At 43.8% G+C, this 576,716-nt stretch overlaps 5 protein-coding genes and 5 long non-coding RNA genes across 27 annotated transcripts; 6 read left to right on the top strand and 4 right to left on the bottom strand.

Annotated features, from left to right (window-relative positions):
* Positions 1 to 78,979: 78,979 nt before the first annotated feature.
* On the top strand, positions 78,980 to 98,867 carry DAZL (deleted in azoospermia like). Of its 3 annotated transcripts, none has more exons than XM_006936445.5 (11): positions 78,980 to 79,481; positions 86,423 to 86,569; positions 86,844 to 86,935; positions 87,515 to 87,566; positions 87,978 to 88,041; positions 88,132 to 88,271; positions 89,642 to 89,713; positions 90,437 to 90,487; positions 91,531 to 91,644; positions 92,797 to 92,895; positions 96,880 to 98,867. In XM_006936445.5, exons 1-11 carry the CDS (start codon positions 79,479 to 79,481, stop codon positions 96,931 to 96,933), a joined length of 888 nt encoding a protein of 295 aa, XP_006936507.1. In that variant the 5' UTR covers positions 78,980 to 79,478; the 3' UTR covers positions 96,934 to 98,867. The 3 variants fall into 3 exon arrangements, with proteins under 3 accessions (XP_006936507.1, XP_044893591.1, XP_044893590.1); XM_045037656.1 differs by lacking the exon at positions 78,980 to 79,481 and adding an exon at positions 79,935 to 80,044; XM_045037655.1 differs by lacking the exon at positions 78,980 to 79,481 and adding an exon at positions 80,234 to 80,407.
* Positions 98,868 to 110,695: 11,828 nt separating this feature from the next.
* LOC123380139 lies at positions 110,696 to 135,700 on the top strand. Its single transcript, XR_006585520.1, has 5 exons — positions 110,696 to 111,902; positions 114,358 to 114,422; positions 115,919 to 116,024; positions 118,300 to 118,472; positions 131,797 to 135,700. It is a non-coding gene; the product is annotated as an uncharacterized LOC123380139 (long non-coding RNA).
* A 13,624-nt stretch (positions 135,701 to 149,324) lies between these two features.
* Positions 149,325 to 357,160, top strand: RFTN1 (raftlin, lipid raft linker 1). 4 transcript variants are annotated; one of them, XM_006936444.5, is made up of 10 exons: positions 149,325 to 149,608; positions 169,129 to 169,281; positions 230,159 to 230,345; positions 258,409 to 258,517; positions 291,861 to 292,200; positions 300,471 to 300,674; positions 311,948 to 312,063; positions 343,315 to 343,418; positions 345,941 to 346,022; positions 355,807 to 357,160. In XM_006936444.5, the coding sequence occupies exons 2-10, from the start codon at positions 169,137 to 169,139 to the stop codon at positions 356,185 to 356,187; spliced, it is 1,668 nt and encodes a 555-aa protein (XP_006936506.2). In that variant the 5' UTR covers positions 149,325 to 149,608; positions 169,129 to 169,136; the 3' UTR covers positions 356,188 to 357,160. The 4 variants fall into 4 exon arrangements, with proteins under 4 accessions (XP_006936506.2, XP_044893586.1, XP_006936504.2 ...); XM_045037651.1 differs by lacking the exon at positions 149,325 to 149,608 and adding an exon at positions 149,689 to 149,963 and having other exon boundaries at positions 230,162 to 230,345; XM_006936442.4 differs by lacking the exon at positions 149,325 to 149,608 and adding an exon at positions 149,695 to 149,963.
* On the top strand, positions 179,800 to 188,752 carry LOC109491520. Its single transcript, XR_002144921.2, has 2 exons — positions 179,800 to 184,070; positions 187,544 to 188,752. It is a non-coding gene; the product is annotated as an uncharacterized LOC109491520 (long non-coding RNA).
* On the bottom strand, positions 336,869 to 340,725 carry LOC109491519. The gene is made up of 2 exons (XR_002144920.2): positions 340,382 to 340,725; positions 336,869 to 339,839 (listed from the first exon to the last, which is right to left on the bottom strand). It is a non-coding gene; the product is annotated as an uncharacterized LOC109491519 (long non-coding RNA).
* Positions 352,440 to 411,600, bottom strand: OXNAD1 (oxidoreductase NAD binding domain containing 1). Of its 10 annotated transcripts, XM_003992150.6 has the most exons (9): positions 411,250 to 411,600; positions 406,155 to 406,310; positions 404,220 to 404,346; positions 403,880 to 403,943; positions 388,475 to 388,581; positions 379,878 to 380,019; positions 373,272 to 373,514; positions 372,381 to 372,489; positions 371,077 to 371,677 (listed from the first exon to the last, which is right to left on the bottom strand). In XM_003992150.6, the coding sequence occupies exons 3-9, from the start codon at positions 404,336 to 404,338 to the stop codon at positions 371,523 to 371,525; spliced, it is 939 nt and encodes a 312-aa protein (XP_003992199.2). In that variant the 5' UTR covers positions 404,339 to 404,346; positions 406,155 to 406,310; positions 411,250 to 411,600; the 3' UTR covers positions 371,077 to 371,522. The 10 variants fall into 10 exon arrangements, with proteins under 10 accessions (XP_044893588.1, XP_003992199.2, XP_006936501.2 ...); XM_006936439.5 differs by lacking the exon at positions 403,880 to 403,943 and having other exon boundaries at positions 411,250 to 411,599; XM_006936438.5 differs by lacking the exon at positions 406,155 to 406,310 and having other exon boundaries at positions 411,250 to 411,599.
* A 203-nt stretch (positions 411,601 to 411,803) lies between these two features.
* DPH3 (diphthamide biosynthesis 3) lies at positions 411,804 to 419,472 on the top strand. Of its 2 annotated transcripts, XM_003992148.5 has the most exons (3): positions 411,804 to 412,056; positions 412,590 to 412,664; positions 417,031 to 419,472. In XM_003992148.5, exons 1-3 carry the CDS (start codon positions 411,949 to 411,951, stop codon positions 417,094 to 417,096), a joined length of 249 nt encoding a protein of 82 aa, XP_003992197.1. In that variant the 5' UTR covers positions 411,804 to 411,948; the 3' UTR covers positions 417,097 to 419,472. The 2 variants fall into 2 exon arrangements, with proteins under 2 accessions (XP_003992197.1, XP_019666295.1); XM_019810736.3 differs by lacking the exon at positions 412,590 to 412,664.
* Positions 419,473 to 419,730: 258 nt separating this feature from the next.
* On the bottom strand, positions 419,731 to 425,440 carry LOC105260930. Its single transcript, XR_890749.4, has 4 exons — positions 425,170 to 425,440; positions 422,528 to 422,823; positions 420,871 to 420,953; positions 419,731 to 420,012 (listed from the first exon to the last, which is right to left on the bottom strand). It is a non-coding gene; the product is annotated as an uncharacterized LOC105260930 (long non-coding RNA).
* A 29,145-nt stretch (positions 425,441 to 454,585) lies between these two features.
* Positions 454,586 to 502,209, bottom strand: GALNT15 (polypeptide N-acetylgalactosaminyltransferase 15). Of its 2 annotated transcripts, none has more exons than XM_003992147.5 (10): positions 500,812 to 502,209; positions 482,215 to 482,381; positions 479,353 to 479,557; positions 471,919 to 472,086; positions 469,209 to 469,326; positions 467,246 to 467,440; positions 464,593 to 464,724; positions 464,104 to 464,208; positions 459,042 to 459,185; positions 454,586 to 456,633 (listed from the first exon to the last, which is right to left on the bottom strand). In XM_003992147.5, exons 1-10 carry the CDS (start codon positions 501,354 to 501,356, stop codon positions 456,487 to 456,489), a joined length of 1,926 nt encoding a protein of 641 aa, XP_003992196.3. In that variant the 5' UTR covers positions 501,357 to 502,209; the 3' UTR covers positions 454,586 to 456,486. The 2 variants fall into 2 exon arrangements, with proteins under 2 accessions (XP_003992196.3, XP_019666291.2); XM_019810732.2 differs by having other exon boundaries at positions 500,826 to 500,958.
* On the top strand, positions 456,475 to 529,138 carry LOC102902008. 2 transcript variants are annotated; one of them, XR_006585518.1, is made up of 5 exons: positions 456,483 to 456,558; positions 509,532 to 509,955; positions 513,352 to 513,424; positions 528,400 to 528,595; positions 528,853 to 529,138. It is a non-coding gene; the product is annotated as an uncharacterized LOC102902008 (long non-coding RNA). The 2 variants fall into 2 exon arrangements; XR_006585519.1 differs by lacking the exon at positions 509,532 to 509,955 and having other exon boundaries at positions 456,475 to 456,558.
* The last annotated feature ends 47,578 nt before the right edge of the window (positions 529,139 to 576,716 follow it).

The raw sequence follows: 576,716 nt of genomic DNA, 5'->3' as shown, positions 1-576,716 counted from the left end.
AAAATTTTAGCCTTTACTCCTGGTTGGTGTTTAGACTTTGACGACTAAATTTCTCTAGATGATAATTTATTTTGGGAACAGCTTGGGAATAGAACTGGCTTTTGTTCAAATTAAAGTTTGTCACCATCATACATTTTACTTCTACATCCTTTCGTCTCCTACTTTTAGCTGTGTGATTTGCTAATTCTCTAGTATTTCAAAGGTGAGAGATGCCAACATTGACAGAGGCAGTGAGGTACTGGGGGAAGCAAAGGAGACTCTGACCTTGGGGAAAATATATAACAGTGAAATGTTACTTTAAATTTTAAATGCTTGGGGGTGGGGGGGGGAGTGTCCATTTTTAGTTACAGGGAATTAAAGAAAAAGATTAAAAATACTAAACTCTTTAAAGATGACAGACATGTCTTATTAAATTAAAACCTTAAGCAAATGTCAAAAAAAAATACTGTAATTTGAGGAACCTGTGAGAAATGTAAAGATTTTGTTTCCTCAATCCATCGAAGTCTTTTATCCCAGAAAAACTGAGACCCACAGCTTTCAAAGCAATTTAAACTTCTAAACCATGATATTTGGTAAGCTTCTGGGCCATCACCAGAATTCAGGGTATTCCAAAGATCACCATCCTTCTCCTGGCCTCCCTTCTTCCTGTTGATTCTAGCAGCTGATATTTAAAGATGAGGATGACAAGAAATGCCATTTTCCTCTACTGTTTTAAAAAAAGAATTGTTGAACTCAGACATGACTGTCACTCACAGCCCCAACATATGACTGACACTTTTAAAAGCTTTTTTTTCTTTCAAAACAAGGGTAACAGTTCCTGCATAAAATAAATCCTCCATCAACTGGAAAACACAATCACTAGAAATTTTTGGCACCCTACTCTGGGAGAAAGAGGTGATTGATAAGAAAACAGGCTAATGTTGAGCACCTTTGTTTAAAGCAAGTGTCCAAGCTGTATCCCAGAGTCAGGGCAGATTCCAGCAATTTCTTTCTCATTCTGCATCTCTAGTTTTGGTCAGTGTTGATCAATGGTTATAATGTTGACCCTTATACATGTAAAGATCCTGACCATCAAAGGAAGAATAAATAAATATTGTTAGGTGCAATGTCCTTATCAATGCAAGAAATTAGCCCAGAACATTATTAAAAAGAAAATCACAGGCCCCAAATGGAGTCACTTGTGCTAGGCCATGCCACTAAACCAGGGCTTAATATGTAACTTAACTGGAGTTTCAATCTTCCTTAGGAACACAATCTTAAGTGGTTAGTCTAGAATTTCCTGGTCAGCACCTTCCAGTAATCTACCTAATAGGGCCCTTTTGTCCCCCAAAGGAAGGTGACTTTGACTGAAATAATTCTATTTTTGTTGATGACTTTATCCCACCCCTTCTCTGCTTTTAAAAACCTTCCATTCTGTACAGTTCTTTGGAACTCCTTTCTACTTGCTAGATGGGATGCTGCCCGATTCATGAATCATTAAATAAAGTCAATTAGGTCTTCAAATTTCACTTGGTTAAATTTCTGTTATTTAATAACATCTCAGAAATATTTTCAACTTCAGTTAAAAACCTTCATTTTAACTGATTTAAAAACCTAGAATCCAGATTCCTTGAATACTCTGGTTAAACTACTAGGTCACCTGTAAAATAAGAAAGTTCCATTAGAAAGTTCATTCGTTCATTTAGCAAAGACTTATTAAGTGCCCAATCTGTGCCCAATGCTTTGTGAGGTTCTAGAAATACAGTCATGAACCAAAAAACAGTCCCTGTACTCACATGACTTATAGAATAGTGGGAAAGATAGATAGAAAACAAATAATTGCATGAATAATTTACAATTGCAATTGTGGTAGGTCCTATAAAGGGGAAGTACAAGATATGATAAGAAATTGTCATGGGGGGGGGCGCCTGGGTGGCGCAGTCGGTTAAGCGTCCGACTTCAGCCAGGTCACGATCTCGCGGTCCGGGAGTTCGAGCCCCGCGTCAGGCTCTGGGCTGATGGCTCAGAGCCTGGAGCCTGTTTCCGATTCTGTGTCTCCCTCTCTCTCTGCCCCTCCCCCGTTCATGCTCTGTCTCTCTCTGTCCCAAAAATAAATAAACGTTGAAAAAAAAATTAAAAAAAAAGAAAAGAAAAAGAAATTGTCATGGGGACAGAGAAAACCTAGTCTAGGATTCCTAAATCCCAGCAATAAGAGCATGCGCAAAGGTGCTGAGGGGGACTGGAGCCCGATCCTTCACAGAAAATGAGAGGGAGAAAACAGCTAAGCAGTAGAAATAAGTACAAATAAAAGATGAGGCCAGAGACCAAGCAGTGACTCCATCAGTCAGGGATTTGTTGGCCATAACAATGAGTTCATACTTTATCCAAATAGCAAAGGAAAACTATGGCTAAGACCCTGTTTGTCCCACAATATCTGTTCACACCTTCTTCACTTAGCAATAGAACTCCAGAATGTAGCCAGACACACACCTGCCCAAAATAAAGACTACATTTCCCAGACCCTTATGTGACTGAGTTTTCGCCGATGAAGTGTAAACAGAAATGATAGAAGCACCTTCCAGGAAGTATCTTTAAAGAAGAGGGTGTATTATTTCTTCTCTCAGGTGGAATTGCTAATAGGATGGCAGGAGTTTGAGTAGTCACCTTGGACCATGAAGGTAGAAGACACATACTGAGGACAGCAATGCCACAAAGTGAATGAAACTTGATTGCCTGTCATCATGAGGGGCCATATTACTTCTGAATGGATACCTCTGGGCTTCTGCTATGTGAGAGGAGATTACACTAAAGTACACATCTATTCAAGCCACTCTTATTCAAGACTCTCTATGGGGCGCCTGGGTGGCTCAGTCGGTTAAGCATCCAACTTCAGCTCAGGTCACGATCTCGCTGTCTGTGAGTTCAAGCCCCGTGTCAGGCTCTGGGTTGATGGCTCAGAGCCTGGAGCCTGCTTCCAATTCTGTATCTCCCTCTCTCTCTGCCCCTCCCCCCGTTCATGCTCTGTCTCTCTCTGTTTCAAAAATAAATAAACGTTAAAAAAAAAAAGACTATCAGTCTCTGCTGAACCTATTCTTAATTGATACAGAACTCACTTATTTCTTAAAAATGGAGATTAAAGAAAGTTCTCTCATGGTGGGATTATGATCTGTTAAGGCCACAAATTTCTATGACTTTTATGACATACTTGAATATTTAATCTAAGAAAGAAAACTGGAGCAAAGCTTTTGTCTGCTTATTCATTCTTTTTTTTTTATTCATTAACTTAATCATTTGGCATCTGTTACAAAGTACTTGTCTTAGGTGTTGTAGAGGACAAAAATCACAAATAATTTGATGCCTACCCTAAAAGGATGTCTAATTTGAAAATACAGATGTGGATGACCAAAGAAGAAAGTTCAAGAAAAGCTGATGTTAAGAACATGGACAACTTACTGAGATAATAAAACAAGCATACATTGAGTCTAATTGTACCTGTAAGGCTCCACATAGCCTAAGCTCCATTCCAATTCAGAAACTATCTAAACCCAAACTCTAAAACACAAAGTTTCAGAACAGGGAGATTTAAAGGAAGCCACTGCTTCTCTAATTCAATAATTAATATGATTCTGCTGACCTCAGCAGACCACTCAAGCAAAGTAGACAGGCGAAGATCATTTTCTCCTTTGAAACCAGGGATTAACAACAAAAACTCAGCCAAACATGGCTTCGAACACCTGCTGAGGAAATCTGTTTTATCATCATTGCCAAAGCTAGTCCCCAGTCACAGGTTTATCACAGTTGCTAAGATCTTACTTAAGAATTAACGCTGCAGTTTTACAGGAGAGAAACCTGATCTGATATATAGAAGTAAAGTTGAAGAGCCAAATGCCTCAGCAAACCATCCTTTAAGACCATTTATGAGCATACCCCAGCTGAGGCTGGAAGCCCACAGAAGACAGTGTGCTACAGTCTTGAGTGAGCAGGCAGCAGAGGGGAAGGAAGGGCTATTTTTGAGCATTTCTGTGCCAGGGATTGTGTAAGGCTCATATTATAGGAGAGGCTGTTTAATATTTATAACATCTCTGTGAGACTTGAGTGTTGTCTCCTTTTACACACAAAGAAACTGAGGCTGAAGAGGATATGATTCACCCAGACCATGCAGCCCAGATGTGTTCTGTTCATTAAGTCAGGCAACATGAAGCTCTGTGCGAAACAATGTCTTCAGCTATAAATTGGAAGTGAGGGGTGTTAGCAGATGGTCTCCAAGGGCATTTTCTTTGTAAAAGCCAAGCTACAGTTCTCCACCTAACAGCCAACAAGTCTGTTTCTGAGTCGTGGGGGTGCCAGCCAGTTCCAGCAAGAGTAAAGTCTTCCCTTTGTACTAACTTGATAAATTTAGCACAATAAACCAACTCTATGTATAGTTACTCTTCATCTTAAGATGAAGATCTTCCTTTAAGATTTGAAAACATCTTAAGATATGTGGAAACTGGCACTTTCAAACACTATGGTGCAAACTTTTATGGAAAAAAATGAGAAACATTTGACAATGTCAGTGCTTAAAAATTTGGATTCTATAAAAAAATTTGGATTCTTTAACTCTGTTTGATGATGGGTTATTTCTGTCTCATGTAAATGTCTGGAGAAAGGCATTTAAGGTAGTGTAGCAGCTCTGCTCAATGAAGTCCTCAAGGACATAGGATTCTCCCTAGGTCCATGCTCTGTCATCCCTATGGGGTAGCCTTTATCTTCATGGTCCAAGACAGGAGCTAATGCTCCAAACACAACATCTGCATACTAGGCATTAGGATAAAAGAAAAAGGAGAGAAGAGTGTTGACCACCTATCTTTCAATGGATAATATCAGAAATTCCACATAGTACTTGTGCTTATATCTCATCAGCCAGAATTTAGCCACAGGATCAGGTGTTCTTACAACGGAGGTATGAGAGGTAGTCTTTATTCTGGACAGCCAAATACTAAGCTAAAAGTCTGAGGCTTTTTAATGAAGGAAGAGGAAGAAAACAGGTACTGGTAATAGCCAGAAGTCTCTGCAGTAAGTAAATAAGGAGAGGAGCTTGTATATTATGATACTATACGTGAAGAAAAGAATATATGCATATCCATATAAAATGTCCTCAGAAACACTCAAGGGGCCCCTGAGTGGGTCAGTCAGTTGAGGGTCCAACTTCGGCTCAGGTCATGATCTCACAGTTCCTGGGTTCGAGCCCCGCGCTGGGCTCTGTGCTGACAGCTCAGAGCCTGGAGCCTGTTTCGGATTCTGTGTCTCCCTCTCTCTCTGCCCTTCCCCCACTCACGCTTTGTCTCTCTCAGAAATAAAAGCATTAGAAAAAAATTAAAAAAAAAACACTCAAGAAACTGACAGCTTCTTATAGCCCTTCAACACTGTATAAATTGTCACCATGAGTACATATTGCTTTTATGATTTGAAATTTTAATTTGGCAATTGAAAAAATTGATATAAGAGTGGATCAAGAAACTAGATAGAAATATACATAAATGTTAAAGAAATTGTCCTTGGGATGGCAAAGCAGCAAGTTACTAATAGTTTGGTTATTTCTTCTGCAATAATTTCTGCTTCTAAACACAGGTACTGTTTCAGAAGTCAGTAGGAATTAAGATGGAGTAAAATTAAGAGTAAAATATGTTAAGTGAAAGAAACCAAACTGAAAAGGCTGTGTACTGTAAGATTTAAACTAAATGGCATTCCAGAACAGGTAAATCTATAGGGAGAGAGAACATATCAGTAGTAAAAACAGGGTTTAGAGGTGGATGAGGGTTTGACTACAAAATCTCAGGTTGAACAGGCTACTGCATGAAAAAACACTTTTGTGATAAAATACTCTATATCTTTATTGTCATAGTAGTTATACTACTCTACACATTGGTCAAGATACAATCAAAAATATAATCAAAACGGGGCACCTAGGTGGCTCAGTCGGTGGAGCGTCCAACTTTGGCTCAGGTCATGATCTCGCAGTTTGTGAGTTCAAGCCCCTCATCGGGTTCACTACTGTCAGCGCAAAGCCCACTTCATATCCTCTGTCCCTTCTCTCTCTGCCCTTCCCCTGCTTGTGCTCTCTTAAAAATAAGTAAACATTAATATATATAATCAAAAAATCAACAAGATCAAAATGGGTTCGATTGATCAAAGAGGAAAAAAAAGACAAGTCTAAAAAGTGAAAATGAAGAGATAATTTCAAATACTTCTGTTATTAAAATAAGAGAATATTAGGGGAACCTGGGTGGCTCAGTTGGTTGAGCATCTGACTCTTGACTTCAGTTCAGGTTACAATCTCACAATTTGTGAGATCAAGCTTGGGATTTTCCCTCTCTTTCTCTCTCTGCTTCTGCCTCTCTCTCATTCTTTCTCTCTCTAATAAAATATATAGTAAAAAATAAGATAACATTATGAAAAAAGCGCCAGTACATTTCAAAACTTAAACGAAATGTATAAATTCCTAGAAAAATAGAAAACAACAAAATTGGCTCAAGAAAAAATATAGAACTTGAATATTTCTAAGACTATGAAATAAACTAAGCTAAACTTTAAAATCCCGCAAAACAGGGGCGCCTGGGTGGCGCAGTCGGTTAAGCGTCCGACTTCAGCCAGGTCACGATCTCGCGGTCCGTGAGTTCGAGCCCCGCGTCAGGCTCTGGGCTGATGGCTCGGAGCCTGGAGCCTGTTTCTGATTCTGTGTCTCCCTCTCTCTCTGCCCCTCCCTGTTCATGCTCTGTCTCTCTCTGTCCCAAAAATAAATAAAAAACGTTGAAAAAAAAATTAAAAAAATAAAATAAAATCCCGCAAAACAGGGGCACCTGGGTGGCTCAGCCAGTTAAGCGTCAGACTTTGGCTCAGGCCATGATCTCAAAGGTTTGAGACATTGAGTCCCAAGGGGGGCTCTCTGCAGAGCCCACTTTGGATGCTCTGTCCCCCGATCTCTCTGCCCCTCCCCTGCGGACACGTGCACGCATGCAAGTGCTCCCTCTCTCTCTCTCAAAAATAAACAAACGTTAAACAACATTTTTTAATCCCACAAAACAAACCAGACTTAGGTCGTTTTATCAGTGGTTTCTAGCAAACATTCAGTAACAAAAATTTTAATCCTGTGAAAAATATCCCAGAGTATAGGGAAAGAAGGAACATACCTCAACTAATTTGATGAGGATAACATAATCTTCATAGTAAAAACTGACAAAGATAGTGTGAGAAACAAATTTTGAAAGTCAATTTCAGTCGTGAACACAGATACAAAAATCCTAAACAGTAGCAAACTAAATACAGAAAGCAGATTTTTTTAAAGGTAGTAACATATGACTAAAGCAGGTTTATCACAGGAATGAGAGGTTAGTTTAATATTATAAAATCAATTAATATAATTAACTATAATCTTAGTTTAAAGGAGAAATGTCAGGGGCACCTGGGTGGCTCAGTCAATTAAGTGACTGACTTTGGCTCAGGTCATGATCTCATGGTTCATGGGTTTAAGCCCCACGTCGGGCTCTGTGCTGATAGCTGGGGCCTGGAGTCTGCTCCAGATTCTGTGTCTCCCTCTGTCTCTGCTCCTCCCCCCACTCGCACTCTGTCTCTATCTCTTAAAAAGAAATAAACATAAAAGATAATTTTAAAGGAGAAATATCATACAATCACTTTAATAGACATAGTAAAAATATTTCCTAGAATTAAACATACATTTCTGATAAACATTCTTAACAGACTATTAGTACAAAGAAAGTTCCTTAACCAATAAATGTTATGTACCAAGATCCTACAGTAAACATTATACATAATTGTGAAATATTGATGACATTCCTTTTAAGTTCAGGAGGGGAACAAAACAACAGAGTCCTGCCATCATCTCTTATTTTCAACCTTATACTAAAGGTCCTAGCCAATACAAAAAAAAATATTAAAGAATAAAGTTAGGATGTGATTTACAATAAAACAGTATCTATAGTCGATATGATATCTACACATGAAGCCCAAAGAACCTACACAAAAATATTAGAGTTCATTAAAGATGTGAACCAGTTCACTGGATACAAAAATCTGTACATAACAGTCTAGTGAATTTCTATATATAATCAATATTTAGAAAGAATAATTTTGAAGGGACACCATTTACAGTAACATTAAAAAGCCATTAAGTGCCTAGAAATAATTGTACTAGAGATATGCAAAGCATAATGGAGAAAATTATACAACTTTTGTGAAATATATTTAAAAGGACAAAAATAAGAGAGGGATTACACTATGCAGGTGAATTGGAAAATCTGATGTTATGAATTTATCAATTTCCCCTAATTAACCTACCAAATCAATGTAACTTTAACAAAAACTGCAACAAGCCTTTAATTTTTGCTCAACAACCTAGATTCAAAAATTTATACGAAAAAGCAAAGTGTCAAGAAGAGCCAAAATATTCCCCAAAAGGAGAATATGGGGGCTTGCCTGATCACATGTCAATACATATTATAAAGATACAGTTGTTAAAACGCTATATAACTGACAGAAGAATAGACAGAAAGTCCAATGGAACAGAATAGAGAGCCTAGAGATAGATCTGCACATATATGGAAACTAGATACATGGCAGAATCAGCAAAATAGGCCAGTGGGTAAAGAATGTGCTTTTCTATTGCGCTGGGACTGTTGGTTATCTATTCTACACTATACATATTCCTTCATACTATACATGAAAATCAATTCTAGGTCAAGCAAATACTTAAATGTAAAAAACAGACATATGCCAAGCACTTAGAAGACAATATAGGAGTAGAGACTTATGACCTTGAAGTAAGGAAAGGATTTCTTCAATAAGATGCCAAAAGGCACAAAAATCATATAATATGATTATAGCTTGCCTTAGTTACATTAAAACCAAGGATTTTTGTTTATCAAAAGATACTGAAAGAGAATAAAAAGAGAGTCTAAAATTTGGAAACGTTTCCAACATATACAATGGACAAAGTATCAGTAACAAAAAAGAACTTCTACAAATCAATAAGAAAAATTTAGATGGAAAAGTGACTGAAGACTTAGGCATCTCAGAGAAGAGAAAATATGAATGTCCCATAAGCATGTGAATAGATGCTCAGTCTCATTAGTAATGAAGGGAATGTAAATTAAAACCACACCACTCCTACCGGCTAGCAAAAATGATGACATTTGGTAACATCTAATGTTGGAGGGATTATAGAGCAACCGAAATTCCCAAGTACTGTTAGGGGAGTATGAATTGGTACAACATATTGAACTTTGATATTATTTAGTAGTGTTGAAATTTTGTATACCTTATGATCCAACAATTCCACTTCTATATATGCCCTAGAGAACTTCTTGCATCTGTGTATAACAATATTTATAGCTTCCTGTGGATAATAGCAAAAAAAAAAAAAGGGACATAACCCAAATGTGCATCAATAGAAGAATGAATAACTTCTTGGGGTGCCTGGATGGATCAGTTGGTTGAGCGTCTCAGGTGGACCAGTTGGTTGATTTTGGCTCAGGTCATGATCTCATGGTTTGTGAGTTTGAGTCCCCTCACCAGTCTCTCTGCTGTCAGCATGGAGCCTGCTTTGGATCCTCTGTCTCTCTCTCTCTCTCTCTCTTTCTCTCTTTCTCTCTCTCTGCCCCTCCCCCACTCGTGCTCTGTGTGTCTCTCTCTCTCAAAAGTAAACAATAAAAAATAATAAAAGTTTAATAAAAAAGAATGAATAATTTCTTATGTGTTAGATACACATAATGAAATTTTATGCAGAAGTAAAAATAAACTGTAACAACATGCATCAACACGGATGAACCTCTAAAGTATCAAATTTAATATATACCTATATAAATCAAATTTGCATAAAGAAACCATTAACACAAACTTCAAAATATGTAAAGTTAATCAATATATTATTTAAAAATATAAACATGCTTATACTATCACAAAAGAAGGACAAATAAGAACATGAAAATGTGCTCAATATTATTAGCCATCAGAGAAATGTAAATCAAAACCACAAGATACCACTTCACACCCTTAAGATGGCTACAATAAAAAAGATAGATAATACCAAATATTGGTAAGGATGTGGAGAAATTGAAACCCTCTGGTTTCTGGTGGGAACGTGAAATGGTTCAGTCACATTGGAAAACAGCCTGGCAGCTCCTCACAAGGTTAAATACGGCATTACCACATAACCCAGAAATTCCACTTCAAGTTATTGAAACACTCCAAAGAGAATTGAAAACAAGTCCACGCAAAACATACATATGCAAGTGTTCATAGCAGCATTATTCATAATAGTCAAAAAATGGAAACAACTTAAATGCCCTTCAACAGACGAATGGATAAAATGTGGTCTATCAATACAAGGAAATCTTATTAGCAATAAAAAGGAATGAAGTACTAATGCAGACTACAATGTAGATGAACCTTGAAAACATTATGCTAAGTGAAAGAAGCCAGTCATAAGGGCCATGTGGTGTATGACTCCATTTATGTGAAATGCCCCAAATAAGCAAATCTAAATAGACATAAAGTGGATCAATAGTTGCCTAGGGAGGGGACAGGGCAAGTTAGGGAATGGAAAAGTAAGGGGAAAAGAGCCTAGGATTTCTCTTTGGATGACAAAAATGTTCTAAAGTTTATTGTGGTGATGGTTGCACAATTCTGAATGTACTAAAAACCATTCAATTACACACATTAAATAAATTCATTGCATGGTATGTGAATTATATCTCAGAAAAGCTGTTATAAAAGATAAAATAAAATAAGGGCAAGCCTCATTAAGAAAAAGGTAAATATAGGGGTGCCTTGGTGGCTCAGTCAGTTAAGCATCTGGCTCTTGGTTTCAGCTCAGGTCATGATCTCATAGTTTGTAAGTGTGAGCCCCACGTCAGCCTCTGCTCTGGCAGTGCAGAGCCTACTTGGGATTCTCTCTCTCTCCCTCTTTCTCTCCCTCCCCTCCTCGTGCACTCTCTCTCTCCCTCAGAGATAAATAAATAAACTTAAAAAAGAAAAAGAAAAAGGTAAATATGTGAAGTGATAAGTGTGTTAATTAACTTGATGGAGGGAATCCTTTCACAATTCATATATGTATCAAATCATATTTTAAATATCTTTTAAAAGATAAATATCTTACAACTTTGTCAATAATACTTCAGTAGAGCTGAAAAAATAAGGGCAAGAGAATGTAAACACAAAATTCAGAATAATGGTTAACTTTGCGGGGGAGAGAAGGGATTGGAAACAAGGAAGGACCCACAGAACATTTTATAGCAAGACGCTTTTTACTAAACTAGACGGTGGTACATGTATGTATGCTGTGTTGTAATTCTTGATATCATATATATTTAAAATATTTTCATGGCCAATAAGTATACAAAAAAGTTGAAACTCTTCAACATTAATAAAACAACAATCACACTCTTGTCTTTAAATCTATGAAACTGCTAAGGGTTGGCATTTGCATGGTGAAAAGCATGTTCTTATATGCTGCTTGGGGGTTGTGGTTATACATTGGAGGAGCCTTTCTGGGGGACAATTTGATAATCTGCATCATGAGTCTTAACACATGCATACTCTTTCTCTTAGTATTTCCATTTCTAGGTGTATATATTTATATCCCTCTCCCCTTGAATCCTTGGTAGACCCTACGACTTGCTTTGACTAACAAGCAAGGGAAAAAAAAAAAAAAGAGTGATGCATTGGGACATCCAAGCCTGAGTCTTAAAAGGCTTATCTGGTAGTTTCCACTTAGTCCATCTTGTGAGTCAGCCACCTTACTACAAAGAAGCTCAGGTTTCACTATGGATTGAAAAAAAGAAAGACACATGGAGAACCATGGAGGAGGTGAGATTGTCTTTGACGATGCAGCCCAAGAGCTCAATGCAGCCACATAAGTGACTTTGGCTATATCACAAGGAATTTCCCCAGCTGAACCCAATAAACCCACAGAATAGTGAGAAATCATGTTGTTATTTTAAGCCACTAAGTTTGGGATGGTCTGTAATGCACAAACAGAACTGAAACAATATCCTAAATAAATAATGAGAGACATCAACAAATATTAATGTATAAGTCTGTTTGCATAAGTAAAATAATAGAATTAATCGAAATATCTGTGTTGAACTTCTGCTGTTTCTTTCTTTTCTCTACTCAGCATCCATTTCTCCTTTTATTTCATAACAGAATCCAGAATTTCTTTTATGTAAACCTCCCTCCTCATTTTCAGTCAATGTGGTTCCAATGAGGTTTCCCTATGCACCAGGAGTGGAAATATGACTCAGACCCAGTGGCAGATCCCCCTTGGAATTAGTTTAGGGATGGGCCATGACTCATACAATATGGTCACAATCAGAGTGAGTCTCAGATTTGTACAGGAGCTAGGGAATAAGTTCTTTCTTTTTTTTTTGAGACTACTGATAGTCTGAATGATTGAAGACAAGAGTTCCTAAGAAGCTGGGAATTAAGTGAACACTGTCGGCAGTAGAGCTGAAGGATGAAGAGAACCAGGTCTTGATGATGTTTTTGAGTTCCTAGATCAAGCTATTCCCTGGACTTTCTGGGTATGTGTGCCAACAAGAGTCCTTTTTTGGCTTACCCCAGTTTTCTGTTTCTTGAAACCAAGATTCCTAATCAATAAAAGGCCTGTCTTAGGGAAAGTTTGTTTGCAAAGAAGCAGACATCCATTCAAATTAATTTCAAAAAAGAGAGGAAGCAAAGGAAGGAGAAGATCTTATGGGCTTCATGAGAACTGGACAGTTACCAGTTACCACGCCACAAACCTCTCCATTTCACATAGTCTCTATTTTAAATGTATCTATAGCATTTCTTTCTGTTTTATAGCCAGCTTCTTCTGTCCTCTCTATACAGACTTCATTGTAATAACCTCAACCTCCAGAGTTTATATTACCCTTAAACCCATATCCATAAATATAACAGACATAGTTTTAGTAGCTAATGTCAAATTCCCAAAGGAAAAATCTGATGGACTCAGCTTTGGCTGAGTAGTCTACCTGTGGTCTGATCAGCCATATCCAAAGGTAATGATCATGTAATCTCTAGGTGTTGCTTTTTCTAGAGCTGTTAGCTGCATAAGTTCCTCAAAGAAAGATGTGGGGAAAGTTTAAATTATATGCATATGTAAAATACCACTAGGTGAGGGAAGAATGTGTACCCAAAGAGTAATACTCTATGGAATAGTATGCAGCCACAAAAACCATGTGTCAAAAAGTGCTTACTATCCTTCAACAAATGATGCTGGGACAACTAGATTTCCACATGTGAAAGGATGAAGTTGGAGCGTTACCTCACACCATACACAAAAATTAACTCAAAATGGATAAAAGAGCTAAATATAAGCACTAAAACTATAAGAGTCTTAGAAGAAAACATAGGTATAAATCTCAATGATCTTGGATTTGACAAGGCTTCTTAGATATGACACCAAGAACACAAGCAACAAAAGAAAAAATAAATTAATTAGACTTCATAAAAATGAAAACTTTTTGCCTGTCGAATGACACCATCAAAAAAGTGAATAGACAACATACAAAATTGGAGAAAATATTTGCAAATTATATATCCAACAAGGATTTATATCCAGGATATATAAAGAAGTTCTCTAAACCAACAACAAAAGAAAAACAATTTAAAAATGGGGAAAGGACTTGAATAGACTTTTCTTTAAAGAAGATATACAAATTGCCAACAAATACATGAAAAGATGCTCAATGTCATTAGTCATTAAGGAAATGTATATCAAAATCATAATGAAATATCATTTCATCTCCCTAAAACTCTTAGAATAAAAGATAGGTGTAAAATTTCATAACCTTGCATTAGACAGTGGTTTCTTAGATATGACACCAGAAGTAAAAGTGACAAAAGGAAAAATAGAGTACACCATCAAGAAAATGAAGAGAAAATCCACAAAATAGGAGACAATATTCCACCTACATACAGAATACATAAAAAACTCTTACAACTCAACAATAAAGAGAAAATAACCCTTGGGGCACCTGGGTGGCTCAGTCGGTTGAACATCCAACTCTTGATTTCAGCTCAGGTCATGATCCCAGAGCCATGGGATCCAGCCCTACGTCAGGCTCCATGCTGAGCAGGGAGCCTGTTTAAGATTCTCTCTCTCTCTTGCTCTCTCTCTCCCCTCTGCCCCTCTCCAGAGAAAATAACCATGGGGCGCTTGGATGGCTCAGTTGATTAAGTGTAAGTCCAACTCTTGACTTCGGCTTGGGTCATGATCTCACGAGTTCATGAGTTTGAGCCCCACATTGGGCTCTGTGCTGACAGTGTGGAGCCTGCTTGGGATTCTGTCTCCCTCTCTCTCTGCCCCTCTCCCACTTCCTCTCTATCTCTCTCTCAAAATAAATAAAAATAAACTTATAAAAAGAGAGAGAAAATAATCCAATTATTAAAATAGGCAAAGGATTTGGATGGACATTTCTCCAAAGAAAACATGGATGTCTTCTTCTGTAAAATGTGGATAAAGCCATTTTACTAGAATGGCTAAAATTAAAAAACAAACAATAAAGTGTGTTGACAAGGATATGTAGAAACTGTGACCCTTATACATTGCTGATGGGAATGTAAAATGGTATAGCCACTGTGGAAGATGTTTCAGCAGTTCCTCAAAAAGTTAAACACTGAGTTACCATATGACACAGCAATTCCACTCCTAGGTATATACCCAAGAGAGCTGAAAACATGTCTACACAAAAACCTATTCGTGAATATTCATAGCAGTGTTATTCATAATAGTCAAAAATAGAATGAATCCAAATGTCCATCAATTGATGAACAGATTTTTAAAAATGTGGTACATCCATAAAATTGAATAGTCATCAGCAATAAAAAAGAGTGAAGCTCTGATACATGCTATCACATGGATGAATATTGAAAACATTATCATAAGTGAAAGTAGCCAGACACAAGAGACCAGATGTTGTATGATTCCGTTTGTAGCAAATACCCAGAACAGGCAATCTATAAAAACAGAAAGTAAATTAGAGTTTTCTAGATGCTGTGGAAGAGGGGAGACTGGCTAGTGATTGCAAATGGCTATGGAGTTCCTTTTTGGGGTGATGAAAATGTGCTGATAGTGGTAATAAACTAGAAAGTGGTAATGTTTGCACAACTCTGAATATACGAAAAAAATCCCTACTGAATTGTATATTTAAAAGGATGCATTTCTGATTCATGGGTTATAGCTCAAAAAAGCTGTCACTTTTTAAACATCCATATTGATTTTTTTCATCTTTCTTAACTATAAAAGTAATATATGCTTATGTAAAATATCATACTTTCAAAAGTTCATAACACAAAAAAAGAATCCAATAATAAGTTCCCACAAGGAAGTCATAGTAATCTGGTGGGGGATGGCATATGCCACTAGGGTTATTTCTCTAAATATTAATTTTTTACCAAAACTGCACATTTTACAGACGGTTACATACTGTGAAATTTATATTTTGCAATTTATTCTTCCTCTTAGCATATATCAAAATCACATTAAGTCAGTAAATAAAATTCTACCTCCTTTGTAATTTCTTTTTAGTATTACACTGTATGAATGTAACCATTTATTTGGCCATTTCTCTAAAGGTGTACTTTGGAATTGTTTCCAGTTTTCCTTCATTACAAACAATGTTTCAGAAGGCATCCTTCATAAGTAATTTTTTATAAAAATTTCCCTGTGGATAAAAGTCACATGTCACTATGTCCTTACAGGTACGTAGTGGATAGTGGGTGTCTGGTGTTTGATCTGCCCACTACGTTCCCTCCTCTTCCTATAGCAGATCCCATTTTTCTTTGGGGGAATTGCCTCTCCCTATTCCATATGGTTCTGGTAGGGCTGCACATCAGAGTACCCTGCTACTTGGGTCATGGTAATTGGTCAAACAGGACCTATTGACCCAAACAGAGCTATCAGATTCCTTCCATGGGATTTTACATATGGATGGTGGAAAAGAGAGAACCTTTCTCTGCCTGGGGGTAGTTCCCTGAGACATGGGAACATGGAGCTCTCTCAAGCCCAAGTACCTCTTTCCTAGTACCTGCAGGGAGCCCACTCAGAGGCAGAAAAATAAGTGAGAATAGCACTGCACAAAAGAAAGAGATTCAAAATGGGCTAATGACATAATTCTACTTATTGGATGCAGCCCTGCCTGAAGTAATATCCACCCCTGGACTTCCCAGTTATATAAAAAATTCTCTATTTTCAAGTAATGGAAAGCCTTACTGGTTTAGTACTTTATTCAGCATCTTTTTACAACTGATGTCAGAGCCAGATTTCTGACTGGAGGGCTGGATGTTCCAGTTTTCCAGTTGATGCTAAAAGAGAAATGCCCCTGATACTCACATATATGTAGTCAGCACAATCCACACAGCCCCTGAACACCTAGCACTGTTTAGCTAGCCTGGTTTCTAGCAACCAAGTTCCCTTTCCCCTTCCTGACACACCTTTGTGGCATCTCCTTTAAGACTACTTTTTTTTTTCATTTTTTAAAATTATTTATTTATTTATTTACTTACTTATTTAGCAAGCACAAGTGTGGGAAGGGGCAGAGAGAGAGGGAGAAATAGAATCCCAAGCAGGCTTCATGCTGTTAGAACAGAGCTTGACCCAGGCTCAAGCTTACAAACTGTGTGATCATGGCCAAAGCTGAAATCAAGAGCTAGATGCTTAATCGACTGAGCCACCAGGTGCCCCTACTTTTTTTTTTTTTTTAAGTAGGCTCCACACCTAGCATGGAGCCCAATGCGGGGTTTGAACTCATGACCCATGAGCTGAAATCAAGAGTCAGGAACTTGGGTGCCTGGGTGGCTCAGTTGGTTGAGCATCCAACTTTGGCTCAGGTCATGATCACACAGTTCGTGGGTTCAAGCCGCACATTGGGCTCTGTGCTGACAGCTCAGAGCCTGGAGCCTGCTTCAGATTCTGTCTCCCTCTCTCTCTGCCCCTCCCCTGCTCACACTCTGTCTCTCTTTCTCTCTCTCTCAAAAATAAATAAACATTTAAAAAATTAAAAAAAAAAAGACTCAGGCACTCAACTGACTGAGCTACCTTTAAAGTGTGCATTTGGGAGAAAGAAAAGGAGACGACATGGAAATACATGAAATGTAATTTACCCCAAGACTTGAGACTGTATGTGAGGGGTGGCCTAGCTTATAAATTCAGAACATTCACTTGAAGACTAAAAATAGCAAGAGATTTTACTTTACTGTTAAAATTTTAGTTTGCTTACACCTGATTACTTTTGTAAAAATAATAGTACCTATTTTAATCATCTCTGGATGCCATGACAAAATACCATGGGCCAGATGGCTTAAACAACAGAAAATTATTTCTCACATTTCTCTAGACTAGAAAACTGAGATCAGGGAGCCAGTGTGGCCAAGTTCTGGCAAGGACTCTTCCTGGTTTGCAACAAGGTACTTTCTCACTGTGTCCTTACATGGCCTTTCTTCTGTGTGCTTGTGGAGACACATGGGGTGGAGGGTCTCCTCCTCTTCTCATAAGGCCACCAATTTCATCATGAAGGCCCCAGCCTCGTGATCTAATCCAACCCTGATTACTTCCCAAAGGCTCCATCTCCAAACACCATCACATTGGGGGTTAGGGCCTCATCACATGAATTTGGGGAGGAGTGGACACAAATATTTTATACATAAGTGTTGGAATATTATTAAAGGATTTTTTATATTTTTAATTCATGACACTCATAACAGCCATGTATAGGGGAGGCTACATTTATATCACATTACACAATCCAGAAGACCTTAAGGGACTTTCCCAGAGTGACACAGTCAGTGTTCCCCTCACCTCTAGACTAATTTCATTGTCTTATGAGCCTAGAGGCTTCTAATAATTTTTTCAGCCACATGCAATGTCATATTAGGTATGGCAATGCTAACACCACAAGGTGTTTATGCTACTTTTATTTGCAGTACACAAGCCTTTTCCCTCTGTCTCAGGTTGAATACCAGGTTATATTGAAGTCAGTTAATAAACAGGTAAGTATTGTAATAAACATGACTACATAGGGTGTACAGCTTTACAAGACAAGGCAGATTGAAATGTAAAAACTAATTATTATTCTCATTCTGTGACATTGACTATACTGCAATCTCTATCCATCCAAAGGCTCACCCAGAGTCTGAGTCACCCTTGACCCAAGACTTTCCCTCACCCACTACATCAATTCATTACCAAGAGTCTTCTTGCAAAACAGGAGTGGGATCCACCCCATCTTTTCATCTCCATCATCACCAGTTCTTGTGATGAGATCCTACCTGGTTTCTCTGTGTCTTCCCTGTTGCCAGGCTTGCCAAATAACACTGACACCCAGTTAAACTTGGGCAACTGATAAGCACTGATTTCAGATAAACAACAAACACTTTTTAGTACTAAGTATATCCCATAGAATATTTGGGGCATGTCTACCTATTGTTAATTTGAATTTCAAATTTAATTGGGAATCTTGTAATTTTATTTGCTAACGCTTGCAACCTTGCCTCTTGTCTGTCTCCAGTCCTCACAGTCAGCAGAGTAAGCTTCTGAAAATGCCAAACTGATCATGTTACTTTGATCCCATGCTTAAATTGTTCAATATTGTGTCATTACTCTTGGGGGGTGGGGGAATCCCAATTTCTTAAAAGTAAGCCCTGAAGATCTATTCTTGAAGGTAAATGGTTTAGGTTCTGGAACCAAACTGCTTGGGGGCTTATTTTAAATATCCCACTCGGAGGAGCCTTTCCAACATCCAGATCCCAACTGAATAACTCCTAGAATCCCTCATTGTGTCCTTTACTTGCCTATCATAGCCCTTGTGGAGGAGGCCATGGATCGCTTACTCTGCACTCCTCCTGTTTCCAAGTAAAAGGACTTCTACTAGACTAACATGTGTCACCACTTATCCCACCCCTAGTGGAGGAGCAACAACTCCTCCGATTGGTGGGTTTGAGAGAAGGAACTGGGCACGCCTGGCCCTATTCCTCACACCAGAAGAGGTTGCTTCTCTAAACTCCTCTATGCTTGCAAGGTAGGCTTGATGGGTCAGGCTCACCCCTGCTGCTTGAGGTTTTGAGGCAGAAGGGCGATATGTCCAATTTAGGAGGGAAACATTAACAAGCTGAGCTGGCTATACCTCAGCCATGTTCATTTGAACAGCAATGAAGATGATATTTTTATCTCTATCTCCTTTACTTCTGTGTCTCTTAGTTTCTAAACCAAGGAGGGATGTGAATGTGTGTGTGTGGGGGGGCAGGGGGGTCAGTGACTTAATTACTAGCCTCCTGGACCCTCAGTAGCATTCACTACAATTTGTATTTACATGTTTATTTTTTTAAGTTTATTTATTTTGGGGGGGAGGGGCAGAAAGAGAGGGAGAAAGAGAGAATCCCAAATAGGGCTTGAACCCACAAACCGTGAGATCATGGCCTGAGCCAAAATCAAGAGTTGGACACCTAACTGACGGAGCCACCCAGGTGTCCCTGTTTAGCTGGTTTTTAATGTGTGGAGACTATGCCTATTTTTGTTCACTATTGTGTCCCCAAAGCCTACTACAGTGCTAGGCACATATTTCTATCTCCTCAATATCAGGATGATTGAATAAATAAATGAGACCTTGATGCCTACCAGCGTTGCCACCCACATCACTCTGAGAATAGTTAAGCCCAGACTTGGGATGGTAATTGAGTGTGAACTCTGATCACTTGCTGATAGGTATTTGGAGCTCTGGGGCCATGCCCAAGCTCATCATGAAACTGCACACATGCCAGAGTGGAAAATGTAGGACAGCTTGCATAGATTTGCCCACCTTGGCTTTGAAGCATCAGGACCACGTTGTCCCCACCAGATGTACTTGCTTTGAGCAATGTCAGTCTGGGTGGGATTTGAGCTGCTCTTCTCTTATGGACACAGATTTGGATATTTAGTCACCTCCTGCTGGTCTCTTCCTACAGCTGAGTGAGTCCTGCAGGTGATGCCCTAGTCTAGTTATTCCGGGCTTCCTCCACTTTCCCACTGGGTCCAGTGGAGGCCCAGTAGATGTTACCTACATGAATTATGAGAGATAGTTTCACAGCCCATAAACTTCGCTGCAGTGGGAGGAAACAGTGCAAACTGGCTTCAGTTGAGGCAAATTGCAAGCAACATCTTTCGTGTGACAGTCAATTTAGCTGTAATTCAAAGACTTTCTTCCAACACTTGGAGTTCTGCCTAAGGGAAGTCTCCTTGATGTAACCTAGACCCTGAAGTTGGTAATTTTCTGCCTAACAAATATTTATTGAATGCCTTCTACTTGGGAGTGGCATCATATGCACATTTAACAGAAGTTAACACAACTATGGAGTAACAACAATAGTAATAGCTAAACCTTCTGCACCACTTATAATGGGCCAGACACACAGCCTTTACCAGTATTAACTCATTTAATTTTCACAACCTCCCCAAGGTTGGTGCCATTATTATCACCATTTTACAGATAGGAAACAGCCACACAGAAGTTAAATAATTTGTCCAGAGTCTGACACTAAGTAGTCAGTGATGGAACAGACCTTCAAACCTAGGCAGCCTGTCTCCGGTGGACAGGCTCTGAACCGTACCTCTACACCATCTGCTTCCTAGCATGTGGATGACTATTTAAATAGTGAGTTCATTTCTACCTACCAGTTTATTTAATGAGCTTAGGGACAGGGGTTCCCTGTGCCTCTGAGAATAAGTGTATCTTGCTGCATTGAGGGTGATGCTGTTATTTAAAGATCCTACTGTTGAAGCATTAACATAAACTAGCTAGTTCACCTGCTGAAATAGTGATCCGTTCCAATGTTAGGGTAAAAATGACAGTGTAGTCTTTTAAAGAGATGGCATGTTGGCCTCCAACATAGCAAAATTCTAAGGAAGTGTTCAAGGGCAATTTTAACTGTATGAAATTTATACCTTAAATCCTGGCTTTAGAACTGAATTTCCATTTAAGATGTGCTGAGTACTGGGCATATAAACCCAGTCATTATCTCTGCTTTCACTTACACTCTTAGTGAGCCCCTTCTTCCTTGCTGACAGAACCCCGGTTTTTGTTCAGGGCAGCAATGTATCCAGTCACTGTTGATGAATCATTATGGGTCTCTGATAATAATGGCAATTCCTTTCCCCACTTTCCCAGCTTCCCTGTCTCTGCAGTAAGGTTGTATGACTTAGTTCTGGCCAGTGAGATACAAAACTATAAAGCTAAATATGTTGGAGGACTTCTGGAAAAGCCATGACCTTCCTAATAAAGGGAGATAGATATAGCTTGAGCCATACCTTCCCTTTCTTTCTGCACTGAATACAGATATGACAGCTGGAGTAATGGCAACCATGAGGGAAAATCATACAGACAAAAAGAAAATAATTGAGACACCATCCTTTATATCACTGAGTAGTGAACCAGTATCAGCAACTGTCCAGCACCAAACATAGAACTCTTTACATTTCTTTTACTTGTAGCCAGAAATGTTCCTTTACTGATACACCTGCTCTGATGGAGTTCACCATTCAGTTGGGCACACAGACATTAATTAAACCTAGCATATGGATATATCTGTATATCTGTTCCCCCCTTCTTTCAGGCCTTGGCTTAGGAGAAATGGCACAAACTCAGTCTTTTGGGATGATCTTTTTCCTACCTTTCCATATTTCTCCTCAGCCACCAGCTGCTAACCTGGGCAATCCTTAGCTCATTCTGAAGGTAGGAGGTCTTGATGACCCTCATTCTATATTCTTCCAAACCTATTATCTTTGCCAGACCCTTCTAGGCAGGGCCTAAACTTTTCAATCTCAAAATCTAAGAGAAGATTTCTTTTTCTGAGCGGTCTACTCTCTCCCTGAGACAGAAAGTAGTTTCAAATGTTATCTCGCCACCCAATCACATAAAGAATATATAATTACTAACTGAATGAATGCCAAGTCAATGATTCAGTGAGAAAATATAACAAGGGAATCTGACCTGGTTTTGATGAGGGGCTCAGAGAAGGCTGGTAACATTACTTTTGAAATACATCTCGAGTCAGATCACTCCTCCTTACCCTCCATCACCTCAGTCCAACCCAGCACCTTCTCTTACCTGTATGTATCCTACAGGCTCCCAGCTCCTACTCTTGTCCCTTTGCTGCACAGAAGCCAGAGGGAGCCTGTAAAGACAAAAGTAAAATCATGTTACTTGTGTGCAGAAGTTCCCTTTATCACTTGGGGGGTGGGGGGGTGGGAAATCCAGAGTCCTTACCATGGTCTGCAAGGCCCTCCATGGTCTGCCTTCCCTTCCCTATTCTCTCGAAGACCTCATCTCCCTCACTCTCCTCCTTGCTGCTCACCGGGCAGCAGCCACACTGGCCTCCTTGCTGTTCTTTGAACAGGCCAAGAGCACTCCCACTTGCAGGGTTTTTGCACCTGCTATATGCTCCCTCAATCCTTACAGTCTCTGCTCAAATATCCCTCAGCGAGAAACCTTCCCTGTCCACCCGTCTAAAGTAACAGTCCCATCCCCACCTTGGCTTCTTCCTTCTTACTGTGCTTTATTTTTCTTCTTAGCACATCTAGCCTCCTGACAGATTGCACATTTTCACATTTATTTTATGTCTCCCTGCCTAGAATATCCATTCATGAGAGAAGGTCATTTATTCAGAAGCACAAGTGAAGGAGTAAGAACAAGGAGACAAAGGAGAAAAACCAAAAACCAAAAAACAAACAAAAAAGGTAGGTTATGAGTAGGCAGCCAGGCTCAGTCTTGATGCGGACTCTCTGAGGAAGTGTGCTGAACATTCCTCAGAATTGTCCCACCAAGAAATGGGGAAGCTGAGCTATTTATATACCACCCCCTGGTCCTCATTGATTGAGAGCTGTTCCTGGGGGGGATTCAGCCACCAGAACTTCCAGTTTGCACTGCACCTAAATGAAGGGTGCCCCACAGTACCTCAGAGAACCTTCAGACCGAGAGAGGTTCCACGCTGAGGCAGGAAGCTTGTGTGATGCAGGGAACCATCGGCTCACCACAGCTGTGGGTGAGCTCAGAGGTATGCCAAGGGATGTGGGCAAGACATCAGCAGGGTCTGCTATAATCTCCTTTATCCATTTCTTTTCTTTTCTTTATCTGATTTGTGGGAATTCTCTGTATATTTTATGTATCACTTCCTTGTAAGTCATTACCGGTCTGTCACCTCCAGTCTATCACCCATCTGTTGACTTTGTTTATGGTACCAGAAATCTTTAATTTTGGTGTCATTAACTTCATCAGTTATTTCCTGTATGGTTTTTACTTTTTGACATCTTAAGAAATTCTTCTCCATTCCAACTTCATAAAAAATACATTTTCTTCTAATAGATAAATGGCTTTGTCTTTCTTTTGTAAAGTTTATTTATTTATTTTGAAAGAGAGAGAGTGTGCACAAGCATGAGCAGGGGGAGGGGCAGAGAGAGGAGGAGAGAGAGAATCCCAAGCAGGCTCCATGCTGTCAGCACAGAGTCCAATGCAGGGCTCAATCCCACAAACCATGAGATCACGACCTGAGTTGAAATCAAGAGTCAGATACTTAACCAACTGAGCCACACACGTGTCCTGCTCTAAGTCTTTCATATTTGGCTTTTAACCTACCTAAAATTCATTTCTGTGTGTAGACAAGGTAGAGATTTAATCCTAGTTTTCTCCATATAGTGAGTCAGTTTTCTAAAGACTACAGATGAATAATCCATCTTTTCCCTACCAAGTTATGATGGTGCTATATACACCAAACTCGAATGTGTACATATGGGTTGGTTTTTACATTCTATCCATTTGGCACCCATTCAGCTTTTCAACCAATTCTTTATTTTGGCAATTACATTAAATTTTTTTTTAATGTTCGTTTATTTTTGAGAGAGAAATAGAGTGTGAGTGGGAGAGGGGCAGAGAGAAAGGGAGAAACCAACTGAGTCACCCAGGCGCCTCAGCAATTATATTTTTTAACATTAATTTATTTTTGAGTGGGAGAGAGAGACAAAGTGTGAGCGGGGGAGGGGCAGAGAGACAGGGAGACACAGAATCCAAAGCAGGGATGGAACATGGGGCTTGAACCCATGAACTGTGTGATCATGACCTGAACCAAAGTTGGCTAGCAATTACATTTTTTAAAGCCAGTATCCTTGGTTGAAACCACCAATTCTTGTTTCATATTTGGAATGTCTTACTTAGGATTAAGATTCTTGTTCATATCCTATCAATAGGTCTTTTTCTGATTTCGGTTGTTCTGTTTGTGGTTATTCTCTCACAGTAATTGTTTTTCTTAAATTGTTCCATGATTTTTGGCTGTTGGCTTATCTTCAGTCTGTTGAGACTATTAACCACCTCTGCTTCTGGGATCTACCTGGAAGCTATAGCAACGACCAAGCTTAAAAACACCCAGTTTTCCACTGGGTGCCTCTCAGGGTACTGCCCTTTCCCTTCATCCCAACTACCAATATTCTCATGGGACAGCCAGCCAATTTGGTTCATAGTGGTAGTCACCATCTCAATCAAACTCTCTCTCAGTCTGATATCTCTGACTGCCCCAAGCCTCACTCCCACCCAAGGCTTATTTTTCCCCAAACAAAACATTCAAAAATCCTTCAGTCATTCCTTATGTCATGGCTTTGAAACTCCTGATCACTCTCCAATGGGCATATTTTAATTGTCACTGTCCATCTTAAGATGTGTGTCCAGACCAGAATGTAATGTTTTGGGTGTTCATATAACATTTGGCCAGGTGAATATCAAGGCTGTAAAAATTCTTTTTTTTTCTTTATTTAAACCTGGAAGTTTTCAGTGAAATAGTTTAATTGTTAAACTTCTGAGAGGGAATCCTAAGATGTGAGAAAATCATCCTAGCAAAGGAGAGTGAGATTGTTCTAATCACAGAATGGACTTGAAGGAATGAACTGGTAGAAACAGAATGATTAAAAGAACAATATGAGGGGCGCCTGGGTGGCTCAGTTGGTTGAACGTCCGACTTCGGCTCAGGTCATGATCTCGCGGTCCCATCCGTGAGTTCAAGCCCCGCGTCAGGCTCTGTGCTGACCGCTCAGAGCCTGGAGCCTGTTTCGGATTCTGTGTCTCCCTCTCTCTCTGACCCTCCCCCGTTCATGTTCTGTCTCTCTCTGTCTCAAAAATAAATAAATGTTAAAAAAAAATTAAAAAAAAATAAAAAAAAAGAACAATATGAAGCAGTCTTCCTAGGCATGTGTATCATTATCAGACGTGCCTGGGACAGAGAAATCACAAGGAGACTAAGGAAAAGACACAATTAAATGCAAAAACAAAAACAAATAGCGTGGGTATATGAATGGGGAAAAGGAAGATTCTGGATTTGGGGAAAATCAAGAAAGAATTAGATTCAGAAATGAGAAGTCCTGGGGGAAAAAAAAAGGAAAATTCATAAAATTTCCCCATTCATTTCTGAGGGAAGTTTTGAAAACCAAAAAAGAATGGATTATCTTTTTAAGTGAATGAAATTTATGATCTAAGTTATTTGCATAATGCTGCCCAGTGTTTGCTCTCCAAAAATTACTCCTAAAAACTATATAATAGGGACATTTGCATGAAAAATTATTTAGAGGAACGTCTGCAACTAAATCAGGGAGTGCGTTTTTGGCAGATAAAACCAACTGGTTTTGAAATTTAAGAATATCTTCATTCTAAAGTATCAGAGAAGATAAAAAATGAAAAATTTCAGTTCAAAATGGAAAGAATTTTACAGTTAGCTAATTCATACTAATCCCTTTTGTGGATCCAAGTGTCAAAGGTATAGTGGCTTATATGTGTTTGTGGAATGAATGAAGGAAAGAATGAATAAACGAGTAAAAAATACGATGAAAGAAAGAAGGGGAAGAGGAAAGAATGAAGGAAGAAGGAAAGAGTGTTGATAATACTATCAGAATTCAGGGCATCAGTGCCCTTCGAATTCTTTCAGGAGTTTCCCTGCTAAATTGGGGCAGTAGAGATGACTTACAAATGAAACACTTGCAGACTCTTACTTTACCCTTCTTTTATTCTCTAATTTCTGGAGCTCATGAAAAAATTTGGTCATATATTTGCAAATACATGTGCAAATATATGAAATTGATAGTGCTGATGACATCAGATACCATCCCTTCCTCTACTCCTCTTTTTATCAGAATTCCTTGAGAAAGCTATTTGATGTGTTCTCCTCTCCTCCATTCACAACTGTACCTTCTCCAGGTCCTCTCCTCCTCTTCTCCCACTCTAGCCAAGCACTCCCCCTGATTACCCCACCAAGGCACCAGTGGCCAAGTTTCAACCCTCATCTCTTTGATCTATCAGCAGCAGTGACATCCAGTTGATCAGCCCCTTCTAAAAATACTCTCTTCTTCTGCCTCCCAGAAGTCCACACTTACTGGGGTTCTTCCTCACCTAGCTATTCCTCCTGAGACTCCTTTGCTGATTCTTCCTTATTTTCTTCATCTCTGGAAGTGCCCCAGGACTTAGTCCTTAGACTTCTTTTTGTATCAATATTTGTTTCTACCTATATGTTGACTCCCAAATTTTCATCTGAAAATTTCATCTCCTTAGAGAGTGTTAAAAATGAAAAAGATGGGGCACCTGGGTGGCCCAGTCAGTTAAGTGTCTGATTTCGACTCAGGTCATGATCTCATGGTTCGTGAGTTCAAACCCCGTGTCCAGCTCTGTGCTGACAGCTCAGGGCCTGAAGCCTGCTCTAGATTCTGTCCCCTTCTCTCTCTGCCCCTCCCTCTCCCACCTCATGCTCTTTCCCTCTCTCAAAAATAAATAAACATTTTTAAAAAATGAAAAAGTTGCACATGCTGTAGTAGATAGAATAATGCCCCCCCCCCAAGATGTCCATGTCCTAATCCTTGGAACCTACAAATATGTTACTGCTGTGGACAATTGTATCTCCCCAAACACACACAAAAAATCCTAATTCCCAATATGGCTGCATTTGGAGATAAGGCCTAAAATAAGGTAACTAATGTTAAATAAAGTCATGATGGGGACTCCTGATCTGATAGGACTAGGTACTCACCTTTATAAGAGGAGACATCAGAGAGCTCTCTCTCTTAGCCATGTGAGGACACAACAAGAAGGCAGCTATCTGCAAGATGGGATGAGAACTCTTACAGGAACCAAATTGACCAACCCCTCACTCTCAGACTTCCCAACCTCTAGAACTTTGAAAAAATAAATTTCTATTGTTAAAGTCACCCAGTCACTGGTGTTTTGTTATAGCAGCCCAACCAGATTGATACAACTACCTTACATGGTGAAAGGGACTTTACAGATGTAATGAAGAATCTTGAGATGGGTAAATGGTCCTAGATTATACAAATGGGTGCAATGGAATCACAAAGTACCTTCTCTGGGGAAGTAGGAGGGTCAGAGTCAGAAAGATGGGATGGTAGAAGCAGAGATCTGAGAGAGATCTGTAGATACTATAGTGCTGGCTTTCAAGATGGAGGAAGGGGTCATGAGTGAAGGAATGCAGGTGGCCTCTTGAAGCTGCGAAAGACAAGGAAATGGATTATCTCCTAAAGCATCCAGAAGGAACACAGCTCCGCCAACATCTTGATTTTAGCCCACGGAAGACCCATTTCAAACTTTTCATTTCCAGAATTGTAAGATAATACATTTGTGTTATTTTAAGCCACTGAGCTTATGGCAATTTGTTATAGCAACAACAGGAAAAACTAATAATATGCCAGAATTTTTTGAAGTGAAGTATACTGATTGCTGAAACTTTCTTCAATACGCATCAAAAATATAAGACGGTTTGGGGTGCCTGGGTGGTTCAGTTGGTTAAGCATCCAACTCTTGATCTCAGTTCAGGTCATGATCTCACAGTTTGAAGTTTGAGCCCCATGTTGGGCTCTGCACTGGGTTCATGAGTTCAAGCCCCACGTCGGGCTCTGCACTGATAGAACAGAGCCTGCTTGGGATTCTGTCTCTCCCTCTCTCTGCCCTTTCCCTGCTTGCACTCTCTCTTATTTTCTCAAAATAAATAAAGTTAAAAAAAACATACACACACACACACACACACACACACACACACATATATATATGTGTTGTGTGTGTGTGTGTGTGTGTGTGTGTGTGTGTGTGTGTGTAAAAGGTTTACGGGACTGATAGAGGGGTAGATAGGTACTTAGATGTGTGATGAAGCACACACAGCAAAGTGTTAATGGTAGAATCTAAGTGATGGGTACATGGGTGCTAACTTAAAATTCTTTCAACTCTTCTGCGTGTCTGAAATTAAAAAAATTTAAAATGTTGGGGGAAAAGCAAAAAATTAGGTAAATATTGTAATTTTTCCAAAATTTGTTATTTGGTTTCCAGAAAAGAAAAACATGTGTCTTCTTGCCTCTTCCCTCACAAAGGCTTGGAATTTCTCTGAAAGTTTTGTTTCAACCTATTACATTGCCTCGTCCCCCTGGTGACTAAGTGCATGTATTTTATAAAGGGCTAGAACACAGCAAAGGTAATTAGACCCTGTGGAGGCTGAAGACTTAACCTTGACATCAACAGCAACATGCAGTAATCAACTGGGTTAACTAGCCTAAGGAAAAAGAGCATGTAACCACAGGGGATGCTAATACGTGGGCTTGCAACTGAAATGGCTCAGTAGCTTCTCAAGCCTGAACTGTGAGGTGCTCTGATAATTGCTAACTATCCTTACTTCAAGGGGAAAAAGCTAGGAAAAAATCTATGTTACTTTCCGGAACTGTGCCCCACTCTTGTCTTTATAAGAAAATTGTTGTTTTCCTAGGAAATACTATTGGGCAGTGAAAACAACAGACAGTATCTACAGGTCTTTCTGTCCATTAGGAAGTAAGATTAAGAGAAAATCTTTGGATGTGACCATTTGCATCCAAAGTTTGACATTTGTATATCTCAGAAGCCATAGCATGGAGGATGTGGGGAGAGTTGGTTTCTTTGGGATGTTTTCTGATAGATATGGGAGAGAGGGGGTATTATTTTAATATACTAGCTACTCCGAGGCGCCTGGGTGGCTCAGTCGGTTAAGTGTCACACTTTGGCTTAGGTCATGATCTCATGGTTTGTGGGTTTGAGCCCTGTGTTGCACTCTGCACTGTCAGCTTGGGATTCTCTCTTCCCCTCTCTCTCCCTGCCCCTCCCCTGCTTATGCTCTCTCTCTCAAAAATAAACATTCAAATATATACGTGTGTGTGTGTGTGTATGTGTATATATGTATATGTATATACCTATATACTAACTGCTGTTTTCCATACCCAGTAGTGACTTTCTTCTCACCCTACACCTTCCCCTATCCTCACTGCATGGTGAGGGCAGGCTGAGGCCTGTGGGTTTCTGCCTCAGATGGTGACTGCAAAGAATTTGAAGTCTGATTCTATGCCTTTTGAGTTTCTAAGCAGGCCTTTGAAATTCATGACAAAATAACAAGGTTTTCCTTTACAAAAGCTGTGCTTTTTGAAAGAGGGCACAGTTTTGAGTTACAAAATCTTGGTTAGAGCATCAAAAACAAAGTTCTGAAGCAATCAGGGTATATAATGTACACCAACACCATCTTGCCAGGAGTTGAGACAAAGGCCAGACCTCTCTCTTTGGGTGAGATTAATTTTTGCCTACACACTAAACCTTTCCGTACCTCAGTTTTCTCATTATGAAATGGAATTTAAAATGCTGACCTTAAAAAAAATAATAATAAAAAAATTAAAAAAAAATAAAATAAAATGCTGGCCTTGGGGCACCTGGGTGGCTCAGTCGGTTAAGGATCCGACTTCAGCTCAGGTCGTGATCTCGCAGTCCGTGAGTTCGAGCCTGGCGTCGGGCTCTGTGCTGACAGCTCAGAGCCTGGAGCTTGTTTCAGATTCTGTGTCTCCCTCTCTCTGACCCTACCCCGTTCATGCTCTGTCTCTCTCTATCTCAAAAATAAATGTTAAAAAAAAATTAAAATGCTGGCCTTGCTGCCTTGTCAGGGTTAAGGGATATAACATAGGCGATGTTCCTAGCAGTGTCTGGCATATACTGGCACTCCCCTTCTTTTCCTTCTTCGTTCTCTTGCCTGATCAAGTCATTCCTGAGAGAAAGAAAAGCAGAGTCTGTCTTGGGTATGTGGACTTTAAAAATAAAATTGTCAGCTATTTTACCAGCAAAAAAAAAGAAAGAAAGAAAGAAAGAAAGAAAGAAAGAAAGAAAGAAAGAAAGAAAGAAGAAAAGAAAAAGAAAAGAAAGAAAAGAAAAGAAAAGGAAAGAAAAGAAAAGGTTTATTCAGGAATAACAGACGAATTGTAATTCGGGACAAATGATCTACAGCAAAACCATTGGCAGGTGGAGAACAAAGCAAAGGAACAGGCTTTTTTAGAGAAGGGGGGGGCCGTTGGGAGGGGCTGTTACAAACAAAAAGTCCATACAAACAAAAAGTAAACTGGGAGTTCCACGTACAGTGGCTTCTTTGGCTGGTTGGGACAGTTTCTGGTTGGCTGGGCTGTTGTTGGGCAAGGAGGAAATCTTTCTTCTTCCCCAGCCCGGCTGGTAAAGTAGTTGCTAAAGTAGTATGGACTTGCAAAGTACTTCTTTTCCCTGGTGGGTGTGCAAGTGACAAGGAGTGGCAGGGCATCAGAGCTCCCCCTTCTGGCCTCCATTGGGAGATGACTGTCTTTGGTTTGAAACCTAGCTCTCCAACCTAGTGCACCTGTGACTGAGCAAGTGCCTTAAGCTTTCTGTCTTTTTTTATTCACCTGTAAATGGAGATCATTGCACACCTGCCCCCTGACGGAGTGAGAAAATACATAGGAAGTGCTTTATATGTTTATTCCTCCAACAAATCTCTTAATAAATGAATGTTGTTCCAATCTGTTTTGCTCCCCCTTACTTTGTTCTCACCCCCTTCCCTTGTAGGCACTGTCAGCCAGGGTCCACTGGCTGTGGACCCACGCCCTGTGTTACAGGCCTAAATTTGGCAAGCACAAGCTGAGGGACCTCAGACAGCTTGACCCGTGCGGGCTTGAGTTAGACCTGCAGAAAATGTTCTCAGGTTTGCCCAGAGCATACATTCCAGGAGTCTAGAGGTAGGCATGGATTTCTGTAATCTTCAGACCCAGGCTCCCGTGAGTGATTTGGGGCCAAGTCAGGACTGCAACCTAATACCAAAGATGCTCATTCCAGAGTCTCTTGAGTCTATGCAGCCAGTGGCTCTGGGAGAAACCAGTTATAATCAGTCAGTCAGGAGTTTCTAATAGCAAGAATATTAAGAATATTTAGTAACATATGCCAGCCACTGAGGTAACATTTATACCCATTAACCCTTTAATGAGCCATAAGAGCCCTAGAAAGTACCATTACAGAGGAGGAAACAGAGATCCTTATTCCGTATGGATGCATGTACAACTTTTCCTCAGCCCCAGCTAGGTAGGGGGCTTGCTTTTTAAATCCATCTGGTAGCATCCAGCTACATTTTGTACCATATATAAATGCTTGGGAATTACTGATTTATTATATTAACACTCTGCTATTTTAATATAGGAAGGGATGGTGTGTGCATGTGTGTGTGTGTGTGTGTGTGTGTGTGTGTGTGTGTGTGTGTATTAGAAGTATACTGTCCCTATTCTTAATTATCCACACCTAAGAAATGACCAACTGGCTAACCTACGTGCCTATAAATCAAGTATCTGATATAGACTGATAATGCCTTATGCCAAAATAGACAAACTGAGTAATCTGAAATTCTAATATCTATGAACTATAGACATGCTTATTTTATAGTTTGTTCCCTAAAATTACACACAATTTTTTATTACAATAATTATAATAATAGCTAACATTTCTGAGCACTTTCAGACCCTCAGCCCAACACATACATGCTACTTTATTCCCTCCCACAGCCACCCACAGGGCAGAGACTACCAGGGCTCTCAACTGTAGAGGAGGAAGGAAGGCCCAGAGAGATTAGACAGCTTGCTGAGGTCACATAGCTAGGAAGTAACAGACCAAGGTTAGACTCCAGGCTTTGCCTCTAGAAACCATGCCGTTAACCACAAGGCATGCTGGGGGAAAGTGGCTGACATACAAAAAAAGATTTAAAAATAAAGAGTATTAGGGGCAGACAGAGTAAAAGGAGGAAGTCCGTGAACTAACAGGGTCTGGTCTTTCCAGGAGAAATCCTTCCTTGGTTCCCCTGCAGAATGAAAGCCTCAAGCCACAGGGAAGCAAAAGCGTGAAAAGGGCCAGGGAGACTTATTCAGAAACTTTGCGGGGTTGGGGGTGGGCAGCTTTGTGTTTCACCTCAACACTTTTCCTTTCTTCAAATTCAGTTCTTCTTTCCTGAACCCATATCATTCTGTTCCAACAATGCCCTTTCTCCCTGCTTCAAAAACCATCATCTGGCCTGTGGATGATTTTTATTGACACCCTCTTCTCTTTGAGACTCCTGACTAACAGGGATGCATATTAGGAATTTATAAACTTTCCTTCAAAGACACCACAGGAACAGTATACAATTTTTCACACATTGCTTTGTGCCCTTCCAAGAAAAAACTAAGTTTACAATGGAATATAGTGAGTTAAAGGTCTTAAGTGATAGCAATTGATTTTCTGTGAAGTCTTTTCTTAGAATGCCTCTTAGAGACCAGCAGGGGTCTCGTTCCCTCCTCCCCCCAACTTCCCAGGGGTTCTCAGAACCATTCTTCCCTCTTATCTTGCAAGTCTGAGCTGGTGTGGAGGTGTCAAGCCACACAGGAGAGCTGTGGGGGTGCAGCCCCAACCTTCATTGTCTATTCAGGGACACAGTGAGCTGCTCTCTAGGAGTTGCCTGAAACCAGCTCTTCTGTCACATACCAGGAGCATTTAGTCAGACAATGTGGACATCGGACACCATTACCACTTTCAATCTGGTCATTGTGGGGGAAACGACCAATCACAAATCTTGTAATATGGCTTCAGTGTTAGGACAGGTTTCAGAGCCTCCTGCTACAGTGGGGAAGCCTCCCAGAGGATACAGTCCATGTCACTAATGATTTCTGGATCCTCTTCTTCACAGTGGAAGAAACAATGGGGAGGGGCAGCTGGGTGTCTCAGACAGTTAAGCGTCCAACTTTGGCTCAGGTCATTATCTCATGGTTTGTGAGTTTGAGCCCTGTGCTGGGCTTTCTGCTGTCAGCACAGAGCCCAATTTGGATCCTCTGTCCCACCTTCTCTCTGTCCCTCCCCCTCTTACACTTTATCTCTCTCAAAAATAAAGATTAAAAAGGAAAAAACAAAAAACAGAAACTACTTTCTTCCTAAGAAAAGCCATTTGTTTTTAAAAGTTTTAAGCCTAAGGGATGTACTTTACAGAAGCATTGTCAAATAGAAATATAATGCAGATCACATTTGTAATTTTAACTTTTCTAGTAGTCATGTTAAAAAAAGGTAAAAAGAAACAGGTGAATAACAGGTGCCTAGTTTAAATAATGTATTTCATTTAACCCAATGTAGCCAAAACATAATTTCAACATGTAATCAATATTTTACTTTTTTTATTTTTTTATGTGATTTTTGAGAGAAAGAGCATGAGTGGGAAAAGGGCAGAAAGAGAAGGAGACACAAAATCCAAAGCATGCTCCAGACCTTGAGCTGTTAGCACACAGCCTGATGCGAGGAGCGAACCCACAAACCATGAGATCATGACCTGAGCTGAAGTCAGATGTTTAACCAACTGAGCCACCCTGGTGTCCTTGTAATCACTATTTTAAAGTTTACTAATGAGCTATTCTTCATTCTTTTTTTTTTCACATCAAATCTCTGAACTCAGATGTGTATTTTATAAGTACAGCACATCTCAATTTGGACTAGTCACATTTGAAGTGCTCTGAGGAACATGTGACTCACGGCTATTGTTCTCAACAAGACAGGAATAGATGTTGCTTAATGTCAGTATATGTATACAGTGCTTTGTGCAGACCTTGACAATAAAATTCAGGATTCCCATAAAAACAGCACATAACTATTATTATTTCCACTTGCTCTCAAGCAAATTGCAAACACCTTGGAGGAAAGGATTCCACTCATAGCCAGACATGCAGTGTTTCCATGTTTATGAATGATTTTGATAATTTAGTGGATAATTAGATTTACCTTTTATATGGTTTCTTTAAATACTCTGTCAAATTTTATATTACTCTAGTTCCAAACATTTTATTTTTGGAGGGATCTCCATATTCTTATATACAACCATCTGTCCAACCTCACTACTTAAGCCATCTCCAACCCAACATGTCCAAAACTGATTTTTTTTTTTTTGTAGAGAGAGAGAGAGCAGAGGAGAGGGGCAGAGGGAATGAGAGAGACAATTTTAAGCAGGCTCTATACTCAGCACAGAGCCTGATGTGGGGCTCAAATTCACAAACCGTGAGATCATGACCTGAGCCAAAATCAAGAGTTGGATGCTCAGCCGACTGAGCCACCCAGGTGCCCCCAGGACTGAATGTTTTGTTCATCTCCTCCGCCCCACCAAGAAAGAAAAAACTTGCTCTACAGTCTTCTGCATCTCAGTTGATGGCAATTCCATCCTTGAAGTTGCTCAGTCCAAAAATTTTAATCATCTTGATTCCTGTATTTCTCCTACACCACACATCCAATCTGTCAACACATCTTGTCAGCTCTATTCAGAATCTGCCACTTCTCACCAGCATTCCTTTTACCACCCTGGTCCAAGTTACCACTATCTCAACTCAGGATCCAGAAGACTCTAAAACCTAAGGCAGACCAGTCTGTCTTGCTCAAAAAACCATCTGATGACTCCCTATTTCACACTGAGTAAAAACCAAAGAACTAACAGTGCCTTATAAAACTGAATATGACCTGCCCCATCTCCCCCATTTTCTCTCAGGCATCATCTCCTTCACTCTCCTCACTCACTCTGCTCTAGGCACACTGGCCTTTGCAGTTCCTTGGTCTTGATTGAGCCTGGTATGTCCTTGTTTAAGGACCCATGCCTTTGAGAACACTTCCTCTAGGTAGCCACACTAGGTAGTCTCACTCCTTCACCCTTTTCCAGACTTGCTCAATCTCCCCTTCTCTCAATCAGAGGTGCCTTCTTTGATCAATCTATTCAATCCTACCTTCTCTTTCCAGTCTATTTCCCACCTCCACATTCTTGATCCTACTTATCTAGATCTACTTTTCCCCCCATAGCCCTGGAACACTCTTCCCTCAGATAGCTAAATGGCTCACTCATTCCCTTACCTGACACATGGCAAATGGGAGGCACTCAAAATATATTTGATGAATAAATGAATGAATTTCTTTATTTTATGAAAAATAAAGTACAACAATAAAATTTTCAAGAACTTAAAAGTATGTACTCCAATGTTTATAGCGTGCTATCAACAATAGCCAAATCATGGAAAGAGCCCAAATGTCCATCAACTGATGAATGGATAAAGAAGATGTGGTATATATACACAATGGAATACTACTCAGCATTTAAAAAGAATGAAATCTTGCCATTTGCAACAATGCAGATGGAAATGGAGGGTATTATGCTAAGTGAAATAAATCAGTCAGAGAAAGACAGATATCATATGATTTCACTCATGTGGAATTTGAGAAACTTACCAGGAGACCATAGGAGAAGGGAAGGAAAAATAAGATATAAACAGAGAGGGAGGCAAACCATAAGAGACTCTTGGATACTGAAAACAAACTGAGGGTTGATGGAGGGTGGAGGAGAGGGGAAAGTGGGTGATGGGGATTGAGGAGGGCACTTGTTGGGATGAGAACTGGGTGATATATGTAAGTGATGAATCGTGGGAATCTACTCCTGAAGCCAAGACTACACTCTCTGTTAGCTACTTGACAATAAAGTAAAAAAAAAAAAAAAAAAAAAAAAAAACCTTAAAAATATTTGTTGAACATTCCTTCTCAGACCCTCCAAAGGCAATTTACGGGCAATTTTGTTCAGCATTTAGTAGTTTTATTACAACAAAATGAAAGACCAGTTCTTCACAAATTTATGACTGATAAAATTTCTCTTCTTTATCTTCCCACTTTGTCTTTGAACACTGTGTCCCCATCTCTCACCTTCTCTCCTGTGTTTACTGACCACAAGCTTAAGCCAGTTAGGATGAACACAATAGTAGAGTAATGGAAATGTCCCAGTGTTCATTGTAATGAAGTAATGTTCATTGTCCAGTGTGGTAGCCATTAGCCACATGTGGTTACTGAGCTCTTGAAATGAGGCTAACACAATTGAGGAACTGAATTTTTAATTTAATCCGATTGGTTTAAATTTAAATAGCTACACATAGCTAGTGAAAGTGTAGCTTCATCCTTGAAGAACATTTATAAGGTCTTTAAGGAAAAAATATGTCCTCCTAACACAGTGCCCTTACAAATACCTCATTTGTCATCATATGAATTAAGAAGAAAACCAGTTAGTATTCCCTTCTTATTCAGAACTGGGTACAGCATTGTAGAAAGAAGTGACTTATTGAGAGTCAAATTTTAGGTGACATGCAAAGTTTTATTTTTTTATTTTTGTTTTTTAACACTTTTTTATTGTTGAGAGACAGAACAAGACAGAGCACAGCAGGGGAGGGGCAGACAGAGAGGGAGACACAGAATCCAAAGCAGGCTCCAGGTTCTGACTTGTCAGCACAGAGCCTGATGTGGGGCTCAAACTCACGAACCACGAGATCATGACTTGAGCCAAAGTCAGACGCTCAACCGACTGAGCCACCCCGGTGCCCCAATATGCAAAGTTTTAAATTAAACCAGAGCTGGCCCAGTTTGGGGGAAAAGGAGACTGGAATGAAGACACAGATTTCTTCCTATCTCTTTTCCATTTTCACTGCCAAGAACAGAAATGATGATAACCATTTCCATTCCTGAAGCACTGTGCAAGCACTTTTTTTCATCAATAATCTATTTTTGATGAATTTTTAATTAAGATTTTTATTTTAATTCTAGTATAGTCAACATACAGTTTTATATTAGTTTCAGGTGTAAAATTTAGTTAAACAATTCTATACATTACTCAGTGTTTTCATGATAAGTACTCTTAATCCCCTTCACCTATTTCACCCATCCCTCCATCCACCTCTCCCATAACCATCAATTTGTTTTGTATAGTTAAGAGTATGCTTCTTATATTGCCTCTTTTTTTCGTTTGTTCATTTGTTTCGTTTCTTAAATTCCACATATGAGTGAAAGCATATGGTATTTGTCTTTCTCTGACTGACTTATTTCACTTAGCATTATACTCTCTAGCTCCATCCACGTTGTTGCAAATAGCAAGATTTCATTCCTTTCTTAAAAATGTTTATTTATATATTTTGAGATGGAGAGAGAGAGAGAGCATGCGAGCAGGGGGGAGGGTGGAGAGGGAGGGAGAGAGAGAATCCCAAGCAGGCTCCTCACTGTCAGCACAGAGCCTGACATGGGGCTCGTCCCATGAACCGTGAGATCATAACCTGAGCCAAAATCAAGAGTGGGACGCTTAACCAACTGAGACACCCAGGCGCCCCAAGATTTCATTTCTTTTTATGGCTTAATTGTATATATAACACTTCTCCTTTCTTCATTCATCTATCGATGAACACTTAGGTTGCTTCTATAATTTGGCTATTATAAATAATGCTGTTGTAAACATAGGTGTCCATAATTCCTTTGAATTAGTGTTCTTATGTTTTGGGGGATATATATGTAGTAGTGCCATTACTGGATCATAGGATAATTCTATTTTTAACTTTTTGAGGAACCTCCATACTGTTTTCCACAATGGCTGCACCAGTTTGCATTCCCACCAGCAGTGCACAAGGGTTCCTTTTTCTCCACATCCTCAGCAACACTTGTTTCTTGTGTTTTTTATTTTAGCCATTCTGACAGGTGTGAGATATCTTTTTCAGTTTTGATTTGCATTTCCCTGATGATGAGTGATGTTGAGCATCTTTTCATGTGTCTGTTGGCCATCTGTATGTCTTTTTTGGAAAAACGTCTGTTCATATCTTCTGCCCATTTTTAATGGGATTATTTTTTTTTTAGGTATTGAGTTATATCAGTTCTTACATATTTAGGATACTAAACCTTTATTGGATATGTCATTCACAAAGGTTGCCTTTTAGTTTTGTTGTTTCCTTCACTGTGCACAAGCTTTTATTTTTATGTAGTCCCAATAGTTTATTTCTGCTTTTATTACCCTTGACTCAGGAGACCTACCTAGAAAAATACTGCTGTGGCCAACGTCAGAGAAATTATTGCCTGTTCTTTTCTTGGATTTTTATGGTTTCAGGTCTCACATTTAGATCTTTAATTCATTTTGAATTTATTTTTGTGTATGATGTAAGAAAGTGGCCCAGTTTCATTCTTTTGCATGTAGCTGTCCAGTATACCCAACACTATTTGTTGAAGAGACTGTCTTTTTTCCATTGAATATTCTTTCCTTCTTTGTCGAAGATTAATTGCCCAAATAATTGTGGGTTTATTTCTGGGTTTTCTATTCTGTTCTGTTGAGCTATAATATCTGTTTTTGTGCCAGTAACATACCGTTTTGATTACTACAGCTTTGTAATATAACTTGAAGTCTGGAATTGTAATACCTCCAGCTTTGTTTTGCTTTTTTAAAATTGCTTTGGTTATTTGGGGTCTTTTGTAGTTCCATACAAATTTCATGTTTTATGATTGTTCTAGTTCTGTGAAAAATGCTGTTGGCATTTTCATAGGAACTGCATTAAATGTGTAGATTGCTTTGGGTAATATAGACATTTTAACAATGTTTTTTCTTCCAATACATGAGCATGGAATGTCTCTCCATTTCTTTGTGTCATCTTTAATTTCTTTCATCAATCTTTTAGTTTTCAGAGTACAGGTCTTTTCATCTTCTTCATTAAGTTTATTTCTAGGTATTTTTTATTACTTTTGGTGCAATTGTATGTAAATGGAATTGTTTTCTTAATTTCTCTTTCTGTTGCTTCATATTAGTGTATAGAAAAGCAACAGATTTATGTACATTGATTTGTACCCTGTGACTTTATTGAATTTATTTATCAGTTTTAGTTTTGGTGGAGTTTTTAGAATTTGTATATATAGTATACCATCTGCAAACAGTGAAGTTTTACTTCTTTACCAATTAGGATGATTTTTATTTCTTTTTATTGTCTGATTGCTGTGGCTAGGACTTCCAGCCAGTACTATGTTGAATAAAAGTGGTGACAGTGGACATCCATGTCTTGTTCCTGATCTTAGGGGAAAAGCTCTCAGTTTTTCCCCACTGGGTATGATGTTTTCTGTGGGTGTTTCATATAAGGACTTCATTATGTTGAGGTATTTTCCCTCTAAACCTACTTTATTGAGGGTTTTTATCATGAGTGGATGTTCTTTGTCAAATGCTTTTTCTGCATTTATTGAAATGATCATATGGTTTTTATCCTTTCTCTTATTGAAGTGATGTATACCACTGGTTGATTTGCTAATATTGAACCACCCATGCATGTTTGGAATAAATCCTACTTGATCGTGGTGAATGATTTTTTTTAATGTATTGCTGGATTTGGTTTGCTAGTATTTTGCTGAGGATTTTTGCATATATCAGAGATATTGGCCTGTAATCATCTCTCTCTCTCTCTCTCTCTCTCTCTCTCTCTCTCTCTCTCTCTCTTTTTGTGTTGTCTTTATCTGGTTTAGGTATCAGGGTAATGCTGGCCTCAGAATGAACTTGGAGGTTTTCCTTCCTCATCTATTTTTTGGAATAGTTTGAGAAGAACAGGTATTAACTCTTCTTTAAATGTTTGGTAGGATTCACCTGTGAAGCTGTCTGGTACTGAACTTTTGTTTGTTGGGAGTTTTTTGATTACTGATTCAATTTCATTTCTAATAATCAGTCTGTTCAAATTTTCTATTTATTCCTGCTTCAGTTTTGGTAAGTTATATGTTTCTAGGAATTTATTTCTTCTAGGTTGTCCAATTTGTTGGCATATAATTTTTCATAATATTCTCTTACAATTATTTGTATTTCTGTGTTGTTATTTCTCCTCTTTCTTTGAGTCCTCTCTCTCTTTTTCTTTTTTTTTCTCTTTCTTTCTTTCTTTCTTTCTTTCTTTCTTTCTTTCTTTCTTTCTTTTGAGTCTGGCTAGAGGTTTATTAATTTTGTTGATCTGTTCTATTGTTTTTTTAGTTTCTATATCATTTATTTCTGCTCTAATCTTTATTAGTCCCTTTCTTCTGCTGGTTTGGGTTTTATTTGTTCTTCTTTTTCTTACTCCTTTAGGCTTAAGGTTAAGTTGTATGAGATTTCTTTTTGCTTCTTGGGGTGGACCTGTACTGCTATAAACTGCACTCTTAGAACCATTTTTGCTGCATCCCAAAGATTTTGAACCATTGTATTTTCATTTTCATTTGCTTCCATGTAATTTTTTATTTCTTCTTTGATTTACTGGCTGATCCATTCATTGTTTAGTAGCATGTTATTTAACCTCCATATATTTGTGCTCTTTCCAGATTTTTTCTTGTGGTTGATTTCTAGTTTCATAGCATCATGGTCAGAAAAGATGCATGGCATGGCTTTGATATTTTTGAATTTGTTGAGACTTGTTTTGTGGCCTAATATGTGATGTATTCTGGAAATGTTTCATGTACATACTTGAAAACAAATACATATTTTGCTGTTTTAGGGTGGAATGTTCTGAATATATCTGTTAAATCCATCTGGTCCAGTGTGTCATTCAAAGCCACTGTTTCCTTGTTGATTTTCTATTTGGATGATCTGTCCATTGATGTAAGTAGGTGCTAAAGTCCCCTAGTATTATTTTATTATTATCAATTAGTTCCTTTATATTTGCTATTAACTGTTTTATGTATTTGGTTGCTTTCATGTTGGATGCATAAATATTTATAATTGTCATATCTTCTTGTTGGATTGTCCCTTTTAATATTATATGGTGTCCTTCTTTGTTTTTTGTTACAAACTTTGTTTTAAAGTATTTTCTCTGATATAGATATTGCTACTCCAGCTTTCTTCTGACGTCCATTTACATGATAAATGTTTCTCCATCCCCTCACTTTCAATCTGCAGGCATCTTTAGGTCTGATATGAGTAAGCAGCATATTGATGAGTTTTGCTTTTTTATCCACTCTGTCATCTTGTGTCTTTTGATTGGAGCATTTAGTCCATTTACATTCAAAGTAATCATTGATAGATGTGTACCTATTGCCATTTTGTTATTTATTTTGTCGTTTTTGTAGTTTTTCTCTGATCCTTTCTTCTCTTGCCCTCTTTCATGGTTTACTGACTTTCTTTAGTGGTATACTTGGATTCTTTTCTTTTTATTCTTTGCATATCTATTACTGGTTTGTGTTTTAATCAATAATCTTATCAAATTTTCACATAGTCCTGTGAGGCTGTTTAAACTGTTAACATTTCCATTCAACACAGAGAGAGATGAGTCTGTGAAAGCATAACTTCCTCCACACAGCCAGCCTGGAATACTGGGTTTGTCTGATCCAGAGCTTTAGCCCTATGCTGTGCTACCTTTCACCCTCCTCTCTCAGCTCAGAGACTCCAAATATCTTTAAAATAAACTGAAATAAATTAAGAGCATCTCTATCATTTTTGCTTCTTCTACAGAAAAGACTAAGTACTCAGAGATTGGGAATAAAGCTTATGAGAAGTTACTTATCAATGCTGTAGTTTATTTTAAAAAAAATAGTGAATTCAGAGGAATCGAATCAAATCAAATCAAATCAAATCAAATCAAATCAAATTAAATCAAATCGTCTTTTAGACTATTTGGTTCTAGTCTTGCAAGACAAACAGTTCTGTTCTCTTGTTTTCCTTGTCTTATGGTTCTAGGAGGGGACTACAGTTCTTATCTAAGTCCTCGTTTTTATCCATCTCTTTGTAAAGATGTGAAAATAATAATTCACCCATAGTTACAAGCCAGGAAGAATGTCCCACCCTCAAGTGTTCCCACCCTTGCTATGGGCTTTGCTTCTCCACCCAGCAGGGGAGCCCCAGCATTTTATAATTACACGTTAATGAAGAACAGAATCCCTCCTTGTTTTATTTTGCATTTCATTTCCAGAATAATTTGATGTGTGTGTGGAGAAGGGCGGGTGTGAGGAAATGTAAACAGTGCTCATTTATTAAGGCTTTAATTTAGACCAGATCTCCCACTAATCCAATTCTGAGCAGCACAGTTTATACCAGTGAGCAGTAAACACTAATAAAGATCAGCTGCAGGAATGGGAGGGCCAAAAATTCTGCTGGGTATGCCTGCTAGTGAAAAAAAAACAAGTCCCAAACTCTAATACATTCACAATTTGCTGTTTAATTTTGACTTATATATGGAAACAATTTTGGTTTTGAACTGTCTAGTTCTATGAGGTATGTTCTTTCAATAATCTCTTGACTACCTTCCCTCAGACCCCCACCTATGGCCTCATCCTTGACCTTGACACTACCAAATCCATAAACCCGCTAAAATCTTAAGTTCACTTTATGAATGTCTAGCTCCTTCCCTCTAGTATCCTAGATTATTGTTCTATCGCTGCTGTAGCAAGTTATCATAAACTCACCATCTTAAACAATGTAAATTTATTACCTTGCAGTTCTGTGGTTCAGAAATCTGACATGAATCAAACCAGGCTAAAATCAAGATATTGGCAGGACTGTGTTCCTTTCTATGGGCTCTAGATAGGATCCCTTTCCTTTTCCAGCTTTAAGAGGCCACCTGCATTCCTTGGCTCATGTCTCATTCTGCACCTTCAAAACTATCAAAGGCAAGTTGAGTCCGTGTTAAATCATATCATCCTAACCACTTTCTATAGTCATGTCCGTCCTGACTCTTCTTCTATCATCCTCTTCTATTTATAAGGATCCTGTGATTATATGGGGTCCACCCAGATAATCTTCCCATTTTAAGGTCATCTAATTAGCAAACTTAATTCTATCTGCAAGTTTAATTCCCCTTTGTCATGCAATTGAATATAATCACAGGTTCTAGGAATTAGGACATGGACATCTTAGGGTGGGAGGGGTAAGGGGGACATTATTCTGCCTACCACAGGTCTCAACTCCAGTAATGCTTCTACCCCCTATGACCTAAAATTCATTGTTCCTACAACTTAGAATTTTCTGTCACCTTGCTTCATATCTTCACTTCCCTTCTTACCCGGCTGGAATTCTATGATCAATAATTGTAGTCACATCTTTCATATATCTTCAACTCCCTTGTCCCCCCCTCTTGTTTTGTTGTTCTTCCTTGGCAAAACCTCAAAGAGCTAGGTTGAATCCAATTCTGCCTGCTCTGCACCTGTATCCATGCCATTAAAACAAATGGCCAGAGCAAACACACTTCCTTTTTTTTCTTTGAAAATTTTTATTTAAATTCTAGTTGGTTAACATATGGTGCAATATTGGTTTTAGGAGTAGAATTCAGTTATTCATTGCTCATAAACAACACCCAGTGCTCATCATAACAAGTGCCCTTCTTAATAATACCCATCACCCATCTAGCCTATGCCCCACCCAACTCCCTCCATCAACCCTCAGTTTGTTATCTATCATTTAAGAGTCTCCTATGGTTTGTTTCCCTCTCTCTCTTTTTTCCTCCTCCCATGTGTTCATCTGTTTAGTTTCTTAAATTCCACATATGAGTGAAATCATACGGTATTTGTCTTTCTCTGACTTATTTCACTTAGCATAACACACTCAAGCTCCATCCACATTGTTGCAGATGGCAAGATTTCATTCTTTTCATGGCTGAGTAATATTCCATTGTATATATACCCCATCTTCTTTATCTGTTCATCAGTCAGTGGACATTTGGGCTCTCTCCATAGTTTTCCTTTGTTGATAATGCTGCTATAAACATTGGGGTGCATGTACCTCAAATCTGTATTTTTGTATCCTTAGGTAAATACCTAGTAGTGCAATTGCTGGGTCATAGGGTAGTTCTATTTTTGACTTTTTGAAGAACCTCCATACTGTTTTACAGAGTGGCTGTACAAGTTTGTAATCCCACCAACAGTGCAATAGGGTTCCCCATTCTTTGCATCCTTGCCAACACCTGTTGTTTCTTGTGTTTTTAATTTTAGCCATTCTGACAGGCATGAGGTGGTATCTCATTGGGGTTTTGATTTTCATTTACCTGATGGTGAGTGATGCTGAGCATCTTTTCATGTGTCTCTTAGCTATCTGGATGTCTTCTTTGGGAAAGTGTCTGTTCATGTATTCTTCCCATTTCTTCACTGGATTATTTGTTTTTTGGGTAAATTCTTTACAGATTTTAGATGCTAACCCTTTATCAGATATGTTATTTGCAAATATCTTCTTCCATTTCATAGGCTGCCTTTTTGTTTTGTTGATTGTTTCCTTCACTGTGCAGAAACTTTTTATCTTGATGAGGTCCCAATAGTTCATTTTTGCTCTTGTAGCCCTTGCCTCTGGCAATGTGTCTAGTAAGAAGTTGCTCCAGCAGAGGTCAAAGAGGTTGCTGCCTGTTTTCTCCTATAGAATTTTGATGGTTTCCTATCTCACATTTAGGTGTTTCATCCATTTTGAATTTATTTTTGTGTATGGTATAAGAAAGTGGTCCAGTTTCATTCTTTTTTTTGGGGGGGGGGGGGAACTCATGTTTTATTTTTATTTTTTTATTTTATTTGAGAGAGAGAGAGAGAGAGAGAGTGCACACAAGGGGAGAGGGGAAGAGAGCGGAAAGGAGGGAGAGAGGGAAAGAGAGAGAGAGAGCAAGAGAGAGGATCTCAAGTGGGCTCCACGCTCAGCATGGTGCCAGATGTGAGGCTCCATCCCACAACCCTGGGACCATGACCTGAGCCAAAATGAAGCTGGATGCTCTACCGACTGAGCCACTCAGGTGCCCCAGTCCAGTATCATTCTTCTGCATGTTGCTGTCCAGTTTTCCCAGCACAATTTGTTGAAGAGACTGTTTTTCTTCTATTGGCTATTCCTTCCTGTTTGTCGAAGATTAGTTGACCATATAGTTGTGGGTCCCAAACACACTTCCAAGTAGGACTGTAATGTTGCCCACCAATTGTACATTTCCCTGGTCTTTTTCTTCTGCTACTCTACTACATGACAATTTCACACCTCTTTGTCCTTCAGTGTTTGGCTCCACCTCTCCCATTCATATTTTCAGCCAATGACCTTTTTCATTGAGAAAATAGAGTAACAAGAGAGACCTGCAAATTTCCTCCATCACATCAACCAAGCAATAAGCATGGGTTCCCATGTACTCTGCCTTCCCTCCTAATACTCCATGACCTCTATCCAAGGCCAGTACTTTTTATGGTGTCTAAATTCCAGCCCCTCTACTGGATCACTCCTATTAGCACAAAAACATACATTATTTATCTTATCCTAAGAGAAAACAACAAACAAACATTCTCTGATTCCCATTGATCTTTCTATCTACCTACCACTCCATTTCTCTACTACCTTTTATAACAAAATCCCTCAGAAGAGTTACTTGTATTTGCTGACTCTTAGTCCCTTCTTTCAGTTCTGTCATGACCTTTTGCAATCAGGCTTCTGACCCCATCCACCAACCCAAACTATTCTTGTCAAGGTCACCAAATGACCACCATGGTGGTAAAGCCAATGGTCAGTTTTCAGTCCTATCTTACCTTATGTACTGATTGCTGCATCATCCTTGAAACACTTTCCTCCACTTGACTTTTAGGACTCCTGGTTTTCTGCTTATGTCATGGGCCACTTTTCAGTCCCCTTTACTGGCTCCTCCTGGACTCAAGTACCAGTCAGTCATTGGTCCTCAGGTCTTCTTGATCTACAGTGTCTTCTCAGTGAGCTCAACTATCTTATGACTTTAAAATTCATATGATTGGGGGTGCCTAGGTGGGTCAGTCGGTTAACTGCCCAACTTCGGCTCAGGTCATGATCTCATGGTTTGTGAATTTGAGCCCTTTGTCAGACTCTTTGCTGTCAGCTCAGATCCTGGAGCCTGATTTGGATTCTGTGTTTCCCCACCTGCCCCCACCCCCAGCCCCTCTCTCTGCCCTTCTCCCACTTGTGCTCTCTTTCTTTCTCTCAAAAGTAAATAAACTTAAAAAAAAATCCATATGATGATGACACTCAAATATACATATCCAAACCTAACATTTCCCCAGATCCCAGACTGCTATCCAGCCAGTTAAATATCTGCGGGGCACCTCAAAACTCAACATGTTCAAAACTGGCTAGTCATCTTCTCCTCAAAACTTTATCTACCAACACCTTCCACTTTTCAGTTTAAGGGAGGTCCATTATCTTGTTGCTTAGGCTAAAAACCTTGAAATCATTCTTGACTCCTCTCTTTTTCTTATCCATATTTAATCTACCTCCAATTTTTGACTTAACTTTCAGAGTATCTCCAGACTGTGTCCATTTTTTACCAGCACCACTCCTACCATCCTGGTGCAAACCACCATCATCTGGCCTCAATTATTATAATAACCTCCTAAATGTTCTTCCTGCTTCTACCCTTGTCCACCCCTACAGTTTATTACAACACAGCAGCCAGAGTAATACTCATAAAATGTAAGTCAATTCTTGTCCCTTATATACTCAGTAGTTCTGCATTGTACTCAAAAGCTAAAATCCTTAGATGACATATGTGGCCCTAGAAGTTCTAGCCCCCATTTATTTCCCACTGTCCTCCCAATGTTCTCTCCACTCCAACTACACCAGCCTCTTGGCCTGTTTTCAAACCACTAGACATGCCGTGAACTCTAGGGCTTCAGATTTGCCGTTCCCTCTGCCTGGACTACTCCTTCTCCCTCTCCCTCCACCTCATAATAACTATGTAATTTACTCTCTTATTAAAGTCATTTCCCCAAAGAAATCTTCCTGGTCACTCAGTTAAAAATTGCATGCCCCATCATTTCCTATCCTACTTCCCTGCCCAATTTTTCTTCATAGGACTTATAGCCTTTGAAAAAACTATAAAACAGGGGCACCTGGGTGGCTCAGTGGATTGAGCATCCAACTTCAGTTCAGGTCATGATCTCATGGTTCATGAGTTTGAGCCCTGCATTGGGCTCACTGTTGTCAGCACAAAGCCAGCTTCAGATCCTCTGTATCCCTTTCTTTCTGCCCCTCCCCTGTGCTCTCTCTCTCAAAAATATAAACATTTTAAAGTTTAAAAAAAACTAGAAATATAATTATTTTGTATAATATCTGTCTTCCTTTGCTGAAATGGAAGTACTACGAGGGCAGGGATTGTGTCTGTTTTGCTCACTTCTGTAAACCTAGTGTCTGGTACATAATAGGTGCTCATAAAATATTAGTTGGATATTAATGAATGTGTGGGGTTTTCTTAAGAAAAAGAAAAAAGATCATTTTCTGTCAAAAGCTGGACTGTTAAAAAAGTTTGAGGGAATTTTAACTTATTACATACCTACACACATTACTCTATTTAAAATGCATTTTCTAAAGGAACTGTAGTGAATTTTATTCATTGCCTATAAAAGCCATTCTCTTCTCTTCCCTCCCTGCCTCTTGCTAATACAACTCTGGTTTTGTTAATAATGACAGCGTCTTTAGCTCCAGGAATTTAATCACAATGGGCCTAAGCCAGTTATGGCAATTCTAGAAACTCATTTTTCAGTCACTTGGCCCCTTCAGGTGGCCATGTAGTCCTACCATACATGAGGAACTCAGTTGGGGCACATCTGGGAAGCATTCTCCTCTCTGATAAAAAGAGAGCTCTTTCATCCCTCTCTTTCCTACTTCAAATCCCCAGATGTTTGGGATGTAATGTTCAGAGCTGTGGCAGCAATTTGTGACCATGAGTTGACAAACTTAAAAAAGCAGGCCTTCATCCTTGAGGATGGCAGAGCAGAAAGATACAAAAAGTCTGAATCTTTGATGATATTATTGAGTCTCTGGACCAAATCTTGGAACTGCCTACTTCTGTACTTCTCTGTCCCAGCCTGTGCCCTCCTTTTCATTATTCTCTGGTGGTACTTCATCTTTTACCAACCGGTACCTGTAGCATAAACATTTGGCAAGTGGATCCAACCACAGTACTAAACTTTGTGGAAACTTTGTGGTACAAACTATTTGCTATTGAATCACTCTGCAAAAACAGCACAAAATGACTATGTGTACAGGTTTACCCTGTTTAGGTGTTGTCGCACTGGGCAATGCCTTTGCTTTCCCTTCTACAGCCAGAAGGCCCATCAGGGGCTCTGATCCTTTCCATTGTGGTTTTCTTCTGGACACTATTCTTCTTCCCATCTCTGGATAATGGGCTGGATGAGGGAAGTGGGTACCCAGTGGGAAGGTGTCCACCTTTCAAAACTGAGTTTTACTAAGTCCATCTTTGGATGAGTGCTGAAAAACTGCAACTGACAAATAAAGCCTAAAGTAAAAATTTTAAAGGCTCATTTGAATAGAACTGACCAAAAAACCAACATATAAAAAGAATAAATGCCCTAGTGTTTTTCTTGATATTGTATCCATATTACAGACTGCCATTTTGTAAAGCAATTCAGCACTGAGTTTATACGAATGAGTGCTGATTCTTCTGATTCTCATGGTGTAAACGTCATGTGAAAGCAGCAACGACATGAACAGCACACCTTCCTTTCTGTCACCACCACCCACTGGATTGCAAAAGCCAGGTATTTTCCTCCACAGCTCCCTCTCATACATTGCTCACCCTGAAGTCAATGCAAAGTTGTATCCAACCTACTTCCTGATGATGCACTTTGCACTACCTCCACTGCCATGATTCTTGTCAAGGCCTTTATTCTCTCTCCTCTGGACTCTCCTGGACTGTCCCACAGTCCCAGGCCTGTCCTCCCACCTCCCACACTTGCTTCCTTCTAATCCATTCTCCACATGGCAGCCAGAGAGATCTTTTAAAATTATAAATCAGATTGTGCCACTTCTTGACTTTAAGCCCTTTAGTGACTCTGCCCTAAGAGTAAAGTCCAAGCTCCTTACTTGGCCTCCAAACCTTGAATTAATCTGATCCCTTCCCTCCCCTGAAGCCTCACGCCCTCCTCTCTCCTCCTTGCTCACCATACTCCAGCCATTCTGGCATTCTTTAGTTTCGTGAATGGACTAAGTTCTTTCCTGTCCCTGCTTGGAACTCTCTTCCATTCATGTCTCAGCCCTCAGGAGAGCCATTCCTCACCACCTCTGCCATCCATATTTGGCCTTTCCTAAGATTCTCACACTGTTCCTTCATACAACTTGGGCCATATGATTATCTGTGCGACACATGTTTCTCCTACACCACTGTAAACTTCATGGGGGCAGAAATTTTGTCTGTCTGGTTGACTACTAGATCTTCAACCTCAGACACAGTGCCAGGTTCATAACACTTACTTAAAAATGAATAGATTTGCGGTGCCCGGCTGGCTCAGTCAGTTAAGCGTCTAACTCTTGATTTTGGTTCAGATCATGATCTCACAGCTTCATGAATTTGAACCCCACATCAGGCTCCATGCTGACAGTGCAGAGCCAGCTTGGGAATCTCTCTCTCCCTCTCTCTCTCTGCCCCTCCCTCACTCATGCTGTCTCTGTCTCTCTCAAAATAAATGAATAAACTTAAAAAAAAGTAGATACTGGCACAAAAACTCAGATCAATGGAACAGAATAGAGAACCCAGAAATGGACCCACAAACATGTGGCCAACTAATCTTTGACAAAGCAGAAAAGACTATCCAATGGAATAAAGACAGTCTCTTCAGCAAGTGGTACTGGGAAAACTGGATAGCAACATGCAGAACAATGAACCTGGACCACTTTCTTACACCATACACAAAAATAAACTAAAAATGCATGAAAGACCTAAATGTAAGACAGGAAGCCATCAAAATCCTAGAGGAAAAAGCAGGCAAAAACCTCTTTAATCTTGGCCGCGGCAACTTCTTACTTGATACATCTCCAGAGAAAAGGGAAACAAAAGCAAAAATGAACTATTGGGACCTCATCAAAATAAAAAGCTTTTGCACAGTGAAAGAAACGAGTAGAAAAACTCAAAGGCAACTGACAGAATGGGAGAAGATATTTGCAAATGACGTATCAGATAAAGGGTTAGTATCCAAAATCTATAAAGAACTTATCAAACTCAACACCCCCCCCAAAAAAATAATAATCCAGTGAAGAAATTGGCAAAAGACATGAATAGACACTTCTCCAAAGAAGACATCCAGATGGCCAACCAACACATGAAAAAATATTCAATATCACTCATCATCCAGGAAATACAAATCAAAACCACAATGAGATACCACCTCACACCTGTCAGAATGGGTAACATTAACAACTCAGGCAACAACAGATGTTGACAAACATGCAGAGAGAGAGGATCTCTTTTGCACTGCTGATGGGAATGCAAGCTGGTGCAGCCACTTTGGAAAACACTATGGAGATTCCTCAAAAAATTAAAAATAGAACTACCCTATGACCCAGCAATTGCACCACTAGGTATTAATCCAAGGGATACAGGTGTGCTGTTTCGAAGGGACACATGCACCCCCATGTTTATAGCAGCACTATCAACAATAGGCAAAGTATGGAAAGAGCCCAAGTGTCCATTGACAGATGAATGGATAAAGAAGAGGTGATGTATATGTGTACAATTGAATATTACTCGGCAATCAAAGAATAAAATCTTGCCATTTGCAACTATGTGGATGGAACTAGAGGGTATTATGCTAAACGAAATTAGTCAGAGAAAGACAAATATATGACTTCACTCATATGAGGACTTTAAAACACAGAACAAGGGAAGGGAAGCAAAAATAATATAAAAACAGGGAGGGGGACAAAACATAAGAGACTCTGAAATATGGAGAACGGAGAGTTACTGGAAGGGTTGTGGGAAGGGGGATGGGCTAAATGGGTAAGGGGCACTAAGGAATCTACTCCTGAAATCATTGTTGCACTATATGCTAACTTGGATGTAAATTAAAAAAACAAAATAAAATAAAATAAATTTAAAAAGAAAAAAAATGAATAGATTTGATTTTATTATAGCTCAATCTTTTTTTTTTTTTACTAGATTACTGAGTTATTATAAAAGTATATAACTCAGGAACAGCCAGATGGAAGAGATGTACAGGCAAGTTATGCAGGAAGGGGTCACAGAGCTGCCATGCTCTCTCCAGGTGCACCACTCTCCCCAAATCTCCATGTGTTCACCAACCCAAAAGCTCTCCAAGCGCTGTCCTTTGGGTTTTTATAGAGACTTCATTATATCATCGCTCAATCTTACTCTCACCAGTTTTTCAAGGGGAATTTCTTACCCAGAAAATAAAGGCTTTGATCTTAGATTTTGACAATTTCTATTTCTATATAAAACGCTGCATTCTACTAAGTTTCCTGGAGCTAGAGACTAGGTGAACAGCAAATTATTTTCACTGGTTCAAATATACAACACACTTCTTATAAATCACTTTGAAAAAATATATATGTTGAAAGATTTTAAGAACAGAACCTGTAACTATTCCCTCTAGGCTTAGACTCTCAATAAAGCAATAAAATCCCTAGTGGCTCTGAATCCCATTGAGACTTTCCACAGCTCTGCCTTAGCTCCAGCTCCTTGGAAGCCCTGGCAGTGCAAAGATCAGAGTTTACACTAGATTCTGCACCAAGCACACTTCCTACAGATCCGATCATCTCTTTTCCAAGGCAGCATTCTTCCGGGGGGAGGGGAGGGTGCCGAGGGGTGTGGCAAGTTGTTGGAATAAAGGGATGAGGAAAATGAGTGAATCTTCCCAGAGATTCAGGAAGACACAACCAATTCTAAGGAGGATATTACTCAGAATTTGATCAGTGAAGCAGGAGAGTTATACGGTAAGAGATATACCACCAGGAGAGATATACAATGAGGAATTTATTTAGGGATTTCACCTTTGCAATAATGGATTCAGTTGTATAGTCTCTGTAAGACGCTGGGTCTGGTGTTAGACCCTAAAGTTATCCACAGGTAGTTGGGAAGGGAAGATGTATATAAAGCAGCAGTTCTCATTCATGGCCAACACTGCCCCACCCCTTCCCACCCCACTTAGCCCCTGTCCTGGGGACATTTGACAATTTCTGGAGCCATTTTAGGTTGTTACAACTGTAGGATGGGGTACTGGCATCCAGTGGGTAGAGGCCAAGGATGCTGCTAAACATCTTAGAATGCACAGGAAAATTCCCCACAATAAAGACTAATCTGACCCAAATGTCAATAAAAGTACTAAGGTTTAGAAACTCTGATGTAAAATGAAGAACTAAAACCTGCGAGTGTAATCCAGAGCCCATGAAGATGGACTAAAACCAACGTCCCTTACTGCATCCAAGTTCAGGAATGCAGGTGTCCTGCAGTAGTAGCTGGTGCCTTTTGTCACAGAGCTAGCCATGTGCTTAGCTCAGCCAAAGAAGGATCCAGGGGCAAGGAAAAGCTGCAGGCCCAGCTGCTGTGCCACACCAACAAAGTGGGCCAGCAAGTAGCAAAAAGGTGTGAGCCGCAGCAGCACATGGTGCCTCTGTACTGACTGCCCAAACAATCCCCCAACTCCGCCCCCTGCACATGAAAGCTATATGGCTGCTGCTCCCAAATTTGGGGCAGAATGTGTCTTGTGATCCACTTTCAACACACAGGGAAGAAAATTCTGGAAAATGTAATTCAGCGTTATCAAGTTGACGATTTTATAAAGCTACCACAGGAGATACATGGAAGTGTGCTAGTCAGGGTTCTGCAGCAAAACAGAACCAATAAGATGTATGGATGTATGGATAGATAGATGCATGGATGGAAGGATAGATATATAGATGGATGGATGGATGGATGGATGGATGGATGGATGGACGGATGGATGGATAGATAGATAGACAGACAGACAGACATATAGATAGATTTCTTATAAGGAATTGGCTCATACAATTATGGAGGGCAACAAGTATCAAGATTTGCAGTCAGCAGGCTGGAGAGCTGATGGTGTAAGTTCCAGTCTGGAAGGCAGCAGGCTCAAGACCAAAGAAAAGCTGATGTTTCAAGTTTGAAGATAGGATTAGACCAGTGTCCCAGCTCAAAGGTGGTCAGGCAGAAACATTCTCTTACTCAGCTTTTTTATTCATTTCAGGCCTTCAACTGATGTGTTGAGGCCTACCCACATTAGGGAGGGCAACCTGCTATTCTCGGATGTTAATATTATTGAGAAACACCCTCACAGACATACCCAGAATAATATTTGACTGAATATCTGGGTACTCTGTGGCCCAGACAAGTTAAAACATAAAATTAACCATCTCAAATTGCTTATAGCATTTCCCAGATTGTGTATCAGTACATACAGGGAGCAGAATAGGGAGCCTTTCTCTCTAGGCCTCCTCAGAACCTTGAGTTCGTTCTATTATTAGCAATTGCGTTGTTCATCAGACTTCTAAAAAAAGATTCTGGTTCTCTTATGTCAACATCTTCTTAAACCTTCCCTGGAATATTCCAGAAATAACCTCCAATGATGTGTTAAAGTGAAAAACAAATTGGTCTCTTCTCTCTTTAGGAATAGAGTAAGAAATTAAAAAAAAAAAAAAAGAGTTAAAACTTTAAGAATACTCAACTCTTCAAGGTCACTTTTCACATTCAAAACATAACAGTTAAGCAACAAAATAATAAATCCTAAAATCTGAAGCAGCAGGAATCTACAGGAGGCAAAAAGAGCAAAGGACAACCTCTGGTTCCACTCTAATTACAACAGTGATCACTATATTCAACTGGAGGTAAAAAGCTTATGGAGATTAAAGTCCCCAGGAAAATAAAATCATTGCTTCCCTGCTTTTTATGAAAGAGAAAAACAAAACTCTCCTAAACTTCACTGGTTACCAAGAAAAATCATATTATATCATAGAGGTTTAAAAAAAAATCACACTACATTCAATAGGTCAAATAAAGAACCAAAACCTCAATTTCTGTAAGTTTCATTTTTTCCATGATATTAATAATTTCTGAAGTTACTGCACACCTTAAAACCTGAAGGTCTTCTGGCAACTCCCTAGTGTCCGATTGGGCTCTACCCAGGATCTGTTATCTAGTACCTGTAAAGAAATCACCACCAGGAAGAAATGTTCTCAAATCCAATTTCCACAAGAGCCAGGTAAATGAATTAAGGGGTGTCTGTCATAAGAAGTAGCCAATAAAACAGGTGAAAGTCCTGACTAAATTACTTTCAAAATAATGTTAAATGCCTCTGGTTTTAGGGAAAGAAAGAGTTCAAGATTTGGATTTGGAAAACCAGGGGTTTAATTTCTGGCTCTGCCACTTATGAGCCACATGACCTTGAAAGAGAGAGGAGGAGTGCTATGGATTGGACTGGGTCCCTCCTGACTAAATTCATATGGTGAAGCCCTAATCCCCAGTGTGATGGCATTTGGAGACGGGGCCTTTGGGAGGTGATTAGACTTAGATGAGGTCATGAAGGGAGATCCTTATGATGGGATTAGTACCCTAATAAGAAGAGATAGCAGAGAGTTTGCTCTAGCTCCCTTCCTCCCACCTCCCCCTTCCCTCCCTGCTTCTCTCTCTCTCTCTCCCATGTGAGAAAATGGCAAGAAGAAGGCTGCCTACAAGTTTAGAAGAGAGAGTCCTAACCATGTTGGCACCCTGACCTTGGACTTACAGTCTCCAGAGCTGTGAGAAAATAAATTTCTATTGTTTAAGCCATCTAGTCTATAGTATTTGTTATGACAACCCCAAGCTGACTGATATAGGGAGGCACTCAACTTCTTTGAGCTTCAGGATCACATTTGTAAAATGAAGATAATGATATCTAAGCCATGGGTTTATTGAAAGAGTTAGTGGAATATTATTAGAGCTTTTAATAAACTGCAGAGAATAGTACAAATGCATGGTCTTGTTCCATTACTTATATAATAAGTAATATCTTGTACAGTACAGTTTATGATATATTCAGAAATTTTTTAATTTGGTGGTTAAAACAACTGTATTAGGTATACAAAACAGTATGCTTATCTTGATGATGAAGAATTAGACAGGATATCGATAATTGTTGAAGCTGGGTAATGGGGTTTGTTATACTGTGCCTTCTACTTTTGTCTGTATTAGAAATTTTTCATAATAAAAAGTTTCTAAAAAGGAATGGAGTAGAGCTAGAAGATACTGTCGCTTCGGTCCTCCCACTAAACCCTGCCGATCAAGTGGTATTCTGCCACTATTCCACATTATTCTGTGACATTAATAACTATGATGATAATTACAGTAATAAGGATACTAGCAGCCATTAATTGAGTTCTTACTGTGTGCCAGGCACTGTGCTAGGGCTAAGTTTCATGTCTTTACAAGAGCCCTATGGTGGAGGCACTGTTTCTGCTCACATTTTACAGATGATGAAACCGAGGTGCAGTAAGGCACGTGTTTAAGGCCACGTGACACTATGAAACCATAGAGGAAGAAAACTATCTTTCCTTGTACACTTTAAGATTCCCAACTGGGTCTCCGTAACAAAAGACAGATTAACAAGAGAAAAGCATGCAAATTTATGTAAGTTTTACATGACACCGGAACCTTCTATAAGGAAATGAGGACAGAAGAAGTGGTTAAACTTGAGGGCTTTTAAGCTCAGTTGGATGAAGAGAGGAAAGTTGTAGGGAAATGTGATAGGACAAGGGTATGAGCTAAGAGTAGTAAACTGGGGGGAACTTAGTAAGACCCATTTCAGTTTCTTCTGGGTGTTCCTCTTCTTAAGAGATAAGGATGCTCCTTTCTTCCAGGATTAGGGAAGGCACCTCTCACATGAGGGTCTTATGATCTGTTTCAGGGGAAGGTCAGAGAGTTCTTCTTGCACTTGCCATTTCTCATATTCCTTCACTTTAAAATATTCAATGCACAAGATACTATATTTTGGGGAAGCTGTCCTGAACTCTGTCAAAGCCACGTGGTAGACTAGAGAGAGAGAGAAACAATCAGTGTGCTTTGAAAGCACAAGGGAAGTGGCAGTTACTTTCGAAGGGTGGCAGGGTGGGGGCAGGGATCTTAGAAGGACTTCATAAGGGGAGAGATATTCAGGCTGCAAACTGAAAAACCAATAACAAGAAGAGAGTAGAAGTTTCTTCCAATCAGAGAGAACATCAAGAGTGACAGCTCAGGTGTGAGAAGGTGCACAGCATATTCCGGGCGGTCACAGGTGTCAGAGGCGGGGAAGGGCTTGGGATGACACCAGGGATGGGACCGACAAGAAAGGCAAGTGGCGTTTGAGAGCCCATGATGGTCTCTAACCAACAAGGGCCAGGCCTGTGGGCCCGGGTTTGAAGACGGGCCAGCAGAAGACCTGATGTAACCCTCAATGACTTGCCTATCTTCTATTTCAGGAGGTCCTGACATATCTTCTACATAAGGTTACCAAAAATGCCGGAGCAAGAATCAGAACCAGTCAACATGCATCAAGTGTTCAATGCAGCACCGGCCTTCTCTGTTAGTCCTGTGTGGCACACAGAGCCAGAAAGAAACACCCAGCTGTAAGAGAACAAAAACACAGGTGTTTTTTTTCAAGTAAACACCCTCACTTCACCTCACCTGAACTCATATTGCACACTTCATTTTGTCTCACTCACCAGAAATTGATCCAGGAATGTAAGAATTTACTGATAAGATGTTTCAGTTGGAAGGAAAGCTGAACTGGACACTCTTTTGTCCTCTTTTATCATGTTTTTGTTTTTGTTTTTTTTAACATGAGGGCCATTTCTTAAGGGGAAACTCAACCTGGGTATGAATTCCTGCTCAAAGGGGTAAGAAAAATGTTGAAGTTTAGAGTTTCTGCACAAAGCTTCAAAATACCGGTGTCCTAGCCCAGATTCTGGAGTCCAAATATTTAAGCAGGAAGTTTTCGGTTTGCAATTTCTCACTTCCTTGATCTAAAGGGAGACCAACAGTTTAAATCAGAGATTCTCATAAAAACACTCAATGTATCTTTCTTACATGGGCTTGAAGAAAGGGACTAGAAGATACTATACATCTTCAATCGACAAATAATAAAATACCATTGCTGATATCGCCAAGTAATCCCTTTTGCCCTGCCATATCATAATGAATTATATTCACCTAGTGACCTGATTCTAAATTCTTTATTCCCAAGTGCACAAGTGACAGTAAATGAACTCTGCTAATTAATCCTGGTGTCTTATGTGAGAAGAAACTTAGAATAATTAGAGGAACTGAAATTTGCCTTGTGAGTGAATTCAGAGCGGACCACAGGAAGACACTTCTGTTTCCATTGCTGTTGCTCTAAAAATCGACAGGAGAAAAGGCAAGAAGCTGATGTGTCCTTGTCTGAAGAACACGTCAGGCAACAAGGCAACTCAGGACTGTGCAGAGCCTGTGCCTGAGGCCCTTTCAAGCTCTTCCTGGCTGTGCAGGACATCCCTCCAAAGAGTAATCAAGACCACCCCAGTGAATAACCCCCTGAAGGTACAGGAGTGAGGTCCTATCCTCAGGTATTAGCTTCATCCTCAACCAGACTAGTTTACTGCCCAGGGAGTGAAAGAAGGAAGTTTTCATTCTCCTCCCCCTTTATGTTGAAATACTCTGGCTTTGGAAACACCCTGTGGATTGTTAATCTTACAGACACTGGACTTTTTCCCTGCCTTGAGGTGAAATGCCCAGTGGGATTCCAATGGCAATGACAGAAGAGAGGATTCATCAGACCCCGTTTACAGGCACTCACTGCCAACTAAACCTAAACCAAAGGCAAGTCTTCCTAAGTTCTCAGAAGCTGCCTGTGCCACTTGACTTAGGGGACTGCAAGGCCTCCTTTTGCCAATGGCTGCTCAGTAATGATGCAGTTTAGATGGCTAGTGATTCTCCTCCTTGGAAAAAAGTGGCGCCGAGCACGTTACTCTACAGGCTACTGTACAAAAGTTACCTTTTTCTTGAAAAAAAAAAAAAAATTCCAGTTCTTTCCATGATAGCCCATGTCGTCCTAACTAGAATCTTCAGATGTGAGATTTTAAAAGGCTCTTTCAAGATGATCTCATCTAAGCATGCCATCTTACAGATGAGGAAACTGAGGCTCAATAAGGCCACATGATTTATGTAAAGCCTTCCAATTAATCAGTATCCCCTGGAACTGGAACAGAAATCTCCAGGTGCGGGTCCAGTCCTTCGGAGGTTCAAGGTAATATGTTGGCAAGAAACAGAGCTATAGGATTAACACGGCTTATTTTTCCTGAACAATTTTTATGCAATAATAATCTATAAGATGTTATTTTATACTAAAATATACATATTAATTTTTGTTATTAAAACAAAGCTCTTCAAGGAAATTCAAGCTTGTGGTAGTGTTTAGGGCTATGTTCACAAGCCATAAACACTAGACTGTGCCATCAAGTAAGGCAGCCCCTAGCCACATGTGGCTGAGCACTTGAAACATGGTAGTACAAGCTGAGATATGCTGCAAATGTAAGATACACACCTGAATTGAAAGACTTGGTTCAAAAAAAAGGATAAAACTTCTCAATTTCTTATTGAGAAATATTTGTTGAAATATTAATATTAATAATAATATTGTTGAAATATTTTAGAAATAATATTTAGATAAATTGGTTTAAGTAGAATACATTATTAAAATTAATTTCAGGGGTGCCTGGGTGGCTCAGTCGGTTAAGTGTCCGACTTTGGCTCAGGTCATGATCTCACCGTGAGTTTGAGCCCCGTGTCAGACTCTGTGTTGAGAGCTCCGAGCCTGGAGCCTGCTTCAGATTCTGTGTCTCCCTCTCTCTTTCTGCCCCTCCCCAATTCGTTCTCTCTCTGTCTCTCAAAAAAAATGAATAAACGTTAAAAAAAAATAAAATTAATTTCACCTGCTTCTTTTTCACTTTTTAAAAAAATGTTGTTACTAGTAAACTGGAAATTACATTTGGGGCTTGGGCTATACTTCCACTGGACAGTGAGTGGACTAGAGGGTAGGTATTAGGGCTGTTTATAGTTGGCTTCTCTTCCTTTAGGGTACAAAGTAGAATTGCAGGTCTCTGCCCCCTTGGAAATTAGGTGTGGTCATGTAGTTTGCTTTGGCCAATGAAATGTGAGTGAGAGACGTGCTCTTTTGCATGGTGCATGTAACTGCCCATGCAAGACACTGCAGTGCCCTCCAAAGAAACTGTGGAGGTGAACATGAAGACTTAACTGCTGCCATGCTGACTGCCAGCTGAGACTCCTGCTGACTCACCTAAGATACGGAATGTGAGCTCAAAATAGACTTAAAAAAAAAAAAAGCAATCGAGATTTTGGGATTGTTCATTCCTGTAGCATAACCTATTTTTAAATATAGCTTTCTGGTGTGAAGGTGTGCAGAGAAGGATGCCACAGCAGACTGCCCAAACTTGCTTAACTGCAGAACACTTTTACAAGTATAATTTACTGACAGGATATTAATTAGAAGTCATGAGATAAAATGCATAGACTATATTAGTGAGGACAGAAAAAAATAGGTCACACAGATCAATTGAGCCAATGATCAAAATTTGATTTGCATGTCTTATTAGTCTTAGAATAAAGCCAAAAACAAGTCATTTTTATGCTAAGAATCAACAAATCGAGACCATTTCTTTGACTTTCAAAGTCAATTTTGTTTCATCCAGATTTTCTTATGTGACTTTTTAAAAGTTGTGAGCCTGCTTAATATCAGCAACAAGGTTGCTGATCAAAGAGTATACAGTCTATTCTGAAATTTTGCCTTTAATACATTATAATCTGAAAAAATTCACATTTTCCAGAAAATGAAGAACAATATGATCAGTGTGCTTTGCTATATTTGGGGACTACTGAAGCAGGCTTCTCTAAAATTCAATTATTTCATCCTGAATAGATCACTTCCTTCTTTTTGTAGAAAACAAAGTCTGTGATTTTTCATTTTCACTTTGAAGCATTTCACTTTTTGCTTGTTTTAGACTGACACAGTTTGTGAGCTATCAAGACTGCTTTTTGTTTAAAACTCTTTTTTCAATTTCAGATCCACAGAGAACATGTTTATAAAGTATAAATATTTTTACATGCAATCAAAACTAAATATTACAAATTAATTTTTATCAAGACATATCACAGGCTTTTAGAAAGATTTTTAGTTACCATGCGGTTATCACCACTAATTTCAGGATATTTTCATCACCCCAGAAGGAAACCCTATTCCCATTACCAGCCACTCCCCACTTCCCTCAGCCCCCAGCTCCTGGCAACCACTAATCTACTTAGTCCCTATGGGTTTGCCTTTTCTGGACATTTCTTACAAATGGAATTTAAGCAATATGTGATCTTTTATGTCTAGCTCATTCACTCAGCATAATGTTTTCAAGGTTCATCCATGCTGTAGCATGAATCAGTATTTCATTCGTTTTTAATGGTTCAATAATTTTCCATTATGTGAAGAATACACCACTTTTTGTTTATCCATTCATAAGATGATGGACATTTGTGTTATTTCCACTTTTGGTTATTATGAATAATACTGCTATGAGCATTCATGTACCAGCTTTTATGTGATAATATGTTTTCAGTTCTCCTGGATCAAATTAAGATTTTAAGACAAAAAATATGTTTTAAGACAAAATACAGAACACAGACCTGGGTAAATTCTGCCCTTGTTACAAAGTGCAGATTAAACATTCTCATCTGTGCATCAGCAGGAAGTAACTTTCTGGGTAATAGGGACATGCTGGGAGATTTCCAGCTGGCCTTTTTGGGTCCCATCTTCGTCCAAGCAGGAACTTTCTCTTCAAGCCCCCAACACTACCCTACCCTCTACAAAGCGTCCACACCCCACTCTATAATCCAGGGGGTTCCTGAGCATCTGGGCTGTTACCTACTTGTGGTGAGTCAGAGAGGGGCCCTGAAAAAAAATCTCAGAGCACAGATGGCCACCACTCCTGCTGGATGATTGGCAAGCACTATACTGATAACTGTCTATCAGTAGTCCTCTCTGGACCACAACAGGCAACATAGATGAACCTGTGCTTGGCTTCTGGAGGACCTCAGGTTGTGCTGATTCTGGTGGGGACTTATGGTGTCTCGCTTGTATGCTGCATCCCTTTCAAACAATTCCTCCCAATCCTTCCCAGTATATTTCTCCCCATCCCATGAGTTCTTTCTATCGAGTCTGCTTTTCACTACCTCTACAATTGTCTACTTTTCACCAGTATATTTTGAATTCAAGACTCAAATATGCCACCTTTATTTTCTTGTCTTTAGTGCCTCTGTCCATGCACAGAAGGTGACTGGTCATATCTGGCTGCCTGGGGTGGGGGGAGAGGCGAAAGGCCGAAGAGAAGGAATTTGATTTGAAAATACAACTTTGAAAAAAAAATTTTTTTAAGTACAACTTTGGAGTGGAAAGAGGGAAGTAAGGAGAGCACCAATAGATTATTCTCAATATTATCCCTCAATAGCAGTATTCTCAGGAATGCCATACCATTTCTTAATGATAAATTATCCCATGATGCTACAGGTTTGATTTTTTTCTTAGATATTTAAAAAGAAAAAAATCCACTAGTATCAATTCCTCCCCACCCCCAACACTGAATCCTACTGATGCTTGCTACAACTTTAGCCCTCTGTGGGACCCAGTTTTGTAAATGAGGCACCCCAAAGCATGTAACCACAAAGCATCTATTTTGAGCTTAATATCATTAAATGCACTCAATTAGTCCTAGTTGAGGAGTCAGGATAGCTAGGCTATGTTCAAGAAACAAATGACTCCAAACTTAATTGGATCATAACAAGGGCTTATTTCTTACATAGAAATAGATAATAGAAATAGACCCGTATGGGTCTGCTATGGCTATTCTGCATCATCTTCACTCCAGGATCCCCATGGACAGAGCAGCCACTATTTGGAACATTGTCAGCTGGAGGAAAGAGAACAGTATAAACCTCACACTGCCTCTTTGCCTTGCCTAGAAGTGACACACATTACTTCCTCCTACATCTCACTGACAAAAGTAAATCACATGGTCATGCCCAAGTTCATACTGGGACCACACCTCCTGGTCAAAGCCATCTCATTCTACCCCACCATCTTTCTTTAACTTTGAATTTCAGAAAGTAGGGATTGGGGTGTCAGACTCTTCCCTCTGAGAAGGCCCTTGATCCTTATGCAAATTGGATTTCCTCCTCTTTAGCAATGGGTACAGCATTCTATTGACTGACTATTCTACTCCCTACTCAGAGGCAATGTCAAGGTCAGGAGAGCCATTTCAGCAATGGGCTACATAGCTAGGTCTGATCCCAGGCCAGGTCCTGGAGGACTCTAGAAGTCTGAGCCACCATCTTCCCCCTATTCATGATTTCATCCATATAGTGATGTCGACTAGTTATAAAATAAAATAAATGCCATATCTTGGATATAAAGCCATATGATCAGTTAACTCGTTTCAGCAGGAGAAGTAATAAGTTGACAACATTCAAGAAGTTCTCTCAAACATACACGCTTGTGTTTATGTATTTATCCTAAATTTAAAACCCTTCCTTTCTTTGATCACTGTGTCAATTAAGATTATATTCATCTGCAAATAACAGAAAAGGCCCAAAATGACTTAAATAACTAGTATTTAAGGGAGTATGTTCTTTTTCACATAACATGACATTCTTAAGTTAAGCAAAGCTGGTACTGAAGCCCAGTGATGCTATCAAAGACCCAGGCTCTTTCTTTTTTTTTCTACTACTCCATCTTTAATGTAATGACTTTCACATCCATGTCTGTCAGTTCATTGTTCTCCAATGGTTGCGGCCCCTCCAAGCCTCATGACCATGTCCCAAAAGGAAAAGAACAAGGGACAATGGGCAAGGGGCTTTCTCTTCGGGAGGCTTGGCCTTTTTATTCAGGAAGTGACACACTAGGGGCTTCCCCTTAAGGACTTCTGCCTGTATCTCATTGACCTGAAGTATGTTTTTTGGTGCCCTAGCTATACCAGAGGCTGGAAAAGAAGGGAGATAAGGGAAAAGGTTGGAGATTGAGTTTGGGTCAGCCAGCCTACAACATCTGCCACAATCCCTCCTTTGTGAAGTTTTGCCCACTATCTCAGTCTGGTTTGTATGACCCCCACAATGCTACCTATTTCTGTGCCCAAAGTAAGCATTTATATTCACTATATTATTATATTTTTGGGAGTGGTTGGTATCCTAAGCTTCCTTGTTTGATGCCTCTGCAATCCTTCCTTGGTGAATACCCTAATACCAGTCAGTTTTCATCCAAGTGTGTGTAAGCCATATTACTCTTGGATGATCAAAATTATGCAAATAACCATATGTTTGCTTTCTGTTAGATCTCAGAGACACCAATTGGTATTAATCTGACCTGTCTGATTTTTCACCATCCTTGTATTTTTAATTCTATTCTTGGTTCAAGTCCCATTTTCTTCATATGGAGATAAACTTCTAAAATACTAACTGAACCTGATCACACTTAAATATCCTCAATTTTGCTCTTCACTATTTTGACTTTCTAATATGAACCATATAGCCCATGTGAAGGGCTTGATATTAACGAGGCAGAGAAAATGTCTATTGTACTCATTCTTCAGAGAAGTGGGTGTCTTTAATTAGGTAAACAAGGAAGACTATAAGTATTTCTTCCCTAAATAAAAAATGTTTCAAAGTAATTTGCTGTGTCTTACTTAGTATGGTCTACAAGTAGTCCAGTCAAAAGTAGTATAATAATTAGTTGCAAAAACAGTAGCACACTTTCAAAAGGGGGTGAACAAATAAACACCTATGAATTCAAATAGTCTCTGTGCTGAAGCCCATAGTAAACAAAGGTTGGGAGGAAAAGGCAAAGACAAATGTAATTACTGTTAAAGTACCAATGGCCAATATTCTTTGAATTTAGTAAGATGCAGGAAATCATAGAGAAAGAAGGAATTCATACCTCAGTCTCAAACAAAAATATACATACATATTTAAATGTGAATGTTACAACTATTCAATGTAACAAGAGTTATCTGCAATATGTCCCCACCTGATTCTTACAGCACCATCATTTCCTTTCCCAATCTTGAGTGGCTTCCAACAGACACATCGAAGGTTGTGTTGAAAACAGTAAAGAGAGAGCATTTTAGGATGTCTATCTCTCTGTCATCTGCTGGCCTTCAAAGGAGGATATGGCTTAGCAGCTTCTGTCCTTAGAGCCTCTATCTATTACTCAAGGGAGAAAAGAAATGCCAGAAATAGACAGGAGACAAAAGTGGCCATGTAATTTTGAGTTGAGAAGCTCCAGAAGATTCTGAACATTGGTAGCTAAGCATGATAGCCAGAGAGGTTGCAAACACCAACTGAGGTTTTATTCCTGTCATCTTCTCTGCCATTTCTTCCTCCTCACCAAAAATACACAGTAAAAAGAAGGAAAATAGATTTTTGAATTTAGATTCTTAGAAAAACCACCTAAGGTAGGAAATATTCTACGTAGAGAATTTGAAGATAAAACAGATATGGAATCAATATGCAACCCCACATACACTTTATGAGGAGGGCACTTAGGCAGTGAGCAAAACTCTGCCCATGCCAAAGGACACAGTCTTCTAAAATTTCCAAGCTATGCCCAAGCTTTATTTGTAGGTCTAATTCATAAGAACATTAAAAAATGACATTCAGGAGCAAAACAATGGTTCAACTAGCCAATTGTTTTCTCCCTGATGATACACAGTCTTTTTCTAGGGGAGTCTACTTACGCTACATGACCTCAATCTCAGAGACTAGGAATATATTCGTAACCAATATCTCCATCTTTTCTTTAGTAAATATTTTTATAAACTTAACATCCATAATGCATTCATATCATAATGAATACATATTCACATTCCATAGAATATACATATAAAATTCATATTATATAATATATAACTGTTAGTAAAATATTCACATCACATGAACATTATTCATAACATATTCATATATATTATTTGAACCAATACCAATAGATAATATGTTCCATAGCTATCAATACATATATCCATCTTGTTATGAACACCTAGGTTAACATGTTCTGTATCTGCCACCAGATAAGTAAGATTTAAATTTAAAAATCAGATCAAAGACAATCATTAGTGAGTGTTTAAGATAAAAAGTATGGGGGATATTGGGCAACTGCATTATATTAACACAGTTTTGTAATGCACATACAATCAAGGGATTTATGCATCCATCGTTGCCCACCATGATAAGTTCTCATACTTATACAAAGTGAAAGTAAGAATTATAAAACATAGATCCTTAAAATTAAGGTTGGATTTGTAGACACAGGTACAATCAGAGCTTCAAGGAACCTTCTGAAGCCTCTAGTACACCTCCTTATTTTATAGAAAAGGAAATCAAAATCAGAGAGGCACTGACTTCCTCAAAGCCATACAATAAGCTAGTAGAAAAGCTAGAACTAAAAAGTAAGGATTTTTGGTTTTGGGGGTTTTGTTTTGTTTTGTTTTTTGCTATTTGTTTTCACTTTTAGTCAAATGCTCTTTCTACATTACCATAAATTTAGAAACTCAAGAACGTATTCCTGCAACTTGTTTCAAAATGGAATAATGAAAACTTTTCAAGTCAGAGACTTCTGGCTGTCCCCCAATAACCATGTTCCCCTCCTTCCATTGCGAAGGAATCCTCATTTTAGGTGGGCACGTGCTTGCCCACTATGCAACCTCATTTCACAGCATTCCTTACAGCTGGATGTGGCCATATTACCAAGTGAGACAAGCGTCCTGTAGCAGCTTCTGGAAGCTTCCTTAAAAACCAGCTGACATTCACTCGTTGCTCTTCTCTTCCTCCTTTGTTTCTGGTGAGAATGCAGACAAGATGGATGGAATTGGAGCCTCCATCTTGGACCACAAGGTACCATCAAACTAAATGTCACACATAGTAGACTTACCAGTCCCAAGCAGCCCTGAGTCAGGGGTACTTCCTTGGGCCATACCTGCCCTGGACTGCCCACCTCCAGACTTTATATGAGAAAAAAATCATCTTCAATCTTATTTATGCCACTACTGTTTTGAGGTAGTACTCCAGACAAATCTAACCCTGATACACAGTTGAAATATACAAACAATTCCTCCATATTTTCATGTTTCCGTTCTGGGTAATCTGGCTTTTCCCCATTTCTATCACAGCCCCAGGAAAGGGAGGCAAAGTCCCTGGAAGGAGGAGGAAGTTGGTAAGACAAAGGAAAAAAAAGGCAGCCCTTTTTGCAAAAGGGAACACAAGCTATGAGAGCGGTGTGCCCTGATATCCCCACTCCAGGTCAAAGCCCCAGAGGGTCAGGATGTGTCAGAGGAAGGGAGGCAAAGCCCAAAACCAAGGGGTCCTGAAAGGAGTGGCCTCACAGGTGGGCTGGCGGGCATAGGGTGGCAGAGCCAGGCTGGGCAGGGGGAAAGAATGGGTCAGCCCTGAGCCCTCCCTGAGCCAGCCTGCCACTTCTCCCCTTGCTGTGCTTTGTAGTGTGGACTGCAGTGGGGCTCGCAGAGCCGTGTTGGGGTGGTGCTGCCCAGACCGGCCACTGCGTGAATCTTGGGCCCAGAATCACAGGCCAGGAAGGGCTCACATGGGGCTAGGTAACTGGGGAGTCATACCTGCCTGAGGACCCAGACAGAGCAGCCTCCAACGGCCTCCAGAGTAAAGAGTGCCTGGCTGGCCACGCTGCAGGCACCGCTCTGGAGGGGCCGGCATGGATTGGAGGGCCTTCCCCTCCAATAGGAGGCCTTATAAAATCTCCATCTATCAGCTGCCATTTTTTATTCCAACTGGAAGAAGCTTTAGTCTGATCCTGACATACAAATCGAATGAATTCACCCCAAAGGGGTCCATTAACACCAGAAGATATTTAAGTGTTACTGACAGGCCAGATTGGAGTTTGTCTCACCCTTATTCACAGCCTCCTCTACCCACCACAGCCTTTGACCCCACGCAGGCCTGTTGAAATAAGTTAAACTTAAGGAAGCTACCTTTTCTGTGCACCTCTGAATGTTGCATAGGTTAATATTAGACCCTGATAACCCTAATATCAACAGCACTGGATTTTTATTTATTTATTTATTTAAAAAAAAATTTTTTTTCAACGTTTATTTATTTTTGGGACAGAGAGAGACAGAGCATGAACGGGGGAGGGGCAGAGAGAGAGGGAGACACAGAATCGGAAACAGGCTCCAGGCTCTGAGCCATCAGCCCAGAGCCTGACGCGGGGCTCGAACTCCCGGACCGCGAGATCGTGACCTGGCTGAAGTCGGACGCTTAACCGACTGCGCCACCCAGGCACCCCAGCACTGGATTTTTAAAGATGAGAAATCTGTGTGTAGGCTGCCAATCCTATGATAGGAAGGTGTGGTACTTATACAACATCATGTCCTAAAGCACTCTGCTAAAACAATCGTGTTTATTTGCTGGGTACAAGAGTGCAATTTTTTGTGGCCTCAACGTGAATTCTTAAGTGGCGATTGTTTCTGCTTGGCATCAAAACAAAAAATGTATTTCCCTTATTGTTATTTTGGATACATCTGCGGTCCAGTTGCAACATCTGGAATGTGTTGAATCTAGCTCTTTTTACAAACAAAAAGAATTCTAATATTAATTTTGTTTTTTAAAGAAATGGATATTTACTTAAACTGGAGCTGTTTGATATAAAATGTTCAGAGTGTTAGGAAAAAAACAGATTTGTCTAATTTGTGGCCTGAAACAAAAGCTTTTGTGATACTGGATTCTGGGGGAATTTTGTTTTTACTTGTCAGACTTTGTACAAATGCCCATTAAACATCTGAATGATCTGCTAACAAAGTAGCATTCCTTTTAAACAATGAGCAGAGATGCAAGAAAACCCAAATGATTTTAGACTAAAAACATAGCCAAGCAGTCTTTTGTTCATTTTAAAGTCATGTTTTAAATTAAATAGGAAAAAAAGAAAAATAAATAAATTAAATAGGAATGTTTTTAAGTTCTTTAAAGGAAAATGTATAATTTAGTATTGTGAATTAAAAATTGTGCTAAACTTTCCTATGAGATTAATATTATCTATCCTAAGTTAAAAAGAGATTAAAATCTGAATTTCATATTATACAATGAAGGCCAAAGTTATGCTGTTAGACAAAAGAAGGAAATTAAGAAACATGTACTAAATGGCCAAATATATTTTTTCCCTTATTGCCTCATTTGAAATGAACTTATTTCTTTTTAGATTCTGAAAGTAATTCATGTCCTACATGGAAAATTTGAAATGATGAAGATAGAGTCACAGTGTTACCTCTTACAGGTAACACAACTACTGTTTTTATATTGAAGTACATCTCTTTATTCTTCTATCAATTTGCTATATTTTAAAAGATCTTAAATTTATCAAACCAGCAATCTGGAACTGCATTTTACTAATCTGAGGGATAATACATTTCTCTTTTTATCTACTTCTGGAACAGTTAAAAATATTAACTCAAAAGAATAGCAACCAATCAACCAATCATTCCACAGGTATTAAGGGAGCTCATCATACCTTATAGTTAATGGTAGTTTAAGAACTATGGAAAACATAGTACACAGTTGATTTCTGCCTTAAGGAATTTATAGGTTATGTGCAAGAGAAGACTAACATGTGTGAAACCATTAAAAAACAAAACAGGCCAGTAAATATTATGACAGTTTTTATTTTAGTGATTATTAATTGAGATCATTTAAATGAGCCTGTGGCTTGAAACAGAAACCCACTAAAAGGAGACTTTACTGGAAAAATACAAGGTACACCTTAGAATTTAAAGCACTGGAATCAGGAATTACTGGTCCTTGATTCAGTTTAGCTCACTGTTCATTTCCAATCAGTTGTAGCCAAAAGAAAGAGGTCAATGTGCCATCTTGCGTTGCCCAAAGGGCAGACATGGTTGACACTTACATTACAGCCATCCCCTCTTCTTTGATAATAGAACCCACTTTCACTTTCAGGCAGTAATGTGCCCAAGCCCAGAGGATGAATCATACCTAGTCCAGGTTAGTTATTATAAATGCATTTCCCTTTTGCCTGATATGCATTAATCCAGACTCTCTTTGAGCTGGAAGCGGATACATCACAAATGATATCTCTGTCTAGTGAGATCTAAAAAGAAGTCTATTAGGAAATATTTTCCTCTCAAATAAAAGAGAGATGTTAGAAGAGAATCCCTTTCTTCCTTCCATATTCTTGATAAGTCATTCTTTATGGAACAAAGCAAAGAATTCCAGAGGTGCCAATTCAGAGCTCTGATATCACTGAGCCTCAAAACCAATTGCTGGAACTGCTTACATCTAGAATTCATTTTAATACATATACATATGTACATATATATAATATATATATAATTTTTAAATATCAGTATTATTTAGTCACTTTTAATCAGGCATTCAGTTACCTATATCCAAAAAGCATCCAAGATGTTAGGTATCTCTTCTGGGGCTGTGGCAGAAGTAGTTTAAAAAAAAGTAGTAGTTTAAAGAAAGTAGTTTCTTTCCGAAAGGGGTATGATGACAGGAAGGAAATTACTGGTATATCTGCTGTAGTTTTTTTTATGGGCCAGGCATGGTGTTAAGCACTACATACCTATCCTTTCACCTACTTTACCCTTCCACTGATCCTCTAAGGTAACAGTATTATCTCCTTTCATGGACAAGAAAATGGAGCTTCAGAGAGGGTAAGTAGCTTGTCCAGTGTCATTAAGTGCTAGAGACAATGAAAAACTAATGCAAATCCAAGGACTTGCTATACTCTTTTAAGTTTCACAGGTGTGGCCATCTAAAATTGCACATGACATACTATGGACACTGAAATAGCTATGAGAGAAGAAGATAAAAGTGGAGTGGACAGAAAATTTCACAGAAGGAGAAATTTGACTAGACCTTCAAGAATAGGTCGAATTCAGAGAGGAAAATCAAGGGCATTCCAAATGGAAGGAATACAGAGAAGGCAGAATGAGAAGGGAATGCTGATGAGACAATCTGATCAGAGATATGTGGGATGAGGTCATATATTAAAGGGTCCTAAGAGCCAGGCTGAAAAGGTTAAATTTAATATGATAAAGCTGGAACTAACGGACACTGGAAAGATTGTGAACAGAACAAAAAAAGCAAAATATTGACAGTAGTCAATGGAGACTGAGTTGGCATGGATTCTAGTCATACAGGGATTGGAATCATCCAGGCACAAAACAAAGAGAATACGATCCGATTTTTTTTTTCTTAACCAGATTATGTCCTATGGTCTGACTGACCAGATGTGGGAAATGACAAAAGAGTGTTTCCTTCCACTATTTTTTTTTTTAAAGTATAGGTCTATTTTCTTCATTTCATGTGCCTTTTCTTTCTTTCCTCTCTGATTTTCTTTCAAGTTATGTTCTATTCTTCTGTCTTCTTGCTTCCTTTCCCTTGTCCAGGTTGGCTGAAATGCTTGCTGCATCTAAACAAAACAAAGGACTTGCCAAAAGGAAGTCAGAGTGATCCTGGAATTATAGCTTTTTTTTTTTTTTTCTTCAGTCAATTCCACATAGGACACAGGAGAAATTCTTGGTGGGGAAAAGGAAACAGCTTCTCCTTTTTAGGGTGATCACAGATTTTATTATTGTTTTTTTTTTTATTAACTTATTTTCAAGTTAGTTAACTACGGTGTGGTCTTGGCTTTAGAAGTAGAACCCAGTGATTCATCTCTTACATATGACACCCAGTGCTCATTCTGAAAAGGGCCTTCCTTAATGCCCATCACCTATTAGATCCACCCCCTCCCTCCCAGAAACCCTGTTTTTCTCTGTATTTAAGAGTCTTTTATGGTTTGCCTCCCTTTCTGTTTTTATCTTATTTCTCCTTCCTTTCCCCTATGTTCATCTGCTGAGTTTCTCAAATTCCACATATGAGTGAAATCATATGATATCTTTCTCTGACTTATTTCACTTAGCATTATATAGGGTGATCAAAAATTAATTTGTGTTTGTTAATTATTTTCAGAGCCTTACCTGCTAAGTTCTACATGCTAACCCTGTGAATGTTGTATTTATTCAACTAATGTCTTATTTCTTTTTTATTTATTTCTTTTTTTAATGTTTATTTATTTTTGAGAGAGACAGAGACAGAATGTGAATGGGTTAGGGGCAGAGAGAGAGGGAGACACAGAAGCAGAAGCAGGCTCCAGGCTCTGAGCTGTCAGCACAGAGCCCGACGCGGGGCCTGAACTCACGAGCTGTGAGATCATGACCTGAGCCAAAGTTAACGCTCAACCAACTGAGCCACCCAGGCATCCCTTATTTCTTTTCTCTACAGACATTCTCACTGTAAACTAAGGGGACCAGGGGCAAGAATAGAGCTTCAAAAGTTGTTGGACCTCAGTACATTGCTGCTCTGAGCAGATTTCTTTCAAATTGTCACATTGCCTAACAAAAACGCAATATACAGAAAAGCTCAGTAGAAATCACACCCCTAACAGTTCTTCCTCTTTGTCAATTCCTTGAGATCCTAAAGAAATGTTCTTTGAAAATAAGGGAATGACTGATTTAAGTAGAAGCTCTTATCTGGTTTGTTTAGGAGGATGTCCAGGAAAGAGGGGATGTGCAAAGGCACTGAAAGGGTCAATAGTTGGGTGTTTACAGCAGAGATTTCCTTTTCTCTCTTGTTTGTGGCTTACATCTCTTTAGTTTGGGGAAAGAAATTCTTGGAAATGGATGTAACTCTGGTTCGTTACACTGGTCTAGAACTTCAAGGAGGCACCAACACTGTTGCACCCTTTGCCCAAGAGGCCAACAAGGAAAATAAAGAGGCAAGCCTCCCACAAAACAGCAAGAAAAACATAAATATCCCAAAAGAAAATTGGCTCAAGGCTTAGAAATAGGCCATCTACGGAAGAGAAACCTGAACAGTCAACAAATAGAAAGAGGCTCAATTCCATGAGCAATCTGGGAAATGCAAAGTAAAATGAAAACAGATGTCATTTCTTGCCCATCAGGGTGGCAATTAAAGTGTGATAATATCAATATTGGCAGGTGAATAGGCAAATGGGACTCTTACTCACAGCTGTAAATTGGTATATATTGGTACAGCACTTCAAAGGGCAGTTTCATGCTATCTATTAAAATTCGAAATGTGCATATCCCATAACCCAGCAGTCATACTTCTTGGTATTCACTGCAGAAAAATACTCATGTGGCTCCAATTAGACAGGTTTTTTGCATATTATTCATAACAATGAAAAAGTGAAAATAACCTAAATGTCCACTGACCAGGGAATGGCTATATAACTATGATATATCCACATTATGCAAAATTATGCCAGAGTTAAAAGGAATTAGGTGCCTCTATACAGATATTAGAAGTCTGTGATTAAAGGAAAAAAATCAAGTTATAAGATGCATACAACATGATACTATTTGTGTTAAAAACACACAAACTATTATATATTGTAAATATACTTACATATTGAGTATAAATATATAACCTAACTGTATATTTTCTACAAGTCTACTGAAAGAACTACATATTTTCTATTAGTACAAGTACCTTCAGTAAGTACAAACATCAAATATTCTACATAAGCATACAAAAGGGAATGCCTATTAAAATGTTTGAGAGGATTCATATCAAACTACTAGCAGTGGTTACCTCTGGGAAGGGATCTGGGATGCAGAGTTGGTGGTTCAAAGGGAACTTAAACCTTACCTTTAGTGCATGTATGTATGTATGTATGTATGTATGTATGTATGTATGTATTTATTTATAAGAAAGAGAAACAGATTTGTGTATTCTCAAAAATGGGTGAGCAAAAGAAAAAAATTTAAACACAGAAAGAATAAAACTATGGAAATGGAGGTGAGAGTGACTAGAGGAGAGTAAAGGAAGATGGGTAAGTTTTACCAGCTTTCTTTCCCTGCTCCTCCAAGTGTCAAACAGCTTCTGCTTCTCTGATTTATGAAAGCATGCTCAGTGATGCCTCTGGACTCAGAAAATCAGTTTCAAAGTGATGGGGAGGAATTTATGTGTGAGTTGGAAGCCAGTGGTACAGGCCAGGGCTGGAGATGAGGTTGTCAGACACTTTAGATTTAATTTCAACACTTGAGAAAAGGACTAAGAGATTCTCTTACAGGCAAAATTCAGAGGAAAATTTCTTTTCTGTGAAGTGGGTAGCCAAGGGCCGACTGTGTTGGAGCGATTCATTGGTATAGGTTGGTGTGGGTGTTGATTCGGAGGTTTTGCTTCATTTTGATGGAACATCTGAAGTTCTGATCCTGATCCTACTTATTAATGTAGATATATCAGAAATAACAAAAAAAAATATTTTTAATGGGAAAAGACCCACAGCCTCCTTCTTTATTTGGCCACTCTCATGGAAACCAGGGTTGTAATATACAACTTTGTCTCACTGTATTAGCTTTCTTCTACCATGTGGTTTGCTAATATAGCATAATGGTTAAGAAATCACATTCAGAAGCCTAACTGGGTTGACCATCACTCTGATATTTACCACCTCTGTGATCCTGGGCAAATTATTGGACTTCTTTGTCCCATTGCTTCATTCTCTATAAAATTAGAATAATAACAGTACCTATTATTGTCATAAACATTAGATGAACTAATAAAAATAAAATGGCTAGAATGGTACCTGGTGCATAGAAAACACTACATCAGTTTCAGAAATTATTATTATCGTTACTTTTAACAAGTTAATCACTTTCACAGTCATATATTGAGGCAGGTCTTATGAAGCCATTGTGAAGATTAGGGCAGCTTGATTCAGACCAACCCCAAAATTCAGGCAACCTGCCTCAGAAATTAAGTGTTGAATGAATAAACTATTATGCAGGCACTAGGATTAAAGGCGAACAAGCAGGGCTTAAGCAACATTGTTCAGTGGACAGATAGCTCTGCAAGTATGCACAAGTGACTGGAGATGTATGCTGCTACGCTAGGCCATGTGAACGCAGACCCAATAGACGCTGAGGCACCCCATTTAAATGGAATTGGCTCAAACTCAGCCTACATGCAGTGGGAACAGCACACATCTCTTCCTATCTGAGAATTCTGAGAGTATGATTTATGCTTTTCCAGGTCACTTCTGGCCCCTAGCTTCTGTTCTGCTAAATTACTTCATCTGTGGATTGCCCGACTGCCCAGCAGGCATTTCCTGGTTATACCATGTTGCTATAGAAGGGGAAAACAGACCAGTTCCTTGATATCCCTCACAAAACACCACTGGCACAAAGCTTTTGTGTATGTAGTAGAACCTTACTCAAGATTACAAACAATAGCAGGGCATTATGTTACTGAGTCACAGAGCAAAGAGGCATAAATCTTTTAGCTGTTAACCCTTTTCTTAAAAGCGCTGGGGCGCCTGGGTGGCTCAGTCAGTTAAGCATCCGACTTTGGCTCAGGTCATGATCTCGCCATCTGTGAGCTCCAGCCCCACATTAGGCTCTGTGCTAAGAGCTCAGAGCCTGGAGCCTGCTTCAGATTCTGTGTCTCGGTCTTTTTCTCTCTACTTCTCTCTCTCTCTCTCTCTCTCTCTCTCTCTCTCTCTCTCTCTCTCAAAAATAAATAAACATTTAAAAAAAATGTTTTTTTAAAGTGCTTTGGCTGACTTCATTCATCACCTATTTCAGTCAATATTCTTTGTTACAAGTAATAGCCACAGAAGTTTTGGCTGATTTAAGCATGAAAGGAATCTCAAAAAGGACTGAAGAACCAGGTTGGAAGTTTGTGCCTTAAGAAATGACACACAAAATCCTGTGGCAGAACTGGTCCAGTAAAGAAGCCTCAGCTGCCACTGCCGGGCAGTGAATTACAGAGCAGTTTGCACAACTGACAAGACTAGACAGTGCGGTTCTGATGCCACAGCTGCTGCTGTTGCCACCCTTCTCCAAATGTATTCTCGGTACTCACTGCTTTGTGGCATCATCAGTCCCCTATTCAAAACGGAGGACATGTGTATTTCATTGATGTTGTCACATGCCCAGGTCTAGCTGCAAGAGAGGCTGGGAAAGCAGTCTCTCCTCCAAAATGTGAAGGATTCTCAAGTCCACAGATGCAAGTTGTTTACTGCAGATGTTCTCTATGTCAGTGCTTCCTGAACTTTCATGTGCTTGTGAGTCATCCGGAGATCTTATTGAAATGCAGGTTCTGATTGAGTAAATCTAAGGTGAGGCCTGAGATGCCACAGCACCCAAGTGATACAAAGCCACTGGTCTGAGGACCACACTTTGAGTGGCACAGTTCTATAGCAAAGATTTTCAAATTTAGTTGCATATTGGAGTAACTTGAGAAACACTTTTTAAAAAAAATATTGATGTCTGGGTCTCACCCTCAGCTGATTTAATTGGTGTGGGGTAAAGCCTGGGAATATACACTTTTAAAAGCCTTCAGATGATTAGAATGACTCAGATTGCATCTTTCACTTTAGGCTTCAACTTTTTGTTGCTTTTGAAGCTTATCTCTTTTCTCCAAATTCCCAGATTTCCACTTTTAGCCTTGCTTGGTTTCCTTTTTAAATTCAATTACATTCACTCATTATGCAGAACAATTTGACACTCTACCCCTTAGTTCCTTGGACCTAATTTTGCATATCCAAAGCTTAAAAGAGTTCTCCTAATCCAAAAGTATGTAACCTGTTGCCCTGGGAAAGTATGATTTGAAGTGATCCATGGACAAACACTGTTTTAAATTTTAATGTGCATAACTAAAAAAAAGTAACTAACACAATAAATGTGATTTCATAAATACTACTGCTTAGGACAATGAGTCTTTCTTTTTTAATTAGGTAAATAATAATACAGAGATTCAGAGCAGACATAACAAAAAATCATAAAAATGGTTTGTAAATGAAGTTTGAGATTGCTTATACTAATTATAAGCTTTCTAATCAAAATCCCAGGCTTTAGGAACACAAAAGAACTGGCAGAAGAGTTAAAAAAATATCAGACATTTTCCTTCTCCCTTCCCTCTCAGTCTTTGGAGGATAAGGAAGCAATATATAAATTGTGCTACCATTCTTAACACATTGAAATGGCTACTGATTTCAATAATGGCCACTGAGGGGCGCCTAGGTGGCTCAGTGAGTTAAGCATCTGATTGTTGGTGTCTGCTCAGGTCCTGATCTCACAGTTCCTGAGACAGATCCCTCTGTAGGGCTCTGAGCTGACTGTGTGGAGCCTGCCTGGGATTCTCTCTCCCTCTCTCTCTCTCTGCCCCTCTCCCACTCATTCTTTCTTTCTTTCTTTCTCTCTCTCTAAAAAAATAAAGTAAAATAACAGCTACTGATTTTAAATGACAATTCTTTTTCTATTAAGTGAAGATTTCATAAAGTTTCAGGTAAATACCACCAACATTTGAAAAAAATCATAACCTAGACAAAAATAACTATAAGAATTAAAAATAGATTAAATTCCAGGGGCGCCTGGGTGGCTCAGTCGGTTAAGCATCCGACATTGGCTCAGCATGATCTCATGGTTTGTGAGGTGGAGCCCCCTCATCAGGCTCTGTGCTGATAGCCTGGAGCCTAGAGCCTGCTTCAGATTGTGTGTCTTCCTCTCTCTCTCTGCCCCGCCCCCCACTCATGGTCTGTCTCTCTCTCTCTCTCAAAAATAAACATTAAAAAATAATTAAAAAAAAAAAGAATATAGGTTAAATTCTTTAACCAGTTAATTTTTTTGAGAGAGAGAGCATGCATGAGCGGGGCAGAGGGGCAGAGGGGCAGAGGGGCAGAGGGAGGGAGGAGGGAGAGAGAGACAGAGAGATAGAATCTAAAGCAGGCTCCACACTCAGTGCAGAGCCTGACTTGGGGCTCAATCCCATGACCCTGGGATCATTATTTAAGCTGAAATCAAGAGTTGGATGCTCAACTGACCGAGCCAGCCAGACACCCCTAACCAGTTAATTTTTTGAAAGAAAATGTGTGAAATTTTTTAGAAGTGCTGAGAGCTAATCCACAAATCCATAGAGCCAAAAAACTCCTAAGCGGAAGAAATTTTTAAAACTGCCCCAGTCACATCATTGACACTAAAGAAAAATAGATCTTAACCAGGATTAGATTAATAGCAGATTTCTCAGTAGCAACAGAAACAAGAAGATAATAGAATAGCATGTTCAATATTCTGAGGGGAAAAAAGACCACTATAAACTTAGAATTATATATCCAGTACAATGATCTTTAATGATCAAGAGCAAAATAAAAGTATGTCAGGTGGGTAAAAATCTGAGCACTTATCACGTCACACTCTCATTAAAGGAAATTCCACAGAATTTACCTTAGGCACAAGGAAAAGTATCCAGAAAGAAGAGCTGAGATACGCAAGGAAATGGTAAGCAAAATGTTTTTACACATGTCAGTGGGTCTAAAAAATATGTCTAATTTATAGAAAGAAAACAAGACAGAACTAAAGTAGTGAATAATAATTGTTTATAAATATGGAGGAGTTGTACAGAGTTAAAATATCTCAAGGTATTAGTTTGCTACTTTAAGTTTACATGTTAAAATAGTGGAATCACCATACATCTATGTAAAATATACACAGAGTGTATTGCTCTGAGTAAGTAATGTTTTAAAATTTTTCATTGTGAGTGTTATCTCCAAGGGTCCTTTTCTTATGACCATTCTGTTGAGCCTTTTTTGGAAACATTCCTCTAGGGTGGTTTTATGTTTGTTTCTGCAAGGCATTCCAGATTCCTTTTCTGAGATCTTTCTGGGGAAGAGGATGGGGTTGAAGAATCAATTTCTAGGTTTTGAGATTCCAATAACATGCAAGTGCTAAAAACTAAACTTCAAATTCTCTGTGAAATGCAGACATAGGGTTTCAAAATTTCATCACAGTTAAATAATTATTTTCTTTTCACGCAGAAATGGGACAAACTTCTTCATCTGCTTATCTACTGCGGGGGGGGGGGGAGGTTTATATCTTCCTTAATCTACCCATTTCCTGAGGATGATGTCTTTCAGGGACAATAGCTTTTTGTACTCAGTTCTAGCTCCACCTTGAGCTACTTCAAACCCTTACCTCCTGCCTATATACTTACAGGCCTCAAGTCAGAGACTAACAATATCTTGCACACCCGCCTGCCCTTAGCATATAACTATCCCGGTTTGCCTCAGACCTGGTTTCATGAAGTGTGGGAGGTTTTCAGCACTAAAACCAAGAAAGCCCAGGGCAAACTAGTTGACTGGTCATCTTACACCCCAGCCCTCATAGGACTAGAGAAGAATTAGTTCAAGAAGTCACTGCTTTGGTTTTCAGGTAAATTTCTGATATCTTGAGATTTCCCTTCATTCCTTATGAGTTCAGCTGAATATTAAAAATAATGTTAGTTATTATTTTATCCAGTAATGCCAGGTGTTGGTAGTGAAGGTGTTCAGGTTACAGAGGTCCACCATTATTCCAGCTCACAAAGTAACATTTTAATGCTTTTCATCAGTACAAGAGTGAAGTTTGAGGATAAAAGTCATAGCCGGTTATCCCCTATGAGTAGAGAATGCTAGAATAGTTTCCAAAGGGGTGTGATTTGCTCCACCAACTGCCCTACGGCTCACCCTTGCTCTAGGCCTGGTTTCTCAGACCTTGAGAATGTTCTAGAATTCTCTAAGCAGGCCTAGTTTCTTCCTGTAAGGCCTACAAAATAAACCCGCCTCCTTACAATTTAAACTCCCTGAAGGAAGAAATGTGTGCCCGTTTCATTCTATCCTGTATCTGCGGTACCGTGCTATCGCCAGTCGATACCATCAACACGTTTCTTGAAATAATAAACGCCCTGAACACCAACCAACCTGGCCCGCCCTATCTGTCCAATCCAACCCCATCTACCTCAAACTTGATAGAAAATCGCCCATGTTTCTGGACTTTCGGGGGTCTCCTTCCCCGTAGTCTACAGACTTGGTTCTATTTTCTATTTCTGTAGTCATTTAATCGATTTGGGGGGGCGACAACAGGGATAACCAGGAATGGGTTAATCCCGGGCGTTCGGGCGCCATTTTGAAACTAGAGCGTAGATGCATTAAAAAATTTTTTTTTAATTTTCATATACATTTAAGGATGCACGCTTATTTCAAGTGTGCTTCAAAGGCATTTTCGGGGTGACGTGTGGGTCCAGGGGAAAGGGGGTCTGTCAGCCCATAAGTCTCAGGTCGGTGCCTCCCTGGCTACGGAGTGCCGACCCACGCGCACCCCCTCCATACCCCCGGTGGGGGAGCCGGTACCCCCCCAAGCGCCCCCCGCAGGGGGCGGGGGGCTGTCACCCATTGGCTGAGGCGGCTACCACGAGCTCCAGTACCCGGCGCAGGAGCCACCTCTGGGAGCCCCGCAGGCCACGCCTCAGTTCGCCTGCGCCCCTCAGCATCGCCACTTGGTTGTTAGGGCTCCTGGATCTCGCCGCTCGCTTTCGATTTCCCTCTAGTCCTCTTTTATCCCTTTGCCCAAGTCGAAGCCGGGCAGCGGCAAGAGCAGAGCGAACGGCAGCCCTAAGAGTGGTGCCAGAAGCCCAGCCTCCGCTCCTCCTCGAGCCCATTCAGCGGGAACAGCTAGCTGCCGCCATCATGGTGAGTTGGGGAGGAGGAGGCCTGAGGGGCGCACGCCCGGGTGGGGATCTCCCGGGTGGCGGAAACTCGGCTTTTCTGGCGCCGCGCAGGAGGGGGGCTGAAATCGGGGCCACCCCGCTTCCTTGTTCTGGGGCGCCGGCCCGGGTTGCACCACAGATGGCCTGAGAGAGGAGGGCGAGGCGGCCTAGAGGCGTGGGGGAGGGGAGGAATTCCCCGTGGCTGTCGCTGAGGGGAATGGCCCCGGGGCACGCTGTCCCTCCGGCCGACCACGTGCAGGGCCACGACCTTCACGCCGCCCCGCCTGCCTCCCGCAGGCGCCAGCTAGGCTGTGAGGGCGGCCTGCGGTGTGGACCGCGCGGGGGGGGGGGGGGGGGGGGAAGGTGAATGCCGCGCGGCCGCCCCACCCCCACCCCGCCCGGCGGGCCTCCCTTCCCGCGCTTACCCTGAGGAGAGGAGGCCGCGCGTCTGGTGCGAGATGGCGTCGGGCTGCCGCCCCCGGAAGCCAGCTGGCGCCGGCTCTCCGGGAACTGGGCTGTCGACTTTGAGGGCCGGCGTTTTCCTCGGCAAGTGGTTTCTTTCCGGCCCTCGCACGTGGTGGCGGCGGGCTCTTGGGGGGGGGGGCGGGGCGCGGGGTGCTCACGTCGGGGGAAACCGGGCGGCCGGCGGGGACAAACGAGAGCTTCGGTGGCGGCACCTCGTGCCTGGCCTGGCGCCGGGGGCTCCCTCGTGCGGCGGCCTCAGGCGGAAAACTCGCCCGACGCCATCCTTGCCGTACGAGGCCGGGCTTGCCTGTGCTGCTGCGGGAGCGCAGACCAGAGAGGCGCGAGTTCTGTGCTCGGGAAACACTGTCTCTCTCGAGATGCGGCAGGAGTTTAAACCAAACGTCCGCACAGTAGTAATCCTTGGGCCTGGCGGGGGACGTTTCGGTGAGTTTTGGTAAATGCTTGGCGGTGACCCACCACGAGGTGCAACTCTGAAACTTTGGACCCATACCCTTAAGTCACAGACGTGTTCTAGACGCTGTAGATTTGCAGTGTAATCTTTCGTATTCTCCATTTTTAGAAGTAAAGGGAGAACATTTATAGGCAGTTTATATTACTACCTATAAAGGTTAAAATAAAAATCTGCAATTATATGTATTATCCTGTATATAAAAATCTGCAATTATACGTGTTATTATTTGTGTCATTATCTAATCACTGAGTTGCTCATAAAAAAGTACAGTATTTTTTTCTCTCCATTTTTAGAGAAAAAGGGGAATGCTAATAGCGTTTTTCCCCCTGATTATAACAGTAGCATATTAACTCATTTGAAAGTAATCAGTGTTAGAAAACCGGTCTGTCCCAAACCCTTTAACAAAGTTTTGCTATATGTATGCCCTTCCAGATTGTTTTATGCATGTATTGCACGTAGATAGGTTAAGTTTTATTTTATAAAAGTTGTACCATGCTACATAATACTTTTTTATATCTTGCATCCTTCACTTAATATAATGGATATTATTTTTCAAAGATATATTTAAAGTGATTTCAAGTGGGGTGCCTGGGTGGCTCTGTCGGTTAAGCGCCCGACTTCGGCTCAGGTCATGATCTCGTGGTTTGTGAATTCGAGCCCCGCTTCATGCTCTCTGCTGAAACTCAGAGCCTGGAGCCTGCCTCGGATTCTGTGTCTCTCCCTCTCTCTCTGCCCCTCCCCCGCTCACGCTCTGTCTCTCTCTATCAAAAATAAATGTAAAAAAAATTTTTTTAATGATTTCAAGTATGTAATGTTAAGATGTAAGATTATACCATTACTTGTTTTACCAAATTTAAATAATGAATAATAATGAATAATGAATTATAATGAATAATTTTTCTGTATTAAAACAGTACTATAGTAAATATCTTTGTGTGAATGGTTTGGAATACTTATTTTATTAATTCCTTGAAATTAATTGCCAGGAATGGAAACAACTGAGTGAAAGGGTTATGCCCATTTTATAACAATTTTAAATTACAGTACATCTTTCTGAGTTATTCTTGATGGAACATGTACCAGTACGTGTTCTGTGTGCAGAATGATCTCCACACTCTTTCCAGTGAGAGGTGTTAACACTTTTTAAAGTTGCCAATAATAGGTGGAAAATACATTCTGATGTGCTTTTTTTTTTTACTCATTAATGAAGTTGAAGTTTGTCATTAGCTTTCAAAATTTATTTTTTTATAAATCTTAATCCATCTATCTATTTGGATGTTTATCTTTTTTAAGGATTTATAAGAACTCCATTAACATTCTTTGTCATTTATAGTGGTAAGGAGTTGCCTTTATTTTCTAATTTCAGTGGAAATTGCTGTTTCTTTTTAAGCCTGGTGTTAGCTTAGAGCTACATCAACAGAGAGTAAGATTTCTGTTTTACTTGGGTTTTTAAAAATTCAATGATGGATGTATTTTATAAAATGCTTTCCTTTGGTGAATGACAGTAACAGATTTCCTAAGAATGAACCATCTTGGAGTTTTCAATATAAATTGTTCTTAATTGTATGTTTTTTATATACTGCTGGAATTTTGCATCTTTGTGTTGGGGCAGAGGTGGACCATTTTGATTAGGTTTTGTTATTTAGGTGTTAGTTTTGTAAAATGAATTGAGAAATACCCTTTTTTCTTCTCTTTTCTCTGGAATGTTTTTCAGTTAAAGTATCTGAATCTTTCTCATACACACTGTCTTCTGTGTACAATTGTTTCTGTCTTGGTGCCCTCTACACACACACCTACACGTAACACACAAATTATCTGTTTCTTCACAATTTGAAAAAAACTCACAGTGAAACCGAGCTAGGAATCAAGTATTTTTTCTTAAGATTGTTTTCAAGATTGACATTTTTCTAGAAAGTTGGCCATTTCATCAAGATTCTGTTATAATCTGTGGTCATACCACCTTTTTTCAACACAAATGTATATTTTTGCTTTCTTGCCTTTTTCTCTCTTGGTTTTCTCAGGATTGTTTGTCTATTATTTGGATTGTTTCTGAGAGTCCAGTCTTGGATTTACTTACAAGGTTTTATTCTGATTTTCATTTCCTATTTCCTATTACGCTTTTTTTTTTATTAGTGTCTTCTGTGGATATAACTCTAGTGACTACAAATTATAGATTGTTTTTGTGGTCAATTACAGATTGCAGTTGCCTTGCATGTAGCTATAAAAGTTGAATGAAATAATGTTAAAGAGCTGATATCCCAGGAGCTTTAGTAATGATAAGGTTTTTTTTCAGCTTTTAGGTATTTTTGTCATTTCGTTATCCAAGTACACCAGGGAATGTATTACTGTAAATACCAGTGATGAATTCTGTATATGAAGAAGGCCTCCAAGTTTCCTGCTACTTAATATCCTAGCATTACTTTTCTCAAAACCCACCAACTCACCTGAAGATATAATTAAGAAAAATAATTACTCCCTATATTTAATTTATATGAAATTTATTTCTGTATGCTATTGATGGTTAATATTAATACTTTAATAATACCAAACTTTTTGCTTTAGCCTAAGCATTTATTTGTGGAGTATTTTTAGCAGTAGTTTAAAAGTATTAAAGGTTGTTTATTGGTTTTGGATGTTGTGTATATAAATTATAATTGTATACAAGTACACACACAGAAGTTTAAAAAAAATCCCTGCTGATGTCTTATTAAAATGGACTACTTTGCTTACTTTGTTAGCTTTGAGCACCACCTGCTGGTTAAAGATTAAGACATGGTAGTGTCTTAATTTAAGATGTAAAGAAAATGATTTGCTGAATATAACGTTTAATATCTCAATTAACGAGACCGTGAATTTGAATAACTCAATCCCAAACCAAATTTCCTATAATATACAATGGCCTTTTTTCCCAAATTGTTGCCTAATGTCTCAAGTATCCATTTTACTTTTGTTAAATAGAATATGAGAATTAGAAATTTCATCTTCAGTTCTGGGGATGCTATCATGGGTTTCTCAACTGCGACCCTGTTCACATTTTAGAACAGATAGTTTTTTGTTGTAGGAAGCTGTTTTTTGCATTATAGGATATGTACTGTATCCTTGGCCTCTGCTACCAGATACAAGGAGTACCCCTCAGTTGTGACAACCAAAAATGCCCCTGCATCACAAAATCTCCCCTGGTTGAGAATCAGTACATTCTCATAACCCCTTATAATGTGGTACAGTTTTCTTGCCTGACCTTACACCTTCAAATTAAAACATTCATCCATGGTCATTCACAGCAGATAATACTAGCTTGTCAAATAGAAAGGTATCCAAAGTTCATCCACAAATGAAGGGGAAATTGAGAAGGAGAAAAGAAAGTCTGTTAGAATTTCAGAGCCACTTTTGGATTTGTTTTGAACTTATGAAATAACTAACTGAAAGAGATTGGTAAGTTGTTTATAGTGAAGAGAAATCTAGTCAAGTTTTAATAGTTAAAGATACGTGGAGTATGTAGTATAGTCAGTCCCATGTAGGAAAAAAACTAAAATTAGAAAACAAAAAAATGAGAAAACTTCAGAAGGTTTTTGCTCTATTTCATTATTATGAAATATTAGTATACTATAGTTAAGAGGAAAGAATTAGGAAGCACCCAAATAGGAACACGAAATAGCAAGTACAGTTGATTCTTGAACAATGCAGGAGTTAGGGACACCAACCCACCGTTCCTCCACGTATTTACAGTACTGTACTGTATTTCTTTGAAAAATATTTGTGAATGAGTGGACCTGGACAGTTCAAATCCATGTTCAAGAATCAGTTGTATGTGTACAAATTAATAGAAACTAAAACACGTTTGGTGATTTGAGTTTTGATTTCATCTCTAATCAGTACAGAAGTTTATAGAATCTTAAATTTACTAGTAACTTCTAGCATCTAAAAAAATAGGAATTATACCTACTTTATTATTGTCACTGATTTCTGTAGAAATTACTGTGCTTGCTTTTTAAAAATATATGTATCAGTTGGTTTATTTTGTCCCTGTTTTTCTCCATAAGCAGAGATATAATGGGTTTATTTCTCTTGCAGCCTTTTGTACTTCCCTCTTAATCAATAGCTACTTCTTTTTTTTTTTTTTTAATTTTTTAATGTTTATTCATTCTGGGGAGGGGGAAGGGCAGAGAGAGAGGGAGACATAGAATTCAAGCAGGCTCCAGGCTCCACGCTGTCAGCACAGAGCCTGAAGTGGGGCTCAGGCTCATGAACTTTGAGATCATGACCTGAGCCAAAGTCAGACACTTAACCAACAGAGCCACCCAGACACCCCTCAATAGGTACTTCATAAATGAATTTCAAATATATGGATGTGCCAATAATTGGTTCTTTGAAGTTCCAATTGAAATTGGTTGTTAATTAATAAAGTATGTACAAAATAAATAAGTAAATGGTAAAACCAAGAAAGAAGCTTTTTAAATTTTTTTTTTCAACGTTTATTTATTTTTGGGACAGAGAGAGACAGAGCATGAACGGGGGAGGGGCAGAGAGAGAAGGAGACACAGAATCGGAAACAGGCTCCAGGCTCTGAGCTGTCAGCCCAGAGCCCAACGCAGGGCTCGAACTCACGGACCGCGAGATCGTGACCTGGCTGAAGTCAGATGCTTAACTGACTGTGCCACCCAGGCGCCCCGAAAGAAGCTTTTTAAACTATTGAAAATAAATGCAGAAAATAGAACACTAACTTATATTGGTATACCACATTATACTTTACAAAATGAATTTGCAGATGTTATCTCACTTTATTCTCAAAGCAATTTTCCAGATATAAATAGCTACCAAATAAGGGGTTCTAACCTAGTAAAGGACATGAACCCAGATCTCCTGACTAAATCAGCTTTGTTTCACTATGTTAGACTGCTTTTCCGACATATATATTACCAGTAAATTTTGCTTCAGAAAAATTTACATTAATCTTATGTGGAAAAACTAAAGATAGAGTTCTGACCAGAATCCAGAAAAATGAGTTTCATGTGTGGGTCTCTTAATTTGAAAATAAAGATAGTATCATTTATATCTATCAGCCCACTGTGAAAATTAGAATTATCAGTGGGGACTGATTTGGTGTTAGTGAAGAGGAAAAATGTTATTTCAAAAGATGCTTTGAACACCCTAGCACTAAGGGAAAGGATTGTAAGCCCTTTTTTTTAGCAGGAGGTATTACAATATGTGAGCAAATAATCTTTTCATGATCCATTTCCAAAGTAAATGCATACTAACACAAAGAGTATTTAATTACAAAATGCATGTTAATTTTGGTGACTAGAAAGAGGAGGCAAAAGAAATTTGTTTACAGCTTTGTGGTAGGGGTGTCTGGGTGGCTCAGTGGGTTGAGTGTCTGGCTCTTGATCTTGGCTCAGGTCATGATCTCAGGGTTGTGGGATCAAGCCCCTTGTCAGGTTCTGTGCTGAGCATGGAACCAACTTAAGGTTCTCTCTCCCTCCCTCTACCCCTGTCCTCTGCTTGTGCCATGGGTATGTGCTCATTGTCTCTTGCACTCTCTTTAAAATAAAAAATAAGTGAAAACAAAGCTTTGATGTATGTTTTTGATGCAGATTTTTAAAAATTATCTTCTTTTAAAGATTTACCATGCTTTTTAATAAGGTACTCAGTAAAGTGAAAATTTGCTTACCTGGCATACAATAGAATGAGTTTAATAACTGTTTTTACAAATCTCAACTTTCCAGTTCACAAAGTCAGTATAAAGTCAGTATTCTACTTTAGTGTAAGAGATGATGATAAGCAACACTGGGTTTAAGAATGTACTGTACTCTTTTGTTAAAATTTCATACTGATCTACTCTGATTACCTTAAATCCTAAACCTGAACTAAGCTGTATTACTGGTCAATTTACTATGAAAGTAATTCATATGAAAATACTCTGTATTTTAAATACAAAGATTGTGTTTCACATCATGGTTTAGTGATGATATCTGCTTTCCAAATTACAGTCTGCTGCAAATCCTGAGACTCCAAACTCTACCATCTCCAGAGAGGCCAGCACTCAGTCCTCATCAGCTACAACCAGCCAAGGCTATGTTTTACCAGAAGGCAAAATCATGCCAAACACCGTTTTTGTTGGTGGAATTGATGTTAGGGTATTGTATTCCTATTTCATTTATTTAAGAAAATATTTAGTGAACACTGGGGTTTGGGTCCTGATGCAAACATAAGGTTTTTTTGTACTTCATGCAGGTTTGGAATTGGGTTCATGTTTAACCTATAGAGACTAAAAGTATCTTTGACAAAGAGCTACAGGTGGTTTGGGGATCCTTAGGAGAGATACCTCCACATTTTCAAATCTTTTTTATAGTATAATTGAAATTTTTGAATGCTGAATTTTTACTCTTGAAGTCAAATTCTTCTCCATAGATGGATGAAACCGAAATTAGAAGTTTCTTTGCTAGATACGGTTCAGTAAAAGAAGTGAAGATAATCACGGATCGAACTGGTGTGTCCAAAGGGTGAGTAAAACATAATGTTCAGTATAAAGTATAAAAAATATGTGAGCTATAGTCTCTATATAGAGTAGCATAGAAGAATTCAAAACGCGTGTTCTTACACTTGTATAAATTTTTTGCTTTGTTTCTTACATATAAAAGATAAGTTTGCTGCCAACTCTTCTATGTAGTCATTTTCATAGCGTTTGTATGTAAATATTTCCTACCTTCATTTATTTTACGTAAGTGGATTAATCAGTTCTATCAGAGCTGTTTTTTTCATGTATCTTACGGTATCTTAAGTTTTATCCATCTTGCAATAGATAGTAAGTTAAATTCAGGTTCATAGATGTGAATTTTCTGTTAATGAATGATGTCCCACATTATGTTAACCTTCACGCATTTCTTTCCCCTAGATCAGGGGAAGAAGACAAAAGGTAGTATTTATAGATGACTGATCATGTACATCTAAAACTTTATTTCAATATATTCTTCGTCCTTCATCAGTATAATTTCAGTCAGTTACTTCATAGAATACTGGAAGTTTTAGACCATATACTGTTCTGGTGGTGATTTTTACACTTCATTCATCTTTCTTTGTAGCTATGGATTTGTTTCATTTTATAATGATGTGGATGTGCAGAAGATAGTAGAAGTAAGTAATCTTATGGAAAAATCTCAGTTTATGGATGCAGTGTTTAGTGTTGAGTCCTGAATATATAGCCTTGTATGAAATATAGAAATAAACTTCCTGTTTGAAATCCAAACCTAGAGTAATCTTACATAACTAGTCAGAACCTGTTTATTTGTAACTGGACATCTAGCTTCATGAGCTAGACACAGGAAAGGTTAGAGACAGAGTGTAAAGGTTTTTGATCAAATTCCAAGACTTCTCTCAACACTTGGGTAGTGAGGGTAAGGTCGCTTTGTGCTGATAAATTTTGATTTGGTATGTTCTTACCAGTGATGATCTCCGATGGTAGAAATTTTAGAAGATTTGGGGTATTTACCAAAGTCTTAGAAGTCTTTGAAATTGATTTTAGCTTTATTATGGTTTTATTTTCAGTCACAGATAAATTTCCATGGTAAAAAGCTGAAACTGGGACCTGCAATCAGGAAACAAAATTTATGTGAGTAAGGAGAAGAATTGTTCTTATTAACATATGTAGCTTTTCAGGAAACTAAAAGTAGTCTTTGTTTTCATATTATTCTTTAAAAAGGTGCTTATCATGTGCAGCCGCGTCCTTTGGTTTTTAATCCTCCTCCTCCACCGCAGTTTCAGAGTGTCTGGAGTAATCCAAACACTGAAACTTACATGCAGCCTCCAACCATGATGAATCCTATAACTCAGTATGTTCAGGTAAAAATTATTTAACATTCCTTTTTATTTTTTTTAAATAGTATTGCAGATCTGATAGATGGGGGCACCTTAAAAGTAAGCCAGTCTCACTTTTTACCTCAAATCAGATGCATATTTTCCATAATAAGTGGTAATACTGTCTCTGAGTGATGAGAAGGAAATCTATTACTTTTGTTAGAAATCTGTTGTTCTTAGTATTGTTTCTAACACCAAGCTAAAATATGCTTCTATATAGTTTGTAAGTCTTTAAGAACTGACCTCTGTAGCCATGAAGAATATATATATCTCATTCATTTCCCTTCCCCCCCATAGGATAATTCCTAAAATATTTGAAGGCAGCTTTCCTCATGTGTTTGCCTGATTTATTCTTCTTTAAGTTTGGCAGTTCTGTTTATTCATTATTTTCAATGATTTTCAGATGTCTTCTATAGATTACTGACTTCTGGATGTATTCTGGTTCTAGAATGGATAGGTTTCTGATGAGTTAACTGTATTTGTAAATTCTGTGAGTTTTCTGGCATATAATTTGTTTGGATACTTGAATATTTGAAATGGGATTTGAACTATTTACTATCTCCTATTGATGATGAATAACATTGATTTTCTTCATTTTATTTTCTTCAGTTTAAAAGACATTTTATTTTCAAGAAAAGAAAAATTGTAGAGAAGTGTTTCTGTAGTGTCTTTCATTTGTTTACATTTTCCATCTACCCTAAACACAGGGTATACCTTTTGTTATTTTCTTGCTCTAAACATGGTTAGAAGAAAAGCCCTACTCATTCCCAACGTTTGCTGTGAGCTATTACATAACTTGGGTGTATTCATGTATTATATTACATAGATGCTTTTAATAAATATTTATTGAAAGATGAAAGGCATTCTACTGTTCATTTCAGTTTTGGGGTTATATACTGCCCTTAACTTGTAGAAATGAAATACAGAAAGAGCCATAAAAGTGTGTAGGAGGACTACACATTACTCCATGATATTGTTAAGGAATACAAAACTGCTTAAAAATATTTTTACAAAGAAATAACAGATGTATTAATATAACTTTAATATGGAAATCTATCTTAATTAGAGCCTTATCACCAGTATAAGGAAGAACTTCTCAGTGGGGATAAATACACAAATAAGATAAACGTAAATGGGCAAAATCAGTCTCTTCCCTCATTCATCCCTTCTCCTCTCCCAAAAGACTAACATTTGACAGAGAATTTTTCTTAATGTAGCCAATCACTCCAATAGAATTCTGCATTCGTATATAGAAAAATATTTATATTCATATTTTTGTTGTATTGGAAGTTTTACTTTACTATTTTCAAGAATTTTCCATGTTAATCCATTCTTTCTGTAAACTTTATTTGCAGGCATATCCTCCTTATCCTAGTTCACCAGTTCAGGTTATCACTGGATATCAGCTGCCTGTATATAATTATCAGGTAATTTAAAAGGGAACAAAATGATTTACTTTGGAATATTATTCAGGCATTTATATGAATTTCTCCAATAGTTTGTCATTTAAACTAGTAGAACATGCTTAAGATAAGAAAGTTAGAATTTGTCTAGAATTAGGACCTTTATTTAAAAATAAGGGAAAAAGATTTGACAGGAATATACTTAGCATAAAGATTTCTTACACTGTTCTATAAGATTTTGTGTCCTCTTCTGTATTTCAGCATGTTTTCTTCCATTTTTGCTAGCAAATAGCTGAACCATCCAAACTAACTTTTATAAGCTTTTTTAGGGGGATAGATGAAATAAAATAACTCCAGTTTTAGAGCATTGAATTCCAATTATATTTAGTAGTGTTTATTTTAGCTGACTACTACAAAGTAGTAGTTCTCTGAATTTCTGACCATAGATATGACCATATCTATGGCCCATGACCATTAGCTATGGGAATAAATCCAGAGAACTACTATCTTTGAGTTTTTCTGAAAGCTAACACCGGAAAATTGAGAAAAATTAGGGTTTATGTATAAAGTAACAGTAATCCCCTCAGGTATTAGAAACCTAAAGTATTTCATTCTTCCATTCTGTTTCTTTTACTGCAAGTTCAAGGAACCAGCATGACAAATACCTCAACATTGTCTATCTTTGTGAAAATGTGTAAGAATGGTTAACTAATTGTTATTTCCTTTTGTTTTGTTTGTTTTTTTAAGATGCCACCACAGTGGCCTGCTGGGGAACAAAGGAGTTATGTTATACCCCCGGTAAGGAGAATTACTCTCTTTTCTTTATTTAAAACGTATACTCCCTTTTCTTTATTTAAAATATTTTCTTGTTTTAACTTTTAACTATCATATTTTTCTTGACTTTCATTTCATATATGCCTAAAAATATTTTTAAATTCCCTTTCACATTATGTGCTATGTTTTATTAATGTCAGCCAAGTATATTCTTCCATGGGAGAAACCGCTTTTCATTTCTCATGTGGTTTTTGTGTGCTTTCAGGCAATGGCTGCTCTGCATACAATAGGTGCTAAATTATATATAATCTAAGGAAGGTAGTATTAATGCCTGTGTTAATTCTAATTCAGTGAATTTAGAATTTGTATTGAATCTGTCTAGTTTTCTCTCCATAAAAAAAATCTGCTGAAGAGAAGCAAATGTTTTGCTGTTAATACTGTTAGATGTTATATATAAGAACACAAAAGAGGGTGTTAGCTTTAAAACACTTTAGTATTTGTTACTTTGTATCCTTCATCAAGATTGGACCTTTAAATGATATGACATTAATTCAAATTCTCAGGCACTGGGAAATTCTCATTCTGTAACTAGATGTTGGAGGTTTTTGTTTTTTGTTTTTTTTTTTAATTTTTTAACATGTTTGTTTATTTTTGAAAGAGCATGAGAAGGGGGTGGAGGTAGAGAGAGGGAGACACAGAATCCAAAGCAGGCTCTAGGCTCTGAGCTGTTAGCACAGAGCCTGTCGTGGGGCTTGAACCCACAGACCACGAGATCATGACCTGAGCCAAAGTCGACACTTTACCAGCTGAGCCACTCAGGCATCCTTGGAGCTTCTTTTTCTTAGAGTTCTTCTAATCTGATTATGTTGAAGTTTAGAAGACTTTTCAAAATAAAATACTGCCTTATTGCAATTCAGTTATTCAGTTCAAAATAAAGTTTCTGAAATAACATAATTCAGCCTCAACACAACCCACATTTAAATGCTCAATATCCGCTAATTTTGAAGAATAGATTGTTCAGAAATGTATCTAATGTACATCTTTTTAATTATACTTTTATAACGTAGACTTATACCGCTGTTAACTACCACTGTAATGAAGTTGATCCAGGATCTGAAGTTTTGCAAAGTGAATGTTCAGTTCATGAAGCTACTCCATCCTCTGGAAATGGCCCACAAAAGGCAAACATCTAATTTTATATTTTGTTTATATTTTCATAATTATTTTTTGAAGTTTTTATAATGGCCCTTAGAGATGCAAGTATCTTTTTTCAAATTTAAATATGGAAGCCAAAAATAACAGCTTAAGTAATTGACTAATAATTTGGCATTTTATGTGAAAGTTCATGAAACTTGAGGCACCCCCAAACTTTCAGTGTTTACATATAGTTTCTGATTCAGTAGTCCTTTTCTCTCTTGTATTTTCATTGTTTTTTAAAACATACTTTAATGCGTACAAACATACTTTGGTGGAATGTAGTAGATAACTTCCTCAAGAATCCTCTCTTCAAAAGAGATTAATATGAATTTTACCTCTTTTTTTTAACCAGTTTAAACATTTACTTAGCTGAATAGTAATATACAGATATTTATGGCATTCTCTTCATAACATTATATACAGCAGCAGCTCTCAAGAGTGGTAGAGTCACTAGTAATAATCGAAATACCAAAATAGGTACAATTTCTTCTTTTTTTATCGTTGGAACAAATTCATATAACAGTGCTCTCACTCTTGAATTGTCCTGTTTTTGTTGAATGGGTGGGAATGTGGAAGTAGTTGATGTTATGGGAATATGCATAATAACATTGAAGGATTCCCATTGGAGTTTGTGTACACATTCCCATCACATCAGCTACTTTGTCCTTGTGTTTCTTAGTGGAAATTAAAAATAATTGAGAACTACTGAACTGCAGAGTAAAAAAATTCCTTGATTTGATTCATGATTAGAATTTGAAAAAATATTAAAATAGTTATAATTATCAGGTTTTATCCTAGATATATTTTCTTCAAATGCTGAGGTTTACTGTTTCTTGTCTTAACAGGGAAAATTAAAGAACCTTAAGGAAATATTTGAGGGTTTTACTAAATTGAGCTTTATAACCAGTACTGTTATCACTAAGATTCTAAAATATTTTTAAAGTTTGATAGAAAAGTTACATATTAAGTGATATGTAATGAATTACATGAAAATGTAATGTGTAACACATTTAATATGTAGTATGGATTACATAAAAATTCTTTAAAAGTACATGTATTTAACTTTCTTTGAAAAACCTGTTAAAGTAAGTAAGAGGAATAGTCCTTAGATTGTTGGAAAAACTTCTTTTTTTCAGAAATCTGTGGACAGAAGCATACAGACTGTGGTATCTTGTCTGTTTAATCCAGAGAACAGACTGAGAAACTCTCTTGTTACTCAAGATGACTACTTCAAGGTATAAAAGGAATAGTATTATACAGGATAAAAAGCATATTTGTCAGATATGAAGTATCTTTGTTTCTGTAGAATATATATTTTGAGATTGCATAGAGCATTTATTTAATTGAACTCTTGGCATTTGATGTTAGTAACTCAGAAAACCTCTCTGAGTGAATTTTACCTGGCCATTACGCTGCTCAAACCTTGATATAGTGTAGTTTGTCCTTACAGAAGAAATCTTTAGCAGAAGCTTGTAATTGAAAAGGTTTGTGAAAGAAGGGAGTTGAAAGAGAATATTGGCTTGACCAAATGGAAAAAGAGGAAATGTTAGGTACACAAAGCAGAATATAACTCAGATATCATGCGGGTTCAGTTTCATACTGCTGCAATAGGGCGAATATGCAATAAAGTGAGTCAAGTTAATGTTTTTTGTTTTCTAGTACATATAAAAGTTTTCTTTACACTATACTGTAGTCTATTAAGTGTCCAATAGTATTATATCTAAAAAAATGGTATATGTATCTAAATTAAAACATGCTTTATTACTGGGGTGCCTGGGTGCTCAGTCCGTTAAGTGTCTGCCTCCTCACAATACATGAGATCAAGCCCCACATTGGGTTCTGGGCTCAGTGGACCCTGCTTGAGATTCTCTCTCATCTCTCCCTCTGCCCTTCCCCTGCTCACACTGTCTCTCAAAATAAACATTTTAAAAATACATCTATACTCTATTGCTAAAAAATGTTCATCATCATCTAAGCTTTCAGCAGCTCAGAATCACTGATCACAGATTACCATAACAAATATAATAGTAATAATTGTGCAGTATTAGAATTATCAAAATGTAACACAGGGACACAAAGCGAGCAAATTGCTGTGGGAAAAATGGTGCCAATAGACTCTTTCAATGCAGGGTTGCCACAAACCTTTAATTTGCAAAAAATGACACATGAGATTGGAGTAAAATGAGGTATGGCTGTGTGTGGATATTAGACGAAAGAGAAGAAAAGTGGGGCATCTGGGTGGCTTAGCTGAGCATCCAACTCTTGATTTTGGCTCAGGTCATGATCTCACATTTCCTGAGTTCAAGCCCCACATCAGGTGGTGTGAGGCTTGCTTAGGATTCTGTCTCCCTCTCTCTGTCCATCTCCAGGTTGTATGTTGTATGAGCACGCATGTGTGTGTTCTCTCTCTCTCTCTCTCTCTCAAAATAAATAAACTTTAAAAATTATTTTTTGAAAGAGAAGAAATTGATCGTTCAAATTACATACCTGAACAATGTGGGGGGAGAAGAGATAAAGTGAAGCAGTGAAAAGAGCTGAGTAGAAAGAAATGGAAGTTGATTAAGAGTTGATGACATGGAAGAGAATGTGAGTGTTTGAATTTAAGAAAGTTCTGGTTTCTAATCCTGGTTATGTTACATTAGATAGATTACTTGATAATCTTAACTAAGGTTCCAGATTTTACAAGTTTAAAACGAGAAGACACAGGACTAAAGGTCTTTTAAGATCCCTTAGGTCTGAGTCTGTGAATATGGAAAGGAACCAACTACTCACTCTAATGAGGGAGGAATATTGTGCTTATTAAGAGGGAAGGTTTTTTGTGTTTTTTTTAACAACAGATTTATTGAGATATAATCCACATACTATACAGTAAACCCTTATAAAACACACAATTCCATTTTTTAGTGTATTTGCAGAGTTGTGCCATCATGACCACAATCATTTCTAGGGTATTTTAACCAGCCCAAAAATAAACCCTTTCACCATTTGCAGTTACTCTTTATTCCCCCCCCCCCCCCCCACTCCTCTATCCCTAGGGAACCACTAGCCTACTTTTTTTTTTTTTTAAGTATTTTCCTGTTCTGGACATTTCATATAAATAGAATAGTACAATATGTGGCCTTTTATGACTGACTTTTTTCACGTAGCATAATGGTTTTACGGTTCATCAATGTTACAGTGTGTATGAGTGGTTCATTTCTTTTTATTTATGGATATACCACTCTGTTTATTCATCACTTGATAGACGTTTGGGTTGTTTCCACTTTCTGGCTGTGATGAGTAATGCTATGAACATTCGTGGACAAGTTACTGTGTGGACATAGACTTTTATCTTTCTTGGGTATATACCTGGGAATGTAATTGCTGCATTGTGTAACTATGTTTAACCTTTCAAGGAATTGTGAGAATTTTTCCAAAACGACTACACCATTTTACATTCAAAGGGAAAATTTTAACCATTGCTTTGTGTCTTAAAACAGGGAAAGGAGAATAGCTTTTTTTTTTTTTTTAATCTATGAATGGATGTAGGATGAAGCTTCCAACCTTTTTTTTTTTTTTTTTTTAATTTTTTTTTTTCCAACGTTTATTTATTTTTGGGACAGAGAGAGACAGAGCATGAATGGGGGAGGGGCAGAGAGAGAGGGAGACACAGAATCGGAAACAGGCTCCAGGCTCTGAGCCATCAGCCCAGAGCCTGACGTGGGGCTTGAACTCATGGACCGCGAGATCGTGACCTGGCTGAAGTCGGACGCTTAACCGACTGCGCCACCCAGGCACCCCGAAGCTTCCAACCTTTTTAATGGGGATATACTAAGGACTTTGTATAATGCACAAGAGTAGAGCCATAGTAGGATTAAGTTCTTAACATATCTTCTCAACAGGAAGTAAACATGTTCATTTAAAGTTGACATTCATTTTCTTATTATTTCATTCTACATAGTATAATTTAAAAGGAAAGAACTAGGATTGTTTAACAACCTACCTTGCCCAAAGTTCTGAAAGTTAAATAGGTAGTACTTATAAATGATTTGTTTACAAGACAGAAAGTAGTCTTTAAACTTGGCGTTAACCAAAAACCCTACTTTGAACTTTCCGGTTTTCTGTTCCTCTGGGCTAGGAGTCAGAAGTTGGTAGTCTGAAGTCTGGTATCTAGACCTATTTTGATTAGCTAAATATTGTTGTTTTAGTTGAATTTGAATGCATTGAGGCAGGGTATATACTGTTTCTATCTTGTCTTTATAATCTTTCATGTCCTACCTGACCTCTGAAGATACTTGAATTTATGATCACTTTTCTGGGCTTAAAACTAAACAGGATATTAGCCTGTTATATAAAAGAGTATATTAAAGGTTACATAATTTCCAGAAGTTACTCTTCTTTATATGCCAACTGATTTTTAATCTCTAGGAAAAGGGCACACAGTTAAGCTCTTACAGAAAAGAAAATAGCTCCATTCCTTTTTGTAAGGCTTTACTCCACCCTCACCCCCCCCCCCACCCCTCTGCCAAGAGAGGGCACCAAGTGAGTGAGAGGCAGAGAGAGAAATGGGTCTCACCTGAAGTGGGGCTTGAATTCACAGACTGTGAGATCATGACCTGAGCCGAAGTCCAATGCTTAACTGACTAAGCCAACCAAGCACCCCAGCCTCACTTCCTTCTGTCTGCACATCTGCAGGCAACATAAAGTGAAAGGAAAATTTTGCATGTATTTTTCTTTGTCTCTTCATTTCCTAAAGAGTGATATCTCTTCATCACAGTTTAAGGACATACCTTTAAATATGCCAAAACTTTTAGCTTTTAACCTAAAAGTATAAAATTTTAGTTTGAATTGTAGTATTCTCAAGCTGTGATTTCTACCAGATGCACTTCTTTTAGTAAAAACAGTACTTCTAAAAATTAAATATGTTTTATGCCAGCTGTCTTTGGGGCATCACTGCCAAATCATTAATTAATAATCTTTGTAAAATGGTATTGACTCCAAGTCTTCTGTTTTTGTTTCCTGAGATTTCTTTTTAAATTAGTGAATAAAACTACTCACTGGTACATTTGTTACACTTGTTACATTTGTTCAGGAATGCTTCCCCAAAAGGACTACTTTTCTCTTAACAGTTTTTAAACCCAAAATGAATGCTTAACTATTTTGCAACTATCTTAGGTCATAGTGATAATACAAAAGTTTTCAGTGAAGTAATAAAAAGGACTTGCTTCTGTCTTTTCTAGGATAAAAGAGTACATCACTTTAGAAGAAGTCGGGCAGTGCTTAAATCTGTTTGATCCCTTCTGCTAACTTTCTAGTCTCATGGGAAGTTGCTGATTTTGAATATTAAGAAGAGACTGAAAGTTTTTCACTATTCTAGAAATTTAATTCTGAATTTTGATAAATCACACTGAGACTTTCTTATACAAGTTGTGTTAGATTGCCTAGCTTTATTTGACATTCAGATTGTTCTTCATTAGATGTTTAGAAACTGGTTCTGTGTTCAATATATAGTTGAAGTAAAAAATAATTGAGACTGAAAGGAATAACTTTAAGATTTATCTGTAAGGATATTTTTTATTGAAATTGATATTTTAAGAGTTTAAAGCAGTTGCTGATTTTCAGGAAATTGTTTTATAAAACCTATTCTGAAAGGTCAGAATTTTGATAGTTTGAATACAAGCATTTCACTTCTCCAACAACTACCTGCAAACAGTACAACATTTACAATATTGTTCTTTACGCTTATGATTTCTCTCAAAATTTACCACAAAAGCAGAGTGTTTAAAACTGCATTTTTAATCAGTGGAACTCAGTATATAGTTAGCTTTATTGAAGTCTTCTTTGTCCAAACCCAGTAAAAAAGATTCTAAACAAACAGTCCAATCAGTGGGTCTTGTGTTTATTAGTTCAAAATATTTTACCTGTATCTTAGAATCCACATGTAGATACCCTATTTGATTGGGATGGTAATTAGGATAACTAAAATTCTGGGCCAGATATTTTTAAAGAATCCAAGACAAACTAAACTTTACTAGGTATATAAACTTCTCAGTGAGTTACCATTCTCTTTTTTCTTTTCTTTTTTTTCCCATTGAAATGCTACACTCAATAGCTGTATTTTAAATTGTGCAAAATACTGATGTTAAAGAATGCTGAAACTTTTTTTTATGTCACTTAAAGGTTAATCAGAGTATCTGAAAGGAATTGTTTTTATAAAAACATTAAAATATTATTTGTTGAAGAGCAAATACATTTTTATTTTTGCTTGTTAGCCTAGTATATTTCCTTTTTTAAAAGTAAAATATGCTTAGAAGAGTCCAAGTAATTTTGATGTTTAAGTACCACTAAAGTTGTAAGCATATCTCGAGAATATACTAGAGTCAGAGTTAAGAGTCCATTTCTAGATTAGCTAGTCTCCTTGTTAGATGCTGTGTATTTTGGACCCTAGAGCCCCTTTCGTGTCCCCACAGTCTTGATTTTCCAGTCTGTAGCACCATTCTTCCAGGAGATTTGCTCCTAGAACAGGTGGTGTAAAGAAGAGAAGTAGCAACAAGAACAGTTTGAGGGCTAAGCCTTAGAAAGGTGGCAGTGGGATAAAATCTTTCTAAAGAAAACATGTATCCGCATCATTTGACCTGCCGTGGAAATGAGTTTAAGGTGGCTTCCTAGACTTTCTTTTGTTGGTCCCTTCACTAAAACATGGAGATTCCATTTATCCCTAACTTAAGGCAGCTGCCATGGGCCCTATTATCAGTCCCCATGGGTGCTTTATAATTCCTAATAATTTTCACTCTGTATCAAAGGGAAGAATCTTTTAACTTAAGGATCCCAAAGAGGGCTTTCTTATGCCTCAGAATTTGAAAGTGCCCTGAAATTTGTCCTTTAAAAAATTGTTTCGTTTTGTTTTTTTGGTTGTGCTTTAACATTCTTACATGTATCATTCTGTGAATAAATTTCCAGGTTACTCTAAATGATAGCTAAATTCAAAAGAGCCGATTCTAATTATCCCAATCTGACCTTAAGAAAAGTAAGAGAATAAACTTTTTATTTTTCTGCTTTTTTGTTGGACTGAAGTATTTAAAGGAGTAAGATAGAAAAGAGACAAAGTCCTGAACCTTTCAAAATAGAAAATTAATTTTAAAACTTAAAAGTATGTTCCTATTACCTATTGTTGATACTGTCTTTGTGTAAATGAATAAATAGAAATAAAGAAACTTTTTTTTCCCAAGTGCATTTTTGACCTACTTATTCATGTCATATCATCCAAAGAAATGCTGGAGAGTTGGGTGGGTAGTATGTGACAAGGTGTAGATCCTTGAAATTCAGAAGCATAAATACTGTTTAGTTTATTAATCTGGTAGAGTTAGTTTATACAAACAAATTTTGGTACATTGTATTGTACTGCGTTCTCTTAATGAAATTAAGAGATAGGTTTTCATGAGAAAATAATCCCTCTTAGATTGAATGGGAAATGGTTAACAGTTAGTTCCAATGCCATGTATCAACAGAACAGTGCCTAGTGAGAATGCTTGGTAAGTCCTATGTGATTATAGTTTCAGAGCCAAGGTCCCTATCATTTTGGACTCTGTAAATATTTTACTACGTACTTTGCACTTATCCTCAGTGATCCTTTTATTTGGGGATATCGCAGTTGTCAATGATAGAGCTTAAATTTTCATACCGTATTTATTGCATGACGATGTGTCCAAAAGGTCATTACTCACCACCTCTTCCAGCTCAAACTCCGGTACTCCTAGTTCTATCAGCTGAGGCCAGAGGAGAGGAAATTCTCCCTTTGGAGGTTCCTATGTTGTATTTCTTAATGGACTCATTACCAGAAAACTGGGTATTATCAAGGTTGTGTAAGATAAAACAGTGCCTTCTGAATCACTAGAGATGAAGTTTTGATGTTTAAAGTAATCATTTGCTAAAGATTAGTAATCCTTAAATGTACATGTGTGTGTATGTATGGACACATAAATATATATTGGCCATTTTCCAGAATATTTCATTAGCCTTGACTAAACTAAGTAACAGTTTGTAACATTTTTGAGATCCTAAAACTAGATTACATATATCTTAAACAATTGTTTTAAACCTGCATGATATTTTAGGCATATTTGCAAGTTGAGGGTTACTACAAAATTCTCAACACAAAACCAAGTCTTTGAGTTTAAAGAAGAAATTTCATACACTTTTTTTTGGTAACATGTTGCAAGTTATGACAAAATCAGGTGATGCCAAAAGCATTGGACACCCTTGTAAGAAGGGTATTCTGTGTGCTTTTTTCCCCTTAAGAACATGTAACCTTTGTATTGTTGAAAATAAGTAATATCAATTAGCACACTTAGACTTCAAGGAAGTTGTTGACTTCCAAAAATACATATTCCACAGCAGTTCCCTGTAGCTGTAAAGCCTTCTATCCACTTCTCTAAAATTCTCTGGTTGTCTTTAAAGGTAAACTCATAAAAATGAGCTGCCACATTGCTTAATCGTCTTGCCTGCTTTCATTGCTGTGCTTTGAGAGTAATAAGGAGCAGCCGTGATAAGGCAGTGTGCCACTCTGCTTTTGCAAAGAAGGCAATAGAGAGTGTGGGGACCATAAGGGGGAGAAAAGTGGCAGTGTTTTCCATTGACCAAGTCTTGCAAATAGGCCCAGCTGTTGAGTATGATCATTTGGAATCCCTGAAACACTTCTTCTAGATGAGGATTGCTCTTGTACATATTTTGATAATTGTATAATCTAGCTCTTCCCAACATTACGTGTAATACGTCTCTCGGTGTGTAACTGAATCTTTTTGAGCAATTCCTCACCACCCATCATCAAAGACTCTGAGTTTTCCATCTGTAGAAAGTACATTTGGTAGTAGAAAACAATAAACATAAGAAGTTCAAACTATAAACATGCGTTTTTGAATGCTCATGCAAAATATTCAATCTGCGTAACGAAATGAGAGGTAATTCTGCCTTGCATTTAGAGTTAAAAACATCTGTCCAATATGGCTGTAGCTGTGGGCCAATCCCACGAAAATGCAAAAAATTGTCTCTTGATACAGAAATTGAAACTAGCACTGTACAATTAAGCTCTATGGTAGCTATATTTTATGTTTTTAACTGGTCTGAAACAAAGTTTTCCAGTTGAGTCTCTAGTTCATTTTCCCAAGGCACATGGAGGCTTTGTACCTTATGTGCACCTCCATTAAGGCTGTGTGCCAGGAATATGCCTTTTCCCACATAAAAAATTCCCAGATACCAGTTCAGTAGGTCTTTAACAATAGAACAAATGCTTGCATAACTGGGATATTGAGGTCATGAAAGCTCTTTATAAATTTGAAGCAATAGTAACATTTCAAGCAGTTCAGAAAGTTGGAGGTTTTATAATCCTTTATCAGTTCTTTTTTACAGAAAACAAGTCTAGCAAAAAAAAGTACGTTAAGGTTCTAATCGCATCTATTGTCTTTTCCCCAAAATAGAATGAATAGAAACATACTCTGTTCTGGTTCAATCTTGGGCAAAACTATTTACTGTAGAAGAAAAGTAGGGTTGAGAAGTCAACTGATGTGCACTGGTATAGCCAGATCACCTGCTTACAGTGGGCTGGTACCTCTGCCCTCGCATACTTGTTAAAAGCCTAGTATTACCAACCCACCACCACCTCCCCAGAATAAATGGCTGGACTAATGAGAATGGAGAGAATTTAAAATGCTGAGACCATTTTCTCTTAGTTTTTGTCTAAGCTGATCCCCTACCTAGTGTTTTGAGTTCTTTACATTGTAGGTAAAATCTGAATGGTGTTTAAATCTGCTAAATGAGAAAAGTTTAACTGCACTTTTTTTCCTGAACGTAGCTTGGTTCTGGTTGGTTGTATGTCAGTCTTTGACAAAATGAAAACACGTACATTCATCTAACAAGGTTATATCCATGATTAGATCAGCCCTATATATATGATGGGGCAAGTTTCCTCAGTATCAATCAGGAAAGTCAAAAGAACATCAGAGTCATCATCTGGGGTGCTTTTCAGAGATTGTGACACCTGGACCTTAATCTCAGATGCGCTTATTCTGAAGGCCTGGCTGGTGGACTCCGTAATCTGTATTTTTAACATGTTCCTTATGGGATTCCAATCTCTGCAGTACTCACTTTGAGGAATGCTACCCCAGAGGAAGATCTCTCAGTATATCATCTCTGGCTACCCCTAGTTTGGGGATAGTTGGATTTGGAGAACAATTCTGTGGTCCATTTATACTTAATAAAGGATTTTGTTGGCATGATTCATCTTTTCGTGCCAAGCTTGTACTCAGGAATGTTAGTTGTCGAAGGCAAGGGAGACTCATGAACAGGCTGAAAAGTGGATTGAACAAGATCTGAAAGCCAAAACGTGGCCAAAAATGAATGGGAAGAAGGAAGAGGGAGTGACTGCAGAAGAAAAGGTGGATTCTGAGGCCAAGTGCAGGCAAGCCAAGGGTAATAATGAACTAGGCTCAGCGGGGAAGGTGCTGAATGGACATTATGGAGGCAGAGATACCATACTTGCCTCTTGGAGGGAGGAACTCTACCTTTAGCCCTCTTGGAAAAATTTAGTATACTACTCACGGACTTCAGAGAAGTATGGCCTGTCATTGCTTCTTTTCCCACCTTGGAATTAATATGTCTCCTCCTTAACAAGAATGTTAATGGCATATGAATACTATTACTGATACGTTTTAAAAACTCAAGTTCCAGAGACAATCTTGGGCATATTGAGATTCATATTGTGCATGTATTTAAAATTTTTACATATAACTCATATAAGTATAAAAATAAGTATACCTTTATTTTTTTTTTAATTTTAAGTAAGTATACCTTTAGAGAATGATAATAAATACCCAAATTAGCTTAAAAAAGAGAACATGGCATTAATTTAGACCAGGTCTTCTCTGACCACACCCTCCTCCTCCTCAACAAGAGGTAACCACTAAATTGAATTTTGGTTTAAACCACTAAGTAATTTGTTGTTTCTTTTCTTTTTGTATGTGTGTATGGTTTTACTTAAAAAAAAAACTTAAAGATGTATTATTTTTTTAAGAACAGTTTTAGGTTCACAGCAAAACTGAGAGAAAGATGCAGAGGTTTCCCATATACCCTCTGCCCCCATCTACACATAGCCTCTGCCATTATTGATATCCCCCAACAGAGCAGAGCAGTTAAAATAGATGCACCTACGTTGCATAATTACCTAAGATCCATAGTTTTCTTTAGGATTCACTTTTGGTGTACATTCAATGGGTTTGGATGAATGTATAATGATATGAATCCATCATTATAATATGCAGACTATTTTCAATGCTGTATAAATACTCTGTGTTCTACCTATTTGTGTCTCGAACCCCACCCTCACCTTCAACCCCTGGCAACCACTGATCTTCTGGGTGTCTCCATAGTTATACCTTTTCCAGAATGTCATATGGTTGGAATAATCAGTATGTAGCCTTTTCATATTGACTTCTTGCACCAATAATGCACATTTAAGTTTCTTCTGTGTCTTTTTGTGCCTTGATCGCTCATTTCTTTTTTGTGGTGAATGGTATTCCATTGTCTGAATGTACCACAGTTCATCCACTCACCTACTGAAGGATGTTTGGTTGCTTCCAAGTTTTGATAATTATAAATAAAGCTGCTAGAAATATCTATGTGCAGGTTTTGATATGGACAGAAGTTTTTTATTCATTTGCATAAATATCAGAGTGCAGTTGCCGGATCGTATAGTAAGTTAGTTACTGTTAGTTTTGTAAAAAAAAAAAAAAAACAAAAAAAACCCCGCCAAACTGTCTTTTAAAGTGGCTGTACTATTTTGCATTCCCACCAGCAATGAATGAGAGCTCCTGCTGCTCCACATCTTTGTCAGCATTTGGTGTTGTCAGTGTTCCAGATTTTGGCCATTCTAATACATGTGTAGTGATATCTTGTTCTAGTTTGCATTTCTCTGATGACATAGGGTTTGGTGGAACATCTTTTTTATATGCTTATTTGCCATCTGTATATCTTCTTTGGAGAGGTGTCTGTTAGGTCTTTGACCCATTTCTTTCTTTCTTTCTTTTTTTTTAATTTAAATTCAAGTTAGTTAACATACAGTGTAGTATTGGTTTCAGGAATAGAACCCAGTGATTTCATCATTTCATTTAACACCCAGTGCTCATCCAAACAGGTGTCTTCCTTAATGCCCATCACCCATTTATCCCATTCCTCCACCCACCTCCCCTCCAGCAACCCTCAGTTTGTTCTTTGTATGTAAGAGTGTCTTATGATTTGCCTCCTCTGTTTTTATCTTATTTTTCTTCCTCCTCCCCTATGTTCATCTGTTGTGTTTCTTAAATTCCACATATGAGTGAAATCATATATTTGTCTTTCTCTGATTAATTTCACTTAACATAATACACTCTAGTTCCATCCACATTGTTGCAAATGGCAAGATTTTATTCTTTTTCATAGCTGAGTAATAATAGTCCAGTGTGTGTGTGTGTGTGTGTGTGTGTGTATACACACACCGTATCTTCTTTATCCATTCATCAGTCAGTGGACATTTAGGCTCTTGGCATAATTGGCTATTGTTGGTAGTGCTGCTATAAACATTGGGGTGTATGTGCCTCTTTGAATCAGCATTTTTGTATCCTTTGGATAATTTTGGATAAATACCTAGTAGTGCAATTGCTAGGTCATAGGTAGCTCTATTTTTATTTTTTTTTGAGGAAACTCCATACTGTTCTCCAGAGTGGCTACACCAGTTTGCACTCCCACCAACAATGCGAAAGTGTTCCCCTTTCTCCACAACTTCACCGATACCTGTTGTTTCCTGGGTTGTTCATTTTAGCCATTCTGAGGTGTGAGGTGGTATCTCATTGTGGTTGTGATTTGTATTTGATGATGAGTGATGTTGAGCATCTTTCATGTGTCTATTAGCCATCTGGATGTCTTCTCTGGAAAAGTGCCTTGACCCATTTCTTAACGGATTTTTTTTCTTGTTGAGTTTTAAGAGTTCTTTATATATTTTGGATAATAGTTTATCAGATGTGTAATGATACTGAGTATCTTTTCATGTGCTTGTTGGCCATTTTCATTTATTTGTAGGACTATCTATTCAGTCCTTTGCCCCATTTTTGAATTCGGCTATTTGTACTTTTACTGTTGAGTTGTTAAAAATTTCTCTTTTGGGGCACTTAGGTGGTTCAGTTGGTTGAGTATCCGACTCTTGATTTTGGCTCAGGTCATGATCCCAGGGTCGTGGGATGAAACCCACATCGGGCTCTGTGCTGAGCGTGGAGCCTGCTTGGGATTCTCTATCTGCCACTCTCCCCAGTTCATGCTCTCTCTCAAATAAAAAAGAAACTTTTTTAAATCTCTCTCTGTCTCTCTGTCTCTCAATATATAGATAGATATAGGTATAGATGTATTAATACATAAGTACACATACATGTTTTTCTGGATAGTCTCTTACCAGAGATGATTTGCAAGAGGTGATATTTTTTCCCATTCTGTAGGTTGGATTTTTCACTTTCTTGATAATGTCCTTTGATACATGAAAATTTTAATTTTGATGAAATTAATTTATCAATATTGCTTTTTGTGCTTATATCTAAGCTTATATCTTTGTGCTTATATCTAAGAATCCATTGCTATTCAAGCTTTCTTGAAGTATAATTGACAAGTAAAAATTATATCTCTTTCGGTTATACAATGTGATTTTTTAAGGTGTACAACTGATGATTTAATTAATATACATATACGTGTAAAAGGACTACCACAATCCAGTTCGTTAATATGTCTATCTCATACTTTTATTGTGTGTGGTCAGGACACTTAAGATCTGTCTTAGCGAATTTCAAATGTACAATCCAGTATTATTAATGATGGTCATCATATTATACATTAGAACTCTAGAATTTACTCTTCCTATGATAGAAAGTTTGTACCCTTTGACCAGCATTTTCCCATTTCTTTCACCTAATAACCCCTGGCAACCACCAGTCTTTCTGGTTCTGAGTCTGAGTTTGTTAGATTCCATATATAAGTGAGATCATATAGTATTGGTCTTTCTGTGTCTGGCTCATTTCACTTAGCATAACATCCTCCAGGTTTATCCGTGTCACAAATGGTAAGATTGCCTTCTTATTTAAGGTCAAGTAATATATATATATATATATATATATATATATATATATATATTTGATATATATATCCCACAGTTTTTCATCTGTTCATTCATTGATGGGACACTTTGACTATTTCTGTATCTTGGCTGTTGAGAATAATGCTGCAGTGAACATGGGAGTGTGGATGATCTTTTTAAGATACTGATTTCATTTTCTTTGGATATATACCCAGAAGTGGGATTGCTGGACATAAGGTAGTTCTATTTTAATTTTTTGAGGAACCTCAAAATTACAAAACAGTGTTTTGTAATTTCCTTTTTTTTCTCTCTGTTTTTTACTGGCCTGTAGAATCCTGAAGGTTAAAGGATGGTTTGTTGTTTCCTCTGTTCCTAGCACACTTTTGTGAGAAGGAATAGCTAGCCGAAGGCACTGAGGCTTTTTGACTGAATGAAAAAAGGTAGGTAGAATAAACACCACTCTTGTTTTACAGAAGAGAAAAGTTAAAGCTTATTGGAGTTTTAAATGATGGCCCAGGGTCAAAAGTGGGTCAGCACAAGAACCAAGATCTTTCAATTCCAAGATCAGAGTTCCTTCCACCCTGGAACAAAAGACAGATATTACCTACATGATAAGTTGGAGGTGCAGGCTTTTATGACAGGCCAAGGCATTTTGACTTCAAGTAGTGAATGATTATAGCTAACATCATATTAAAAAAAGATGTACACAAACATGTCAGGAGATTACTACACATTGCTGCTTAGAAGAGCCATACTGAAAAATAGCATTTGGAGTATGATTCCCATGTGTTGAATGCATGAATGTGTAAGTGGAAGGGTGTTTTACCAGTGTCGTTGATGTTTATTTCTTGATGCTAGGATTTTAGGGAGTTTTAAATTTTCTTCTTTTCTGAATTGTTTGAATTTTCTACAATAAGAATGTAAAAACAGAAGAAATAAAATAAAAAAGTGTTTGACATTAAAAAGATCACATTAAGCTATATAAGCTAGCATTTATATGCACTTTGCAGTTTCACACCACCTGTAGTACCCCTATTTCTTTGTAAATTCTTCTAGGGCAGCAACTGTGTGTTACTCGTGGTTATAAGCCCAGCATGCAAAGCCTGGCACAAGTAGATGTTTGGGAAGGCTTGTGGAATGAATGCAAATTGCCTCTGTGTACTGTAGTTTTTATCATCTTCAGTGGACACCTAGGGGGTCCCAGGAATGACATGAACAAAGATTTGAGCTGAGGGGAGTTTTATCTCCTTCCTGATTGGTGTTGCCATGGCACTCAGGAGACCAGGAGTCCTAGTGCAAAAGTTTTAAAAAGCCTAAAGTGGTAAATTTACAGATTTGTCTCAAGTCCTACCTTAGCACTCTACAAAAATTGGGCTTTTCAATGGAAGAGGCTTAATAAAAATCAGTGGTGGTGCCAACCTTTTTGCTCTGAATAATATTTCAATCTAGCCTTTTGGCTTTAATGACAGTTGTCATTACTGTTGGGTTTCATCATTCCCAGGAAAGCCTTCCTCTGTTTATTTTTTTTAACCTTTATTTATTTTTGAGACAGAGAGAGACAGAGCATGAACAGGGGAGGGTCAGAGAGAGAGGGAGACACAGAATCGGAAACAGGCTCCAGGCTCTGAGGCATCAGCACAGAGCCCAACGCGGGGCTTGAACTCACGAACCACGAAATCATGACCTGAGCCGAAGTCGGACGCTTAACCGACTGAGCCACCCAGGCACCCCAGGAAAGCCTTCCTTTAAAATCAATACCTAGGGATTCATTTGTGGATGCAATCAATTCCCTGATTATCTGAACTCCTCAAAAAGTGTTGGTTTTGCTCCCTAAACCATCTGTTTGGTTTTTAATCATTGTAGAAAGATAATTAGGAATAAACGGCCTTAGGCCATTGATTTAAAATTAATAGCTTTAAAAATACTTCACTCCCGTTTTTTACTAGTTTTAATAAGAAGAAAGGCGTCACCCATAGTCCCATCACCTCAACACAAACTCTTTATTTTTCCATGTATTTTTCCAGTTCTTGACTAAAATGCACACATAGTCAAAGGGTTAGACACAATTTTCAATCTTCTCAATTTATTTTGGATTAAACAAATGTTTTCACGATGATTTTTTAAATACCTGCATGGTGCTTTAACTTGTAGATTCACACTGTACAAAACCATTGCACAAATGGCAATTTCCAGTTTTTCACTGACATTTAATTGGGTAGAACAGCAAATTTTTACCCATTTGGCTCTATTTATTTTCCAACTACAAGCAAAATCTTAATTGATTTTTCCTTCTGTCAGACTCTTAATTATTGAATTAATCTGAGCTTAATTTTTTTTAGCAACATTTGGAGGTATAATTGACATAAAATAAACACATGTTTAGGGTACAGTTTGGTAAGTTTTGATATATGCATTTACCTGTGAAGCTATCACCATAATCAACATAGTGAACATATCCATCACCCCGAAGAGTTTCCTTGTGCACTTTGGTAATCTTTCCCTCCCTGTACCCTCCCTCCTCAGGCAGCTGTTGATCTGCTTTCTGTCCTGTAGATTAGTTTGCATTTTCTAGAGGTTTATATTAATGGAATAATACAGGACATACTCTTTTATTTCCTGGTTTCTTGCATTCCACATAAATACTTTGACATGCATCCATGTTTTTGATTGTTCCTTTTTATTGTTGAATAAAAGGTATTTTTTAAATACCTTTGTCAATACTTGATGTTGATACCACACTGTTTTGATTACTTTGGCTTTGTAATAAGTCTTGAAATGAGGAAGTATTAACCCTCTAACTTAGTTCTTTTCCCAAATCATTTTGTCTAGTATAGATCTTTTGCATTTCCATATTAATCTTAGAATCAGCTTGTCAATTTCTAGAAAATTTCTGCTGGGGTTTTGATTGAGATTATCTTGAATATATAATTATTTTGGAGATAATTAACATCTTAACAATGTTGAGACTTCTAATCTATAAATAAGGTATATTTCTCCACTTATTTAGGTCTTTAATGTCTTTCAGCAATATGTACAAATTTTTCACGTATTTTGTCAGATTTAGCCCTAAGTATTTCATATTTTTTATGCTATTTTAAATGCTGTTTTTAAAATTAAAATTTTAATGAATTGTTTACTGATTGTTATTTGCTTACTGAAATACACTTGATATTTATATTGATCTTTTATCCTGCAACCTTAACTAACTTAGCTTAGTTATTCTTCTAACTTTTTTGTGGATTCCATTGGGTTTTCTACATAGGTGATGATGTCAGCTATATATAAAGGTAGTTTTTACTTCTTTGCCACATTGAATACCTTTTTATTTCTTTTTCTTTGTCTGATTGCATGCTCCAGGACCTCCAATGCAATGTTAAATGCAAGTGTCTTTATCTTATTCCTGATCATAGGGGGAAAGCATTCAGTATTGACCATTAAGTATGATGTGTCCAGTATAGGTTTTGTATAGATGTCCTTTATCAATTTGAGGAAATTCCCTCCTATACTTAGTTTTCTAGGAGTTTTTATTAGTAATGGGTATTAGATTTTTGCCAAATGCTTTTTCTATGTCTGTTGAGATGATCATATGGTTTTGCTACACCACCACCCCCTTTTTAATACAGATGCTCTCCCCACCACACTTGGGCTCTGACATCCTGTACCAGGACACTAGGACACCCTTCTGGGAGATAAATTCTTACCTTGCTTGAGCTCTGAATCCACATTCTGGACCACATTCCCTCCAACATAGAGGCCTGCCTTACCTCACTTGGGCTTTAAAACCCATGCCATGCTGCTTCTCTGAATGGGCACCTCTTTACCCAGCTCAAAGTCTGTCACCTTGTTGCAGGCCACACCCACGCATCAACATCATGCTTACCCTGCTCGGGCACTTCTCTGTGGATATCCTCCTTTCCCTGTTTGGGCCCTGTCACCTGCTCTGAGTACCATGCCATCTAGACTTTCTCTCCTTGTACTCTTAGCTGCTGGTGCATATGCCTGTCTTGCTCTGTTTTAGCTAATCATTTTAGCAGAATTGTTTGTTAAGGGAAAGAAAGAAGAGAGGAAAGAATATTTGTAATTTTAGAAAGTTCCCCAAATGATTTTTATGATTATGTTACAGTTGACCAATAGACTTCACTTTGATAAAAACTGGATGACAGCGGGGCACCTGGGTGGCTCAGTCAGTTAAGTGTCCCAACTTCGGCTCAGGTCATGATCTCACGTTTGTGAGTTCAAGCCCCGTGTCGGGCTCTGTGCTGACAGCTTGGAGCCTGGAGCCTGCTTCAGATTCTGTGTCTCCTCCTCTCTCTGCCCCTCCCATGCTCATGCTCTGTCTGTCTCTGTGTCTTAATAATAAATAAATGTTCTAAAAAAATAATAAATTATTAAAAAAAAACTGGATTACAGCAATGGAACCCAAATCTTTGATATTAAAAATAATTTTTAATTAACCAACAGGGTTTTGTCAGTTTAATATCCAACTCTTGATTTCGGTTCAGGTCATGATCTCAGGGTTGTGAGATCGAGCCCTGCATCAGGCTCCACAGTGGGTGAGGAACCTGCTTAAGATTCTCTCTCTCTCTCTCTCTCTCTCTCCCTCTCCTTCTACAGCTTGTGTGCACACACACTCTCTCTCTCTCTCTCTCTCTCTCTCAAGTAAATAAATAAATAAATAAATAAAAGTTAAAAAAAACAATAAAATATAAAAATAATTTGGAAATGTGATTTAGAATGTGCATTGACACATAGGTGGGAAATAGCTCATTGTTTTCTTCCAAAAATTTTTTTTAATGTTTATTTATTTTTTTGAGAGACAGAGAGACAGAATGTGAGCAGGGGAGGGGCAGAGAGGGAGTCACAGAATCCAAAACAGACTTCAGGCTCTGAGCTGTCAGCACAGAGCCTGATGCGGCACTCAAACCCATGAACTGAGATTATGACCTGAGCCAAAGTTGGATGCTTAACCAACTGAGCCACCCAGGCTCCCCAGTTTTCTTTAAAAGTTTTACCAGAGAAAGAAAAATAGGCTATATGAGACTAATAGAATATCCCAGATGTCAGTAAAGCAAATGATTATGTAAAAGCACTTTAATTACTGTCAGTCTCCTAAAAACTCCATAGATGAGTTTTGCATGGATAACGATAAGGAAGGATTATGGTGAAATATATTCTGTGCTTTTATTAGGATTATCTATCTAGAAAGTCACATGTCCAAGGTAGTCCGTACAGGAAGGGTGGAAAGATAGAATCTACCATCAGCCCTAAAGAAACTCATCATCTGTCTCCGTCAGGGCTCTCCTCTTTAGTACACCTGCTGTCTTCCAAGTCTTTCTCTTTCCCAAGCTGTCTATCAGATAGTTTATTCATACCAGCAGTCTTGTCTTTTTTGCCCCTCTTGCCATACTCCTGACTTGTTCTGTCAGATTTCCCATTCTCACTTTCATCTCTACCACTTCTCTCATTATGCCAGCAGCTCACAGGAGTGATAAATGCAAAGCTCAGGAGGGTAGCGAGGCAGCTGGTGAATGCTCACATGTTACTGATTTCTCCTTGCTACAGCCCATCTCTTTCTCCCCCAGCCAATCCATTAACAAATGCTGTGCACCCTGCTCCAGTACCTATCTGAATCCATTCACACTTTGCTGCTCTACCATTGGCCTGATCTGAGCCCCTCCATCGCCAGCCTAGATTACTGCCATGACCTTCAAGGCCGGTCCTGCTGCCACTGTGTCCGGTTACAGTTTATTCCCCACATGGTGGAAGACTGATCTTTGACAAATGTATAGCGAATCATCTTTCTGCTGTGCTCAGAATCCCTCCGTGGCTCCTCACTGTTGAGATCTAGCCCTCTGGTTCAGTGGTTGATGGTAAATGTTTAATAGTCAGCCTTGGAAAGGACCCTGATTTGTAGTCTGTCAATGTTAGTGGTGTAAATAATTTTATCATGGCCTGTTTCAAGCTTCTTTCTTTCTTTTCTTCCTCCTTTTTTTCCTCCTCCCTCATTCCCTTTTTTCCTTTCCCTTCTTCCTTCATCTCTTTTCTTGTTCCCTGCCTCCTCCTCCTTCAGAATGTACATTCTGGGACAGGAAGATCCGTGTTTGTCTTAGTCACTGCTCAGTAAGTATTTGTTGAATGAATGATTGACCAAATAAATGGATGATCCATTCTTTTTTTTATTAAAAAATTTTTTTTCAACGTTTATTTATTTTTTTTGGGGGGGGGGGGACAGAGAGAGACAGAGCATGAACGGGGGAGGGGCAGAGAGAGAGGGAGACACAGAATCGGAAACAGGCTCCAGGCTCTGAGCCATCAGCCCAGAGCCTGACGCGGGGCTCGAACTCAGGGACTGCGAGATCGTGACCTGGCTGAAGTCAGACGCTTAACTGACTGCGCCACCCAGGCGCCCCGGATGATCCATTCTTAATGCTGTATTTCCAGCATTTAAGAATTGTTCAAGGGTAGATGGCCTAGTTTTCAAATAACCAAATAATGTTCAGCACTTTAAAGTTCAAAAGCACTGCCTCACACATAATCTCATTCGACCCAGACCCAGGCACCATCCTGTGAAGAAGCCAGGGAAGGTGTTTGTCTCCCCACTTTGCAAATGAGGAAACAAAGACTCAGAGGTGTAGAGGTGTCCGGCCCCAGGTCACACACCAAGTGACAGTATCTGCAGGGTCTGACTCCCAGTCTGGCACTCTTCCCTTTGGCCAGTGATTGTCTGGCTCTTGGGAGGGGCTCAGCAGGGAGGCCTGGCGCTTCAGGGAGACAGGTCCCAAGAAACAGGAGAGAAAGGGAGGGAGAGCAGGAAGAGGCAACTGATAACAGAGGAATGGCTTCCTTAGCTGTGTCTTTCACCTCAGGGCCGGCACAATAGTGATTTCAGACCAGCTCCCATTCCTGTCACTAGATTCACGCCCCCAGAAATGGAGGGTTGTGCTCCCCTCCCCCAGACCCAGCAGCCTTCAGGGAGCAGGCTCATTTCCAGGAGCCCTGTCTTCTTACACTTCTGTAGAACAGCAGTAGAGCTTGGAGACCTACAGGCTGAATTCATTTCCCACGTATGGCTTATTTAGGTCCTGTAGAGTTTCAAAAATTGAACCAATTTACAAAGCAGGAGATTCCACCTGGGTAAGTGGGGTTGTTTTTGGCAAACAGGAAACTGACCATTATCGACTGGGCTGACGGTGGCCATCCCCTGAAACCAGACAAGTGTTGTCCAGTTCATTACAGTCCCCACACTTTCCTGTCACCTCCAACCTTGAGGACTGCCGCCTACTGCCATTTATTTTCATGCTTGCGCTGTTGTTTTCATTATTGTTGGGAAACATACTTCTGAACCTGCATCTCTACCACAAGGAGGAAGACAAAATACGCAGGGCCTCATGATGTTATGACATCATGACCCGCAGTATCTGAGTCCCTGAGCCTTGGATTATATCCCGCTTTCAAATACACCCTCTCTGAGTCCTCTGGGCAATTCCACAAAGAAGACTTCAAGAACCTCCATTTAGGGGCGCCTGGGTGGCACAGTCGGTTGGGCGTCCAACTTCATCCAGGTCACGATCTCGCGGTCTGTGAGTTCGAGCCCTGCATCAGGCTCTGGGCTGATGGCTCGGAGCCTGGAGCCTGTTTCCGATTCTGTGTCTCCCTCTCTCTCTGCCCCTCCCCCGTTCATGCTCTGTCTCTCTCTGTCCCAAAAATAAATAAAAACGTTGAAAAAAAATTAAAAAAAAAAAAAAAAAAAAAGAACCTCCATTTAGGTGAGGACCCTGGAACTCAGGGAGATTGAGAGGCTTGCACAGGGTTTCATAATTAATTAGAAGCAGACCTAGAATTTGAAGACAAAATCTCGCTGGGCATGGGAATCCGCATAAATTGCATTCACAGCCACACACGTTGCCTTTGTGCCCACAGCACGAGTGACTTGAAACAGCCCTTGTGTAATCCGCCACAGGACCCAGTAGGTGGCGCCGTAAGCCAACAAAGCTTTCCAGAACAATGCCTTTGTGGAAATTGGTTTTCTTCCATTATCACAGCATTTTAAGTCCAAATGGTTTATCCTTTCTTTTTCTCTCTCTTTTAAAATAATGGTCTTTCAACACACACTATAGCATGGCTTTCGTGCCAGGCCTAAAATGAAATTTGCTTTAATCCATCACCTAGGGAGAAAGTGTTTGTGTCACAACTGACATCTGTTAAATTTTAAATGAAGTAAGCAAGCAGTAAGAAGGCCTGAAATACGTTCATTGTTCAAGAAGTCATGCAGACACTGATCAGCTGCTCTGTACAATTAGGAATAAAACAACCACCTTTTCTTCCCCTTGTTGGGGGGAGACTTTTCAGGCACTGCTGAAAGCCTCAGTGAGGAAAAAGGCAGAGGATGGATGGACTTGCACTCCATAAAGTTACCACTTCCCTTTCAAGTTCAGGCAAATTGGCTGGGCACAGCGGGGATGACTACTCTGACAGCTCCATTGTCCCGGCTTCTGCCCAAAGTGCTGAATGGAAAGAAGCCCAGGACTTCCCCTCCTTACCTGCTACTTTTTTTTTTTTTTTTTTTTTTGCAAAGTGTTAAGTGAGAGAAGCTTCATCCAGATTGGCCCACTCAGTTTTAAACATCCGCATATTATTATGGTGAGTCTATACATTTGTTCTTTTGTATTTCACACTATCAAGGAATTTGGAGCCAGTCTCTCCAATGCTAGCGCTTGCCATCTATTCTTCAAGCTTCATTATTAAAAAGAAATGACAGCAGATGTGATTCTGATATGCAGCCTAAGTATGAGTTAATTTGTTCCTTACAAAGATGTACTAAGATTATCAAATGAGAAAGTGAAGACTTGCCTATAAAATAAAATAATTGTGGGTTGGGGTATTTTGGATGTTGGAATTTTTTGATAAATGTGAGGATTGGCAGAAAGGCTTTCAACTTCAACCCTTTGTTTCATCTTCCCCCACCCCCCACCCCTGTAATTAGGTTAGTGTCTATGGCAGTAACAAGTAGTGCTTCCCAAATGGCCACACACATTTCCCAACCCTCCCCCCCCCTACAGTCCTGTGGATGAGCTCTGGCCAATGGGAATGTGATTGGAAGGCATGGGTGTGAGGGTGTGAGGCACCTAGGAACCAGTTTGGCTCTTTCATATTCTCTTCCCCTGTCTTGAAATCATGGAGGCCATATGCTCCAAAAGGTGTTCCTCCAAGATGGCAGATAGACTGTGGGAAGCAAAAAACCCTTTGCTGACCTGCACTGGACCTGTAACCCAAATGAGAAATACTATGTTGTTGTGTTAAGCCATTGAGATTTGGCCTTAACTTGTATAGCAGCAGAACCTATCCTATCCAAGAAGGCAGGGCTGCTGCCTTATTTCATTGAAGCCTGACCACCACTCATGCTGACAGTCTTTCCTTTGATTATGTAAAATATTTAAGTAAAGTTTCAGTGAAGTTAAGATTTGAACCTAGGAAGTCTCAGTCTATGGTCTCATCTCTAAATGACTCCATAAATAAGAAAAAGACCTATTTTCTTACATGATAATAAGTCCATAGGGAGGCAGTACCAGCATTGATTGCTTCAGCAGCAAAACATAGTGCAGGATTCAAGATTTTTCCATCTTCCTAACATGAAAAAGATTCTCCTAAGCATGTTGCCTTTGTCTCAGGTTTGTCCCCTCATGGTCATTAGATGGCTACAAGAGCTCTAAGCATCACAATCTTTCCCAGCGATATCCAAATGCTAGAATCAGAAAGTCTGATTTGGTTTCACCTTTTTAAGAGTGAGGAAAACTTTCCTAGAAGTCCTTCTTGCAGACCTCTCATTAGCCAGAATTGTGTCAAATGCCTCATCTTAAAACAATCACTGACAATGGAAACAATTATAATTTTGGACCTAGACTAATCAAGATTTACACCTTGAGACTTCAGTGGGGCCTAGCCTAGCTTCCAGAACTATCTGCTGCATTTCTGAACAGATTTAGTTTTCCATTAACAAAGAAGGAGGAGATAATCACTACTGAGTTGATGACTAATATTTTCAGCCAAAATTGTCCTTTGCTTTGTGAGGCTCAAGGTCAATGGCATCCCTCTGGGCTGATGATTCCTCACTCTTGAATCTCTATGATTCCTTTTAGATCACTGATGCAATACATGCGTGTGAACTTGAACCTCTGTGGCACAACTTTTCGCAAAACCCTGTCTGCCAACTTCTGTCCTTACGTTTCCATCTACAGATCACAGGTGCGTGCGTCTCCATAGGCTGACCTTTGCATGTTCATACTAATTGCAGATTTAAACTATAAGCCCTAACACTCCTAAAATCCTAGCTCCCCTCTGTAAAAATTCCCCAAAGTAGTACTTAATTTCACATGCTTGCCAAATCTTAAATCCAAAAGCAAAACCAATTTTCCTTTGTGCTGCAACTAAAGCTAAAGAAAGTTCTCGGCTTTGGAAGGCACATACTGGTGTCCTCAATAGCATCTCACAACAGAGATTTAAGTTAGGAATCTCTCTGATATGTTTGTTTCATTGAACTCTTTGGGCTAAAAAGAAATGGACAAAGCTTTCTTCCCCATTTCTACCAGTCACAGGAGTCCTCTCTAAATAGCCAAAGTGGGGGTGCCTGGGTGGCTCAGTTGGTTGAGAGTCCAACTTCGGCTCAGATCACGATCTCATGGTTCATGAGTTTGAGACCCCTGTCGGGCTCTGTGCTGACAGGTCAGAGCCTGGAGCCTGCTTCTGATTCTGTGTCTCCCTCTCTCTCTCCCCTCCCCCACTCACGCTCTGTCTCTCTCTCTCTCTCTCTCTCTCTCTGTCTCTCTCAAAACTAAATAAATATTTAAAAAAAGATTAAATAGCCAAAGTGAAGTAGTCCTAGGGCCACTTTTTACTCCTTGTTCATACAGCGGATACACTGCCTTGAACATCTGTGAATTTACCTTTCCTTTCATTTTTCTGAACATTGTCCCTAAGCTGGTTTTAATGTGTTTCTGATAATGAAAACAAAACAAACGCACTTAACCTTCAAAAAAGGGAGATGAATATAATCACTTCAGAATTGGAAAAAAAATGTCTGTAAACATCTGGTCAACTGAATCTACATGATGATCCTTCTGCAATTACTAGAGGAGTAAAACCCACTCTTCCCGTTTACTCTGGAGCTTATGCGAGGTGGCTGTGATTTAAAAGAAGCAAACTCAAGTCATAAAGTTTTGTGGTAGTTGTAATTTCTCATCAAAGAAGGGTAGCAAGTTTCCCATCATTAGAAAGGATTCAAGCAGAGGGTAGGTGACCTTTTGTACAGGATTCCTGAATTAGTAGAGGTTGAGGGTAAAGGATTTATTTAAGCTCTCTTCCAAAAGATTCTAAGTGAGGAAAAACTATCTTTATATTCATATGGTGCTTTATAAAACCCTTAGACACATATTTTTTTCTGATTAAGCTTCAAAACAACCCTGTCAGGTAGGTGGGTTTACTACTATCATTTATATATGAAGAAATTGAGCTTCAGACAGAAGTTAAGCGATTTATCCGGGGTCCTACATTTAGAAAGTGGAAGGTCCTAACAACTTCTGAGTCAAAGATATCTCCACGCTCAGGACAAGGGCAGGCGCAAGGCCAGGCCCATCACCGTGTGGCTGAGGTGGTGGCAAGGGCGACCATACTGTTCAGCACAGAAAAATAGCTGCCCTGGACTTTGCCCTTTCTCCTATGCCTGAAAGCTGGTCCTTGGCGAAGCTGTGTGTCTTCAGGGCCCCCTTTTGTACTTTTGGTTAATGTAGATCCGGGCTGTCCTGTCTCCTCAAAAGTGAAATTTGTGAAGCCTGTGCTTCAAACTTGCCTGGTGTTTCAGCCCATTCCTGGAGTATTTCTTCTTTAAAAGGACCATAAGCAGAGGCACCCCAAACAACGGTGTGCCCTCGGGCCCTTGGCTTCAGCATTGGAGAAAGGGGCATTTCTGTCATGGGGTCTTTCCTGTCGTGCCACACTGGCTACTCCACCTCGTCTGAATTGTGTGACAGCACAAAAGGCAATACTGCTGCTTGGTGAGGGAAAGAATGCTGATGGAGGGGACAGGATGTCCCGTTTCAGTTTCCCCACGGCCCCCAGGCTGGATGGGAGGACGAATCCCCTGGTGGAAGGGCCTGGGAACAGGGCTTTCTTCCACACATTTCTTCCTATCAGATTCTGCCCTATTCTGGTAATTCAATGGGAAATGAATCCACCCAGGAGTCTGGGCTGGCCCCCGAAAGGAAGGTAAATCTAACAAAGAGAAAGTCATTGCCAATTTTAGAGACCATGTGTTAACAGGAATAAACAGGAATACAGCTGAGTGGGAAAATGGGTGTTTCACCATGGGTTGTATCTAAACAGGCAATAGTCAAGCCAGAAATGTGCTTTGTACCTTTTTTCATTTGGGTTGGCCAGTGGGGGTAGATGAAACGGAATAAAGTATACACAGATTGCTTCAAATATACTATCTCTAGGTGTTTTTTGTTTTTTGTTTTTTGTAAAGCATTTGGTCTTGCTGCTCCTAATGCAACCGGAGGCAGTTACACTTTGATTGAATCTGGAAGATGTTTTTCTCCCTTGCCTAAATATCTTTGACCACACAGCATGAGCTTTGCGCCTATTGGTGATACATTTTCTGACTCTGAGGGCCTGAGGAAATTGATGTGCCGAGAGAGGGTAAGTGACTTGTCCATGGTTGTACCGCTTGGAAATGTGAAGTCAGGACTCTCACACAGTCTCCTGACTCCCTGCCCAATGTCTTTCTGGACACCTGGATAAGACATAGGCACAAGGAAGGGTCAGGCACCCCACTACACAGCAGGATGATACGTTGATACCAATTTTTGTAATCATTTTTACCCCAAAGGCTTTCTCCCTCAAGCTACACTGGAGGCATCTGCTATGTCAGAGGAGGGACTTTAAGGCATAAAAGTAGAAGCACATGTTTTTTGTTTCCTGCAACAAGGCTTTAAAGATATGCAGGAGCTTGGGGGCACTTGGGTGGCTCAGTCAGTTAAGCACTGAACTTCAGTTCAGGTCATGATCTCACCGTTCGTGGGTTCATGCCCCGCATCGGGCTCTGTGCTGACAGCTCAGAGCCCAGGAGCCTGCTTCAGATTCTGTGTCTCCGTCTCGCTCCGCCTCTTTTGCACTAGCACTCTCTCTCTCTCTCTCTCTCTCTCTCTCAAAAATGAATGAACATTAAAAAAAAAAAATTTAGAGATGCGGGAGCTTAAAATCTGAGCCCTAATGAATTAAGGCCCAAAGTTTATGCCAGAAACAATAGATTTGGAAGAATAAATGAGATTGCAAGAGAGTGGGGAAGAGACGTGAGGAGTAGGGAACAGAACTTGGATATTAGTAAGTGTTACTGAGAAAGGAGACTATGCCTTGCTCCCACCACACACATCTCACATGCACCCAAAGGGGCTGTGGGAATTACTGAGAGGGATGCAGCCTCATGGAGGCCTTGGAAATGGAGCAAGGACAGAGAAAAGATCTTCATGGACCAGTCCCAGGGGCGTTACAGAGCGGGCAGTGATTGAGGGGGCCCAGTGGCCCCGACCGCATCACCACATAAGCCCCATAGAATGTAGACACAAACCTGGGAGCAACGGAGCTGAATTATACTTTGAATGCTATACATTTGCCATTTTTGTTGTTTAGAAATGATCAAACAGCAGCAATTTCCCATTGTTCAGCGTAATGTCGTAGGAAACCCAGAACTGCCTGCAATTTCGTTTCTATCACCAAGCAGAACAGAGGTTTGAAACAGAAATCAAATTCAGTCCAAACAAAGACACTTGGACTTCTTACCCACCCCCACCCCCCACCCCCACCTCCGCCTGAAGTCTGTGTGTTGTGCTGTCTACATAGAATTGCCTCAACACCAATCAATTCTTGAGACGCTCAGTGGTTCAGATCAGAGCCGGTGGGCTCCAAGACAATTGGCTCCCATTACAGTGCATTGTCCTGCACGCCCTGCCCTTTCAGACTCACACAGTTCCCAGTGTTTGGATGGAGCATTCATGGAAGCAGGGACATCTCATTCTTCACAATTCAACCCAGTGTAGAGTCTGGTCTATGTCAAACAGAGGAATGTAGGAGCCTACAAATCATCACCTTTACTTTTTAAGTGAGTCGAGTTTTGTTTTGGGCTTCTTACTGGGGTAAGGCAAGCAGGGGTGGGGAAGCTTGGTTCCCACCCGGCTGAGGCATGGTAGCAAGGAAATTGCTGGTAAACTCACTAGCATTCATTCTTCCTGCATAACCCATGGGTACTACGTAATGATAGTAGTCTGGGGAGAGCTTAGGAAGTGATTACCCGAGAGGCCAAAAGGTATAGCTCCCGCAGAAGAAGCCATATCTGACTTTAGCACAATGACTGCACAGCCAGGGAGACAAGGATAACACTATGGTAGAGTGGTTCTCCTAGATGTGTGCGAAGACACCCTGGGGAACCTCAGTGAACACACAGGAATGCTACAGGATAGTTTAGATTTTTGAGGGAAACTCATTAACCTCTGCCAGATACTAAATAAAATGACTAGTTCAAGATAGTTCACAGTTTCAACATTAGATCACGACATCATGTCTCGTAAAGCTGGGGTTCAGGTGGTTGTTATGATAAAAAGCATGCTGTACTCATAAATCAGTGTGGGATAAGAAATGACGATGATGATATCCGATCTGAGTCCAAGGTTTGAGAAGTTGTGCAGTGCCCAAAAGTCACACTCATCCCATTATTAAGACATTGTGGTCATTTATATTTATTTGTATTTGTATATAAAAACAAAACACCATCTCTCATTTCAATCTATATGTATTATTTTTTCAAGTAGTTGCTAGGTTCTTCAGGATTAGCGTACATTTCTCAGAATCAAGTATAATTAACATACAGTGTTATATTAGTTTCACAAGTATGATATAATTGTTCGACAGTTCTATACATTACCCAGTGTTCATCGAGATAAATGTACTCTTAATCCCCTTCACCTATTTCACCCACCCACCCGCCTACCTTCCCTCTGGTAACCACCAGTTTGTTCGCTATAGTTAAGAGTCTGTTTTTTAGTTTGTCTCTTCCTTTCTTTCTTCCTTTCTGTGAGAAGTAAGTGAGATGATTCATTTTCAGAAGTGCCAAATAAAAGCTGTGCTGTCTTGTTAATAATAGGTTTACAACCTACTGGAAATATGTAGGATCCCCCTGCCCCACAATGGAGCCCCAAACCCTTAGACACTTCACTTCCTAGTTCTTATTTCCCTCTATTTTGCAGGCTTATTTTTTGCGGGCTTTGCAGTGAGCATGCACCAAAGAACTGAAGTCTCTGAGTCACCTCAAGGAATGTACATTTATTCCAATCAGACTACTCTTTGGTCTTACATGAGCATAGGCAAAGTCGGGTAAGGCTGTAACCTCTGTAGTATTCAGCCAATGAGGATTCAGGGGAGGGACTTCCTGCTAGGAGATAAATTGCCTGCTGTAACTTCCCTGAGTGTGCCTGTCCATCAGACACCTGCTCTTGCAAGAACGTTGATTAAAGTCTCACTTCCACTGTGCTCTGAGTCTCCACATCCCTCCTTTGATTGGAGTGGTGGTCTTATTTCTCACACTTTATTTTTTTTTTAATATTTTTTAATGTTTATTTATTTTTGAGAGAGACCAAGCATGAGTGGGGGAAGGCAGAGAGAGAGGGAGACACAGAATCCGAAGCAGGTTCCAGGCTGTGAGCTGTCAACGCAGAGCCTGATGCAGGGCTTGAACCCATGAACTGTTAGATCATGACCCGAGCCAAAGTTGGACGCTTAACTGACTGAGCTACCCAGGTGCTCCTCTCACACTTTATTTCTTCCTTCCTTCTTTCCTTCCTTCCTTCCTTTGTTCCTTCCTTCCTCCCTCCTTCTCTTTCTTTCTTTCTTTCTTTCTTTCTTTCTTGATCCATCTATGTTGTTGCAAAGGGGTAGATCCCATATATATATATATATATATATATATATATATATATATCTCACATCTTTATATTTTTATCCATTCATCTGTAGATGGGTACTTGGGCTGCTTCCATATCTTGGCTATTCATTATAAATAATGCTGCAATAAACATAGGGATGCATGTCTTCTCAAATTACTGTTTTCACTTCCTTTGGGTAAATACCCAATAGTGGAATTACTGGATTGTAGGGTAGTTCTATTTTTAATTTTTTGAGGAAGGCCCACACTGTTTTCCCCAGTGGCTGCACCAGTATGCATTCTCACCAGCAGTGCATCAGGTTTCCTTTTTCTCTGCATCCTTGCCTGAGTAATGTATAGAATTGTTGAATCATTATGCTGTACACCTGAAACCAATATAACACCGTATGTTGACTATACTTCGATTAAAACATTTTTAATAAAAAATAGTCATAGGTTGTTAAGATACAATTATTAAATTATTTGGACCTGACTAATTAATACACATTTTCTGAGGATTTCTTTTGACCTATGGGTGCTGTGAAAAAACGACTGAGATGCTGAGGGGGCTGTGAACCAAGAACATTTGGGAACCTCTGCCCTAGAGGATGGGCAGGCTAAAATAAACTTGGGTCCTTGGATGAACCACCCTGAAATGCCACTGCCCTAGAAGGTTATGTGAGAGAGAAACAAACTTCTATTCTTTTTGAGCTACTGCTCTTGTGTACTTGGGGTCTCTTTGTTACAGCAGCTCGGCCCGTCTCCTTGCCAGTACTAGCCCTCAGTAAACATTTGTTGTTAAATAGGCTTGGCATTGATTTCCTCCATTATTTCAGATTTGGAGTTTGCCTTTGGAACAATAATAAAGAGGTGAGTTATGATGAAAAAGTAAAACCATAATAACAAGGGACCATGTAATAGAAGAGTAATCACTGGACACTTCCTAGTTATTTGACCTGGGATAAGTTATGTGAGTATCATTGAGTGTCACGTTCCTCATCTGGAAAATGAAAATAATTTATCTACCTCATATACGTTATGGTGGTGGAGATGAGATAAGGTAATAATCATGAAAATATTTTGGGAAGTTTTTATATATTATATTATATTATATTATTATATATTATATATAGTCTTCATTACTGAAACATTTATTACAATATTAGTGATGTCAGGAACCATCTTAAAAGGGGCTTGTTGGTAGGAAGGAAAGCCTGAATTAGTGCAGAGTCTGAATAATCAAGTTTCTCCTTTAAAAAAAAAAAATCAAACTTTACTTGTTCAAAAGCAGTTCAGAAACACATTTAAGCATTACAATTTAAAGACTAAGTTTTACCAAGTAAAGACTTGCCTTGAAAATCAAATTCCAGCCCCAGGAGCTTACCTACTTTAAGTGGTTTGACTACCAATAAATTCATCAGGGTTCCAAAGCATTTAATTCTCTCTTAAGTAGTTAAACAACCTTCCTTTCATTTATTAGAAACCTTTTTTTTTTTGTCTTTGTCAATGCCACTGTTAAACTCTTTTCCACCCCCTGTATGAGTTCTTGTCATATCGAATTTGTAGGCTCTGAATTGATAACTGTTTTGTATAAGTTAGCCAAATCCAAGGAACCCAGTGAAGGACAATTGCAGAGGTGGTCCTGGAGTAGAGAGGAGTGCCTGGAGTGGACATTAGTCATTCGAAAGCTGTCTCGCATCCCCACCGCTCTTGGATTTTTCCATCATGTGAGGCTTTGGGAGGAACACAGTCAGGGAAAAAGGCTCTGGCACTTGGGTTCACCTTCCCCTCCAGGCTCTGAAATCTGGAAACCATGGTGCATCTCAGGACAAGGAGGTGTTTGCACCAGGTACTTCCTGAGACATGGTCCTTTTCAGAACCCCCTTGGTTCTGGGACCACAGCCTACCATCAAGTCAGCAAGCCCCAGATATCCTTCCAGTTACTCCCCTCTTTTTCTAAGAGAGCAGGAATCAGTTTTGGTTATTTGTAGGCAGATAGTTTAACTAATACAATGCCTTCTTCTGAACAGTTTTTCATCCACAAATACTTTTCTTGAGCTAATCTATAGTGTTAGTGGTGCAAAATGTTTAACAAGAAGGAGATCAGAGTGCTTTTAGAAGCAAGAAAATTCATTCCTGTCTCCATCTAGAATTCCTGTGTTGAAGATTTAAGATATATTTGGAAAAAAATCTGAGTTCTTTTAAAATGTAGCTGTTTCCATAATTGATATATTATGCCTTTTTCATATTTTTCATCTGTGTGTGGCTAGAGAAAATATAAAGAAAAGTGTCTGTTCCCAAAGGAGAACTCCTCTATGGAAATTTTTTTTTTAACCCAAAATCATTCTTCTGAGAATGTTTATCTCACTTTACCAAAACATCAGACAGTCCAACCTCCTGGACATTCTTATAGCTCTGAATAAGAATACCATCCATCTTGGGAGGAAAAACATAAAGAGATTGTTTCTTTCCTAAATAAGTATGCTTACTGTTCAATTTAAAGGGTGTCTGTTGTGGAGAAGGGGAAGAATGGGTTTTTTCTTGAAACGTTCAAGAGGTTAGTTTTTCAACATGTCTAGTTTTTTTAAGTTAATTTATTTGAGAGAGAGAGAGAGAGAGAGAGAGAGAGAGAGCAGGGGAGGGGCAGAGAGAGAGGGAGAGAGAATCCCAAGTAGGCTCTGCACTGTGAGCGCAGAGACCAACTCAGGGCTCGATTTCATGAACCTTGAGATCATGACCTGAGCCGAAATTAAGAGTTGGATGTTTAACCGACTGAGCTGCCTAGGTGCCCCTCAATATGTATGTTTTAAATGAACTTTATCATTTAAAATCATTAAGAATTTAGGTCTATGGATGTTGACTTTCTTGACTCTGGAAGTAAATCCAAAGGAAATGGATGGAACACCAATGGCTATATCTTAGCTATAATATTTGCTCTGAGGAAGAACTGTAATTCGGAATGCAATTCTGTCTGTCTGTGTGTGGAATTATTTAGTTTAGCTCCTTAATTTTTGATTCATCTTTGTCTGTGCTGATCACCAAATTCAGACAGCTCCCTTGAGTTATCTTTTTCCTTCTAACTCTCCTGCCGCCCTGTTGATCCAGGTCACCATCAGCTCCTGCCCGTATTAACACAAACTTTATTTTGTTGCCTTCATTCTCAATTCTGAGCCCCATCCTCCAATCCATTTTCAATAGCTAGAGAAATTTGCTAAAAACACAAATCTGGTCACTTTATTCTCTGTGAAGTATCATTCAATATTCGGTGTCTTTTCATCGTTCTTAGGATGAAAACCAAAATCCTTAACAGGATGAGAAGTCCAGCATTATCACTTTATTTTTAACATTAAAAAAAAAAACCTGAAAGGGGAAAGGGTCTAAGAGTTCATTATTTCAAACAAATTCACCAGAGCTAGATTTTGAAACTCATAATTTGAAATGGCCTCATCTTTCAATAGCTCATTATCAGTAAATGATCTGTCAAATTTCATACTTTTGACAAAGGAAAAAACACTAAAATAGTGAAGCAACAGAAATGTCTGGCTTAATGGAAAGAAGATGTTGAAACTAAGCAAAAATGTTCAAACTGGCAAAAAAAATAGAGCCAAAAAGAATGGAGAAAAAACCAAGGCCATCCATCAGGCAGTGCCTGGGACATGCCTACACCCAGATGGGAACAAACAATCCTCAAATTTGAAAAATGTGAGGTAAAATGTAACTGACCTATGGTCACTTTTTTTTTTTTAAGGGAAAGAGCTTGTGTGTGTGTGTGTGTGTGTGTGTGTGTGTGTGTGTGTGTGTCTCAGTGGGAAATAAAAACAAAATGATATGATTTTAGAATAAAATTGTTCAGGCTGTAGTAGCTTCCACAGTGGGCAGTTGGCCATGCATCATAAAGAACACCGTATGCCAGAGGGAGATCTTTAATATCAAAAACAAGTAATAGCTCTATTATAGCCTCTGACTTCAGACGAATTGGCCTTTGGGTTGACTGCCTCCAGAGCCCCGGCCTGCCTATAAGAAAGGACTCATGCAAAAATCAGTTTATTTTTTATTCCCCTAGCAGGAAGTGATGGATCAAACATGCAGAGATCCACTGTTTGCCCTAGGGTGAGGTTCAGGAGACCTGTAAAATGGCGTGGCTGGACACGCAGGCTCTTCAGTCTATGTCGCGGATGCATTCTTTACAGAGCCTACAACAGCATTTTCATTCTCTGAAGGAAAGTTTGGAGACTTACATATTAGGCACTTCTCATGTGCCACACTATGTTCTGTGTTTTCTTTTATCACAACGTAGCTTATATGTAATCCCATTTTACAGAGGGAGAGATGGAGTCCTAGAAAGAGAAGAGTCATCCGTTGTTTCCTCCATGCTCAACGTCTTTCCCCCTCTCTCTAGTGCCAACACCCAGGTTTTCTTGGAGGGGCGTGCCTTCTTCAGTCTTGGTGGGGGTAGAGAGGAGGCTCCCTCGTGGTTTTCTCACTCATGGTCTTCTACCTAATCCTATGCTTTTTCCAAAGAATCCCAATCTTGGTGAAGTACCACATGGATGGAAAATGGTTGGAGCTCTCCTAAAGCGTCTGTTGCCATCCGCCCTCGTCTGTCCTTCCTAAGGTCTTGTTCTTCAGCTTTAATTCTAGTACATACTTTCTGGCCTGAGTTGTCCAGAGTCCACTTCTGTTGCTTATAATCAGATAGTCCTGGCTGAAACAAGAGAGCTTGCCTGCAGACGTAACCGCTGCTCGTTCCTTCACTATTTCTGCTTCCTGTCCTTTCTGCCCTATGATTGCCACGTGCCTGCTTCTTGATGCACATGGGACCTGGCCCTCGTTTCCACGTGAGAAGAGGGAAGGGAGCATGCATGCTGTGCTCCCTGGGCACAGCAGCTCCAGTTCAAGGCTCTAGGTTTGTGTTTCTCAGTACAGCCTCACTACACAGCAGGTGAGCTCTAGCTCAGTGTGATTTGAAGGGGACCAAATGGTCTGGAGGCCTCCACGTATCCATTCTCTGGACTGTTTCTGTGTCTGAAACTCTACCATAAGGATCACTGCCTGTGGGACTGTTTCTCAAAGTTTTTGCTGAGTAGCATTAACCCAAGGTTTAATTCCTGCATGATAGTGGTTATACGTTTCGTATCTATTGATTATCTAATGCTTATCTAATGCTGTGAGAGAGACAGAGAGAGCACTAGTAGGGGAGGGGCAGAGAGGGGGAGAGATAGAATCCCAAGCAGGCTCCGCACTGTCAGTGCAGAGCCCAAGCAGGGCTCAAACCCAGAAACCATGAGATCATGGTCTGAACCAAGATCAAGAGCCAGATGCTTAACCAACTGAGCCACCCAAGTGCCTGCTTATATATGCTTTTAATGAAATATTATTCATCACAACAGCACATACATACATTTGAAAATCAGTGGTATAACCCTGTGGAAGAGACATAAGAAAGTGAGTCTGTGGACAGTAAGACATTTGAGGATCTCCTTGCAAAAACTGTGTGCCCTCCCCGTACCCAAATGCCTCATAGCCTACAGGTGGGGAACCACTGCCTTAATCCATGTGGTATTCGTTATCAAATCAGAATGTTTCATTCATTCATTCATTCATTCATTCATTCATTCCATGGGGAGTAGCACCCAGAGAAGTTGTGCTGGAATCTCCTCTGCTACACAGAACCATAGAGGATGTGGGTTCTGCAGGAATATCCCCTATTTGACTTAGAGGGTGGCTTTAAAGACAAATTTTGCTTCCTTACAGTTTCCTTGAAGGTTTTGTTTTGTTTTTTTGAGTCAGTTCATTTTAAGAATGAGCAGTGGAAATGATAAGTAAGTCCTGATTTTAGGAATATCAAACTTCTTGTTAAAACATCCTTGTGTTTGAAAATTTAGGCCCATGGCTGGGGGTTGACAGCCATATACTGCATGTTTGGTTTTCCCGCTGAGTCCAAGGGGCGATCAATTGTGTGAGGGGTTATGTGGGCAGAGGTGAGGGGAGGGGAGGGAGCCCAGTCTGCAAGGAGAAAGGGGGTGTTGGTTTAATCTTGTTTGGGGAGGAAGGCTCACAATATAAGAGGGGATAGGCCTCACAATGGAAGAAAGGAAGATAGGGAAAAAGAGATCATTAGAGCCTGACTCCATCCCAGCTTCAGGAGCTAATAATCAAAACGCCCAGTTGTTGATTATTTAGTCAGTGCCAGGCACTGTGCATACTCTTCCTTAATCCTGCCGGCAACTTTGTCATAGATACCATCACCATCCTCCCCATCTTAGAGAAGAAGAAACTGAGGTTTGGAGTGTTAAGGAACTTTCTCAGAGTCAGATACCCAGATCTGTGGCTCTTGGAAAGCTGGCCTCACTCCCAGGGATCTGAAGGCTCTCCAGGGCTAGGCTTTAAGGAAGTCATGACACGATGTCCCTTTCTGTGGACACGCAGCGTGGCTCCAGGGAGCAAAACCCGAAGGGGATATTTTTTTTTGGCACTTCACCACTATCAGCTTACGAAGTCGGGGAATCAACCAACTCCAAAGGTGGGGCATAGTTCTCAAGCTGTGCAAACTTGAGGTTCAGTCTCTGCATCTACAAAACAGAGATGACAGGACCTCCTGTACCAGGTTTAGATTCAACTAGAATGACAGAAAGCACAGACTAATGGTAGCTTAAGCAAAAAAAGTGTATTTTTCTCTCACATAAACAGACTCTGGCAACATATAGTCCAGAACCTGTTTAGGGGCTCCATGGGTGTCAAATACCCAGGCTTTCTACATTTTCATTCTGCCATTCACACCACATTTCTTCCACTTCATTGTCCTAAATAGCTGCTCTAGCTCCAGCCATTGCATCTGCTTCTATTCGTCTGGAAGGAGGAAGGGGCAAAGAAGGGCACACCTCCCTTTAAGGTCACCCTCTTTCTGGAAGTTGCACATGCCCCTTCTGTTTACATCCCAGTGGCCACAACTCAGTCACATGCCAAACCTAGCTGCAAAGGAAGCTGAGAAATGTCTTTATTCTGTGAGTCCAAATACCCAGTTAAACATTAGCAGCTCCATTACTAAGGAAGAAGGGGAGAATACGTATTGCAGTTGCTGGAAGATGAAATGAGTTAAATGTATGTTAAGTGATCCAGCAGGACTTCCTGGCACTTAGTGTAGACTAGATAAACAGTAGTGGTGAATCTGTCCTTCCTTTACAAGTTTCCTGGCAAACATTCCAATTTGGTCAGATCTGTTTTTATATGTGGATGAAAAGCTGGCTGAGCATGTATCTTTTGGAGCTCTTACTCTTTAGTATTTTGTAATAGGAAAGGGTTTTGTTTGAGTTCCTTGCTGTTCCTGAAGATTTCTTAGTAAAGAAATGGCCTTTCTTTCTGATGTTGTCATCCTTGGCTTTTCGCTTTCCCCTATTGTAATTAAGGCCCATCACAGAAGGCAAATAAAAACAATGTCAGCATTATAATAAAGTGTGATCACTGAAAAAACAAAACATCATAGTCATCTTTTCTCGGCTTTGAGATTACTACTGATGTTCACGCCACTTTCCAAAAGGCACAATAGGGTCTGCCACGTGCAAGCTGTAAGAGCTGGGACAAGTCAGTTCCCTGCTCTAAGCCTCGATTTGCTAATCTGGAAAATGGGGCCGTGAAGAGGAAATGGAATGATTGATGGGAGGAACACTCTCTGCAGATGGCCTGGCATGATAGAAGTCTACCACAAAGGATAGCTTTTATTTGTTTATTTTTCCATCCAAAGGACTGTCAGGCATAGCTGGAGATTTTTATTGAGGTTTCCAGTTCATGGCATTTTAGTTTTTATTATAATAAAAAGTAAGTATTTAACAAGATTGCTCATAGCAGATTTATTCATAATAGTCCCGAACTGAAAACAGCACAGCCCATCAACAGAAGAGTGAATAAATGAAACAGACTGTGGCCTATTCATACAAAAGCATACTGCTCAGCAATCGAAAGGAATAAGCAACTAATATACACCTGCGACAAGGACAAATCTCAAAACCATTCTGCTGAGTGAAAAGAGGCCAGACACAAAGGAGTACATAATGTATGACTCCACCTATTTGTGGCAAAATTAATCTAAGGTACAAAAGAAAAACAGAATAGCGGTTGTGTCTGGAGGGGCAGGGCAGGGCAGGGCATGAATGAGAAAGGATTGGAGGAAACTTTCTGGTGTAATGACAATGTTCAGGATCTTGATAGAGACTTGGGATGCATTTGGAAGAACTCATTGAATGGCACATTTAAATTTTGTGCATTTCACTGAATGTAAATCTCACCTCAGACGTGAAAAAGGGATGCAAACAATAATGTGATGGGCTCTAGTTATTAATATGCTTGCTGAAATGTTTGGGGTGAGTTGTACTTGTGTCGGCAGCTTGGCAAGGCATCAAAAAAGGAGGTGGAGGGGCGCCTGGGTGGCTCAGTCGGTTAAGCGTCTGACTTCAGCTCAGGTCACGATCTCACGGTCCGTGAGTTCGAGCCCCACGTCGGGCTCTGGGCTGATGGCTCAGAGCCTGGAGACTGCTTCCGATTCTGTGTCTCCCTCTCTCTCTGCCCCTCCCCCGTTCATGCTATCTCTCTGTCTCAAAAATAAATAAACGTTAAAAAAAAATTAAAAAAAAAAAAGAAAAAGGAGGTGGATGGATGGACGGACTGATGGATAGATATGTGATATAGCAAGTATAGTAAAGTGTTAAATGTAGAACTTAGGTGGATGGTATAGAGGTGATCACTGTATAATTCTTTCAACTTTTCAGTTGAAATTTTTCATAATGAAATGTTGGAAAACAAATCAGTACTTAAACAGGACAAGTAACTTCTGACCCTGTGTAATGTTTTCATTCACTCACTGATTCAAAAAACTTTTACTGCAGGGATGCCTGGGTGGCTCATTCCGTTGAGCATCCGACTCTTAGTTTTGGTTCAGGTCATGATCTGGTTCCTGAGACCGAGCCCCACATCGGGCTCTGTGCTGACAGCATGGAGCCTGTTTGGGATTCTCTGTCTCCGTTCTCTCTGCTGCTCCCCTACTCTCTCTCTCTCTCTCAAAAATAAACATTAAAAAAAGCCACTTTTACTGCACGCCTATTATATGCTAGACAGCCCACCCTTTACCGTCATACCTGAGACTACCTGATCAGTGACCCCCAAACACACTGTGCTGAGCCCCATTGCATTGACCAAGTGCATCTTTCAAGCCTCTGTTCTATTTTGCTACCTCCAAACAGTCCTCTGAGCCTGCTTCTGCTCAGGAAGCTCCGTCTTTCTTCTCAAGGTCTGCTCGTGGCTCTTGACCAAGTTGGGAAGGGCCAGGCCAGGGCATGGGATGGAAGTCCAAGACCTGGACAGATGTGGGCCTGAACAGCTGGTTCTGGCATTGGAGGCCCCCTGCCGACTGCAGAGGCCTCAAGAAAGCAGAAACCCCAAGTGACAAGTCGATCTGAATTCACATTATGTGTATTCTAGGTAGCTAGGAAGTCTCACTTTATATACAAGATACAAAATAATTCAAACCTTTTACATTTAAAAGCTGGTCAAGCATCAGGTAGTATTTCTGAACTGTAAACTGAGCGGGTTAAAAGGTAGGTTTGTGCCGCTGGCAGGTAGGGGAGTCACAGCCACGAGGCAGAATTACCCCTCACGCTTCTGGAAGGATTGCTCTTGGATTATGTAAATCTTGAATTACGTGTGGTCTTTGGGGAGGCCTGACTCCTGCAACGTGCAGACTCCCTGTGGGCTGAATCGAGTGCACTGGACTCTGCAGCATAGGGCAGGGGACGCCAAGAGAGGGGAGCGGAGATCTCCGGGCTGGCAGAAAGCAAGAGGGAGCGTTGTACAGGGTGCATGGGCAAGAGAGTACGTGGCGCCACCGGGGACAGGGCCGAGCAGTGGCTCTTGTTCCACGGCTCACTGCCGACACTGGTTCTTACAGGAGGCTTTGTGCCCATGTGAGCTGGAGACGAGGGAGTCGTTTCTGCCACCTCGGCTCTCTCCACGCAGCCTCGGAAGTCTTCCCCACATTGCCATCTTCTCCCTTTTCCACAGCACCTCCCGTTCAACCCCTCATCACTCTCCTTGGGACACCTGCCTCGTCAACCATCTGGATGACCAGTGCCCCGACCTCCACACATTCCCTCGACCCCTCCTTCACACTGCTGGCAGAACAGGCTTCTCGAAATGTGAATCTGATCCTGTCCACCCTACCGAAACCTCCAGGGGATGAAAGGAAACCTTCCTGGGTTCTGTGTGTCCCACCCACTGCTTTACCCTCTCAGCCAGGCTGAATGCTTGTGTGACCCCCACCCCAGTCCATATATTGAAATCCTAACGCCGGAGGTGATTTTAGGAGATGGAGCCTTTGGGAGGTGCTTAAGTCATGGATGGGGATGGAACCTTCGTGAATAGGATTAATGGTCTCATGAAAGAGGCCTGACAGAGCTTCCTGACCCCTTCCGCTGTGTGAGGACACAGCCAGGAGGTGCCATCTCTGAACTGGGAAGAGGGTCCTAACTAGACATCACATGGAGTCTGCTGGGGCCATGACCTTGGACATCCAGCCTCCAGAACTGTGAGAAATAAATTTCCATTGTTTGTAAGTCACTCAGTCTGTGGTATTGTGTGATTGCAGCCAGAACTAGGACACCCCCGTGGGCACTCCACCAGCCTGGCTTCCTTTAACCTGCCCTGGCTGCGTTTCAGTCTCGTTCCTGCCATCTCCCACCGGCTGCGTGGCTGTGGCACATTCTATTGTTCCCTCTTCACTCACTTAATGTCTCTTCTTTCAGTTCGCAGATCGACATCACCGGCTCAGGGACACCTTCTCTGGTTAGGTCCCAGCCCCCTTATTTTCAGCTGCCGCTGTTCCAAGGGGCTCTACTTGGGAGCATTTCTTCCAGTAAGTTTTTCTACATCATCTGGTGGAATTGGGTCCAACAGAATTTAAACCCAGTTCTGTTCCTGTGTAGTTTCCACCTATCTTTTCCAGATCAGGAAAGCAGTACCCACAACACCTTGCACACAGAGGAAGCAAAGTCCCAGGCACTCAACAAATAGCCATGGGAAGTATGAGAAGCCATGTTTTCCAAACGGTGGTTTGTGATTCATTACTGGATCGATTGAGTGGGTCTCAACCACCACCTTTTTTTTTTTTAAAGGAAACTGAACCAAACAGACTAGAACAGAACAAGGTGTAGCTATCAGGATATGTCACAGAAAGAAGGGGTCAGTTTTGTGTCCTGAATGTTTTGTTTCAGTTGTTTGTTTGTTTGGGTTTTTTTTTCATATAAATGAGCTTGTACCAGGCCATGGGATGAAATATATTTCCCCGTATCACATAGGTCAGGGTCAAAAATGTTTGGAAAACTCTGGTCTGCTGGGATCATCTAGTTAAGTATTTCTCCAGGACACTTTCATCAGCCAAAAATTCCTTTCAAAAGGATTTCCTAGTCAATTACAGTAGAGTAACTCAGAGCAAACCACTGACTCTCGTGGAGAGAAAAATCTCCATAGATCTCAGCTGCCTGGGAGATGCACAAGAGTCAAAGATGTTAAAGACTGTGTCTGTTTGCATCATCAAATCTGTTGAGTGTAGAACTTTCCAAACATGTTTGAGCACTGAGTATCTCCCCCCTCTTTTATTTTTAATGACCCTGAAATACCTCTGACTCTCTCCCTAGATCCTACTTTGGAGACACACTGACCCCTGCCTCAAGGACCTCACTGCATGGTCCTTGTTGGTATGATGGTGGGTCTGGGGAGGTGGCTGACCCCTCACCTTGGCATCTGACCTCCCACTCGGGTGATGATTTTGAATGCACCTTCCTCATACACTCAGAGACCCACTCCTTCAGACATAGACATAGGTGCCTTTTTCCATTATCCCCCAATAGGCCTCCCGGTTGCCTCTGCCTAATCTTTCCTGGTCCTTCTCTGCCAAGTGCACGCATTTGCAAGACAACACCCTGTCACTGGGGTAACTCCTGGGCCATGAAGAGAAGGAAGTTAAGTGGCGCACATAGGGACTGAGCTTATGAGCTGGCCTCATTCTTTATGCTTGGTCACGTGGAGTAAAATGATCAGGTGCTCTGCAATGAATAAAAGTAACTCCTATCAGCCCAACAGAATGCAGCCATTCTCCTATAACTGACAAGGAGGTTAGTCTGACTTCAAGGACAGTCTGGGAGTTGGGATGTCTCCGTTCTAGACTGTGTCCTCGCAGTAAGACTTGGGCATACTCCTGGGCCTTATGGGTAAAGTCAAGTGTTAGTCCTAATGATCACACTGACACAGAACGGAAGTGAAAAGGCCCTCAGAGGCTTTAGTTTATGACTTTGAGTGAACAGATGAAGAAACTGAAGCCCAGAGAGGCCAAGTAACTTATACTAGTCCACACAGCACTTCAGTAGCATAAGCACAGATAGGAACTCAGATGTCTAGCTCCTATTGTAGCCCATTCCCATCTGGGCAGGCTGTCATCCTAAGGTCCCTTCTATAGCAGTATTTTCCAGCACGTAAAGTAATCATTGTAGAGGAGCAGATGGCAAACACTGCTCATCATAGAGGCCTTTAAATGGGCTCTAAAAAAAAGGACAGGAAACAACTATAGAAATTGTAATTGTCTAACAGCAACATTTGCATATTATGGTATTTCTAAGTGCTTTAAAAAATCTTATTATCTCAATATAAGTACATGAAGCATTTCCTCATTTCCCCTTGGCAGACCTTTTTCTTAATTCCAAATAAATGGCATCGGCATTAGTGGGTGTTTGTGCAACCTCTTAATTAATCAAGACTCTCAGGTGCAGTGGATAGAAATGCAGCAAAACCAATCTGAACAAAACAGGAACTTTGGCTCATGTGAGTGTTAGGTCATCCACAATTAGATTCAGAGACTTAAACAAGATTGTAAGTAGTGCTTTCTCCTTTGCTCTCACATGCTATCTGGACTCTATATCTCTGTGTGGTTGTGGCCTCATTTTCTCCTCAAGATAGACTTTCTCCACATGGGGAAGATGTTTGTCAGCAGCCCATTTCCAGCTCTCCCACCAAACTTAGGGATTCTTTTTTCCTCTAACTCGAAATAAAAAATCCTAGGGAATGACTGACTGGCCCTGCTAGGGACTCATGACCACCCATAGACCAATCTCTGGGAACAGGTGATTGGGTTACTATCAATGGCTTGGCCCAGATCATGTGCCCACACACCTATGTCAGAACTTCCTTCTGGATCAACAGTCTCACTAGGCTCTGATGATTAAGCCTGGGGAGAAGCACTTCCCACACCAAAATAAAGAGCCAAACATGAATGGTTATCTGACTTGGAAAGCTGAGATTGTCCAAGAGAGACAAGAGGTCTGCCTAAATTCCAGAAATGAAGTCATTGCTTGGGACAAATATTTACTGGTTCATATCATGTTCACAGCTATATATTTGCAAAAATAATGCAATGTCGTGGATCTAACTCCATGGCTGATCTAACTCCTGTTCTCAATCCCTTACCCTACCTTTTAACTGGAGGTTCCAAGTTACATAATTCTGACCAATAAGACCTAAGTTCCTGTTGTCTCTGTGGTTCTTGGAAAGCATATACTTTCCAGATATAGTTGTTGTCCCTTCCCTCTTCTTTCTGATGGAAGATGGACGTGATACCTGGAGTTGCAGTAGCCATCTTGCAACCACGAGGGAAGGACCAAAAGAAGTCTGTAAGCTGCAAACCAGAGCCAGCAGGCTGTTGCCTTGAGACTTTTTGTTATGTAAGAAAAACAATTACTATCTGTTTAAATCATTAAAGTTAGCTTACTTGCAGCCAAAATATTCCTGATACAATGGATAAATCAGATTCATACGTAGCCATAAATAAAATCTTAAACGTTAGAGTCTGGTATAGGTCTCTGTCTTTCAGAGTTTTCAGTTCTCTGTCTTTTCAAACTTTGGGGAACATAAAGAAGACACAGTTTTTTTTTTTTTTTTTTTTTTTTTTACCCAGAGGAAGCTTACAATTAAATAGAGCTTAAAATTTAGGCCAGTGTTGAACAAAGAATTCCTTCTTATGTTTAATTCCCCAATGCTGCAATTAAGCCCATTTGCTTTTTATTTCATCCTCAGTAGAGCTCAAGAATGGCTAGTTACCATCTTTTTAAATAAGGAAGATGACTTAATTAAAAATACTGTTCCATCTCTGTGGTGTGTGTGTGTGTGTGTGTGTGTGTGTGTGTGTGTGTGTGTTTCTGTTTATTTTCCCTGGCTAATTAATACCAATTTCTTTGACTTTCTTCGTAGATCTTATTTTTCAGACCTCTAATCATGTGATATTCAATCAAACAAAATTTACAGTTAGAGTTTTTAAAAACTTGCATGGTCACTAAGAATCTCTTATCTAACTGGAGGATAAGATTGTAATGACTTTTTTTGGCCTCCTGTTTTTGAGGCCCCCGCCCCAAAGCTGGAGAATCATAACCTCTCCTGGTGGTTAAATCTTCACATGTGGGACTCTGGCCCCAAATTCTGGAATCAAGATTGCCCTTGGGCAGAGGAGTCAGATGCAACTTAGGCTCAGAGGCACCTGACTCTGAATGGGGTCTGCCATGATCATTGTAGGCACGCTATCCTCGTTCACCAGTGACTAGATTCCTCACACATTCTTTAATTTCCTCTGCTAGGGGTATTTTCCCTGTCTTGTCTTAACCTTCTTCTTCTGGTAACTGTTCCCTACTTTTCCCTGTGAAATTGTCCCTCGTTTACTTCCAATTTTTGTGGTTCTAGTGGAACTGACTCCTTCAGCCCCACGGATGAGCATATGACTCAGTCCTGGCCAGAGGATCACATCATCCTGGCCACAGTGATTGGTTGAGAGATGGCCATGTGACCAAGTCAGGCTACTCAAAGCTGGTGATGCTCAATGATGGGACTTTCATAAGAATGGGAAAGGAAAGCTCTTTCCTCACAGGGCTGCTGAGCCTGGGGAATATGACCCTAGCATTTCTGGCAGCCATCTTTTCCCCAAAAGGTACAAGCTCCTAATAGAGCTCATAAAAAGGGAGGGAGAGGGAGAGAGAGAGAGAGAGAGAGAGAGAGAGAGAGAGAGGGAGATGGAAGAGAGAGGTGGAGGGGGAAGAAGAGGAAGCCAAATCTCGAAGATACTGTTTGAGCCCTGGATCCAGCCTGGATTGGCACTTTTTATTGACTTTCTTATTTCACGATCCAATACGTTCTCTTTTTGCTTAAGCCAATTTAAATTGATTTCCTGCCCTGAATCTGACAAGTCTTCTGACTGGGTCTCCAAATCCTGTTTAGATTAGATACTTTGGATGTGCCATGAACACACCTCCCACTCAACACTTCAACATCTTCCATCCTGGGGACTAACCTCCTGGGCCTACCTGAGACTCAGGTCCTAACCTGCTATTCCCTATAGACTTTACCCCCTGAATATGTCCTCACATGTCTATTGTAGCACGAACCCTTGTACCCACCCAAGTTCACAGCGGTTCGTTTACTGGGTGCTGCTGAAGGCTCACAAGGCAATCCTTGCCTGTGCAATACCCTTGGGTGCCTGGAGTTGACTCTCTCTGAGGTACCTGGGAGTTACAGCGCCCTACCCCGGGGCCTCTCTGAGATAATGGCTGACTGATGTGGGTGTACACACGTGCCCTATTTCTTTGCCTCAAGGAAAGACAGACGTTGCAAAACTATGCTCCAGAGCTCTTTGCAAGATTGGGCTGAGAGCAGACTTCACTTGAAACTGCATCCTTATTGAGCTTCTTCTCCTTCCCTATTCCTTAATAAATGACTGGCACAAGAGTCCCTATTTCAAGTTCTGCTTCTAGAGAACCTGACTTGTGGCAAATTGTAATTTCCAAAGTGGCAACCACAGGGTCTCTCGTCCCACATGCTCTTCTTACAATGTGACTTGTCTCACTGAGTGGGTGTCTGTGTCCATCCCCTTGAACTGGGGAGGATGTGTGTGGTGAAAGTGTCATTATGTGGCCATGAGGTTAGCTGCATTTTGGAATGATTTGTTGTTCAACCATAGAATCTGGAACACGACCTAAGACATCAGTCCTTAGCCTTTATCCAAATGGGTTATGTGGCCTGATCCTCACTTGTCCTGTTTGGCAGCCCAAACAAGCCAAGTTCTGGTATCCTCTGTTGTTAGTCTTGATGGCAAACACATTTGGAAAAGCTTTCCAGGTTTCCATCATCTGGAAATGGGACAGCATGGGCATTTGTCAGTGATCATGGCCATTCCCCCAACACCCAGGGGGCTTATGTATAAGGAATAGATGACACACTACTTGTTGTGTGGTCAGGCAGACGAGTCAGGGGCTATATTTCACCTGCAGAACACATCGTACTTGTAAAATTAATAACACTTTCTGGGAAACTCCCGAATGTCAGGACTTGAAAATCCCGAAGCGGTTGTTAATTGTATCTTGGTTTTGTTTAAGTAAAAATGTTAATGAAAGTTTCTTTTCAGTATCGTAATGGGAACCAAAAATAGGAACTCAAAGGTGAGGTAAGCTGCTGGTTCTCAAAAAGTAACAAGAGTACTTTTTGTCATCGGCTCCCTTGTGGGCCAAAGGGCTCTCCCTTCCAATCATCTGAGGATGCATGAGTCTCACTGTGCAAGCCCCACAGAGAGTGCATGTGTAGGTGTAGATTTTTAAGAGCTCAGAGGTGTTTCTCTTACATATTTCAGCCCACATTTTTAAAACGTGAACATGAACATCTGAAAAATATAGACCCATTTTTAGAAAGATGTACTCACAAAATGCATGCCTACCTAGACAAAACACCACCTGATATCTTTGGCTTAGTTTTATTTTGTACTAGGGACAAATAGGAAAGGCAGGAGGGAGGCCAGAAGACTGTTTTGGGGGAGTTTTGCTTCAGGTTGTTAACTTTATACTTAAAACAATCTGTATGCCACTGAAATTTCAAGATTTATGTTCATTGCTAATTTTCTTATCTATCTCTATAAAACCAGGAACTCAGCAGTGGGAAATCTAAGGGGATGGAGGAAATCTAGCTGGTGAGAAGATCCCATTTGAACAAACTGTTTCTAATCCTTTTCTTACATTCCTTTATTTCTGACTGTTCTGGTTAGCTATTGCTGCATAACAAGTAACTCCAAAACCTAGTGGCTTCAAACAATAAGCCATTTTGTTATTTCTCATGATTTTTATGGATCAGGATTAGGGGGAGGCTAGACAGGGTGGTTCCGGTCGGGTCTCCCATCAGTTTAAGTCAGTGAGAGTGCTGGCCTAGGGCTGGCTGGGCATCTCTTTCTCTCTCCATGTGGTCTCCATGTGGGCTGGCTTGGGCTTCCTCAAAACATGGTAGCCTCAGAGCAGTTGGACCACTTGCTTGGTAGCTGAATGTTTCATGAGTGAACACCAGCTAAGTGGAAAATGCTTTATCTTCTATCTACAGAGGTCACATAGCTTTGCTTATGCTTATACCTCATTCCATTGGTTATGAGTATGCAGCAAACTGCTCAGATTAAGGAGAGGGAAATTATACTCCACTTTTTGATGGGGAATCGGCTCTGGAAGAGCATGTGGGACGGGAGATATCATTGCAGGCCATCTTTGGAAAACACAATTAGCCACACTGCCCAAGCCTCATTCCTCAGTGTTCCTGTTGATTTTATCAACTACCTACAAGCTTTTCCCTAATTTTCTTTACACCTTAAGGTAACCAGAACCCATCCCTCTAGAACCCTGGTGTGGCACACTCTCTATTATTTAAAATAAAGTTTACTTATAGACTCTTCATTAGAGCCTCTTACTGGGATAAAAGAAAAGGCAAAAGTGGAGATGGCTTTTGGAATCAGAGTTTCCCTCCTTAAAATATTCAATCAGTATAATGACCCTGAGAGGAAAGGAGAGTTAAGAATAAGACCTGCCTTATTATATCTTGACCATCCAGGTCCTGCCCTACATGACCTAACTAGCTGGGTTTTTTTTTTCCAAAAGTGATTAACAGTTGTAAAATATTGATAATTCCTTAATAATAGCATTAGCAAAGATGCTTGCTACTAACGCCTGCAGAAGAAGGCAGATGTTGGAGTCTGGCCTGTTGCCATCCAGCTGTTGCTTAGCTGAGGCCACATGCCAAAAGCAAGATTTAGGCCTGCTAAAAAGCCTCTCAGGCTCTTTCCCCAGACTGCCAGGCCTGTCAGCCCGACTCTTGATACTTGGGTCTGGAGTCAGTAGGGCTGAGAGAAAAGGCCTCAGTGGTGATTGACAGAGAGCTCTATTCCAAAGCTCCCATTTCAGCCGAGTAGAGAGACGACAGACAACAGGAGGGAGGAAAGTGGGCCTGCAGCCACTGACATTTAAACCCTTGAAATGTGTTTCAAAAGGGATGAGAACAGAGTGAGTTAGGAGGAGGGAAGAACAGGCTTTTCAAGAAACATTATTAATCCAACATATAGGCATTAGCTCCTGGTATGAATGGTGCTATGGTCTGAGTGTTTATGTCCCCTCAAAATTTATCTGTTGAAATCCTAACCCCTAGAGTGATGGTATTAGGAGGTGAGGCCTTTGGGAGCTGATTAAGTCATGCAGACAGAGCCCTCATGAATGGGATTACTGCCCTTATAAAAGAGGCCCCAGAGAGCTCTCTTGTCCTTTCCACCATGTGAGGTTATATTGAAAAGATGTCATCTAGGAAGTGGGCTCTCATCAGACGCTGCATCTGCGTGGGCAGCGGTGCGGGGGGGGGGGGGGGGGAGGCCGGGGGGCGGGGTTGCTGATCTTGGACTTCTCATCCTCCAGAACTGTAAGAAATAACTGTTTGCTGTTTATAAGCCACCCTGTCTATGGTATTTAGTTATAGCAACCTGAACAGACTAAGACAAATGGTATTCACCTGTTTATTCATTCCTTTGTTTGTGTATGTATTCATTCATATTATTTTATAAGCCAGGGAATCCTAGGAAATGGAGACATGACTAGATCAGAACCCTCATGTATTTGGGAAAATAGGAAAGGAGTAAATGGCTGCATATCAGGCAATACAGTTAAATCTCAGTTAACAAAAATCTCTTGGAAGGAAGCCCCTTTATACAAAATCATATTTGGAAGGGAACAAAACCCAGAAACCTTGAGAAGCTATGCTCATACTGTAGAGCATGAACCATATGCTAGCAGCTAGGGGGGAAATGACTCTTAACTGTTCAGAGTTCCTTCTATACAGCACAGGAAGAGTGGGTGGAGGCCCCTATGTTTGTTTGCTAATCGTGATGTCAACCTTCAACTGTCTCATCTCATATCACACACATTATCTCATATTAGCATAGTAGGTACTCAGGTGTGCTAAAAATAAAACATTTCAGAGGGGGTGCAGAGGTGGTAGAAACTTATTCCCAATTTCAGGATTGGCCCCCACTATGAATAAGTTTTGGGGGGGGGGTTCACATTGTGCCAAAGCATGAGCAGGATTTAGCAACCTGATCTGTGTCATCAACATCCAGGATGCCATCCACAGAGACATCTTTGCAGTGTCTGGTTTTCTATTGTTGTTTCATACTGCTCTCTGCTGTATTAGCCATAAGATCTGGTACAACCTCCTGTTGGTCCAGGTCTCTCAGCTAACTCTCCGGCTGCTTTAAATACATGAGAGGGGCGCCTGGGTGGCTCAGTCAGTTAAGCGTCTGACTTCAGCTCAGGTCATGATCTCACAGTTAATGGGTTCGAGCCCTGCGTCAGGTTCTGTGCTGAGAGCTCGGAGCCTAGAGCCTGCTTCGGATTCTGTGTCTCCCTCTCTCTGCCGCTCCCCTGCTCGTCTGCTGTCTGCTCAAAAATGATTAAACATTAAAAAAAATATTAAACATCAAAAAAAATATTAAACACGAGAGTATTTTGTGGCTCCTGTGCCTTTACTGACTACTGTAAACTTTGAGGGATTTACAGCCCTTTACCACTTTTGTGCTTCCCTCAGGTGCTCAGGAGTTGTTCTGTTTCTTCCATAGTATGGTACGGTCCAGTGGACCTGCAGGCTTCCTCAGACCCAGCTGCCCAGACAAACCATGCTGAGTACCAGCCGGAGCTCTACCTGGGACAGGAACCATGAGTCCCTTCTGGACTCCCATCAGTATTCCTTCTGGAATTGGGCTCTCCCAAACACATCTCAGGTTTTTATTATACCACCCACCATTATTATTACTCACTTTTATATCAGATATTCAGTTTTAGAATTTCCATTTGGTTCTTTTCTTTCTATAGGTTTTATCTCTGTGCTGAGATTGCCTATTTGTTCACTCATCAGAGATATTTTCTTTATATTCTTGAGAATAGCTATAATAGCTGCTTAAACATCTTAATCTTATTCCAACACCTGACTCATCTTGAGGTTGGTCTCCGTTGACTAATCTTTGTCTTGGATATGGGTTACGTTTTCCTTTTTCTTTTGAACGTCTAGTAATTTTGGATGGTACTGTGGACCCTTGTGAGTGATACATTGCCAAGACTCTGGATTCTGCTATGTTACTCTCAAGAATATTGATTTTTAAAACATCTTAGCAGGAAATTAACTACGCTGAGCTACAACTCCAAACTTGGTCTCCTTTGCAGTGGGTGGTGCTTAGGGTCTAGTTCAGGGGTCAGGCAGATTTATTTTTTTTATTTATTTTTTTTCAACGTTTATTTATTTTTGGGACAGAGAGAGACAGAGCATGAACGGGGGAGGGGCAGAGAGAGAGGGAGACACAGAATCGGAAACAGGCTCCAGGCTCTGAGCCATCAGCCCAGAGCCCGACGCGGGGCTCGAACTCACGGACCGCGAGATCGTGACCTGGCTGAAGTCGTGCGCTTAACCGACTGCACCACCCAGGCGCCCCTAGGCAGATTTAATACAGTTTGGTGCTTCCCGTCTATGGCTCTCTCCTTTCTGGGCTTCTGTCCCCTCACTTTCCAGCTGCTGTGATCACTCTGAAATCTGTCGTCTGATTCCTTGGCTGGTGCAACTGTAGGTTTCTGGTTCAAGTTTGGGCTGCCCTGCAGGGTGCTAACTGGGGCCTTGATGAAAAGCCATTTAAAAAAAGGGAAACCCACCCACGGATGTTTCCATTTTTCAAATGTCACCTCCCTTCCTATTTTCAGTTGCTTTTCATTGCCTTCAGAGAGTTGTTTCTTAGATATCGTCTAGAGTTTCTCTGTAGAGAATTGGTTCAATACAAGCTACTTTACTGCGCTGAAGTGGGATTTGCTGTGCTTCCTTTTGCATATACTGTAAGGGCAGGATATTGGGTCTCTTTCTGAGGGACTTAAAATGTCCACTCACTCCTGCACCTCCTCACATTTTTCTCCCTCCCTGCAGTATGGGATGATATTATGCCCTCGGGGGAGGTTGAAGAGACCTTTATCTGCCTCTTTAAGAATTGTTTTTTAATGTTGAATCTCCCTGGACAATTGAACTCGCAAGCTTTTGAGACCCCCAAGACTTTTCTTTGTCTTTCTGCTGAAATAACCATTCCCTGAGCTATGGATGCCACACAGTTTAGCTGGTTCCCCAATAAAGATAAGGGGTGAGATGACAGGATGTGTTGGGATCGGAAAGAGCATCAGTATTCCAAAAAACCTGTTTGTCCGTCTTAGGCATAACACCTGCGTTGAGTGATTACTTAGTTGTGGTCTAGTATGAGCGAAATTCAGTATATCTGACATTTAAGTCAGTAGTTTTAAGTAGTTAAGCCTTCTTATTTCATTCATCCATTCATTCAAGTATGTTTTACTCATTAAAAAAAAAATTTAGGGAATGCCTATTATTTATCAGGCCCTGTGCTAAGTACTAATTATGGAATGAAAAGTGTGCTTATTACAGAAATTTCAGGTGTCAGCAAATATTAGGAAGGAACCGTAAGGCAAGCCTAGGATTAAATTTTACCTACTCTTTTGAGCAGCCTTGAAGCAATACCAATTTTGTGGTTTTAAAGTGACTTGGGACAGTGAAGAAAGCTCAAGAATTTTGAGGCAAAAAGTTCAAGTTTAAGCCCACTTCACCATTTATTAACTGCATCACCTTGGGCAAGTCTGTCAATTTCTCTAGGCCCTTATTTCCTTTTCAGTCATTAGATAACTGCCCCACGTTGCTAGATTGAAAGCTTTCTGAGAATAGGAACAGCGCCTGTTCCTTCCCTGCCAATCTCTGTTCCTAGTGTAGTGTTGGCACATAGTATGTTCTCAATAAGTAGGTTAACATTAAATGTGTAATAATAGCTCTTATTGTGTTTTGATCATCTTGAGAATTACTAGGATTCCAAGAGGGAAATATTCCTAATTGGATCCCTCCTTTATTCTAACAGCTCCCAGATACGCTTGTGATGCCTTTCAGAACATGTAGTGGCTTCTAATAGGTAATATCAGCCAGCATAGGCTAGCTTATGCTGCAGAAACAACTTACAGTTTCAGTGGCATAAAGCAAGTCATTTCCTCTTCCTGTTACATAATTATTGCAGGTTAGATGGAGGGCTCAGCATGGACCTAATGTTGCCAGCCGCCTTGCTAGAGGGAAGAGAGAAATCTGGAAGGTCTCGTCCTGACAATTAAGTCATTTTCACGGAAGTGGTACACATCACTTCTGCTCACAATTCACCAGCCAGAACTAGTCATATAACCTCTCCCAATCACAAGGAGCTATGAAGACCAGTTCTACCATAGGACCAGGAAACGACCAGAAATATTTGGGGAACAGCACTGATGATCACCAGAGGATTTTGAGCTGGTCCACTTGGGCCCATCTAAGTACAGGCTTAACAGAAATAGATAGGAACATCTTTTACACTCGGATCTTTTCACTGTCCCTGAGGTTTTGAACGGCCACACTCTCAAGGGCTAAATGGCTTCTTAGGCAGTTAAATGAGGGCTGAAGTTGAGGAATAGGAGTTAGTCCTTCTGGATGACCCACAGGTCATGCTCTGGCTGCTCTATATGGGAGTTCATTGCCAAATATCAGTGGGAAGGATGAACAGCACTTTTCCTTCCTCTGCTGAAGATCTGTAGTGCTCCTGGACAAGTTCTAAGAACTGTTGTCTAGTTGTCTACAGGGTTTCCAAGTGTTATGTGGATGATTCTCACTTGAATAGAGGGAAGCGGGCTTCTGGACTCTGACTGTCGTCAGTCCCTGAGTCCTACCAAATGTTCCCTATTGGCATAGCCCTCTGTTTCTCTCAGCTTCCCTTGCTCCTGTTTGACAACTTTGATCTATTCTTGGAAGGAGTGTGTGTGTGTGTGTGTGTGTGTGTGTGTGTGTGTGTGTGTGATAATGGGTGGGTAGGGAAGGAAAGGAGATGTGATAGGGGACAATGCTTCTACTTGATTTCATATTTTTCCATATCTTTTAAATTTTATATTTTAACCTTGACTTTCGAAACCCCAAAGCCAAGAATTTTACTTTTTTTTCCCTTGTATTGCCATGATAAGTCTCTCTTGTGGCACACTGGGTCTTCTCTAGTCTCAACTGAAGAAAAGAGGCTTGGTACAGCATGACAAGAAATACAGTGGGAGAGGGAAAGGAGTGGTGGTAGAAGGAAAAGCATATCAATTAATGTATCAAAATCTTATTCCACCATTTACTTAATGATTTATTTCCACAACCTTCTTTTCTATTCCTGTAGCATATATAGGCTTCTATATATTCATCAATAAATATATGAATATATATATATATAATCTCTGATAATGAAGTTTGTCCACAAATGCAAGTCAGTAGAGCATTCCATTTTGTCCCATAAATGGAATAACCAGTGAAGGGCTATGGATGTGGGTAGCTTTTGGTAAAGCCAGAAGGTTCATCAAGCTGCATGAGGGAAACAAGGCTGCAAATAGCCGCATGCTTCACACAATATTCCTCAAATTCAGTCTCACGGCTTTTTGCTCTAGAGAGCAAATTCTGTCTCAGCCACAGGAGGGCCCCTGCTCCCCTGAACTGCCTGTTTGACAGCCTGGGAATTCAGAGGAAAAATGAGGAGTAGATTCAGGAGCCAAATAACAATACATCCATGGGTTTTGTGATGGTGTGAATGGAACATTTGGCAATCATACGTTTCCTCAAACTGGCGATGTCTATGGGGGCATTTGCAGAGCGCTACTCTGACTACACTTTGGACAAAAGCCCCCGGCCTTGGCCAATCAGTGCATACATATAAAACATCCTAACAAGCCCCCTGTCCCCACCCCAATTCACACTTTCACACAGGCGAGGGTTACAGGGCATGTCTGGACGCTGGCACGAGTGTGCCCCGCTCCACTGTGACCAGGGGCACCACAGACTGGCAGGGGGTATGTCTGGGAAGGCTGTGCCTCTCACAATAAACAAAGGGCAGCGGGTTCCTCCAAAGCCACTGGCTCTGGGGCGCAGAACTCTGGCCTCTGCCACCACGCTTCCTCATAGAAACCAGTGTCACTCTACATGGGGCCGGCTTCCTGCAGCCATTTAGTGTGGAGCAGCTGGCCAAACTGTGATCTCACTGTGACTGCAAACCCACTTAAAATATTAACCGTGCTGATAAAGATGAATAATTCTTGTACCTCCGGGGCACATAGGAGTTTACTTCTCTTTCCTGTCAGTCCTGAAATGCTGCTGTTCAGCTGCCCTGTACAAGAGCTGGGTTTCATGGCCATGTGAAAAAATAGAATAACAGCACTTCAGGTTCCCAAGTTTTTGATGGGTCTGCTTTCTGCATAAGTTGTTACTGCTCTTTACAGAATAATGGGGGACTGAGTTACTTTGAGCTAAGCTGGGGGTGCTGAGTTTGGTGACACTGTGGGGAGAAGGAGGGCACAATAGAGGATTAGCTGGGATTCTCCTTCCCTCCAAGCTTCAGTGTAGCTGGGGTGCAGCCAAATTGTTCCGGCTGCTGGTACCCATGGCCTTCATCTTCTCCGGAGTGGGGTGATGCCGCAGAGGCCAAGAGGGAGAATTGCCCCAGTGGGGGGTTCCTGTAACTGAGCTTCTGCAAGAATTGTACAGTCTGGCCACGGCTGCTTCTTATGCTTGCCTAGGCTGGCTTAACTCCTCTCCTTTCCATGAGGGGTGCTGAGAGAACCAGCTTCCCCATTAACTTGGGGCCTGCATTTTATTGACTGCGAACACTCAGGATCCCAGTTCTGGGGCCATCTGTGACCTGTCGTGCTATAACAGCTCGGTTTTCCCCGTGTTCAGCTCCCTCCCTGAGTACTTAGTGTTAAATCATAGGGGGAGGAAGTGTGAGCAGAGGAAAAACAGCACTATTACATGACCCCCGATGAGACCGCTGTGATAGAATTAAAAGCTGCCGCCCTAGGACATTCTAACAGATGACATTGTGAGGTTGCCAAGGTAACCCACCAGGATATAGATCCAGCATCTTTGGGGTTGATGCTGGGTAGGCGAGGTCAGTCAGAGGTGAGTCCCAGCTGCCCAGGGTCTGTCCCCTGGCTGGCCAGTGCATGGCAGCCAATTGGAAAATCGAGGTTGACCTCTACACAGCACAAATGAACCCAACATTGACTCCTCATTGGGTATGCCAGGTGAAAGAGAATTAGAATATTTCAGATTTTCAGTGTAGGTTACGTGGAGCCTTGAAAGATCTGGATGCTAATGACTCATCCATTCATTCCATAAATGTTTATTGAACACCTACTAGGTACCAGATTGGAAGTGTCAGAATATCTAGGGGGGAAAGTTGAGAATTCTAGAAAACCCTAAAAAAAGGCAGATTCAAGCAGGGAAAAAAGACATTTAAGACATTTACAAATAGTACTTAGGAAGATGTTGAGTAGAAGAAAATGGAAACCATCAGCATAACTTATTAACCCCAATGATCTGGTGTTAAAAAAAAACACACTTATGTGCAAAAATTTATAGAATGAAAATGATTTGCTTAAAAGAAATCAACTTCTTCCCCCCCAACCGCAACCAGGTTATGCTGCATTTCCCCCCTTTACTCTTTATCTTCATTTAAATACTCCATGTTTCCTTTTGAACTTCTGGTTAACACCCATAATGTTATTTTTTTTTCCCTCTGAGGTAAGGATTAGAAAAGATCAGAAAGATTTCAGATGGGCCCTGACTTGCGAAACTCAAGGCCTTGGCAGATAAATGACATAAAGATCCCTCCTTTTGGCCTCATAGGTGGGTGTTCAAAACCAGGGTGGTGCCACTGGACATTTGTCCCCACACACTACTGTTTGAACCTGGACTTGGGCTGACACCTGGTCTTGTTATATTCTCCCAGTGGGCAAGCCAAGCTGGGGAGAGAGCGGGGAATATTGGAGTTGGTGGTGGTGAGTGATGCCCATAAGCGGTGAGCTAGAAAGAGAAAGGAGCAAAACAGAAAACACAAACAGAATTGGTGGGTAGTGGAGTGGGGGCAGGCAGGAGGGAGGGACACAACTGGGATGGCGATGGAAAGAGAAAACAAGGAAGAAAATATCTAAGAAGCTGTGCTGAACAGGCATTCCTGAAAAGAAAATAGAGCTTCTCTACCCCTTGGGGGGGTGTTATCAGTACCAGAAGGACCTCATTAAAACACTGTTGGGGCCTGCAACCTGCCCACCACTCTGTGGGCTCCAATGCCTAAGGCCCCCTCTTTGCCCAATCAGAAAATGTAGATAGTTAATTAGATTATGTCAGCTGTCTTGCTGCAGTCCTCTTCATAGTATTAATAATAACAATGACAAGAGCTAAGTTATAGAGTGCTTCCTAAACACTTTACACATAAAACTCATGAGGAAGTGCTATTTAACAGATGAGGAAACAGGCCCAGAGCAGTTAAGTCACTTACCCAAGTCACACAGGGAGTAAGGATGGAGGCTAGGCCAACCCCAACTGGTGCTATGATTCCTGCTTTTAACCCCTACACTGTAATTCTGCTTTGTTTAAAAAGTTCCAAGGGGAAAAAAAAAATGCTTTTTAATGAGTGTTCTGCCTCACATCTTCACTTTACTAAGTCAGCCCTGACCTGGTGCTTTATTTATATAACTGTCTCCTTGGGCAACCTACAGTTGCAGGCCAAGATGGTGCCCCAGATCTTCTGAAACCTTAAGGACACCTGAAGTAGGCAGAATACAGCGGGCGTGGCAAGGGGTGGGCGGCATTATCCCTTTCATTAATCACTAACTCTCAAATACCTTAGACGCCTGAGATGGCCCACCTGTGGAATGGGCAGGAGGAACAGTCCACTCTCAATGGTCCCGCCACACCCTCAGCCATCAGCACCTTGGTGGCTGTCACCATCCGGCACTCCAGCTCAAATATTTAGGGAACCCAGTCCCCTAGGCGCACTCTAGCCTCATACAACCTTGGTTAGGAGGGGTCGAGGGAGTGGTCTTGGCGCCTGGACCTCTGCGCGGAGGGGCATTAGGGTCGACGGTGGGGTACGGCGTGTGCCGCGCGCAGGTGGCCCGCCGCGTGGAGGCAGCGGCGCGGGGAGTCGAGGGGGTGCAGGGCGCCGAGGGGCGCGGGGCGGGCCTGCTGCTCCCGCGGCGGCTGTCAGGGGCCGGCGGCTCCCCCGAAGATGCAGCGCAGCATATTTTGCACATGAGTTCAGAGGAAGAGGAAGTGTAGCCGGCGGACGCGCGGCGGCGGCGGCGGCGGCGGCGGGGGCGCGTCGGGGCTGGAGCCGGAGCGCGCCGGGCTCAGGGCGCAGCGAGCGGGAGCGCGGCGGCCGCGGGCTCCGCGGAGGGACGGACGCACAGATCGCGGGAGGGACATATACCGGCGCACGCCGCGCAGCCGCTTCCCGCCCCCACCCACTGGTGCCCACGCCTTCCCCTTGCCGCCTGCTCTGTATGGCACAAACTTTCCTCCCGGGACGGAACACGCTGTCTCAGGGAGCCCGCGCCGGCGCCTTCTCCTCAGCCAGTCCCTAACGGTAGGTGGGCGCGCGGCAAGATTTGGGGTGTAGTCGGGCACAGGCCCTGCCATCTAGCCCCGCGGACCGGGACCTGGGCGGGCAGGAGGAGCTCCGCGTGGCGCCTCCCTGCAGGTTGCCGGGGCTGCCAGAGGGCCACCGCCCCCACCACCACATCCCCTACCGGGGTTGGATGGGTCAGCGGCGATCCACGACTCGCAACGCTCTTGGCCAACTTTTTTTGAAAAAAAAAAAAAAAAATCATCCGTGGCACGCAATGGGGAGAGGCACCCTAGAGCAGTTTGTTAGGGGTCGTGGACTCTGCAGGCTCGGGGGTGCCTAAGAAGGAAGCAGAGGGGAAGCTTCGAGGCTACAGGTGGGTCTGGGACACTGCTGCAGGGGGTCCTTGGCAAAGATCTGGCTGGAGCCGGCTACGCAGTCCAGGTTCAGGAAGGCACGAGGCTGCGGTGGGGTGGGGGTAGGGGGTGGAGGCGCCTCTAGCCGCCCTTTTGCGTGCGCCCTGGGAGGTGGGTTTGTTCCTGGCGCAGGGGTTCTGGATAGATGGGAGCAGACCTGCCGTGTGTCCAGGGGAAGCGCCGCAGCCACGGGAGGCACAGAGACTCGGGGCACGGGAAGTCCCCAGCGCTGAAAACGGCATCTCCCCTTCTGTAAGGGGACTTCTTTCCTCGTCCTAACCCGCTTTCCTAGGCTCAAGGGACTCCAGGGTAGGTCAGGTCTTGGCGGGGTGATAGTGACGTACATTTCAGAAAACCGATTGTCAGGCATGCAACACTCCCCCTTCCCCCTGACCAGAGCCCGTGCCCTTGACCTAGGATATCGCTGTCTTTGGCAGCGAGAACCGCGTGGAGGCCAAAGTGCTAAACCCAGGCACGCTCCCTGTTGCCTCCAGTTGCTTATGCTTAGTTAGCTGCCCTATGTGGTTGTGGGTGGTCCCCAGGGACACTGAAAAGTGGCAGAGAGTTTGTTGGGGGGAGTTAAACAAAAAGTGTGTGTGTGTGTGTGTGTGTGTGTGTGTGTGTGTATTTTTTTAATCCGGCACAAATCTCTATATTTGAGTGGCTGCCCTGGGTTTCCAGCAACAGTCCCTTCTTGTAATTGGCACAGCTGTTTTCAGATGCTGGGCGCGCAGTCAGACTAGGCGTCTTCAGCCCCTGCCATCGTGTGTCATCTCAGGATAACCGAGGCCATGCCAGGAAGGAAGGCGGGAGTAATGTGGGTGACCTCTGGGCGTGTGGGTAGGGCACGCTGTGCACCCCACGTGTCCCTGGCTGCCAGGATTCCTAATTTGTATCTCTGAACAGCTGAATTCCCTACCAAGTTCAAGTGACCCCAGATGTCACCAAATCCCACGGAGGGGTTAAGCAACAAGCTGTTTAGGTCTCTTTGGTGCGTGTGTGCTAACCTCAGTTGAAATCACTTGAACCTCAGACTGACTCTGCATCCTCTTTTGCCTTCAGTGGGGTTTCTGGCCCTGAGAGCTGGGGCATTATCCTCTGTATATCATGTGGCTGGGTTGGTTTTTCTTTGTTAGTCTTTTGACTTAATGGACTTGGGGCGAATGGAAGTGGAGTGTTGTGCAGTTCGCTAATAGATTGGTGCAGGAATTGAAAGAGAACAAATTGGGAATGAGTTCTTTTTCTCCCTCTTGAGCAGGAATTTTTGGCTTCCATTCAAATAATTGCTTTGTCTGTAGGGAAACAGGCAGAAAATCTTTGGCATGAGTGATGTGAGTTCCTGTAAAGCTACTTGTATTCTTCCAATCTTCATTCCGCAGCAGAATTGAAACTATACTATGTGGGCTCATGGCTTGGTGGGCATGGGTATCTTGTCAAGTTTCTAACTTGGTGGGCTAAGGAGAGGGCACTATGAGTTTTTCTTTCCCTGACCTATCTCATTTTTAAAAAATATAAACAACTTGCAAGAACAGTAACTACCCAAATACACATATCTAGGGTGTAATTTTGCAATATTGGCTTTATTACACATCTGGCGATTTATTCATCCCTCCATCAGTCCCAGCTTATTGTTTTATGCCCTTTAAAGTAAGTTACAGACATTGGCATAGGTCACTTCTAAACAGTTCAGTGCACATTTTATTATTCAGAGTTCATTATATGTTCGTGATTTTTTTTAGGGTAAAATTAAAATTTTTTTAATGTTTATTCATTTTTGAGAGACAGAGAGACAGAGCGTGAGTGGGTGGGGGTTGAGAGAGAGGGAGTCACAGATTCCCAAGTGGACTCCAGGCTCTGAGCTGTCAGCACAGAGACCGACACGGGGCTTGAACTAACGGATGGCGAGACGGATGGTAGGACGTCCAACTGACTGAGCTACCCAGGCACCCCTAAGGTAAAATTTATATACATATAATGAAATGCACAAATGTTGAGAGTCATGTTTGCATAATGCTTTGATAGATGTGTACACCTGTATAATCCTAGTCTCTGTCAAGATAGAAAATATTACCATCACCTCAGAAAGTTTCCTCATCCCCATTCCCCCTTTCAGCGGCACCCACTGCTGATTGTTTCCCACTGTTCGTTTAGTCTGTTCTTGAATTCCTGTAAATGGAATTATGCAGCATTGTGTAAAGCTTCTTCCACTCAGCATATTTCTGAGATTCATCCATGTTGTATATGTCAGTATTTTGGTCTTTTTTTATTGCTTAGTTATATTCCAGGATATGTCCATATCACAGTTTGCTAACGTATTCCCCCAGTTGATGGACACGTGAGTCAGTCCCAGGTTATTGGGGTATTGTGAATGAAGCTGCTATGAATATTTGTGGACAAGTCTTCCTAGGGACATATGTTCTCATTTCTCGTGGGTAAATGCCTAAGAGTGGAATCGTTAGGTCATAGAAGAGGTGGATGTGAACCTTGTAAGAAGCTGCGGGATCTTGTTCCAACACGGTTGTACCATTTTACAGTCCCACCAGCAAAGAATACGAGTATGGGAGTCCAGATACGACAACCCTATTTTCCTATTCCAAAGTCAAGAGCATGGTTTGACCAGTGTTTGGGGGTTAGAGGGTACAGAAATTGGACGCTCGAGACAGTGCGAGACACGTTGTTTTCATAGGTGGAGCAGCTGTAAGAAATCCCTGACTCTGCCAGTGAATGAGTTTACACTTAAATTATTGCAGATGATCAGACAAATATTTTATTTGTAGAGATCTTCAGAGAAGGGAATTCCACAGGGGAATGTACCCTTGGTTGTGAAAGAAGATTGATGGAGTGCTTTCTATATAAAGAAAAATAACCCCCACACCCCACAGAATTCCAGTACACTTCTGCTTAGAAACTCCTGGGGGATTTCTGACGTATTGGTCTAGTTGATGTGAACTTGGTGGAGGAGATTCCCGTTGGATTTCACCGGCTTGCGCAGCTGGCTGCTGAACGTGGTTGTGTTTGCTTTGTGAGGCAGATCAGATTTGGCTTTTTGAAGGCTCAGAAAACAGCTTTCCTGTTAAAGTGATTTGGACTGTCAGTGAGAAACATGACCTATCGACGCCCTCTTGTCCTGGCTGAGAAAACGGGTCGGTTCCCCTCAGGTCCTCTTACCCATTAGTCCCATTCTGTGGACCAGCAGCCGAACCCAGTGTGGACTGATTTAGGAACAGGAATTGAGCCTCCCTGACTGCTTGCCACCCCAGAATGAAATATTTGCATCTGGCCAAGGTGTCTCAATGGGCTCAGATGACAGATAGTGTAGAGTCTCAAGACACTGCCCCGTTTGGGGACTGTTCTGATCTGACAGCCTAGGACAGTGCCTGCCACAGAATGGGGGCACAGTAAACATTGGCTAAACGATGACTGGTGACTCATGATGGTACCCGTCTGGGTGATTGCCCATCTGGAGGTTGACAGTGAGTGCCAAGATGTCAGGGCCCCAAGACCTACTTCACTAGAGGTTACTTAACCATAGCCTGGGAAACAGGTTCAAAGTGTTCCCACCTCAGAAGACTTGCCAACCGTAAACTTCCATTCTAGTAGCACTGTTCTTATTTCATTACAGATTTTACAGTATTATTAACAAAATAATAATTAACCCCCCGATGCTTACTCTTTGCCAACACTGTTAGGCACTCTACGTGCGTTCTTTGGATTTAATCCACATGAGAGGCAAGTACTATTCTTATCTGCATGTTAGCCTTGAGGAAACTGAAGCTTAGTGAGGTTAAGTAACTTGCCCTAAGTTGACTTTTTCGTGTTTCCTAGATGTAGGGAAGAGACTGTGATGTTCTGGTTTTGCAAAGGAGATTACGTCTACAAGCAAAGATTTCCAAAAACGTGAGGCCATGGTATAGTAGAAAGATAAACTGGGTAGGGCACAACAGCACTGCAAGAAATGACACACTGGAATCATTTCTTTTTCTTTTCTGCTTTCTGGGTTTGGGGCAGCCAGGCCTGTATAGAGATACTAATTATTTTGGTGACAATTTACGATGTCGTCCGTTGAGTACGATTTTAGTTTTATTGGAAGAAAAGAAAGATGTTGCCAGCTGTTGAGTTTGAGGGTCTGTAGCTGAGCTGTCCTGTTCAGTGGCCACCAGATACATGTGGCTATTTGCATTTAAATGTAAAGTGAATTAAAATGAAATAAAATTGCAGTTCAGCTCCTCAGTCTCACTAGCCACATTTCCAGTACTGTAGAGCCACACGTGGTTATTGGCATTGGAGTTGGATAGTGCAGAGGTGGAGTATTTTCACCATGGCTGAAAGCCCTATTTGATAGTGCTGCTCTACAGTAAGCATTTCTCCCTTTTCCTTTAGTTGAAGAGTTGGCAACACCCTTGGCTAAGGCTTAGGCTATTTTTCACTGACAAAGAGATAAATTTAGCCAGACATTTCTTTTATGTTTACCTTTTAAAGGTTTTGCATGTGTGTGATCTTTTTTCCCATTCACATTCAGTTTTCGACATAAATTTGAGTTTCCCTTTTCTCCTGGCCCCCCAAAGGGGCTTTCATTATTATCATTGCATATTTTACTAGGATGCTTTCTGTGAAAAGATCCGTACAGCAAGCAAGTGATGGCCACTGCTTGAGCCTTGTTAATTCCTTGCTCTCCAAATAAGAATTCGGTTGAGCTTTTAAATATGCATTTGTGTGACTTACTCCCCACCTGGGCTGAATTCAGGAAGAAGAATCGGCTCTCAGCGGGGCCAGAACCAAAGAGCTAGAAAATCAGGTCACATTCTACGCAAGATGGCTACCTGCCAAGACTGAGATGGAGGAGACACTGTTTGGGGGTACTGAGGGCTTTGCTTTGGAGTTCTCCTGGGTCTGACTGCCTTTGTGGCATAGGGAGTGCTGGAGAGGGCCCGGCAGCTTCCGTGTCCTGGTTGCACCAGACGATGAGGGGGATAGTGCCCTGGCTTGCCCTTCTTCTGTGATTCAAAGGAGAGGGGACTCTAGCCCTCAGGTGTCATGGGGCACCAAGGTGAGCCAGTGGTAGAAAGTCCACATCAGCTGTGTGTTGCCTCCCTCGTCTGATACTGACCAACTCTTAAGTTACATTACCGTATTGGATGTTTTCACACTTTTTCAACCAGGAAACCATCTGGCTTTTATAACTAAAATGTCCCCTTTTGTTGTTCTGTAGGCAGACCCCCTTGATGGTGAGCATTTATTTTTCGCAGAGGATTTTTAGCTTCCGTGTGTGTGTGTGTGTGTGTGTGTGTGTGTGTGTGTGTGTGTGTGTTGAAATTTCCTACTTTGTATTTCATCTTGAGGAATTGCGGATTCCTGAGGAATCCTTCAAGTTTTATGGAATGGCTGCCAAATTACTAAGTTTGAAGAAATTATTATAGTAGACCTCATCCATAAAGATGGATAAGAAAAGAGTTGGTTAGGGGTGCCTGGGTGGCTCTGTCTGTTAAGCGCGTGACTTCAGCTCAGGTCATGATCTCACGGTTAGTGGGTTCGAGCCCCACATCGGGCTCTGTGCTAACAGGTCAGAGCCTGGAGCCTGCTTCGGATTCTGTCTCTCTCTGCCCCTCCCCTGTTTGCACTCTGTCTCTGTCTCTCAAGAATGAATAAACATTAAAAAAATTTTTAAAAAGGAGAAGAGTTGGCTAATCACAGAGGGCGGTTAATGGAATGTGACTGAATCATGTATTACCAAATTTCAGAAATACCAAGTACAAGAAATCAGATTGTTCATGTAAACACTTCTGTAATTTAGAGAGGGCTTTTGGAATTTTTCCACTTTCTCGGAACACTGTATAAGCACCCTTTGCGGTGAGGTGTAATTTTGGCCATAGGCAGGTCAAAAGGAATCTTTTCAAAGGATAACAACTGATACCAGTAATAATATTAATAATGGTTAACATTTATACTGCCTTTTCGATGTGTCTGAGCTCTTCTAAGTCCTGTTCAATATTAACTTATTTACCCTGCCAGTGGATTGTGTGTATATCCCCATATTATAACTGGGAAACCTGAAGTTGAGTGGCTTCCTCAAGGTTACCTAGTTAGCAAGTAAAGACTGGGATTTGAACCCAGGCAGTCTGGCTCCAGACCGTGTGCACCCAACCCCTGTACTATGTTTTGAAGAAGGTGAACTTGATGGGAGTGCAAGCTGGTGCAACCACTCTGGAAAACAGTATGGAGGTTCCTCAAAAAACTAAAAACAGAACTACCCTACGACCCAGCAATTGCACTACTAGGCATTTATCCACGAGATACAGGCGTGCTGTTTCGAAGGGACACATGCACCCCCATGTTTATAGCAGCACAATCAACAATAGCCAAAGTATGGAAAGAGTCCAAATGTCCCTAGATGGATGAATAAAGAAGATATACACACACACACACACACACACACACACACACACACACACACACACACAATGGAGTATTACTCAGCAATCAAAAAGAATGAAATCTTGCCATTTGCAACTATGTGGATGGAACTGGAGGGTATTATGCTAAGCAAAATTAGTCAGAGAAAGACAAATATCATATGACTTCACTCATATGAGGACTTTAAGAGAGAAAACAAATGAACATAAGGGAAGGGAAACAAAAATAATATAAAAGCAGGGAGGGGGACAAAGCATAAGAGACTCATAAATATGGAGAACAAACAGAGGGTTACTGGAGGGGGTGTGGGTGGGGGGATGGGCTAAATGGGTAAGGGGCATTAAGGAATCTACTCCTGAAATCATTGTTTCACCATACACTAATGTGAATGTAAATTTAAAAAAATAAAACTAAAAAAAAAAAAAAAAAGAAGGTGAACTTGAGAGAGACATGCAGATATTCCAAATATTCCATCCTTTACCAGATGATAAGTGTCTGTCCTAGTCTTAAAGGATGTTGGCTTAGTAGATACTTATTGTGCATCTGTTGGAGCAGGGCCTTGGGATAGCTGCTGTTGGGGATGAAGAAGAGATGATTGCTCCCTTTGGGAAGTTGGATGTCACATGGACAGATGAGCCATTACCGAAAGCTCCAGATCTCTCCCTTGAGCTCGGGACTGGTCCCTGCAGCTGCCTACCCCACACCTCTACCCAGTGGAGTTAACACATCTAAAACAAGCCCGTGTCTTCCTCCCATAGCCATCCCCAGATCAGAAGGGGCCCCTGCAGCCTTCCAGTTGCTCAGGTCATACATAGGCCCTAGAGGTGGCTTGGATGCCTTCTTTTTCTTATGCCCTATTTCTAAACTACCAATAAGTCCCATTTTCTACATTCAAAATATATCCAGAATTTGATTGTTGCTCATACACCATCATCATCTGGTCTGTCCATTTCCACCATCAGTCATGGCCAGAGTGATCGTGTCTCCCTTGGCTTGAAACCCTCAAGGGGATCCCATCTCAGGGAGTCTTTACCCCCACCTGCATAGCCCACACAACCTGCCTTCCCAGGGCTCTCTGATTTCATGTGCCACCAGCAGCCACCCCCTCCCACCTTCCCCAGGCAGGTCCTGGAACCTTGCACTTGCCACCCCCTTGCCTGGTACACCATCCCCTTTATCCCATGGTCTCTTTAGGACTCGCTTAACATCATTTTTTGGGTAAGGCCGTCCCTGATCATCCTGTTTTTAAAAATTGCATCTTGGGGCGCCTGGGTGGCGCAGTCGGTTAAGCATCTGACTTCAGCCAGGTCACAATCTCGCGGTCCGTGAGTTCGAGCCCCGCGTCAGGCTCTGGGCTGATGGCTCAGAGCCTGGAGCCTGTTTCTAATTCTGTGTCTCCCTCTCTCTCTGCCCCTCCCCCGTTCATGCTCTGTCTCTCTCTGTCCCAAAAATAAATAAACGTTGAAAAAAAAAATTAAAAAAAAAATTGCATCTTCCCCCGTGCTTGCTATCCCTCCTCCCTGCCTTATTTTTCTTTATTTGATGTAGTTTTTAAAAATTTTTTCTTCCTTTTTTTAATAAATTTTTTAATATTTATTTATTTTTGAGAGAGAGAGAGAGAGAGAGAGAGAGAGAACAGGGGAGGGGCAGAGAGCAAGGGAGACACAGAATCTGAAGCAGGTTCCAGGCTCTGAGTTGTGAGCACAGAGCCTGATGTGAGGCTCAAACTGGGGAACTGTGAGATTGTGACCTGAGCTGAAGTCAGATGCTTAACCAACTGAGCCACCCAGGCACCCCTAAAATTTTTTTCTTAATGTTAATTTATTTTGAGAGAGAGAGAGAGAGTACATGAGCAGGGGTGGGCAGAGAGAGAGAGGAAGAGAGAGAATCCCAAGCAGGCTTTGTGCCATCAGTACAGAACCTGATGTGGGGCTTGATCTCATGAACTGTGAGATCATGACCTGCACCAAAACCATGAGTCAGATTCTTAACCACCCAGGCACACCTAACATACTTTTAAAATTGAATTTCATGTATTATTTTTATTTGTATATTGTCTGTTTCTCTGCTCCTGAAGGTAAGGTCCTTCATGAGGGCAGCGTTGTCCCTTTTTTTTTTTTAATGTCTTTTGTATGGCTTTAGTATCCTCAGCATTTGGAATGGTGCTTTGCGTGTAGTAAGTGCTTTAATAAAGGAGGATGTGATGGGTAATTTTATGTGTCATCTTGGCTAGGCTATGGTACCCAGTTTTTGGTCAAACGTGTAGGTGTTGCTGTGGGCCATGTTTCTTTCTTAATGTGATTAACATTTAAAGCAAAAGACTTTGGGTAAAGTAGATTATTCTCCATAATGTGGGTGGGCCTCACCCAGTCAGTTGAAGGACTTAAGAGAAACGTCTAAAATCTCCCGAGAAGGAAGGAATCCTGCTTCTGGACTGCTTGACTCAAGACTGTAACATCAACTGTTCTCTAGGTCTCTGGCCTGCTGGCCTGCCCTGCAGATTTCAGACTTGCCAATTCCCACAATCACCTGAGGGTCAGTTTCTTAAAACACATCTGCCCTGCCTTCTCTCTCTCTCTCTCTCTCTCTCTCCCTCCCCCTCCACACACACACACACACACACACACACACACACACACACACACACGCTATCCTGTTGGTTCTGTTTCTATGGAGAGCCCTAAGACAGAGGGTCGAGATGGAAAGGAAAAGAGTGTCAGGGGGAGGTTCCACTGGAGGTAAAGGAATGGTATCTGGAGAATGTTCAGTGTATACAAAAGGTAGCACTGGCCCCGTATAACCTGACCCCATGGTACTTGAAGAGGAACAACCAGGGACTGGGGAGGGGAAGGAGGTTAGGGGTGAGGTTGAGGCTAAGGACTCCAGGCTGGGCAGTATATGTTTCTTATGCTCTGTGAGCCACTTGTAGGGCGCAGAATGGTTGCTCTAGCATTAGCCCAGGATAAGAATTAGTGGATGAGAGACCAAGGAAGTCCTCCGACCATCCTCAGGGTGGGCGGGTCGGCGCAGAGAATGAGGTGGTGGAGTGAAAGGCTTCCGCCAGCACTCAGCTCCAGGCCGGCTGTGGCAGTGAGGACAGTGGCAGGAGCAGGCTGCTGCCTGGTGTTTTGAGCCTGGATGTTATGAGGACAGGGGAACTCCCCACAGACGCAAGAAACCTAGGAGAGAGAACAGGCCTTGATGGGCAAGGCGTCGAGTTCCCTGTGGAGCATATTCATTGAGAGTGTTGGCAAAGTTCTAGGTTGAGGTACCGAAACAGGTCCTTGGGCATGTTCACCTGGAGTTCACCAGGCTGGGAGGGAGACTGGAAGGTTTTTGCCCAGAGCAGGTAAAGCAAGGCCCACGAGAGGGGTATGCGGGCTAAGGCAGAGACGACAGCATTTATGTGACTTTTTTGAGCATATACAACACTACCACGTATTAGAGGTTCCCAAACTCTGTACTGAAGCACCCCCAAGGCACCACAGCAAACCAGCGAGGGTGGGGCAAAAGGGCTTTTTACTCTTAATGAGGGGAACAGAGTGGCACTCGACATGTTAGATAGCACACTAACTACTGTCTGTGGGTAGTTTACAGTATGAGGTTAGACAGCACCGCATTCCTTTTGATGATGTCCTATCTCTACAAAGCTGCGTGTTGGTGGTTGCTAAGAAACCGCTTTGTGGCACAGGCAAATGAAGATGGTGGTGTCCAGTGTGATTACAGGGTTTGAGAGGTCGTGTGGTGCCCGAGAGATGCACACATCCCATGAGTAAGTCATTGTGATAACTTAGGAATGAAAGAAAAAGGTTCATTCTTACAGTTTTTGTGTGCTGCTTTTTTTTTTTTTCCCCAAAAAGCTAATAAGTTGTTTGGACATGAATAAGTATTATGTTGTTTGCACCTAACTACCTCGTAAGTGGAACTGTAAGTATTACTTTTAGCTGGGGGGGGGGGGGGGGGTTGCCGTGGAAAACATACGGAGACGCTAAAGGTGCCATGAAACGGGAAAGTCTCAGAACCTCTGCCATGTATTGTTGTGGGTGTTTCAGGAAAAGCAGAGTTAGAAGAGGGGAGAAAGGAGGGGCATGGGGACCGCATTTCAAAAGTCCCATTTCTGGGGCACTCGGGTGGCTCAGTCGGTTAAGTGTCTGACTTCGGCTCAGGTCATGATCTTACAGTTAGTTGGGTTCCTGAGTTCCAGCCCTGCATTGGGCTCCCGGCTGTCAGCCCTAGAGCCGGCTTTGGATCCTCTGTCCTCCTCTCTCTCTGCCCCTCCCACACTCATGCACGTGCTTTCTTTCTCTCTCTCTTTCTCAAAAAAGATCTCATTTCTTCAAAAATAAAAGATGTGAAGTAAATAAAGTAAAATGTAAGCGTTTGTTAAATCTTGGTGCTGGCTACAGAGATGTCTCATTTTGTTATCTTCATCTATATGTCCGAAGTGGTTTATACTGAAATTGATTTTAAGAGAGTGAGACAGAATGAGGGCTGGGGATAGAAATTTAGGGGTGTGCCTGTGTTTGGGAGGACAGCAGTGAGGCTGGGAAGAGGGCATCGGAGGTACAAAGAGGTTCAGGAGATGGAGATGTGGAATCAAGGGGGTCAGCAGGGCCATGTTTTCGACTGGGGTTCTCAGCCGTGGCCAAGAGGCTTAAGGATTCTGGGCCTGGCTGAGGCTGGGGTGAAGGAGACTGGAGAGGGTTCGGGGTGAGGAAAACCGGACTTGTTCCCAGCTTGTTGATTCTCACCTCTGGCTGCCGGTTAGAATCCCTTAGAGTTTTCTGCCGGGGAAACCCATTGCCCAGGGCTTCTCAAACTTTAACTGCAGCTCAGAAGTTAATGAATCACTTGTCATTGAAATGTAGATTCTGGTTCTGCAGGCCTGGGATTCTGGATTTCTCATAGGTTCCGGGAAATCCTGGTGCTGCTGGGTCAAGTGCTCCACACTTGGAGCAGCAGGTTCTTCTGGGAGGGAGCCGTGCTGAGTGAAGAAGGGTGTTTGTGATGGGGACTGCGGAGGGCAGAAAGGTGGTCTGGATCAGACCCAGACTGAGGTGTGTGGGTGGGGGATGGTAAGCAAGTGTTTTCCTTTGACGATGTGAATACTCTTTGTATTCCTTATCTTTTGCTATATAACAAATTACTCCCAGACTTGGCAGCCAAAAACATCAATAAACATTTATTATCTCACAGGGTTTCTGTGGGTTAGAAATCCAGAAGCAGCTGAGCTGGGTGGTTCTGACTTGGGGTGTCTCATGGGGTTATGGTCAAGATGTGGGCTGGGCTGGAGGCCATTCTGGGACTGAAGGTTGAGTTAGTGCTGGCTCTTGGGTGGAGGCCTCAGTTCCCTGTCCTGGGACTTCTCCATAGGGTTATTAGAGTGTCCTCATACTGTGGCAGCTGGCTGTCCCCAGAGTGAGGGATCCAAGAAAGGGTAAGGTAGAACCCACAACACTGTAACCCAGCCTTGGAAACCACACTCATCATTTCTGCAGTGCCCTCCTGGCTACACGGGTCAGCCCTAGTCACTGTGGGTGGGGACCACTCGTGAATGCCGGGAGGATTATTCAGGGTCATCTTGGAACCTCTTATTGTTTTCAATGAGGAAAATAATGTGTATGCAGCACAGAAAACTTGAAAAATATACAGAACCATAAAGAATGTCACCCATAATCCCATGACCCCGGGGACATTTCTGGGAACGTTGTGGTCTGTGTCTTACCAGTTAAAAAAATAAGGTGGAGAGGCGTCTGGGTGGCTCGGTCGGTTAAGCGTCAGACTTCAGGTCAGGTCATAATCTTGCGGTCCATGAGTTCGAGCCCCGCATGGAGCTCTGTGCTGACAGCTTGGAAGCCTGGATCCTTCTTCGGATTCTGTGTCTCCCTCTGTCTCTGCCCCTCCCTCCCTCACACACTCGGTCTCTCTCTCAAAAATAAATAAACATTAAAAAAAATTTTTTTTAAGGTGGAGACATATATATGTACATATCTATATATTAATATATATTATAACATAGATAACATATATTTATACACACCCACACCTAGAAGAAGTGGTACCATGGAAATAATACTGTTTCATATAGATTATTCTTTATATTTGGCATCCAATCAGGAACACTTTGAACAGGTACATTTTTCTATTGAAGTATAGTTGGCATACAGTGTTGTATTATTTTCTGGTGTGCAACATACTGATTCTACAACTCTAGACATTACTCAGTGCTCATCACAATACGTGTAGTCCCCATACAGTGTTATCGACTGTATTCTGTACTGTATGTTTCATCCTGCCTTTTTTGCTCTATAACTGGGAGTTCGTACCTCTTAACCTCCTTCACCTATTTCGCCCATCCCTCAACGAGTAAATTATAGTTATCCTTGGGTTTCTGTCGTAGACTGTATTTCTAGGGTATCAAGATTTGAGACCCTCTGAATTTTCAAGTTTCCATTTACATTTCTGGGGCGAGAGAGATGTTCCTGTCATGTAAAAATGTCTTAATTTGGATCATCAGTTCTTACTCTGAGTGACTGAGTGATGTAATAAACATGCTTGAGGCTTCAAATACGGGATTTGAGTGTGGAAATAAAAAATGAGTTTGCCAGCTGACCCAGCATCATTGCATGTAATTGCCCCATCTCTGGTTGCTTGTCATGAGCTGTTGGCAATTGTAAAAATTAGCTTTACGGTCCTGCCACAGATTAGCGGCAAGTGTGGTAAATGAGGGCTCACTCTTAATGAAACTAATTTGTATTTGAAAATATAACTACATTTATTGCCCCATTATTTAAATGCATGTACACCAGTTGATGGTAAAAATGAACCTTTAAACTGAGGTTTTAGAAACCCTCACTGAAAAATAATCTTTTAAGGTGGTGATTCTTTTTTTTTTTTTTAATTTTTGTTTTAGAGTTTATTTAAAAAAAAATTTTTTTTTACATTTATTTACTTTTTGAGAGACAGAGAGACAGAGCACAAGTTGGGGAGGGGCAGAGAGAGAAGGAGACACAGAATCCCAAGCAGGCTCCAGGCTCTGAGCTGTCAACACAGAGCCTGACATGGGGCTTGAACTCACAAACGGTGAGATCATGACCTGAGCCGAAGTCGGACGCTTAACTGACTGAGCCACCCAGGTGGTGCCCCTTTGGAGTTTATTTTTGAGAGAGAGAGAGAGAGAGAGAGAGAGTGTAAATGGGAGAGGGGTGGAGAGAGAGATGGAGACACAGAATCTGAAGCAGGCCCCAGGCTCTGAGCTGTGAGCACAGAGCCTGACGTGGGGCCCGAGCTCGGGAACAGCAAGATCATGACCTAGGCTGAACTCGGACGCTTAACCAACCGAGCCACCCAGGTACCCCAAGGTGGTGATTTTTCTTGAAGTGGTTTTCTAGTTGTTTTATGGGCATGTTGGAAAGCATTTCAGAAACAAATTAGAAATACTTTAAAAGTCTTAAGATTTTAACATTTAAAATGACACAGGGTATCATGCCCCATTGCTGATCAGCTTTTTCTGGAACCAAGTCTGTGGCGATGTACTCTCTGTTTTAAAAAAATTTTTTTTAACGTTTATTTATTTTTGAGACAGAGAGAGACAGAGCATGAACAGGGGAGGGGAAGAGAGAGAGGAAGACACAGAATCCGAAACAGGCTCCAGGCTCCGAGCTGTCAGCACAGAGCCCGACGCGGGGCTCGAACTCACGGACCGTGAGATCATGACCTGAGCCGAAGTCGGACGCTTAACTGACCAAGCCACCCAGGCGCCCCTGTATTCTCTGTTTTATATCACAGAGATTTTCGGTGAATGTCCCGCACTCTGCCCAGACTTCCAGAACAGCCAGCCCGCTGCACCATGTGCTCTGTTCATTGTCTTTCTACTCATTTTACCTCTGATCTCCTTGAGAGCGGGGCCTGGTCTTCCCATTTTTATATTTCCTAATTGAGGGCCAGATTCAAAGCAGACCTTAATAAACGCGTGATGAATGAATGCATGCACATACTCATGAACTTGGAAAAGTTCCCTCCCTCATGGAGCTGACAGTTTCTGCATGAAGCTGGCCTCCCATGTGTCAAAGGCACACCTCATGCTGGGTTTGATCCGGAAAGCGTTGGTTTTCCAGAGTGTCACCATTTGAGGGATCTCTGCTTTCTGGTCATTTGCAATGTCTAATGTCCTCTCCTTGCAGTCTAGGATCTCAACCTCCCAGTGATTACCTTACTTTCCTCCATAATCAGCAGCCAGTTCTTAATTACTTTTAGTCAATTTCTGCTTGAGAACTGTATGTTTATTTTGGCTCTTTCCCCACTGTCTCGCCACAGGAATGGGGAAAGACTTCTCTTTGCTTTACCTTTGAAGAGCTTTTGGAAGGTTTTTCTTGGTACTTTCTTTGATGCTTGAGAGACCCATACTCATAGGTGCAGGGATGTCTCCCGGGAAGACAAAGGTGGAAACAAAAGAAAAAAATCTCCTGTATGACTGTCATATAATCAAAGCTGGTCAGTGATCCACTCACACATGAAATGACTAACTTGATTCATGTGACTGTAGGAATATGGAAGGGTGGAGTTGTGGGGGCTGAATGGACCACAGATAAAGTACCGGGAGAATCTCATCACACATAAGTGATTTTTAGCATGTGTCCTTTACAGAAATAGACAACAACAAAAGGAGAAAGAGCCAGGAATAGCACCGCTCTCACGATTCCACCCAGTGAGCTGATGCTGCAGAGTGAGCAGGAGGTAGAGGGGCTAATCTGTCAGTCTCTCAGAGGGTCTCACTTCCGCCAGGCCTCTCCTGGGGTCAGCATCTGGCCACCCTGAGTGCGGAAAGAGAAGCATCATTCATTAACAGGACCCCTGCACTTACTGCACAGCCCAGAAGTCTCACTCCTAGGTATTACCCTAGAGAGATGAAACCTTTGGTCCTCTTAAAAACCTCTGCATGAATGTTTATAGCCATTTTGTTCATAATCACCTGGAAACAACTGAAATGCCCTTCTAAGGGCAAGTGGCTAAAGCAGAACCTCTAAATGCAGGCCATCTTGACTGGTAGTCTACTGAGGAGGCAGCAGGCCATGGTCTTTTTGAACAAACTTGGTGAATGAGTTACATATTGCATGATGAATCATCCCCAGACTTAGAGGCTTGAAACAGAAACAATGGTGTATTTTGCTCAAGGATCTGCAGTTTGGGCAGAGTTTGGTGGAAACAGCTTGTCTCTGCCTCACACAGTGTCAGCGTCTTGACCGAGACAGAGGCTCAACTTCCAAGATGGCTCACCAGCAAGATGGCTGGCAAGTTGGTGCTGGCTGTCGGTTCCTCTCCAAATGGGCCTCCCTGTGGGGCTGCTTGGGCTCCCTCATGGCATGGTGGCTGGGATCCAAGAGTCGGCATCCCAAGAATCAAGAAGTATGTGCTCCTAGTTTCTGAAGGTCTGGGTCCAGAAGCTGGCACAGTGCCGTTCTGCCATATTGTATTGATCAGGCAACTGTGGAGCCCAGATTCAGGGGAGGTGACATAGACCCCACCTTTCAATGGCAGGCGTGTCAAAGGATTTGGGGGCCATATTTCAAAACCATTACACTTACCATTTACCTTCTGCCCTATTACCCTTGAGGCCGATGTGCTTCCACTGAGATGCTCCCTGAATGTCGGAGGGAATGCACAGCCACACCAGGCACCAAATGCCTGCATCTGGCAGTTCCCTCCGCTCTTCCCTCTGCCTCCAACCTCTCCCTGCCCTTAAAGGCCCATACCCATCCCTGCCCCAGGCCCCTTGTGGGATTCTAATACGAGCTTTGAAACCTCACATAGTAAACAGTACCATCAGGTGCTGTTCTATCTTATTTTTCCTCCATTGTGTGAGCTAGATTTTTCTGGTTTGAGCTATAGTAGGGACTGTAATAGATAGTTTTATTTTATTTATTTACTTTATTTTAGAGAGAGCACTCAAGCAGGGGAGAGGAGCAGAGGGAGAGGGGGAGAGAGAGAGAGAGAGAGAGAGAGAGAGAGAGAGAGAGAGAGAATCCCAAGCAGGCTCCACACTCAGGACAGAGCCCGATGTGGGGCTTGTTCTCACGACCCTGGGATCATGACTTGAACTGAAATCAAGAGTTAGATGCTCAACCTACTGAGCCATCCAGGTGCCCCACTGTAATAGAGAGTTTTAGAATGATGTGAAAATCTTCACCATTTTGACAGGGGTTGGGGGTTGGCAGAGCACAGGTGTGCTGGGTGTGAATAAGGTAGGGTCCTCAACACAAGAGAGTAAGAAAAACAAATTGACACTAAGGCTTTATTGGCTCACAACTGCTTCATACGTCTTCCTTCCCAAAGAGAGTCATACTATAAAAGCAGTTGCTTAATTGGCATTGTGCATATTCCAAAGAAATTAATCTCTAAAGTTTGAGACATTGAGGATTCACCGATATTATAGTTTTGCTGCTGGCTGGTACTGTTTATCTTTTCTGTGTCAGACCACAGAGATGATTTACCCATAGCCTTGTCATATCCTATGAGATAAGCACAGTGCCCTTTGGAGTGAATTGGGGCAGAGACCTTAAGTTGAGACAGTCTGACTGAAACCTTAAAGTTGTAAATTGGGAGAATTTTTCTGATGCTTCTTGCCATCCCCCACCTCCTTAACTTTTTCTGAGTCTTTTTACTCATCCTGGTAATTCTCTCCTCTTTTTTCTCTATTGTCAGGAAACCTGTCCTTTATAGAAGATGTTAAATCATACTAAAGTGTTAGAGGCTACCACAAGCTTAATTTGTTGCCCTTCCCATGGAGGTATTTGTGGTTTCAAAGGAGATCCTGAGGGAGAGTGATTCTAATTTCAAAGGAATGAATCTCTAATGCTAGAATTTACCTTATTAGGATAACAAGAATGGGAGGATTTTTGAGGAAGAGTTTTCTTTCTTTCTTTCTTTCTTTCTTTCTTTCTTTCTTTCTTTCTTTCTTTCTTTCTTTCTTTCTTTCTTTTCTTTTCTTTCTTTCTTTCTTTCTTTCTTTCTTTCTTTCTTTCTTTCTTTCTTTCCTTCCTTCCTTCCTTCCTTCCTTCCTTTCTTTCTTTCTTTCTTTCTTTCTTTCTTTCGGGCCCCAAACACACATTCTTTCCTAGGGAGGTACGTGTGTGAGTGACTTACTTGGTGAGTCTCTGGGTTATTTCCATGTCTGTTCTGGTGGTAACAGTGCTCATCTTGCCAGGGTTACCTGTTCCCCAGTACACGGGAGCCTTCCTGTCCACTTCTCTTCTGCTTTGCCTCAGCAGATGCCCCTTGGCTTGCTTTTTAGTCGTTACATATGCAGCCTCTGTACATATCAGCTATTATATCTGCAGAACTACAGAGTATTTTACAAGTAATCAGTTCATGCAGATTGCACATAAATCATGTCTGCTCTGGCCCTTTGGACACTAATGTTCCCTTATTAAGGCGTAAGTAAGCCTTCCTGTTCTCATCCATCCTTCCAGACTTTTTTTAATTACTGAAAAGTATAGCCTGGTTGTCACGACACCACCCTCTCCCACTCTTCCCTTCCCCCACACACTTACTGCTTTTTTGAGGTTCATTGTGTTTTTCTGGAGCTTGCCAGTTTGCCTTAGGAAGCTGGGTACCCTGTGAATGGATTAAGCTGAAGGACATTCTTATCTCTGAAAGGAAGCAGTCACCACGTTTCTGTTTGTGATATTCTTGGCCAGTTAATATTTTTGTGAAATATGTTCTAATGGCAGCTCCACTACGCCAGAGAAGGGGGAAGAATTATTGGTCATGCTCAGCGCGCAAAAGGAAAATATCTTCTGCTGAAGTCTGGGCAGTGGATGAAAAGTCATTTCGTGAATGTCATTCTGCCTAAATAAACAGAGAACTTCGTTGTTTTTAAGCCCTCGAAAGGCTGGGAGGTCAGCCCACCCTAATATGCACGTTATTCTAGCATTTCTCCATTTTCCCTTCCAACGATAGCCACAGATCTTCACTCTAACACACGTGCATTTCTGCTTCCAGTTTCTCTTGGCCTGCTATTAGTGTTCAGCCAGTCTTCATTTTGGTCTAAAACGACTCTCTAAGAGAGTGGAAGCGTCCTGTTATTTCATGTGGTTTGGTCTAAAAAAGAATGGAAGGGGGACTTTTAGATGAAGCGGATAAAAATACCACCATCTACTTTAAGAGATGTTTTATGAATATAAATTCCTGTCTAAATAATTGCTGGTGAGGGCAGAAAGGACTTCGGAGTTTAGAAATTGTACCAACAACTTCTGATCCTCTCTTAGCAACCATAGCGAAAGCGACACGTCTCTTGTTTTGTCTTTTCTTTTCAGCTGGGCTGACACCATAATGTACCACATTGCTTTTAAGATCTCATTTTTTAATCCTGTGTACAGATTATAGTGGAACTGAGGCGCTCTGAGGTATTATTTTCCTCAGGTAGGGGAAAAAGATAGAAGACAAGTAGGCTTTTGGTGTCATCACAAAAGTGCGGGATGCCTGGTAATGGTGTCCTCACAGAAAGAGAAGCCAGCCTGGGTACTGAGCACAGTTCCTCAGGTGTTCAGGTCATCCACTGAATTATACTCTAGGCGTCCTAAAGGCTGAGGTCCTTTATGTAGTCTTCAGGGAAGTACGGGGTCTTTTACACTATGGTGCTTGAAAACAAAATCTCAGAAAAAAAAAAAAAAATCACCCCCCCCCCCTTGTCCTTTTTTTTGGCTTCTGCTGCAGCTGCTGAAATGGGTTGCGGATTGAACAAGTTAGAGAAACGTGATGACAAACGGCCTGGAAATATCTATTCAACTTTAAAGAGGCCTCAGGTGGAAACCAAGATAGATGTGTCCTACGAATACCGCTTCCTGGAGTTCACTACCCTGAGTGCGGGTGAGTACAGGTGGCCTTGCCCCCCCTGGAGGTGGGTGAGCTCAGCTCAGCCCCACACCCGAGGTGTGTGTCCCCCCCCCCCCCCCACCCAGGGCAGGGCTGGTGGGGCCTGACAGGACACGCCTGGGAGGTGAGCGGGGTGAGGGGCTGTGGGGAACTTGTAAAAGTGGGCCTTTGAAAACATACTGCCTTTAGAAGTCCAGATTTGTATGTGCAGCTCTTCACTTTTGAAAAGACAGCAACTAAATTAAATTGTAACATGTTAAAACCACGTGCAAGACAAAAAGTACACACATGCTGGTGGGCCGCATTTGGCCCCTGGGCCAGCTAGTTTGCAGACTGTTTCGTAGGGAGCCATGTGGAGAAGGGAAATTTTGCCTTATCTCCTGTTGTGTCTGTCCCTCCAAAGTTACCTGCCTGCTGCCTGGCATCTTTCAAGAGTGCTTGTCCGTCTGGGCTTGGCTTTGCCTCATCCGAGCCGCAGGGCGTCCAGGTCACCTCACTAACAGTGTCCCGGTGGCTCTGGGGTGTCGGGCAAGAGGTAGCATTTTCATCCAGAGGAGTTGCTGAGCCCTGACCGTGCGCAGTGTCGGGCTGGAGCTGTGGGGCAGTTGGGCAGTGCGTCCTGATTTCCTGCAGCTTCTTACCCAGTGGGAGAGAAGACTCATACACATGAAAAACAAAACAAAACAAAACCCTCAACAGGCTATAATTGTAAGCAAGAAAATACCTAAGATATGTTTTCGGAAGAGGAGAGATCATTCTTTTGGTGTGGAGGGCAGTCCCTAGAAGTTGTGGCCAAACACAGGCACTAACTAAGGCATCTTGCCGCTTTCTCCCTGGGCTGCTGGGTACATTTTAGGCTTCTGTTAACAGAAAAGAGAATAGGTGGGGAAAGCCCTCATATTTGGGGGCTCATGTCTGGCTCTGCTGTGGAGTTGGCCTGCAGTGTGCTCTTCTGTCTCATGAACACGTGAATACCCGCCCCTCAGGGCAACTGTAGACTGGAAGAGGGAATATGCGAGAAGCTCGTAGCACAATTCTCAGCACCTAGTAGGGCAGCTGGTGTTGCCTCCACCTCTGTTCCTGCTGAGACCACCTCTGCACCGAGGCTCCCGCTGCTTCTTGAGCCCTGAGAGAGATGGGCAGCTGGGCCTCTCTGCAGGGACGTTCTGTGGGTCCCTTAGGTCCCCCAAACTGAACCCAGCATCTTCCTCATCAGATTGGCTTCCTGCTGGTGCCCTTGATGAATAATGTCACCACCATCCTCTTAAACAGTCATATTTGACACCTTAGGCATCTGTGACCATACTTTCTCCTCGCCCACCATTTCCATTGCATCACCCAAGCCTATTAAAGCTATTTCTGAAAATGCTCGTAATATAGCTAACTTAACACGAGCAAATCTGAACACAAAAGTGTTTGGAGTATTTGGTCATCCATTATTTGTTCAGTGAATATTTGAGTGCCTACAATGGTTTAGGCATTGTTGAATGATTAAGGAGAAAAGCAAAGCATGTATAGGAAAAGAGATTGCAAGGAAATACACCAACATGTTAAAAATTGTTAGGAAGCTGAGAATATGGGGTAATTCTTTTTCTCTTTTATAGACATATATATATATATATATATATATATATATATATATATGTATACACACACACACACACACATATATATATATATATATATATATATATATATATATATATATATATATTGCATCATGGTTGTATTTCTTTTATTATTAAGAAGAGTAATTTTTGCTCACAGAAACTTCCACAGACATGTGCCCTCCTCTGTGTACCTACTGCTCCATGACTTATCATCTAAGTTATCCCCTAACCTCCTGATTAGTTTCTCTGCTACCTTGTACTCTACTCAGAGCACCCACACTGCTTGCTGCATTGTGCTTTCTTTGACTGAATGACCTTTTGTTTTGTGATTATGAAATGAACATACCTCCATTATTAAAAAGTTACGAAAACACTGGACAAGTCCCAACTGATCTCCCTACGTCCACCCATGTCCCCTGCAGATCATGCCACTCTTCTGCTCAAAGCCCTGCCATGGCTCCCCCTCACCCTGAGTGGCACCAGGTACTTTCCACCCTCATTCTCCAGATGTTTGTCCTGCATGTTCTGCCATTTTGGTCTTGCTCTTTCTTGAACCCTCTAGGACTCTTTAGGGCCTTTGCACTACCTGTTTCCTCTGCCTAGAAATCCTCCCAGATATACCCTTGGCACAAACCCTTAACCTCCTTCTCTGTAAAACCCTCCCTGACCACGTGTAAAATTTCTATATATTTATAGAATATATATATACTTTACATATATATATATATATTCTATATATATTATATAGATTTCTATATAACCACCTATATATTTCTACCTAATCTCCGACTCCCATCCCTTTGCCCTCTTGATTTTCTCCATAACACTTCTTACCATCTAAAGTGCTAAATATTGGAGCACCTGGGTGGCTCAGTCGGTTAAGTGTGTGATTTTGGCTCAGGTTGTGATCTCACAGTTCTTGAGTTCAAGCCCCGTGTCAGGCTCTTTGCTGACAGCCTGGAGCCTGCTTTAGATCCTCTGTCTTTCTCTCTCTCTGCCCCTCCCCTACTTGTGCTTTGTCTCTCTCTCTCTTTCAAAAATAAATAAACATAAAAAAAATTTTAATTGCTATGTATTTTGTTTATTGTTATTTGTTTCCTTGTGGTCTGCCTTCTTTTGTTAGAAGATAGAATTCCTCTAACGAGTTCAGGATTGTGTCTGTTTTAGCCTCTGTGGTACCCTCAATACTTAGAGAACAGTGCCTGGCACATAGTAGATAATCAATAAATATTTGTTGAATGAATACTTAATGTATATTTTTGTGTCCTGCTTTTTTTTCAGCTTAACAGTGGATAGTGAGGCAGTGCCCTGTCATTCCATATGTTCTCAGAATATGATTTAAAGGCTATATATGATTTAATCACTCAGCATACCATAATTTATTTAACAGTCTTCTTTTATTGGACATTTAAGTTATTTCGGGCTTTGGGCTATTATAAATAATGCTGGCATAAGCAGTGCTATACATAAATCTTTGTGTGCATTTTTGATTATTTCCTCAGGAATTACTGAGTTGAAAGATATGAATGTCAGGACTCTTGATAAATTGCCAGATTGCCCTCTAGATAGGACCTATTTGTGTAAAACACAAATCTGATTATGCTGAGCCCTTTGGCGGGTTCCCTTGGAAAAATGCAGCGGAGATTCCGCCCGGCGCCCAGGACCTTCCTCAGCTCATCCTTGTCCTTTGTGGACCCTCCCCTACTTGGAGGACACCGGGCCTGGCCCCGCCCCCTCCCATCCCAGCTTCCGCTCCTCCAGCCTCACAGAGCCTGCCCCGCCCCTCAGCCCTTGCCAAAGTCCCACCCACCTGAAACTGTACCTCCCGACCTGCGTCCATCACAATTACTCCTCAATGCACGCCTGTCGTTCGTCAGTAGCATCCTTATGACACTTTTATTACATCATATATTAAACGTATTTGTGTTTCCTTGAGGGCAGAGATCAAGCCTTGCTTATCTTTCTCTTCGTCTTTCTTGTTCACACTTTTTAGCTGAGAATAGCGTGTCCTACATAACTGGGTTCTAGTAAACCAGAGTACCTGTTAAGTATGCTGACTCGTTTCCCTGGCAGCCCCTCAAGTTCTTTTCCAGAAGTTCTAATGGGATCCTTTGTTACTGCTCCAGAATGGAGCCAGCATTTGCTGAGAGCCTACTATGTGCCAAGTCCTGTGATGAGACATCTTCCCAACTTTTTCAGCTTTATTGAAATATAATTTAAGCACGTCACACTGCATGTATTTAAAGTGTTCAGACCCATGAAACCATTACCTCATCAAGAGGCAATACATTTCCATCTCCCACAAGGTTTCTTCCTGCTCTTTGTAACCCCTTGTTTTTTCCAGCCCTCTGTCCCCAGACAACCAACGGTATGCTTTCTGTCACTGATTTTATTTTCTACTAATGGAGCCATGTGGTATGTACTCTTTTTGGTCTGGCCTTTTCCACTCAGCTTGCTTATTTTGAGATTCATTTATGTTGTTTTACGTGTAGTAGTTCATTCTTAGTTTATGGCTGAGTAGTATTCTATCATCTGGGTGTGTCTCAGTGTGTTTTTCCATCATGTGTTGATGGACATTTGGGTTGCTTCTGGTTTCGGCTGTTACCAATTGGGCTATTACCAATTAGCATTCATCTTTGCATGGCATCTTATGTCATTTTATTCTCCCAGAAACACAGCGAGGTGTATGGGTACACACAACCCTTTTCTGCAGATGGGTAACCAACTCTCAGGAGGTTAAGTAACTTTTCTAAAGATGCAGCTAGGAAGTGATTGGGGTGCAATTTGAACTCAGATCTCTTGGGCCTCAGAGCTCTTATGCCTCGGATACTGCAAGGTGCTAGACAAGTAGGCATTAACACCAAATAGAACATTCTTGTTAGAAAACTGGTGTTATCGGGTAGGAGGGTGTAAGGATATTCCTCGCCCATATTGTTTTGGCCATCGAAGATTTTTAAGTAGCACTTGATAGGCTTATTTATCATTGAGAAGATGGTCATCTGACTCTAACAAATTGCAAGTTGGAGGGAGGGTGTGGGCCCACTTCCACCTGGTGGCTTAAGCAGGAGGGAGTCGTGCACTTTTACGAAAGTCAGAATCAGAGTGAACGCTGTTTTGTTTGTCCCCTGCTCAGAGCTCAGTGCTACTGTAGATGATATTGGAACATGAAACCCCACTTGTTGGGCTGACAGAGGTGAAAAGCAGCAGGATCCTCAAAGTGAAGCACATAAGCTGCCAAAAATCTCAATTCGGAGTGATTTGATTGGGTCTTAAATTTTCAATTAACTCTGGTCACCAAGGGATGAACCTGCCCTTTGGAGAGTTTCATCACAGATAGAGGCCCATAAAGTGCCACAATTTCTGCAAAATGGTGCCTCATTATCCCTTTTGTACATATGTTTTGCCAGCTTCTCTGTGCCAGGCCACTCTAATACCACTTGAAAGCTACCTATGTCAGCCTCATGAGAATCAGTTGTGTTTTGTACATGTTCGGTGCCAGGGAGGTTGGCACCTGCCTAATGAGGCTAGTGTCCAGGGCTTTATTCTTGCTTCAACCATCTCGTCCTGCGCTGTCTTGTACAGGAGCCACCAGCCAGGTGGCTCTTTAAATGTAGTAATTAAAATTAAGTAAAATTAAAACTTCAACTCCTCTGTCACACTAGCCACAATTTCAAGTGCTCACCAGTCACATGTGGACAGTAAAGGTACAAAACACATCCATCATCATGGTGAGTTCTGTGGGGGCCATGCTGCTCTAGTCTGTTTTCAAGAGAGGATAACTTGGTTCCACGTCTGAATCTGTACCTCTAATTCAAACTAATGTGCCATTTTCATTATGAAAGTTTGCCCGTGGGTCTGCTAGGGACCATAAGATGATAATTCATTGATTCCATAGATACTGAATGTTGACCTGGGGCCAGATTTGCGTCCTGAGGACATATGGGTGAACCAGACAGGAGGTTTTCCAAGTTGGTTAGTTAGCACAGCTGCCGTAACAAAATACTCCAGACCGGGCAACTTAAACCACAAACATTTATTTTCTCACAGTTATGGAGACTGAAAGTCTGAGATCAGAGGGCTGGCATGGTTGGGTCCTGGTAAGAGCCTTCTTCCTGGTTTGCAGAGGACTGCTTTCTTGCTGTGTCCTCACGTGACTGAGAGAGGGACAGTGAGTAAGCTCTGTTATGTCTCTTTTTATAAGGACATTAATCCTATCGGATTAGATCCCCACTCTTATGACCTCATTTAACCTTAATTCCTTACCCCAAATAGTCACACTGGTTGACACACACAGAATGTTGACTGAAAAGTCAACATCTGACTTTTGAAGGGAGACACATTCAGTCCATAGCATCAGTCTAGTCCGCTAGTCTAGATCAGTTCAAAATCTCTTACAGACGAAGAGCCAGGCAATTGTAGGACTTGATGCTAGCATGATGATGATAGAGGGGACGTGGTAGCCCCTAGTCATGTTGAAAGGGTGTGTGTGTTGAGGAAGACTTGAGATCCACAGGTGGATTTAGAGTTATCTAGACAGAAGATTGAGGGTGGAAGGAGATGATCTTTTCAGACAAAGGGGACAACCTATGGGAGGGTCAGAACCTGACGACAACATTGCATAAGTGGTAAGCTGTAGGCAGTTCCATTTGGTTGGAGTGTGACCTTTGGGAAAAGTAAGTAGAAGCCAAATGAGTAAAGATCTTGGGTCTTGGACTGAGAGTCTAAGCTTTCTCAAGAGTGCTGAAAGGTTTTTAAGGTGGGAACAGGGTGGGTGACATGTCAAATTCACATTCTGGAAAGCCTGGTCTGGGTTTACAGTGAAGGAGAATGGAAGGAGTAAAACTGGGGAAGGAGAAACCATTTGGAAGCCATTGCAGTCATCAGGCAAGGGGCGAAAGTGGCCTCTGTTGAGGGAGTGGCAGTGGGGACGAGAGGAGTGGGTGGGGTCAAGAGAGATTAGGAGGTGGTCCCAGGGACTGAATGGCAGGTGAGGAGGAGTGAGGGACTGGCAGAGTGGATGGCATGCTGGGTGCGTGCCCAGCTGGATACTCAGATTCTGCTTTAAAGTATTTTCAAATAACACATTCACTCTATCATCCAAGTAGCCCTGGGAATCTAGGTTCTCTCTCTCTCTCTCTCTCTGTCTCTCTCTCTCTCTTTTCAGTTGAGGAAATGGTCTTGACAGGTAGTAAGTAGTAAGTGGGACCAGAACCCAGTGTTTTAACTCTCTTCACATAGGATTTTTCAACTGCACATGAAAGAGAGTTCAGCGCCAACCTGTCTGGCCTGCTGAATGGTGTCTGTGTATTTGTTTAAATAGCCCTATTAAAGGTATAACTTATGAGCAATGAAATACACCCATATTAAGCATGTGGTTTGATGAGTTTTGATAAGTGTAAGCACCCATGGAACTGCCACCACACTCAAAATACAGAATTTTCCCATCACCCCAGAAAATCCTCTCATGCCCCGCCCCCCAAGCCCGTGCTCCAGATTACTGCTGATCTGCATTCTGTCACCGTTAGTTTTGCTTCTTATAGAATAATGTAGCGGTGGGATCATTTTTTGTGTCTGACTTCTTTAACTCAGCGTGCTGCTTTTGTGATTCATCGGTGCCGTTGTATGTATCAAGAGCTCATTCCCTTTTGTTTGTGAATGATACTCCATTATCTGGTTGTGCCACAATTGGTTTCATCATTCTTCTGTTGAACATTAGAGCTGTTTCCCATTTGGAGCCATTATCAAAAAAGCTGCTATGAACATTTGTGAACAAGTCTTGTGTGGACATATGTTTTCATCTCAGTTGGGTAAATAAGGAGGAGTGGAATTGCTGGATTATTTGGTAAATGTATGTTTACCTTTATATGGAACTGCCAACTGTTTTCCAAAATAGTTGCACCATCCAACATTTCCAACAACAATGCATGGGAGGTAAGAGTTAGTAGCTTCATTTTTTATATGTGATAATGAGAGCCACTACGTATTCAGTATCTCATGTCGTATTAGTCCATTTTAAAAGCTAACAACAATCTCAGGAGGTAGGTGGTTACCTTTGTGGTATAGAGGAGTAAATTGAGATCTTGAGTTTCAAGGGGTTGTAAAAGCTACTTGCTCTAGGCCAGCAAGGTGTTGGGTGTTTGTAGCATATCCCGCCATCTTACGGCACAGTGGAGCCATCACTTTGGGCTCTCTTAGTTCCTGAATCTCCTGCACACTGGCTGGGTTGAAGCGAAATTGAAGTGCTTCGACCTGAAAAAGTTGAAAAGTATCTCCTGCTCCATTGCATATCTTTTTCAATTCATCTTATTTCTCCTCTTAAATTCTTGCTCATAAAGCATGTCCCATGACATGCATTACAATTTCTAAAATTAGTTCACATTGCCACATTTAAAAAATTCCCATCTTTGTGGTTTTCCTGTCTGACAGGTCTTTAAGAACTGACCTTTGGGATTTTTCTTTGACGTTGTGCTGACTAGGATTTTGGCTGCCAGCATTTTAGCCTTAAGCTCTGTATCTAAATTTTGGGTGGTCATGATAATAACACAGGATGACATTCATTATTCAAAACATGCAGATTGTGCACTGAATCATTTTAGGGTCCAGTTTTTATTTAACTTCCGGTCTGGGTCACCTTAGCCCTCACTGCAACTGCAGAAGCAGCTGATAATCATTGTCTCTTTAAGTTGTCCTTTTAATCTGTCTCTACAACCAAGAAAAAAAGCTAACCTAAAAAATATGGATCATAATTTATATTGAGGCCTAAAAATTACAGATCAAAGTGTTTGGGGGCTATTGGGTGCCTAACAGCTGGTTATATGTCCCAGCACTGTGAGCCTGTCCGATTTCATGGATCATGAAGGGAGGTGATAAGCAGGGTCTAAGATATCAATCGAAATAATGTTAACCTCCAGAGAAAGCTTTTAGAGCGTATCATTTTCTTAAAATAGTAGTTCTCCAACTTGAGGGTGAATCGGAATCACCAGGAGGGCTCATTAGAAGAAGCCCAGGCCCCGGCCCCAGAGTTTCTGATTCTTTAGGTCTGGGGCAAGGCTGGAGAACCTGCGTTTGTAACAAGTTTCCGGCTGATTTTCTTTTATCTGAGTGGAGATGGCAGAAAGAAAAAGGTATTTTTTTAGAGCAGAAAATAAAGTCAATGAATCCTTACATACCTAACTATCTATTGTCACCTACTCATAATTTATTTCCAAGTAGCTTGTAATATATTTGGAAGGAGAGGCCGTACTCCTAAGACAAAAATTAGTACCAGTGGATACATTGCCTCTCAAACTTTGCTTAAAAAATTCCCATGCCCACCCTACACCCCAGACCACTTCAGTCAGCCTTGGGGAAGGGACCCAGACGTCAGTATGTTTTGCAGCTACGGGTGAGGCCAGTATGCAGCTATGGCTGAGAATGCGTGAGCGTGTATCAGGTGCTAGATGGTTGGTGTAAGTGTGGGTACTCCCACTGGTTACCCTCAGGTGGGTCACGTGTGCTGAGATTTTGTTTCCCTTCAGCCTTTGGACTGATGGATTCTTCTGCAGGTTGCCTCCAGTTCCCTGATGACTGGTTTCTTTCCCCAGAGTGCTGAGCGATTGTGTGACATGGTGTAGACTGGGAGGCCCTGGAATAAACAGTTGTCCTCAAACTTTGGCAACGCGAGAATCACGGGATGTAGATTGCTGCACCCCTACCCCTGGAATTTGTCATTCTGAAGTTCTGGGGTGGGGCCCAAGATTTTGCATTTCTAGCAAGTTCCCAGGCGATGCTTCTTCTTGGGTGTTGCTGCCTCAGGGACCACATTGAAAACCACTGGGTTAGGCCATGGGCAGTGAACACAGTGGACACAGGAGGGAAGGATGGATTTGAGGATGGGAAGCTGCACTGATGGGCTATAAGGGTTTACAAGGCAGTTTTTGGGTGCAGGTGAAAGGAAGAGAAGTGAGAGATGGGTTTAGGGGCCAGTTTCTTGCTGCCTAGTGGGTTTGTAGCCAGTGGCCTGGGGTCTGCAGATAGCCCCTCCTTGGCTCAGAGGCCTTGGCCCACTCATTGAGGGCAGGAGATCATAGCCAGGCTCTCGGGACAGTCAGAACTGTGGCTCTGGCCACAGGTGTAATACTCTGGCCAGGTGTGTTGGGGGCCCAGTTACAACCCCAACATCTCGATCGACCTTTATTTTCAGTTGCGTGGCTCATCACATTTAGCTTTAACTATGCCACCTTAGAAGATCTGTAGGCTGTGGTTGTGCCCCACCAGTCATGTGTCCCAGCCTCTTCCTTGGCTCTTTTCTGGAAGCCTTTGCCTTAATTAAGTCTCCACCACCTCTGTTCCCTGCACCCCTTTTCTGTTCCTTTGCTTTGCCCTTCCCAGCCTGACCAGGCCCCATACAAATGAGCTCAAGTTGAAAACCTAGAACAAGTGTGAATGGATGAGCTTGAGTCTGTGATAGATCAGGGAGTTGGCTAGGCATGACACTTGGCTGCAGGGGCCTACAGTTGTGGGTCCCCCTTTACAGGGAAGCCCAACACGGTAAAGTATGGAAAGTAAGGAAAAGAACTGGGGGATGGGGTGGTTATTTGCATTACAGGAGGATTCTTGGTTTAAAGTGGGTTTCATCATGGGGTTCCTTTAGATGGAGCCTCAAGTGCTCTGAAGTGTTTGTTTTTCCATCCTTAATGAGGTATTTATTACCTCTCTCTAAATATGATACCTGCAGCTTTAGAACATAACAGATTCATCTATAATATTTGCAGCTCTTCAGCTGAATTGAACATAAAGTCACTGATGTCAGGTTTTTTGTTTTTTTGTTTTTGTTTTTTTCTGGGTAAAACAAATAGACCAACCAACCTTGAAGCAAAATGTCAGAAGCCATGAAGTGGGGGGGGGGGGGGGGGGGGATAGAAGGCAGGCCCAAAGCAGCCCTTGATGTTACAGCATAAGGCAGGAAGTCCCCTGGTCTGAGTTGGGGGTAATGGCTTTTTACATTCCCTAAACCTTACGCTCATCCCTGAGGGAGGGTCCTCCTGCTGCAGCCCTTAATCTTAATATCAGAACTGTTCTACTCCTGTGCCATCTCTTGACTCTCTGAGGATCCCTGCAGATGATGAGATTGTGACAGGAGCCATGGACCTGAATGATGATGTTATCATTATTGTAACAATAACAACAGTACTAATAGGTAATCAGCCATGTACCATGCTCAGTGCAAATTAATCCTCACAGGATCTTGATTTTGCAGACGAGTAAACAGAGCTCAGAGAGGTTACCCAAGATGCCTATGGTCACACAGCAAATATGTGATAAGGCTAGAATCAGAACTCAGACTTGCCTTCTTCAAATCCTTTGCTCATAAGTAGCGTTGACTGTACCATAGGTTTCTCTGGTACAGTTTGAGGCTTGGTAGACTGTGGCCTGTCATTAAAAGACCCCATTGTGACAGCCCTCCCTTCAATTGAGCCCTGCTCTAGGAAGAACTGTATGTTTTGGTGAATGATGTAGTGGAGATGAAAATGGCAACTGATTGTTATGCTGTATGGGGTAACGCACAGGTTCATATGCTTGAACTCAAGTAATCCTTACAACTCTATAGGTGATTTTTCAGTCTTGTGGTATATATAGATGTAGAGGCTCATTCACAGGGTTGTTGTGCAGGGGACAGCTTGAACTTCAGTCTTCTGACTCCATGTGACCTGTGATCTTGCTGCTGCCCAGGACTTTCAGAGTCTGGGGCTTGGAAGCCATGTGAAGATCACACTGTCCATCGCCTATTGAGAACCACTTTCTTCTTTGGCAAAATCACGAATGTGGTTAATAACCCACTAGAGTATAGTGTTGGCTTCCTTTCGCTGCTGGTTTTAAAATAGGGCTGTTTGACCTCTAGCTCAGATTTGGAAGGCCAAGTCTGAACTCGGGTACGTGTGGATGGCTGCCACTTAGTCCCAGTTTTGTCACTATGCCAAGCTCAGAGGTTATCCTGTGCTGAATATAGACTCCTCCTTTGCTGAAAATAGTATGTGCAATAGGGTAGGGAAACATTTTTCTTTCCTAGAAAATCGCTCCTTGCTGCTCTAGGTAGCATCGACTTCTGTGAAACCATCTGTTCCTTCCAGTATAATTTCCAGACTATTAGATTAAACAGTTTCTCCTGACCCACTTTCGGCTTCTGTTTCCTTTCACTGTTCATTAATAAATTGTGTAGCAGAGTTTTCGTGGAGAGCGTGTGTGTATATTTATTTAATTTCAGTTTGGGCAACAGCAATTGTTGGGTGCTGTGAATTTATTTAATTTCCTACCTGTGTTTCATTTTTGTTTCAGTTTCTGTAATTGCTCTGAGTCGGTTGCTTTTTTTTTGTTTTGTTTTTAAGACTCATGAAAGGAAGTCAGCAGCATGAGTTATGAGTTGAGGTTCTGGTTGGGAGGTGTGCTAAAAACAGACCCTGTTTTTATACTGAAGACGCAGAGTGGTAAGGAAATCGGTTCCCATAAAACATGTCTTACTGCAGATAAATATGCTTTTACAGAGTTTGTGGGGATTTTTAAAGATAAATGAGATAATATGCATGACATGGCTTTAAGCTTTTCTGAGCAAAGCTACGATGTGCGTCTTCTGTATTATTGCTGCTTTTGATAAGGCAAGCAAGTCTATTAGTATTAATGTTATTGTTAAATATTCACTAATGGAGGTAATAAGATTAGATTTAAGAGGAAGGAAGGCATTCTTTGCATTCCTTTCTTAATGTAAAAATTCTTCCTGCTCTTTTCCCAGCTAGTCTGAAGCCAGACCAAGAAACAACACTCAGTGTTGTGAGAGGAAAAGCCCAAGTTTGTATGTGTGTGTCTGTGTGCAAGCAGTAAATTTCAGCGACTTAAGTCTGCCTTCAGTGAAATGAAATTTCTTGGTGATGACTGTTATCTGTCAGAGCAAAACCAAATTATTTTTCTGCAGAATTCATAAAAGCAGCGCTGTAGTAGCGGGAATAATTTTTATCAAATTTGGTTAAAATGAAACAGAAAACAAGTTAATGTTCTATGTGTTCTACTAATGTTACTAGCAATATTGCTTCAAAGACTTTTTATAAAGAAGCTTTCTCCAGCACTTTGACCAGACTTCACTGATGCTTCAAAGAAAGGAGGCTTGTTGAATGTTGTCTATGAAATATTTTTGAAAACAACTCTGGTATGAAAAGGTAGAGGATTCTGGCTTCAAGTTGGATGTCACTATCATCATGTCTAGAAAGTCATTTGCTCAGTTCTGTGCTTTAGACATATTTCAAGCTGTTCTTTATTTACAGGCCAGATCTTTTGATAAATAAAAATTACATAGGTGATGGGTACCTGCTACACTTACCAGCAGCTGAGATGTTTTCCCATTTTATTGCATAAACATACTTTTCAGGTACATACATAGGATTTATTAGGAGGAGGATACATTAGTTTGATAGTCTTCTTCTCCAGAGAGGAAGGGGATTATTTCAGTTGGGTATCCCAGGTGTAAATTCAGAATTGTGTAGTAAGCATGAACACAGTATGGCACAATTTGGACAAAAGTCTTGCTTTTGACCCAAGACTGGTAACATATTCCTACGGGAGCTGGCATACTTAGTGGGGTGGACTTTCCTTAATGGAGAAAGCAGTCTTTTCTGATAAGCTTATTCAGTAAAATTAATTCATTGGATATTTATTGATTACTTGCTCTTTGTCAGGGCGGGGTCCCTCAGTGTAGGAACCAATGTCTAAAACATTCCATCCAGTTCTACATTATTAATGTCCTACCCCAGGGTCTGGTTTCTCTGGAAACCAGTTCAATGCAGGCACAGCCTTTATAGAGTCTGTGTTTTATCTTGGAAAAGCATCTGCTTTGACTTACCGTGATCTATCTTTGACTTGGTGGGTGCTGCATGGCTGGAGATTTGTCTACTGTGTGGTGGGCACAGGAAGGCCCTGGAAATCTCAGACCAGGTCTGATCCCTGGGCCCACCAGCCGCAGTGTGGGAAAACCCCTGGGTTAGTGCCTCAACCAAACCGGCTTCCTGGAAGTGAGGGACTTGCCTGGGCTGCTCATGCCCACATCCGAGCTTCTGGGGACTTAGTAGGTGCATCCAGGATGCCCTGGGTTTTAGTCTGTCATGCCTTTCTCCGTAAGCAATGGTCTGCTTGGCCAGGCTGAGATAAGCTTATGAAAAAAAGTTACTGCTGGTTCTTCCAATAGCCTGGGCTGAGTTAATTCCAGGACCAGGACTAGGGACAGGGGGAAGGGCACTGAGGGTTTTGAGGATTGCCTTGTTTTATCCCCCAAATTGATGGCCCATCTGCTCCTTTTCTTACCAGTGTTTCTTATGAATCTGGAAACTGTAAATTAATTCTTATTTCTACTTGGCAGTACTTACTGTGGACTTTATATAAATGGATTAGACCAAAATAACTAAAATCTAAGGAAAAAAAAAAACAACAACTATCTTTTCTCCTAATAGCCTTTACTGTCTTTGCTATAAAGTGAGAATTCAGATGTGGCTTAAGGCAAGCAATGGGGCTAGTGCCCCAGACAGGTGAAGGAACCAAGGTTTTGTTGTTCAAACTGGGAGTAATATGAGTTGAGAGCAAGGTTAACTGAGGTAAAAACAAAAACAAAAACTTTAAACTCAAATTTTATGCTTACTAGTTGCATGATATTAAACAGCATGGTGCACACCCTCCAAGATGGCCTCCAACAACCCTCCTGATGTTTAAGCCTTTGTGTAATCCCCTTCCCTTGAGCGTGGAAGGACCTAATGACTTATTTCTAGTGAATATGATACCATAAAAGTAATGGGATGTCACTTCCGAGATCAGGTTACAAAAAGACAGTGGACTCTCTCTTGCTCTCTTCCTCACTTCCTCTGAGTGAAGCCAGCTGCCATTTTGTTAGTTAGCCCAGTGGAGAGACCCACATGGCTAAGAACTTAGAGATGCCACCTGCTAATAGCCAGTGAGAAACTGGGCCCTTGTCCAGCAGCCCTGGAGGACTTGAGCCCTACAGACGCACAAATGCATGAGCTTGGAAGTAGATTCTCCCTTAGTGGAACCTTGAGATCCCTTCAGCCCTGGATGATGCCCTGAAGCCACCTCATGATAAGCCTTGAGCCAGAGACACCCAGCAAAACTTCACCTGGATTCCTGACTCACAGAAACCGTGAGGTAATAAATGTTTGTGTTTTAAGCCGCTAAATTTAGGGGTAATTTATTACACATTATTACATAACTAATATAGGCAGTTCATGTGAAAAGCTTTGTTCTGCTAGGATAGGTAGGATTGTAGAGTCGTGGAGAGCACAGACTCTTTGTTTATTTTTCTTTCTTTCTTTCTTTCTTTCAACTTTAAGTCCAAGTTAACATATAGTATAGTAACGCTTTCAAGAATAGAGTTTAGTGATTCATCACTTACATATAACACCTAGTGCTCATCCCAAAAAGTGCCCTCCTTAATGCCCATTGCCCATTTAGCCCATCTCCGCACCCAATGCCCCTCCAGTAACCCTCAGTTTGTTCTCTGTATTTAAGAGTCTTTTATGGCTTGTCTCCCTCTCTGTTTTTATATTATTTTTGCTTCCCCTATGTTCATCTGTTTTGTATCTTTTTTAAAAAAAACTTCTTTTAATGTTTATTTATTTTTGAAAGAAGGAGAGAGAGAGGGGGACAGAGTATGAGTGGGGGAGAGGCAGAGAGAAAGAGAGAGAGACAGACAGACAGACAGACAGAATCCAAAGCAGGCTCCAGGCTCTGAGTTGTCAGCACAGAGCCTGACATGGGGCCCAAACGTATGAGCTGTGAGATCATGACCTGAACCAAAGTCGGACACTTAACCAACGGAGCCACCCAGGCACCCCCATCTGTTTGTATCTTAAATTCCACATAGGAGTAAAATTATATGATATTTGTCTTTCTCTATTATTTCATTTAGTATAATGCACTCTAGTTCCATCTACATTGTTGCAAATGGCAAGATTTCATTCTTTTTCATCACTGAGTAATATTCCATTGTGCATATGTGTGTGTGTGTGTGTGTGTGTGTGTGTGTGTGTGTACGTACATCACATCTTCTTTATCCGTTCATCAGTTGATGGACATTTGGGCTCTTTCCATACTTTGGCTATTGTTGATAGAGCACAGACTTCAATTTCCATTTCTGCCACTTACTAAGCTATGTGACTTTGGGAAAGTTACTTAACCTCTCTGTGCCTCAGTTTCCTCATCTGTAAACAGGAAATGTAATAGTTTTGGATTTCAGATCCTATATTCCAGGAAGACTAGCTTGAAAGAGGTGGAAATGGGTATTAATTGACAGAATCCACAGTTTCTGCCCCAGTGAGCAGAAAGAAGGGGCCATATTGGTGGCTTTTGTGATCTTGTACCTCTTAGACTCCCAGATCAGGTGGCTGCCATTTAGCTGAGGCCATTTTTCCAGAGGAAGAGGCAGCCAACACACAGCACCTGAGGGATAGGTGCGCAGGTCTGTTAGTCTGGAAGCAAATGATTAGTGTTCATTTTTCTATCCTTGCCCTTTCTTTGATACCATGAGCCATGTCTGTAGCATCTCTCCCATTTCACGCCATAGGCCCTGTTGAGCAGAGAATATCTATTCTCAAGACTAAATTATATGTTTAAGAAAAGCCTTCTGCTTTGACCACAGTTATTCATTAGCTTGGATGTAAATTACTAAGCCTGCCTTCAAATTGTGAAAGTCAAGATTTGTGGCATTTAAACATATTGATGAAATGCAAATGCTCTGTGGATACCCTTCCACAAAGCCCTAGCACTTAGATAAGTAAATGACATAGAAGGAGCTGGAAGAGATGGGCATCCAAAGCCCTCTCTTAAATTTGCAAATTGTTCTTTACAGGATTCTATCATCTGGTCACCCCCATCAGTAGTAATAATGTTTGGCTCCTCCCAAATGTCCCCAGTTCACTGTGGGCTGGTTACTTGTAGATGCAACTAGATTTTTTTTTCTCCTTTTTTCTTTCTCTCTTTCCCTTCCTTCCTTCCTTCCTTCCTTCCTTCCTTCCTTCCTTCCTTCCTTCCACTAGATCCCTCTAATTCAGATACATATTCTAAAAATTAGTATCAAATTTTTTGTCTGAATAAATAAAAAAATACATATAAATGATACTAGCTGTCCTCAATGTTTGAGAGTTTCTTGTGTCTTCTTGCTGTTTTCATTTTATCTGCTCTCTAGCAGGAAAATAAAATTGCATTCGATTGACATACTCTCCTGCTGGGAACCCAAGATATATTACACCCTTTCTGTGTGTTCCTAGTTGTGATGAAATGGTGGAAAATCCCTGGCAACCTTAAATAAGATAGACACCAGCGATTTATCCAGAATTGGGAAGGAATATAATAATTTACTCATTTTTTCCCCATTAAAGAAACACCATAAAAGTTGAGGCAGCTGATGCCATGTGAACACCAGTGTGCTTTAATAGAGACCCATTAATAATTTACCTTAATAGTGTAATAGTTGCTGTTTTTGTGACCAAAAATTTGTTTCAACCCCTGCTTTATGGATGAAAAGTAGGATCAATTAATATTGAGTGATGATAGCCTCCCTGCAGAGAGAAAATGGGAAATCTTGGTGTCGTCATCCGCCTTGCGACTAAGAAATAGCTTTTCTTAATTGTACGGAACAGAGAAACCCAGGGGGATGTAATTCATTTCTCTCCAGCTTGCAATGTAAATTGAAAGTAAAGAAAAATAACCACATACCAGAGTGGGGATGTGAACTCAACTACTAAGTTATGTCTGACTTAGAGGATTTTCTGGAAATGAGTGGACAGTTTTTTCCCCCAAGATGGAGCATCTCCTTCCACAATGGCATTGCTCAAGTATCTCTGATATCTCGTGACCAGAGGGTTTCTCTCCGATGGCAGTATGAAGTCTCTTACTGGAAGTCTCTGCTCCCACATCTTCTCCCGGCTTATCCCTTCTTCTCATCTTGTCTCTGCTTAAATTCCACCTTCTCAGAGAGGTCTTCTCTTAGGACTCTGGCTAAAATAGCCACTTCTCTTGCCCCATTCACTTTTATCCTTCACTCCCTGCTTTACGTTCTTCATGGAACGTGCCGTCATCTGAATCTGTTTTATTGTTTTGATATTTTTTATGGTATCCCCCAACCATAATGGTAATTTTTTATGGTATACCGTAATTTCCACCATAATTTTTTATGGTATCCCTTACACCATAGTGTGAGCTCCAGGAGGACCTGACTTCCCTTGTGTATTGCTAAGCCCTCAGAGCCTTGATGCTAAGGGTGCTTGTTAAATGACTGAGTGAGTGAATGAATGATGAGTGTAAAAATTCCATAATGCAAAATAATTTAAAAATTCTTGGACGTGAAAAAAAAATTCTTGGATATGCACACCAGCCTTCTTTTAAGGTATATTCACTTCAGGTAGATGACACAATCTGAGTTGATCCCCTGAATGTGGATTGGTGCCATTACCCTTATATATTTGTGCCAATAGCCAGAAGTCCCACAATGCAGTCATTCCATGGGTATCATTTTTCTGCAATATGCTCTTATAGAAATGTATATCCTTACAGCAGTGGTCACAATTTCTTATTTGTTCTGTGCCTTTTCCCTTGCTGAATTTTAAACACCTTGAGGATAGAAGCTGTTTCTATCTCATTAACTCTCTACCCTCTGCATCTACCACTGAGCTACATGAAGCTGCTTCTGGGAGTAATGAAAGATGCTGGAGGCTGGAACCAGCTGCTGCCACCAGGAGGAAGTGCCACAAAGAGAAGGAGGCCCCTTCTCCCCTCTCCTGCCAGCTAATCTCCATCTGGAGCCCCCACTGGTAGAACCTAATAGGAACCTAAAAGGCAAGAAGGAATGCCATTTTCAGAGTGCTGGCTCTCAACACATCAGGGTCTAGAAGGGTGGATGGACCTGAGTGACAGTGACCGAATGACCAGCACAGTCTACCCCTTCAGATTCTCGGCATCCAGATGTCTTTCTGCGCATTTTTAACTCGACAGGACAACACAACAACTTCGTTTCTGCCTAACAAGACGTAACTGCTCTTCGTACAGTGCTCTTGCTCTTTCCCCAAGAAGGAGAGACACAGTGTCCTTCTCCGGGTGACATGAGTGATTTTTCTACTTCAGTCTGTAAGATACAGAGTGTTCAGATGGGACTGGAGCAGCTAGAAGAGGCTTCGGTGTTGCTCAGACATGGATGCCTTGACTGTGAGGACTTGGCCTCTGCCCTGAGCCAACACTTCACCTGACTGGGGTTTATCACCTCATAGAATAATCTAGGAATCTAAATCCTTAGTGGCCTTGAATCCCTGTTGCCTTAATTTTCCAATATTTATTCTTGGACATGAAGTAACAAGAGGCACTCCAGAGACTGCCTTGGGTTCCATTTTTTGGCAATAATCTAGTTTCCCTTTGGAAATCAGGATCACTTGCCCCAGCCAGTACATTTTGGTTCTGTGGCATTCATAATCCAAAATGGCCAAGGGGCAGAGTCACCTGCCAGTTCATTGAAACCATTGCTAAATTGTCTGGTAGAAGTATTCCTTCCTTGAGAACCATGACCTTCACACCAGCAGCGCCAAGAGTTGTATGGCCAGGAAGCAAAAAAATCTGTTAGGAAGAGGAGCCATTCCTTCTTCCACCCGTTGGTTTTTACAATGAAATAGAACTGATTTTGCTTACATTCCTTGTCCTGAGAGAGTGAACTCCCAACTTGTCAGGATGTTGTCTCCCCATCTGGTTCCACAGGGAATGTTGGGCCAATAATTGGTGTTTTTTTGTTTTTGTTTTTGTTTTTTTTTTTAATTTCAAATCATGTAAAGATTTTTCCAAACATAGTGGTGGCTCAGGCTCTTTCAACTTCAACTGTGCATTTCATGGTGAATCAGTAGTTTAAAAATTGCATTGGATAGAAGCCTATTTTTTTGGCCACGTCTCCTTGAGTGCTTTAAAGAGGCCATCAGATGCCCAAAGATGTCCAGTCCATTGTTCCTAGTATCACTCATCACCATGGGACTGGCTGTCTTTCTGGGGGTGTGCTGGCATCTTTCTCATGGCCCCAGGGCCATGTTTATCTTGGAGGGAGGAGGGAGAATAGCAGCAGCATTAACTAATTAGTCAACAGCTATTTATCAGTCCATCCTCCCTGCACATCAGGGAATAGTGCTGGTTGGGTGATTAAAAGCAGGGACTTTGGTGGGCACAGATCTGGGGTGAGGCCAGAAGACCTGGTGGGAGACCTGTCTCATTTACTCTGTGACCTCGAGTAAGTTACTCAGCACCTCTGGGTCTCAGTTTCTTATCTGTAAAATGGCAATGTATTTCTCCTAAGTTGTTGGAATTGAATGAAGTCATCAGACATGGCATTAGGTAGGCCCATAGATAAGACTCAGTAAATGGTATTATACCAGATGCAAGGAAGAGTCAATGAAGAATCATGTCCCTGAGGGCCTGACAGGATTTACTGCCCAAGACATGAATGATTTAAATGATTCTTTGGACCCTCATTCCCTCATTTGAAAAATGAAGTTGTTTGTCCTAATTGATCCTTCTCCAAGGTCCCATCCACTGCTGGGATGCTGACAGACAGTGGTTCACTGCACTGAGTGAGTAACTGTGAGATACAACGGTGTGGAATGCGGCACAACCCAGGGCGTGAGGATCATAGGCATCAGTTGAGGAGAGGTCAGGGTTCACAAGGGTGAGGGCAGCCCTGAGGCCCAGGGTGATACCCCTGAGGACAGGGCAAGATAGAGAAAAGTGGGGTGACTTTGAGGAAAAGCTCCCCCTCAGAGGTTGAAGGCAACTGGGTTGGGGGAAATAGTAGTGCTTCATATTAATAGAGGGATTACAGAAGAATGCAAAGTGCTTTTGTGGCTCTTACCTTATTTAATCATTTGATAATACGGAACTCTGGGTCTTACAAGGTTTATCTGTAGGTGGGATAAGAAGAAAATCAGTTTGTTGAAATTTGGTACCTTGCAGCACCTCCAGTGACCTGGTGTCACGGCATCTGGCCCAACTTTGGAGCTGAGGTAGGTTGCTCTGGCCAACAGTGTTGTAGTGGGTTGTGCTAAAGGAATAGACAAGGTAATTGCATTCTGAAAATCTTATGTGTGTGCGCTCACACACAATAAGAACTAGGTGTTAGCAGTGAGGGCATTTATCACCAACAGTGATTTTCTAACAGCATTTAGAGGGGAGAGGAGGCTCTCAGATCACCCCACCCAAGTGTGACCCTGGGCAGATGAAGGAACTGAGACCAACCTGGTGGCATGCCAGCCCCTGGAAAAACCCAGATTTCTTGGTGACTCCCAGTCTCACCATGGCCCCAGATTGGCCACATACCCCACCTTTTCATCATTTAACGTTGTGTTAATCAGTTCGGGTTCAGATGTCCCCTCCTGTGTTGTTAGGGAACCAACTAAAGACCTGTGCAGGTCATTACGTGTTGAGACAAAGTCTGCCTCTTTCAAACAGGAAATCACGTTCTCCTGGATTTGGAAACATAACAGAGTGGCTGCCTTGCTGAGGTTCTACGCCTCAGTCAGGCCAGGGGTTCCTTGTAATTCCAGAACATTCAAGCTGTTCTCTCATGGATGCCTCCTGGCCAGTCTTCCCACATACATCTGTCAGAAGCTATAACCGCTGGGCTTCTCCGTGTTCTCCCTTCTGTCTCTTGCCTCAGTTGTTTGACTGGAGTCTTGTTCTGAGACATTTTTTAAGGTTTTAGTTTCTTCTCCTCACCAAATGAGGCCCAGGACGTTGGCTCATAGCTCAGATTTGTATCTACCTGTGTAGATGATCTTTGTTGCTCTTATATATCCAGTGTTTAATGAATTCCTGTATCTCATTTCTCAAACTCTGTCCTCTGTCACAGGAAGGAGAGCTCTGTGGGGAGAGACATATCATCTCTCTCAGTGGCTCCGCACCCTAACACTTACTTTTTTAAAGGCAAAATCCCAAATTTCATAAGGTTATAACACTTCTTATGTCATTCAGGCAAAGAAATGTGACTTTCCCTCCTAAACTAGGCAGTTGTTTTTTTATGGCTTAATGCTTTGTCAGCTGTTGGGGAAATGAAAAGGGACAGAAAAGAAAAACAGCAAATACAAGAAACATAAGCAAGAGGTGCTTGGTTCTCCCACACCCACGCCATCTTCCACAGCTGCACAGAGACCCTGTATAAAGATGCTGTTGGTGGGTATGTGTCCGGTGAATTCTGAGGCTCTGTGGGGGTGCTGATGAAAATGGTTGGGAAAAAAAAAAATAATAAACCACTCGCGTAAATCTCCCAGGGTCACCTTTTAAAAAGAATGGCGCCTTTCTTTTTTTTTTTTTTTTTTTTCAACATTTTTTATTTATTTTTGGGACAGAGAGAGACAGAGCATGAACGGGGGAGGGGCAGAGAGAGAAGGAGACACAGAATCGGAAACAGGCTCCAGGCTCCGAGCCATCAGCCCAGAGCCCGATGGGGGGCTCGAACTCACGGACCGCGAGATCGTGACCTGGCTGAAGTCGGACGCTTAACCGACTGCGCCACCCAGGCGCCCCAAGAATGGCGCCTTTCTAAACCACATCTTAAGACATTTCAAATTTAAAGGAATAAAAGAAAATTTGAAATTAAAATACTCTAATTTTTAGACAGTGTGAGATGGCAGACTTGTAGTTTTTATGTATTTTGCTCATTTTGTAAAACTTTAGGAATTGGAATAACCAATTTACCATTTGTACCTAACAAAAAAAGACCTTTGATAAAGAAGTGACTTTAAAAAGAGGGACGGCTCTGGGCTCTACTCCCAGGTCTGTAACTGATCAGCTGGGCAGTGCTGGTCCAGCCACCTCCCCTCTCTCACCTCCTGTTTATTCTACACTTGACTGTGTACCATGTCACCGCATAGGCCTTGAATGTGAATTTGCACACCAATCCTGCAAGGCAGGTACTATTGTAATTGACATTTTCCTATAGGAAACTCAGGTGCAAAGCACCTGGGTAAATCATTGAAGGAGACATGGATTTTGTGTCGTGAGGCTGGGATTTGAGCCCAGACTGTCTGACATCCAAGTAAGTAACCTCTATACATACTGCCCCTCCGTCTGCATAAAATCAGCTGTGACATGTGGTCCAATCTTGCTTTTTAAAATGATTTAAGTTGTTATATGGGCATCATAGGGCTTGATTTATAATAACACATTATTATTTGACTTGTTATATATTTATAAAGAGGGTTTTCACCAGAAATTTAGTTCTTGAATATCACTTGTTCCTAGAAGAAAGGTAAAGCATATTTTAAAAACTTGCTTTATTGTGTGGTTTGAGGGAATAGACGAGAAAAGTGGGAAGTACCTGTATTTTTATTTTGTAGGTGTAGCATATGTGAAGCTTTTCAAAGCACTGTTTGCTCACCTCACCTTATTTTAGCTTTAAATAGCTCTGTGAGGTAGGTTGGACAGATATTGAGTGTAGTTATAAAAGTTGCTTTTAAAATCCTTGTCTGGGGGCACCTGGGTGGCTCAGTTGGTTGAGCATCTGACTTCAGCTCAGGTCATGATCTCACAGCTCTGTGAGTTCAAGCCCCACGTCGGGCTCTGTGCTGATGGCTCAGAGCCTGGAGCCTGCTTCGGGTTCTGTGTCTCCCTCTCTCTCTGCCCCTAACCCACTCACATTCTGTCTCTGTCTCTCTCAAAAATAAACAAACATTAAAAATTTTTTTTAATAAAAAAATAAAAAATAAATAAAATCCTTGTCTGTAAATTCTTACTTCCATGTCAACTTGGGATTGGTATTCACTGATCATCATTTTTCTTGAGAATGAGTCACATTTTAGATCACATTTTGGAATGATTTTTAGATGATATCCTGGACATTATGACTGTCATGTTGTGGAGACTCTGGGTTCTGTTACATTCCTTTGGTGAAAGTTGATTGTTTGTTTGTTGTTTGTTTGCTTATTTTAGCAGGCCATTTCCTTGATTTGACTCTAATTGCAAACTACCTCCCTTGTGTGGCTCAATCTCAGCCTGGCTAGTTGGAGAGTACTTTATGCATGGTTCAGGGGTCAGCCAGAGATTTGGACAGAGTTTACACACATTATTTGAGGCACCTCATCTCTGGTTTGTCTCTTTTCTGGGACACCCCCCCCCCCGCATTTTCCAGCAGCTGAAGTTGCCTGGATTCTGTTTGTCCAAGCCAGTAATACTGTAGGTTCCTGTCTGAGCTTTAGCCTCCTCTGTGGTGCAGACCAGGACTTGCTCTTAGGCAGAGAGCCATACATAAACTTACTAAGTTTAGTACCTTTCTTCTAAGTGTTGACTCTGCTTCAGTGTGGCTACTTGCCTTGGCACACTCTCCAGTGCCCTCAGATAGTTTTGTTTTGGTTTTTGTGCAGAGCCTATAGTTGTCATCTGCAGGAGAATCAGTCTTATAGGAGCTTCCTCAGCCACAGAAGTAGGGCTGGAAGGAAAAATATTAACATTCCTATTTTATAGACGGACAAGTGAAAGTACCAAGGGACCACATCTCTGAGTCTGTTAACAGAGACCGAATATATCCCTGGGTCTGTAGCCTGGTCCTCTTTTCTCCTGTCTCTTCCCCTCCACCTCTCCGCTCACGTGGATTGGCTTAGTGGTTGAACAAGGGAAGTTTCTTTTCCACTTCAATGCCATTGACAATACACTTGAGGTTCTCCTGCTGACACTGATAAACTGATCACTACTGGAGGGCAGGCACTTTGGGATGCAGTGGAGAGGGCATGTTTTAGAGTCTCTGATAGATCAGGGTTCAAACTTCACCCTGCTTCTTGCTAACCCCGTGCTCTTGAGCAAGTTTCTTAACCTTTCTGTGCCCACAGCAACACGGGGTCATTGTCAGGGTAAAATGTGATAACGTATCTGGAGTGCTTGGGACAGAGCAGACCTTCAGGAAATGTCTTTGTGTCAACAGAAAGAGTCCTTGGGGGGTGTTTTTTCTGTGACTCATTGTCCTATCTTCCTATGGGGCCGGACTTGGCTCTGTGTCCAGTCACTGTTGATAGGTGAGGAGGGAAAAGAATAAGCTTCATGTTCAAGGTGAGCGAGCATCTGCCAGGCCCAAGGCCATCTTCCCTGGAAGTCTGAGGGGTCTCAGAGCAACTGGTCTTCTCCCTGTTTCCCTCCAGGACCCTGCCCTGCCACTCTCCTGGAACTTCACATCTCTAGTTCCCTTGCTGCCTGTGCCAGGCTTTTGTTGAAGGCTGTGGCTCTGCTGTTGCGATGCCTCTCAGCATTGGCTTGTGCTCTCTATTCCCAAGACTGGTGCCCTGGGGTTGTCCTGCCTGGATAAGTGTAGCAGCCTTGCAGCTGGCTTCCGATGGCAACTCTTGCTCTTGTGGACTTGATAATGATGATACCACTGTGGAATACTTAATAGTAACAACAACCAGGGCACTACAACCACAGCCAGCTTACATAGCGTTTGCTGGACGCCAGGCACCGTTCAAAACCCTTCACGTATACGAACTCATTTACTCCTTCCAACGCTCAGTGAGGTTTGTACTAGGATTATCCCTATTTTACAGATAAGCACACTGCTAGGGAGTAGCACAGCTAGGATTTGAACCTAGGTGCCTAGCTCCAGAAGCTCGAACCCTTTGATGAACAGCCAGATTTTTTTTTTTTTTAATATGTAACCAGGTGGATACCTGTGGGGTTAGAGACACTGTTGTTCTTCTGTTTATTTGGACCTGGAGTAGGCAGGGGACCCAAAGATTGTTAGTGGCCTGCTGCGAGAGGAAACTCCACCTTACTGGCCTGCTGTCAGATGTGGCTCGGGCAGGCTGAGTGATGGGAGAGTGGACCGGCCTTTTGCCAGTGTGGGGATGGCTGCAGGCCTGCCTTCATGGGTCAGCCACAGGAAGGAGAAGCGAACGTACCCTTTTCTGGCTGTGTCTAATTATGTGGCATTTTCTGTTTGGGTGATAAAGATTTAATCACTCCGTTGTACTGGGGCACTGGGGCCTCGTATAAGTCATCTTTTATGATCGGTGATAATTGGCCCAGCTTGAATTGGCTTCAGCTAGTTTCAGTTCCTTGCCGGTTTTATTCTGAGATCTGGTTTCAGCCTTATCTTTTTTCCTGAGTAAAGTTTGTTTTGTTTTAGTGTTGTTTTTTTTTTTTTTAAACTCCAAATGCTGGGTTGTCTGTTCAGCCTTTTTCTTTACCCTGTCACTCTATGTGGGCTGACTTATGCATTAAGCATCTAATCTAAAGATGGTAAAGACACGAAAAAACATCTGCGAGGGTTTTAGTGGCTTGGAAGAGAAAACACCGTGAAAGAGGGAACCCTGCCCCTCATTCCATCAGTGCTGTTAGGATCTGAGGCTGGATCTCAGGGTGGGGCACATTCAACAGCCATGAGGTGTAGACAGACGGCATCTAAAGGAGCCCTGCATATCTACAAGAAACTCTAGACAGAACACACTACATCAAAAATTAACAACAGCGAGGATTTGGAAAATCCTAAAGATAAGTTTCCAAATGAAAAAGATAAAAAGCTTGTCGCCTGAAAGGGAATGAGGTATGAGCCACATAAATTAAGCTGACAGGATTTCTGGAAAGCGAAAAGTGTGCTGAGGCATTGCCAACCGTGGAATATAAATATATCTCACCCTGTTATCGTTCCGGGGTCTGTAGTCTCCGTATTGATGTTTCTGTGCTTTGAGTAAGCACTTCCTGAATGCTCCAGTCTTTGAGTCTAGAGGGCTTGATTTATGAAGAAAAGACGATAATGAATGGAAAAGGTTTCCGAGGAATTCATTTCGGGTTAGTGGGTGTGAGCCAGCGTCTCCCAGCTCCCTGACACGCGGGTGTGGTGGGGTGTGTGCGTGGTGGGGCTTCACGACTGCCTTCCCATGTGGGTTCACTCCCCGCTCAGACTGCCAAGGCTGCTTGCCCTGAACAGCTCTCATCCATTTCTTCCTTCCTTCCTTCCACCGAACTTTGTTTCCCCTCGCTTTCATCTCCTGAAGCTTTTGATGTTATGAACTGCAGTTAGATTTTTGAATCCCTAGGTTCCCTTCCATCTCTTTGGGCAAGTCGACTTTGTGCTTTCCTCTGCCTCACCCTTAGGTCTGGGGTAGGCGTGTGCCTGGCATGTTGAGGAACAGGACGCAGTCTGTGTCGGGGTCCAAGTAGAGAAGGGGGGAGTGGTAGGCAGTGCGATGGCGGGTCGCAGGGTCCGGCCTGGGGGTAGGGCCCGTGGCAGTGTGGCTGTCCCTCGTGGAGCCTGTGAACGGAAGGGGACTGCATTCTGGGTGGCTGAGCTGGTAGGCTGCGTGGCCGCTGTGTAAGTGAGGTGTTACTGACCTTTTACTGTTTGTCCCCCGCCAGATTCAAAGATCAAGGTGCCGTAATTTCTTCTTGTCTCCCTTCCTGCCATTTCCGATCATATCCACTTGATTCTTCTTTCCAACATCTTGCTATTCATCCCTCAGTCACATTCCTCCCGTGACCCCCTGGCCCAGGCCTGTATCGCAGGAGTAGACTGCAGTAGTGACTCCCTTCTACTGACATTCTCACCCCCTTCTTGTCTTGTGCATCTTACCAGAAAACTCATTCTTCTCCACACCAACAAGGATTGGCCTTGAGGTCTGCCATTTTGTTTCCCCTCCTTTCTTGCTCTCCCCCCTTTAATCAGAGTGGCCTCCCTTTGTCCTCCCTGCCTTTCTCTGTAGCATAATTACTGTGTCTTGACCTGTGTTAGGTAGCTCACTGTCTAGAAAGAATTAGATACATGTTGTTTCAGTTATCTTTTGCTGTGTCAAACAATCCCCTGAAGTTGGTGGCTTAATGCCTTATTTCTCATGAGTCTGTCAGTTGGCCAGACTCAGCAGAACAGTTCTTCAGTTCATGTGGTATCACCTAAGTCACTCATGTGGCTGCACCAGCTGGGAGGTTGGCTGGAAGACCCAAGATGGCTCCATTCACTTCTCAGGCACATGGAGGTGGTTGTTGGCTGGGGCATCTTGATGCATCTTTCCCTGGTCTTGCTCTCCCCCTCTATCTCATCTGAGCTGAATCCTAAGAAGGTGAAAGTGGAAGCTGCCATGCTTCCAGGCCCAGGCCTGGAAATGGCACAGCGTCACTTCAGCCACATGCTGTTGATCAAGGCAAGTCACAAGGCCAGCCTAGATTCAGTGGGAGGGGAAGTAGACCCTGCCTCTTGATGGGAAGAGTCGCATGCGCATGCAGAGATGTGAGGAGCTGGGGCAGGCAGTTTTGTAAACCAATATGCCAGTAAGTGGGCCCACAATGCCCGTGGTTGTAGGAGGAACAGAGGTATGCTTTCATTCATTCACTGTGGGCTTGCTGAATACTTACTGGATCCTGGGAGGATTTATTTTGCAAAGCTGTCCTCCAGAAAAGAAATGTGCTAGAGATGAATCTACCTGCAGGAGGCCACAAAAATCCTTGTTGCCCTGAACCCTTCTCTCCCCTGGGTGACATTTCTCCGCTGAGTAACTGGGCTGAACTTTTTAAAAATCTGGTGATGAATTCATTTGTATTTTTAAAAATAAGTTTTTTTTGTCTTCAGCTTGTTTTCTATTGGGATGCGTGTGTTTTCCTTACCAGTTTTTAAAGCTTTTTTTTTTTTTGTATGTTGAGGATTTTTAACTTCTTATTCTCATAACCTTGAATATTTAAAATACCGTTTAAAATAATATATGTTACAGTGGTTAGATTTCATGTATGTCTGTTGTGTTAATTCTTCAACTATATCATACATTCCTTGGGCTTAGAAACTCATGTTTATATTTGATAGTCTCGTGTTTTATAGGTGCTCACAGTAAGCCCTGAACTGCCTTCCTTGTTTGCAGCTGTTAAGAAGGGAGTGTGTGTATACACGTATTTACTTCAGCGTAACCGTTGCTTTGTGGGGCTGCAAGCCTTGTGTGGCAATCGGGATATGCTTCTGAAATTCTCGGCTAACAAGATGGAAGAGACTCCTGCTGTAAAAAGTGTTGATTTCTGAGGATGCTTGGTGTTTTACTTAAAAATCAGGTATGAGCTTGAGGTCAGGCTCAGAAGGAAATGAGAGAATGACTGGTTTCCTGGAAATGCCCCCTTTGTGGTTTTATCAATGAGCAGAAAGAATCCTCTGAATTCTTTTACGGGCTCCGTGAAATGACCAATTGGAAAATTTGGAGTAGACAATGCAGGAGATCTCTTCGAGCTTTATAATTCAGTAATTTTTGCAATATTCCTACGTGATATCATCAGTAAATGACTATAGAGATTTTATAGATATTACAACTTTAAAACAAAGTGAAATACTCTGACTTTTTTCACGTGAAATTCTGAAGGAGAAATGTGGTCCTCAAGCAAAAGTTTATTCCTTTGCAGTTGGGGTGGTGGGGTGATGCATTTTGAAGGCGCTCTTTTTATTTTTTTAATATGTATTTATTTGGGTGGGGGGAGAGCACAAGCCAGGGAGGGGCAGAGAGAAGGAGACAGAGGATCCGAAGCGGGCCCCGTGCTAACAGTCTGACAGCAACAAGCGCAATGTGGGGCTCAAATTCTCGAACCATGAGATCATGACCTGAGCTGAAGTCAGACGCTCAACCGCTCAACCGACTGAGCCACCCAGATGTCCCTTGAAGGCATTCTTCACTGCAGCAGCAGAACAGAGAAGGCAGAGTGTGGCTGGAAAATGAGTTTGAGGGGAGACCAGAGGTTGTGGGGGCACATCTGCTGTGTCCAGGGCCTTGAGCTCTAAAAGTGGGTGATGGGGACCATTGAAGAATTCAGAGCATCAGTGACATGGAATGATGGACATTTAAATTGCTCACTCATGGAAATGTGAGCTAAATTCTGCTTTTGCCTTTCTGCGTCTGAAAAAATCTTAGCCCTGGGGGAACCAACTGTGGGATCCTCTCAGGGAGGCCGGGGGAGCCTTTCCTTCCTCCTGAGTTTGCTTTCCTGTCCTCAGGGGAATTCGTGTTTCTTTTTTAAAGGCATGATTCCCTTATTTTTATAAGTTAGTCTTTCTCCTCTCTCTTACACCTTGCTTTGCCCTCTTCAGCCATAAATCCATTTTCTGTGGAAAAATGGGGCTCCGGAGTTGGCAAGATGGGGATGTGTCCTGCACAGCCTTCCACGTAAGATGTAATGAAAGGCTGGCTGCCCCAACAGGTCGTGTGTGTGTGTGTGTGTGTGTGTGTGTGTGTGTGTGTGTGTGTTGGTGACCTCATGATTGTGAAACTTCTAGCATCCATAATTGACATCGGTGGTAAATTGCAACCCTCATCAGATTGTACAATTTTGTGAAAAAGAAGCAAATTGCCATGCATTGTGTTAAGCAGAAGAGGGGAAAAAGAAAGATGGCATTTCAAGTCATTGTTAAGTTTGGAACTGAATTTCTTTTTTTCTTGTCTGGTTTAATATAGAGCATGCATGTGTGTGTCTGTCTGTCTGAGTTGCCATCCTTTGTTGGGGACATTTTCCCTCCAGCTCAGGGACTGCCATGATGAAAATGTCTAGCAATCAAACGGATAAAAGTTGAGCATATTCTCCAGGATTCTTTTCATTATTTGGCCTTACATGTTCATTTTCTGAGCAATGGCAGATACCCTCTATGAAATATTAAGGCCTCTTACCTCACAGTGGCATCCTTGAATACTTGCCTTCTAGTATTTATTTGTTTCAGCAGATCTCCAAGGTGACTGCTGAAATCCCCCAAATATTCCAGAGATAAAAGGGCCCTTACTTATATATGGTAGGACTCCTCCTTTTGCCATGCCGGGACTGTCTGGTTCAGACTCCTCTCCCTCTGCTTGTTGTGTTCATCTTAAAAAATGATTATAATAAGGGGCGCCTGGGTGGCGCAGTCAGTTAAGCGTCCGACTTCAGCCAGGTTGCGATCTCGCGGTCCGTGAGTTCGAGCCCCACGTCGGGCTCTGGGCTGATGGCTCGGAGCCTGGAGCCTGTTTCTGATTCTGTGTCTCCCTCTCTCTCTGCCCCTCCCCCGTTCATGCTCTGTCTCTCTCTGTCCCAAAAATAAATAAACGTTGAAAAAAAAAATGATTATAATAAATCTTGTGATGGGGAGCAAATTAGCAGAAGAGTAGCAAGGTGGCTAGGGTAAACATCAGGAAAACTTTGATGCAGTCTTCTGTCTCAAGTTAACTTGCAGGTCACTGAAAGTGTGCAAGCCTCAGCTTCCTCTGTATAAAACAGGGGCTGGCAAATTTTTTCTGTAAAGGGAAAGATAGTAGATATTTTGGGGTTTGGGGGCACTGTGGTCTCACAGCTACTCACCTCTGCCATTGTCATGCAAAAGCAGTTCCAGACAATATGTAAGTGAATGGGTGTGGCTGCGATCCAATAAAAATTCACCAGAACAGGCAAGAGACTGGACTTGGCTTGCAGGCCCTAGTTGGCCAAGCCTTGTCTAAAAAATTGGAGTAATAAATACTTCCCTGTTTTTCTTCCCCATGGGTTTATAAGGGGGAAATTAAATACTGTAGTGAAAGCACTTTGAAAAATACAAAGGAGAGATTTCTGCTTCTAGGTAAGATTGAGTAGTTTGAAGCATCCTGGTGATCCCAAGAAGAACAAGAAAAGCAAAGCCATGTAAAATATGCGTGCGCGTGCGCACACACACACACACACACACACACACACACACACACGACATACACACAATGTTCTGTTTAAAAGCACCTGAGAGGCATTGAAACAATGAGGACTGGGTGGGGAGTGCTGAGATGTCAGGAAGGGGAGATGAGGAGGAGATGAGCAGACAGACCTGTAGCTACTGTATCCCTGGGGGCATTTCTGGTGCCAAGTGCTGGCAAGGGACTGGAAATCCAGGCTTTGCCTGGCTGGAGCATTGCTGCTCTGGGAAAGGAAAACTGGCAGAGCTTTTGCTGGTCTCCTCGGATGGGACTGGAGAGACAAAATTGGGAAGTCAGCTAAGTTTTCCCCTCAAGATGGTTGCTGAATTCTGAAGTTGCATGAACTAGGAGGTTGGAAGGCTAATCTGAAAGTCTCTAGGGGCACCTGGATGGCCCAGTCAGTTGAGCCTCTGACTCTTGATTTTGGCGCAAGTCATGATCTCAGGGTCATATGATTGAGCCCTATGTTGGGCTCTGCATTGAGTGTGGAGCCTGCCTGACATTCTTTCTCTCCCTCCCTGCCCCTCCCCTGCTCGTGTGTGTGCTCTCTCTCTCTCAAATAAAATAGGGGCACCTGGGTGGTTCAGTCGGTTAAGTGTCCCACTCTTGATTTCCTCTCTCTCTCCTCTCTCCTCCCTGCCCCTCCCCCATGCGCTCTCTCTCTATTTTTCTCAAAATAAAGTTTAAAAAAAGTATTTAAATAACATAAAATAAAATAGTATGAAAAGAAAGCTTCTGAATGGCAGAAGGGACATTGAGCAGTCATGGTGCTAAGAAGATAAAGAAAAGCATTCAAAACCTCCTTTGGGAAGTTGGGAGAGTGAACATACCAGGCTCTCAGTTGAAAGCCTTGGTGGGCCACGTCCTGGGAACAGGAGCAAACCGGGGAAAGTTCGGTGCCGTTCCCGTCCCTCATTGGCTCAGGTGTTCAACCTCCTCCTCCACCCCAGCTCCATCTGCCAACAGAAGAGAGAGCCATCTCCTGAGGAAGGCAACTTCATCAGAAGTCTCTTGGGGCGCCTGGGTGGCGCAGTCAGTTAAGCGTCCGACTTCAGCCAGGTCCCGATCTCTCGGTCCGTGAGTTCGAGCCCCGCGTCGGGCTCTGGGCTGATGGCTCAGAGCCTGGAGCCTGTTTCTGATTCTGTGTCTCCCTCTCTCTCTGCTCCTCCCCCGTTCATGCTCTGTCTCTCTCTGTCCCAAAAATAAAATAAAACGTTGAAAAGAAAATTAAAAAAAAAAAAAAAAGAAGTCTCTTCAGTTGTTTTATAGTTTTAGTGGTGTCTAGTATCACTAAAAAATTATTGGGAATGCCAATTTTTTGGAAATGCCACCCAGAAAAACAAGAGAGAAACAGAAAATGTAAAAAGACTCACAGGCGATCCAGAATTTGCCAGTTAGATTTAGCAAAAACAATTTTAATAACTGTGACTCATATGTTCGAGAAAATTTTTGAATGGGGAAAATAGGTGAAAAGATAGAAAATTTCAACAGAGAATTGGAATCTACAAAGACTCAAGTGGGCATTCTACTAGTGGGGAAATACCTGAAATAAGAACTCAGTGGAAAGAGCCTACATAGAAGAGGACAAAGAAGAGTGAATGGAAGGAAGGTTAATGGGAATTTTCCAAACTGAAGCACAGAGAAGGAAAAGTGGAACATACAAAATAGAACATAAGGGAAGTAGGATACCATGAAAGGTCTACTATACGTATAATTGGATTCTCAGAAGGCGACAGGGAGAGGATGGGACAGAAGCAGTATTTGAAGAGAAGATGGCTATGAATTTTCCCCAAACTTACAAGAGCTAGCTACCCACAGATTCAAGAAGATGTGAAAATACAAAGAAAAAAACATAAGGTGCTGAATGGCTAAGGATGTCGTTTAAAAACAGGTGATTTAGGGGTGCCCGGGTAGCTCAGTCGGTTAAGTGTCTGACTCTTGATCTCGGTTCAGGTCATGATCTCACGGTTCAAGAGTTGAGTTGAGCCCCGTGTGCTCATCTGTGCTGATGCTGCCGAGCCTGCTTGGGATTCTGTCTCCCTCTCTCTGCTCCTCCCCTGGTCGCTTGCTGTCTCTCTCTCTCAAAATAAATAAATAAATAAAAACAAAACCAAAAACTAAGGATTCACTGACATTTTATTTTTTATAAGAAAATTTTTTTTAACGTTTATTTATTTTTGAGAAGAGAGAGAGCATGAGTGGGGGAGGAGAAAGGAAGGGAGACACAGAATCTGAAACAGGCTCCAGGCTCTGAGCTGTCAGCACAGAGCCCGATGTGGGGCTCAAACTCACAGACCACAAGATCGTGACCTGAGCTGAAGTCGGACGCTTAACCGACTGAGTCACACAGGCGCCCCTCAATCCACTGACATTTTGGATTACTATTACTGGTGGATGAGACCCATTTACAGGATGAACCTCCAGCCTCAGGCTTAACGCGTTTGTTTCCCTAAACCCTGTCCTCCAACCAAACCTGTTTATTTTTTTTCTCCCGAGTTTTCCTGCTTCTCTGTTTTTGTCAAGCACAATCCCTAACACCAGCCCTTGGCCATTTCCCACTTCTGGGCACCCTTACCTAGTCATGGTCATTGTTAACATTATCAAGACACAGTTTTAAGGTCAGACAAGAGCCATATCTGTTTGGGTGGGATATTAGTTACTAGGGCTGCTGTAACAAACGCCCCTGAACATGGTATCTTAAAGCAGCAGAAATGTATTCTCTCACAGTTCCAGAGGCCAGGAGTCTGAAATCAAGGGGACGGGGCCACACTCCCTCTGGAGTCTCTAGGGGGAGACCTGTGTCTTCCCTCTTCAGTTTCTGGCAGTTATCAGCATTGCTTGGTTTGGAACTGCAGCTCCCTGTGCTCTGTCTTCACATTGCTTCTGCTCTGTGTGTCTGTGCTATGTTCTGTGTGTCTGTCTCCAAACTCCCTCTGCGTCTCTCTCATAAAGACATATGTGATTGCATTTAGGGTCCACTTAGATAAACTCCTTTTCTCAGGATCGTAACTTAATCACATCTCACCATATAAGGTACTATACGCAGGTCCTGGGGATTAGAAGGGGGACATATCTTTTTGAGCTCATTAAACACAGTGATATTCTAGCAGTAATAATATTAAGTGCTTAAGAATGATAGTGCATGCCAAGAACTTGCAAAGTACATTTCATGCATTATCTCATTTAGTTTTATACCAAGTATATAAGGTAGGAGCCATCATTACTATCTTTGTACAGATGAAAACTCTCAGGCTCAGAGAAATGAATACTTACCAAGGTCACCTGGCAGCTATGAATTGGGAGAGCCAAAATTTGAACCCAACCATTTGGGCTTTGGAGCTCCTTCACGTAACTGCTCTGAGTCAGTAGCTGGGTTTTCAGTTAGACTGCTTCCAGTAAATGGCTTTTAGACTGGGTACTTTCTAGCTCTAAAATCGTATGGTCCTCTGAGATTTTGTCAGAAAAAAACAAAAACACTTCAAACCTGTGTTATTTAGAGTATACAAATTTTAATGTGGCAGACAATGGAGAGAATTTGCTTATTATGCTCACAGAAGAAGAAGCCGATGTGAATTTGCTGTTGTGCATTTTGATATTTGCTGATGGTGGAGGTGTTCTGGAAGAAAAAATTATTCTGGACTCGCAGGCCAAGTCTATACCATCTGAGTGAATTGAGGTAATTGCTCAGATTATTTAGAGCCTGCCTGCCAGATAATTGAGGTAAATGGGGTTATTAATTTGAAGTAGCTAGGTAATTGGGTCTGCCTCCCTTCTATAATGTAAACATGGTCACATTGTGTAATTCTATAATTGGTTGAAAGCGTTCTCTCTATTCTTTCTCTTGAAGCACCTGCTATTGTCTGCAGCCTGGCCATTGGGTTACAGTGTATTAGATTATTACAGACAAACCCCAGTACGTAGCTTGGGTTGCCTGGTGAAAAATGCATACATATATGTGTGTGTATTTATTTCTGTGTGTGTATGGTGTATACATTTTTAATTAAAAATGGGAATATAGGGAGTATTTTAAGGTTTGTTTATTTGTGATAATTCATGCGAGAGATTTACAGAAATGTGTGTGTCAAAGGTATCACCTTAGAGTCTATTTGAGGAGATGGTCTCTCCTTATTATAAGAGGGTTTTTTTCATTGAACCTTACTGTAATGTCTATATTGAAATCACCCAAGTAAGTTATCATGGCAGAGCCTAATCCTCATCAAAAATGGTCAAAGGAAAACTGGGTTCAGTTCATCAGCTTCTGCCTAAACGTTGCCTGATGGGATCTATGTTGTGGTTTTGCCATTGGATTAGAGACATTTGACTCGATCCAAGGTATGCTTGCACTGGCCTGTGTTGTCGCTGTACCGGGCTGCCTGAAAGGCCTCCATGGGCCTTTTCAGATCCCTTTCCAAATGACTGACTAGTGTGTTCTTAGACTTCTCCAATTTATAGTGGGGCCAAGCCTGCTTTGTCTGGCATTTTGTCTGAGAAGTCTGGCTATTCTAGAGTAGGGGCTGCCTTACAAAGGATAAGAAATTCTGGGGTGAGTGGGTGGGAGGGAGTGGACCAGGGTCACAGCTGCAGAGGCCACATGTCTCAGATGTTCTGAAACCTCCTGATTTTAAATATTCTTTCTGGCTTTAGACTGTACCTCCTGCATTTTGGCTTGGAAAAGGAGGCTTAAGAGATGGTCTGCTCATACGTCTTTCACATTTGTTATTTGTGTAACAGGCCTTTGATATGATACTTTCACCGAAGCCAAAAAAGGAGAAAACTGGGAAGAAAATTTCAGTTAAAAAAAATGTAATCCCCACCCAACCTCTGATTGAAATGTGAGGTTTTGATCTTGGCCAGTGGTGTTGGTGGTTGACATCACTGATCCGATTATTCTATTTCCTGCCTCACGTCGCTTGCCCAGATGTGATCCAGAGAGGATGAGGGCTGTTCAGACAAAAGTGGGCTCAGCAAATTCAGATGAAGTGTCCACCTGTGCCTCCTGAAGTCTTCCCTCTGGGCTGTGAGTTGATTTACAAACTTAATGGGCCTTGGGGGAAGAAAAAATGAAGAGGAATTTGTTCCTCAAATGAAAACCAAATATGGTTAAAAAAAAAAAAAAGCTGCATGCAACTTATCCTCCCAGCCTCCAGTAAATGTACGGATATCAAAACAACACTCATTAGATAAAAATCACATTGGAAAAAGAGAAATCGAGACGATTTTGGTGTTTTGCAGGGCCAGAAGAATCCACATAATTTACTTTCTCCGCAACGTATGTATTACATACTGCATTATCTGGTTGTGTATAATATTTCATGTGTGATACCCGGATCATCTCTAAAACTAATAAACATTCAGACCAAAGCCATGTCCACATACAGTATTGAAATGAACCAATCATTTGGAAAGTTCACATTCTCAAAAATATCTTGGCTTTGGTTATCTGAGAAGAAAAGAATCACATTGAATTTGTTTCTTTGTTTGACAAACAACTAAAAGTTGCAGTAACAACAAAAAAAAGTTAAACCTCTTTCAAAACCTATTAGCTATAAATCTTAGAGCTTACTTTTCTCCAGCATTTAAACAAACAATGGCCAACATTCCTATGGTAATGTGCTCACTCTTCGTCCTTTGTCTAACAAAGTCATTATAGAAGTAATGGATAGCTACTCAGGCAAGGGAATTCTGGGCATGGACTAGAGTTTTTAAGAAAATTTTTAGGAGAATTCTGAGTATAGATTTAAGTTTGATTTTTAATTTTCACTCTTTTGACATATGGGAAAATGAAATCAGTCTTTCATAAGAATAAGGCTCTTCCTGTAAGAGTTTAGATGGCTGAAATACTTTGTGGACATTTCTTAGACTTTTCTGGTTCGTGAAGACTTACTTCATTTGGTAGAAGTCCTGGTTGGTAACGTTAGAGAATTTATGAAACTGAGCATTATATTTTCAGTGTTTCATCAGATTTTTGTATTTCCAATGTGCTTTAAAAAAACGTGAACAAACTCACTATACCTTTGTATAAAATAAGAGTAACTCTGGCCTTAGACACTCTCCAAAGGAAACTAAAGTTTATGGAAATTAGCTGTGGTTTTGAGAATTATTTTGGCGTCTTTGTGCTTTTAGTTTGTTGTGTATGCATCTGAGTTTTTAGTTACTGGAATCTGACATCTAAATAAGAGGCTGTTACTATGATATGTAAATAGAATGTATGGGTCGAAATGCTTGTCATTATGGATGTTGAAAGGACAATTTACGATTTACAAAGACGGAAAAGCTCAATAAAGATCTGTATTGAAGAGCTGGTGCAATAGGAAAGCTGATAGATGGGCTTCTTGTGGGTGAACAGAATCAATGACAAGCGAAAGGAAAAATTCACTTCACTGGTAGGGAAAATGATTTCCAAATGTCAGCAAGGACAGTACTTTCTTCCTTCCCTGTGCCCTAGCCTGGGCTAAGGACCTGAGGCCCCGGCACCGTAACATGACTGGACTTGAATAATTCAGCAGGATGCTGTATTAATTAATACAGTAGAATGCATGCTGTATCGATCTATTTCCATGGCTCCTGCCTCCACTAGGCCGTGTAAGCCCCTGTTGGCCAGGCACCTTGTCAGGCTGCTTTTTTTCCCTTCCTGGCACCTAGTACAAGCCTGGTACATGGTAGGCGCTCAAAAAATGCCCAATGAATTAAGTTTTAATGATAAAAAACTTCTTTTTGTAAGAATTATTTATGTGTTCATCTTATTCTGCACATTTCAACCCACCATGAAATTAGTAGTTTAATTTTTGTTTCAGGCAGCGTTTACCATTTTCAATCAGAAGGACTGAAACAAAAAAGTAAAATCTTATTTTAAATTCACAGAATTAAATAATGGGTGACATTTTTATTTTTCTGGGCTTTTTTTTGTGTGTGTGTGTGTGTAAGTTTATAAAGCTTCTACTTCTGAACTTTGAGCTTAAAACTGCCCTGAGACTTCTGAGGCACCTTGTGTATTATAAAAGAAGGTGTAATAATAACTGGTATTTATTGGGCATTTACTCTGTCTTAGGCATCTAACTCTTTCGGCTTCTATAAAGATTCTACCAGGCAAATACAGTTATTGTCCCCCCCTTTTTTAAAAAAAATTATTTATTTATTTTTAAGTTTATTTTGTTTAGAGAGAGAGAGGGAGGAGGGAGAGAACAGGTGGAGAGGGGCAGAGAGACAGGGGAGACAGAGAATCCAAAGCAGGCTTCAGGCTCTGAGCTGTCAGCACAGAGCCCAGCCTGGGGCTTGAACCCACGAACTCTGAGATCATGACCTGACTGACTGAGCCACCCAGGCGCCCCTATTGTCCTTTTTTATGCTTGGGGAAACAGAGGCACGAAGAGATTTAAATGACTCACCCGATGTCTTTCAGCAAGTGGCCAAAGCCAGGGTCTGAGCCCAGGGAGTCTCCCTCCACATCTGCTTTCCTAACCACGAAGGTACACTGCCCCTGGGAGGGAGTGGCTGACCTGCACACAGTGTTTGTTGAACGGACTGAGTTGAACCAGACAGGCCCGTCCCTTGGTGGAGACATGGCATAACCCTGGGTAGAAGCAGTAAGTCATGTGTACTAGTGGAGACCATAAAACAAATGTGGTGAACTGTAAAAGATTAAAGAGCTAGTTTTCCTGTCATTCTCCCAGAAAGTTTCACACGTACTTGTCAAAGTTCTTATAGAGCTGGCATCTGCCAATTTGTAAACTTTTTATTGACTCATAATACACATAGAGTGTTTTGTTTTTATGAGGGAAGTGGTGCTTGAAACAGTCGACATCTCTGTGTCAGCCAGACATGACTCTGGCAGTTCTCAGAGTGTGGTCTGTGGACCCCGGGGAGCTCCTAAGGGCAAAACTCTTTTCAAAGTAATATTAAGATTTTTTTTTTTTTTTTTTTTTTGCTTTTTTTCAGTCTTATTCTCTCATAAGCGCACAATGGGGTTTTCCAGAGGCTACGTGATGTATGATGTATCGCTAATTATGTGTGCTTGGATATACTGGTTTTAAAAATGTCTTAGTTTGGGGGCGCCTGGGGTAGCTCGTTCGGCTAAGCCTCCAGCTTCGGCTCAGGTCATGATTTCGCGGTCCGTGAGTTCGAGCCCCGCGTCGGGCTCTGTGCTGACAGCTCAGAGCCTGGAGCCTGCTTCAGATTCTGTGTTTCCCTCTCTCTCTGCCCCTTCTCTGCTCATTCATTCTGTCTCTTTCTCTCTCTCTCAAAAAATAAATAAACATTAAGAAAATAATAAAATAAAAATGTCTTAGTTTTAAGTTTTCCAATAAAATAAATATCAATAGATATAACCCACATAAACAAACCTCTTAGGGAGTCCTCAACAATTTCTTCCGTGAAAAGCCATTCTGAGACCCTTTTTTCTGAGTTTGTTCAATAGATGGTGTTTACTGGTTGTTGTTTTTTTTTTTAATAATAACTGTATCCCAAATACACCTGAGTTTGTAATCCCTTTCCAATGTGCAAGAAGTTGGGTAAGATGAAATTTGCCTTAGAAAGATAAACCATTCTTCTTTTTGAGCTACCTTGCATCTTTTAGGGTACTCCCAAAGCCCTGAGCCACTTATTTCCTGAAAGAAAAGGTATTATTTCTACCTTGGTTCTCCAAAGATTGGGTCTTCATTCTAACTTGCTGAGCATTATTTGAGAAAGGACAGCCCCAGCTACTGTACTTGTTAATAAGGCAGCCCGCTGAGTGCCAGAATCCATTTTTTCTGTGTGATCAAAACTAAGCTGCATTTCTCCTTCCTGTCATTTCACCCACTCTGCTTCGAGGTTTTAAGAATTAGCTGTTCAAAGATTAAGTGCCCTTAATCAGTTCATCTTCCATTACAATGTAAAGTTTCTCTTGTGTTCAGCAGAGAACTTGATTTTCATTTGATATCTGCGATCACAGAATAGTAAGTGGATTCCCAGGAAATTTCATGAAGAGCAATGATAATGCAGAGATGGGGTGGAGGTAGTGGGGGATGTTGAGCTAATTGATTAGTTTAGAATCTTCTAATTTCCATGAGGAATGGAGGAGCCCAATTTGTATTTCTCCTCCTTGGCATGTTATTCTCACAGATTGTCTGATGTTTCATTATCATCTTGACAGAACAGCTGATGTATAATTCTGTTGAGTAGTATATCCGTTGTGTTTTTGCCATGTGCATTTATTACTTCATGATTAGATTATTTTGTCTCTATTAGTTGATTATCTGAGAGCTGGAGGAGTGAGCTCAGAGGAGTGTACATCTCTGGGTCCTGAATTTTCAGTGCCTCTGGCCCTTTGAACACAGCGGATACCTCCTTCCCTGATGATAATATACTGGGCTTTGGGGACCATAAATGACTGGTGTTAATGTCTTCTGCTAATAAAACTTTTGTTGCAGAATGTTCTCTTATTCAGAATTTCCCTAATCCTTACATACGGCCAGCTTCATTGCTTTCTGTCTGTCAACACTGGTTCTTCATCTGGTTCCAGGGTTAATTTGCACGCTTGTCATCCTGGGGTTTTTGTTCCCCTGCTCCCAACCTGTTTATGGAGCCTCTTCTCAGTGGATTTGAGAACTGCAGGCTAGGAGTGTGATGTGAGGATTTTAACATACACACGCAAAGCTCAGGCGGACAAATTGCGTTCATTCGCCAAATAAGCCTCTTTGGTGTCCCCCAGCCCCTAAAAATAACATCCGTCCTCCGAGTGGTAGTTAAAGAGAATCACCACAGAGCAAGCTTTTCTCACAAATGCACACCACCTAAGCAAACTGGGATGGTTCCGTGCGGCTGTTTCTGCAGCTGTTCGCTAATCCCCGGTGCCCAAGTACGTGCACGGGAAGGCTTGATGGCCTGGAGGCTCCCGTCACGGGGTGCAGACAAAGTCTGGGGCTAGAGTGGGAGGCTTTGCTGGCTGCCAGTCTTCTTCATCTTCAGAGGAGCCAGGGATCCTGATGGGAACTACAAGGTGTAGAGGAAGAGACGGTTTTGCGGTCTTGTCCTTCCCAGTAACTGTGTAGTTACTCTGTCCTTTTTTTTCTTTAATCATTTATTCATTTGTGAAGTAGTTATTGAATTCTGATAATTAGCCAGGCAAAGAGGAGGCCAGTTGTGAGGAGAACAAAACAAGCAAGACGAAGTCCCTGCCTGCCCAGGAGAGACGCACCAGTAAACTGTTACATTAAGGAGAGTGCTAGATGGTGCCTTCAGATATGGAGGGAGGCCTTCGGCAGGCCTCTTCTAGAAAGCGTTGTGGAGGATGAGTAGGGACTTTCTTTTCTTTTCTTTTCTTTTCTTCTCTTTTCTTTTCTTTTCTTTTTTTTTAATGTTTATTTATTTATTTTTGAGAGAGAGAGAGAAAGCGAGAGAGAGAGACAAAGAATCCCAAGCAGGCTCCACGATGAGCCCAATGTGGGGTTCAGTCTCACAACCCTGAGATCATGACCTGAACCAAAATCGAGAGTCAGGTGCTTAACTGACTGAGCCACCAGGCTCCCCATGAGTAGAGATTTTCTAAGCAGACAGGGAAGGAGCAGGAGGGGAAGAAGGAGAGGTCAGGACCCAGTATTCCTCCGTTCCTGCTGCCATGCAGGCATTACTAATCAGTTGGGAACTATTTCGTGGTGAGCTCACCCTCAGCCTAACAGTCTTTTTCAGAACATGGCTCCCAACAGCCTCTCTCACAATCCACCTCAAACTTGAATGAGCAAAAGAAGTAAACGGCCCTGGTTGTTCCCCTGCAGATCTGATTTTGTAGATCTGGGACATAGCCTGGGGATATCCATTTTAAGCAGACCTGCTCTACCCTACCCCCAGGCGGCCCTGATACAGATGTGCTCAGCAACAGTATTGAGAAATCGTTTTCTGGCAGTTGATCTCTTGATTACATGAGTACATTCCAGCAATATTATTTTCATTCATATCAGAAGCAAATTGAAATTCTAGGCTCAGATAATTATAGACAGTCTTTCCACCTACAAAGCATGTCATGTTGGATTTTCAAAAATTGTGTAGGAATCAGGACAATTCTTTGCGGGCTGCTCTGTGCCTTGTAGGTGTCTTGCTTGCCCGGCCTTCACCGGCGGTAGTGACCTCCCAGTCACAGTAGTAACTAATAGTGTCCCCTTCGAATTTCCAAAATGTTTCCTGAGCCAATACCATCCCCTGTGAGAACCACGGAGCCAGATGACGGGCCCTGGGTTTTTGGAAGGGGGAAGGTGTGCGAGCCTTGTGTTTTAGCCAGACCACTGGGCTGTTGGTGTAGACTGTGTGTAGCTGGGAGGCAGGCATGGTAATCAGGAAGCCATAGGAGGCTGAGAGGGTGGCCATGGAAAGGAAGGAGGCTTAGAAAGGAGAGTCCCAAGGAAGAGACTTGACAAGATGCAGCAGCCAGTTGGATGTAGAGAAGAATGAGGGAGAGGGAGGTATCTGTTGTTGCCCAAGGTTTGAGTTTGGCCGCTCTTGGATGTGATGCTATGGGCCATGACGAAATGCAGGAGGCGGGGCAAGTGTTGGAAAGATGGCAGGCTTTTGTTCCAAACATGTTGAGTTCCAATTGCCTGTGGGATTTGCAGATGGAGATTTTTCTGAACCAGCTGCAGATGTGGGTCTGGAGCTCAGGAGATAGAGACTTACTTAGGAGAGTTGGGCACATGGAATTATCTGGAAGGAAATGGTGGTGGTGTCATGGAATGGATGAGATGTGGTTCAGGCTTGTAATTCCTCCTGGGCTAGTTAGGAGAGGGGGTCACAGAGGTTACACAGTGCTGGCCCTGCTGATGTTGGAGACTGTGTGCCTCTGTATTGTGATTCTCTCCAGCAGTACCCAAATAGTGTGGGTCCAGCAGGGGAGAAGCTTCAGTTCCCCATCTCATAAAATGAGTGTCCCTTCAAGCTCTAAATTCCCAACAGTATGGTTTCTGAATTGTCAAGAAATAATATATTAGGTATGCCTGGGTGGCTCAGTCAGTTGGGCGTCCAACTTCGACTCAGGTCATGATCTCACAGTTGATGAATTTGAGCCCCACATCGGGCTCTGTGCTCACAGCTTGGAGCCTGGAGCCTGCTTCGGATTCTGTGTCTCCCTCTTTCTCTCTCAAAAATAAATAAGCATTAAAAAAAAAAAAAGGAAGCAATATATTAGGCATGAACATAACCTAAATTTAATCTAAATTAGAATAGAATGGGGGGAAAAGTAAGATATCTCAGTAGCCTCAGAGGAAGGGTGTCCTGGATATTTAGTTCATTCTCTTATGGGGCTCTTGGCCCTGCTCAGACAAATATTGTGTTCCTGGACCTCAGCACACATGTACAACCAGCTCACCAGGACTGTTCTAGAGGCCTGCCATCATAGTTGGAAACATAGTTCAGAGCATCTGCTTATCTTAGGAGTCACTGATACCATTTTTAATTATAGAAGTTTTCTCTTTTTTTCTTTCCATTTTTTTCTTTTAAAAAATTTTTTTTGAAAGGGTTTTCAATGTAAAGATCAATGTAAATGTAAAGTGCACTCCTTTCTAAATATGCCATGGAACCCAAAGGCCTTAAAAATTTGGGAAGTGTTGACAAATATACAGCTTTACAACTTTAATGGACAGTAGTCCTCCTTATCCATGGTTTGCTCAAAGTCACCTGCAATCCAGAAGCAGATGATCCTTCTTCTTGATGTATCGTTAGAAGGTCAGTGGCAGCCTAACATTACATAGCAGTGCCTGTGCCATGCATCTCACCCCATCTCATCATGAAGCCACTTTATCATCTCCCATCATCACAGGAAGGAGAAGGGCAGATACAGTATGATAAGATATTTTGAGAGAGAGACCACATGCATACAACTTTTACTATAGTAGATTGTTATAATTGTTCTATTTTATTAGTAGGTATTGTTGTGACTCTCTTATTGTGCTGAATTTATAAATTAAACTTCTTCATAGGTATGTATGTACAGGAAAAACATAGTATAGCTAGGGTTTGGTACTCTCCATGGTTTCACACATCCACTGGGGGTTTTGGAAAGTATCCCCCGCAGATAAGGGGCCACTACTGCAGTGAAAGAAAAACAAAATCGCAATGCACGTAACAGACTAAAGACTCATACCCATCTAATAGAAAATTGTATATAGATCAGTAAGAAAAAAGATAAGCTGCGTTATGGAAAAATGGGCAAATGGGATCTCGGCTGAAGAGTAAGAAATAAATAATTACATTTGTACGTATCATGTATAAAAATATTCTCACCTTATTACTAATTATAGAAACTTAGAATAAAGCAACAGTGTCATTTTTCACCAACCAGATTGGTACTCTGGGGAAATAGGCATGGTCTCACTCCATGGATTGGTAAGACAGTTGTAGGGCAGTCAGGCAATTCCTATCAAATCTTGTGCCTGTGAGATGTGCGAACATGGGATTCTAGAAAAGCATTAAAAATGATTACCACTAGGAGAACAGAGGTGAACGAGGAAGCTTTGTTATGGCGGCACCCCACGCCCCCCCCCCCCAACTAGGGGAAATGCACACCAGGTATTGTAGAGGTCTGCCACGACACCGTTTTAATCTGGCTTTGACTTTTGTCCTCTGTCCCCCACCTCTGCACTGTGGGCAGGAAGTCCAGTGATGTGGAGAAGGCTGATAACAAGTTATTTGCATTTGTCCAACTGAAATACATTGGCCCCCACTTTATCGGTGTCTTTGAATATCACTATTAACATTTAAATTTGAAAATTGGATTTGCTTTTAAACATTTGCTTTGTTTATTTTCTCATGTCATACCCTGAAATTAAGCGAGTCTGATTTACGATGGTTATTTATAATCACTGCGTAGCTATCTTTATTTCTCTGGTTTTCCCATTATAGACTTCTGTGGCAGTAAACATGCTGTACACACTCATGGCTGTATTTTTTTTTTCCAATCAAGAAAATACACTATGAAATTTATGGAAGAAATAAACATTACATTTTGAAGAAAGGCTTCATTTACCTACGTGTAATCATTTCAAGGAAAACACTGATCCAAGGAGTTGACTGATCTTAGGAAGGACTGCCAGGGGGGCACGGAGTTGTACAGAAACAGAGAGCGTGTTTTGGTTTTGAGGAGTTATTTTGTTCTAATCCTCCCGCACTCATTATAGTTTTGTGGCATGGTAAAAGAGCACTGGATTGAGAGTCCAGGGGTCTTTTATAGTCCTGATTCTGCCGCTAACTATATGCCTGTAGACAATTGTTTAATTCCTGTGGACATCACTTTACAATCGATGAAAACGAATGCACTAGTTTAGGTAATTAGGAAGACTTCCTAGTTAAGGGCATAGGTTCTGAATGATTGGATTTGTGTCTTGGGTTCACCACTTACTGGCTGGGCAACCTCGGGAAAGTACTCAACCTCTCTGATCGAGAGTTTTCCTCATCCTTGAAAAGGAGCTTATAGAGAGGTGGTTCGAGGATTAAATGAGGAAGTGTGTAACACGCATAAAACAATGTCTTATGTAGAGCTTATGTTCAGGGGAAGTGAGCTGTCGCTATCATCATTAGTACTTCTGTAATACTTCTCTCATCTCGTCTTTAAGGGCTCTTTCAGTTGTAAAACCCTCTGAAACCATGATTCTCAGAAAAGCAATTCAAAGGCAGTATTTGAAGTCTAGAACACTACATGGGAAGAGGAGGACAGTGGGGGAAGAACAGGCAGAGAAGCTGTCAGGTGGCCGCTGACCCCCGCAACCTGCTTCCAGTTACATTTCTCACTTTCCATTTCCAGCTCTCACCCAACCCTCCCTGAGGCCGCCACCCGCGTGTGATCGGGGGTGGACAGACACTATCTGTGCAGCCTCCCCTTTCTCTGTGGTAGCTGAGGACAACTTCTGGGCTTTAAAATAAAATGGTTTTTTTTGTGTTTTTTTTTTGTTTTTTTCACTTTAAATGTTACGCCTGAAATGCTTCCAAGTGGAGCTGCTGCTGGCAGAGCAGGCCTGAAGTGGGAGGAGAATTTAGGGTAGGAGTCCTTGCCGGTGGCGGATAGTAGAGGAATTTAGGACGTGTGGGTGAGGAAGGGAAGTACAGGACTAGAATTACCCCTGGCTTTATGCCTCCTTCAAGAAATATTTTCTCTTTGCACATTTAACTTCACAAATTTGGGATGGATTCAAGACAGACATGGAGAGTGGTCAGGGCAGTGGTGACATATTCCTGTCCCATCTCCCGCTGGATGCCTTCCTCTTGGCCATCCCCTCGTCTGTCATCCGCCTTTTCCTGGTGCGCTGTGTGTTAAAGGCTCTAAATGTGTTCTCACCATGGTTCCACCTCTTTTCTCGATCCTCTCTTTTATTCTCTTGCTCTTTTTGGAATGTGGTTTATGTATCTCACTGGGACCTCCTGCTGTCCTTCCTCTGGTTCCTCGTTACTTTTACGGATGGTGCCGTTTTCTAGAACTGGCTCCCTAGACTTTCCAGTCCCATCGCAGCTGTGGGCCCTTCCCCCTTCCTCATTCTGCAATACCACGGAAGTCTGTGGTAGCGTCTGGTGCAAATCACAGAGGTAGGAACCCCTCAACATGCTTTTCGCCTCACTTTCTTTTGTGAGTCCTGATGTTCCAGACCCATCTGGGGTTCACATTAAGAAATCAGTAGAAGTTAGGGGCGCCTGGGTGGCTCAGTTGGTTGAGCATCTGACTTCGGCTCAGGTCATGATCTCACAGCTTGTGGGTTCAAGCCCCATGTCGGGCTCTGTGCTGACAGCTCAGAGCCTGGAGCCTGCTTTGGATTCTGTGTCTCCCTCTCTCTCTCTGCCCCGCCCCTGCTTGCATGCTATCTCTCTCTCTCTCTCTCTCTCTCTCTCTCTCTCTCAGGAAATGAATAAACATTAAAAAACAAAAATTAAAAAAAAAAAAGAAAGAAATAGAAGTTTAAACCAGCATTTAAAAGAGGGTTGCAGGGAAAAAAAAATGTGGGTCTGTGGCTTAGGCTGAGAAATTAAAGTCATATGTGAAAACTAAAGAATATTGATGTACAGCTGGAATGGTTTCAGACATAAGGATCCACTTGCAGACATGAAGACCTGTCATGCTCGGTGACAAGTTGGGAGATGATTAGGGTTATTATAATATTGACAATAATGATCTTAGTGGTTCCCATATACAAAAGAGTTAAAGGTTCCAGGTCCAGTTCTACTGCGCTGTCTGCATTATCTCACTTAATCCTCATGCCGGCCGACGTGGTTAACATCACTTTTGTATGATATAGCCAAAACTGAGGCCCATCAGGGCTTAAGGCTCACCTAAAGTCATAAAGCTATTAAGGGGTGGCACTGAGAGTTTCAACTGAGAGTTTAAATAAAGGTGGGGCGATGGGCAAAATGGGTAAAGGGGAGAGGGAGACACAGGCTTCCCGTTATGGAATGAGTAAGGCATGGGGATAAAAGGCACAGCACAAGGAATGCAGTCGATACTATTGTAATAGCAGTATGGTGACAGATGATGGCTGCATTTTGTGGTGAGCACAGCATAATGCCTAGAGTTGTCAAATCACTGGGTTGTACACCTGAAACTGATATAACATGGTGTGTCAACTATACTTCAATTTAAAAAATAATAATCGAATAGAAAATAAACCCAAGTAATTTGGCTCCAGAGAGTGAACCTTGGCCCCCACACCATCCATCTTTCTGCCTTAGCCAGATTTGATACATCACCAGCTTTCTACCCTATAATTCAATTCTAGATTTCTGTTTTCTATTTGCCTAATAGGATCTGCATCGTTTAGAAGTAAGACAAACTACACTGCAGTTATAACAAATAATAATACTTCTTGGGACATGTGAGAATTCTGAATATCACGAAGCCGCCCATCCTACCCCCAGTGAAACCAGGCAAGGAAGCACAGGAAGGGAGACAGCTCTGTTAAGTCCAAACACTAAGACCACACAAATGAGTTTATTAGGGGTATGAGGGAGAATTTGCATCTCCGGAATGTAACATAAATCATCCAGAAAGTCCAGTACAAAGCACTGCCAGGGACTCAGCAAAACAGACCTGAGGGTCCACTGTCTATTGAGATTTCTGATCCGAATCATCTTAGCCGGGATGCCGGCTGGCTGGGGGCCTCTGTCACTTATTTCCAGTTTGGCCAGAGCAGTGATTCCCTGCTTGAGAGTTCCTGCATGGGGTAAAAGGTGTGACTCAGGAGGGCGTGCGCTCTGCTGACGGAGTAAGAACAGAAAAATGTTGAGAACCCACTTGCTCCAGAGAGGTAAACACTTTGGAAGTGTGACTGTGTTACTAGAGATTCTCGAAGAGCAGGGATTTAAGGGTCTCAGGGACCAAAACATCAAACAGGAAGGCAGTACCAAGTTTTGCTTTCTTCCTCCAACTTGGAATAGTGACAGCTAGTGAAAAAAAATTTAGTATACGTGAAGGAAGATTACCCATTTGATCCCACACTATACATACTGTTGCAGCTTTCCCCCCACTCCTTGGTGTTACAGGCTTATTTTGGGAAAAGAAGTGACCTTACTCATAATTGGAGCTAAAGGATGCTTAGTAATGAATGAAACTGACACCTTAATGAAGGTGGAGAAGGGAGCATGCTTTTTGGACTGAAAAAAAAAAAAGAGTCTAATTTAAAACAAAAGATTCTAGAACAGACCTGCCCCATAGAAATATAATGTGGGCCCTGGATGTAATTTAAAGTTTTCCAGTAAAAATTTCAAATGAAAAAATTAAAATAGGTAAATTCATTAGTAATTAGTAGGTAAATTAATTTCAGTATGTTTTATTTAACTCAGTATATTCAAAATATTATCATCTCAACATGTAATCAATACCAGATTTGTATCGAGATATTTTACATTCTTTTTTTCATGTGAAGTCTTTGGAATTGTGTGTGTTTTACACTTAAAGCACATCTCTGTTCACACTAACCACATTTCAGGTGCTCAGCAGTGATGTGTGAAGGGAAGAAAGACAGGAGGGAGAGGGGGGTGGGAGGAAATGTTAGTGAAAACCTGAAGATGCCTTCTAAACAAATAGATGCCTATCGCACCCTCTTTGGCAACCCCAAAGGCCACACTTCCTGGTGGTCCATTTCCATAAATTCTCACCGGCAAGTCAGGAAAATCTTTTCTCCTTCCTGGTTAAAATCCATCTTTCCCTTCTTGTGCCGACTGTTGTTGATAGATGACATGTTTCTGGATGTAAATAAAAACTCCCCCCCCCCTTACATTTCTTTTCTGTTTTATTATTCTGAAGAACCTTCCTTGGCCATTTACTCTCCTGTAACTATTCTACTTGATCTCACCCTCCAGCTTTTCTCTTCCTCCACTGGAATCTGTGAGAAGGCAGCTGGAGGGACACACATGCGTGCAATAGACCTCAGATACTATTTGGGACTCCATTTTTATAGTGGGAACCAAAATGCCTCTTAAAATTGGCCTCCTGAGGCATCATAGACCCCCATCTCTTCCATAGGCAAAAAATAAACCAGAGAGTGCTGATGACAATTTTGCATGCAAATTGGTTAGCGGAGCCCGGGGCTGCTCAACTTGTGTGTACAATTTTCTATTTCCATGCACCAATTTGGGAGTTTGCGCATGAACACAGTAATTGTTCATGCAAAGCTGAAAATGCAGGTGTGGAAGCCTTTTTTAGAGTAAGAGAACTGTCTGACCCCATTCTCATTTGAGTTTTGTTGAATCTTTCGTGATGTCATATGCATATTATTTATTAAAATACATTTCCAATACATGGAGCTTTTTGTAAGTCTTACGAATGTCTTTGTGACTGTGCCACCGAACATATGGTATGTCTCCGCTACAGCGAGGACAAGGAGAGTCTACTGAGTTGAATTTGCTCGTGTGTCTGGGGGTAGTGCCTTTGAACCAACAAGTTGATTTCCTTTGTGGGTAGGAGTTGTACAAAGCCCACAGAGGATAGAATTTATTCTTGCCATAAGATCTTGAAACTATTCCTGCACATGGGGCATTTTTGTGCTTTCCAACAGTTTCCAGAGTGCATTGTTTTATATATTGTTTATATTACTATATTCAGAAATTTTAAAAAATTCTCCTAAGTAAAGAGTTTATTGATATACCAGTGTGAAACTCTATTACAGAGTTGAGATCCTTGTGATAATAACTCAAGGTAAACAGAAAGAGTAGTATTCCCTTGTGCTCTGCATAAATGCCAAACTGAAGTGTGCACGTACCCTCGGGGCACCATACTTTTTGGGAAATTTCTTTTTTTTCCATTTTGTTCTGCCTGGGGTTAAGATTCCCCGTCACTCCTTGTGTATAACCACAGACTTTGTCCTGTCATTATTTGGCCATCTCCGCAAAGTGGAATTTTTATATACTTCCTTTGCTTTCATTGTCATATCAACCCTTGATTTTTCCTCCAGGTCAGAGGTATGGATCCAACTCGTTTTTAAAATTGCTACTTAATAGTCTATAGTATTGGATGAGCCATAGTGTATTCATTCAGCCATTCTGCTCTTGATGGATTTCATCATGTGCACCTAGGGAAGGAATTAAAATGGCCCTCGGCTGTTTCAGACTTGAAAAAAGCACCATGTCCCTTCTTGTTCCGAAAGAGCTGACTGACCGCCTGGCTCTAATGGGACTGCCCCACGAGCTGGATGGGCGAGACCGTGTGTGGGGTGACGAGCCAGAGTCAGAATGTGTTTGCCGGCTCAGTGTGCTACCCATTTAAGGTGCCCCTTTGCTTTAGCCTCTTGGCTTTCAGCACACCTGAATGAGAAAGTACGAGAGCAATCACGCTTCTTAGTTGAAACTGAGAGTCCCCACAGCTCCTTGCAAAGATGCATTATTTTTCTGCTGTGCCTACTCTGAGAACTTGGCCACAGTGGCGTTGTATTTTCAGTACTGATTACTTTTATACAGAGTCTTCAGACTTTATCATAGAAATCCATATAGGGTCCCATTTACATTCTAAACAGTTTCATTTCCATATTGTTTGTACATATTCATTAGTGGCTGGTCTTGGATGCAATCAGTTTATTGTACTCTCAGAATCAAAGAGAACTACCCGGAGCGTCAGCTCTCAGGATATCGTGCTCAATTAGGAAAATGGCATAAAATATTGACAAGTAGCTTCCCTTCCGCCTCATGCTAAGCTCTCCTTGGATTTGGCATGGACCAGTTTGAATAGAAATTCTGAAGACTCGGTGATCCTTTGCTTCTCCCCTTCACCATAAAAAGTATTTTTAAGCGTGTGATATATTTTATTAATACTCCAACTTCAGTTTCTAGCCGGTTGCTTTTAATATTTGAATACCCCACTGCGAAGTCCAAGCAGCTTGAGGCCTGGTGTTTCTGGAAAAGCTTTCTTGATGAATCTTAGCCTGTGTCTTCTCTGACAAAATGGACCAGTGAGATGAGCGGGAACGCCGTCTTTTGGGTTTGATTAATGGGTACGGTCAATGGGAATTATTCAGCACTCTCCTTACAAAGTCCTAGACACTGAATTTTTTACAGTGTGATGTTGCATGTGTGTAATCCAGTGACTGCGTGTGATCCTTTGAAATGACAAGCAAGCCAATAACAACTTGATCTCCCCCTCTCCCTCCACCCTTCCCTTCACACACCCCCTCACACATACACACAGACACACACGCACACACCCCTGTGGTCACAGCAGTCTGACAGTCTGATGCTTCACAGTCATTTGTGGTCTGGTGGCATGCACTTAAGAACTCATTTGATGAGGCCTTTGTTGCTTGGCCAACTCCTCCATGATTGGCCTGTAGAATCCTAGGTTTAAATAAGCTTTAAAAAGTGCTTTTAGTCGTACTGAGATTTTCCCCTTGACTTTATCCATGATTTAGGTAAGGTGTTAAGAGCTGTGTTTTATGAAAGCTGATTGGTGGTTGCCAGAGAGGGGAATAGGGAACTGCTTACCGGGTATGGGGTTCCCTTTTGGGGTGAGGAGAATGTTTTAGAAGCAGAGGTGATGGTTGCACAACATTGCGAACGTACCAAACGTCACTGAATTATTCACTTTAGAATGGTTGATTTTATGTTATGTGAATTTCACCTCAATTAAAAAAAAGAAAGAAGAAACAGTGTTTTAGTAGTGTGGTCTCCTGAGCCTGGCTATGTTTTATTTTTTTTTCTTAAGTTTCAGAAACATGAATTTATGTGATAAGACAATGACAGAAATCTGAATTTGGAAAGCCTGAAAACGATAGTTGTAACTTATTCTTCAGATTTAGAAATGACACAGATAGAAGCCTTCGGGCTGCACACATTATTTTAAAAAATTGAATTCCTATTCTTTACCTATACAATAAAAAAAAAAAACCCACATTTGAAAAATGATTGATTTTAGTGTTTCGCTAAATTGGATCTACTGCAAAGCCCAGGCAGACTGATGTTATAGAAATAACGGCCTTCAAGGAACTTTAAAAAAAAAAAAAAAAAGAGGGAGAGATTTGGTTGAACAGTGTCATTATCAGCTTTACCTGTGAGGGAAATTACCCGGGGGAGATGGTGTCGGTCCTCTTGTGTTTCGCTCTCTGGTATTGACAGATCCATTAGCAGATGTAATTAGAAAAGCAGAGTTGGACTTTGAATAATTAGGTTAAAGTCACAGATGATTGCTGAGCAAAATAATAGAAGCTGTTGCAGTTCAGCGTGCCGTTGCCTGCCGTACAGAGGAGAGAAATGAGTGGCGGCTTGCCGTATGCCAGTGGTTTTGTTCTTGCCTTGGAACCTGGCACTTTCCCAGCAATAAAGTTTGAAGGAGCAAAGCCGTCCCTTTGGCTCTCCTGCAGATGTCTGCAGGGCTTCGTGTCCGGGGAATAAGTGGGGCTGCGGAATGTTTTTGCTAAACAAAACATAGTCATAGCAAAAACAAAATCTCCTTCATCCCAGGAGTGTTAAGAAATGTGTGGTTTTGTGGATTAGGTCCCCCCCTCCCCCGTTTTCATTCCCTTTTTTTTTTTTTTTTTTAAGTCCTGGAATAATGGTTTATTTATTTATATGGAGTTATTTTCTGAAAGGAAAACAGAACACTTATTCTAAAAGACCTTGGGCTCTCATGCCACCCAAAATACCTTTCCGGCAGTGCTTTCTATATTTTGATATATTTTTTTTAATCAAAAGCCTGTTATTGGTAATTGAGTGAGGAAAAAAAAAATATTTCCAAGGAATTCAAAATGTAATTATATAGTTCCCCAAAAATTATATAGTTCTAAACATTTTGTTCATCTTTACATCCGTGTAGAGGAGAGAAGAATTGGGAAATAGAGGGCTGTGTCAAATACCTGCAGGTGTATCCTCGAAAACTGATACAAATAGTGATGATGTGGGAATGAACGGAATCACAAGCTCTTCAGTATGTGACCGAGGCTTACAGCGTGCCTTGACAACGCTATGATCAGGGATAGGAAGGAGTAGGGGGCATCTATCCCCCTACATTTATCAAATGCCCCATCCAGTCTGCAACCTACCATGCCTTGGCTTTGGGCCATATGGACTTGGAAATAAAATGAGAATTACTTGCCAAATCTAAAGATTAGGAGAGTTTCTATGAAGACCAAGATTTCTGAGTTCTTGAAGGTAAGAATGAGAAGTTTTGGCACCATTGGGCCCACATTCCCATTGGCAATAAGCAGGCTGAAAGGCATGATACTGCCCTCTGGGTGAGAGGGGGCTTCGGTATCCATTGTTCCTCCCATGGCTGTGTCTCTTGTTTGTTTTGCCATCTGGGCCCTGGCCTTGCGATCTGCCCCAGGCCCTCTACCAGGTCACGAGATAAGAGCCAGCCCCCACCCAGGCTAGTGGGAGAAGCCAGCTGGAGAACTGGGCTTTGTACAGCAGTGGCATCCAAGTCCTTGTGTGGGATGAAGACACGGCTCCCTGAGTGGGAGCACCGGGGCGTCCAGCCTGGTCCTCAGGTTTGCAGACTGACCACAGTAGATAAAAAAGACTTTGGAACTTGACAGATTGGAAAGTGGAGAGAGAGGAAAGTATGATCTTCAGATGGACATTGGGCCCTAACAGTGGCATTTCCTCAGACTGGAGTAACATTGGCCAAGAAAGCATCATCAGTGCCCCTCATCTTCAGAATATGAAGGATTATAATTAGAAATTTCAATTTATGATGAGGTGGCTTATGGGTTCAGTCCTGGAGTGGCCTCATAAAAGCCCAGGAAGTCAAAGTAACTTCAGGTAACGGATACCGTTTTCTTTATAGCTCTCCACTAGGAAAGAGGGAACCCATTGTCTCCAGACATACTTCTTAGAATACCCCTTTTCTCTCCTATGACTGTGCAGGCATCTCTTCCCTGGAATGCTACTGAATGTCTCTCAGGGACAGTCAGAACAGGCAGAATCCTTTCTCATCCCTGGGATGGGCAGAAGACTGGGACCCTCAAAGACAGCAGTGATTTTTATTTGGTCATAGTGGCAACAGATTATTTTCTTGCCTCTCTATCCATCTCTCCACCCACTCGCATGTGTGGGTATTCCGTATTCCCATTTTGGCTCTAGGTTAGGGGAACTCTTTCGGTTTGCACTGCGGACATTTATTATATTATCCAGTATCACCTTTTAATTAGGAACTGGTACGTTACTCTTCAAACTGAAATAATGAAATCATTGCATTTTAATGCTGGAAGTTCCTTTCAGAATTGCCTCTCCAGGGTCTTCATTTTATAAACAACAGACCCAGGAGATGGGGTGGGAGTTAGATGACTTGTCCAAGGTTACATAATTTGTAAACGAAGTCAGGCAAATCTCACAAAACAAAAATAATGGAGAGGTTATCCGGGTGGGTGGGGTGAGAAAGAGACCAAGAGGCTACAATTGGTATGTCCATCCACACAGAAAAGTCATTCCTTTCTTTATTTTTCTAGTAATAATAGTGGGGCATTGGTCAGTTTATAAGAACTAGGGTTTTTCTGAAGGTTAAGGTTCAAACAGAAACAAGAAATTAAGGCCTTTAATCATATTTACAATAAGAGCCTGGTTTTATTTTATTGCGATGAGATTGTTGAGATTAATTTTTATTTGTTTTTTAACCATGAAGCTAAACTTACTTTGACAGCATGCATACCAAAAATTAAAGCCATAAAATTGCTGAGTTTTGACAAGAGATACATCTTTAGATTTTAAGATAAAAATTTTAAAGATACTATGTTTTATTCAGGAAGCATTTAACTATAAAGTGGTTGATCGCCCAATGTTTTGAGTGCACTGATTTGCAAGCCTGGAGGGTAAGGGGTGTGGGTGGAAATGGGAAACAATTTAGTGGCCCAGCACTGTACTGTCATCACCAGCCTCAGTTGATCTATATGCCTGACCAACTCCCCACCCACCACTGCCAGCACCACTGAGAATGATACTTTGGAGCTTTATCCGTTACACACACATCATCCCGTTTGATTCTTACAACCGCTGTACGATGTCATTATCTCCATTTTTTAAACAAGGAGACCGTGTGTTCACATGCCCAGGATTATCGCCAAGGAGGAATGTAGCTAGAATCCCAAATTTTCCAAACGTACGGACTGCTTTTATTTCTTTTTATTAGAGCGTGATGCGTAAGGGGGAACAAATACATAAATTATCAGAATCTTAGCAAAGGCTTATTTTATTACAGCAGTAAGAGCTTGAAATACTTGGCGCGTTCACAAAACACCACACTGTGGAGACTGGCTGAGTGGGAGGGTCTCATACTGGTTGACTCACAGATGCTCTTCCTACACACTCTTATCAGAGAGGAGGGGAGCTTAGTGCTGCCTAGCATTTTGGGGTTTGATCGCTGTCGTGAAGTTACCCACCCCAAAAGGCCTGCCCTCCTACCAAAAGTCCATTACGTTTTGCAGACGAAACCACAGGCCTCTGTGCCACACACGGTTATGCTCGTTCAGTTCGGTTGCTTTGTAATCTCTTGATAGCAGAAGAAACCTGCCCCTGTTCCCTTGACACCCTACATAACAGACCTGCTCCTGTCATTTGCAGGGCCCGGGAGAAAAAGTGCAAGACATGTTGGGCCTGAGCCAGCACTAGGGTGAGGCGAGGGAGGCAACATTTTTATTTAAAAAAATTTGTTTAATGTTTATTTATTTTTGAGAGAGAGAGAGACAGACAGAGTGCGAGTGGGGGAGGAGCAGGGAGAGAGGGAGACACAGAATCTGAAGCAGGCTCCAGGCTCTGACTGTCAGCACAGAGCCCGATGTGAGGCTCAAACTCACGAACTGCGAGTTCATGACCTGAGCTGAGGTCAGACGCTTAACCGACTGAGCCACCCAGGCGCCCCGAGAGGCAACATTTTTTATTTTTATTTTTATTTTTTTTTTTTAATTTTTTTCAACGTTTATTTATTTTTGGGACAGAGAGAGACAGAGCATGAACGGGGGAGGGGCAGAGAGAGAGGGAGACACAGAATTGGAAACAGGCTCCAGGCTCCGAGCCATCAGCCCAGAGCCTGACGCGGGGCTCGAACTCACGGACTGCGAGATCGTGACCTGGCTGAAGTCGGACGCTTAACCGACTGCGCCACCCAGGCGCCCCGAGGCAACATTTTTTAAAAAGACAAGATCAGTAACAGTGTGGTGCTAAGCCATATTGGAGCTTGAGGCAAAAGAAAAAATCAATAATACTGATCCTGTATTTATTAAAATTTTGGATATTTTGTTTGTTGTAGACTTCTTGCATGAATTTTCACTTTGTAACATATTGCATTAAATTTTTATTGATCTTTCTTACTGAGTTTTTGGTGCCCCCTAAATTTTGCGGCTGTGGGGGTGTCTCCCTGCCCTCCCTTGGGCTTGCGGATGCACACATTGGGGCACCATCCACCCTTGCTGCAGATTGGAGAAGCCTGTCCAATCCCCCAAAGTGGGCCCTGGGCTCTAAGGGCAGAGAATTCCAGGGTCTTGGCTGTGGGAAGTTGGGCTATGGATGACAGGTGGGTACGTGTCCCTAGGTCCACTGTTTCCTTGCCCTCAGAGAGGAGAGGAGAGTGGTTGGAGGAGGGCCAAAGGAACCCTCTGGACAGTAGCTCTCAGCCTCAGAGTCTCTTGGAGGGCTTGGGAAAGTACAGATCCCTCAGACTCTGATTCAGCAGGTCTGAGGTGGGGCCCCAAAGTCTCCATTTCTAATGTGCTCCTCCGTGCTGCTGCTGGTGGGTCAAGGAGCACACTTTAGAGCAGGGATCCACGGTGGGGGTCTCCTTGCCTGGGTCTAAGAAGTTGCTTGACAGATTTCTGTGCGTGGAATTCAGATTTCTGTGCGCGGAGTTCGGAGGGGCTCAGCGTTCTTTACCAGACTTGTCTTCAGATCTTTGGTCGAGCAGCATGTCCAGAATGTACCGTTCAAGGGAAAAGATGTCATACTTTTCTGCTTTCCTGGCCAATCTTCGCTTTGTCACTGTTATTAATGAAGGTTTCTCCAGGATGCTGGGCACTGCTTTAGAGTGAATCATTGCTATAGATTTTTTTTTTCCTGTAAATTTCTTGCATGATGTATGGAAATGAGAGCTACGGTGGCTGATGTTAAGTAGTGCTCTTAAGGACCCCTAGATTTGTTTTTAAGATTGTGTTTTAAAATAACACATTATTTTTAAAAATACATAAAGAACTTTCAGATAATGTTTTTACATATAAATCAGAAAATTTTCAATGTCTTATCAACCCTCCACCCAATGACCCTGATGGATGGTAACAGTGCCTACTGCAAGTACAAAAGAAAGTAAAAGCCACCTTTCCATCCTTCCCTCTATTCTCCAGCCCTTTTCTCCAATATTCATATTTTTGTGATTTCTTTCAGAAAAAAAATTTTATTCTAAAAAAGATTCTCTCTCTATTTTTCTACAAGACTAGCATAGGATAAACACTTGACCCCTTGCCTCTTAACTTAATAATTTATCTCGGACACATTGCCATCAGCACATAACAGATTTACCTTAATCTTGTTAAATAGCCCATAGGATTCATCACTGGGTGTCCCAGTGTTTATTTAGCCAGCTCGCCAATGAAGAACTACTTGGTTCCACGTTTTTGCTATGTGAACATATCTGTAGTATCTTTGTCCATAAAGCCTGAAAAACATCTAGGAGTCCAGCCGTAGATGCAGTATCCAGTAGTGGGGTTGTTGGACAAAGGGTGTGTGTACTTTTAGGTTGGAAGGCAAGCATCATATTCCCCTTCAAAAAAGTTTACCCGATCAACCATGATGAGCATGCCTGTTTCCCCAACATTCTTGCCCACAATGGATAGCATAGAAGTAAAAAGAAAAAAATTCTATTATTCCAATAGCAATATTAGTAGAAATAAACTTGTTAAGTGTGAAATATCTATGTGAAGAAAACTTTAATACGTGCCTGAAGGACCCCAAAGAAGTCTTGAATAAACAAAAATTATGCCTTGTTCTTGGATGGGAACTTGTAATATGATGAAAATATCCATTCTCCCTCAGTTAAGCTATAATTTGAACATGATCCAAAAATAATATCACTAGGAGTTGGGGTTTTTTTTTTGGAAGGAAGGTTTGATGAGCTGATTTAAAAGATGATTTAGAAAAAATAACAGACAAGAAGATTCAGAAACTAAACAGGAATATAAGAAGTTTCAGGAAATAGCCTGACCAGATATTAAAATGTAACATTAAAATTGTTAAAATAGATAAGTAGAGGACAATCATAAACTTGAATATATTCAGGAATATAATATATGATAAAGGTAGCATCTCAAACTAATGGGAAAAAATGGATAAACATGGGGGGGTAGAATATTGAATTCATATTGAATAAATTCCAAACTGGATCAAAGATTCATATCCAAAAAATGAAATATGTAGTAGCAGGAGAATCGTTTTATAATACCAGATGTCTCTGCTCTGATACAAAACTCAGAAGTCATTGAAGACAAGATTGAGAAATTCCACTTCATAAAAAAAAAATTCCTCATGACAAGACCCACTTTATGCAAAGTCAAAAAACGAACAATAAATTGGGAACAATATTTGCAAGTGACATCACAAATAAGAACTAAATCTCCTAATGTATAAAGAGTTTCTACAAACCTATAGAAAAAAGGACCAATAACCCAACAGAAAACTAGGGCAAAGATTATAGTTAACAGAAAAGGCGACACAGTATTTAAAACATGACATGTTCAATAAAAAAAAAAAAAATACAAGTTACATAATGAGAGAAATACAGATTACCACCACAGGGATCATTTTTTCACTATGAGATTTGCCAGGGCATGGAAAAAGAAATACCTTTGTACATCACTGGGTGGGGGGAGGTGGTAAATCCATGTTACCCTGTGGAAGAAATCTGGCAATATCTGGAAAATTACAGTGCATTTATCTTTGGTCTAGCAAATTCCTAGGTATGGAATTCCTAGGTATGATGTATTATACATGAGCACATGTGAAATTACGTAGGAGCGTGATTTTCGTCAGCATTACTTATAAAAGCAAAAGTTTGATTAATCTGTGGTACATCATACAAAGGAACACTGTTCATCTGTAAGAGGATGAAGAAGAATTCTGTGTGCTACTACTGAATGCTTTCTAAGCAAAGTATACTGTCAATTGATAAAAATTAATAAAAAATGAAATGTGTAACACTATGCTACCATTTGTATAAAAAGAGAGGGAGACATATAGACTTTACTTGTGTATGAATTCAGCAATTGTTAATGTGTATACAAAAAATGGATAATACTGATTGCCTTTAGGGAGAAAGCCTGAAGGGGGACCGGGCTGGGGTGTATACTTTTAATTGTGTATATGCTTACAGCTTTTGATTTTTGAATCTTGTCTGTCCTTCTCAAAGAATTGTTTTAAATCCAAATCTTAAAATAATTCCGTAGGTGAAAAATACTTGTTTTGATATTCATAATTCTAATGTTGAGTTAATGTGAGTGTTTTTTCAAATATTGACTAGCTTTTTGTGTCTAATTTTAGGCAATTGCCTATTCGTATTTTTCCTCCTCCCTCCCTCCCTCCCTCCCTTCCTTCCTTCCTAACTTCCTTCCTCCCTTCCCCCTTTTCCTCTTTTTTTCTTTTTCTTTCTTTCTTTCTTTCTTTCTTTCTTTCTTTCTTTCTTTCTTTCTTTCTTTCTTTCTTTCTTTCTTCCTGTAGTTTCTTTGCAAATTAAGGAAATTACCTTTGTCTTAAGTGTCACAGAAATTTGTTCCAGTTTGTCTTCTGACTTTGTTAATACTGCTTTTTGCCACCTGGAAATTTTATATTTGCGTGCAATTTCATTTTTTCCTCCTCCTCTTTTCTTTTCTTTTCTTTTCTTTTCTTTTCTTTTCTTTTCTTTTCTTTTCTTTTCTTTTTTAATTTTTGGAGGGGATGGAAATGACTCTTCCAATATGACCTCTGAGAAGACTGACTTCTAGGTTTAAGACATCTAGTCAGCAATGCCTTGAGAGGACTTGGGAAATAACCTGCTGCTTTAAGTTCTCTTTGAAGGCAGTAGTTAAGACAGGAGTAAACTCGCTCTTAGCAAGAGGTGACCTGGAGGTCTCTGCAAGGGCAAGGGGAGAGGGACTTGGGTGGGGGAGAGCGGGCAGTTTTGTTGGGTCCCTGATGAGCCTCTCCTCTCTCCATCTACAGCAGAGCTCCCGAGGTCCTCAGCAGTGAGGCTGGCCTCCCTGCACGACCTGCCCGCCCAGCTCCTGGAACTGTATCAGCAAGGCTTCTCACTAGTGGCCCTGCACCCCTTCGTGCAGCCAACCCACGAGCGGGAGAAAACACCCCTAGAGCACATCTTCAGGGCCATCCTGATCAAGAAAACTGATAGGTAAGTCTTCTGAGGGTCAATGGTTAGCTTAGCATTACGAGGCTGTTGCGTGTTGGAGGAGGGAAAGTGAGAAGACGAGGGGTGGAGAATATATTTGAAATTTGCATGACATTCTCAGGGCCTCTGCCCTCTGACAGGTAAGGCAAAGTGTTAGACAACCAGAGAGGAGTTTCATAGTGTCCTGTGACTGTCCACGCCTGACTCCGTATCACATCCTGTCCCTCCTTTAATTTATTGGATTACACTCCACTAGAAAAATGCCTCCTCTGAAGAGGTGTACTCCCAGAATGATGTAGCTGGTAAAAGCATCATACTATTAATCTCAAATGCATGGCTGCAAAACACAGTATTTTTTTTTTTTAAGTTTATTTATTTGTAGGGGCGCCTGGGTGGCTCTGTTGGTTCAGTGTCTGACTGTTGTTTTTGGCTCAGGTAATGATCTCACGGTTTGTGAATTCCAGCCCTACGTCAGTCTCTGTGCTAACAGTGTGGAGCCTGCTTCAGATTCTGTGTCTCCCTCTCTGTCTCTGCTCCTCCCCGGCATACTCTCTCTGTCTCTCTCTCTCAAAAATAAATAAATTTTTTAAAAAGTTTGTTTGTTTATTTACTTATTTATTTATTTGGAGAGAGACAGAGACAGCAAGAGTTGGGGGGGGGTGGAGGGGGCAGAGAGAGAGAGAGAAAATCTCAGGCAGGGCTCAAACCACGAAGCCATGAGATCATGACCTGAGCTGAAAGCAAGTGCCAGATGCTTAACCAACTGAGCCACCCAGGCTCCCCAAAATTATTTTTTTAGAGGCTATATGCAAACTTAATATCTTCCTCAAAACTGTAGAGATATTGGATATTTTAAACTTACCATAAGTTCTGTCAGTCACTAGGGGGGAGAAACAAAAGCCACTTGAATCAAGTGCTGTGATTGATTTGGTCTTCATTTTGATTTTCAAGACTTTGAGGATGTTTTCCAGTATGGCTTGCCCAGCTGAATGCTTATTCTTATGCTCTTATTGGGTCTAATTAGGCAAAGAGAGGTTGAGGTTGGTTTCTCAAAAGGAGCAGTATTAATTTTAAGTGATTTTTTGTTTTTAACAACAAAGGTGGGATAGTAAACACGTTACGTTTTTGTGCTTCATTGTGAAATAAAGTCTGGCGAGAGGAATCAGATCTGTCCTTTGGCCAACTATCATGGGAGGAGTGACGACATGAGGTATAGTTTAAAAAGCGAGAGGGCAGAGTGACTGCTTCTCTTTCTCTCTGCCTGGAAGATAGACACCTGGCTAGTGAGCTCACCAAGGCCAGCTGTGAGGCAGAGGGCTGAGTGACTAAGATGGGCTCCTCCTTCCTGGCCAGTAGAGTTCATTTCTTCATGGCTGATCAAGCTCTGGGCTCTTAGTCGGAGTCAACATGCATTAGAGTTTGAAGTGAGAGATGGCAGGCACCTTTGCTAATGTCCAGAATTACCATGGTTTGTGTAGAGTAAAACTTTTCTCAAGTCTGTCTTTTCTGAGTATTGGTTTCTTTATGTCAATTTGCTGTATATCTGGGTCAGTCACAAGAGAGCGTTGTTCTGGGAGCCATAGTGGTTTTAGGTTCCACCGACACATAGGATATGCCTGATTATTTATAGGTCCCTTGTACCAAGTGTTCACTGTGTGCCGGGCTTTATAGGTGTCATTTCATTCCCGTAAGCAGCCTTTGAAACAGGTACTTTTTTTCTTTCCATTTTAACGGTAAGGAAGCTGAGGCCCAGGCGTTGACTTCTTTGTCAAGGTCACACAAATGGCAGCAAGCAGAGCTCTGACTGGTCCCAGGCAGGCTGACTCCCAGACCTGCATCTGAACCCTGATGTGAGGTACCTGAGGTGTTCCTGCACCCAGGATTCTTGTGGACAACTCCTTCCCAACAAAAGTGGGGAAGATCCCTTTGATTTTTAGATGAAGTAATTTCATCATTCCACCTTCCTCCATTTTTACCACTCAATAATCTCAAAGAAGTCAGAATTTCAGAAAGGAAACAAAATAAAACCAACCTACCATGTACCTCCCAGGTTACACAAGGCATACACTGGGCATCAGTGTTTCTGTTCCTTACCTCATGCCACTGGCCTTGATGTTTAGAGGGGAAAGTCTGCTTTGGCCAGGTCACAAGAGCATCCCTCTTGTGTAATTCCACTGTCAGGGATTTGCCATGAAGTCAGCACATCATAAATGAATTTGACTCTAAATGTGAAGATATGGTTTTTTTTTTTTTTTTTGCTGCTGTGGAGTACTGCCTCTCAAACTTTGATGTGCCTCCTGTGAATCTCCAGGGATATTGTTCAAGCGCAGGTCTGGAGGTGGGCCTGGGACTCTGCATTTCTTTCTCTTTTTTTTTAATGTTTATTTATTTTTGAGAGAGAGAGAGAGAGAGAGAGAGAGACAGAGCATGAGCCGGGGAGGGGCAGAGAGAGAGGGAGACACAGAATCTGAAGCAGGCTCCAGGCTCTGAGCCGTCAGCACAGAATCTGACGCGGGGCTCAAACTCACAAACCACGAGATCATGACCTGAGCCGAAGTCGGACGCTTAACTGCTTAAGCCGACCGAGCCACCCAGGCGCCCTGAGACTGCATTTCTAACACATTCCTAGATGGTATCGATGCTGCTGGTCCATAGATCACACTTAGAGCAGCAAGGGTTAGAGGACCTGACTAATTCTTGTCCCACTCCGTGCCTGACAGTCACCTGCATTCCTGGGGATTGCCCCTTCACTGCCAGGGAGAGTTTTGAGAACTGGAAAAGATGAGAAGGAACATGCTTGTGGTTGGAGGGCCTGTGCTCTATGCTGACCCTAGCTGTCAGTGAGTACTGTAGTGTCAGGGGCACATTTGTAGATTTTTCTGGTACTAAATGATTTGCAAGGCCCGAACTTACTCTCAATTATCTGATCAGATGAAGTGGGTGAGAAAGCTCCTCTTAAGGATGAAGAACCCTCACTTTTGGGAATAGTCCATTATCAGCCTGTGGTGGAGCTGAAGTGTTCAAGAGGGGTTTTTATACTTCCACTGAGGACAGTCCCTGAGCTAATGAACTTACTTTCCAGAAAAGGAAAATGGGTCAAGCTATTAAGAAGAATGAGACACGGGTGTGCTTGAGGGTTTTTAAGTAAGAGAAGATGGCATTCTCCTTGGGTTCGAGTTCACTCTGGTCTACAGTGCCTGGACCACCTGCCTGGATGACTTTAAGGAACATTCCAGGTTCTTAACAAGCAGAATCAGAGCAAGAAATTCCTTGGATAACTTTGTGCTGCATCTTTGAAGCTGCTCCCACCCCCACCCTGTCGTGTTTGTTTTTTTAAAGGAAATTGCTAAAGCCATGGTAATGACAGTGGTAATTTGCCATTCTCTTGGCAAAAATGACAGAATTTCCCCCACATCCATTCCCCATTAGTATTGGGTGGGAGGAGTGGGGGTGAGAAGCAGGATCATTATAGGATATCATTTTAAAGGACAGGCATTTTCTCATAACAAACACAATAACCATGTGTGTTTGCAACGGAGAAAAGACACCACACTATTAAAAACAAACAAACAGGGGCGCCTGGGTAGCTCCATCGGCTAAGTGTCCCCTAGACTCTTGATTTCAGCTCAGGTCACGATCTCAGGGTTCATGAGACTGAACTCTGCTCAGGCTCTGTGCTGGCAGCCCCGAGCCTGCTTAGGATTCTCTCTCTCTCTCTCTCTCTCTCTCTCTCTCTCTCTGCCCCTCCCCCACTTGTGCTATAAACAAACAAACAAACAAACAAACAAAAACCAATGGAGCTTTTCCTGTACCAGTAGGGAGTTTATGTAGTAGAAATGAAACAAAGGAAGTACATGATTAATCTTTAATAAAGACAGTTAAAATGATATTTTTCATAAAGTCTGCCAAAGTTCTGACAGCTGTAGATGCTGTTAAATGAAGTAATTTAGGTCTCAAAGATGAAGTAAATGCCTGGTTAATATTTTTTCTAAGTGGACCATCTTGATAGAGCTGTAGGTAAACTTTTTAGAGTACCATCAGTCCAAATCAAGTTCATTTGCAAGAATTACCATGGGATGACTACTTGAAACTTGGATATGAATCTTAATACGTTTGAAAGGTGAACATAATGTTTTTAGCAAATAACTGGCCTTTGGGATCTGCAGCCAGACCAGGAAAAAGAATAGAACCATGCAAGCTTGCACTCATTTCACTCCCTCACTCCCTCATTCATTTGCAAACGCTCACTGAACACGTATTCTTTGTAAGGTTTTTTCCTAGGAGCTCCGCTTGGTGGGGAGGTAGAAGGTGCGAGGTTCAACTGGACACGGAGCTTGCCTTCCAGATACCTGCGATTTAACTGAGAAAATAGGGGGCACCTGGGTGGCTCAGTCAGTTAAGTGTCCCAACTCTTGGTTTCAGTTCAGGTCATGATCTCATAGTCTGTGAGTTCAAGCCCCACATCAGGCTCCAGGCTGACAGCACAGGGCCTGCTTGGGATTCTCTCTCTCCCCCCTTCTTTCTCTCTTTCTCTCTTTCTCTCTCTCTCAAAATAAATAAATACACTTAAAAAGCAACTGAGAAAATAAGGCATGCCGTGGGAGTTTGGAAAAAGAAGTCACCTTCTGCTGGAAAGGAAACCAAGGAAGTGTTTCTGGAAGAAAGAGCTTTTAATGTGGTCCTGATTTCTTTGGGGCAAAAATAGGAGTAATGTGCAAGAGGTAGAGGAGTGTATTTAAATCTTATAATTAAATGTTTTCTCGTGGAGTTTGGATAATTTGTGAGCATCATTGACAGTCTAAGTGGATCATTAATGAGTTTTTCCAAAGGCTCAGCACAGTAGTATTTCTCTGAGCCCTATACCATTTTGACAAACCTTACTTAAATCCACGAAAGATTGCCTGATCTTTTTTCTTGAAAATTCTAATAACCACCCTTTCATTTTAAGATGTCAGGCCAACCCATACACCTAAGTACAAATTGTTCTTGATCCTAGGTGTGTTGAATTTACTTTGAAAACTGACTCAAGAGTGAATAGCTGAATACGGAATATTTAATGAATAAGTAGAAAGAGAATTTGTACTCTTTCCCAAAGCTCTTTCTTTGGAACACTTAGTGATTTTTAACGGACGGTATAGTTAGTATAGTTTCATTCACTGAATTCTAAATACAGTTAAGTTGTCCTTCAATTTTTGGGGGCAGCTTTCCTTAGAATGAGTTGCCAAAGATCTCAAAACTTGCTGGCTAAGAGAAGTCACTTATTACAATGTCACTTCTGGTATTTCGTGAGTATGGGTTTAATTCTAGGTCATTTTATGGTTGTAGACATGAGTACAAAAACACATTGTGCTGCCCCATTTTTCAGCTGCTGAATTGTCATTGTTCACACGTAGAGCCATGATTGAAGCCATTTGGGTCCAAGTCCCCTGGGATCTTGCCTTATATGGTACGGAGGACCACAACATTGGTGAATTCTGTCCACATTCATCAGGTGCCCTTTGGTCTAGGGTGAGGGGCTGGGGCACACAGCCAGGCGCCGCTAATGCAAAGGGTGGGATTCGGAAACCCTTGTGGAGGGTGGAAAATGCATATAATGAACGCTGCCCTTAGGAAAAAAAAAAAAAGGAAACTACCTTTGAGAATCTCTGTCAGCCCACGAAGTAATACTGGAGCATTTCTCTACCTGATCTGTGCATGTTTTCCTGCAGGACTAGACTAGATGGGTGTCTCCTACAGTGAACCCCGTGGGGAAGTAAGTTGGTTCCGTGTAGAAGGATACTTCGTTAGAATCACACCTGGGGACAGGGGGGTGAGGTGCTTGCACCTGCAGAGGCAGAGGCGTTTGTGGGAACCCGGGTGGAGGGAAAGGTCTCCGCGCCTGGCCTCCCGGCTCACATCCATTCTGGGACACATCTGCCTGTTGAGAACAATTGGGCCGTTTTAAGTGGTAAACAGGCCTGTCCTTCAGTCAGATTTCTCTGAGATAAACGTGTGAGATAATAGCTTCACTATGCAAAGGTGGCTCTAAAGAGCTCTCAAAAAACTTCTCTGCTGGGCTGGGAGTTGTCAGATATATATGCAAATTATGTGAATGCCCAGCTAAATCAATAGGTCTTGGTTTTCACCTCTCACCCGGAATTTATTAATGGAGGTGCTTTAGAAAAGGAGGCTCTGTGGCTCCCATTTGCTCTGGGTCTGGAATGATGGGTGGATTTAAATTTTTTTTTTTTAATTTATTTTTAAGAGAGAGACAGAGTGTGAGCAGGGGAGGAGCATAGAAAGAGGGAGACACAGAATCTGAAGCAGCCTCCAGGCTCTGAGCTGTCAGCGCAGAACCCACTGCCGGCCTCAAACTCACAAACTGTGGATCATGACCTGAGCCGAAGTCGGATGCTTAACCACTGAGCCACCCAGGCGTCCTGATGGGTGGATTGGAACAGGGAAACAAGTGGCGAGATGGGTCTCCCAGGCAGACGGACTGGTTCTGGAAGAGCCAGAACCCAGAAAAGCAGACCGGGGATGGTGTGGGGTGACCAGAGCACGAGGTCAGAGGGAAGCAGGGAGAAGAGGCATGAGAAGCACAAGGGCCTGGATCAGGAGGCTTCCAACAGCTGGGCTAAGAACTTTGAATTTACCCTGAGGTCCATGGGGAACCGTTGCAATAGTTTTGTTTTATTTTGTTTTGTTTTGTTTTGTTTTGTTTTGTTTTGTTTTGTTTTGGAGGAGCAACCCTTAGAGTCGTGCTGAGTTTTCAAAGTGTAAGAGGCGAAGGAAAAGAAAACTAAGAAAAAGGAAAAAAAAAAAAACCTAAGAGGGAGAAAAAAGGAGGCTGTCAGTTATGGAGGGAGCCGGATGGTAACTGAAGTAGACTGAGATGGATGGGAGATGTGTCTGATGGGAGGAAATAGTGGATTTTAACATTTAGCTGAAAAGGGAGAGCATGAGGGTAGAGGAAGAATCGAGATACGAGTGCAGTTTTGACTCTGAGTGACCCGGAGGGGTAACTGGAGGAGGGGGGCGTGGGGACGAGGAAGGGCTGTGTCTTCGTGGGGTTTCCCAGAAACAGATCCTGAGAGGATCAAGGAAGTGTTCCCAGGAAGCCTCCGTTAGAAGTGGGGACGCGGGACGGGGAAGGGAAGGAAGCCTGCAAGAGTACGATGTCAACCTTGGCCTGATTCGGCAGGAAGCAGCGAGTGTACCTTGAGGCTGGGGAAGCGGCTTCCGTACTCCTGCACCGAGGAGCCCTTTGCCGTGAGCCACCCTAGGCACTTCCAGATCCAGGGCACATCCCGGAGAGGCAGTCACGATAGCCGAGGAAGACCTGGAACGTGCAGATCCTGGGGGGACGCACAGAACCAGGAGGGGCTTTGGGGGGCATCCGGGTGCGTATGGGCAGCTTCCACCGCAGAAGGAATGTGAATGGCATCAGTTAGGTCGCGTCGTGCTTGCGGGCAGTTGCCGGTGGCAGGATGTCCACTGGCAGGTGTGTGCCGGGCGGTCAGGAGCCAGGAGAGAAGTCTGAGCTGAGTGAGGTCACGGGAGGCTGTGTGAGGCCGCGGGAAGCCCATGAGGACGGGCCCACTGCTGCGTCGCTGACTGAGCCCAGCCTGTCGTGGTCCCCATTCCCTACACCAGATGCCTCTGGTAATTCTTAGAAAAGACGCAGTGGCTTGCCGAAAGCCGCGCTAAGTGAGCTGCTCTGTTCCAAATTGACCATATGCTTGGAGTCTGAGAAGTTTTTCCTCTCAGACCGCATCAGCAAGCTGTACTCCCAAGTACTTACGAGCAGCCCAGATTGCTGGATGAGTCAGCTCTGGCCGCCCAGTGTCAAGTGATGCAGTGAGAGATGATACTTTTGGCTTTTTGCTGTTTTATTTCCAGGAAAGCAAATATCAGAAAGTGCCCAGCCTTTACCCCTTACTCCTTGTTGGGGGCTGGGAATCTAAAATCCTGAAGACTGACTTTTTTTTTTTCCCCCCTAAGATAGGGCTAGCAAACTGAGATGCCTCCAGGGGCCAGGATCTTGGGTTGGGGCTCCTGGGTATCAGAGAACCACTGCCTCACTCTGCCCTGTTGTTGCCAGGTGTCACCAGATCGTGTCCGTTTTCTTGAGAAAAGCCAGAAATCTGGATTTTTACATGAAAACTTCCCTTTTTTCAAGATTGCCTCACTTTTCCAAAATACAGGCATACCTTGCTTTATTGTGCTTCTCAGATACTACATGTTTTACAGATTCAAGGTTTGTGGCACTCCTGTGTCACGCAAGTCTGTCGGTGCCATTTTCCCCAACAGTTGCTCACTTCATGGCTCGGTGTCACAGTTCGGTATTTCTTGCAATATTTCACCCTTTTTCATTACCACTATATTTGTTATCATAGACTGTGGTCAGTGATCTTCGACGTTACTGTTGTGATTGTTTCGGGACACCACAAAACACACTCGTGTAATAAGACAGTGAACTTAATAGATCAAGGTATGAACTGGCTGCCCCACCAACCAGCCATTCCCCCATCTCTGTCCCTCTCTTGGAGCCCCCCCCCCCATTCCTGGAGACACAGCAGTATTGAAATCAGGCCAGTTAATAACTCTGCAATGGCCTCTAAGTGTTCATGTGAAAGGAAGGGTCACACATCTCTCACTTTTAATCAAAAACTAGAAATGAGGAAGCTGAGGAAGCCATGTTGAAAGCCAACATAGACTGAAAACTAGACCTAACTAACACACAGTGAGCCAAGCTGTGAATGCGAAGGAAAGTTCTTGAAGGAAATTAGAAGTGCTGCTCCAGGGACCACATGAATGACAAGAAAGAGAAACAGCTTCATTGCTGCTAAGGAGAAAGTCTCAGTGGTTTGGAGAGAAGAGCAAACCACCCACAACATTCCCTCAAGGCAAAGTCTAATCCAGAGCAAGGTCCTTACTCTCTTTCATTCTATGAGGGATGAGAGGTGAGGAGGCTGCAGGGGAAAAGTTTGAAGCCAGCAGAGATTGGTTCATGAGGTTTAAGGAAAGAAGCCTCCTCCTTAGCAGAAGGCGGCAAGATGAAGCAGCAGGTGCTGATGGAGAAACTGCAGCAAGTGACCCAGAAGATGTGGCTGAGACAGTGCATGAAGGTGACTACAATAAACAGATTTTCAGTGGAGACAAAGCAACCTTCTATTAGAAGAAGATGCCAACTAGGACTTTCATAGCTGGAAAGAAGTCATTGCCGGGCATCCAAGCTTCAAAGGACAGACTGACTCTCTTGTTAGGAGCTAATATAGCCAGTGACCTTAGGTTGAGGCCAATGCTCATGGAAAATTCTGAATATCCTAGGTCCCTTAAGAACTATGCGAAATCTACTCTGCCTGTGCTCTGTACATGGAACACCAAAGCCTGGATGATAGCTCATCTGTTTTCAACATGGTTTACCAAATATTTTAAGCCCACTACTGAGACCCATTGCTGAGAATAAAAGATTTCCTTTCAAAATATTACTGCTCATTGACAATGCACCTGATCATTCAAGACCTCCGATGGAGATGTACAATGAGATTAATGTTGTGTCTGTGCCTGCTAACAATATGCATTCTGCAGCCCATGGATCAAGAAGGAATTTCGACTTTCATGTCTTATTATGTAACAAATACATTTTGTAAGGCTCTAGCTGCCATAGATAGTGATTCCCCTGATGGATCTGGGCAAAGCCAATGGAAAACATTCTGGAAAGGATTCACCATTCTAGATGCCCTTAAGAGCATTCGTGATTCATGGAAACAGATCAGAATATCGATTAACAGGAATTTGGAAGAAGTTGATTCTAGTACTCATGGATGACTTTGAGAGGTTCAAGACTTCAGTGGGGGAAGTCACTGCAGATGTGATGGAAACAGCAAGAGAACTAGAATTAGAAGTGGAGTCTAAAACTGTGACTGAATGGCTGCAATCTCATGATAAAACTAACGGATGGGAACTTGCTTCTTATGGGTGAGCAAAGAAAGTGGTTTTTTGAGATGGAAACTTCTCCTGGTGCAGATTCTGGGAAGAGTGTTGAAATAACAACAAAGGACTTGGAATACCACATAAACTTAGTTGATAAAGCAGCAGCAGGGTTTGAGGGGATTGACTCTGATTTGAAAGAAGTTCTGTGGGTAAAATACTATCAAACAGCATCAGCACATGCTACAGAGAAATCATTTTGAAATCATTTGAAAGAACAAGTCAATGGATGTGATAAATGTCATTGTTATTTTAAGAAATTGCCACTGTCACCCTAACTTTCAGCAACCCCCCCCCCACCCTGGTCAGTCAGCAACCATCAACATGGAGGCAAGACCTTCCACCAGCAAAAAGATTAGGACTAACTGAAAGATTAGGACCATCAGATGAGGGTCAGCATTGTCTAGCAGTAAGTATTTTTAATTAAGGTACTTTGTGTTTTTAAACGTAATGATATTGTACACTTAATGAACTACAGTATAGTGTCAGCATAACTTTGCTATGCAAAAAATTCATTTGACTTGCTTTATTGCACGAGTTACTTTATTGCAGTGGTCTGAAACCAAATCTGCAGTATCTCCAAGGTATGCCTATAACGTTGTGCAGCCCTCACCCACCCCACTGGCTGCCATCTTACAATCTTTCAGATTTCTGTATGATGCTTCTTTCAGTGGAGTTAATCATTCACCCTTTGAGCTGCCTAGTCTCCCTTTCACACCCAGCAATCATCAGACTTCTCAGACCCTCTTGTTACCATTTCTGTATGTCTGCCCACCTCCTCTCCCCCTTGTTAAATCTTCTTTCATCTTTGGATTCCCATTACTTAGAGTGCCAGGTGGTGAGTAGGTGTTGCTCAATAGAATTTTCCTGAATTGAGTAGAATAAAGCTATGCCCTGGAATTTTGCTACCATCATTCACTAAAAGACCATAAATTCACTGCAAAATGGATCTGTCTTCGGTTTACATATTTACCATATCAAAAGTGCATCTTGATAATGTAGCCGCACAACATGGACCCCAAGTAATGGATCTCTCTCTCTCTCTCTCTCTCTCTCTCTCTCTCTCTCTCTCTCACACACACACACACACATCCTTTCATTGCCCAAATAACAGTGATTTGCCACAAGGGTATATGTATGTTATTTTTTGTTCTTCTTTTTTTCTTTTTAAAAATATCCAAAGGATGGTCTTCAAAGGAAAGGAAATCTTTGTGGACCTTAAGTGGAGTACAAATGTATTACATTGCCTTTTTTTTTTATAGCCCACAAGATAACATGAGCATTTTCTTTGGCATTTGCAAAGGGCAAAATTGGGAAAGTACAAAATTATACTGGAACTAAAAAGAAAGTTCTTTTAAAAATTATAATCGAAAGTGTCCTCTTTAAGTGGCCTTATGTCTCTTCATGTCTAATTTCTACCAATTACTTTGACTCTTGGGAGAATTATAGGGTTTCTAGAAAGAGGTTTCATAATTAAACGAAATACACAGGGGGTGGTAGCCTACAGGGGTGTGCCCTAGAAAATGCTCCCACATGAGGCTGAGGTTCAGCCCTGAAGCGTGCTGATTGTTGGAATCACACGTGGGGAAGGAAAGTAACGCTGGGCTTAGCAGTGATTGACATGTGTTACTGTGGTGGGGAAACCACAGCAGCTGGTTTATTCCCTGACAGCAGAAATTGAGGAAGGTGAATTCAAAGTTCTTTTCTTAAATCAGAGCAGGGAATACGAAGGTGTTTGTTTAGCATGGAGGTCGTTATTTTAGATTCAGATGTAGAAAGGGCCCCCACTCTGTGCTCTCAGCTGCCCCTCATTGTTGGCGTGGTATCAGCCTTCATCAGTTTTCTCAAGCTTCCTGAGGTATTTGGAGGACTTGATTAGCTCTCCTGGGCTGCCACTGTACCCCCCAAGGAGCTGTCCAGTATCACCGAAGACTGCCTTAATTTATTCCTCCTATTTCCCATCTCACTCTGGAGTGACACCCTTCTCTGGTGTGTTGAAGTATCAGGATTCACTGTTAATTATTGTGTTTGCACTTTCCAATCTAATATGCTGGTGTAAAGCCACATTCTCTTGGGGAAAGAGAGTTTTCTTCAATCCACACCCCTAATGGCTTGCCTAGTTACTCTTATTCTCCACCTCCAAAGTGTCGGCCTTTGTCCCGGTGGAGAGAACAAGGGAGACAGACATGCACTGTTCAGCGAGAACTCATTCCTCCCGCCCGCTCCCCGTTTTATAGCTGTCCTTGATTGCCTGTGTTATTCCCCGTGTTTTATTTTTTATTTATTTATTTTTGTCTCCTCTGAGAGAGAGAATTAGCATACTAGTGATTTCCAGTTGTTCCCCAGTAGTTTAGAATGGCGGAGAATAGCAAACAGGTACCCAAAGCACAGAAACACAAGCACTAAATTTCTTTGAAATATCCTGTTGATCTTAAAGCTTATGCAAATACCAAAGTACCATGAAATGTCTGTATTTGTTTTAAAGTCAAATAAATAAGGCCCCCCTTCCCCACAGAACACACAATCTTTCAACAACAATGGAAGATTTATTCTGTGGCATTACAGGTGGGCTATACAGATAGTTACACACTATTTTGAAGGCCTTGTGCACACAATGTAGGTAATTGAGTTGCAGATACTTTTACTGAAGTGTTAGATTTTTATATGCCTATTGCATATTAAATTTGGGAACTCAGATTGTCTTACTTTAAATATTCCTGGCAGTCTTTTTTGTCTTTTCTCTTTGTCAATCAGACTTAAATTAGTTTGTGTGTGTTTTTCAAGCTGAGAAAGACATGGGCATTACCAGTGTTGCGTCCTGGAAAAAGGACTTAATTTTACATATTTAGCTATGAATTCAGCAGCAGGTGAGAAGTAACTGTCAGGTCCATATAAATATATTATTAGTGATTTCTGTGTTCTTAGGATTTTGATATAATGACTGTCTTTATATCTATATAACTGTCTCGTATAATTTTTTAAGTGTTTGAACGATGGAGCCATTTTACAAAGAGATAAAAGCTATAAATATGATTTAGTGGAGTACATCATTTCATTTGCCTTCCATTCATCAACCATGAGTTGGAACTGAAAGTGGCTCCAAAGTCTTTAAAAACCAAATTAGTAACTTGTATTCATACAACACCTGTTTTTGAGAGTCTGAGAGCACTTTTGCTTCACTCCTATATGTGTTAAGTCTTATAATCTATTCTCACTATGTCCTCATGACGGCTGTTTTTGTTGTTAGTATTTGTTGAAAACATTATCGTGTGTTCAGTGGAGGTTTTAGACTTAATTCTGTTTTGTAGCTGAAAGGTACCATTTTCTTCCCTTATTCCCCACCTCCCATTTCATAGCCTAGGAAAATTAGCCTAAAGAAGGTATAAATGACTCCTTGGTATTGAAGTGTGGGGTGGGTGAGTGGGACTGTGGGGTGGGTGTGGGGCTTAATTCTATCTTGAGGCTCATGGCTCAGAAATACACCATCTTTCAGCTCAGGGGTCCTGGAGCTTACAGAAGAGTCCTCAGAGCATTCCCAGAATCCTCTGGGCTTTGCAACATTGTCAGTCCCATAGCTGGGCTCTGGGACCAGAGGCCTGGTTATCCCCAGACTAGTTTCAGGACATAGGGCTGACACTGCAAGCCATTTGGACCACCCTAGATGGCTCCATTCAGCAGATTGGCTGGGTCTTATCAGTTTCTGCACTAAAAAGTTCTGTGCAAATGGTTCTGAGACCCTTAGTGAATTTTTTTCCTCTGTTTCTGAAAAATATAAAATAAAATAAAAATGTATTTATTGGGTGTCTTGTGTCTTCTAAGGTAGTAGCCTTTGTTAGAATGAGATGAGCACAATCCCTGCTCTGGAGGGGTGGGTGGCATTTATAACAATGCCCAACTTGTTGAAATTTTTATTTTCAAATTTTTATAGTTAAAATCCCCAAAATGGCTCTGTCAAGCAACCTGGATCTTATTAGGAACAAAAAGCCCACTTTCCTTGTGAAGAACATGTATACGTTTGCAAGTAATCGTTAATACGATCCATCATTTACGGTGCCAGCCATAATAGCCACCATCTGTTAATTGCTGTGTCTGGTCAGAGCTCTTGTTCATTGATTCAGGACATACATTACCTTTACTCCTGAAAGCCAAGACGAAGAAGCCAAGGCTCAGAGTGGTGACTTGTCCAGAGTCACACTTTTGAGAGAGTCCTGGTAGATAGTCCTGCCAGAGTCCTGGCAGAGGAGCCAGGATTCACATCAGAATCAGTCTACTACTAGCGCTGCTCCTCCTCAGGTTTTTAACCGTTAGGGTTAGGGGTAAGGTAAGATTTCTCAGCCTTTATAGTGTCTCAACTGTTGACAGTTTGGGCTGCAACCATCCTGTGCATTGTAGGCTATTTAGCAGTATCCGTGGCCTCTACCCACTAGGTGCCAGGAGCAATCACCAGCACCTCTACCCCCAGCCCTGCAGTTAATGACAGAATGTCTCCAGACATTACCGATGTCCTCAGACAGGCAAAACTACCCCCGGTTGAGAACCACCGGGTTAGTGTTAGAGCGTGAGGCAGGAAGTAGGAAGTCCACCTCTATTGTCTTCCGGACAGCTACCTTTTTCAACAGCATTTATTGCATTTACCTATATTTACGTTGGAATGAAGCGGCACCTTTAATGTAGTTTGAACATACCCTGGTTCGTTCCTGATTCTTTAGTTTCCGTGATCTCTTTATTGGTTTTTGTGCCATGCCATGCCATGCCATTTTGATTACAATCTGTCTGTAATGTATATTAATATTTATTAAGGCACTCTTCTTCTTTTCCAGAATCTTAGTAGCTTTTGCATGTTGATTTTTCCGTATCAAGTCTAAAGTTATTTTCTCCAGCTCCCAGAGAATCCTTTTGAAATTGTAATTACATTTACATAATAATTTGAGGAGAGTTTCCACCATGTGTTTTGAAGAACGTAGAGTTCACTGTTATTGTTGGAAGTAAATTTTTATGTTAGAGCTTTGTGATAATTCTGAAACTTCTATGCACTATCTAAACCAGTATGACCAAAGTAGGGAACGTGCCCATGTTGAAGGAGTACTGAGGCTTCTGAGTATATTTATTTATGTTGAAAAATTAGGAGAGAAATGATGTGTTACTAATATTGAACATTCGGGTTGGAGGTGGTACCCTGACTGGGTACTGATGTCAGAGACCGCCTGTCTGCATGAAGCAGGAGGGGTCCTGAGGAAGGCCGGGTTAAGAAGAAGGCTTCATTTGAAAACTCAATGAAGTGGTTTTGTGGATTATTTTTTGTGGATTATTTTAACTAATTAGCCCTCGTGAAATGTACACATGGCTTAAAAAATTCCTATAACGCGATCGCAGATTGAGGAAAATACCAGGAACGTAAATGTAAAATACTTCTCTCTCTCCTTCTCTCTGTCTTTGTCTCTCCTTTGTCCCTGTCTGTCTCTCTCTCTTTCTCACATACACACACTCACACCCACACACAGAGAAATGGCCACACTGACCCATCTCTCACTGTTTGTAAGAGCTTTCTTAGTGAGATTAAAAAAAAAAAAAAATCAATGCCCACCTATTCAGATCTGAGAGAAGATAGCCAAAGAAATTTGGAATCATCAAGAAGGCATCTTGAAATATAGGTTTACTTCCACTATTGTTAACCATGAATCTCATTTCAAGTGTATATTAAGTCTTGAAATATCAGCTATTCATAATATGAACTTACTGTGATTATAATTTTAAAATATTGTTCATTTCATTTGCTTCTCATCTCTTGAAACTTGTTTTGTAGGTATTGTTTTATAACATATGTAAGATGCTGGTATGGTAGTAGGCAGGAGTTTTGACTGACCTAGTTACGTGATCCAAAAATTTGGAGACCACTGGCTCATGGAACTTCTGGGTCACTCGGATGGTTCCCAAAGCAGTTAGAGTTTTGCTACTCAAAGTGTAGTCCCAGTACCAGCAGTATTGGCATCACCTGGGAGCTCCTTGGAAATGCAGGTTCCCAGGCCCCATCCAGACCTGCTAAATGGGAATCTTCATTTTTTTTAATGTTTTTATTTATTTTTGAGAAAGAGAGAGAGAATGGGGGGGGGGGGCGGGCTGCAGAGAGAGATGGAGACACAGAATCCGAATTGGGCTCCAAGCTCTGAGCTGTCAGCACAGAACCCAACACGGGATTCCAACTCACAAGATCGTGACCTGAACCGAAGTCGGACGCTCAACCCATTGAGTCACCCAGGCGCCCCTGAAAGTCTTCATTTTAACAGGATCCCCGGGGGGAGCTGTTTTCACATTAAAGTTTGAGAACAGAGTTAAGCTGTGCTTTCCTATTAGGTAGCTACTAGCCACATGTAGTGATGTAAATGTAAATTCATTAAAGTTAAATAAAATGAAAAACTCAGTTCCTTGGGTGCACTAGCCACATTTTAGGGGCTTGGTTGCAATATGTGGCTAGTGGCTACTATATTGGACAGTGCAGATATAGGACATTTCCATCATCTAATTCAGTTTGAGGGTGTAGATGGGAAGAAAAGAAGGAAACAATAAACAGACTTTAACATGGAAAATGTGCATTAAATGTAGACAAGAAGAGACTTCTTGTCACTCAACTGGACATGGCCCATGAGAGAGTCGTGGAAAGCATTCAGATATTACTGTTAGTTTGATTTGCAGCTAATGTGACTTTTCTGAACTAGTAATATCAGGCAGACTTGTTTTTATTCAGTGTTACATTTGTGATAAAATATTATTTGTGCATTAATACTGATATTAGTCCTTTCCACAACTTTCAGTGTAAATGAGGAGCCTTACTAAGGACCCCAGAGAAAGCAGGACCCTGCCCCAGATCCCATTCCTTGTGGTTCTTTTCTTTTCTGTAGCCCAGCCTGGCAGGGATTGAAATTCTTTCACAGCTACATTATACAGGGACCAATGGGGTAAAGGCTGTTTGTTTTCCTGTTGCTTTCAAGATTAATGGTGAACTCCTTGGGTTGCGCAGTCACCGATGGTTTATCTACCAGAGAGCTGGCTCTGACTGTAAACAGTGAGACGGGATGTGGCAAGATTTCTTAGAATAAACAGCAGTACTGAATAGTGAGATGCCCACAGTGACTTGCACGCACTTGGCAGTGCACAGCTCCCTTGGAGAGCGTGTGGTTAGGGTATCATTTGCACGCCCCCCCCCCATCATTTCCGGAATGTTCCCGGTGATACCAAACCCTTATCGACAGAAGTGGTGAATGTCTGTTGGTGAAAGAGGAAGATGAAATTAGAAGAAAAGGCAGTGACCCATCTATGAGTTCATTCTTCTCTTTCTTTCTACTTCCTGTTTCAGAACTCCCCTGATAGATTACATAGGTAGGTACTTTATTTAAAGATTTGCTAGGATTTGTTTATTTCCCCCATCCCAAGCATTTCTTAAGCTTCACTATTAGGGGAAATTTTGACTCCAGTAGCTTCGTATTTTATTTTGGTAGATTTGATTTATTTTGCAAGGGGGAGGAGTCATAAAATAATCATATATCTTTTCCCCCATTGTTCTGTGAGCATCTCTGGGAAGCAGCATCTGTTCCCCTCCTCTTCACCCCAACTACCACTGGTTGCAGAGATCAGGGAATACCTAAAATCTCTCTCCCACCCATCCACTCCCTCTGCAAAATCTTAGCTCAGTTCATTACTGCTCTTCTAAAATATTCTTCCCTTCTTTGTCCATCACACACAATGCCACCTGCTTAATCTTCTTAAAGTCTGTATTTTACTATCTTCTCTTATCTAAGACCATCCATGACTTGCCTTTCCCTTGAAATGAAGTCTAGCCCCCTCCTGCAGCAACACACCCCATCCTTTCTTTCCAACCACGGTTCTCACTTTTCTGCTGCCTACTGCAGACATGGCTCGAGTCCTTCCTAACAGCAGATTCATTCACCTGTTTGCTGGGGTCCTGTTTACTGGGCCCGCTGATTCCAATAGGCAGCCCTCACCTTCAAGCACCTTTTACCAAACTGACCTATTTATTATTTCCACCATGTAACTCATGCTTTTTTCCATCAATATCCTTACTAATTTCTGTTCTCAGTGCCTGGAATAGCCTTTCATCCATTGTTCCACGACTAATTTCATACAGCTTCAGACTCCCCTGACAGAGTTCTTATTATTTACTTATTTATTTAACGCTTATTTATTTATTTTGAGAGAGAGAGCATAAGCAGGGGAGAGGCAAAGAGAGAAGGGGAGACAGAGAGTCTGAAGCAGGCTCTGTGCCGTCAGCAAAGAACCTGATGCAGGGCTTGAACTCACTAACTGTGAGATCATGACCTGAGCTGAAATCAAGAGTTGGACGCTCAGCTGGCTGAGGCACCCAGGCATCCCATGACTTCTTGCTTTTTAAAAAATTTCTTATTTCCTGATCCCTGACTCTGAAAGTGACTGAACTCCCATAGCACTTACGTTGTTATGTGGTTTGCATATAGTAAACAGCAGTATTGGGTAGTTAGATGCCCATAGACTGTAGGTTTCTTGAAGCAGGATCTAATTTAGTGCCTTACATGGGGTCTGTGGTCAAGAAGGTGATGAACAGATAAATGAATAATACATAGATCTTTTTATTGTCATTAGTTTTGCATTAGCTAATGAAACTAGAAAAAGCCTTTTTTTTTCTTTCCTTGACAAATCTTCAGATCTGTAGTTCATTTCCCTCTCTACCACTACTTAAAAAAAAAAAAAAGTCATTCTGATTATTCTACTTGAACTTGGTATTGCCTTGGGGGAAATATCTTAAAAATCCTTCCTGTTTCCCAGACATAGAGAATTTGTTTCTGTCAACTGACATTTAGTAATTTTTTTCTAGTTGGAGAAGTGCCTAGTAGTCTAAATTTGAGATTATCACCATTTCGTTCTGATTATTCCTAAATGAAGCAAAAATAGTTCTAGTGATGAACTGCACATTCTCTCTCCTTTCTTTCCATAACTCAAGTTCAGTCTGTGCTTAATATCCTGGGAAAAGGAGATAGTGTTTAAACGCATGGTCTTTGAAGTTATCTAAGGGATTTAAGAGTTGAAGTGAGATCTGTTACGTGTTTATTATTGAAAAGTAGTGTGTATGGGGGTTCCTGGGTGGCTTGGTAGTTGAGCATCCAACTCTTGATCTTAGCTCAGGTCTTGATCTCAGGGTCACAAGTTCAAGCCCCATGTTGGACTCTGTGCTGGGGTTGAAGCCTACTTAAAAAAATAATAATAAAAAGGTAAAAGTAGTGTGTATGGTAATTTTTATTCACATGTTTATTTTTATAACAGTTTTTTGACTGTTTCAGATCTGCTCATGAAACCAAATGGGTATTTAATTAACTGCTTGGCACTTTGTCAGTATAATTTGAAGACTAGCCCTTTTGTCTACATTAATTTTGAGTATTTAAAGTACTCATAGACCTGGTCTTTTTCTTTACTTGCAAACATGTTTGTTTAATGGCTTAGCAAAAGGTTATGTCCCAGCCACTGTGGAGCTAACAGGGGCTGTGTGAATGCACTGACCAAGATCATGATGGTTTAGCCAGCATCATGGAAGGGAAGAATCTGTTAAGTCATTACAAGGAATGAAGTATCTGAATTGGGTATATGGGTTGGTTATTCTGATTATGATATAGGTAGATAATCTGCTCACTCTTATCTCTTCCCTGGCATTCAGCTCTCTGTGACTCAAATGGGAAGTTGTCTATGTAACTGAGAGGCTAGAGGCTGGTGGTCAAGAGGTCAAATTCAATCCCAAGATGTTGGCCAGCATAACATTAAAAAATATTGACAGTTATGGCTGATATAAAAACATGATTTAATGACTTCTTTAAAAAAAGAAAACAAAACTAGAAGTTTTGGCAGCCCTGGTCTGGAATCTCTAGTGATGGCTGGGATGTAAACTGCCCAGGTTACCATGGTTTCCACTATTCCCACTGTCTCCCCAATACCGTAGTGACACAGCACTCGCCTATTTAATGTCACTCCAGCACTGTGACTTCTCTCATGGGGGAGACAAGTTTTCTGCAACCACATCGCCCTCAGAAATGGCATTGTGAGAGGCGCCTGGGTTGGCTCAGTCAGTTAAGTGTCTGACTCTTGATTTCAGCTCAGATCGTGATCTCCTGATTTGTGAGTTCAAAGTCCTGCATCGGGCTCTGCACCGACAGTTGAAGATCCTGCTTGGAATCCTCTCTCTCCCTCTCTCTCTGCCCCTGCCCCGCCCACTCTCTCTGTCTCTCAAAAATAAATGAACTTAAGAAAAATTTATTTTTAAAGAAGAAAAAGAAAAAAAAAAAAGAAATGTCATTGTGAGAGGACATCCAGTAGAATTCTGTGTCTGAATGAAAAGCAGAGAGAGCCTTGGTGGACATAAAGACCATTCCTATATCTTTTATATGAGAACAAAGTGTCTAGATTATGTGTTTTTAGTCAAAAATATCCTCTTCCACTCATTACCTGTGGGCCTTTAAGTTTGTATCCCTGATTTGACCTTCTGATCCCCTGGCTGCCTGGGGAGTGACTGCACAACCCTGGGCAGATGTGATCGTTGTAACAAGCACAGCTCTGATCTGCGCAGTTTTTCTTATAGTTGATGTTTGCATGTAATGAAGTCAACACGACTCAGAGTAGGTGGTCTTTTCTTACGGTCCTAAACAACTCTGACATCTGTGGCCAGTTGTGCTGACGTCTGAGGTACTTCAGCATAGGGGCTCTTTGCTCTCCTGCCCTACAATTAGGAAAGGTTTGCGCACAAGTGCTCAGCATCTAAGTCTGCTCTTATGTGTTTGTTGTGCAAGCGTTTATTTAAAATTTTCTACTCACTTTTGGCCCACATCCCATTTATAAGGTGTCAAACAAGTGAGGGCTGTTTGGGATGATGAGAAAGTTCTGGAAATGGATAGTGGTGATGGTCACCTGACATTGTGAATGTACTTAATGACACTGAAAGTACACGTAGAAATGGTTACAGTGGTAAATGTTATGTATACATTAGCCACAATAAAAAAAAGAAGCAGTGAGGGGGGCAAGAAGCTGGATATACTTTTTGAGTTTTTCTGACCAAAAGAGGCATAGAGAAAAGTCCTCATTCTTCTTTTACATTTCCTTAATCTCTGGTCTTTTTTTTTGGAAGGTTTGTTTTTCTCCGGAGTCTACATTATTGGTCTCTGCAAGTCATTCATTCTGTGTTTTCTCTTTCCACGGGCTTGTTCAGTTATTGCCCAGGGAAGATCTCTAGGAAAGTGGCAGATACAACATACCCAGCCTGGGTGGTGGTTCTTCACTCTGACTGACATTAGAATCACCTGGGAGTTTCCAAAGTCTCCTTGCCCAAGTCATACCCAAAACCAATTAATCCGAATTTATGAGAGCTCCCCAAGTGCTTCCAGTGTTGAATGCAGCCAGGGCTGAGGTTGCCTGCGCTGTAGGAAACCCCGTCTGATTAAAAGAGCCCATTCCAGTGCCTGAAGTCAGGGCACGTCAAAGGCCATTTTCCTTTTCTTCTCCATACCCAGTTGTTTCAGACATTGCCTTCATATGATTTGAAGGACCTCCGATATGAGAAGTAGGGTCAGGCAGCGGTGTAGGTTTAGTGTAGAGATGCTGACCCAGAGAATCAATATTAAAGAGTCAAAACAGGAAACACAAATACCCAAAAGTATGGAACGGCTTTTTTTCTCTTTATAAAAATAAATTTTATTTTAGAATCATTTTATATTTAACAGCAAAATTGCAAAGAAATCACAAATAATTCCCTTATACCCTTCATCAGGTTTCCCTAAGTGTTACTATCTTACATTACCATGGTGCATGTGTCAAAGCTGAGAAATTGATGCTGGTACATTACTGTTAACTAAAATGTGGATTTTATTTGGATTTCATCAGTTTTTCTATTCATGTTCTCTTTTAGTTATGGGACCCAGCCAGTTGTCATGTTTTGATGGCTTTTTAAAACTTTGCTGGGCTGTGAAGTCTTAGCTACTTCTCCAGTGTCCTGAGCAGTCAAGGACCTCCATGTGTATGTGCCTTGTTACCACTATGTTGCTACACTAAGAATTTGAATGCATTTTGTCTTATGTATTCTTGGCTTTTAGGGCATCACATCTCTGCCCAGTAGTATCCCTTTTATCCCTCTTCCTTTCAGAAAATCCCTTTGGAATGGAAATAACCCCCCCCCCCACCAACTCTCCAATGCTGCATACAAGTGGGGGCCTCAAGATGTGACAGGGTTAGAGGTTTTTTCAGTTAATTTTTCCCCAGGAAGTTTTTGAGAAATGACCTAACAGCATGAAGATGTTTTTATTTTTTTAAGGGACCAAACTGTTCAGGACCGAAGTCAATGGATTCATTTGATAATCAATGCATTTTAATCACATATTAAATGTAAACAGATTTCTTTGCACTTTTTCCGTAGGATGGATTAAATCCTATTTCCCTTTGGGGATTTCAAGACTACTGGTAAATTGAAGAGAAGATTGTGCGTTTGTTAATTGAAGCAGATGACAGGGTGGCCCATACCTTGCTCCTTGACATGCTTCCCTGGTTTGACTTTCAGGACAGATAGCATAGTCTCTTGGTTTTCTTCCTTCCTCCCTGGTTTCTCCTTCTTCTCCTTTGGGTTTTCTTCTCTTTTCTCCCAATGTCTTCAATGATGGAGGGTCCCAAGATTTAGTCTTTGACTATTCTTTCTCTATGTTAATTGAAATCTCAGCTGGTCTTGTGCTTTAAATACCATCTGAAAGCTGATGACTCTCATATTTATATCTCCAGCCCCTCTCCTGAAATCCAGACTGGAATATGTATTAAATTGTCGACCAGACATCTCTACTTAGATGTCTGCTGCATAAGGCAAATTCAGAACGTCTGGAACTCAATTATTGACCTTCCCCCAAACCTGTGCCACCCACAACCTTCCCCATGACAGCTGTAGCAATTTCTCCCGTCTCCCAGTTACTGGGACAAAAATTGTCAGTCATCCTCATCTGCTTTCTTCCCTCAACACTCCACAAGAAAGTCCTGAAAGTTCCGCCTTGAAAATATATTCAGAATCCAGCCTTTGTGACTGTTGCTATACTGCTAACAACCCACATTGAGCCACCATCATCTCCCCACTGGGCCACTGAGTTAGTCTCTCTTAGCTGCCTCCAATCAATTGGATCATGTTACTTCTCTGTTCAACACTCTCCAAGGGCTTCCCCTCTTTCTGTGTAAAAACTACTGTCTTCACTGTGGCCTCTACGGTCTACATTACCTCACTCCCCATTGGCTCTCTGGCTTGTCTTCTTTCTCTTCCTCCTCTGCCCTTCATTCACTGGCCTCCAGCCACAGGGCCTCTGTGTTATCTCACCTCAGGGCCTTTACACTGGCTATTCCCTCTACCTGGAGGCTCTTACCCTAGATATCGGCATGGCCAACTCCCTCACTTCCCATAGATCTTTATTCTAAATGTCACTTCTCGGTGAGGACACCCAGACCACCCTCATTAAAATTGCAGCTTTCCCACATCCTCCTGATTCTCTTCATCTTGCTGTTTCTTTTTTCTTCTAAACTACTGCTGAACATACTCTTTTATGTGCTCATGTATACTTATTGTTTTTGGCCTGTCCCTCTCCACTAGACTGTAAGCTCCACGAGGGCAGAGATTTTTGTCTCTTCTGTTGTCTCTATTGATATATGCTTAAGAATAATGTCTTAAGCACATGGTAGTTACAGTCAGTTTTTATTGAATGAATAATTCTGAACTGTGAAGGGTGTTTGGAAAGTTAACGCAATTACAGATGATAGTCGCTAAATCAGCAATGGCTAATGTTTGCTGAGCCCAGACCTCCCGCCATGGCCTGTAGTAAGGGCTTTATAGGCTTTTGTCTTATTTAATCCTTACAGTGATGTTAAGAGACAGTTATTCATAATATTTCCACTTAACAGTGAAAGAAACTGAGACACAGAGAGTTTAAATAAATTGTCCATAATTGTAAATGGCCCATTTCTAGTTTGCTTTAGCACCTGTAGCCTGTAACCAGTAAGTCTGGAGGAAATTATGGAATGGATATTGGAGGGAGAGGGGGAAGCATATTTCCTTGTTAACAGTGCTCTTGTCAGAGTGCTCACATTTAATTTCAGAGTATGCGGTGTTAATTTCCAGATGAGGGAGGCTTTAGTTTGTAGTTAATGCCACATCTCCAAAAATGCAGTCTGTGTTCTTCCTTTTTCTTATTGTTTAAACCCAGGTCTCTGTCCTTTCCAGAACTAGAAGCCATTTAAGCCTCAGTGCGGGGGAAGTTTGGTTCCAGGTTTCTTGTTTCCTTTTCCAGAATGGCCTTTGGGGAAAGATAAATGGTGTTCCCCCTCCTGTGAGGGCAAATATCTCCTCAGCTGAGAGTTTCATGTTAATGCTTCTTCCTTAGGAACTTTACTGACTGCAGAATACTGTTCCCTCCTGATGTGATCCCTTGGAGGGCCACGCCCAGGCCCCTGCAGCCACTAATGGCAGGTGTCTGCTTCTCTCTCCCAGGGTAGTCCTTGTCCTCAGAGATGTGGAACACTCGTCACCTGTCAGTGGCCACTCTCAGGCTGCTGTCAGCTGTCTGACTAGATCTTGTGGGCCTGGGCCTGGACCTGGACCTACTCATCAGTGGGAAGCCTGTTCTGAGCATGAAGTTATAATATCTTCCTACTCAGCATCTGTATTATTTTTCTATGCTCTGTAATGAATTGCCACAAATTTGATGGCTCGGAACAACATGCATTCATTATCTCACAGATTCTGTAGCGTATTTAGGTTCTTTGCATCAGGTCTCATCCAGCTGCTGTATAGGTGCTGTCAGGGGCTGTGATCTCAACAGAGGTTCAACTGGGGAAAGATCTGTTTCCACTGCTTCCCTTAGGTTCTTGGCAGAATTCATCTCCTTGCAGTCATAGAACTGACATCCCTGTTTCTTGCCAACTGTTATCCAGGGGCTGCCCACAGTTCCTTGCTATATGGCCCTTTCATAACATGGCAGCTTACTTTTTCAAAGCCAGCAAGAGGAACATATAGCTCCAGTCTGTTGAAATGGAATCTTATAGCATACTGTAATCACAGGAGTGATACCCCATCCTCTTTGCCATATTGTGACGGTTAGAAGCAAGGTTTAGTACCTGCCCTCACTCAAAGGGAGGGTTTTACAAAGGCATGAACACCAGCAGGTGGAGGTGATTGGGAGGAAGGGGTCACCTTAGCATGTGTTCACCAGAGCAACCATATTTAATGTGGTTAAATTGTGGAGGTAATCCCTGAAGCCAGGGAAGACCTATTAGTTGCTCTTCTATTCCCTCAGCAGATGTTGGATTCGCTTTGCCAAGACTGTAGGTCAGGATGTGATTTTTCATGTGGCATCTAGAAAATTTGTAATAATGCCTATTTTTGTTGATTTTTTGTGCTCCTTTCAGTTCAGATGTAACTGAGTCAATTATCTGATGAAATGAACCAGAGATGCCTCCCTTCTTATAGTACTTCTTGTTATAGAACCAAAGATGGTAGCTCTGAGGTCCTCTACTAAAGGTTATTCCTTATTAACCTGGGCTGTTGAGCTGCTGAAAGACAGACTCATCTTCCCTCTGTTCATCTTATGAGTGTTTTACTGAGTAGATACAATGTCGACTTACTTAAAATGATTCCTGTTTTTCAGCCTACTCATTTAAAATCTCAGTGTGTGTGTGTGTGTGTGTGTGTGTGTGTGTGTGTGTGTGTTTATGTTTTTTTTTATTTTATTTTTGACAGAGAGACAGAGTGTGAGCGGGGAAGGGGCAGAGAGAGAGGGAGACACAGAATCTGAAGCAGGCTCCAGGCTCTGAGCTGTCAGCACAGAGCCCAACACGGGGCTCGAACCCACAAACCATGAGATCATGACCTGAGCCAAAGTCGGCCGCTTAACCAACTGAGTCACCCGGGCGCCCCTTCCAGTGGGTGTTTATAAATAACCTCACACAGTCTGACCTTTGTCTTCATATGACAGAGCAGCTGGGATTTCACATGTTAGAACACTGTCTTCCCACGCCTGTCTTTGTTGTTGGAGACCCCACGATACGCATGACAGGATGTCATGACCACGTCTTCTCTTTCAAAAGTCTGAAGTATTCTGCTTTAGTTCCTCTCAATAGGTCTTTTGTTTGGGGGGGGGGATAGAGGATGAGAATGTGGGGGGGAAATGAGAACATGATTCCAGTCTCTGATGAAGTTATAAAGCAGGAAGACTGGAGCGCAGAATCGGTTTCTTTTTTGGAGTTCGTTTATTCCAGTTTGACCAGTAGGAATCAGTTTATTCTTTCACATTTCAAAAGTATGTGCCTCAGTCCCTACGCCTGAAAGGATATGTTAGAAGGAAAAATAAAATCAAGATATGCTATTGACCTTTGGTTACCCAATGATAATTGCACACCTGGGAAAAACCAAATCCTCTTTAAAAATTTTTCACTTTTGAATTCCATGTAAATCATACCCAGATGGTTAATGGTAGCACATAAATTGCTTTTCATGATATATAAGAATCTTAGAAATCATTTTTTAAAATATAGCAAATATGCATTCAGAAACCATTGATTTGGTAGGATATATGTGTATTCAGAGTTCTGTATGAAAGTGCCCACTTTAAGAATTTTCTGGCCATCCCTGCTCTCACAGAGGCTGGCATGGGCCCCTCTTAGGTAGAGCTCCTCGTAAGTGGGCCGGGAGAGCCCTGCTCACCCCTCGGCCAGTGGGGAGTGACTGTGCGTGTGCTGTAAGCCCTTGGACAGAGTCCAGCGCCCTGGTCCCTAAGTCCTGATCCCCATGACCAGCCACCCGGAGAGAGAGCAGACACGCCCCGCTGACACTTAACTGCAGTCCATTTCTTCTTGCCTTATCCCTGGCTGGGTGGGCCAAGGAATCACCTTCAATTTCTGATGATCACGTGGCTTTCAGGAGTTCCTCAGGCCCCCATACAAGAGCTCCTTATAGGAGTTCTTCAAAGGCATGGTGTGGAGTGGTAGAATTTCCTTCTGGTATCACTTGCTGCTGGTTCTCCTGAGTGTTGCATGATGTACATGATGTGCACAGTTACATGTGGGAAGGACAGAAGCGGCCACACCACCTGGGTGGGGAAATGACAGGGCCATGCTGGATGCCTCTGCACCGACCAGAAGACCGAAATTGTTTGCCACAAACAACCCTTTATATCCACTCTTTCCCCAGGACTTTAGTTGCCATATATCTCGATAGATAGATAGATATAATTTTTTTAATGTTTATTTTTGAGACAGGGACAGAACGTGAGCGGGGGAGGGGAAGAGAGAGAGGGAGACACAGAATCCGAAGCAGGCTCCAAACTCTGAGCTGTCATCACAGAGCCCAATGCAGGGCTCGAACCATGATATCATGACCTGAGCCGAAGTTGGGTGTTTAACCGACTGAGCCACCCAGGCGCCCTGCTTTATATTCTTTCTTTAATGCATCTTCAATTTTGGTAGATTTTGCCAGATTGCCTTCTGTAGGGATTGAACCTTTTAAAAGTTCTTTTAAATTAATTTTAATTTTCCAAGTGCTATAAGAATATACTATCTTCAGAAAAAGTGGAAAAAATTAAAGATACAGCTAAAGTCAATTTCAGTTACCGCCACCAGCCCTAGACCCAGTTCCCCTACAGACAGATCCTCTCCTTCCCCCAGAATTAAATGCTGTTGTTGGTTTGGTGTGCCTTTTTGTCTATGCCTTGGCAGATATAAACCCATGGGAAATAAATATTATGGGAGCGTGTGTGTGTGTGTGTGTGTGTGTGTGTGTGTGTATGTGTGTTGTTTAACACATAAACCATATTGTACTAAAATTCTATAATGTTGTGTTTTACTTAATGCTATGTCTTGGAGGTCTTTCCATGATGTGTATAATTATACATCTATGTATAATTTGAGTTTTTACCATAAATTATTTTTCAGCAGTGCCTTTTTGGTATTTACTTTCAGGAAAGAATTTGGGGTTTTATTAAATACCCAATGATTCATACATAAGTATATTACAAAATCTTAACCTTTGGTTGTTTTTTCCCCCTCTCTTCAGATCTCAGAAAAATGATCTCCACAACGAACGCTACATCTTGGAATTAGATTGCTGTTCCTCCTTAGACCACCTGACGGGCCAAAAGCTCATCCCGGAGTTCATTAAGAAGGTGAGCCCTGTGGTCAGGAGACAGTTGAACAGTTGTGCAGCGCGAGCCGACCGGGGGCTGGCCAAGGGCAGTTCAGCCACACCGCACAGGCCAGGGTAGCAGCCAGTGCCTCCTCACACCTGGGCCTTCGGGCGGCCCCACAGGGGTGCAGCACCCCCTACCCCCTGCGCCCCCCCACACACACATAGCTCGGGCTGACGATGACTCTGAAACAAGATGGCTTCCCCCCTTCCCAGTCTGGCGAGACCTTGGACCTTGTCTTTTAAGGCTGGAGCAGCATTCACAGCGAACAGGCCTGTGGGCCCACTGCTGAGACTCCTGCCAAACCCTCAGGGTGGTGGGCCACTCCCCACCGCCAGCCCGGATCCCACCTTCCACTTGTCCTGTGGGGCCTCATTGCTGCGAGCCGCCTTTCTTTCCTAGTGTGGGAGCAGCCCAGAGCCCCGTGACCACTGGCATATGCAGTTACACAAGGGAAAATTGCCTACTTGCAGGGGAGTCCTTCTCTGCCCAGAAATGTGTCTGGTTTTGAATTTCTCATCATGCCACACGAGGTTCCCTGCCTAATTGCAGGGTTCACTTGAGTTTCAGTAGGACATTCACTGCAGAAGGAATGTCCTTGCCCGGACTGGGGCTAAGTTCACTCCTTAGTGCTTACCTTGTTCTCTCTCGCCCAGTCTCCCACAACAACTGACAATTCCCCATCCTGGAGAGGTGATTATGGCTTGTTTGGGACCTCATCTGTCAGCTAATGAATTCATTAATAAATAGTGTTGACCGTCGACTTTGGACCAGAAATACCGCATGCCTGCTTGGTGCTGGGACATGGAGAACAGCCGTGGTCCCCGCTCTCAGGCCCTCAGGTCCTCACACCTGTAAGGTGGACCCCGGAGGAGAGTGATGAGCGTTACCAGCAGGGAAGCAGCAGACACCGTGTGGGGTGGGTATCAGTGGGGGTGGGGGGGGATCTCACGCTAAGACAGAGAGGATGAGGAGTTACCTGGTGATGGGGCTGCACGGGGAAGGTCGGGGACTCCTCCAAACAGAGCGAGCAGCGTGTGTGAGGGCCCGGTGCAGGAGCAAGTGAGGGGAGTGAAGAGATCAGAGGAGCTTTGGGGAAGAAAAAGAGTGCCAGGGGTGAGAGCAGGGCCAGGACTCTGCTGTAAACGCAATGGAGGCTGCTCAGAGGATTTTTGCAAAAGAGTGAAATAATCAGATTGTCCCTTTAAACACCCAGTGACCCTTTCGCTGTTGTTTCCTTCCTGCCTCCCTCCCTTCAACATTGATTGAGTGTTCAGGCTCAACGAGGCCTTAGGAATAACCCCTCATGTATGGTGGCCAAGACCTGGAGACTGGGAGTCAGATGACCTCGTAGGTCAAAATTTCTGATAATTTTACTAGAACGATGCAGACTCTTCTCTGATGGAATTCAGGTCATTACTTAAGAAATGGAGGGATGAGGTGCCTGGTGACACTGTCGGTTAAGCCACCAACTCTTGATTACAGCTCAGGTCATGATCTTACAGTTTGTGGGATTGAGCCCCACATAGGGCTCAGCACAGAGCACAGAGCCTGCTTGGGATTGTCTCTCCCCCTTCTCTCTCTGCCCCTCCCCTGTTTGCACTCTCTCTCTCCCTCTCTCTCTCTCAGGAAAAAAAAAAAAAAAGAAATGGGGAGACAGGCAATTTTTGTTTGCATGTGCATAAGCCTGACAACATGAGTTTTTGTGTAACTTATGTAGATGCCTGTACACATAGGGCCCTGTTTCCTGGATCGATGCAGACAAAATGTTCTAATAAACTTGAGTAGGGACACGCTAGAGGTGGAACTTACCCCATGATCTGAGTACTGGGGAAAAACTGTTCTAGAAATAGGCTTGTAATCAAGACTCGGATACTTGGAATGTCTGTAGGTAATTGGGTAAGATGAGGACGTGAGTCTCTGTCCATACTTTCACATTTGCTCTTTTAAAAACATATGATTTGGGGGGGTGCCTGAGTGGCTCAGTCAGTTAAACATCTGACGTCTGCCAAGGTCATGATCTCATGATCCGTGAGTTCAAGCCCTGCATCGGGCTGCGTGCTGACAGCTCAGAGCCTGGAGCCTGCTTTGGATTCTGTCTCCCTCTCTCTCTGTCCCTCCCCCGCTTGCACCCTGTCTCTCTCTCTCTCTCTCTCTCTCTCTCTCTCTCTCTCTCAAAAATAAACATTAAAAAATTTTTAAAAAAATAATGAAAAAACATACGATTTGGGACTTTTGTCTTAACCAAGCCAGATCATTGCATGACTGTTACATTGTGCCAATATCAGGTCTTAAAGAGACAGCAGCCTGATTAGTGAGCTCTCAGATACTGGTGTGTGTAGTGTTTGGAGTGTAGGTAGACATCTGTCTATCTGTGTGTGTGTGTGTGTGTGTGTGTGTGTGTGTGTGTGTGTACGTACATGCATGCATGCGTATCAGTATCTGATGGTTCGTTTCATAGTAAATCATTGACACCTGCTTATTCTATGTTAATATAAGAATTATGTTTTTAACATTTTGAATATTATATACTTTAAAAAGCCCACCATGCCATCCTGCTCCTGCCATACCCCTGGTTTTCAAACAAAAACCATTGGGTCCAGACAGACTAGATAATTTGCACACTAGGGTAGTACTAAGATTCCTCATGTGTATCCCAGAATCTCTCACCTCTGCTCGTCTCTAGAGAGGTGGTTTATGGTCATGGTCAGCAGGTGGAGGTACAGTTTCTGCCAACAACCCAGGGGTGTTGAGATCCTGCCATTTGTCCCTCGCCGTCCAGTGTAGCCGAGAGCTGGACCTGGAAGGATCCAGCATTTCTGGTCATTGGTGCTGGCTGTGGCTGTAGTTTCTAGGCCGATGGCTGTGACACCCGGGAGAAGAGGGACAAAACAATGGTTCTGGGCCTCCTTCCCTCTGTTCCTTTTTTCTGTTGTCGGACAAGATGTCTGGAGAAAACACCACTTCTGTGTGTGAAGAGCAGAGGGGAACTGAATACCCCTCTGTAGGATCAACAGCCTTTCCAGCTGATGGCAAAATTTTACGCATGTGTAAATTTTTCTGTCATCGCGCAGGTAGAAGACCATGGGAGCTTCCTGGGAAGAAATACACTAAAAACCATTTGTGTCTTTTCAGTAAATATTTAATGAATAGCCTGGTCCCTATTTGTATATATAGAGAGTGGTGACACTTGTTAATTGCCATTCACTTAGGCCAAGATGAAGCTGTGTCACTGGCGGCTACAGCTTACAGTCATTACTTTTTATCTGGGTCATTATTTTGTGTGAAATAATGGCTCCTGTTCCTGTGACAAGCAGATCCGTCTTACGATGAGATGGTAATTAACTCATTTTGTCATTGTACCATCATACAGGATAAGCTCATATTCTCTGCCTATTAGAATTAAATTCAAAGTGATTAAATTTTTTTTTCTTAAGAACAATGGCCCAGTATTATTTTTCCACTGAATGTTTTAAATTAGCAGAACTTTTGGATAGAGAACATGGATGGAAGGAGGGAAAGGAGATTTCATTATTTCTCACAAATGGGAAAAATAAAATCATCTGTATCTGTGTCATGTAAAATTAAGCTGAAGGTGCCATAATTCACAGCCCCTCTCCATCATGATTTTCGGCAGAGGGTGAGGGGGAATTCTGTAAAGACGACTCTGTTCCTTTCAGTGTGGTCTAATGATTTCTCTGAGCACTTTGGCTGTTCAAATTAAATCTGGGCTACTGCATTTTGTTTTTCCCCTCTTGTATCCTGCTGTGCTCCATCCAACCGGCCCTTTATGTAAATTATTTATTATGGACCACAGAACATTTAAAAGGCAGATTTATGATCAGACTTGGAGAGACTGTGTGTTCCAAGTCCTAGAACCGAATGCTTCAGGGACAGAGAGTCTCAGGGCTGTCTGAGAACAGAGATGTTGCCTCTGCTGCCTTGAAACAAAGGTCCCACCGCCAGGTACCTCCAGAGCCCGTCTTGTGTGGCTGGTTTGTGGGGCCCCTTGGAATTTCCTGTTCTTCAGAGTTCCCAGAGGATTGTAAAGGAGACAGAATGATGTCAAACAAAGGGCTTACATGTTCATCTTCACATTCCTTTACATTCTTTGGAGCTTCTTGGGAAAGAGCTCCTATGTTTGGAAAACGCTTTGAAGTTTTCCGAGTCATTCTGGGTTGTGCTTCACGGTTAATTTTGGGCAAGAGGCCACACCGGCAGCGGTGTCTCCCTTCTAGACAAGAGGAAACAGCTCCGAGAAGATGAGGACTTTGCCCAGGGGCTGGGACTGTTCGCGGATGCAGCCTGGGCAGGTCTTTCTACAGGAGCGGCCCCAGCGGGAGGCGGTGGGATTTGGGTGGAGCAGGAAGTTTCTGCGGCCGAGTGGGGAAGGTTTTGGAGAGGTGTGGTATAGAATGAGGGCCCCGGAAAGTGAGGGCTGGATGGAGGGGTGAGGCGGATGGCGCTGTTTTTGGTAAAGAGAAGAGCATGGAAAGAAAGTTCAAGGCTGAGAGTCAAGTTCTGTTTAGCTGGGATTTGGGATGAACAAAGGGAAGAGGAAGGCTGTTCTGGGCAGGATTCTTTTGCTTGTGTGAAAACAGAGCCTTCCTCAAGCCAGCTCAGGTGCGGTAAATCAGGGGGGTTTACTACAAAGATGCAGGAATGGCCTGGAGCCCCTGTGACAGAATACAGAAAAGCCCTCCCCCACCCCCACCCCCAAAAAAAGCAGCAGCAGCAGCAGCAGCAGAAGAAGAAGAAGAAGAAGAAGAAGAAGAAGAAAAGGAAAGGAAAAGGTTGGGCTCTCTGGCTATATTATATGCTGCTGGCCCATATTTATGTACCTGTAGGTTTATTTGAATTTTAAATGGGATTTCACTCCACAGAGGGAATCCCTGTGTGTGCCAGGCAGACCCTGTGCTAATAGGCTTTACACACACTATACTCTTAACCCTTATCTCACCCCCTCTGGAGGCTCATCCCTGTTTTATAGGTGGAGAAACTGAGGCACAGAGACGCTGTGCAGTTTGCCCAGAGTTAAAACTGTGAAAGGCGGGACTGAGATTTGAACCCAACCCATCTGACCCAAAGGGTGCATTCCTAACCATTTGGCCATGCTGCCTATTCTGTGTCATCCTCAGGAACGGAGAGGGGGCTGTCCCAGCTGGAGGAGAGATGGCGTGGGAGGCAGACAGGTGGAGCTTTGTCTGGTACATAGAGATAGATTTTAGAACCTCTTGAATGCCTCCCCTCTGTGGAGGTTGGGTCTCTAGGCCTTGCTGCCCATCTGAGAAAGCCACACTCCCTGCCACTCTCCAGGTGAGAGACTTCGGGGCCTTTGCCCTCAGGTACTCAACTCTGGGCTCTGCCCCATAGATTCACTCCCTTTTATGATGGAAGGGTGAGCACTGACCTGCACGAGCTACTCGGACCTACGTTTGTCTTCCACTGGACCACAGAGACCTTAGAATGTAGCAGTGGAGGGGAGGCGAGGCAGACCCCTGCCTTGTCCTGTGGGGAACAGCTCATGGTCAGAAACTCAGTGGCTTAGATTAAGCTAGATGTGTTGCCCTTTCAAAAACCAAATGGTGCGGGGCACCTGGGTAACTCAGTCAGTTAAGCATCTGACTTTGGCTCAGGTCATGATCTCAAGGTTTGTGAGTTCGAGCCCCGCATCAGGCTCTGTACTGACAGCTCAGAGCCTAGAGTCTGCTTCAGATTCTGTCTTCCTTTCTCTCTGCCCCTCCCCTGCTCACGCTCTGTCTGTCTCTCTCTCTCTCAAAAATAAAATAAACATAAAAAAAATTAAAAACCAAATGGTGCTTCTTAACATCTTGACCTAAAGAGAAGAACCCAACAGATCTTTAAAATAGAAATGTCTCCTTTTAATGAAACAGAATATCCCAAATTCCCAGGATTATGAAACTTGGCCATAGTATATAAATGACTCATCATTTGCTTTCTGTCTGATTGCTGAGTATTAGGGCCTCATTTCTACAAGTGCGGTGCAGAGAGTTTAATTTTAATTCGTGCAAGATGCGGATTCAGAATGAAAGAAGAAATATGTTAAAAGGCTTCCCTTACCTACACCCCCACCTACCCCCAAGCCAAGTGAATTGTGACATTTCAAAAAGGTGGATCTGGTGGGCGCTGGGGAGGAGTGGAGGCAAAATGGTGTGTGAATGAGCATATGCCCTCAGAGTGGAAGACAGATTGCTGGGGGTGGGCAGGGAAGAGGCTGGTGGTGGAAGCGAGGCCTTGCTGGAGAATGAGGGCGTCCCGTTTGCCATTGTCTCCAGAACGTAATAAACATTTGTCACGGGAATGAACAAATTAAAAGACGAATGCAGAGGAAAAATCGTTAAGATTGTGTCGTAGAAGGGGAGAGCGAAGTCTGAAATGACACTCCAGTGACTGAAGTGTGAGGTAGGGTCCCTTGTGAGGACGGAGAACACATGGCATGAGGAACTATTTGGGGCCAGAGAGGTAATGAGATTGGGGATGGGCATGTTGGGACTTGGTGGGACACTCAAGGGAACATTCCAGAAGACAGTTGTGATTGTTGGGCTGGAACGCAGGAGGAAGCTAGGAATGGAGCTGTAGTTATCTGAGGGGCAGACTCAGAGGCCCAGAGGGGCCAGGCAGGTAATGACAGTGAGAAGGAAGTTCAGGTAGTCATCTGGATGGCACATGCCCATCTCAAGGGGGCAGCTGCCACTTAGCATCAACTCATTGTTGCCTGGTGGAAATACGAACCCAGTACCACAAGATCTTCTGTTGTATTTTGGTTGGCTAGTTGGTTTTGTCTCATTTAGAGAAGCCGACAATGTTTTTATTTTATTGTGACGTCTCTTGGTTTTTCAATGTAAGCCAATCGATCAGTTTAAAACTGTAAGATCTAGATCAGTGTTTCTCAAATTTTCTGTGCTGAAGGACCAGTTTTTTGTTGTTTGGTTTTAGTTTTTTTCCAGTCCATTAAGAAGTGATACTTAGGTAAAATACAGTAAAAACATGGCGGCAATGTCAAATGGCTAGAAAAGTGTCTACATGCCTGCCCTTGTTTTATGTACCTATCTTGTCATGGACTGTTAACAAAAAGTTGATGGACCAGCAGTGTGCTGAGGACCAACCACACTTTGAGTAGCCACTGTTTGAGGTGGCAACGCCATGGGACAGGATAGAATCATGACCTGAGAACTCACTTGTGCTTGTGGAGGGAAGAGACGAGAATACCATGGCTGGAGCTCTGGAAAGGACCCAGAGAAGGAAAACAAAAGAAAGAAGTTCCATGAAGCAAGAGGAGAAAAGGAAGAACATGATGTTACAGAATCTGAGGGAGGAGAATATTATAAGAGCAGAAAAGAGGTTGAGTTAGAACCCACTGAGTGGGTGGCCCACTGGGTTTGGCCACTGGAGGCTACTGGTAAATCCTGTAAGAGCAGTTTTCAAGAGTGGAGCAGGCAGAGGCCTCCCTCCATGGGTTTAAGAGTAAATAAGTTTGGAAGGAGAGAGAGAGTGGTGGCTAAGACAGGGTACAGGTGGAGGAAGTTTTGGTTGCTCTCAGTAGGAGTTAAAAGCTACCAGTGGAGAGGAGAAAACTAAAGAAAGAGGTGAGTTAAAGGTAGAGGCAGGTCCAGGTGGGGTGAGCCCACAGAGTGGACATCGGCTGCATACAGGGGACTGGATGCCCATTCCTCAGGCTTGGAGAGGAGGTAGGAAGCCACTTATAGGCTTCGATGCTCAGAGTGGAGAGAAAAATGTAGGCCCTCCTGCCTGGAGGCCTCTGTTTTCTTATAAAGTTCCTCTCCTACCCCAGCCTCTCTTGATCTTCTGTCCCCCTGCTATTTTCATTGGCCTGCGACCTTCCTGTTCTGTCCAGGGGACACAGTTGAAGTTAATCTTAGCCTGAGGGGAGGGAAGGGATCATATGTTTGTCTTGATCACTCCCCAAGAAACAAGACAGATTGTTGTAGTTCATTGTCTCTCTGCATGAATCCAAGATCTAGTAGTGTGGGCCAAGATCCATTCATGTTTCTTTGAACAGATCTTTGAGGACCCCTATGTGGTAGTGTCCCGGGATACCTTAGTGAGCCAGTACAGGTAATGCCCCTGGTCGTATGAAGCTTACAGTGTAGCTGAGGACACAGACATGGATGAGATAGTCACATGATGGAAGTAGAGTGACAAAATGGGTATGCGTTCCAGAGCAGAACACTGTGAGCGGCCCTGACCCAGGCTGGCAGTGGAAGGAGGGAATGGTCCATTAAGAAGTGGGGTTTACACTTCGATCTAATGGGTAATCAGGTGAGGGAGAGTCAGGGCTAGTGGTTATTGGAATGGCTTGGACACAGGCTATGAGGTGGGAGGGAGCATGTTTGGTACAAGGAACAAGAAGGAGACCATTGTGATTTGGCGGCAGAGAATGGAGGATGAGTTCTGGGGGTGGCTAGGACTCACACGTAGGCTCAGGATTTGGATCTTATCCCAAATGCAATGGAAAACTATTGGAGGGTTTTAAGGAGGAGCTAAAGAATGATACCAAATGTGCACTTTGGGAAGAGATGTAGAGATTGGATTGGGGGAAGGAGTCAGTGCAGTTAGGACACTGTTGGAGTATCTCTTTATAGACAGAGATTGTAGCTAAGCTTACAGTCAGAGTATCATCATAGTGGAGATGTAGAGAAGTGGTTTGAATTAAGAACTATGGAGCTGGGGGGGCCTGGGTGGCTCAGGTGGTTAAGCGTCCAACTTTTGATTTTGGTTCAGGTCATGATCTCATGGTTCGGTTAGTGAGATTGAGCCTTGTTTCGGGCTCTGTGCTGATAGCGTGCAGCATGCTTGGGATTCTCTCCCTCTCTCTGCCCCTCCCCCCTTGTCTGTGTGTGTGTGCGCTCGCTCTCTCTCAAAATAAATAAACATTTAAAAGGAAAAAAGAAGAACTATGGAGCCTAAGAGCTCACCAGAGTGAGTAACAGGGTGTGGCAGAGACGGAGAGGATCGAGCTGGTTTGGCTCTGCAACTGGATGAATGGGGTCCTTTGCTGAGATAAGGGAGACGGTGGGCCAGGACATTGTTTCCACGGTACAAGAGCTCAAGGCAGCCATCTGGGCTGGAGACACCAGCTGGAAAATGATAATTGAAACTGTGGTCATGGATGAAATCACTGATGAAGGAAGGGAGCTGAGCCCCGGGGAATTCCAGCACTGATTGCCATGCAAAGAAAAGAGGCAGAAAGGAAGTGGCTAAGAGGGCCTGGGAAATTCAAACGTTGGGCGATGGAGGTCGAGGGTATCTAAGCAAGGAGGGGTTGTCAACTCTGTCAGCGACCCTAAGACTAAAAATCAGAAATAACCACTGATAATGTCATTGGCGATGTAGTCATGAGGCCATTGGTAGCCTCTGTGGAAGCTCTTTTGGTGGCCTCCCCCCTTCCAGCACATAATTTACGAAGCCTGTTCCAAAATGTCTTTGGGTTATAATTAAAAACCACTGCCATTTATTCCATAGAACTCATGTTGTTCCTGTATTATTCCTAGGATGGTTCCGAGATTTCTGGTCTTGTGGGCTTTTGTTTTTCCACTTTTAAATTTAAGATGTTCTTTCTTTCCTTGGGCTTGCTGAATCATCTTCATTGTTCTCCTTTAATGTAATTTTTATTAAGCAACCGAATTTTAATACCTGACTAGGGGATTAGAACTTGCAATTCTATGTAATTTTTAGCTTTTGCAGCACATATCACATGAAATAATAACAATAAGCAAACTTGTAGTTAAATCAGAAACAAAATTAACTTGGGATTCCTAAAAATGGTATTTAGATGTGCATAGAACAGAAAGTCGCCTGTTGTAGGCTCTGTGGGCAGCCTGTGGCCCTCAGACTTGCATCCCTTTGTGGTCTCTGCAGAGAAATTGCCCAAATCCAAGGAATCAGAAAATATTCTAGGTGCTAGTGGAGCAGACAAGACTGGAGGGAAAACAGAAGGTATACCGAGAGAGGTGGCAGATATATGCCACCAGATATATACCTGATATCTCCCTGTTTTGTTTTTGGGAGACATTCAGCCTGGGCGTTAACACTTATCACGATACCTTTCTACCCTCCTGGCTCGCATTTGTCACCGTGGGAGGCTAATATCTCTTCCATCCCCACTTGTTGGTAGGAGGTTGATGATGCCGGGGCACACATAACTTTGCCTGAGGCCAGATGTTTGGTTGGCTGCAGGCGAGCCTGGGAGCTCCTGAAGGTGAGGAAGATGTGCGCCTCTCTAGGACATAGTAGTGGCCATGGAACACCTGAGATGTACTTTGCTCTCACAGTATTGAAGTAGGCCTCACAAGGAGCCTGGTGACGGATGATCCGAATGACCACCGTGTTCTAGTTCCCATGGCCTGCGAACCATGCTTATAGCAGACAGTAATGTTCCTTTGGGGCTGAAGGTGAAGCCAAAAAGCGCCGAAGATCTGGAGTTTCTTTCTTCTAAGCCAGCGTTTCTTGATATGTGCTCTTCCTGCGATACTCCTCAGCAGAAGAGGTTCTGTAGCCCAATGTGTTTAAGAAACATGCATGTTGTAATCCTGTTGGACGGTCATGATGCTTCTTAAAGGAGTCAAGGTTCTGAAAAGGTCTGTGGTAAGAAACTTCTTTACTTACTTTACCTCGGCATTTCTCGGCTATAATTTAAGAACTTTCCCCTTGCTTCTTGTCTTTCCCAAATTCCTATTTCTATACCACCGTTGACAATCACAGATTGTTAGCAACAGCGGGGTGAGTCTCCTCTCTTTATACAGTGGGTTCCTAACACTGATTGTCTCCTAACATTGCACACAATGGCCCTTGCTCACAGTAGTGAAGGACTTTATTGCACTTTTTTGGTTCTCCTAAAATAAGTGTGTAAGCCCAGACACTTGGTATAGCAACTGTGTCTCCTAATCCTCACCAAACCTCTAAAGAAGGGGAAATCTGGACCAGGGCAATTTAAAACTCCCTCCTCTCTTTTGTCACTCCAGAAAGACGTGCTCAGCGCCTCTGTCATTCCTCTTGCTTTTTTAATAACAGACATAGCAATCTTCTAACACGTAGTCAGCAAAAACTAGGTCATTGGATTTGTTGACAGCTGTGGAATTCATAGATAGTGTTTGCTCTGTCTGGGTCAGTCCTGGCTTATCTGACCACGGTCCTTTAAAAGGACTGGTTTCCTGGGCATGTTTCTCGTTTTCTGCTTTCTTCCCCCACCCCCACCCTGCACTCTGCCATAGTTGTTAATGAGATCTTCAAATATATTGCTTTTTCCAGCTTTGATTTCTCATTCTTTTATCTCTCCCCTATAGTCACTAATCAAAACTGGCATTTTATCCCTTAGCAGTGCTATGGAAATACAGTGTCAGCCACCCATGTAATTTAAAGTTTTCTGGTAGCCATGTTAAAAAAAAGTGAAAACAAAGGTGAAATTAATTTTAATAATATGTTTTATTTAGCCTAATATATCCAGAATACTCTGTTTTCAATTTGTAATGAGATATTATATATATACATATATATATATTTATATATTATATTTTTTACAAGTGAAATATTTGAAATGTGTGTATTTTACACTTGTATCACATGTCAGTTTGGGTGCTACATTTACTAACAGTTAAAGAGAAATGTCCTACAAAATAAAGTTCTGTAGGGGCACCTGGGTGGCTCAGTTAAGTGTCCGACTTCGGCTCAGGTCACGATCTCATGGTTTGTGAGTTCAAGCCCCATGCCGGGCTCTGTACTGACACCTCAGAGCCTGGAGCCCGCTTCGGATTCTGTGTCTCCCTCTCTCTCTGCCCCTCCCCCACTCACACTGTGTCTCTCTCTTAAAAATAAATAAACGTTAAAAATTTTTTAACAAAATAAAGTTCTGTGTAGCAGAAAAAAATATTTTCTACTGCTTTAATTTTTAAATTTAAATTGAAGCTGGGGTGCCTGGGTAGCTCAGTCGGTTAAGCGTCCGACTCAGGGCATGATCTTGCGGCTCGTGAGTTTGAGCCCCGTGTTGGGCTTTGTGCTGACGGCTCGGAGCCTGGAGCCTGTTTCAGATTCTGTGTCTCCCTCTCTCTCTACCCCTCCCCTGCTCACATTCTATCTCTCTTTCTCAAAAACAAGTAAACATTAAAAATAAAATTAAAAAAAAAATTGAAATTAATTGGGACACCTGGGTGGCTCAGTTAGTTAGGTGTCTGACTCTTGATTTTGGCTCAGGTCATGATCTCACTCTTTGGTTGGTGAGTTCGAGCCCTGCATCCAGATCGCCACTGACAGTGCAGAGCCTGCTCTCTCCCTCTCTCTCTGCCCCTCCCCTGCTCGTGCTGTTTCTCTCAAAATAAATAAAAGTTAAAAAAAAATAATAAATTGAAGTTCATTAAAATTCAATAAAATAAAAAAATTAGCTACTTAGTTCACTAACCACGTTATAAGTGCTCTATAGCCACAGTGGCCAGTGGCTACTGTCGTGAACAGCATGGTTCTGTAGGGTTCATTTATACTTAAACAGTTTTGGCTCTCCGTGTTTTCTAGTTGATTAATGTGTTTTTAGCATGGATTAATGTGTTTTTAGTTGACACAAAAAAATGTGGTTATGAGTCTTGTCAGCCACGGATACAGCCAAGGAGCAGTATCAGTTGATAGCATATATTGTATAACTGAAGAAAATTTTCCTTGTGGAAAGATCTAGAACACAGTTTGGAGCCCAGTTTACAGCCTTTTAGGAATATATTTGAAAAAATAAATTTCTATTTATAAAATGAAGTGTTAATTTAGTTGTACCTGCATTTTTAAAAATAGATAAAATATATAAGCTTGGGAATAATACTTTTTTCCCCGTGTTTACACTTCATGAAACAATTTTATTCCTACGCTTTTCAGGCATCTTTGCCTTCAGTGTCTTTATCATCACCAGAGTGACTTTTTGGGGCATCTAAACTAAGGTTTCAGCTCATCATATGTACTTTCATCCAAATTGTTTGGAATTCAGGACTTTAAAAATTCATGAACGATGCTATCGCTAGAAACTCTATCCTCAGTCAAAAATACTCATTCATCTAACACAAGGATAGTTGTGTTTTCTTATCCTGCTCAGATGTGCGGGAGAAATCTTGGTAGCACCCCCTTACTCTGCATTGCCCTTTTTAAAAAGTCTCTTTTTATTAAAGATAGCATAAATACAGGAGAGAACATAAATCATAAGTGTCGGTGAGTATGCACAAAATGAATGCACCTGGGTAACCAGCACCCAAAGTCGAGAAATAGAACAGCCCAAAGCCCTCCTTGTGGCCGTTCCCCTCACCTCCCGCCACTTCCTCCCCAGAGATAGCCTCTAATTTCTAACACCAAAAGTTAGCTTCACCTGGTTTTGAACTTTATACAAGTAGAATCTCTCATAAATGGCATTCTTTGCTCAACACTGACCCCCCCCCCCCCATGAGCTCCATCAGTGTCCTGGTAGTTTGTTTATTTTCATTTGTGTATAGAATATTTATATTGCTTTTTTAAATGCACTCTTTAAGAAGCATGCTTACTGCAGCACCCAAAATTTTATTTCACTCCATAGGAATTATTTTAAATTGTTGTTAAATGTGTTTCCCTCCTCTTAAAAAATTAAGTCCATCAGATGACTTTAATAAAGGTCCCAAACCAGCTTAGATCAATGTGTTTTAATTAATAAACCCTCATAAGCGCTTTGTTGTTCAAAACAAAGTGGCAGAGAGTCCTTGGATTGTGAGAGACTCTGTAAAATTATGTCAGCGTGTGAAGTAATTCCCTCTTTCCTGAGAAATAACATTTGCGGGCATAAAACCCTGGATATGTCCAGGAGATACGGCATGTGATTATGTGTGGGGCTGTGTATTTCCCCTTCCAGCCTCCTTTGGAGGGGGATCATCATGTTATTGCATGCTGGTTTAACTCTCAGCAGGGGAGATCATTTGTATGGCCCTTCCTCCCCCTAGATATCCGCTTGGCTAACTTCTTCACTTCCTTCAGATCTCTGCTCAAGTTCACCTTCTCAGTGAGCCCAACCACCCTACCCACCATTTGTAAAAGAGTGATTTTTTACACTCTTTTTAAAAGTGATTCCCCTCACTCTTCTCTAGTTCTCTCATTTGTAGCTCTTTTTGCTTCCTAGAGATATTTTACTTATTGTTACTTAGTTATTCTGTTCATTGTTTCTTGTCTCTTGTTTCCATGCCAAGAAGAGTGTAAGTCAGATAGCAGATGCTCAGTGAATATTTACGGAATGAAAAAGTGAAAGCCCATGGATTTCTGAGGCTTGAACAGAAATTCAGAGTTGTGTAGACAGATACTTTCAGAGGTAACGTGATGAAGATAAAGTAGACAGACGTTCATACATTTTCTTTTTCCTGTAACTTGCAGTAGCTTTTTCCAGAGTTCAGGGTGTTTGAAACCTGTTGAGTAAACTCTTTCTGGAAGTGATTTGTGAAGGTTATATGTCACCCATTTCTACCTCATACTTCTCAGCAGACACGTTTACAAATATGGAAATCGCTGTTATCACCAGGAAAGTTTCCAAAGTGGCATGCATGCATATATATGTGCATATATATATATCTTTCTTTATGAGATGGAACATGTTTTGAGTGCTAATTATGCACCGTCAGTGAACACATGTGGTAGCTGACAGGTTCACAGCACAGGTTGAACTTCCCCGTCTGCCTTGTTCAGAGGTGCTGAATGTCCCCGCTCGGTGAGACCTCCTGTCTGCCAGATTTGTGTGGGATCCAGCACAGACAATGAACGTGGGAATTTGGACTAACCTCACGGCATGTGGAGGGTGGGATGTCTCATCTGAGAAGTGGGGTTTATCCTGGCAAGCAGTTAAGCTGATTGCTGTATCTTCCCCTGAAACTGGAAGGTTTCGCTTTTATTGCTTGAGATTATGTGGAATCTTTTCTGAGGGTCTTTGAGAGCCAGTACGATAGGATCACAACCCATGTAAGGTTTTCTCCTTTCTGCCTTTGGGGAGAATTTCCACTCAGAGAGCCAGTCCCGTTAGGATTAGTCAGCAGTGGAACATGGTGTGGGGAGGGACGGGTGGTGGTGGTGGTGGGAAGCACTTGGACACAAAAATTCCAGAATTTTCTCCTGATTCCAGTAAAGGAAACCTGCTGCTTAACTGACAGTCATTTAGGCAAGGCACATCACTTTCTTGAATTCTTTGTTCTCTTCTCTGTCAGATGAGGCTTTTGCACATGGATAATCGCTAAGATTCTGTGATTCTATGGTAAAGCCATAGAATTATTTGAATTATTTCTCCCTCATCAAAGAGGCTTGTTTGACTAATTCAGGTTTATGGTGGTGGCATGCTGGATTTTAGCACCACACCTCCTCATTTTGTAAATTCTGCTGGGCTCATTTTAGTATTCCCTGTGCTCTTCATCCAGTAAATCGATGTTTGCTGAGTGGTAACTATTTCGTCTTGCCCCCTTCACTAATAACTGTGATTGGAATTTAAATCAGGGCTATTATTTTTGTACGTTCTTTTTTCTTTTTATGAGGTTAGAAATAAAAGTTGCCTTCTAAGATTCCAGTGAAGGAACTATGTTGTGAGGAAAACCCAAACTTCAAATGATTCACTCGTTGGATCACTTCTGACTTAAGTGTTTACAGGACTAAAGAACAAGAGAGATTATCACTCTGTGGGTGGTGCTGTAATCTATAAAAGTAACACAAGATATGTATATTTGGACAAAAGGCCAAAGTACTTTCATAACCAGTTATTACACACCTAGTCTACGCAATAAGTGAAAATAGATAGAACCAAAGTTTCCCATCTAATTAGTTACTTCCCAGTCTGTGTTTTCATTCTGTTAGCCTTACAGTACATAGTATTCTTAGGTATTGAAAAAGTAGTTGGTGGGGGCGTCTGGGTGGCTTAGTCAGTTGAGGTCTGACTCTTGATTTCAGCTCAGGTCATGATCTCACAGATTGTGGGATCCAGCCCCATATCAGGCTCTGCACTGATGGCACGGAGGCTGCTTGGGATTGATTCTCTACCTGTCCTTCTTGCTGACCCTCATGTGTGTGCTCTCTCTCGCTCTCTCAAAATAAATACATAAGCTTAAAAAAAAAAAGAAAAGGTAGCTGGGGATGATGGGTACGTAATCTGATGGGGTATTAGGGATGTTATTGTTTAGCACTCTTATTGGTGGGAGTGATAGAGCTGGTGTATTGGTGGGGGTAGTGGGGTAGTAGGGATATTATTATTTTTCCAGTTTTATTGAGATATAAGTGACAATACTTTGTTAATTTAAGGTGTACAACATGATGATTTGAAATACCTACATATTGTGAAATGGTTACCACATTAAGGTTATTTAACACATCACTTCATGAGATCTGAAACTCTTTTTTGTGATGAGAATATTAACGTCTTTTCTCTTAGCAAATTTCAGTTATACAATATGTACAGTTTTGTTAACTATAGTCACCGTGGTGTGATTACATTTCCAGAATGTATTGAGCTTATAACTGTACATTTGTACCCTTTGGCCACCACCTCCCCATTTCCCTTACTCACCCTGAACCCCTGGTAACCATCATTCTACTGTTGCTGTGTGTTTGACTTTTTTAGATTTCACATATAAGTTATATCATACAGTATTTGTCTTCTTTTATCTGACTTATTTCACTTAGCGCAATGCCCTCAAGGTCCATCCATGTTATTGCAAATGGTAGGATTTCCTTCTTTTCAATGGTCGAGTAGTGTTTCATTGTATACATAAACCACAGTTTCTTTCTGTGTTTAAAGTTTTTATCTATTTATTTTGAGAGAGAGAGAGAGAAAGAGAAGGAGTGTGTGAGCAGGGGAGGGGCAGAGAGAAAGAATCCCAAGCAAGCTCTGAGCTGTCAGCACAGAGCCCAATGCAGGGCTGGAACCCACAAACCATGAGATCATGACCTGAGCAGAAACCAAGAGTCAGACACCCAACCAACTGAGCCACCCAGGCGCCCCCCCCCCCACAGTTTCTTTAAGTAGGGTTATTGGTGGAGGCAGTAAGGATGTTACTGGTGGAGTGATAAGGATATTATTGAGCAGAAGGCAGTCAAAGAAGCTTTTATAAAGAAAGCTTATTCACAGAGGAGAAGGTTGGGATAAGGAGGATACAAGGAGTAGAAATCAAAAGAAAATACCTGAAAACATGGAAGAAACTTTAAAAGAAAATGTTTAAATATATTCCTGGTAGAAGTAAAGTTAGTTTTTGTTGGAACTCTTTATCATTCAGTTGGTGTAGAAACTTTGATTTCAATGACTTCCCGTTTTGAATGAGAGATGTAGCTGCTACTCTGACTCCCTTCTGAGACACTCCCCAGAGGGCAATGGAAGATTCTCTTTACGGCACCTTAAGAATAACACAGATGGATTTTTTTCCTTCGCCTCAAGCACAGAGGTCTCTACAACCCCTTCCGACTCTGATGGTGCCCGGGAATGTGGGCATTAGTCTGTGTCGCTCTTGAATGGTAAAACATCATCATTAATTCACATTCTGCACATTTGTAACTTGTGATAAACAAGAACTGAGCTTGTGTCTGTAGGTTTGCTCAGCCGATTAATAATGTAAGGCACGCTGCAGGGGCGATGCTTACCTCAGAGTACCTGCCTAGTGGTAGCAGTTCCGAGGCATCATCGTCACAAACTGAGAAGCTAATTACAAACTGTTCTTACCTCTCGACTAAAACATATCCCTCGAGGCCCACTCCTTGGAAGTATTCGTGTTATCCTTGTTTACATTTCTGCATATTGAGAGTGCTGCCAACTGCATCCTTCATGAAGGATGGAGATTTTACTTTAAGACATTACTATGGTCTGGTGTCTTCCCATGGGTATGAGTTGGTGAGGATTGCTGTATTTTAAGAGGTTGTAAATTGCTGTGTTGTAATGAACTACCCCCAAACATAGAGATATAAAACAAGTCTTTTATTTTGCTCATAAATCTACAACTTGGGCAGGATTTGGCAGGGGTGGCTGATCTTTGTTCCATGCGATGTCAACCGGGCGGCTTGGCAGTGGCTGGGGGTCCACTTTCGAGAAGGCCACTCACATGGCTGACAAGTTGTTGCTGGCTACAGGTCTCTCCACAGACTCTTGGACTCTTGGACTTGGACTCCTCAAAACAGGATGGCTGGGTCCTAAGACCAAACATCCCAAGAGAACAAGGTGAACATTCATGGAATTTTTACGACCAGGCCTCAAAAGTCACATAGCACCCTTTTCACCTCACTCGTTGGTCAAAACCATACGGGTTCAAGTAGAGGGGCATAGACTCTACTTCTTGATGGGGGAGGGGCAGGGTTCCAGCAGATAGTTTGGAATGAGAAATACTGTTGTGGCATAGAACGCACAATCTGCCACATACATGAATTCAGACATGCTGTTTTCATTCTACTGGGAGAGAACTTTGAGACCATGCTAGGGCAAATATGGAATACATAAAAAATAAAAAGGAAGGCAAGAAGTGGAATTGAATATTGAATATAAGGGTCATTGGACATTGAAAATAATCTTTAAGTGTAATTCTCAACTGTTGTAAATGCAAAGCTCCATTCCTCCCCCTTCAAAATAAATCCTATTTGTTACTCACAGAGATCACATGTCTTCGTGAGATCTGAAACTCTCTTAAATCATTTCCATCTTCCAGAAGAACCGTCCCAAGGTTCTCCAGGGTATTTACAAAGGAACAATAAAACATTCATTTCTTTAGCACATTGTAATGAAAACCATCCCCAAGTACTTAGTTTAACTGCTCTGTTTACCATGGGGGTTTCAAATGCCATTAGGACCGTGTTATATTTTTGTTGGTCTGAAGTCATGGGAATAGAAAAGGATTTTTTTTTTTTAACCAAGAGGTAAAACTAGGATAGCACTTGTCCAACCACACCATCTCAACATTTTGTTAAAGTGCCTTTCATTAATGTTTTGAAGGCCTATGTAAATCAGGGAATGGTTGGGGGAAAAAAATCACAAATACTGGATGTTAAAGCAGTGTGGTGTGAAAGGAAACATCTGTTCTTGGTTAAAGTTCTTTAAACTTACGTTCTTTTGCCTCAGTCATTTAACTGTGGTGCTGAGATTTGAGTTCCATGAAGACTCTAAAACTGGTTTTCCAGAACATTCTCAGGAGTCTTAATAAGCCTTTGAAGTTCTTTGCCCCTAGCCTAAAATGCCAGGGTCACTGGCATTACCGAAGTATAAAAGTGGGATTGTCAACCTCAGCGGCTCCAGGATTCTGAATTCTAGCTGTTTTGTTTCATTTTGTTTTTTTAAAGAAATGCATGATCTTGTGTTAGGTAGTTCCTTTAAGAAAAAAGGCTCCAAGGAATGCCCAGTTATGAGGCATTTTTTACCTTGATAAGAAGCACTGATATGAACAAATTGTTTGTTACTATATGTTTTCTTTTGCCTGAGGGGAAGATTGACCTGGTTTGTTAAGAGATGGGACTGGAAACCCAAGGGTTGCAAGTAATTTTATTTTAACAGTTGCTTTCTTAAGATGTGCTCCTGGACTTGTAACCCCTTAATTTCTCTAGGCTTCGGGTTTTTTTCACTGTTAAAATGAGATGAGTAACAAATGATGTGCAGATTTTCAAAATCTCAAATGAGTGTTATTTGTAAAACAATATTAGTCCCAGATGGATAGTTCCTGAAATTGTAGAGTCAAAGACGCTCCACTTAGAAGTAACCTGAGATGCTGTAAATTTCACCTCTTTCCTATTCTTCCCTTTAATGGCATTTGGTGAGGATTTACGAGGTACCAGAAACTGTTTAAGATGCTGGGGACATAGTAGGGAACAAAATAGAGTTCTCACAGAGAACTCATTCCTGCCCTCACAGAGTTCTCACTCAACTGGGAAAAAACACTAAGTTAGTAAGAAAACATTTAGAAATAAGGGATATGATAAAAATTAAGGAAAGAGATAATGCTGAAATATGTCCAGGTGACCATTTTTAGACTGGGATTTCAGGGAGAGCCATAAATGGGAAGAGGGGATCCTGGTAGCAAGGAGAATCCTGTCGTGGGGAGAGTGGGTGGAACAGCGTTTCAAACAGAAGGTTCTGCTTAGACCGAAAGGGAAGGAACTTTGAATGGTAAAAGAACAAAGGCTAGGGAAAGTAGAGAAGTCTGAACAAGGTGCGGGGGTGGTCACCCAGGGGGAGGACAGGAGCGCTGGCTAGAGGTGGAAGGAGGGATTACAGGTCAGCACAGTGTCCTCTTGTGGTCTAGATGGAAGACCTTAAGCCTTCTTTGTTGTGACCCTGCACTGATGGGATGGATTTGACATTGTGGGAGGGGCCAGGCAGAGGAAGCCAAGGATGTAATACCAGGAGTGTGATGGAAGAAGCAGACCACATGTTGGGCAGGGAAGGATGAGAAAGAGGTCATTCGAGTCTTCTTTAAAGCAGCTTTCTGGGTCTTCACTGCTGGTCATGTTTAGGTGACCATGTGCCTCGTTTCCCTTGGACAGTTCCAACTCATCCCTGTTATCACAGCATTATTATTCATAATTTCACCTTTTGTTTTCAAAGTGTTCTTGTTTGGATGATTGCCAGTTGTTTGACACATCAGAGTCCTGTGGTACAAGGCCTTTTAGTCGACAGACTGCTGGCTCTACTTTCGGTCTCCCATCCACCTTTTGCTCACATCCTTTCCCAGGCAAGAGTAGCTCTTAATGACCTTTCCCACAACCTCTGCGGTGACTCCCAGGCCCTCAACCACTCTTTTTGCCTCCTGTCTGCTCATTTCTGTTACCACCAACCCCTGCCTCGATTCGTACTACATCCTGTGGACAGATTAATTTTCCTTGGGAGAAACATGATTATGTCACTGCTGCTCTGACACTGTGATGGTACCTCATTGCCTACAGAATAAAAAGTCCAGACTCTAAAGATTCAACACTCTTCATGATCTAGCCCTGGTATTTCAAAATGTGGATTCGAGTATAGGATATAGTATAGACAATATAATGCTGAACGGTATAATAGGTAAGAGTCTGGAACCAAACTGCCTGTGTTTGAATGCTACCTGCCATTTACTAGCTGTGTGACCGAGGGCAACCTGTGCAACTTCTCTGTGCCTCAGTTTTCTAATCTGTAACATGGGGCTAAAAAGGAAAATCTATTATTGTTGCTATAAGGATTACATGAGTTAACTCCTGTAAGGCCCTTAAAATAGTCTGTGGCACACCAGTGATCACTCAATAAATGTAAGCTTTTGTAATTATGGATTTTCTGTGCAGGCATAATGAGCATTTGCTCTTCTCTACATGATCTATGACACTTTCTTACCTCTTCCTGTTGCTAACCTTTGTTCCAACAATCCAGCTGTATTACTTCCATGGGAGCTACCCTGCCCCTGGCCAGAGCTGATTGGCCCAGAAGTGGATACCTGATCTAAGCTGGACCAATCAGAGCCCTTCTCTGGGATCTTTCGCAGTGTGTAACTAGGAAGTTTGGACACTTCATCTCTAGTTGCTAGACTGTAAGCAGAAAACTCAGAATCTGACAATGATCGTATTTCCTGCCACACAGAGAAAATCTGTCCTTAATAAGAAAGAAGAATGATGCTAACAAATAAAGACAAGTAGGGAGAAAACTTGGAGAAAGTTTCCTGACTGTGCTGAAGACACTGGCTCCAGGTCTTCCTAAGGTCCATCTCTGGCCCTATTTGAGGCCGCTTGGCTGCTATTTGAGATACCACTGAGTCATTCCTCGTATATAGGCCTTTCCTTGTGTACCTCCCTTTTGCATCTTTGACTTAGACTTTTGACAAGTTGGAGTCTTCTAGTGGGTTGGTTTTCAGGAGGCACCAATAGCTAATTGAAGATCTTTGAGGAACAGGCATTAAACAGCACATCTCTCTGTTCTACTGATTTCTAACTCCCATGCACTATAATTTTAATGAATTGTGAAATTATAGGCACCCTCTATATGAAAGGAGTCAATTAACACAGATAATGAAGGCCAATAAAAATCCTTTTGTCAGAAATGCCTGCCCTGAAGGGAGCCACCAAAGAGGATGGGTCCATTCTCTACTACCACCAGCACACTGGGCTCCACCTCTTCCTTTTGTTTTAGGGAGTTTGTAGTTTTCAGGGTTCTTTCAGAATTTTCCAAGCCTCCCACCAAATCACCCCTAATAGCAGAGGAAGAATAAAGGCACCTCTTCCCCCCCAACCCCAGCCCTGCCAGGGCAAGGGGTGGTCCCTCAAACTGAGCATAGATAGTCTGAGAAGGATTGAACACATTAACTCTTCCAGAGTCTCGAAGTTACCCTTTGAGTTGGACACATACTAAATTCAAGAGGGCAGGGATATGGGAATGCAAGCTGGTGAGGCCACTCTGGAAAACAGTATGGAGGTTCCTCAAAAAACTAAAAATAGAACTACCCTATGACCCAGCAATTGCACTACTAGGCATTTATCCATGGGATACAGATGTGCTGTTTTGAAAGGACACATGCACCCCCATGTTTATAGCAGCACTATCCACAATAGCCAAAATATGGAAAGAGCCTAAATGTCCATCGATGGATGAATGGATAAAGAAGATGTGTTGTATATATACAATGGAGTATTACTCGGCAATCAAAAAGAAATCTTGCCATTTGCAACTACGTGGATGGAACTGGAGGGTATTATGCTAAGTGAAATGAGTCAGTCAGAGAAAGACAAATATCATATATGACTTCATTATATGAGGACTTTAAGAGACAAAACAGATGAACATAAGGGAAGGGAAACAAAAATAATATAAAAGGAGGGAGGGGGACAAAGCATAAGAGACTCATAAATATGGAGAACAAACAGAGGGTTACTGGAGGGGGAGTGTGGGAGGGGGGATGGGCTAAATGGGTAAGGGGCATTAAGGAATCTACTCCCGAAATCATCGTTGCACTATATGCTAACTAATTTGGATTAAATTTTTTTTTAAAAATTAAAAAAAAAAAAAGAGGGTAGGGATAGTGCCTGTTTGACTCGCTATTGTTTCCCAAGGTCCTAGTGCCTAGCACATACTAAGGTATCGCGTTATGGCATGAATGAATGGGTATTATTAACCCCATTTTATAAATGAGGAAACTGAGGTTCAGATAGATAAGCTGGGTTGACCAGTAACTAAACTAGTGAGTTGCAGAGTTGGGTCTGAAGCTGTATGTCTCAGACTTCTTGTTCAGGGCTCATTCTAAGACCTCCTGGTCATTAAAGGAGAAAACCACAACACCAGCAGGTTTATATGATAATGGAGCTAAACTCCCAGCAGTGCTTAGTAAAGGTTTCAATTTCTAAAGCTAAATGTTAACACATCCGAACTCAGGGCATCTTCAGACTTGAGCTTAAACCCGTGCTATTTTTGAACCTTTCTTCTCAGAAAGCTGTACAAGAGTTTAGGTGACAAAAGAGGAGAAGGGTTGTGTGTGTATGATAAAATATTCACCGTAAAGACTCATGTGTAACTGTGCGACTCAGAACAGCATTTTTGTGTCTGGTCTTGACATAAGTGCATGCCTCTGTAGGTTGCCTTTCTATTTCATAAATCCCCAAAGACTTTAAAATGTCAGCTGTTGCAGAATGGTGGCCCATGAATTATGGGGGAGGGGTCAGAGTGGGCAGTGGTCTGGTCTAGGGTAAATTTGGGGTGTGTGTGTGTGTGTGTGTGTGTGTGTGTGTGTGTGAGTGTGTGTGGGTCTTGGTCTTTTCCCTATTGTTACATGCCCCTGAAGTCATTGTTGAAAAATGTTTCTATTATTCAGTATTTTTTTTTAAATATTTATTTATTTGTGAGAGAGACAGACAGACAGTGTGAGTGGGGGAGGGGCAGAGAGAGGGAAACACAGAATCCGAAGCAGGCTCCAGGATCTGAGCTGTCAGCACAAAGCCTGATGCGGGGCTTGAACCCACGAACCGTGAGATCGTGACCTGAGCCAAAGTTAGACACTTAACCAACTGAACCACCCCAGCACCCCTCTATTATTCAGTATTTTATATGGTTTATTATGCTCATAATAATACTTCTTATGTGATGATGGAAATGTTCTGTGTCTTCATTATCTTATACTATAGTCACTAGCCATGAATGGCTATTGAACACTTGAAATGTGGCCTGAGGAACTGAACTTTTAATTTCATTTTGTTTGAATTAACTTAAATTTAAATAGTCACTCTTGGCTTGCTTTATTTATTTATTTATTTATTTATTTATTTATTACATTTATTTATTTTTGAGAGACAGAGCATGAGCTGGGGAGTGTCAGAGAGAGAGAGAGAGAGACACAGAAAGCAGGCTCCAGGCTCTGAGCTGTCAGCTCAGAGCCCAACACGGGGCTCAAACTCATTAACTGAGAGATCATGACCTGAGCTGAAGTTGGACGCTTAACCGACTGAGCCACCCACGTGCCCCTCTACATTTTTAAAAATTCAGTGAGTTTCTGATTTCCAGCATAAATTAGCTAATGAATTATAGCCATTCCATTAAGTTCATCATGAAGTTAGAAACTGCCTATAACTTGTAGAAGTTAAATCTACCGGTTAAGGATTTACTTTCCCTCATTTCAAAATGTGGTGGGGAGATTTCCTTTACCTGATGACAGTGACCACTGGTAGCCTTCTTGCCATACCTCACCCTCTCCCCTGGGACCTTGATTCAATGCCAGATTAAGTCCTAGTGGTGTTGTTTCTGTTTGGGGCACATGCTCTCTCACTGCCTTTTGGGAGCTCTTAGGCATCTCTTCATTTCACACCAAGTCAGATTTAGATTTAAAGACCTTTATCAGCCTGCCCTGTGCTCTTATACACCTCACTCCCTTTCCCTGTTTTCCTCCTGAATTCGAATTCTCTGGAGAAACAGACCTAATAGGATTATCTGTCTATTGATTGATCCGTCTGTAGAGAGAGATACTGGGATTGAAATTGATTGAGTTTAAGGTTCTTGGGAACTGACAAGTGCGAAACCTGGAGGGCTGTCCTGCCAACTGGAGGCTCAGGTAAGAGTGATGTTGCAGTCTGGAGTCTGAAGGTTGAAAACTGAGGCAGATTTTCCATGCTGTTGTCTAAAGGCAGAATTCCTTCTTTGGAAAAAGTCAGTCTTTGCATTTAAGGTCTTCCACTGATTGAGTGAGGCCCATCCACATTATGGAGGGTAACCTGCTTTAGTTCTAGTCAATTAATTATAGATGTCAGTCACATGTTTAAAATCTCTCTACAGCAACGTCTAGACTAGTTTGACCAAGCAACTGGTCATCATAGTTTAGCCATTTGACCCATGGCAACTCTTTCACTAGATTCAGACAGAATGGTCTTTGTCTCTCACCCTTCACCCATGCCGTCTGGTATGGTCTGTGGGCACTCCAGTTCCTACTGACCTGTCAGCAGAAGCCCATTCTGCTCCTTTCTCCATGTGACATATAGCTTTCATTTTTACAAAATCCGATCCACGTTCCGCTTCCCTGTAACTGGTTTCACCCTGACCGATACTTATTCTCTAAAACACAAACACATGTACTAAATAGAGTGCAGGTATCCCCTGCTTTTCAAGAGTTCATGTTATGCAGCTTCCCTTGTACAAAAACCTACCTTAGTACCCGTTTTCACCAAGTGAAAGAAATCCAATGAGGATTTTTGCTTTTATGAAAAAAGGCAAAAAGCAAAAATAGCATCCAGCGTTTGTTTTGCAGCAAGCCATTACAGAGGCAGCACGTACCCCAGGCAGCAACACTGGCCCCACCAAGCTCCTTCCCTGGGGAACGACGCTCGGCATCTCAGCATCCAGCCTCCATAGCTTTGAACTGTGTCTATGAGCATCTGTGCTTTATCTAGATTTATTTTGTGCATCTGTTAGCAAAATGTTTCCTAAGGTATCAGAAAGGCTTAAGAGAGGTTATTTTTTGGATCTGGGAATGCTCAAAATTTTTTCCATAGAAATTAATGATAATTCCTTCTTCACTTTATGCCATTCAGGCTTATAAAAGTTTTCGTAGGAACGCTCTACTTTCACATGGTAGGGCTAAGACCTGCATATACTTGAACTTATCTTTAGCAGCATGGTATTCATTTTGAAAGTAGAGTAACAGATTCTCTGTCTCAGTTTTCTGAGATTATTCCAATGTCATGTTGTTATTTTTCATGAAAGCTATTCTTTAAATAGAAGCTCTAATTTTTTACAATGAGTTGAGATTTTTTATAGAAATAAGTCTTTAAAAAGGAAGGAAAGATCTTTTTCACATTATAATCTCTGATTTTAGATTGGGAAAATAGAGTTAACTATCAAATTTGTGCTTACTCATTACAGAGCAGCTGAATGAAGTCTTGGACCAGTTGAAAATGGTGTTACTTAATTTTTGCTGCCTAACCCAGCAAGGGTTACTCCTTTAAGTATCGGGGGGTGTGGTGGTTCTTAAATGCAGCAGAAATAAGAAGGTGGGTGAAGCTGTGTTTCAGTTTAAACTGGTATCTTGGACACAGGCTGGATGACATGAAGTAGAAAGAGTGGTCTCATTAAAGGAGCATCACGTTGGTTTTAGGATACTGAGTTGAATCCAGACTTTGCCAGTGATTATCCCTGGGTGGTTTGACCAGTCACATAACTGTCTCAGAACCAGTTTCCTTTTCTGTAGGGTATTCTTTTGGGGCCTAAGATCATGCACGTTAAAGTTCTTTGTGGAAGAATTGTACAATGTTAACAATTATTGTTTTAATAATCACAGTTGTTAGAGAAATTTTATAGGCGCACGTGATAATTTGCAGGGAATTCTGTAACAAGGTGACCCGGGTGGTCGTGATTTGATCTTCCATATTGACTTGACCCCATGCTCATGAAGACTTGGTGTAGCTTGGAGGAACAGTGGTGTCCAGCAGCAGATGATGAGTACCTGAAGTAAGTCCATCTTAGATGTGTGGAGAATGGGAGCGGAATTTCAGAAACACTGGGAGAGAAATCTGGCAGGATGTGGTGAGCGGATACACAAGGTTAGAGAAAGGCAAGAGCTAAGGAAAATGCCTGTGGCTCCAATTGGAGAGATGAGGGCAGTGGTGGGCCCAGCAGCCATGATCATCGGCCGTGTAGGTTTGAACTCCAGGGGAAAGTCATGGCTGGAGAGTCTGAATTTGGGAATAATTAACACATAACTAGTGGCTAAACCCAAGTGAGTGGAGAAGGTTACTGCAGGGAGTGTAGCGCGAGGAGACCAGGTGGCTGAGGGTGAACCCCGATGAGCAGTAACTAGGGCCCGCCATTAGTATGCTCATGAGATCTGCTCAAGAAAGGTTGTGAATGAACAAATGAACACATGAGTAAATGCGAAACAAACAGGGATCTGTTTGGCAAACACAGTCAAATGGCTTTATGAGAGAAAAAGAGAAAAGAGAGTGCTGTCCTAGAGTTGAGAAGAGTCAAGACCCTCAGGGTCTAGGCAAATATTGATCTTTATAAAATCTAAATGTGGTTCTTCTGGTTAAAAAGGACTACTCCCCCTTTCTGGTAAACAATTTGGCAGCCTGTACCCAGCCTTTGAAAAGTTAATATCCCTTGACTCATTAATTCCTCTTCCAGGAATCCACCTGAAGGAAGTAAGCAGAGCTGCAAAGATTTATGCACAAAGATGTTTCATATGCCTGAGATGCGAACTTCTCTGGAAGGGCTGGGGACGGGGGGAGGGAGGCATTTACCTTTGCCATCTTTTTAGACGTTCTGGTACTCTACAGTACTATGGTGCAGGATATAAAATTTTCATTAATATTTAAGATAAAAGATGAGCATTCAAAGAAATCTTGTGCTTTGCCCTCAGACCCCTATTCTCTGCCCTTGGAGTTACTATAGTGTGAAATGTGGGGGATATTCTGGCCTGCAGGGTGCAGTCAGAGCCTTTGTTGGCATGGTATTCAGTGACATCCACCATATGGCCCTTGTGATTTCCAGTTCACCCTCATTCCTGGCTTCTCCTGTCATGATCCAGAAATATTTATAGAAGTCACTTCAATACATCAGGCTGTTGCATACTATCAAGTTTTTGCCCATGATGATTCTTCTTTCTCTTTACCTGCATTACCATTCTCCCTTTATTTCACCTGTCTGGTGAACTCCTATTCATCCTTCAAAGCCTCCTGCAGATTTGGTCCCCAAATAGAGTTTGTCTAGCATAGTATTTTAGAGAAAAAAATTGAATTTGAAAATGTAAAGTGAGAGGTACACACTCTTGATTCTGTCACACTCCTCACCTCTTCCTACTGTATTACATTATTTCATTTGTTATAGCCCTAACCTGTCAGAAACTTTTCTGCTTCCCCTTAAGGCAGAAATAATCACTGTCATTTCTATACCTTTATATCCATTCCTACATTTAACATGCTCTATGAGAAATTTTTCCAGTATTTACTGCATAAAAGTAATATGCAGGGGCACCTGGGTGGCTCAGTCAGTTAAGCCTCCGACTTCACCTCACGACATGATCTCGCGGTTCGTGAGTTTGAGCCCCACTTTGGGCTCCATGCTAACAGCTTGGAGTCTGGAGCCTGCTTCAGATTCTGTGTCTCCCTCTCTGCCCCTCCCCCACTCTCTCTCTTTCTCACATGCTCTCTCTCTCTAAAATAAACATTAAAAAATTTTAGAGTAATATGCATACTCATCAGATAAATTTTGAAAAATTACACACTTGGAGAAATATGACATAGCTGTCATGATACTGTGTCTATAAAATTTAGAATCTTGTTTTATTTTTTCTTTTTGTTATTTGAGAGAGAGAGAGCCTGTGAGTGGAGGAGAGGAACAGAGGAAAAGAGAGAGAGAGAGAGAGAGAGAGAGAGTCTTAAGCAGGCTCCACGCTCAGTGGCTTAGCTCAGAGCCTGACGCAGGGCTTGATCCCACAACCCTGGGATCATGATCTGAGCCAAAATCAAGAGTCAGAAGCTCAACTGACTTGAGCCACCCAGGTACCCCAGAATCTTGATTTTTTTAATATAACATCATAAAATAAGCATTTTTGTGCCACATTACTGTAATTGTTTTTCAAAGCTGTTTACAGTAGTTAGCTGAATCTTCTTGAGAGTAAGGATTTCTATTTTTGTTTTTGTTTTTGTTGGGGCAGAGAGAGAGGGAGACACAGAATCCGAAGCAGACACCAGGCTCTGAACCGTCAGCACAGAACCCGACACAAGGCTTGAACTCATGAACCATGAGATTATGACCTGGCCTGAAGTCAGATGCTTAACTGACTAAGCCACCCAGGTGCCCCATTTTGTATCCCCAGCACCTAAGTGCAATGTTGGTCTAGGCCAGTGTTGGGACTTGATACAGTTGAATTCGGGAGCTGAAAAATTAATCAGTCTCCATCTCTACCTTCAAGGAACTCATTCTGGGAAAGGAGACATACATATTCACTCATTATTTAATGTATTCATTCATTCCACAGATACTTAAAGAGCACCTCCTGTATGTCAGACATCATTCTAGCACCAGGGACAAAGCAGCACACAAAACTCCAGACTTCATGAAATGCATATTCTAGAATAGTGATTCTCAAACTTTGGGGTGTATTGGAATCACCCGGAAGGCTTTGGGCCCTATCCCCAGGGGCTCTGATTCAGAGTTTCTGAAGTCAGCGAGGCCTGGGAATTTGCATTTCTGACAGGTTCCCTGGTGATGCTGATGCTGTTCTCACTTTGAGAACCCCTGGCGTAGAGGATAGGTTTGAGGTACAGGAGGGCAAAGGAGTATGGTTGTCCAGTTAGTTGGGAGAGAAGGGACATGTCTGATTAATGCAAAGCCTCTCACAATTTCAAGTCCCAGTAAGGAAAGAGAGGATTGGGATAATGCCCTGTGTCCAGAGTCCTCACCTCCTTCTTCTGGATGACTGTCAGCAGTCAGCAGGGTCACAGAAGCCTGGGACCGATGAGGAGAGAGGGTAGAGCAATAGTGATGGTCAGGAGTGCCTTCTCTGTGCCTGTCCTTCGGCACACCTGCCGTATGTAACGTCTAACCTTCATAGCAACCGCAAGAGAAGTAGTATCTCCCTCCTTTTGTGGATGAGAAAACTGAGGCATAGAAAGTGATATAACATACTCTGGTTCCAGAGTCGTACATCTGGAGCTCCAAGCCAAGACTTTCTGCCTCCAAACCTCATGACTCAAGTCGAGACTGGCCTGTGGTTGAGCCCCCAGTGGGACCAGCTTTTAATACTTCAACAGTCATAGCTGTTTTGTGTGTGGTGAGACACAGCAGGGGCTGTGTGCAAGGGGGGCGTGTGCAAGGCGGTGCCGACAGTGCACCTGTTCCTGCAGCACGGTGGCAAATGGAGAGGCTCAGACTCGCGGTTCATGAAAGGGAACGCCACCCGGCTGAAACAGAGGTGTGCAGCTTTGAGGGGAGCTGGCTCACTGTCCTTCCTGTAGGAGCTACCCCTGGAAGTTATTAGTGGTGTTTTCCCACGTATGAAAATTGTGGCAGTTAGGTTTTCGTTTACTTCTACTATAAATTCAGTGCCCTGAGAATGTGCATAACACGTTCAAAACTTTAAAAAGCCACTTTCCCGGGGCGCCTGGGTGGCGCAGTCGGTTAAGCGTCTGACTTCAGCCAGGTCACGATCTCGCAGTCCGTGAGTTCGAGCCCCGCGTCGGGCTCTGGGCTGATGGCTCAGAGCCTGGAGCCTGTTTCCGATTCTGTGTCTCCCTCTCTCTCTGCCCCTCCCCCGTTCATGCTCTGTCTCTCTCTGTCCCAAAAATAAATAAACATTGAAAAAAAAAAAGCCACTTTCCCAACCATTGGGAAGAAGCATAGGCAAGTGATTTCTGAAATTATTTCACAAACTTTTAAGACAAGAACAAGCCACCTCACTCTAGTACGGTGGGAATTGGGGAAGTTAGTGCTGAAGTGGCCCCGTCCCCGAGCATGACACATCTCAGCGGGCTGCCATCGGCCGCAGCTGCCTTCAGTTATCTGGCTTCTATCACGTTAGAGCCACACGGAAGGACTGTCGAAGATCTGTGCTTTAGCACAATGTCCTCGCCTTCTATCAAGGGTTAAGAGTATGTAAATGATGTAAGAAAAATGTCTCTTTGTTTTCTGTAAAACTAAGGAAGACCCATTTGACTCCATAGCTCTGCAAGAGTCATACGACAAATTTCTCTGTTCCTTACCAGCAAATTATGCTTCTCTCTTATTGACCTGACATGTTTCCTCATTTCATTTAAGGATTATAAAAATCCATGGCTCTCCCTATGTTGCCAGGAGGCTCAGAGCAAGCCTTCATATGCAGTAGCTTCCCTTAACCTCAGGTCCTTTGGTAATAATGATCTCCCACTCTTTTCTCTTAAAACTTTGGTACCTGTGTCTTCCTTTAGAAGGTTTCCAAAACAGCTTCTAAAAGTAGGCAGCTATCACAGATTAATGGGTCAAAAATGAATTTTCGGAATGGGATGGAGTGACTTTAATTTTTTTTTGTTTAACTTTTGAAGAGTGAATTGAGCCAGCCACGGGCATATGTGTGGACACATACATGTCTGAGAACACATATGTACTTGATGATGCCTTGAGAGGCATCCACTTGGTCTAGTGATTGAGAATGAACTTGGGTCTGAGTCAGACCTGGCTTTGAACCTCAGCTACTCACTGCTTACTTTATGACTGTAATGTCTCTGGGCCTCAGTATCCTCATCTGAAATGGAGATAATGATACCATGTGGTGTGTTTGAAGGATTAAACAGACGATTTATGTAAAATGCCTAGTACAGTGTCTGGGACTTAGGTCTACAGTAGACGGTAATCCCTACTGTTGTTATTATTTCTAGAAAAAGCTAGACTTTATAGAAAGACTGGATGGTACATTTGTAACTGCTGTAGATTGCCTTCTAGAGTGTGCGTTGTTGAACTAAAATGACCTTCGGCTTAAAGTTAGGGCGTTTCATCCAAGGAGGGTGGTCACGGCTTACTTCTCCCTTAGAAAGAGTAGCTCCATGCTGGTGTTTCTTACTAATTCTCAAATGACAGTGGATGATCGCTACAGAGGCCTCAAGATTTTCTGAGGTCATCCACTCAGAGGCTGGTGACTAAGACTTACACAACTCTGAGGTCTTCACTTCCTGATTTATCTGTAAAATGACCTGAGCATCCTTGCCCAGGATGTCTCTTAAAGCCGATTTTCCAGTTTGGGTCGGCTCTTGCTTGATTTTATTAGGCTGTTACTTCCAATTTTTCTTTCACATACAACTATTACATTCAGTTGCCCAGGGGTATCTGTCAGGGAGGGTAGAGTTAAAGTGCCTTAGTACTTTGTGTGGTCATTGCCCCCCCCCAACACCCCCCATCTTGCAGGCTCAGGAAGTGAGAAGCAAGTTACCTGTTACCTAGACTGGATGGTGTATCCCATAGCCTACAGAGTCACGAGACAACCGTAGCAACACCTGTGGGCCCAGCATGGCTTTCAGGTGCCTTTGGCTTAGGCGGAGCACCAAGGAGCAGGTGTCTGTCCGTCAGATTTCCCTGCTGTGGGGAATGTGCACACCAGCCTCCACGCAGTGATGATTTCCCCCACCTCCGCCCTTCTTTGCCAAAACAATTGTTTAAAAGAGGAAGCTCTTTGGGTCATAAAATGTCATCTGGTAGTTAGTATATGGCTATATAGACATACTGGATCATACAGTAGCCTGACTGGCAGGAAGTAGGCGATTCATCAGAAAAAAAAAAATAACGAAAAAATAAACTCTTACCAAAATGAACTTCCTCTTTCAAACTCTTTGTTTCAACTCATCCTTTGGAACCTTCTTTCAGCCTCTTAGAGAAAAAATAACCAGTAGGGACGAATGCGGTATTGCGAAGAGAGGTAATCCCAGCCATATTTAGCCACATGCTTCATAATTTTTTTCATGTTTTATTTTTGAGAAAGAAAGAGAGAGCACAAGCACGGGAGAGTCAGAGAGAGAGACACACACACAGAATCTAAAGCAGGCTCCAGGTTCTGAGCTGTCAGCACAGAGCCCAGTGTGGGGCTCAAACCCACAAAACTGTAAGATCATGACCTGAGCCGAAGTGGGAGGCTTAACCGACTGAGCCACCCAGGCGCCCCCAATATGCTTCATAATTAAAAAGAGCAAGCCCCATGCTGTCTGTCCCCAGGCGGGCCAGGGTTAGGGTGTGGCCACTGCCTAGAGGGATATGGGACACCTGCCACCTTGAGAGACTTCATGTTCAAACTGAATTATCCTCAGAATCCTCCGGTGAGACGTTTTGGATGTTGCCCGTGTCCCCCCTTTGATAGAATAAAGTTCCCTTCACTCAGTCCCCTTCATTTTGTTTGCCTTACAGATCCAGGAGGCTGCAAGTCAGGGCCTGCAATTTGTCGGCGTCATACCTCAGTACCACTGCCCTGCGAGGTCGGCAGGCAGCAGCCCCCCAGTGGACGCCAGAGATGCGGAAAAGGAGCCGGGCAGGTGTGAGAATAACGAGAACCCGGGTGCTCCCGTGGGGATGGACGGCAGCCGGGAGCCAGGCCAAGGCCCAGGAGGGGAGATGCCCATCGCTGGGCAACCCAGCTTGCCCTCAGGAGAGGGGGATGGAGCAGAATTTTCTCCACACGGGGTGAGCAAGACTCTGGATGGGCCGGATGGTGACCTGCTGGAAGTGAGTGAGGAGCCACTCTCGGGAAGTAAGTATGTCAGCAACCACTTAAAAGAGAGGCTAACGGCTTTTCAGTAGTCCCCATGGCATTTTAGGAAAAAGAAATGGAATTAGAGTGTAGAGACAGCAGTCCATCGCACAGGGGAAACTTCATCAGGCATTTTTCCGGCCTCCTGACTGATTGCGTACTGAAGTTGTGACTTCCGGGAGAGCAGAACCACGGAATTGCCTTCTGGTCGCTCCAACATGTCACGTTCGAAGTAGATTCTAGAACTTAAGGGATTTTCGCCCCATGCTCTTGTGCTACCCTTGAATTGCCCTGCTCTTAGCACAGGAAAAGTGTTAAGATGCTGGGCACCAATGCAGAACGTATGCTCCCTTTTGGTCCCCTCATTTTGAATATCTGCCTAAAGAAAGAAATCAAGAAAGCCAGTTAAGGACAAATTGTGCAGGAAACTGGTGACTCAACTCACTAGGTACTGAAAACAGCCCGATTTCAGGCAGGGCGTATAGTTGACAAATCAGCAGTGTGGAGAGAACACTGCCAAAGAGAGGCCACCAATATGTGAATCCTCCTAATCACATTGTAACGGCCATTAGAGCAGGCATTTTAGGTTGGCAAATTCAAAGAACAACACTTATTAATAGCAGCCAACATTTCTTAATTGTGGTGATGTGTGTGATGTGGGTGAGCTGTAGTATCATTGCCCATTTTACAGCTGAGTAAACTGAGATTTAGAGAGTAAATCTTCTCCCAGGCTAGGAAATTGGCAGATCTGGTCTGTGAACTTATCTTGTTATACCTCTCTACTCTAATAGACTAATAAGATTTCCTGAGGCCCTCACTTTATGGTGAGTGAAGTTTCTCTCCCTTTCCCTGGAATTCCCTTTCCTTGTCTTTCTCCAAGAAATCTAGCATCCAGCCATTTCCCAAGAGCCAAGGCACCTGTCTGAGCTGCGTGGCCTCTTCCAGCCTTCAGAAGGTGCACTGGTAACAAGACTGCTAGGAGACCCCCAGGCTTTAGGGGGCCTGTCTGGGTCATCTTCCTAGTTCATGTTATTATTCATTTCCTGATTCTTGAAATTAGCCTCTTCTTAATGATGAGGAACAGTTTATGCGCTGAGAATCTAGAAGAAGGTGGAACAGTTTCTTTTGTTATATTAGGTCAGTACTTCCTGGAAAGAAAATTGCGGGGTGGGTCATTCTGCACTAAACTTGCAACGTTGATTTAGAGTGAGAGATTGGCACTGCCTCCATTCTGGGATATATTATGGCTGTTGTTTAATATTATGGCTGGATCCTTCTTAAATATGTACTAAAGTAGGGCTTTTCAGCTATGGAACTTTTCACACTGTTTGAGGTAGACTTCTCCCTCCAGAGTAGCCGAGAGCACATTTAGACCCTGTGTGTGCCTCCTGACGAATGTCCAGGTGTTATTCCAGAAACCTCCCATCTTATTGCTGTTAGGCTGCATGTGTTGTTCTGAATCCCCAGAAGGAAGACCGACCTCCTTGGAGGAGCATGCGAGGGTGAGAGTTCAGGGCAGGCACAGCCAGCACCCCCGAAGAAGGGGCCAGGAGCCATGGAGACAGGCAGCACTGTGGTTAAGAAACCAGACCCCACTCACATTCCATTTGCCACCTTCTACCTAGGCAGTCTTGGACAAGATACCCTCCTGTGCCTCAGTTTCTTACCCTGGAAAATAGAGATGGAACAATAGGTTCATATTGAAAGGTTAGGTGTACATTTTTTAAAACGTTCTATTTATTTATTTTGAGAGAGAGAGGCAGAGGAGAGGCAGAGAGAGAGATAATCCCAAGCAGACTCCACACTGTCAGCACAGAGCCTGACCTGGGGCTCCATCTGACGAACCGTGAGATCATGACCTGAGCTGAGATCAAGAGTTGCACGCTTAACTGACTGAGCCACCCAGGCGCCCCGAGATGTACATCTGAAGCACTCAGCACTGCTTGACTCTTAAGTGTGAGCTGTTATTATTGGCACACAGGCTCAGTAGCCCTGACCACTGGCCTCCACCTTTGCATGGAGCCCTGGCTTTGAGAAAGGAGGCATTCAATACTGAAATTCCCCTCAGGACTTTTCTGAGATTTCCTGCTCTAGAATCCACCTTTCTCCAAGACTCCTTCCAGACTTCCTGCCCTCTTTGGTTGACTCTAGGGAGAATTAAACTGGGGAGACTTGTCCTAGGACCGTTGCCCCCACGTGCCTCCCGCTGGCCTATGGCTGTTTGTCTCCCTCCCCCAAAGAGCCCCCTCCGTTGCTGAACCCATAAAGACCCCTCAGCACCCAAGGTGTCCTGGCCTGTGCCTCATTTCTTCAAGTCCCTTCTCTTTACTAGCAAACCAGATCCTGCTAAAGAAGGATGTGTCTGGAAGTGGTCAGGCCAACAGTGGAAGGGAATTTCAGCCATGGGGGAGGGGCGTGTTACAGTACCCCACTTTAATCTCACTCAGTGGGCAGCTGGCTGGCTGTTGTTTACACACAAAACTGGGCTCTTATCTCTCTCCTCATGAGGCCATGGGTCTCTCTGAAACTTAGGCAGCTTATTGTTATCCTTTGTTCTTCGTCGTGTGGAACAAATGAGCCTTTGGATCTTTTTCATCAGTTAATGAACACGCAGGGGTTATTGGCCACATATATGGCCTTGCTGGGGATAGACAGTCATGATGGTGGTAACTCTCTGGGTGAACTGTTCTAAGTTCCGATGAGCCATCTTGATGGTGCCTCACAACAACAGTTTTATGATGGCGGATGCTATTATTAGCCCATTTCACAGATGAGGAAAGTCACCTTCCATGCTCTCAAGTAGTGACGTTTTATCTCCTAGCTTGAGCATTCAGCCTCCCCGAAGGCCGGACATGTAGGGACCCTGCCCACATTGGTCATGGCCTTCACCTGACCCAAACCTCTCTCCTAAATCTTTTTCCTGAGAAGTCTTACCAGTTCCTTGCACCATCACCCTTCCTCCCAAATCCCCCTAGCTTCCCCTCCCTGCTGCTTGCTTGCTCAGCTTTCAGCTTGCCTTTCTCGCAGGGCCCCCTAAGGAGGGTGAAGTGTTTTTACTCCTCTTTCTGCCAGGTGGGCTTAAATAGGCAATCACAGCAAGACAATTAAAAAAAATCCAGAGGGAGTCACCCTCTTTCCCCCTCCTTCTCCTCGTTTAATTTATTTCCTTTATAGGAGGCCTAGGGGAGCCGGGTCTAGGCTGCGACTGCTCACATGGGGCTTGCCAGTGAATTCACCATCCAGACACGGGGCAGGCTGCCCCTCCCCCTCCCCGTGGGCTCTTGAACGGCCTCTCTGATCCGGAGGTTATGCTCCCCTTCACCCATACAGGTCTCTCTGGGGACCCATCATGTGGTTCTCTTCCTGATCATTGACTTTTATTTCCTGGTCGGGGAGAATTTCCCTGATGGTGTGGTGTCGTTGCTGTGCAGAGACGGCCTGAGCTGGTGCAGGGACAGCCCCATGCCTCACTCCTGGACGCTGCCCTTCCCGCTCCTGCCCCTGCCTTATGGTGAACACAGAGCACCCCCGTAGCTCTGCTCCGAATGGCCCCTCGTGATGCATTTCTGCAGATGGGGAGCATGGACAGGCCAGGTGGGGAAGGCCGGTGCTGGGAAAGGTTAGGAAGGTATACCCAGACATCCACCTGTCCCATGTCTCCTGGCTTCCAACATTCCTTTCTGTCCTTCCCTGGGCTTCTCTGTTGCCAGGAAGGTTCACACAAATTCAAATTGTTCTGCCACTGAATAATACTGAAACATCTTCCAAGCGCTGCCCTTCCTATCCTGTGCCTCGTCACTTAAAATGCTCAGAAATGCCAGCCAGAAACCCAGGCTAGTGACCTCAACTGTACTTCTTGGCCGAGGGGGTTTTATTCAGTAGTCCTCCTTGGCAGCCAGCTCCTTGTGTGGGGAGAGAGACGAGGTGTCCTCCTGAGTCTGGCCTTTCTGATGTGTGGCCCCGCCTTCCCACGCCCCCAGAATGGCGCTACCCTGTGGCTCTCCTCCTCCCAAATCTGCCACCTGCCGCCATCTTTTGGCCTTTCCCTCAGTCCATTAACAAACAGCTATTGAGCTCCCACCCGTGGTCCACAGCTCCTGCTTTCTGTGTACTGATGAAATTAGCCCCTTGTTAGATTTGGAAACAGCCCAGGGCTGGGGGTTTGAAAGACTCTTGGCTTTGCCACTTTCCAGCTTGTGATGTTTGGGGGATCCACTTAAGGCTTCTGGGCTTAGAACTGAGGCAGCCCTTCGTGTGGGGGTTGGGAGAGTCACATCAGATGGTGGAGGTGAAAGTGCCCGCTACTGTCGTGACCAGGGGATTCCCGTGGAGCGCTGTATGTGCCTGGTTTCCCCACTTTGCCTCCACAAACAAGCCCCACCCGGGCCCAGAGGTGTCCTGCTGCTAGTACCCGAGCCCGACAGAAGTCTGAAGCAGTTTCTCTCAGATTCAAGAATCCAAACGGGACTGAGGCCCTTCTGGCTTCTCATCCCATCACGGGACCCACAGCCCTGCTTCCCTGTGCAAACCTTCCATCTTAGCCCCGCTGCCTGTCACCTCAGCAGAACTTAGCCCCGACTCAGTGCAGCTACCGGGTCAAGTCTGACTCCCACATGTTTCTTCCCCAGCCAGCTCACCAGCCTCCTCCTCCTCCCAGTCTAGCCCTGGGAGTCATGCTTTACGCCAGATGCTGCACGCTCCCTTCCCTCCAGGCCGGAGGTCTCTTGGAACATCAGGACCCTGCCTGCTACCTGCCAGTCACAGGCTCTCTGGAGCCTGTCTCTCTGCAGACAGACCACAGACTTCCATCCTGTGCCTGAATCCCAACTGCCTGGCCTGGGCCTCAGAACTGGGCATCAATTTCCTTCTTCCCTGCTCCTGAGGAGCTTAGCAAGGCCTTCGTGGGTCTGGCTATCAGGCTGGCAGCACCCAGTAAGCCCAGCGCCCCCTTCTCCTCCCCTAGCTTACTGCACTTTCTGGCTTAGGTCAATCCAGCAACATACCTGCATCCCCTATCATATTACAGGGACTTTTCTGGACAGAGGGGATCCAAATGGCACAAGGCAAAGCCCCCCGTGTCAGGGAGAAAGAGAAAGACCAGAAGATTAAAAAATACAAGCAAGACAGTCTTGATTCTCCTTGGGTGCTCTGCCAGTCCAATTCTTCGGCTGTTCTCAGAACATTCTCAGAAACAATGCCTTCCCCCCTCCTTTGGGACTTTCTGTCCCATGTCTGGAAAAATCTTCCAGCTGGGGTCATGGCAGAGTCACAGAGCAGCTGAGAAAATTTAAACAAACTTGGGACTTCTTTTTGGAACTCTCGGTGCTTGCTCATGTGATGATGTGTGTTGGAGAATCAGAATATTAAAACATCAAAAGGCATCATTTGGGGACAGTTTCTCTTGGCCGGTTTCCATGTAAGTAATGAGAAAGAGGACCATGGCCAAGGATACAGCAGGACAGGGGAGTTAACTAAAGGGTTACACATCTGAAATCAGGTTTCTCCCAATATTTCACCACTACTAATCTTTTGGAGGCTCTTGATTCCAGCAGCGTTCCCTTCCTGAAAAATTTATTTCTGTCTCTGGCTTTGGCCCTCCTCCCTGGGGAGGATCCTGATGTGAGAGCTGGGGCTCTGTCAGCACCGCACTGTCTACCTCGTCCGTCGGGCAGTCTGTCTTCCCTTCACCTCACGCCCAGCACCCTCCCTTCCCCTTTTGGCCTTCCCCTTTTGCTGTTTCTTTACGCATTTGGGAAAGTTGTGTTTCTGTCTTACCATGCAAGTGGGGAATTCTCCTGGTTGATCAAGTGTTGTCATGTATTTTTGGACTTGGGCCACTGTCAAATTCTCTACTCACCTCTTCCATATAGAGGTTGTGGTTTCTTTTTCTTTTTGATCTATATATATTCGTGCTTGACTATAGCAGATTATGGTGACTGGTGCTCTGGTCCACCTTGGGTCACCTGAGGACAGCTTTCTTAGCCTCTGCCTGAAGGCGTTGTCTGGAATGGGAACAGGCCCCGGCAGGCCACTGCCCCAGGGAATTCATACCTCAGGAGTGGCCTCCATCCCTGAAGATAAATGCCCAGGCTTCCTTGCCCCGTGGCAAGGCAATCGGAGGGATGTTCTGTGCAGTTAAGTGAGCCCCAAAGGCTGTAGCAGTAACCTGCTCAGTAATGCACCCTTCCCTGGCTTTCCTCTCTTCCCTATTTCCTACCCCTACTCCCTCTCTGGGAGGGATTTCCAGGGATCACTTCCCAAATAAACTGCTGGCACTCAAAAACTTACAGGGTCTGCTTTGGGAGAAATCCAGGTGAAGTCAGGGATTCACTAAAGCATTGCTTATCCTCTTGTCCTCAGTAGGTGTGGCTTTTATTTGGACACCTAGCACCTTGGACTGGAAAATGCCTGATCGTGTAGTTCACGTCCTGTCCCCGCCAGCTCCAGTCCAATGCTTGATTTCCCTCCATGGCAGACCTTTCTTTGCATGACTCCATTCCTCAAGTGTGTATTTCAAAGTCATGAAATAGTCTGATTGCCACCTCTGTACGCCAAGCCCTAATTTCTTGTGGGAAAGCATTTACTGGCTGGAGTCAGGCAAATGGACTGAGGAAGGTAAATTGGGGTGGAAATAATAAATAGGCCAGATTTGGTTGTTTAAAATCCAGGTGGCCATCTTTGAAGATGGGCACCTTTCTCTTTCTTTCTTTCTTTCTTTCTTTCTTTCTTTCTTTCTTTCTTTCTTTCTTTCTTTCTCTCTCTCTCTCTCTCCCTTTCTTTCTTTCTTTCTTTCTTTCTTTCTTTCTTTCTTTCTTTCTTTCTTTCTTTCTTTCTTTCTATTTGGTTCTATCCGATGGATAGAAATGGCCCCCCTGGTAGCTTAACTCTTGTTGATGACAAAGTGTCATGGCCTGGCACTGCTCCCCAGAGATCGCTGCTGGTGTTTGCTCAGATGGAGCTGTAAAAGACTTCCTTTGCCCGGAATACAGTACCTGTGTGGGATAATTTTAGATGTTGTGTGGATGGACATATTTGGTGTTAATGTGCCTCATCATTCCCTTCTGTTTATAGCAAGTGGTAGTTGTTTCCCTTATGGTCATGAAACAAAGTTTCCTTTTTAAATTCATTTATTTAAATAAAGGAAAGCAATTCTGTTTAAAAGAAGAATAATTCAGCAAGTGTTTGGACACTGCAAAATTTTGAAGTACTTAAGTAGGGGATACAGGGTCCCAGAACGTGGGTCTAGGCCAGGTCTCTCCTGAGGGGAGCATGAGCATACTTTGTCCTTGTTGCTAATGTCAGCCATTGTTTATGACCTTTAAAATATTTCTCTGAAAGAAGGGTGGGGATTTTCTTATTATTCCAATAGATATTTTTGGAAACCAAAGCCTATTCCTGACTAGCCTGTGTTAGCAAAGCTTTTTAAGCTGGGTAAACTCTGATTGCTTGACTAAATGAGTAACACAGAAAAAGGCCTTCAAGACTTGGATTGAAATTCCAGGTATTTGCTCCTCGAGGCTGATACTGTTCACTCATGGCCCAGCAGCACGTACAGCTGGCACGGGTCAGCTTCTGGGTGCTAGTGAGTATTGATTTTTGAAGAACTGAGCTATAAATGAAGGAAAGGGAAAGCTCAGAGCCCCACTCCCAGTGCCACCTACCTACCACTCCAGGCAGGAACCCTCATTTACGGGAACATATTTATTTTTACATATCAGTGGTGTATTTTCGATGTACTTGATTAAGTATTATGGGTTCGGCCCCAGGAAACACCCCTGCTGCTTATAAATAGTGAGTTCAAGGGTATACAAGGTTCCTGGAATTAGAGTAGTATTTTTATTTTTATGTGCCTGTGTATATTCACCTTTTTTTTTTTTATAAAAAAAAGACCAGCTCTTACCCAAATACGTCCACTTTTTTCTTCCAAAACACCTTTGTATGGATTTCTAGAAATGTCTACCATGTCCTTACAAACACCTGACTATACAAATTGATCCCAGATAAGAGCTATTCATTACATGCCAGATTCAAAACCCATGTGCCACCCGCCCGCCATTGGAAGCTCAACCTTTGACGTCCATGTCACTTTCAAGGCTCCCTAACTTAGTACCTGAAATCAGGTTTTATTATTTGGCAATAGTGCAACCCAACAGAAAGTTTACCTTTGATATCATTTCTTCAGGCTCCTAAGAGATTCACTACACTCGATGAGGCAGGTTTTTATCACTCTTTGACCTCTTCTCTCCCACCTTCTTTACAAATCCCAACAGAAATGGAGATCCTCGCCCTTTTCAACAAGCCGAAGAGCCATCAGAAATGCCGGCAATACTATCCGGTCACTATTCCTCTCCGGGTCTCCAAGAATGGCCAGACGGTGAGCGGTTTGGATGCCAACTGGTTGGAGCACATGAGTGACCACTTCCGGAAAGGAGGCATGCTGGTGAATGCAGTCTTCTACCTTGGCATGGTCAATGGTATGGAAGTTACAAACCTTGGGCAGCCCTCATGAACTCTGCTTGTCTTTTCATCTTAGACCATCTTTAGAGCCTGCCCCATTCAGAGAGCCCCGCAGCTGATGAACACGCTGCGTTTGATTTCTCATTAACACCTTGAGGAATTTTCCACAGAAACCACCACCTGTGCTCCCTAAACCTCTCTAGGAGTCAGTCGGCCAGGTATCTTCTAGCACGCCAGAGAAAACAAAGGGGTTCTGTTTTTGATGGTGGCCTCAATCTATGTTGCTTGTAAAGACTTTTAAAAAGATTATTCCCCGTTCGCTAATTACCCCCTGGGATCCTGACGCTCCAAAAGTGCAAATTGTTTGTAGACACTATTACCGTTTGAAGTAGCAGTAGCAGCACCTTGGAATTAACCACTGAGAAATGAATTGAACTGCCTAGTTTCTGTAAGCTCTGTAGAGATACACACTGTTTCTGGGTCTCACGGTACCCGGTACCCCCTCCCCAGTAAGGCGTTGTCTCTGAGGGAGATAACATGGGGTACAGCCCTACTGATGGCTGCCCTCCTAAGGCAGAAAGTCTGCCCACAATGGGGAAATGCGTCAAGCGGAGAAAGGGTTTGGGGTTAACACGACGGCAGGTTGAGAGACTAGGGTGCGTCAAAGCCGGGAGGCGGTTTGGGGAGTGGGGCTAACATGCCAGCACGTAAAGATCCTGAAGGCTGCCAGTCAGCAGGATTTCTAAGTGCAACACAACACCAAATTTGTTGATCCCAGCAAAACCTGGCAGGGGGCTTTGACACCGCCGTCTTGGCTGTTGAGCAGTTCTCTCTCCAAGAATTAGCAGAGTCAGGAACGGAGTTTGGATTCGATCCTTGAAATGCCAGCAAACATCTTTAGAACTAGAGACATCAGTCAGTATTAGTTCTGAATGTACATACTTTAAATCATCTGGAAGTCATAGAACTTTGTACAGAACAGCCGGGTCTTAATTTGGATGTGTGTCCCTTGTTCCTGTCTAAATATCAATATCTAATGCTAATGTGTTAATACAGTAGCAGCAGACATTGGATAGTGTAAGGGGTCGCAACCATTCGTAGAATGGATGAATGACCTAAGAAAGGTGGTTGGCTTATTAAGAATACGTGTCACGCGGCACCATCCAGCAGAACTTTCTGTGATGATGGGAATGTTCTCTATCCGTGCTGTCCAGTACGGTAGCCACGACTCACACCTGGCTATTGACCGCTTGAAATGTGGCTAGGATGACTGAGGACCTGAATTTAAAAATTTATTTGATTTTTATTAATTTAAATTTAAATCACTATATATGCTTAGGGGCTAGTAGTGTATTATGCAGTTCTAGAGTATACATTTCATGAATACAACCAATGAAGAGTCCATTTAGTTCTCTGGCGGCAAGGTTGGAAACCTCCCTCTCCCTGAGGAGGCCCTGCATACTTGCAGAGGTCCCGGAAGCCAGAGAACATCACGGTCTGTTTTGAGATTCACCATAACACACGAGTTGCATCTACTCGGGGCAGATGTTTACAGCCCTGATTGATTCATTGGTATTAGAGGAGTCCAGAGAGGAGCCCTTCGCTTCCTGCTTCCTGTAAGGACACCCCATCACCCATCTTGGGTTGTGGCAGCCACACTTTTTATCTTCTCTTAGGGTCTCCGTGGCCATACATCCTTAACCCTGGGAAACCTATAGTTAGTTACACTAACATCTTTTTTTTTCATGTTTATTTGTTTTTGAGAGAGAGAGAGAGAGCAAGTAGGGGAGGGGCAGAGAGAGGGGGGGACAGAGGATCCAAAGCAGGCTCTATGCTGACAGCAGACAGCCCAATGTTGGGGCTCGAACTCACGAACTGTGAGATCATGAGCTGAGCTGAAATTAACAGTCAGACGATTACCCGACTGAGCCACCCAGGTGCCCCAGTTATACTAACGTCTTAAAAATGTTCAGGAAAGCACTGAAGGTAACAGCTACACAGGCAGCCCCACTTTAGAGAATTAGGGTATCAAAAGGGAAGTTTTCTCTGGTCCTACTTCCCAGCATGTCTGGGGCAAGCTGAGCCCCAAGAGAGGACACCTTGAAAGTTCACAATGCCATGTGAACTTTTGGGCCATTATGGCTTTGGCAATCAAGATAATTTCCTATTCCTTCTTCCTACCCCATTCTCTGACCTTGAGTCCAAAAGCACAGAGAATTCATACAGTTTTTTCTTCAGATTTGACTTGAGTGTTGGAAATGCTGTTATATCCTCCCTTGGCTTTAGCTGCAGTAAATCCTGCCTTCCTGCCTTGAAGACAGAACATGAAATTTCCCCTGGCAAGTGCAACTGTGGAAGCCGAGCCCCAAGCCTATGACATGTCTACGGCTCGGCCACAGCTGCACGTCTCAGTCTCGGGGATGGCTGCAAAATTCTCAGAACAAAATTTATTTAAACCCACTCAAACTTCAAACGCAGTTTCACCCTGTCTGGTTCGATGTGGGGGGAATGTGACTTGGGAGTAATGCTCAGTGGCCAGGGTGTTTCTGCTCTGGAAAAGCCCAAGGTTTCCGTTGGGCAGGGATGAAATATACATATGCTCTTTTCCCAGAATTAAAAAAAAAAAAAAAGTCAAGCTAATCATAATTATAAAAAGGAACCTGTTTCTAATAAGATAATTAGTGTCCTTACAAGTAAACCTGGCAGAGCCAGAAGCACATCTTTAAGCTGTTTGCCACCTGGAAAAACACCAGTCCTGATTCTTAAATGGATATTTATACTCTGAAATATTTTCCACAGAGTCATAAAACTCGTGAGAACTTTGTCCCATAAACAGGGTGATGTTTTAGCTTGAATCGTTCAGTTAAGACTCCAGCTTCTGTTTTCAAGCCTTTACCCCTCGGGGACATGGAAAGACTTTAACGGTCCTCAAGTTTGGGCTTCTGCTGAGTCTCCAGAGCTCCTCCTCTGGAACCTTTTATTAAGCCTAAGAAGGACCAGGTGTCTTCAGCTGGGGTGGCTGTGCCCTTGGGCCCTGGCAAGCAGAGGCACAGATAAAAGAGAAGCATAATGATGCTGATGGTCTCATAGCAGTTACTATGGGTTGGTGCTGGTCTGAGCAGTTCAAACACAGCAACTCGTCTAATCCCCACAACTCAGTAAAGTAGATACCATCGTTATCCCTGTGATACGGCTGTGGAAACTGAGGCACAGAGTGGTTAAGTCATTGCCAAGGTTGCCAGCTAGTAAGTGGCAAGAAAGCGGTAGGAAGAAAGAAGGGTCAGGCTAGGGAAAATGGATGTGAGGAGGGGGTAAAAGAGGTGGCCGTGTTGGCAAGAGGTTCAGGCTCCCAGTGAGGCCTTGGGTGACCCTTGAGAAGGGAGGGGAGCTTCAGAGTCACCCTTAGGAAAGTAGCAGGGCCTGGACTGCCAGCCACCTGTGTGGCTGCGTCCAGGGGTGGGTCAGACAGCAGGGCAGACAGGCACACAGAAACGCCACCCGATGAGGCAAAAGCTAGAGTCTGTGTTGCCAGCAGATGGGAGAGGCCGGGAGGGGAATCTTTCTGCCGTTGGTGAGGAGTTGGGTAGGTACAGGAGTCCAAGGTAAGGGCAAGGTGGAGCTGGGTGCCCACCCTCTAAAGACCCACGCAGGAGCCTGATTTCTCACCAAGGGCCTTCAGGCCTGCAGAGTACCTGCTGCTATCACTGGCCATCGATGCTACGGCTGCCACCATCAACTCTCCTTGCCTGCCCTGGTCTTCCCGGTGTCCCCTGGCTGGCCTTGTCGTTTGTTCCGCCCTTGCCCTATCCTTGTTCCCACCTCCCTTTTCCCTCCCTTGGCCCTGTGCTGGCCTCCTTCTCCTGCTCCCCTGGCCCTCCCCTCACCCTCTCCTAGCCCCACAGTCCTTACACCCCTGGCAGTATCGTCTTTATCCATCCCACATTCAAATGTTTTCAGTTGGGGGTGCCTGGATGGCTCATTCAGTTAAGTGTCTGACTCTTGATTTTGGCTCATGGTTTGTGAGCTCGAGCCCCACATTGGGCTCTGCACTGACAGCATGGAGCCTCCTTGGGATCCTCTTTCTCCTTCTCTCTCTGCCCCTCCCCTGCGCTTCCTCTCTCTCTCTCTCTCTCTCAAAAGAAATTTTAAAAAAACGAAACATGTTTTCATTTGTTTCAAAAATGTCCTTGGCAGCAAGTGGTCTGACGGTCTGAACCAGAATCCAGTCCAGCATTATGCACTGCATATGGTGACCATATCCTCACTTCTCAAGTTTTACCTAAAAGAGTCCTTTTTTATAAGCCTCGCTCTTTGAAATAAACCCAGCCTCGTATACTGCTGAATGTCCTGCATTATTTGTCTGTGGTTGGTGCCTTGTGATGTCATTTACCTAATTTCTCTAGCCTCTGTATCCTATACACTGGAATTTAGTTCTAAGGCCTTGATAAATTAAGCACTGCGACCACAGTACATTCTAGATGCTGTTGGGTTTTAAAGTTGCATCTCATCAGGAGACACATTATACCTACATGTTCCTCCATTCCTATCCTTTTGATAGATTGTCTTCCTTGAGACTGTCCCTGATACCCCAGCCACATGTAAATCCAAATAACATTCAGTATTTATATCATCATTTTTGATGCCCAGCATAACCTAAATTACTTTATATTTGCAAAATACACAAGTTCAAAGTGTACCTGTTTCAAGTAGAATACACATAGACCTACATTCACGTAGAGGCTACAAACCCTCGGGCAGGTTCTGCATCTGTACTTCTTAGCACCCCAGTGTTTGTACACCGTGTGCTGTATACAGAAGGTGACTAATGAAGGTTTCTGGACGACGGTCGGTAGTGCCGATGGCAATGAGGGGAAAAGCCGGTATTCGGGCGTGTATCACAGGAACCCGGGGAATTGAAGAGCTAGGTGTAGGCGGAATGGAAAGGAAGAGAGATGAGGCAATCCCAGGTGCTTCCAGCAGCCACTGCCTGGGAATGTTTGGCCTACTGATTACAGATATGGCCTCTGTTTCAGAGGAGCCACTTACTAATGTGGGGGTAGAGTTCCCTTATGCCATAGGTGCATTTTCCCTTATATTCATAGCACATCTTCAAATGACCTTTTTATTGGAGTATAGCACATATCGAGAAAACTATGCACGTTATGAGGATATAGCCCAGAAGATTTTCACAAGGTGAGCATGTCTCTGTAACCAGCACCAGATCAAGAAACAGAATGTACCAGCCCCCTCAAAGCCCCCCTCATGCACCTCATAGTCCCTGGTTCCCAGGGGATGACCATGTCCCAACTTGAAACACCATAGATTAGTTGTAAACTTCATATGAATGGAGTATGTGAATGAACGCCCTTCTTGTGTTGGGCTTCTTTCACTCGTTGTATTTGTGAGATCCATCCACAGTTTTACATGTAGTTGCAGATCATTTCTTCTCATTGCTATATACTCTCCTTTAGGTCGATAGACACAACTACTCCGCTTCCAAGTGTGTTTTTTGTCCCATCTAGGAAAGCATGGCATCTGCATAGATTTGGCCCCAAACTGAAGCCCTAAGGCCAGTCTCATTGTGACATCCCTGGGATGGCACCCAAAACACCAGACATGGAGGATGGTGTAGTGGTCAGGCTGGGAACCTGAGATGTTCATCGCCACCACTAGCTGGAGCCCCAGCGCCCAGCACACAGAGTGCTAGCTCAGTAAATACCTGTTAGTTACTGAAAGGGCACAGGCTTTGGAATCGAACAAATCATACTTTTGATCTCTTTTGCCCCTTGCATTCCCTTTGAACATGGACACGTGATTTAACTTCTGAGACCTCCATTTTCTTACCTATTAAGAGGGAATGATTAGCCTTGCAGATGTGGGGGAGGGATTCAGTGAGAAACTATGAACTGTGCCTGGGCATGTGCCTCACATCCAGCAAACACCCAATCAGAACGTTTCTTCCCCGTCTGGTTGGTTAAATGGCTCCGAACTTGCGGGTTCACCTTGCTGCAACTGAAGATGGGTTGTACCTCCTCTAGGTCACTCACCACTTCAAAGTTAGAATGCAGGAGTGAAGGCAGGCCAACAGCAGCTGTGAATGCTCAGGAAGGAGAAGGCAGTAGACCTGCTCACTCTTCCGATAATATCAGTCAATTAGGCACGGTATGATCGGGGAGCAACATGGCACCATTAGCCAGGATTGGTTAAACGGCGATTACATTTATGGTGGGGTCATAGGTCATCGTGACAGCAGTCACATGTGCAGTTATGGTTATACAATCGGGACGTGCCGTTCCTGGCACATACGGGGTGCTGTGAGCACCATGTAGCCTCTGATGGGGAGAAGGGGCTCTCAGAGACTCAAGGAAATCTGTTAGGCCAGCTACCTCAGTGGGGACGGTTTAGTCCAATCTAGCTTGTTAAAAGGAGAACGGTGACTTTTTCTTTTTTCATCTCGCGTAATTAGACCACATACGTTGACCACTCATCATGGTGTGCACATTTCCAGCTGGACTTTGGGGAACAGCATCGAGGATAAGCCTGAAGCTTAGTTTGCTAGGTCTCAGAGGCTGCAGGGAAAGAACAGTTGCCCTCCCAGAATTTACCTCTTGGAATAATGGGGCGAATCTCCTTTTCACACCTCCTTTTTATAAAATCATAAGCTTGGAATGTTAAGGTGGCCTTTTGCCAAAAGACTGGCATCAAATATTTATACGGTACTGGGGCAAATAGCTCTCTGTGCACAGTAGGGAAGCATCTTTACTTTAATAAAAAATGCAGTGATAATGGAGTGTTTTCCATAGATGTAGGGTGATTTAACCTTTTACATTGGGAGCCTTCACTGTAAGAAAGACCTATTTATACCCAGCTCGGTGCGCATCACAGCAAGGCTGAGCCAGGAAGGTAATGAGAAGACGCGGAGTGGACGAGGCCGTCAAAACAAGGGGTTCTTTAAAAGCCCAGCTGTCTGCTCTCCGTGGTTCATTGGCTTTTTTGCTGTTACAGATGATCAAATTTTGACAGCCATTCCGAACTTGCTTTGTAGTTAAGTAGGTGAATCAGCACTCCGGATTCAGAATAGCAGAGCAGTGGGCTGAGGGGCTAGAAGGCAGACGGTGGCTGAGGCAGCTGGTAAATAAGGACCTGGTTTATTCCTATTTCACACCCCAACCAAGTCTGGCCATACATCTCCCCACTGACCACACAGCCCTCCTCTCAGGCCTGTGACCAGGGAGGAAGCAGAGAAAGCCAGGCAGTGGCTGGGATGGTCTGGATGGACTATGGTGTCTCATTCCCTCTTCTGGACCTCAGCTCCACTGCACGGTACTGTCGGCAGGCTAAATACCATCGTAATATTTATGCCAAATTGGGTACTCTATTACTTAAAGCAATGATAGGCACAATTTAAGGTCTTGGAGATTTTCCATTGAGATTTGTACGTAAAGACTTTGGAGATTGAAGATAATATATTTTGGTAGGAGTCTTGTGGGGATTTGTGCCGTATTGGTCTAATCCTGAGGGAATCATTGAATGTATTCTGGTCTCAAGCATCCCCAGGTCAGGACTTGGGAAAGCTTTACTCCAAGTGGTTCTATAGGGTATTCCTACTGTGGCAGGAGCTCCAGCTGGATCTTTGTTCTTCAGAACTTTAAAAGTGAGCTTTACTATGGTTCATCTTGTCCTGAGGCCCCAAATACCTACAATGTGGTTTAAAGAGAAGCCCTGTTCTTCGCTGGTTATCTCTGTAAAACGTTTCTTAGGAGGGCAGCGAACAAACCCTTGGGGAAAACTTTTTAGCAGAGCAGATGAGAGAGGCAACCTTAGTGCTTTTGCTAAGGCTGTTTGATAACACACTCTCAGTTTAGGAAACAAATAAGAAACTGGAGCATGGTGTTGATGAACTTAGATTGATCTCACTTAAAATGGAGTATTATCTCGTCATATTGGACAAGGCTGCTGTGCTCCAGGAATTAGTCTCACGGCTGTGAGTCATTGAGCTGGTCATGCCTCTCTATCATTCTGGAATAATCAAGAATATCCCCAAGCCAACCAAAGTACACCAGTCTCATATTTCTTAGGTTTAGGTTGGGCGTTGTATTAGTCAGCTATTGCCACAGTACTGCTGTGTAACAAGCCACCCCAGAGTCATTGGCTAAAAACAGTACTATTCTCACACATTGGTGGGTTGGCTGGAGCAACTCCATGAGGCAGTTCTGCTGGTCTCAGCTGGGCTCACTCTCAGGTGTGTGGGTCAGCTGATCTAAGCTGAGCTGCTCTTGGGCAGCTGGGGCATGTCCTCTCAAAGTGGTGGCAGAGATAGAAGAGGTTAAGTTTAACCACAAGGGCTTGCCAAGCCCTTGTTGCATCATACCTGCTAATATCCCATTGGCCAAACAAGTCACATGGATAAGTGCCTAGTTGGCTGGTCGTCCCACCCATCATCTTAGTCTTGACTTTCTTCTCTCCTGATTCCACTGCTCTTGTGGTCCTTGGCTACCCCTCATTCACTGTGCATCCCTACTCCAGCTGTATCCTCTACCTAACTCTCAAACCCTGAAGATCCAAAAGCCTTCCTTGCATGGTTAAGTACATATCTCTACTCAAAATGAGGAGACCCGTTTTGAAAAATACCCAACCACTGCCTCCACCTGCACTCTCTCCCCTTAGCCCACTTGATATTTTTATAGCATTTATCACCTCTAACATTATGTCACTGTCTCCCTCCCCACACTGCAAGGTAAGCTCCATGGGGCAGAGACTTCATATGTCTTGCTGCCTGAAAGATCTCCAATGACCACAGGAGTACCTGGCACAAAATAGATGCTAGGTAGGCATTGGAATGAATGAGTGAGCAGCTAGAAGTGTTTTCAGTATAAGCTTAAATGCTTCCAGGAACACAGTACTCACTCTTCTGAGGTTTTACCTTCCATTTTTTAGACTACTCTAAGGAAGGTACTTTCTGTTTATATTGTACTCACATTTTCTCCCCATAGTTCCTAAAACTTTTTGATTCTAGCTCTGCCTTCAAGTGCCATGTAGAGGAGAGAAAAAGAAAATTCATTTTCATCTGTGTTGTCTGTTTGTATGATGCTTGTGTTAACTCTTGCATTAATCTTGTAGAAAAGGATAAGAAGAAATTCAAATTATACCTAATCCCACCAATCATAAGTGCTGCTAGATTTTATGTATTTCCTTAAAGTTTGTCTAACCCTTCTTAACATAAAAAAAATTCACATACAGCTCATACCGCAGGCTTGTATCCTGTTTTTTTTTTTCTTCTTTATAACATTGTCTCTAAGGAATGTTTCTGAATCATTACATTCCCATGATTTTTTTGTAGCCGCATAGTATTTAATTATATGGAAGTCTCCTAACTTATTCGACTACTTTTCTATGGTTGAATATTTGAATTGTTGAGCGTTTAGATTGTTTATGTTTTTAAGGAATTTATAAGTCATGCTGGTAGATAAATATTTGATGGCTTTAGTGGTTATTTCCTTAGAATAGGCTGAACGAGGTAGAATTTCTGGGTCAAAGAAGATGGACTTTTTTGTTTCAGGCTCTTTAGACCTTGTGAAATTGCTCTCCTAAAAGATTGTACAGTTAAAATTCCCTTAACCACCATAAGCTTTTTATACACGTATAAAGAATGTTAAGCTTAGCCATTTATTTATTTATTTTTGTTGTTGCAAACAATTTTCTCATTTAATGGCCTTTCAATTGTCTTTATGAGGTCTAGTGGAAGACAGAAGCTAAATATTTGTTAAGTGTTTACATCTGTCCGTCTTTTTCTTTGTGGCTTCTGGAAAATGCTGACAGTTCCTGAACTCCAATGTAATACAAAGGACTTCCTGAATTTATCTCCCTTTCTGTTAAAAAAAAAAATCATATTATTATGTGAATTATCCTTCTAAAATAAAGATAGTATATCACTAAAGATACTTTTAATGTGAATTGCCATAACAAAATACCACAGGCTGGATAGCTTAAATAATAGACATTTATTTTCTCAGAGTTGAGGAGGCTAGATGTCGTCCGTGGTTAAGGTGCTGGCAAATTCAGTTTCTGCTTGAGGCCTCTTTTCCTAACCTGCAGACAGCCACCTTCTCTCTTCTTCATCTGGCATTGCCTCTGTGCAGGGAGAGGGGAGGGGGGTCCCTCTGGTGTTTTCCTGGTAAGGACATCAGTCTTACCAGATTAGGACCCACCCTTATGACCTCATTTAACCTTAGTTAATTCCCTAAAGGCCCTACCTCCAAATACTGTCACTTTGGAAGTTAATGCTTCACGTATGAATTGGATGGGGGGAGGACACAATTCAGTACCTAATGGTGTGATTGAGTTGTAGATTAGAATCTAGGGACCAGGAGTGATTCTGTGTACACGTTCCCATGTCACAGATGAGAGACCAAGTCCCTGAAAGGGGTCACGTCACTTTTCATGATAGAGCACGGATCCAAACCACCTGCTTCTCTGTCTAGTCCTCTTTCCCACAATCTCTTCTCTAAATGAATTTAGGGCATTTAAAAGGCATCTTTAAAAAAGGGGGAGCGGCAGAAAACACCTCCCTTAATGTCTTCTGCTGTGGCGGGGACTCTGTTGTAATTTTCTTTATACTCTCACTGCCTAAGACAATGAATCCTTCTTGAATCCTGTTATATGTTTAACGTACGTTTATTGAATCATATAGAACTCAGAACCTGGCACACTGACCAGAGCAATGCCCAAGGAAACATTTTCAGTGGTAAATCATTTGGGAAAATTCCCCTTTCCCTCAAATTCTGCCTCTTGACAAGAGCTAAAGCGTCGTCTGTACAGCTGTCCACATCATGAGAACTTCCAGGAATCAGCGCATCTAGAGTGCATCCGACAAACTCAGATCTGCTGTGTTATATCTAGCCCCCCTTTAAAAAAACCTTCCACCTAAATATAGTTTTCTTCTAAAAACTGTCTCTAAATGACTGTGTTTTACCCTGAATAAGTTCTCCCCAGTGCATCCTGACGTTGGAGCGTGAAAAAGAAGGTAAACGCGTGAAATCAAATGGTGATTGCTAACAATGAAATTTGGGCTCATAAAATCAAGGATATTATTCAGAACTGCGAGGTAAATTAGTCTCATTCATTCTGATGGGGCTAGACTCTATGGCTGTGTGTGCCTTCTTTAATTAACATGCTGAAAAGATGTTCTGATTGGGATTATTAATGAATGCAGTGAAAATTTTTGCTGCTCGTAAGGCTTCTGCCACAGACGGTTTACAGAACTCCCCCCGCCTCTTTTCTTTTTCCACAGATTCCTTACACAGCCTGACAGATGGAGTATTCATCTTTGAAGCTGTTTCCACAGAAGATAGCAAAACCATGCAGGGCTATGATGCTATTGTTGTCGAACAATGGACAGTCCTGGAAGTAAGTGTGAGATTGGCAGTGGTGCTTCCTTTGTTTGGACAGTGATTGTTTCATCCGCTTGCTGGGTCTGACCGCGTCTGCTGTGGCGCTCCTCTGAAAGGCAGTTTGACCTGGGTAGACCTACAAGGCCCCTTTCAAATGCTTCTGTGCCCTCCAGTTGGGGCATGGGCCCCGCTTGCCCTTTCTGTAGGAAAAATAGTGTGCGTACTGGACCATTGGGTGGAAAGAGGTTCTTTCATTCACTTGCATATCACTGGAAACTCCAAGTGACGTACGTGAGGCCAACATACAGTCTGTGTCCACTGGAATGGGAGCAACATGATTGTTGGCGTTAGACCTTATGCCTCCCTCTGCCAAGCATCCTTGGAAGAAATTGGTGCATACGCACTCAATCTTTGACAAAAAGCCCATGAGGCAAGTACATGACTGCCCCTATTTCACAGATGAGGAAACTGAGGTTAGGTCCCTGGCCCAAGGTTACACAATAAATGCTGAAGGATGTCCTTGAGAGATGTTGACCCTTGAAGCCACCAAACTGCTGTGGGCAGAGTAATTCCTTCAGCCACGTCCCACTGGGACATTCGAAGACCTGATTTCTTTCTGAGATTCGCCAGTGTGTACTTTGAGGGCGCTGCAGAAGGGTGGGCTTCTCAGACTCATCTCTTGTCCATCCAGCATCTTGGGTGTAAACGGGCAAGCTGTTTAAACATGCGGGACTGATTTCTGAAAGGATTTCTTGAGGAGGCCCTGGAAAAACACAGGGTTAGCATCGCTCGGAGGGGCCTTGCCAAACCGGGCTCTCTGTGCCAGAGTAAGACAGGTGTGGGTTCAGCTCTTTGTGAGGGGCATGGGGTGCCGGGACCCACCAGACAGTGGGTGCTTGCCACGTCTTTGTGCCCTCTGGCTGTGCCCTCTGCAGCCTGATGGCAGGCGACGCCCTCACCTAGTTGCTGGAGGGCAGTGGGCACCCCAGCGGTCTGTCCCCTGTCCTCTACGCCGGCAGCAGTTCTGAGCGGGCATGCCTGCATCTGGGCAGTGATGTGCAGTAACTGCTTGCCAGGAAGGGGACAGAGTACAATGGAAAACTGTACTAATCAATCAGAAATTGGAATTCCAAAAACACAGCATCCAGGGCCCAGTTAGATGAGGGGCCAGGAGCCCTAAAGGAAAGTACGGAATTGGGTCATGACCTGGTTTGCCATCAGGCTCTGCCAGCTCCCCCTTGCCTGACCTTGGTCTCATGCTCCCCTCACACACACACACACACACACACACACACACACACACACACACCCCGCCTCGGGTCCCTAGACATCCTGAATTTAAGATGGGGCCATGCTGTTCATCCAGCCCACCTCATGTGGTCAGATGAAAGATGAAATAACAAGGGTGCCAATTGAGGATCTTAAGGACCCTATTAAAACAGCCCACAGGCTTTAACACTCAGTAACTCTGTTTGCTCTGTCACACTTAGCCTTCACAGCAAGCCACATGTGGCTGCACCAAAAACAAGTGCATGTGTGGAAGTGATTGACGGGTCACGGGACGTGTGCAACATCTCTTGCCATCAGCACATTAAAATGGCTGTTAAGGGAGGGCACCGCGGTTTCCTCAAGAAAGGTGGTTTGATGGCTTTGACCCAAAGTCTCAAAGTGTGCTCCTAGGACCAGCAGCATTGGCGTCACCTGGGAAGTTGCTATAAATGCAGATTGTTGGACCCCACCCCAGATGGACTGAATTAGAAACTCTGGGGATGGGCCTCAGCAATCCTTTTTCACAAGGGAGATCCTGATTCACGGTTTTAAGAGCCAGTGTCTAAAAGAACAAGATAGATGCCACTCTCACCAGATGTCTGTGGTTGTCTGTTAGTTGATGAAAGTTGTGATAGGAAAAGTACCCCAGTGGCTTGTCTTTCTTCAGCCTTTGAAATTAACTGTGACCTTGATGGGTAACTGGAGTGAATGCATCCTATCTAAAATGTTTGTGGGAGGAAGTTAAGGTTACAAACTAAAATAAGGACACGATTGTCTTTTTAATTAGAAGAGGTCAATTTTATGGGTTAAGAGGCTAGATCAGGAAAGATGAACATTTATTCAGAAAGCTTTCCTGGCTGTGCAGATTGGTTTCCGTTAGGTTGATTTGTTAATTTTATTTCTTTCTCAGATGTTTGAACTTTTTTCTCTCGACCTCCTATTTTTGTGCATTAATCTATTTGGTGTTATTAGTGTTGGGTCATGTCATCATTGTCCCTCGTCCCCTTCTCTCCCTCACGGACACACGCACATGCACACGCGCACGCACACACACACACACACACACACGCACACACACACACTTCAGGAATGCTGTGGCTTTTCTCCAGAGATCCTGGGAAATGGCATAGGGTTTTAAGACCCACAGTGGGCCCAGTGGTGTGCACCAGCTTGCGAAGCCGGTTCTGTGCCTCTCTTTCCAACTCCGTATTCAGTGACGGATTCAGTCATTAGTCGCTTGAAATTGTGTTTGTGGAAGTACCTCACCATGAAAACTGGCAAAGCCTAGAAATTAGGATTCCACCCTCCCACCCCCACCCCGGCTCAGAGAGCCAGTTGTAAGCATTTACCAGCACATCACTAGATAGGCCTTTATTCCATCACATGTTGACATTATGATAGGCAGGTGTGGCTGGCATCCAGTTGGGCAGAAACACATTTTCTTAATTTTCCTGATAGTGACAAGTGAATTAATTGTTTTGATGTAGGTGTTCAGCCAGTTCTCCCCCCGCACAAGTCTTCAGTCTCGCTCTTTTCTCTGGTGCCTTTGGAGCATTCCCAAATTCCCCACAGTGGAAACAGACCCCCGTCCATTTTAGCAGCGTCAGCTTCTGAGTGCCATCTCTTGAGGACTAAAGGAGGGGAGATCTCTTCTGGACAGACTGTACCCCTGGGCATATGGGTTTCTCTTCCTCTTTGCGGCTGTATTGGCAGACTTTAGGTCAGCTCATAGGCCGCCTCCTTCAGGAAGCCCTTCAGACTCCTTCAGAGTGAAAGACTCTTCCTTTGTGTTTCCGTAATTCTCTGTGCATAAGTCTGTCAGCTCCTATTATGATCCCTATGATTTCTTTATCCACTTTCCTTCCTTACTGCGAGTTTCTCGGCGTGGGCACGTTCATCTTTGTTCTCTAAGGCTTCCAGTAAATGCTTCCTGAATTGGATTGCAGGCCTTTTGGTTCAGCGTTAGGTACACTTCTCAGAATGAAGCGTGAATCCCTCGAGCTTTTTTTTTTTTTTTTCCAACGTTTATTTATTTTTGGGACAGAGAGAGACAGAGCATGAACGGGGGGAGGGGCAGAGAGAGAGGGAGACACAGAATCGGAAACAGGCTCCAGGCTCCGAGCCATCAGCCCAGAGCCTGATGTGGGGCTCGAACTCACGGACCGCGAGGTCGTGACTTGGCTGAAGTCGGACGCTTAACCGACTGCGCCACCTAGGCGCCCTCCCTCAAGCTTTTAAACACACAGGTATCCAGGCCCTCCTCACAGAGGTTTCTTTTCAAGCCCACTTTGGGAATCCCTGCCTTAGCAGAACCACATGGATACACTGTGTCCCACCCAGCATGGCCCAGCAGTGTCCAGTCCAGGGCAGAACCCGCAGCTCAGCTCTTTGAAGAGGATGTGTCAGAAGTCCCCCCTCCCCCCACTGACGGCCCCCCTTCTGCTGGCCCCTCCAGGTGTGTGGGCCTTTGTCCAGCAGCCTCACCTTTCACCCTTGAGACCCACCTGCTTCCTCTCTTCACCCTTTTGGCCTCTGGGAAGGGTCTTTCCTGTTCAAGCCCTGGGCAGATCCCTCTTGGCTTGTGGTTGACCCTGCCTTTCTGGCAGCCTCTCTCCTTCCAGGCCAGCCCATAAACTCCTGGGCTCTGGCCACAAAACACTGCCGACCAGCTTGTTCTCTTTGCTCACAGTTGGGACTGCCCTGTTCCTTTTCTGCCTCCTGCGCACATTAGTATCCTCCGCTCGCAGTACACACGTGCCATTCCAGTCGAGCCACATCTTCCCGGCTTCCCTGTCCCCATGTGCACATGCACACGTAGACGCTTTTGTGAGAAAACCTACCTAATGCTTCACAGCTCTGCAAACACCGCAGCGTGTTGGAAAGAGAAGGTAGGTTCTGGAGTCTGGTCTGGGAATGCATCCTGGCTGTCTTATTCCCAGACGAGTGACTGAGTGTACCCCCTCTTTGTTTTTCCATCTTTCAGCGGTATGAGTGGGAACACTGTCAGCCCCTCAAAGTTGAGAATTTAAAAAATGATATATTCGAAAGTTGTGAGTGTAGCTCTTGGCATATCGTAGGGAAATAGTACTTTCTTTTATTGGTCCCCTGGTGTCATCGGCTAGAAAGATCCTCTCCCGGTTGCCTTGCTCTTGCTCTGAAAGCACAGCAGAGGTTGGGCAAGGGAAAAGTGTGGAGCCAAACGCATTGCGTGTTTCTCAGTTGGAAACCTGTGGCAGTTTTGAGTAGTATGAAAGCCCGTCCGCACAGCATCTGTCATGGGTATTTTGTTTACTTTCTTTGAGTTTACAATTTAGAGTGTGAGCAGAAAGGGTCCTTCTTGGAAAGAAAGGGGGAAACTACAGAGATGAATAGGTCATGTAGATGAGAGACGGAAAGACAGAGAGACAGGGAGCCTCTTTTTTCATTCTGAGGTTGCATGTCCTTCAGCCTGGGAGCCCATCACTGCTTATGGACACCATCGGGTGCCCTTGAGGCCTTAGAGCCTTCTCTGTCTTCACCCCTCTCCTTGGAATGAGCCTTCCGGTTCATCAGCGCCCCTTGTGAAATTTGCTGCCAGAACTGACCATGCGATAACAGTAAAAACTCTTTTAGCTGATGCAGTTGGTATGGTGGTTAGAGAGTTAATTGAAAAGCCAATTAAAAAGAACCAAAGAAAATCATATTCATACCCCCACACATTTTATTTTAATGTAAAATATATAAATACGCATCCATTTGCCCATCTTTTAGAGTTTGAGGTCTGCTGATTGGAATTTCACTTCACCTTTCTTGTGTAAACCACACCCAAGGTGTTGCTATCACCAGTGTCCTGGGGCAGTGTCTTGAAAGTCTAGGAGAGGGATCTCACTGCCGAATCCTTGATTTCATGATTTTTTTCTTACTCTTTTCCAGCCCCCACCACTTCTAAGTCAGCCACAGTTGTTATTTTTAGGCAACTGCACTTTGTCAAATCTCTTCAAAGCATTCTACTTAGTTTTCCCAGAAACAACTTCTTTTGCCTTTACCATCAGTTTAAATAATGTAAATGAAGACACACAGTGATGACAGTGGGTCTAACTGACCTACGCAGGTCTGGGAGCCTGTGGGACTCAGCCTGCTGTGCTCGGTGGCTGGGATCAGGGGGCCGTGAGCAAGCTGGAGAGGAGCCTGCCACCTGTGAGCACTTGGTCCTCTGACAGCTGGACTTGGGCTTCTGCTCATCCAGCAGGTGGTTGGATCAACTTTGGGGCAGCCATGACAGATTGCATCATGTAAGGTGGCACATAGTCAGTTCTCCCCATCCGCTCCCTGTGTATTCAATCTGTTATTGAACCGACTCCCAGTTCATCTCATCCTATTAATTTCTGCCCATTCTTCCAGCCTATGGAGACATTTTTGATCATGGTTATATCATCCTGCATTTTTGGAGGATCATCTCAGCTTTGGCTTCTCTGAAGGTTTCATTCGTAGGATGGCTCCTTTCCAGTCCAATGTCAAACACACTAGATGGAGGACATGGTCCTTTGGCATGTTTGGGGGGTTTTGCCTCTAGTCTCTAACCCAACGCCAAACCCTTTTGCCAGAAGTTTCAGATGGCCCTATTGTTCCACCTAACATGTCACCATTTTATCCCTGAAAGAATCACGAGAGGCTCGCTGAGATGCATTTCTGTAACTGACATCCACTCTGGGGTATGCCTCCACCCCTCCGGTCCCCTAACCCTGGAGACACACAGGCCCCACTCGTTCTGCACTAACTTCTGTATTCTGTAGACTTCTGGGGATCCATCTTTTGTTTCTAGGGGCTCCCAGCCATCTCTTGAACAATCCACATAGGATTTGTAAGGGAATAACATCAATTTCTGTGGTATCTACAATCCACCACCTTCTGCTGTGACAAGGGAGCCAATATTTATTCTTATTAAACCATCTGACATTTCTTTCATTGCCACAGTTTCTCTAGGATAATGATTTTGGTTCTGAGATCATAGCCTTGAGTGCCAAAGATAGTAGTTCTCTGTCTTTTTCCTGTGATTCAAAAGATTTTCCCATGAGTGACCAGTGCCTTGAATGACCTTGACTGCAGACACATCCCCTTCCCCTACCAGGCTGTAACTCCACCCCTTTTCCAACCCAGAGCAAATCACGGCACAGAGGAGGCCCGCAAGGTGTTCAGGGCAACGCTGAGTCTGTTCTAGCAGCTCTGGGTGCTCTCACTTGGTCAGATTCCTCGCGTCCCACTCGGTTTTGATAGTGACACATCAGTGCACTAAGTGGTATGACTGAGCATCTTTTCCCTAGAATGTAATGTATGTATACTTGATGAATTTTAAATTCATCGTTTAATGGGGAAAAACTGAGAGCTTTCCCCCAAGGTCAGGAACAAGACAGGGATGTCCACTCTCGTGCCACTGTTATTCAACATAGTATTGGAAGTCTTAGCCTCTGCAATCAGACAACACAAAGAAATAAAAGGCATCCAAATCAGCCAGGAGGAGGTCAAACTTTCACTCCTCGCAGATGACATGATACTCTGTATGGAAAACCCTAAAGATTCCACCAAAAAACTGCTAGAACTGATTCGTGAATTCAGCAAAGTTGCAGGATATAAAATCAATGCATAGAAATCAGTTGCATCCCTACACACCAACAATGAAGCAACAGAAAGAGAAATCAAGGAATCGATCCCATTTACACTTGCACCAAAAACCATAAAATACCTAAGAATAAATCTAACCAAAGAGGTGAAAAATCTATACACTGAAAACTATAGAAAGCTTATGAAAGAAATTGAAGAAGACACAAAAAAATGGAAAAAGATTCCATGCTCCTGGATAGGAAGAACAAATACTGTTAAACTGTCGATACTACCCAAAGCAATCTACATATTCAATACAGTCCCTATCAAAATAACACCAGCATTCTTCACAGAGCTAGAACAAATAATCCTAAAGTTTGTATGGAACCAGAAAAGACCCCGAATAGCCAAAGCGATCTTGAAAACCAAAGCAGGAGGCATCACAATCCCAGACTTCAAGCTATACTACAAAGCTGTAGTCATCAAGACAGTATGGTACTGGCACAAGAACAGACACTCAGATCAATGGAACAGAATAGAGAACCCAGAAATGGACCCACAAACGTATGGCCAACTAATCTTTGACAAAGCAGGAAAGAATATCCAATGGAATAAAGACAGTCTCGTCAGCAAGTGGTGCTGGGAAAACTGGCAGCGACATGCAGAAGAAGGAACCTGGACCACTTTCTTACACCATACACAAAAATAAACTCAAAATGCGTGAACGACCTAAATGTAATTCAGGAAGCCATCACACTCCTCGAGGAGAAAGCAGGCAAAAACCTCTTTGATCTTAGCCACAGCAACTTCTTACTCCACACGTCTCCAGAGGCAAGGGAAACAAAAGCAAAAATGAACTGTTGGGACCTCATCAAAATAAATTCATCATTTAAAAGCTTGAGGGTTTGCTTTAAAAAGCAGGTTGCTAATCTCTATTTAAAATGTTAGAGGCTCCTGGGTGCCTCAGTCAATTGATCGTCCAACTCTTGGTTTTGGCTCAGGTCATGATCCAACCCCAAGTTGGGCTCAGCACTGAGCGTGAAGCCTGCTTAAGATTCTCTCTCTCTCTCTCTCTCTCTCTCTCTCTCTCTCTCTCTCTCTCCCTCTCTCCCTCTCCCCCCTCCCTCTGCCCCTCCCCCGCTCATGGTCGCTCTCTCTCTCTAAAGTAAAAACAGTAATAATAATTTAAAATAATAAATAAATAAATAATAAAAGATGTTAAAAATGGGGGCACCTGGGTGGCTCAATCGGTTGAGCGGCCAACTTTGGCTCAGGTCATGATCTCACAGTTTGTGGGTTCGAGCCTCACATCAGGCTCTGTGCTGACAGCTCAGAGCCTGGAGCCTGCTTCAGATTTTGTGTCTCCCTCTTTCTCTGTCCCTGCCCTGCTCATGCTCTGTCTGTCTGTCTCTCTCTCTCTATCTCTCTCAAAAATAAATAAACATTAAAAAAAATCTTAATGTTAAAACTGTTAAATACCCACTCCTACCCATGACTAAGCAAGCCCGTACCTCACAGCCACCTCTTGCAGACAAACACATGCATTTGTTCACAAGAAGGCACACACAAGGACATTATTTCAGCGTGATTAGTACTAGAAAAAAGGAAGCTGCATACATGCCCATCAGTAGGAGAATGATTAAATAAAAGATGGTACATCCTTATTATGGATGCAGTCATTCTGTATAAACTGGCAGGGAAGGAACTCCAGGAAATGTTAAGTGAAAAAACAAGCTGCAGAATGATGCTGTAATGGGTAATTTTATGTGTCACCCTGGCTAGGCTATGGTGCCCAGTTGTTTGGTCAAGCACCAGTTTGATGTTGTAGTGGAGGGGAGTTTTTAGATATGATTAACATTCGAATTTGCAGACTTCAAGTAAAGCAGACTGCTAATCCTTCATAATGTGGGCGGGCCTCGTCCAATCAGTTGAGGGCCTTAAAAATACGCCTTTCCTGCAGACTTCGGAAAAGAAAGTAAAATGGAAAATAGGCAGGAAGTAAAAGAGAAACAGGAAGTAAAACGAGGGTTGAATAATTCCACTTTCTTGGAAAGTGTACAACTTCTTGCTTTGAACATAGTTTTAAAAGGTGTCTGTGTATATGTGTACGTAGTCATATACACGCAATCTCATTCTGGGCTTGACTTTCGTTCTTTTTTGGAGTTTGCCTCACTTTAGTCACCATCCCTGGAGGGTCAGGTACCTCCGTTCTGTCCTTGTAAATCCACACTCATCAACCTGTGCAAGACATTGATTTCCTTAGGTGCCTGCAACTTTTCTTCTAGAGTGACACTTCCACCAGGAGTCAACTTCTCTTCGGGTGTTTCTTGCCACGGGGCCAGACTGAACTTTCCCCTGAACTTTTAACATTCCTTTCCTTCTTGTCCCTGGAGAGGGTCTCTAGTGCTCCTTGGCTATTAGGAATTTGGCAGAGGACAGCTTAGTTTGTATGGTCTGTGTTCGGCCAGATAAGTCACTCCTCTTCCCCAAATGATGGAGATCATATTTAAAAACAGTGACCCCAAGAGGCACCTGGGTGGCTCAGTCTGTTAAGCGTCCGACTTTAGCTCAGGTCATGATCTCACGGTTTGTGAGTTCAAGCCCCGTGTCAGGCTCTGTGCCGACAGCTCAGAGCCTGGAGCCTGCTTTGGATTCTGTGACTCCCTCTCTTTCTGGTTCTCCTCTGCTGGCTGTCTCTCTCTCTCTCTCTCAAAAATAATAAATTAACATTAAAAATTTTTTTTTAAAAACAGTGACCCCAAAAAGCCTTTTTCAGATCACTGAGTCCTGACTTCTGAGTCTTTGGCCCTGTGCTCGGTTAGTGGGGCCCTGGGTGGCTGGCTGTCCCTGTTTCGTCTTTTTCGGGCAGAATTTTCCCTCTGTCTCCTTCTGGACAGCAGCTTCTTGACTTGGGGGTCATGAAATGTCACGTGGATTGTGGCATTGCCAAGAAGAGATAGATGATGGGCTTTTGGGTGGAAATCGGCCCTCCAGCTTTCCCATGGGATGGCTGGCAGTTGGTGGAAGAGGATTAGTGGATACGAGACAGAGAACTCCCAGGGAATTGGGAAGCCCCAGAGGGTCAGAGAGAGGGACTGGGACAAGAGTGCCGCCCTGGGACGAAAACGTAAAGGGGTGTTCGCTGAGGCCCCTACGCTGAGGAGCATCCAGGAGGGAAGAAGACTTCCTGCAGAATAAGTAGCAAGGCACTCAGTGCTGGATGGCATCCTGCTGACCGGAAGTGCTCTGGGGGAAAGTAGAGACTGACCAAGGCCCACTGGACACCGTGGGCTCCCAACGGGCTCCGACAGGGTGTGGATGAGCCAGGGGGGTTGGGAAAGGGGCTTCCTGCCGGTGGGAAGTGCCAAGAGCGGAGGCAGGCCAGAAGGGAAAGCACATCTGTACATTTTAGTTTCACAATTAGAACGTTAGTGGCGAATGTCAGAGTTTTTCTAGATCCTCGGATCCCCCATTTTATTTTTTTTTAATTTTTTTTTCAACGTTTTTTATTTATTTTTGGGACAGAGAGAGACAGAGCATGAATGGGGGAGGGGCAGAGAGAGAGGGAGACACAGAATCGGAAACAGGCTCCAGGCTCCGAGCCATCAGCCCAGAGCCGACACGGGGCTCGAACTCACGCACCTCAAGATCGTGACCTGACTGAAGTTGGACGCTCAACCGACTGCACCACCCAGGCGCCCCTCCCCCATTTAAAAAAAAAAGATTTAGTTAGTTTTGGGAGAGCGTGAGTGGGGGAGGGGCAGAGAGAGTGGAACAGAGGATCCAAAGCAGGTCTGCGCTGACTGGCTGACAGCAGTGAGCCCGCTGTGGGGCTCAAATTCACGAACCTCTAGATCATGACCTGAGGCGAAGTCGGATGCTCGACCAACTGAGCCACCCAGGTGCCCCTCCTTGGATCCCTTTTTATCAATGTGCTTTCACTTCTAGAAGCCAGCACCTGTGTCTTTGCTGACACCTGCACCTGGGCCTCCGGAGCCTGCTTTGTTGCTCTTGGCAAGCTGAGCAGGGAAATACCTGGATGTTTAGGTGCCCCTGGGGTAGCTCTTACCTGTGACTGAGGAGGGTGGGTGTATGAAAGGCAAGAGGCGAACTCCAAAAATGAACGAAGGTTAAGCCCAGAATGAGATTGGGTGTATGTGACTACACACACACACACACACACACACACACACACACACACACCTTTTTAAACTATGTTTAAAGCAAGAAGTTGTACATTTTCCAAGAAAGTGGAATTATTCAACCCTCATTTTGCTTGCTTTTCTACAAGCAGAAAACAAGTATATCTAAAGCGGAACAGAAGAAAGGACATGGTGATACATGACTAGTTATCTTTTTTTTTAAGTTGATTTATTTATTTTGAGGGAGAGAGCACGTGCATGTGGGTGGGGGAGGGGCAGAGAGAGCGGGAGAGAGCGAGCATGTGCAAGCAGGGGAGGAGCTGAGAGAGAGAGGGAGAGAGAGAATCCTAAGCAGACTCTGTGCTGTCAGTGCAGAGCCCGACATGGGGCTCAATCCCACGAACCACGAGATTATGACCTGAACCGAAACCAAGAGTTGGACACTTAACTGACTGAGCCACCCAGGTGCCCCTAGTTATCTTTTAAATTTAAGTTTTTAATTACCCAAGTAAAATGAAGACTTGTCTCTATTAAAATGAAGACGTTACAGATAAAGCTACCTCCCACTCTTCCATTCCAAGGCACGCGTAACCATTGTCAGTAGAGGTGTGGACCTCTGAGTACAGCCTACCCCCCAGAGCCTCCCGAGGGCTGAGGCTAAGCCTCAGGGGATGTTGCATAAACCTGTGTCCTCACTCGGGTTCAGCCTGTTGTTCGCCTCCCCCCACCCCCTCACCGCCTTATAATAAGCTACTTGCGCGTAAATCCTCCTCCCAGGGACTGTTTCTGGGGAAACTGGCCTAAGATAGAATATGTCTTTTACAAAAATTTCATGTGATAATGTGAATTATGTTGCAAATTGAGACAAAAAATTGTTGTGGGTTTTATAATAATTTTAAAGAAAACTCTTATGGTCCAAAAGTGTATATATTTAAAAACCGAATCTTCCTCCCACCCACCGGCCCTCCATGCTCTCTCCAAGAGGGAGCTCTTCCCAGAGATAAACAGAGTTGGGTGACACACGCAGACACATGTGCGAGTAGGCTGAACAGGTGCTCTCCAAAAGTAAGCCCTGGAACTTGTAAATGTTACCTTATTTGGAAAAAGGATTTTTGCAGATATAATTAAAGATAAGCATCTTGGGGCGCCTGGGTGGCTCAGTCGGTTGAGCATCCATCTTCGGCTCAGGTCACGATCTCACAGCTGGTGAGTCTGAGCCCCACGTCGGCTTCTGTGCTGACAGCTCAGAGCCTGGAGCCTGCTTTGGATTCTGCGTCTCCCTCTCTCTCTGCCCCTTCCCCGCTCATGCTCTGTCTCTCTCTGTCTCTCAAAAATGAATAAACATTAAAAAAAATTTATAAAGATAAGCATCTCGAGATGGGGAGATCATCCTGGATTATATGGATGGGTCCTAAAAACATTCACGTATATCCTTCTGAGAAGGAGTCAGAGGGAGATTTTACACACAAAGAGAAGACGTGAAGGCAGAGTTGAGAGATATTTGAAAATGCTGGCCTTGAAGACTGGAGAGATGCAGCTACCAGCCAAGGGACGCTGGCAGCCACAGCTGCTGAAGAAATGGGTTTTCCCCTAGAGCCTCCAGAGGGAGCATGGCCCTGCTTTCACCTTGAGTTTGGCACAGTTGTACTGACTTTGGACTTCTGACCTCCAGAACTGCGAGAGAATGAATAGCTACTATTGTAAGCCACCAAATTTGCGGTCCCTTTTACAACAGCCCTGGAAACCGGTACAACATACATAGACCTAACTGCAAGGGAGGCCTGTGGCATGTTCTTGACAGCATGTCTGCTTGGGAAGAGCGTTTCGGAGAACTCTGCCATCCAGGCAAGAGCCCGGGTTTGCATTAGGTTGAAGGAGGCTACAGTAGGGATCTCATCAGAGAGCCAGGAGTCCAGAGTTGGCCCTGAAACAGTGTGTTGTTGGGAGAGATGGACTAGAATGGGGGAAAGGTAGACAGACATTTGGAGGAGAGGTTCCAACGTGAGAGAATACGGGTGGTGGCCATGGTGTCAGTTAGGATGCTTTCCATGTCAACAGCAGGACATGTGAATAGAAATGACTTACAGTAGGGATTTTTCTTCTCATGTCACCAAGCAAGAAGTCTGGAGGAAAATCGGGGGTTGCAGAGTCAGCTTTTTCAATGGCTTAAGGACATCACAGAGGACCCAGGTGCTGTCACCTTTCTGCATTCTGGTCCTCACCCTGCCTGCCAGGTCTCTCTTTGGAATGCTAGGCCCAAAGTGGCTGCAGCAGCTCCACGCATCTCATGTGAACGTCATAAGATCTGGGAAGAACTGGGCATTTCCTGCCACATGCCCTTTTTTTTTATTAGAAAGTAAAACTGTTCCCAGAAACTCTCCAGTAGAGTTTTCTTGGGTGCCCTTAGCTGGGACGTGGGTCACAGACCCACATCATTGCCAAGAATCATGGTTAGCTGGAGCTGGAGAGTGTGTTACCTAGGAAAGGGAACCTGGGCTAACAAGTAACTGTTTTGGCACCAACAGTGTCTGCCACTGAGTGGGAATAGAAAGGCAAAGAATGCTCCTAGAAACATTTTAAAGAAAACTAGACTTGGTGACAGCTTGGATAGCAGGAAGGTGAAAAGGAAGAATTTGATGTTTTTCTTCCAAAAACTCAATGGTCTTATTCTCTCAGACACCCATATTTCATTTCTTGTACAAAATTTAGCTCTACAAGTTAAGCTAGACCTATTAAAACATTTATTCAACAAATAAATATTGAGTTCCTACTGTGTGTCAGCCATTGTGAAAACATGATGAATGGAGGGAATTTGGGCAGGAAGGATTGATGTCTTTAACTAGAAGGAAGGAGCGCAGTCATTAAAAATGAATTCCCACCCCCTGGCCTTTGCATGCCCATAAATAATTTCTCTTCACTGTCACACGTCCTGAGGGTAGTGAAATGTGCTAAATCACCAGGACCCTTTTAGAGCTAGAGACAGGAGAGAGGCAAGTGTGCATTCTGGCAAAGACCACAGGATGGGGTGAATTTAGAACTTTGCTGCAGAGAAAGAGAAAGGTGAAAGAGGTCAGCACGTTTTCAGAATCTTGTAACAAATGCATTTTTGAAAAAACAGTATGCTTAAGGGGCGCCTGGGTGGCTCAGTCAGTTAAGTGTCTGACTTTGGCTTAGGTCATGATCTCGCGGTATGAGAGTTCCAGCCCCACGTCGGGTTCTGTGCTGACAGCTCAGAGCCTGGAGCCTGCTTCGGATTCTGTGTCTCCCTCTCTCTCTGACCCTACCCCGCTCATGCTCTGTCTCTCTCCCCCTCTGTCAAAAATAAACATTAAAAAAATTAAAAAAAAAAACAACAAAAACAGTATGCTTAAAACCTCCAGTGTGTGCCACAGAATGACAAGAAAGAGGCAATCCTCAATGTGATAAAATAGGCTTGATCTTTAGGTTTCTTGGATGTTTGAGATTAGAAGGGTGGAAGATAATTCTATGAGAATGTTAAGCACATGCACAGACAATTACCGTGGGCCAGACAATTCTGTGGGTCAGAATCCAGGTGGGCTAAACTGCTAGGGTCACAGGAAGCTGAAACCAGATGTTAGCAGGGCCATGTTACTTATTGGGGCCTCTAAGGCAAGAATCTGCCCACCCCCCCCCCGCCAAGCTCATCCAGGTTGTTGGCCAAATTCAGTTCCTTGCGGTTGTAGGACTAAGGTCTTTTCTTCCTTGCTGGCTGCCAGCCAAGGGCTGGTCTTTGCTCCTGGGGACTGTCACATTCCTTCTCGTGCTTTCCATGTGGCCCCCCAATAAGAACTTTTTAGATGCATAGACAGTCTTCAGGCTACAGATGAGGACAAGGCAAATGGTTCTCCAAGAAGAATTTAGTATATTAAATCAGTGAGCATAGAGGGCTGGGGGGTGTTCTTGTAGTTAAGTGATCATTCATTGCCACTTCTTGGAATTTGTCCTTTTGAAATTCACTTGGCCAAGTATTTTAATACAACTAAATAAAAAGGAAGGGTCTATGGGTGGAGCGTGACTGGTTGAGAGGCTATACTCAGCAAAGGTGTGCTTTAATTCAAGGAAGATCTTTCCTTGTGTGCCCTGTGACGCCATCCTGTGCTTTGTCCTCTTTTGCGGCTTTTTCAATGGTTTGTGTAGAATTTACAAGGTGGTGGGCCTATGGAGAGAGACCCAAAGCTGGGGGAGTCCCAGGGTATACCAGGTGGCCATGAGTAGCTAAAGAATAAAAAACATGGATGCTCTTGGGTTCTCCAAAAACATTCTGGCTGGGCATGGGAGAAAGAGGATAAAGGGGGTGTCTGAGAGTGGGGCGTGGGGAAGATTCTGGACAACCCACCCACACCAGTGTCTACAAGAGCTGCTTTTTCTGACTGTTTTTACACGTTGAGTGTCTAAATTAGATTACAGTTGGTGTTTGTGGAAAGCGCCCCATTACTTTAAAAAAAAGGAAAAAACAAAACAAGAAACCTTGAAAATTACTTACCTAATCCTGCTTCTTTCTGGACTAGGTTTCCCTGACTCCTTAATTCCCTTCTAATCTCATTATCTCTTAATTTATCACTGTTGGATCAGACCATCCCAATAAAATGTAAAAGAGATACATTTACGTATAAAAAACATCAGTTGCATTTAAGTTCAAAAAAATAATACAGAAGGGAGAATACCTGATTTGACAGCAATTCTAATGAAAAGGAATTTAATACAGCTCAACAGTATACCTCCTGCTCCCCTCCAAATTCTATGACAAATGCTATAAGCTATGACAAAGTGGTATTTACCAGATCATAACTGTGATCTTTGTCCCCTCATTTTGTTCTCTCCTTTCCTCTGCTGAATCCCTTCCCCATCCCAAGTCTTCACCCTGAGGATCCTCACCTTTCCTGACCCAGCTCTTTGTAGAATCATCTTCCCTTCCTTTTGGCATTTAATATGTTCCATCTTACTTTAGAGTTACTTAATTTTTTTTAACTTTATTTATTTATTTTGAGAGCAGAGAAAGCACGCACATGTGAGCAAGCATGAGCAGGGCAGGGCCAGAAAGAGAGGGAGAAAGAATCCCAATCAAGCTCCATGTCAACAGCATGAGGCTCAAACCCACAAACCATGGATACCACGACCTGGGCCAAAATCAAGAGTCAGATGCTTAACCGATTGAGCCACCCAGGTACCCCTAGAGTTATTTAATTTTTAAAATTTTAAAATGTTTAAAATTGCACACACTCCATGACTCAAGGACTAGCTGTTCTTGATATCCACGTTCCCTGGTCCCAAATTAATTTCTCTCGTTTTACAAATTTTCCACAAACATTGGTTGAATGAACACAGAACATCTGGTTGCTGCTATTTAACAAGAGGTAACTGGCCATATTTACGAACATGCCCACAGGAAGTACCTGTCTTTCTGCTCTTCTGATGCTGGCTGATGCTGGCTGACTTAGAGCTCCGTGTCCCACCACACCCACCGTATTTGATGAGAAACACAGACAGACTGTAGGGGGCACAGAAGAAAGGGCTAGGGATGGAGACATATGCATATCTATCTTGAAAGAGGAAAAAAAAAACGGGCAATCAGGTAGCCGACTCCCTATCTTTGAAAGGCTGACCTGTCATAAAGGAGGTAGACTCTGTTTTCCTTGATTGCAAGGGAGTAACTCGATCCCTTTGAAGAACCCCTGTGGAGCTGTTCAGCAGTGGAGGTGGCTGGGCCCTCGGGCTGTCAACAACCAAGTGCCAGTGTGATTCAGATGTTCAGCCAGTAAGTGAGCCTCCTCCCTTCAGCAGGAAGCACTACAGCAGTGGTTCCAGATCACATTGACCCTCACGATCACCTGGGGACTTAAAAATACACATTCCCAGGCATCACCCCTGGAGATTCAGTGCCAGTAGGTCTGGAGGTGGAAATGAGGGATCCACATGTGAAACATTCCACCGGCCCAAGAGCCACAGGACTGGAGGACTCCTCTGATCCCTTCCAGATTCAACGAGCTGGGATGCTTGGTTGGCCCGTTGCTTTTAAGTTAGTGGCCTCTTTGAGGCAGAATTTTTTTTTTTTTTATATTTTTTTCAATGGGTATTTATTTTTGAGAGAGACAGAGACAGAGCTTGAGTGGGGGAGGGGCAGAGAGAGAGGGAGACACAGAATCCAAAGCAGGCTCCAGGCTCTGAGCTGTCAGCACAGAGCCCAATGCGGGGCTCAAACCCATGGACCATGAGATCATGACCTGAGCCGAAGTGGGACGCACAACCGACTGAGCCACCCAGGCGCCCCGAGGCAGAATTCTTAACATCCTCTTCAGCTGAGGTAGAAGGGGATGTCTCTTTGCTTACATCACTTGACAAATTAGATTAAGAAGGCTTGGGAGATAGCCTAATGAGGCCAAAAGGCCTGTTCGTTTTACAAAAGTGATGCATGGACAGTTCCTCAAAATGTCAATAGTTAACAGTTGCCATGTGACCTGCAGTACGGCTCCTAGACACGTATCCAAGAGAAATGTAAACACATATCTACATAAAAACCTATACACGGGGCACCCAGGTGGCTCATTGGTTGCACGTCTGACTCCTGTTCTCAGCTAGGGTTTTGATCTCAGGGTCACAAGTTCAAGCCCCACATTGTTCTTCATGCTGGGTGTGAAACCTACTTAAAACAAAACGAAACCTATATATATGGCTCTTCGCAGCAGCATTATTCATAATATCCAAAAGGTGGAGACAATCCAGATTTCCAGCAAGTGATGAAAACATAAGCAAAACATGACATATCCATATAATGGAATATCGTTTGGCAATAAAAAGGAATGAAGTACTGATCCATGCTGTGGCATGGATGAACCTTGAAAACATTATGCTGAGTGAAAGAAGCCAGACACAGAAGGCCACATGTTTTACGATTCCATTTACATGAAATGTCCAGATTAGGTAAATCCGTAGAAACAGAAATTAGATCGGAGGCTTCCTTGAGGTGAGAGGAAGGAGAGTGGTTGCTCATGGGTGCAAGAATTTTGGGGGAGTGATGCAGATGTTCTAAATTCAGACTGTGGTGGTGGTTGCACATCTCTGAATATGTTAAATACCATTGAGTCGAAGACTTTAAATGGGTGAATATTTAGATATTTCAATTACATCTCAGTAAAGATGTTTTCAAAAAGTGGTGCTTGTAATTGAAGACCGGTTAGAAAATACAAATAAGGAAAAAGCAAAAACCCTCCTCTCCTCATCACTGAGAAAAGAGCCACATCACAGCGTAACATCTTGGTATATTTTCTTCTCATAGATATTCTGTCTATGTTTTCATATTTGGGATCATACTCTTCATACTGTTTCTACTTCATCAATTTAAATGGCTGAAAAGTATTTCAGTATATGAACAATCATATTTTAATGTACTTCATTAGTTATCCATTGGTGGATTTTAGATGGTTTCCATTTTCTTGTGCTTGTAAACCAGGAATATTCTTCAGCTTTATCATTATACTTCATATCACTTTTTGATTTAAAGGCCCATACTTTTAAGCTAGCCAATTTTTATTTTTATCACGCTGGAATAAATTTTACCTTTTTCAAAGTTTATTTATTTTGAGAGAGAGAGAGTGAGCATGTGCATGTGAGCAGGCAAGGGGCAGAGAGAGAGAGAGAGTGAGAGAGAGAATCCCAAGCAGGCTCTGTGCTGTCAGCACAAAGCCCGATGTGGGGCTCAAACTCCCAAACCATGACATCGTGGGCCGAGCTGAAATCAAGAGTTGCTTAACCCACTGAGCCACCCAGGCACCCGGAAACAAATTTTGCATTTGATTTTACCTTGAAAGTTCTTGATAGTGTTCAGAAGAGGGCATTGGGCAAGAAGGTGAAGTTCAGGGTTCATCACAGAAGTATTGCTGTACTTAAAACTTAATTTGGCCCATGAGATTCTGTAGAGTCCCCTTCCCATATGAGGACAAAATCACTTTGAAAGAAGCAGGTAGCTTTCTCTCTATTAAATGGTAGTCGGCTGTTTTGTTTTCTAATCTAGATCAGTTTTGCTGTGCAGCAATTCCAATCTCTGTAGCTTCAGACAGCCATTTGCTTAGCTCATGATTCTTTGGGTCAGCTGAGTTCTACTCTGGAGCAGCTTAGCTGATCTGTCCTGGGCTCTCTCATGCCTCAGCTGATGCCTGGGTGATCCAGGGTGACCTCATTCACATGGCTGATGGTTGGCTGGCTGTTGGCTGGGGCAGCAGGGTCTTGCATATTCTAACGCCCGGAAGGTTAGCTGAGCTTCTTCACTGCCAGTCACAGGGCTCCAGGAGCCCCAGTGTGCTACCTTATTTCATGCCTTGGTCTGCATCACATTTGTTAATATCCCCTTGGCCAAAGAAAGTCACAAAACCAGGCTGAGATTCAAAAGGTGGGGAAATAGACACCATCTCCTGATAGGACGATCTGCACTGTAGCGGCACGGATACAGGAAGCGGACAAATTTGTGTGTGGCCAGTTTTAATAATTTACCAGATAGTGTTTGCTAAAACATCCAGTGGCCTTAATGACTCCAGTGGCCAGCATATGACTCTGTGCGTTTCATTTTCATACATGAATATACTTCCAGCTTCCACATACGGAATGCCCAGAAGAAGGGTGTAACACCCTCCTGGCAAATTAACTTGTATTTTTTCATGGTAAACTCAGATCTCATCAATGTTAAATGTTTTGCTAAGACTTTGAGAACATAATAAGACAGCGGCAGCAGGATCTACCCCCAAAAGGCAACGGCGGATGCATTCGTTCATTTACTCAACAACTATTTGTTGAGCACTCGTTTGTGCCAGACATTTGCCTAGATGCTTGGGATTCATCGTAATGAGATAAATAAAATCCTTGCCTTTGTGGAGATTGTGTTTCACTGAAAGAGAGGGCAATAAATGGATAAACAAATCTGTGCCAAGTAGTGATAAGTAAGATGAAGTGATGGGGCAGGGGACAGCGGGTGATAAGGGGATTTTTTAGAGGACACCAAATAGAGTTGGCCAGTCTCTCTGAGATCACTTTAATTTTTTTTGATTTTGGTTTGCTCTTCATCAGCTCATCCTTTGGTGAGTCACAGCCCAGATGCTGGTGGAAACCCAAGAGTGCTGTTACCGCCTCTGGTGGATTTACCTCTAGGCTGTAGTAGAGCAGGGAGCTAGAGAGAATGGAAGGACTCCTGGGATGGGGGTAGTGGACAGTCAAGGGATCTGACGTGTCCTGGAGGTTGTATATTCTTGCTGGAAGCTCTATTAGAAGTCCCCTTAGCAGGAGCAGGGTCCTCAGAGGACATGCTGTGGGATTAGTGCCACATAATTTGGCCCGAGGGAGAGGGGAGCATGGGGAGAGATGGCTGAGTTAGAATCATGGTAACCATAGCAACAAGATGGTGACAACTGGGTCACTGTGAAGAGAAAATTGACTGAAGAGAATATTGACCGGATGCCGAAGTGGGAATGTGGCATCTTGAATTTACCAGGTGGAGATAGTCAGGGAGAGAAAATCTGTTGTGTTGTGCGTTCCGCAGCATCGTCTTTTCAGAGTGAGCCCAAGGCCAGCGTAGCCCAACACGCCAAGACACGGAGCTTTGTGTAGCTCTGTCTGTTGCTAGTTTGCACAGTGACAGTGGAATAATCCTTTCCTTCCGTTTCCTCCTCTGTTAAGATTTTGAACCAACCTTTGTTCAGGGCCATTTTCTGGGTTAGCATTTAACGATTATTGGTCAGGTGTCGGGACTCTACTGTGGAGGAAGGTGGTAAATGATGTGGTCTTAAAAGTTCTTGAGTTTTTGCTGACAAACTTTGGGGCTCCCAACTCCAAAGTAAATACCTTTAACGATATACTGTGGGAAAGCTCTTTTTAAATCCTCTCTTTTCTAGGTAGTAGATAAGGTGCAAAAACAAGAAAGAAAGAGGATTAGAAAATGACCGTCCATCCACCACATATTGTCTGAAGAGGGAGTAATAAAGTGGCAAATCCCATTTACCTCCTGAAAGCCTAATTTCCTCACTCATCAACACAAGTGGGAGGCACTTGGCAAGTCCCTGGATGGAGAAAACGTTTCTCGTTTAATTGTTATCAAACAAAGCTGCTTCCAGGTCTGCCGGAGAGGACATGCTCACCCCTGATGCATTCTGTATGTGTGTGAAATGTCAGCTTCTGGAGGCCGTAAGCCCCGTGCTGCGACAGTATGAGGTCCCGCTGAGCAGCCAACAGGATGTAGATGCTTAACTGTTTGCACTCAGAACTGTGGCAGCGGCTGTCCCCACTAACGGCCAGGGTTTGCCCAGCCGTCACCCCCTTAACCTCAAAACCTCCGGCCTCATCTCCTCCGGCGTAATCCCCGAGTCCTGCGTTGTAACACGCGTCCTGTTCTCATTCTGCCCAGGCAGGCGCATGTTGGCACACAGCTCTGAGAGTAGGTACGGCGTGCCGTCTCCTGCCACCCCACAACCCCTTCCTGTCTTCTGCGTTTGTGACTTCAGAGAAAACCACACATACCAGGACCAAATCACCCTGCTGGTCCCAGAATCCAGGGGAGTGTTATCTTGTACATGCAGGTTTGGTTTTCCTGCCAGCTTGGCGTGTGTTGTTCTTTAGGAGAAGCCAGAGCAGTGTCTCAAGCTGGGATGTTCTTCCCCAGTGGGGGTTTTTATCTCTCCCTCCCAGGATATGCCGGTGGCAGTGCCGGGCCTCATCGTAGGTTATCATAAGTTAGACTTCAGGGCTCCAGGTGTCATGCAAGGTCACAATGTGTCTGGCATGGAGAAAATGAGGGCCGGGTGTGCCAGCTTTGAGCGTGGCGAAAAATTAAAAACACTGAATTCCATTCAGTAGCAGCTATTACATTTTATTTCTCTCAAATTAGACCAGGAGACTTTCACCACGGTCTTCCTTCTAGAGATTTGTCTGGGCATTCGCCCCTTCCTAGAATAATGCTAGTGGATCAGTTAGCGTCTACTGTGGAATAAAACACCCAAAGCTTAGTGAATTAAGGTAACAATTGTTGCGGGTGAGTCCACAGATCAGCCAGATGATTCCGGTGACCTGGCCGAGGCCTGACTAACCCCACCTGGGCTCACTCGTGCTTCGCCAGCTGTTGGCAGGTCCAACATGGCGTCTCTCAAATGTCTGCCAGCTGGTTGGGTCACCTGTCTCACATCATCCAGCAGGCTAGCCCGGGCATGTCCCCATAGCATAGGCGGGGTTCCACAAGAGCACGTGGAAGCAGCAAGGCCTCTCGAGGCGCAGGTTCAGAACTCCCATAATGTCACGTCTACCGTATTCTGTTGGTCAGAGAAAATCACAAGACCAGCCTGGATTCAAGGGGTGGAGAAATGGACTCTACCTCTGTATGCAGAGTTATGTTGTAAAGAGGCCTGGAGACAGGGAGGTAATAATTGAGGCCATTTTTGCAAAGTGCATCTCAAACAACAATAACGACTATTATTATTTTGTCGGGCTCTCCAAGGGCTCCAGAGTTTGTTGCCTTTCTTGCATGGTGGAGAAAATCGAGCAAAGATGTGAATTAAGCAGCAGGCGTGGGTAAAGAGTCTTGGAATGGGAAGACTAGACTCTGCACTGCGTGGATTTCATCTGCCCCCTTTTCTACATCTGAGAACTAAGCTTTTTTTTTTTTTAACGCATTCTCTTTGAACATTATGAAAGCCAAAGTTGTCTAAAATGAGACCGACTGCTTTCTTAGACTCTATTATGTTGGCCTAATTACATATCAGGAAAATGTTTTTCTGGGGCATTGTGTGTAAAACAAAGAGGAAAACAACATCTCCAGCCGGCCCTGGCGTCCTTGCCCCTCCCTCTCGCTGGCAGGGGCTGTGGTCCTGCAGGAGGCCCCGGGGGAGGATGGGGGCCTGGAAGGCAGGGCTGCTGCAGCTGGCCTCAGAGGGATTTACACTTTCTCCAGAGCGAACGGAGGGGCAAGTCATTCCCGCCTCTGTCCTTCCAGCACAGCTCATGGTGGCTTCCATCTGGTGGGGGAACTTGTTACTCTCCCCACGCCCCCTAGCCCAGGATCTCCTGCCGCAGGAGAAGAGGCTCACATAGCTTCCCAGGTGCTCAGCACAGAACCAGGTTGACTGAGTGTGGAGATTCGTAAATGAAGAGCAGTATGAGAATAGCCTTGCCCTTGGAAATGCTGAAGAACTCGCTGAGTTTCCTGCAAGACTGCCCCCAATGTTAATAGCGCCCACTTGCCATTGGATAAACAGAGATGACCCGTCCCGTCCCGTGGCATTTCCCTCGGGCCCTGCCTTCGGGTCGCTGCTTTCCATCACTTGAGGGATGACTCTTCCCCACACGCCCTTGTGGCCGGGGTCCCTGCAGCATCCAGGCACAGTCAAGGTAAACCCACATTTCCTGAGACCATGGTTACACCCTGTCTCATCTTCACTACCAACCGCATGCTCGACCTCTCGCCATCTGCCACTTCCCTCCTGAAATGTCCTCGGCTGTGGTCTCCTAGGACCTCGCTGTCCACTCCAGAGATAGTCTCTCAGGCTTTGTGTTGCTTGCCCTCTTATGACGTTTGATGCTGTGAATTTTTCTCCTTAAACCCGTCTCCCACCCTGGGTGCTCAAGAGCTGATTTCTTCCCATCTGGTCTGTGTTTTATTTATTTTCTGCTCACCTCCTCACCCGGCGAGCTTGTCCTCAGCCAACCTCAAGGCTCCTTGAGTTTGCAACTATCCGAGCGTTAGCTGTGTCCCTTCCTGTTCTTTGTTTTCATCCTACCTCTCCCTGCCTTTAATGATGTATTAGTTTCCTGTGGCTGCTGTAGTGGCTTAAAACAACATAGATGTATTCTCTTACACTTCTGGAGGTCAGAAATCCAGAATGGGTTTTAAGAGATTGCAATCGAGGTGTTGGGAGAGCTGTGTGGTTTCTGGAGACTGTAGGAGGGAATCTGTTCCTTGACTTTTCAACTTAGAGAATCCATCCTGCTCAAGGCCAGTCACTCTGGCCTCTGCTTCCAACCCCCCACCTCCTTCCCTTACCCTCACCTGCTTCTCTCTTCATAGGACCCTTTTGATGACATTGAACCCACCTGGATAATCTTCCCATCTCAAGATCCTTAACTTCATCAGATCTGCCAAATCTGTTTTATCATGGAAGGTGACATATTCCCAGGCCCCACAGGTTAGGATGTAGACGTATTTGGGGGACTGAGTAGGCATATTCTTTTCTACCACAGGCCCCATCGCATCTAACTCCCTCCTGAACCTACGTTTCATCTCCCTTGAACTCAGCATGTCTAAAGTGGAATTCACTCCTTCTCGTTGTCCTCCTTGTACTGCGTGCCTTAGTTCAACACGTGATCAGCCCATACCCAGACCCCCAAACCATCATGCGCATAAAACACAATTTAATTTACCAAGTCTAATATTGATGGACACTTGGGTAATCTTCAGGGTTTTGCTATTGCAGACAGTTCTCCAGTGAATAACTTTGTACATTTGTCATGTCTTATACATATAGGATCGATTCCCAGAAGTGAGATTGTTGTGTCAAAGGGTAAACGTATTTGCAGTTTTGAGAGATACTGTCAAATTGTTCTTCATGAGGTTGAATCAATTTGCCTTCCTGCCAGCGATGTATGAGAATGCCTGCTTCCCCACAGTCTTGTCAACGAAGTGGTTGTCAAACTTCTGGGTTTTTATCAATATGATAGGTGAAAATATCTATCTTGGTAGTTTTAGTTTGCATATCTCTTATTGTGAGATTTGGTGTGTTTTTTGTGTGCTTAATGGCCATGTGAATTTCCTTTTCGTGACTCTCTTCCTATCTGTATGCATTTTAAAGCTTGGATTACTGGGTTTTTTTTTTCTTGTCACATTTAAGGGACTCTTTCTTTTTTGTCTGTAATATGAGCTACAAATGTTTTCCCATCTTGTCTTTTGTCTTTTGACTTTACCTAGTTTGTCTTTTGCCATGCAGAAGAGTTTTTATGTCACCAAATTTATTATTTTTACTTTATGTCTTCCAGATTCTAAGCTAGCTAGAAAGACTTCCAGTAGGGCCATTAAAATTAAAATAATAAAATTGTGTTAAATGTGAGGAGTTGGATACAGGCACCAATTTTGCTTTCTTCTGAAAAATCCCAGTGAAATGACACAAAAGAAATGATCAATGATAGGTAGATAGGTAGACAGATGATAGAGTCAATCCTCATTATTCATGGATTCTATATTTGCAAATCCTACTTGCTTAAATTTATTTATAATCCCCAAATCAATACTCCTGGTGCTTTCACTATCATTTGCAGGCATATAGAGTGCCAAAAAACTTGTGTTGCCAAAATTCATGTTCCCAGCTAAGGTGATCTCTGCCTTCTTGTTTCAGCTCTCTTACTATAAAACAAGTGTCCTTTTTGGAGTCTGCTTAATGTCACATTTTTCACATTTTTGTGCTTTTTGTTGGTACTTTTGCTGTTTAAAGTGGCCCCAAGCCTAATGTTGAAGTGCTATCTGGTGTTCCTAGGCACAAGAAGGCTATGATGTGGCTTACAGAACAAATACATGTGTTAGGTAAGTTTTGTTCAGGCTTGAGTTCTAGCACTGTTGTCCATGAGTTTAAAGGTAATCAACAAGATATGGTAAACAAGGTGTCTTTAAACAGAAATACACATAAAACAAGGTTCTGCACTGATCAGGTGATGAGATATTGTCATCAGTATCTCCCAGGAACCCAACTCTGTATTTCCCCCAGAGCATTGGTTCAGAGTATTCAGTAATTCTTGTAGCAGCATTACAGAACAAAGCTCCCATGGATAATGAAAACTGGCTGTAGATGATAGATAGATAGATAGATAGATAGATAGATAGATAGATAGATAGAGATATCCATAAGAACAAAAAGATTGGAAGAAGAGAAGTAGAAGAGGAATGATTTCAACACATTTTTTAGAAAATAGAAGGTGGGTAGAGGGATGCTAATTTGTTTAACAAAGCCCAGGAAACTACAACCTGAATGTACAAGGAGCCATTTTCTCTTGCAGAACATGAGAAAGGCTCTGGTTTCCAAAGCATAAATGACCATGGAATGGTGCAGAGTGAACTGCAGAGCTGACAATTTGGGGCATTGGTTTAAAGTCCTTACATGTGGTAGTAAGGTCCCTCGCTCCCGTCTCGGCAGCTTTGGGGTCTTAAAAGTAGGGCTGCAGGAAATTTAAAAAGGTAATAAAAAGGCTGAAAAATAAAGTAAAGGAAATCTTTCAGGAGGTAAAATAAAAAGAGTAAGAAGATGGGGAGGGATAATAAAATGAAAATATCAGTCCTCCATTTTGACTTCTAGAAGATCCAAAAAGAAGGGAGAAAATGGAGAAAGGGAAAATTATCAAGGGGAAATAAAAGAACACTTTTCAGAACTGAAGGACAAGAATCCTCAGATGGCAAGGCCATCAAGTGTATACAGCCCTTTGTGTATAAACAACGCACACTAAGGCACATTGTGAAAAGCTGAAACTTCATGGGGAAAAATATCCTAAAATCTTACAAAGCACAACAGGTTACAAAGTATTAGCAACCAAAAGAGATTTCGCAATAGCAGGGCTGATCTCTAGAAGCTAGTAGAGCAGTCCTTGAAAAATCGGAACAGAAAAATAGATTTCAACCCAGACTTCTGTATTTGAACTGTTAGTTAAGGGTGATGACAAAGACATGTTTATAAACTCATGGATTCAAATGACTTCCAGGACATTGTTTCCTAGCCACTGGAGGATGAACTCCAGCAAAATGTGAGGGAAACCAAGAAGGAGCCTTAGATAGCAGTAGGAGAAGAACCCAGCATGGAAAGCAGCCAGACCAGGATTAGAGCAAAGGTTCAGAAAGCTCCAGAAGTGATGTCTCTGATGGAGAAAAAAATAGAACTAATGCATTTAGTTAGGCACATGGGATATTTGTTGATGGGCATAAAATAGAGGTGTTGAGCATATGGAATAAATTTGTGATGGGTTCATGTACAACCAGACACACGAAGAAAAAAAGTGAGGACATGATTAACTCCAGGAAAAATGAAGGCTCGTGTGAAAAAGAAGGCATAGTCACAGTGCATTACCTGACCCGGCATTGAGCAATATTTGCCAAGTTGTAATAACACAAACGCTGACTTTTGATTTGATTAAAATTACACTATGACCATTTGGGGCACTAACAGGAAGTAAGAGAAGTGTATGGGAATGCTAAGCCTTTATTTCCCATGGTAGGAAATCAAAAGATATCTAAAACTGATAACAGTAGTATAAACGTACCATGCCAATAAGCGTTGGGCATCAGTGTTTTGGCAGCAATTTTACAAAAGACACACACGTGTTTTTGCAGGGCTCTGCCTTCACGTGCCCTCTCCATGAAAGGTGAGGGCCCAGCCCAATGGCTTTGGGGAACAAAGGCAAACATTCCTTAGTCCCTGTTTTCGGGTACAGACAGCATCCTAGAGCTGGCCCTGCACACTTTTCAGTTATGGGAAATTAAATTCCGCTCTTCATTTTCAGGCATGTAGAAGGGGCCAAGTCTTTTCTTTGCAACTGCGTTTCTCCCAGATTGCTTCCACAGATTGAAACGGGAGAAAAGAGAAGAGCAGGCTGACATTCAGGATACAAACTTTCTCACTGGACCAGTGTGTTACCTCCTGATTAGTTGCCTGCACAGAAGGTCTTTAAAAATGATTAAAAGACAGAGGCATTTCTTAGTAAACTCGGCATTCTGTTGTCACGAGTTTTGGAGGGTAGGGGAAGGTTGTGTTCAATGTCTGTTTCCTTAGTTGATTGGCGACCACTGGAGAAATTATAGGGAACAAAGGAAAAAAGAGCCATAAATACAAATGAATTCCTTTTATACACGTTGAAAAACCACAGGACATGCTCCATTTTTTTTTTAGCACTCCAGGTGTGATCGGAGATTACGGATCCACACAGGAGAGTGGAGAGTTAATTAAAATTTGTGCTCTGACTTCCAGAAAGAAATGCCTTTCCATTTGATAAGCAGGCTGTCTTTGGAGTGCTGTTTGTGCTTTTCTGTCCTCACTGGAGTGTCACAGAAAAGCAGATCAAAGGGAGCCTCCATTCGGATAGGTTTTCTACCACCTTTCTGAGCTAATGGACTTGAAAGCCTCTTGCACTGACTGCATGGGGCTCATGTCATATTCTAGAAATGCCGTCTTCGTACAGTATTGATAATATGCAAACAGGCTTTGATAGATGCTTACAGAAAATCACATTTAACATTAATTAAATCAAGACCATCCCCAATGGAGTGGGAGAGTCTGGCAGAGTGGGACACCTCACCCCCTACCATTTGTATTTTACTTTTCAACTCACCACGTGACGGCCAGATATTAACACTTGAGATTGAACCGTCAGCTCTGTCAAGCAGGGTTATGTTTTGTTGTGTTTCCTCTTTTCCTTTCAGTCTTTCTGCTTCTGCACCCTCTGGCTGACATCCCCTACCCTGAGGGGAAAAACTGTTGGGGAGAAATCCTGCCGTCTTTCTCTTTAAGATAGTGACAGAGTGAAATAAAACAGAGCAAAATAGAGGCCACCGTGCGAGGCCTGTCTGAGCTGGTCAGGCAGGCTTCAGCAGGGGTTTGTCCATTGTCTTGCTGTGCTGGGTGCCCGCCGGAGAGAACCCGGCCGGCCAGGGCACAGTCACTAATAAAAGGACTCCATTCTGCCACTCAGGGCTTTGTGAGGCGCCAAAGCTTGTCCTGGTTGCCATGGCTACTGTCTGATTGTGGCGGGTTTGTCACAGTGCTTGATAAAGTGGGAAGGTTATTCTTGATAGGCCCAAGTAATCATAACCTCGCAGAGCTCGAGAGTGTGGATTTAACACTTTTTCCCTCCCCTCTCGAAATCGGGAATGCAGAGATGGGGGCAGGGTTGTCAGGATAAAGCAGCCACAGCAGGTGGTGAGGGCCATGCCTGGCAGGAGGGATGCAGCTAGCTAGCTGTGCCCAGGGGGCTGGGCGGAAAGGGGTGTCACTGGGTTATCTGCCGTCCCTTGGCTGGGTGGGGGCTTCAGAGAAGGGGTCAGAACGGGGTTCTCTCCTGACCGCCTCTCCCCATCAAGTGGTTATACCTGTGCTCCTCTCTCCTTTCCTCCCTTCCATCCTTCCCTTCCTGCTCCCCCTCCTTTATTAAGGCCCTTCCTTTCTTCCCCTTCCTTAGCCTCCCATCCTTCCACTCCCCTTCTCCCCTGCTCTCTCCCCTTCCTCGCCCCAAATCCCTTACAGATCTGGTCTTTTCAGAACCCTCTACTTTCCCTTCTCAAGAGGAGAAGGATGGGGAACGTTAGCTCGGAGGTAACAACTGATGGAATTCAGCCATAGAATTGCAGTCTCTTCACTGTCATCAGAAGAGAACTAATTGATTCTCTGGGCAGTACCTCTCTGACTTGCCGCATCAGAACTACTGAGAAGGTTCCTTCAAACAGATTCCAGGGCTCACCCCCAGGTTTCTGATCTGGTGGGTCTCCGGGGAGGGGGCGGTTTGCAAGACTCTGAATTTCTAACAAGTTCCCAGGTGATCCCAATGTTGCTGGCTCAGAGACCACACTTTGAGAACCACTGTGAAAAGCCAAGACTTATTTTTTACAGTTGAGGAAACAGGCTCCCAAAGGATAAATTCGTTGCCAGGAGTTCAGGTGGCTTGGTAGCCATGGTGGGATGGGTGCCCAGTGACAGGAGTTTTAAAAGACATTTGAGGGGCGCCTGAGTGTCTCAGTCGGTTAAGCGAACCCCAACTTCGGTTCAGGTCATGATCTTGCGGTTTGTGACTTCGAGCCCCGCGTCGGGCTCTGTGCTGACAGCTCGGAGCCTGGATCCTGCTTGGGATTCTGCGTCTCCCTCTTTCTCTGCCCCTCCCCCACTTGCACCTGCACGCTCGCGCACGCTCTCTCTCTCTCAAAAATAAATCAACGTTAAAAAAAATTAAAAGCCATTTGAAGAGGTAGGGCTCATCTGTCTTCCAGCCCCCTAGCCCAGAGCAGCCAGATGAGTGGTTCTATTTCCAAAAGGCCTCCAGCAGGACAGCCACTCCCACCAATGGTTCCCTTCTGAGCAGTGCCTCCCCCAAGTGAAGCCCACCTTCCTCGGTGCTCTAGGCCCAGTGTGGCCTTCTGTAGTATATGCTGGAGTTTTCTCCCCCTGGGTGCCCCTTCCCCCACTCCGTCTGTCAACTCTCTGCCCGGCCCTTGGGCCCCAGGAAGCCCACCTTGACCATGGCTGGTATCCTTCCGCTCTGCTGACCTTCGAAGCCTCGTGGCCCTGCCAGTAGGCCATTCTGTATTCCCATTACTTGCATGTGGGTGCTGTTGCCTCTGTGAACTGTGACCTCTAGCAGCGGGACCGTGCCTTCATTCACCTCTGTACCCACCACTCTGAAATACTAGCTGGATGCATCCACACGGCTGCCTCGGTTGGAAAGAGTCTGGACACAGGTTTAAGATGTTCTGAGGCCAACTACAAGAAGCCAGCCTAACAGGGATGGGGAATCCATTGTACACACAGGGCAGGGTGGGGGCTGACCTTCCAGTGTCAGCGAGGAGCCAGGAGTAAGGCATCAGCCCTGCTGCCTTGAGAGAGCACGAGGAACCCAGGGCAGTGGCCTCTAGTTAGGGCGCACCCCCCCCCCCGTCCGTGGTGGCAGGACTGAGTTTTTAAATTGAAAGGCAAGTTAGCCCCCTCAGACACACGCGGAAAACACGGGCAGCACTCATTTATCCCTTTATGGAAGGATGTATAACAGGTGAAGCTCCCTCTGTGCAGGTGTGTGCGTGAGCACACGTTTGTGTGTGTGTGTGTGTGTGTGTGTGTGTGTGTGTGTGTGTGTGTGTTGTTGCTGCCATGACTGGATGATGCTAACAACATGATCACTTATGAAATGCCGTCTAATGCCCCACGACACACTCCGAAATCACCAGTGTGTGGTGTCATGAATATGGCTTTGAGGCAAGGTGATTGCACTTCTCCAGTGAAACTCACAGGAGGCTAGTTGTCCAGACAAGAATAAACCCAAATGAATGCATTAATCCTTTGGCTCCAATTCCTTGCCGACTGCACAGACTGAGTTGGGGCCCAGCAAGAAATCCCATGTTGGCAGTTTGGCTCTGAAATCTTTAAGCGTCGTTGGAGCCGGGCCTCCAGGCTGCAGGACGCCCCCCCCCCCCCCCGCCTCTTTACTGAACAGCACCCCCTCAGTCACTCAGGTGTTGACATGGTGCAGTCGCAGCCCTCACAGTGGCCTTTCTCCCCCAGGGTGTCGAGGTGCAGACAGACTACGTGCCCCTGCTGAACTCCCTGGCGGCCTATGGCTGGCAGCTCACCTGTGTGCTACCTACTCCCGTTGTCAAGACAACCAGGTAACAATAATAGTCATCGTTGTTCTTCTTCTTATTATTCAACACTTCCTCTGTGCTGCACACTGTTCCCAGTAAGTGCTTCATGCACATAACTTATCTAATCCTGTGACAAGTCTGTGAGGCTAGTGGGGTCACTCCGATTCTCTGGCTAGGAAGTGACAGAACCAGGATTTCAGATTCTTCACCACCACCCCCACAGAGCGCTCCCCGGCACCCCTCTTCCCACACGGGGAGCCTTGGCCAGTGAATCATTACTGCCAGGCATGTCAAAGATGAGCCCCCGGGTTGAGGGGCCCCAGGGCTTTGAGGTGCAAAAGAAATTGAGCCCCTACTGTGTGCCCTGTGCTGGCCTGGATAGGTGCCTTGCGCGTAAAATTTCATTTAGTCCTCAGAAAACCCCTAGAAGGTGGAATCCTTTTATTAAACCCATTTTACAGCTGAGGCAACGTGGCCAGGGAGGTTGAAGGGACTCAGCCAAGATCACAGCCCTGGGCCCTGGTCAGTAGTCCCACAAAGAGGAGGTAAAGACCTGCAGTCTTGCCCCTTACTTGAGGCACTTCTCACAGTTTCACATTTAGGGACACTTGTCCACCTGAGCTCAGCCCACCGTCCCCTCAGCTCACGGGCTGGTCCTGGTGTTACTAACCCTGAAAGGCCTTCCATCTGTATTTTGGGTGTATCTAAACTAATCCTCCTAACTGTCCTGTGGGATTATAAGCATAGATAGGATTCCCATTTTGCAGATGAAGAAACTGAGGCTCAGAGAGGCTCTGTCACATACCTGAGGTCACACAGACAGTAAGTGGCAGAACCTGGGACTAGCACCTCAGTCTGCATAGTCAGGCACTTCTCCTAGGCCAGGCAGCCCCTTTGCTGACCTGTAGGGATGCCCCCTCCCGTGACCCTCAGTGTCCCACCTTCCCCGAGTCCTGCTACGTGTTCACAGGGTGATGGCCAGCGTGAGGCAAGGCTGGCGATCTGGGAGGACAGCAGGGCGGTGCAGCCGCAGAGCCTAGACTGAGGGTGAGAATGATGGTGATGATCAGTGCCTTCCAGGGTCCCTCCCTGAACGCATCTGGGCTCTCATGTCTCCCTCCTGACACTGGGCTACAGTGGGGCACTGCACGCTGCGGGAGGCTAGTCTGCAGCACCTTTGGGCCCTGGGCCATTGGGAGCCTCCATGCTGCCTCATGGCCAAGACTCCTGTGGGTATGGGGTGATGCAGAGGGGTGGAAAGAACCCTGCATTTGTGGCCTGAAAACTTGAACCCGAGTCCTGAGCCTGCCACTTGGTAACTGTCCATCTTGGTCAAGTCCCAGAGCTGCTCTGAATCAGTTTCCTTCTCCGTAAGAGGGAAGAATGCCTACCCACCACCCATTCCAGAGGACAAGAGTCGTGATGAGAATGGACTTGGGTGCAAAGCCCCAGCTCTCTAAACCCAGAGGGTGCTGACAGGTGTCTCTGTCTCCATCTCAGATCTCACACCTGCTCAGTCACCGCCCCCCCCCCAGTCCTCTACTTCCCTGTGCCCTACATGCCACCTCTCGGTGGAGTGGGGGGCACATGGAACCAGGCAGGTTTGAGCTTGAAGCCTCGCTGTGTGATCCCAAGCCCGCTCCTTAAATGAGCTTCTGTGTCCTGACTGTGAAGGCGGTGGGCTCCCACTCCTTGGAGCTCTGTGGTGAGACTTAAACGAGCCATGGTGTGTGAAACCACCCAGCCCAGCCCCAGCACAAAATACGTTCGTTTCCTCCCACCTTCCCCTCTGACATTCCACGCAGTGATGCTTGCCTCAGCAGAGAAGACACTTGCAAAGAGAGATTTAAGAAAGTGATCAGAAGATAGAGGCAGGGCTGAGAACAGTGACCTTCACAAACACGCCTGCCATCTTTGAAGGCAGCTCTGTGGGGTCCGAGAGGAACGCGCACTCACTGCGCCTTAAACAAGAGCGGCCCTCCTGAGCGCCCCTCACCTGCGCCTGCAGGAGCCGGGCTGCCTTGGCGAGGGCTGCCAGCGAGGGTGAATCGGGCGCACGGCCCTCCCCTCTGCTCAGCCAGGCTCTGTGCCTGCTGTTCGGTAAAGGCTGGCCGGCGGGCAGAGCTCACCACCCATCCCGGGCCAATCTGACCTCTCCATGGCTCATTACCAAAGACAGATTTGGAAGAGGCTTCCCACCTCTTGAGATTCACTAAAGACGCCAGTTTATCATCATTTGGCCAAGATGCCAGCTGTTATTCCACATCGAGGGAAGGAAGGGGAGTTTCCAGCAACGAAGCTGGTATGGCAGGGACACCCACAAAGCTTTTGTTGAGCCTCCAGCATAACCCTCTGGAAGCAAGACGGGGATGGCCTGGGAGGGGGCTGCTGCTTGATTCCTGACCTCTCACTGTCTGGTGGCAGCTTTCCTTTCTGTAGGTGGTCAGCCTTGACAAAGTTAGGGACAGAAACATCTGTGAGGCTTGGGGTCCCCCCCTACCGCCACCAGATGTAACAACTCATTCTCCACTCTGCATGTGTTACAGGGAGGGGAATGTATCCACCAAGCAGATTGTCTTTCTTCAGAGACCGTGTCTACCTCAGAAAATCAAGAAGAAGGAATCAAAGGTAAGTGACCTTGATTGCCTTCCCCAGTTTTCCTTAGCAGGGCTCCATCCTCAAGTGAATTTTCTATAGCAGTTGAGCAGGCAGTCAGCTCCAACTTCCAGGGGCTCTCGGAGGAACGCCTGAGCCCTGCGGCAAACTGAATCACACCCGAGGCTGCCAAAGCCGGACAGATGGGGACACTGGAGGGTCTTGTCCTGCGGTCGGGCTGGAGAGTGGGGTGGAACAGTTCTGCTGGACACTCATGTAGGCCAGATATTCCCAGTAAACTAAAAATAGGGGCATGAAGTCAGCTGCCATCTGACCAGGGGGTGGGATGGCTTGAGTTCATGCCCAGCTTCTCTGAATCTTCATCTCATTACAAGCTCTGGTCGCAGCCCGTTGGATCCGTCAGGACATCAGAAGTTTGGTGATTTTGGTGGAGGGACCCTGCCAGGGCTCCTTCTTGGCGTGCCCCGACCCGAGGGCCTCTTAGTGGTAGCGGCTGGTGTGGACAGAGACCAGCCGCAGTCTGTGCCAGTGGACCCTCGGGCTAGGCTGTCCAGGGGATGGCCAGGGGCCTTTCTCCCTCGCTGGATGTCGCGTGAACCGGCCTGGAAACAGCCATGCTGAGAGCCTGTGGCTGCTCTCAGAAATTCTCCCATGTTTCCAGAAGTCAAACCCAAGTCTTTCCCCTGTGTCAGACACTTCTGATGCTTCCCAGCCCCAGCCGGTGGGTGATTCTCCCGTGGGCGTTTCACCATTTACTCAGGAAGAGATGAGTGAGTCAGTGTGTCAAAGCCCAAGTCAGGTGTCACCCGAAGCCAACTTGAGCCACCTTTGCTGGCCAAGGCAGCACTGCCTGGCAGAGCCTGGTGGACCCGCCCCGCTCCTCATGCTTGGCACCGTCCCGTGCTCCCCTGTTAGTTCCTCGAGTCCTTTGGACACGGAGCCTGGACAGGAGCAACAAGCAATGGACAGATTGTAGCAGCCCCTCACCAGCCAGCAAACCCGGGGGGCGGGAGGGAGGGTCCTGGGAGGAACGCCAAGGAAACGGCGACCTGAAGCCAGATGGTGTAGAATGCAGAGGAAGGTCTCTGTCTCCGCTCCAAGATGCTAATGTGACAGGTGACGGCAGCCGAGGACCAGAAGGCAACCGCTGAAGCCACCATTAACCACCAGGAGCAGTCAGCCGCCGGCTGGAAGATGGATCTTCCCGGGACCACTGTCAGCTGCAGCTTTGCCCCAGGCTCCTGGGGACCGCGTGCATTCACAGTGACATCCAACAAAAGCACAGGCGAGGGCTCCATCAAACACCAAAACACGCCAGCTCTGCCCTTAAGAGAGGGAGGTGGTGCTGCATTTTCTGGATCCCAGAGGAGAGACGTGTGGTTTGATTTTGGTACCAAGGCTGTGGGGCTCACAGAGGGCGACAAGCAGGAGATTTTAGAGGTAGAGTTTTAAAGCTGCTGTAACAAGTGGAGCAGCTTCCGTCAGGAAAGTCCTGAGGATGGAGTCCTCTAGTTCGTGATCAGGAGAAACTTGCGCCCCAATCAGCCGCAATCATCTGGGCGGCTGCTTTCTCTTTTGAAGGACTTATTTATCCCCTGCCCATTCATAGGGTTGGCTCACCTCCAGCGCTTGTTTTCTGTGTGACCTGGAGAGGTCGCCTCACGGGCAGAGAGCCCCAGAGAGGGGACTTTACAGCCTGATGGCTTGTCCCCCTTTCATCGTCCTGGCCAGTCTTCCCGCGGCTGACTCAGGTCGGCATCCTACTCCCACTGAGGTCTGGGTGCCCCCACGTTCATGGCAGTAACTCCATCGAGCCCTCGCAGGACTGATGCTGTTGGCTGCCCTCTGCCTCTTGAAGCACCTTTTCTCTTGGCGCTGACCCCACACCATCCTGGTTTTCCACTAGGTGGTTCAAACCCAGCCCCATTTCTCTCTCACTCCCTAATCTCTTCCTTAGAAAATCTCACTCATTCCCCAGAGTGAAAAATCTGACTCCCCACCTCCGAGGTGATGACTCCTACACCTGCATTTTCACGACTCGCTTCCACCCGAAACCCAGCTCCACGTGCCCCGTCACTACTCAGCATCTCAGAGCGACCTGTGATCTGGCTATCCCCCTCCCCCTGTCTAGAACAAGGGCACCACCACTGTCCAGAGGCACCCACCCACCCAGGGCTCATCCTTGACTCCCCGTCTCCTTGTTGCCGTGGTCAAGCAGAAACTTGAATCCTCAAGACAGAAACTTGAATCCCTCCCCTTCTCTCCGCATTCACAAGCCTCAACAACTCTAATCCTCTGGTAACAGGTCTCCCCTTCAACTATATTCTCCATCAGGAGCCAAAGTGATCCTTAAGAAAGAATATTGCAGGGCACCTGGGTGGCTCAGTCACTTGAGTGTCTGACTCTTGATTTTGGCTCAGGTCACGCTCTCACAGTCCTGAGCTCAAGCCTCTGCATCAGGCTCCACATTGACAGCACAGAGCCTGCTTGAGATTCTCTCTGTCCCTCTCTCTCTGCCCACCCTCTGCTTGCTCTCGCTCTTAATCAATCAATCAATCAATCAATCAATAAAAAGAAAAAAGCGTACTGAATCATGTCACCCCACTGCTTAAAGCTTTGTGTGAGTCTTAAGATAAAGGTGGAAATCTACAGTGCGATATCCACAGGACTGTGTGTGATCTGGCCCTTCTTAGTTCTTGTGCCATCACCCCCATTTTCTGCATTCCACCTACTGTGGCCTTCATGCTCTTCTGTGTCCCTTCCTGCCACAGGGCCTTTGCTTTGACTGTTACCTCTGCTTCAGATGCTCTCTTCCTTTGTAATACGTTGGGAATAACCACATTCCTGTCTTGCAGAACTCTTCTTTTGGTCTAGAATTATTTGTGATCATTAGTTTATCCTCTGCTGATAGAGTCAGACATTAACTCCCTGAGAGCAAAGCCCTGTTTTCCTGACTTTTACATGCCCAGTACTTGGCTTTTAGTTGGTACTCGACAGATATTTGTTGAACCAATAAATGAGTAATGAAACGTCTGAGCCCAGGACATTCTTATTACGTGTGGGTTGAAATCGAAGAAAAGGGACCGTAAGGTTGGCACAGCAAGGACACAGCATATTGAGTCCTCTTTTAATCAGCAAAGTGGAGGAAATTCTCCAATCAGGACTTTTTCGGCATTTGGAAGAAGCCTCTGTGTGTGTGTGTGTGAGTGTGGCTCTCAAAGCAAATAATTAAACTCCTTCCAAGGTAATAGGTGATTTCTGCTACACCAGAAGTCTTCCTTCCAGCTAACGCTCCTTGAAGTGGAGGCAGATAACAGACAGTTTTTAAAATGTGCGAATTAAATCCATTAGCCCTTGCCACTCGGAGCTCTGGACACACACTGCTATAAAGTGAGGGATTTTTTTCTCTTCTGCAGTTATCGCTGACAGGGATGGCTCGTTGGATCCTTCTTGGTATGGGCACCAGCGGGCGGCACGCCTGAGTGCCACAGACCCGCTGGCTTGGGAAGCCTGCTTAACTTGTTCAGAGGCTCTCCCGATACTGCTCGAGATAAGGAATCCGTCCTCCCGGCTGGGCCGCCTGCCTTTAAGCATCTGAATGTTACACACCTCCCCTCAGATCCGCAACCCATAAAGCTGTCACTGTCCCACGGGTGGCCTTTTTGAGCCTTGGGATCTGGAACAACAGTTGTTTGTTAAAGCCCGAGATTATCCTCAGCTTAAAGGAGGAGGAGAAGCCCAGGTTAGGAAGGGAGCCCGGTGAAGATGGGAGGGAGACAAGAAACCCCTCCATGGGGGACAGAGCTGGGGGCTGTGTTTCTCTTTAGCTCAGTGCTTCTCACACTGTGGCCCGTGGACCAGCAGTATCAGCCTTACCTGGGAGTTTGGTAAAAATGCAAAATTTCCTGGAAATGCAAGCTGATGCGGCCACTCTGGAAAACAGTATGGAGGTTCCTCAAAAAACTAAAAACAGAACTACCCTACGACCAGCAATTGCACTACTAGGCATTTATCCACGGGATACAGGTGTGCTGTTTCGAAGGGACACATGCACCCCCATGTTTATAGCAGCACAATCAACAATAGCCAAAGTATGGAAAGAGCCTAAATGTCCATCGAGGGATGAATGGATAAAGAAGATGTGGTATATATACACAATGGAGTGTTACTCGGCAATCAAAAAGAATGAAATCTTGCCATTTGCAACAATGCAGATGGAAATGGAGGGTATGATGCTAAGCGAAATTAAAGAAAGACAAATATCATATGACTTCACTCATATGAGGACTTTAAGAGACAAAACAGATGAACATAAGGGAAGGGAAACAAAAATAATATAAAAACAGGGAGGGGGACAAAACAGAAGAGATTCATAAATATGGAGAACAAACTGAGGGTTATGGGAGGGGTTGTGGGAGGGTGGATGGGCTAAATGGGTAAGGGGCATTAAGGAATCAACTCCTGAAATCATTGCTTCACTATATGCTAACTAATTTGGATGTAAATTTTAAAAAATAAAACAAGTTAGAAAAAAAATGCAAAATTTCCCTCCTCTCTCTAGGTTGCACACGCTGGATGGGGTGAGTGATGGGTTTCAGGAGCCCTCCAGATGATTCTGACGTCTGCTCAAGTCTGAGGGCCGATGTCTTAGGGGAGTAGTTTAGGGTCCTTTCTTGGCTCACCTGTGGACTGCCATTCAATTTTTATCATTATTGATTTTTTTAAAAATAGTCCTGTCAGGGAGGCTTCAGTGTAGATCTTTTTTTAAGTAAGTCAAAACAAAGTATCTTTAATGGCAGTTAAATCTGACTTCCATTAGCTAACCACTCGGCCTAATGAGTCAAGTGCCTGACCCAGCAGGTGCATCTTAACATTGTACTGTCTGAAAGCTGAGGCCCTTACGTGTCGGGCTAACCATTGCAAAGGTGCGTGTCCTCTCCCTTTGTTTCTTCTCCTCCCTGGCCTCTACAGCAAGAGCCTAAAGCCTCTCGTCTGCCAAGAATGAGAAGCTGGAAGGGTAGTGTGGATGGAGCCAGAGACACCTGCATTTGAATTCCAGCTCTGCTCTTTTCTAGCTGTGTGACTTTGGGCAAGTTGCTCAACCTCTCTGAACCTCTGTGTGCTCATCTATACAACAGTGCTAACAGTGATTAGTGAGAGTAGTGCTTCGGAAATTCAGGGAAATGGGAACCTTGCCACCGCGTGAGATACACAGTAGGCACCTCGGTGTGTGCTTGTACTTTCCTCCGCAGGTACCCTGCAGCAGTCTGCCTTCACAGCTTGGTACGTTTCGCTTTCAGATGATACAGACCCTGAGTTTTGGCCCCTGCTACTTCCCCGCTTCATGAGAATGCCCCCACAAAGGACAGAAGGACAAGGGAAGAGTTGAGTCAGGACCTCCTCGGGACTTGTCTGCAGCACCCGTGACAGATGTGGAGGCCCCCCCCCCAGGAGCTTGGGGAACAAGTGACATCACCACAGCCCATCTGGGGACACAGAAAACAGTGTAGTCCTAGAAGGCATTTGGCTTGACAGATTTCCCTGTGATGACCAAGAAGGACAGAAAACGGCTGGGAGAGTTCTCGCCAGCTCAATGCCAGCAGCCCCGGCTGGTTCCCGGCGAAAGCGGCCGGTGTTCTCCTGGCGGATTATAGCAAATCAACAAAATGTGATCTTCTACAGGAAACTAGATGTGGCTGGACTTCCAGAAGAGGCATGGAAGTTCTGTTTAGTTACCAAGAGCAGCGCTGAGAGAATAGCTGGGTTTGCGTTAGAAGACAAGAGTCGAGGCTAGAATGTGGCGAAGGTAGAATCGTCCAGGGTTGTGCACTGCTCAGCTGCAGAGGGGGCTCTTGGCATCCACTACAGCGTGGATGGGCCCCCGAGGTGCAGCACAGCCCCGGGGCGGGGGGAGGGGGGGGAGAGGGGGAGAGGCGGGGCAGACACCTATTTCAGAGATGAGGAATTTGAGATTTGGAGGGATCAATAACTTGCCCAAGGACAGATGAGTCGTGAGCGCCAGAACTGACTGACATGTGACGGGAGGTCTGGGCCACCATGCTATCATGCTTTGACGTTTTAGCATTTAGAACCTTTCACCGGAAGTAATCTCACCACTTTATTGGCAAAAGTGAAGCTTCCTCCGACTTGCCTGATAGCTGGCTTCCTCTCCAAGTACTGTATACAGGCAGGCTTACCTGGCCTGTTTCTAAAAACATGCAAAATGCAGGGGCGCCTGGGTGGCTCAGTCGGTTGAGCGGCCAACTTCGGCTCAGGTCATGATCTTATGGTCCGTGAGTTCGAGCCCCGCGTCGGGCTCTGTGCTGACAGCTCAGAGCCTGGAGCCTGTTTCGGATTCTGTGTCTCCCTCTCTCTGACCCTCCTCCGTTCATGCTCTGTCTCAAAAAAATAAACGTTAAAAAAAAATTTTTTTTTAAACATGCAAAATGCAGATAATAATTTGGGGACATTGATTTTTTTAAAAAGGCTCTTCTGTTTTGATTGGAAATAAAACGTAGCAGCAGCTGCCCGTGACAAGGCAGCAGTTATGAACCACGATCGTGCCGTGCCCACAAGCCTCGGAGGTTGCCGTTGGGGGCGGCAGCAGTGGTCCTCAGGTCCAGAGTCAGCATCCTGCCCTGGTGGGTATGAGGTTTGAGATGTCTGGGTGGCAGTCTCTGCCCAAGTGGGCACCACTGGGGCAGGGGTCCGAGGCGTCACCCCGCCTGCACAAGGGCTCCGTTGCTGGAGCTTATGGCTTGGGTGCAGGAAGCTCAAACCATCCCAGAGGGAAGTCTGTCAGTCTGTCAGGTGTAATATGAGAAAACCCCCAAACAGGAGTGTCCGGGCAAACCCATCCAACACCATAGGTGAACTCATCTGAGGACTTGGGGGGCGGGCAGGGCCGAGGAGGACAGGATGGATGTTAAAGCCTAACCTCAACAGGTACTTCTTTCTGTTTTCTCTACTTTGATGAAATACTCACATTTACCAGTGTTGTCGAAACTCTTAAATCCAAGAACCCCCATGATGTGTTCAATCTCAGAACCCCGCGAGTAGGCGGATATTTTGAGGAAATAGGGCTCCACCACTGGAAACTGCACAAAGGTGGCAGATTAAAAACAAAAAAAAAGAAAAAAATTCCTGTAGCACATGTTTGGTTTCTCCTAGCAAAGCACTAGGTTGTTTACAACGTGGCGAAGCCTTAAGAAATCGTTTTCCACTGATGGTGCAGCTGCATTCCTGGGCTCCCCCTCCAGCCTAGCAAGGAGTCAGCAGTGAAACTCCTTTACCTTTTCTCTCAGTCACAGAGTGCCTAACCCTCAACTCCCTATTAGGTGACACTATGTGGTGCCACTGAAATAGAAGGCAGTGACCATCGTGGGAACTTAAACTAAAACTCACCCTATGGTACCATCGTCACAGAGCTGTGCCTGCCCCAGATTGTCCCATGATGCTCTTCTTCCTGGTGAGACCACTCTGTCCCTCGGGGGTCCTGACTCTGGCCTCACCTGCCCAGCTCTCTCTCCTTTGGGGCCTTCTCTCTCGTCCTTTGTGTCTTTCACAACCGGGCTTGGTACCTGCTCAAGATTTTGTGACTGTCACCCTCCTAAGTGTTTACCATGCACAGGTCTCTGGCATCTGACTCTGTGAGCACTGGGGACGCAGGCCCCACTGAGTGGACTGCCCCTCCCTGAGGTGGGGGCCATGCTGGGCATAGGTACCCCTCAGGATGGCAGAGGTCACAGGGATCTTTGCTCAGGAAGACTGAGAGCACCCTGTATGTTTGGGGTGTGGAAGAAGGCCACAGTCTCTGCTGGGCTGTTCGCCCACAGAACACATCCCTCTTTTGTAACCACAGTGACCCAAGTATTCTCTTCCACACCCTTCGTATTTCCCTGTCTGCTCAAGCTCATTTGCCCAGATTTATTCCCAGCGCACAGGCTCTCAAACTGGCTCCTCTGGGGCAGTTCGTGTAGTCAGCAGGCTCAGCGGGACTTTGAAATTTTCCCCTCTTTCCTTCCTTAAATTAGTTTCTCTCTCTGGAAAGCGACCAGAAATAATGTCTAGACGCACCAGTACCTCCTCACTACACCCAAGCGAGGTTTTGACGCTGGAATTACAGGAGTAGCTCGGCTTGTGGGCTCTGTCGTCCTTCCATCCGTTCACCCCACAAGTAGGTTTTGAGTGCCGACTCTATGCTGTATTCCAGGGATACAGGTATAAATAAGACCGCTGGCAGCCTTGACCTGATGGAGTTGACTTCTAGCGTCAGTCATGACGGCAGCGTATCTGGTATATTATATCCCAGGTGTGTGCTAAGATTTACATGGATTGTCGTGGTGCTAAGACGCATCACACGGATTGAATCATCCACATCAATACCCTTTAAGGCAGGGCTTGGCAAACGGGGGCTTGGCTCCCGGGCCAAATGCGGCCCACCGCCTGTTTTTGTAGATAAAGTTTTACTGGAATACAGTCGCGCACATTCGTGACATATTAGCTATGACTGCTTTTACAATACAGCAGTGGAGCCAAATGGTTACAACAGAGACCATATGGCCTGCGGAGCCTAGAATATTATCTGCCTTTCCCAGAAAAAATCACCAACGTTGTCTTTACAGAAAACCAAGTTGCCTGACGTTGACTTAGGTTAGAGTTACTGTCCCATTGTATAGATGAGAACGCTGGGCCACTGAATGGCTGCTGAATGGCGAAGAGACTCTTCAGGAAGTCTCACGCCACATCTTCCACATGACCCGTTCTTGTCCAGCTCTATTACTGACTGTGCGACCTTGTCCTCTCTAAGCCTCTGTTGACTTCCCTGCCCCGTGGGGAAATACTTTGCTGCAGGTCAGGCTCCCCAGGAAGCAGCCTTTGATAGATTTGGGTGGAGTAATTTTTAGGGGGGGTGCCCCAGGGAACACCTGTGGGGAAAGGAGGGCACAGGAGTGGGCAGGGGGAAAGACGGGCTACGATGCAGTCACAGCAGTGGCTTTATTAGCCAACCCCTGGGGGAGCCCTGGAACTGGGATGGCCTTTTGGAGTTGTTCTGAGTTGGGACAGGAGGGTGGGGCACACGGCACAGGGCCAGCCCCATGTTCTGTGCCCTTCTAATTCGGGAGATCTGGTGAGAGTGTGGGCCCAGTGCTTGGTAGCCCACAGCCTGCTCGGAAGGGAAGCAAGTAGCCAGCACCGTGGCTCATAGGAGGGGCAGGCCCCTGTGTCTTCTCCCATTCTGCTTCTCCAAATAATAGGATTTCAGGACCTCTTCTCCCAGAGCCAGCTGAAAGACATACCGCCTCATCCCCAGAGTCCCCTGAAATCCACAACTAAAATACAGTGCATGGGGGCGCCTGGGTGGCTCAGTCAGTTAAGTGTCCAACTCTTGATCTCGGCTCAGGTCATGCTCTCACAGTTCATGGGTTCAAGCCCCTCATCAGGCTCTGTGCTGACAGCACACACAGCCTGCTTGGGACTCTCTGTGCCTCCCTCTTTCTGCCCCTCCCTGTGTACATGCTTGCTCTCTCTGACTCTCTCTGTCAAAAATAAGCAAATAAATAAACATTTAAAAATAAGTAAATGAAATACACTGCATGGAGGGCATCAAACAGGCTCTTATGGTGGGCGTGATGTGTGTGGACCATGATTCAAGTTTGCTGCTGGTAACGCTCTGCTCCAGGAGTGCTGGGAATCGTGTCTTGCTCAGACAAGAGCTTGCGCACGCAGACGGTTGGGTGAAGCGCTGGGTTCACAGAGACAACATTTATTTATCCCCATCCCCTCTGCTTTCTAGTTCCAGTGGCGATTCTCCCGAGAAGACATGCACAACAGGCAGATGAGGAAGTCCAAAGGCAAACTCAGCGCCAGAGACAAGCGACAAGCAGAAGAAAATGAAAAGAATTTAGAAGACCAGTTTTCCAAAGCCGGAGACGTGGGAAACTGTGTGCCGGGCCTGCATCAGGAGGACGAGGCATCCGAGGAGCTGAAGGTCCCTGCCCAGGAGATCACAGAAGAAAAGCTCTGTGTGGAGGGTGGGGCTGTGCAAAACGGTCCTGCGGGTCATTGCGGGGCCCCGGAAGGGGGCTGCGCTGAGCAGTCCCATCCCAGAGAGGATGCCAGGGAGGGAGGCACCCAGGAAATGGCCGCAGAGCCCGAGACAGCGGGGGACAACTGAGTCCTGAGCGGTTGGTGTTGCACGCCTGATGCGCTGGCAAAGCGGAGGCACCGTGCCGCCATCTGGGTGGGGGGGCTGGTTTGCCCCTGCGTCACGTGTTACCCTTTGGCTTGGCTTGACCTCTTCTCGTGAGCTCACCGGGCCCTCTGAGGGCCGGGTCCCTGACAGTTTTGGTCTCTGCACATCCATTAGAAATGTGTCGTAATGCCCCAGTGTTAGAATGCAAGAGGTCAGGTTATTTCTTCATCTGTTTCCCAGTCTCATGGGAAGGAGTGGCCCATCCAGTGCCTGTGTCCACCCCCCTCCCCCGCCAGGTTCCCCAGGGAACATTCGAGTCAGGTCCATCCATGGACCTCCCTGGCTACAAACCAAGACTGTTCATTCCCGCACCCTGCCGGGGGTGCATTTTACATCCGCTGCTGCTCTCTGCGGCTTTTTGGTGATGTAACAACCCCCGGAGCCCATCAGGTGCCCTCCTCCATCTAAGCCCCACACGCCCTGCTGCTTTGACAAGGAAAATGACAGTAGGGAGGGGAGGTGCCCCACCTCCTGGCTTTTCTCGAAGTATTCCCATAGATACTGGTAATTTGAAAATGAAGAGGTAATTCTGTGTGTACACCTGATCTTGCAGAGTTTCCAAGAAGGTATTCTGTATTAGTATCAATGCCAAAAAATTTTTTAAAGAATTTGTACTCAGCACATTATCTGAACACACGTTCCTTCTTTCATTTCAGGGCAACCCGACTGGTTGGGAGCTCTTGTTATGTGCTATTTTAATCAGTGTATCATTGGCCAAGTTGTTTCCATGTATGCTATCACGTGTTTATATTGTCCAGAAAGTATTGTTAAGGCTTTAAGTAGTTGCAACTGGTGAACCGTGGAGAGAGAATGCCGATTGTCTTGACCCAAACAACAGCCTTTCTCTTCTCTTTCTTGTTTAGTTACTTAAAGCAATAAATCATCTATGAGTTTAGTGCATTGTGAGCATGGAATATTGTGTCACAGTGAAAAGCCTGTCTAGCCTCATGTCCAAAGGACTCGACTCCACAGTCCCCATTCATTCTTTATATAAGTTTCTGACTCCTGGCAGCATGATGATTTTGGAGAAGAAAATGAAGGTCCTGTAGAAAACAGCAGAGCCAGCTAAACATGCTGTGCTTTCCTGTCATTTGTAGAAAGAAGATGGAAATTGGGATTCAGGTGTCACCAGGTGAGGCAGGGCACAGCCACTCCCCATTGGCCGGGGTGGTGGAAACAACTTTTAAAACAAACAAAAAGCCCTACTTCGGTTTCTATGCATGTTTCCAGACTTTTAAGTAAATTATTTCATGAAGCAAGTCTCTTCCCTGTTTGCAAGTTTGCTGAAACACACATTTACACTATATTTTGTAGGGCAGAATTGAAAACCCTGTACAGCCACATTGTACAGTTGTTTTCCTCTTTTTTTATAAAGTTTATTTTCACAGAGACAGAGACAGCGTGAGTTGGGGAGGGGCAGAGAGAGAGAGGGAGAGAGGGAATCCTAAGCAGGCTCCGCACCACCAGCTCAGAGCCCGACACAGGACTCGAACCCACGAAACCGTGAGGTTGTGACCTGAGCTGAAACCAAGAGTCGGACGCGTGCCCCAGTTGTTTTCCTCTTGGTTTTTGAACAAACTTCCACCACCGAGGCCCAGAGCTTCCCTAAAAAGGTTGAAGGCTCTGTTCAAAGAGAAGGCAACTGTTTAAAAATGACATTTTCCGCAGTTATACCCAAGAACATCTATACAGCATTGATATTAAAAGTTATCTCTTGGCTTATATCTTCGAGGGTCACGGCTTTTTAAAAATGCAGTAGTTCGCAGAGCCTGGGACAAAAACAATGCCCATCTCTCACAACTTTGGAAGGCGTTTGGTCCCAGCATGCACCCCTTCAGGTGGATGCCTGTATCACTCAGCAGTAGGTACGTTTTTCAATAATTAAATGACATGTACGTTGGCTGCATGTGTTATGGGAAAACAATTGAAGGTGACTGTAGCTAATTTGAATTCCTCAGGGGGTTTGACCCTAGCGCCAGGCTAACAAGTAATTCCTGAATGTCTTGTCTTTTCCGGCTTTTCCACGCTCGTGCTGACATCCGGCAAAATATTAGTCTACCTGAGGCAGTTCTCATACTGGCTGACTGGGGGAGCTTTAAAAATTCTTGATACCTGGGTCCCACTCGAGACTGGAGTGGCTGCTCCAGGGAGTGGCCTGGGTCCCGGGTTTGTAACCCCGCTGTGGATTCCACGGTGCAACCAAGGGTGAGAGTCGCTGGCCACAGGATTGCTGTGAGCTGAATCACAGCTTGTTCCTTGTGAAATGAAATGCTTTTTACGAAAAGTAAATAACCAACACCCTGACACTCCACCCCGACATCCTCCATGTGTCTTTCAAGCAGCGGGATTCCCAAAGGAAACGTTACTCTCCTATGATTGCCGATAGGGTGAAAGTCCATCGTTGGACCGGACGGGGCCTCGTGACCAGAAAAAGCCGCAGAGCCTTGTAGGAGGCTTATGCACATGGCAGTCGGTCTTTGCATCTGTCACAGCAGGTCTGGAAGGAACGGGGAGTTCTGGGGGTGATCAGGTGACTTAAGTGGGGGCCTAAGTGACTTTGATGGCCTTGCTGCCACCGCCATCCAGCTCAATGGGACATTCCAGAGAGTCAGAGGCACCACGAGAAGGGGAGGCCAAGTCTGGCCTCATGGGAAGGACTGGGACTCTGCCGTGGAGGGTTCTTTGTTCATTCTTCAGCCCAGTTGGTTTGCCTGTGGAAAGAGGTTTTTGGAAGGGGAAAAAAAAAATCCCCCTCAGGAACAAATGAGAGGTTCTTCTGAAGCTGTGGCTTAAATTCTGAGTCTTAGGCCAGGAGGGTATTTTTCTCTTCTTTTTTTTTTTTTAATTTTTTTTTAATGTTTATTTGTGCAAGAGAGAGAGAGAGTGAGGAAGGGGGAGAGAAACAGGGAGACACAGAATCCGAAGCAGGCTCCAGGCTCTGAGCTGTCAACACAGAGCCCGATGCGGGGCTCGAACTCACAAATTGTGAGATCACGACCTGAGCCGAAGTCCAGGAGGGTATTTTTCAAGACCTCTTCTTCACCTCCAGAGGTTCAGGGGAGGGTCGTGGGTGGGGAGGAGTGCCATTCAGGTGTGGTGCTCTCAAGTGCACATGGCCACAAGGTCAAAGAATTGACACACGGAGAGCCTAAGGACACCCATGTTAATGAAGCCGTGAGCCTGTTCGACATCGGGCTCCCCTTGGTGGAAAAGCCCAGCTGGGCTTTGGAATCAGCTGGTTAGGATGCTAACCTACACATGTAATCTCCAGGTAATTTCTCCACATCTCCAAGCACCAGTGTCCCCACGTGTGAAATGGGGCTGACCCCCACCCCGTTAGATTTTTGTATGCAGACGACGTGTGCAAAGTGCTTGGTGTGGTTGTCCGTGAATCCTAATGCCGGCCGGCAACAAGGTGGCAAGAGCTGTCAATGCCCAGCCGGTGCCCACAGACTCTGGTACTTCCAGCCTCTCTGCACTCCGGGCCATGTGACTGGGTTCTGGCCAACAGGACATGAGATGTGATGCAGGCCACTTCTGGGCCTGACCTTTACAAAGCCCCTCACGCCACCTCTGCCCTCCCAACACCCTTGGCGTAGTTCAAGATGGACCGTGACGTGAGAGTACATCAAAATGAGCTATGCTAGGGGTGCCTGGGTGGCTCAGTTGAGCGTTCGACTTTGGCCCAGGTCGTGATCTCACAGCCCGTAAGTTCGAGCCCCACAACGGGCTCTGTGCTGACAGTAAGAGCCTGCAGCCTGCTTCAGACTCTGTGTCTCCCTTTCTTTCTGCCCCTCCCCTACTCCTGCTGTGTCCCTCTCCTTCAAAAATAAACATTTAAAAAAAATGAGCTATGCTAAACCACTGACAATGCAAGTTTTATCTGTTACAGAAGCATAGCATAGCCCATCCTGACAGAAATACGCTAATAATGTTTTTCAAAGTCTTCACGTATTTGTTAGTGGTTTGTAAGTAACAATACGGTCAGCACGGTCCAGTCCTCGTCTGAATGTTTTCAAATCTCCAAGCTGATCATACTTCATTTGAGCTGTGCTTGATGGGACCAGCTTCAAGAAAACACTAGGACGAGACGTTCTAATTCACTTCTTATGAAGCACATTTTATCAAGTTCTCCAAACATATTAATCATGGCCGGTTTTAAGCCACAAGACCTGTTTCAGGAAGAGCTCTCGGGTGGCGCAGTGCTTATCAGGAGGTTCACGTTCACCCAAAACTCCTCACTCAGGCAACACGCTGCGGGCGTGCGGGGCCTGGCTGACCCCGGGAGACCCCGCGGGGCAGCACGGTCTGGGCTCCGGGCCCCCACCCCGAGCGGGCCCAGAGCGGCAGCTGGGAATGAAGGCTCAGGAAAGGGTTGGTGGGAGGCGGCAGGAGAAAGGACGGGGGCCGTAGGCGGCAGCCTCGACGTGGCTCGGCGCCGACTCCCCAGCCGTGCCAGCGGGTCGGGTCTCCCAAGGGTCCCGCCGAAAGTGCTGGAGCTGACTGCGTGGGCGGGGCCGGCTGCGCCTCGGGTGAGGAGCGCTCTGCCGGCTCCGCGACCTGCCCAAGTGAGCTCGGGAGAGTCTGGTTTTCCCGTACCTGGTCCCCAGGGTCTGGAACAGAGAAGCACGTGGACGTGAGATCTAAGGACAGGACCCAACAAGTCTTTGGCTGGGATTTCTGAGGTGACGGTTGCCAGGGAAGGAAGCAAAGCCAATGTTTACCACAGGTTCCTGTTGATAGAGATCATCTCTGTGGCCAGACTAAGAAAGCTCACTCCGGGTTGTCGAGAGCTGCTCTCTGAACCTGCCAGGTGCTCGCTTCCCTAGCCGCTGCGACACAGTGGGGTGTGGCATCTCCCTGCCGAGGCGGCCGGGCCGTGGCAGACCTGTGGGTGCATTTCTTTTTTTTTTTTTTTTTTTTTTTTAGGGTTTATTCATTTTTTAGAGACAGAGCATGAGTGGCGGAGGGGTAGAGAGAGAGGGAGACACAGAATCCGAAGCAGGCTCCAGGCTCTGAGCTGTCAGCAGAGAGCCTGATGTGGGGCTCGAACCCACGAACTGTGAGATCATGACCTGAGCTAAAGTCAGACGCTCAGCCGACTGAGCCACCCAGGCGCCCCCTGTGGGTGCATTTCTACTGCACGAGGGATCATTCGCACACACAGGTAGTTGTTGTTTTTCATGTTTACTTATTTTTGAGAGAGAGAGAGACAATGAGCGGGCGGGTAGGGGCAGAGGGAGAGGGGGACAGAGGACCCCAAGTGGGCTCTGCGCCGACAGCAGGGAGCGGGAGGCGGGGCCCAAGCTTGATAACCGAGAGATCGTGACCGGAGCTGACGTCAGACATTTAACCCACCGCGCCCCCAAGGCGCCCCCACGTATGCGGTTTTAAGGCCCACACCACAGTGCTAGGTGCTGGGAAGAGGGCAGTGACCGAGACCGACCCCCATCCCGGCTCCCTCGGGGCTTACGCGACACACGCTAGGTTCCCGCACCGGCAGCCGTAGCTGTGGGGAGTGGCGTGGACAAGGGCGGGATGCCGCGAAGGCACCGACAGGGAGAGGTCACCCGCTTACGGAAGGCTTCGCCGAAGGATAAGCAGTCAGGTGAGCAGTCCACAGGGTGGCAGTGTGCCTCGCGGCTCAGGGCGCGGACTGGAGCCCCGCCGCCCCGCTACAACCCGGACTCTGCGGCCTACCAGCTGGGTGGCCTTGGGCAAGTCACTTAACCCGCCTGTGCCCCGGCTGCCTCATCTGTAAGAGGGAGGTAGAGGCCGTCGCGAGAATGAAGTGAGTATATGCAAAGTGCTTAGAGAGCGTCTGGCACAAGGGAAGTGCTATATACAAACGTTAGCAACGAGGGAGCAAGACTGAACAGGAAGAATGTGAGAGCAGGCTCTGAAGGAAGCAGCTTATGTTCACGTAACTGAAAGAAATCCAAGCAGGTTCGCAGAGAGTGTGTGTGTGTAGGGGTGGGGAGTAGCAACCATGAGATTCGAGACAGAGATGGATGGGCAGGGCCTGAGGCAGCTGAGCCTCGGGAATGCTGGTAACTGAGGCAGCTGAGCCTCGGGAATGCTGGTAAGGATTCTCGTCCTCGCAGTAGGAGTCATGGGGGGCCCGTTGATCAGTTTAAAACAGGGAGATGACGTCAAATTTGCATGTTTAGAAGATCTCTCTGGCTGCTGGAGAAAGGTGTGCAGGGGGCCCAGAGAGGATGCAGAGGGGGGCTGGTGCATTAGTGCAGGTGGGAGTGTGGGTGGTTTGCACCTCAGTGGAGAGCGAGAGGAAGGGTCAGCTTTGAGTGATTTAGGAGCAAAAATCGACTGGATTCTGCACTGACCGGTGAGGGAGGTATGGAAGCTACCAGCCCTACCAGAAACCGATGAGGACTGTCCTTATTGAAAGTATTTCCTCGGAATAGGGGTGTCTGGGGTGGCTCAGTTAAGCAGCTGACTCTTGATTTTGGCTCAGGTCATGATCTCACAGCTGGTGTGTTCAAGCCCCGCAACAGGCTCCACGCTGACACGGCGGAACCTGCTTGGGATTCTCTCTCTCTCTCCCTCACTCTCTGCCCTCCTCTGCCCATTCTCGCTCAAAATAAATATTTAAAAAAAAATAAAATGAAATAAAAGTATTTCCTCGGAATAACAAATACTGCAGTGATACTGCCATCGTTCAAAACTTTTCTAGAAACCCTCTCGTGGATTAGTTTTCAGGATGTGAATGACTAACTCAACATGATTCTACAAAGTCACTAAAACATGAGTCTGGATACTTCCCTTAAGACCCAAAGAATAGGTCTTTAATTTCTGGAGGGAGGAAGCTGTTGACAAACAGAAGCAGCTGGTGGGGAAGGAACCATGGGTAAGTCATAGGTTGTAGAACGGGACCTATTTGTCTTGGGTCAGAAGGACAGAGCCTAAAACAATTTTTAATGGCAGTGCTACAATTATAGCCAAGGCTGTCCACTGTGGGGACTGTGTCTTAGAAATGGGGTAAAAGGACTCATTCAATCCAGAGACGTTTTGAAAACATGGATCCCACGTTGGTTGACCGTTAAGAGGAAGCAAGCTTTCCTCGCTGTAACTAACACAATCTTTAGTAATCAATACTTCTGTATTTAAACGTGTCGCTCACTAGACATAAAGTTCAGTATGGCTTTGGATTTTCTGCTGCCTCTAAATAATATGAAGGTTTAATGAAGGTAAGAAATAGATTTCACTTCTCAGGTTGAGCATTAAAATGCTTCCTGTAATGAACCTCTGTTTGTGAATCCTGGGTACCTCTTCTCTTGTTGATTCTTCAGCAAAGAGAACAAGAAAATCATCTGAGAAGGAAGGACAACCGGCAAGCTTGTCAGGGCCTGGATCCCGAAATGCCTAAGTTGCTAACTGTTGAGAAAACTCTTCTTTTCACGAAGCCAGGGAGCTATCAATCCAGCCGCTGTCTCAGTCCAGCCCACCTGAAGCCCCAACAGGCAAATGTTGTCAGTTTTCTTTCTTATTAATGGTGAATCCACCATTTCTCCTGAGCCCCAACTCCAGAATTTAATCAGTACCACAGTGCAGAAGTCCTCTATATCAAACCAAACTTTTCCCTTGCTTCGGTCCAAGGCAGTTTCTTCTTATTCTGTCGACACCGGAGATGCAAACAACAGTAATTGCAACAATGAATCAAGTATTTGAAGACAGTTAAGACCCTCCTTCGTCATCTCTCATCAGAATGGCCAACCTCCGCTCCACTCGATCTCTAAGGCCCGTTTTTTCCATCAGGAAAATTGCAGAATGATCATGCTAAAAGGGATTCTAGGTTGTGTAGTCCTACCCACTTGACAGATCAGGAGAGCAGGTCACGGACACAGTGAGTCGTGCAGGAAGCTGTACAACAGGGATGACTTAGGTCTCTCGATGCCTGGCACCCTGTTCTCTCCACCCTACTACACAGCCAACTAAACTTGTTCCATTCTTTCTTTCTTCTCTCTAGGTGCCTATAGTCCCTAAGGACAGACAGGCTTGGTTGGTTTTTTTAAAAATCTCACTAAAATGGAATGGAGTGTTCTGGTTAAATGAGTCTCTCTTTAAAAAAAAAAAAAATGGGAGGCAAGTCTACCTCGTTAATGAGTGGGGAGGATTTTGGAACAAGGTCAGGGCCGAGTCTGTGGAGAGGAAGGGGACTAAGTCTCATAAGTCACGCATTGTCACTGTCAGCCATGTGAGCTTGGGCAAGCCATCCAACCACTCAGTCTCATTTCCCTTACTGGTAAAATGGAACAGCATCTTCACCCTGATCATCCTGCCTACTTCACACAGACACTGTGGCTAATTCAATGAGCTAAAACGAATGTCTTGTCAAATGCCAAGTGCTCCTGTAGTATTCATTTGATGATAGAACTCTAGTCAAAATCTAGACCACCAGTGAATTCAGGTGAACTCCAGAGTTACTATTTCCCATCCCTTTTCCTTTATTACTTTATCTGTGAAAATGAACCTCTATGGCTATATGTAAGACCTTTGTGTTTAAATAATCTCGTGGTTGGGGGAAAAAAAAGGAGGTAAAGAAAACACAGAATATACTAAGAAGCTATAATAATTAGAACAGTGTTGAATCAGAGCAGGAACAAATAAATAGACCTATGGAACGGAGTGTCTAGGGGAAAAAAATCCATCTGTAGGTGGGAGTTTCATATGTGATAAAGAAGGCATTTCAAACCACTGGGGGAAAGTGTGGAATATTTGATAAATGGTGATGGGCAACTGGAGAGCCATATGAAAAAGTCAGATCCTTATCCCCCATCAAGCACAAAAATTAATCTCCAATAGATTAAAGCCCTGCCAAAGTATCAGAAGAAAGTATATTCATAAAAGTCAAGGGAAAATATGTGATTATATATAAACTTAAAAATCTGGTGTAAGTTATAACAAACAATTCAGGGACAAATAATACATTGGGGAAAATATTTGCAATGCATATACAGACAGAAGATTAGCATGCATTCTATTTTATAAAGAGTTACAAATCCATAAGATATCAAAGTGGACATAAAATGTGAACACACCATTCTAAAAAAAATGGCTAAAACATTTTTGAAAAAAATGCTAGGGAGCAATCAGGAAATTAATTTTTTAATTAATGTGACTAGGAAACACACTTTAAAGACTTAAACAACCTAGCGTCAGAGAAATGGGTACTTTCATACTCCATTAGAATATAAATCGATTGTGCATTTTACAGGGCCATTTGGCAGTACCAGCCAATTTTTGATCCAGAAATGATCCAGAAATGACAGGATACATGCACAAGAATTGCACAAACAAGCTTGTTTCCTGCAGTACTGTTTGTAATAGGCCCAAACTGGGAACAGTGTAGATGTCCATCATAGAGATGTAATTACGTACACGATGGCATGCATCTACAGCTGGGAGTAGGCAAGAAGAGTAAATTCATAAGTGCACGTACCTGTCTGTGTGTCCAAGGTTAATACACTGCAAAAGGTCTAATACCTAGCAAGCTCTTCATATAGAAGTTCATGCTAGGCCAGGGAGTGGGATGGGAGAGAAGAAAACGTTGGCATTTTGATGCACATGCTTTCATATTATTTGATTTTTTATAATCATATTCATCAGGTAATTAAGAAAGAACAAAGGAATAGACAAAATCTTGGGACATGGAGATGACATGGAGGTCAGGTTTATGGGCTCCTGCAGGGGCAGGGGCAGGGGTAGGGGCAGGGATAGGGGCAGGGGCAGGGATGGGGGATGGTGGGGATGGGATGGGGGGGAGTTAAGAACCCAGAACAGACAGGATGGAGACGGCTGCTTAGTAATGAGGAAGTCAGGACTCCTGAACACAAATACTTTTCAATGCACGCCTTGAGTGGATGGTGGGTCAGAAGGTATCTTCGTATGTCATCACCACGCCTGCTGCCGAAGCACATATTAGGAAAGAAGAATATTAAAGACAAGACATCCCACTACTTCTCGAAGATGAGAATGGTATAATTCTTGGAGTTTCATTTAAAATAAAATGAAATAACAGCGCTCAGGTTAAATTATCAGCATACGATCATCCGCAGTACCCAGGAATGAAGGAAATTGCTGTTTTCCAATCAGAAAGAAAGAAAAAAAAAAACCTCTCCGACAGAGGTGCGTGATGCTGGGTGATCACTGGGCTTGTGCATACATATTGCTGCTCACACAGCGTATGTGAACACACCCGCAGCAGCTCTGCGTCCTGTGTAACAGCTCTCCCGAGCACGGTCCCCAGAGTGTGGGCAAACCCTTCCCATAGCTCCACCCACGCCTCCAGTGACCTGTCCAGCCAGCCACCTTCTATAGCTTCCCTTTCGATTGGCAACACTTGCAAATAAACCATTTTGCCCTCCAAAGCATTTCTACTTTCAGTTTTCCAAATACTTAACTTGCTCAGGATAACCTTACATTTTCCTATCTACAATCTCTAGCACAGTGACTGCACATACTAGGTGCTCAATAAATCACTTAGTTAACTTCTCACCCTCCAGAAAAAGCCGTCACCTCACCATCCCAAGTGGTATCCCACTGAATGATTCTTTCATAGTTTTTCAGGCTGTTATTTCTCTCACCTTAAAAAAAAACAAAACTAGGGGTGCCTGGGTGGCGCAGTCGGTTAAGCGTCCGACTTCAGCCAGGTCACGATCTCACGGTCCGTGAGTTCGAGCCCCGCGTCGGGCTCTGGGCTGATGGCTCAGAGCCTGGAGCCTGTTTCTGTTTCTGTGTCTCCCTCTCTCTCTGCCCCTCCCCCGTTCATGCTCTGTCTCTCTCTGTCCCAAAAATAAATAAACGTTGAAAAATAAAATAAAATAAAATAAAAAAAACAAAACTAACTATGGCTTGGTTTATAGCACTGTACCAACCTAACTGTACTGTTGTTGACTTACTTCTTAGCTTTGATAAATACACCATGGTTCTATAAGACGGTATTTGGGGAAGCTGGGTAAAAGGTATACGGGTACCCTTTGCAGCTCTTCTGTAAATCTAAAGTTATTTCAAAAGAAAAAGTTTTAAAACAAAACAAAATTTTAAAACGAAAGGTGGTGGTGGGGTGAGTTCTATGGACTCTACTTGCCTTTCCTATCTTTTTTTTCCCCTTCATAGTAAAACTCTTCGAAACTATTATCTATCCTCATTCGTTACAATTTCTTTCCTCCCAGTTGTGGAAAGGAAACCACTACAATAGGTTTTCCTTCTTCACATGTTTTTTTCTTTTTTATTAAAAAATTTTTTTAACGTTTATTTATTTTTGAGAGACAGAGAGAGACAGAGCATGAGCGGGGAAGGGGCAGAGAGAGGGAGACACAGAATCTGAAACAGGCTCCAGGCTCTGAGCTGTCAGCCCAGAGCCTGATGCGGAGCTCGAACCCACAAACCGGGGGATCATGACCTGAGCCGAAGTCTGACGCTCAACCGACTGAATCACCCAGGCACCCCCACGTTTTTTTTCTTAACATCCATCTTGTCGAGATCACCAGGGACCTTCCAGTTGCTAAATCAACGGTCACTCGTGGGAACTCACCTTTCCCGTCCTACCGGCAACATGACACAGCTGGCCAGTCTGTCCTCCTTGAAACACTTTCTTCATGTAGTGTCCTGACGCCACACTGATCTCCTTTTCTTCCTTCACGTTTATTAGAGCACTGTTTGCAACTCCGAGAGCCATCAGAGATGCAAACATCAGCAACCCCCACAACTAACACAGCAGGGGCCACCCCAAAACAAGCTGAACAGCAAAAATCTGGCCACAATAGATACAATCAAACGTTCAAAAAGCCATGAGTTCATACTGATACTTTTAAAAATCTCACCGGTGACCAGTTTTGGAGGTTGCTAGGGCACCAACTCATATTAGATTAACTGATAAATACAGGGCAAGAGTCAAGCATCCGTTCTGTCTTTCATAATTTTTACAATACGATTTTCAAAGTAGGGGCTACCGACGAGAACCAGGGCTCCAGGGAACATCTTTATCTCAGAGCTCCATGCCCATCTGCACACACCTACTGGTGAGGGACAGCAGACCATTTGGGAAAGACCAAGTATTTGATCCATTTTCTGGTAAGTGCTGGTGCTCATACCAACACTTCAAATTTGAGAAAGACTCCTCTTTCTCAGCTTTCTCCTCTTTCTCAGCTTCACCTCTCTCTGGTATAGACTGTAGAAGGGTCTCATATCACTAAAAGCAACATCTTTTCACAAACTAATTAGGCTCGAATGATCTTTAAGAATCCCTGTAGGGGAGGCCGGGGGCCCAGTCGGTTCCGCATCTGACTCTTGATTTCAGCTCAGGTCATGATCTCACGGTTTGTGGGACTGAGCCCCACATCAGGCTCTGTGCTGACAGCACGGAGCCTGCTTGGGATTCTTTCTCTCCCCTTCTCTCTCTCTCAAAATAAATAAATAAACAAACATTAAAAAAAATTCCTTTAACACAGCTCATCAGCTTGGGCACTCCCTTTCACCCATGGAAGAAATATATACTAAGCACCTGTTATGTGCCAAGTATAGTGTGGAACGAGACAGGGCCCTACCCGCACGTAGGTTAAAGGTTAGTAGACTAAACCTAAGCCATCCGGCCTCTTGAAATCCTTTCGGAATAAGATAAGGAGTAGCAAATTACTAACACACTCAAGCAGTGCTCTGCCAAGCACTTTATACGTATTATCACATTTAATCCCCGTGACAGTCCTGGGAGGTACATAGGATTCTACTTTACATGTAGTAGCAAGTGTGTGCACACATGTGTGTAGTTACAAACTGAGGCGTGACACACTTGAGTGACTCACTCAAGGTCATCCATCTAGCAAGCAGTGGGACTCCAGGGCTCTCTCCAGTCTACACTCTCAGCCTCCACACTATAAATTCAAGCCCCCCTGGCTTAGTTCAGTCTGAGTACCAAAGAGATCTTGACTAGCCTGACAAACGAGGGCAACAGGCCATTCTTGGCCAGCAGACCAGAAATACTGTCCGGCACTCAGCACCAGAAACGACAGAGCTGGAAGGGACTACGGTCCAGGCAGAGGTCATGACCTCGCCTGTCTAGAGAGGTTACGGATGGTGACGTCGACTGGCAGGGTGGTGGGCAGGACAGGTGGCCCTTGCTCTGTCACAATAGCAGGCAGACAGGCTGTGGCGGCGGGTGGACAGAGGCACCACCTTCTGCGCACATCTCGTGCTGTGAAGAGGCTTGCCCTGCGCCTCCACTCCCAACACAGAAAAGCCTGGGGCGGCCACTGTCTCTATACCTTTGTGTCCCCGTCCCTGCCAGCTGCCTTTGCCAGTCGGCACAAGAGCCCACTGCTGCTCCCACATCCCTGAATCTCAGTGCGCCGCGCTCCTGTGCCTCTTGAGTACTCAGCCCTAAAGCCCAGCCCGTGGGCCTGGGCACTTGGGGACCAATTGGGGAGTCAGGGCTCCTTACCGCGGCCAGAGTGTCTCATATTCCCTCCCCTCACCTATGAAATGCGGGGATAATCACTGCCTTGAGCAGACTTTGAAATTCCCATCAAGTCAACAGCCTCCCTTTCTTCCTGCTGAACTTGAATGTGGGATTGAAATAGCTGACAGATGATCTTTGCTTAAAACGTGACAAAATTCAGGGCACTTGGGTGACTCAGTCGGTTAAGTATCTAGCTCTTGATTTCGGCCCAGGTCACGGTCTCGTGGTTTGTGGGTTCGGGCCCCGCATCAGACTCGGCACTGACAGTGTGGAGCCTGGTTGGGATTCTCTCTCTCCTTCTCTCTCCGCCCCTTCCCTGCTCTCGCTCTCAGAAAATAAAAACAAAAAAATTTAAAAACTTGACAAAATTCAAAACAGGGAAGAGTCCACAATAATGATGCCAGCCATCATCAGGCCCCATAAATCAATGATGCGTTTAAGCCCAAATTCCCCATGAGGCCTGTAGCCACAGAGATGACAAAGAGCAAGATGTCTTTCCCCATCAGCTGTTCCATCAGCTCAGGAACAGAATTCCAACTGGAACTCCTGTGTCTCCAGAACTGATCTTCCTTCCTTCCCAGACCCCTTTTACCCTCACAGTATTCTCCAAGCTGGTAGCCTTGGGCCCAACACTGTGTGTCACAGGAAGAATGGCCTGGCCTCAACCTATGGACTTCTTTTGGCCTTTTAAAGATCTAAATGAAGATGCGAAGAGCAGTCTGCTTTCTAGCAGTTTCATTAGAGCAGCCTTGCGATGAGGCTCCACCGTTCTCTCCGTCCGTCCTGGGGACTGCCTCCCAACCCAGGCTTAGCAAGGAGCTAAGTGTTAGCTGCTTTCTTTCAGTCATTCAACAAGTATGTATCGTGGAGCTATTATTGGTGCCAAGAACAACCCTGGCAAAGAAATTAAATAAAAGGCAGAAAAGCAGGATTTGGAAATGGCTCTATACTCCCTAATCAATCCTCAGCACATTTTTACAGCCAGCCAGCCTGGCCATTGAAGGCAAGATTCAACATGGAATCCAGCAGTCACCGACGCCTTTGTCCCAAACAAGAAGCCGCCTCCTACATGTAGTGTTAAGGCAGGCAGCCAAGACGCAGAGCACAGAAAAGGATTTAATTTGAGGAGAAACTAACAATTAGTCAGGATACATACTTAGGACATTCATTAACACTAAGCGAACATGCCAGATATTCAATTCCCTAAAGAAGTTTTCCTAATAATTTTCCATTTCCAACCCCAATTTTGATGGTCTGAAGAAACAAGGCTTCAGGCTTGTAGTAAGGTGAACTAAGACCTTAAATATAAAGAATTTTCAAGGTAAGATTAATAAGAATGTGTTTAAATTATAAGTTTATTGGACATAAGATATATAGGTTGCTACCAAATAAGGAAACCTGTATCTTACACACAGAACATTTTTATATGATTAAGTTTAAGGATAGTCTCTTTTTTCCCTAAGAGGAAAGAACATCTATATTGACCGATTCAAGATGCATCATGAGATAATCAAACAGTTATTAATAAAACTCAATATAGCAAAAATAATTTAATCAATGAAGTCTTGGCAAAAAGTGTGTCATTGAAGTCTGTCGGCTGGTTTTTCTTTGATGCTCCAGCTGGTCACTTACTTAGTTCAGCCTTGGAAAAAAAAAAGAAAAAAGAAAACAAACAAAAAAAAAAACCGCTGAGGAGAGGTAAATTCATGGTGCCACAAATCACGTCTCTGTTACTGTCCTGAGAAGATTTCACAGCTTTCTCTCTTCTACCTTTGCCTGCTCCCTACCACCACTTCTCAAAGCAAATGTGTTCTTTGGGAACATGGCTGTTTTCCAGTTGCTTGGAGAAAAAGTCTGTCATTGGAGGTGGGCCACAAATATAGAACAAAGTCTCTTTTGAAATATGATCTCTTATCTCCTTCTCCGTTATTCTTCCTTCTACCAAAAAAAAAAAACAAAAACAAAAACAAAAACAAAACAAAAACAGAATCAACAGCAAATAAGCCAGACATGCTTGTACCGAAATGAGGAAGGACTAACTACCACTCAGCAACTGTGTCTGTTTCCAGGAACTCCAGCTCAGGGAGTCTAGTGCTGAGGCCCTCACACAACGGCTCCTGGCGGTAGCACTGGGCGCCAGACCCAAGCGGAGAGTGCATCTCTAGGTTTCCGGCAGGCAAAGCGGGAAGCTCGTCATAATGCACTCTTCAGACAGGGCCAGTTAGCTTACTAATCTTTGGTAGAGATTCAGAGCTCACTTCGGCAAAGTAAATAAACTGGTGAAAAATCTTTCCAGGCAGGGGAAACCACGAGTAGTTTAAATGACCATGAATGGCAAATGGCATCGATTCAGTCAAAGCTGGAATATAAATTCTTTGTAGGCATACTACAGCGATGACGCAAAGGTCCCCTTAAAAAATGTGGAAAATAAATTTTTAACATGGGCAGTAAGAAACCTGTATATAGTAAGTAAATCTCACTGAATCTGTCCTTACTTTTCCATGATGAGTCACCCCCCAGCTCCCCAGGTAGTGACATTCCTAGGCAGCAACTCCCAACGGTAAAGCATCCACACTCGACCGACTGGCATGTCCTCCAAACAACCACGTGGAGATAGTCAAAATATCTTCAGGGGACTCACCCGTGATGTATGGCTGCAGTTCTGCACTGATTTGTGTAGTCTGTTTGGTAACATGCAAACTGCACGCAATCTTCTCAGGAAATTCATTTACTAAATCGAGGATATTTTGCTGGAATGTCAAACATATTTGGTCACGCTACAATTTTAAAAAATCAAAACAGATGTGCACAACCCCTGCCGCTGAACCTCGACTCCCATTCTGCACACGTCTGCCACTCTTCCTCTCTACTTAGAGAGGTATTGTCTGCAGCCTAGCAGGCCAGAGCATTCAGAGTACAGAGGGCTATTTGGCTTTAATTGAAATCTGAATATGCTAACAAGCATATTACTAACTCTCCGGGAGTTTTTTCTTCTTCCTTTTTCTCAAGCATCGGCAATTAAGCAGCAGTTTCACTGACCACAGTTGTGTCTTTTAACTGTTTCTGTTCTTTTGTTCATCCCGCAGCTGCAAAGCAATCCAGAGTGAAAGCCTCCTCCTGTCAAACGTACTTAGTTTCAACAGATGCAACCGACGGGGGTTTCATTTACCCAGCGGGTCCAAACTCTGTGCCTCTCACCTACTCCTGTAACACACGAACCCACTTGTAGGTCTCCTGACTCGACGGAATCTCAGGGATGTGGCGACTTTTCCGTTCATCCGCCTCCAGATTCAAGCCCACAAACCTGCCCTAGGCCTGTCACTTCAGTGGGTGCGTCCTCAACACTAGCTGTTTCACTGTCCGGCATAAAAAGTGTTGGTTAATTCCCATCTGAACATGATAAAGCCTTGTCAAGCCTTTTGGTGGAACAACGGTTGCAGAGAAAACAGAACAGAAGAAAGTTCCATGGACGACTAATACCATGACACGAGTTTGCTCACGGCAAGCGACGAGACATATGTTTCTCCCTTACCTTAAACAGGAGCTCGCTGGTATTTTTTGCACTGTAGAAGAGCTTTATCGTTCCGACCTCATAGCCGCTTCCTTTGTTCGCCCAGTCTCTGTGGAGGTCTGCCGCGTGCCGCAGGATGGACAGCAGAGGGTTAATTCCGACTCCTCCTGCAATCAACACCAGGTTTCTAGAGGCATCTGTAGGCTGAGGGTCAAAGAAGAACTCTCCACCCACTCTCACGGCCACTTCAGAGTCAAGGGTACACTAGGGCAGGAAAGAAAAGATCCGTTAGTCCTTTGTGGCACAGGTCTTAAATCTAATGCTCTTCCTTAACAACACAGACGGGGTCTACCTTCTGCATGTTTATCAGTGTTTAGGACTATTTTCACAGCCAGCTCTCAACTGTGCCAGGGCCCTGTGAACTGATTCCACTTGTCCATTATACAGGCCATTTGCTACTCTGCCTCTGTGATCCACACTGCACAGCCACTCCAGTACGGACAAAAGAAGACTCGCGTCAGTAATTTTGCCATTTGTTAACTTCTTAGGTGAAGAGCTGGGTTGTGGAAAAAGGCACTGGGCTCAGGGGACGGCTCTGAAGCACGAGTCCCCTTTTCTCTGCGGCGCTCCTGTTTTCTGATCCAAGTCATGGAGCTGACACAGGCAGGATGGAGCAAGTGTCACTATGCTGCGGCTGCCCTGGGCTCATAAGAGAAGACCCTGGGGACCGGGGGGCTTCCTCCGGGTCACCAGCAGGGCACAGCCAGAGCTGTTGCACAGGCTCGAGGCCAGCCCTGAGATGCTGGTCAGTACTGTCTGCTCTTCCCTGGAGAGGTAAGAATAGACAGCAGAGGATTCACACTAGGAGGGGAGCACCACAGACAGCCACCCCACCCAGGTAGAGCGCCTATTTGGTGAGGCCACTTAGACCAGAAATACGATCAGAGCTGAATGTACTGGTTCTCCATGGAGGTGATCCTGCCCCTGACGGGGTGTTATGGAAACACGTGGTGACACTTCCTTATCGCCACCATGGTTTAGAAAACCCAACTGGCAGTCAGAGGGCAGGGCCAAAGGTGCTAGATGTCTTGTGAAGTTAGCGATGTCCTCGAGCCGGCTTCTGTTCAGCTGATGGTTAAATTTTGAGGAATTTCATGGACTAGTTTCTACTGGTTGTTTGAAATCAGCCATTGAGGGAGTATCTGCAGCACAGAAATCAGCAAATGCTGCAAATGAGGGCTTTTGTACTCAGAGAGCCGATCTAGCAGCACATCATTATCTCCAATGCCCAGGACTGCCATGCGGAAACTTCTGAATGGCCCATGGGACGTACATGTAGGTGAAAACTGGTTCGTAATAATCTGAGACTAGATCCTAACTCATTTTACAAAAAACACAAAGCATTTTTTGCACGTATCTAGTGGCGTCTGAATTTTCCAGAATGTAACCATCATGTGGATTGTGCTTTGCTGTATCCAGAACTTTACCAAATACGTGCACTGTTCTGGAAAACCACATCCCAGTTGGTAACATGCATGTGTGATGCTTCTGTCACCATAAAGAATCTTACAATCTGCATCTGTAGAGGGTATACTCATGGTGATTCCACACTGAGGAATAACCATCTGCCTACTTTGTTCTTCTAGTTAAGGTATGCCCAACCATTCATACACTTAAACACACAGGGGCACCTGGGTGGCTCAGGTGATTAAGCATCTGACTTCAGCTCAGGTCATGATCTTGTGGTTTGTGAGTTCCAGCCCCGCTTGGGCTCTCTGCTCTCAGCACAGAGCCCACTTTAGATCCTCCGTCCCCTCTCTCTCTGCCCTACCCCACTTGTGCTCGCTCGCACGCTCTCTCTCTCTCTCTCTCTCACTCTCAAAATAAAAAAAATATAAAGAAACATATAGGCTCTGATTGTGAATCACTCTACTTTTTCTTTAAGTAGGCTTCATACCCAGCATGGAGCCCAATGCAGGGCTTGAACTCACGACCCTGAGATCAAGACCTGAGCTGAGATCAAGAGTCAGATGCTTAACCAACTGAGCCACCCAGGCACCCCATGAATCACTTTTATTTCTCCTTGGCATTACACTTAGAGAATTATGCCACCCCAAAATTTGTCATGTGTTGATAACACTAACTTTGAATTTCATCTCAGGATAGTTCTACAAAGAGGGCGTTGGATCTGACAGGGTTGAGACTTCTAGTTTGGAGAAAATGCACTCATCTAGGAGCCAGAAGACTGAATCTTAATCACAGTCTATGAAGTCCATCAAGTTGCTTAATTTTTCTGAGCCTCTGCTACCACGTCTGTTAAATGGGTACCAGCACCTGTCCTACTCACTTCACAGGGCTGTGGTGGCCGTCATATGACACACTATGGGGAAGAGCTTGCTGGCATCAGGTTCTATTATGAGAGGGTGTTTTAGTCATTGCAGCCGTCACAGAAGAGAAAGCACTGAGGGTGCCTGCTTCCTTCTTCCCTAAAAACGAGAGTCTAGAACTAAAGAAATTTATATCAAAAGCAAAGCTTCGCTCCATTACATGTTCCTGATGCAGATCAACTGAATGAACACCCTCCTAAGAAGCAGTAAGTTATCATGTGCTTTTAAAAGACCAAACCCTCAGCATTCACTCCTTGACACCTTACATGGCAGGTAGGCAGCTAAGTACTTTTTGACATGAATTGAATTTGGGGCTTTACAACGGAAAGATGTTAAATCTTAAGAGTTAATCTTTGAGAAATCTAAGAAAAAATGAAAATTATTTTAATTCACTAAAGAGGTTCCTTTCTGGAAAGTAAAGAACGATTAAATGAAGGGAAATCCTTTCTCAGAAAAAACATCTGAACTGAACAATTTTAAATATATAGGCCATTTTTACATGAAGAACGGTAAGTGGGTTTTCATTTTTGACAAAAGAAATTAGCAGCAAGGGAGCATTCTGTTAGGAATAAGTACAATCTAGGAATCACTACAGTGGCCACCAAAGTGCTTTAAAATGCCCCTTCTTTCCAAGTCTCAAAAGGAGAAGCTGTGACACGAGAGGCTCTGCCTAATGACGACAGATTTAATCTCTTTGTACCCTCCCTCCCCATCCTGCTTGCCTGTACACGCTTCTCTTTATTTCCAAGAATATAAGAGAGACTAAGAAATGAGACAGAAATCATTTTCTCCAATGGTCATCTTCGGTAGGACCAGTAATGACAGCAAAGCCTTTAGGGTACTGTTTTTAGAAACCAGAGTATTTTCAAAACCCTAAAGTTGGCACCAACAACAAAACAATGTGCATGCCATCTCCTTAGTGACAAAATAATCTTAAATAGATCTATCTTCTAATTTGCTAGCATCTGGAAAGAATGAAAAGCCATCTTTGTCTTTTATTGATCAATAAAAACTGCCAAGGTAGCATGAACACAAGACTCAAAGTGCTACACGGTATAATATGTAAGCGAGTAAAAGGACGTTACCCTCAATTACATAGCCATGTATCTAATTTGGGTATAGATTTTTCTACTTGCGAAATAAACAACTTTTCCACAGCAACTGGAGCCCAGCACACAATAGCTGTCTAGAACCCTTTACCCTGCCAGGAGCCTGAGCCAAAGCAGATAAAATAAAGGAAGACATTTATGGCACTTTATCCCCTGTCCCCACAGAGCAGCCTGCTGCCACCCAGACACTCACGTGCCTCCATTGTCCACTCTAATAGCTTCGTAAGACAAACCCTCAGGAGGAAAACAGCCACCTGAGAATGGTTCCAAGAGAAATTTGACTTCATAAAGGCTGTTTGCAACTCCCACCGGGCAGAGTGGAGCAGGCACTACAATTAAAATGTGCATTCAAGCAATGCCACTTGGAGATTTTCTACCGCCTCTAAGAATAAGTTCCTTCATTGAAATGTCAATGAGGCATGAAACCAAGCAGGGAGCTGTGGACCAGGACCAGGTCAGGTCACGTGGGAGGCTGATCACTGGAGGGGACTCATGGAACTAGGAGCCACGATGGCTAAGCTCATTTTAACACTGAGTGTGGGACACATGGAAACCTTGCTGGTTCCACCCCCATGGCATCTTTTAGAGACTCAGGATGCAGCCTACAGACAGCCATGGGTGGAAAATCCAAAGCGAATCTAAAAACGAATGCAGCAGCTGAGGACACATGGAAGGAGTGACTCAGAAGGTCAGAGGGTAAAAATGTGACAGGATACACTTAGAATGGAAATGCTAAGGCAAGCAGCTGCCTTACTCTGAACAGATACAACTTGACATGCAGACCCTAATTAGAACAGCTATTTTTTATGCCCCTATATCTTTTCTTTTTAATTACCTTACAGTAATACATTTTTTTGGGTGGGGGGAGTATAGCTCTATGAATTTTAACACATACGTAGATCTACGTAACTACCAAAACCGAGATACAGAACAGCTCCATCACCCTCAAAACCTCCCTGTGCTCTCTATGCTCACACCTTTCCCTACCCCTCACCCCTGTTAACCACTCATCTGTTTTCCATCATTGTATCTTTGTCTTCCAGAGTGTGACAAAAATGGGATTATGGAGTACGTAACCTTTGAGAACTGGCTCTTTTCACTTTACATGTGGCCTTTGAGCCTCACCCAAGGGGAGAGCAACAATAGTTCATCCATTTTTATTGCTGAATAACAATACATTGTTATGAATGGATCACAGTTCGTTTATTCACTCACCCGCTGAGAAACATTTAGGTTGTTTCCAGATTTTGATAATTATGAATAGAACAACGATAGATGTTCCTATACAGGCTTTTAAATGAACAGAGCTTTCATTTCTCTAGAATAAACACCCAGAAGCAGTATTACTAGGACTTACGATAAGTGCATATTTAATTCCATACAAAACTACCAAATGTTTTCCAGATTGGCTGTATTACCTTGCATTCCTGCTAGCAATCTAAGCAATACAAGAGACTTCCAGTCACTCCACATCCTTACCAGCACTTGGTATTGTCAGAATTTTTAACTTTCGTCATTCTATGAGGTGTGTAGAGACACCGTGCTATATACGGTTTTAATCTGCATTTCCCTAATGAGGGTGAACATCTGGTCATTGCTTATTTGCCATCTTACATCCTTTTAGAGAAGTACCTTTCGATCTTCTGCCTATTTTTAAATTATGCTTGTTTTCTTTTTGCTGACTTTTGAGAGTTCTTTATGTATTCTGGGTATTACAGATCCTTTCTTGGATATCTAACGTGCAAATAACTTTCTCTGAGTCTGTAGCTTGTTTTTTTTTTTTTTTTTTTTTTAATTCTGTTAACAGTATCTTTTGCAGAAAAATGTTTTTAATTTTGATTAAGTCCTATACATCAATCTCTTCTTTTATGGCTTTTGCTTTTGGTGTCCTGCCTAAGAACACTTTGTCCACCCTCAAGTTCAGAATATTTCCTAAGTTTTCCCCTGAAATTTTTATAGTTTTGTGTTTTCCACTTAGATCTACAACCTATTTTGGGTGAATTTTCAACATAAAGTATGACATTTAGGTCAAAGTTCTTTTTCTTTTTTTTGCATACGGATAAACAACAGTCCCGTCTCTACATGTTGAAAAGGTTACTCTTTTGCCACTGAATTTCTTCAGCACTTTCGTCAAAACTCAAATGGCCATATGTATGTTGGTCTATTTCTGAACTCTTTATTCTGTTCCATCAATTTATGTGTGTATCCCTTCACCAATACCACACTGTTTTCATTACTGTAGCTTTATTTTCACCTTAAATTTGAGCAATGTGATTCTTCCCGCTTTATTCTTTTTCAAAACTGTTTTAGCTCTTCTGGTCCCTCTGCCCTTCCAATAACTGCTAAAATCAGTTTATCTACCGCTACAATATTTATACTGGTACATTTCTTTTTGGAAAAGGTGATAAGAAAAGGCCTGGGATGGGATGGAGGTTGTTGGTAAATATAGAAGGCACAGTCCAGAAACAAAAGGGATGGTGGTAAAAAGGAGAGAAGGGTCAAAAACTAAGAAGACAACTAATCTGTGCTGAGCTCATTCTTTGTTACCAGAGTTCTAGAAGGTAATGAACAGGCAGCTTCTGTAGGATTGTGCTGAGTCCCATGGTAAAACAGCAGTTATTAGCAGCAAATGTGGATTCCCTCTCAGAATCACGTGTGAAGAACTCTCCAGAAAGGCAATAACACCACAGATTCAGCAGCACTCAGCTCTGGGCACGAGCGGGGTGCAATCAGAAATTGTTTCTTTTCCAAATGAGAGAGTGATGGTTTAATTCCCTTTGTTTAGGACAGTTAGGAAAAAATAATCTGACTTATAGATGTACCATTTACGAGACATATATACGGAGGCAACTTTCAAAAACTTACATAAGACATAAAATATTTCAGTACTAAAGAGTGTTCAACTCAACACTGGTAACCCAGAAGATATTATCAGTCTTCTTCCTTAATGTATCAAAAGGATTCTGCTTCTTTGACCATTATGGAGTCTGAATTGTGGATATAGGGGCTCTTTGTGAGCACGTACCCTTTTCACTCAAGCCTAGGTTTCTTAAGTGCATGAAGTGAGCTGAACACCAACTTTGTGGGAGGCAGTGATGCCCAGACCTCCAAGTTTAAACAGGTTTGCTCACCTGATTGTGAATCCAGAGAGCAGGGGGGTGGTTCGCATATTTCACTGCCAATTCTATCATCCTCTCTTGTTTTAGCAGTCTGGGGCTGGAGCATATTGAGAACCCACCAACCACAGAGACTCCTGGGATAAAGAAATCAACCCTAAAAAAAAAGAAAAAGGAAATAAACTCTTTCTGTTGAAGCAATTTTAAAAGTGGGCAATAGGTAAGTAACACTGACAAACTTTTAGCTAATTAAGAAAAAAAAAAGAGAAAAGATAAAATGAATAAAACCAGGAATGGAAAAAAGGACATCATCACCAACCTTACAAAAATAAAAAAGATTATAAAGGAACTCTATGAACAACTGGATGACAAAAATTTAGATAGCTTAGGTGAAATGGGTATAGTCCTAGAAAGACAGAAACTCCCAAATTGGACTCAAGAAGAAACAGGATATCTGAATAGACCCTTAACAAGCAAATAAATTGAATTAGTAATTTCAAAACTTCCTAGAAAGAAAAGGATAGGTCCAGATGGCACAATGGGTGAATTCTACCAAACATTTAAAGAACACTAATCTTTCACAAACTCTTCCAAAGAACAGAAAAGAACTCTTCCAAGTTCATTCTATAAGGCTAATATTACCCTGCTACCCAAATCAGACAAAGGTATATAACAAGAAAAGAAACTACAGATCAATATCCCTTGTGAATATGGACCCAAAAATCCCAGGAATACTAGGTTGATTTAACATCTGAAAAACCCAGGTACCATCTTAATAGATGCAGAAAAGGAATTTGACAATATTCAAGAGACTTACATAATAAAAATATTCAACAAACTGGGAATAAATGGGAGCTTCCTCAAACTAATAAAGGACACCTACAAAATATCCAACATTTCACGTTGAAAAGCTGAAAGTTTCTCCTCTAAAAACAGAAACAAGACAAGGATGTTTGCTCTTACCACTTCTTTTCAACATTGTACTAGAGGTTCTAGCCAAGGCAATTAAGCAAGAAAATGAAATAAAGAAGCTACAGATGACATGATGTTGTATATAAAAAATCCTAAGGAACCTACTATAAAGGTATTATAATAAGCAACTTCAAATAATGTTGCAGGATACAAGACTAGCAAAAATCAATTGTAGGGGTGCCTGGGTGGCTCAGTCTGTTAAGCATCTGAATCTTAATTTTGGCTCAGGTCATGATCTCATAGTTCATGAGATGGAGCCCTGCATCAAGCTCTGCGCTGACAACCTGGAGACTACTTGGGATTCTCTCTCTCTCTGCCCCTACCCTGTGCATGCTCTCTCTCTCAAAAATAAGCATTAAAAAAAAATCAGTTGTATTTCCATACACTAGCAGTTAGCAATCTAAATGTGAAATTAAGAAAAATAATTCTGGGGCGCCTGGGGAGCTCATTTGGCTAAGTGTCCGACTTCGGCTCAGGTCATGATTTCATGGTTCGTGAGTTCAAGCCCCACATCTGGCTCTGTGCTGACAGCTCAGAGTCTGGAGCCTATTTCAGATTCTGTGTCTCCCTCTCTCTCTGTCCCTACCCCGCTCACGCTCTCTCTCTTTCTCAAAAATAAATAAACATTAAAAAAATTTTTTAAGAAAAATAATTCTATTTATAATAGCATAAAAAAGAATAAAACAACTGGGAATAAATTTAACAAAAAAAGTGTAAGCATTGCACACCATTGCACTACAAAACATTATGGGGAAAATTCAAATATATAAATATAAGAAGACATCTAACATTCATGGATTGGAAGACTCGATAATGTTAAGATGGCAATACTCTCCAAATTGATCTACAGATTCAGTGTGTGCAATACCTATCAAAAGCCCCAGCTGGTTTCTTTGCAGAAATTGGCAAGTTAATCATAAAATTAATGTGGAAATTCAAGGAATCCAGAATCATCAAAACAATCTGGAAAAAGAAGTACAAATTTGGAGGACTCACACCTTCTGATTTCAAAATTTACTATTAAGTTACAGAAATGAAGATACTGTAGTACCGGCATAAGGACAGGTACATAGATCAATGGTAAAGAATTGAAAGTCTAGAAGTGAACTCTTAAATATACAGTCAACTCACTTTTGACAAGAGAGCAACACAATTCAATGGCAAAAGAATCGTCTTTTAAATGACTGGTGCTGGAACAACTGGATATCCACAAGTAAAGAAAATGAAGCTGGACCCCTACCTCACACCATATACAAAAATTAACTCAAAATGGGTCACAGGCTTAAAGGTAAGAGCAAAAATTATAAACTCTTAGAAGACTTACAGAGGAATAACTCTTTGTGGCAATGGTTACTAAGATACGATACCAAACATTTTAAAGAAAAAATGATGAAACTAGACTACAACAAAATTAAATACTTTGTGCTACAAATGATACTATCAAGTTAAAGGACAACACACAGAATGGGAGAAAATATTTTTAAATCATATGCCTGATAAGGGACTTTGACACAGAACACATAAAGAACTCTTAAAAATGGGCAAAGGATTGGTATAACATTTCTCCAAAGAAAATACATAAATGGCAAATAAGCAAATAAAAAGATGCTCAGCATCATTAGTTATTAGGAAAATGCAAATCAAAATCACAAGAGCTATCACTTCACACTCACTAGGATCGATGGCTAATCAGAAAGACAATAGTATTAGAGAGGATCCTGAGAAACTGGGACCCTTACACACTACTGGTGGGGACGTAATGTGGTGCAGCCACTTTGGAAAACACTTTGGCAGTGACTCAAAATGTCAGAGTTACCATATGACCAACAACTCCACTCTTAAATACCCACGAGAAATGAAAATATATGCCCAATCAAAAACATGCACATGAATATGCATGGCAGCATTACTGGTAATAGACTAAAAGGGAAAACAATCTGAATTTTCATCAATTGATGAATGTATAAACAAAATGAGGTACATCCACAAGAGAATGAAGCACTGAGACATGCCACAACATAGATGAACATTAAAATCGTGTTAAGAGAAAGAAGCCAGCCACCAAAAAGACCACCTATTGTATAATTCCATTGATATGAAATACCCAGACTGGCAAATCCATAAAGACAGAAAGTAGAGCAGTTAAGCAGGTGAGGATGGGGAGTGAATGATAAGCAGTATAGGGTTTCTTTTGGGGATGATGAGAATGTTGTAAAATTTTGTTCTGTTGATGGCTGCACAGTTCTGTGAATGTAGTACAAACCACTGAATTGTACACTTTAAAGAGTACTTTTTTTAAGTTTATTCATTTATCTTGAGAGAGAGAGAGAGAGCTAGCACGTGCACATGCAAGCGGCAGAAGGGCAGAAGGAGAGAAGAGACAGAATCCTAAGCAGGCTCCGCACTGTCAACGCCAAACCCAAAGTGGGGCTCGATCTCACAAACCGTGAGATCATGGTCTGAGCCAAAATCAAGAGTCGGACATTTAACCAACTGAACCACCCAGGCACCTCTGAATTGTATACTTTAAATGGGTGAATTTTACGATATGTAGAGTATATCCCAATAAGCCAGTTTTTTAAAAGTGTAAAAAAAAAAAAGAGCAACAAAAATTCTGTCACTGGCATTTGACAAATTAAAATGCTGATGTGACCTTCTAAGTTCCAAAAATCTTATGTTGTCTTTTCTTCTAACCATACTGCTATAGTCTAGAACTCTCCCAAGTTTTAAACCTTAGATACTTCTATGCCATAGAAAACCTTTTTTGGTGGGGCTTCTAGGCAATACAACAAAGCTAGTTACATACCAAGGAAAGAAAAATTTCTTAGAACTTGGAACCAAAAAAAAATTCGCATCCCAATGTCTAGAAAACAAACATCTTATCTAGAAGTTTCTCAGCCTCAAAGAGCAAAAGTATCATTATTCCCCCAGTTATTTTCCTACCAGTAGGCTTACATGAAAGGTACACTATGTTCTCTACTGATATGATCTATGACCTTAAAATATGTTCTCTTCTGATCTCTGGCCTTAAATATCCGGACATTTTTTATAATCTTTAAAAACCAGTTCTGGATTGGAAGTGCTCCAGAAAAAGTCCTTAGCCTATTTTTTTCTATTCACTTGATTCTTTCCCATCAATACTTTTATTTCCTCTTCATTTCAGGCAAGATATAAACCTAAAGATTGTAGTTAATATTTATTAATACAGTTGTTGCTTGCTTTCAGAGAAGAGGTTTAATAGTTATCTCCACAGCTTCCATGTTCAAAACAATAAGTAAATCAATGAGCTAGGTTTGCTGCTTCATCTCCTGAACTACAGCGCCCTCTGCTGCTCGATGTTGATACAGACCATTCTCTCAGGTGAATGACAGGGAATCCTCTAGTAACTTTGGAAACCAATCTTTTTAAAAAGGGACTCCTTCATTAAATACTATAGAATTCAAATGACATAAAAACTTTATCTGAATGGATTTAAGAGAATATGCACAATACATTATTTCATAAAACACGCCCTTTCCAAGATTAGCATTCTTGAAGCCAAGGATTGAGGCACCTACTCTACTCTATATGAGTGAGTATAGAAGAACTGGGAGAAAGAGCCTAATTCTTTATGTAGTGAAGCCACATGTCCATATCCAACTGTGACACACCAGGAAGCCCTGTCCTGCCCACAGATGCAGCCCCAGTGCCCTGCACATACCTGGCACGCAAACTGTGACCAAATGTCAATGCTTCACCATGAGGTCCTAAAACTCTTTAGTCCTCAGCTTGAGTACTTGGAGCCCCTCCCTCATCCCTTGTGCAAACACCACAGACAGCACCTGCTTACCATGTACAGGCACTGTGGCCAGTGTTGGATGTAAAGATGCAAGTATGTCTTGATTCCTGCCCTCAATAAACTCACCCTAATGGGAGGAAAATCAACAGATAAACATAATTACATGGGCTATGAGAAAATCTACTTGGGAGAGATAAAATGCTCGTCATTTAAGGCCTGTCTGGAAGTACCTGCACTTAGCATAGATTTCTTCTTAGCTCCAACATACGTGATCTTGTTTTTATCAGGAAAATACTAATAAAGCCACTATTTTATTTTTTAAAACTCTGTTTGGCGGGAGGTGGGGGTGGGGGCGCGTAATGGAAGAAGTAGTCAATTCTACCAGGGGTGGACGGATTAACAAAGACTTCAGAGGAGTCTTAAAAGACACACAGCACTCACCAGACAAGCGTGGGCAAAGACACAGTCTGAACAATGACACCAAGGAATGGAGCACTTTCTATGTGTGGTCATGTAAGAGTCAGGGTTGCCAAACACTGCCATTTAGGTTCTATACTGTCTACAAGGCAGCAGCCCTGCTAGAGGGGTGGGGTGTAGTCTTATTTCTCTAACCTCACTCCTCTCATCTGTTTCTTCTTGGTGTCCGTGTCCTTCACTTAGTCACTTTCAAGCACGAAAACTTTTGTTACCTTATATGAAGTCACAGACACCTTTCGCTTTCCTAAAATGCTTTGGCCTTGCTTTCCCTTGGTCCTTGCAAGCCCAAGCGTGGAACGAGTACTGACTGTGGCAGGAGGGGCATCATCATAGTGGAGATGCACACTTACCTACTCCTACTTGGCCTGCTGCTCTATCGAACAACAGCAGGGAAACCAGCCAGGGAACAAAGAATTGGAATCTGTCCCCTGGGCCTCACCAACACAGATAGATAATCTAACTGACTGAGTGAAACACTGGCTATAACAAAAAGCAAAAACAAACTAATAAAGTTAAACATGAGGCATTGTATTAAACACCTGACATATCCCAAGACATAGGAATATTACTATTCCCTCTTTAAAGACATGGAAACTGAAGCCCAGAGAAAGAAGGAACTACCCACATCACAGAGCTAGAAAAGCCAGCATGTGAATCACGTGGTCTCCAGAGCAGTAGGCATGTGACGCTGCGATAAAGCCTCAGCAGTGAGTGCCACAAGGAACACTGACTCTGCCAACTTCAGGCACTCACACGTGACACGGAGACCGTTGGTGACACACTCCAGCCCCAAGAGAGAATCCCCATCTTTCTACCATCAGGAAGGAGGACTTTTAAGAAGGTCAAGAATGGGACTCACCTAGCTACTAGGCAGTAGATCTACTATTGACAGAAGCCGAAAAGGTTTAGTCCTGCTCCGGTGAGCAATGGTTTTGAGGGAGTGCCCTCTTTTGGCCTTTCTCTTTAGATTGGATTACTTGAGTTCTTGGAACTGGTTTCCCAAAAGGAATTAGTCCCCTCTGGAAGGTCCAACAAGAACACAGTGTAGCACAGAAGAGCCCCAGAGGCTGATCTCTGGTCTACATTAAAGTGTCTACCTGGAGACCTGTGCCCAAAGCTCCAGAGCATTCATTTATTTATTTAAAGGCAGGTCTAGAGCGTCCCTGTTTGGCAGGCATCAGAGGAGGCCAGTGGTGAAGAACTCAGAGACGTGGGATCGATCGTGACCCAATCTCTGACCCCAAAGATAAGCCCAGGGGCAATCCTCTACCTTATCTCTAGCAGTACTCCACTCTGATAATCCTAACTTCACAGACTGCATGGCAGCCACGCCCACACTCCCTCTCTCCTAGATCCTTGCCCTCTTCCCCAAAATGCCACATGGAGGTTACTACCGAGCTGCTGATCTAAGAGAGCACAGAGCACATGCCATCCCAGCAACAGCACCGAAGACACAGGCATCACCAACCTAAGCAAATGGCCCTTCTGTAACCAAGAAATAAAATATCCAAAGAAACTTACAACCTCCAGAACCATACAATAAGTCAGTAGTAAGGGAGAAATGTTTTATTTTTTAATTGTTTTTAATGTTTATTTATTTTTGAGAGAGAGAGTGCAAGCCGGGGAGGGGCAGAGAGAGAGGGAGACACAGAATCCAAAGCAGGCTCCAGGGTCTGAGCTATCAGCCCAGAGCCTGACACGGGGCTCGAACTCACAAACTATAAGATCGTGACCTGGGCCGAAGTCGGACGCTCAACCGACTGAGCCACCCGGATGCCCCAAGGGAGCAATCTAAGGTTCAGATGATGGGAATGAGTGCTGATGGCCCCATGACAGGGAAAGATCAATACTAAATAGTCGGAGATGACCACCCCTATGTCTGTCCTCTGAAACAGGAGTCTGTCTGGGCACATTCTAAAACCAATTCTGACATCAGTGAGATTACCAAATCCATTCATTGGCATGGGACATAGAACACCAAACTTGAAAGATTTTATCTTGAGGATCACAAGGGAATCCTATTTCTACACATATCACTAGGGAATGATGGTATTTTTCTTATCAGGTGACTACAGTTGCAAGTGCTAATACACGTGCAGGTACATCAAGGTCGCAGCATTACAAACCAACGTACAGGCTTCTCTAATCAGGAGTCTTGGTGCAATTCGATGTTGAAGACACAGAGACAATGCTGTGCGCAGGACCCAAACACTTCCACGGAAAGGGGAATATGGAAAGACAGATCATCACAATTAAAGTCTCCACTTTTCAATGTAATAACTGCTTAACTATTTTTGAAGGGTAAAAATGTTGCCCGCCCCCCTAAAACAGCCCAAATGCATTTAATATGCATCACCGAACATGTGCTAAGATTGCAGTAAATTGCCTCACAAACGCAAATTATGGCAATCAGCATCTTGTTTTCTAGTTCTAAATTCAAAGGCAAACTATGAACACAAGACTGCTAACTCTTGCTATTAGCACACTTGCTATTATCACACATCCTCCTTCTAACAAAACCACATTTCCAGATGGACTGCCAAAATTAGTCAAGTGACTCCTAAGAAAGACTACCAAGATTGACATGCCACAAATTCACTTAGAAATGAATGCTTTATTTAAATAAAGGAAACATACACCCAAACACACCTTTCCTAAGGAAATACAAGTTGCTTTATTTACAATTCAACTTGAATTGCAACTCAGGGAGGCCATTCACAGGAACGGTGGGACAGCTGGGCTGTCCACCCTGTCTGTATTCTGACTGGTCCTTGGTGTCAAATCGGACAGAATCAGGAGTATGATGCAGGCTGGGCCTGGCTGGGGGATCCTGGTAATAAATTCAGCAAAATACTTAAACTCAACTCAGATAAGTGATACGGGAATTCAGTCAAGAAGGTGGTCAGCTCTGTGACATAACTGGGTATTCTCCTTTTCAGACTGCTGTGTTTACTCTGTATTTGACACAAAGGCTATTTTTTAAAAATGTATCAATCTCCAGCAACAAATAACTCAAGCAGATTAGATTATTCCAGTGCATTCTATTATAGCGACCGTTCCTGAAGAGCATAATTATCAGAGATGTCAGGTCCCTGGCTCAGAACTAACTGCTTTGTTTCAATCTACAAAACTCAAGGCAGCAATTTTCATACATGACTGAGAAGGTCAAGGGCTCAAAACCAAGTGAGATCCGAGGCAAGGAAATGAATCAGATTCTCTCTCCATGCCAAAAGGAGGCTCCCCTTGAACGGGGATGGTCTAGAATTCCTACTCCTCAGGAGAAACAGCCAGCCAATGTAGTCCTTTCCAGAAGAAAAACTAAGCCCTGCTATTTGATGGCAACTCCTTGAACACAAAACACCAAGGAAAGAGAGAAGCCACTTACCACTGGCCAGCTTTAAAAGAAAAATCTTTATCAGCAACAAGCAGGTGGAGCCTTTTCACTGATGGCGACTCAGCAGCAGCCCCACAAACCTTAGCAGCCGACACGACCTAGAGACAAAAGATGAACTGTGGCTGAGGTTAGTGCGTACACACGTGAGGAACAAACTATGGCTTTCTGGTAACTAAGGTTTCTTGAAATCTACAAAGATGTGCTTTTTGTAAACTGCAAAACAAGGGAAGGAGCACTTTGCTTTAAAATGCTGCCTACCACCAGGTCAACAAATTTTAGTTATCTTATTTTTGAGAGACTTGCATTCAAACTAATCAAATTTTGTACTGCATATAAAAATCAGCTTTTTTTTTTTTTAAGTTTATTATTTTGAGACAGAGAGAGGACACAGTGGGGGAGGAGCAGAGAGAGAGGGGGGGAGAGAGAGAGAATCCCAAGCAGGTTCCACACTCCAAGCCGAGCCTGACACAGGGCTCGATCTCACAACCCTGAGATCATGACCTGAGCCGAAATCAAGAGGTGGGAGCTTGACCGACTGAGCCACCCAGGGGCCCCACAAATTCAGCAGAATACGGATCTCGCGGTCTGTGGGTTCGAGCCCCGCGTTGGGCTCTGTGCTGACAGCTCAGAGCCTGGAGCCTGTTTCAGATTCTGTGTCTCCCTCTTTCTCTGACCCTCCCCTGTTCATGCTCTCTCTCTCTCTATCTCAAAAATACATAAGTGTTAAAAAAAATTTTTTTTTAATGTTTATTTTTGAGAGAGAGTGGGGGAGAGGCAAAGACAGAGGGAGACAGAGGATCCGAAGCAGGCTCCGCGCTAATAACACAGAGGCCAATGCAGGGCTTGAACTTGCAAACTGCGAGATCATGACCTGAACTGAAGTCAGGTGCTTAACCGACTGAGCCACCCAGACATTTTAAAATCATCTCTTAAAGGGGCTGTTTAACAAGTGTTTACTTGTTGAGTGTCTAGTATATTCCATGCACCAGGCTGGATAATCTGGAAAGAGCTTGGGGAACTGGAACCCTGTGAACCATCTGCCTGGTGTCTAAATTCTCGGTCAGACAACATACACAAAGTGAAACCCACTGTCAGCTACGAGCCTATGTTTGTTCTGAGCCTGTAAGAAGTCCATGACAAGCTAATTTCAGAAATTACAAGCACTTAGCAACTTATTTTTAGCAATTTCACAGAGTCTGTTGAATCTAATAATAGACAACAAATTGGGTTTGTATTCCCTATGATTTGTAATTTATTTTTTCTAATTCACTGTTGATATTTGCCAAAATATAAACAGTTCACAGCCTTAGAACAATATCAAAAATAGCTCCTCGCTACAGATAGTTTGAGAAGCACTATCCTAAACAACATATCTGGTTTCTAGAAAATTGTAAGGTCTGAGCCAGGCACTCCTCAGTGTCATCCACACCTCAGCAGCTCTCGAGTTCAAAATGCCTCTGCTTCCTTCATTCTTTGTTTCTTCCACCTTTGGGTTTTTCTTCCTCCTGAAATCTGAGACATCTTCACATGACATCTTCAGAACATCTTGTCACAAAAAAGACAACATGACTCTTTCCTCAACCTCCTACTGCCATTCAACTCCACTTCTGGAAGCAAATCAAAGCAGTAGCAGGTGACCAAAATACAGTCATTCTCCTTGGATGGTGTTAGTTTCACGGCTCCACTAAAGGGTGCCTTGGAAAGCTGTCAAGGTCAATCAATGAACCTCACACCCTAACACTGCTCCCCCTCAACCCCTTTCTCCCATAGGACTAGGTTTAATCAAATTACCAGTGGGAAGCAATTCTTAAAAACCCACTGCAAAATTCTCCAGATGGATGGTGGTCTCCCTCACCGACTCAAAATATCTCTGAAAGTGTCTTATCTTTCTCCTGCTCCCATAAAATCTCTTGCCTCTCTTCCTCTGGATTTTTGCCAGTCCTCCTTCTCCCCTCCCTGAGAGCAAGTAGGTCAGTTTCCACACTGACCATCTCCCCGAGTTTCTGATCCTAGTCTTGCCCATCCTCTCCAAACCAGCGCTCCCCCACTCCCGCCAGCCCCTTCCTTCAGGGCCACAGTTCCTCTCTCTAGACCTCCTGTTCATCAGGCAGGACACCTAACGCCATCTGCCTTCCAAAATAAAAGGAAGCAGCCTAGTGTGGCTGCTAACAGCACACGCTCTGTAACCACACTGCCGGGTATATAATCCCGGCCCCAGCACGCACTTACCAACCGTGTGACCCTGCGCACATTACCCAGCCCCTCTCGGTTATAAAATAAGGTCAACAACACCTGTGCCTCAGAGCTGCTGGTGATTAAATGAGATCATACGTGCAAAGCACTTATAATGCTGCTGGTTCATAATAAGTACTCATTAAGTGTCTGTTACAACGTATCTCACGGCATTCATTATAATTAGCTTACTAGTATTTATTTATTACATTATACATTACATTTTATTCTCTTATTATTGTTATATATGCCACCATACCAGTGCTTTCCATGTAGGACCTTGCAGAATGAGCACTGCACACCCCCAGGGGGCCTATTCTCATAGAGGACGAGAAGAACCTGTGAAGTACAGTGGCCTTTGTACCCCGTCCTAGCTATTTGCTAGAACAAACTTAAAAAGCCATAGTGGGGGCACTTGGGTGGCTAAGTCAGTTAAGCATCCGACTCTTGATTTCAGAGTGGGTCATGATCTCATGGTTTGTGGGTTCAGGCCCCACAGCTCGCTGTCTCTCTCTCTCTCTCTCTCAAAATAAATAAGCTTTAAAAAAGCCTTATTGTCTTCAAGTAACTTTAGAAATTTGGCCTTTAATCTCTGCCTCTGATACTTCCTTATCTGACAGAATCTTCTGAGGCGCTCGGTAAACACAGGTAACTCAGCTTCTGTTCTCTAGCAACGGGTTCTAATGATGTCTGCCTGAACAAATGAACTCAAATGTCCAGGCTCAGTTCTTGCCCTCTCTGAGCTCTATGATTTTGACACCTTAAAAAAATTTTTTTTAATGTGCTACTTATTTTTGAGAGAGAGAGAGAGACAGAGTATGAGTGGGGGAGGGACAGAGAGAGAGGGAGACACAGAGTGTGAGGCAGGCTCCAGCCTCAGAGCTGTCAGCAGAAAGCCCGATGCGGGGCTCGAACTGGTGAACCACGAGATCATGACCTGAGCCACCCAGACGCCCCTGATTTTGATACTTTTTACTTCCCTTCCATCTTGAAACATTCTTCTGCCTGGGATAGCTGACATTGAACTCTTCTACAGGGTCCCCTCCTGCCTCTCCAACCCGGTCCTTGCTCCTTTACCTTTCTTCCTTGCCCTTCCCCACTGGGCACTCTGTCTAAACTGCCTCACTCCCACCCCCTCTCCTATCTCTCGGCCAAGGCTGTCAGGCATTCCCAAAGCTACTAACCCCCACCCCAACTCCTCATTACTTTGCTGGCAATCAGGCCCACATCTACACTCCCTGTGAGTAACAGCAGCCAATGTCTGAGGGGCATTTATCTCAGATGTATTCCAGGTACAGGCTTAGATGTCTCATGTACACCAATTCATTCAGTCAATATGAATAATCATATTATATCCCAACAGATGGTGTTCTTACCCTCTATTCTGTACACAAGGAAACAGAAAGGTGTAGCAGCTTGCTCAGGATCAGTCAGGAGTGGCCGAGTCTGGCTTCAAACCTAGCTGTGCTTGGCCCTTCATCACTTGTTAGTCCCATCCCAAGGGTAAACTCACTTATGTGTCCAACTAAATCTACAATATTCATCCCTTCTACAGGCATTTCTTGAGCATGTGCTGCCTGGCACTGAAGAGGCAGATGGAGAAAGCGGCTTCTGCCCTCAGGGCACCCTACAGAATGGCTGCTTTCCATCATCAGGATTTCTAGTCAGGGCTCATCTTGGATGCAAGAGAGTCAAATCCATTTTCAACTGGTACACACATATGCATACACACACACACACACACACACACACACACACACACACACACACACAGAATCTTTGAGTCTCTTCTAGGCGTTCTGTCCCTACCATGAACAAGTTCCATGAATTCAGCTCATGTCTTTTCCTCCCTGTGCTCACCCACCAGCATCCTCAGCCAAGAATTTCTTCTCACGAGAACTGCTGCCTTAGACTCCTTCCTGTCTCTCTCAAAGCAGCCAACAGGTAAATACTGCTAATATTCTGACCTCACCAAGTTATTCTCCATCTCAAAAACCTTCAGGGACTAATACTCAACTCAAAAAAAAAAAAAACAAAAAAAAAAAGCTAAAAGGCCTCTGTAGCTTAAGCCCTCCTCTATCCCTATGCTAGTGTTTACCAGCCAAACTGGATAATTCGCTGGTCCCCAAAGGCGCCTGACATTTGCCTGCCTCCCCAAAGCCTGCCTGAGTCATTGGGCAGGCACCTCTCAGCTCTGTCAACCTCCTGCCCACCTTTCCAGGCTCTGCTCAAAGCCTAACCCCTGTCTGAGGTTTTCCTGCTTTTCCCCAGCCTCTCAACTCTACCAATAAAATGTTTCCACCTTCTTATCACACTTTGCACATACTGATGTAACTGTAAGAACTCATGAACACGTCTCTTCCATCACACAAGACCACAAGCCTCCTGAGGTCAGGTGTAGGGTAGAATCTATACCTGATACTCCCTAGATCAAGCACAGGGCCCAACACACAGTAAGACTCAGCAACTATTTGCAGAATACATGAAAACTCTAACTTAAAGTCACTTCAAATTGGTTTCCTGAACAAAAACTAGTAGAAGTTCAGGGGCCTTTTGTTGTTTAAAAAGAAAAGGGACGAAGGGGGCAGGGATAACCACTATAGAAAATCGAGATTCATGTTTAAAACTGTGAGAGAAGTAAGGGAAGACAGGGATTTCTTCACTAGAACAAGGACTCTTCCTTTGTTTGCCACACAATTTCAAATATCTTATTACAAAAACAACTATTAGGAATCACCACAGGACTCCCCATTACAGTATTATGCTCATTTTTTTTTCAGATTTACCAAAAAAATGTTTATTTTATAAACATTATTTTCTTTTAATAATCTGTAAAAACATAGCCAAGAGCTAGATTCTTTCCGTTTAACTGGCATCTATCAGATTCACGGATAAAACTAGACATATATAAGCTTGAAACACACCCTCAAGAGTCACCTGGTGGCAGGGAAACCAACATTCATAATCAAGGGCGGAGGCAGGGGGGTGTGTACAGAATTTCAGCTGCAAGGTGAGCATGCCTCACAGTCAAATGCTAGAATGTACAAAATGAAATCACCACTAACTTGCTAATGTTCAAATATAAAATTCAGTGAAGAAAGGAGAGAAGTTATACTTTCTACTGAAAGGTCCTGTTTTCATGTAGATAGTCTCTATGACCAAAAATGTTCCCAGATGCTTTATGTCTGTTGCAATTAATACGAACAGTAATACACCTGTTGCTATGAGTCCTAATAATCTGGGCAAAACTGCTGTATCTGGTCACACAAAATACGTTGTACGATTTGTGATTTTTTAAAGATGTGCCTTCCTATTAACACTTTATTTTATTCAACTAATGCGAATCCACATGCTTTATAAAGATTTCTAGTAATGCAGATGAAAAACATTAGCGCTATCTTTTGGAAAGCCACATCTTTATTTTACTCTGAAGCTAGATTAAGGACTATAATCATGGCCTGTGTTATGTACCGCTTTCTCTACTTTTATGAATAAGCAAAACATGATGGGGAAACTATATGTTTTAACATTTGTACTTGTTCTCATGCTTAATGGATCAAAAGGTTTCACAACTAACGGCTCAACTAGCCATGTCCTAAGTTAAAACACATGGCAGGAAATGAAGTTTTCCATAAAATAATATTTAGACTCTTCTACTGTTCAATAAAATAACAATGCATTTGCCAACTTTTACTAACACACGTTTTTAATGGTTTGACGGGGTCAGCATCTAAAAGGAAATGCCATCATACTGATTTTAAAAACTGGTTTTATGTAGGATATTTTAATGTTATTGCTGCTGCAAAAGTCTCTGTGCAGGAAATAGGTCTTTCTGTGGGAAACCTGACTGGCTTCCTCTGTTTACTCCCATTCATTCGTTTGCTGGCTTAAAAATTTAGACAAAGCCAGGATTAGAGATAACTTTAAACAAAAATACAGTCAGGGCATAGAGAATTTCAGAGTCAAAGGAAAATTCAGTCATTATTCAAAATAGAACATCATTTCGGGGTGTCTGGGTGGCTCGGTTGGTTAAGCGTCCGACTCTTGATTTCAGCTCAGGTCATGATCTCACAGGTTCATGAGACTGAGCCCCATGTCAGACCTTGTCCTGACAGCATGCAGCCTGCTTGGGATTCTCTCTTTCTCTTTCTCAAAATAAATAAACATGAAAAAAATAGTACATCACTTCACACACGAGGAGATCAAGGTCCAGAGAAATTACTTAAATTGTGGCAGAAAACCAACCTGATGAATAGGAATCTAACTAGAAGAGAGCGGTTTTACTGAAGTGATTTGCTGAAAAGGAAAGATCACAAATTTCTGTCAAGTGACAACTTCTGTCAACACCAGGTCCTGGCATGACAAATGGACTCTCCTTGCTCCCACCAAAGGCTACCCTGTCCACTTGGGCTGAGTCTCCTCTCTGCCTTCTCCAGCATACATCACCCCCTTTGGCCCTCTCTGTTAGACACACGCGAGCACTCGAATCTTCCACCTCGCATCAGCTGCAAACACCTGTGTGTAACTTACCATCTGCCAGGCACTTCACATACACTCATTCATTCATTCTTCACAACAACCCTAGTAAGCAGGTATTATTATCATCATTCCCATTTCACATATGAGAAAACTGAGGTCCCAGGGCTCGCAAGTGGCAAAACAGAGATTCAAATCCAGACACCTGGCCACTGTGCTTTGCTGCTTCTCAAAATATAAACAAAACAATCCTCTCCCTTAATCCAACTGTCTCGTCATTGATCTGTTCCTATTCACATAAAACATTTTCAAAAATTATACACGGCCCTGGCTCCAATTTCTTATCTCCCATTCTCTCTTCAGCACAGTCTAGTCAGGCTTTCACTCTCAGCAATGTATTACCAGTCATTCTGGTCACCAACCATCCATTTTGCTAAATCCGGTGATGTCTCTCAGCAGAGTTCAGCACAGTTGGCCACTCTGCCTTTGAAACACTTTCTCCTGGGTTCACCAACACCCTGCTGATTTCCCTCAGGCCTCGCTGGCCCTTTCCTCTTCTACTTCACCTCTAAATGTTGACACACCCCAGGGCTGAGTTCCAGGCCTTCTTCCCCCACTCTCTACATGGCTTACAACCTATTATTTCCAGCAGTGAACTCCAAACTCACATACCCAACTGCTGATTTCAATTTCCATTTCAAACAACACATCCAACACAAAACTCTTTTATCTCCCCAAGTTTCTTCCTTTGTATTATTATGGAAAACGTAAACATATACAAAACTAATAGAAATAGTATAATGAATCTCCATTATAAACATGACCCACATTCAACAGTTGATAGAAGGTGATAAAACTCAAGGCTAATCTTGTCTTATCTGTAACTCTACCCACATTCCACCCTCCCACCTCAGATTATTCCAAAATCAAGCACTTTATTTCCCTTCCTGCAACTTGTTCTTCTCCACCATTATCTACCTGGATTATTCAAATCCCAAAGCTAGATATCTCTTGGTTTCTTCTCCTCTTACTAACTGCACCCAGCCCCCAACGCAAATCTGTGAATGCCATCAGCCCTACCCCTGTTAGATCCGCCCACTGTTCTCCATCCCTACCACCCTACTCTAAGCCACCATCACCTCTCCTGGGACTGTGTCAATAGCTTCCAACTGGTGTCAAACCACAACAAAAGCCCAGTGTCCTACCAGGCAAATAGATGGCCCATTTAAAATGTAAATCACATGTCATTTCCCTGCTTAAAACCTTCCATTCCCCACCACTCCCCACCCCCCCCCAGCCCCCCCGCCCCGGGGCATCTGAGTGGCTCAGTCAGCTGAACATCTGACTCTTCATTTCTGCTCAGGTCATGATCCCAGGGTCCTGGGATCGAGCCCCAAGTTGGGCTCCACACTGAGCGTACTGCCTGCTTAAGATTTTCTCTCTCCCTCTGCCTCTCTCCCCGACTTGTACTCTCTCTCTCCCTCTAAAATAAATAAAATAAAATTTCCATCCCCTTTATTTTTTTTTTAATTTTTTTTAACGTTTATTTATTTTTGAGACAGAGAGAGACAGAGCATGAACGGGGGAGGGTCAGAGAGAAAGGGAGACACAGAATCTGAAACAGGCTCCAGGCTCTGAGCTGTCAGCAGAGCCTGACGCGGGGCTCGAACTCACGGACCGCGAGATCATGACCTGAGCCGAAGTCGGCTGCTTGACCGACTGAGCCACCCAGGCGCCCCTCCATCCCCTTTAGAATAAAATCCCAACTCCCTGCACAAGGCCATAACAGTTTATACAACTTGGGCCCTGCCTACCTCTCATCCTACTACCTTCCTCTGAACATCTCAAGCTAGTCCTGCCTCAAGGCCTTGGCTCTTGTCTGTTCCTCTGCCAGAGATGCTGTGCATGTGGCTGGCTCTTTTCCTCTTGTCTTGGTTCCAATGTTACACACCAATTTAAAACAGCACCCCCGTCCCCAGCCATTCTTGCCTCCCAAGACACAATCACCCTGTTTTATTACTTTAAGGATATATCACATCCGACATTCTCTGGCTTATCTGCACCAGAATGAAGCTCCACAGACAGCAGGGGCTTTACCTGCTTCATGCACTGTTGTATTTCCTGCCCCTAGAACAGGGCCGGGCACACAGCAGGCGCTCAAAACATGTCTGCTGGACCTAAAATAAAATCTATTTCAGCTGATTGGATAATAATAATGGCATAATGGAATAACGGAAATAATGGCGAGTAATGGAAAAGAGCCTTGCTTTTTAGATGACTTAATTTATTGAGCAGAAGTGTGTCAGTGAAGAGCACTGACACTATACATTTTAGACATTAACCAGTTCTAGGCATCGCTAAAAAGTAGCAATACAGGCAGTGCCTACAGTACACATTGCATCACAACTTCATCTCTTGAGGTGGGGTTCGTCACCATCCCGACTTTACAAAGTGACCCATCCAAGGCAGTGCAGGTAATCGACCACAGAGGTGGGATTCACACTGGTTTGCTCTACTCAACAAATGTGTAGTGAGTGCCTATTCCATCAGCGCTGTGCTGGATACTGTGGCTCCAACACTGCTAAGCTGGACCTTCCTCCAAGGAGCCTCTGTCTTTGCAGGCTTCCACTCATAGAGTGAGTCATGCACCCTGACGAGCCACAGGCCTACTGTCAGGGCCATCAGACTATAGCTCCCTGGGAGTTTCACCAAAAGACTAGAGCCCAGGTCCCCTATAAGCCACACAGCTACCTCTCAGCGGCGGATGCCTGAGGTTTCTCCCCACCATGCTCTGCCGTCAGAACTGACAGGGTGGTAGGGCTGGAATGCCAACTACTGCTCATCCTAGGCTGGATAAGACAAGCACAGCAAATTAGGTGCCCAACGGTTAGAAACACTGCATATTAAAGAGATGCCTACTCCCATGCCCCCAAGTTGAAGAAGGCCATTCCAGCAGACGCTCTTCCCAAAACGTGTAGCTGATGACTAGCAGAGAATTGGAAGGGTTAAACTCAGGACACGGTCCAGATCTCCAGCTAAGCAGCCCATCGCACCCAAACCCAACCCTCAGCAAAATCACAAGTCAAGCAGACTATCAACGCTCAGTAATCAACACAGTGACCATAGGACCCCCAAAGGTCTCTGTGCCAGGAGCCCAGCCATTTGACTTTATTAACTAACCACTGTGTCAGCCCCAATCTCTCCTTTCTTATATCCAGTAACACTTAAGTCAAGTTTTAATTTGGAACAGAGATGAGGAGATGTGAAATTTATCTTCCATTGTGTGGCTCAATCAAACTTTGTCTGAACCAAGTGCCACATTTTTTTGCTGTAGTAGAAAGAAAAAAGTTTATCAAAGGTCTGAGTTCAGAGACTGAGTCCTTCATTTACTTAAGCCAGTCCTTTAAATGTAGGCCTACAATGTCATTTTCATCCAAAACAGGGCAGTTGTGAGAGTGAAACAGGATGCTGGCCCAGGCAAATCAAGAATCAGGGTCATCACATCGAAGTCTCTGAAGTCTTAATTTCCTCACCTGTGCAGGTAATGGGGGCAAGGATCCCTTCACCTCCCTCCCGGGGTGGTTGGTGAGAATCAAGCAGCAACCTGATATAATCGAGTGCTTTGTCAACAAAAGGGTAATGACACACATAAGCATTTTTGGATAAGGCTTACACTTCTAAAAGAAGCAAACTAGTACAATTATAAAAGGATTCGTGGTTTTTCCACAATCAATTAGGTGCATAGAATCAGTCTCTTCTGAGCACAGTCCCACTAAGAATCTGAGGTGAAGGGCTTTATGTATCGTGCTCAGGGCCACAACCCCAAAACCTAGTCTAGTGTCTTGCATATTACCAAATAAGTGCATAAGAATTCGTGATTTTAAAAATTCTTTCCTTACCAAACTCTCCCATCAAATTGATAGACAGAGTCCCTCTTGCTCAGTGAGCCAGCCTTCTAGAGGCCAAGCATGGAGTGACCCCTCCAGTGAAATCTTAGTCGCGCCTCCACAATCCTTACTGCATTACAAAATCTTACTCTTATCTCCTTGACATTTCCAAGGTTACCCAGGCTGCTTATTCTTTGATCCTTAAGAAAAAACTGTGCACTTGAACACAGTCAAATGTCATCTAATTCAGACCTCAGCTTCCTGCATCAGCATGACCTCAGGCTGGTTACATTTACAGCCTTAGATAAGAAGCATTAACATCATAATACGGTCATTCAATAAGTTCTTCGGAGGGAACTCAAGGCCCAACAAGGAAAAAACATTTCTGGGTGGGTGAGTGCTCCATTCTTTACCCACTCCAGGAGGGGCAGCAGGGTCCTTTGGCCCAGGAGTCAGAGACGGGGCTCAATTCCCCTCTGGTCCAGGGAGCCGCCCCTAGCGTATCTCCTAGGCTCCACTTCCTCTTTCATCAAATGCAGATGCTATCCTGTTCTGAGACTACTTCACAGACTTGAAGTGAAGAGCAAGTGGCATGCTGGGAGCTCCTTTCTAGAAAGTATACTTGCAGTACAAATTAAAGGCAAAAGTGGTATGAGACGGTGGTCCCGTTCCATTTTAACCCAGCCTGAGGTACTGTTCATTCTGGCAAGTCCAAGGTCAGGCTCCTGCTTCTACCGCTAGGAGCCATCCTCTGGAGGGATCGGGGTGAGCCCTTGCTGACCGTATACCCACTGAAGTTGTACCTCAGCCACCATCTAGCTTTATCCAGCTCCTCCCAGCTCCTCCGTTCTGTTCAGGAGAGGAGAGGAAATCAGAAACAAACAAAAAAAGAGCTGCAACTGGAAAGTTCTTCTGTCAAGGTAATACCATGGTTGCAATGACCCCTGTCATTTTCTGACTTCTGGGCATTAAAATTCTTAACTTTGCAATCATTCTATTAGAGCTTACATTAACTTTCTGTGTGGTTTTCTTAAACTTCACTCAAAATAACCCCTGACAGTCTCAATAACTTTGTCCTGTAAAATTCTGAAATGCTACTCTACTTCAGGGGTTGGCAAACTATGATCCACAGGCCAAATTTGGGTATTTTGGTAAATACTGTTTTATTGGAATACAGCCACTCAGATTTGTTTATATGTCGTATATGGCTATTTCATACAACAAAGGCAGAGTTTTGTAGTGGTAAGTAAGACAACATTGCCCATGAAGCCTAAAATACTATCTGGCCCTTTACAGATAAAGTACACCAAGCCACGTTCTAATTCTACCTGCCTCAAAATACAACAGAAAAGAGTGTAGTCCAAGCATGTTAAATAAACTGCTTTTTCTTCAAAACTGGCAAGATCTCACTTAAAAAAAAAAAAAAATTAATGTTTTATTTATTTTGGGGAGAGCACAAACGGGGGTGGGGCAGAGGGAGAGGGGGACAGAGGAGCCAATGTGGGCTCTGCACTGACAGCAGCAAGCCCGACGTGGGGCTCAAACTCACAAACTGCAAGATCATGACCTGAGCCGAAGTCAGACGCTCAACCAACTGAGCCACCCAGGTGCCCCCAAGATTTCACTTTTTAAACAGAAATCCTAACAAATCACACATTTACAAAATGAGCATCTTTGTGTGTTAAGTGAGCCAAAAAGAAAAAAGTATTTTCATATTTATCATCAGTGGGAAAAGTTCATTTTTACAGATCCATAAATCTATCATGCTGAACTAATTTTACACGGACTTTTCAAAAAAACACATCAGCCTAAAGCTGAATCCACAAACATACTACATACACTTGGTCCCAAAGCAATTTTCTTTAGAATTAGCTTGAAAAGCAGGGCCTAAACAATTGTCTTTTAAAGTGTATCCCACTACTTTATAGGAAATTTTATTGTCCGGAGGGCCTGGGAGGCTCAGTTGGTTAAGCATCCGAGTTCAGCTCAAGTCATGATCTCATGGTTCCTGAGTTCGAGCCCTGCATCGGCTCTGTGCCGACAGCTTGGAGCCTGGAGCCTGCTTTGGATTCTGTGTCTTCCTCTCCCTCTGCCCCTCCCCTTCTCATGCTCTGTCTCCTCTCTCTCTCTCTCTCTCTCTCTTCTCTCTCAAAAATAAATAAAGATTAAAAAAAATTTTTTATTGATCCTCTTTGAGCTATTCAGTTTTATATCTAACTGGATAGCATGACAATATTCAAAACAACTTTGTAAATAACAGATGAATTTATTATTTAAAAATACCTAGTTTTTCCAGATGCATGGGATTTCACAAAGCATAAATATGTAAATATTTCATTGTAAAATACCATACATTGTTTTTTATAAGTGTTTTGGCAGTCTAATAAGTAATTAACAATTGTTCTCTTAGGGTTATAGAACATTTTGGTGTTTGTTAAATGGGTTTTTGGGGAGAGGGACAGAGCACCTTCCTTTTCTTCAGATTGTTACATTCTCATAAATATAAGAAATGATTAGATTTTATACTTACAACAAACAAAAATACCCCAGGATGATTTTTATCTTTAGAGAGAAGGAAGACATGAGAAGGAAACTGTCATTTTAAATCACAGATATATTCGTAGAGGATTCTCATATTGCCAAGTAATTGTTACTTTGCTATGCTATATAAATCTACTCTTTGCAAATTTATATGTGTATATGCATATACATACATATTATAAATGTTAATATACGTGTGCACATGTTAAATTAGTTTTAGGAGTGCAAATCTGATAGCGCTCTCCTTTTTTTCTCCTTTTATTAGCTTATTGCTTTGCATTTTATCTTTTTGAAAACTATGGAAATATTCGAGTCTAAACTTAAATATTTCTAGAATCCCGCTTCATGTTATATCTATGGGTATGTTATTATTTTTTTTATTTTTCTCATGTTTATTTATTTTTGAGAGAGAGAGCGCGCCAGCAGGGGAGGGGCAGAGACAGAGGGAGGCAGAGAATCCAAATCAGGCTGCAGGCTCTAAGCTGTCAGCACTGAGCCTGATATGGGGCTCAAAAGTCACAAACTGCGAGATCATGACCTGAGCCAAATTCGGACACTTAAAGGACTGAATCACCCAGGCACCCCCTAAGTGTATGTTATTTTTAATATAAAACGAGTAACTCCAAAACAAAAGTATCCTACTATTAATACCAAAAATGTAAATTCCTACAACAATGCAATTTCTGACCATGTTTGTTTGTTTTTTTTTTAATGTGTTATTTATTTTTAAGACCGAGAGAGACAGAGCATGAGTTGGAATGGGGCAGAGAGAGAGGGAGACACAGAATCTGAAGCAGGCTCCAGGCTCTGAGCTGTCAGCACAGAGCCCACTGCGGGACTCGAACTCACGAACCGTGAGATCCTGACCCGAGCAGAAGTCAGACGCTCAACTGACTGAGCCACCCGGGCGCCCCTCTGACAATGTTTAGAGAAGTATGTAAGTTTTTTTTTTTTACTGCTAGCTTAAATACACTACAACACTAAGATAAATATATCTAAATATGTGAAGATTCACTCAAAAAGCAAAATCAAATATCCAATTTATGTTTTTAAAAGAAAATGGGGTTACTCACTGAGGTAAAGGGTGAGGATCCTTTATTTCCCAGCCCTTGACACCCCTTCAGGTGGTAGATTAGGTTTTTAGAGTCTGAATATGGTGGGGAAAAACTCTGCACATGGCAAGGGTAACAAGAACTCATCCACCTTGCTTTCTCAGATGTTAGTGCTGTCTCCTTTGATGAAATAAGTTGTTCTAAAGTGGGGATAAGTACAAGGACTTTGAGACACGGTGCCGAAAGAAACAACAACAACAACAACAAAGAACAGGAAGAAGAAAAAAAAAGAAGTAAGCTACTCATAAACTGTAGGCTATTAAAGTTCTATCCCTAAAATATAGCCCTAAACATTACACCTGTGAGGGTAGGTCCCTCAATTGCTGCCATACTCCCTTCATCAAAAATTAATCCATTCAGGATAAAGAAGATGTGGTTTATATATACAGTGGGATACAACTTGGCGATGAGAAAGAATGAAATCCTGCCATTTGCAGCAACGTGGATGGAACTGGAGAGTATTATGCTAAGTGACATAAGTCAGTCAGAGAAAGACAGATACCATATGTTTTCACTCATATGTGGATCTTGAGAAACTTAACAGAAGACCATGGGGGAAGGGAAAGGGAAAAAAAATAGTTAAAAAACAGAGAGGGAGGGAGACAAACCATAGAGATTCTTAAATACAGAGAACAAACTGAGGGTTGATGGGGGGGCAGGGGAGAGGGGAAAATGGGCGATGGGCATTGAGGAGGGCACTCGGGATGAGCACTGGGTGTCGTATGTAAGCGATGAATCGCAGGAATCTACCCCTCAAACCAAGAGCATACTGTATTCACTGTATGTTAGCCAATTTGGCAATACACTGTATTAAAAAAATAAAATAAATCACTGCATTATACACCTTAAACTAATGTAACACTGTATGTTAACTATACTTGAATTAAAATTTGAAAACTTAATAAAAAAAAGTGAAATCCAAAAAAAATTAATCCATTCATTCTAAGTTTTAAATGAAAAATTTGAGTATCTGGCTGTCATCTTTTCAAATCAGTTGTCATATGTCCTATCAGAAAAGGTTCTGAACAAAAAAATAACAAACTCTCCTGGATTGTCCTTCAAAGGGATCGAGGCGTTCCCTGTGAGCCAGCTGTAACCGGGTGCACTGCCAAGCCTCGAAAAACTTGCCGTCACCCAAGGATACAAACCTCCCGTCGAATGACAGTTGCAGTTCTCTCCAAGTGATCAGTTTTCCTTTTGGATTTCATTATGCTTTAATAGAAAGTAAAATTAGATTATTAAGTATTATCTTCACAAAAATAATTAAATTAGTTTCCCCTGTAACATCCTGACTGTTCAAAACGCACTGTAACATTATGGATCCTAGAAAGTGGTCGGTGAAAAGCTGCACATCTAACTAAAGCTTAACCGTCTACCACAGGCTTGCATATATGAGCCAGATGTTGTGATGTGCCTTCAGGAGTCCCACGACCATCCACAGGTCAGGGCTTTGAATCACCTCAAATGACACCAGGGCCAAAAACTCACCTTGTGAGAGTAAGGTGGCGCAAAGCACCGGACGTCAATCTCAGCGAAGCAGCCTGAGCGCAGATGGTGCCAACAGAGCTTCGCAACAACCCAGGAACTATGACAGCAGCACATGCCATGGTGCTTCCTGGGTAAACATGAAAGTTAAACGATTTTGAGAAAGCAGGGAAATATTAGACTATCTTAGGGGCCAATGAAGAAGAGTTTGGGTTTTTGCTGGTACTTTTATGTGCTGATCTAACAAAACAGCACACATGTGCTGATCTAACAAAACAGTAGGCCTAACTCTACTCTGACATAGTTTCTGCCACTATTTAGAGCTGATTCAACTGATCTCCACTGTACGGACATATGTAATCAGCGGTGCCATCGAATATTCATGCTATCAGTTTCCACAATCACTAACCAACCTCACGTGACTCATCTTATGCTATTATGGGAGACTAGATTTTATAACTGCCTAATAATTGTATTCCTCTCAAAGAGCATCACATAAGTCTTTAACATTTCTTGCTAGATAAAGTACAAGGAGCAAATTTTCTGAGGTTCACAGCGATGAAAATAAACAAACCGCACCTATGTGCAGTAACATAGATGAGTATCATTAATATCACGCTGAACGAAAAGAATGAAAACCAAACTCCGAAAAGCATATTCTGTGAGTCCAGTCATATAAAGTACAAAAAACAGACTAAGTTAATCTATCAAGTCAGAAATCAAGTTAGCAGTTATCCTTGGGGAGGTAATAATCACCATGCTACTTCTTAATCTGAATGCTGACTGCATGGGTATTTTCATTTTGTAAAAAGTCATCAAACCCCAGAAGATTTCTAGGGTATTAAAGATACTCTGCACGATACCACAGTGGTAGTGATAGACACCATTTGTCTAAATCCACAGAACACACAATACCAAGAGTGAGCTGTAAACTACAGCCTCTGGGGGGATTATGATGTGTCAATGCAGGTCCATCAACTCTAACAAATGTGCTGCTCTGGTGGGGGATACTGATGATGGGGAAAGCTACACATGTGTGAAGGGAGGGAGTACGTGGGAAATCTCTGTACTGACTCCTCAATGTTGCTGCAAACTTAGAACTGCCCTTAAAAAAACAAAAAGCACTGAAAATTAATCAAGCTACCTTCCTAGGATTTAAGTACTTCTGTTTGTATATTTCAATAAAACACAAAAAAACAGAAAGATTATCCAACATTGCAATTAAAAAACCTATAGGCTTATCAAAAAAACAGCATGGATCAGGAGTCAGATGATCTATTTTTTTGGTTCCTACTGTTCTGTTATCCTCTGCAAATTTCTGAGTATTTCTTTGCCTCCGATGGTCCTTTTTAACATGTTATATCGCAATATATATTTGTCCTATGTTAGAGAATATACGAAAATGTATGTAAACACTTTTTTTCTGAGCTCTTTGGAAGGTACTATACATAAACTGTAATAAATTTTGGGTTAGAAAAATTCAAGCTGTGTGTGCTTACATTCCTACTCCACATTTGTTAAGTTAGTCCTTCATCTGACAAATACTTATTAAGAGTCCATTATGTGGCAGGCACTGGGGATACAGACATAAACAAAACAAAGACTTTCTTAGAGAGCTTACATTTTAGAAAATAGAGACAGAAAAGAAATAACAGTAAATAATCAAGGGATGATATAAGTCAGTAAAAACCACGTCATATCAAAATGCACTACTTTCTAACTAGTCTTTAAAAAAGCTAAAAGACCAACTTCCTGCCACAGTACCTTGTGGCATCACTGTGGATATAAACATGCTACTCACCATTTTTCTCTCTAGTAAATGAAAGCAGCATAAGGCCTTTCATCTCATGTAAGACTACTAAATGTAGTCTCTCTCCTCTGAATGTGCTAAACCTGAAATGGTGCATTCATTGTTGAAAGAAAGAAGGTGAAACTTACTTTAGAAGTCCATGAGATTTTAGAAGTCATTAAGTATGTGGCTGGCTGACTGACTGACATGTAACACTTTGGTCCTGGTATTATACTGAGACCTTTGGATATACACCAGTTGGAACAAGGATGGTGTTTCCATATACTGAAATTCTCACAAAGTTCCTGCAATGGCAGAGACAACATGTAAGAACCAAGTTCTGGAAACTGTTAAAAGGCAGTCTTAGCTGCAAAAGGAAAGGCTCATTATAATCAGCAAGCATCACCTCACAGCAAGTCTGGGCTCAACTACCTCCTATCCATCAATTCTTCCTCCTTGGGTTTCCACTTTTCTGATTTTTTTCTCTTATTGCTTCCTTTATTCAGCTTCCTTGGCCTGTCTTTAACTCTTGCTACTTAGGACATCCACCCCATGAAAGACCAGACCAAAGGCTGGTTACATGTCAGTTCATGTAACATGTAACTTCAGTTACATGTCAGTGAAGGCCAAGTCCTCTGATAAAATTTAACTGATACATAGTTAATATGGTAACACTGTTCTGTTCTGGCTCAGTGCTTTAGACAACTATTGCTAAAATAAATTGTCCTCGATTAAGATATGCCTTTTGGTGATTATGCTGTTTAAAGGGTCTACTGCTCAACTGAACTTGAAAATAAGGAAATGGGGGCACCTGGATGGCTCAGTCAGTTAAGCATCCATCCAACTCTGGATTTCGGCTCAGGTCATGGTCTCATGGTTTGTGAGATCGAGCCAGGAATCAGGCTCCGTGCTGTCAGTGCAGAGCCTGCTTGGGATTCTCTCTCTCTCTCTCTCTCTCTCTCTGCCCCTCCCCTACTTGCACTCTCAAAATAAATAAACTTAAAAAAAAAAAGAAAATAAAGGAATGTTAATTTTTAAAAGTTGTTCTCTCTAAAATTCTAAAATCTTTTTTTTAATGCTAGTAACCATGACCAAGGGTGCCATCTACTGACATATAAAGGGTATTTTTTATCAATTGTGTTCAAAAAGCTTCCCAAAGCAGTAAGGTAATAAAAATAAAAACCAAAACCTACCCACTTTTTGACACACATCCAATGGTTTCATATACTCAATGTAAATATTTAATTACCTCTTGAAAATTAACATACATTCAGGATTTTCTAAAATGATACAAAGAAATACTTCATCAATGTTTCTATTCTCATAGGCCTTACCTCAACCAAAAAATTCTTAATCAACTCTATTTCTGAAACAGAAAATTCTCATCAATGCCAAATAAAACATAACCACTTATACAGTAAAAAAAAATTACTGCAGGCAACAGATTAAGCTTACGATTTAAAATGAACTATACTGGTTCAGTAAGTACACTCTGTTTAAGAATTGCCAGGATGTCAGACACTATTCTACACCGTGGAGACACAATAAAGAACCAGACACAGGGCGCCTGGGTGGCTCAGTCCGTTAAGCGTCAGACTTCAGCTCAGGTCATGATCTTGTGGTTCTTGAGTTTGGGCCCCACATTGGGCTCTCTGCTGTTAGCACAGAGCCCACTTGGGATCCTCTCTGTCCTCCTTTCTCTTTGCCCCTCCCCCACTCATTCCCCCTCAAAATAAATAAATAAACTTAAAAAAAAAAAAAAAAGAACCAGACACCAAGCCCTTCTCGTCATGAAGTTTTATTAGTGTGTCCAATCAATAATAATAAACAGATAATTAATGAGACAAATATAGATTATAATGAGTATGATAAAGGAAATAAGTGGGGGAGTATCAGGAAAGGTCCCTCTCGAGAGACATGTGAACTGAGACCCGACTGATGAGGCAGAGACAGCCGAGCAGACAGCAAGGGCAGAGCCACCAAGCAGAGGTCTGATCACAGAAACAAGCCTACTATGTTACAGGAACCACAGCCAGTGTGACTGGAGAGCAGGGAGCTAGGTGACAGTGACAAGAGAGGAAGTCCAGCAGGTAGACACTTGCCAGGTGACATCAGACCATGGAAAGAGTATGACCTTTATTCCAAGGACAATGGGAAGCAACTGAAGGGTTTGAATAAGCCAGGAAAGGTTTACATTAAAGGATCTAATTTACATTGACTGAATGATCTAATTTACATTTATAGTAAAGGACCATTCAAACTACTATGTAAAGAATGGATCACAGAAGGCCAAGAGTCCCCAGTTTTAAGGCTCCAGTCTAAGAAGAGAGCAGGATAAAGCTATGAGATGGCAGAAGTAGAAAAACAGACAGCCTATTTTGGAAATAGAGCCCTATGACTTGCTAAGAGATTGGATGAGGTCTGGGAGTAGTTAAAAAAGAGAGGAAAAAAAAAAAAGAACAACTCTAAAAGCATTCATACACTGAAATAAAGTAAATTCACAGAACTATCATAGCACCCATTGATTCAGAATCCTAAGTGTCACTAAGGAATCAAAGCGGCTCCCAGCATTTGGCATTTGGTAAGGGAACTCTAGTGGTTCACAAGTTACGAGAGTGCTTGACCTGAAATCGGTGGAACAGCGTTCAGGCCTGACTCCTTCCTACTTTTTCATCTAGGGCCAGTCACATCTTAACATTTTAAAATCAAATGCCAATAGCACTTCACTGGATTGCTGGAAGGAACAAATGTCTATGCAAGTACCTGGCAAGCAAGAGGTACTAAAAATCAACTCAATTCCATTAACCCCTGCTCTCTCCTCCCTGCATAACAACCTAGAGAGGTTATCGGTTTGATACCGCCAATAAACTTGCCTCAGCCTCATACACAACACCCAGTTGCTATTCAGAATTATAAACTAGTTCTAAATTCGATCATATGCTGAGAATTTTGGCCAATATTATTTTCCAGACCAGCAGTGTTAACATTTTATGATTTAAACAACTTTTTTAATTTCTAAGTTTGTGATTGCAAATGATCCTATAGCAACTAGTAAGTCTGCTTTTGTCACACTCCCAAGGTCCAAAAATGTCTCATTACAGAACATTTCCATTCCCTTTCAGGAATAAAAGTTTAGTAGTCATTGTAATGTTTTATTGAGAAATGCTGGGTGGGGTTAAAAAAAAAAACAACTGCATTACACGTGTGGTTATGGTTTTACTTTCTCCAGCACAGTATGAACTCAAAACTGGGCAGAACCATACAGGGAACCACTGCTGGCCAGACAAGGCATGTGGCCAACAGCTGGTAGGATGAAAACAGTATAGGAAGCCAAGGAGACTCCCAAATCTAGGTCTCAAGGAAACCAGCACTGCTCTGGCAGAAAATCTCTGAGCTCCAGGGCTGTAGGTTTCATCCAGCTCTGCTTCAATGCCATCCTATCACAGACAACATCAAAGTTCATTAAGAGCCTAGGTTCTGGAGTCTGACAGATCGGAGTTCTCACCACAGTTTACCGCCACTTACCAGCTTTGCCTCCTTAGGCAAGCTCTTCAGCCCCTAAACAAGTTTCCCAGTGTTGATAACGGGATTAATATACCTACACCTCACTGGGCTTCTTTAATGACCTCATGCACACAAACCATTTGATAATAGTGCCTGACAAATAGTGTTCATTATAATTAATAAGTAGTTCACTAGTTTTTCTTTTTCCATTTTAGGTAATACAAACTCAAAAAAAGTTGGAAAGTTACAAAGAAATTATACATAAAAAATATATATATATTACCCAACAACTCCTGTAACTGCTAGGCTACTGACCTCAGATTTTAAAATTCCCCGGCAAATTGTTTTTGCTAGGTCCAAACTGCTTTCTAAAAGGCCTACCAATTCAGACTTCCAAAAACCAAATATGAATGCACCCATTTCTGCACATTCAAAAATGGCTCATCTTTAATTTGTAGGTACTTATGCTGAGAAGCACTGAAGAACTAACGATGGTTCCCAACCTCAAAATGATCACTGGGACTAGTGAACAGACCCTGGAAGACTGTCCCTTGTCCTCCTGTCTCCAAGATACTACGTGGGAAGTATATGTGTCCACAGAGATACAAGGAGCAGCCATGGAGCTGGGTGGGCTTTGCTGGGATTTCTCCTTTGCCCAGTCACTCCAGAATCATCCCACTTAATTTAACAAGTGTTTCCTAACTGCTGGGTAGGTCTCCAATTATGCTAATATGAGGCCTTCGAGATAACCTTCTACCAACTTTTATGTAACTTACTAATTTTCTCCCAGACTCCTCTTTTCAAGACTTAAAAGAGCTAAACCATGTGGAGCTACACCTCAGTGTGCACAAAATTGGTAACTTCATGCAAACCTTTGAGTATGTGTATATAAACAAGCATAGGAATGTGTGTGTGTGCAAGTGTCACCCTCAACATACCATGTAAATATAAATGAAATATGGTATAAATAATTGCTAACCAAGTAAAACGGGTAACTTCCGTGCAAAAGTGGAATGTGAGATCTGAACGCAATCTTGTAAATCATCTCTAACCCAACCCCTTTTTAGTCAGAAGGCAAAATTAGGCTCAATGAATGTAAATATCCAGCTCCCAGAGCAAGTTCCCAACAGTCAGATTCTGACCCCACATCTATTTCTCAAAGTGCCGTTTTCACTGCATTGCATTCCTAAGTTTGAATAAATGTGGAGTGATGGAGCGATACCTCCCATGGAATCTCCTTGCACTAAAACAGGCACTAGCACTGCCTTCAAGACAAAGCACCTTTTATTTGCATTTCACTTTAATGTATACAGAGGTCTCAGGGTGATAACTCTGTCTGCAAATACCATTCCTTTGACAAAAAAGAAACCTGGTTCAAATAAATTAAATACTTTGTTCAGAGGCTTTGTGGACAGACAGGGCCTTCATTTCCTAGACAGGTGGTTTTGGTCAAGATATCCAACTCTGTTATCTTAGTCTGAACATCAATAATACGGAGTAACATCTAAACTCCCAGGGTTGACATAAGAATCATACTTAGTGCAATACTTGGTATATAGCAAACTCCCAATAATAAAAGGTGGTGTCATTACTATTATTACAAGTCATTGTCATTAATAATGACACATGCTTGGCAAACATAGGACTAGAATTCAGCCTGCCTTCCCGGCCGTGGTCCTCTCAACACAATTTAGGGCATTTGAAGATAATCTGGAATAAGGGAGAGAGGCGGGGATGTACCTGAATGGCCGAGCGCAGCCAGGAACTACAAAGTAGGCGTCGCCCTGAGCTCAAGGTCACTCGGTGAATCAAAATTCCAAGTGGACTTTTCGTCCGTCACCGGAGAGGCAGGAAGGGAGGTCCAGGAGGCAGAGCTGCTCCTGCCGCCGCCTGAGACCTAGCAGAGGAGCGCCCTCCTCTCCCCAAGGGCGTTGAAGGCCGGGAGGATGCCACCAATTCCGCAGACTAAGGCCCAGGCCTCTCTAAACCCGGCGGACTTGAGCTAGGACGGCAGCCGCAGTAAAGGGCCTCCGCGCCTCCGGCGCCGCGGGGACTTCGCTCGAAGACCGGCCAGAGCTCCACCACCCGCGCGAGACAACTTCCGGTGTCCCAGAGGACGCGTCAGAGCGGCGCAAGCGATCCCCACATTTTATTGGTCGGTGCCTCCGACAGCCGGCGCGGTGAGCACACCACCTAGCAGCTGGCGCCCTCATCCAGGGTCTCCGCCCCCTAGCTCAGCCATCTCCATGGTGACCGCAACCGGGTCACTCATTTGGCCTCGAAAGCCGGCGTTGCGTCTTTGTGTATGCGCCGGAAGCGATAGTTCCTGAGCCGGTGCCCGCTGAAAACACCCGGCTGGGGCCCGCGCGGGAGAAATTAGACCGTCCCGGGGCAGTGTCGGCTGGCGGGGACGACAGGCATCTGCCGACCCCAGTGACAATGGCCGTGTTTCACGACGAGGTGGAGATCGAGGACTTCCAATATGATGAAGACTCGGAGACGTATTTCTACCCCTGCCCGTGTGGGGATAACTTCTGCATTACCAAGGTAACTTCAGGGCCCCTCCCGGCGATTCGTCGGAGCAGGCGCGTTTTCGCTCTTGCTACGTTCTTTCCGCGGTCCCGTCACCTTGCAGCTCACAATTTTCCACGCCCTTTTTGCCCTGTCTCTGAGTCGCCGTAAAGTTGATACCCTGATTTGACCGTGGCACATCGTTCTGGCCTTTAGTCAGGCGGAGGGCTGGAAGGTGGAGGTGGGAAAGGTCGGATGGCGGGCAGCTGCTATCTTGCCATCCTCCTCCATTTAGGATCCCAGTTCTTTTGGGAGGAAGGGACGCGTTTTTTTTTAGTCTTCCCAGGGGTTTGGAGGCGACTGAATCTTGGCTAACCTTCCCGGGTATTTTCAAGTAGCGCTTCGCGGGGGAAATAGAGTTGATATCTCTTTCGGCAGGCCTTTTTGGCCCTCACATACCTTGTCGGGAGACGAGCCACAAAGGAGCTTGACCGTAAGGGTGGAAAGAGTTTGGGAGGAGGAGATCGCAAAGGGAAGACAATATCGTACGGTGTTTGATTTTGTTATAGGAAGATTTGGAGAATGGGGAAGACGTGGCAACGTGTCCTAGCTGCTCTCTCATTATAAAAGTAATTTATGACAAGGTAAGTCGTCGAATTTTAAAAGGTCCGGGGGTGGGGGGAAGTGGTTGGAAGGCAAGGACCTAGAGCGGTCTGTGATATGTAAGTGCAGGTTACTCATTTTAGCTTTGGAAAAGGCAATAAAGAAAACTGCGTAGCTAATGAAAATTATTGATTACACATTAAATAGAAAAATAATCATAAAGATTGACAACCTGTATTCCTCCTTTATTTACTAAGTAATTAAAATTGTTGAGAGCTCCTAGACTTATTTTGGAGGGAACAATTGTATAGTGTTTCTTCCCTGGCTTATACGTATAAAACTCTGCATTATCATGTCATAGCTGCAATTTTACAGTTTCATTTTGGTCTTTGTCTTACTGTTTTTCACTCAAGGATATTGACAATAGAAAACAAATGTTCTGGGGCGCCTGGGTAGCTCAGTTGGTTAAGCGTCCATCTTCGGCTCAGGTCATGACCTCACGGTTCGTGAGCTGGAGCCCCGCGTGGAGTTCTGTGCTGACAGCTCAGAGACTGGAGTCTGCTTCAGATTCTGTGTCTCACTCTCTCTCTCTCTGCTCCTCCCCTGCTTGCTCTCTGTCTCTCTCTCTCTCTTTCTCAAAAATAAACATTAAAAAATTAAAAAAAAAAAAAAAAAAGAAAAGAAATGTTCTTATTGCCCACCCCTACCCCAACTTTGGTCTGTACTTGGAATGGAGTCTTAAGTAAGAAGCTTGACATTGTTTCATTTTTCCTTTTTTTTTTTTTTTGGTGGTGGTGGTAGGGAGATATAATTGACATATAACAGCTTAACATTCTTAAGAATAAACTCTAGGGGCGCCTGGGTGGCGCAGTCGGTTAAGCGTCCGACTTCAGCCAGGTCACGATCTCGCGGTCCGTGAGTTCGAGCCCCACGTCAGGCTCTGGGCTGATGGCTCAGAGCCTGGAGCCTGTTTCCGATTCTGTGTCTCCCTCTCTCTCTGCCCCTCCCCCGTTCATGCTCTGTCTCTCTCTGTCCCAAAAATAAATAAAAAACATTGATAAAAAAAAATTTTTTAAAGAATAAACTCTAAAATGAGTCTAGGGAAGGTGAGAACAAGGCACTTAGTCTCATGAGAGAAGCAGGCTATAATTTGGAAGCTTACAGATTTATTCCTGTATTAAAATGTGTTCTGGAACAAAAAGAGAACAGAGTAAGGGAGAGAAGGAGTGCGTGTATGAGAGGAGGTTGCAATTTTAAATAGGGTGGTCAGGACAGACCTTCCTGAGAGAGGCCTTATTGAGCAAAGCTTGAAAGAGGTGAGGGATTGAGCCCTGGGGGATAACAGCAGTCCAGCAAAGGGAGCTTGCAGTGGACAGGCCCTAAGGCAGGAACAGGTCTGTTTTTATTGAGGAACAGCAAGTGTGACCAGAGCAGAGTAGATGAGGGTGAGAGAGCAGCCCAAGGTGAAATTAGTGGAGTGGGGTGATCACAAAGGTGTTTACGGGCTACTTTAAGGACTTTTGCTTTTGCTGTGAATGAATGACACAGGGGACCAATGGAGGATTCTCAGACAAAGGAGCGCTATGATACAGCTTAAGTGAAAAGAGTGATTCTGGCTGTTGTGTTCAGAGTATACTGGGAGGCAGCAAGGATAGGCGTTAGGATATAGCAAGGGTAACAGTTAGGAGGCTGGTAGACGAACCAAGAGGAGAAGATGGATGGCTCGGACCAGGCTGTGGCAGAGGAGATCATGAGAGGTGGCTGGATTCTGGATACACTTTAAAGGATAACGATTCTTTTTTTACTGATTGGGTATAGGATATGAGAGGAATCAAAGATGATTTCCACATTTGTGGCCTTTGTAACTAGAAGGTAGGATTTACCGCCAACTGACGGGGAAGTGTCTGCAGGTATAGGGACCAGAGCTGGAGGTACTAAGTTTAGGAGGTCTACTTTTGATCCAAGTGGAGAGCAAGTGAAAATGCAATTTGATGTGCAAGTCTGGAGTTCAGAGAGAGAGAGATCAGCTGGTGCTGTAAATTTGGGAGTTACCAGCACACAGATAGCGTTTAGAGCCTTGAGACTGGATGAGATGACCAGGGCTGTGAATATAGATAGAGATGGACAAAAGAAAGGACTCAGCTCGGACCCCTCCCAACGTTAAAAGGTCAGGACGGGAAACAAGGAAACAGCAGAGCTGCCTGAAGAAGGAGGAAGAAAACTACCGGTCTCATATCCTGGAAGCCAGATGAGAAAAGGTGGAGGAAGGGGACACCCTTGTCAGATGCCACTGAGAGCGAACTGACAGTCAACCATTGGCTTTAACAGGGAGGCCATTTGTGACGGTGGTGAGAGCAGTGTTGATGGAGTAATGGAGACAGAGCCCGATTGGTGGAAAACTTCTTGGAGAGAATGAGAAGAATAGGAAGCAGCAAGAGTAGACTTTTCTTTCAACGATTTGCTGCAAAGGGGAGCAGAGACATGGGGCAGTAACTGGTGGTGATAGAGGATCAGGAGAGGGTTTAGGGTGGTAGACATTCAGCTACATGGGTGAATGTAGACACAGGAAGTTAGATTTAACCATGGTTGTGGTTTTGTCAAGTAGGTAGGAGGGAGTGAGGGAACAGGGATTGTGATAATTGACTGTGGACTTTGAAGTAGGTCCAGAAAACAGAGAGGACCAGCGATGATACATCGTGTGACTTAAGAGTCAAAGTTGGTGGGTTGTAGACAGGGAAGGAGAGCAGTGGCACAAAGAGCAACCAGTCCCTCCTCCAGTTTCTGTGGTACCGGCGCCCTGAGGGAACACAGCACCACCACTTGAGAGGCTATGGGGGAAACGGTGCCCTTAGGGGATGGCCTGTTCTCGAACCCAGCATTAGGGTCATTTGGAGCTGAATAACCGTTGTACAGAGCTGTAGGGTGTTTAGTAGCATCCCTGGCCTCTGCTCATTTGATGCCAGGAGCACGTCCCCCGAATGTCTCCCAAATATTGCCAGATGCCCCCTGGAGACAAAATCAGCACGCCCTTCCTACCACCTCTTGAGAACCACTGTATTAGAGCAGGACGACGTGGTTATGTTTTAAAGAAGGGGTTGAGAATATGGAGCAATGTGCTGGTCACAGACCATAAATTTCAAACAGCAAGCTGGGGTCGGAGAGGAGGTGCTAGGTGCTGGGCAGGAGTGAGAGAGCGATGACACGATACAGGCTCACCCTGCTGGGGATCAGACTACAGGAGATGAGGGGTAACCTGGAAGGCAGAGGTTTCTCGTAGCTGACATAAGCCAGGATAACTAATCAGAGATTGAAATGCATTTACAACATAGCTGACACTGCAGATTATCTGTGTGGGGAAATGCATAAAGAGCAATCTCTTTTAGCTGGAAGAAGTAATTACCTTGGGGCGCCTGGGTGGCTCAGTCGGTTGTGCGTTTGACTTCCACTCAGGTTATGATCTCACGGTTCCTGGGTTTGAGCCCTGCGGCGGGCTATGTGCTGAAAGCTCAGAGCCTGGAGCCTGTTTCGGATTCTGTGTCTCCCTCTCTCTTCGCCCCTCCCCCACTTGTGTGTGCGCTCCCTCCCTCCCTCTCTCTCTCTCTCTCTCTCTCTCTCTCAAAAATTAATAAATAGACTTAAAAAGTGACACCTGGGTGGCTCAGTCTGTTAAGTGTCTGACTTCAGCTCAGGTCATGATCTCACCGTCCATGGGTTCGAACCCCGCGTTGGGCTCTGTGCTGATGGCTGAGAGCCTGGAGCCTGCTTTGGATTCTGTATCTCCCTCTTTCTGCCCATTCCCTGCTCGCGCTCTGTCCCTGTCTCTCAAAAATAAATAAACATTGAAAAAATTTTTTTAATAAATAAATAGACTTAAAAAAAAAAAGTAATTACCTTGAAGAGGATAGGCATTTGAATGACCACATATTGAATTTGGGAAGTTATAGTGTAGTAATTAATACAGAAACTTAAAAGGTGTGACACGTGTTTATAAATGTGATTTCTGACAAGTGGATGCTCTGTGGTGAAGGGGGTGGGCATGCTTGTTTCTAAGATAAGCTGCTTTGAATTAAGTGTGAGTTCAGGACTAAAAACTGAAGCACCTTTAAGATGATAATTTTGGTGCCGACACTGACTCTGAACAAGGATGAAGTGATACAGCAATGAAAAACTAACAGCTGTGGGGTGCCTCGCTGACTCAAGTCGAAAGAGCGTGTAACTCTTGATCTTGAGGTTGTGAGTCCAAGCCCCACGTTAGGTGTGGAAATTACTAAAAAATAAATAAATAAACTTTAAAACAAATCAAAATAAAAACGAACAGCTGGATTGATTCTGCAACAAAACGAAAGTCTAATATTGATGCATTTGTGACACACTCGATGATTAATGTAATTACTTGTTCTGTCTTAGGATCAGTTTATGTGTGGAGAAACAGTCCCAGCCCCTTCCACTCACAAAGAATTAGTTAAATGCTGAAGAAGACTTTAGGAATCCAAATGCTGAACATTTGGGAATGAGCCAGGCTGGAAAAATCAAATGCAAAGTTACTGGCTTCTTCCTGAGGACAACCATTCTGTAGTTGGCTCTTCCATTAGAGTGTGGATCCTTGCCTTTGGCTGCCAAGTTCATCTCCAATTAAAGAAGCAAGTGCACGACACGACATGCCTGGATTTTGTGCTTAGAACTTTGAATTGGATGTGTTGTTAATTTTCCATGTGAATTTTGTGTCTCACACCTCTTTTCTTCCTTATCCGATCACAGCATCATCTACCTCAAAGTCATTAGGATTCCTTAATAAAAGGGGGGATTATATTTTTGGTTTAGTTATTAAGATGATTAAAATTAGCCCTTTCTTTCAAATCGGACATCAACTTTGCTGTTCTAAACTCAAATTAGCTGCTTTGTCCACATGCACTTTCAGTTCCCGCTTCTCAGTCTTGCATTCATTAGAACGTTCAGGTTCTGTTTAGCATGCCACTTCCATTATATTTCCTACATGGAGTTCTGCTCGTGGAATTAGAGAGAAAATATACTGAGCTCACCCTTTTTCCAGAGCAAAAAGTTAGAAAAAGTCAAAAAGTGAAATGGTCAAAGAATCTGGCGTTTCCTTATCAATCTTCCGCATGTTCCTCGAACATTGGGACAAGACAAAAAGAAAAGCAGCCGAAGGAATGAAATCGGTAGCAGAACGAGAGGAGGAAAACTTGCCAACTTATACATTAAACGCTTGAATGGTTTTGCCAGGTCAGAGCAGGTAATAACTGCGTATCTGGGTCTTGTTTGTCTGTTTTTAGATCAGGCTAATGAAATTGCTTTCGAGACAGGGGTTCGTATCAAGGCCTTGCAGCTGGCAACAGTGCTTTCAGCGTTACCTCAAAATCGACTCACTGCCCCTAAAAGGCAAAGCGTCTACAACAACTCTTGGTTTGCCGAGGATGAACTTGAAGATGAGATGCCGACTCTAAATAAATACGTCCCTGGGGATGCATCTAACAAGTGGTTATAAGCTGTACCTGAACCAGACGTGCATTCTTAGAAGTGTAAAAAGAATTTATAGACAGGCTATCAGACTTCCTTTGCTACAGTGTGGTAGCAAGAAATCAGAATCGCTTACACGAAAATTCAAGATTTTCTTTTATATACACAATTTTCCTATGTGTTTATAAAATTTAAAAATTCACTGATGTCCGGCAGGTTGTTTTGAATGGGAACGTTTCCTGCAATTGGAAAAAAATAGCTTGCCAGAACATGACCAGTCTGTCGCTGGTTGATGCGTGTGCTTCACACACTCGCCAAGGGTTTAAATTAAAACAACTAAGTGGCCTTTTTAAAAAACAAAACAAAAACAAAACCCGCAAAAAAACACCTTGCAAAAGCACGGTTATGTGCAGCTGTTACGTTAAATCACCAAACATTGTATGCCAGAAGTGCATAGTACATTATATGGTATTATGTAACATATGCACGGCATGAGAAGTCTCACTGCTGTTCAGGGACACACTGATGCCCCAGAAGAATCCGCCAGTGAATTTGAGCCAATGGCAACTTAGATGAGAGCATGTTATATGCTGACTGCTGGGAATTAACTCTAAAGAGAAATGAACTGTCTCATGCTCGGATTTGATGGTTTTGTAAATCCCAATATTAACTCCTTCAGCTGATGATGAATTTCAGACAGGAACAGGCACCCCTGATGTAGGTCTACTGTGAACATAGAAGGAATAAAAGTCCCCAAGTCCAAACATCCCAGGAGAGAAAAAGTGCACTGGCAGTCGGTGATCAATGATAATCTGCAGTGATGGGAGTGATTCTGTCTCCAGAATTTGTTAACTGCAAAAGAACAAGGTTTAATCCTATGTTAAGCAGAAAGTAACACAAGGGCCTTTGGGGTATGACTAGAGTTCTTTGTGATGCTATGTGCCTTGTGTACTTTACCAGACCTTTCAGACCACTTCTGAGAACTGATTTGTAATCCAGGCTGTCTCTTACTAGCTTTGTAGTCTTTGCAGTGGATTTGTCACTTCTACAATTAGGAGACCAGATCAGATGATTTCTAAACTGTCAGTACTAGAACTTCAGCCTTCATTGCTTGCGGGAGCTGAAATGGTCATTGAAACCTTTATAAACTCAGAACTAAATCATGAACTATTAGAGAAGGAGACCCCATGCTTCTTTAGTGACTTAATGTTACCACACTTCAGAGTTTGAAAATAAAGTCGACTATTTAAAGGATTCTGCATATATCTTCGTGTACACCTCCAGAACCACTTTAGGGAAAGCGCCCAATGCTTTTGATTGCTGTGCATATTAATTTATTATCAGGATACTAAATAAAGTCATAATTCAAATCCATTTGTTTTCATGTAGCTTTCTTCCCCTAAACACCAACATTTTGTATTAAAAGGTTTTGACACCATTTTCTATGAGGTAAAAAGAAGCCTTCACCTGCTTCGGGAAACTTTAAGTAAATTTCTCGTATGGACGGTAGAGTTTTTAAATGGGAAAGAAATTGTCACTGTTTTTTTAGTTTGGCCACATGGGTTTTGGTTGTGGGTTTTTATTTTTCCTGGGGGAAAAAAATAGCTGTGAATCAACTGGCAGTCAGGCAAAGACAGTTGAAGGTTCATATTTTATTTTAAGGCTGATGATCAACTCTTGCAGTTGTTTGAGAGCCCAGCTCTGGTCAAGACACAGTTTGAACCTCAGTTCGTCCACTATAATCTTGGACAAGCTACTGAATCTTTTTTGTATCTCTATGTCCTGCTGTGTGAAATGCAGACCATAACACTACCTCTTTCCTGTGGTTGATATGTGGATTCATTCATTCCGAAAGTGTGTGTGGAGCGCCTGCCACATGTTCGGCACTCGGTAGGGTCTCTGCCATCATGGAGCCTGCAGGCGAGTGGAAGAGGGGAAGTAAGATTACAGACTGTGGTTACGGCCCAGGAGGAAACAAACTATGTGATGTGACAGCTTCAGTAGTTGTATTGATAAAGGGCAGACACAAGGCATCGCGGGTGGGGCACTTCTGAGACTTGAAGGGTAAGGATGAAACAGTCCTTGTGAAAATAATTAAACGAACTAATGACTAAAACATTTAGTATAATACCTATCATGTGCAAAATAAAGGTTAACCATTCTGATTCCAAAAGGAATTCAACATTGTTTTGAGCATTGATAGCATTGTTAGAATAAATAGGAGAAGTGCAAATTATTGGACACCCTTCCCCCGCACTTACTGATTCTGGGGGCGAGTGTTAACAAGCTCTCCGAGTGATTCTGATGCAGCTAACATTTGAGAACCACTGATCTAGAACCAGTGTTCAAACTTGGCAGCACATTGGAATTATCTGAGGAGCTATACACGGATGCCTTAGAGAAGCTGATTTAATTGACCTGGGTGCAGCTTGGACACCAGGATTCTTAAAGCATCTCCCTGGTGATTCTAATGTGCAACCAAAGCTGAGAACCACTGGACTAGAAAAACAGGAAATTCATAATCGCAAAGTACAGAGGGTCCAATTTTTTTAAGTGGTCACACCTGCTTTGTGGAGAAAGGCGTGTGGACTCAGTTGACCCCACACCTTGTATTCAGGCATGAAATCAGCCTTAGCAGGTGACCCAGGAGCCCAGGCTGGGCTAATGAACAGAGTTGGAGAGCGCCAAACTGGGCAGTCTCTGGCCTGCGTCCCTTGATCAAACAGACAATCCCATCGTTTCTAGCACACACTCTGGCTGCTAATTACATACCTTACAAAAGTGACAGCTTCTGCAGGTGTGAGCAATTAGGATTTCTCTAACTCCATTGGAGGATGCCTGCCACTCCCTGCTTCCTACAAAGCAAATTGCCCATGATTACATATTTGACTGGGAAACCATTTTACAAATTATTCCTTGTTAAGGGCTTGAAACAAAGGACAAATGAATAGGGAATCACAGTTAAAAATACTATCCCCTAGCTCACAAAATGCTTACATGGGGGAGGTGTATCTAAGGAAGTCAAATGAGGGGCATTTGACTGGGGAAGGGGTTCAGTAAGAGGTGGCTCCCAAATAGAGGTAAATGTCTAGTAAGGGATGAGGCATCCCAATAAGTGGCACAGAGCCACAGGTGCTATTCAGTGGGTCAACACTTGGGACCGAGGCAAGTAGTTCCCATCTGAGACCTGATCATGGTAGAAGGGTCCAGTCACTAAGCAAAGATTTGGGGGCAGATTTCATTCTTAGAGGGGAACTGAGTTCTTGGATAGGGTCAAATGTTGAGCCTTTGGACAAAGATGAATGCCAAGACTGAGAGTGGAGAATGGGGGGAAAACAAACTGTTAATGGGCACTATCTGTGAAGGCAGCACAGGCCATCCAGGGTCACCCCAGAGGGCACTGGGGCCCAGTCTGCAGTCCCAAGTGACAGAATTTGGAATGTTACTTCCAATCTTTCTCTGGTGGCCAATGCTAACTTAGGACCACACAGGGGAGGGTATTCTGGAAATGTAGTTATATAGTCCCAGTTTAACCAAATTGGCACCACATGCAATGTTGGGAAGCCAAGGTGAGAGTGGGGCACTTCATTTGTTCTTAAGCAGGTAGAATGATAGTAGCACGATGTCATTTGGATTACATGTGATGTTGATACCATTATCCCAATGTTAACCGGAACCAAGTTTTTGTTAATGTGTCGAGTATTGTACTACAAACCACCCAAAACTTGAAACAGTAGTCGTTTGTTCTCTCTTGTGTCTAGGGATCAGCAGGAGTTGGCTGGTGACTGTAAACAGCAGGCTGCAGCTGGTTCTGGTCCCATGCCACCCTTCTTCCTCAGACCCGGGGACTTGCCAGGACAGCAGTGCAAGAGCCACGTCTGCCAGTTTTCCATTGGCCAAAACCAAGTCACATGGCCAAGCCCAAAGTCAAGGTGCAGGGAAATACAATTCTCCCATGGAGGTGGTGGGTAGGGAAGGGGTGGCTATTTTTGGAAAGTAATCTAAGTGTCAGGCTTGGCATTTCAATCCAATACTTTTGACTCCAAATCTCATGTTCTCTCTTCTGTGGCCGTGTTGGAATAATTGAAAATTTTTCCAAGTGATAAAATGGAAGCAGTTTGAAACATTAAAATAAGTCAGCCACTCTCATGTTGCTGGCCAGACAGACATCAGACAGCAAGCCCATGGGACTAATTTTTTGCTAATTTTTTGTGTTTTGAGATGAGCGAGTCTTTGGCTGTGTTTTCCATATTCAAATTCAGACCAATGTAACTCTAGTAATAACAGATTAATATTTCCAAAGTCTGCCATAAATATCCACTTGAAGATATTGAATTATTAGCCCTAATTATAGAGAGAAATGGAACATAGGCTCATATGATGTCATTAAAAGTGAGATGTAATACTCATGGGAACCTTCACTACCCACCTTACTGACATGTCTGTTTCCTGCTTGCTGGCACTTTGGGATGTTCATTTTGAATGTTTTTATGACAACTAATTCCCTGATACATTTCAGCAGTACCCAATGGTTTGTTATCCAAACTGTTTCAAATCAGGTGAGCGGCTCTTGCTTCAAGTCTCAGGTGACTGTGGTGCCATATCTGAAACCTTGAACTTTAGACCTTTGACACAGTCCACCAGATACAGCTTATATGTTTCCAGCCAAATGTGGCCTACTCATGACTTGTCCATCTGGCATGGCTAAGCACTCGACACACCATGCTGAGGGGGAAAAAAAATCAGTGAAGTTAGAATTGAAGCAGGACTTTCTGCTTATAAAAGTGTTAGGATTGTTAGTAGTTAGCCCCTAAATGGATAAGTACTCTTATTCAATCAGTAAATATGCTCCAAGGTATTTTTGTTTATGAGAATTGGGCCTCATCTCTTCAAAGGGTGATTAAAGAAATAGAATTATATTATGGAGACTCTTTAAGAACAGGATGGAAATGTTTTGCTCCTCTAAGTGACCCAAAGGCATGCATTGATAGTTAAGGATTAGAAACTTGGTTCTTTGCCAAACTTAACCCTTATTCACCATCACTTTTTTTTAACTTTATTTTTTATTTTTTAAAATTTACATCCAAATTAGTTAGCATATAGTGAAGCAATGATTTCAAGAGTAGATTCCTTAATGCCCCTTACCCATTTAGCCCATCCCCCCTCCCACCACCCCTCCCATAACCCTCAGGTTTGTTCTCCATATTTATGAGTCTCTTCTATTTTGTCCCCTCCCTGTTTTTATATTATTTTTGTTTCCCTTCCCTTATGTTCATCTGTTTTGTCTCTTAAAGTCCTCATATGAGTGAAGTCATATGATTTTTGTCTTTCTCTGACTGACTAATTTCACTTAGCATAAAGCCTCCAGTTCCATCCATGTAGTTGCAAATGGCAAGATTTCATTCTTTTTGATTGCCAGTACTCCATTGTATATATATACTACATCTTCTTTATCCATTCATCCATCAATGGACATTTGGGCTCTTTCCATACTTTGGCTATTGTTGATAGTGCTGCTATAAACATGGGAGTGCATGTGTCCCTTCGAAACAGCACACCTGTATCCCGTGGGTAAATGCCTAGTAGTGCAATTGCTGGGTTGTAGGGTAGTTATATTTTTAGTTTTTTGAGGAACCTCCATACTGTTTTCCAGAGTGGCTGCATCAGCTTGTATTCCCTCCAACAATGCAAAAGAGATCTCTTTCTCCGCATGTTTGCCAACATCTGTTGTTGCCTGAGTTGTTAATGTTAGCCATTCTGACAGGTGTGAGGTGGCATCTCATTGTGATTTTGATTTGTATTTCCCTGATAATGAGTGATGTGGAGCATTTTTTCATGTGTCGGTTGGCCATCTGGATGTCTTCTTTGAAGAAGTGTCTATTCATGTCTTTTGCCCATTTCTTCACTGGATTATTTGGTTTTCGGGTGTTGAGTTTGATAAGTTCTTTGTAGATTTTGGATACTAACCCTTTATCTGACATGTCATTTGCAAATATCTTCTCCCATTCTGTCAGTTGCCTTTAGTTTTGCTGACTGTTTCCTTAGCTGTGCAGAAGCTTTTTATTTTGATGAGGTCCCAGTAGTTCATTTTTGCTTTTGTTTCCCTTGCCTCTGGAGACGTGTGGAGTAAGAAGTTGCTGCGGCCAAGATTAAAGAGGTTTTTGCCTGCTTTCTCCTCGAGGATTGTGATGGCTTCCTGTCTTACATTGAAGTCTTTCATCCATTTTGAGTTTATTTTTGTGTATGGTGTAAGAAAGGGGTCCAGGTTCATTCTTCTGCATGTCGCTGTCCAGTTTTCCCAGCACCACTTGCTAAAGAGACTGTCTTTATTCCATTGGATATTCTTTCCTGCTTTGTCAAAGATTAGTTGGCCATACGTTTGTGGGTTCATTTCTGGGTTCTCTATTCTATTCCATTGATCTGAATGTCTGTTCTTGTGCCACACCATCACTTTTAATGGAGTCACTGCATGGACGTAACCAGGCAAGAGGAATGCCTGACCATGGCCAGATGGCTCCTGTTTTCTTGCTTACACACGCATTCTGCCCCATCTGTGAGCTCAGTGGGTCAGGGCCCTAGGCAAAGAGGCCAAGGACGTTACTGGTCACCTCTCCAGGCCTTGTCTTAACTCTGAAACAGGGTGGGTGTGAAGAAAGAATTCTGAAGGTCTCTCTCAGCTGTGTTCTGATATGACTTTTAAGCAGGTGAACGATTATTTCTATTCTGATGAATTTGTCCTGTCCTGATTTCTATTCTCTGATGAAGTTGTCCTGATTTGCCTGAAGGAGCAACCTGGGGATGAGTGCCGTGCTCTGGGCTGGGAGAGGGGACAGAGGAAGAGAAGGAGGGGGGAGCTGACAGGGCCCAGGCCCTGTTGGGGGAGCCAGAGCCCCACTGGACAGGAATGTTGACAGCCCAAGCCATGTCAGCAGCTGAAACCTCTCTGGGCTCACATGTTCTTCTTCCCAAGGGGCAGCCTACTTAATGTGAATAACATCTGTGGAAGCTTCACTCCAAGGCCTGAGGCAAACACAGCCCACTGGTTACCAGGCAAGGGGACATCTTACCCACCTAGCAGGGCTTTTGCATTCTGGAGCTGCGCTGTCCAACATGGTAGCCACTGACTATGTGTGTTTTTTTTAATTTACATTTCAATTAAGATGAAATAAAATTAAGAAGTCAGTTCTTAATTTCAAGTACCCATGTACACATGTGGCTGTGGCTTGTGGCTACCATATTGGATGGTTCAAGTAAAGAACATTTCCATCATCACAGAGAGTTCTATTGAGTGGCTCTGTTCTAGAATGCAGCACAGTGCTCAACTGAAGAAATATAAAATGCCTCTCCCTACTTCCTCTTCTTATATGACCTTTCTTTCTTTGCTTGCATTAGAATGGCCCAGCAATTTATTCTGGGAGGCTGAAAAAGATGAGCTCTTTGATATCAAAAACCTGAGTTCACGTCTCAGCTCCCTTAAGTCAAGTTTACGATAGTCACTTTGTTTCTATGTCAGTGAAATGATGAGTTTTGAAGATCAGATGGGATAATAAACATGAAATTATTGATAAGCCCAATGAACTGTCCAGATTCGCACCAAATGATGCAGCAAGAGAAAAAGGAGGGGAGATTGTCATTAGAGTTCTATCAAAAAAGGGGTGAGTTTTGGAATAATATTGGTGGCTTTTCCAAGGGGACTGTAAAGGTGAAATAAGGATACTGTCTTTGAGGGAGAAAGCACCTGTCTCCCATTTCTCCATCCTTAGTCTTCATGCAAACCAAATGGGCCTAAGAAGAGGCACAAACTTTTGATTTTATGATGCAAGGTTGAGGGGCACGTGGGTGGTTCAGTTGGTTAAGTGTCTGACTCTTGATCTTGGCTCAGGTCATGATCTCACAGTTTGTGAGTTCAAGCCCCTCATCCGGTTCTGCAGTGATGGCAAGGAGCCTGCTTGGGATTTTGTCTCTTCTTCTCTTTGCCCCTCCCCTGCTTGTGCGTGTGTGTGTGTGTGTGTGTGTGTGTGAGTGTGCGCACGCACGCGTGTGCTCTCACTCTCAAAATAAATAAACTTTAAAAAAATAAGATAATGCAAGGTTGAGGTCCTTCTGGCCCCTGGAACTATAAACACACACCATGAAAAATGAACTCAGGAGTCTCTGTATGATAGGGAAAGATAGGATAAAACAAGCAGAGAGGGAAAGGTTAGGACCTGAGGTTCCTGGGTGGGGAAAAACACATGTTTTGGAACAATGCTTGGAGCATCTGACTATAGCAAACCCCCTCGGATAGAAGGTTCCTCTTAAGAATGTAACAAATACCACCTACTTCCCCTTAGGAATTTGACAAAAGACCTAACTGAAAAACCATGGTAGACCATAAAACATATGACCCACAAGGAACATTATGGCCATAGACCGCCCCCTCATGCTTGGAATCCAGCCAATCAGGAGTGGACAACCCAGCATCTAGAGTTATCAAGCCAATAAGGGTAGAACCTGAGAAGGAACGAGGGGGCAGGGAAGGGGGCAACCAGAACCTGATAAAACAAGGACCCCTTGCCTATAGAAGGCATTCACCTTCGAATGCCCCCTCTCTGTAAAGAGAGCTTTCCTGCTGTTCTTCCTTTCTGAGCTTATACTCTCATAAACTTCTGTCCGCTGCTCGTTCCGTGTCCACCTCTTCGTTCTTTGAAGCGGTGAGCAACGAACTGCGGGTTTTGAGGTAAAAATTCCTACAACATCTGGAGGTACTCAGGAGATCCTCACAAGGCCTACTCCTTAGCCTCTCAGGGAGATGAGAGATGAGAAGTTGTCCTTATTCCTTCTTCCACTTTACTGCAGAAATTCATGTGCAATCATGTCGACTCCAGTCACTTCTGAGTTACCTCACATGTGAGTCTGTTGGTTCTTATGTAACAATAAATTGTGTTTGCTCTCTTCTGTACACACATGAAGAGGTCTTTTTGTTGGCAGGATTGTTTTATGGCCCCAACAGAACCAGCGAACACTTGGGTTTCTGATGTGGAAAGGAGGTGCCAAAGGGAAGGCCTCCTTCTGGAGGAGATGGGCTCAGAGGAGGGCAGGGCTGGGCTTCAGGCTGACTCGCAGTCCAGGGATGCTGCATTTGAGACCCAGGCCAGAGGAGAGCAGCAGCTCTGGTGTCCTGAGGCCCAGAAGTGGTGTAGGCCAGGAAGGGAGAGGAGTAGTATAGGCCAGTCCTGAGACTGCCTGGTAGTAGGGCGGCTTTCCACCTCCAGCATGGCAGACTCCCTGATAACTCCAGAAAAGTCCTTGAAGTGCAGTTTCTGTTTTAAGTGCTACAGGGCTTCTTTGCCTTACGTGAGATTTCAAATCACTGAGCTTTCAACAACAAAAGTCCTCATAGTTTCCTAGACGCTGGGAAGGAGTCCCAGGTCATACTGTAACTTAGTGGTGGAAGCAGGTGGAAGATTGGGGAGCCTATGTGCCCTTGGCTGAATGGTGGTGAGTGATCACACACTAGCACAGTGCTACACAGGGGCAGGCCGAGGGCAGCCCAATGGCTGTAAGAACTAAGGGACTGAGGGACAAACGAGGGAGGGAACCACCTCGTCCTACCAAACCTGGCGTTGCAGGATTTTCTGTACATCAATACCCAGGCTTCGTTGTCTCGCCGCTTCGACGAATGAAGAGGTGGACACGGAACGAGCAGCAGGCAGAAGTTTATTAGAGTATAAGGTCAGAAAGGAGGAATAGCAGGAAAGCTCTCTTTACAGAGAGGGGGCATTTGAAGGTGAATACCCGCAACCATAGGCAGGGGTCCTTGTTTTATAAGAATCTGGTCACCCCTTCCCTGCCCCCCCCGTTCCTTGTCAGGTTCTACCCTTACTGGCTGCACAACTCTAGGCACAGGCGCTGGGTTATCCATTCCTGACTGGCTCGACTCCATTGTGTGAGGAGTCAGACTGGTCGATACTGTCCCTCGGTTAAGATAAGTCTTATGGTTTAGTTATTTCAGTCAGGTATTTTGATTGTCAATTTCCTGAGGGAAACCTGAGGGGGAGTAGGTGGTGTCTTACATTCTTAAGAGGGTCCTTACGCCTGAGGGGGTTTGGCATAGTCAGATGCTCCCAGCATTGTTTCAAAATATGGGTTTTTCTCCACACAGGGACCTCAGGTCCTAACCTTTCCCTCTCTGCCTATTTTATCCTATCTCTGCCTATTATAATCCCCACTCTGAACACATGACTCCTAACTGCTATTATGAACCAGGACGATGACCGATCTAAACTGCTTCCTGCTGAAGGGGGACGATGACAGGGGAACCGCAGTCAGGGCAGGTTCAGAAGTCAATCCAGAGATCCGATCTAATGGGAGGGTGTTTGTTACATCTTGGTTTGCAAAATTGCCTTGGATGTCTTATTTTTCTGGCGTATACAACAGCGTCTACGAATGACACACAAAAAGAATATCAGACCAACAAGCAATATTCCAAATGCAGCGCCCCCTAGGGAGGTAGCCACAACATAGGAAGGAAAGCTGCATTGTAGCCATCCTAAAAATCCCTGGCATGTCTGGTCATAATTTTTTACCAATTTAACTATAGCTTTTCCTCCCTCTTCCATACTTATTTGTATCTGGTGATATTGTTGATTAGGATAATTAAGCACCTGAGCTAGCTCGTGGTCCTGAATCCTCAATTCTTCCTTTGGCCATCCAGTTTCCATAGGAACAATTCCATGAGGCATATTTAATTCTACCTCAAGGAAAGATTGATCTTCCATATCCAGATTACTATAAGTCTTGTTAATCTTTTGTAAATGTATTCGACCAACGGTTCCAGTGTTGCACCATACTCCAGTATGATTTAGTACATGGTACATATGCTCACAGGTAAAACTCTCTGTGTCAGCTATTTCTCCTTGTTTACTTTCCCAGCAAAATTTCCCTCTACCCATGTACCAAATGCTATTGGTTATTGGGGTAGAGACGAGTGGCCAGACCTGAGCGAAATCAGGGTTCCAGCTTTGTTGAGGACACAGCCAGATTTTATTTCTCTCTTCGCAGTTAGAAAGAGATATGGGAGCCCAAGCTGATTCATTTGACATTATGGCCCATCGACTCCCCATTGGCAAAATCCTTGTCTGATTTAATATAATCCCTATGCCTGCAAGCTGAACTATTGGATATGAATTAGCATGGTCCATCCGAGGCACATGTGCCCTTAAGATGCAACGCCTCGAGTTACAGCCCCCAGTAATAATCTTCCATAACTTGGGGCTTCCATATATAGGCCATAATTTTTGAGTTTCCAATTCAGCATTCATTAGAGTAGGCCATTGTCCCATGGCCACCTCAGATTCCATCTGCATTAACATGGTGAGCAATCCTTCCTGGGTGAGAATACATGCCCTTTCCCAGGTTTGAGTTTGGAAATGCCTTTGTATGGTTTCTCTGGTTTTACTTATCCACCTTACTAAGACCTCGTTTTCTTTTGAAAGAGTTTCCCATCCTTTGCCTTCTTCTTGAAACAAAGTGCCTTTAATATGGCCTATTTTGGATAAGGAATCCTTTTCCAAATTGTGTCGTTCCTCAGCAGCAGCAAATTCTGCCTGCCCCAATATGCCTAATCCTGTTCCTATCCCTCCTATAAGATCTCTTTTCATTATCTTGTTATTTTGGGGCCAGTAATGTTGTATCCACCATAGGTGCTGTTTCCATTGTAAATGTACGGAGTGGGAGCAATTAGGATAGTAAGTATCAACCCAAAACCTCTGGGTGTCCCAAGTTAGAGTCAACAAAATCGAGGAGACTCCCAGGTAGGCGGTGGTTTGGCTTTGCCACAAAGGTTCCCAAAGCCTTCCGGGTCTAACCGTGATGTTTCCCGTAGGCACTTGGGTCCACCATTGGACCTTTAAGAATAATGCGTGGTTAGCCTTCCAGCCGCATTGACAGGGCAGGAGACTATCTGGACAAGCAATACTATGGCACATCACACATCCAGCCGCAATATCTTGGTCTTCATAACCTGGGACCTTTTTAATTTTTCGATCATCTATATCTATGGCAATACAATGTATCTTTTTAGTTGAGTTATATAATTCCCTTCCAGTTTCATTGCTGGGCAAAATTTCAGCCCAATATTTATGACTTTGTTCTAATTTTACAAATAAGTAACCTGTAAAAGGTTTGCCCTTAGGTAAGTTAAGGATATGGCTATTATCCCAATGCCAAATTGTAAAATTGCCATATTCCAGGTCATATTTTAAAACACGGTCTCCCTCTATAAAAGTTAGGTTAGCTGCCTCAACCAAAGGGATCCTATCATTCACCCCTAATAGTGGTGGGGTTGGTGGAATACATACAAGAAGTGTTTCTGAACCCCATAGGCATATTATTATTATATTCCAGTATATTGTGTTACTTATCTTCATTCTGTGCTGTCCTTTTCTTGAATATCAATTTAAGGCCTTCTCCTGTTTCACAACTTAACTCAGGCTCCGTGTTGTCCTGTTCTGATGGAAACCACGGCTTAACTCAGGAGCGATGAATCAAGGAGTCAAATTCCAGTACTTTGACAGCAGTAGGATTTGCCAAGATGACCATGTGTGGACCCTTCCACACTGGTCCTAAAGATGGGGACAAAGAAGGAAGGGTTTTCATGAGTACCTGATCTCCTGGGTTATACAGGGGACGCTGGTCATCCCAGAGTTAAGAGACAGATAATTCCTGAAGAGTCTGATGGAATTTAGCCAAAGGAATTACATAGTTTACCAAATCAAATACCTCTTTACCTGCCATCAAGTCATTAACAAGAAAGGGTCTTCCATAAAGAACTTCAGAAGGGCTTAGGCCCTTTTTCCTGGGGATAGTTCTAATCTGAAACAAAGCAATTGGAGGTAGGGGTATCCAGTTCTGACTTGTTTTTTAGGCCATCTTTCTAAGATGTCTCTTAATGCTTTCTTTGGTCTTTTCCACTTTCCCTGAGGTTTGTGGCCTCCAGGCACAGTGCAGATGATAATCAATGCCCAGAGCCCTAGATACCCCTTCGGTTACTGAAGACTTAAAGGAGGGACCATTAGAGCTTTGAAGGGATCTAGGGAGTCCGAAACAGAGGAACAATCCCGTTTAATAGTGCTTAACCACCTCTGAGGCTTTTTTAGTCCTGTGAGGAAAGGCTTCAACCCAAAGTGTGAAGGTGTCTACCCATACCAAAAGATATTTATATCCTTGTGTTTTTGACATATGTGTGAAATCTGTTTGGCAATCCTCCCTGGGATAATTTCCAGTTCTTTGTAACCCTATTGGAGCCTGCGGGTGAGAGAGTGGGTTATTTCTTTGGCAGATATCGCAGGTTTTTAGAATATATTCAATAGTCTTATCTAAATTCCTTCCTGTAGAAAGTTTTTGAGCCATTTGCAGGGTTTTACCCTACATTTACGTAGGTAAAACCCTGCAAATGTAGATGGAAGGTGTAATGTAGAGTTTTTAAGCCTTCCACTGGCTAGCGGCCGGTGAATGAAATCTGCCGTCATCCATCTACAACTACCCTGTAGGCTGGGGTGTGGAACCCCGTTCTGATGCCCATTGTTTTTTCTTCTGTCGAGTAGCGAGGCTTTTCTTGAGTTATACAGCCATCCCAGATAAGGCAGGCAATGGTAGGAGTAACTTAAGATCTGGCTGCCGATTTTGTTGTGGCTACAGCCAGCTTGTCTCCCTCTGCTATCTCATCCATTCCTTTTTGGTGTCCTTTGCAGTGTTCTATCTCTAAGGGCTGGTGAACAGCCTGTAAAAGTCGGGTAATTTCCTGGTAATACTTGATAGGAGACCCTGAAGCTGTTAAAAAAAAATGTCTTTTGTATCATGAGCATGTAAGACTAGGAAAGTGTACTTAGAGTCAGTATAAATGTTAACTGTCTTTGCTTAATTCTAGGGCTCTAGTAAGGGCAACTGATGCGGCCAGCTGAGCACTAGTTCCTGATGGTAGGGTGCCACTTTCCAGAGTTTTATGAAGAGTCACCACTGCATACCCAGCAGTGGTGAGCTGGGAGCCCTGCTCAACAAAAGAACTCCCATCTGTGTAGAGGGTCCATTCTGGGTTTTCCATAGGAGTTTCCCTTAATTCCTCTCGGGCAGCATAAGTTTGGGCTAACATTTGTTGTGTTAGCTCCTTACCTTCCTCAGGCAGGAAGGCTGCTGGGTTCAGGGAGGAGCAGGTCTTTACGTACACAGCAGGCCCCTTTGGCAGGAGTGCCTGAGGCTGCAGAAGGGGGCTGTGAACTAATGGCTGCTGTCCACCGGTAGGAGCCCCTGGATATTATGTGGGGCCTAGACTGTAAGGTCTTGCCCAAGGGTTAGTTTTGTAGCTTCAGGAATTAAAAGGGCAACATCTGTGTCGGCCCTAAGACATGCAGGCCATCACAAGCTACCAGATCAAGTTCTTTGCTAAGATACCCCACTGGTTGCTGTATTGGGCCTCATTTCTGAGTCAGAATGCCCAACGCTACCCCCTTTCTCTCTGTAACATATAAGTTAAAAGAACTTCCAATGGGAAGGCTCGAGGCTGGGGTGCCCAACAACGTGAGCTTAAGGTTTCTAAAAGCTTGTTCTGACTCAGTGTCCCATACCGGTAAGTGAGTATTTGTGGCCTGTGTGTCCGTGATCGGAGGGAGCAAGCTACCTCTCCATATCCTGATATCCGTAAGTGACAATGGCCGGTATTGCCTAAAAACTCTCAGTTGTCTAAGAAGTTTCTTCTGGAAGGGGGTACGAGACAATAGGCTGAATTCTGTCTTTTCCTAGTCTTCTTGTGCCTTCCAAAAGGATTAATCCTAATATTTAACAGAAGTCTCAAACAATTGGGCCTGTTGGAAGACTTTATATCTTCTTTCTGCTAGAAAATTGAAGAGGGCCTTGGTACCAGCCTGTATAGTTGGTTCAGAAGGGGCACACAGCAAGAGGTCATCCACATATTGCAGCAAAGCGCAATTATCGGCTGAAAATTCCAAAAGATCACGTGTGTTAAGATAGATGTGGACTATCTCGAAAGCCCTGAGGCAACACTGTCCAAGTTAATTGTGAAGCCCGAAGCCGGAAGGACGGGATCCTCAAAGGCAAACAAGAATTGAGAATCTGGATGTACTGGAAAACAGAAGAAAGCGTCTTTTAAATCTAAGACTAAACCATTTCATATCTGGTGGAATCTAGGCCAGCAAGGTATAGGGGTTTGGAACCACAGGGTGGATGGGGACAACCACTTCATTAATGATGTGTAGATCCTGCACTAGCCTCCATCCCCCATTAGGGTTCTGTACTCCCAATATCGGAGTATTACAGGGGCTGTTACGTTCCTTTAAAAGCCCCTGTTCTTCAGAGTTTCTTTAATTTTTACTAGCTCTGTTTTAACCTCTGGTTTTAGAGAATACTGCTTCCGGCATGGAAGAGAAGTGGGATCCTTAAGATGTATTTGCACAGGTATTGAGGTTAAGGCTCTGCCCAGTTCTCCCTGTATCGCCCATACTGGTGAATCATTATCAGTTTCCATCAGAGGGAGGCAGTTGTTTATTTGGCCTAGAGCCAGGAGCACTGTAGTCTTTAATTCAGTCATAATGTCCCTTCCTAGCAAGGGAGTGGGGCTCTCTGGCATTATCAAAAAAAGAATGTGAGAATGAGAGCCTCACTGGGGTTTCTTCCTGTGTCTGTAAAATAGTGGCCAGTTTAGCGTAATTTGAGGGCTTAACCTTAGTTCTTTTTTTTTAAGTTCATTTATTTATTTGGAGAGAGAGCAAGCAGGGAGGAGCAGAAAGAGAAAGAAAATCCCAAGCAGGCTCTGCACTGCCAGCACAGAGCCCAGTGTGGGGCTGAAACTCAGAAATCATGAGATCATGACCTGAGCCAAAGTCAGATGCTCAACCGACTGAGCCACCCAGGTGCCCCTCCTTTTATCTGTCTTAAGTCTTATAATGAAAAAGGTACTTGTGATCTTATCATAGTGCTCCCTCCGTGCGGCCCTCCTCCTGGCACTCCAGCTTCTCTTAGGGAAAACATGCCTGTTTCATTATGGGGAAGGCCTGGCTAAGGTGGGCAGCGGGGAGCAGAAGTGCACGTTTTTAAGTCTGGATCTATGGATGGAGGACCCGAGGAGGAGATGGAGGTGGGAGACTTTGCTTCCTCTTTCTCTAGGTCCTGCTTTGGGCACAGCCAAAGGGCCCTTGATTGTCTCCCCTCCTGATTGCTGGAGCTTGGAAAGGGCTGCCAATAAGCCACAGTCGACCTTGCGTTGCATACACATGTCCTGATTTTCTCTTAAAGCCCAAAAACATTGAACAGGGGGACTTCTCCCCATTTCCCCTCACATTTACAAAACAAGTCCTATTGTAGGATAGTATTATAATTGATACTTCCCTCTGGCGGCCAGGTTTCCTCCTCCAATTTGTATTGAGGCCAAGCCTCGGTGCAAAAGAAAATGAGTTGCTTTTTCTTCAGGGTTTGTGGATCAAAATCATCCCAATTTTTCAGAATGTATCCCAAAGGAGTATTGGCCTTGGTTGGGAAATTGCCCATCTATAGGAAAAAGGAGGAAAAGGCGTCCCTTATCTCAATATCCTATAGCTGGCCAGGAGATACCTTACCTCTTGATCCCGATTGTTGGCCAGGAGAAGCCTCATCTCCTGGCCCCGAGTTTTGACTGGCTATGCGACTGGCAGCCAAAAGCCCTGCCGGTCTCGTGAGGTGTTGGGAGTAGTTCTCTTACTCAGGCTTGACCCTACCTCTGAGAGCTGATCTTGTCTTCCCCGATTTCTCCTACCCCTCCATTTCCCCTCCGCGAGATTTTGGGGGGATGGACTGTGACCAAGCAAGACTGCCCTGGTTGTAGAAAGATGCACTAATTTTATTTTGGCCCAACAGTAATTTATATATCGATCGTTGGCCATTGAGGGGGGTGCTAAAAGAGCCAAAGTCAAGGTCTATTCCCCTGCCTTGTTCAGCAATGCCCACATAAATATCTTCCAGCCATGTGGACGTCCATTTTAGAGTATCTAGTTTGTTCCAAATCAGCATACGCTGGGCTAAGTGTAGCAAAATGGCTCCCATGTAAAAGCCCTTCCTATATTATCCATCCTTTACATGGTACAGGCATCTATTGCTAAAGAGAAACAACACAAGTGTGGAACATTTGGAGGCTACTAGCAAGGTCATCGCCATCGTTTCCTCAGCCTTTGGATCAAAGGAGGGGCAATTTTAACCAGGCCTCGAGCAAAACAACTCAAAAGGTCATGCTGTCCTGATCTTTTGGGTAAAAATCACAGTTCTTTCCATCTTTCTTTCCAAACACCATTAAGTACAAGGAGTACTGTATGTTCTCTCCTGTATATATCTCTCAGACATATAGTAAATCTAGCATCCTGCAGTTGAAGTTAAAACACAGATTAGAGACAGAAAGAGGAGAATTCGCCAGACACCCAAACAGGCAGTCAGCGATCAGGTTCTGCGACAGCCTTCAGGCATCCACCAAAGAGTAGCCTTTGTCAGGACCCTTCACAATTGCTGTTCGGCCTCCCCTGAATCCAGCACATCTGGGGGTTCTTCTCGAAAGGCAGTTGGGGCTCCATCACACCGACAGTGCCCACTATGTTGGGGGATCAGATGGGAGGAGACCCAGCTCTGCTGTTTATTCTTAACTGGCTAACGGGTGCCCATTATTTGGGTTTGAGAGTTTTATTTAGGATAGAAAGGAAAGGCTGGGTGCCGGCTGCTCTTTACTTACAGTTAGAGGACACTGATATCCCGGGATGAGCCCCTAAAGAAAAGTTGCAGGATTTTTTTTTTACCTCAATACCCGGCGAGTTCGTTGCCTCGCCGCTTCGAAGAACGAAGAGGTGGACACAGGACGAGCAGCAGGCAGAAGTTTATCAGAGTATAAGCTCAGAAAGGAAGAATGGTAGGAAAGCTCTCTTTACAGCGAGGGGGCATTCGAAGGTGAATACCCGTGACTGTCGGCAAGGAACTCTGTTTTACTGGCTTTTGGTCAGCCCTCCTCCCTTCCCCCTCGTTCCTTCTCAGGTTCTGTCCTTACTGGCCGGCCAACTCTAGGCGCTGCGTTGTCCACTCCTCATTGGCCCAACTCCATCGTGTGAGGAGTCAGACTGGTCGTACTGTCCCTCCGTTAACATAAGATTTATGGTTTAGTTATTTCAGTCAGGTATTTTGATTGTCAAATTCCTGAGGGGAAGCCAACGGGGAGCAGGTGCTGTCTTACGTTCTTAAGAGGGACCTTACACCTGAGGGACCTTACACCAGAGGGGGTCAGAGGCTCTGGCATTGTTCCAAAATACGTGTTTTTCCCCACGCAGGGACCTCTCTGCCTATTGTATCCTATCTTTCCCTATTATACTACAGCTTATGCTGGGGTCCAAAAGAAAGTCAGCTGGAAATTTCAAAGAAGAATTTGGTCAAAACCATTATATACATACATTCCAGTCAAAATTCTTTCAAGGATTCCTAACTTTGTGACAGTATGGGATATTTGACAACTGCTTTGCACATGTACACACTTTTGGAGAACTTTCCCCTCACTCTGTCTCGTCACATAAGCATTTTGTCATCTCACGTTATCACAAAAAGGGGAGTGAGTACAATACAGTAAGATATTTTGAATGAGAGAGACCACATTCACATAACCTTTATTACAGTGTATTGTTGTAATTGCCCTATTTTATTACTAGTTATTGTTGTTAATCTCTTACTGCGCTTAATCACAGGTGATGAGGGAATTTAAGGCAAGCTGACATCCCACAAACCGCCCCCTCTTCTAAGTGGGATATGTATGACATCCCTCAGGCACTCCTGGCTGCCCAGGAACAAAGGAAAGGGGAAAACTGTGATAAAGATCACAGTCCTGTAGGACGTGAGTCTCCATCAGTTTACAAATGTTTTAGTAAATTACAAGAAAAAGGCAGTCTTATCAATAGCCTAATCTCCTGAAACCTATAGACTCAGTTTCCTGGAGCCCTAACGTCACCCTCCCCTCCATAGTGACCTGGGGAACAAAGGCAAGAAGGATACAGTAGGTAAAATTAAAAAAATATATTTTTTTGAGAGGGAGAGAGAGACAGAGCACAAGCAAGGGAGAGCAGAGAGAGAGAGAGAGAGAGAGGGAGACACAGAATCCGAAGCACGCTCCAGGCTCTGAGCTGCCAGTAGAGAGCCTGATGCAGGTCTTGAACTCACAAACGATGAGCTCATGACCTGGGCTGAAACCAAGAGTCGTTGCCTAACTGACTAAGCCACCCGGGCGCCCCTCTTCTGAGTCCTGTTTAGAATATGAAAGTCCTTTTGGAAACCTCCCTTTTGCCTTTACCTTCCCCAGCTCCACAGTATATAACCTTTCACTCATCACGACCCCAGTGCAGCTCTTTCTGCCCATGGGTCCTGTCCCTTGGCACTGTAATAAAAATCACCTTTTTTTTTTTAACCAAAAGCATCCCACGAATTCTTTCTTGGCGGTCAGCTCCGGACCCCCTCCATTCCAAAACCTCATCAATAGCTGTGTATGCATGGAGAAAAACGATATATGTAGGGTTCAGTACTATTCGCAGGGCCAGGCACCCACTGGGGGTGTTGCAATGTATCCCCCATGGGTAAGGGGGTCTATTGTCATAAAAACAGGGAAGATAGTGATGTGACATGGGTCAGGAGTAAACAGTCAAGAAAGAATACTTGAGACATTTTTGGTGCAAAAAAGTGTTTTTATTGAAGCAGGGAGACAGGACCTGTGGGCAATGTGATTGTGGGGAGCGATTGACTGTATACTTTTCTTTAGGGTGAGGGGCTGGGTAGAAATAAAGGAAGTTTCCAAAAGGATTTGCATATGTTAAAGAAGACGTACAGGATCCTGGAGGTCTGGCTATCGTCAAACTAAGGTTGTTTTTTGCCTCTAGCGAAACATTAACCTGAAGATAGTAGTGGGCTCCTTGACGAACCTCACACTAATCCTGTCTCGGGTATTTCTCAATGGGCTGCAAAATAAGGACGTTTAATTTTATCTGCATTTCTTTTGCCTTTGTTCTCCTCATCAATAGGACTACGGCAGGGTGGGGAATGGAGCAGTGGGTGGGCAGATAGTTAATGACTGGGTTGGAGAGTTATAATTACCCAAATAACCCCCCACCCCCACCCCCCCGCTGCTCACAGATGAGCTGGAGGCCTCACTGCTACACACACAGGCCACATGGTTCCCAGGAGCACCCTCCCGTACTGTGGGAGGTGTCCCCCCTCGAGCTGGGTCTTGCGGGCACAAGGTACATCTTCAGTATTAAAACAGTGCTTGTTCAGGATGGGGACGGGGGCAGCAGATTCGGGTCAAGGGAAGCCTTGGAAATTTGGAGGGGCCAGGGAGATGGTAAGGGGCTTCTATATTCCTGGTGTAGAGAAAACATTTTATTTCAATAGAAAACTGCTTTGTCTAGAGGCCACCCTTACAGGTCTCCTGAGTCTAGCCTCTCATTGTCTTTGAGCTATTTTGCAACTCCGAACTCGTAGGCAACCTACAGCCACCAGATCGCTCTTGCCTGCAGGCATGCAGGTTCTGTGCTGCCCAGTAAAGTTTCAATTGTCTGCCCTCCCACCATATAAAAAAACAGGTTTTCCCCTCATTTACATACTCATTGAAATACTCCTCATCTATAAACATGCCTTTTCCTTGGATTCTCTTTTGAACTGGCTATAACGTCTCCTAGTCTCCCATTAGTTAAATAAAATAGTTCCCTCATTAGTTAAATAAAATCTTTAACATATTCATTTTTTACATCTGTATGAGGGTCATGGTTTTACCCTTTTGTCTTTTGACAGTTTCGGCAGGACTGAGGAGAGGGCAGCTGGAAGGTGAAAGAGGCTATGAGCTACCTGGACACCCCTGGGGGTATAGGGAAGTCTGATGGGACCAGAGTGATGCAGTTTTAGAGTGATGGTGGGATTCGGAGCTGACGGCCAAAAAGAATGCTTGAAGACGTCTTTGGTGCAAAAAGGTGATTTTATTAAAGCATGGGGACAGAACCCGTGGGCAGAAAGATCTGTACTGAGTTGTGCAGAGTGAATGCTTATATTCTGTGGAGTTGGGGGGGGGGGGGCGGGTAAAGTCAAGAGGAAGTTTCTTAAAGGGATTTCCATATGCTAAAGAGAATTTACAGCTTACTGGAGGCACAGCTGTTGTCAAGCTGAGGTTGTTTCGCCCTCTAGCAAAGCATTGATCCTTAAGAGAGTAAAGAGTTCTGGAGATGAGTCTATTGAGGAGATATTTGTAAACTGATGGAGACTATCGTTTACCCATTTGTTTTCTGTCCTTTCCTTTGTTCTTGGGCAGCCAGGAGTGCCTGAGGAATATCACACAGATCCCCCCCCCTGGTGGAGGGAGGGGTGTCCTCACTTGTGCTTGACCCTCAGCTTGCCTTATGGCCCCTTATCAGAGGCACCAGGTGTGTGTGGAGGGGCAGAGAATGAGGGAGGGCAGGTTGGGGTTGTCAAATGGCATTGAGGGGGCATTTCTGGAAGTCTGCAAGGGCTGGATATCTGGGAGCCCCAGGGAACCCACAGCCCTGTGTGAGGAAGAGGGGCTCTAGACTGGTCTCCCCTAGCACGGCACCAGTTCTCTGGCGACAAATCTTCTTATCCTCAAATTCCTCATCTACAAAATTGAAGGTGTTAGGTGCTTTCTGAGAATCCCTGCAGCGTGAGGAGTCCACATTTTTCTGGAAACATCTCAGGACTAGTCCAACAGCTCTGCTGAGAGATCATCTAAAACCTGTAAATAAGGCAAAAGGATGGCTGTATGTCCTTCCAGTATCACCCTGGGGCATTATCCAACAAGATCTACTCAAGAATAATTTAAATGTCTATAGAAACGTGCCTCTGGCTTACTATTTATTATTGATTAGGGCTCAGAGTCCATGAGATTGGATGTTAATTTGTGAAAGAGTGGTCACTTCTAAATGGTTTTTTTTTCCTCGTACAGATGCAAAATAAATTCTATCCACCAGAAAATAGAACTCCCAAAGGTTTCATTGTCCTGTAAGACATAATCTAATTTAGCATTTCGTTTCAATATCCTTTCTTCCTCTGATTATGCCAGCCTCTGCTATTCTTTGACCCAAGTTTATCATTCTGCTGATTCCCTCATTAATGAGTTGAATAAACCTTTGGCGCATGCTTACTCTAATTTGAATGAGGGTCATATTTTTTTTTTTAACTTTTTGAAACTTACACATTGACAGTATGGTTGCCAGCCTGTGGTAGAGTCTGCACAATCCTGCCCCAAGGTCTCCTCACAGAATAGTGTGATCTGCACTTTCTCATTATTCAACATGCTAGGCGCTGAAGTTGGTTGTGACGGGAGAGGGGGGGAGCTTGGGGGTGGACAGGGGTGGGGATAGAATTCACACTTGTGGCCAAAGAAAAGTTGTTTATTTCTCAAATCTGCAATTACAATGAAATGTGCTAAGTCCCATAATAGAGGTTTCCAAATTAAAGATTAGATACTTACAGCAACCCTTGGCTGATGCTTGTGTTCATGTCATCTTTCACATAACGGACACTTAAAAATGGATGTTTAAAATGGTAGCTGGATGTAAAAGAAGAATGAAATCTATGGAGCACCCGGTGGCTCCGTCGGTTAAGTGTCCAACTCTTGATTTCGACCCACGTCATGATCTCACGGTTCATGGGTTCGAGCACTGCGTTGGGCACTGTGTTGTCAGTGTGGAACCTGCTTGGGATTCTCTCTCTCTCCCTCTCTCTCTCTGCCCCTCCCCTGCTCATGTTCTCTCTCTCAAAATAATTAAACCTTTTTTTTTTAAAGAGAATGAAATCTTACCATTTACAACAACATGGATAGATCTAAAGGGTATAATGGTAAGTGAAATTGGTCAGAGAAAGACAAATACCATATGATTCCACTCATATGTGGAATTTAAGAAACAAATGAACAAAGGAAAAGAGAGACAAATCAAGAAACAGACTCTTAACTAAAGAGAACAAACATGGTTACTAGAGGGGAGGTGGGTGGGGAAATGGGTGAAATAGATGATGAAGAATAAGAGTATCCCAAAAAAAGAAAAGAAAAATAAATAAAATGGTAGCTGGAATCTTCAGTGGGTGAACGACTTTTGAGCTACTCAAAAGTGTGGTGATGCTTAAAAGGAAATAGAAGTTGCCTCTCTCTGAATCACTTCACCCCATCAGGGCACGCTCAGCAGCCCAGGGGTTTTTAACTTTCCTGAAATCTCCTGGCACTATTTGTTCTTTTTTGGTATTAAGGTGGCATTGGATTTTGCTGACTTTTTTTTTTTTTTTTTTTTTTGGCCATGAGGTTGGGGTGAGGGTGGGACACAGATGAACCTGTTTGCTTCACCAGGTTTCACAAACCGTTTTAGGGACAGGTAGCTTGCAGCTTCAATAGCTTGATGTCCACTGACCTGGTGCCTATTCTAATCTTGCCACCAGATGGCGCAAGTTCCCTTGTTAGGACTGCCACAGCCCAACCCAGAAGAAAGCGAGGGCATTGAGATCTGGTGTTTCTGGATTTGAATCCTTTGTTAGTTTTGTGATCTTGGGCAAGCCAGTTTCTCCCTCTGTAAACTTGGAATGATGAAAATCACCAGCCAGTGATGCTGGCTCAGGACAACTCCCTCAGGATGGGGTTTGTAGGCCAGTGTGCCCTGAGTGGAGGGTGTGTGAGAGAGAGGTGGTTAAGGCTGGGCTGTGGGCGAATAGCATGGAATATTAAGCAGGTCAGTTTTTTGTCATAGGCAATGGGGAGCCAGAGCAGCCTTCTGAGCGGAGTTCCGCTGGGACAATATCACCAGTCATGACCCCTGGAAAGAGCAGGGACTGTCCAAAGCTGGGAACTAGGTAATTTCATCCTCATTTCCTCCCAAACCTCCTTCCTTCATCTGCCTCCTCTCTTTCCCACCTTCTCTTCATTCATTCATTCATTCATTCATTCACTCACTCATCCATTCAATAAATACCTAGTAACCACATACCATATTGAAGATATGTTTTGGTACTTGAATTAATCAGTGAACAACTTTTTCCTGAAGCTTACAGGAACCCATTCACATTATGATATTTGTATATGCGTTTGTCTTCTTTAATATGGGCCTTCTGAGTTTTGGGGGGCCATCTTCTCCAGCCAGGTAAAGAAGCCAGGGTCATGGGGAGCCTGAGTGCCTCAGTCAGTTAAGCATTCGACTCCTGATTTTGGCTCAGGTCATGATCTCACAGTTTGTGAGTTCGGGCCCCATGGCGGGCTCTGTGCTGACAGCGCAGAGGCTGCTTGGCATTCTGCCACTCTCCTGTGCTCCCCCTCCACCTTGCTCCCCGTCTGGGCATGCTCTCTCTCTCCCTGCCTCTCTCTCTCCCTCCCTCTCTCTCTCCCTCTCTCTCTCTCAAAATAAATAAACAAACAAACAAACAAAAAAAGAAGCCAGTGTCATGCTCCCCTGTGTTATCCAGCCCTTCCTTCAATTACATGAGATACTTCAATATTCTCCTACTAATCTCTCTGCCTCTGTAGGACTAAGCTCATTTAAGTGCATTTATGTCACTTGCCATTAAAGATTCCTACTAGAAAGGCTGACCCATCCAAAAAAAAAAAAAAAAAAAGGAAAAGAATTTCTTGATTACGTTAGGATGTAGGACCAGCCCTATAGTGGGGCCTAGGGCCCTGAGGTAGGATTCTCAGAGGCATCTGGATGTCTGGGCTCTGTTCTAATTCTGCAGCCCTGAGTTGGAGAACAAATGTACTTGGCACCAGCTGTGTTTGTCTGGAAAACCCCTGTAATAAAGGAAGACTGTGTTTGTGCATGGTTTCGTGAGGATTCTTCTGAAAGCAGAGCCTGGGACAAGGATTGGGTGCAGTTGGTTGATGTGGGAGATGAAACTGGGAAGTAGGACTGGGGAAATGAGGAAGTGAGACGGGGAAGAAGGAAAAGCCAATATAGGGGCATGTTCTCGAAGAAGTAGAGACTGGAGCTTCTACCCACTGGTTCCTATCCCTGCAATGACTAAACATTGCCGTGGGAGTGTTAACTTTCCAACAAGTCAAGGGGCTTGCTCCCTGGCTCTGTGAACAACTCTGTTTTCATAGAAGATCCAGTGGGAGCGGGGGGGGGGGGGGGGGTGGGGGAGCGGTGCAGAAGACCCTTAGCATGGGGTTAAGGGAATCAGAGCTGCATAGAGCTGTCCAGCAGCCGTGGCTGAAAGCAGAAGTGGTCTGACGGCATGTGAAGCTGGCACCAGAGGTGTCTCCAACAGCACCTTACTGAACTTTGTAGTCAGAAGTTGCATAACCCCAAGTTGGGTGAGGTGCTGCTGGCCAGATGAGGTTGTCTCTGGCTCATGCTAGCCTCTGTGCAGAACCCCAGTTTTAAGCATGGGAAGAAAAATGTTGAGCTTCCAGAAATTCTGATGAGGTCCTTCTTTGACTTTGCATAGTTTAAGTGGCAATGGTGAGGCTGATTTGGGGATCAAGGAGTCTGATCCTCCTTTGGAACATGTAATTTTCCCTACCGGGTACCCCAACTGTGCTGACTTCCTTAAACCTTGGATTTGCCCAAGGGCATTAAAATGCCTGGCTGTCCTCCAGCCTGGGCCACTATTGTCATTGGTCAAAATAGTGGTCATGCACAAACCTTGCTTCAGAAACTGCCCTACAGGCTCCAAGTCCCATTTAAAGCACTCCTGTGATTGTTTCAGCCAACAGCAGTCTGCAACATGCAATGCCTGTCATTCTCCTCCGTGACAGCCTGGCTCCATTTAGATTAAGTATTGTGTGGCCGGGAAGGTTATCTGAGCTGTCACCATCATGTTTTGTCACCTGCAAACAAATGGCAGGAAATGGATTGGTGGGCCCTCCCTACTTCTGAGGTTCAACCATGGACATCACGGTTGTGAGTCACTGAAGAGGTAGAGAAAATCTACTCATACATCTCCAGGCACCCTTAGAGCTTTTCAAGAGACAGAAGAGCCCTCCTGATCTGTGCCTACTCTTCTGAGCCATGTACTTCATGAGCTGATTCTGCTTACAGCCATGCACTGGGCTAACGAGGGCACCTGTCACTCTCATGAGGGCAACACAGCCTGTATCATATGAGACCCAAGAAAGAAAAAGGCACCAGCCACTTGGCCTGGTACCCATACCTGGACTGCAGAGTTCCCTCCCTACTTAACACAGCATTTCACAGAACACCAGCATTAGACAAAGTTACTTGTGACCACAATGGAGTGAGACAGAACAAAGCCATGCTCCATCATGTGAAAAGACAAAAGCAAAAACACTGGGCAAACTACAAAAATGACCAAATAGTTTCCTCTCCTTGGAAAGCTTAAATGGTTGTTGATCAACTACAGCTTTAGCCCCACTCTGTGCCTCCCATCTCCTTCTATATAAAAGATGCTCAACCATAAAATTGCCCCATTTTCTGACAGCATCCAGTCTAGAGCAAGACCATACATCCTGGAACTTCCTCGAACCACCTAATCCAAGATCTGCTCTCATAAGCCTCTTTGGACAACCTCCTACACGGTTCCTTATGGTGGGTGGTCTCCCTTGTTGCAACGAGTGCCAGGGAACCCACCTTTGATTGGCCACAGGTGTGTTCTGGTGGTGTTGGCTGGTGCCACTGACAGGCCTAAAGAGAAGATGTCCTGCACTGATCTGCTACACAGGAGGGGCTCCCTGGATGCCCAGCACATCAGCTGCAGAAGTGCTCCTTGGAGCCATTTGGCAAAGTGACTTTGGCTCTGACCCTGCGGAAGCCATTTGTTGGTTGGCTCCTATGACAGATATTTTTGGTACCTAGAGTCACATCCCTGGCCCTCTGGATTTCAGCATCAGCTCTGGGAACACGTTTCCATACAGGCTAGACTCATCTTGCACCATGAGAAGGTCAAGCTCACATCCTTTTCTGCCTTGGGGCCTTCTCTGAAGCCTTGGGAGCCTGCTCTGCTCCTGCAAGTTCAGTCTGCAAGGTGCATTTGGAGATGCCCCCAGGAGCAGCCTTTAACCAGTAAAGAAAGGGAACTGGTGGAACAATGTCCCAGCCTGCTGTCCTTCAGGTGGTCAGGTTTGGAACATGTTCTGTGGGCATCTCAGAGTAGGAAGAGTCAAGCCTCATTGCTCACAACACTCTTACATTGGTTTTTCCTCCCTCTTGTCTCCTTCCCACTACTCCCTCACTCTTGCTCCCTGGGATTACTTCCCAAATAAAGCACCTGCATCCAAGACCTTGTTCAGGTCTGCTCCTTAGGTTACTCCAAACTAACATCCCTGCCCAGGACCCATGCACCACCATTCCCTCCCTGTAGGATTTCTTAGCCATAATATTGGCTAAAATTATTTCTGCACCCAGCTCCAATCAAAATTTCCCACGCTCCTTGTCAGAGAGATTGGTTCAGGCACGGGTGCGTTCCCCAAGCCAGTTTGACCACAGATTAATCTCAGGGCTTTTGCCAAGGGTTCTGGAACGTAGATTCAGTCTTTACCACTGGGCCTGTAGGGGTGGTGGTTTAAAGACACCCCATACATTTTTTGTTATTCCTTCCTTTGTTAGGTAGGATTTGTTTCCCCTCTTCTTGAATCTGAGATGACGTGTGATTGTTTTGCAATGGAGAACAGTGCAAGGGGTGCTATATCCATTCCAGGTCTGGCCTTGAAGAGGACTACCAGCTTCTGTGTTGCTCTCTGGGTGTGCAGGGCCACTTTATGAGACACCTGACAGTCCTGCTGGAGAGACCGTGAAAGGGGCCCTGAGACTACCGGAGAGGGGAGGGCCCAGGTGAGCCCAGCCTGTCACATGCTCCTGCTCAAGGGCCCAGCATGTGAGCGCAATTCTAGAGTAGACGAGCCACCAATTGAATGCCACCAAGTGACACCCGTTGGAGTCCCATGAAGAGAGGAACTGCCTAGCCGAGCTATTCCTAAACACCTAACCTACAAAATTGTGAGCTATAATAGACTAGTTGGTTTAAGCCATTAAGTTTAGGGATAATTTGTTATGTGGCAATTGAGCACTAGAACAGTGTAGTGGGAGGACATGTGGTCTGGAATTATTGTGGCCCGAAGAGAAGTCTAAATCCCTCAGGTGGCCATTTTGGGCAGCCAGGTAATAGAGCTAAACCAGAGGAAGTGATGGATCCCTGTGATCTCTTTCGAGTCCTGGATCAAGCCAGATCTGAAGGCAAACCATCCCAGATTTGCCAATTACATGAGTTTATTATTTCCCCTTTTTGCTTAAATCAGTTTGGGTCAGGTTTTCTTTTGCTTACAAACCAAAATATCCCAAATGAGCCAACCCTGAGTTTTCCTTTATGTTGTAAAGAATATAGATTTTGGTTTTGTTCTGACCTCTGCAATTGTTGAAGGGCAGTTACCTGATAAGGGTACATTTCAAGGACATCAGAAACCCCTGAACCTAGCGACATGTCAGAGTCATCTAGACATCGTTTAGAAATATGGATGTTCAGGCCTCACCAGGTGTGTAGCATTTACTGCCTTGGGGGAAATATTAAAATTCAGAGAAAAGCTGTGTGAGTGTGAAAGTCTAGGTTCTGAGGGGAAGTGGGGGTATATCCACATAGCCTGAAGCTCTCCTGAGGAACCAGAGTGAAACTTCCATACAAGCCCCCACTCCGTTGTCTGGGATATTGGATATGCCCGGATGGCGCCCCGGCCGACTTGGGAGAAGAGTAGGGGGTTAGCTGCTGATATGTGCCTTGGGAAGGGTGCTGGGCTAGTCCCCACTCCAGACTGCCATCAGGGGCTGTCAAGTGCAGGGCAAACCTATGACTCCACAGGAGGACCCCCACCTCCCTGGCTTGCTCTGGGACCCACAGGCTCCAGGTAGAATGCCAAACCTTCTGTAGGGGAGGTGGGTGCTCACTTCCTGCCCTCAGCATGGCTACCTTTCATGTCTACCACTTCCAGCCCCTTTCAAGTTGTTCTCCTTAGTCTCCTTAGTTAGAACAATGAGTTGTGCTCAGTCCATTTCCAGTCAGCACACTTGGCTTTTCTGATTTGTGTCCCTGGGTGCACTATTTGGGGGGGGGGGGGGGGGGGGGGAAAGATGCTTCTGCTTTTTCAAAAAGGTTCCTTTTGATCTCAACGAACTAGATTTATGCATTCTTTAAATTTTTTTTTTTTTTTTTTTTTTTTTTTTTTTTTTTTTTTTTTTTTTTTTTTTTTTAGCTTATTGAGGATCTTTGTCTCCTAGTCCATAGACTCTGGAAGACTGAAAAGTGATCAGGACAAAATTCTCTTAATAGCACATAAGAGTTCGTGGGAGTCTGAATTTAGGTTCTATAGCTTTTCTTCTCTTGCTTTCACTCTACCTGACTCAGGGTACACATACACGCACAAAAGGTGCTGTTACCACTTGAGTTCAAGTTCAACAGGCATGTATTATGTGTCTAACGAAAGTCAGAAAGTGTGTGAAGAACTTGGGGCAAAAATATGTGCAAAATTTGATTAGTCTAGTGGAGGAATGTGTGTGCTCATTGTAATACTGAGTGGTCGTGTTCAGACAGAGCTACATATATAGTGCCCCTGAAGACGGGCACTTAGCCCAGCCTGGGAGCATGGAGAGATGGTGCATGAACAGATCCTGCATGATGGACAAGAACAAGCTGGTGAAAGGACAGAAGGGCGCTCTGGGCAGAGAGAACAGTGTGGCAGAGGCAGAGAAGAGAAAGTGTTGTACTGGAGACTCCATGTTAAGAGACGGTGTGGTAAGTCCAGAAAGTCAAGGCCAGGCTAGGAATGACCTTGTAGCCAGGTTGCGTTGGGGAGGCAGAGCATTGTTTTGAAGGTGGTGGGGAGCCATGGGAGGATTTCCAGCAGGGGAGAACTTAAGGTTCATCACTTGGGTTCTAGTGTCAATTGAAGTTGCCTGAATGAGTGGATCTGAGGTTCCAGGATGAGTCAAGGCTGGAGAAATACCTGGAAATTATCTGAACATAGGTGGATTATGTTTTAAGGGTCACTGAATGCTAGGATGTCCCTACAGCGATTTTGGGAAAATAATTGTTATTTACAAATTTAGGTCTGTTTTGTGTCCCACTTGGCTAACGTATCAAAGGACACATTTGCTTCCTTTCCTGGAATTGTTTTTGAAATCTCTGTGCCTTCCCAGAAACTGAAGAGTACATATCCAACTCTGCCTGAGCCTGTGCTGACATAATATGCAGTGAAGATGATATTTTGCAATTTTCTGATTCATGGGTGATTCATCAAGATCATCAGAGCTAACAGTTCAGAAAACACATGGGTCAAGGACCTGGAAACGTTCTTGGCACATAGTAGGTATTCAAGAAATATGTATAGTTTTTTCATTTGGAAAGCGACCCTAAGAGTCTAGAATTCACTCTGGAAAGAGCATTATAATTTGGGTTTATAACAGTAAACATATCACCCAGACACTTAACTTTGTCTGGGTGCAAATCTAAAGCCCAGCCATTGAAATTTCTGGATTTTTCATTGCATTGCATTGCTTTCAGAGCACAGAAAGATTTAAACTTTTCCAACTCAGCACTCATGGGTGTCGGCCAGATGCTCTTACCTTCTGTGGTTACTGACTGGCCTAAGAGGGAGCAGATTAGAACCAAGGCGTTGGAGGATTTTGTCGTAAGCCCCCCGCCTTATGGAAAAGCCTTGAGAAAATCCAGAGCCCCCTTGACATGATCACATAATAGCTTTCCTGCTCATGGGAAGCAGATGGGGTTAATAGGCTGTAACTTGTTTTCAGCAAAGTTCCCAAGCATCTTCCTGTATCATATACTCCCATATGATCTACAACAAAAGAAGGGAATCATTATGAATCCCATGGGAAGATGCCCCCTCTCATTTTTATAAGCCATGCTTACTTGCTTTTTATGTCTCTTTTTAAAAAGCAAATAGAAACCTGCCTCTCAGAGACAGAAATAAAGGAAAAGAGCTTTGTTGGATGGTACTTTGGGGCCACATTTTCCCCTAAAATGTGTGTAATAAGAGAGATCAGAACACTTTTGCTTCATAGAATATCTGACCAATTGTGGTAGTAGAGGGTAAGATCCAGATGGCAGGTACCCTTATGCCTTCCTTTTAGCCAAAAATGAGTAAACTGAGCTGGGTCTGGGGCAATTAAAGACTACCACTTTGGACAGGGAGCAAAGAGACCTGACCAGCTGGGAGGGCCGTTGCTCAAACAAATATGTGAAGGGACGTTGTTGCTGGGCAAAGAGCTGGAACCTCAAGGAGACAGTAGTGGCTCTGTGCAAACCAGCCCACCACCTAGAGCTATGTGCAAGGCCCTCCCATGGAGAGTGGTCAGGGATATTCTCAGGGGCGCCTGGGTGGTTCAGTCGGTTGAGCATCCAGCTCTTGATTTCAGCACAGGTCAGGATCCCAGGGTTGTGGAATCAAGCTCCACATGGGCTCTGTGCTGAGTGTGGAGCCTGCTTAAGATTCCCTCTCTCTCTCTGTCTCTCTGTCTCTGTCTCTCTCTGTCTACCCCTCTCCCCTTCTTGTGCTCTTGTGCTCTCTCTCAAAAAGAAAAAAAAAAAAAAGGTATTCTCCAAGAGTTGACTAAAGAAATAATGACATTCCCAATGAATAGTAAGAACGGGGGCTTCTCATCCTTCTATTACTTTAAGCATCTGAGCAACAGGGGGGAAGAAACAGGATCTCTCCAAAATAGAAGTCAACAGGCCTCAACTGTGGCTTCCATCTGGGTACCCAGCTCTATGGAGGTATGTGTCCCTTGTGCGTTGGTGAAGGCTCACTGGACAATGACATGTAGGCTCAGCAGTGTGGAGAGCAGAACACTAGGTTATAAGATAAAGATGGGGTTGGACAGCTCTAGCCCTGTCCTTGAGGGTGGGGAGGAGGAGGCACCCCAGGATCTTTGTTTTATCTGGAGTCAGCCTTGGATATGCCAACACTGACACTTGAAGGGGCATGATGGGCTGGCAGCCCCAAACATAGGTTATAACAGGCAGGAGGCATCACTGGGCCTGGCCTTTAAACCTGCATTATGGACCTGTGCTGGCCTCGGCGCACAAGGAGTGAGGTTTGCTGGCCTGGTGCACCCCCGGGGCTCAGGCCAAGCTTTTGGAAATCACTTTACTCTGCTTGCCTTTTGCTGTTTGTGTTTTGAAGTCTGGTGAACTTGGGTGTCAGGGAAGAGAGTTTATAGAAATACCCAAGGGTTATTGCCCTTGCCCGTGTAAGAGCTTGTATCTGATTGTCTCCAAATCCCAGCTGCAAGAGAATTGTGTCAGGGAAGGGAGGGAGTGTGTGCATTGCCCTTTGTGAGTGTCTTCATCACAATAATGAAAACTACAGTAACAAATTTCATCTGTTAGCACAATTTAATCCTGTTTGCTCAGCTAAAATGCGCAGAGTTGCTCTTTGCTTCTTAGCAGCCTCCCACATTGCTGTTCTTGCAGCCTGTGTGCTCGTTAAGAAAGCTTGTTCTGCCTAACCTCTGGGGACAACGAAGGCCTCTGGAATCTGTAGGGCCCCGGAAGAAAGAAGGCTATGGGCTGAATGTCACTGTTTTATGTTTTTATTAAGGAAAAAAAAAAAAGATTTATTTGTTCCTATTTCTTTCTAAAAAGGATTGAGCTCTGCTTACAGTGGGAACATATGCTGTATATTGTTTTCCCCTTTTGTTTTTCTTTGCTCTTTTGTTATTTATAGTGCAGAAATATTTTACTTTTACATTTTTCAAGCATACTCACAATTTCTTTGGTAATATTTTTCTGTTTTTTTGAAATCTATAATTTATCTCCTTCTGCAGCTGGGTCAAAAACTCTATTCCAGGGGGGTGGCAGAGTATGGTTATGCACCAAGTCTGGTTTTCTTTTTTTTATATATTTATTTATTTTTGAGAGAGAGAGAGAGGGAGAGAGGGAGTGGGGGAGGGGCAGAAAGAGAGGGAGACACAGAATCTGAAGCAGGCTCCAGGCTCTGAGCTGTCAGCACAGAGCCCGACGTTGAGCTCAAACTCATGAACCTCGAGATCATGACCTGAGCTGAAGTCAGACGCTCAACCGACTGAACCCCCCAGGCGCCCTGAGCCAAGTCTGTGTTTGCAAGTAAAATTTGATCGGGACACAGCCATACTCACGTGTTTCTTGTTGTCCGTGGCTGCTTTTGTGCTACAGTGGCAGGTGGGAGTGGTTGTGACAGACCATAGGCCCCGCAACTCCAAAAATACACTGTCTAGCCCTGTAGAGGCAAAGTTTGCTGACCCCTACTCTAGTTCACAATCTAATGTAATTTTAACACGTTATCTTGTCTCATTGAATTTATCCTTATTGACACGGTGTGGTGGCCAGAACTTATATTGGTTCTTCTCTATACTGATGTTTCCCCACTTCCCCTGAGCGTCCAGTCTCACTGGTATCTATCCAACCTGCAAAGGCCGCTCTCTTTCCTGTCTGTCCCAGACGGGCTTCTCAGCCCTGTTCCTTCCCATCCTCCAACACGGCACACATGTCAGTATGTAAGTCTTGGCTAAAAGTTTCAGGTGAAAATAAGGAAACATGTTTATATTGAGGACTAATCACCTAACTCCGAAAATCCCTCTGGCAACCCCTCCTGCCCCCACTGGAAATCCCTCCTGGATCATCTTGCTCTTCAGGACTTTACCATATCATTTGGCCCATCTCTTCCTCAATACCCCCCTCGTATCCGGATCCCCCTCATTTTATCATGGAGAACAATCACGCTCTCCACTCCTATCTTAGTATGGAGTATGTCTGCACATCCTCTAACGCTGGTATGCACCAGTTATTGGAAAATAACTGGAATATGAAAGGGAGCATTTTGTGTGTATGTGTGAGATTCAGGAGGAACCTGGGCCTCCCTAGGCTTTAGGCTCCTACAAGGAGGAATACCAGTTAGTGGAATACTTGTGACCTCTCTCTATGCCTCAGTCATTTTTCCCTAGGGATGAAGGATGTCTACCATTATTGATATGTTTGGGATAAGGACTGAGGATGTTGCCCCTTCCTCAGTCCCTCCCTCCTGAGACACAGCTGCCTAGAGGTCCATACCCCGGTCTTGCAGCTCAGTGGAATAAGCTCAGCTCAAGGGAGTGGGGCATCTGGTACGTGGGGTAGGATTACTGAAAAAGAGTGGAATTGATGAAGGGCACCTGGGTTGCTCAGCTGGTTAAGCATCTGACTCTTGGTTTTAGCTCAGGTCATGATCTCACAGTTCTTGAGATCGAGCCCCATGTCGGGCCTTATGCTGGCAATGCAGAGCCTGCTTGGCATTCTCTCTCCCTCTCTGGGCCCCTCCCCACTTGTGCTCTCTCTCTCTCTCTCTCTCTGTCTCTCAAAATAAATTAATTAATTAACTTTTTAAAAAAGAGTGGAATTGATAAGCAGAGTAACTCCTGCAGATGGAAGCTTTTGGAGGGTCAGGCCGTGTATCTTAAGGTGGGTTTTCCCATTAAGAGACACTGAAATAAGGATTTGAGTGTAAGCCGTTTACCTGCACCAGTAGGGAGTGGGAAGGAGATGTGGCCATTAAAGATGTATTATAAAGCCAGCTACCACTGTGGGTGATTAGAGTAATCCCACAGTAAGCTCTAGGAAATGGTATGGAATTTACACCTCAGAGTTATCCTATTGTAGAGGATGAGGGAGCTGAGGCATCTATACTCCCAGCAGTCATTGATTGAGGACCGCTCCCTGGGGATGACTTTCTGGCCTGCCCCACATCATAAAGCAGCCTTCTTCAGCTTTTAGGAAAAACCCTCAGGCAAAGAAATGCAGATACTGACAGTTGGAAGTTCTTCAGGGGCTCCCTGAAGCTGTAAGGCCAGAGGGAGGTGGGAGGGACCAGAATACCCTATGTCACTACCAGAGACTCTGATGTTGAAGGGTGGATTTGGCATCTCATCTCCTTAGTTGTGCTTTATCTTTATTGTGCAACTTAAGGATTGAGGGAATCAAACTTCGGGCTTTGGCAGAATTTGTTTACTGATCATCTAATCTTATGACTATTAGATGTGGCTAGTTTTCAGAGGTCACAGGTCCTGGCCCATCTCCCAAGGGTCCCCTACAGCTGCCTTTCTGTAGGTCCTCTGTAGATAGGGCTACCTGCCTGCCAGACCACAGCTGTCTCCTCAAGACAAGGGCTGTATTCCCATGACTAGCAGCTGCACTTCCAGCAGCACCAATCATCCTATGTCCATGTGAAATGGCATTTCTACTCCTTCCTATCCTGGAGTCTTCCAGGAGAGAAGCGAGGGCTGAGAAGAGCTGAAAAACGGAGCAACTAATTGATGTGATCAGTGCTCCAAAAATCCTTTGGAGAAACCGATAGTGTTCATTCCATCAAGATTAGTCAGTTGTACTTGGTAATGGAAGGGCATAGAGGGCCAGATGGAGGAAAGGGAGAGTCAGAGAAAAGCTGCCACAGGAGCATGGATGCTGTAAAAACAGCTTTGATCAGAGATGAGAAAAAGAGAAGCTGAAGGCAAGATAAGGAAAGCAAGGAAATCACAACATAACCATGGACCAAACAGCAAGAACAACAAAAAAAGTAAAGAACTCCCCTGGTCAAAAGAGCAGAACTAGTAGACAGAATGAGAAGGAGGAAAAGTATCGAGGGGAGAAAGGAAAAGGAATTACATTGAACAAGGTGTATTGTCCTACATCATATGGGATCAAACCATCCTGCCATGTGGATTCAAAAAAAGATCTGTGAGAAGCAAAGAATAGTTCAAGAACTGGTCCAATGAGGACTCTCCTAGTTCCAAGTAACAACAGAAGACTACTGGAAATGTTTAAATGTTTGCTACTCAGAGAGTGGTCCACAGATCAGCATCAGCATCCCCTGGGAGCTCATTAGGAATATAGAATCTCAGGCCCCACCCTAGACCTACCAAATCAGAATCTGCATACAATCCCGAGCTGATTTGTGAGCACAGTGAAATTTGAGGCCCGCTGGATTAAATCAAAATATTAAGAGATGTCTCATGGACTCTGAGGACAAGGATCTAGCAAGACCTTGAGAACAAACTGGAACCAGCAACTTGAATACTATCAAGATATTCCATCTATCTCTTGCTTCTCCTTCTGAACAATAAAGTCCAATCATAAAAGTGAAGATCAAACTCTTGGGAATCAAATCTTCCAATTGTCAGTTTTCTCTACTTTTAAAATGATCATTGTGGATAAAATCAAAGCAGAATCCACGGAGAACAGAATTTGAACACTTGGTTACACTGTGAGGAGAAGGTTGAATTTCTATTAGAACTAAATGGAGACATCTGTTTTGTTTAAATTAAGGATCTGTAAGTATCAGCCAGGGACCAAGTTGACAGCCATTTCTATAATAAAGCAATAAATCATGGGGATGGTTAAGGAAGCAAGGAACCCCACATTCTCACTTTGTTCAACCAATTAAGCAATAAGCCATCTGGGTCCTTTTGTTAATTACTGTCAAACACAACTCACACAATTGAATTCTGCCTTTTATTTAATTATATTAATTTATTCCAGCAACTTCAAACACAATGCCAATAATTAAGTTCATTTAAAAAAATAGAGGTCTTGTTTAATTTTTATTTTGCAACTATTAATACCATTTACAAGGTTGACATCTGAGAATGTTTAGCTCCATCTCAGTCTCAGGATGTTAGGGGAATTTGCTTTAAATATAATCATGTCTGAAGGAAGAAGACAGTGTCCAAAATCTCTTCTCTCAATGGGATGATGAATCTATCCAGATCAGCACTATCCAAATAAAACTGTTTGCAGTGATAGAATGTTCTATATCTGTGCTCTCCAATACAGTAGCCACTAGGCACGGGAAGCTATTGAGCACTAGAGATGTGACCAATACAACTGAGGAACTGAGTTTTAATTTTTTTTTTAATTCTAATGAACTTACATTTAAACAGCCACGTGCAGCTAATGGCTACCGTAGACAGCACAGGTCTGGAGCGTATTCTAAGGAGGGAGAAGTGCAGCAGGCCATTGACTTAAGCTGGTAGAAAAAAATATGTTAATTATGATAGGCCTTGTTTAGAAACCCTCACTTCCTACCTACTTTTTCTTATTTGAAACGCACTGAGTTCTGAGACAGCCCAGAGGAGATCAGTATCTTCAAAGGGAGGTTTCCTAGCTAACCATGTGAAGAGTAAACTCCACCTGGAGGAGAAATGGGCATAAATGGTGTCTTCTTAACAGCAGAACCAACCCCACTCCACAGCTCTTTATGGACAAACTAGGTAGGCCAGGTCACAGCCAGGAGAGCCTTTCAGCTCTTGCTAGCACTGGCTCTGCTCTAGCAGAGGCACGCTCTTCCCACAGTTGTGGACATTCAACCTGCAGGCACATTTGGGGGACTGAGCCTCAGAGATGGCCACATCAGCCCTAACAAACATTAACTCCCAACTCTGGTTCCTCTCGTGTGAATTTGGGCTCAGATGCTGGCATTCCCCTACTGTGGAGGTTTGCCTCTTTGCAGAGGTTGCTATTTCTGATCCAGTCCATGCAAACCCTGTAACAGGGCATCAGGAGAGCTTCTCCACTGTATACACCTTGTTATTGGGAATGCTTAGTCTGAGATGACCCAACGCCAATGACTAATGCGAAATACACTGCATGAGATTCTGGTTGGGGTTAACCAAGCTAGAGAAGGGCTAGGGCAGGGTGAATGGAGGTAGAAAGTCAGGAGGAAATTCTCAATTACATGAAAACATCCTATTCCAGGCGTGCTGACTCTTTGCAGCTGCCAGGCTGAGCTGGAGAATTGGGTCAAAGCTTTACTATCTTCTCTTCAACCCCGTTCTTTGCTCAGTGGCTTCCCTTCCTTCTTCTGAGCTATGGCTCAACCAGTGAACATGGAATTTGTCCTAATGAACTTAATCCAAAGTTTTGGGGATGTCAGGCCTTTACACCCTTCTCACACTTTAACTTTCATGGTTGGCTACACAGATAGTTCAAGGTAAGGCCATTTGCAAAAAAATTATCAACCAGATGTATGTATCCTGGAGGTGTTGCCCAAGACGGTCCATGCCTCTCCTTTGTCAGAGATCAAAGCAATTCTCAAGTGCACGATGGAAAACAAAATAAAACAAACAACAATCTTCTGTACTACATAATGACCATCATCCAGTGATAAAGACAGTGAGACAATGAATCCTTTTTTTTTTTTTTTTCTAAAACAGCCAACAGTCAATGCAATAAGGGGCGAGAAGGAAAGACTTCCTATACTCATTCATGGAGTTTTCTTCTCTACTATCACCAGGAGCGCAAACACAAAAGGGTCAGCTTCATGAAATATATATGCTCTTTTAGTTCCCTTGGGGATGAACTGTAATGGCTAAACTTCTCTTTTCCCTTTGACACAGGCATTCATCGTTCATCCACAGTGTAGACGTTGTCAAATCGCCACAGCTGGCTGGCTTTTCCATCACACTGGCGCAGGTACAAATCTTTGCTGTTTTCCTGCACCACAGCTTCCATGCATTTCCCAGAAAGAATGTGAACAATCATTCCATTCTGAAAAAACAGAAAAGACGAGGGAAAAAAGTCATTTCCCTGTCATCAGTAGGCAAAGAAGGATATTTCTAAGATTTGGGTTAATCATTATGAGAATTACAGAGGTGGTGTGAACTCGCCTAGTAAGGAACTGCATTATGTTGGTTAGTGTAAAAATAATTTAGGTAAATATATATAATATAAATATATTATGAATATAAATATCATTTGAAACCTTGAGATCATTAATTCAATTACTTTATTGGGATTGTATAATTGTGCCATTTCTTAGAGAGTTCTGTTTAGTAACAGGCCAGTGTATAGAGCATGTTCAGTCTTTATACCATATTGGTGAAATTCATTGTTATCACTGTGCTTGTACATTTCTGCTTTCAAAATGATTTAGTTTGATCTCTGCCCACTGTGACTCCTGCAATTTAGTACTGTTGCCACCACGTCGCAGTAGAGAGTAAAAGCTCAAGGATACACTGAGGGCCCAAGGCAGCCATGTTTCAAAGACTATAGCTGCCTCCTGCTCAAAGTCCACCGGACTTAATACTGAATCTAGCCATCCCTTCTTCGACAAAAAAATTGATTTCTTTATGAAAAGTTAAACATTTTAACCAACAATGCCGATAATGTCCATTTGTTTATGTACTTTTGAGATAGAATTCACATACCATAATATTTACTCCTTTAAAGTATACAACTTGATGGGTTTTTTTTTTTCAACGTTTATTTATTTTTGGGACAGAGAGAGACAGAGCATGAACGGGGGAGGGGCAGAGAGAGAGAGAGGGAGACACAGAATCGGAAACAGGCTCCAGGCTCTGAGCCGTCAGCCCAGAGCCCGATGCGGGGCTCGAACTCGCGGACCGCGAGATCGTGACCTGGCTGAAGTATATGCAACCATCACTGTAAAAAGAAACCCACTATCATTAACAATCACTTCCTGTCCCTCCCTTCCAGCCACTGGAAATCACTAATTTGCTTTCTATATTTATGAATTTGTTTATTCTGGACATTTCCTAGAAAGGTAGTCATATAATAGATAGCCTTTTGTGATTGACTTCTTTCACTTTGTATGATATCTTCAAGGGTCATCCATGTTGTAGCATACATGTTACCTAATTTTTTTTCTTTGTATTGTAGTAAAAATAGGTAAGATAAAACTTACCATTGTAACCATTTTAAAGGGTAAAGTTCAGTAGTATTAAGTATATTCACATTGTTGTGAAACATATATTCAGGACTTTTTCATCTTTCAAAACTGAAAGTCTATTATTTATTAACCAACTCTCCTCTCCCCCCATCCCCTGGTAAACACTATTTACTTTCTGTTTCTATGAATTTGACTATTTTAGATACTTTATTTAGGTGGAATCTTACAGAATTTGTCCTTTTGTGACACATTTATTTCACTTAGTGTGATGTCCTCAAGGTTCATCCATGTTGTAGCATGTGATCCTTTTAAGGCTGAATAGTATTCCATTATATACACACACACACACACACACATACATACATACATACACATACATATACATACATACATACCACATTTTGTTTATCTATTCATCCGTCGCTGAATGCTTGGGTTGTTTCTACCTCGTGGCTATTGTAAATAGTGCTACTATGAACAGTAGCTGAATGATAATACTTTTTTAATGTTTATTTATTCTTGAGAGAGAGAGAGAGAGAGAGAGAGAGAGCACGAGCGGGGTAGGGGCAGAGAGAGAAGGAGACAGAGGACCCAAAGCAGACTCTGCACTGACAGCACAGACCCTGATGTGGGGCTTTAACTCATGAGCCATGAGACCATGACCTGAGCAGAAATCGGATGCTTAACCGACTGAGCCACCCATGTGCCCCATAATACTTTTTTAAAGTCTTAGGTTTTAATGCCTGAAATATACTGGGTATATCTTACTCACTAATCTTGTACTTATTATTTTAACATGCTGTTTCTAAGATGTATCTTATCCACAGGACTTGGTTAGAATGATCCAAGACATCTTTGAGCATGTATGGGCCCCAAGTCTTAGGTTCACTTGTCACCAAGTAGAGAAGGAAGGGCCTTTCTGTTGCTCCTAAACCACACCACTGAGGTAGTTGGCTGCTTCTGTGACATGCTCCCTGGTCTTACTGGTGACCTGAGCTAATAAACTTCAAAAAGGGACCGTCTCTTCTCTCTGCCACGATCATGGTCAGAGCTTTACAGAAACATGGCAAATGAATACACTTTAAGATGCTTGCAGTCCAACTTTGCTACAGTGTTGGCTTTACTTCCTCCTGAGGCCTTAATGCCAGGTCACTAAGTTCAACAATAGGGGCTCTGACCTGTATGGTACTATCTGACCCCTTAGAAGACCCTGAGCCACTGTCCCAGCTAGAGGCACTGCTGAGCCCTTCCTGGACAGATTACTTACCTCTTGGAAGTCCCAGTGCTGTTGATGGATAGCAGGCCCTTCCTCGGTGCAGTTCTGAAGAGTCACCTGCTCTTGCCTGATGTCAAGACACAGGTGCTGTGGGCTGCCAAAGCGTATCTCCTTCCTGCCGGTGTGCTTCAGGTGCTGGGACAGAGAGGATGTTTGTTAGCACAGCTAGGAGACCTTCTCCAAAGCTGGAGATGAAGGAAGGGGAGCTCACAACGGGGCTGACGCCAAGTGGCAATCTTTAGATTCTCTTAGGGTCAGCCAACACCGTAGCTCATAGCCGAATCCACACGTGCAATGCCAGACTGGACCAAGCCTCTGAAATCTGCACGTGCCAGCTGCTGCCGCATTCATATTTCTACACTGTGGCATGTTTCTCCATTAGTCTCTCTTACTGCATCATGGTGAGGCCATAAAAGAGTGCCGTGTGTTGTGTGAGTGCACTACCGCAAGAGCAGATGAGGAACACTTCTGAGGCCCAAGGGATCTCTTTCTGGAGAGAGCTGACCTGGCCTGTCACCTGGCCCAAAACGAGTTGTCTGTTGCATCTGATGACTCTCACTCATGGTCATTTTTTTCCTCCAGTGTTTTATACAATTGGATTGTGCATATCTTTGCAGAGGGGCTCTCACTGTAGGAAGGCTGTGTGCCCTGGCCGGAGAGCACGCTCTGACAAAACCAATTTCTGTTTATTCCTGCCAAGTGCAGCCTGAGTGGATCTTATATTAATTTTGCGGTTGGGAGGCAGTGTTGGCCTCAGTGATCTGCGCATTCACATGGGGCCTCGTGCTTAGAAGGGGTTAGTGTTCTTGGTTTAATGTATTTGGTTTAATGCTCTCCTGTTACTATCTTGAAATCCTTTCTGTTTTTGTTTTTGGTTTTGTTTTGTTTTGTTTTGTTTTGTTTTGTTTTTTGAGATAAGGCACAAGTGAAAGAAGGGCAGAGAGAGAGGAAAAAGAGAGAGAGAGAAAGGCAGGGCTCACCTGATGTGGGGCTCAAACCCACGAACTGTGAAATCATAACCTGAGCCAAAGTTAGATGCTTAACAAATTGAGCCACCCAGGCGCCCTATCTTGAAATTATTATTATTTTTTTTAACGTTTATTATACTTGAGAGAGAGTGTGAGCAAGGGAGGGGCAGAGAGAGAGACGACACAGAATCCGAGGCAGGCTCCAGGCTCTGAGCTGTCAGCACAGAGCCCCACATGGGCCTCCGACTCATGAACTATGAGATCATGACCTGAGCCAAAGTCAGATGCTTAACCGACTGAGCCACCCAGGTGCCCCAAGATGTTACACAGTTTTGAAATTCTTAATAATTGTTGAACTGTGGGCTCCACATTTTCACTTTGCGCTGGGCCCCAAAATTAGATAGCCATTCCTGCTTGAGGATTCTCACACCACACAATTCATATAAATTTGAATCCTAAACCCATATTAGATGCAGACTTGTGGTTAAAAAAATTTTTTAAGAGTGATTTTTTCCTATACAAAGACCCTGTGGAGACAGACAACCTTCCTTGTCATCTTCCTGTGGCAGTGGGTGGATTTTTCTAGTCAAACTTTTCACAGGTAAGTTACTCTTTGAAGGTCAAAGCTGGCTTTCTATGGCATCTCATTTCCAACTTCTCATCTGTCAAAGGCTGCAAGTAGGCTCCCACTGACTACTGCATGTAGCTAATGGCTCATGTATCCTGAGGCAGGATAGCTTGGCCAATGCCCTGTGGCTCTATTTTCAGATGCCTCTTGATTTGTGGCCCCTGGAGATTTCCCTTTGTTACAAATTCACTTACTTATGTGTTTCTTCTTAATTTTTTATCTGGCATATCTAGGTGCTTTTAGGAAAAGGGCTTTCAGCTTATCCAGCTCACAATTTTGCTAGAATAGAGGTCCTTGCTAGTCCCCTCTTCCCCACCAAGAATCAGAAAACCCACAAAAGTGAACATTCTGTTCGCATGCCTGAGACTGCATTATTCCCAGTTGCAGAGGAGGAAACCAAGACTTGGAGGGTTTAAGAAGCCTCTGATGTCATACAGCTAGAAAGTGGTGAGCTCTTGCCACCATATTACACTGCTTCCTCACTTAGCACTTTATATCTGTATCCTTCTCCCCTGTGCCAGGTGTGAATGCCTTTTGCTGTGTTCTGGAACACTGGTAAAGAGCAAAATGGAAAGAGGCCACATGGGTCCTAAGAACCTGCTTCCCCATGTGCCCTCCAGATGCAGGCCTCCCTGCCCCCAGCCCAGCCCCCTCCCCACCCCCCACCTCCAGGATCCCAGAACCTGCTTTGCCAAGCCTGGCCTCACCTGTCCTCCCTCCAAGACATGTTCTGGCATTTGCCCCCAGGCTCTCAGGGCCTCATCTGACTCATTTGATCAATATCTCTAGCAACTCGTACTTTGTTGCTTATATTTAACACAGGCCTTTGGGATAGGACACCTTAATGCAAAGGCTCCTGTCACAGGCTAAAAGAGATTTGGGGGTGGGCTAGGCCTTTCTAGGTTCACCCAAGTTGTGAAAAGAAGTGGACCCACCGACCCGACCCTCAGCCAGCGTCTCTGAGCCTTCCCACCACTTCGGGGAGTTATTCTGTGATGGCAACTTTGAAGAGAAGCTTAGCCTAAGATACAAAGAGATCTTCCTGATAAACAAGGGGTCTTCATGGATGCTGGAATGACCCTGCTGCATCGAGAGCCTTTCTCTGACTCAATTACCTTCTTCTCTTCTCAGACACTTGGCGGAAAATTTACCAACCCCTGGGGTGCTGCAGGAGGAAATATGGTTCTATCCTTTCACTCATTCCTTTAGCTTCTGGGAATTATGAACTAGGGATTTTAGAGTGCCAGGGACCATAGGGGGCTTCATGGGAATCTATGAACCCTGGAAATTGTTAAAATTTTGTGCAGCTGTGCTTATATGTGTTTGTTTGTTTGTTTTCTGGGAAAGGGTCCTCAGAATTTATTACCTTCTTAAATGAACCATGTGACCTGTAATGAAGAGTCTAACTCCTTGTCTAATGTCTGGTCTCTTAGCATTCAAGCTCCACTCCTTCACCTTATATCCTTGCTCTACTTCTGGGCAAGCTCAAAAGAAAGCCCCGTGCTTTCTTCTTTGGTACTGGTGGGAAGTTCAGTCCAGGTAAGCCCAGCCAGAGCTTGGGAACCCTCACCTGCCCAACCGCCCCCCAACCGCATAAGAGCCAAAGTCAGCCGCCCCTTCTTGCTGACTTGCTGTCTTGCTTGTCTTGCTTGCTTGGGAGCCTGTCCTGCTCCACCAGGAAGTCTCATTAGGTGAATAATGATGCTTTCCATTCTCTCTTGTTGCATGTGGGGAGTCATCAGTTTCAATATCTGAACCAAATTTGGGGTCGGGGTTGATCTTGCCCCCACAGGGCAACCACTAGATACAACCTAAAAAGATTAGGAAGCACAGGGAGGGATGGAGGGCCCTACTAGGCCTTCCTAGGCCTACACTTTAACCAGGTGCCACCTGGATTTCTTGATGTCAATTTCAAATAGTCTGTCCTGTGGTGAACCATCAATATCCAAGAACAGGAACCTTGGCTCAAGGAAGGGCCTCCCCCTGTGGGCAGGGTGCCTGTCAGGCATGTTCAGCATCTCTCTTCGGCTGCCCTTTGGGCCATTAGCTTTTGCTGTCACCAGGGCAACCCCATCCATCTTGGGTACTGACAGGTCTGGCCACACTGCAGAGTGGGGCCTCGGGGAAAGTCGTGCAGTTTGTCTTCACTGCTGCATCTCTGTCCTTCCCCAGCAGTCATCAGAGCCCTCTCTCCTGGGGAGAGGCCCCATCGGCCCTGGCATGCCAGTACAGCTTATGTGCTGTTCCCCAGGGCTATTTGTACTCTCTGCTTTCCATCTGACTGAGGAATGAAAGACTTTCTCCTTGTGGAAGGAATCCCATGGACCAAATTGCTCTGTGCCTGAGAAATCTTCTGAATGACGCCAGTGCTCTGCAGCTTGGAGCCAGGGACCCCATCTGTGTGGAAGCCCTCCTCTAGCAAGTGCAGCAGATGGTGGGCCGAGGCCACGAGGCCTATCTGCTCCAAATCCAGCCCTCCTTCTCTGCTTCACACACACACACACACACACACACACACACACACACACACACACGTGCATATGCAGAGACACCCACACAGACAGACAGATACATGCACAGAGACACAGACAGACAGACAGACATGCACACACCAGGCCTCTGTTGTGCAGTAAAGATCCCCCTCTGTGAACTCTGGCTCCCAGAGAGCCCCGTTAAATCCTGGAAAACCACAACACATCTGCGTGGGAGGACTCAGAATCAGAGGACTGAGACAAGACTGTAACCACAAGTTGTGGGCTGGAGGCACCACTGTAAGTGGGGAACACACTCTGGGGTCCCCTTTCCTCCTCAGTGCTTCTGTGCCTACAGCGCCCACTTGGATGACCCATATTACCCCATCTCTGGTTCTAGCTGGCTGAGGATCTCTGGCTGGTCCAGATGTTTCTAGTGGTGCCCTGATAGAAATGTGTGTCAATTTCTTTGACCTCTGATTAGAGATTTTTAATTTAAATAGGGAGGTTTTCCACAAACTCCAGATTTCCAATGTCTTTTAAATTTGGGGGCTAATCTCATAATACTGGACCCACTTACAAAAGAGAAAACATGTGTTGAGGCTGGGGGACGGGCATAGCTGTCCTTTCTGATGGGCACGTGCTCCTCAGGCATAGCAGCCTCCACCCAGCTCACTGTGCTCATCCCTGCCTGACCCTGGGGATATCTGAGTTTGCAACCCCTGGGTCAGTCACTCTCTGAGCCTCAGTTTCCTCATCTGTTAGATGAAAGCATTGGCTAGATAGTCTCTATTTGCTTCAGGCTCAGATGCTTGTATTCTCTGATGATGGCCCATGTCTGTGATTGTGCCTGGGGGCGGCGTGGGCAGAGCTGGGATGGGTCATTGTGGTGGGAGACGTGGCACCACTGAAAGGAGGTGCCCCAAAGGGAAGTGAGGAGCATCCCAGGAAAAACCATTCTTAGGTCTTGCCTGGATGTTACCCACCTGTTGCTGCCGGCTGTCACTGCAAGGAGCTAGCATCATGGTGCAGCCCAGGATGTCCCCTTCTTCCTGGCAGTCAACACAGAAGCCAAGTCCGGTGTTGTGGAGCTGAAAGTGGACATCCATACAGAAGTGAACCCCACCCTCCACTGTTAAGACACCCTCCATCAGGCGCTAGTCCTCCTCTTCTCCTTCCCTGCAGTGTAGCTCACGGTTCCAGGTTCAGGCCACAGAAATAAGCAAGGTCAAGCTAAAGCCTCTAATCCCAATGGACAGGAGGCAGGCCACATCTGTCATGATGAAAGGACCTGAAACAGGTTTTGGGGTAACCCAGTCACCTCCCTCAGGGCAGGCATGGAAGCCTCTGAGGCTCCCCTGACCTTGGGACTGTGTGGCCAGGGTCATGGACAAACATCTGAGTATCCAGTTTCTGTATTCGGAGGCTGCCCATCCCCTCCCCTTCCTCCTCATCTTCCCGGGGGCATGCCTTGCCTTTCCAGAGAACCTGGGCCTGCACTCAGATGGGTAAAGCTCAGGGTAGATGTTGGCCAGAAACCAGTGGAACGTCCGACAACCCAGTCTCCTTTGCAGCTGCAGGCGTTCTGTGCAGTCTGGCTTCTCAGCCTGATGGAGGAGAAAGACACGGGCACTGAGGTGGGGGAAGGCCAACTGTTCACCACAATTCACACGTGGGGGAGGGACAGAGGTAGCTGGGAAGAAGCTGAAGGATTGGGACAGAGTGAGGGGACCAAGGCCACGGTTCCCTAGGGCCGAAGCCAGGTGGGGAAAGTCATGTGTTAGGGGAAGAAGTTTAGAAGGGACAGAGTAGGATGGTCCTCCCTACAGAGAGCTGTGGAACCAGCAGTGTGGTTGTGAGAGCACTCCCTCCCCAATCCTTCACATCTTCAGTCTACAAAGACGATTATACCTGTGCTTTAAGGACTTTTTGTGGAAGCTGGCAAAATGGCGGGGCTTTGCACCTAGGCTGGTGTGCTACAGCACCATAATGAGCCATATGGAGGCAGGAACTGACCCAAAGGCAACTGAGATGAAAGAAACTAGGAAATTGTGGGGTGGGATGGGGGCAAGACAAGTTTACTTTTCTTCCCTTCTAAGTGCCCAATTTCCTCCATTACCATTAATAAATCATTCCTTTGGCCTACTCTATCCCCTTTCCTTAAGATTCTCCTTTATAATACAATTGTCCTGGGATGGATATCAGGTAAGTCCTTAACACTCGAGTATAAATTTATACATTTGGCTATATTGATAAGACACAAGGAAACCTACCTATACATTTATTATTCAATCCTGGATATCTTGAGGGAAGACAGAGGTGCTAAGGAGGGGTAGGAAGGACCAAAAATAAAAACAAAAAAGAGAGATCATATTTCCTGGGGTAAGGAGAGGAAAGGAGAGGGGGCTGGAACAAGAAGTCCATGTCAGAGTTCCAGTTTGATGGCCTTTAGTCTGGCAGTTAAACACTGGGCTAACAGGCTGAATGAAGTGATTCCACTTTTTCCGTCTTTTACTCCTCAGATATAAATGGTCTGGATCTGCCATACTGACATGCTCTCAGTATGCTTCCCAGACTATGATCCCCTGAGCACCTGGCTCAGAAATGCCCATGGAACTTGTTAAAAATGCAGGTTCCTAGGCCCTATACCAGAGACTATGATTCAGTAGGTTGGGCCAGCAACCCTGGAATCTGCATTTTGACCGTTTCTCCTGCTGAGTTTTATCCACAGAAAGTTTGGGAACAACTTCTCTAAGGCAGGGATGTCTTGTTTATTCAGCACACCTGCCTACCATTAAACCAAAGAGATCTATTACTCTTTAAGGAAATTAATGTAAGCTTTTTATGGTTTCTTGGCTTTCTTAGTGTTCGTTTGAGACCTCACCAGTCATTCTGCAGGGCTGGACTTTGCTACCAAAGCAGGAACATTCCTTCATGAATTTTCCATCACCTTCACCTTTCTCAGTGGTCAAACAAAGTGGCAAATCTCTCCAGCCTTTTGTTTGATCTCAAATGAGGGGCATATGCTGACAATGAACTTTCCCTTCTATACAACCAAACTTGACAGGGGAAAAACAAGAGAATGTTAACTCCTCCAACAGTGAAACCCTGACCTTGTCTTTTGGGTGCCTGTAATTTCTGTATCTCAAAATCCATGTGAGGGTTTGGATAGAAGGATAGAAATTGTAGAACAAAATTAATTTTTAGCTACTTAAATTTAAACTAAGAGCACAAAGTTAACGTCTCCACCTTCAGGGAGGCAGTGATATTATTAAAATCTTAACATTGATGTCAGCCATAGGACATTTCCAAAACATGAATTAAGAGGAATGTTCCAAAAAAAAAAAAAAAAAGAAAAAAGAAAAAGAAAAAAAAGCCAGAAAAACAAATGTCTTCTCATTTACCAGTAGGAGGTGCCATTGTCCTTGTGAAAGTCATCAGATGACCAGATGGGGAGATTTGTGGATCAGAGAATGGAGCACACCCAGCAGTGTGGGCAGGCTGGTGAGGGGCTTATGGGAGTTGTCCCAAGACCTTTGTGGGTCACGGAAATCTTATCTTCGGAGCCCCCACTCTCAGCCTAGGAAACAGTAATGGGAACCCACGTCTCAGGCTGAATAGTATTTATGTGCCAGTTCCACGAGAATTGGGCTACGTGGCAGTTGAAGATGTGCTGTTTGTGGACATTAATGAAACGTTTAAAATTTTAAATTTTTTGTGGCTTGTTTTGGATCTTTTATGTTTATATTTATACTTCTATTTGTTTCGTGGCTTGGATGATTCCACAGTTTGAGGGCTTTGCTCAGGAGGAAAGGGCGCTCTGAGACCCGTCACTGCTTATTCCCTGCCCAGTCTGCACTCTGGCCCCACGATAAAGGATCGCAGCCCATAGATGTCGCACAGACCTCAGGGGGCTCCAGGCCAAGACCAGCCGTGACGCTGTGTGGAGATGCTTGGGACAGACAGGCAGCTCTGCCAGGAAGCCACTTGAGAGGGGCAACTTAAGGGAAGCACAAGCCAGAAGCTTTTGTTTTCCCCTCCGGGCTGGACAGAGAGGCACTCCTTGGCCCAGCCTCCTGCTGGCGGCCCGTGCCGGGCCCAGAGGCCCCTGCCAGGATCTCGCCTTACCTGGCTCAAGGAGAAGGCCTCTGGGCTGTGCCTGTAGAAGGTTTCTTTGAATGAGCCCAGCCAGGTCTCGGCGATGCGAACCTTGTTCCGCAGAGTGGCCTCCTGATCACGGGGGGACTGGGCTTCCTGATTTTGATAGATGTGCCCCACCCGAGAACAGGGAAGGATTTCAACAGAGCCACCACAGAGCCAGGCCTGCCATAAAAGGAGAAAATAAACATCTGAACACAACTCCAAGGACATGGAGTTAGGGATCCTGACAGGGGCTGGGAAAATGCACAGGAAATCACGAACACAAAATGGTGAAGAGAACGATAGTCCTCAGGGTGCCTCAGAGTTTCCAGATCTGGGCGTTCCAGGCAGGCGAGTGACAGTGCGGGAAGAATGGGTGCGATTGTCCCGGGACAGAACCAGTGGAGTAAGGGAGCCGCATCCATGCAATACCGGAACGGGCCCTTTCCCAAAAGCACATGGACACGTTTGGCACCTTGAGATATAGCTACGTGGATTAGCACCCCGTTCCCCAAAGCTGCTTCCTCAGGGAAAAAGGGGTCCCTGCTGGTCAGAGAGTTTCTAAAAGCTTGTGAAGTCTCAAGTGGAGAGCAAAGCAAGTCTTCCTTGAACATAGTCTCTCCTTTAGGAGGGTTTTCACGGTTTTCCAGTAAAATTCATTTGAAAGGAAGCCTTTCATTTCATTCTGGGGATCAAGAGGAAAGCGAAAACATTTCTAGCAAAAGGCAGCATGTGGACTGAAACACACCAGAAACAGAGTTCCCAAACTGTGGGCCATGGTACCCCTGGGGGTGCCCCATCAACCTCAAAGGGCCATGCGGGATATTTTAAATGTTTGAGAAAAACACGGTGACATCTATTGGGTGTTCTGCAAACTACAAGCTTGAGATAATTCATGATTTCCACATTAGAGGGCTGCATTTTCGATAATGTACACCTTTACGGGGTTGGGTTTTCAGTGGTTGCTGTGATGAAAAAGCCAGTCTCGTGTTCAAATCGACATGGAACGGGAAATGAAGGTGATGGTGTCTGGTCTGATTCCAAGGCTTGAGAAGTTGTGCAGTGCCCAACACTAAAGTTAGGCACTAAATTTTTAGCACAAATACTTATTTTTTGGAACTATAGTAGTTCCCCCTTATCCATGGGGGACATGTTTCAAGACCCCCGGCAGATGCCTGAAATCACGGATAGTTCTGGACCCTATATACACTATGTTTTTTCTTATACCATACATACATACATACATACCCGTGATAAAATTTAATTTATAAATTAAGCACAGTAAGAGATTAACAATAACTAATAATACAATAGAACAATATCATGATATACTGTAATAAAAGTTATGTGAATGTGGTTTCTCTCTCTCTCAAAATATCATCTTATATTGTACCCACTCTTCTTCATGTGCTGATGGGAGATAATAAAATGCCTACGTGATGAGATGGAGTAAGGGAATGACAAGGCATTGTGACCTAGGGTTAGGCTACTACCCGTCTGATGATACCTCAGAAGGAGGATCATCTGCTTCTGGACCAAGGTGGACCATGGGAAACAAACCATGGACAAGGCAGGACCAGTGAGCTCAATGCACAGAACTGTTTGGCGTCTGTTTTGGCCTATGGGTGCCATGAATAATGCCTGAGATGCCAAGGGTGCTGTGAACACAGAATGTACGGGAACCCCTGTGCTACAGTGTAGACGGCTGATATGATGCCCTTTCCTATGCACAGGTTGGATAGCTGGTTTCAAGAGGGAGGCTGGGGGCACAATCAAAATAGGGCATGAGAGATGTGGGAAGGGAAAGAAACACACTACATTTCATGACTCGATACATTGCCTACAGCCTTATCCCTGACCAGAGGCATTTCTAATGGCTGCGTCTCAAAGCTGGGACCTCACCTACTACTCCACAGAACCCATCTGGCTCCTCCCTTGGTCCAGGACATACCTTGAGAGACAGTTCGAGGTTTTCACCACCCCGCAGTGACATGAGAGGGTCATATGCACCAGTGTTTTGGAAGTAATGTCTGTCCATGGCCACAACACCACTGGGCACCACAGGGCTCCTAGGCAGAGAGAAGACAGGAACAGACTGCAGTTCAGAACCTCAAGTATATCGGGAAGTCTTACCATGTGGGAGCTCCAGTGGCCGAGAGAGTAGACTCTGGGCCCAGATAGACCTCAATGCTTTTAATTGCAAGACTGGAGCCAAGCAACCAGGTCAAAAATCCCAGTATTTTTTTTTTTTTTTTTTAAGATTCATTTGTTCTTGAGAGAGAGTGTGTGGGCAGGGGAGGTGCAGAGAGAGAGGCGGGGAGAGATCTGAAGCAGGTTCTGTGCTGACAGCAGAAAGCCCAATGCGGGGCTCAAACTCACAAGCCGTGAGATCATGACCTGAGCTGAAATTGGACGCTCAACCGCCTTAGCCACCCAGGTGCCCCTCAAAATTCCCGGTATTCTATGAGAAGAGAGCTATGGCTGCCTGGGTCCTTTTTACCCCATCCTCAGGTGCTGGTCCTAAAGGGAGGGGCACCGGGCTGCCCCTGAGGTTCCCCTACCCTCTGGTTTGAGCGCGTCTGGACAGACCGCTGGGAACGCCTTGGTTAACATAATACACCCTAAGACAGGCAGCACCAGGCCTGGACAAAGGGAAACAGTCAGGCTTTTTCTTCCCACATCCTGATTTGGGACTTGGGCAGATACCACAGGGAGGGTGGAGGCCGCTGGGGGCCAGGCGTGTCAACCCCCTGCCAGAAGCCACGGCCAGCAAAGTGCCTCTTGGTGAACAGTGATGCAGGACAGCTTGAGCCCGAGGTGGGGCACTCCTTCCCCACCGCTGCTGCCCCCGCAGTAGCCTGGAGCTCAAAATCAACTTCAGGGGGACAGAGAGAGGGGTACATGCCTGGATGTTAGACTTCAATATGATATCACTAAGCTGTTACTGAATTTGACTAATTTGCATGGAAGTTTTCTGCCGTTAGTGGAAAGAGAGGTTAAGATAGAAATTACCTAAGTCCAGTTATTAGAAAATAAAGACAGAATTTTTTGCATATCTAAGCTTGTGGCTTATCAAACTTCTGTTAGAGTCATATTCCTTTGGGCAGACTCTTGGAAGGCCTTCATTCCATGTCTCTGTACTAGACATTCAGAAGCCACCTGGATAATTGGTTGGTGTTGGGCAATACATGACGAAAGTCGACCACGGCAGATGGAGGGCGACTGCCCACGGGTAAACACTACATGATCCCTTGTCCCACGGGCCCTTCTTACAATGTGACATTGATATTGCTTCCCCCTGAGAGGTGGGGTCTAGTCTTCTTCCTTCCCGTGAACCTGGATGGGCCTGCGATTATGTTGGAAGTGACCCTGGGTGACTTCTGAGGTTTGGTTATAGAACGGGATACATACTCTGAAACATTATACTGACTGAAAGAAGCCAGACACAAAAGGTCACATATCCTATGATTCCATTTATATGAAACATCCAGAACAGATCAATCCATAGAGACAGACGGTGGCTTGATGGTTGCCAGGCACTGGGGGGAGGAGAGGGTGGGAAACACCACTTAATAGGTATGGGATTTTACTGTAAAGTGATGGAGATGTTTTGGAACTAGATAGAGGTGGTGGTTGCACAACATTGTGAATGTGCTCCCTGCTGCTGAATTGTTCATTTTTAAACGGCTCATTTGTGTTACGTGAAATTCACGGCAATAAATTGTTCTTTTAAAGGCGGAGAGGGATACAGCTTGTTTCACCTGGGCCTCTTGAGTGGGATACTTAGTCTTAGAACCCAGTGCCATGGTGTGGCCAGCCCCACGTGCAGTGACCTCAGGGAGAGAGCGGGGGAAGTTCCCACTGAAGTCCCAGCTGATAGCCAGCATGAACCTTCAGACATTCAAGGAGCCTCATGGGGATTCCAGCCCCACCCCCACGGCCCCTTGAGCCATTTCCTGCCATTCTAGTCTAGTGCATGGTCCTGCTGAGGCCCCAGATACCACGGAGCAGAGACACCCAACCCTGATGCTTCCTTTCATAATTCATGACACACAGAATCTGTGCGCTTAAAAAAACTGTTGTTGTTTTACAGCGAAGTTTGGGTGGTTTGTTACAGAACAGAAGACATCTAGAACATCTTCTTAAATAGAATAATTGTCCCAAACCCAAACACACCCAAAAACCAAAGCAAGCAAGCAACCATAAAATTTGATATATTTTGAGAGTTACGGTGTCTTAGCATTCACCTGGCTGAATTCTTCCTTTTTAGCAAGAAAGTACTTGAGGTCAGGGAAATTCCAGTGTTACCTGGAGAGGTAGAGTTAGCTCAAGATCCCAGCTCGGGTTCTCTCACTGCCCCACACAGAGGCATCCACTGATGCTTCCTGGAGGAACTTAAGCTGGACCCCATTCCCATAAGAATATAACACTAATAACACCAAGTGTTGCGCTCGGCACTCTCTCCATGGTTTTCACGCAGGAACTCTTTTATTTAGGCTTCCCAACAACCCTTTTGCCCTCAATTCACTGATAGGGAAACTGAGGCACAGAGTAACTTGCTAGGGAACTGGTGGGGCTGGGATTAGATCCCAGGCAGTTTGGCTGCTGAGTCCACCCTGAGGAAGCAGAGGTATAAAGCAGGCTATGTGACAGAACCTCACCTGATTGGGCTGATGGGGGACCGGAGGGCCTTCCTGTCTCGCTCTGGCAAAGGCTCCCAGTGGAAATCCAGCTTCCAGTCCAACACCCCACGCTGCAGGTCCTTGGAAGGGTAATACTGCAAAGTCTTCCAGTCAATCACGTCTATGACTGGAGACACCACCCGGCTCCTGGAAAGCATTGTGGAATCAAATAAGGGATACAAACCATTCACTTGCTGGAGGTTAGAAAGCTGATCTACACTTGCGTTGCCCAGTATGGGAGCCAGTGGTCACAATATGGTCTGGGTTGAGGTGTGGTGTAAGGGTCAAATACACACTGGATTTAGAAGACTTAGTATGAAAAAAAGATGTAAAAATCTCAGTAATTTTTCCATTCATCGCATGTTGAAATAATAACATTTTGGATATATTGGGCTTGCTAAAATGTATTATTAAAATTAACTTCATCTGTTTCTGTTTTGTAATGTGACTATTAGAAATGTTTAAATTATATACATGGCTCATTATATTTCTGTTAGTACTGTTCTAGAAAATATGTTTTTGCATGAGGAGCTGGGAGCTCATTTCATTACATAGCATGCCTGCCTCTTTTTTTTATTTGAAAACATTTTTTTTTTAATTTTTTTTTCAACGTTTTTTTATTTTATTTTTGGGACAGAGAGAGACAGAGCATGAACGGGGGAGGGGCAGAGAGAGAGGGAGACACAGAATCGGAAACAGGCTCCAGGCTCCGAGCCATCAGCCCAGAGCCCGACGCGGGGCTCGAACTCACGGACCGCGAGATCGTGACCTGGCTGAAGTCGGACGCTTAACCGACTGCGCCACCCAGGCGCCCCTGAAAACATTTTTTTTTTAATGTTTATTTATTTTTGAAGGAGAGAGAGAGACAGAGTGTGAGTAGGGGAGGGGCAAAGAGAGAGAGAGAGAGACAGAATCTAAAGCAGGCTCCAGGCCCTGAGCTGTCAGCACAGAGCCTGACGCGGGGCTCGAATTCACAAACCGCGAGATCGTGACCTGAGCCGAAGTTGGACACTCAACCGACAAAGCCACCCAGGTGCCCCCCTGCCTCTTTCTTTTTTCACAAACCTCTGTTGATAACACTGAAAGACAGGAGAATGGGGTTCTAGGCTCAGCTCTGCCACTAATGGGCTGTGTGATCTTGAGACAGCTGCCATACCTCTCTGGGCCTTGGTTTCCTCCTTTGTAAAGCGGGAGGTTGAACCACGTCCCACAAATACCTTTCTCAGCAGTAACACTCTAGGACTATGGCTATTGACTTCTTTTGGGGCCTTTTCCCCTTTGAAAAGTGTAGACTCCTCTTCAGAAAAATAATCATAGGCACATATCCAAAGTATTATGCATAATTTCAGAAGGTTCATGGGCCCCTGCTCTAGGGTCTGTTTCTTGTTCCTGTATCATACAACTTGATTGTCTTGAGGAGTCAGGTTTGCCAAGCCCCAGACGTGTCCCTGATGTTAATGCAAGTGTATGTGGGCACACGGTGTCTACAAGCAAATGGCGGTCCTGCGTCTAGACTTATTTGCTTGTTCATTTACTGATGGCTGTTGGTGGCGGTATTTTATCCTTTTGTGTGATTGTTGTTTGTTTTGTTCTGCTTGCAACAGCCTGGGATATGACCTCAGGGAGGGTAATGTGGGAAACTGGTACAGGTCAGAAGCTTTTTTTTATCTCAAATATAATTTATTGCCAAGTTGGCTAACATACAGTGTATACAGAGTGCTGTTGCTTTTGGGGGTAGGTTCTGTGGTTCATCGCTTACATACAACTTCACATGGTAACTAGACAGGTGATCACTCAGGTGGCGTGCCAGTATCTCAGTCGCATTGTTTTCTGTTTTGTCACAGGTTATCTCTCATGGCTGTTACATTTTTTTTTTTTTTAATTTGAGACAAAGAGAGAGAGCATGAATGGGGGGAGGGCCAGAGGGAGAAAGAGAAAACCTTAAGCAGGCTCCATGGAAGCTTCAGCGTGGAAGCTGATGTGGGGCTTGATCTCATAACCTTGGGATCATACAAAATCAAGAGTCGCGTTCAACTGACTAAGTCACCCAGGTGCCCCCAGTGACTATCAGTTCTAAAATCTATGCCAGGAAATAGATCAGTCCTGAACTCGGGGGTGGCTGGGAGGTGCCACTCTAAGAGAAGAGAGATTCCTGGCAGGAGAGATGCCAGCCACGCTGTGTTTTACACTTCTATTGATGTCCATCTCTGTTCCTTCCATCTTGGAGACGTCCAGGACTAGGGTAGCCCAGGCTACATGGAGAGGGCCAGGCTGGTCTTGGGACTCAATTATCTGTCCTCAAGTGACTGACGTTGGCATAAGAAGTCATGGGGTTTATATTTAGAGCAAGGACTCTGATATGGTTTTCCTGCCCTTTTCCCATTGTTGCCTCTGTAAGGGAAGGGAAACTTAATCCCTCTGGGTCTTCACTATTTCTGGCATCCTGAATTGACCAAAGAAAACTGAGAGGCAAGATCAAGGAAGAAAGGAGGACACCCAACCCCCCCCCCCCCAAGTCCCCACTTACGGCGGAGTGAACTGAGCAGATGGAATGAATTTGGCTCCGGGCAAAGCATTTTGTGGAATTTCAGAATCGAGAGCCAGGGAAGCCGTGTGGCTGAATCCTGAAGAATCCCCTCAAATTTGTGCCATCTTAGTAATCATAACAGGACAAGAAAGGAAATTGCATCCGAGCATCCATACAGCTTGCTGGTCCTAGATCTTTGAGCTGTGTCCTTCCTGACACTTTGAGTAGTGTACACAAAGGTGTACATTACTTTTGACCAGAAAATGGGAACTCTGGAATTTATTGAATTTCTCTTTTTGCTCTGTCTTGCTGGAACCTCAGAGTCTATGCAAAGCTCGCTGTTAATAACTGTATCACCCCTCCTATCCAACGCTACCTTTTCCTGTCTGAAATCTCCTTTTGCTTCTATCTTGACCAGACACTTAGGTGATTATTCACGAACCTCTCTAAGTGCCTTTTGGGTAGAGATTAAGAGGATAGCAGCTGCTTGACCACGGCTGAATTAGGGAGTGACTGTAGTCTAGTGACTCAAAAATGGTGATTTAAAAAAACCCAAACAGTCTTATATTTAGCTTTGGGTTTTGCACCTACAGATGTGTCTGGTGTTCTTGGAATACGCTTAACGCAACATGGCAAAGCTGCCTTGTTTGACTTGGAAGGAGCTCAAAGTGTCTGCTTATGCCATCATTCTCTCTTTCAAATTGAGCTTTAACTCTCAGGCAAGTACAAGGCTGATTCTCTCGTAAGCCTCTCTAAGTTCCAGGTCAGGCGATTGGGTTTCACAAGACACACAGAGGTAGGAGAGCTATCAGCCAACACTGGTTGACTGTTGACTGTAATACATGAGGTCAGCTTAACTGGGGTTTCAACCTTACCAACCAAACCTAGTTTATTTATAAGCCCTAGTTTATCTCATCCTTCTGCATTATTCCTGTGCTTCAATGTCCCTCTGGGTCTATGATGACTACAGTCATTTTGGAAGTTCACCCAGATTCTCGGTGTTGGGGAAATTATCAAGGCTCTAAATTCTCTCGCCCCAGAGCTCTTGCTTCTCAAGGGTGACCCCAGGACTGCTGCGGCTGGCTCTTTCAGACTCTGTCATGCTGAGGGGTGTGGAGTAGGATGAGGGCTGGAGAATTTCCCAGGGGCGTGAGACCAAAAGGAGGCTGCTCCCTTTGTGGGCTGGAGGCATCTTGGGCCCCTGCTGCTCCTCAGCGCGCACGCGCACACATACACACACACACACACACACACACACACACACACACACCACTTTTACACAGGATTCCTCAGACTGCTTTCCATCATTTAACCTCTTGCAGGGCAGAGCGGTTCTTGCTTCTCCCCACTGAGCAGGCCCAGCCCTGGCTAAGCACTAGGTGACCTTAAGAACTAGGTATCTTGGGGCGCCTGGGTGGCTCAGTCAGTTAAGCGTCCAACTTCAGCTCAGGTCATGATCTCACAGTCCATGAGTTCGAGCCCCGCGTCGGGCTCTGTGCTGACAGCTCGGAGCCTGGTGTCTGCTTCAGATTCTTTGTCTCCCTCTCTCTGACCCTCCTCCATTCATGTTCTGTGTCTGTCTCGAAAATGAAAAAATATCAAAAAAAAAATTTTTTTAAATAATAAAAAAAAAAGAACTAGGTGTCTCTAAGATAGAGGACCAGACCCAATTTAAGTGGAAAACAACTTAAACAACCTCTGGAGCCAGCATCGCCCCTCAGGGGGTGTTGTCTTTGAGCACTTCACTAAGGACTGCCCCCTTCCCACTGGAAACCTTCATTTGTCTAGGGCCATGACTCTCACTCCATAGCTTGGGTACTAGAGCTGGCTGGCAGTTAGCACATGGCAGTTGACCGCTACCCTTGATCTTCACCTTTGTTACTTTACATGGAAACCAACCACCAGTCAGCGCCTTTAATTCTGCTCTACAAAAACTGCTCTTTGAGTAACTCCCGTCTGGGGCTGCTATGTACAGTTATGTGGGCTGTGCACTGCCCAAACTTAGAGAATGCCTCAAATACTGATGTTGGAAATTTGCATACCTATTTCTAAAATTTCTGGCAGTTATCATTAAGGTATGTTGTTCTACAAAATGAATGTATTATGACACATGTTCTGAGAAATGGGAGTAAAGGGTAATGAAGAAAGGAATCCTTTTACCAGTTCATACAAAGTTGCCATATGGCTCTCCATAGACCTGTTCTGTGGGCAAGGACAGAGAACCAGGGCTAGGAACCAGGCCTTGAACCCTCTGACCAGGTTGATGAGGAAGTTATGGCTCTTTGAAATAGTTGATTTATGGCTTGTTACACTGCTACTCATCATCCCACTCCACCTTTTTAATGAAAGATCTTAAAGACCTTTTCTTACCTTCTGCACAGTGGGTCCTCACCTGGTGACAGAATGCCTCTTGCCATGAACCTCAGCTGGGGACCCTTTCCTCTCTCAAAGAGCAGCAGCTATTAGGAACTGTGCCCACTGGCTTCTATGGCTTTGCTTTACACGAGGTGAGTGGCCACAGGAGGCCAGAGGAACACTTGAGCAAAGTTGCCATGGGAGTAAAACAAACCTTAAAAGGGGACCCAGCTGCAGGTTTCAGAGTATCACTGTGTGCAGTGGAGAGAGATGAGAAATCAGACCCAAGAGAGGTAGCTTTTCTTTCAGACCCTCACCTGCAAAGGCCTTCAAGGTGAACACTAGGTCCCAGAGCAAATAGGGTGCACAGGAAGCTGTGAATGAGGTGTGGGGTCACAAAAAGATGGTCAAACCACAGAAGAGAGGAGACATGATGAGGAAGCCAAGCCAGAATGGGTCCGGGACCAGAGGCTGTGTGTGTGTATGTGTGTGTGTGTGTGTGTGTGTGTGTGTGTGTGTGTGCATACGCACGTATGCAAGAGAGAGAGAGAGAGAGAGAGAGAGAGAGAGAAACAGAGAAACAGACAGAGAGAAGGAGGGAGAATGAGAATGAGAATGAGAGAGAAGGAGAGGGGGAGAAGTTTGATAAAGAGAAGAAGGGAAGAGCCCAGGAAATTAAAATTTCATGGACCCACCTCTTCACTGTGGAAGGTTTCTCAGGGAGCCCCATTTTATTTCTAGCTGAGGACACTGAGGTATTGCCAAGTCTTCCTCACTCAGCCTAGAGTGAGAAATCTCCAGATCTGTGAAAATGGCACCAATGTGAGAAGCAGACATGAGGGGCTTGTTCTAATCAATGTTTTAACACGTGTCTCACAACCAGGGTGGGGGTGGGTATGACCAAATGTTACTCCCTGATCAGCTTCTCCGATTCTTTTTGTTTTAAATAGAGTTTATTTATTTATTTATTTTGAGAGAGAGAGCAAGAAAAGGAGGGGGAGAGAGAGAGGGAGAGAGAGAGAATCCCAAGCAGACTCTGCACTGTCAGCACAGAGCCCGATATGGGGCTCGAACTCACACACCATGAGATCACAAACCAGAGTCAGACGCTTAACTGACTCAGTCATGCAGGTACCGCTCTCCAATTCTTAAAATAATTCCTAGACAACAAAAAGAGCAGTGGACCCAGAGTTGGAACACCTGGCTCACCTGCAGAGTCTCTGTGTGCCCTTGCAGATCATTTCACCCCAGGGAGCCCCAACATCCCTCTCTGTGAAACGGGAGCAGAATTACCCGCCTGAGACATCTCACGAGGAGGGCAGGTCAATGAAGAATTATACGAAAGCGATCTGTTAGGGTTATGCATACATATGGCTTAATAATATATGACCAGGCTCCTAAATGTCTGCATAAAAGAAAACAGCCCAGCTATTGAGTGCCTGTATGACCCTGAGGGGTCTCCTTGCCCTCCTAGGAACTCAGTTTTTTTCAGCAGTGCAATCCTGAGGTAGGACTAGATGGTCTTACAGCCATCTGTCTATGATATAGGGATGGGAATTAGACAGGGAATAGGCAGGACCAACTTTAGGTCCTGCTCCAAAGATACACAGTCCTTGTGATTTTGAGAGGAGAATCCAAGATGGCAGAGTTGCAGGGTTCGCATGTTGGCTTGCCTTGGTCTTGGTGCTGGATTTATGCACGTTTCCTTTTCTTCTGAGATAATAGCCAGGGATGGGCAGTAATCTGCGTCATGGTCCTGCATAATTAATCCTTCTTGATTTCACTTGAGGTCTGATGGTTCTTTATTAAAAAGGAATTGCTGGACTATTAACAATTTGCATTGTGCTGCTTGAAAGCTCCTCCGTCTAGTGGAATATGCTAATTCCTCTACCTCCTCGTCCAGTAATGACTTTTTTTTATATGTGGTCATCCCCAACTTCAAAGGAGACAGCGAACATTTACCAGGGGAAGGAATGCAAGAATAGAAGTCATAAGGCTTGGTTCTAGCATCAGCCCTGTCTGGCGGGGCATCATCAGAAGCAATCATTTGTTGAACCCCTACTGTGTAATAGGCCTCTGCAAACCCCACGGGCTGGTCCAAGGTGGGCTAGCCACCAGGTTTTGCTTTTCCTTAGTGGGATATTCAGGTTGAAGACAATGGTCGACAAGACATGTTCAGAAACTGTATAAGGAGAGCAGGAAGTGGGGGAGTAAATGACAGTAAGATGGGGAAAGAAGAATGGAAAAATGGTCGCTGTTCTCCAGGCCCCAGTCTTTGTGTCTAGAAGGCAGAAAACAAGGCAGATGGACTGGAGAACCTCTAACTTCCCTTCCAACGTTACCTCCCTGTGCTTTTGAAAAGGCTCAAACTCAAACATCACAAAAAAACCAATGACACGTGCTGCTCTGTAATGGTGGAGGAGACTTGGGGACTTTTTCAGTGGTGGATAGATGTTCTGTGAGTGGCTGAGGCTGCCGATAATTTCTCCCAATCCCACCTCTTGCTCCCCAGACCTCAGGGGCGAAGTTACCTGTCACCAGCTATTCTGCTGAGGAGGGGCTCCAGCCAGCCCGGGTGGCACTCACAGTGGGAATCCATGAAGACCAGCACGTCCCCGGTGGCCCTGGTGGCCCCCAGCATCCGAGCCCCGATGGCCCCCAGCCTCTTGTTGCTCCTGAGCAACTTCACCCCCTCCAGCCTGGCCACGTATTCGCTGAGAGAAGACTTGAGTTGTCCTGGAATCGACAGAGTCATGGTCAGTGGGGTCACAGACACCACAGCCGGTGAAATTGTGACGACTGTCACTAGGATCACTATCAGCAATTCTCTTGGGAGCTGGGGTGAGCATAACGTCCTGAGACTCAGATACATTCCACTGTGGCTGTTGCTAGGATGTAAGTTGCTTAGTTAGTTTGGGGTGGGTCAGTATTCTCTCTGGTAAAAACCAGCAGAGATGGTGTCATAAAACCAGGAGAGGAGAGAAATGGCTAACCTTCTCTAACTGCAGCAGTGAGGGTATGCAGATACTGTTGGTGCCCTACGCAGATGCCCTAGGGTCCCTTTTACTGGTTTGGTTTTGGTTTTCATGTACCCAGCAGCTGTAGGTTTGCTACTAATTGTAGTCTGCATCCTTCTCTGGAGACAGGTCCTTGGATATGGACCTGCCTCTCCTGTGAGTGCCAGAGAGTCATGCAGAACACCACCCTTGGCCCCACGTGCCCAGAGCCAATGACCAGACAGTGCAGGGTTACCAAAACCCGCTTTCTTGCCCCGAGGCAGGACAGATCCTGAGGTGCAGCTTGCACTGCAGAGCTGTCTGTGGGACCGGGCTGTGGCTGGACTTCATCTGAAACCTCATCTTGGTTTAGCTCCTTCCTCTGCTTCTCCTCCTTCCCCCACTCTCCTGCGGGGTTCCCCTGAGAGTGCATTGCCCCCCAAATCACGAGCACAGGAATCTCATCTCAGGCCCCACTTCTGAGAAATCTGACCTAAGACAGTGGTTCAAGACAGAGGGTCCGTGAAGTGTGGCTGCTGGTAGGCCATTGGTGGTGCTGGCCAAAGTGGTCTCCTTGTAGTGGTAGGGGTGGGTGGGCAGCACAGTGGGTCGAAGAGAATGAGCCAGGAATCTAGACTTTCTTTAGGAACAATGATTCCATAGGGGATAAAGAATGAGAGAGGCTTCTTAGGTTTTTCATTTAAGATAAGAAAAGCTGTGTGTGTGTGTGTGTGTGTGTGTGTGTGTGTGTGTGTGCACGCACACATACGCCAAGATGAACAAGCCAGTGGAGACCAAAGGAATAATGTATTCAGAAAGAAGTAGCGTCCTCCATGAAGTCGTGGAAATGGGGCGCCCCTAATCACTGAACTAAGACGTTCTCAAGGGCAGGGATCGTCCCTCACCCATTTCCACTGCTCTGAGCCCTAGCACAGGGCTGGCCTATGGTAGGCATTCAGTGCGTGTGTGTTGAACAGAACTAAGCCAAAGAGCAAGGATTTCCTCAGTTCCTCAGCCCAGAGACAGTCTTGACAGGGATACACACAGCCCTGCTGCTTTGGTGACTGGGTCTCCGGCGAGGGGAGGCTCAGGCAGTCTTTTTAAAGCTCCACCTTTTAAACAGCCTGTGGCTCCCCAAGGAGACTTTTCTGCAGAGGAAACTGTCGAGCAGTGGATGGATTTCCAGTCACTTGGCTGTTGAATTTCTTGGTGGTAAAATTTTTTTGCCTATTTATTACTTTATAATTATTTTTCTGGTAAGCTTATTAGCCCCAGGTCCTTTCCCTAGAGAAGGACATCTATTAGCAAAGCTATTAAAATTTCTGAACTTGGATATGTGAAAAACAGCCCTATGGTGACTCCACTGTATTGAACACTGCTGGTTGTCTTATCCAACATTCATTCCCCCCCCTCCACCCTACTAGAAGAAGCTTGACTTTGTTCAGTGCAGCTAAAAGCACTCACTTACCCCAAGACTCCCTTGCTACTAGTAATAGACTTTTGATCCAACACTGGTAGAAATATACAGAAATATGGGCCTGAAGCCCCCCAAAGAAGAGCAGTGTTCCTCAAAGTGCAGTACATAAACCAGCAGCATCCCCATCACCTGAAATATCGTTAGAAATGCAGATTCTTGGGCCCAATACCAGAATTGGGGGCTCTCTGGGGGAAAAGCTAGCAATCAGTGTTTTAGCAAGCCACTGCTTGCTAAATCAGTGTTTAGCCAGCCTGGTGATTCTGATATACATTCAAGCTTGAGAACCTCTGAACCTTCTTCTGTCCCCATCATCTTTTAGTGACTCAGTCATGCAACGGGCTGGTCCCTAGTAGTGAGTTTCCCGTCAGTGTAAACATCTGAGCAGATTCTGCGAGTCTAGGCTCTGGGCCCGACTCTGCTGCGCTTGGCCTGACTCAGTCCTGGTCAAGTCTCATCTCTAGGCCTCAGCTTCCTCATCTGAAAAATGAATGGATTAGGCTAACCAAGAGTGATTTAATGACTAATCCGCTCAAGTGCATCACCCAGTGTCTAGGAGGCAGTGAGCACTTATGAATGGCCACCCTGCTGTGATTCTAGAGTGTCTTGGGAAGAAGCGTATTAGGATGTGTGGAGGTTGGGACTGGGAGATACCTCCCTGGGATCAGGCTGGAGTTACTTCCCGGGACTCTGGCTCAGACCTCTTTGCCTTGCTTGGTGGCTGTGCTCTCTATGCCTTCTCCCCCTATTTCCTTACTGGTTGCCCCTGGGGCTCTTCACTCATGAGTTACCTGCACCTGAATCCTCATCTGGAGGTATGCTTCTGGGAACCTGGCCTCCAGAGGTTCCAAACCCCAGGCTTTGCATGGGAACCCCCCCAGGGTCCAGGCCCACCCGAAGAGCTGGGAGGAGCCCATAGCCACCTTGCTGGCTGAGGTCGTCCACCAGGATGATCTCCTTCAGGAAGGCCCTGGGCACCGTGTCAAGGATACTGTGCACGGTTCTCAGGAGGGTGGACCAGGCCTCGTCGTGGAAACAGAGGATGATGCTGGCTGTGGGCAGGCTCTCCTCGGGCTGCTGTTGTAGACACCTGAAGGGCAGAGAACCAGAAGAACAAAATAAACATTGGACGGCCTCTAACTCCCTCCCTGGGGCCTGACTGGAGCTGCTTTAACCAGACGGCTCACCCCCGCCCCCAACTTAGTAGCTGTCTCTCTGGGTTTGCTTGAAACTTCCGTGTGAAGAGAACCCATCACACCCTCGCAGTGGTGCTATGATCTCCCAGTCCTCATATCCCAGGAGCATCTCGACAGTGTTTAATCCACGTCTCTCTCGTAGCAGTTGAGAGGTGTTTCCACCGCTCCCAGGAGACGGCTGTCCTAATCTGTAAAATGGGAATGAAGGACATCACCCACCTCACGGAGCTGTTGTTAGGCTTGAATAGGACGAGGTACACAGTGCGTGTCTTATGAACACAAATTATCATTCATTGAAGGGCAGAAACACTATTCTCTTTGTGTCTGCTTCCATACAGTCTAGCATAGCACCTGGCACATAATAAATGGTAAGTATTATTCTTGCGGAAGGACAAGGATTGAACATGTGCGAAGGCCAACAAAATGCCAGACCCTTTACACATATTGCTGCTTGTTTACACTAAAATACGTCTTTGGTTTGGGCTTTTACCCCCATTTTGGGGATAAGGAAACGGAGGCTCAGAGAATGGGCAAGACTTATCAAATGTCACAGTACCAGTAAGTGGCAGAGAGCTTCAAGGCTGTCGTGCCCTTTCCCCTCTGCTGGTTCGTGGCTGGACAGATGGGAGTGTGAGGAGCTACCTCCTCGAGGCCATTCGCAGGCCTGTCCGGTTCCCTCCTTCCTTTGCAGATCAGCCCGATGCTTTGGATTTGCTTTGCCCTGCTTCTGCTGAGGGTTCCGACTGAGACCACAGTGGAATGAATTATAGCAACAACGGGATGCGTAGAGCAGTGCGTGACTCACGACTGTTCACAGAGGCACTTGCTTTCCTAGGTAGCTTCTAAATGTCCCTCCCTGGAGGAGTATTTGCTTTTGAGTAGGGGTTATCTCAGGGACCTCAAACTTCCGACACCTAAAGGCAATTGTGATGGTCAAAGTGCATGCGGTTCTCAGTCTGACAGCCGGACGAAGGCTGGCCCCGCCGGAGAGAAATACCAGGCTGCCCCATTGGCTCACCCTCCCTCTGCCTGGCACCTTGCTAACCAAGGCTGAAACCCTCCGTGTGCAGGACACCCGCATATGACTCGGGAAAAATCCTATCGCAGGCGGTGAAGGGAATTGATAGTCAGGAAGAGCTTTAAGGTAACAGTAAAACAGAAATCCTAGATTTAAAAAAAAAAAAAATGAACATCTCATAAACTAGCTGTGCCACTTTATTAGTTTCTGTATGTATGCACTCTTTCTTTCCATAAAGGATTTGAAGTCACTCAAAAGGAATACGTACGATAAAATAATGGTAATATAAAAGTAAGGATGAAAATCAGGAGTAGGGAAATAGAAGCAAGAGTAGAAAGTCAACATTTGGAGAAAGAACATAAATATATAGGCCATCAGGGCCTTGGTGTTTCCAGAAAGAATTTTAAACGTGAGCTTCCTAGTAGCCAAAGGAAAACAGGAGGTTTATTCTGCAACGGAATTGACACCATCGGAGGGGTTACATCCCAGATTTTTTAAGGGAAGGTGATGTTCTTTCTAATACTTTTTTTAAAAATAACTTTTATTTTGAAATAGTTTAAGACTCAAGAAGTTGCAAAAATAGTACAGAGAGTTCCTGTGTTATCATCACCCAGCTTCCCCCAGTGATGATATGTTACATAACCATCCACCACGAGCAAAATCAGGAATTTCACACGGTTCAGATACTATTAGCTCAAATACAGACCTTATCTGAACTTCACCAGTTGTTACATCCAGCACTAGTTTTTAAGAGAAATTCCTATGGACTTTAGAGAGGAGTCCCTAAATGGGTGACAGCGTCCTTAGCAGCATGCCTGTGACAAATGAAATAATGAATTTTATATGCACTTTTACAGTCTGCTTTCAGGGCTGTTCAGATAACAGGTCCAAAGGGGAACCCATTCCCGTAAGGTTTTTGGAAGATAAAGGGGTCCCCAGCGCATATTGTGGGCTATGCGGAGGTATTTTACCCCTTCATCTCCTCCCCCCACCCCCCCCCTCCTTTCTCCCCAAACCCCGGTGGAACTTTTCTCCCCCACCCCACTGACTTTGAGAATTTCCACTCTGCCCTCAGAATTGCTCTAGACCTGTTCACAAACAGATTCAAAATTTCCTTTGTGTCCTCTCTATTTCCTTTGTGGTTGAGAGTGTAGGCAAATCCCGGAGTCCTAGGACAGAGGCATCTGGTGGCTGTGAAAAGAAATCATGCCTCCTTCGTGAATCCAGTGGGTACTGAAAACATCAGTAGGGCAATGGCTTGAGGTCATGCTTGGGGACAGAGAGGCCTGCATATGGCATTCTTGAGGCTGCAGTTTTTTTGTTTGTTTGTTTTTAATGTTTATTTATTTTTGAGAGAGAGGCAGACAGAGCGAGAGCAGAGGAGGGGCAGAGAGAGAGGGAGACCCAGAATCCGAAGCAGGCTCCAGGTTCCGAGCTGTCAGCACAGAGCCCAACGCGGGGCTCGAACTCACAAACCATAGGATCATGACCTGAGCTGAAGTCAGACACTTAACAGGACTGAGCCACCCAGGTGCCCCGGGGGCTGCAGTTTTACCGGGACTGAAGTCTGTCACCTTGGTGCAGAACACGGCCTTGTCTTTTCTGTCCCCAGTCCATAGAATGTGAGCACTGGAAACAGCAGTGTGTGGTGCGTGTGTCCTTGAAGAAAGGTGCTTAAAGAGCTTATACTTTAGGATCATATTTAGATTTGAATCTTCACCTTGCTGCTTCCTAACCCCTTGGGTAATATACCCGATATTTATAAGCCTTCATTTCCTCATCTGAACACTGGATGATATTTACCCCTTGGGCCTGTGGTGAGAACGTAAGCCTTTTTTTTGAGCGTGTCATAGGCTTAACCTCAGTTTTCTCATCTGGAAAATGGGGTTGTTGGGAGGGTCAAATGAGTTAATACATATAAAGTACTCATAGTAAGAGTTCAATAAATGTTCATTTTTATTATTTCTTACAAGCCTCCTGTGTGCCAGGATACCTCACTACCTGAATTTGTTTGTCTATAAAATGAGGATAACACGTAGATTTACTTTACGGGGCTATGTAAAGATTATAGAAACAAAGATGTGTGTTGTGTGCTTTGTCCATACAAGCTTTCAATAAATGGAAGCTGTTGCCATTACTCAGGTTAGCGTTGTGTGCGGGCTGGTTTCCGGTGTTGCTTTCTATCGTGGTAGAAGACTGGTCAGGTGTTCTAAAAATAAGGACTGCTGGTACTTGTAGGATTTTCCCACGTGCTATGTCATTTAATGCTCACTCCCATCGCGGGGCTTTTGCATTGCCCAACTCCAGTGGGTGCCACGCTCATAGAATGCCACGTGATGGTGCCCCTCGGAGTTGTACAGCATGACGGTAGCCTCCACCACAGAGGATTCCAGGCAAAGAAAGCCATATGAGTGATTGGAGTTCATCCAGATCCCCTGCCGGACCCACTCTCTGTAGAACACCAGCCTACAATCGCCCAGGCAGCCATTGGGAACAAGGGCCTCCCATCCCCTTTGTTCATCCAAGTGGCTTAGGTGGCTTCCATTTTGTTTTGTAAAAATACAGGATGAACTCTCCTCAAGAGAGTAAGGCTTGTGATAGCAAGCATCCACTCACTCCTTAACTGACGTGAGTGTGTGAGGCTTGGGAGATTCTGATGGAACAGTAAGGAATGGTCCGGATCATGGGGCCCTGATCACCTGTGTCTGGGAACCCTGGGCCCCTGATGTCACCACGGGGATACTAGGTCCCTAAGGAGAGAGAGGGCACAAGGAAGGAGGTGGGAAATGGGGAAAGGAAGGCAGGTGGCACTAAAAGCCTGCCATCTGCTTCACAATATACCCATGCTTCCTCCCCGCCTCCCACCAATCTTACAGAGCTTTGGAGGGTGGAGAGCGAGGGGTGTGGTAGGCCAGAACTAGGGAGAGAGCTTGAGCAGTGATTCAGAGAAGTTGCTGGAAGCCTCTAAAAAGCAAGCAAGCAAACAAAACAAACCCTCTAAAATCCAGCCAACAAAGATTGTTAAAGGGGGGCCTTAAAGTTTATCTAGGCCACCTCCTCCTTGCAAGTGCTCCTCGGTCGGGTACAGAGTGAGCACACACTCAAACGTCCGCAGACGGTGGCATACATCCAGAGGACAGCAACCTGGCCCCGTGGGAGCTGCAGTGAGGTGAAGATCACATGCCTCACCCGCCACCCCCCCACCCCGCTGCCCTCCCCAAGAGCAGCCAATGTCACTGGGAGGAAATTCAGTCCAGTGTTGCCGGATCTTTCTGATTTTCAGGAAGAGCCATAAACCTGAATTATTTATGGGAAATCTCTTGGTTTGATTAAAAAAAAAAATTTTTTTTGAGGGGTACCTGCGTGGCTCAGTCGGTTGAGTGTCCAACTTTGGCTCAGGTCATGATCTTGCAGTCATGAGTTTGAGCCCCGCGTCTGGCTCTGTGCTGACAGTTCAGAGCCTGGAGCCTGTTTTGGATTCTGTGTCTCCCTCTCTCTGTCCCTCCCCTGCTTGTGCTCTGTCTCTGTCTCAAAAGTAAAAAAACGTTAAAATTTCTTTAAAAGTTTTTGAGAGAAAGAGAGAGAGAGCAAGAGGAGGAGAGGGGAAGAGGGAGAGAGAAAGAATCCCAAGCAGGCTCCATGATCAGCGTGGAGCCTGACACAGAGCTCAATCCCATGACACTGGGATCATGACCTGAGCTGAAATCAAGAGTTAGACACTCAACCGACTGAGCCACCCAGGTGCCCCAAATCTGTCAATTTTTAAATATTGGTCACTTTTCCAATATTAAAAAAAAGACTATGGCCTAGCTGGCTCAGTCAGTAGAGTATATGACTCTTGATCTCAGAGCTGCGGGTTCAAGCCCCATGTTGGGTATAGAGATTACTTACAAATAAAATCTTAAACAACTGTGGCCAAACCACCTGTCTGTGACAGGATACAACTTGTGAACTGTCATTTGGTGACATCTGAGTTACCCCTGACTCCTGTGACTCCTGTCTTTCATCCCAGGCAACAATTTGCCTTCTGTGCTTCTTTTCCCTCTAAGACCCTCGTGTTTGGAGCCAGCAAGTGCTATGATTAGAGCCCGAGCCAGGGTACTGGTCTGGAGGGAAGAGTGTGAGACGAGGTGTCAGAGAGCATGGGCCGTGTGCACTGAAGAAGACCTACGTCGTGCTCAGACTTCCGAATCCCCTGTGAGGAAGGGAAATAAGGGACTTTGAGCAGGTCTGTCTCTTCTCTGGGGCCCAGTTTCCATATTTGATGAGGGAGGAGTTCACTCACTGCACAGTGTCTAAAGACATTTCCAGCTTTGTCGTCTACACTCTGTTCTCTCATTGTCTACAATGGGGGACTGGGGAAATTAGGGTGGACCGTGTGATATTGTAGAGTCTTATTAATATTCCTTAAAGCCACCACTTAATGAGTCTTCTCTTCCTGTGTAACAGGTGCTGTGCTAAATACATGCGTTATCACATCTAATCCTCCCAAGTGCATTTTGAAATAGGTCTTTTCACGTGTGCAGAGATGGTCACCATAATTCTGTCCACCCTCACATGCATGTTCCTTTGCGACATGACTGTGCCACTTCTCTCACTGAGAAGCGCAACCTATTTCTCCACCCTCCAAACCTAGCTGGTCTTGTGATTTTTTCTGATGGATAGAATGTACTGGAAGTGATGTTCTCTCAAGATTAGGTTCCCAGGGGCCTTGCCGCTTCCGCTGGCTGCCATAAACTGCAATGCCAGGAAGCCTATCTACTCTAACGGAGGGTGAGAGGCCACTCGGAGAAAAGCTGAGGTTCCCCAGAAGACAACCAGCATCGGCTGCCAGGTACGTGAGTGAGGCCATCTTGGATCGCTCAGTCCCAGTTAGCCTCCAGAGGACAGCAACCACAGGAAGGACCCCAGGTGAGGCTGGCAGAAGAAATGCCCAGCTCAGTCCAGCCTAATTATAGAATCATGGGTAAATGGTTATCGTTTTAAGCTACTAGTGTTTTGAAGTAATGATTGCATTGAGACATAATTCACACCTCATAAAATCCACCCTTATAAAAAAGTATACAATTCAGTGGTTTCTCGTATCTTCACAAACCTGTTCATCGACTACTGCTATCTAATTTCAGAATATTTTCTTTTTAGATTTTTAAAAATATTTCTTTCTTATTTTTGAGAGAGAGAGAGAGAGAGAGAGAGGAAAAAAACAGGAGCGGGGAGGGGCAGAAGGACAGGGGGGTGCAGAGGGTCTGAAACAGGCTCAGTGTTGACAGCAGAGAGCCAGATGCAGGGCTCAAACTCATGAACCGCGAGATCATGGCCCGAACCGAAGTTGGACGCTTAACCAACTGATCCACCCAGGCGCCCCCCCAGAATATTTTCATCACCCCAAAAGAAACCCATGACCCATTAGCAGTTCCTCCCCATCCCTCTGTCATCCACGCCAGCCCCAGGCAAACACTAATGTACTTTCTGTCTCTATAGACTTCCCTACTCTGGACACTTTATACGTATGAATGGAATCACACAGTACGTGGCCTTTTGTGACTGGCTTCTTTCACTTAGCATAATGTTCTCAAGGTTCATCATGTTGTAGCATGTATTAGTACGTCACTCTTTTTTACTGCCAAATAATATTCGTTGTTTGAATACACCACGTTTTATTTATCTGTTTGTCAGCTGATGGGCATTTGTTTCCATTTTCGGTTGTTTTGAATAACGCGGCTATGAAAATTCATGCACAAGTTGTTATGAACTCATCAAACAAGTTTTTGGGAACATATGAACTATGTTTTCAGTTCTCTTGGTTGTATACCCAGAATTGGCATTTCCGAGTCATGTGGTAACCGTTAAGCATTTTGAGGAGCTGCCAGACTATTTTCCAAAGCAGCTGCACCACTTTGTAACCCCACCAGCAATGTGTGAGGATTTCAACCTCTTCACATCCTTGTCAGCACTTGTCATTGTCTGTCTTTTTTATTTTAGCCATTCCAGTGGGGGGTGAAGTGGTATCTATTGTGGTTTTGATTTGTGTTTCCCTGCTAACTAATGGCTTGAAATCTTTTCATGTGTTTTTTGGCCATTTCCATGTATTCCTTGGAGTAATACCTATTCAAATCTTTGCCTATTTTTTAAATATAAATTTTTATTTATATTTGAGAGAGAGAGAGAGAGAGAGAGAGAGAGAGATAATTGACAGTGTGTGAGTGGGGAAGGGGCAGACATAGATGGAGACAGAATCTGAAGCAGGCTCCAGGCTCCCAGCTGTCAGCACAGAGCCCGATGTGGGTTCAAACTCACAAGTCGTGAGATCATGACCTGAGCCAAAGTTAGATGCTTAACTGACTGAGCCACCCAGGCTTCCGGAAATCTTTGCCTATTTCTAAATTAGGTGTCATTTTGCTGAGTTGTAAGGGTTCTTTACGTATTCTGATACAAACCCCTTATTAGATTTGTAAATATTTTCTCCCATTCTTGGGTTGTATTTTCACTGTCTTGAAGCACAACACTTTTCATTTTCATGAAGTTCAGTTTATCTGTTTTTTTAAGCCACGGAATTTTGAGGTGGTATGTATGCAGCACTAGATAATGGATTCATATTCCCATTTTAAAGATGAGGAAACTAGAGCCCGGAGAGCCTAAGTTACACAGCAGATAGCAGATGGCCAGTCTGACTCTACACCTAATGCTCTTAACCAGCATAGATATTGCTATTTTTGACGAAAGTGCTGACAGAATGTTCTGGATTCAGAGTCATGAGGCTTGGGTCCCACTGTCCGGATCAAAGTGACAATGATGGAGGGTTATCTGAAGAATACGCAATCCATTGATTCCTTCACATGTTCTGGGCTGTCTACACTGATTTGTTAAGGTCCTCAGAAAGCACTGTCTTGGCTGCCTTAGAAATGTGCTTATGTGGAGTCATGCTTGGCATCACTCTCTCAGCTTTCATCAGGTTTATGAAACCTGCTTTGCATCACAGAGGGAAACTGTTGAGGCTGTCGTGTCCTCTATCACTGACTATTCCCTCTATGCAGCTTTGAAGGCAAATTCTTTTCAGGCAGAAGTGTCGGGAAAAGGCACTTTTCTTCCTCTGAGGACTTGGTATGTTTTCTCCTCATGAGCAATAAGGATCATGATATATCTAAGGTGTTTCCTTTCTCAGTTCGGCTGCCAGGAAGCTCAGAGTAAGGAAATAGGATATTTAGTCACCGAGACGGTTCTACGGATTGTCTGTCTTCATTTTAATTTTCTCTTTGATCCTGACCTTCCATCCTCCAACTGGTCGTTTAACAGATATTTACTGACAAGCTTATATGCATGAGGACTAAAATAGATAAGATCGTTGAAGCAGGATTGTGATGGCCCAGCCATATCCCCTTCGGCCCTATTAATATAGCACAGAACAGCCTGCCTTCCAATCGTGTGAGGGCTTTCTCTGACTGCTGGAGATGCTCTCCTCAAGCAGGCCTGAAGAGCTGGAGAATTAACCTCCCACCCACCCCTGACAGCTGTCCTCAGCCAGCGATGAGAAAGAGTTGGCATATTAATACCCAGCAACCCCTGACCCTAAGGAGGTCTAACACGTGGAGCTGCGTGTGCCTCAGCCTCTCCCAGATTCCCCCGCAGGCCGAGCTCTAGCTCTAGTTACCTCTGAGGTAACTGCCTTGAAAACACACCTTTCGTCGCTGTCCTATTTTCTGCTCCACGTTGCCAGTCCCCTACCGGTGCTCCCTGACGTCATCTGCAAAACAAATGCTTGTCTCAGGGTTTGCTTTGGCGGAACCCAAGCTAAGATAGTCTCTGGTGTCATGGAGCTTACGTCCTATTAAGCGGATGACCAAATAATTATTTAACCACTGTAGCAAGTGCTCCAAGGAGATCCTCAGGGAGTGGGGCAGCAGTGATATGACAGGCAAGACCTGAAGGGTGGGTAGGAGGCAGTTGAAGGAAGGTGTGTGGGTGGGGAACAGTGTTCCTGACAGGTGTCACAGCGTCTGCTAAGGCCTAGAGGTAAAAAGGAGCTTGGTGTATACCAGTAACTGAAGGAAGGTGTTGCAAAGTATATTTCCCCTTATCTTGATTAACATCATATTAATAGCGATTTTCTATTTTATGATGTATTTTTAAATCCTTTGAGGGATGAAGGTAGGTAGGTAAACAAACAAGTGAGCAAAAGGTAAATGGTCCATGCAAGTGGCCCCGGGCAAGTCACTTCACCTGCCCACGTCTCACATCCTTTCTGTCGAGTGGGGATGCACATTCTTCCTGCTCTATCTGTGCCATGGCTCTGTTGGGGGGAATCAGTGGGGCGGTGCATAGAAACAGCTTTCGGACATTGCAGAGCAGCGTCCAAATGTGACAGGTAGTTGTGAAAAGGACCCATGAAGAAATGCACATTCTTCTTATTAGCTAACAGGGTTACGTTCTTTGTTCTTCAACCATATATCTGGTGGATGTTTTACTATCTCAGTTCGTATACGTGAAAAGCTCACCTGACCTCATGTGTCCATCTTCTGAGTGGCAGCAGTGGGGAAGGAAAGACCAAGGGCTTTGGAATCGAATCAACTCGGCTTTGAATCCTGGCTCTGCTATTTACATCCCCTAATTAGTCAACACAAGGATGCTGTTACTTTTCGATAGCCCAGGGGAACTTCTTGGATTAAAGGGATCGTCCTGGCTCTAGAGAGCTGCTGAATACAAGTTAGTTTCATATCTTCACACTCCAAGATCGGGGGAGTCCGGGTCTGGCTTTATACACAGATGCACGCCCTCTCTCCATGCAGCTCCAGGGTCCCCCGTGAACTCAGAAAATGCATTTGGATGATGATTCTGGAGAGGATGAGTCACAGCTTTGCGCCAGATGGCCTGGCTGTGGCACAAACACCGCCCCCACCCTTTCCTCACCTGGCCAGGGTGGAAAGGTTTCTGCTGGGTTTCCTGTCTTGGGGTTACTGACCTCCAGCTTCTACCAAATCAGCAGAAGTCCCCCACGCAGACGAGTTTCCATATCGCTGCCCTGAGCCCAGCGATGTAACAATCTGGTTCCTTATCTGTATCCCTCAACTCACCCCAAGCTCCTTGGGTTTGGGGCGGGGTCCTGCTCACCTTCTCACCTTTGATAGTTGCTAAATAATTATTTGTTCAGCGAATGAAGGTAGCCACTGTTCTTGCTCACAAGGAGTATATAGACTGGTTGTCTATATAAATGGGAGGGTAATAACCATAGACTCAGTTCTCCACAATCTGTGAAAATCCCAATGTTTAGTACATTTTGTCTGTAGTTAATGGGGCTCATCTTGGGAACACCAATTTCCAGGCCATGCCTGGAGACGCAAGGGCTGGGACACGGCCTGGGGATGATCCTGTGAGGGATGGACAGTGTTCCTATGAATGAGAGGGAAGTATGTTCAGGCTGGAGCCTGTGGGTAAGGCTAATGCTGCCAGCCTATAATTCCCCAGAGTTAGAGAGAAGTCATACAAGGGGCACACAGTCTCTTTGTAGGGTCCTCAGAAGCCTCACAGCCTCCTTCTAGGGGCTCCAGGCATCCTTAGCTTTGCTCTGATTCTGGCTCCTCAGCCCTGGACTAAAAGTGGGCACTGACAGGTAGTCGCTGGTCTGAACACTGACCAGAGCCTATGAAGCATCCTGGCACAGTAGTTTCCCCTAACAGGCATAGCCTCCCCCAAATAATGGCCAAGTGAAACTTCCAGATCCTCTGTCTCAAGGAGTTTGATATTCAGACATACAGAGAGGATCAGCAGTTGGTAGCAGGTCATAGGACAGGCAGTAAGTCAAAGGTGAGGCAGCAGAAGCCAAGAGGTAGCCCAGTGCCTCTCACACGTTAACCTGCACCTGTACCACCGGGGCATCTCCATAAATGCAGATTTGGATCTAGGAGGTCTGGGTGGGGCCTGAGGTTCTGCATCTCAGGTGATCCCGATGCTGCTGGGCCTCCAGACCAGAGCTTGAGTAGAGGACAACGGTTGTTAGTGACAAGACACCAGCAAGTAAGTGGCCATGAGGGCGATATGAGCAGGCTCCAGGGACGCCAGCTGCTGGAGGACATCAGGAAGGCTGAGCCCTAGAAGTACCATGGCTCGTGAGTGTCTTTCCTGTCCTCCTCCTATACCCCCTGCAGTCCTCCCTGGACTGTCCCTGTTCCTCGCTTCCTGTGCAAACTGCAGGAACCCCACCACCTGCAGTAACACCAGTGTTTCTGCTCCTTTTCACCTAAAAGGGCCTTGGCAGGAGTTCTCAGCCTGGCGGCACATTAGAATCACTTAGGAGAGTCCCCTTGAATTGTATCTAATTGGATGGTCTGGGGTGGAGCCTGGGTGTGATGATTTATAAAATTCTGCAGCTGATTCCAATGTGCAGGCAGGGCTGTGAACCGTTGGCCTCATCAGCATTTCTCAAACTCTGACATGAATATAAATCAGCTAGAGATCTTGTTAAAAATAGAGATTTTCATCTAGTAGGTCTGAGTGGGGCTTGAAAGTCTGCATTTTTGATGCTGCAGGTCTGAGGACCATACTTTCAGCGGAAATAGCAGTTTCCTTAAGAATTAAACAAGATAAGATGCAGGTTGACCACCTCTGAAATAATCCCCAAGCCTAACCCGAAGCACAAAGCAAGACTCTACTGCATTGGCTACCACGGGCACATTTGATCTCAAGGGGCTACATTTTTTTTTTTAATGTTTATTTTTGAGAGAGAGGGAGACAGAGTGTGAGCATGGGAGGGGCAGAGAGAGAGGGAGACACAGAATTCGAAGCAGGCTCCAGGCTCCCAAGCTGTCAGCACAGAGCCCGACCGGGGCTTGAACTCGTGAATCTCAAACCGCGAGGCCATGACCTAAGCCGAAGTCGGACGCTCAACTGACTGAGCCACCCAGGCGCCCCGTGATCTCAAAGGGTTATACTCAGCCTGTCTATACCCCAGGCACTGAGGATGGGTGGAGATCTGGGGACGCACGCTTCCCAGCCTTGGCTACACTGGGCTTGAGGGCTGAAAGCTTGGTACTTGTGAGTTCCCCTTGTGACCTGGCTGGCCAGGCACCAGAGCAAGCACTCCTTTCTGAGTTGTTTTCCCTCCTTTCCTGAGTGGGAGGGTAGATAAGCTGAGTTCCAGCACCAGGTGTTTGCCCCAGCCTGCTCCTTCCTGCTCTCCCCTCCGTCCCCACTGCAGGGGCGCACCTACTCACTCCGATTTATTGGTGCCCTGCCAGCCATCTTCTCTCACTTTTGTAGCCCAGGTGTCAGGGCCAACATAGGGGTGGGGAGACATGCTGGAGTGGTTCCCTGCTGCCTGGAACTCGACTGACCTGACCGGAAGGTAGACTGCACCACCACCTTCTCCTTGACCATATAGAGCTGCTGCCAAAGCGGCCTCTGGGCGGGAGGGAGGGAACGAAGCGGAGGATACCCCTTCCTATGTCTTCCCACTGCCTGTGAAATGCCATTGCCCAGCTGGTGCCCCACAGCGTTGCTTCTCAGCCCCAGCTGCACATCAGAACTACCTGGGGAGGCCCAGGCCCCTCCCCAGACCAACTAAATAAGAATCTCTAGTAGTGGGACCCCAGTATGGATCATTTGTAACACTTACCAGGTGCTTCCAGTGTGCCACCAAGTGAGTGATGATTTAGCAGCCCACGGGGTAGAAAATAACTCTTTGATCAGAGAAAGGACAATGACGTGATGTCCACAGCTGCCTGCTCTGGCTTTTCTCCATCTTTCAATTCACTCCTAGACCCTATACTCCAGAATAAGGACAACTTCCGTTTGGACTTGAATCCTGGGGGAGCGGGGGGGGGGGGGGGGGGGAGGAGGGAAGATCATCAACATTCTATCTCATTTAACCTACAACTCCACGCAAGGGTGTTATTTTATCTACATTTTACAGTTGAGGAAACTGAGGCTTAGAGAGGCTGAGTGATTATACAAGGTCACACAGTAAGAGATGGGGCCGGGTTTCGGGCCCAGGTTTCCTGTTCTATGGGCATGTGAGTTAGTCACAGTTGTGGGTATATAAACCAGGCTAACACGGGCCAAAATATGAACCCAAGTTATAAACTGATGCGAGTAGGTAGGTAGCACCCAGCCAGCAATAGCCGAGCTGACATTTATATTTAAGTACAAAACTCCAGGTCATGAAGGGGACTGTGCTACTCACTACTTCTCTTTTCTATTTTCCAATCCCGCGACTCCCTTCTCTGTGGAATCTTCCAGAGCTCTACTACCTCTCTGCTCATTGTCTGTATCAGTGGTTCCCCAAACTAACATTAGCTTTTTAAAATTCAGATCACTGCATTCCAAATCAGAACTATGGGGAGTCTCTAGAAAAGTGGTCTGAAAATCTACATTTTTAACAAGCCATGTGGGGGAATCCACAAGTACATATTTGGCAAACCAGCGATAAAGCCCCTTGCTGCTCAAAAACGTGGCCTGTGGACCAACAACACCGGTACCAACTGGGAGCTTGATAGAAGTGTAGCATCTTGGGTGGAACCCCTAGCCGACTACATTAGACTGTGCATTTTAATAAGATGCCCGGGGTGAGGGGTTTGCATACACTTGAAAGTCTGAGAAGCGTGGCTCTGTCCAACCTGTTAGATACAAAGAGTGCCCACACATCAGCAGCATGAGCGTCTCCCAGGAAACTTGTCGAAACCAAATTCTCAGGCCCCACCCTTGACCCTTGAGTCAGGTACTGTAGGAGAGGAGGCCAGGAAGCTGCATTTTAGCAAGCCCTCTCGGTGGTCCCATGTGAACTCAGGTTTGAGAGCCACTGCCTAGACCAGATTACAGAGCGCTTTCTCAGTCGGGAGCCTCTTTGATGCGGGCAATCGTTGCCCTACGCCGGGCCCCAGGATGATCAAGGAGAGCTGGGCTCGGAAGAGCCTTGAAAGCTGTCGTGCCACAGGAGGCTGAAGGGCAAGGCCTGCTCCTCCCCGACCCCCTCTGTGAGAGCAGCTTTGAGGTGCCGAGTCAGTCCTAGTCTTCAGTCTGGGGCTCCCATGTGGGCCCCTCTCTTTACTTCCTCTATATATTCATTCGCTATTCCCGCGCCTGCCCCAGGACCCAGCCCTCCACACAACACAGCCATTCCCCGGAGCTTCCTCTGTTCTTGTAAAGAATGCATTGGTCAGCACACATGGAGCTCACATTTCCCCAGCGATGTCGTGCTATGGACCCCTTTTCTGCGCCTTACTTGTGTCACTCAGCATGGTACTTGAAGGTCTCCCTCCACTGGGTATTGTGCACCGAGTCTGTTGCTTCTACGTCCCGCGGTGTCTCTGGGCTGTGCCCAGCTTCCCTGGTGCCCACCCATGACGTGTCCAGGAGGTTTCCAACTCTTCAGTGCCACCAAGAATGCTGTGACAGACATCCTCCTCCGTGTCTTCCTGAGGACCAGTGTGAGCTCTCCCTAATTTATAGGTGGAAAAACTTGAAATTCTTCTAGCTTACGTGACTTGCCCAGAAAGTACAACATGGTGGTTAAGAACATGGCTTTGCAGCCAGAGAAAGACAGATATCATATGATTTCACTCAGATGTGGAATTTGAGAAACTTAGCAGATGATCATAGAGGAAGGAAAGGAAAAATAAGATAAAAACAGAGAAGGAGGCAAACCATAAGAGACTCTGAAATACAGAGAACAGGGCACCTGTGTGGCTCAGTCAGTTAAGTGTCCGACTTTGGCTCAGGTCATGATCTCATGGCTTGTGAGTTTGAGCCCCGCATAGGGCTCTGTGCTGACAGCTCGGAGCCCGGAGCCTGTTTCAGATTCTGTCTCCCTCTCTCTCTGACCACCAGCCCCCACTCACACTATGTCTCTCTCCCTCCCTCAAGTATAAGTAAACATTAAAAACATTTTAATACAAAGAACAGAGGGTTGACGGGGTGGGAGGGTGGGGAAAATGGGTGATGGGCATTAAAGGAGGGCACTTGTGATGAGCACTGGGTGTTGTATGTAAATGACGAATCGTGGGATTCTACTCCTGAAGCCAAGGCCACACTGTATCACACTGTATGTTATCTAACTTGAGAATAACAAAACAAAACGAACAGAAAGAACATGACTTTGGTGTCAGACACACCTGGTCAGATAACCTGGCCCCAGTCCCTCCGCCTTTCTGTTTCTCAGTTTACACATCTGTAAAATGGACATATTAATGGTATCCAGCTTATGGGTTCATTAGGAAGATTAAGTGAATGAAAACCACTTAGCAGGGTTCCTAGCACATAGTAAGTGCTCAGATAAAATTTCACTGTAATTTTGCCTTTCTTTCCAGAGTCTGCCTTTTGACCTTTTACACTGACTTTTTTCTCTGTCTTGGTCCTGCATTATTACTAACTTCCTGGCATGCCCCTTTTCAAAATGACCTCCAGCAGTGACCCCGGAGGTACTCAGAAAAAGCCTGTGGCCTGGATGGGGGTGATGAGCAAAGGCCAGGGCTGGTCTAGAGGTTTCGGTGCACGAAGGGCGCGCGGGACTAGCCCAAGTTGGGACAGGCTTGCGCAAAGCCCTGGGGTGGGTGGTGCTTGGCACACTCCAGCAGAAGGCAGAGGGACTGGGGTCTCCAGAGTTCTCCCAACCCTGGTGGGAAAGCAGAGCAGGACTCGCACAGAGTAGGTGCTTCATATACGGCCGTTCTTTTATAAGCTGAATTTTGGCCTGGTTTTAAAGCGCTGACAGTAGGAGAGTCCTGTCACCCTGGAGGGACAGTGGGGGCTTGTTGCCTCAGTTTGCAGAGGATCCCTTGTATGTCCAGAAGAGACACCCAGCACCTGAACTGCAGAGGGTAGAGGAGAGGCTGGGGGCCAAGGGCCAGACCGCACAGGCTGTAGGGAGCAGCTGGGACCAGCAGAGGGCGCCACACACCTCTAGACAGAGCCGATGGCTGTCGTTAGAACCGGGGCAAGGGGAGGGAAGTATGGGGCGGGGAGACCAATCGTCCAGGTTTGCCAGGGACCGGGAGGCGTCCCAGTCCGGGGAGACCGAGACAAACTGAGCCGAGGTGGTCACCCTGGCTTGAAGCAGTGACCACTGAAGTGGTGCGCACGCGATGTCAGTGCACGTCGCACACGTGACGCAAAATGTGCCCACACTCACAGCGCAGGCGCGCAACACCTACCAGGCACTTCACACCAGAAGCATAACACACACAACACACTTGCACACACACACACGTACAACTCGCCCAACGCCTTTCTAACCTACGTGCACCACACGCACGCACAACGCCCGTGCGCTTCGCACTGCACGAATAGCACACACAGCACACCTACCCATGTACAACTCTAACAAGGCGTTTATACCACACATGCGAGTCGCACACTCACACAGGCACATCAAACACACGTAGCCCGGGCACAACACAACATACATGCACACACGTCCCGCAAAAACGCATACCCAACAAAAGCCAAATCACAAGACACGTGCGCGCGTCACACCGGCGCGAAACATACGCAATCACGCGTGTACCACACACGCCACTGCACCTATCAATGTGCACACGCGCATAAGGACACGGACACATCTACACACACGTGCACGTGTGATTACACGTGCACAACTCACACTGCAACGCACGCGGGCACTAGGCACGCGGGCACCACGTAATCCACTACGCGCACGTACCGCAGGCAGCACATGTACGTAGCATCCATGCGCCACACACGATACAGTGCGTGTTCGACACACTCACGCACAACTATATGCAACGTACCCACAGAACTTCATAGTCACAACGCACTTGCATAATGCAGAGACACACATACACGCCTCTGGGTGGCCAGAGACCCTCTTGTTTGAGGCAATGCTTCTTATTAGCAAAATGAAGATACTCATTTTTGTCTTAGGCCAAAGAGAAAGATGTATCCAAAGACTTTGAGAACAGTACGTTCACTCATCCGGCAATCACTCGCTTCCCGTGTGCGTGGCAGGGACCCCGGCATCGATCAAACCAATACATCAGCGACCGTTTAGCTTTGGTTGTCGTGAGGGTTATGAATTAAAACTGCTGAGAGCACCAAACTGCAATGGGGTGGGCCTGGCTGGGTCTGCAAGTTTCCTGAAAAGAGCTGTTGAAGCCAAGACCTGAAGTTGGAGCAGCAGGGTTGGGGTGGGTATGAGAGAGGCGCCCACGCACACCATCTGAGAAGCCGGTCTCGGGTGCTGACCTGCATTTGCGTGACCCCGAGGGTGACTGCCAAGCGGCCAGACCGACAGGAACCCCACCAGGGATCAGAGGAGTACACTGTCTTGCTCTTGACTGCGGCTCTGGATGGATCCACTCACTCGGAAGGTCTGAACGTGTGTTTGCTTCGGGAGAAGCACTCTGGGCTCTAGGAAGAGCAGTGGCTTACAGGGAAGGGCTTTCCCAGAGCTAACCAGTCGCTCCGGCCACGGATGTCCGACTGGGGCCCTCCTCTGCAGCCAGCCACAGTAAGGGAGGGGGAGGACAGGGGATGCACAAGGGGAGCTCAGCATCTCCCTGGGTATAGCCTGGATGCACTCTCCAGCTTGGCTTCTGGGGGTTGGGGCTACCCCAACAGGTCAGGCTGCAGCAGCACCGCATTCTAGCTCCTGTGCACTGGGACTGTCCCCTTAAGTCTAATGGGGTGGCAGTTCAGGCACACTGGAGCTTCTTCCTTCCTGGATTCAAATCCCTGCCTTGGCACCTGCTAGCTGTGTGACGGTGGGCAAGTTACTCAGCCTCTCTGTGCCTTGTTTTCATACCTGTAGAATAAGCTTGATGGTAATCATAGCACTCATCTTGTAAGGACTGATAGATGAACAGCTCTTAGATTAAAATCAGGCACATGGAAGGAGTCACGTAAATGTTGGCTGCGATTGTTACTTTGACCCCAAACGAAAGCAAACCCTAACAACAATCATAATATCAAAACGTCCTGGAGGCGGGGTGTTAGAACTGGAAGGTGGGTTGGAGAACATCTGCCCCAAGCTCCTGTGTGGTATATGGATAAAGCTGTTTGACCTGATAGTCCTGAGACAGAAGGACTAGAACCAGGATGGGGAAGGGAAGAACCGGTAAGAGCTCCCCTTTTCCTCACCTGCAGGGCTGGTTAAATCAGAGTGTCTCACTCAGTGGGTCTGGGATGCGGTCTGAGACTCTGTGTTTCTAACAAGTCCCCAGGTTATGCTGCTGCGGCTGGTCCAGGGACCACACCTTGGGAACTGCTGCCCTAAGGACAGCCGGTGGCAGAAAGTTGGCATTCCTGGGTCTGTTGATGACGCCTCAGTACCTGGGGGAAGGGGAAGCCAGGGCCTTACTTACAGTGGATGCCGTACCTCGGGCAGCGCCCTCTGCAGGGGGATGCGGGCACTGAGCGCCTCCTCCAGGCTGAGTGGGGTCAGCTCATCTTCAGATACCTCCCCATCTTCCTCCTCGGCCCCCCAGTCCCTCTCTGGGGCCTCCTCATCCTGCCTTCTGCTCGGCTGTCTGATGAGCCGGTAGCTGCCACCTTTCCTGCCCTGGGTCTTGTTCCTTCTGGCCCTGGGTGAGGCCACGGCCACCAGGAGCTGATCCTCCCGCAGTGAGATAAAGGGGGGCAGGCCCTCCAGGGGGCTGTACTCTTGGCCCTCATCCTCGGCCTCCAGCACCCATTCCTGGGATTCCCCGAAGTCCAGGCGATACCCAGCACCTGGGCTGTGTTGGGTGGCCAGGACTGTGACCGCGTGGTGCGGGGCGTGCAGGGGAGGGTGCAGCATGGCCACCATCAGCAGCACGCATCCCAGCATCAGTAAGAGCAGCAGGAATTGCAGTCTGCACGGCCCATGCCTGCATCGCTTCCTTAGGAGCATGTTGCTGGAACTTGCCATATGCAACAGGTCATATTCAAGTTCGCGTCCTCCTCCTGCTCCAGGTTCCTTCGGGCTTGCAGGAGAACCTGGCTTCCTAGTTCCACCTGGAAGTTTTTTGCTGGTCACTTAACCTGCTCCTTTTTTTCCCATCTGACATTTGCCAACAGCATGTGTAAGACTGACTTCCACTTATAATCAGAAAGCCACGGGACCTCTCTGAGTGGATTTCTGTATTGCCTTCTGAGAGCCCATTCACAGGGACTTCAAATTGAATTGTTTGGCCCCTTTTACCCCCTTTTTCTCCTAAGGAAAAAAAAAAACGATTATTCCATTCTGCTCAGGTGTTTAGTCCCACGTGTTTCGTCTCCCCCCTTGCATGAATGGTCAGGTTGCTAGGCGATGTCTGGAGAGGCAGCTGGTGGGTCCTCAGTCCAGCAGCGCTGACAGTGGTCCTCCTTTGGACGCTTCAAGTCAGGTCAGATCAACAGATGTGAAGCCGGCAGGCAGCGCCTGATTTCCTTTCACACATAGCTCTGTGCTCAGCTGAGAGCCCTCTGCCAGACGCAGCCCCGGGCAAGCCAAGCCTCGCTCCTGGTCCTAATGCCCTCACTGTTCCCGGGCTTTGCACAATCCCGCAGCGCACAGCTCCGGGGCAAAATGTAAACCGTCACTGCTAGGACCAAACCCAAACAGGAACATCCCAGAAGTTCAGATCTGAATCTCGTTCATAGTTCATAGGAAGACTTCTTTCCCCCACCCACAGGGGAAGGAAATAGTAGTCCCTCCTGGTTTCAGAAAGCCTGTGCCTGTGGCATAGATGCAAACAGCTAACTGTTTGTACCCTCAGCCTCCCACAGGCGATGTGTGAAGTTAGGCTGGACTCTCCCTCCTCGCTGAGGACCACTGTCCTTGTCCCTCAGAAAATGACGGAAGCTGGGGGCGGGGGGGGGGGAGACGCTCCTGTATGCCCCTCCTGCCACCAAAGCATCTGAAGGCACTGGCCACTAAGCAGGGGCATCCGGTGAGGAATGTTCCTTCAGTTGTAAAACCTCCTTCATCCAACCAACAGATGTTGACGCGCACCTACTATGTGCCAAAACTATTCCGGGACTGGGAGTCCAGCAATGAATAAAGCACCAAAATGTGTGCCTCATGCAGTTTACCTTCTAGTGGGAGAGGCAGACAGAGAATTAATTTAGAAAGGCAGTGGGTCAGGGGTGATACAGGTGAAGGAGAAAAGTAAAGCAGGGAAAGGGGCTGGAAAGCATGCACTGGGGACTGACAGGGGACACTGGGTGGTGAGGGGAGGCTTCACAGAAGAGCTAGCATCTGTGTGAGAAGGAGGGGCAGGCAGTGATGTGAGGATGAGCATTTGGGGCAGGGGGCATAGCAAATGTGAAGGTCCTGCGGCAAGCACGTGCCAGGCCTTTGGAGGAGCAGAGAGAACCAGGGTGGCAGGAGCAGAATGAGGAGGGCAGAGTGGGATGGAAAACAGGACGAAAGAGGGAAGGTGGGGGCAGGAGGTGAGGGGGGATCCTACGGGACATCGGAGTGCATCGTAGGAATTTTGGCTTCTCTTCTTTCCTCTGAGTAAGATGTGAGCCCTTGGAGGGTTGTGAGCGGAGGACAGACACAACTGACTCAGATTTAAATGGGATCACTCTGGCTGCTGTGTTGGAATCAGACTGGGGGAGCAAAGGGCAGAAGCAGGGAGTCAAGTCAGGCTAACATTATTGCAGTGAGAAACGATGAGGGTGTGGACCAGAGTGGCATCAGTGGAGGAGGAGTGGAGTAGGCAACTACTGGACATATTTTTTTAATGCTTATTTATTTATTTATTTTGAGAGAGAGAGAGGGAGGGAGAGTGGGAGAGGGGCAGAGAGAGGGGGAAAGAGGGGGAGGGGCAGAGAGAGAGAGAGAGGGAGAGAGTGTGGGAGAGGGGCAGAGAGAGAGAGAGAGAGAGAGAATCCCAAGCAGGCTCTGAACCGTCAGCACAGAGCCTGACCCGGGGCTTGATCCTGCAAATCAAGAGATCATGACGTGATTTGAAATCGAGTCAGATGCTCAACCAATTGGGCCACCCAGGCGCCCCGGCTTCTGGGTATATTTTCAGGAAGAACCTACAGCAGTTGCTGATGAACTGATATCCAGTGTCAGAGAAAGAAAGGAGTCAAGGATGATTTTCAAGCTTTCAAGTCTGGTAGTTGGAAGAGTAGGGTTGCCATCGGCCGAGATGTGGGAGACCAGGAGTTGGTAGAAGGGGATGAATGGCAGTGGCTCCTTGGGCCATGTGAAGTTTGAGATGTCTTCTAGACAGTCAAGGGGACACGGAGAGTAGGCAGTGGGACATGCAATAGCTGAAGGTGAAGGGAGAGGTCTGGCTTGCAGGTGGTAAAACTTCACAGGGATGATGTCTGAAGCCATGAGATCCAAGGTCACGGAGCGCGAGACGTAGATGGGAGACAGAATGGACGCCAGCATGCTCAGAGTTCCCGAGCTTCTGGCCCGAATAGCTGATCAAGGGTGACTAACTCCGCATTTCTTCTGATGACTGCAGAACGGCCCAGCCTTCCCAGTAATCAGGAGTGGAGTGGGGGGAGGAACGCCCCTGGGGAATTCCTGAAATGAATTGCTCGTTGTTTCTGTTTTGATTTTGATCTTGGAATGTGAGCTTAAACATCTCATGGAAAAAAAATGCTTTTCCTTTTGATTCTGTTGCTTCTTCTAGAGCGTGTGTGAGTGTGTGTGAGTGTGTGTTTCCCCTGAAGCCTTTCAGAGTCAGAGGTGACATGGTGGGTTATATGTGACTGTTCCTAATAGGCTAGCATAGTGTCCCGATGGACAGCAGTTAGGAATTGCTGGATTGGACCGTGCTTTCCGAATCCCACATCAGGGTAGGCTGGGGTGAGAGTTGCATGGCTTTCAGGTTCAAGACACAGGCACTCTGGAAGATGTAATTTAGAATTTCTGGTACATTTTGAGGCTCACAAGGATGATTCCAGGGGACTTTCAGAGAACAAGGTATGCGCAGTCTCCAGCCTCAGGGCAGAACACCCTCCCCTACCCTCTCCGGCAACATTGGTTTCAAACTCGTCAGCCACATCATGCCTCCTCAGGGCCTTTACCTGGCCCATCCTTTGCTTGACTGCCTTTTCCCCAGAAACCAGCCACAAGGCTCATTTACTCGCTTTTGTGTTTTTTCCCCACCGTTTCACAGCGGAAGCCCTCCATCTTACCCATGGTGTTCTCTGTCCTCTTGCCTTGCTTTCTTTGAGAGTCTCTGGAGCTCTTCCCAACAATTGATAAGTAAGACACTTGGCTCTTTGTTGTCTGTGCCCCCATCCCACCTCCCTAAGAGGTGGGCTCCACAAGGAGAGCTGTTCTATCAGTTTGTTCACTGCTGTTTCCCCAGAGACCGCACCTGTATCTGGCAGAGCGTAAGCACTTAATAAATATTTGTCGAACGAACATAGGGACGATGCTATAGCTATTCTGATTCAACTCAAGTGAGGTCTGTGTGTCCCCTGAGACCCCGGGATATGGATCAGCCTTAAAAGGGTTCCACACAGCCCATAATCATGGGGTGATACTTTCAGTCTGCCCAGAAGGAAATAAAATTCCCATGTACATCCCCCCGTGGACAGAGCCACCCCAAGTAGAGGGAGCAGCAGGCCTTCCTGGCCCATCCCAGCCCCTGGCTCACAGGGGTGTTACTTTGCTGCTTGTACCAACTGGAGCCCCCCTTTAGCACCCAGATATCAGCCATGCATCTTCAGTCTACAACCCTGGCACTTAGCTTCTGTCTTCATGCAGCTGGAATTTTCTTCTCTGTGTCTTCCACTCAAAACAAAAGCAAGCAAGCCATGGATCTCCAAACACAACATAAAGTCCTTTTAGTCTCCACCTTATTCCTCTCAGCCTGGTTGGCTTGGTCGGAAAAGCATGTAACTCTTGATCTGGGGGTCATGTGTTCAAGCCCCCACTGGGTGTGGTGATTACTAAAATAATAAATAGGGACGCCTGGGTGGTTCTGTTGGTTGAGTGTCCGACTTCGGCTCAGCTCATGATCTCACGGTTCACAGGTTCAAGCCCTATGTCAGGCTCTGTGCTGACAGCTCAGAGCCTGGAGCCTGCTTCGGATTCTGTGTCTCCCTCTCTCTCTCTGCCCTTCCCCCACTTATGCTCTGTCTCTCAAAAATAAGTAAAATAAAACATTAAAAATTGAAATAATAAATAAATAAACTTTAAAAAAAAGAGAAAGAAATGGGACTTCCCTTAGGGACATCCCTTCTGTCACTTCCCAGAGCCTCAGGGGCTACCCTGACCCTGTCCAGGTCTAATTAGAGGAGGAAGGACTGGACACAGTCCCATAGCCCCTGTCCCCCATTATCTCTCTCTTCTCTTTCTCACCTGTATTCCTATTACGGGTTGAACTGTGTCCCCTCAAAAGGGGTTGAAGTCCTATACATGGGTACCTGGGAATACGACCTTATTTGGAAACAGGGTCTTTGCAGATGATCAAGTACGATGAGGTCATGAAGGTGAACCCCAATTCACCATTACTGATGTCCTTATGCAAGGAGAGGTTTGGACAGAGGCGCACACAGGGTGAAGATGTGAAGAGGAAGGCAGAGATCAGAGTGATGCACCGAGGGACACCAACGATTGCCGGCAAGCCACCAGCAGCTGGGGGAGGGGCATGGGACAGGGTCCCCCTCACAGCCCCAGAGAGAACCAAGTCTCCGACACCTCGATTTCCGACTTCAGCCTCCAGACTGTGAGAAAATGGATGTCTGTCGTTTAAGCACCACCCGGTCTGTGGTGCTTTGCTACACCAGCCCCGGAAACTAATATAGTTCCTTTTGCCCGCCCACCTTTTCCTTCCCTCAGCTCTCCCTCTCCCTGGCTTTTCTCATAGGACACAGCGCCTTTACTGTAGAAAAGACTGCTATTTGCCTAGAAAAAAGTTGAGTTTTCAGTTCAATTTCGTAGCAGGTTAAAGTGCCTGAACAAGTCAGAGACTGAGAGATTCACAGTGGGCATCCGCTAGTAAATAAACACTGTGCCTTGTAACAGGGGACCTGGCCCAGGTGATTCAAGATGTCATCACCAGGGGTATGTCTGGTCACCATTCGGGTTCCCATCTGAACCTGAGGTGAAGAGAAGAGCAAGAAACAGGATGAGAAGATAGTTCCCCAAGGTGCGTCCTCTGCTTTACTTCGTTATGACACATGGTGATGGCTGTTTGCTTTTTTGGCCCCCCTGTTACCGGTCCCTCCATCTTCGTCTCTCCCACAAGCAGCACGGTGCCCGCTCAGCAACACGTGTCAAGTTCATGGCTCTTGAAGATGAGACCTGATGTACACTGAACGCCTCGTTGAGAATAAGGTGACAGCCTGGGACGGGTCCCAATGTTCAGCCTAAGAGAGGGGAGAAAAGAAGTGGGAGGCCATGCCAGCCCCACCTCCCCCCTTCCCTCAGACCACCTCACAGAACCGGGCCTGAGGTGGCCAACCCCACCGCACTCCTGGTTCTCTGCTGTAACCCATTTGGCTTGGCTTTCCTTGTGCATGGATTATACTGGAAAAGAGCATCACCAGTGGTTAGGTTGTGTGTCAATGCCACCATGACAAGCACTGACAGAGAGCAGGTTTACACAGGGCTACCTCAAGGGAGGAGTGGCATCCTTGATGCCTGTAAGCCACCCCTCTGTGCCCAACCACCACCAGCAGGGTCATCTTCAAACGCAAGAGTGACCAAGAATATAGACCCCTCTTAGGCCCTTCTCAGACACACTGAGCTAGAGTTGATGTGGGTGGGCCAGGCATCTGTGTTTTAACAAGGCTTCTGATGTCAGCTAAGGATGGAGAGTTCTCTCACAAAGAATGTATCTCCCTCAGGGCACCTGGGAAGCTTGGTCAGTTAAGCATCCAACTCTTGACTTCGGCTCAGGTCATGATCTCACGGTGTGAGTTCGAGCCCCATGTCAGGCTCTGCGCTCTCAGCTTGGGATTCTGTCTCCCTCCCTCACTGCCCCCCCACCCCCACTTGCTTGTTCTCGCTCTCAAAAAAAAAAGTTTCTTCCTCAATGTATATAATTGTCAAAGCACTATGCTGTTTACCTAAAGCGAATATAATATTATGTCATTCTACTTCAATTCAAATAAAAAATTTTTAAAAATAAAGAATACATCTCCCTTAACATGACAAAGAAGAAATCCAAACTCAGCTTGCTTCTCTCTTTCTCCCTGGCCTGGGACATATGCTTCTTGGGCATGACGGGGAAGTAAGGGAGCTCAGTTTTGTGTGTACAAATCCCAGGTCACAGACTCAGATGTGCAAGGACACATTCTCCTCGGTGTGGGTTCATGAGTTTATCTACAACAAAAATAAAAACACCCATCCAGCCTTTACACATAAACCAGTCTCAGAAAGTTCACGTTTTTTTCATCCCCTTCCTCTCCCCAGGGCAGGGTCTAGGTTGTGGGTGGTACACAGGGCCCAGGCACTGAGAGGGAGCACGCCTGTCCTCGTCATTGTCATTTATCTATGCCAGAGTCCCCTGAAAGGGCCCCGTTCCCATCTGGCTTCTAGAAACTTCCCTACAGAGGTTCTGCTGAATCCACTTGTTCTCCAAGCACAAGGCTTCCTTGGGTCACAGTCTTCCCAAGGCCCAGCCACACCACTCTTTTTGGGGGGCCCGGGGAACTCTCTGAGACTGCCTCACACCCACCAGCCTAAACCTATGTAAGAATTTCCTCCTGCTCTCCCGCTCCTGCTCTGTGCTGGTCGAAGAGGATTCTGGGAAATTACCATCACCCCGGACGGTACCTGAGCATGGGGACACTGGTCCTCTCTATCTGGGGCTTCTGTCATTTACCTCCGCATGTACTTTCTGCCTTGAGAATTGGCTTAGAGGAGGGGCTTAGGGCACTTTTCCGGAACCCATCAGGATCCAAGGTCTCTTTGCTTTCCCTTCCCTTCAATATTTCCTCTTCTGGCCTAGTGGATTCAAACAAACAAACGAACTATATATATATATATATATATATATATATATATATAATTTTATTTTTAATTCCCCAAGAGATTTTAGCAGCCATGGTTGATTGACTACACTAGACCCACTTGGCCTTGCTCTGAGTTCAACCACAGCTGCAGATGGACATTAGCTGTTCGTGCAGAGAGCTTACCACAGTGCCCACATCTCCCTGCCCATCTGAGAGTCTCTCCAACATCAGGGAGCTTGCTCACCCTTCATGCAGAGTGAGGCAGGAAAGTTAGGGATTTAACTACCGGAGCAATTTCCGTCATTAAGGAAAGGAAATTGGTGGATAATACTGAATAAGCTCAGAGAAACTATTCTGAGATACGACTTCCACAATTCATTAGAGAATTCCTAGCAGGATTGAGGTCCCAGTTGTCCCCAATGGCAGTCTGCTTATCAATACGCCCTTTGTCCATGTTCTCCCTTCTTTGTCTCATTCTCGCCATCCCCTTGCTTGGACTTCCTGTTTCTCTCCCCCCATAAACTACCTACATCCAAGTTCTTTTAGCGGAATCCAAACTAAGAAAGAGATGCCAACCAGCATAAAGACTTTATTTCTTTTCTTCCTGGTTGTAGAGGAAAGTAATTGCTGAAAGAAACAACTTCCTATAGTATTCTGCAAGATTATTTCTGTTCATTTTATGTAAGTCTAACTATGACACATTTCCTGATCTGAAGTCTGTGCAATAAAATGGATACCTATGTAATCAGCACTTTATTAGATCTGAAGTCCTTAAAAGAGTGAAACATTCTTCAGCATATTCTATATTATGCCTGGAAAAATATGTTGAAGGGTAAAGGCCATGCCTGATATTGTAAAGTCAGACTGTCTTAAAAAAAAAAAAAAAAACAACTAATTTTTTAGTTTAGATATACTAATTAGATTAACTAATCCCAGTGACCCTAACAGTCCTTTGGAATTCATTCTAATCACCCAATTCCACTAAAAAAAGTTTTTAAAAAAGATCCCGTTATTTTGTTTTCAGGTCATGGTTATGTATTTCTTTTAAGGCAACAACTGTTCTCCTAAGTATTCAGAAAATTCCCCCTGCTGCTCGGCAGGCTGCTCAGTGATACCAGCCAGGGGCAGACAGGGAGGGAGATCACAAACACTAAGCTTATCCCCTGTGGATCCATCCGGATAGGTGGGGGAGTGGCAGCACTGACTCTGCCTGCCTGGGGAAGCCTAGACTTGGGCAATGGCCATGACCCAAATCAACATCGTGCTGAGCCCAGAAACAAGACTTCAGACAGCTCCTGCCAGCTCCCAGCAGCAATGTACCAGGCAAGTGACTCCATACAAATTCAGTTGGTGTGCATTTTGGCTTCATGTTGTGAGAACGCTCCAGAAGAGTCTCTTCTTATTTTTTCCATCTTTTCAGCTGCCAGTGACTCTCCTGTCCTTCTGAATGGGGACCAAGATTCTCGCAACCACCCTCAGACCCGCCACGTGAGCCCTCTCTGGGTGAAATCAGTCGCTACTGATGCCACAACCTACTCTCAGCAGACTGTACTTTGGGGACCTTTGGCTCTTGTACAGAACAGGGAGGCACTGTTGATACTTTTCAGGTGTTCTTCCATTTTCTGGGTTTCTGTCCCTATTTAGTCTATTAGACCTCCAAAGCCGAGCATTTAATTCTTTGCAAGCAACATTCTTCAGTGCCATCCTCTTCTCCCCAAGGTGCCACTTGCCAGAATGGGGAAAGGCCTAGGGCACAGAAGAAATTATGGAGAGCAAACGCACCAGTTATCCCGCCATTTGAGCTCCAGGTGCTTTGAAGGCCTGAGATCTAGGAGAACAACGTGTCTCTGTCTTTCGTTATTCCTCTAATTCTGAAAGCAAAGGTCTACTTTCTGTCCTGGTGTAAAAAGCAGGGTGAATGCACCACCCTCAATACTCAAATTTGAAAACGTGTAGCTTGTGTGTGTGTGTGTGTGTGCGCGCGCGTGCGTCTGCGGGCGTGCATATGCATTTGTAGAATACATGTGGGATAGACTTTGCAGATAATTACACTGACTTGAACTGGGGCTAAAGGGATTAAAGATGCTGCTAAACTTTTGAGAGTACTTGGAAGAATAATTGCACCGGGCTCGATGTGGATTTCAGAGAGAGATGAGTCAAGTGACCAATATATGAGGTTTGCAGTACTTATAATTACTCTTTTGGAAAAGCACTGTGAAACCCTACTGGGTGTATTTATTATTATGTTGCCTCCATTCATTCTGAAAACATTACTGAATATTCATTATGTGCCAGGCAAGGTGCTTGGCATGAAGGATAAAAAAATGAATAAGATATGGTCAGTAAGAGAGGTCCACAAGCAATTACAGCCACAGACTTTGCTGGGAGTAATCATAGAGATGTGTACAAATATTTGGGTAAATATGAAGAAAACAAAATAAAATGTAAAGGCCTGACGTTTCTCCAGGCCTGCTGATGAACAACGAAAGTGCAATTATCTCTCCACCCATCCACAGGCTGTAAGATCTTAGAAAGCTGCGTGGGATCTTGCATGCTTGGCACCTGCTGGTGCTGTAATTTCCAAAGGGCTTTTTAGTAGTGTGTCAATAATGAATTAAAGCCAAACTGGTTCCAACTTTGAGGCTGTCACTCTCAAAGCCCTGCCTTTAGTTCTGTGACATATAGACAGAACTAAGAAGGAGCTTCAGCAGGTGACCTTGAGGGAGGAAGCTGATCCTGCCATGACCCTCCCACTGGGTCTTGATCCATGGAAGGTGGGTTTAGAAGGAAAATTTTTGTCTTCATCAGCTCATTTTTTTTGTTTAAAAATTTTTTTTTTCAATGTTTATTTATTTTTGGGACAGAGAGAGACAGAGCATGAACGGGGGAGGGGCAGAGAGAGAGGGAGACACAGAATCGGAAACAGGCTCCAGGCTCTGAGCCATCAGCCCAGAGCCTGACGCGGGGCTCGAACTCACCGACCGCGAGATCGTGACCTGGCTGAAGTCGGACGCTTAACCGACTGCGCCACCCAGGCGCCCCTTTCATCAGCTCATTTTAACCACACGGAGAATTCTGATCATATGGAGAGCTTTCTCCTTATCAACCCAGTTCCTGGACTTTTTGTGCTGCAGTTTTAGGAAAATGGATAGAGAGACACTGAACTAGAGAGGCATGGGGAAGAGAAATGGATTCTCGTGTTGGTCAGTTCTCAGGTTCTAGTTTGGTCTGGGAGAATCTGAATGATGGGAAAAGTGGAGAATAAAGAGGAGAAAGGGGCGGAGGAGGGGGATCCACCATGAAAGAGGCTCAGTCGATCCGTCTAATAAAGAGGTGAGACAGGAGAAAAGGGAAAACATGAAGAAAGCCCAACAGACGGGGCATGAGAGTGACAGATGTCAAGTTTGGAGGATGAGATGCCCAAAAATAACTACAGAAAACAACAGTAGGAGAAGAGATGAAAGGAATTTTAAGAGGTGGCTCTGTTCTTTACTCATCAGTCACAAAGCCCACACTCTTCTCAAGTGCACATGGAACATTCTCCACAATAGAACACATGGTAAACCATAAAATGAGCCTCAATAAATTTAAAAGTATTGAAATTGTACAAAATATATTCTCCAACCAATTACAATCAATAGCAGAAAGAAATTTAGAAATTTACAAATATGGGAAATTGAACAATGTATTCCTTAACACCCAATGGGTCAAATTGTATGAGAACTTAGAAAATAACTTAAAATAAATGAAAATGAAGATAAAACATACCAACACTTATGGGATGTAGCTAAAGCTACATAGAGGGGAATTTATAGCTGTAATTGCCTATATTAAAAGAGAAGAGGGGCACCTGGGTGGCTCAGTCGGTTAAGTTCCCGACTTCAGCTCAGATCATGATCTCAGGGTCCGTGAGTTCGAGCCCCACATCGGGCTCTGTGCTGACAGCTAGGAGCCTGGAGTCTGCTTCGGATTCTGTTTCCCTCTCTCTCTGCCCCTTTCCCACTTGCACTCTGTCTCTTTCTGTCTCTCAAAAATAAATAAATATTAACAAAATTAAAAGAAAAAGAGAAGAAAAATTTCAAATCAATAACCTAACCTACTACTTTAGGATTCTGCAAAACGAACAGCCAACTAAACCTAAAGCAAGCAGGAAGAAGAAAAAAAAAATAAAATCTTGGACATTATAAAGCTGCCTCATTTTATTTAACAGCCATATAGTATTTCACTGACTGGGTAAACTATTCAGTGGTTAATTTAACCGGTCTTGTACCAATACACATATAGGTTGTTACCAATTTTTGCTTTTATAATAATCCTGCCTTCCGTATCCTTACACATACAACATCTCACATATGTGTGCATATTATTTGTGAATTCTTGCAAGTGGAATTTCTGGGCCAAATAAAATGTGCATTAAAAACTTCTTTTTTTTTTAATTTTTTTTTTTAATGTTTATTTTTGAGACAGAGAGAGACAGAGCGTGAATGGGGGGAGGGGCAGAGAGAGAGGGAGACACAGAATCCGAAACAGGCTCCAGGCTCTGAGCGGTCAGCACAGAGCCCAACGCGGGGCTCGAACTCACGGACCGCGAGATCATGACCTGAGCCGAAGTCGGACTCTTAACCGACGGAGCCACCCAGGCGCCCCGCATTAAAAACTTTAAAGCTATTACAAATTGTACTCCAAAGAGGTTGAATTAATTTACACTTGCAACAATAAAAGATAAAAATGTCTGTTTCCCCATGGTATTACCTGTATAGAATGTTATTAACCTTTTTAATCTTAGCCTACCTGGTAAGTGAGAAATGGTATCTGAGCAACAAAAACTCTAAGGTACCTAGTAACAAGTCTCACAAAATTTGTGGGCAAGATATAAATTTTATCAAAGGAATAAAAGCAAACCTGCAGAGAAACAGCATGATCCTGGGTGACAAGACTCAATATCATAAAGATGTGAATTCTTCTCAAATTCATCTATAAATTCACTCTCATTTTATTCACAGTCCTAATTGAGCTTCCATAGATCTTCACAAGCCGTCCTACAATTCCTACAGAAGGGTAAAGAACCAAGAATGGGTAAGTTTGAAGAATAAGGATGTCTCTCCCTAGATATCTAAATTTATAAAGCTATAATAATTAAATAGTGTGGTATTGGCAAATGAATGAGAAACAGATCAATGGAACAGAACAGCGAGTCCAGATACAGACTGGTAAAATTTTTAAAGCCTGGTGATACTAATTCAGTCAAGGATGGGGAGGAAAGGGACAGTTCACGTTACTGGCGGCTGTGTAAGCTGGTGTCTTTGAGGAGCATTTTGGCAATATCCAGTAATGTCAAGGATGCACGCACTGGACAGCCCAGCATTCTCACTTCTGGGAAGATATTTGTACATGTTCACACACACACACACACACACGTACAAGGATATTCACTGAAGCACTGTAATGACAGAAGATAGGAAATAACCCAAATGTCCACATAATGTCACATAATGAAGTTCCATACAAGCAGTTAGAATGAGTGAACAAAAACTACATGAACTACATCAACACACACAAATCTGTAAAACATAATATCGCGTGAAAACTTACGTTGTAATGGGACAGTGTAATACCTGTGTGCATTTTTGAAATAACCAAAATAATACCACATATTAAGCACATGTGGTAAACATAAAAATTACTAAAAACTAAAACACTTCTAGGAGGTGAGCACTACTGGAAATGGAGGAAAAAATGGAATAGAGTAGGGGAGGGGGATGTAGCTGTTCCATAACTTCAAATATTGATTAAAACCAAAGATCTGAGGCCCGTATGAGCACAAATCAACTTTTTAAAAACTCGGAATGTAAATACGTGAGTGTCTATTACATGATTTTCAATGTTTGAGATATTTCATAATCAAAAGAAAGTTAGCTGGTATCTTACTAGTGTTTGAATATCCATTTCTGCATGGCCTCAGCCTTTACTCAGTGTATATTATTAGCATCAGAGATGTCCATTGAGAAGAGCAAACCCACTGCCATTTTTATATTTTACCATCCAGTAGAAACAAGAGCTGTGAAAACTTAGGGTGGTATTTAGGACATTTCTCTCATCTTCATTTTGTTGTTCTTGTCACCTATCCTTTCTGATTAATGAGTGGACAGACTTAAAACGAAAGGTTCCTATGTTTTGGGGAGGGCAAAAATAAGGAAAGGAACTGGAGAGACAGAAAATTCCACAGCCATTCCTTCCATTTCCTGGGAAGAACATCCCTTAAAATTATATAGTAGGCAGCTCCCCACTGAATCTCTAAGGCCTGAAGGAAGAAATCTAGGGAGCTTTGGAAGCCACCTTAAGCCAAGCATGGCAGGAGGCTTGTCTGTGCCTTCTCCTTGACAGAGTATTTGGGAAAGTTGGCCCCTGGTCCAGCTTCTCCATTGTGTCTCCTCCCAAGGACCACAAGTGCCCACATACCACCGGGTTCCAGGGATGGGCCTAAATGACCTGCAATTTGAAGCCACCCTCTAACAAAGCCTCTGATTTCTCTTACTCTTTTTTTACTCTCTGAATTTGATTTCCTATTTCTAGTTTCTGTCGCTCTGTCTTCAAGTGAAATAATCTTTCCTTCTGTAGCATCTAATTTTCTATGAACCCCATCCAGTGTATTTTTTCATTTTTCATCTGAAACATTCTAATTTTATCACTAGCAGTTCTCTTTGGATCTTTTTTTATATCTTCCATGTCTCTACCTAAGATGCTCAATCTGTCCTCCACTTTCAAATGTTGGGAATATGTATTTATGACAATGGTTTCCATGTTCTTGTCTACTAATACTATCTGTGTCATTTCTTGGTCTGTTTCTATTAATATTTCTCCTCACTACGGGTCATAATTTACTGGTTCTTTGCATGCCTAGTAATTTTTTCTTTGATGCCAGACGCTGTGAATTTTATCTTCTTGGTTGTTGGATATTTTTGTATTTCTGTATTATTGAGCATTGCTCTGGAAGGTAGTACACTTACTCGGAAACAGCTTGGCCTCCGAGCAGTCTTTAGATGAGGGCCAATTTGTCCCCACTACCGAAGCAAGACCCTTTTGAGTTCTCTGCCTGATGCCCCCGGAATTACAAGGTTTTCCACTCTGGCTGGTGGGAACACTAATATTCCCCACCCTCTGTAAGCTCTGAGGATTCTTCCCTCTGTTCCCTTCTTCCTCATGTTTCCTCTCACCCATGTCCTGATCAGAGCTCATATGAAGACTCACAGATCCTTGCAAACCTCTGAAGCTCTCTTTGCACACAGCTCTTGACTCTCCAATACTTCGCCTTGTAAATTCCAACCAGCTTGGCCTCCTTGGTCCCCCAGCTCCGTCTCTTCAACTCACGCCTACCCCCAGGTTCCACCTGGGTTCCTCTTTCCTGCAGTGCAACCTGGAAACAGTCTCTAGGCAATACTCTGGGGAAATCTTAGGACTCACCTTGTTTGGTCCCCTCTCTTGGGGATCCTGTGCTGCCTGTTGGCCAATCCCTGAAAACCATAGTGTAATATTTCTCCCAGTGTTTTTAGTTGCTACTGAGTTATTTGAGGAAGAAATCGTTTCTGTGGTGCTGTCTTTATTTGGGGTCCCCCAGAAGCTGACTCTGGGGTATAGCTGATTATTCATTATTCACAGATATTTGTGAATTTGCCTCCTTACTATAATATTTGTAATCTCAAAATCAACATCCGTGGCACTTTCACATTCACTTGTGGACATGCAGAGTGTGACAAAAAAGATGGGGTCACCTGATATGTCCACTGCCAGCTGAAGTCAAACATGGTAACACTCTGCCTTCTTGTTTCAGCTCCTATATTGTAACCAAGTATCCTTTTTCACGTTCTATTTTGTGCCACATTTTCCCCATTTTTGTGCTTTTCGTTGGTGCCCCCAAGCCTATTACTTAAGTGCTGTCAAGTGTTCCTAAGCCCAAGAAGGCTGTGATGTGCTTCATGGAGAAAATATGTATTAAATAAGCTTCGTTCAGTCATGAGTTATAGTGCCGTTAGTGACAAGTTCAATGTTTATGAATCAGTAGTATATATTGAATAACATATCTTTGAACATAAACACAAAAAACAAGGTTATATATTGATTGGTTGGTGAAAACATTGTGACCAAAAGCCTAGGAACCCAACCCCCAGAAGCAACGGTTCAGTATTCGCTACTTCTGTGTTCATGACAACTGCATAAAGCGTAGCTACTACAAATTCTCATTATTGTATGATAAACTGTACACTTAATTTATTCAGGTGAGATAAGGAAAGGAAAGGAAAGGAAAGGAAAGGAAAGGAAAGGAAAGGAAAGGAAAGGAAAGGAAAGGAAAAACACTGGTGGGGAGAGAAGAGAGACAGGAAAAGTCAGGTAGCCTTTAAAGGGTATGTCATCCCACAGTTACCACAGTGCGTAACTAGAGCTTAATATCCTTGGGGGACCGACCTCTGGGACCCAGGGTACAACATGTGTCTCAGAATAATCCCAAACAGGGGGAGGAAGCTGGAGTTTGCATGCACCAACTCCCATCAGTTGGAGACTGTTGGGAAGGGGCAATTTATGACCTTCTAGGGAGCAGCGGGAGTAGCTACCAAAGAAAAACCTCAGGCAAAGGGATACAGAGCCTGGCAATTGACCTTCAGCCTGGGTTTCTACTATAGTGGGAGAGGGGGATCTGTAACAGACAGGACGGCCGGGGCTGTAAACTCAGATGCCTCCAGAAGTCAGGCAGGTCACAAAAGCAAGAGAAATAGGCCAGGTGGGACTGCAGGAGCTGGCAAGTTCCTATCCCGGTTGGACAAGAACAGCTGTCGCTCAGTACAGCCAATTTTTGCCATGCAGGAAAAATAGGCCTATCCTTTTCAAATCTCCTGATCTTTCAAGAAAAGTGGGAAATTCATATTTTTAAAAATGTGAAATCCCCAATTAGTAAAAGTTGGCAACGAATTCAAACATTTTAAAATACACCGTTAAGGCCAAAGAAAACATGTTGGCAGGCCAACTTCAGCCCACAGACTGCCAATTTGCAACCTCTCTGATGGAAGATGTGCAAAACTCCACCTGTTGGGTATGAGCCCAGGAAAATGTATCTTTATCTCATGTACAATCTCAGGCATCCCGGGACAGTCAAGAGATGCTGAGAAGTCTGCCCTGACGTGCGCGTGGCAAGGCACCTCTGTGTCTGTCTAGTGAGCTCACCTCCCTCCTGCCTCGAGGTTTATCAGATGTCCAAGGACAACCATTTGTCATGGCTGGTGGAGTTCTCCATGATTTCTTGTCACTGTGCTGGCATTTTTCTTCTCGTGAAAAAATAGCTGAGCCTACTGGGCTATTTGTCTGGCATCTGCTAGTCTGCACAGCCAGTCAACCCACTCCATAGCTGAGACGGGGCTGCCTGCCCAACCTTCCACCTGCACACAGAACAGAGATTGTCAGAAGGAGCTTGCAATGGCAGTATTTGTGGAAGCAGAGACTAGGGAATTAGCCACCATCTGGCATTTTCTGCAACACAGAGGGAGGGAGAGGCCACTGGTTGTGGGGAATGGCAGAGTACCTATTCAGTCAGGGGTCAGTGGTCAACCAGAAGGGCAGAATCACCAAGAAATACATATATATTCCTCAATTCTAAGCCATTACTCTTAGCCATTACTCTCCCAATTGGTGAGTCCCAGCCTAGTTGACCCTACCAGACACGATTCTTTGACTCATAGTGATCTAAAGACTGTTGTGGTTTTGTTTTTTTCTGTGTTTTGTTTTGTTTTGTTTTGTTTTGTTTTGTGGCTGAGTCCAGGAGGACTTGGCTGTTCTGGCCTGTGACCTCATTGTTTATCTTCATTTTTTAAAGCTTCTGCCTCCCTTCCGTAGACCGGATCAGAGCTGGACACAGCAGGGTAGATGTGTGAAATAAACCCTAGCCAGCGTTACTACAATCTTGGACACCCAAACAATGGGTCACATGTCCACAGCTCGTGATTTCTCCACAGTTTGGCTGAACCTGAGTTCTTCCACTTTTATCTGCCATTTGAGATGGGAAGGCATTGGAAATAGCTAATCTGTGAACATTGACAGTGTAAAATCCAAAAGGATAGAGAGGAGATGAATTTGTGAGCAACCCAATCTTAGTCCCTAGGGAAAGACTAGAAAATACATATAGTCTGATATGCAAAGGTCTGACATGATCCAGATGCTGGATGCTTCTGGTTCAGTATCCAACTCTCCTTACACTGTGCAGCACCTGGAAGGGGAAGGGCGGGTGCTATAGGACACTCAGGTATAGGAAGATAAAGAGGTCAATGGTCCCCAAGATGGGGGACTGGGATTTGCTCCTTGGATGTCCTTTGCACAGTGTCCCAATTCACAAGAGTGGGACTGTCTCTAAAGGAGGCTTTTGAAAATCTTTTGTGATCTCTTTACAAACATGAGATGATCCTTGAGAGAAAGTGTATAGGCTGGAGATGACTCTTGACAACAGCGGTTTGCCAATCAGCAAGAGTGGAGCAGGCAGAAATGTAGGCCCTCCCTGACTTTAGAGAGGAGGCAGGGCTGGTTCCCTGAACAGAGAACTCTCATGGCCTGCTGGAGCCTTCCAGTAGGACTCATGTTCAGAAGGCTATGTGTCTAGACAGTTTGGGGCATAGACCCCCCCCCCCCAGGTAATTCTGCAATTCTTTTTTTATTTTTTTTAATTTTTTAACGTTTATTTATTTTTGAGACAGAGACAGAGCATGAACGGGGGAGGGGCAGAGAGAGAGGGAGACACAGAATCCGAAGCAGGCTCCAGGCTCTGAGCCATCAGCCCAGAGCCTGACGCGGCGCTTGAACTCACGGACTGCGAGATCATGACCTGAGTTGAAGTTGGACGCTTAACCGACTGAGCCACCCAGGCGCCCCTGCAATTCTTAAATAAGGACATTGTGAGTATACTGAGTAAGTTGGAGGTAAGTCTGGAGGAAATTTCTGAGAGATTGTCTTAGAGGCTAGAATTGAAGTTTATGCACCTCATCTGGGGTTGCTCACAAGTGTGGTGGACATTGGATCCCAGTCCAAATTCTGCAACTCATTGTCTATGTAGTCCTGGAAATGCTTCCATATATTCACAGAAAGAAAGGATGAGATGTTCCCAGAGAATTCTCACTGCTAACGTTCTCTGATGGAAACTGGACATGCATTATAAAATGGAGATTTTACTTGAGCCATTTATATAGAACCTCTGAATTGTCATGCAGCTGGAGGAAAGTGAATAAATCTTAAACAACCCACACAGCGTCCCTGCTTTCCGAACAAGAGAGTTCTTGGAAACCAAATTCCTAGCATCTGCAAATACAACCCCATGGAGAACCAAGTCACCAGCCACAAAGAGCCATAGCTTCAGGCATAAAACTACCCTGCATTCCCATTAAAAATGCCCACGCTCTTGGCTCAAAATATTGGTCTGCATTTTAAATTATATTTGCATATTGATTTTAAGACTCTCTCACAACTCTGTAAATAAATCAAATAAATTAATTAGAAGAACTGACTGTGGTAGCTCTCCAACCCAGCAGTGAAATCACTCTCACAAAGTGCATAGTTGAGCTTGTAACCAATCTACATAATTGTGTCCTTGATTGGGGAAGATAAGTGTGCTTTGAAGGCAATCCTCTGCTCCTTACTGGGCCTCTCGGAGAGACCAGAAGACAATGTCAGAGAAAGGCCAAAGGACGTTTCTTGGATTGGGTATTTGGGCATCAGTCCTTTTTCTGTATGAGTTGTGGGGGAAAGCATGCATCCTGAAAAGGTAGCTTTGGATTAAAAATTGGAAGCTTTGCATCACAAGAATCAGCATGAACTGCTTTGTAGAGTCTGTACAACATTTTTATGCTCTGCTCCTTCCTAAAAATAGCAATTACCATCTGCATTTTATTTGTTTGTATTTTAGGACTTTCTTCTGAAAGGGTTTGTGGCAGCTTGTGTGTACATTCAATTTTATTGAACAGAATAAATAGCTAAGGACGCTGGGTCAAAGGGAAAGTCAGCTTAGGGAGTGAGACGACACCAGAAGTAAAATTAGCATATGACGCGTAGATCATGAAGTCTATGCAATTGCTAAAAGTGAGCCACTCCGATCTTCCTAGCAGTCAATGTAAAGAAGGAAATATGACTAGTCATCAGAATCACAATATTCATAGAATAAGAACATTCCAACCGTATAATCAATAGATTCCCCTGGTCATTGTCTATGAAACCTGGGATCCAGGATTTTAATCTTTATTATTTTTTTTTCAGGGTTTTAATCTTTAAACGGCACGTACCTAGAGAAAAAAATGTGCATGTTGGTCAGTTACGAGTAGTATCAAATGTTTTGATAATCAAGAAAATGTAATATAAGGGTTATATTCTCTTTGGTTTGAAAAAAATTGTTATGGTTCACACTGGGACTTATGCCTGTGGAGATCCACTCCACACTCACAGGGAGGTGGGCTGGAGCGGACCATGGATAGAAGCAAGGTTTTCCTCAGAAAACTGTATTTTGGACATAGAGACATTCGAGCGCCCAGTGTTTCAAGTCCTTAGGGCAGTGGATCTTAACTCTGGCTGTGCATCAGAATGACTGGGAGCTTTGAACAACATTGAAACCCAGTCCCCCAGGGGATTCTCACGTGTATCCAGAGATGAGGACCACTGCCCAGGGCGTGGGTGGGGTTGTTTCAGGTGGGAAAAACCCAGGGTAGCTGCTGCCAATCACCGATCATAGCCATAGTTAGTAGGATGCCCTTGCTATATCTGGCTGTGCATGATGGAAGATCCTGGTGAACAATGAGGGAAAATGTACCTGGAGATAGTAAACCAGGAGTTGATCTGTTGCATCAAATTATTGGAACTTAGCCAGTTAGTCTAAGAAGACGTCTGCCCACAGGAAGGACTTAAGCCTTTTCAGACTGGGGCCTCCTGCTGTGACATTGGTTTGTAGAGTGACCAACCATCTCAGTTCTAAGTTTCCCAAGCCATGGGGCTTTCATTGCTAAAACTAGGAAATCCCAGGGATAAGTTGGTCATTCTGTTGGTTTGGCTTCTTCTCAAGGCAGCATCAGAGAGTAGAAAGGGGTGACTTGGCCAAAGAGGAAGAGTCAGACCTGAGACACTTGGGACTTGTTCTGAGGCAGAGCGGGGCTGGGGCTTCCTGTGGGTGTTTATCTGCTCAGCTGTGACCTCCTTTCTAGAGGGACTGCCAAGGGCAAGGTTCTCCACCTTCACCTCTGTCCCTATCTCCCCGGGACATCTCTGTGTCCACTCCAGATTCCAGTAGGGGCCCAGGGCTCTGGAACCTTTGGGGCTTCAGGGAAGTGGAACCTCCTCAAACCCTGAGATCTATTCTATTGGCCCCTCCAGGACCATCGCTCTCCTCCAAAGTTAGGGCATGGGCTTTCGAGACTTTTGCCTGGAAACTTTGTCCTTGAAAATCAAGTGGGCAGCCCCTGCATTACAAACACTCAGATAATATAAGATTCCCACAGGCAAACGGTGACCTGCTACCAGAGTTGGTTTTGTGGGCATTCACAAGGGGCGCTGTGATCACAAGGGCCCATGCTTAGTTTAATGTTCTGCTGTTGCCGTTTTGAAATCTTTAATAATTTTTGAGCAAACCACCCCATATTTTCATTTTACACTGGGTCCTGCAAATTAGCCCACCCTGCCTGCCACCCCAGCCCAAAGGCAACCCTTCCACTTTCATTCTACCCCAACAAATTGCCTTCTGCGGCTTTCGCCAGGGCCGCCATTATGGACAAGACTGACAATAAAATGGCAGAGATTTTACCTCAGGGCCGGTTCCTGAGACTGTTTTACAGCACATCATTGTATAGTGTTTCCAGACACCATATATGTAAGTAACCTTAGGTACATAGATAATAATAATAAAATGTAGTCAAATAATTAGGAAGTGATGAATTTTGAGCACCCCATTACCTTTTTTTTAATGTTCATGTAAGTATAAATTTATATAATTTAATTTTTAATAATGAGCATGTTTAGCAACCAGCTAGCAAGATTCCTAACATTTAACAACTGGCTGTCATGAGCCAGCACCATTTGGCTCAAGCACGTCTCTACCTCTGAAACTGGACTCCATGATTAACAGTGCTGTGATCAACCAACGATGTTCTCTTAAGAACATAGAAGGGACAAGCGGTGGAACACATTTTCTAGAATGTCAGTGACTTTACGAAAACAACTTTTTTTTTTTTTTTTTTGTAATTGCAGAGAGCCTGGAAAGGAAATGGCACATTTCTCCCTGGGAGGCAATATGTCAATCTTGCCCCTCGTTTACAAGGCTTCTTCAGTGGTATCTTACTGCGTTCCACTGGCCTGGTCAAAGTTCTGGAAAGAAAGGAGTGGGAACAACCTGGGGAAGAATTTCTCATTTTTGCCCCAAGTTGCTAACAACTCCATTAATACTGTACTCTACAGAAAAGTCAACTGCTGAAATGTGGGCGTAAATACTTTTGCAGATTCTTTTGCTTGAGTAGAGGGAGTGTTTAAGGTCTGAATTTCACAGTTTAATATCTCACCAAGACTTTCTACACCAGCTTTCCCATTTCTCTTTTGTTTTTCCTGGTGGTATTTTCCAGCAGATGAACACATCAGGGGTCTGCCTGGTTCTTGAAGGGAGCAGGCAACAGCTGCCTCAGTAGAAGCATGAAGGAATTAATGTGACTTCCAGAGTGTCAAAAGTCTCTTAATGAGCTGTTAGCATTTGGTACAACTTGCCACAGTGGCTGTGACTTGAGGACTTCCAGATATTGCTTTTGGAGTTGAAAAGACTCCCTGAGATCTAGGGCCCAAGCTCCCTTTCCCCTTCTCTGTCATTATGTCTGTGGCTACTGCAAGAATCTGCCCATAGTGGGTGTTTGATAAACCAATATCCCAAGTTGATCAGTTAGAGGGTGTGAGTTATAGTGAAGGGATAACTTTTCTTATCAATTTTTTTTCATTTCTTTATTGAGTTACAATCTACATGTAGTAAAATACACATATCTTAAGTGTATAGCTCGATGCTTTTTTGCATATACATATGTAAGTATCCATGTGACCACCACCCTATCAAGATGTACATTTCCTTCACCCTAGAAAATTCCCTTGTGTCCTTTTCGAGTCAATACCAACTTCCCCAGAGGTAACCACTATTTTCATCTTGTCATAGGGCTGCCATAATAAAATACAATAGACTGGGTGGCTTAAACAACAGAAATTAATTTTCTCACAGTTCTGGAGCCTCAAAGTCCAAGATCAAGGTTCTGGCCAATTCAGTTCCTGGTGAGAGCCTTCTTCCTGGTTTGTAGATTGCCACCTTCCCACTGTGTCCTCACATGACCTGTTCTTTGTATGTATGTGAGCACTGTGGTCTCCCTTCTTAAAAAGACACTAATCTTGGGGCGCCTGGGTGGCTCAGTCGGTTGGGCATCCGACTTCAGCTCAGGTCATGATCTCGTGGTCTGTGGATTCTGGCTCCATGTCAGGCTCTGTGCTGACAGCTCAGAGCCTGGAGCCTGTTTCAGATTCTGTGTCTCCCTCTCTCTCTGCTCTTTCCCCGCTAACACTCTGTCTCTCTCAAAAATAAATAAACATTAAAAACAAAAAGAAAGAAAGACACTAATCTAATTGGATCAGGGCCTCTCCATTACAGCCTCATTTAACCTTCATTTCTTTCTTAGAGGCCCCATCTCCAAATATAGCCACACTGGGAATTAAGGCTTCAACACAGGAATTTGGGGGGGAGGGGGAGACACACAAACATTCAGTCTATAATAGACCTCTATCACAGAGTAGCATTGCTGGTTCCAGAGTTTCATGGAAATGGAATCATACCATATATGCTCTTTTGTGTGTGTTTCTTTTGCTCAATGTCATGCTTTTGACATTTGTTCATGTTGTTTCATGTGTCAGTGCATCTTTCTATAGCTGAATAACATTTTGTTGTATAAAGAAACCATAATTAGTTTATCCATTCCCTATTGATGAACATTTGAGTGGTTTCCAGTTTTCCAAGAGATATTTATTCTTTGTAGGGCTCTGTGTTCACTCCTGGGCTATCAAGAAATGTAAACTATGTCCCTGCCCATCAGAAGCTGATGCTTGGGATCTGTGCTTGAAAAACAGCTAAGATTGCACCAACATATCAAACAAAATATGACTCTGACTCAATGAACACAGACTGAGTCAAGGACTCAGAAGGAGGGAGTTTTTTAAGGAACATCAGTACAGTCTGTTTGTAAATACATGCACTCAGAAGATGAGCCAGCTTTAAAACATCAGCTGCTGGAGAACCAAAAGCAACTTCAAGTGAGGTCGGAGCTGGCAGGTAGTTGGGCCTGTTGCATGGGTACCTCTGGGAAGCCTCATAAATGTCCCATTGCCTGTGTCCTGGGCCAAAGAGCTTAATGAAGTGGGAGTAGGGTGAAAATATTCCCCTTGGAACACAGCTGGCTCCTGTCTTGTTTTTGTGGTTTTCTCCAAGAGGGTGGGGAGGGAAAGGTCTGTCCTCAGAAGGACAACCAGATGCCACATCTATGGTCAGGAAGGGCTCTCCGTGGCCAGGCATAGATGTTCCAAGCTGTGGGAAGGCAGGGTGGGCAAAAGGGATATTGGTCCTGGGTCCCAGTTTGGGGTCTAGAGGGTGCATGTTCAGCAGCTCTGACCTAAAATTGAATTTGGGTGAGTTGGGTAGAGTTTTGGGCACCAAGAACAGTGCCGTAAGCGTAGATATGGGTCTGGAACATGACTGCCCCCAAAGGGGACCTGAGAGTCTGTGGGCAGAGCTGCTAACATCCCTGTCCGTGAGGCTGAGAGTTGAGGTCTCATTTGTTTTCATAAACCTTTGGAAGCTCACCTCTCCGATTCCTACCCACCAAGCTCTAATTCTTAGAGCTTTGCCTTTCCTTAGAGCTTTGCCTCTAAGGTCACTTTCAACTCAATCATGCTGTGTGACCAGTTCTGGTCACACAGCATGATTGAGTTGAAAGTGACCTTAGGGCTCTTAAGCATTCAGAGGTGAAAGAGTGGTAGAATGGGCAAGTTTGGGGAGATTTCAGGAGAGTTATTCAGTGAAATCTCCTAATGATAGTTTTATGACCATGTTGGTGTTAATGACATCAATAATATCACATAATAATGATGTCCTGGTTGCTTGGGTTTTAAATTTTCTTAAAAAAGAATTTTTTTTCATTGAAAGGACAAAAAACATCTTACATAAAATTTGGGGAGGGGGGATGAGAAATCTTCCTACGAGCACCTCCTCACAGATATTTTCATGTTTGTCTTAACTTCCAGTTCCTATCTTAAATACTGTCTTCTCACAAGCTCACCTCAGCATTTTCCATGTTGCTGCAATAGTCTTGACAATGATTATACTTAATAGCTGCATAATATTTAATGTTGATGTACCACAATTTTTTATTTTCCATTGCTGGACATCTTAGCATCCTGATTTTCCTATTATCTATAACTCTGCAACTGAATAATTCCTTTAAAAAAAATTTTTTTTTTAACCTGAAGCTGCCCCTTACCGCAACCCTGAGGGAGGCCCAGGGTGTCATCAGTGATTGAAGAACAGAAAGATGAAGAGGACTCATGACTTAAGACTGTATTTTTGTGGGTCCAAGGAGAACCAAAAATAGAGGTGCTGTGGGGAGAACTTCCCAGGGCATAATTATTAAAATGCTTAAAAAAACCCCATAATTCCCATAAAAATACATTATGAGTACATGTTTTTTTATGTGTTTTTATTTATTTATTTATTTTACGTTTTGGCACATATTTTATTAGGATAAACTTCTAGAAGTGGAATTGCTGTGTCCAAGTGATATGGTGATGCTTTTTTTTCTTTTTCAAAGAAAGGAAATAATTTTTAATTTGAATTTCCTCTTCTAGTTTTATGTTGGAAAGGAAAGCCTTTCAGTCAAATTACCTAAGAACCATATTGCTTAAAACAAGACATGCTAAAAAAAAAAAAAAAGATGAAAACAGAAAATAGAACTTGTGCTTTAAGCCACCCTGATTAGCCTGTCAGCTTGTAATTTTGGTAACACTTTCTCAAAGAAATTCATTGCTATGCATGTTCTTTTTTTTAATTTTATTTTTTTTAATTTACATCCAAATTAGTTAGCATATAGTGCAACAATGATTTCAGTAGATTGCTTAGTACCCCTTACCCATTTAGCCCATCCCCCCCTCCCACCATCCCTCCAGCAACCCTTTGTTTGTTCTTCATATTCAAGAGTCTCTTACGTTTTGTCCCCCTCCCTATTTTTATATTATTTTTGCTTCCCTTCCCTTATGTTCATCTGTTTTGTCTCCTAAAGTCCTCATATGAGTGAAGTCATATGATATTTGTCTTTCTCTAATTTCGCTTAGCATAATACCCTCCAGTTCCATCCACGTAGTTGCAAATGGCAAGATTTCATTCTTTTTCATTGCCGAGTAATACACCATTGTGTGTGTGTGTGTGTGTGTGTGTGTGTGTGTGTATACACACAACATCTTCTTTATCCATTCATCCAGCGATGGACGTTTGGGCTCTTTCCATACTTTGGCTACTGTTGATAGTGCTGCTATAAACATGGGGGTGCACGTGTCCCTTCGAAACAGCATACCTGTGTCCCTTGGATAAATGCCTAATTTTTTTTTAAATGTTTATCTATTTTTGAGAGAGAGAGAGAGAGAGACAGAGCACAAGTGGGGGAGGAGCAGAGAGAGAAGGAGACAGAGAATCCAAATCAGGCTCCAGGCTCTGAGCTGCCAGCATAGAGCCCAATGCATGGCCCAAACCCATGAACCACGAGATCATGACCTGAGTTGAAGTCAGATGCCCAACTGACTGAGCCACCCAGGTGCCCCTCACAGTTTTATCTTAACTCGTTAATAAGGAACCAGGTGTATAAGATGTACAAGATAACGTATATATGGAAGTACAAGAAAAATATGGAATAAGTTCACTAAGTTAGAAACAAACTAGTTATTTTTTTCAAGGCAATAAAACCATAACCGTTAGAATTATAGTTTCTATCAAACAGATGCCACTTTTCTCTCTACAGGAAAACAATCGTTTGTATCACTATTGGATAAAAACCATTTGTACCTTAATGATTTTCAACAAATTAATAGCTAACCTTGGAGAGTCATAAAATATTGACTCAAGACTAAATAGCAAGTCAAACGAAGTTTGACTAGAAAGTCGAAGGACCCCAAGGTAGGCTTGACAATAGGGGTCATGTATCTACTTTGCTTTATTTCTGACTTTTTGATATTGTTTTTCTTGAAGAGAGAAGTGACCAAGGAGGAGACTCCATATTATTGATGATATTAACTGCCTCTCCAGTTCCTTCAGTGCAGGGGGGCCCAGCTGGGTTGTGCTCCTGGCTCCCAGCCGTGTGGGGTGCAGAGGGCCTCTGAGCACAAGAAAGGGAGCTTTGAATAACGAAAGCACAACCTCTGGGGATGGGTGGAGAGGGAGGGTCCACAGCGTGTGGGAGGAACAGGAGCGGAGCCCTGGGATTTGGCTAGAGCCCCAGCCTGCCCCTACCTCACAAGGACTCTTGGAAGGCTGCGTGGAAGGGAGTTTAAAAGCTCAGGTGGAATCTGTTCATTTTACCTAATTGAGTGATCCTCTCCTTACAGGGTGGAGTTCTGCCCGGTGCTTTTGAGCCATTAACAGGATTGTTCACTCTCATCACTGCACCTTTTTTGTGTTGTTTAATTTTTTGTTTGTTTATTTACTTCGAGAGAGAGAGAGAGACAGAGAGAGAGAGAGAGCACTGGGGAGGGGCAGAGGGAGGAAGAGAGAGAGAATCCCACTGGCAGTATGGAGCCCAATGCAGGGCTCAGACTCACAAACCATGAGACCATGATCCGAGTCAAAATCTAGAGTCGGATGCTCAGCTGACTGAGCCACCCAGGCGCCCCACCACTGCCCCTTTCTTATCCCAAACATCCCTTACTTAGCACACTGAACCTGGAAGTCTAAATGTCAGTCTCTGCCTCTGGCTTTGTTCTTTCCCTTCCAGTTCCTGGCCTGGGATCATCGTTGCCCCTTCCTACCTTTCCAGAGCAGAACCTGGCTCTTTGCGGCACAACAGTGGGGGTAGCTTCTGACTAGGAAAGAGAGCTCCAGTCAGGGTGGCAAACTTGTCCCGGTATTCCCAGAACTTCCTGGATTAAAAAAACTGAAAGTCCCACATCCCAGGAACCCCGTCAGTCCAGGTAAGCTGGGACAGTCGGTCACCCTAAGTCCAGTCCCGCTTGCCATCCAGGCAGCTGTTGGATGCTGCTGTTCCCAATCCCTGCTCGTTCTTTTAACTCTTCCCCCTCGGGTTTCCTAGTCTTAATGTTCTCATTGAAGCTCTCTTAAATACCTTCTTAATTTGTGAAGCTCAGGCCTTAGCTCCAGACTCGTAAGTTTCCTGTGTCTTTCATTCTGGAACAGAAATGGATACAAGTTTTACATTTTTGTTTTCTAGCAAGGAGGCATTTGTGGAGGCTTCCAAGAAGACAAACTGAACAGGATGGGATGTTTGCTTTCATGGATCAGAAATGAATCACATCACTTTCTTTCAGTAACGACACAGAGTTGCAGAGTCACAAGAAAGAAACAACAGAAAGAAAATGTTTTCGGGGTGGGGGGGGGGGGAGGTTGTGAATAAAGGGTCCTGCGTGGAGACCCAGGATTGCGAGACAGAGATTGACGGTGTTTGACTGTGGTTGCCTCTAGAAGGACAATAAACTTGCCATGCCTATTTACAACTAGGTGCTGTTTCTGAATGCTCTCTCTAGGCATTTATTCTGCTCCAGGGTCTTTAGAAAAACAGGTTAATAACTGGCCAAGGGAAGGGGGGAAAGGGAGACTGTCGGTGTGGAATGGTCCGTGCCTGAACTCCTCTCAGGGATGAAGGCAAAAGCAGATCCCTGGATAAGGGGGCGTCGTGCACAGCTCTGAAAATAAAATGTTATTGGCTCAAGTCTGAAACTGTCACTTTCCACTGAGATGGAATGTATGACTCAGAAAAAGAGAAGCACCAAATATTATGCAGACTGCCTTTGGGGAAAGAAAAAAAAAACCACCCACTTCTTATAAAAACACTTTTTTGGGATGAAGGATCTGATTTCAACTGATGAGTCATCACTGTGTTTTTTTACCACTTAGCCAAAAAATGAGGTTTTTAAAAAAGCATTTCTTGAAGCAAATTCTTCCACTGCTTGGGTTTCTCTCATCTGAGAGAGAAGGCATTCCAAGCACTTCTCTCCACCGTGCCAGAAGCTGTCCCAATTAGCAGGAAGGATATAGTGGGACAAGATTTGTAACCATCAAGCTCCGGATTCATCATCCACAAGCAACCTGAAGGTAATAGTTGTGATTTAGAAACAAGAAATTATCAAAAAATAGATTTTAAAACACAAATTTCAATTAGTAAAGAGTATGTTTTAAAATGACACAGTGAATGTTAGAAGCAAAGGGATTTATGAGAGCCTGGTGAGAGCATTGTAGTAGAGGTGACCTGTCTTGGTTTACCAAGGACAGTTTTATTCATGCTTGAAAAGCACCCGCTTTTGCTCTCAAAACGTCTTGCATTGGACAGTGAATTATATGGTCATCTTAGCTAGATTGATTCTAAAATATGCCTGAAGATTCTTTGACACTCTTCCCGTCAAGAAGTCTATATCCATTCCTCTTGAAAATGGACGAGCTTTTGTAACCGCTTGGGTAAGTGGCGCGTGATATGATATGGCTTCTATTCTGCTCTCTCTCACACACCCTAGAAACTCAGCCACCATATTTCAGGAAAGCCCAGGCCACATGGAGAGGCCATGTGTATGCGTTCCATCTGATAGCCCCTGCTGAGGTCCCAGCAGATAGCCGTCATGAACTTTCAGACAGTTGAGTGCATTTTCCTTCAGATGATTCCAGTTCCCAGCTTTGGAGCCACCCCAGCCAATGCGAACTAGGGCCGAGATGATGCAGTCCATCGTCATTGTTTTAAGGCTAAGCTTTGGGATGATTTGTTATGCCGCAATAGACAATCAGAACATCACTGTGTTTTCATTTCTTAAAACTGTCCCAATTGTGATATATAAGTATTTTTTAAACGATTTGCTTTATGGATTTATGGAATGAATAGATGAATACAAAAACCCGGAAAGTACACGGGAGTGCCAGTGAAGTGGAAATGAAAATCAGACCAGTTCCTGAGGATCCAAAAAATTATTTTGGTTATTAGAAAAGCGAGGAAGGAATATTGCTCACATAAGACATCTGTGGAGCTGGCTGCCATTTTGTAAGTTTGCATTTGCCAACCATCCAATCATGTCTGGGTGTACACTATCTCAACAAAAGCCTTTTATAATCTTTTGACACCTTTAAGAGTTAGGTTCAGGGTAGATTCTTGGTTCAGGCAATTTCATCGATGCATTTATACAAGATTTAGCTGTAATCACATACCAAAACAAGTATCGTCTCTCATGGGTGGAAACTTTTCAAAGGGAAATAACTTCTCAAGAAAGGAGCAAAACAGAACAAAACACCAATTTATCAATTTGTGAACACCGGGCAGAACTCAAGGTCCTGATGAATGAGCTTGGCGAGAGGAAGATGGATTCAGGGCCAGAACCAGCTAACTGCCTCAGATGAGAGTGACGGGCCGTGCAAACAATCACAGAGTATGAATGACTGTCTTTGGGCTTCTCGGGTGTTGACTGCAGGTGAACAAATTAAATGCCTCTTCAAAGAACTGGGCCTCAGAAGAGTTGATGAGTATCTCCTACTACTGGGGGAGGAACAGACAACCTTGTGAACTGGAGCCACTCAAATGTCACATAACTTAACACTGGTAATCCTTCTGTCTACACCTCTTCCATCCTCCGCTCAGTTTCCCCAGTGTCTGTATCTCCAGTCTCCTTGGAGGCGGGAGAAAAGTAGACATTAAATACTGAAGATGGGGGGGCGCCTGGGTGGCGCAGTCGGTTGAGCGTCCGACTTCAGCCAGGTCACGATCTCACGGTCCGTGGGTTCGAGCCCCGCGTCGGGCTCTGGGCTGATGGCTTGGAGCCTGGAGCCTGTTTCCGATTCTGTGTCTCCCTCTCTCTCTGCCCCTCCCCCGTTCATGCTCTGTCTCGCTCTGTCCCAAAAATAAATAAAAAACGTTGAAAAAAATTAAAAAAAATAAATACTGAAGATGGGGAAGGGGTTCTTGCCCACTCTTATTGGCTGGTGTTTGCACACACGCCCTTATTTTTATTTTTTATTCATTTTCTTGTTTTTAAGTTTTTTAAAAAAGTGTTTATTTATTTTTGAGAGGGAGACAGACAGAGCACAAGGAGGGGAGGAGCAAAGAGAGAGGGAGACAGAATCTGAAGCAGGTTCCAGGCTCTGAGCTGTTAGCATAGAGCCTGACGTGGGACTCCAACTCATGAACCATGAGATCATGACCTGAGCCGAAGTCGTCCACTTAGCCGATGGAACCACCCAGGCACTCCTATTTTTTTAAGTTCTAATCTATTTACTTTTAGAGAGAGAGAAACTGCACGAGGGGCAGAGAGAGAGGAAGAGAGAACCCCAAGCATGTTCTGCACTATCAGTGCAGAGCCTGATGCGGAGCTTGAACTCACGAACCAGAAGATCATGACCTGAGCCAAAGTCGAAGGCTTAAACGACTAAGCCACCCAGGTGCCCCACTCCCTGCTTTTTAAATCCAGTGTTCCATTTATAGTGCAATGGGCTGAATGTTTGTGCCCCTGCCCCAATTTGTATGTTGAAATCCTAACCCCCAGTGTGATGGCAGAAGCGGAGGGGCGGTGGGGGGGGGGGGGGTTGGAATGTGAATAGTAGTGTAATTACTACTACAAGTAGTAGGCAAGAGGGCTCTCTTGCCCTCTTTCTTCCACGTGGGGCTACAACAAGAAAACAGCAGTCTACAACCCCGGAAGAGGGGTCTCACAAGAACCTGACCATACTGGACTGATCTCTGACTTCTGACCTTCAGAACTGTGAGAAATAGATGTCTGTTGTTTACAAGCCCCTCAGTTTGTGGTTATTTTGTTATAGCAGCCTGAGCTAAGAAGCCACCAAACCTCTGTCCTTTCTAGACTCATTGTGTTCTCTCTTCCCTCTGTTAGTTTGCCCTGAAATGCTCTATCATTGCCCGTCCCATATATTCCCTATAGTTAACTTTGAGTGCTCTCCTCTTTCAGGGGTCAGTTCAGGTGTTGTAGTGGAGGCTGCCCGCACCCCACCAAGATCCCTGTTAGTCGGGCAGGTACACTCATCCCAGCTGATGAAAGCTACATCCCTTCCCACAGATTCACCCGCAGCCAGCAAGAGCTCCTTCTCCCAGAATTATGCAGGATGTTAGGCACCCTCCTCCCGGGGAGCAGCCTATAGCCCACGACTGACAGATAAGGAGTACAGAAGTCTGGCCTCTTCGACTCCATGAAGGGCAACTCTGGTGCAATTGACACGACCTTCCAGATACACCCTTGGGATCAAACTAAGGCTAGACTCCACCGCTGAAATCACATCTCTGCCTACCTGCTCCCCCTGCTCTGTCATGCTTCCCTCATTTCTTCACAGAATTTTTCTGATCTCCTTCAATAAATCACTTGTCCAATGGGGCTCCTGGGCGGCTCAGTCGGTTCGGTGTCCGACTTCAGCTCAGGTCATGATCTCGTGGTTCGTGGGTTCAAGTCCAGCATCAGGCCCTGGCCGTGCTAACAGCTCAGAGCCTGCAGCCTGCTTTGGACTCCCTGTCTCCTTTTCTCTCTGCCCCTCTCCCACTCGTGCTCTGTCTCTATCTCTTTCTCTCTCTCAAAAATAAACATTAAAAATTTTTTTAAAAATCCCACACTCTAAACATAAAATTAAAAAAATAATAAATAAATAAATCACTTGTCCAAGATTTCTCCTTTCAGGCTCTCCTTGGAGGAGGCCTAACCCAAGCAGATGATGTTTCTTCTGGGAGACTTTCCCTAACCATTTTCCATACAAACTGAAGGGAACTTTTTTTTTTTTTAATTTTTTTTATATGTTTATTCATTTTTGAAAGACAGAGACAGAGCACAAGCGGGGTGGGGCAGAGAGAGAGAGGGGGACACAGAATCCGGAGCAAGCTCCAGGCTCTGAGCTGTCAGCACAGAGCCCGACGTGAGGCTCGAACTCACAAACCGCGAGATCATGATCTGAGCCGAAGTCAGACGCTCAACCAACTGAGCCACCCAGGTGTCCCCTGAAGGGACCTTCTTTTGTGCACACACCTCTACACTGAGCTTCTCACCAAGTATTGGAATCATTGGTTGATTTACTTATCAGTCTCCCCACTAGTCCACTGACAGAAACCCTAACCCACTGATCTCTTCCTCCCCAGCTTCCAGGACAGTGTTTGGCCTTTAGCTGGTGCTTTGGAAGAGTTTGAGGAGTTAAATTGTTAGGGACTTTTTGAAAGAGAATGGATGAGCCTCACTTTGGCCTCCCATGTTGGGAGAGGGTTCAGAAAAAAAAAAAAATCACAGAGATGGCTATAGAAACAGGATCTGGACCCTGGAATGTTGGTTAACATTGTTGAAAATGGACTGTAATCTTCCAGGTGGGTCAATGAATGATTATCAGTTCAATCACTTACAGGTGCAATGGAAGGTTTTTTAAAAATGTTGGGGCACCTGGGTGGCTCAGTCAGTTAAGCATCTGACTCTTGATTTCGGCCCAGGTCATGATCTCACAGTTTGTGAGTTTGAGCCCTGCATTTGGCTCTTTGCCGACACTGCGGGGCCTGCTTGGGATTCTCTCTCCCTCTCTCTCTGCCCCATTCCCCTCCACCAAAATAAATAAATAAATATTTTAAAAAAGTAATACATACGCCGTGTCTTCAAACAACTTAAAATCCAGTTTGGAAAAGATTGATTGTAAATATATGAAGAACCATTCCAAAACAGATCATGAACCAACTTGTAGCTCCGGTAAAGAACAGGAAGAAATAGGTTTAAACTATGGTCACAAATACGGGGAACTCTCTGAATCAACTTTCTGACTGGCAGAGCACTGCAAGTCTCGTCAGCGCTGACAGTCTCTGTCTTTGACCAGACTTGAGTCTGTTCCTCTGAGCCCTCTTCTTGACTGGGCCTCAACCTTGGCCTGTGAAAACCGCAAACACCCAACACAAATTATTTGTCTGCCCTCTACACTAAGAGGCTTGCACAACACTAGCATCGTTTCTAACAGCTCAAGGGCGCATTCCTAGAATGATGGCCCTAGTCTACTTAAATTCCTGCTTGAGAAAGCTCAATGCTGCCAAAAGAATTTACTGTTTGTTCTAAAACCTGACTATAGGCTCCTGGCCTCCCTTTTCTTAGAAGCATTTACTTTCAAAAACTTGCAGTTGTAAATCTTTTCTCCTTTTGTGCTGCATCTTCCACAAGCTAGGAACGTTTTTCTCAAGGGCCCGAGAGCCATTGCTTTGAAATGTAATCATCAAGAAAGGTAGGGCCCTGTCACCCAGTTTTCGGCACATCAGTTATCCTGCCCTGACCCCAACTCTTCAAAGTGCTTTTCCTTCGGCACACCCCAGCGCTTAAAAAGCCGCCTGCCCTTCATGTCAGCGAAGCCGGGCGGAGGCCTCTCCCCTACTGCAGTAGCACTGAATAAAGTATGTCTTACTGCCTTTAGCTAGTGGTTTGGCTGTTTCTCTTTGACAGAACCCAAGGAAGCTGTGACTTCAACATGAATGGAAAGCTCTGAAAAGGAGGGCAATGGGGTTCCACTTCAGAGGTTTTGTCCCGTAGGGAAGTAAGAGGTGGACAAAGTAAACTTTTCAAGCCCCTCTCCCAGCCAATTTGTCAGATGGCTGGTAAAATATCCTTTAGGAGCCTGTGGGTTTAAGGAAAGGATCGGCAATGAATTAGGTCCCCAAAGGAAACAGAAAAGTTGTCTCTCTAGTAATCAAGAACGAGGCCGGTCCTGACCCTGTTTATCCATTCCTGGGTGACTTTAGATAGATTGCAGGACTCCCCTGAGCCTCAGTTTCTCCGTTCTATAAAAAGAAAGGGTTGTACAAATGATGTTCAAGCTCCGTTCCCTGAATTCCTGAATTATCTGGAAAATCCCTCCTGCTAATCACCCTTGAAGGTTATATTGAAATCCCTGTCAGCTGTGTGTTGAGGTGGGGGAGGAGCTCTCTGTTGTGTGCCAAGAAAGAGCTGTCGCACCTCTTCTAGGGCCATATGTGGCCAGGATCCCCTGGGAAACCAAAAGCACACATGGTTGCCAGAGAGTCTAACTTTGTGACTCAGAAACTGCCATCTGCTAAACAGCTTTTAATTGAAGCTCCAAGAGGCAGAAGCTGGCTGGAAAAATCTTGCAAGTTGATCCAATAGGATTATCTTCTCTAAAAGAGGTTTTTCTATGTTTAATTAGTTGGAAGCCATTTTGCTACAGATGGATTATTCAGGTGTCAGTCCTTTTGGTGCCCTGCCCCCTCCCCTCTGTATTTGAGTCCCACAGATTCTTTAGTTAGTAGCAGCCTCCAATTTCCGCCCCCCACCCCCACCCCAAGACTGCACTGCCTAACCTCTGAGGCATCCAGTGCCACGGAAGCCTTTTCCCCACCATTCGGGATACAGGTGAGCTGTTTCAACCTGGATGGAGAAGCCTAATGGAGTCAGTTCTCAATTTTTGGTAATCTGAGTCAGTTACATATATTCAGGAACCAAAAACTCATGGTCGCATTGGTCTACTGAGTCATCCTGAAGGCATGAGCCTGAAAGGCAACACCGACCAAAGGGAAACCCAGTCATTTCAGGGGCAGAAATTTAACCCTTTGCAGTCAGGGCTACAGAGGGCTTTCAGAGGCTAAGACCAGCTTCACCTGCAGCTGGCAAGAGGTGGGTGAAGGAGTAAATACCCAGAGTCTGAGGCTTCTTCCAATCTGGGATTTGGACTGTTGCAATTCCTCGTCTGTCCTCACGGGGCGTATTGTGAGATTCTGCTATGACAAAATGGGTAGAGTCAGGGAGTGGAGACAGCTTTGGAACCAATGTCAGACAAGGCTGCACAAGTGAGGGTGCTGTTCAAAGTGCTTCTAGGGTTGCAGTGGGGTAAAATACTCCATTTCAACGCACAGGTAGGTAATATTTTCTTTATATAACCTTTTTATTATGGAAAATTTCATAACATATGGAAGTGGAGACAACATTTAAAGGATTTCCATATACCAATAGCCTGGTTTCAATAATTAACAACTCAAGGCTAATCTCATTTCACCCAAATCCCCACCAATCTCCTCACTCCCACTTCACTCCCCATATAATGTCTTCACGTTTTAGAAGGGAACCAAGGCTATAAGCATAAATGAGGAAGAATAAATTGGGTCAGTTATTCTCAATGAGTGGGGAGAGGTGAAGGGTAGAGGGCATATATTACATTCTTTGGTATGGCTTGTCTGTTTTGGAAAAAGCAAGTTTGATAATACACTTAATAATACAGTTATTATATTATGTAATTATTACCTAGAACGTGAAAAAACAATACCTATTGTTGTCATAATATAATTTACAGAAAGCAAAGCAAGACAAAAGTTTTCACGAATCAGGGTGGGGATGACACCTAACGTCTCAGTCTGTGAGGTTTTTTAAAATTTTTTTTTCAACATTTATTTATTTTTGGGACAGAGAGAGACAGAGCATGAGCGGGGGAGGGGCAGAGAGAGAGGAAGACACAGAATCAGAAACAGGCTCCAGGCTCTGAGCCATCAGCCCAGAGCCCGACGCGGGGCTCGAACTCACGGACCGCGAGATCATGACCTGGCTGAAGTTGGACGCTTAACCGACTGCGCCACCCAGGCGCCCCAGTCTGTGAAGTTTTTATGTTTATCAGAAAGAGGTCAGGGGTTAGAATAGGTCATAAAATACAGAATTAGAATCTGTCCAAAATCCCTCTCCCCTTTTGCCTGCCAGGATTTACAGTCCTAACACCTGGGAATTGGAGGCCATAGCTAGTCTTGTTTATAGCAGCTAGCATAGTTCTGTGTAACTGTGGGCTTCACTGAACGCCTGGGAGAAGTGGCTTTTCCTAAAGTCGTTGTTAATATATGAACCAGTGGGAGATTTAGGGGAAATGACTTCTGAACATCTTTCACGTAGCATTTCCAAATCTGAAAAGTAAGCAAGCTCCAGATTGGAAAAATTGCTTGAAAATAAGCAAACCTTGTAGTTTCAAAACTCTGTTCCCTGGAACCTTATGGCTCTATGAGGCGATTGGCAAGCATTGACATGTCCCGATCAACCTTGGAAGAACTGAACTCTCTACTGCTTTTGTTTTATATTTGGGTTTTGTTGTACACTTTCATCAGAATTTCCTAAATGAGTTCTGCTACTAAAAAAAAAAAACAGTGATGGAGCACGTGGGTGTCTCAGTGGGTGAAGCATCTGACTGTTGGTTTTGGCTCAGGTCATGATCTCACAGTTCTCGTGAGAACGAGCCCCATGTCAGGCTCCATGCTGAAAGCACAGAGCCTACTTGGGATTCTCTCTCCTTCTCTCTCTGTCCCTCCCCCACTCACACTCTCCTTTCTCAAAATAAACAAATAAATTTGAAAAAAAAATTTAAAAACCAGTGATGATAATCTTCTTTCACGGAGGAGGAGCTGGTGGTATGGAGAGAGACATGGGACTTGCCCGAGCTCACACGACAGGGTAGTGCAGTGCTGGGACCAGAGCCTGGTATCCTGAGATCTATGGACAGTTGATGTGGTCGTTGGATTGGGAGCCGCAGAAAAAGGGAAAAACCTTTGGAATGAAAGTGCTATCCACTCAAGTTCTCCTTCCAACTCCAGGGTCAGGCTCAGCAACTTTCCAAAGGTTTGTTCTGTAATGGTTCCAGTGAGGAAGAGTCACTGTGGTTCAAGAAAACAAATGGCTAAACAAACAAACAAGAAGCAGAATCGGACCTATAAATGCAGAGAATAAACGGATGGTTGCTGGAGGGGAGGGGGATGGGGAGATAAACAATATGGGTGAAGGGGAGAGGGAGATACAGGCTTCCAGTTATGGAATGAATAAGTTATGAGAATAAAAGGCACCGCATAAGGAACACACTCGATAGTATTGGGACAGTGTTGTGTAGTGATGGATGATAGCTACAATTGTGGTGAGCATAGCAGAATGTATAAACTTGTCAAATGTAACCTTGAAACTAATGTAACCTTCTGTGTCAACTATACTCAAAAATTTTTTTAAAAAGAAAAGTGGTGTCCTAGAACACCCCTGTGCTGCTGGTTGAGGGACATGGTAGGCTGAGCCCCTGAACTCTCAAACAGAAGCTCGCCTTTGCTAAATGTTCCTCTCGGCCTCAGCTAATCCCCCAGAAAGGAGAGTGTGGACACATCGTACCCTTAGGGAACAATAGAGGAACTCTGGACTGGATATTTGGGAGGATTCCTGCAGAGGAAGCCATGGATCGGACACATGGCAACATGATGGAGAATACAAGCTGTGGTTTTCTCTGCTGAGCTGGAGAATCCTTGACTCACGGCCCTCCGAGTACGTGCTATGAGCTAAGTCCGTGTCAGTGGTTGCAGATGCGTGGTCGGGAGACTGAGCACTACCCTCAGACATGTTTTGTTTAGATTGCAAGGTGTTTGAATATATTCTGGGGGTCAGTCACCAATGTAAATTGAGAGATTAAAACCTACATTTCTAGTGCCTCTTAGGAAAGAAAGAAAGGAAGGAAGAAAGAAAGAAAGAAAGAAGAAAGAAAGAAAGATCTGGTAACTCTGAACACCACCGACAACACACTCTTCTCAGCCATCTGGAAGCTTTAATACATTCTTCTGTTTGCGTTAGTCCCCACCATTCCCTATTGCCTCACACCCAGCCTGCTTCACTTGTTCAGTTTACCTCCTGGGTCCTTAGCAATCTGGATTGGGGTGACCTAATATTCTGATGGAATGTTTCAGACAAACATTCTCAAATGTTAGCGTCAGAATCCTCTTGGTGCTTGCCTGAGGCTGTGCCCAAGAGACCTGGTAGATTTATGAGGCTCAGGATTTGCATTTTAAACCAGCAGCCCAGGTGGTTTCATGACATAGTCTAAGAAAAGCTACTATAAAGTCAAGGTTCTCAATGCTGGGTACACATTTGAATCACCACAGGGAGATTTTACAACATATTCAGGTTTTACCCCAAACTAAATGAATCAGGAAACACTAGAGCGACAGCCCAAAACGGTTAATACTTCCTCATTTGTATTTTTTAATTCCCCAAATACACAAAATGCGGAAGAAGAATTTGTTTGACTCCTTTAAACTTCTTAACTAGATTCACCAGCTATTAACATCTCGCCGTCCCCACGCCATCACACACACACTTCGTGTAGCCAAACCATTCAAAAGTAAGCTACTGACTTTGCTACTTTGCCCCTAAATGTTGCAGCATGCCTCCCTTTAGAAAAAAGTGTTTTCTTCCACACAAGCACATAGCATGGCCAAGCCTGAGAAGAATCGCAGTTTCCTTGTGCTAAGATTCAGCTCCAATACATCCAGCAAGAACCTCACATAGGTGGTTCTTGGGGATGTTCTGTACCTTCCACCACATCACATCAGGAGGCAATACATGTAGTGGTTCACAAACTTCAGCGTGCACCTCGAGGGCTTGTTAAAACCCAGATTGCTGGGCCCTACCCTTGGAGTGTCTGATTCCAGAGGCCTGGGATGGGGCCCGAGCCTTTGCGTTTTTCCTAAGTTCCCAGGCGCTCCTGGTGCTGCCAGACCAGCTTCTCAGTTTGGAGAGCAACCGACCTCATGGCAGGTCTTCCCACCATTGCAATAAGTACTGATATTTTTTTAAGTTTATTTCTTTATTTTCAGATGAGAGAGAGAGAGAGAGAGAGAGAGAGAGAGAGAGAGAGAGAGAGAGGCGGCAGGAGTGGGAGAGGGGCAGAGAGAAAGGGAGAGAGAATCCCAGGCAGGCTCCACGCTGCCAGCACAAAGCCCAATGAGAGGCTCCAACTGACGAAACTGTGAGATCATGACCTGAGCTGAAATCAAGAGGCGGACGCTTAACTGACTGAGCCACCCAGGTGACCCAGTGTGGATGTTTTTAAAGTTCCAGGAGGCGATGACAACACACAGCCAGCATGGGGAACCAGCGCTAGTCTGGCCCCTGATGCTCAGATACAGACCTCGGAGCTACAAGAGCGGCATCACCAGGGAGCCTGTGAGAAGTGTGGGCTCTCAGCAACCCCCACCCCCAGACCTACCAGACCAGAACCTGCACTTTCACAAAATCCACAGTGACCCATGCACATGTTAAAGTTTGTGCAGTGCTGCTTTGGAGCTTCTCTAGAAGCTTCTAGAAGCTTCTCCCACACCTCACCTGGCCCCCGGAGGTGGCTCTGCAACCATGGCACCAGGTGGGTGAGGTGGCTCCAGGTGTCTCTGGGGGCCAGATGGAGCCTGCGCTGATGGGTCCCCCAGCCCTGGAGGAAGCGGAAGAAAATACAACCTACCAGCTTCACTCTGCACCCACTCTCTCACCCCCACTTCAGGGTTCTTAAGTCATTTTGAAGAACCCCCTCACTTCAGTTCCATCTCTAATTTTGGTGCCTTGTATTTCCTGCTCCTCTGGCTTGGGCTTCCTCCTCAAGGGTAGCTTTGTTTAGTCTCGGGATTTCTGAGTGCACGGTGTTTTGCTAAGCCCTGGGGATATAAAGGTGACTAAAACAAACTCCCACCCTTAGGGAGCCTGCAGCCTGGTTTCCCTGTTTCCCAACTGGCCACCTGCATGGCATTGTCAGGTCCCTACCTCAGCCTTTTCGGTGGCCTGTTGTCCCCACTCACTCATTGGCTCCAGCCCTGCAGGGTTGGGTTGGACACAGAGCTCACCTGACCTCTTCTTCCTGCCAGTTTTGGGACGGGGGCTATTTAGGGCCATCGACCAGCTATCAACAAATAGTCATTCATCAAACATATACAGGGAACCAGCTGTGAACTAGACCTTGGATTCCATGGAGAGGTGGTTCCTGGCCTTTGATTACCCACAACATGGAAGAGGAGATGAGGCATTTGTGGAAAAGGAAATAATACCAGGAAGAATGTGTTTGAAGACGTTCATGAGATCTCAGACTGGAGAGAAATCGTTTCCCGTTATGAAATTAAAGCAGGCTTCAGGGAAGGGGAGGTGATATTTGCAAAGAGCCATTCGACATCTTCAGGGTTGGATAAAATAACCAGGTGGCTTGGCTTGGCTTCGAGACTGGCTCGGGAGTTGCTCAGAGTCAGACCCTGTTTACGGCAAACCCACTTCCGCACCTTCGGCGTCAAGGAGAAGGCAATATATTTGCTCATAAAGCATTTTACAAGCCTGAGCAATGGGGCATGGAACGTAAAGGGCTCTAACTAATTCAGTGCTGTGGTGGAAATAGCTTCAACATGTGGGAGGAGAAGAACCAAGTGGGTAATGTGACGACTGGGGATTAGAAACAGCCATCAGAAGAACTGATCTGCACTTTCCACTCCTGGCAGAGAGCAGGTCTGACAGGAACATAAGCAGATGGCTGGTCCAGGGAGGCTCAGAAGCAAGTCTAGGCCTGGGTAAACTATTGTCCTGGGTGAAACTGAGTTCAGGGATGATCAGGAGAAGGGGACAGAAGAAGAATCAGAAAGAGAGCAGCAAAGAGGCCACTTCCCCATCTCAGAGCACCGGGCACCAGAACCATAATTCCTTAGCTTGATCATCAGTTCAAAAGGAGGCCCCTGCTGGGGATGGTCAGGGATGATTTCAGGGCGGAGGGAAATCTTACAACTTGAGCTGAAACTTTCCGTGTAGTTGGGGAGTTGCAGGAAAGTAGAGAACAGCACATAGGAAGCACATGAGCACATGTGCTGCGTCCTGGGAATGATGAGACCATGATGGGCGTCCACGGCTGGTCCTGTGCTGGCCCTGCTTCTCCACTTCTCCCTGCATCCCTGCCCTTTGCTGTGAAACTGGGGTGCCCTCCCACTGGGACTCTGGGCCAGTCATGTGCTTGCTTTGACCAATAGCATGAGACAGAAGAGGTCACATGCAATAAAGGATTAACTCAGCAAGTACGATGGTCCAAATCCTGAACATTCCAAAGGAAATTTTGGCCCTGGGCGGCACCTGGTTCCTAGGAGGTAACCTCGAAGTCCTCCAAATAGCCTGCCTCATAGGAGAGAGGCCTTGGGCCAGGCCAGATAGTCATGCTAACAGTGTTATTAATGATGGGGGCTACATGGTATTAGCTTGATCTCTGGAAGGACTGGAAACTAAGGTCAGTCACACTGCAGTCAGCCAAGCCAAGTGACCAACCTCCAGTAAGAACCCTGGGCACCAAAGCTTGGGTGAGCTCAGCAATATGCCACGTATGTTGTCACCCATTGTTGCTGGGAGAAATACGTACTGTCTGTGTGTAGAACTCCACTGGAGAGGTCAGCTGGCAGCTTGCAGCCTGGAGTCTCTTAGACTCTGACCTTTGAGCCAGGGCTGAGTTAATCTGTATCCTTTTGCTGTAGCAAATTGTAACCATGAGTGTAACAGCATTGCTCGGTTCTGTGACCCCTTCTGGTGAACCTGAGGGTAGTCTTGGTGACCTCCAAACTGTAGGCACTATACCAATCCTGGGCCTAGTCCTGAAGAGGCCTTAAAAGCGCTTCTTCTTGGGGGCTCCTGGGTGACTCATTTGGTTAAGCAACCGACGCTTGATTTGAGCTCGGGTCATGATCTCACAGTTTGTGAGTTCGAGCCCCGCATCAGGCTCTGTGCTAACAGTGTGGAGCCTGCTTGGGATTTTCTCTTTCCCTCTCTCTGCCCGTCTCCAACTCGTGCTCTCTAGCTCGAAAAAATAAACTAGCAAAAAATAAAAATTAAAAAAAAAAGTGTTTCTTCTTGTTCTCTTGCATTCAGTCAACTGTCTTAAGAAGTACCACCTGGGTGGGGGCACCTGGGTGGCTCAGTTGGTTAAGTGTCCCCCTTCAGCTCAGGTCATGATCTTGCAGTCCTGTGAGTTCAAGCCCCACATCGGGCTCTGTGCTGACAGCTCAGAGCCTGGAGACTGCTTCGGATTCTGTGTCTCCCTCTCTCTCTGCCCCTCTCCCTCTCCGCTCTGTCTCTGTCTCTCAAAAATAGATAAACATTAAAAAAAAAAAAGAAGGGTATGCTTGAGTCTTCCCACTAGTCCAGGAGGGGAAAGAGAGACATGTGGAGCAGGGCCACGTCCAACAGTTTCATCCTAGATCAGTTTACCACCAGCTGGCTGCACATGAGTGAGACACATTGAGAACAGCAGAATCACCAGGCTGAACTACCCATCCCTGACACCAAGCTGACCTACAGGCTCATGAGAAATAATATATACTTATTGTTTTAAGGCGCTGAGCTTTGGAGTGATGCATCTGTCATGCAGCAGTAGAATCGATAAGCCTCCAAACAACTGAGGTGTCGGTCCTGCTCTAACTGATATCAGGGCCTCAAGAGGCCTCTGCAAGCAGGTTAGTTTGAGGGACTATCCATCCCCAACTTCCAAGTCAGGATAGAGTCACAAAGCCTGCAGCCACGTAGCTTCATTCACGCAACACAGTGATCAGCGTCTCCAAAACATGCCCAAGATCACCAAGGCCTGGGAGAAGTAACATGGCCGAAAGGAGAAGGGTGGTCTGAAAGCAGGGTTAGGTAAGAGGGAGAAAGAGTGGGTCCCAGGGAGAAGTGCAAAAAGAGGAGAAAGAAGAATAAACGTGAAGTAAAGGACAAATGGAGGGAGGGGTGGGGAAAAATCTTGGGAGTATTTTTTACAACCTCCCAACAGGTTTATGTACTCTTACACCAGGCAGCATGCGCCTTCCAAGATGCTGCAGGCTTCCCAGGCTCATTCCTGGATTCAGGATTCCTGAATCCAGGCTCCTACTCTTCTGGGATATACCATTGACCTTTTGGACTTTACCGGTTTTGAATTCTCTGGCTCCGACTCTCTGTACCCTCCCTTAAACAAGGTTTGCTTCCTGCTCTGGATCCATCCACTCCCAGGCTCCCTGGTGTCCCACCACTACTTGATGGAACCCTAGTCTCCAGGACCCTGCCCAGGCTGATGCCCTCCAGCCTAGGACTCCCCCGACTACCTGTGGTAGATCAGATCACTTTATAACAAATATTCACTGCCTTTACTCCAACTCCTTGAAGGGAGTTACTTACACACACGTTGATGTGGAGCTTGGCCATGTGACTTGATTTTGGCCAATGAAATGTGAGTGCAAGTAAAAATCTTCTCATTACAAGCTTATGTTTAAGGGACATAATGTTTCTGCCTGCTTCTCCAGGAGATTCTGATCTCCACCACGAGAGATCATGCCGCAGGTCACTGCTGTCCCTTCATATCAGGTCCAGAATGAGACATGAGGGGCAGATGTGAATTTGATCTTCAGCTTGAAATAGAGCTATCTTGGTCAACTCACGGGCATTAAAACCAATTTGGGGGCAGCTTGTTATGTAGCACATTACAATGGTTGATGACTAATACACCACTCATGAAGAAGGAGAGCCACCCTCTTACTGAAGTGGAATCACCATTATGACATTAGCTACCCCAAATCACCAATTAAGAAAAGTTCTTTTTATTCAGATACACTTCCATAAACCCATCCTTGGCATCAACATTTTTAAGCACGATAGAATTTGGCTATTACTTTGTTCACAAGAGGTGGGGGAAATGATGCTAAAACATTGATGCTCTGAAGAAAACCCCCAAGTGAGAGCTGGTCCACTATAACCAGTCCAAATGAAGGCGAAAGAGACAAAGTGTTATGATTGTCTCAGGGAAAGAAACTTGTATACAAGCAAATTGAACTCCTCGCTTCTCTCTCGTTTGGCTGCTTTGATGTCAGGAGGATGTAAGTCTGAGACTATGGGAGAGCTCACTCGGTACCCTGCTACAGGCTGTGCTTAGAAGAAAAAGATTTTGCAGACCTCATAAGATAGGCACCTTGGAGTATGTGAAGGGTTGCCATGGGGAAGAGGGATTACACTAGTTTTCTATGTGGGGTGGAAGACACAGGAGTCAGAACATTCAGAGGAATTCTCTGAAAAGAGACATCATGTACTGCCAAGGGAGAGAAGGATCCTGTTTTCCACCACGGGAGGTATTTGTGTGTTGAATGAATGACCGCCTTCGTTCAATAATGAAATTCAATAGGGGCGCCTGGGTGGCTCCGTCCGTGGGGCGTCTGACTTCGGCTCAGGTCATGATCTCGCAGTTTGTGGGTTGGAGCTCTCCTTCGGGCTCGCTGTCAGCACCGAGCCCGCTTTAGATCCTCTGTCCCCCTCTCTGCCCCTCCCCTGCTTGTTCTGTCTCTCTCAAAAAAATAAATAAATAAATAAAACATAAAAAAGTTGAAATTCATTCAATAAATATGTCTGTAGAGCCGGCCACATGCCAGGTGTTATGCAAGGTGCTGAGTGATGGACAAAGCAAGCATAGTATCTCCTTTCCTGCGGTTTTAAGTCTGGTGGTGAAATTAGGTATCATACATGCAACACATAAGTGAACATATAATGCAGGAAGCACCTTAAGAGTGTAACAAACTGCTTTATGTTAGGTGGTCAGGTTCGATAGGTAACATTTGTCACTAATGTGACTGATTAAGTGTTTGGAAACCCTTTTATCTCAGATGTATAGGCCCTTCCCCAAGCCCAGTTGGTGACTGAAATGGTTCTAAGCAGTCAGTGACCTGTCATCTCCTTTGACCAGTGACAGATTGTAGGGAGGTCATTTACCAATGAAATGAAAGTCATTTCTGGCCAATGATAGGAAAGTCAAAGTCTGTTGGCTAGGCCTTGTTAGAAAATTTTTGCTTTTCAGATAAAAGATGGACAGACTTAGATTAAATGGCCTTTGCTCTTTGTCCTTCCTTCTTTCAGACTAAACTATTTGAGTGATGCCTGGAGGTATGGCAGTCATCTTGTGACCATGAGGCAGCAAGCCAAGTATTCTAAGAGTAGAGGAATGGAAGGACAGGAAGAGCCTGGTTCTAGCAACATTAACAAGCTGCTGTGTCAGCCCTGAACTATGTATGTCTGACCTCTTCTTAAGTAAGAAAAAAAAAACCTGTTTGTTTTAGCTGGAGAAGCTGAGTTTGCTCTCCCTTGTAGTCCAACACTTCCCAACTGATGAGTCCAATAGAACTCTTGAAGGAAATAACGTTTGCTGAGACCTTGAGGGATGAACACCTGCTATCCAAGCAGACAGTGAGACAGAAGCGTGGCAGGAAGAGGGGCAGCATGTGTCAACAGCCTCGGCAGGAAGATTGGCTTGTGTGAAAAACTGAAAGAAGGGCTGATGGTCTGAAGTTAAGAGAGCAAAGCGTGGCCAGATCAGGCCAGGCCATGTAGGATGTGGTCTTTTTTTTTTTTTTTTTTTTTTTATAATCTACACTTGACATGATTTTCAACAACTGAAAGGTTGTTGAAATGAAGCAGACCTTAGAGTCGCCTGTCACCAATGCAAGCCATGTGCTCTCCAGAGTACACAGCATGTGCTCCTGACTCTTGCTAAGCCTGGACAAACATTTCCCTGTATTTTTCCCTTAACCTGATTAGTTGTGAATCTGTAGCCAGTGTCAGAAAACGGGATAAAATATTTGGTGGTTTGGTTCCTGGCCAGTTTGCTTCGGTGCTGGCTATTGATCATATAAAGAGAAAAATAGTCATCTTTGCCCTTGAAATATGAATTCAACCATTTTTACTTTGAGTGATAATGGAAGGCAGCTTTCTACTGTTCATAGTTAAGTCTTTCAGGAACCTCGCTAACTTTTTTTTTCTTGATATGAGGAGAGTTGATAAAGATCCTGTTTTCAAAGTGTGTAGGGAAAGTCCAAGGCGTCATGCAGGATGTTGAGGCTAGTGACCCCAGGACACTGGCACCACCTCTAGGGCTGAAGGTTCCAGGAGGGAGAATGTTGCTCAGGGACTGGTAAAGATGGACATAGCAGAGTCCAGAGGAAGAACATGCTGAGTGACAAGGGCTTCCTGCAGAAGCTGTGAACTCCTGTCGAGGGACAGTCAGCCCATAGAGACTCTGCAAGGAGGGACCCAAAAGAATAAACACCCCCCTGGCCCTCCCACTCACTCCCATCTCCTCCCAGCGGTCCTCCTTAGCAAAACCTGACCAGAAGCCAGGAGCATGAGAGATCCCACTGACTTTTTTTTTTTTATAATTTTTTTTTTAACGTGTATTTATTTTTGAGACAGAGAGAGACAGAGCATGAACGGGGGAGGGGCAGACAGAGGGAGACATAGAATCCGAAACAGGCTCCAGGCTCTGAGCTGTCAGCACAGAGCCCGGCGCAGGGCTCGAACTCAAGGGACCCCGAGATCATGACCTGAGCTGAAGTCGGACGCTTAACCGACTGAGCCACCCAGGCGCCCCCCACCACTGACTTTTAAATGACTAGAAAAGGGAATGTAGGTTTAATGCAACAGAAAAACAATGTAGGAAAGAAAATTCCTGTTGCAGCTAGAGAAACAACACTGTTTGTTTATAACTATTTGTTATAATTTTTTAAGTGTCTAAATTGTGTCCCTCAGAATTATTTCATTCAGGACAAATCATCTCCACTTAGAACTCCAGGCTGCTGGAAAGAGGCAGAACGATCTAGCATCAGAACCATCCCAGTCAGGTGTCTTTGGCCTCTGGGAGACGAATGAGGCCAAGCCAGGTGGGAGGTGGGCTGGTGGGTGGTTCCTTCTTCTCACTCCCACGTTTGTATTAACTCATGTGCTGAGCCCTCCTGCCACCCCCACCCTAATGTTGATAGTACACAGAGACATTTCAGACCAACGATGCTTATCCTTTGGATCTCAGGACCCTCAATGAGAAAACTCTCCGGTGGGGACACCGGAAACCCAGACTCAGTGGATTGATGTGGGCACCCTGGCCTCAGTCACCATGACTCCGTATTCACTCAGGGAAACACTGAAGTAAAGGAAAATGAAGTCCCCAGGCACCAATGGTGGGGAAACCCTCACATGCACTCCATGTACCTATAACCACATTCCTTCTCCACCATCCCCTCGGCAAAGATGGGTGGGACCGCTCTGTCCTTAATGGGTATACACAGGTGGCTTGCCCTAAACCTTGCTGTGTTTCGAGAAGACCCAGCACACCTGGGCCTGGTGAGGAACAGTAAGGACGAGACACGATATGACACCAAATAAGTCCTACACGTAAGATCGTAGCAACCTGGTCTTGCTCCCGTTAGAAAATCAAGGCCTGGTAAACGTGGACGTCATGTCCCAATGCCTGGGCCTTGCTGCCATCCCAACCCCCCTGCCCAGCCCCCGCCGTCCAGTCCGTCTGCATCTGCCTCCCACCAAGTAAGTCTGCAGTTGCTGCACGGCCGCCACTTTGTTCCACGACATATGAAGAACAATCGTCTCCAGGAGAGTTTCCGACCCATTCCTGGCATGGACTGGTAGGTCTGCCGTAGCAAACTTCACATCTGCAGCTTCCTGACTCTAAGTGATGAGACGTCTGACGAAGAAAATCGATATTTAGTTGCCACCGTGGAGATCCATTGTATTTGCCATTCCAGTCTGACAGTTAAAATTCGTGAGTGGCCATAATTGTCATTGATTGGTGTGCAGATGAGTTCGTGGAAACAAGGAGGAGGGGCGATGTGTGAGACGCGGCTTTCACTCTGAGCTGGGCCCCGTAATTGCACCTTCACAGCAAAAGAAAGGCACTGACTGAATATCTCTCAGGTACCGGCAGAGGTTTTACCAACTGGGTTTGGGCTGAAAGGGACACTTCTGGGCCCTTGCCCATGAGGTCAATGCCTTTCCCCTTCCTCCTTTCCACACCCCTCCAGCCCTTTTAAAAAAGTGTTTATTTATTTTTGAGAGAGACAGAGCACGGGTGGGGGAGTGACAGACAGAGAGGGAGACCAAGGATCTGAAGCAGGCTCTGAGCTGTCAGCATAGAGCCTGATGCAGGGCTCGAGCTCACGAACTGCAAGATCATGACCTGAGCCGAAGTTGGAGGCTTAACGGACTGAGCCACCCAGTCAACCCCTCCGCCCCTTTTAAATCCCACTTGCCAGACGTGCCCCCAGACCTCCTCCCTCGAGGGCCCGTGGATCCAGCCTGCCGAGGTGTCTCCCTCTTGGGACCTCTGCCACCGATATCTGTGCACCTGTCTGAGGCCCCAGCACCTCCTTCCCCATCACCCCCACCACCCCGACCTTGGGTCTCACTCAGCAAACACTGCTTTGAGAGTCTTCCCTACTAGATCGAAATCTCTTGGCAGTCAAGGACTCTTTGTGACCCAGCTCAGTCGTGGCTACTTCTAGTTATTACCACAGATGATAAATGAAGATGCCGATTCCATCCTCAGTGATAGAAGGAAATGCCACACCTCCTGTTTTTCTCCTTTGCTTGCAGAGGTTAAGGAATAGTTGGTCTCCCAACTTTGTTTTTACCCCCACCTTTCAGAAACAACTGTTTTGGGGTTGCAAACATTGCTTCCTCCCAGTCATCAGCACAGGGACCGCCCCCCCCCCCCCCCCCCCCCCCCGCAAAGGGTTTTGTCCTGGGAGGTTGCAGGAGATGAGTTTCTTTGTTTACTGAAATCGACTGGACAGGGGATTCCTGCATTCACAATTCACTTGTTCTTCTCAAACTTCCCAAAGCACTACAAAGGAAGGAGCTTGTACTCAGCCTCAGCAGGAAAAGTCAGAGCCTGGGCTCCTCTGGGGAGTACCAGCAGAGTCACATTAATGACGAAACCCCACGTTTGTCCAAGTCTCTCTCTCTCTCAGGACATCCGGCCTCCGGTAGGGCAATCACTTCTGGGAACCCACAGAGGATGTCTTGGATGTGCTCTCAGAAGTGCTCTTGACCCCCCTGGGACAGCCGTCATGTTCCCTGGTCCTGCTCTGACTCTGTTTGGTAGTGCCCACAGTGCCCGAGAAGATCCTTCCAGGGTATGCACACTAGGTTGGGCATTTCTTTCTTTCTTTCTTTCTTTCTTTCTTTCTTTCTTTCTTTCTTTCTTTTCTTTCTTTCTTTCTTTCTTTCTTTCTTTCTTTCTTTCTTTCCTTCTTTCTTTCTTTCCTTCTTTCTTTCTTTCCTTCTTTCTTTCTTTCTTTTTCTTTCTTTCTTTCTTTCTTTCTTTCTTTCTTTCTTTCTTTCTTCTTTCTTTCTTTCTTTCTTTCTTTCTTTCTTTCTTTCTTTCTTTCTTTCAGTTTACTTATTTATTTTGAAAGAGAGAGAATGAGCAGGGGAGGGGCAGAGTGAGAGAGGGAGAGAGAGAATCCCAAGCAGGTTCCATGCTGGTCAGCACAGAGCCTGATGCGGGGCCCCAACTCATGAACTGCAAGATCATGAGCTGAGCCAAAATCAAGAGTCAGATGCCCAGCCAATAAGGCCACCCAGGTGCCCCTGGGCATTCCTTTCTGGTGACTCTGATGCCTCACACTTTGCTACATGAGGACCAACTCCCTGTGGCTTTTACCCTTGTGCCTCATAGCATGAGTGGTGAGAGAAGTCTTGGGAGTGTTTCCTTACTCCCAGCTTCTCAGTCTCCTTCAGGACTCAGATAGAAACTCCCAAGGGACTTGGCTGAGGGCAAGTCTGAATGACAGCAGCCTCCTTCCCCCCATCCTCCCCACTGGCTCTGAGTGGTCTCTGCCCTTAGATCTCTAAGGTTCATATTGTCTAGAAGCCCGGCCCCCTCCTCCTGTAGGATCAGTTCTCTCCCAGAAGCCTTGCACATGTCCCTACTCCGTTTAGAGCTCTAGCCACAGGAAGACAGTCTTGGCTTAGGGAAGATGGGTAGAAAGGATGCTTCAAGCTGGTGGGAACAAATAGGCAGAGGTGGGATGTCACATGGGGGGAGCAGCAGGCTGAAAACCTTACATGACCCAGAGCTTCTGAAGTGGGGTCTAGAGAACTGGGGTTGATGAAAAGGGGTTCAGTCAGGTTCTGATTTGGTGCCACACAGCCAGGCAGTAAGGAACCCATGGCAGTCGTTGAGCACAGGGTGACTTAGTGTAACAGTTGTGGTGGCCAGTCTCCAGAGCCCCTCCACAATTCCCACTTTCCACTTCTCATGGTTTTGTGTAGTCCCCTCCCACGCTGGATGGGGCCAACCTATTAGCCAATAGTATTGAGGATATGATGGTGTGTGACTTCTGACTAGGTCCAAAAAGACACTCTGGTGAAAAAAGACATTTTTTCATCCTTATAAAATGAAAAAATTAGTATTCCATTGTAAAGAGATGTTGAAATAGAACAGCAGGGCTGGGGATAATGGTATAAGAATTATTGCACAATTTATCAAGATACAAGTACTTAGATATTCTTTTGTTTCTTCACATCCCACAATATTTATTCTGCCTTAGCAGAATAGTCTGTCCATTTCAGGCAGATCACCCTCATTCAGTTCTACATGTTTCTAAGCAGTCTAATTCCCCTGCCTGAAATTGGTACCTCATTTTCCCCATTTATTCTGAAGACCAAATAAATATGGCCCACAGACATTCCCATGGTCTGCCACACCTTCACAAAGCCAGGAGGGATGGTGCTGGCTGGGCCCATCGAGGTCAAATATAACCGCATTATGTTCATCTGTCTCTTTAAGGCTAGCTTTAGCTTCCATAGATAGACATTTTTGGAAAATCATTAATAAACATCAATGACTATTGAAATGTTTGGAGTCTTGAGGACATAGCTTACTGTGGGGAGAGGGGACAGGGATAGAAAGAGGGGTGGAAGATTTAAGTTCTCATGAAGAATATGAACAATGTATACAGTTGATCCTCGTTAGTCACGGATTCCACATTTGCAAATAGCACTTACTCGCTAAAATTTATTTGTAACCCCCAAACCAAACACTTGCAGTGTTTTCATTGTCATTTGCTGACGTGTGCAGAGAACCAGAAATTTTGAGTGACCCAATACGCACAGATCCGACTGAGGTGGGTCGAGGCAGCACTCTGCCCTCCTGTTCTGGCTCTCACACAGAGGTGTCCAGAGGACGGAGGGGATGGGGGCAGCACAATGTAGTTCAAGAAGCTGTCTCTGGGGCTGGATGAATAGGGTTTGAATCCCAACTCTGGCACCTGTTAGCGAGGCAGCCTAGGGCAAGTCACTTCACACTTCTGAACCTCGTTCTCTCTTTTGTATATTAAGAAAATAGAATCTACCAAGAAAAATTGTGTTTAGGATTTGGGAATTATAATCTATGTGAGATGGGTGTGTGTGTGTGTGTGTGTGTGTGTGTGTGTGTGTGTGTGTGTTTTCCCCTAAGAACAACGTTTCAGTATTCACTGATTCAGAGGTCCCGATGACTATATAGACCATAACTACCACAAGTAACAAAAGACAACTGTCTTTGGTCTAAGCCAATGGTGGGCATGTTGCTCTGTCCAGCCACTCCAACAATGACCATAAGGGAGAAGTCCCGTGAACAACGCGTACAGGAAAACTGTCCAAGAGGGTAGTTCAAAGACTGGAAAAATTGGCCAAGACGTCAGCAGAGGCAAGTCTACATTATTTTTCAGCTGAGCGAAGCCGTGGTTGAGCTATCCAGCCTGGAATCAGACCAGGAAGAGGAGTCACACGGAGTCTGCCCCAAGCAAATCAAAGGGGAGTCCGTTCCACTCAAAACTACCATTTTATTACATGTGCTTAGCTCCCGCTAGATACAAGGACCAGCTCTGCGGTCTTCAGCTCCTGCCAGAGGCACAGCAGTATACAGAGAACCCCTCAGATGCTGCTGCCAGGTTTTGGTTCATGTGAACCATTTATAATTATTCTGTTTCTACAATGAGCCTACCCACTGTGCCACTGAAAACTGTCAGCACGTGGAGTCTAGTGACTTGTGTGATATGCCCCGGGGGACAACAGACCACGAGACAAGAGGTGGCTCATAACAACAGAGAAACACAAACAAACAAATGCACTGTATTTCGTGGCATGCCTCCCGATTACATGAAAGAGCTCCGAGAGGAGACAAGGCTGAAGGAAAGGCAAGTAAATTGTGCGAGGACTCGATACAGTCTGATTCCTCTAAGCGTCACCACCAGTGCCTCCATCTGCAAGTACAGAACTGCTGAGTCAAGGGGCACATAAGTACATTCATCTTTAGTAGACACTGCCCGCTGTCCGAAGTTTTGGTACCGGTTCACGTGCCCGTTGGCCGTGTAAGAGAATTCTAGTCGCTCCACACGGTCACCAACACTCGGTGGTATCAGTCTCTTTGACCGGATCTTGAATCTTGAGTGGAGAGTCTCAGGGGCAGGGAAAACGGCCAGAGCTTGTTTGTTCCAATGAGATCATCCCGCCAGGGTAGTCCCACAACCCTGGTACACGGTCCCCGGGAGCGCCATTTCTGTGCGAAGCTCTTCTGCCTTCCCAGCAATTTTCTGAGCTCCCTGATGTCCTCCTTTAAAGACCGTTTTGCCCAAAGACCATTTTGCCGAGTCCGTCTCTGCCACCTGTCACCAAGGAACACAGCTGAGGCAATGGTCAAAGCTACTGAGGACTCCAGACTGCGCCTCCCCTGACCTGAGCAGCAAGGTGCAGCCTCATGGGCCACACGCTGTAGCTACATTGAAATTCTTCCTTCCTCCAAGCTCACCAGGTTGGCCCCGCTTCCCTGTCTTTGCAGAGTATCTTTGCTCTGTCCAGAATTCGCTTCCAGCTCCCTGTTCACTTGGGAACATATTTCAGAACGAAGCCTAAATATCACCTTCTCTGGGAAACCTTCTCCGACCACCTCATGCAGTTGTGTCCTACTCCACTGAGGACAATACTGGTCACACCCTGCCAACGGCTGTCCCCCATGAATTCGTATGTTGAAGTCCCAACCCCTAGTACCTCAGAATGTGACTGGATTTGGAGATGGGGACTTTGAAGCAGTGAGTCAGACAGTCAAGGCCCTAACCCGATCTGACAGGTGTTCTCATAAGAGAGATCAGAACACAAAGAGGCACCAGGGATGCTCATGCCCGGACAAACTCTATGTGAAGAGGACACAGGCAGTGAGCAGCCCTCTGCAAGCCGAGGGGAGAGGCCTCGGGAGAAACCAAGCCCGACTGCTGACACCTCCATCTCAGACTTCCAGCCTCCAGAACTGTGAGAAAATAAATGTCCGGGCGCCTGGGTGGCTCAGTCGGTTAAGCGTCCGACTTTGGCTCAGGTCACGATCATCTTGTGGTTTGTGGGTTCAAAAGCCCCGCGTCAGGCTCTGTGCTGACAGCTCGGAGCCTGGAGCCTGCTTCAGATCCTGTGTCTCCCTCTCTCTCTGCCCGTCCCCTACTTGCTCTCTCTCTCTCTCAAAAATAAATAAACATTTTAAAGAATTTAAAAGAAAAGAAATTTCTTTTAAGTTTAAGCCCCCTGTCTGTGTCTCAGGTATGACACAGACCCCCTGTCTGTGTCTCAGGTATGACAGCCTGAGGTGACTAATGCACACCCCCCCTGCTAGAGTACTTCACGGTGTCACCTGCAGTCATTTATCCACCTGACTGATCCCTGTTCCCAAGAAAGCTCTCATCTGTACTCCCTGAATCCATCACAGTCCCAGGCACCTTATGGAGGCTCCGTGAATGTTTGGTGGGCAAAGGAGGCATGAGTGCTAAGGACAAAGGCAGGAAGGATAGACAGTGGTTCCCTTTTACCCTCCTCCAGCCCTCCTCCTTGGGATCTGGTGCGGCCCACGGAAGCAAGAGACCCCTCAGAGTTTCACTAGCTTCTTCAGCTTGGAGCTGTCACCACCTTTCAGCCACATAGGCCCACAACTTGGGTAAGATCCATCGGTGACTTCAGCCCCTGACTAGGGTTTATAGAAAACACATCCTTCGCTGATCTCAGCTGTCTGCAGCTTCAGGGGCTGCTCCTGGAAAGAGAACCAGTGGTTCTCAAACTTTGGCATGCATCAAAATCAGCTGGCAGGACTATTAGAGCACAGATGGCTGGGCCACCCCCATAGTTTCTAATTCAATAGGTCTGAGGTGGGGCCTGAGAGTTTACATTTCTAACAAGTTTCCAAGTGATGCCAACGCTGCCTGCCAGTTTAGACACTAATCTAGGCAAAGGGAAGTAGGCATTCTAGGGAAGGATGATAGAAAAGATTCCACGAATCCAGGCAGAATGAGATAAAAGGGGATAGGAATGTATGACTTGGCCAAAAAGTGCTCAGCGTGGGCTGGGCAAAGCCTGACAGTGGAGACGGATGCTGACAAAGTTCTAAGACCATCTCACAGCACCCAGGTTCAGGTGGACCACCAAAGGGCAGTGAGAACATCTCAGTTTATTTCCAGATCTGCAAACATTCCTGCGGATTCTACAGTTTATAGGTTAGACACTGAGCTGGTGCAATGGGGTGTCGTGGGGAGGGGTAGGTTCTGACTGGCTTGGTTGCCCTCAACTGTGTGCCTGGATCACTTAACCTCTCCTTCCAGGCCTTTGTTACTTTATTCTCCGTAACCCCTTCAGGGTTGCCGCAAGGATGAAAGGAGAGTTGGACAAAGAAGCACTTTGTAAATTGTGAAATTCTGCAGAAGCACAAAGCGTTTAGGTACTGCAGGGGATGTTAGAAATGAGCAGGACTACGTCCTTGTCCACAGGCAGTCACGCCCTGGAGCAGGAGGTTCTGCACACAAAGCACCTGTAAATCCTACTAGGACTTTGCTTCCCTTCATCTCCCTCGTTAGGATCTAGCCGAAGTGGCCTCATCGCCCTCCCAGACCACTCAGCAATTCCCTGGGTCTTGTCCTGTAAGCCAACTATACAGCAGCCAGGGGGATTGTTTAAAAAATCTAACCACATCATCTCACTCACGCTTAAAATGTTCTGAGAGTCTCTTCCTATTGTCTTGAAACAAAGTTTAAGTTCTCTCTAGAACTCTAAGACTGTGTATGCTCAGCCTGAGCCCGTCGTTCTAGCCTCAGCTTGGACCCTTCTTGAGGATGCCAGCCAATCCTTCTCCGAATGCAAGAAACTTCTCTCTGCCTCAGGGCCTTTGTTTGTCTCCTGTCCTCTGCTGGAAAAGCCCTTTCTCTCTGCTCTCTCTCTCAGCCTGCTCACACTTAAGATCTCACTGTGGCCTTCAGCAGCCCACAATCTTTTTTTTTTTTTAATTTTTTTTCAACATTTATTTATTTTTGGGACAGAGAGAGACAGAGCATGAACGGGGGAGGGGCAGAGAGAGAGGGAGACACAGAATCGGAAACAGGCTCCAGGCTCTGAGCCATCAGCCCAGAGCCTGACGCGGGCTCGAACTCACAGACCGCGAGATCGTGACCTGGCTGAAGTCGGACGCTTAACCGACTGCGCCACCCAGGCACCCCTGGCAGCCCACAATCTTAATCAGGTCATTCTTCTATTCTGTTCTCTTCCATTTATTTCACAGCTCTTTGTAATATGTATTTTTCGTTTGTTTAGTGCATGTCTTCTGACCCAATTGTTAGGCTCCAAAAGCTGAGATTATGTCTGTTTCACTCATTTTTTTATCCATCAGAGTGTCTTGGATGAAAGTAACAGAAATCAATCTGGCTAATCTAAGAAAAAGGGAATTTGTTGGAAGGACGTCTGGAGTTAGTAGTCAGACCAGAGAACAGGTCTTGGAAACAAGCAGGAACAAGGCAGCTCTAAAAAGCAGGAAGCTAAAATGGCAGGAAATATTCTGGTAAAAATGGCCTGATTGGGGTGTGAGATCCCTAAATGCCAACTTATTTTCAGTTTCTTTAATAATCTGTTTTGATTTAAAATCCGGGGCGCCTGGGTGGCTTGGTCGGTTAGGCGTCCGACTTTGGCTCAGGTCATGATCTCACGGTCCATGAGTTCGAGCCCCGTGTCGGGCTCTGTGCTGACAGCTCAGAGCCTGGAGCCTGTTTCAGATTCTGTGTCTCCCTCTCTCTCTGCTCCTCCCCTGTTCATGCTCTGTCTCTCTCTGTCTCAAAAATAAATAAACGTTAAAAAAATTAAAAAATATATAAAATAAAATAAAATAAACTCCAGAGTGAAAACACTTAACTGGCCTGGCTTAGATCATGGGCTCACCCTTGGCTTGAGGAGAGAGAGAAGCCTCATTGGACTGGTTCCAAAAGAAAGTCTAAAAAAGGAAGGAAGGAAGGAAGGAAGGAAGGAAGGAAGGAAGGAAGGAAGGAAGAAAGAGAAAGAAAAGAAAGAAAAAGAAAAAGGAAAAAAAAGTGTGTTTGGTTGGCTCTTCCAAAGGGGAGAATGTGTGACACAGCCTCAAACAAGGTATCTACTAGGCCACTGAATTGATCCCTGCTGACTATCCAGACAGGGTAGCTACCCAATAAAAATATTTGTTTAATGAATAAATGAAAACTTGCTTCTGGGCAAAGTTCAGAGCTTGCTCAGTCCACATGCTTAAAAAGAAGAGATTGTAAATGCCGGTCTTGGTGCTTTGGAATGTAAAGTCTTGGTACATTTAACAATACTTGGAACCACACATCCTCATTTAGTGTCATAGAATCTATAAGCAATTGGGGATAGTAGGGAGTCATATACCTTCAGCCAAGGACAAACCCAAAATATTCCTGAGATGTCATATCCAGTCCTACTTCTAAGGAGCTCAGAAGACGGTGATTTTTATCTCTCTGGGTAACTTTCTCTAGCATTAACCAGGAAGACTTCCTCTTCGGTCTTTAGGGACATACAGCCCATCACACACTGAGCCACCTCACAAGAGACTGGGCAATAGAACAGGAGGCATTTGAAGGCAGTTGCCTCTCTTGGTGTCTCAGGAGGGCCAAAAAAAAAAATCTATAGCCTTCCCTTAAATTATGTATTTATTGAGGAAGAAAATAGATATGTGAGAGAGGAATGAGGGGCACTGAGTGAGAACTTGGTCTTATCTGGCTAGTTGGCAGAACATTCTTATATCTCATGGTTTAAAGACTTATTTTTCTTTTCAGGATTTGTGAGTAAAATATTTTTAATTTTCAGGAGAACAGAGACATTTCCAGATTCCACTTCCAGGGCCCTTTGGCTACCCTTCCGGTGCCAGAAAATGTTCTCCAAAGGTCTCAGACCAGACATCTGCATTTCCCAATGAGTTTTGTAGCCAAGAAAATTTTAAAGAGGAGACATTTTCAGTTATCCTTTGTAGCTTTATAAACTGCTCCCAAAACTGACTTAAAAACAACAGCGATTCATAATATTTCATGATTCTGTGGACGACCGGTATCAGCTGAGTTGTTCTTCTGTTCCACATGGTATAGCTGAGGTCACTCATGGGCTATATTCAGCTGGGAGCTTGGCTGGATCTGAGACGTCCAAGATGGACTCTCATCCTCCAGGACCTCTCACCATTGGTCAATTCAGCTCAAATGTCTTTATAGCATGGCAGTTGACTTTCAAGAAGGAGCATTTCAAGAGGACAAACTCCAATGTGAATTCATTTATCACGCCTCTGTTGCATCACTTTGCTAATGTCTCAATGACCAAACCAAGTCTCTGGTTAAGTGCAGAGTCAGTGTGGGAGGGGAGTACACAAGGGTATAATAAACACCAAGAGGCATGGTTCATTGGAGGCCACCAATGTAGCAATCTACCCCCAAAAGAGCAGGGTTTCTGTGCAGGTTGGAGTCTCCCCCATTGTCAGTACTTAGGTAAGGATGCATAATCTAATATCTGGTCTATGACTTTGCAGTTCCAGAAATTCAAGGTGATTGGGGGTGCATCTAGCCCCATTCTTTTCTCTGAAAATGCCTCTTATCCACAGACCCTGCCAAAGAAATGAGTTTTGATTGTCATGCTTTTAAGATCCTGTCTCCTTTATTTTATTGTAAGCCACTGATCTCTTAAGGTTGTTTGTTAGGCAACATCGTTATGCCAGCAGCTGACTGATACAAATCCCAATGTTAAAGGTCCTGATTGGTCAGTTTTCTGCTCCACTGATCATTGAGGACCTCAGTCTCCTTAATCTTGCAATTCTACCAACCCTTAGTGTATGATCCTGATCTGCATGTTTGGAGCCTGGGTACAGGCCTGGTCAGGTATCATCTTTGGGAAGGGGAAAAATGCATGGAGAAACACAAAGGCAATACTTAAAGGCCAAAACTTGGAAGTTGAGTGCATCATTGTCATTTATATTCAACTGGCAAGAATATAGTTACATGACCACCCCTAACTGCAAAGGAGGTTGGGAAATGTAATCTCTAGCTGAGTAGCCAGGTATCCAACTACAATGGAAGAAGAGGAAAATAGCTTTTGGTGAACAATTAGTAATCTCTACCAATAGATGGGGGAAATAGCTAAAAATCTTTGAAGATTTTCATGGATAGTAAGATAGTATGAGGTATCATAGTGACATAGTTTCTGAAACAAGCCAGAAAATCAAACAAATTTGATACAGCCTGTACAAATAACAATGAGAAATGTGACAGTCCTGTTTTGTTCTGTGCTATTTAACTTTCCTCTTACAGTATAGCATCCAGTTCATGGTCACCCTTTTAGGAAGAACAAAGACAAACACAAGTATATTCAGAGGGAGTGAACTGGTGATGAAGGCCTCAGAAGTAGGTCATAAGCAGAATAGGTAAGGACTTGGGGACTTTTACATTGAAGAGAATATTTGGGAAACAAAATGGCTGCCTTCAGATGTTTTAAAGTATGTCATGGTGGGGGCGCCTGGGTTTCTCGGTTGGTTGAGTGTCTGACATTGGCTCAGGTCACGATCTCACAGTATGTGAATTTGAGCCCCATGTCAGGCTCTGTGCTGTTGGCTCAGAGCCTGGACCCTGCTTCGGATTCTGTCTCCCTCTCTCTCTGCCCTTCCCCTGCTTGTGCTCTGTCTCTCTTTCTCTCTCTCAAAAAAAAAAAAAAAAAAAAAAATTAAAGTATGTCATGGTGAAAAGAGATAAAATTTATTCTGTAAAGCCCCCAGGAAGAGATATAAGATAATAAAAGGAAACTACAGAGAGGGGCACCCGGGTGGCTGAGTTGGGTAAGTGTCTGACCCTTGATTTCAGCTCACGTCATGACCTCATCATGGTCCTGAGATCGAGCCCCTTATCGGGCTCTGTGCTGAGCATGGAGCCTGCCTGGAATCCTCTCGTTCCCTCTCTCTTGCCACTTCCCAGCTCATGCACATGCTCCCTCTCTCTCTCAAAAATAAATAAATAAACATGTTTTTAAAAAGGAAATTACAGAGAAATATATGTATGTTCATATAAGAAAAGATGATTTAGCAAAGAGGTCCAAAATGATTTACACCTCAGATGCATCTTGGACTAGAAGCGACTGAAAAAATGCTAGCACTTGTCGATGACCTACAATGTGCTCAGTATGGCTCAGGCACTCTCACATACTACTCCTTCCAAACTCTGAAAGTCTATAAATGATGAGGCTGCACCCTACAACTTTCTGAAGTCTTTTGAAGAGGCCACATTCCTCCACTTATATTAAATCATACTAGTTCCTATCTGAGAGTTTTCTCTTTTCCTGACTTTGTCTCCAAATTCTGGAGGCAATTTACTGCAACTCTCCATACTTTTCTTTAAATCCATTTTTTTTTTGACTCACTGACAATCTTGCAGAGAACATATGTGAGTTAAATTTGTGGGGCAGAACTTCCTAGGGAGAAGATCCTGTTGTATGTATACCAAGTTGTGGGTTCTGCGGTGGATGAAGAAGCTGGCCATGGCAGGGAAAGAGGAATCCTATCACTTAGTAATTTTCCAATTCCCAGCAGAAACCTGAGATTTTTGAGCGGGAGGTTATAGTCTGGGCTAGCATAGCTTTGTGGTGACCCTCATGTCTACTGCATTACCGCATGGGGGAGTCTGGAGAATGCTGCCAAGGAGGGTGAGTGGGCTGGTTTGGAAGCTCCGTCCAATGCACAGATGTCCAGTGTCTTCTATAGACCTCCTCTGGCAACTAGTGGGAAAAGATGCCTTTTCTGATAAGTTAGGAGTTCCTCTTTCCTCACTAGAGTTAAGAGTCCTTTTCTTATTCCTTGTACCACTGGAACCAAAGTTCCTGGATCTCCCAGATGTATCCCCTTGTCTCTCTTTAATTCAACAGTCACCCGAGTCAATACAGAACCTCTAATGCTATGTTATTTTACCAGTAGGGAGCCCAGACAGGAGATAGAAAGTGACATTGAGGAAGACACCCTAAAACTCCAAATCTCCTGAAAAGTTTGAGAAGCTTTAATATTTTGTACGCACCAGCAGTAAGTGGTAAGAACTTCACACACATCCCCAGGAAATTGAGAGACAGCTGAGAGGGTGAGGTAGGAACCTCTCTGGACACATAAATATTCCAGTTAAGCTGTGAGGAAAGTACACAGAAGACAATTCAAAGTCCCAGGAGCCATGAAGTAGCATGCCTGAGAAGACTGCTTAGAGAACAAGGGTGTCCTCTCTCTCATACACACCCATACTTCACCTCCCAGCCCCCAGTCTCTTCTTGTGTCTTTGAAACCCTAGAGCCTCATATTTTGCCAGATGTTAATAGAGATTGGCTATGCTCAAGAGTCACAGACTCTAAAGTGTGATTGGGAAGGTTCTTGTCTTGCGGCCTTGTGGAATAGAATTGTGAGCACGATCCCATTCAGCCTTTCCAGCAATGGGAGCTCCAGCCAGCCGCCAGTGATTTACCTAACGGAAAGCATATTTCACCACAGCAAGCAATAATTTTTTTCCCAAAGCAACAGAATGTAGACTCAAATGAGAGATGCATATTCTTTCTGTTGACTTTCTTTTTTTTTTCCTCTTGATTTTCTAAGGACCTCTCATCTTCTGTCTTCAGCTTCTCTTATGGCAAGTGCTATCAAATTACTTGAGAACAGTTCCAGCTGAGCATCCAAAAGAAATGGACCCAAAGAAGATTGGGGATGGATATGATGTCATTACTCTTCATTAGGATTATTTCCTTGTTCTAGATTCCAATAAAGTGAAATTACTGAGTTAAAAGATATGAACATTGTTAAGGACTTTGATACACATCACCAAACTGCTTCCAGAAAAGTTATACCGTTGCTGCTGTCTTGTATTTTTCATATTTAGTCCCTTAGCAATGTCCTTTTTCTAAAGCTAGTGGCTATACTATCTTCTTGAATTATATCACAAGCCCCCATCCTTAGAACTTAAGTTGGTACTTATAATTTGCCCCACTCACTTGCCCCACTCACTAGAGCTGGGAATATTTGAAAATTGAGTTTAGAATAAATCCTTATTCATATGTGGAGCTCCCACTCCAGGATTACACCAGCCTCAGTACACACCCAATACACTAGCCATACTTTTGAAATGAACTCATCACATTAACTGGCAACATTTTGTTAGTGAAGGAAATAAACAAAGGCTATCTTCTCTCAAGAAGAAAGAAGTGTTGCTGGGAAATCTCAGGTTGCCTCCTATGTAATTGTTTAAATGTTCCTCTCATTAAAGTATTTGCATTGTCTCTGGTCTCTTGTTGGGGAACAGACTGAGGAAGACAATCAGGAAAAAGAAATACTGAGAAAAAGAAATATTGGGATCTCCATTAAATTGCCCTCCAGCTTGGGATATGTAATTAATTGGACTGATTTTGACCACAAGCAACAGAAAAGCCAACTCAAAAATTAAGTTATGACCTCACACAGAATGGTCCAACAGTGTTTTCAAGGACACTGACTCTTTCATCTTCTACTCTGTCATTCTCAATGTGTCAGCAGCACTGCTTCCATGCTACCTCCTCTTGGTCAGAGGACAACTGTGACCATATATTGCTGCCACAGCCTTGGACAGTCAGTTTCATACATGTTAAGTCTAAGATGTCTATTACTCGCCCAGGTGTGGATGTGGAGAAGGCATCTGTGTGTATGTCTCTGAAGTTTAGGAGAGACATCTGGGCTGGGTATATAAATTTGTGAGTCACTGGCATAGAGTTGATGTCTAAAGCCATGAGACTGGATGAGGTCATCAAGAGAGTGAATGCAGACAGAGGAAAGGGTCAAAGATGGATCCCTAAGGACTCTCGTGTTAAAAGGTTAGAAAGAAGTGGCAAAGCCAGCAAAGGAGCGTGAAAAGAAGCAAACAAAGAGACGGGAAGAAAACCAGAAGAGTGTGGTGGCCTGGAATCCAAGCGTAGGAAGGGCACCAAGGAAGAGGGAATTATCAGCTGTGCCCAGAGCTACTGATGGGTCCAGAAAAAAGACTGAGAATCAGGAATTATATCTAGCAACACATTCATTTCTGTCCTTGATAAGCACAGTTTTAATTTAGTGGTAGGGGCAAAATCCTGCCTGGAGTGGTTTAAGAGAGAGTGGTTAGAGAGGAATTAGATACTGTGAGTTTAGAAAAATCTTTCCAATTTTTCTGCACAGGGAAGCAAATAAAATGTAATCAAAAGCAGATATTTTTTGATGGGAAAATAACAGCATATTTGTATAAATAGGAATGATCTGCAAGATAGTGAAAAATTAATGATATAGAGAAGAGACAAATGGTTGGGGTAAGGTCTTTGAGTATAGGAAAATGGTTGGGAATTCCTATACAACCAAGATCGTTCTTTCTAGAGGAGCACAGATAATCCATCTATAGTATTGGGTGGGAAATCAGATGGTGGCTGGTGGGTAGGTAAGTGTAGTGGTGGGAGTTCACAGAAGCTCTTCTTTAATTGTGATGAACAGAGTCCTCAGCTAAGAGTGAGGATGGAGGGGGCAGAATTGGAGGTTTGAGAAGGAAGGAAAAGATGTGGAATCACTGTGTGATTTAATAACCATGTGATGGGCAGCAACAATAAGGACACATTTGAAATTCATGCCTTTAAAATGCGGATGATAATAAAAACACTTCATGACAGGCTGTCATGAAGAGTAAATGAGTCAACTTATGTAAAGTAATCAGAACATGCTTGGCATGTGGTAACACTTTGGAAGTCTTAACTGTTATTAGTAGCAGCAGAAAGGCATAGATTTGTTAAGTCAGCAGAACTTGAGCAGTGAGTGAGATTCTAATTCAGTTATATTATTTATCATAGGGAGGTCTAATAGTAAATACAAGAAAAAGCAATAAAACTAGGAGGAGGCAAAACGCATTTATCTTGAGACGACTTTGAAGCACTCAGCATCAACCTCATGGTGGCCCTTAATTTATCTAGATGTTAGAGGTCAGGAGAGCTGTTGCCTGTGGGAGGTGAGTGGAAAGGCGAGTGAGAAGGTGTGCAGAGATACAGGCAATAATTCCGTTTCTTCATCTGGTGCTGGTTCCATAGGTGTGATTAGTTTGAAAACAAAAAGATCAAGCTGTACATTTGAGATATGTGTACTTTTCTGTATATACATATACCTCAATAAAAATTTTTAACATTGGGAATGCAAGCTGGTGCAGCCACTCTGGAAAATAGTATAGAGGTTCCTCAAAAAACTAAAAATAGAACTACCCTACGACCCAGCAATTGCACCACTAGGTATTTATCCGAGGGATACAGGTGTGCTGTTTTGAAGGGACACATGCACCCCAATGTTTATAGCAGCACAATCAACAATAGCCAAAGTATGGAAAGAGCCTAAATGTCCATCGATGGATGAATGGATAAGGAAAATGTGGTATATATATACAATGGAGTATTACTCAACAATCAGAAAGAATGAAATCTTGCCGTTTGCAACCACATGAATGGAACTGGAGGGTATTATGCTAAGTGAAATCAGTCAGTCAGAGAAAGACAAAAATCATATAACTTCACTCACATGAGGACTTTAAGAGACAAAACAGATGAACATAAGGGAAGGGAAACAAAAATAATATAAAAACAGGGAGGGGGACAAAACAGAAGAGACTCTGAAATATGGAGAACAAATAGAGGGTTACTGGAGGGGTTGTGGGAGGGGGGATGTGCTAAATGTGTAAGGGGCACTAAGGAATCTCCGCCTGAAATCATTGTTGCACCATATGCCTACTAATTTGGATGTAAATTATAAAAAATTAAAAATAAAATTAAAAAAAATTTTAATGAGCATAGAAACCACGAGATGAATGTCTACTAATGTCAGTAGACTTCCTTGGAGAATGATAAACTTGCTCCTTATTTAAATTTTCCTTTTTTGAACTGAAGCTATCTTGAGTGGGTTTCTTCAACCTGGGGGATGAGTTGCTGATCCCCAAGCCTCTTCTCCTGGGAGGCAGCCCTCCATAATGACAGAGATGTGGGGCCCAGAACTCTTCCCTTCCCTTCCCCTCATCCTGGCCATCTTCAAAAGTAGATGGCTCTATTCTCTTCAGAAAGTTAAGTAGTCTTCAAATTATTAATCTCTAACATCTCATCAAGATCAACATTTATCAAATTCTGCTAAGAGTCTTGAGTTCTTTAAGAAAAGATAAGTGGATAATGTAACCACTAGTGACTAACTCACTAGTGACTTTCTCATCTAACAAGTCACTGCAAAGTCACTCCAAAACAGAGGCCGGATCTAACTAATTTTGTGGCCATTCTAGTCTCCACTCGCCCATTGAACGCTCTGCCTGTGCGGAAGAGAAGCAGGTCTCACATCAGGCTGGGGGGTGAGATGGGGTTGCTGACGGCTGGATCATCAGCCAACACAGTTTCAGGATTCAGGCTGAGATGTCTTGTAGTCAGCCCAGGCCCTTAGGACTGTGGTTAGAGCTATGCTCTCAGAAGCTTGGTGATTTATACCCCCACCTCAGTCCCCTGGATGGCTTCATGAGAAACTAGAAACAACTCAGAGTCCCGGTCCTCCCACACACCTTCAAGAGAACAGACATCCAGCCCGTGAAGAAGCGGCTGAGCAAGGAGGTGTCACAGCCAAGAGGAGATCAGACCTTGGGTGCTGAGCCCTAACCCTCTCCAGATGGCTCAGCTGTCCAAACCTAACCCAGGCCCAGACAACTGAAGCAGCGCCTTCTCTAGACAGACTCAGATCGACCCAGCTTCATCCAATACAGTAATTATTGTGAAGCCAAATCTATGGAAACTCGACTCTCGATATCCAGTCCTCATGCATCTAATATGACCGTTTTCATATGCATCTCTGACCTTTTGTGGGGTGGAATGGATGACTTCACTTGCCTCCAACCGCAATGACTAAGACTTAAAGGCTGTGTTTGCTTGGAAATGCAATTTGGCTTCAGAGGAATCATTCTGTCTCATGTGGATTATGCATCTCCAGATCTCCTTGTGCCATTCAGAAGACAAGAGTTCTGAGGGTGAGTGCTTCCACTCAACGTCATGGCCAAGTGGGAGCTTTATTCATTTACAACAAATACTTAATGAGCACATATTCTGTTCCATGAACCACTCTAACTACTAAGAATATGTCATGAGTAAGATAGATGAAACCCCTTCTTTCATAGGGTTTACATTCTAGAGAGAAGGAGATAGATAAGGAACAAGATTTTTGGTAAGATTTTTAACGATAATTCCAGCTATTGATAGGGACTGTGAACACAAGGGAAACAATGTGGTGAGAGGAAGAGGGGCTAAGGTGGCAAAGAGCTCCCTGGGGAATGTCACTTCTAAGCTCAGATTTAAATAACAAGGAGGCGCCTCCAGGCAAAGATCTGGGGGAAGTATTCCAGGCAGAAAGAACAGCGCTTAAAGGCTTGAAGGCAGGGACCAATTTGGCCTGTTCAGAACCAAAAGAATGTCAGTATGGCTGGGGTAAAGGAAAGAAGGCCAATGAACTGCATAGGGGCTAGATCATGTAAGACTGTGGGCCGTGATAAGAAATAAAATTTGCCTGCCTGATACGGACAGATCATTCAAATATACTGAGTAGCACCAAAGGGAAAAATGTAGTTTTGCTATATAGCGAAGTGGTTAGGGGCTCAGGCTCTGGAAACAGAACTCTCTTGGGCTATATTCCGACTCTACCACTATGATGTGTGAGCTTAGGCAAGTGGCCTAACCTCTCTGGGCCACAGTTCCCTTATTTTTAAGTTGAAGGTAATAGTAGTTTCTACTTAGAGATATTAATTTGTTTTGAGGATCAAATAAGTTTACATATTTATGGAGCCTAGGATAATTCGCGGCATGTGGTAATGCTTACATTTTAAGTGTTTCATTGTTGTTGTGCTATTGTTACAGACTTATTGATAATGAGAAGAGGACTTTCTTTTTTTCTTTAATGTTTATTTATTTTTGACTGAGAGAGAGAGCACAAGTGGGGGAGGGACAGAGAGAGGGAGACACAGAATCTGATGTAGGCTTCAGGCTCTGAGCTGTCAGCACAGAGCCTGATGTAGGGCTTGAACCCACAAGCCGCAAGATCATGACCTGAGCAGAAGTCAGACGCCTAACCGACTGAGCCACCCAGGAGCCCCAAAAGACTTTTTTTTTAAGTTTATTTATTTGTTGAGAGAGAAAGAGAGAGTGAGCACAAGCAGGGAAGGGGCAGAGAGAGAGAGGGAGAGAGAGAACCTCAAGCAGGCTCAATGCTGTCAATGCAGAGCCCAATGCAGGGCTCGATCCCACAAACTGAGAGATCATGACCTGAGCCAAAATCAAGACTCAGACACTTAACCAACTGAGCCGCCCAGGCGCCCAAGGAAAGGACTTTAAGTGGCTCTTCACTACGCTACATTTAAATTTTTTAAATGGTTATTGTAATAACATTGTCACAAATTGCATTATGTGTCCTTAATTCTCCTTCTCTTCCTTCTCTTGCCATGGCTTCTGTATTAATCTGCCAGAGCAAACAACAGAATTTTTTAAATTTAAAATAAAAATCTTAAACAACAGAAATTTATTTTCTCACATTTCTGGAAGCTAGAAGTCCATGATCAAGGTGTTAACAGGGTTGGTTCTTCCTGAGGGCCGTGAAAGGAAGATCTTCTTGACTTGCAAATATCTTCTATCCGTGTCTTCACATTGTCCTCTCTCGGCCTGTGTCTCACTATCCAAATTTCCCCTTTTTATAAGGACACCAGTCACTTTAGGTGAAGACCCACCTTATTTATTTTTTAAATTCACATCCAAATTAGTTAGCATATAGTGCACAATGATTTCAGGAATAGATTCCTTAGTGCCCCTTACCCACTTAGCCCATCTCTCCTCCCACAACCCCTCCAGTAACCCTCAGTTTGTTCTCCATATTTATGAGTCTCTTCTGTTTTGTCCCTTTCCCTGTTTTTATATTATTTTTGCTTCCCTTTCCTTATGGGATGAAGCCCCACCTTAATGACTTTATTTGAACTCGAATATCTCTGTAAAGACCCTGTTTCCAAATGAGGTCACATTATGAGGTGCTAGGGGTTAAGTCCATTGGGACTTTAGTGGACACAATTCAAGAGCTTCACCAAATGGAATCCACCTCTTCATCCCACTTATTTTGGGCTTGGTCATATATGACTTGCTTTGGCAAATAGAATGTGGGCAGGAGTGACACTTGCCCGTTCTGAGACAATATCTTAAGAGGCATCACATGTTTTCACATGTTCCTCTTGATCATGTGATCTCTGCAATGAGAATGTCATGCCCTGGGTCACCAAGGTGACTTTAGTCAGAGTTTCAAAATGAAACTAAGCCGAACCAAAGCTAAAGTCTGGAGTCCAGCCTAGCCAAGCTGATCTACATCTGGCCCACAATCACTCAGCAAACCAATTGGCAAGACATAAATATGTTGTTATAAGCCATCAGAAGTTCTGGGGCTATTTGTCAGGCAGCATTAGCACAGTAAAAACTGGCTAATGAAACATTTAAAATATTTCAAACATTTTCACTCAGAATATAATAATGAACCATTTTTGTTTGCTCACCTCCGTTCTTCCAGTCTTGATCCTGATGCCTTCATACATTTTTAGCGGTGTTTAATTATGTGCCATTATCATTTCAGGCTCTGATTTTTTTTTCTATTTAGCACCATGTCAGACACCTTTCATGCTGCTTCACAGTTGTCATAACAGTCAAAGGTCCTGTCTACATAGCACCTCCTTCATCTTCTCCTCTCTGGGGGTCTCCCGTGAACAACTCAGCCCATCTCTACCACAGTTTGCTTCGTCCCTAGCATTTCTAATGCTTCCAGATTGTTGCAGTTATAAACGCTGTCGCAAAAGGGTGTGGTAAAGCCAGGCTGCCTGCAGGCCTGCCTGCTGACCGCTGGCAGGCCCCCAGGATGTACCAGTCTATTCCATCTTGCCACTGGTCAGTGAGTGGTCTTCAGCCTCGCTGAATTTTAGAAGCCCAACTGTGTCAGTGCTCTCGAATTAACCAGATGCAGAAAGACAGTGATATAAACCAAACCCATGCATTTCCAGTAAGGAGAAGCTCCCCAGGTCAGGGATTGGATAGTTTCTAGCTCATAATGAGGGTTTCCACTTTCTCAATACTCCTGCCTGAGGAGCTAAGTTTGTCCCAAGATTGGCAAATTTACAATCAGAGCAAGAGGAGAATGAGGGCTATTTCACTCAGCCTGGGAGGGAGGTCTGATGAGTGACCACACAGCACTGTGCTTGAGACTCAGGTCTCTTTCCTCAGGCCTATACGAGACAGTCACTGAGTCCTTACTCTCTGACACCTTGGTGTTTCTATGTTCTCTACAGAGGAATCAGAGGGCCTCAGCTGCTGGAGATGGGGTGAATAACTGTCATCAAATTGTGCTTGTATAGCTGAAGAAATGTGACTTCCACTGCTTGGGATATACATTTGGGCTAATCTCAAGTAACATACTTGAAGAAGTATTAAAAGGATATTTAGCACCGGGGGTGGGGGTGGGGCACCTGGCTGGCTCAGTTGGTGGAGCATGCATCTCTTGATCTCAGGGCTATGGGTTTGAACCCCACGTTGGGTTTACTTAAAAATAAAATGTTAAAAAAAAAAAAGAATATTTGGAATTTGAAGAAGTAGGTTTGCGTTTCATCCCTTATCAGTGTCCTAAATGGCCTTGGCTGAAAAACTTAATCCCTCTGAGCCTCAGTTTCCCCATCTGCCCCTGCAGAGGCAGACTTTCCAAGGTCATTAGATGAACATGTTTTGAGATCTAACAGTGTTGTAAAAGTGGCAGTTGTTGTTTCTACGGCTGCTTGGGGCTCCCCTCCATCACACAGAATTCTCCAGGCTCACCGAACTCCTTGCAAAGTTTGCCATGGTAGAATGCGCCAATGACTATTATACTCCAAAGAGCACCCCCCCAAAAAGTCCCTCAGGGGGTAAAACAGGGGCTATAAATAGCTGTGTACCTTCTACACACATCTCCATGGCTTAGTGACCTGAAATTCCGTCCATTGTCTCCCTTCTTGAACTCTCATTAAGGAATGGTTTTAATTTGGGGGTCCAGGGTGGTGTTGGTGATGTATGGAGATTCTAGTGAAATGTCAGGGTGTGCCAAAGTGAGGTGAGCCATGATTACAAACGCTAACAATCATCAAGATAATCATATCGCGGGGTGCCTGGGTGGCTCAGTTGAATAAGCATCCAACTTTAGCTCAGGTCATGATTTCATGGTCCGTGGGTTTGAGCCCCACGTTGGGCTCTGTGCTGACGGCTCGGAGCCTGGATCCTGCTTCGGATTCTGTGTCTCCATCTCTCTCTGCCCCTCCCCTGCTCACACTCTGTCTCTCTTTCTCTAAAATAAATAAACATTAAAACAAATTTTTTTAAAGATAATCGTATCTCGTGCCTTTCATTTCTCAAAGTCCTCTTGGAAAAAAAAGTATGAAGTAATCTTCAGTATTCGTAAAGTGAATGGCATCTATACACAATTTTTCTGCAGTTTGTCTTTGCCTGCATCTTCTGGTTTGTTGAAAGCAGAAGGTGCAGGTGACAATTAGCAACTGGTGTTTGTGTGCACGTGTGTGGGGAGACAAAAACAGCAAGAGACAGAAAAGGAGGGGGAGAGAGAAAAAGTAGGAGGAAAGAGAAGGTGAATAGAAGAAGAGGAACAAGAGACAATAAATGCTTACAGTGATAAGATAGAACTGAAAGGAAAAAGGGAGGATAAAGAAGATGAAGAAGAAAGAAGGGGTGAGATGTAGCAAGAGAGAAGAGAGGAGGAAGAGGAAGAGGAGGTAAAGGGAGGCAGACACCTTCCAGCGGGAGCTGACCCCTCAAGCTGGTTTCAGGAAATGAGCCACATGTTCTGGAGGGCATCTTGCTCCATTGTTTCTAAACTTCGAAGCATCAGAAGTTCAATTTTGTTAGAACACCCAGAGATGACCATGGGCTAGGAACGGAGTTTCATACGAGCCAAACTCAAAGGAAGTTGAAATAAGTTCCAGAATAACCCTTCATTATCAAAGATAACACCTTCCCAATATTCACAGATTGGTGTCCACTCTCCTGAGTTCCCTGTTCCTGGACTCAGACGACATAATTAGTGTCAGACTGGAGCTCTGGCAAGTCTGGTGGGATATTCTGATGACCTCCCAGAAGGGCCCAGACTGAACTTTTTTTCTGGCCCGAATTCTCATTTCTGCCTATGACTCTCCATGAAGTAGGCATCATCAATCACTACGGCAGTTTTTCACAGCACAGAGCTGAGGCTTATAGACATTAAGGAACTTGCCTAAGACCAAACCATAGTGAGGATTCAGGCTTCAGTTTGACTGCAGGGCCCAAGGACATGACAGGTGTGAGAATAGTTAGAACCACACCTGCCCCGTGGTAGACACTCAGCACAGCTGTCACCTCTGCCACTAGATGCCATCACTGGGCCCAGGGAAATGGGCAATTCCGACCACTGCTGCCCAAATCAATCCTCTGCCATATTTGCTTTTTACATGTCTTCTTTCAGCTATGGATGGCTTAAATTAACTAAGCCTAAGTCATGTATTGGAGCTTCCAAGATGTTCTGGGAATTGCTACGTAGTGGGCAGGAAAATTCATAACCACTGACCTGGCCTGATGCACACAAGCATGTTCAGGCAGCCCTGTTATTAGTTGAAACACAATACGGTCAAAGCATCTGTTAAAATATCAAAATCCTTCCGAACCAGCTGGTAAGTCATCACTATCTCCAGCTCCCAAGTGCCCACCACCATCCAGGAAATCCCAGCTTTCCCCTAAGATACTCCCTCAGTTCAGCGACTGGGATGGTTACCTTTATGTCACCTTTACTGGGCCATGGGGTGCCCGGATATTTGGGTAAACATTATCGTGCGTGTGTCTGTCTGTGAGGGTATTTCTTTTTTTTTTTTTTTAATTTTTTTTTCAACGTTTATTTATTTTTGGGACAGAGAGAGACAGAGCATGAACGGGGGAGGGGCAGAGAGAGAGGGAGACACAGAATCGGAAACAGGCTCCAGGCTCTGAGCCATCAGCCCAGAGCCTGACGCGGGGCTCGAACTCACAGACCGCGAGATCGCGACCCGGCTGAAGTCGGACGCTTAACCGACTGCGCCACCCAGGCGCCCCTGTGAGGGTATTTCTATATGAGCTTAACATTTGAATCAGTGGGTCGAGGATAGCAGATTGCCCTCCTTAATGTGGGTGGCCCTCACCCAAACAACTGAAGACCTGAATAAAACAAAAAGTCTGGGCAAGAGGGACTTCTCTCTGACTGTTTCAAGCTGGGACATTGGTCTTCTCCTGCCTTTGGATTCAGACTCAGGCTGGAACTAACACCACTGGGTCTCCTGGGTCTCTAGCCTGCTGACTGCTACTCTTGGGACCTCTCGGTCTCTGTAATCATATAAGTCAATTCCTTCTATATTGGAAGAAGATAGATAGAGGTAGATAGATAGATTAGATAGATAGATGATAGATAATAGAGACAGAGACAGACAGAGATGATAGAGAGAGAGACAGAGAGAGATCTGGTATATATCTGTTTCTCAGGAGAACCCAGATTAACACATTATCTAAAGGGTTGATGCCTGGCCAACAGCCTCTGGGACCTTCCTCAAGCCAGCGTGGCAGAGTATCACCGTGATTAGCTGCTGCCAGAGATGCCCCAGTAATTAAACATTTTGGTTCCCCCAACAGGTGCGCGCCTCCGACTGCTCCAGGCAACAGCGTCCCCGGAGAGCACAGAGTGGAGGAGTCACCAATCTGAACTGTATCACGCCAGGTCCCATCCATCTGCTGGAAGAGAGGCGTCTCATCCTGCCAATCCATCATCAGTGCCTGCTCGCCAGGCCTGAGCCAAAATGCCTCAATAAGTCTTTGCCATCTGGGGGTGGAATCGACTGAGGGGAAGTGGGGGTCCCCCAAGAGGCATGGTGGTTGTTACCACGGGTTGTTACCAGACATCCATAGGTGTCTGGCTTGTAATAGATCTGTGTCCAAGATCCAGGTCCCACACCTGTAAGTCCCTGTGCCAAGAGCCCACATAAAAGGAAATCACAGTTTTGTCTTCATTCTTCCTGGACCCATTCACACACAGACCTAGATGGGAGGGAACTGCATGGTCTTTTCCACTCTGCATATATTTTCCAGGATAATCGGATGTAGGAGAAAAACATATTTAGTCAAATAGAGAAGTCGGTTTGTCACAGAAACTTCTGTAGGAGGGGAAAAGGCTCAGAAAAACCACAGGAAAGTAGACAAACCCCCAAGTTTATAGGGAGTGGCAATTGCTGTTTGTTGTCTGTGCTCAGCAGTAAAACAACTCAACATCGGAGATTTAAAAAAGAAAAAAATCATCAGTTCCTGTGTGTTAATGCGGGTTTAGCTGCGGGCTTCGGGCCTCTGATTCTACTCGTTCTGGGTGAGAGATGTGTGAAAAGAGGGAATGTGTGCGTGTGTAAGCGCTGGGGCAAAAGAGGGAGGAAGGGTGGGAGAAGGAGAATATAGAAAACAGAACGAAAGCAGCATTTGAGACAGATGGCGAGGGAGGAAACTACGACATTTCCTTTCTTGGCTTAACTGAGGCAGTGGATCGGAGCGGAGTGTTCGGCTCCAGAAGATGGCTGTGTGAGAAGCCCTAAGGGGGAGCATGGGGTGGCAACCAGGAGCCAGAGCAACGCAGCCAGGGCTGCCCCCAGAGTTCTGGGGGCTGCCGTGTTGGCCACTCTCTGACCCCTTTTGTGTCTAGGTTAGACAAGATTGACGAGAGACTGGAGCCTGGCGTTCCCCAACAAGCTGTTTAGTCTTCAAATATTTCACCTTGACCTTCCTGCAGCTTTGGTATTTGTCTGGTCCTGCACTTGGGGAAGGATGCAAGCGATCCTGTTGGTGGCAAGATATCGGTGGCCAGCTCCAGATCCAGGGCTCTTGGCTGGCAGGTGGAGGGGACAGGATGCCTGGGGCCCCAGGGAGGAAGAGCGGACTCCGGAGACCCCAAAGATGAAGGTCACCAAACTGGGAGCAAAGGTAGCACAGGCTCCTTCTGTCTCTCCTGATAATGGCCTAGGATGTGTGCTGCCATGGCTACGGGAAGGGAGCGGGGAACAGAACAGTTTTATAGGCTTAGATAAGATTTCAGCTGGACTGGGAGGTCTCCTTGGTGTGCTAAAGTGTCAAAAAGCCATTCAACTTTCCCAAGGTCCTGTGAGCCAGCCTGATCTCTGTCCTACTCAGAGGAATTTTCCAAGACCCATGACATTAATATGATATGAAGGAATTATGTTTCCTTCTGGGCAGGGGATGGACTGCGGCAGATTCTGTTTTTCAAAAACAGCTGCTACATCTCTCATCGTAAATGTTCTTCTAGAACAGGGGTCAGTCAACAAACTACAGCCTGTGGGCTAGCTGTCTGTTTTTGCAATTAAAGTTTTATTGGAACACAGTCTTGCTCATTTTGTCTATGGCTGCCAGGGTGTTGCAGCTTCCTGACGGAGCACCGGGAGAGCTCCGGCAGAGTCTGGCTGCCTGCCGCCCATTGTCGGCATAAGCCATGCATCTGAGCGCCACCCAGCCCCCCTTCCCTCGCCTCTGCTGGGCTTCTTCCGTCAAGGTGATGGGCTACAGCTTCAGGTCCCCTTCTGTACCCCGGCTGCCCCAAGCCCCACCTTAACTGTCTAGCCCTTCCCCGTGACTCTTCTCCCTTCCCCCTTTCTATGGCTGGAATGCAGAAGTGGTGGTGGCCTACCCCTAGGGCTAGGATGGAACGAAGACAAGCAAGAAAAAAAAGGGGGGGGGAGCCAGTCACCGAGAAAGAGGTCACAAATTTAAAAGATGCCTTTCTATCTGGGGAGGACTCACAGGGTTTCCCCCACAGGGCAGCTTTTAATTTAAATTACTTCCAACCCACAGCAAGACTTGTCTTTATCCAAGATGGGTCGGTTCCCAGGATGGCCCATGGCAATGTCTGTGCAGCTGAAGGGTTGAACTGTCTCAGGAAGCCAAATGGACAGCCGAGAGCACTGGAGACATGCCCTTAGTGATGCACATGCTGTAGCAAGGCACCGACACACCACATTCTCCCCCCAAGAATTGGGGATCATTCCAAATGGACCGGCTGCTCTGGGGAAAGGCACATCAAGTTCATCAAGTCAGGGCACAGTTGGCAAAAACAGCCATTTCGTTTTACGGCTGATTTAGTAGCTGTTTCAGCTGGCTTAAATTTCTTTGAACATTTAGCAATTAACCCCTTCTTAGCATGTTCTAGAAAATAAAGTATCTTGTAGGGTCCGCTGAGCATTCAGGTCTGGTCCACAGCCTGTCGTCTGCATGTTCCCAACAACAAATGAGAATCTCTAACAGCTGGCAATGGCATTTGTGTAAACAGGTTAGGCAAAATTTATTGATTTGTGCAACACCCTTTCAAGGAAATTTTCCAAGGTAGAAGGTTGGGTCGCTGCCTTTAAAGAATTAATTGTACTTGACTTTTTCATTATTGAGGGTGAAGAGGGAGGAAGTGAATGAACTTGAAGACATCAGACCTTCCCCTGGATCTGCAGAGACTCAAACTCTTAGCACCTCAGTTTCTTCCTCCAGAAAGAGGACATGGGATTTATCTACCTTGTAGGGATGCGGTGAGGATCAAAAGGAGAATCTGGATGGAAGACTTCTGTCAACTGTAAGGTGCTAAAGGCTAGTCAGAGATTTGTTAAAACTAGTTCCCTCTTATATTCTCGCTCCTCCTTCCACAGGCACGTAAACTCCAAGTGTGCAAACTCAAAGTTTGCTGTTATTAAAATTATAGATGATCAGACCTGTGCTTGATCTTATTTTAGCTCCCTGTTTGCAATGTCATCACAAAACCAAGCTATGATTAGACCAGGAGCTCAAGCTAAATGAGTCACAAATTTGGCAGGATTTGCCTCTAGTGTTTTGACAAGTGTGTGTGTGTGTGTGTGTGTGTGTGTGTGTGTGTGTGCATGCGCATGTGAGCACATGCATATATACTCATGAGCACCAGGCATAATCACTCACTGGGATCACTCTGATTAACGACACCATAAAACCCGGTGAACTCTGCGAATGTCTCTCCAAGACACTCAATCAAGGATCTTGCATACTATACTCATCTCTGCATTTT

This window comes from Felis catus, chromosome C2 (genome assembly GCF_018350175.1).
Source record: "Felis catus isolate Fca126 chromosome C2, F.catus_Fca126_mat1.0, whole genome shotgun sequence".
Classification (NCBI taxonomy): Eukaryota; Metazoa; Chordata; class Mammalia; order Carnivora; family Felidae; genus Felis; species Felis catus.
The sequence above is the reverse complement of the archived record's forward strand: the minus strand, read 5'-3'. Positions and strand labels throughout refer to the sequence as shown.

What these genes read in the sequence shown, in the direction of transcription:
- OXNAD1 (XM_019810733.3), bottom strand. Translation starts at nt 402,977, where the DNA reads ATGAGTAGCTTACTTCTTTTTTTTTCTTCTTCCTGTTCTTTGTTGTTG. An exon ending in TCTTTTAAAGCTGGCCAGTG is followed by an intron (nt 380,020 to 388,474) that starts GTAAGTGGCTTC and finishes CTTTTTTTTTAG; the next exon opens with GGTTGATTTCTTTATCCCAG. An exon ending in CTCTCTGGATTCACAATCAG is followed by an intron (nt 373,515 to 379,877) that starts GTGAGCAAACCT and finishes TTCCTGCCCTAG; the next exon opens with TGTACCCTTGACTCTGAAGT.
- RFTN1 (XM_006936444.5), top strand. Translation starts at nt 169,137, where the DNA reads ATGGGTTGCGGATTGAACAAGTTAGAGAAACGTGATGACAAACGGCCT. An exon ending in TCCCGGAGTTCATTAAGAAG is followed by an intron (nt 258,518 to 291,860) that starts GTGAGCCCTGTG and finishes TTTGCCTTACAG; the next exon opens with ATCCAGGAGGCTGCAAGTCA. An exon ending in AACAATGGACAGTCCTGGAA is followed by an intron (nt 312,064 to 343,314) that starts GTAAGTGTGAGA and finishes TTTCTCCCCCAG; the next exon opens with GGTGTCGAGGTGCAGACAGA.
- GALNT15 (XM_003992147.5), bottom strand. Translation starts at nt 501,356, where the DNA reads ATGGCAAGTTCCAGCAACATGCTCCTAAGGAAGCGATGCAGGCATGGG. An exon ending in TCCCCCATCAGCCCAATCAG is followed by an intron (nt 469,327 to 471,918) that starts GTGAGGTTCTGT and finishes CTCTCTGCCTAG; the next exon opens with GAGCCCTGTGGTGCCCAGTG. An exon ending in ACCTCGAACTGTCTCTCAAG is followed by an intron (nt 467,441 to 469,208) that starts GTATGTCCTGGA and finishes CTTTTATGGCAG; the next exon opens with GCCTGGCTCTGTGGTGGCTC.
- DAZL (XM_006936445.5), top strand. An exon ending in CTATAACTCAGTATGTTCAG is followed by an intron (nt 88,272 to 89,641) that starts GTAAAAATTATT and finishes CTTTATTTGCAG; the next exon opens with GCATATCCTCCTTATCCTAG. An exon ending in CTGGAAATGGCCCACAAAAG is followed by an intron (nt 91,645 to 92,796) that starts GCAAACATCTAA and finishes TCTTTTTTTCAG; the next exon opens with AAATCTGTGGACAGAAGCAT.
- DPH3 (XM_003992148.5), top strand. Translation starts at nt 411,949, where the DNA reads ATGGCCGTGTTTCACGACGAGGTGGAGATCGAGGACTTCCAATATGAT. An exon ending in ATAACTTCTGCATTACCAAG is followed by an intron (nt 412,057 to 412,589) that starts GTAACTTCAGGG and finishes ATTTTGTTATAG; the next exon opens with GAAGATTTGGAGAATGGGGA. An exon ending in TAAAAGTAATTTATGACAAG is followed by an intron (nt 412,665 to 417,030) that starts GTAAGTCGTCGA and finishes GTTCTGTCTTAG; the next exon opens with GATCAGTTTATGTGTGGAGA.